The sequence below is a fragment of the Chrysemys picta genome, chromosome 19 (genome assembly GCF_011386835.1).
Source record: "Chrysemys picta bellii isolate R12L10 chromosome 19, ASM1138683v2, whole genome shotgun sequence".
Lineage (NCBI taxonomy): Eukaryota > Metazoa > Chordata > Testudines > Emydidae > Chrysemys > Chrysemys picta.
In genome coordinates, this window is record NC_088809.1 from 6,351,162 (window position 1) to 6,872,203 (window position 521,042).

The following is a 521,042-nucleotide window of genomic DNA, read 5'->3' on the forward strand; positions in this document are numbered from 1 at the left end:
AAGGGGGTTGCTTTATCAAGTGTGAGGTCAGTCTAATGAGATAAATCAATTAACAGCAGGATACCAAGGGAGGAAAAATAACTTTTTGAAGTGCCCATTACAGACAATGGACAAGAAGGTGTGAGTAACAGTAGGGAGAAATTAGTATTGGGGAAATTAAGTTTAGGTTTTGTAATGACCAACCAGTCCCACTCTTTATTCAGGCCTAATCTGATGGTATCCAGTTTGCAAATTAATTCCAGTTCTGCAGCTTCACATTGGAGTCTGTTTTTGAAGTTTTTTTGTTGAAGAATTGCCACTTTTAGGTCTGTAACCAGAGAGATTGAAATGTTCTCCTACAGGTTTTTGAATGTTATGATTCCTAATGTCAGATTTGTGTCCATTTATTCTTTTGCGTAGAGACTGTCCAGTTTGGCCAATGTACATGGCAGAGGGGCATTGCTGGCACATGATGGCATATATCACATTGGTAGATGTGCAGGTGAATGAGCCCTGGATGGTGTCGCTGATGTGGTTAGGTCCTATGATGGTGTCCCTTGAATAGATGTGTGGACAGAGTTGGCACCAGGGTTTGTAGCAGGGTTTGGTTCCTGAGTTGGTGTTTTTGTTGTGTGGTGTGTAGTTGCTGGGGAGTATTTGTTTCAGGTTGGGGGGCTGTCTGCAGGCGAGGACTGGCCTGTCTCCCAAGTTCTATGAGAGTGCGGGATTGTCCTTCAGGATAGGTTGTAGATCCTTGATGATGCGCTGGAGAGGTTTTAGTTGGGGGCTGTAGGTGACAGCTAGTGGTGTTCTGTTACTTTCTTTGTTGGGCCTGTCTTGTAGTAGGTGACTTCTCGGTACCCTTCTGTCTCTGTCAAGTTGTTTCTTCACTTCACCAGGTGGGTATTGCAGTTTTAAGAATGCTTGATAGAGATTCTATAGGTATTTGTCTCTGTCTGAGGGATCAGAACAAATGCGATTGTATCTTAGAGCTTGGCTGTAGACAATGGATCGTGTGATGTGGTCTGGATGAAAGCTGGAGGCATGTAGGTAAGTATAGCGGTCAGTAGGTTTCCAGTATAGGGTGGTGTTTATGTGACCATCACTTATTAGCACTGTAGTGTCCAGGAAGTGGACCTCTTGTATGGACTGGTCCAGGCTGAGGTTGATGGTAGGGTGGAAATCGTTGAAATCTTGGTGGAATTCTTCAAGGGCCTCCTTCACCTGGGTCCAGATGATGAAGATGTCATCAATGTAGCACAAGTAGAGTAGGGGCGTAAAGGGACAAGAGCTGAGGAAGTGTTGTTCTAAGTCAGCCATAAAAATAGTTGTGGGTAAGGACAAAGTCACAAAGTTTCAGATTTCAGGTTCAATTTATACCTTCAAGTCAGCGGGACTGCTATGGGTACCCGCATGGCTCCTCTGTATGCCAACATTTTTATGGCTGACTAGAACAACGCTTCCTCAGTTCTCATCCCCAAACACAAATACTCACCAGCAACAACACGCCACTCTCTTACCACTTCAAAAGTTATTTTTCCTCCCTTGGTATCCTGCTGTTAATTGATTTATCTTGTTAGACTGACCTCACACTTGGTAAAGCATCCCCCTTCCTTTCATGTATTTATACCTGTTCCTGTATTTTTCACTTCATGCATCTGATGAAGTGGACTCTATCCCACGAAAGCTTATGCCCAAATGAATTTGAGAGGCCTTGGCTACAGCGCAATAAAGCAGCCCCGGGAGCCCTAGCTCACTCCCCGTCCACACTGGCAAGGCATGTAGAGCAGCTACAGCGCTGCTGGTACTCCACCTCGGCCAGTGGAATAACGTTTGCTGCGCCCCCTGCTGCAGCGCCGCGGCGTCAGTGTGAATGAGGTGTTGCGTTACTGCGCTGTGATCAGCCTCCGGAAACGTCCCATAATCCCTTTAAGTCAAGTAGCACTCTTGTCATTGTTGTGACATCGGCTGCAGGAATGCAGAAATGCCCTTTCAAAGCTTTGTTTCGAAGAAGCCGGTTGCTTATCAACTCCGAGAAAAACAAACATTTACTGTTTGCTTTGAGTGAGTGAGAGAGAGGCAGGGGGGAAAAGGGGGGTCTGAACTTACAAGACAGCATGTTGACACACTCTCAGCGTCCCAAAAACCCACTCTCTCTCCCGCCACACACACACCACACCCCTGTCACACTCCACCCCACCCACCCCAATTTGAAAAGCATGTTGCAGTCACTTGCATGCTGGGATAGCTGCCCATAATGCACAGCTCCCAATGCCGCTGCAAGGGCTGCAAATGTGTCCACGCAAGTGCGCTTGAAGCTGTCAGTGTGGACAGACTGCAGTGCTTTCCCTACTGCACTCTACAAAGGCGGGTTTAACTCACAGCGCTCTACATCTGCAAGTGTAGCCATGCTCTTAGTCTCTAAGGTGCCACAAGGACTCCTCGTTGTTTTTGCTGATACAGACTAATACGGCTACCACTCTGAAACCTCTCATCTCTTCAGAGGCCTTTTAAGAGCTCAGCTCAGGGAGTAATTCAAACATCCCCACCCGTTATAGGCAGGCTGTCATTGGAGGAAAGCAAATTAGTTAACACTTGAGACACCAAACTTCTTGTTACTTGTGAAAGGTGCAATAGCAAGAAGGTATCTGTTTAAAGCACGCTGTTTATAAGCAAGAAGTCAGTCTTGACAAATAAGGTGGAACAAGAACACAAAATTTTTTGCCGACATGGCCACTTCTTTGACTAGCTCTATCTTGTTATTGTGTTCCGGTGCTACTGAATTATAATTTGGGAAGTTCAGTTTTGGTTTGACTTATACACACAGTGAATATCAGACAACCAATCAAACTGCTCACCATTCCTTACTTAGAGCTATGCCTTACTTCTCTACAAGTGCAAGGAAAATCAACAAGACAGAAGTTTGTTTTTAAATTAGTTCCTATCATTGTACTGCTCAATTTCTCCCTCAAAAACATCTAAGTGACAAATTTAGCACTGGAAGGTAAAATTAAGTACTTACACACCTTCATAAATTCTGTACGTTCAAAATCAAGCTTATGCCATTGTCCATTGTCTACAGCCAAGCTCTAAGATACAACCGCAATACGTTTTAACTAATCACTATATTTACAGAGATACACATTCTATAGATCCAACAGCATTTTCTTGTTACAGATTACAAGGCCACTTATAGCAGCACTCAAACACAGGATTTCGAAACCTGCTAGGTGCAAACAAATACACACAAGTACACTGTTAGTTAACACAATAGGCAAGGATCAGCTGGCTTTTATATGAGCTAAGCTTCCTCCCCCCCATTCTTCTCCATAGAACTACTATGTGGGAGGGTGGGGGAAGGAACATTGATTTGGGAGGGGAGGAGGGATTTAATGCATTCATTTAACAGATTTCTAATTTTGATTTGTCACCACTTAAAATTTATCTTTTAAGATGTTCTGAGGCCCATCAATACTTTCTTGTTGGTGTAACAGCTTTATTGTCCCTCCCATAACCAGAAACATAGTGAGCATGCCTATGCGAAATTCCACAAAGACAGAATTTACGCAGATGTTCTTTCCTTTTTGGTTTTCCTTTAATTTGCAAATCTTGTAATCTAAGACTGAAGTTGACTGAACCAACATCTAAACCAGCACCGCAGTATCAGCCAAAAAACACAATCTGTTTCCCATTTATGTGTCAAGACTGCATCCTTTTTGGTGGTTGAAAAAAACAGTTATTTTGAAATGATTATACAGTGAAACTGTGCAAGCCTTTAGTAATTTTATGAACTAAGTTCTAGATGGAAAATCTGACTTAAAAAAATAAAAATGGGTTTCTAGAAAACTAGTTCATAACTCAAGTTGTAGGAAAAGACTGAATTTAGAACATGTAGCTTCATCTCTACTTAAATAATTATTTAGGGAAGCCGTAGAGCTGGCACTGTGCAAAAGTTTTGTAATGAACTTATTTTCAACACTACAGTTGATGTCACCTAAAACTGTATGCCAGAAAGATATTTCAAAGCAGCCAAATTAGTCTCCACTACAGCTTAGTACAAAAGTAAATTAATCACTTCAGTTCAAAGAGACTCATTACAAAAAGATGTATTTTGTCTATTGGGCACTAGCCACCTTTTTTTTTTTAAATCATTCCTGAGGTTTTGCCCAACGCAATGTGAGCTTCCTTAGGGGATATAAACAAATTACCACTTTCCTATAAGAGCAGAGGGATCTATTCATCTAAAATCATCTGCCGGATTCTGTACTGTGAAAGGCCACAAATCTTGGCTGACCTATTTAAAAGAAATGTAACTGGACCAAGAAAAGCTTTTTCTTAAATATGGGGGGGGGGGGGACACATCCGTGCGGAGATTTATTTTAATAAGCTTCTCCGCCCTACGCTCTTGAATGGCTCTCTGGCTAGTTTATTAGTGTCAAAACCTAGCCCCTTGCAGTCTGAGGGGATTCTTTTTAAACCTGAAGTAATTCAGATGGAGGCTAGGTTTATGGTCTGCTATATGACAACTATTGCTAGTCCAGGTTTGCAAGACATCAGGTTTTTATATATAAATAAGTTTAAATTTATTTTATAGCTATAGATGATATAGATATGTAGATAAATAAATTTAAACTTATTCAGTTTCCTACAGATTGTTGTCATATTTTAAGCCTTTCCATTAAAAATTTGAATAAAGAATTCTGAGGCTGACCAGCTTCAAAGAAAGTATTGAATCAGAGTTAAAGACCCCACCATTTTATAGTAAATATCGAAGAATGTATAGTACATGTGCAGTGGAGTCCAATGATATAGAAAGAGATTCTTATATTAAACTGGATATGGGCACTGAAAAGAAGAAAAAAAAAAAAAAAAAACCATGGACGAGGTGGGAAGAGTTGCACTCTCTGACATTCAGAATTTCACAAAAACTTTTAGACTCGAACCCTAAAGACAAGAAATGGGTTTGACCAAAGTGCATCATTTCAGAGCCTCCATGTGAAACTCAGAAGTTAAACTTAACTCTCCCTCAAATGTGAATTCAGTAACTGTCCAAATCATTTGGAATAATCAAGAAAACAAACTGGTGTCTACTCCAAACAGGAACAGACCTCTATATTATTTTATTGGAGAGTTTCAGAAATCTTAAACTTTGAGATAAAATTAGTAAAGCAGGATTGTAACCACATGATTCTCATTAAAGCTGCATGATTAAAACACTAAGAAAATTTACCCCCTACATCTCTAAGTAGCTGTTTAGAATCTTAGTAGTTTAATAAAGCTTCCTAAATTAAAATCAATGAAGTTAAGAACTGCCTTGACTACTTGTTAGGTCACATTACAGTAAATGTTCATTCCGTTCTCCGTACTTTCCCCACTGTTAACAAAACATCTACTTTAGAGCTTAAGTTCTTGGGAAAAAGATTGAAATTTAATAAGACATTCTTGGATCAATGGACAATTTACAGTACAACTGAATATTAGGGGTTTCAGTGGAAAGTTGTGTGCATGTATTAACAGCTACCAGACAATAGGAAGGACAATGAAAAGATGCTAGGATTCAAAAATAAATCCACAGCTGAATTTGACACGGATTTTATACAGGATATCCATGTCTGTTTCATAATCAAGGAAACAAATCCTGAAGGTACACAGCATATGAGACATTTATTTTGTCAGGCAAAATCATGATAGGATGAATTTCTTAATGGTATGGTAAAGGGATGGTGAAAATTGTTAATGTTATTTTTTTAAATGCTAATGATAGCTTTAACGTGACTCAGTAGAACTTGAAAATTCTTCAGATTCCAAGAATAAAGAATGTCCTACATTAAAATACTATAAAAATACCATTCTATCACAGCTCCTTCACTGTATTATATTTACTTTATAGCAAAAGGAGTACAGATGAATTTCCTGAAACTAACCATTAATGCAGATTAGAGGTTAGAAATCAGGAAATTCCAGCTCCTAATATGAATGTGTCAATATCTCACTGATATAGAACTAACAGATAAAGTGATATAAAGTGCTATTATGAAATGACTGTGCAGGTGTCGATTTATGTATGATCTGCTTTCTATCAAAATTTTATTAGTTTAACAGTCTAGTGTCTCGGTAAAGTCTAAAACTTCTAAATGCAATTCTAATACATATTGGACTTTCAATTGATCAGACACATCTTTTGTGCATTCAGCAGCATCTGAACAAGTTCCTGGAATCATGAGAGAATGTTATACTGTATATTACCATGTTTGTAAATACGACCTCTCACACACCACATAGGAATGTGTGCACACAGTTCTGATCGTTTAAAAAAAAAAAATAGTTTTCCCATGCTCAAAAGTTTCCATGATAACATGTGTAATAGCTTACTCTTGTATTACAGTTTGGGGGGTTAGTGTAACATACTGAGGTTTTATTGTGAGTCAAGTGTAAAATGTACTGGCTCTTTGCCTTACACCCACAAAGTTAATAGCTGCAAGCTAGGTTTTACAAGAGCTATGAAAAATGAATGCTACATAAATTATCACTGAGAAAAAGAAATCTTAACTAAGATACTTATGTCTGGAGACAGCAGGGGTCCAAGATCAGTGTGTGATGTTACACACCATAGAGTACTCCCCCCCTCTGTGCTGAAAACCACTATACCAGACATTCACCTTTCCTAGACAAAGGGCACTTGCCTCATTTGTGGGGGTGTGGGGGAAAGCACAGTATTACAAAATCGACTGTTTTGGAGGAGTCAAAACAGTCAAGGGAATGGTAGAATATGCCAGGAAAGAAGGAAGGACAGAACAATGAAGATCTGGGGAGCATCAGAGATAGGCAGGAAAGAAGCCAGAAACTTTAAAGAACAGCAAGAAAAAGACAGGGCGGTCAAGGCTAAAGAAGCTACTTTTTTTTTTTTTTAAATGTTTACGCTATCGGTAACCATACTGCCTCAGACTGTGATCTAGTCAGATCTCACAAAGTAACCAGGGTCAATACTTGAATGGGAGACTTACAGGAAAAAGCCAGAGGGCTTCTGGAAGTGGCATTAGCAATTCGAAAGGTGACACGTTTTCCCTTTAAGTCAGTGATCACCCATGCCCTAGCATGGCATTGGAGGTACTAGGCTGATGGAGGTATTGTCTTTTGAGTGAGCCATTAAGCCACATTTTGCAAAGGTGGAAACATTAGCCCCATTTTCAAAACCATATCCAAACTCATTTGGCTTTGTCAGAGTGTAGCAGGCCCTCTGAAAAGGTCGAGGGAACAGGAGCCTCAAGTTCACCTGGGCTTAATTAACTCGCTTAGTAACTGGGAGGCAGTTAGATAGGCAGGGAAGCACCTGGGCATGATAAAAGATTAAGAACCTCCGTTTGAGGGAGAACTTCTGAGGAGAAAGGCAGCTATCAGAGAAACAGTCGGATTGTAGAGGGAGAATCCTTCCAACAGAACCAACCACTCAAAAAGAGAGGAGCAGGGCAAGAGGCTGGGGAAGGCTGAGGGAGGAGAGGTAGGAGGCAGCTCAGTGAGCAGCAAAGGACAGAAAAGGATTAGTTCTGGCTGTTCCAAACAAGGTTCCTGAGCTGGAAACCAGTTGGTGGGCAGGCCTGGATTCTCCTATTCCAACCAAGGACTTTAGAAAACAAAGCTCTAAACCTAGGAGGCCTAGAGCTGTCTAGCCCCCCACTAGAACCACAGAATTTCCAGCTCCCCATTATCCAGAAAGGGACAGAGACTATTAAGGACCCAGCCAGAGAGCTTGGTTATAACCAGGACTTGAACACAGAACATGGTGGCATAAGGGGGACAGAGTCAGGTGGTGGAGCTCCCCACCCCACCTCAAGGGTGGGCTAATCGATAACGGTTCCATATTACAGGCTTACATTAAAGAGAGACAGAGTACCTTGTAGTCCAAGGTATAGTTCAACCAACTGAATGTCAAGGAACCTCGGTTCTATTCCTGGCTCTATCTTTGTATCACTGTCATTAGGAAAGTAATTTAGGCTACGTCTACACTAGCGCTTTTGTTGGTCAGGGTTCGGGGGCGGGGGAACCACACACATAAGTTCCATCAACAAAAGCACCAGTGTGGACGGTGTTATGACGAAGGGAGATGCTCTCCTGTCAACGTAGCTACCGCCGCTCGTTGTGAGGGGGTGTAATTACACCGATGGGAGAGCTCTCTCCCATCAGCACAGAGCGGTTACACGGGAGACCATACAGCAGCACAGCCACAGCGGTACAGCTTTGCCTCTGTAAGGTCTGTAGTGTAGACATGGCCTTAATCTCTGTGATGCTAAAAACAGCAGGGTAGATGTGGTTTGGGCCATGAAGCCTGGAGAGAGGGGTGGGCTTCAGCACTTGAGCCACATCTACACTGCAGTTTTTAGTGCTGTAGTGCAAACCCAAGACTACAGATACAGGCTCTGAGATTTGTTTTAAAACACAGCATAGACATACCCTCAGCCCCTTGTAGTGGGGCCGGCGGCATGGAGCACTGGGTCTGGTGCAAGGCCTGATGTCTGAATCAAAGTCAGTAAGAACAACTATGAACCAAAGTCAGGCCCTGTCATAAAGTAGATGCTTACTTACAAGTTCACTGTCCAGTACATTAACTTGGCAAAAACACAGTTAGCATTGCTAAACACAGGCACTCCTAAGTACTAGGTATTGGATATTCATGTAAACACCCTCCCTGAAGATGGTACAGGGACACACTGATCCTTGATAGGATAAAGTCAGGATAATAAATGAAGATGTTTTGTTCGAACCAGCAGGTACAAGGTGTAGGGTGGTTGGTAACCACATCAGAAGGGTAATATGTAATCTGTTTGTATAAAAGAGAAAATCATAGGAGGGGCATCTCTGTCTGGCCTAGGAAACAACAGATAGTCCCGCTGTTGACTGAACTGGCCCATTGTAATGGGCATACATATGTTAGCGTGCCTGTAGTACGTACGGGGCACTAGGGCCATGCTTCGTTAACGATAAACCTGGTTGAGCACCTTCACCACTGAACCAAGGTTGTGGTCTTTCTGGATAAGATCGTTGAGGTCTGCTGGATCAGCTACCGGCGCAGAGCTAGAACAGCACATGAAGTGAGCACAGATGCACGCCAACAGACACCACTCAATTTTATCCTTCTGTTTTCTGTTAAATGGGGACACAGTTTAACCCTGGTTTGTAAAGTGCTTTGAGATGTACAGCTGAAAAATGTTGTGTCGGTGCTAACTATTATTGTTAATTCTCCTTCATGTTTCAATTAGGATACAGTAGTGGTCATACGCTAGGTCCTAAGTAGTTCAAGGGTGCTGCCGCTGGGTGCTATCAGACTGCTCCTGTCATGCTAGAACTAGCCTAATTTCAGTAGTAGCTGAGGAGGTAATAGCAAAGAGATACTATCAAGTGCTTTGGGATCCTTCAGGAAAAAAAGATGCTACATAAATGTAAGGTTTTTCTCCAGACACCTTCTCATTGAACTACATTTAAACCAGATGTACCATCTGTCCAGAGGCAGATATGTAGTAAAAGTTACTGTAGGTGATGCAAAGCACAAAACCACAAATTAACAACAGAATTGAAGTCTTAACACTGAAATTCCTTCCCACCCCTCGGCTTCCATCAGACTTAAAGGTTTGATATCTGAAACTGATTTTTTTTCTTTTTGGTTTTCAGTGGTGATTACATGGTTGTTTTAAATAGATGATCCACTTAATAAATTGAAAGAAAAAGACATGTAAGCCTTGGGTCACTTGCACAACAAACAATACTTTGCAAAATCACAATTTGTTTGGAACCATCAGAGTGAGATGTAAATGATCAGAAACTCTTAATCTGTGCACCAGTCCCCTTCTTTTAATCGGGTTCTTATGATGTGGCCAGAGCTACAGGCCTGGTTTAAAAGCTCAGGGTGTGTTTACAGAGATTTAAATAATAGCTAGGTAGGCGTATACCTGATTTTGCTCATTTTTTATGTAATAAAGCATTTTCTCTAGAAAAATTAACAAAATAATTGTTTGAAGTCTTGAGTTTTACTGGAGCCCATCGGTTATGAGAAAGTAGTGGCCTGCTTTACATGCCTATTTTGTTAACAACTCAGACATGTCTCACTCACTTATGCAAGAATACCATCAAGGCAAATAAGTTCTATGGAAGCATATTTTTCACACACACAAATCAATGACCTGGATTAAGAGGGGAAATACTGCCAGATAACAAACAACTGTTATGTACTGTTTATAACCAAACAGTACATGCAGTCCTAGGCAGGAGAAGTGGTTAATAAGATTATAAACATTTTGACAGCACATAACGCACAATAAACAGTTTAGCATAAAGGAAGAAGCTTAGCCATGTTTATTTCTGATCAGGTTCTTAAATTTGAAGATAACATTCATATCCTTTGTTAATAAACTAACAGTACATAGTGAGCAACACTCTTCGGAATTGTTTTGGGTTTACTTGTTAACCTTCACCCATACCCAAAGTCATTAAATTCTTAATTAAAAAAGGTGTGGCACAGAATTAGTCTAATTATTGTAAGAAGATTTGCTTCAGCAGTTTAGCCTTTCAATCTCTGTGCACAGGATTATCCTTGAGAAGTAGGTATTTTCCACTAGGTACGGGTATAAGCCGAAAGTGCTGTCTGAGTCAACACATCTAACCCAGCCATCATAACATAGCAGAACAATCTCTTTGTATTAGGAAGACCCTCCAACTGACACTTAGAAAGCAACAAAACACATTTCAGGGAAGGGAGGTTGGCAAATGCTCATTACCGAACAAGAGGAATATTCTATAGATTTTAAAGAACACTAAAGTCTTTTTGAATAGGTCCAAAGTACTATATAAACCACAATGGACCCGGAAACAGGAGAAACAGACATATTAAAACTCCCTGCTGTCATCTAGGATTCCCTTGTTTATTTCAGCCTTCACTTATTGGAATAGGTTCTTCTGTGTGCGGATGGGTATTAACCCATTTAGATGTAGGCCAGGGACTTTTTTAACATGGGCCTCTAAAACTGCTCACCAACTGAGACCAGCACAACTCTCCGAGTCCTTGCCAAGACAGAAGTGAGAAAAGAAATGCAAGTTTTGAGCTCAGATCCCTTGTATGCCATCCCCAGACTAAGACAAACCTGCCAACTCATTATTTTAATTGAACAAAAAAAAAGAAGCATTTGTTTTGACAATACATGGCCAATGTTTACATCAAAACACAATCAATAACACTGTCATACATAGACTATCACTCATCCCTCGCAAACATCCTTTAATTATTTGAGGCACAGAGGCCTGTTTTGACCACTCTTCTGTAATAACTTCATCCATTACCATCAGAAACAGTGAACATGAAAATGAGATTATGTTAAGAGAAAATAATCCCACACAATTTCAAAATACCTCCTCAATTATTTTACATTGGGTTTCATATCACAGGTCTTTCATCACAGGGGTTTGTTTTGTTTCTAAAGGCATGTGTCCTAAAAATCAGAGCTGGCAGGTTGAGAGTTTACAGGGAGAACATTTCGCAATTTCAAAATGTAAAAAAACCTCTTAATACAGAGCAGAACAAGTTACAGAAAAATATTTTTCTATTATTCTATCAAATAAATTGCTTTTTCAGTATATTAAAAGTTGAAAAGTTTTCTTACCCAGAAGATCCAGTGCTTTTACACACACCAAGAAGAGGTCTCTTCTCAGAAAAATTATCACATTTCTGAGGGCCTGATTAGAAGAAAAACAGAAAAATAAATCTCAATAAAAAGCATTCATTATATTTTCACCATGCTGTCTTTATTAAGTCACTGCAATAAACTGACAATTGATTAGACTTGAAAATATAATTACTATATCTTGTCACATTTCAGAACACTTTTTTTTTTTAAAACCACAAATCACTAACCTGAAAAAAATTCTTCTACAGAAAAAAAAAAACATTTTTAGAGCACCTTGCACAATCAAAGTATACCCAGAGGTTTTACAAAGCAAAGGGCAAGATGTTGGAAAGCCAGTGGCTATACAAAGAGCAGTTGCCACTAGACGCTCAGCAATAGGGATACATTTCACAACAGAACCATGAACTCTAGAACAATAGTTCCTGTAAATATGGTGATAGGTGTAAACGAACAATAAAATTTGGCCGGAACACGCGAATATTTACCTACTCTTTTCAGAGAGTGTTATTTCTTATTAAGATCCAGTGTCAAGTAACAGTAACTCCCATTTTTCTATTTTGTGAAGTTGTTCTAAAATATGAATGATGCTATTTTTGAAAGGCTTCACACATTTTTTTCAATTTATTCCATTAAGGTCACACACAGCAGAAGAGTAGTCCCTCTCTTTCTTTAGTGTGTGACAAGCTGGATGCTAATGTTTGCCTAAAACATAGCCATGCCCATCTTGCATCCCTAAATTGGGCAAATTTTTCACATGTGACATAGCAGCATTAGACCCATTTTCAAAAGCAATTTAGGAAAAGTAAGTCCCACTGACTTTCAGTGAGACTTAGGCTCCAAGTCACTTTTGAAAAATGGGGCATAGGCATTTTCAAAAATGTTACCTGGTGTCTAAGTAGGAATAAAGTCAAATAAAAACCATCTAATTTCTCTCCTTTGTGGAATTTTTTTTCCCCCGAGGGTACTACTACTTTGCTGAATGTCAGGATGTTTGCCATTGAAATTAAACATACACACACCAAGCTGAGATGCCTCAATGAGGTAAATTTCCAGATTACAAGAAAACTTTCTTCGTTATAAAAATCAAACTCTTTGATCTACACCAAGTATCGGTAACACATTCTGTTCAAACCTTAATTCAACATTAATTGTATGGCTGTAGTTCTATGTGAATTCACCAGAAAGGTATAACAATTAACAATATACTTTTTCACTTAGCAGTCTCTGTTAATTATTAATAGTATGGGTACATACAATTAATTTATAACATAAAACTGCTCAGCAATCTCGTCTGTACAAGACTAACTCTTCCCTCCTACATGTTTGGAGTATTTATATTAGTAAATGGTTCACATCAATAATTTCACCATCAACAATAGGTTTACGAGTTACTTAAAACTGCCAAATGTATTTTCATTTTATTCTGCTCTTTCCAAGGTTTTGTATGGGTCACACCTGTATTGTATGTACTGATCTGTAAACTGATAAATGAAAACATGTAAAGTCTTTTTAAAAACCTGGCAACCAATTTGTTTTTTTTTTTACAATATGTGGAACAGATGAACTCCATTTGTTTCTGTTTACCTAGCCAGGCTCAATAGAAATTACATTAAGGGAGAAACCCTGGCTCCATTGAAGCCAATGGGAGTTTTGCCACTGATTTCAATGGGGCCAGGATTTCAACTATACATACATATACACACAAACAAACACACACACAGACACTCTCGAGACATCAGTTCACAAGTTTCTATACAGTCCAACTCTAAGTTTGAGTATAAACTTTTTATTTTAATAAGGAGAATTACAAAGGAAAGAATTTCAGAACATACAAAAATGGATTACAGGGGAAAACATTTGCACAGAATCAGCAGGAATATCATCATCAATATCTGCAACATATTTGTAAAAATTGTACAGTGGGTGCTTCAACTTCTAATTTCAGATGTTTAAGACTCAAGCTCATGTTTCAAAACATTTCCATTATCTACTTCAAATTTATACTTTTAGGATGTAACTATTAATACTCTAGAAAAATCATTAGTATAAGGACCTTGCAGTGCATGAAATCAGGTTAACAGCAGTCGTGTTCATGAGATTGCAAGCAGCAACATGTGTTGTTCTCCATGATGCTTAATGCATCAGCACCCCCCTGTCATTCTGGGGGGGACGTTTAATCCTTCAAGTTATGGTGGATTAATTTTTTATATATAAAATTGTGTTTATTCACATGTGCAATATACTGATGCTATACACACCTGCTCCGCACAGTGTTTAACAGAATGTATCTGATGATTGAAATGAAAAACAGCTAGCCAAATCCATCAAATATAAAAAGTATTGCAATCCTGTTGCAAAGTCCTTTTCTTAAACTCCTTTTATTCTAAATCCTTTTAATTCTGTCATATAACACTACCGCATTTATAAAAAGCTGAAAATCCTGATAAATCACACAATTAAAGTAATGAAAACTGCCTTTCCTGCCAACAAGGCACCACCTTATCTGCAACTCCATTTAGCTAAACGATAAAAAAAAAATTCTGTCATCGGCATATCTGAAAATATGCAAAACAAATTCCCCTGACTAGATGAAAATTAATATAAAGCAACTTCCAGATCTCCATGAAGTCAAAAAGTTTTCCACGTACTAATATAGTTCACTGGTTCAGATGAGCTCATGTACTGTACTTCCAATGAGATGGAAGTCCTGCTGGCAGCTTAATAATGCTAATAATCACAACATACTCTTTTTCAAGAGATAAAGCAGCATAACCCACAGCCTGATTTTCAAAAGGAGCTCAGCACTATGGCTCCCATTAACTTTTGTGAGAGTTGTGTGTGCTCACCACCTCAGAAAATTAGTACACTAGCATCTCTGAATGTTTTCTCTCAATAAAAACAGGGCAATGTACTTTTCCTGGGTACTTCAGCAGTGATGGTGCTTGCCAAAAGTCACTTCATTACTTTCACCTACCTCATTGATTTGTAAAGCATTTTACTGTACCTTGAGTAAGAAATGCACTATATAATGCCAAGTACTATTCTATTTAGCAATGCAAGTATGCTTTGAAAATACACTATGTAGGTTCACTCTTATTTCTGCATTAGCTATCGGTTTGATGCCAGTTCTATAAAGGTCCTTATATTGCTGTCATCAGCATAGTATCCCAGAGCTTCCCTGAAATGCACTAAGCAACTTGACTAGCATTCGTTACACATGGTTCTCTAAGGAAAAATGAGATGCTCTGTTTTTGTTTTGTCTTTATTTTATGTCTGCTTTGTTATGCACATTTATTATTGAAGGCAAGGTTTTAAAAGTGAGCCTTACAGTTAGAAAGGAAAGCAGTGAGGTTTGCCATGGTTCTTAAAACCTGTGAGAGTTCACTCCCCAGCCTTAGACCAGTCCCTGAGAATACTGTCTCCTGCACAGACTAGCTTTACCCTCGTGGACAGCTCCATCTTGCCTGATGAGCATAGCTGTTGACCGCAGTCCCCGAGCTTCTGGTGATCTTTTAGGTATAGTGAGACCAGGTCATTGAGTATCTTAAACGTAATGGCAGAGATCTTGAATTTGACTTGATATTCTATGGGAAGCCAGTATAGAGTGGAGGACAGCCCTGATGTGTTCAGATTGCAAGCTCTTTGGGGCATGAATCACACCTTTTTGTTCTGTGGTATACAGTGCCTAGTACAGCAGGGCCCTGATCCATGATTGGGGCTCCTAGGTGTTATGGTAATACATAAATAATGTGCTCACACAGTAGCCCATGTTGCTGAGATATGGTCCTACAACCTACATAAGGTTTGATGGCTTCATCGCCAGAGTCAAAGACACAAATAGCATAGAAAAAAAGTTCAACCCAACACATTTTCCATACACAGAAACACTATTTCCTGGAAACTGGGTTTACTTAAATAGGGAATTTACATTTGGCTAATAAAGAAAACAAATATATGTTTGTATGTCTTGTACAGCATTGAGCACATGCATGTTAAACAATAATATTCACAAGTCAATATAGTTCCCATCTTTCAAAATTTCTCCACTCTTTCATGCTGAACTTTATTTTCTTTACTCATGAACTTTACTCAAGAGTTACCGTATGGAGAACATTCAATTTCAGCAAATATGAAGAACTGTAAAGGGCCAAAGAACGTACATCCAAGTGACCAAGGTCCACCTACTCTAGGCTCCCAGCTTCTCAACCATCGTCTTTCTTGGGGAGAGGCCCACATCTCTCCCCCTGCTGACCAAGGTTTTCCCTGGCTGCATGGTTCCCAGTCTACATTGTGGTATCTCTAGCAAGCCAGACTGCCTAAACAAGCCAGCATCCTGTATTTTGCTTTCTCTCCAAAGGCTACGAACAGCATAATTGTTCACAGCTATAAATTGCCACACAGCTCTTTGTAAGCAAGAACTTTTATTCTTAATGTGAAAGCATTCCAGAGAAAACGTATTAAAAACAATAAAAACATACATGTACACTAAAAAGCTTACCAGAGGTCACCAAAACTCCAACCTTGGGCTCTGGTAGATGTCAGTTCTTCCAACCCTTCCACAAGGATTGGGGGGGCCCCCACCTTAGGCAGAAGGTCGTGTCCATTTGCTGGATCAGAACAAAGGCACTGAGTCAGTTTAAACTCAGGCTCTTTATCCAAAAGTTTTCTCTGTCTGTTGGTCTCTGGAGAAACCAGGATACGCAAACCTCCCCTAGAGATGGTACTTCTGTAGGTGGGAGGGTTTAACAACATGGCTGATATACCTTAATCACCACTCACTGTCTTGAGTACCTGCTGTAGTAGCCCTCTCCCATGGTGTACAACAGTGGTTTTCAAACTGCTGGTTGCGACCCAGTATTGGGTCGCGGAATGGAAGGCACTGGGTGGGTCACAGCAGCTCTGGTCAGCACCGCCGACTGGACTGTTAAAAATCCCGTCAGCGGTGCTGCCTGGTTAAGGCAGGCTAGTTCCTATCTGTTCTGACACTGCACTCTGCCCTGGAAGCAGCCAGCAGCAGGTCCAGCTCCTAGGTGGGGTGGCTACGGAGCTCCGCATACTGCCTCCGCCCCGAGCACCAGCTCAGCACTCCCACTGACTGGGTCCCGGCCAATGGCATCTGGGGTGGGGCGGTGCCCGCAGGCGAGAGCCGCTTGCGCACCACCGCGTAGGAGCCGGACCTGCTGCTGGCCGCTTCCAGGGTGCAGTGTGGGCCGCGGTGCCAGGACAGGCAGGAAGTCTGCCTTAGCAGCCCCACTGCGCCGCTGACCGGGAGCCACCCGAGGAAAGCCTGTGCCCCAACCCCATGCCCTACCCCCCGGCCCCAGCCCTGAGCCCCCCCAAACCCAGAGCCCCTTCCTGCACCTCAAACCCTTCATCCCTGGCCCACCCCAGAGCCTGCACCCCAGCCCAGAGCCCTGACCCCCTACCATACCCCAAACCCCTGCCCCAGCCCAGAGCCCCCTCCCACACCCTGAACCCCTCATTCCTGGCCCAACCCTGCAGCCCTCACCCCAACCCTCTGCCCCAGTCCTGAGCCCCTTCCACACCCCAAACCCCTAATCCCCAACTCCATTGGGTCACAGGCATCAACACTTTTCTTCAATTAGGTTGCCAGAAAAAAAAATTGAAAACCACTGGTGTACAATACAATCACACATACACCATTCGTTTAAACAATGGGCTCCAAGGATACTTAAACTTAATTCAATAAGGTCTCCCAACGATATGCAGGAAATTGTCATATCTGTCATGCCTTATTTTTTATAATCTTTCTCAGTAGACAGCACCTAGTTCTCTTCCAGGGAATCAAACATTAGGCTTAGTTTTTAATCCAAATTTAAAATGGCTTTCTTGGCCTAAAACAGGAGTTTAAATAACGCTTTCTCTGAGCTATTCAGACATAGATCCCTGTCCAGCCACAACAGAATCATGAGGTAAAAAATATGTTAAATTCTGGAAAAAGGTACAAAACAAGTTTCACTTATTACTTCAGACTAATTACAGAGGAACAGAACTAGAACATATGGTAAAAATTTCCAAGCATTTTCTGCACTTTAAACTCCTTTATGTGTTATGGCATATTTAGCTAGCAAAATAAAGGTTTGGTGATGAACCAGAAACTTCATCTTCTGGAACCCACAATAGTAAGGCTTTTTTGTTAAATTACAAACAATTTCTGCCATTGCCTAAAAGATCTACTTTTTATTTTAACAACCCAGTCCACTTTCCTCTAAGCAGTAAGCTTTAATATTTATTACAGAAAAAAATATATTTAAGGTGTTGAAATTTGATTTTGTTGAATTTGTGTCGTATAAATGGAGGAAGTCAAGCATAAACTAGAAAATCTATGAATCACTTTCCAAAACCTCCCCCCACCCCAATGTAAAATGATTCAGACCATCAGGATCCCTTCTGATAGTCAACTCTCACTGGGAAATCTGTTCAATCAAGGAAATCTTATTTATACTAGGACACCAATTAGACAGCAGAGGTGTGGCACTAACGAACTTGCAGAAGGTGAGTTATGGTTCTAAAACAGTAATTTATAAGACAATACTTAAATAAAGGAGAAAATCAAATATCTATGCACTCCATTAATAAGGAACATAGAAATATGAAAGAAAAACACACATCCAAAACTGTAAGATAGGGGGAGTTGCAGCACCAAAATATTTAGCATACATAGTGGCCTTGCTAAAATTATTAAGACCAAGTCATTTAACGAATACAGACACCTGCAAATTATGTCTGTATGTACTACTTGTTTATATGTTTAATTAAATTTATCTTGTTCATCTTAATTTCTCTAATTCACTTAATTTCACCTTAGCAAGTAGGTTAGATTTATGGTAGGAGGTATCTTAAAACCTTGTTGCGCCAAAAGGACAAAAATTGCTATACATTTCATAACTTAATTGCAAAACGTAACATTTCACAGATTAGTTTGTAGTAAAACTACTTCTCTAAGCAATATTAAGTTGCATGTCTTGTTCTCTGACAAGTATCTGCATCTGATCTGTCGGAAGGATTGATTCAAAAATTATGCCCATAGATGTCCTGCATAGTAAAAATCTGATCTTAAATCTTTGCCTTCAAAGTGCTTATAACACAATTGCATGAGCATCAGCAATTCTGCAAGCATCTTTAAAAGCCTTTGTACAAATGGAATATACCCTGTGATTGACTCCTCTCGGTAGCAGGCATTGCCTTCTAATCTTGGAAATTGTGCACTCAAACCTTAAAAGGCCAGACAGATTTGTGTATTCTGCCTATTTTTTCCACTGAGGATAAGAGTTTTGCTGACAATATCCCAGTTTACAGAATAGTACAATTGGATGACATTCCTTTGACTCACTCAGTGAGGAAGACATTGTTCTAGCTCCTTTGATTTTCTTAAGAGCCTAGCTTAATACTGAAGTTAACTTGCTCTCCACAAACTGGATTCTTTTATCCACATCATATCAGTCTTCCAGGTCAGATATCATCTTCTTCACATCCTCAGGCATGACTGCATTAGTGGCAAGTGAAGATTACATAAAAATGATTGCAGACTGCACATTTCAGTATGTTTACTGTCCTTAGCTGTAATATCCACCAGACTTGCTGAAAAAATGAACCAGACAAATTATATAAAAGGAAAAAATCCTTTGTAGGAATTGGTAGGATCTATGCATACAGACGGATTTCTATGTATTTTTGCTGACGTAGTCTAAATTTGTTGGAAGATACTTTACATTCCTGAGAGCCAAGAGAGTATAAAAGACAGTTGCAAGAGAGAACACTGTAGATGGCTCAAGAATGTTTGGATGCTTTTAAAAAAAAAAAAATTCAGACACCTTCTTCCTTCCAAGATGCTCCTCAAAGAGTCAGTGAGCAAATGAAAAAGGGCAGCCAGGACCAAGGCAGTATCAGAAGGCTGAGGGCATCAGACAAGTTGGCCAAAAAGACCATCATAAGAAGCCAGCCACCAGTCAGAAGGATACAGAACAGCAGAGAAAACTCTTTTTAACCTGCTCTAGTTCTGAACTCAAAGTCAAAGAATTTTAATCAGAGACAAAAACCATGCACTTTTACAGATATTTGCACTTTCCTTCTGAGACACAACAGCTTTATTCTTAGTCAATACAGCAAATAGTTTCTACCAAAACACAAGAAAATAACTTTGAAATATTTGTCAATGATAACTAAATGTTACTATTAGAGGAAAGAGTAGTACATTATTTGAGAAAATGTTGCTTAGAAGGAAATAGTCTGCATTTTTAAGTTACATTCAACCAAAGCTAGAGTCACATGAGCCTGGTGCAGTTAAAGTTGGAGCCCTGTGGGCCTAATGAACCAATACGATGTTTCTAAAAGTGAAATGGCAGCAGAGCGGGGGGCCAGTCCACTTTTGAGTATTAATATTTTTACATTGGTGTAAACATAAAAAAGCACTCCAATGTTTTTTCTATACGGCTTATAAAAGGCTTACTTGCTACATCAGAAATCTATTCTATAATTTCTCTAACCAACCTACATCAGAATTCTATTCTATAATTTCTCTAACCCACCTACATCAGACTTCATTCTACCACAATCAACCCTACACCACTTACAAAACACCAAAGCTTAAAAACACACCTGCACAAGCCACTTAGCTCTAGCCAATTCTAGCTACAAACTGCTACTGTTTGGTCAGCTTGTAGGGTGGGTTTTTGTATTGTACACGCTTGGCAAATATTTTTGCCTTAAAAGACTTAAAACCACTAAGCCACCCAAGTGGCTGAATATATATAATATTAACATCTGCCTTCCTTTAGAGAGCAACCTAAATATGATAGTTTCTTTCAGTATTCTTGCAGATTAAGCTAAGTCAGCTTTTGAGTTTCACAGTAAAACATTTAAAAATATAAACAGAAGTCAGAGATGCAGGTAATACGTGTTAAAACGACAATAAAATTTGAACTTGTATAATGAAATGGTTTTCAAGTGCAAAACTAGTTTGTAACTCAATTAATTCTAACTTCTGAAATTAATTCTAGTTTTAAGAGTGTGTTTTACAATGTTCCTTGGTTCACATTTCTTTTAAAATGTAAGTAACTTGATACTTTCCATTATTCTTTGTTTACATTTTTTGTTCTCCTTGGTAAATTTGATGAACCACAAATAATCATTCTGCACTGTGTGTTTTTTTAAAAACAAAAAACCATGCAAGTAGCATAATACAGAAATTGGCAAAAAATTGGACTGAATTAAATTTGATGAATTTGTGTTCATAACAGTGAAGGCTGGGAATATATGAAACAGGCAATGGCTCAAGCCAAGTTCTACACACAACTCTGCCAACACATCAGTCCTAAACTACCACACTCTGTGCTATTCCAGTGTTAGGCTCTGGACTTTCCAGACTAAGAAATACTAATTGCTCAGCTGAGATTTACACCCTGTGCAAACCCATTGAATTCAAAGGGTTTAAGCAAATATTATGACTCAGTAAATACAGGATTTTCACTATAACAGACTGGGATAGGTAAGAAGGGGGGGGGGGGGATAAGATATTCTACCAAACTAATCCACTTCATAGAGCAAACATATTCTTATTCTGCTACAAAAGCTGTAAGAAGCCATGTATGTTATCTCAACTGTCAATATTTACAACTACAGCATGGTCCTCAAAGTGAGTAGAGAGGTAAAGAACAATCACACTTACGAAATCTGCTGTAGCAACTTCTTAATAACTTCATCATATCAACCAGAATTTATAAGTTGTATATAGGTTCCCCAAATTCTCACAGGAAACCAGTTAACCGAGAACTGCAACAGTTCCAAAAGGAAGTGATTAAGACATGAGTAAGAATTTTGGAAGAAGTGATGAAAACACTTAACCTATGTTACATAAAGAGTATGAGAATTGGACTAATGTAGTTAAATGGAACCACTATATATTGGGGGAGGAAAGCCTAATATAGAGCAATTTCAGTAAGGAGGAGAAGGCCACAAAAATCTTATCACGGCAAATAAGAAAAGTTAATATTCCCTGATTTTTGCTTTTTATTCCCAGGCTACCCAACCTATGACAGTGTCACCAACTATTTCCATTTCACCGGGTGAGTAAATTAATTTAACCGGCAGAGCCCCAGCCTCATCTTGCTTTACATCTACCGTGTAAGGTTTTCTCACTCCCACCCTAACAAACAGGAAGTCAGATCAATTAGTCTTCAAACAAATCTTTTCCCCGGCATGTCTGAACAGACAAGGAGAAATTCAGAGCCCTCAGAAAACTAGACACCTTTACACATATGGAATAAGTACTCAAATCATTCCCAGCACTATGATTAAAACAGTGAGGAACTGGGTAGGTTAAGAAGCTGTGCCAACCAGATGCAGCAGGCAGTCATGCAAAATGTCTAGGCTTAGGATTCTTATTCTGAAGACTGGTAGCATCAAGAAAGATGTCTTCATATTCTGATTATTAGCCATGCAACTCTACTTCCTCCGGTAAGCCTGAAAATTGGTCAGAGTAATATTTCGGGCTCCAAAAAGGCCATCTATATTCCGAGGTGCAGAAAATAATCAAAACCACAGATGCTGTTGGAGGCCAAAAGGATCTAAATGGGATGGGAAGAGATTAATTGGTTTCCTGATTATTTTATGATCCGATTAAAATCTGACTTTTTGAAGAAGGCGGAGCTTGGATGCCTTATAAATACAGATTCCTTTCTCCAAGGCTACAGAAAACATGGCTACATACTGATGTAATAATATCAATAGGAAAAAACACTGTATTGCCTATTTTGGCGTATAGTTTGAAGAATGCACAAACTAATCCTATTTGGACCAGTTTATATACATATTCAGACTTACCATCTTGATACAGCAATGCCACACTTGACACTAGCCCTAGTTTGAACAGGTGGATAGAAAAAGAGACAGGTTAGCATACTGTATACAACCTTTCCCTGCATCTGTCTTCTTTCTGGTTATCACAATGTTCAAGTGGATAACCAATATATCACTACCAAGAGACAATCCATCTTGTCTTTCATATTGAAGTACTATCCTTAGGTTCTGTACTAGCTGTGATTTCTATCATTAGTGTCCACAATGTGCTAGACACTCTCCACAAACAGAGACAAACATAATCCTGTCCAAGAATAGCCTATATTCTAAAAAAAAACGAGACTACCACTCTGAAACCTATATTCTAAGAAATCCATCAGGTCACTATTGTAGCTACAGCCAAGAGTATTCACTACTGGAAAAGAAAAGAAGGTTTGCCTGGGCAGTTCTAGCCTCTTATAAGATTGAGATGATGCTGATTGATGGAATAAGCATTTTGAGAAACAGGCGACATTTATAACTTCTCCTTTGTTTGTCTGTCTCTGCTGAGCTATTGTGAAGGTGGTTCATTATGTCAGGGTCAGGTAGTTAGTTACCACAGTCAGCACTGTTCCTGGATTCACAGACAGCAGCGGTGGCCAAGAACATTTTTCACTTTCAGCTGGCCAAGAGACAGATACATGCCTCTTCAGTTATCCATGTCTCTGTTATCTACAGTCATGAACTTCAACTGAGGTGAACCTTCAAGGCTACCCATAAGCTTCAACTACAGCAGAATGTGTCTGCATATTTGTAGGCAAGGTGGGCTTGGAAAGCACATTTTCATTATGTATGTATACCACATACTTCACTGACGTCCATTTCACTTCTAGCTCAAATTCAAAGTACTATGGCCTCTGACTTCTTCCAGTCTGTCCTGTTACAATTCCTATATTCAACCATTCACAGTTCATCTGTGTGTCTCAAGAGTAAGACTCAAGCAAGACAGAAGTTTGCAATAGTGGACGCTTGCCTTTGAAATCTGCTCTTGAAGGAAACACGTTTAAGCTTGAGCTTTGCCACATTTTGAGCGTAAGATAAGTCACCTTTGTCCAGGCTTTCCGCTAACTATAATCTGAAATCCCTGGTACTTATTACTAGCAGATTTTTCTCTATCTTTGTGCTTTAAAGTTAACAACTACATTGCTGCAAGTTCAGAGTATACAGTAAATGTCTATGTATTTGGCAAAGTGGAATCACATAAATCAGATACTAACTTTAACAATATGTACAAATAAAAAAATAATATAAATGAATATTGACAGACTACGGAAACTAGCCATCTTCTGTATTTTTTTATACATTTGAGCAATAAGGAAATGGAGAAAAGGCACAGTACAGTTTAACTCAGGGCCCATTTTTCTTAAAGATAATAATTTTCATGTGTGTTAGTCAATGAGAACAAAGATTAAAAAATTATAGTTTCTTAAAAAAAAAATATTTAAATGTTTAAACACTTCTCAAAGTTTAAAAGCACCATGAAAAAACTGATTTGACATTGAAGGCTTGTTCCTATCCTAAAATAATAGAAAATGCACAGGCATACATTGCCATGTAACTTAATAAAACAGATTTGATGAGGTCTTCTTTAATTCTTTGAAACAGTACTATATTATGGTGTGAAAAACATGATGCAACAGGGAATCAAACATCAAAGGATTACAGTACTTTTACAAAATAGTCCACAAACTATTAAGTTGTACTGCTGAAAAAGTGAGTTAAAACCATGAACTTTTCCTTTCACACCTGGGAATGAGTTTCTTATCACCAACTGAGATCTATTTCTAGGAACGTGCCAAATTCATCCACCACGAGCCTCACATTCAACAATTCCCTTTTTACATCTTTACAGTAAAACTGTGTTTGAGCATTGCTGATAATAATCAGCTTCTCCTTCACAAATGCATTTTATTTTGTTCAGAATCATTAAAGCTTATGTGTGTTAGTTATCTAAGGCCTCTTATTACAGTTTTACTTTTGTCTGATTCCAGATATTGGTCGATAATATATTTGTGTATTTTTAATCAGATTTACTTTATACCAAGCCATGTAAAAAGAGACCAAAACATGTTTTTAAAAGGTTTAACTTAATTTAATACGAACTAATTTGAATAGATTTCTGATGTAGCAACTATCATTGTTAAATGCTAAATATAAGCAGTTTAGAGAGAGAGAGAGAGAGAACAACTACCCAGTGGAATTCATAAGTAGTAGTTTAGTTTGCTTGCTAGACTGTACAATGCAAAGCATTTTTCTATCCTCAGTAAAAAACAGAACTTGTTGGAATGTTAACTATTGCTTCCTTCACTTGCAGTTACACTTCTTTCCCCCTTTTTTCCTTTTTTAAAGACATAGGGATCTAATATTTGATGACACAGAAAAGACCAAAATAGCTGTAGTTTGTTAGCTAATTACAAAATTGACAATGTTCCCATAAAGAAAAAGTCCTGCACAAATTTTAAATGTGTGTCTGTGTATTAAATTCTAACAGTAGGTTGCTACTACTTTAACACATTCCATTTTGTGTTTAATATTTTAACTGAATTTAAGATCTACTTAAACCTAACTCTAGTTTAGAGTTCTGTGCAAGAACAAGCTCTGCTTAACAGTTCTGGTAAATGGCTCTCAATACACTATTGCATAGATTCCTAACCTGTGTACCACTTCTCCACTTAATCCCAGACCTTAACAGAAAAGTAAATAAAAGCTCAAATTAGATCGACTGTAGTGGAATGTGGCAGACATTATACACAAGAAACACTACTTAGCAGCTGTATGCAGGAGGGAAGCAGGAGAGTAGCTTCTCCAGTTGAAGTTACAGGGTGAGTTTTGGTCAAACAGAATATTGCCCAAACTGAGGTTCAGCCAGGACACTAACAGGGTAACTCCTCATGCTCTTACAAGTGCAATGGGATTCTGGACGACAAAATTGTCAGGATCTTAATTCTAGACCAGACTTCTTAACCGATACTTAGCAAATCAACAGAAAATTTTAAGACAACAGAACAGCATCTGATGTTTTAGTGAAGTCATCTCATTCTTTAAGCTATATCAAGTTAAAATGTTAGTATGCCGGTTCTCTCTTCTGGGAGCATAGTAGTTCCACTTTCAAAATACTGGAGATGATTATAAGCAAATGTGAACTGGCCTGCTATCTGGGAATTGCTTGTATTTGGGCTGAACAGTCTCAGTTTTTAAGAGGATTTGCTTGTTTATGCATAGTTGCTCAAATTTTTTAACAAACTCTTCCAGGAGGTTACTCAGAATTTCTGAAACAATGTAGTTGAGCAAGCAAGACAGCTGGTCTCAGAACGTGATAAAACCACATTTAAGTAATCTTCAAGAGAGGAGGTGGCCATTTGTACATTAAGAGACATGTCAAAAACTCAAACACTGGAAAGGTCAATTTGTTTGAAAATGGTTTACTTAAAATAAGCAAAAAGAGGAACAAATTAAAAGCTAGCTCCACTCCAACTAGAAGGAACTATAAAGAATTCCCTTTCCAGTAATTTTTCTGATCGGAATGGGAAAGTAACTTTGTGTTCTAATACCAGAAAAAGCTTCAACAGCGGATATTTCAGGGGCACCTGGGTGGTCTGTTATAATATTATAAGTTTTAGAAAATACTTAGCATTTTTCCCATACGTGAAATAAAAAAAAAGAGCCTTCATGTTTTTGGCAAACCTACTTCGTTTTGAGAAAACAAAATGTCTTCCTGAATTTAAATGTATACTATATTATTGACACTATATCATTTTTATTAAAGTTATTTCTTCATGTACATTAGGTTGGATATCCAGCACTGCCTCTTGAACAGATGACAAAGAAAACTTAAAATCTTTTATTCATCCCAAGAGTTTGAAAGTTTGAGAAGGTAAGGACCACAAATCATGAATAAACTCTGCAGTGTATTTGAATATGAGTCTCTAACTATAAATAGCATTTCTAATTCTATTGCTAGCAACCATGACCTTGCTAAGGAAAAAAATGCTTGGGGTAAAGGACTACAAGGTATTAATCAAGAGTCAGTTCTATAATAATGATTGTAACAACGATTACAAAAATTATGTGGTTTAAAACTGTTTTCTCAATTTTCCTTTACTGAAACTGTGGAGTCCTTTTGGATGAGACTTTTAAAAACAAGTTCCTGTCTGCCATATGTAGAACTTAAAAATCCCATGACAATTTTCCTAAGAGTGGGAGTTTGCTTCAGTGTCCTTGACCAAAATTTTCCCTGCCTTCCACTGTTGCACAGCATTCTATATGCTCTTTGTCAGCCTGACTGGGAGGGGTTGCAAGTGCTTTGGAGGATAGGATTCAAATTTAAAATGATCTGGACAAACTAGACTAATGCTCTGAAGCGCTCCACTTAGGAAGGAACAATCAATTGCAAACATACAAGATGGGAAATGACTGCCTAGGAAGGAAGTCGAGTATCAGGGGGTAGCCATGTTAGTCTGTATCTACAAAAAACAACAAGGAGTCCGGTGGCACCTTAAAGACAAACAGATTTATTTGGGCATAAGCTTTTGTGGGTAAAAAACCCCCACTTTTTCTGATGCATGGAGTGAGAATTACAGATGCAGGCATTATTATACTGACACATGAAGAGAAGGGAGTTACCTCACAAGTGGAGAACCAGTGTTGACAGGGCCCTGTGAGGTAACTCCCTTCTCTTCATGTGTCAGTATAATAATGCCTGCATCTGTAATTCTCACTCCATGCATCTGAAGAAGTGAGGGTTTTTTTACCCACGAAAGCTTATGCCCAAATAAATCTGTTAGTCTTTAAGGTGCCACCGGACTCCTTGTTGCATAGGAAGGAGTATTGCAGAAAGGGATCTGGGGGTCATAGTGGATCATAAGCTAAGTATGACTGAACAGTGTAACACTGTTGCAAAAAAAAAAAAAAAAAAAAGCAAACATCATTCTGGGATGTATTAGCAGGAGTGTTGTAAGCAGACATGAGAAGTAATTTTTTCTGCTCTACTCCACGCTGATTAGGCCTCAACTGGAGTATTATGTCCAGTTCTGGGCACCACATTTCAAGAAAAATGTGGACAACTTGGAGAAAGCCCAGAAATAAAAACAATTAAAGATCTATGAGAGAAGATTGAAAAAAAGGGGGTTTGTTTAGTCTGGAAAAGAGAAGCTGAAGAGGGGATATGATAACAGTTTTTAAGTACATATAAAGTTGTTGCAAGGGGGAGGGAGAAAAATTGTTCTCTTTAACATCTGAGGATAGGACAAGAAGCAATGGGTTTAAATTGCAGCAAGTGCAGTTTAGGCTGGACATTAGGAAAAACTTTCTAACCATCAGGGTAGTTAAGCACTGGAATAAATAGCCTAAGGAGGCTGTGAAATCTCCATCACTGGAGACTTTTAAGAGCAGGTTAGACAAACACCTGCCAGGGATGGTCTAAATAAAACTTAGTTCTGCCATGAGTGCAGGGGCCTGGACTAGATGACCTCTGGAGGTCCCTGTCAGTCCTACGATTCTATAATTCTAGGATTCTAAGTGTAGTAAGTCTAAAGTTGCTCCTACAATGTGAGATGGGATTTAAAACAAACAATATCTGAAATCACTCCTCAGCAGTATTTTATATTAACACATTCATTGATAAATAAAATGGAGGTCAAGTCCATTAATGGCTATTAGCCTGGATGGGTAAGGAATGGTGTCCCTAGCCTCTGTTTGTCAGAGGGTGGAGATGGATGGCAGGAGAGAGATCACTTGATCATTACCTGTTAGGTTCACTCCCTCTGGAGCACCTGGCATTGGCCACTGTCGGTAGACAGGATACTGGTCTAGATGGACCTTTAGTCTAACCCAGTATGGCTGTTCTTATGTTCTTCTTATTATTATTATTTCAAAATAGAAGCATAAGAGTCTCTGGAGTATTCTATAAAATTTAAGATATCCAGGCCCAGCAGTTCTCTAGCTTATGAAAAAAGCAGCAGTTGGGGTTAAAAACAGGAGTTACAAATTTAAAGTAATTCAGAATTATGAAGCGGAAAAAAATCAAAAGCACTTAGAAAAGTCACACATTTTTGAGACCAAAATCAACTTCAGAAAAAAAAAAGGGTCCACAGAACAAAGAAGCACTCCTGTGCATCTCTACTACCCACCGTTTATTAGTTCTTAACAGTGAACAAAGTTATGCTCGTATATTTTTTTAAAAACAAGCAGTTATCTTGGCAATTTTATGTCACTGTCAGATAATCAAAGTAACAAAAAAAAATATCTGGGAAACAGACCAAGTCAAGACTGGAGCATGGAAGAATTAGATGTGAAAATCAAGGAACAGTGATATTAGTAAAAACCAAGCTACTCTGAAAGAGTCACTTATTTTAACTAAGTTTCTAATAAATGGAAAGCAGACATACCAGTGTATAACAAAGATTCAAGTAAAACTTTTAAAGAAAAAATACTGATTCATTCAGTAGGTAGAAGAGAATATACATTTAGCTGTGAACTGTCACAACAACATACTTACTGATTTGTGGAGCAGGCAAGATTCGTGCAGCTCGAACTGGGCCGTGTCGAACAGAAAAGAGTTCCTGGGCTTCACCACTGATCTGCATAATATACAAATTATAAACAATGTAAAGAATGTTACTTGTTTTAATAAACCATTAAAACTTCCCTCCTCCCATGCCTAATTCACTAAGCATCGCTTCCTAAACTTTGTCATGCCTTCCACATAGCACAAATGAATCCACTTTGCAAGAGTTTTGAGGGGTTCTTGTGTGTTTGGTGCTGTAACAGGGTCACAGGATGCCCTATTAATAGTTGTTGAAACCATGAGAGATCCGCAGGTAAATTTAAGCTACAAACACGTTTGCACCGGTACAACTGCATCTATGCTAGGGAGTTGCACTGATTTAAACTACTTAAAAAAAATAAAAAAAAACAGATTTAGTTAAATTAATGCAAAAACTACACCTCTACCCCAATATAACGCAATCCGGTATAACACGAATTCCAATATAATGCAGTAAAGTAGTGCTCCGTGGGGGCGGGGCTCTGTTGGATCAAAGCAAGTTCGATATAATGTGGTTCACCTATAACGCGGTAATATTTTTTTATTCCAAAAATTAAAGGCAAGAAGGAATTCAATAGAAATAAATTTCAGGGGAAGCATTTTTCCTCTCTTCCTTGGTAATTTCCATATGTGTTCAGCAAACTTTAAATATTTCATACACTAAGTGAAGTTCTGGTTTACCCAGGACCTGGAACAGCAAGCTGGGATAGAAATTACATATCCTTTCAATCCAAGCATCTTCAAACCCACCCCTGCCCAAAAAAATCAATTTTATATACCCTTCCCCTACAGACGATATTTTAGAGGTCTTTAAAAATAATTGACGAATTATAGTAACAGAGGTCCTTCACATCAAGAAATGCATGTTTCCATTAGGCTACATAAAATACCATAGTGCGATACAACTTTCATAAGTGTACTGCACACATTTCAGGACATACAAGTCCTCAACTTGGCCACTGATTAACACACAATTTGTTCTACACATTGTATGTTTTATTAGAAGAGGCAAACTAATCTCTGATTAAGAGAATCAAATGTTGGATATAAAGGATCAGAGACCCTGAAATATTAGTGCACCATATATTGTATAGGTGTTAAAATTGTTTTAAAAGTAGGAAGTCAAACTAATTGTTAGTCACTAATGGAAATCTTGAAAAGATTAAATCAGAAGTAGTTACGAAGAATTTCCAGACTTCCTGTAAATGGTCGGTCACAATGTATTTTCATAACTGCTTGGTAATGGATCCGATATGGAATGTCAAACTTCAGGAAAATGGCAAACATTATGAAACTCATTTCCAAATAACTAAGAACTTAAAACAGATGTAATGAAGCTAAAAATTTAACCAGCATGTTGGCATACTATTTTTGGAAGAGAGTTTGCCAAACAAGCATTTTACAATATCAGAAATGCATACAATTTGAAAGCAAGACCTCATAACTCGATAAGTATTAAACCATAAATCTAACACAACCTTTTTAAAATGTCTTTTTATATTTCTTCAATTACTTCCTGCAGTTTAGATGACAAGTTGGAAAAATAAAAATCCACTGCTATTTAAGCAACAAATCATGACCAGTAACTCCGACTCACATTTTGTTGCCACTTCTTAACTATAGCTTATTACCATTGCTATAGATAATGTACATCAAACTGCTGCTGCTTATCCCCTTGAACCATCTATTTGTTATGAAGACTATATGCAAATGCTATACTTACTACAGTAAACACTTGACCTTTTTATAATTAAGCATTGAACAGGGACAACCTTAATTCGGTTTTCCACTTACTCTCCTGATTCAATTTAAAATAACATTCAGGACAGTACAAAAATTCTGGGAAATATTTGTCTTTACATTCCTCCCCAGGGACTTGGGGCCTATTCCAGTCTCACACTGAATGAGTCAGGAGTAATACCAATTAAGTGATTACAATTATTCCTGATATAGATGGCTATAAAACTGATGTAAGAAAGATGAGACTCAGACCCTTAATCCATCCTGCTCTTATTTTATTAGGTAGATTATCAGCATCATAGATTCTGCTTTGCCATTTAGTAGCAGTTCTTGTACAGTACATACAATTTTAATTATTCTGTTTTTTTTTCCAGAATAATTTCAGATTTAACAAATTAGTAATTTGATGACAGTGTGCTGCTTCTCCTAGAGCAGGAGGCGTGGTCCCTCCCCCGAAGAGCTTGCAAACCAAGTTATGTACAAACCAAATGATAGTATGATGTTCAAAAGTCAAATTGGTGAAGCTACCTTCCCCGTCACTCCCTCCACAGATTTAATTCTTTAATGGGTCATGGGTTTTCTTGTTTGGGGGGAGGAAGGAGAAAGAAAACAAGGGTGCCTGTACCAAGCATAATGGGCAACATGGAAGAAGACACCAATGGGGAGTGTAGGAAGGAAGCTTAGAGAGAGTAAAAAGTGAGAGGGGGAGTAAGAGGAAATGAAAGCAGAGATGTAGGCAGGAGTAGGTTTTGTATCTGTGGGAACACACCAGTTCTATAAAAAGGAAAAAATGGGAAAGTATAAGACTTTGAAACTATTATTATTGGCAGTTAAGGGTTGTTGTTTTTTCCAAAACCATGAACGAGTGGTTCACATATGTGTATGCACACAAATGACTACAAAGGAAACAAAAAGGAAACAACATAACAGAAGTATGGAATAAGTGATTCACATATGATAACAACCCAATTCAGTCACCTCTTGCTACTTTTTGAGCATGCCAGCACATCAGCTCTAGCGCCAAACAAAGAGGCCCAACAGTAAAAAACAGTTAAGGAGGCCAAACCCACTTAACTGAGATTCTGCTCTCAAATATAGCAAATTTACAAAAGCATACATATTTCGCCAGGGATGCTGAAGAGGTGGTAAAACTTATGGCACGGATTTTCAAAGAAGCTTAAAGGAATTAGGTTCCCAAATCCCACTGAAACTCATTTGTAACAAGGTACATAACTCCATTAGGCTTCCTTGAAAATCCCAGCCCAAGTTCCTTATGGCTATGCTACTTTTCTTCTTCAATGTGTTGTATAAGCATTTACCTATTAGTCCTCCACACCTATGGAAGGTAGGCAGGTATTATTCCCATTTTACTGATAGGGGAAACTAAACCAAAAGGAAAGCTAAGCGAATTGCTCAAAGGCATGGTTTTGCATCCCTGCCCATCCTGGCTAATAGCCAATGCTGGACCTATCCTCCATGAATGATCTAGTTCTTTTTTTGAACCCTGTCATAGTCTCGGCCTTCACAACATCCTCCGGCAAAAAGTTCCACAGGTTGACCGTGTGTTGTGTGAAGAAATACTTCCTTTTGTTTATTTTAAACCTGCTGCCTATTAATTTCATTTGGTGACCTCTAGTTCTTGTATTATGAGAAGGAGTAAATAACACTTCCTTATTTACTTTCTTCACACTAGTCATGGTTATATAGACCTCTATCCTATCCCCCCTTAGTCCTCTCTTTTTCAATCTGAAAAGCCTCAGTCTTATTAATCTCTCCTCATATGGAAGCTATTCCATACCCCTAAATCCTTTTTGTTGTCCTTTTCTGAACCTTTTCTAATTCCGATATATCTTTTTTGAGATAGGGCAACCAGTATTCAAGATGTGGGCATACCATGGATTCAGACAGAGGCAGAACGATATTTTCTGTTTTATTATCTATCCCTTTTCCTAATGATTCCCAACATTCTGTTAGCTTTTTTGACTGTCACGGCACATCTCTGCCGATTCAGTCCTCATCTCTTTGCTGAGACTGCCAACAAAGAGGGCCAAGGTTTTCTGACTTGGACACCTCCTGCTAGGAACTGGACTAGGACAGACCACCACATAAGCCATACAGCCACAGAATGGCTAACAACTTTCTCTCCACCAACCTGGGCTAGCTGTGAACTGGCAACCAGAAGGTGAAAGGCTACACATCCCATTACCAATCCCCCGGGCAACCCAGTCTCCCAACACAGACAAAATATAAATAGACTTTAAATTCTTCAAAAAGCACCTGCAGAGGAACAGGCTTGTGGCTGCCATTTTGGATTTGCTAAGTCGTGAGTCCCTGCGGCAGCTTTCAAGCTCTGAAAGGTTTCCTTTCCCATTCCAAAAGCAAAGAACATTTCCAAACAGGTTTTAAGAATTGAAAATGAAGCTTTAAAAGCAGCCTCAGGTACTCTTTCTATAGAGAGGGTGAATCCAAAATGACGGCCGCAAGCTGGTGTGGTGGGACTTTGCAGCTTCCACAGTCCAAGGAGTCAAGGCACAGGACGGTTGTATTTTTAAAGCTTCAGATCTCTATGCAAGATTGCAAGCAAAGAATCCATCAAACTGGAGTTCAATTCCCTCTGGCTCCTTTTTCCTGATATGAGAACAGATTGAGGAAAGGGAGTGAAACCATCCCCTCTTCCCTTAGACATTTTGGGCCACTACTTTGTAAGTATGGCCAGGGATCAATCTGGACCACTGCTTAATTTTTGATGACAGACTTCTGTTTAGGGCATACCAGTTTGAACCCATAACAAACAAAAAGGTTTGTTTCCACTGTAAGGAAGATAATATTTTCCAACCATAGAAAATAGGTTTCATACGGTCAAAAAATGCAAACGTACACCAAACCAAAAAAAGGAAAAAATAAATTAGAAATTTGACACTTAAAATAAAAATGCAAATTGTTAGTATACAATAACAGCACTGTCACACAAATGCATAGTGAAGATGTTAGGTAAGATATCAGAAATCTACCTTTTGGTTTTGAATATCATTTTGAACGACAATAATATTGTATGAAAACCTAAATTATTATTGATATCCTTATGAACTACTGTTTGACATGATCCAGTTCGAGAGGAATACTACCAAACAAGATATCTGAGGGGGAGGGGGGAGAACAGCCAGAATGTTAGTGTTTAAATTCAAATGTATAGTTGTAATTTAAAAAAAAAAAAAATCTCTGTAGTGATAGCCATCCAATTACTTTTGCATTAGGCAAAAGCATGAAAACAGAAAGTGAAATTGCTAGAAACTGACTACTCAACTTTTCTTGTGTAAGTGCACAAATAAGAAAAAGCAAACAAGCAGTGTTAATGATGAAAAGTAAAATTAGATTTGTAAAATTCTTTGTTTTAATAACCCAAACCATTATTAGTAACATAGGGCATGTTTGCACTGCACACTCCTGGCAGTGGTGTACAGAGTACATGTAGCTGCACACCACCGCAAAAAGCAGACTGCGCTCACACTGTGGTGTGTAACTATACACAGCAGCGAAAGGCTCTGGCAGGGGAAGACAGTGGGGAGCTTCTTTCAGAGTAGCAGCCGTGTTAGTCTGTATCCGCAAAAAGAACAGGAGTACTTGTGGCACCTTAGAGACTAACAAATTTATTAGAGCATAAGCTTTCGTGGACTACAGCCCACTTCTTCGGATGCGAAGAAGTGGGCTGTAGTCCACGAAAGCTTATGCTCTAATAAATTTGTTAGTCTCTAAGGTGCCACAAGTACTCCTGTTCTTTTTTTGGGCAGTTTCTGGAATCCTTCTTTGCTGCTTCCCCCCACTAGAGCCTTTCCCCTCTGCCAGAGTCCTTCACTGCGGCAGGGAAAGGCTCCGGCAGCTCCCTGCAGAAGGGAAAGGTTCCAAATACTGGGGAGGCAGCAGGACGCTACACTACTAAAAACAGGAGCGTAGATAGAGAGACACTGCTTGGATGTGCAGAGAACCATGTAGGGTCCAGGCATGTCTCTATTCTACTTACCTAAGCAATGCCTCACCTTCTACACTGGCTATTTATAACCATGCTAGGGAGCATGCAGTGTGTGTATTGTATATGCCACTGTAAGGCGTATGCAGTGTAGACATATTCCACAGGCCATTTGTTTCTTAAAATGAGACTGCCTACCCATCCCCCCGCATCAGACATATCCCTTTGAACAAACAGACCCTTTTCCTAGGCACATTAACAGCTCAACATGAGAACCTGTAAGGATGTGTGATATAAATATAAATGCACTATATATAATAGCTGTTTGCAACAGCCAGTTGGAGTGAGGCTACTCTTTTCATCCTCCCATATTTGGTATAAACTTACTTTATTCCTAGATGTGTGTGCTCCTTTTCCTAGGGAACAGAACAGTGGAGATGTCTAAAAACAATATAAAACTCTTCCCTGTGGATTGAATGAAATGTTAAAATTGCAACCACCATGGAAAACAGAGGACATTAAATAAAATACAAAGAGTAGTTAAGCAGCTTGCTAATGCATTTGGTCACAGATGCATCAATACTGCCATTATAAATGTAACATGTTTTGAGGGGGTTTAACATGCTCAGGCTGCAGATTACATACATGTTTGTAATTTGGGACAGTGTTTCATCAGCCCTGCCCTCAACACCCACAAAAAAGAAAAGAAGTAGGTGCGTGGGGAACTGTCAGGATAGGGGCAGAATGATACTTTATAGCTCTCCTTTCTTGCTTTGCCCTCTAACCAAGGAGGATTCCATAGAATGCCCTTCAAAGACCTTGTTTCACTGCTCAAAAAGGTATGTTTTTTACCTTGGTGTAACTAACCTGTGCGAGCTATCCTGAGGTAAAAACACAGTGAAGATCAAGCACTTCAGTTTTACCGCAAGGTAAACTCACCGCAGTCAACCAGTGGAAGGCTTGCATTGCAGTAAAACCAAAGTGCCTTGGGATAGCTCATGTGTGTTAGTTACTCCAAGGTTAAAAAGGGCCATTTTTTAGCAGTGAAGACAAAGCCAAAGCCTACTGATGCTACCACCACATCTGCCAAAGGGTTTGCTGCAGAGAGGTGTGATGTTTTCCTTTCCTTCCTCTCCCCAGGTGCTGAGTACATTATAAATCACACAGCTTTTCAACACAATTTGCTGTGTAAGTTATGTGTGTTAAAACAAAACCAGTACTCTTTTAAACCCTTTCATAACTCAAAACAGTTGTAGTATGAAAAGAAAAAAAAAAACTAGAAGAATGATTAGCCCAGTCCCTGTCCCTATGCACACCTCCAAGTCTTCTGATGATTTTAAAGGTTACATATCTTGGTAAGTCTCGCATTTTTCTAAGTGCCTACTGCGAGCCTGCACCAGGGTCTCCATATTGGGGATAACTGTTCAGGTCCCAAGATCTTTTGGTCAGAAGAAACTGGGAAGAAAGCACTTCATTTGTCATTAGCTTCCTACCTCATAAATCACAGACACTTTTTTTTACCAGCATTAACTAAACTGGGGAAGGAAGGGAGAATGGATCTGGTTTTCCCAGCCACCACCATTCAGGCTTTTTGGAGAACTGAGGAAGGGAAAAGAATTCACACACACATCTACTGTAAATGCAGTAACTAGTTTTAACCTAATAAATATTAAGATTTTTAATAGCCAGTAAATATTGGTCCATCATTTTTACATTATGGCTGCAGACTACGACATTATGACAACGAAACAAAGGAGAAGTCAGAGGATAGCATAACCATCCTTAACTTGCCCAACTATGACAGTATTCCAAGGGTCTCTGATCAGTGCATGTAATCTACTATGTAAGCTGCCATACCAATACAAGTTTGAAGTAGCCGCATTGTACAACTTTTATAACATTATTTAAATAGATGTTATGTTTACTATTATGCAGTTCCCTTTGAACAGTCAATAAAATTCCTAATTTATTAAAATTAAAGCCTAATAACTCTGTTCTAACTGAATAGGAAAAACTAAATTAATGTCACTTTCTACTTCTGAAACCTCCTGTGTACAATGAAAAAAGTTATCACCCACAAAAGCGGCCAAAATGCATTTCTCTGAATAGGAATAACTATCTAAAACAGATTCTTGTAAACCACATTAAGCAGAAACCAATTCCAACTGCTTTCTGGTTCTGACACTGTATTTGAAATACAAGACTGGGGGCAAAGGGAAAACAAATTCCAAACACAACACAAAACCACATTGCACAATTACTGAATGGGAACTTGTAGTCATTACTTTTGTATAATCCCAGATTTCTTCCCACTTCGAAAGGCATATTTTAAAAACACTTTTAACCTTCCCACCCCCCATTTCAAAACAAAGATCAAAGAAAACCAGTTTGGATGGATACCTTCTGCATCTTATGCAATACAGATTTAGACATTACACCTCAGAACTCCAGCCGTTACTTCAGCACCCAGCAGTCCAAACATTATTTCAGTCCTTTGAAGCCGATCAAATGGTATCTTCCATTTGCAAGTAACACTTCTGTAGTCAAAGATCTTACTCCAAGGAAATGTTAATGTAAAACCACTCAGACTGCAGAGACATACATACACTCCTGGAGGCAGACTACAAAGGTGTTTAGAAGTCAATGTAACACCATTATGGAAAGCGTCAGCTTAGTAGCTGTCATAAACACTTCATAATCACTCAGACGCAAACTGGACTGCCTTTAGCACATTATTTTATTATGTGCTGAATAGGGGTCCAACTGAAGGAGGAAAGAAAGCACAATGCTACAGATGATAGCCTTAGTGTATAGCTTTTCACTTAAACTTTGGGACTGTTGCTTCTTAAAACGATTTGGGACTGTGACTCCTAAATAAAATCTTACCGATTCCTCTTTTCAGATTTCTTGAGCTAGAGTGCTAAAAACAGCAGCGTAGACATTGCAGCACAGACTAGCTGCCCAAGTACAAGCCAGCCTGATCCCGAGGGTCCTTACTAGGGTGGCTAGCCTGCGCCACTGCCCTCACTACAAAGTCTACACTGCTATTTTTAGCATGCTGCCTGAAGCCGAGCTAGCACGCCTCGGTCTACCCGCTCTGGGAGGCACACCCCCAACTACAGCGTAGCTAGACCCTAAGAGGACGTAGAAAAGATACGTATATAGACCATACGCTATTCCAAGTGAATGACATAATTTTGTATATAAAGTCACTTTGTCACACAACTGCCAGTTCTTTTTGTACCTGGACCCTAAATAGCAATAGGAAGAGGGTAGGCAAGCGTAGGTTATGCTATGTCCATTCTTCTTAGAAGTCTCATATAAATCCCCAATCCACGGAATATCAAAGTTTAGAAAAAATTATCTAACTGGGAACTCAAACTAGGGATAACATGAATGCCAAGGAAAACATTCCAACATTATATTGTTAAACACATATAAGGGGGCAATATTGTTCATATAATCTGCAGCTACACAATCCCTGGCTGTGGTCTTATCAGATCTCACAAGCTATAAGAATAACTTTGGTTGACCTAAAGGTCTCGAAGGAAAACCCTATATATTGCAGAAAGTAGGGATGGTCATTCAGTAGCTGGCATTCTTTCCCCCATCCACCACCATGTCAGTGAAGACTTAATTTCAATCAAGAATACATACCACTGACACCAGCCCAGTTATGGAAGTGACATAATTATATAATTAATCAAATTGCCGCTCAATCAAATCCCTTTGTATAAACAAGCATCCTTCTCATCCCACAGCATATAAATCTTATTGACCAAAGCAACAAAGGACTGATCCCAAAGAAACTATACTGGACTTCTCCTTTGTAATATATTTAATCAGTGTCCCAAAATTTATGATGAGCCATTCCAGCATCACAAAAAAACAGATTAATTAGTCAGGAAGGGCTTGCATCTGTGGTCTGACTTTGGAGATCTAAAAACTTCCAGGTGGCACCACTCTCCCTCATAAATGAAGCATACAAATAGCAAATAATAATTTTTCCACATTTGTTCCAAAAATATTTTCCTCTTTCCTAGTGGCCTCAAATGCTGCTGGAGAGCGGATACCATGAAGTACTGCAAACCACCTGATATTTATCCCAACTACAATGGCTCACATTGCCAAGACACGTATATCAAATAGCACCTACAGATAACCCATCTCGAACTCATCATGAATCTCCTCCAAAGAGTCACTTTCCTGAGGCTGCAAAGCAATGAATGTCACTTTATTTCAGAGACTAGATTCATACACGGTCACAACACAGTTTGCCATTTTAGAGCGTGTTACTTTGACATCTCATGCCCTGCTCCAAGCTGAGAATTCTCAAAGAGCGGCACCAAGTCTTCAGAACAGCCCCCGTTTTCCTTTTTAAACTTTCTTAGCTTGGGTATCAATTTGAACACATTCTCAAGCTCAGGAATTACTTTTTGCATAAGGAAGCCCTTCACCAGCTTTCAAAAATAAATCATACCAATAGGGGTTTGTTATTTCATAGTTTCATTTTTTCTTAGTATTTATTAGTCTAATAAAAAGGAATAACAAGAAATAGAAAATATTCCATTGTGAAATACACTGGAAAAACATGTAGGCTGGCTGGTGTGGAGACTGCTCTATTGACAGAAGAGACAAGGAATTAGTAGTTATATGCCACTGTTTGACCTAACTATGGTACCTCCAGGCAAAAAAAAAAAGATTCCCTCCCCCCAAAAGGAGGGAAATGGAGTTCTCCAAGACACTCCTATGCCACCCCTCTTGCCCTCCTCTTACACATAAGACCCCATTTCATAACAATCTTCCCCTTGGTTATAAGCATAGATGGCTTCCTTCAGAGACACTCATTTCTTCAGCTACAGAGAGTCACCTGAGAAGTATACAAGGCACTCTCCCACCTCAGGCCCAGGGAAAGAATATACTATATCAACAGAGAATTGATCCCTTGCCAGATGAAGACCCAAACTCTAATCTCTTCTACTGTAAACTAGCCCAGACAAGTCCAATGTCACACAATCAGGTGTGTGTGCCTCTATACACCTTTCAGTAAACACTTATCTGTTCAAATAAATTCATTAGAGAAAGTTCAAAGAAGTTATGTTATAGAAAAATCTTTAACTTAGATCAGTGTCATTATCTCTATGTATTCTAACTTATTTGTTCAGAATCCTGTTAGGATCGCTGGTACTACTGAAGCTGTACTATATTTTTTAGCTCAATATCTTAGTGACACCTAATGTTTGTTCCCTGTAATACACATGACGAATGAAGCACAGTGGTTTTTTAAAAGGGTTAAACACTCACTTTTTGTATAAGAATATTTTCAAGTTTAAAAAGTTTTAATTGTATACAAAAATTATACGTGCTAAATTCTTATAGTATATACTGTAACTTCCTTACTCAAGAAGTAAACAACCAATTTGGTTTTTCTACAAGCATATACTTCTTTTTTAAAAGTTTAAAGACAAAAATACAGCAGCATCCAAATGTTCCATTCTGCTCCATTCAAAATAAAGTATTGAATGTGAGAAACAACTGTAGTTCCTCAGGAAATATAAGAAAATATACAAATTCCCAAATTCCACATGAAGTACAGTAGGGTACATTAGGGCCTCTTATTTTACATCACCACCCACCAAACTGTGGGCTCTTAACTTTCTAAAAAAGGTTTTCTTCCTCCTCTTTAGCAGGAAAGACATAAATTGCAAGAAAAATTCCAATTCTGTCTCCCCCTGTAAAACCAAATTGTTAGTCCTTAACACAGCTCCCTAGCTGGTGTGCAAAAGTACTTTCAAAGAGAAAATGAAATTCCATTTCATTTCCTAAAATGTAGCCTGCTGTATAAAAACTACTCTCTTTCTCACCCAGGGAGGGATGAAAAGGAGAAATATTTTCCAGAAAGGCTCTGTATTCTACAAAGAAGAGAAATTTCATCCAGTATGCTCACTGGGTTTATTTTGAAGTATAAAGTGTTGGACACACTAGATTTTATGAGTTAAGAATTTTATCACATACCATACTAAACTTTATTCTAAGTTCAAGAAATTTGGGGAAAATTTCCCAAATTAAATCCATGTGCTCAAACCATTCTGAAACACAAATTGCATGCTATGTATGACAGAATAAAATTAAATCCATATGCACATATAGACTTTAATAAAATTAAAATTGCAAATCATGTACATGACAGACACACATTGTGATTGTAAAATGCTATTAATATTGTCATGCTTGCATTCCTGGGAAATGTAAATCCTTTTCATAATTTTTCATATAACAGTTGAATTTACCCTTCCTCCTTAGGGTGGACATCTTTCCCCTATATTTATATGATATTAACTTCTCTGTAACATTACACCCTGCTCCAAATCAAAAAATTACCTTTACAGCAAGTATCCGAATAAAAAAAACCCTCAGATTTAAAGTTAGGTAGTTTAATTTAAGAGTGTGAGTTACACCAAATATTAATCTTATGTTAAACCATTTTACATGTACGACATATGCTGTAACCTTCTACTTTTAGTTTAAAGTAATATAGTTTGTTATAAAAAAATTAGATATGGCATAAAATCAGCATCTCAAGGAGGCCTGTTTTCTGAAGACAGAGTTATTATGTACTTACAGGTATGCTCCAGATCTGTATTCCATCACTGTACCCAATCATTAGCAGCAAAGGTGGTTCATTGCCAGTGCTATGTATCTCATGAAACTCCATATTCCTTGATGTATCTAAATTGGATTTAAATAATAAAACAAACATTAAAAAGTTAGGACAAATTATGTTTAATGTCTGGTATACTGGATACAGTTTTCAAAATCCATATTCATATTAGAATTAAAGGCAAAGCAATGTGCTTTTTAATCCTTAACTCCTATAACTGAAAAAATAGTGAAAAAATGTTCCTTTAGACACAAGGAATAAGATCTGTAATTAGAGTTTTATTTGAGAGGGTACAAAATACCAGTTTAGAGGGAGTGATGACGGGAAACTTCCTACACAATATAAGAAAGGAGGCTATGACAAGATGACTCAGAGGTCTTTGTCATTCCTATCTTCTGTCATTATTAGCACATGATCAAGTTATTTTTCTATAAGCACCATGAAATTCTAGAAAAGCACCTCTTCACATTTCACAGTTACTAACTCTGAAGCCAAGTTTACAAAATATATACAGTCTACAGTGCTCTGCTGAGATTTAGCAAGAGAAATTATTAGTGCATTTAGAAGGAAAGATTGAGTACACAGAGAAAATAGAGGAATCAGTTATTTCTTCTTCAGTACTTTTTCAGAGGTACTTTGTCTATTTAGGAAAAGAGAAGTCTATTTCCTGAGCAAATATAATCATCTGTAAGCTACATTACTGCCAGTTCACATAATGCTATCATATGGACAAATCGGAGGAAAATCACAGAGGAGCAACAAATAATAATTATAACAAAGATGACACTTATGTAGCACTTTGATGATTAGATATATTATCTAATGCTCACAACACCCTTCTGAAAAAGGTAATTTACATAAAAATATGAAGGTGCTATAGGAAATATATCAAGACAGACTAAAAATAACCAAATGTTTTTATATCTTGGCTAAGGCCGCTCTACCCTAAAGTTAGCAAGAAGCATAATGTTCTAAAAGCAGGTAAACTTCAGGCAGGGAGAACAACTCTTCAGGATGGTACAAGATTATAACCAAGACTAACAAGATTAAACTGAACTAAGGTAAATTTAGGATGAATATGAAAAGTAAAGGTTTGATTGGATATGTTTGATTTTCTGTCATACTGTGGCAAGTGAAGGGAAGTGGCGAAAGCCCCAGTGGCTGGAACATTTACAAATGCACAGCAAGGAAAAAGAAACCTACTAGGAAATAATCACGCACTGGCCTTGCGCATGAGGCAGTGAGATATACAAGCTAATCTAACAGGTCTTTTCCGTCTCTAACATCTATAAATTTGTGAACTAGGAATCTTTGTGCCATTCCAACAGCTATAATTAGTATAATTTGCCCTACTTACCACTAGGACATGAAGATTCCCTATCATGTCATACTATCATGTCACATCTGGGATCAGAATGAGCCTTTACCACAGGAGTAAGGAGGAGGACACTGAGGTAACAATCAAGTTGTAGCAAACATCTGGAGGAGTTTCCAAAAGCATTTGGAGAGCTACAGCCTATGACTTGTAGGATAGGCTTAGAGCTCCATGGTTAGTAAAAGCATATTGATGTACATTGTTAACACCTCCATATGGGAGAGCAAGATGTATGGTTCATTCAAGCGGTCGTATGGCCCTCATTCACCTCACACTGAAGTCCCACCACCTACCACATAGGTTCTAACCTTCCTTGTTTGAGAAAGATTATTGGGAAGATGGAGGCAAAACAGCTCAAGTCTTATCTGAAGAGAGAACTTTCTTCACACCTTTCAATATGGCTATAGGCCTACGTAAGGCACAAAGACTGCAATGATCATTTCCTCTTAATGATGGTCAAAGTCTGTTGTCCATGCTGATTCAACAGCCTCCAATAGGAGCAAACAAGTCCTACTTAAGTATATATTCTGTTCTTGAGCTATTCTTTTTCCTCAACAATATCAAAGAGGATGGAGTTAGGTTACTGCTCATCCACTTTGACAGCTCTCTATCGCTAGGTAACACAAAAGTCTATTATGGCACTGCACCCATTCAATATGTGTGCATGAAGCCACTGGGAGAGATAATTAGGTGATTCAGGCTACAAACTTACGAATACACGGATTACACTCAGCCCTATGTTTTGTTTTCAACTGATCTGGATAGTGAGGGGCCAAGTGGCTTTTCTCTGGAATTTGCTTATTTCACTAATCCTACCACACCAGAGTTCACTCACCTTCAAAGCACATTTCAAGAAATTTGCTGAGCAAAGGCCTATCTATTCACTCAGGATTTTACACAATAACGATTCATTCCTGGTTAGTAAGGAGGAGTAAAGGAGTTCTGTTTGAGCCAATGCTTGTCTATACTGTAATTTTTTAATTTTGCTAGTTTAAAATTATTGTATATGGGCCCAAAAAGATACAGAAATAGAACTGAAAAAAGGAGATAAAACCATACCATTTAAGTCTGCGTTTTCAAATCTGACCCAGACTATTTTTTCTTTTTCTTCTGTTGGTGGAGTACCACTGTAGGCCTACACAAAAAAAGAGAAAGGTTGAAAGAAAATAAACAAAGTATAACATCTTTATTTTTTGCTCTCCGTATAGAGCACATCAGGTAATGCACGGAAAACAAGAATTGTTGCATATATCTTATACTCTCCGTATTTCTGGGAGGTTTTGAGAGGAGTGGTTCCCTGGTCAACACATTTCATCTTAAATATAATTCAACTAGTGTAGCAACACTTATTAAAGTAAAAGTGGCAAGACACAGACAACCACAGACCTTCCAGGTACAGGGAATAAAAGCCAACTGGCTTCTAAGAAACATAAACCTTGTATTAAATTGGACAGAACAAAAGATAGTTGTTTCTATAATCCTTGATTTTGTCAATTTAAACTATTTTTAAATAGAATCAAAAGAAGATCTTTAGAGAGAGGTATGTTTATTCTTTTAATTCCTTTTTGACCCACTTAAACACTTTATAAGCAAGGCTAAAAAAATTGAAACCTTTCTTTCCTATGAAGCTCATTCCTACTGAGACATTTTAATTATATACCTATGATTTTAATATTACCATAATATTTAAGTTTGAAAGAGAACGCACTGTTACTCAATCAAAGTAGATCCATACTTCAGTTAAATATATTCTACAGATGCCCCTAAAGAGATGAGGTACAAAGAGAAATTGGAATGAAGCTTCTTGGTGTTTCTAGACAACCTAAGTTTTACAGTTCTCAGGAGAAACAGCAGTAATCAGAATATGAGTTACAGAGGAAATACCATCGTTTCCAACTGAATTATTGCAAGATACTGTGCAGTATTTTGGATTAAATATGAAAAGAACTTGTATAATCACTGTGTGCATGCTGAACAAGCAATAATATGCACTCAAAATGTAAATAAAAAATTAGTGTTGGTATTATTTTTCAAAACAAAGCATGTTCCATGCCTACAAGGCAAATTGACTTGTAAAATATAACTAAGAGTGCATCTTTTTAACTATGGAGAAAAAATACCTGAGTATAAGAACAGGTTAAAATACAACAATTCTTTCAATAAAAGTTTGACTATCCTTACTTTTACACCATAACTTGAATCACAACATGAAAAAATGCATTTGGCAAATTACTAATAGTCAGAATCGTCAGTGGGAAACTTTTCCTAACAGGAGTCAGGGTGTGCCAATTTCTTTTTAAAAAAGAAATTTCTACCTTGTATAATTAACTATTAATTATTATTATTACTATTAATTATTATTATTATTATTATTAACTGATTCCAGCTATGAATCAATGCAATGTTGTCTTCCTGAGTGTACAGATAAACAGTTACAGTTCCTCTACTACTGTCCACAGTTTTCCCAAATACCAGGAGCATGAAATTAATCCCACTCTGATCAGTTTCAGCCTGCTACTTAGAACCCTGTGGGCAGCGGTGAAGTGACCACAGCCATATCAATTCATTCTGCAGTTACTTGTGAAAGCTAGAAACAACAGAGCACAAAAGGACCAAGGCTATTCTTAGGGGAGAATGAACCAAGATATGGAATCTGGGGGGAAAAGCAGAATGACAGATTCATGTGTTCCTCTCCCCTCACAACAGGCTGGAGAAGGGGTATATTAGCAAATCTCCTCCACCCAGCAGCAACCTGAAGGTTCTGAGGCAAGTGGAGAAAGGAAGAGAGGAAAAGAAAAGAAAAAAAAAAACCCTCTTCTCCTTTCCAGCAAACATTAAACTTGCAAAACAAGCAGGTGTGTATCTAACTTTTCTGACGCCTACTAGCCAGACATTGACACAAAAACACACGAGTTCCTAAGCATGGTCCAGAAATACCAGCTTGGTAGGAGTCCCAGCAATTAGGAGGGTTGGGCTTCCCACAAAAGTGTTGTCTATCTACCTCACAAGTAGGCCTCTGCCTTTCATTGCTACCATGGCCACGTCTTTAAGTAGGCAGAAAATTTAACCCTCGCTCACTAGTACATACATGATACATTTTTCAAGCCTTGTTTTTAAATACTTTGGCCAAGACTTTGAACTGACTAATGATTTTGGGTGTCCAACTGGAAACACCTCAAAGGTACCTGATTTTCAGACAGTACGCACTTTCTGAAAGTCAGGCCCTTTTAAGGTGTCTAAGATGGGGGACCAAAAAAAATTTGAAGCACTCAAAATTACCTGGCAGCCACTTTTAAAAATTTTGGTATTTGTTCTTTGTATAAATTGGACCAAAATATCACTATGTAGCTGCACCTTACTTATATGTATTACTAGCACTGTGAAGAGAGTGGGGTTTTTTTAGTCCCTTACCTGTGGCACAACATCTTGAAGAAACGTAACAACACTTTCCATATATGACTGTTCCCTGGAAAAGAAGAGTCCTTAATTACTGTAAGTCTAAATACAGACATAAATACATTAACTATTACATATCACTGGGGAAAATGAGGCAGGCTATGTCTCGGTTTAGATTATCTACAAAAGACTGATTGGCAATTCATTGGCTGATAACTGGTGGGGAAACCTCCAATTCCAGACTGTATGGTTTCTTTACAAATTTGTGGGGTTACATTTTGGTTTTTACACTGCACACCTACTCAACTGCATTTAAAATGTCCCCAATTATTCCACTTAGAAATATATGGTGTTATCCCTTGACGGTATGTAATTCAAGGTATAACAGAACCTCAGAATTACAAACACTTCGGGAGTGGAGGTTGTTCAAAGCTCTGAAATGTTCGTAACTTTGAACAAAAGATTATGGTTGTGCTTTCAAACATTTCCACTTCAATATTGACTTAATACAGCTTTGAAATTTTACTCTGCAGAAGAAAAATGCTGCTTTTACCCATCTTAATTTAAATGAAACAAGCACAGAAACAGATTTCCTTACCTTGTCAAATCTTTATTTTAAAACTTTCCCTTTATTTTAGTAGTTTTGTGTTTAACACAGTACTTTATTGTACAGTATTTGCCTTTTTTGGAAGGGGGTCTCTGATGCCTGATTGCGTACTTCCTGTTCCAAATGAGGCATTTGGTTAACCGGTCAGTTCGTAACTCTGGTGTTCGTTAGTCTGACGTTCTACTGTACTACACAATACGCATAAAGTCTGGAAAATTTAGCACCCAAATACTTGAAAAACTGACTATCCCACACTGGTCACAAAGTAAGGGCATTGAAGTCTGTAAAGGGTTAAGACGTCTCTGCCTGTCACATGTCAGGGAAAAGTGTAAAAAGAAGGGAAAGTTGGATCAAAGGAGAAGGCTGTGTCCTCTTCCCTCCTGGCTGGTTAAAGCAAGCAAAGCCTTTGGGAATTATTCTTCAGTGTTTTTCATTTTGTTTTGTGATTGATGTGTGGACAATAAAACAAGCCCTGAAGAAAGGGCATTAAAAGACTAATAGCTGAAACATTATTTCTCTTCCTGGGCTGGGGAAACTACCCGCCAGCTTACATATGCTAGGCACTACCATGAAGTTAGTAGAAACCTCTCTTATCTGTTCCCAAGATAAAGCAGGCTAAGATTAGTGGGAAGACATTTTCAGTGGAGCTCTTACGCTGTGGAACTCACTCCTCTTGGCAATTCATTATCAGCTGCAATTTAGAGTGCTGTGGGGTATAGTGCAAGGCACATATGTTCTGATAGACTTTAAGGTTTTTATTAAAGTATCTTACATAATAGAGAGGTGAGCGTCTCAGATATGCTGTGTAGCTGCTGAGCAACAAAATATGTAGACTGACCACATAAGGCTGACGATATCTTCATATAATGCTAGTCACCTAACTTGGCAATGGACAACATGTTCAGCTGCTCATATAATTTTTAAAAAGTTAGTGGTGATTCTAAATTTTATTCAGCTAACTCTCTGCATCCAACAACTTTGACATACTTCAGATTGATGATTATTTTGGTACATGTTCAATCTGTTTTAACACAACGACTTAAGTGTTAAGTCTAGAATTACCAATAGCAGCAAATACAAGTTGTTGCCACTACTGCCCTTGCTGCTGGAACAAAGAAATCCAGATTCCTGCTACCAAAAGGCTCAGCCACTTTCCTTCTCAATAGAACTGTGTAAATATCTTGTCCACATAAAATGTTGGTGACATTCAGTATTTGGAAGGCTTTGTTCTCTCCAGTCATGACAGCACTAGGGGAGGAGATGTAAGTTTCTGCATACACTTTTATAACAGGTCGGTTCTACAGCTCCAGGAGCATCAGTTCTAAATGTAACAAGTTGCCTGCCCTGTGAAATGAAGGCAAATCTGAAAAATTGTTCCTGAAGATTGAGAAACGGTTTATTCTGGACCAAAACTGACAAAAGTGGATAAAAAGATTACTGAGCTAAAGAGAGTTTATCCTAGTGGTTAGAGCAGAGCACTTTAAGACAAGACTCCTGATTTCTATTCCTGATTGACTCATTGTGTAATCTTGGCCAGGTCATGATCTCTGTCCCTCTATAAACTTGTCTATACTACAGGATAATTAAAACCTAATTAATGTTTATGTATACTACCTTTAACAAAAGGGTGGTAATGTCTTCATTTCATAAATGTGTGCTGATGCTTTCCAAAGTATATCTTTAATGAGTAAACCAAGCAGGCAGGCTTTGGAAATGTTTTGTTCAATGTATGTACACTAAACCTCTCTTGGAAAGAAATTAAGCAATGATTAGCAGACAGAATGCTGAAGGCTAAGAACTTCTGAGAGAATTTCTTCTTTGATGTACTTATTTAAAAAACAAACAAACTATGAAACCTTAGTTTTTGCGAGGGTAATTGATAAATCAATAGTTGAAGTAGGTCTCAAGCTAGCTTCTCTTTTGTATATGGTTCCCTTGTTTTTGTGGGTTGTTAAAATGTTCTGCCATTTGTTTGATAAGCTACTAATTCAAGATGAGGGCAGGAAGTTCAAGTTTGTTGCATGCGACCCAAAAAAAAAATCAATTCTGAGATAAAGGATGAGAGATGTACCCATACCTGAGATATGCAGGTTGGGAAAACATAACCTGGAAAATAATCACCACACAAAAAGCACATAATCAAATATTCTTATAGAGCTTTTCTCTTTTAATTACTGTTTTTCCAGAGAACAAGCTCCACAGAACAGGTTACTACAAACAGAATTGCATTTAGCAAATTGTAAGCTTTCTTTTACAGGCTTCTCCTCCCTTATATGAAAGCTTAGGTTGCAAAGACCTAGTTGTTTATGCAACTCACTGAGTTACAGGAACAGCTGCATTTTATTTGCTCCTGCTAAAAATTAAGTGAATCCTGAGATCTAAACAGACAGTCATCCCCATCATTATCATTGAACATGTTTTGTCAGCTCTTGTACATAAAGTACAAGGTGCCAAAACACACATGAAAGTGCAATGCAATAACATAACAAAACAAAACAAAAACTAGTCAGCAGCATAATGCCACCACTGAGAATATTTCACCCATTCTGCTACAAAAGAACTTATGACAGGCAAAGCCAGGACTACACAAGTTTTCTGGTTACTCTAATTGAGGATGTTCACCATTCAACCATTGACATGTGAAGGTAACTTAGAGGAGACCTGGAAAGGTAGGAAAGTCTGTTACGCACTGTGTTTTGGAGGGAGATAGGTAACTACATTTTTATTTTTTTTAACCTTCACTGTATTTGTCTTCTTTGTTCTCCTGAGTGAGCAGTACACTGAAATCCACAACAACCCCACTTACTGAGACAGTGCAGATATCAAGATCTTTATACCTTTTAATATAAGAATGGAACAGAGAGAGACAGCAGTGGGGGGAGGGGGAGGGAAATCTACAAATTCCCACTAAGGACAAGTTTGTTATGACTCAGTTGTATCTAGTGTCGAGTTTGTTTAGCAAGCAAAATATGTTTTGCAATCTTTTCTTGTTTATTTATAAAGTGTTCAATCATCTACCCTGTAACTTGTACGGCTGGTGAACATTTTGGCCTACCAATCTCAAATGTATCCCTTTCAAAGAGAAGGCCTGCTGTGTATAATCTTGTAAATCTGGAAAGAGGCATTTATTTATTTTCTTTAGCTGGAAAATACTGAGCACAACAAAACTGTACTGTTTAGGACAGGAAGTTGCTGCTGATTTTGAGAGGACCACATTAGTGCCATGTACTTGTTTTACAGGAATATTCTAGGGATTTCAAACAAAGATAACTGGACATCTTCTAAAACATGCTTACGTGACAGCCTGTGGGCGAACCACAACTCCCCCTGTACATCGGCTAGGGCGGCGAGGAGATTCTGTTGCCATCGTTGCTCTGCAGATACCTATGGGCAGTAGATTTCTTTTAAATCATCATTTATAGGGAAATGTTTATTTATGTTATCAATTTCTCTAGCTAGGATGACTGTAAGCTCTTCAAGAGGAGGGACCATTCCCTCAGATACATCTAAATCACTATACCCACCTCTGGCACTGTTTAAATATATCTCTGCTTGTTCAAATATCCCAATCTACACCACAGAAAAAAAGGGAAAACAAAATCTTGCACGATAAAATGAGTTTTATTTCAAGAAACCATGTATTATGTAAACTGCACATATGCACCAACATCTTAGGAAAATATATAACAACAAACTTTATAAATATAGCAACTGCAGTACACCAGGTCGAGAGCAGCATTTAATCATGAGATATTGACCAGGAAGAATACACACATAAATTATAGAAACATAAGACTTTTAATCACAATGAATATGCTCTTGGGAAACAAGTCATTCAGTAAGTAATCACAATGGATCGGGTTAAACCCAATGCATAAGATTTCATGAAACAAAAGCATTCTGCTTTTAGTTGTTCAGAACAATTCAGATCAGTTCTCTTATGTAGAAAAACAAAACAGTTTTACCCACAGGGCAAAAGGCATTGACCGGACAGCAGTAATTATGACAGGTCCTAACCAGGCCCCTCAACAGCTTCTATCATCCAATTAGCAATCAAGCAACAACAAAACAACAGTTGAATCCGGGTCACTGCAACCATATTACCCAAGGTAGTAGTCATTATTTAGTGTTGCATGTATGCATGGTACTTTGTACAGACAATAAAGACTGGAGATGAAATCCTGACCCCATTGACTTCAATGGGGTCGGGATTTGATCCATGATCCAAACATTTTACAGTCTAAGAGACATGGAGTGGAGGAGTTGTTTCGAACCCAGTGGTACATCTGTACCAGTCAGTGCCTGCTGTCATGCAGCCATGAGCACTGTTACCTGCAACAGAACTCCGGCTCTTGTGCCACCAGAGTCCCAGGGTGGAAAAGAGCCTGAAGTGCACGGCTATTGGGAATAAACCAGTTCAGTCTTGAGAAACCCCACTGGCAATTCTTGAGCTGGGAGATTGAGCCTGACCAGCCTCCCACACTTGTGATCCCCAAATTGCCACCCAGATACCACAGCTCACCAGACCAGTCCAATTTATTTTACTCCTCCTTACTCAGGCACCTTCAGTCTCTCACCTTAGCCCTCCCTTCCTCTACCTCTGCACATCCCTCTATCACATCCCTCCTCACCTGCCTCCCCTGCCCCAAAGCCCCCTTTCCCAGACGCTTCCCCTTGCTCCCCCAACCCCCAACACTCCCTGCCTCCCCTCCCTTCTTTTTCCTCCCCTATCCCCACCCCCTCTCCCATCCCCCTTCCCCCCACATCCTCCTTTCCCAGCCCTTCTCCTTCCTTCCCTGTCACCACCCTGGCTGCTCCCCTTCCTCCCATCTCCCCTCCCCAGACCCTTCCCCTTCCTCCCTGCCCCCACCCCCTTCGCCCACTTATTTCCCTTCCCGAGACCCTTCCTCCCTGCCCCACCCCACCCCCTCTCGCACTTCTACCCCTTCCTCCCCTCCCATCTCTTCCTCCCCTGCCCCTGCCCCATCCCCCTCCTCCACCAGTCTCCTCCCCTTCTATCTCCCCCCTCCCGTTTCCCATCTCCCCCTCCCCCCCTTACCTGCTGCGTTGCTCCTTCGCCCTGGCTCCTCACTGACAGTGTTTGGGACCCTCTCGGGGACTGACACCTAGCACACGTTTACGCCAACAGCCAATCACCACACGGGAGAGGCAGGCCCCTCTGTCCAGTCAGCCAATCCCACTCCCTCGTATGAAGCAGTGGGCGGGACACCGATGACATGACGGTCGCTTGCACCCGCTCACTGGCCAGACTAGGTTGAGAGAACAGAGCGCAGCCTGGGCCCGTTCAGCTTTGTTTACATCCTGATCTCGCGAGAGCCATGGTGAGACACCCCCCCCCCCGACGCACGTGCACGGAGGCAAAGCCCAGGATCCTGTCAGTCACGGACCAACGACCAATCAGAAGAAAAGACCTTCGACCCCGCCCACATCAAGGCGCTAGAATCCTATTTTACCGTCCGCTGCGTCATTCTGTAATCCCGGAAGTGGCCCGGCTGAGGCGAGGCAAACAAGGCCGCGGCAGTACCCGGGAAGCTCCGAGCGGGTAGACGCCGCCCCGTCGCACACAGCGGGGCAGAAGCAGTCCCGGAGGGGGGGGGGGTAATGGCCGTGGCTTCACGGGGGGATCGAGCGGGGCGGGACTGACGAGGCCAGGCTGAGAGGGCCCGGGAACGGGAGGAGGCCAGCGAAGGGCGGCGAGGCCTGGCCCCGGAAAGGGGGTGTCACAGGACAGCCCCGTACTGGGAGCCGCCCTGTCATAGCGGGACAGGCTGGCAGGGCCAGAGCCGCCCAGGACGCGTGTTTGGAGGGGACGGGGGGCGGGTAACCAGTGTCCCAAAGGCCCTGGCGCAGCGCGGTGAGCGGAGGCAGCCCAACAAAATTGACCCTGGAGGAAGGAAAACACATCCGTTAGCGAGAGCGGCTGTGGTGACATCAGGGCTAAGATGGCCACTCGCTGCAGCTGCCCGATTGATTAGACCAGGGGGTCGGCGACCTTTCAGAAGTGGGGTGCCGAGTCTCCATTTATTCACTCTCATTTAAGGTTTTGCATGCCAGTAATACATTTTAATGCTTTTAGAAGGTCTCTTTCTAGAAGTCTATAATATATAACTCAGCTAGTGTTGTCTGTAAAATAAAGAAGCACTGAAAATCAGCTCACGTGCTGCCTTTGGCACCCGTGCCATAGGTTGCCTACCCCTGGATTAGACAATAATTTCCTTCCCACTTCCATACATAAATTCTGGAATCGGCCTCTTGGGTGTAAAACAAAAACCAGACCAATGCTGCCTTGAGGGGGCATGCTACAACGGTCTTGTCATGAGAGAGCTGTGTGATCCAGCTCAGAAATAAAATGCCATGCACAGAACAAGCAGTTGCATCACCTTCCCTTACATTTACAAGATGACTGCAACTCTTGTAGAGCCATGTCTCACCAATGGGGAAACCGCAAATGACAACACCACAAGTTTCTATCATCCAGACAGATTCAGTTGTGTGATTACTGATCTACATCGTTAGTTACAAGAGTGAATGTGAGTTAGGCCTTCGACAGAAAAAGAGTGGAGGGTCCCTAACAGGAAAAGATGCAGTGTTTCTCGAATTTAGCCACATGTGGCCACTAGGGGCTTTTCTTGCAGCCACAGCCTCCTGGGTGATGGTGGGGAAGCAGCAGCCCCTCCCCTGGGGCTGCCAGCAGTGGTTGGGCCCTGGCCCCCTCTGGGTGAGACAGAAAAGCTGGAGGAGCAGACAGCTGGTGTGAGTTCCCTACCTTCCCAGGGATGGTGCAGTTGGGCTTCAGCCCTTGGGTGGTGGGTGGCAGGCTCCATTTATGGGACTTTGGGCTCCATTCCCTGGCTGTGTGGTGATGGGCTCTGGCCCCAAGCTCACCCTCCGCAAGCACCCTGGTACTGCCCCGCTGCTCCCCATCCAGGGCTTAATTTGTCCCCAGGCTTGCTGGGCCTGAGTATGTCTGCTGTGAAAAGTGATATTTGTATGTTTGTTAATATCACCTTTCACAGCAAACTTACCAGCGAGCAAGTCTTTTTTTTAAAAGCAACCGAAAGAAACAATAAGAAAAAGACAAGAATGTACAAAGGATCTTATTTATGTTTCTATTTTGTTTAGGTCCAGTAAAGAATAGAGACAACTCTACATTATTTTTATTACTGAGTCTGCAAACAAATTACAATGATTTGGACATGTATATGTGGATATTTATTTTTCCTAAAGTTAAGTATTTTAGGAAAAATTGTTAGAGAGGCCACCAGCAAGACTCGGTGGCCGCACTGTGACTCCACCAAAAAAATTATCGTGAGAACCCCTTATGCTGAGAGGTACTAGAGCAGTGGTTCTCAAACTTTTGTACTAGTGACCCCTTTCACATAGCAAGCCTCTGAGTGTGACTCCCCCTTTATAAATTAAAAACACTTTTAAATATATTTAACACCATTATAAATGCAGGAGGCAAAGCAGGTTTTAGGGTGAAGGCTCATGGCTTGCAACCCCCAGTTTGAGAACCCCTGTACTAGGGACTGCAGTCACAAAGCTCTGAGATTGGGTGTGAGCATGGCCTTCAATTAACAATTGTCAGGATGAGTTAAGCAGAAGCCCTCTACTTAAGACAAAAAGGGATTGTGAATTTGTCCAAGAGTTTGGGCTGATGTGATGGTGATCTTTTGCTGCGTGGTGTTTGTATAGGAGCATGTGGGAAGGCAGAAGAGGAAAAGCAAACAAGTCAGGTATTAACTGGTGAGTGCCATGTGGGATCCTAGAAAAAGCTAGGCAATGACTTTTTGGGTCTGTTCAGTTTGCTAAAGAGACTGGGGTCTGTAAGCTAATGAACTGTTCCTCTTGTGCCTGGTTCTTCCTAGACTCAGAGAAACAGGATGGTGTAGAGTCCTTGTAAATAAACAAGACTACATCCAAGAAAATACCATACTCCATCAATGTGTTACCAGCTAGAACATCCCCAAAGCCCCAAACTTTGACTAGACACTCAGGTCAGATGCTTCAACAAACCTATCCTGTAGAGCAATATTAGGTACGTTTGGAGTTAGAATATACAAGGACTCTTCCTTGCCAGCCTGAAGAAATGTTCAAATGTTAAGTTCCTATATCTGTTAGAGAGTTGCCCTTACAGGAAAAGAGCTGGACTTTTTGGTTGAATAGGTCAGATGGCTCAATGGTGACTTACATTACACACACACACCCTAAAACCACTAGTTGATACACAGATAACTTCCTCCTTGCACATACTATAATTTTGTTTCACAATGAAAAATGTTTGAAGGCTATGACTCAACAGGCCTAATTTGATTTAGTGCTGCCACTTAAGGAGGGCTGTCAGCTGTAAATTTTATTTTCTCCTTATCCTGATTGACTAATTAACTTATGTGGAGACAAATGACATCAAAATAAGCAAAGCTGAGAAAAGGGTAAGCTCTAGCCAGTTTACAGTAGCAAGCAAAATAAATTTTAAAAAATGGTAGGGAAATGATTGCTCTGGGGAATCTCCCTTTGCAATTGCAAGTTTTATTTGTACTATACTTCTTCCTTTCAAAGAATTCTCATTGTTTATTTTATTCAAAACTAAGAAAGCAGATATTAAACTGATGACATCTAGCGGGGGGGGGAAGAGAGTGTCAGGGAAAAGAGGTCACACTTACCTGAATGCATGTGCTTGATGATATATTCAAATTTTGCTTCAACATATATAGTCAGAAAAAAATGAACATGTGCCAGTGTATACAAAGTCTTTTTTCTTCAGTATATTTGCATGTAACTTGTGATAGAGATTCACATAATTCTTAATGTGTTACAGCTGGGTTTTTCTTGTGGGGGGAAAAAAGTAGTCTTTGTAAAAAGACTGAACATTTCACCAATCTTTCACTACAAGCTTTTACAGGTTTGTAGACTGGTGAAGAGTTGTTTGAATTCCATAGCAAATAGGCAGCTAAGTAGAGCTATTCAATGCTTTGAAATTTAGAGATGAAAAATGCAGTTATTCATTTAACTAAAAATGGTTTACTAAGCAAGAATCAAAATTAAAGCCAGCAGTTAATATTAATATTATAGATCAGTAAGTCAAATATAGCTACTCGATTGCTTGTTAAAAACTGCTTTTTTGTGTATGAATTTCTGTGTAACAGTAAAAATCATGATCGCTAGTAAAAACTGTTAATCATGGGTTACAAGCCCATAGTATGAGAAATTATTTCTTTTAAGGACCAACCTAGACCATACATTATTTATATCTGTAAGAGATGTTATTACATTCATTGGATGAAAGAGAATTATACATTTTCAGAAAGCCTATGATTCCATTTGGGGTTTCTGTAGCCATAGTAACATGTAGGTAGCAGAGCTAATTTTAGCCTGTGGTTTTATTGTTCCAGTATTAAAGAATTGGTTCCAAAAATATAATCCTGGCCATTGATGTAATTCTAGAATATTGGCCTTTTCCTTGCGCATTTAAAAGCAAGTCACGTGTAGGAGCTTTCTGACCATAACGTACCCACCTAACACAAAACACATTCAATATAAAATGCCATAGTGTATACTGGGTCCATAGCCAAACCAGTACCTGGAATGTTCTGCACCACAAAACATAAATTAGAATAAAGATAAAGCAAGCACAATGATTAAAGAAACTAGATGACAGAAATGACCAGCTCAGAAAAACATCCCTCCCCAAACACACAAAAAAAGTGAAAAAAAAAAAGGTCAAGTGATCCTAAAAATACTGACCAAACTGAAAGATTGCTCAAACACAGACAAATAGGCTTTGGTGGATACCTTCAGGGAAAACACTCTACAGACTGGGTTTCTAAACCAAGAAGTTCTTGCTCACAGCCCAACCAGACCTTGAGAGAAATAAAGGCCAACCCAATTAACTCCAAATGCATTAGAAAGACATAGCAGGACAGAATTTTAATACATTACCATAGAATTAATTTTTCATAGTAATTAAAGATGGAAGGGACTTAAGTCATCAAGTCAAGTGCCCACCACTAGTATATGCTGTTTAAGTAAAGCAGGTTGATTGAACACTGTATTTGCCTATGTCCCTTTAAAAATTCTATGTAGCATTACAGGAACAATACAGATCTTAACTTCCAACTGAAAAATGCAAATACAGTAAAATTCTGTCAACTGAGGAGTTATACATTACCAGAAATCCAGTCAGTCAATCTATGCACTACCAGTATTGTTAGTGACTCAATAAGTTTAGCCCAAAGTACCATGTTAATACTAACATGTGGAGCAGGGAGCTAGCAAAATACGTATACTAACAATGTTTTGAAAAAGGCTGCAGTAATTACCTCATTCAGTGTTGAGGATTAATTTGTAAAGCACTTTGAGTTGCTCTGTCAAAAGACATTGTAGAATGTCAACAGTCTTAAGCTGCGTAAATATTTAAGATTAAGCATTGACCAGTTACATTTAATTGAATTTAAATAATCCAAATAAAGAGGAGCTGTTTTGAAACTTTCCACAGGACACAGAAATAAGCCTAGTTCTGTGTTTTTAACTTGTTCAATTTGCTTTTGAGGCCTCTTTGTTTCTGAAAAACTGCACATAATTTGAATAAACTGGAAGACTGCATAAATCTTGTATTTTCATGTTGAGTTGCAGCCCACCGGGATAACATACAACACTTCATCTTGTTCTGAGTGGCTAAGGTCCTTATAGATCAAGACAGAGCAATGGACTCTGAAGTCATTTTTATTGGCCACAGCAGTATAATTAAAAATAAAGGCAAACTCATTTAGCCATGTTTCACTCGTGGACCAAACTTAATGAGTTTTTGCTTACCAAAAAAAAAAAAAAGTTGGACATCTTCCTTCTCCCATGTAATAAATTGATAGCGGCTCTGATGGAAGATAAGAGTTGCTTGTCAGATCCTCTGACAGGTGTACACGACGAAGAACCTACACTCTCTTCCTTCCTTCTCTCTGGCTCAACTTAGTTTCTATAGTGTTCAGTTGAAGCACATCAAACTTACACAAATAGTGGGTATTTGCAGAAGCAGCAGCTCTAACATCAAAACCCTGCAAAATGCCACTGATTCTCCCATAAAAACCAGACTCTGGTTAGTGAAGGAGAGATGCTGGAAGATAAAGCAAAACCCTCTGCTGAAAATGAGGATGGACATGCCTCTAGAATTTAAGAATGGAGAATCTTGATATCTCCAGTATTCCTGTTACAGAGATTGGGAGTAGGTGGTGGGGTGGGAAGGACAGTTATTTGGATACCAATGGCTTTTCAGGATATATTTATGTTTTACTATAAATCATCCTGCATAACAACAGTTATGGACACTTTATAAAGGTATGTATGTACTATAAATGGCATTAGATCAGTCTGTTTTCTAAACTCAACATGCACAGGATGAACAGATTGGTATGCAATCAAGAAAGTTTTCCCCAACACCATGCTGGCATAAACCTTTTAGGTTTCTTTATCTCCCTCTGAAGCACTGAATAGGGACTACAAAAATCAGGTGGGCATATCTTTCCTGATCAAAATTTCCTGCGGAGGCAGGCAGGGGGGAGACAAAGCATGCAGAGAAGCAGTAGACTTCTCTAATCCAAGTCTGTATTTCTCATTCCAAAAGTCCTCTCCATGGCACATCACAATATCTACCCCTCCCCCACTTTTTTAATAAAGCGTAGAATTGGGAACCATTTGATAAAAATGGTGTTTTTTTAAGACAGGGAAGGAACCATTTAATAGTTGCACAATTACACAAAATCACAGTGTTTAAAGAATTTGAGCGCAAGACATTGTACATACTTAAAGAACAAAGGCACCCCGAGCAAGTTTTCACTTGTTTTATTTAGGTGAATGTACATATGGGTCTACATACTCAATGAAAACTGTAAATCATAAAATAATTCGATGACTTACTTTGGAAAGGAATTAGCAGTACCATCAGTTAGTGGAATAATAAAAAAATGCCTTTATGGGGCATATATATTTAAAGGAATACCACTACCAAATGCCTGGATAAAATGCCAAATAAATTACTACAGGGAATGAGAATGGCTTTGTAGGATGGGTTGGGGTTTTCAGAAATTTAAAAAAAAAAAAAAAAAAAAAAAAACACACAATTTTTTTTGCTAAATACTTTGACGATTAAGGTTACAAAAAATACAACGGAATAAGATACTGCATAGTATTTTAATTAAGATAAAGAAATTGATATTGAGCTGTGTAAAGTAACACAACATCTCTGCTTCCATTTCATTTCTGAATAGAGAAATCTAAAATTTAAAAAACAAAAAATAGGCCTAGAGTAATTCTCTAAAAGACACACTTTGGGTTGAACGTATAGTACTACGAAAATACATATCTTCCATTCTATTTAATAATTTACTTCAGTTAAAAAGTTGTGAAATCCTCATCACAAGAAGCTTATACAAATTCATGACTTTAGTAAATTAACAAAAAAGATTAAACATTTTCTTTTAAACAAGGTTTAGCCCTGTTGTAACAATTATACAAGGGGGGGGGTAGACTACATTTGTATGAAGGAGTACAAATTTACACACATTTTACAGCGACTTATACCCTACACATCTACAAAATTCACAGTTATAATACAAGCAGTACAAGGCTGAGAATAAAGCTGTTCGATACCAAAAAGTTTTCTACTTTAAAAAAAAGATAAACAGGAAGAGTTTCAAATTTCTGCACCAACTTCAAAATTCTAAATCAGACCAAACTGTGCTCACACAAACACCCTTCAGCAAACGCATACTGCTTTCCTGGTCTGGTGGAACAGCGAATTGCCAAGCTTCTTCTGCCCCCTCAGGCTTCGCCGCATGCTGAGCTTGTTTGAGTTTTTGCGCTGTGGAGTTGTGGACAGGCTTTCTGGCTGGACACTAATGTTTCGACTCAAGCTACGTCTTGGCTTCTTCAAAGCTGGGCCGGAGTTAGATTCTTCTAATGTCCGTTTAAAGTTTCCTGTAGGTGTCCTCTCCGCTTCTTGGGATTTTGTTTGGCCATTAGGAGACATCTTTAAGCTTTTTTGGTCCACGCTTGAATTTGCTGAGTTGGAAGGGGAGAGGGTAACTGACAAGCCATTGCTGTAAGATTCATGAATCCTCAAAGCTAGTGTTTTGCTGCAGTTCTCCTCCTGTGGGCCTGGATCCCTAGAGGATGCTACCGCCAACGGTATACTGCTTTTAGCAATCTCACTGGACAGCTCGGAATATTTATCCAAGATCACATTGCTATGCATGAGAGAAGGAACAGGCTCAGAGGAGTTCAGACGTGGCCATAGATCCTCTTCTAGAAGCTGGGATTAAAAAAGAGGGAATTATTTATCCATAAATATCATTATTCCACTTGTGTTACCACAGACCATGGCTAAAGTATGTGGGTGAAAGATACTATACATGACAGCAGATACTAAAGCTTCTTGGAGACAGGTCTAACTCCAGATCCAGATGCAAAACACACCTGAACATTTTCACGGTGGCGTTTAGGCTCTGAATCTAAACTTGCCAGTTTCAGCCCTCCAACCTTATGCAAGTATGTTAATTTCCATCAGTAAGTCTATGAGGACAGGTCTGCCATTTCAGAGACCTGTCTCGCCTTAGTTGGCATACGTGTTTTCATTCTCACTGGCGTAAAGTTAATAAGTCACCGAACTATGGGACCTACTTGCATCTTTCATTACTTTGGAATACCAACACTGAAAAGGATGTCTGCAGTGAATGCCGTGCACTCCCATTCTTCATCAGTATCCTCTGCAAAATGAAGATGCTATTGCTCTCTTTCTAATGTTTTGTGAGATTGTTTGCAAAGTGCTTTGAAGATTAAAAATGTCCTTGAATGGCCAAGTATTATCAGGCTCTTTCTCCTGACCTGGATTACGTTTAGACTTTTTAGTTACTGCTGAACAAGATATCAGGTGCCTGAAGCAATGCTCTGTTGCTGGAGGAGTTCTAATGGTTTACAAGGAGATGGAATACGGGCCTCCCCTGGACAATACTATACTAACCTCTGAATTTGTTTGTTGCTTCCAATACTTCTAGCTAAGTAACACACTTATTCCTTACAACTGGAGGAAGACTGAATAAAAGTTAGGCCCTGGCCTTTTAAAATGATCTTTATTCAGCAAAGTAAATTTGGCGGTTTTCTGCACAGCAAAGTTATTCTGTAATTTGAAGAGAGATAGTGTGGTATAATGCACTGGAAGCCAGGAATTCCCCAATTCTACTCCTGGCTTCATTGCTCTCTGTGACCTTCGGTAAGTCATTTCTATCTCAATTTCATCCTCAGGAAAATAGGGAAGACTTCACTATCTCACAGGAGGGCTGTAAAATTGCTATTTATGCAGTGCCCTTTACATGTAAATGTTGACACAATTATTAAAAGATTCAAATTGTGGAGAAATTCCTGGTTATTCAATGAGAGACCTTCAAAGCATTTTTTCAAGGCCACATCATTTTATGTATTACCGATGTAAGGACAATAACCCAATGACTATCTTATTCCAGAAACTGTATTATACTGCAAACTAAATGCACCTGCGGTTACTGCACTTGAAACTGAACGCACTGAAATAATACAAGAGATCTCAAAATCTAAGTATTTTTTAAATCAGACCTTGAGCAACCATAGTCCAATTTGAAGTCAAAGGGGCCTGTAGTTGCTCAACACATCTGAAAAATTAGACTCTAAGCTTTAAAAAACAAAACAAAAACAAAACAAAAAAACCACACACTTCAAAAGACAGGCTGGAATATCAAAGGGATTTTTTTTTCCAGTGAGAAACCTGGACATTACTGAAAGATTATTTTGATCTTTGGTGACCCAATATAAACCAAATTTAGATAGTTATTGCACAAAAACCAAACAAACAAAAAGATAAATTCAAACTTGAGATGCTGTCAATAGAGTTGATGACAGATATTTATGGACAGTACTTTAGAAGTTATTCTTTCACTCAGTTCTAGTGACAACCCAAAATCCCATGTCGTTTACACATTCGGAGGTGCTTTGTGAACTGTTGCCTAACAGGCTCAATTATACTCTTGAGACTGGCTCTTTGTTAGACTTTTAATCTGGCATGTCTTGCTATGCAAGATCCTCACGCTATGGCTCTCATCACCAATAGCCTTGCTCGATATGGATAGCTGCAGCAACACAATGATTTGGGGCACTAAAATGGAAAAAGTTAGGAGAGGGAGTACAAGGAAATTTGGGGTGGAGTGGGGTAATGAGAAGGAAAAAAAAAAAAAAGAACGGAGGATGTGGACCAGTCAAAATTCATTCCTTGGCAATCAGCTGCTGACAGCAATAGGAAATCATTGATAGTTTTTTTTTTCTTTTTTAAACCTTAGGAATCTCTCAAGGATGAATCAGTAACAATTGGCACCAAAAAGATCTGACTCAGAAACAAGGGGATACTCTTATTTATTAATTAATTCAGGAATTTGGCTTTGGCCTCCATTTTATTTCAGAGAGAACAATTTCAGGTTTCCCAAGTATGGTTAAGACTCAAGGTTACAAATGCATCTTTAGTTCTTTGAAGATAACAGACAGCGTTTGTTCTTATCAATACTCTCCACTCTTACGCTTTGTCTGCACTATGCGCCTTTTTAGCGACATGGCTGTGCCGCTACAGCCAAGCCGCTAAAAGGCAAGCAGCATAGCAGGTGTTTGTTGGCGAGAGAAAGCTCTCCCACCAACAAAAAACTTCCACACCCAATGAGCGGCGGTAGCTTTGTCCTGCCAACAAAGCACTGTTCACACGTGCTTTTTGTTGCAAAACTTTTGTCTTTCGAGAGAGTGGTGGTGTTTTTTTAACACCTCTGAACGACAAAAGGTTTGTCGTTCGGTTGCCAGCGTAGACAAAGCCTTAAAGGCCAAGCCATTTCCCCCCAAGACATAATCCCCAAGAGTAAAATGTAAATAAAAGGAGTCATCATCAGTAACCTCTTGCCATTGGCTGACATCTAACACCCATGGCATGCACAGTTTTGATGATGGATCTCAGGCTGGGAAAAAGGCAACTGCAATCCATGAAAGCATTAACTATCTGGCTAATTCAGATCAGGTACTTCCCTCTGGTTTTAGGTATTGTGATACTGATCGACCTTCTGGTATGGTTATTAACAGGAGCAAAGACGGATGTTTTTCAGATGGGAGATAAATACTTGTAGTCTCTCTCCATACATGAAAATGCCAGATTCTTTACAAAAAGGAACTCTTACTTAGAAGGGACAGAAATAAGCTCTACAGGAGTAAACAGACCTGAATTCCTAGTGTGACGTCTCACTTCCTCATGTGGGATAAGTGAATTTCAAGACAATAATATGACCACCACTAGACACCTCTTTCACAAATGGATATTCACATCTAGGATCCTCCCCTCCCCAGGTTCACTCTTGTACCATGATTTCTTACAAATAAGCTGCATCCCAGGAAGAATTTGGCCTGCCCTACTTTTACATTACCATGTAGGAGCAAGGCTCCAATTTTTAAACCCCCTAAATTATGTAATCTGTGGCTGTCTCCCTAATATTTCCCCACATACATTTCTCAGAAGAAAAGTTATTTGGAAATAATTTTGTGGCTATTGTGAAAGTGCAACGTTTACTCTGATGGGAGGAATTAGTAAATACAGGCAAAAGTCAAACATTACTGGAGTTATGTATACTTCTGCAACACACTGGTTAAAAGCGACTGGACACAGATCTGAAAAAATACGTCTTAGAAAAAAGGGATTTGTCCACTTCTTGGCATGCCAAAATATTGGTTGTGAATCTATACAAATGACTTCCATTTAAGACTGAATATTTGAGATTTAAAATTTTGAAGGACATAGTAAAAACCAATCCGTTTCTCATGGTCTCATAATACAAGAACAACTCAGTCACTTTAAGTGAAGAGCAGGTAAATGTATATACCAAATAAAATACTTTGTATACTGGTAGAATTCACTGTCAGAGTCAAATAATGGATTTTTTAAAAGGCCAGAGTATGATCACCACAGGGAACAGGAAGCAATTCTCTTCCCTGCTCCTCATGTACAGCATTATACAACTGGTTGGATTATGTATGGTTTGGGCAGCAGGGGTTGCCTGCTTCTGGAAGATCAGGTATTAGTCATTGCAGACGGCACAAGTCCAACTTTTACGGTTTGAACCAGTAGGGAAAATTCTGTTCCTCATAAGCTATTTTAATCCTCCCTCCAAAACTGAATTGGTTTCTTTTTAAAAGGCTGCTGTTTATCACTGAAGCAAGGCACAATGCAGGCTTCATTTACCCACGCTCCGGTTCCCGTGCCAGTTAATTTTAGGTTTAAAGTAATTTGAATTTCATAGAAAGAAAATGAGTCAGAGGTGCCCCCTGTGCTTGAATTTTACCCAGAGATTTATTTAGAAGCAATTTGCTATTTAAATGGAAAACCTGGTTGGCCAACCATTACATTAACCCGAGTGTGGAAATCTGCTCTTCTCACCATTACTGTGCCTCACTGAAATGAAAAGCTCCTCCCCTGCCCATTGCAAAAAAGCTACTTATTAGTCAAACCAGAATAATGACCTGAACACACAGGGAAGCTCCTTTTTGGGCTTTCACAAAAATACAAACAAAGGGACACAGATGCAGAGTCATTCCATTTATTCTAGTCTGTCTAGAGATGTTTGTTTTTCCTTAAATGTTTCAATATTATTCTGATAGGACAGCTGCCCTGTTTTCTCTGTCTCTTTTTCCACTTCCTGCTTCCACTTTTTCCTTTCCTTCCACTTCTATACGGATTCTGTGAGAATAGATGGTATTTGTTACTAAAACAGCAACCTATACGAACGCTAAAAATTTTACTTGTGGTAGCTGTGTATTCATTTCAGTTTTAAAAGAAATCAAGTGGGATAGGAATGAATTATCCTACATAAAATAAATATTTTTAAAATTAGAAAATAAAATTGTAGAGCAGGACAAGAGGGGGAAAAAGTGTACTAAAAATGGAACCATCAGATTTAATGGTAACCATTCTACGCCTGTGGCCAACCATCAGGGCCCTGCTAAGAAAAAGAGGCCGTAAAGGCCTTGTAGAAATGGGGAAATTGACCAGAATGGCTACAGAATAATAAGCTATTCTGCTATAGCTCCTTGTGTGGACACACTGTTGTGGAATAAAAGTGAATTTTATTCCAGAATAGTTACTAATTATTAATTAAAGTCACTTTTATTCCAGAACAGTGTGTTCTGGCCACATGGGGAGCTATTCTGGAATAGCTATAGCAATATAGCTTATTCTGCTGTACCCATTCCAGTTATTTTCCCTATCGAGACAATCCCTAAAACACAATAAAAAGTTACCTTCATCTCAGTGCTAAACATCACTTTGAACTGTTAAAAGTAACAGTTTAGCACTTACCTTCCAGATGAAAGACTCATACATATCAAGGCAAATGTTCTAACATGTGCTGCATACTCCAAAACAGCAAGAGGACTTTTAGGAGGGGATTTGCAGTCCCTTAAAAACAGCCTAGCAGCTCCAGCAGAGAGCAGAAGGGCAGTTTGAAAATGACCATGAAAGGAATGACACTCCTCTTCTGAAGTTTTGACCTAGAGCTTCCATTGCTTTTTGGTATTGGTCTGACTATTGGAGCACAGATTTCTACACCACACAGAATGTACTGAATTTATTTACATTTATTTACGGAGGGCCGGGGGGATATTTTAGAGTACTTATTTTAAATGCTAGTTCTGGGACATTTTCAAATCAACATGACCCAAAGTTTACTTGACAAGGGCTGGAAATAATTCAAAAGCTGTACACAAAAAAACACTGACTGAAAAACAGGAATAATTACAGTTCAGATAATCTCTCGCCACAGAAGACTTTGGGATTGCTACTCTTTTTCAGTGGATTTTGGGTTCCTCCCATGCATTCTCCTGCTGCTACTGAATGGAAAAAACCCCACTTGCTGTTTTATTAGCTGTCTGTCTCTATATCAACCAAATGTTAAGTACTCTCATCCTAATCTTTGATTTTCAATTTTACTTTGCCTAAAGGATGGCTATTCAAAGACATTAGAGAACATCAAAGCACCACAGCTATTCAAGTTTGCGGAAACTGGCAATTATTGAAACAAACATCCACTCACAATTATACCCTAGTCTAACAACAAAATGGTAAAGATCTTCCAAAAACCTCCCTTCTATGTTAATGGACAAGGTTCTAATTCAAAGTAAGATCCCTGTAAAATAAGGCTCTCTCTTTTAATGAAGAAAATTTAAGTTGACAGATGCAGATAAGCTCTCCCAACCTGAAAATAAAAGTGCTTTTAAAACAACTAATCATTTCTCTGTTTATGTAGGATGGGGAAATTCAACTACTCATCAGGAAGAATGCTGTACACATAATTTAAATACTGACCTTTTTTAAACTAAATACACCAACCACCATTCTATCATTATAGACTGCAGTTGTTAGCATTCGACTGGTAATTAAAAAAGTGTCAAGATTTTAAGATTATGCAGAGACTTTGAATGTCCCCAAGTCCAGAGCTCGGACTTTACATTCTTGACTTATTTTCCCAGGACTAAACAACTGAAGAACGTATGGTAAAAGGAGAAGTGTATGATCTTTCTAAGTCACATAAGAAGGCTGCCTCTCTTAGCGAGAAGCAGGAGGTAGATGGAGGAATTAGCTATACATTTTGTGCGTTTCATTCTTAAAATTGGAATGGTTTGGAATTCTAAATAATTTACCTTGATAGGAGGGGTACAGCAGCGGGAGGGTGTCATCATGCACATATCAGGACTGCTGTAGCAGGGGCCCTCTGCCAAGTTGAGATACAATTCCTCTTCATTTTCCCAGTTGCTCCGATTGTCCAGCACCGGCGAGATGCAGATTACAATGGCACTAGTATTATCTGCACGAAGCATGCGCTGCCTCCACCGGGCTAGTGCTCTGTTCACCAGCATTTTGGCACAAGACTGTCTGTGTTCTCCCTTAATGTTTAAAGCAAAAACAGAGAACACCCATCACCATTTTCTGTGATCATAAAGTGAAGAAATTATATGGCACAGGTTGCAATTCTCTACCTCTACATCATGGTGCTAAAGCATCAGAATTCAGACAAACCTGCATCTAGCAAACAGACAAACAGAACGGAAGTCAAAAACTGTTTGAATAAATTACTGTGCAAACACCAGTTACAGTGAAACTTTGTTCATGATGACATCACATGGAGGAAACTCATTTTACTAATTTTTTTGAAAAGGTAACTGAAGTTGTATTTGGACCTACTTATTGTGACTTGTCCATGACTTTTACTAAAAATACCTGTGACTAAAACATATGCTATCCCAGTAAGTTTACCATCACTGTAATAGCTCCATGTATGTTGTAGCAGTATAATTAAGTAATAACACTCAATGATGCCACAATTGCATATGCTTTTAAGGAATATGTTACTGCAATAGAGTAACACAGCAAAAAAGTGAGTTAACAGCTACCATGTTACCTTAAAGTAGTTGACAACATTAACATGCCCTCACCATAAAATACTGTTTCTCCTCATGATCTTGGCACATAGAAATAGCATCTTGAGGTGGGATCATGTTCCACAGTCCATCGCTGCCTAGGATAATGTATTTGTGCTTCTGGGGATCAAGCGTATATACACTAGTGTCTGGTTCAGGAGACACAACAAATTCACCACTGTAGAAATCGTAGCTCCACAGATCACCTGGGGAGGAGGAAAACAAGGAAAATGTTTAAAAAAAAGTCAGTCAAGGGTCATCACTGTCCCCTTATTACAGCAGTCTTCAACACCAACCTTCAGTGAAATGCTTGTAAAGTCTATCAATGCAACTCCCTTAGTGAGACACTCTACTTACGAGTTTTTGTTGTTGGTTTTTTAATTGCTCGTTTCTGGTAGTCCACTCTTTCAATAATGTGTTTTGATTGATTGATTTTTTTACTTCATTTTAAAAACATGTTTATAAGAGGTTCTCTACTTCCTGTTGACGTTTGTTAGGGTCTTTTCAGGAAGGGAAAAACTGACTCAATACATAGGAAACAATGAAACTGACTATACTCTAATACGGCAAATATGCTAAGTAAAACTGTTGCAAGAGAGAAAAGTGGATTTTCCCCATTCATTTCTTTCAGTTATAGTGATTTTAGAGGTTACTTGTAAAACCAGTAAAATTTTCAGACAAAAATGTGGTTTTCCAAATTGATCCCTTTAAATCAAGGAGCGCCATTATACTGTTATGCCTACATCTTCTTGCCTTCGCCTTTCAGGCCTGACAGCACGGTTTCTACAAGGCTAACCCCTACATTTCTTCTCTTGGACATTACCTGCCCTATATGTAGCATCCTATAATTGTAGAAACAGAATGAAAAGTAATTTTCTCATAAAAAGTATCCTCCACTTGATTCTAGTAAATAACTCCTTAGAAAGGCAACTGAAGGTTTGAAATTAACAGAGAATCCAATATAATATTTACTACCATTTTCCAGACCCTGGCAGGTCTCTTCCTGTATGCAACACGTAGCTTTAAAGTAGAAATTCATTCAATATCAGAGGGAAAAAGCATTTAGAATCTAAAGAACTCCATTTTAAAAGCAGGTTTTTCAGCTTGAGACTTCAAAAAGTAACTGTTTGTGTCCTTTTAACAGTTCTTTCTGACTCCGACATCTTCTTTCCCCACTCCAACGTGCCCCTTTAAAATAATAAAAATAAGCTTTGTCTCCCTGCTTCCTGGAGTAGGAACTTTTCCTTTCGCTCAGCTCGGCACTATCAACCAGTACAAAAGGTTTTTCAGAAACAGAACAAGGGATACTTCAAATCAATTACTCCACTTCACTATGGCAAACACCGATGGGCCATCCTCCTTAAAGAGCCAATTCACCTTCACAGCAGCAGCAGCAAACATACACATGCTTCTACTAAATGCTAATTAAAAGCCTTGCCTACTTGAATAGAGGCACTCTCTCCATCAGCAGACTAGCAGAACAAAGCTCACTGGCCGGCAACAAGATGAAAATAAATACTGTCGCAGTCAAGCTGAGCTCCAGTGCACCAATTATTGTGCATGTATGTAATTGCCACTAAAAGTCTCCATAGAGCACGAGCTTTTGTTCAAATCTTGACTGCCATTGCCACAACAGATAAGATCTTAACTCCTCATTTATTTTATCATCTTTTTATAGCTATTTTAGAATCTGTTCCTGCCTCCTATTAAAGTCTTGCCATGGAAGTCAATGGCGGCATGAGACTGAAACATGGGAACAGTTGTTTTGCTTGATTGTTTCAACTGATCCTTGACAGATCACTATTGTTTTTGTCAGTATTGCTTCTTTACCTCTTCTAACCAAACAAGCATAGTTTGGAACAATTTTGTACAGTGATTACCCCCTACAGTGGCCTTGCATCCATGTATTTAAGTTTACACAAATAAACTTTGGACATATTATTTCACAGATTTAAACAAAAGCTATCCAATGTTCATATACTGTCTATAGAGAAGGTAGCACTTCCATAACATCTAGACCAACTTTGAATGACCATCTATATCGAAGAGGCAAGAGTACAACTGAAAATGGAAAGGAGTGGGGGGGATTATTATTTTTTAACATACACATTCCAGTCAAAAAGATCATCCTATCCATAGCTAGACAGCAATTTACATTTCTACATTAAAAAAGTTGTTGCAGAAATTCAGCTATCTGGTTCCCAACTCCGAGTCAGTTACTTTGGATTCCCAGCAATGAGATGATGCCCTCTGCCCTCTTTCCTTCCCTTTTACCCACCCTGGGTCAGGACAGTCATCTACCAGACAGAGGATGACTACCCACGCAGTGGTTAAAGATATATTGGATAATGCAATCCAATCAAGGTGTGTTTGGGTTTGGCCAAAGAATGCTCATCATACCCACTTACAATCACATTTCTAGTTGCACCTGTGAATTAATGGCAGTAAACTTGTTTTCAAAGTAAGAGACACAAAATACAAAGCCAGGTGTGTAGCAGATTTAACTCTACATACATAAACAAGGTGCATAATATTTACAGTGATTCAGACAGCTTAAATTTGTTACAGAGCTACTTTTCCTCCCTTTTACAATATATTAACTATATAGGCCAAAGGCAAAGAATGGAGAAGTAAGGTGGGCACACACAGCAAGCTTGCTGGAAGTGTAAAAAAAAAAAACTGCAAAGATTTCTAGGTGGTTTTGAAGAAGTATTCCTCCATCTCCATCTCTGGAGATATTTAAGAGTAGGTTAGATAAAGGTCTATCAGGGATGGTCTAGACAGTATTTGGTCCTGCCATGCGGGCAGGGGACTGGACTCGATGACCTCTCGAGGTCCCTTCCAGTCCTAGAATCTATGAATAGGACTTGTACCCTATAGGTGTTATAAATAAGGCTATGTTTTAGTCACGGGTATTTTTAGTGAAAGTCATGGACAGGTCACGGGCAGTAAACAAAAATTCAAATTTACTATATACCCCTAACTAAAACTTGGGCCGGGGAGCCACGGCTGCTGGGTGGAGGTGACCCGGGATTCCCGCCAGTGGCTGGGGGGGGGGGGGGGGGGGGGGAGCAGCAGCACACGGCCCGGGACCCCTGCTAGTGCTGGGGGGGGGGGGGGGGGGGGGCAGAGGGCTGGGGGGGCTAGCAGGCTCCCTACCCAGCTCCAACCGGCATGTCCCTGAAGTTCCTAGAGGGAGGAGCAGCCAGGGGGGCTCCACGTGCTGCTCCCACCACAAGCACTGGTTCCGCAGCTCCCACTGGCTGGGAGCTGCAGCCAATGGGAGCTGCAGGGGTGATGTTTGCGGGCACAGGCAGCACACGGAGCCCCCTGACCCGTCTGCCTAGGAGCTGCAAGGACATGCCGGTTGGAGCTGGGGAGCTCCCCACCCCCAGGCAAGCACCCCCCGCACCTCAACACCCTGCCCAGGCCCTGAGCCCTCTCCCACACCCAAACTGCTGCTGCTGGCCCAGGGGCAGCTCGTCTCAGGCAGCCCCTAAGCCAGCTGCACCGGCTGCTGAAGTCACGGAATCCGTGACCTCCGCAGCCTTAGCTATAAGCAACCGATCTTGCCACCGGTAAGGGATCTGAAGACCTGATAGCTGCTAAATACTGAACTCCCTCTGTGAATCAACAAGAGCACATGGTCTTCACAGGGTACAACTGCACAGTGCCGTTGTCCTGAAGCTCATTTTTATATGTGTGGCATGTAACACAGCAGCATGTTGGAGCCTTGCTTCTTAAACAGGAGTCTCCCTTTCTACATTCACAAGCAAGTTTCTGGACAGCATGTCATAAGAGCATGAGACGGAGGGAGGGGACAGTGCAAGCAGTGTGGTCTAAAAACTAGAGTAGTGGACTGGGTGTCAAGACTTGTGGGTTCCATTTTCCAATCTATCTGGGACTTATTCTGTGACCTTGGAAATGTCACTTACCCCAGCCTTACAGATGGGAAAACTGAGGGGATATTTCTCTACTTCCAAGATGTTATCATTAAATGTTTATAAAGCACATTGAGCTCACCATACAGAAGGGGACCTGCTTTTTTTTTTAAACTGTGTCAATAATACACCTTCACAATGTACATGTGCATTTCCTGCCAGTATTTCTGTAGGTGCTATTTTACTTACATTCAAGAAGAGGGGCATCTTTAGAAGTGATGCTGAAGAATTACCAGGAAGCAACAATCTAAGAATTTCTTTGCTCTGAGTGGTTTGTGTTTCAGCTTCGGTTATTTAATTATATAAGCGAGGTTCAGTGGTTGCATTGTGTACTTACCAATGGGTAATGTGGATTTTTTTTATTTCATTGTGCATGTGCAAAGAGCATATCACATTCATTACCTTCAGCACTGCGGGGGAATAATTTTAAGACAAACTTTCTTTTTCTTACAGCTGAGGGCAAAAGCAAAAAAGAAGGATTAATACTAATGGAGAGGAGAAGGAGCAGCAGCAGGAGGAGGGGCCCTCACTTTAATGACTTGGTTGGCCAATGAAAATGAGTGTGCATATCTGCCCATTCTAACGGATAGAGAAGCTTTTCAGTTTTCCATAGTTTAATATGCATGTTTCATTTTGATTATTAGAAACCTGTAAGTGGGGGAAAGGCTGGGACTTAAGGTGAAGAAAACATTAGTACAGGTTAACAGAACTCTAGAGCAGCGGTTCTCAAACTGTGGGTCAGGGCTGGCGTTAAGACTTGCTGGGGCCCGGGGCTGAAACAGAAGCCCGAGTCCCACCCCCTGGGGCTGAAGCCCAAAAGCTTCAGCCTTGGGTGATGGTGCTCAATTTACAGGCCCCCGATCTGGGGCTGAAGCCCTTGGTCTTTGGCTTTCCCCCACCCCTTGGGCAGTGGAGCTCGGACGGGCTCAGGCATCAGTCCCCCCCGTGTGGGGTCATGTAGTAATTTTTGTTGTCAGAAGGGGGTCATGGTGCAATGAAGTTTGAGAACCCCTGCGCTAGAGAATCTAAAGCAAAAAACTTGCTCAAGGTAGTCTTTTCTCACAAAAACTTCCTTTTAACAGCTGTAGCACTTATATGATTGCCAAAGCATAATCTATAGTTACATAAAATGCTTCAGTTCAATACAAGAGAATAACTGTATACATTAATTTGATTTTCTCTTCCCTTTTCAGGCACACAGATTTCTATGTTGGAGCTTTGTCTCTTATCAGTTCTCTTTTTCATAAACGCTAATTTCTTTATTCCTTGTTCCCTTTGAGGATCTAATTTCCCCATTATGTACAAACAGAATGGGCATTATGCTCACCATATATCATATAAGATACTCTTTGATATAGAGAAGATGTGGTATACTTAAAGTTAAAATGGACAGTCCTAAGTTACACACCCCGATACTACATCAATCATCTTAGTTTCAGTGCACATGAGTGCTTGCATGTCACACGCATATGCCCAACTCCACCTGCTGCCCTTTCTGAAAAACAGCAGAGTAATGATAAACAATAAATGATCCTGCTTTCAAAACAACGGATGTGGTCTCCTGAGCATCACACCACCACGGTGTCTTGGGTCAGGAGCTAAATGACTCCCAAGAATGGAATAAGCAGACAGCACAGAAGCACTACATCAAGACCCATAATCCAGAAGACAAGACAGTACACAGGGTTCATCCCTCCTAGACAACTCATTTTGGATCCAATCATGTGGTGGTGCCGAGCCCTCTCCACTTCTTTTGGCTTCAGTGGGAGCTAAAGGTGCTTGGCATCCTATAAGCCTCACTGTGAAGGGCTGAAAGTTTTTAATTCAGAGGGCTACGTTCAAGTTGAAATTGAAGCTGGAGGAGGGAATTTGGCACTGTCAGTTGGAATGAAGCAAGCCCCATTGCTGCAATTATTATGTGTATTACAGCAGCACCTAGAGGCCCAACTGACAGCAATCCATTGTGCTAAGCATTGTATAAACACAAAGTACGAAGAACTCACAATATAAAGTGACACGACAAAAGAAGTAAGACTACTGTCGTTCCCAATTAATAGACAGGGAACTGAGACGTAAAGAAATTAAGGGACTTGCCAAGGAGACACAGGAAGCCTGTGAGAGCACACCAGGAACTGAACTCAAATCACCTCAGTCCCAGTCCAGTTCCTTAATCATAATAAGCCCATCCTTCCTAGCTACTACAGAAAACTCGCCATACCATCAGTCTTTCCTATAGCAAGACTGGATACCTCTAGCTAAAACAGAAGTTGTGTGCAGAAATCATTTGGTGAAATTCTATGGGCCATGTTATGCAGGATGATTCTAGCGGTCCTCTTCTGGCCTTTAAATCTGTGCATCTGTCGCTAACCAAAAGCTATGAGGTACTATTCACTTGCTTGTCTAGATAAATCAAGAAAAGAAAAATGAATCTAGTAGTAGCAACAGCAGATGGAAAGTTGGTCTAGAAAATAGTATTTCCAAAACTCATTGAACTGGAGTGGATAGACTGCTCTCCAAGTCGTGTTTTGCTAAGCATGTATATTTTGCCAAAAGGAATTCTTTATCACAGATGGTCTGAAGCCATTTTCCCTAACATTACTCCTCTGAAGGTGGCCATTCAAATTCACCATGGGCGTACAGTTGAAATGCAATACTATTAAATGCAGCCTAGCTGTGAAGCCTTCAAGCTGAAAACCTTCATAGAATAAGCAAGAACTGCATACAAAATTACAAGCAAGCGGAGCAGCATTACCCTGCCACGAGTAACTCTCACTTAACGGATAGGCCAAATGGAGCTTTGGATAGGACTAGCTGAGAAAGGAGAAAAACCATCTGCATTTTGGTCCTCTGGCCTGGGGAAAACCCCATAAAAGTATATTCCTGCCCCAGCTACACTTTCCTTAGACTAGGGAGAAGCAAGCAGTCCTCACAAATGGTGTGGAAGGCAGTCAGCTGCATTCATATGAAGTCTAAGTTGGGTGGGGGAGAGGAACGAGTCCCAGGATAGAAAAATGGCTGTTTTGGCTTCTTTTGTATGGACTGACTACCTAATGAATATCATTTGGACCCGGACACCATACCGCACAGCAACAATTTTAAAAATATTCACATATTTATGCAGCACTTTTTTGCAATCCAGCCCCGTTTTAATCATGACAGCAAACAAAAATCAAGCTGAGCAGCACATCAATATTATTAATGGAGTATATTGGGGGAATCTATCATCCACCTCCTTCCCCACCCTCAAAAGAGTCCATCCACCAGCTTGTTCGCTAGTCAGGCAGGCAAACGAATCTTGTTCTCCTGACCCATCTTCAGCACAGCAGATAGAGCCATACAGTTCACCTCAGAACACCTTGCGCCCGGGGCCAGATAGAGACCAGGCATATCACTGGGGTGAGGCAGTACGTTTTGTTTTTTTAAATGGTGTAGCACAGGAGTGTTCAACCTACAGCCCGCGGACCGAACACGGCCCACCAGAATATTTCATTAGGCCCATGGCCTGCTTCAATACGATATACTAACAGCCGATTCATTCGAATTTTGTCGGCATGTTTACAGCATTTTAGTTTACACAAGTGTGTAAAGAAACAATAAGGGACATAGGTTGTTTCTATCTAAATACATACCAAAGAAGCGGAACTTAAAATATAAAAGTCAATACAGGTGACTTTAAATCTCATTAGAATATGCAGAATCTGTCTGGCCCACAGAAGATTGTGTTTAGGTTTATGGGGCCCTCCTGGGTAATAAGGTTGGGCACCACTGGTGTAGCGTATGACAGAGTGTAAACCAACGCTTTTTAGAGTTGCTGCACAGGCAGAACACGGATGTCAACTGTGTATTTTCCACTGGCCAGCTGGAGATTGCAGCATCTACCATGGTGGTGGTGGTGAAGTGGCATAAAACTAGGGAAAACAGCAAGCCTTATGTAGCGAAATCTATGCTTCAATATTAGAAAAAAGGACGGGCGATTAGATAAAATCATGCAGAGGTAAAATGCACAATTCTCCCTAATTAATGAGTGCTTTACAAACATTAATTCAGTAGCTCAGTAAAGCAGGCAGGTACCTCCTTTTATAGATCGGGAAATTGAGGAAGCAAGGCAATATGACTTGCCTACAGCCATGCTAACAGCAGAGCCAGTATCAGAAAATCAGGAGTTGCAGGCTCCCAGACTCCATTCACAAGACCACACTCCATCTTTGTTCTTAATTAAAATCATGTGATGCCACATGTTACACGATTTGTTAAAAATCCTGTCATTCTACAGTCTTATGACCAGGGATTTTTTGTATTTGGGGGAAAAGTGACCACTCCTTCTACATCTCCCAGCAGATCAAATCATCTGACACTGGAATAAACTTTCTAGAGTAAGTTTCCAGGGCAGAAGCGGTATGCATGTCTACACAACTATATATATATAGAGAGAGAGAGACCTATCTCATAGAACTAGAAGGGACCTTGAAAGGTCATTGAGTCCAGTCCCCTGCCTTCACTAGCAGGACCAAGTACTGTCCCTGACAGGTTTTTTTGTTGTTGTTTTTTTTGCCCCAGATCCCTAGGTGGCCCCCTCAAGGATTGAACCCACAACCCTGGGTTTAGCAGGCCAATGCTCAAACCACTGAGCTATCCCTCCCCCCAACAAGCATAGTGCTGGTGCTTAGACTACATGAACATGAAAAGATTTCAGACACACTTCACAAAAGACATTCATCTCTACTGAGTAAACGTTTAGCCCTAAAATACCAACTCTTTTTGTGCACTGTGTGCTGTCTGGGCCTAATTCAGTTCATTTTTTAAAGTATTAAGCAGTGTATTTCCCCCTTACCTGGTTATTGTTCTATTTTTGGATCACATTTTAGAATCTGCTTGCATCCCAACTGTAGTCAGGAAAGTAGTTTTTGAAAAAAAAAAAAAAAAACCTGGTAGTTTATAATGTACTCAGACTTCAATCCAGTCCAGTCCCCTATCTCTCTCAAAGCAAAAATTTGCTACAAAAGAATTGCTCAAATCAAACCTTTTCCTTACATTTCTGTAACATGTTTTTGTATTAAATAAACAACTTTTAATTTTGAGGGGGGGAGTCTACTTTAACAAGTCACAATGAAAAGAAAAAGACAACCTCAATTTCATTTATCCCACAGTAACTTTTTAATTAAACTTATATCTCATAGATTTTTGGCCTATCAACGCAAGCAAAGGAGCTCAGAATTTCTTCTTCCCACTCCGAATGAGGCAGCATTGCTAGGAATTAAATCTCTACAAGGGTTTGTACAGTAACCATATAGCTCATTCAGGCTCATTTGCAAATGGAAAAAGGACTTTTCACTAAAACTAGTGGCTTAATATTTCTTAACTATTTCTTCTATAGCCACAAGGGGGCATCTTTACTGCAGTCGCAAGGGGAAAAAATCATACAAGTGCGGCGTAATGTATTTTTACAAGATGGAAATAACCTGATCTATTAAACTTATTCCAGGAAAAAGGAAGGGCAAAGCTACCGGGAGTATGCAGGTAAGTTACATAGATGCCAATAAGGCATAAACCCTTTTATTACACCTGCAGAACAAACAAGACATAGGAGTGTACTTAGCTGGATGCAGGAAGCATCTAAGACTGAAAGGGATCTGAAACAAGGAGGGGAGGGGAGAGAGAGAGAGAATAGAGAACCCAAGAATTATTGGGTCAACCCAAAAAAAAAAAAATATGAAAGGAGGTTACAAACTATGATGTGGAAATGGGAGAGAGGAAAGAAAGAAGTGAATATGGAAGGCTGCCTTGTGACTTTTGGTCTGGAATCACATCCCTCAGTGAGCACTAAGAAGGCATTTCAGATCCCAAAGGGACAGCCACTTCTCTGTAGTATTTTGGCCAGCTGCGTGAATAGAGAAAAATAAGAACACAAGGGGGAACAAAGTGGCCAAAAAATGGAGATGATTCCATCTTTAAAAATAACAATTATTGTTTTTAGTACAACTTCAAGGAAGAGAAAGAGTCATGCACAGGGAACTCCAGAGACAGCTAGAAGGAAAAAAATTCTCTTTCAAGGTAAATGGATCCACATGTGCTCCAACATGAATCCTATAACTCAAACAAGACAGCACAGACTTGTCACCCGATAGGAGCTGAAATGTATATTCTGCACTTTATTCAGACCTCTATGCTATTTTCTTCAACAGAAAACTTTTGGGGAGGATTCCACAGACTGATGAAGGACATCTCTAGGGCAAATTCCTTTTGACAAAATTTTAGCTGAAAATAATATAAAAATATTTCAGATTTATTTTACGTTCACAGCAACGCTACCTTGTTGTTTTAAAATGTCCTGAGTTAAATGAAAGTCAGAGTCAACAGTGGAAGTAGCCCAAAAAGCTAGGGTTGTTTAGTGTTACCTTCAACATAGAAGGTTTTATTTTTTCTTCACTTTTTTCCTTCAACTTAAAGATGTGCAAGCTTAAAAGAGAAGACTGTTCTTGAGAGAGAAGAAGTGCTAATTTCTGCTAACAATACATCTTCAAATAATTTGGATGTCTTTACTCTGAATCCATAATTTAGGATGATTATAGAGAGTTAAACAGAGATGCAGTAGGAATCTTTATCTCCTGATGCATAAGCATGTACATTCAAATGGGTAATGTATTCAGGTTTCACCTCAGATGAGCAATCCTCACACTATTAATTAGGTATTAAGATTCTTTTTAAAAAAGTCTTATAAAGGGACAGTAGGCAGTACTCTCAGCTACCATCAAATAATTGTTTTCACCACTCAGTCTCTTATCAATAGAATCTGGACAATGCTTTGCAATCTCTAATGTTAGTATGTATCTACATCTTAAACTGTAATTTAATAGGACACAGCATAAAGAATAATCCTAAGTATGAACCGATACACGTGACCTAAAAAGCATACGTGTGAAAATTATGCCCACTCTGCACTGTAACTGATTTTTCTTTTTTAACAGTTCAATGAACATGAAAACTAAATCTTTATACAAGGACCTAATTAGATAATCTGAAGTCAACTAGACCTGCCACCCTAGCATTTCCCGGCATGCACATGAAAAAAAAATGTACAAGACAATTCTGGCATTCAATGGGCTGCTCTGACATGCCGCTCCTATGTAAGTAACTCTGTAAGAGCCAGCATTCTGGTAGATATTATGCGTTTAGTGTCCCAGTATATGGTGCATCTATTTTAGGTGTCAGCAGGAATCCTAATGTACTTATTAAAATTAGAATCAGGCCTATATTATGCAGCCACCCCAAAAAAAAAACCTGGCTTTCCTAGCGCACACATACAAAAATTATAAACATGCATACAGACACAAGAAATCACAAGGGTATACTTAAAGTGGCCATGTCAAGTAAAGAGTTTAACTATGGAGTGCCTAAGTATAGGTTTCACTGTTTATGAAGAATTAAGAGAACTATTCAACTATGATGAACCAAGGCCTCTCACACTATGTAATCTCACTGACAGTTGCTGATTTTGGCTCTGGACCAGTCCTCCTGGGGACAAAAAAAAAAAAAAAAAAAAAAAAAAACGAAAATCCTACAGAAAATAAGAACTGGGTTCAGATCTGAGCCACTGCCCCACCAAGAAACTGCCCACGTGATTTGCAAGGCTCTCTCAAGACCCACTCCTGCTACGATGCCCACAAGGTACTAGCCAACTAATCTTGGCCAGGTTGTGGAACAGCAGGAAATAACTTATAAATACCAGCTAAAGAAATATTCATAAGGATCCAGTTGTGTGCATAGCCGGCCTATACAACTCTGTGATTTTATGATTGCTTTAATCTCTTCTCCTACTGTTGTTATACTCAGCCATTGCTTCCTTTTTCAAATGACCATTTAAGCTATTCAGAGCCGAGACAACATCCTTGCTAGGTCTGTACACCACAACGTATTATAACAGGGCCCATATAGAGATTGGGGCCTTTGGATGCTACCAAAAAACAAAGATAAAAACAGACCAGACATTTACTTCAGAATTATTTCTTCAACATCGAAGCTAACTACTTCTTCCGATTGAACCAAGTACATGGGAGCAAGAGATGCACCCCCGTGCTACCTACCAGGTACCTGGCCACTCACCCATAGAGCATTGAAAGACAGCCATATTTGATCACAGAAGTCTCTGCAGAAGCTAACGGGTTAATGTAACTTTGATAAGGAATGTAATTGAAGTGCTACCCATCTGGCAATCTTTCTAAAAGTGAGGGAGAGGGAGAGGCAGGGAAATCTATTTTACCACATGCTTTCTGGAGAATGGCTGTTCTGGAAAGGCTAGTCTGCTCTTTGAGATTTCTCCCCAAAATGCTGTCTGTGAGCATGTTCAGTGGAGTCTTTGCAACACTATTCCCGAAATGGGAGTGGCTTGTAATAGGAGTGGCCTGTAAATCTACAGTGGGGAAGTGGTGAGTGTGGATCATTTGACACAAACATGTTCTGCAGAGCAAGTGCTTAGAAGACCCAACTCCCATCTGAGCCACATGGGTGGTGCCACATTTTGAGGCCTCCCTAAAAATCTGAGGTGTTAACAGCTTGAGGGGGTTATACAGTGTCCATAAATAGCCATAAATAGCCATTACAAACCAAACTGGGCACATTCTACAGTAAGGTGGGCTTTTTTCAGAAGAGTTAAGTACAAATATTTATGTTTAAATTACAATACAATCGTTTGCACCTCTATAGCATGTCATTAGAAGATCTAAGGGCACCTTATATACATTTACATAGCAACAGCAGCACACTAGGCACTTTACAGAAAAGTAACTAATTAAAAACTTACACATCCGATAGAGGGGTTGATAGGATATAAATAGATTACTTCATACATTACTTAATTACAGTCACCACTGAAGTGGAAAGCAGATGCTGTTTAAGAATATACAGCACCACTGTTTAGTTCAGGGCAGAAGGATAGTGTGCCCAAGTAGAAGAGCAACGGGAATTTGGGGAGAATTAATTTCACCAGGATGGCTCATATACTGTGCCAATCTCAAGTTTGCTGTCCAAATATTTGTTTTTCTATGGCATTGGCTATATTTAAAATGTTCACTGCATTCCTTACAGCGATGACCAGGTTTAGAGAAGGAAAATCAATAGATCATCAAAATTAAGATGTCCCCATTTCCATATCAGAATAAAAAGAGATTAAGGAACAGACCTGAGCTGCAGAAAGTTGGGAAATCACATTAATACACTGTGAAGTGTCAGAAGAGCAAAAGCTAGGAACACCACAAGATATAATTACCTTGTCTGTGTTCAGAAATTTGCAGTCTGTGAGCAGATGAACTTCTGTACCAGTGCCTGCTAGAGGCAGATGGGAATGCCTATTTAGCAGACTGACGTTCCCCTGGCAAAAAAATTTGGCCTAGACAATCATTTAGCTACCTGTACAGCTGGTATCTATATTTTATGTTACTGGCATCCTGCAAAAAATTAGTGTAATGCCCAAATCTGGGCACAGCGGAGCCATTCGTTGTACTGGTAACTAGTGAAATTGACTACAGTGCTGGTAACAGAAAAGTATGTCAGGGTTAACCTGGTTATTAGCGTCAGAGCAAACTGAATTACTTGGAGAGACTCCAGTGCATGAAGTGTTGGTGCCAACCAGAGCAGCAATGCTGGGAGCCAGCCAAGTGGTCGAACAGAGCTTAGTAGCATGAATACCAATGATTTTAGTTGTGGTCGGCCTTGTGTAAGCAGCTTTTGAGGCCAGCATGCCCCTCACAGAGTCAAATCCGGTTTCCAAACTGAGCATCTGTGCACCATCTGAGTCCTAGGGAAAGGAACACAGCTGCGTTCCTTTTCCCAAGAGGTTGGCCATACCTCATGCACGGAGAGGATGTGAAGAGTTTACACCAAAACATTGTCATTCAAGCCAGTGTAAACTTGGCATCTTAAGGTCATCTAGGAACATCTTTTTAAAGATCCAAGCATGCTTGACTTCAAATGCAAGAACTGCTGCCACAGGACAAATCTTCTCATTTTCTCCTCTCTTGAACCCAGACTCTCCAGCAACCCTTTCCATCCAGATGAGACTTGTAAAGGCCACAATAGGAGCCTAACAGATGGATCATGCGCTGAATACCCATCTGCACATAGAAACCAGCCAAAACTCTTTTGTCTGACTTGCTGAGAGGAATCAGACCCAAACACCACTGAATCTTCTGGAAAATTCACATAACTGGTTCAAAACCACAAAAAGGAAGAAGGAAAGGAGAGAATGAACCTTTAACCAAATTAAAAACTCTTCTACCTTTTACACAGTCTCCAGAGCAATACATGCTTACCTGTAGGAAAGAGGAGCAAGTGCATGTTTTGCCTAGTAACTGGAGTGCAAGACTGAAAGTTATGATTCCTGGGTTTGTTCCACAGCTCTATGTCTCCTAACCTTGAGCAAGTCACTTAACCTCTCTGGCTCTGTTTCACCACCTACGAAACAAGGATAATGTCTCCCACGGGGTTTTGAAACATAATGAACACTTGCAAGGTGTTACACAGAGACTACTAATATAATTTAAAGAAGAGTCGTGTTACTTTTTGCCATGTCAAGCCATGTTCTTTACCTGATCCCTCACCTTGCTTTCTCCACACCCCAAGTTTGCCACGATACCTACACTTGCTATGTGTCTGTTATTGTCACACAAAAGAGTAATATCACTTGCTCTTAGCATTCGACAGTTTCAGGTGAAGCACAAACAGCACTGGCTTGTAAGCCAGTGGCAATATTACTAAGCAATTACTAAGTGAGACAGCAAACTTAGTGCTGCCAGACTGCCTCACATGACAGCCTCTACTGGCTGGCTGAGGAACAATGATGCAGTCATAAGAGTGCTGACTAACTATCCCAAGATGAGTGAAGTCATGGTATTGTATTTATAAGTAAAATACAAGAATTAGAAATCACCTTTCCTAAAAGCTGTACCCAACAGGTCGTCTTCAGACGTGAACAGAGCATTCCCAACTAAGAGCACAGAGGGGAAAGGAAGAGACAGAGTTGTACAAAGCTAGATTCAGCATTTAAATCCAGGGGAAGGAAGTGACAAGAAAAGACTCTTCAGCATGTAGGGACATCAAATGGTTTTTGCCAACTGCTGCCAAACTACAGAGCATTTCCTCCAAGAGTTCTTACACAATACATGGCAGACCCAAAACACATGGCCAACCTGCCTTCTGAACAGGATTCTGCCCAACATGCTTCCCCTACTAACCCCTTTATGGGATCACCAAAGGCAAAAATATGTATGTAAAAATATATGGCTAAGTCTTGGCAGTAATTCTTCTGTTATTTCCTGGGAACTTTAGATGGAAAATAGTAGGCAACATCACAAAGGGAAGAATCAAGTCTTTCATATTTTACTGCAATAATGCTGGATATCACCTCATCAAGCATTCTGGAGTGGTTTCCATTTATTTCAACAGAGAAGACTCAGCATGCCCTCCAGCTCACAGATACATATCACCTCTAAGGGGGGGGGAGGAGGGGGAAACTTGTGTTGAAGTGAAGAAGCCAGCTTCGCAAGACTAACAGGGACACACGTCCTGTATATCACAGGGGAGAGCTTTCACTCACCCATTAAGCCAAATTTGGGAAATTCTCTATTCACACTGCTCTGATGCTCTATATGCAGGGACATCTTCCCTTCTATAAAAAGATACTGCTGCTTGTTTTGTGGCTTCAACATTTAGGGATCTTACTTCTCCGGTGCTAGGCCTGGACACCACTTACCAAGTGCTCGTGCCACGGCCAGGAATGGAATCTGGTCAATGACTGTACTCCTCCGCACTGGGCCATTGTGAGTCAGCCGAGGTCTCTTCCAGACAACCCGATTCACACCAGACTTATTGATCACACTAGAGGTATTAGAAACAAAGGGGTGGAGATTAAAAAAAACAATTAGTCACAACCCAGCTGACTTTGTATGGTTTAAGTTACAGAAACAGTTACCCCTACTGTGTATGGAATTAATGCTATGACCTCGGTTAAGGCCTGCAGTGTACACGCATCCTTCAGAACACAGTAAGATTGTGATAATTTGAGGTTTTTAGCCCAGCTTTGGCAGACGAGGCAAAGGGGACAGAAAAAGAGATGAAAAGCTATGGGGATTTTTGGCCTCCTGCTGATCACCTGAACGCCACTAAATGTCTCCCTCACATCAGAGGAGACGACAAACTGAAAGTTTGTTCCCCTGAGATGCTGGGCTGTATAACATCAATGTCAAATTCCAAAGGGGTACTGTTATTTAGGGTTCTCTCTTTCGTTTACTACTATCCGCCATGACTCTGATAGTCAGCAGCAGGAGTGAGTGGTTTAAAAAAAAAAATTTTTTTTTGAAAAGAGCCACCTTAAACAGTCTTAATGTAGAGGTTTTCTTGCTAGAGTAGCAACAGGAGGCAGAAATAACAGAACAGTCATCTGCTCTCAAGCCCGAATGAAAGAAACAGCTCTACATTTAAATTTTAACACCTGCTCTCAGATGTGGAGCAGTGAAATTAGTTCGCTCACATACAGTTATTGGGGACATGAAGGAGAAGCTATGCGGAATAAGAGGCTTATTGTGGTGGGAGGCGATGAGCCATATACCCAGAAGAGGTAGTGGAAAAAGGCACTGGTGCAGCTTGGTAATGAGCTCACTCTCCAAGAAGCTATGGACCAGGCACCAAAGCTAGCTTCACTTATGGACTAGCCATAGGCAATCAGACACTGAAAAGCTACGGAGCAGCCTCCAAACTCCTTGTACGACATTTATTCCAGGTGCAACTCCAAGGACTTTGAAGCCCTTACATCAGTGATGAATTGAGCCCCATTATTGCGTGGCATGGTGTGATATGCATAAGAGGAAGGATCACAAAGACTATATCCTCAGATTCACCATGCCCATTTGGAACCCTAGGGCCAAATCATGTTAATGTTATTTCTGCCTGGAAGAAGATCCCATCCCACACTGACATTTAAACAGATTTTTAGCGGGGAAGCTTTCTTAATTTGACTAGCAGATCCAATTCTCCTCTTCTCCCATCACCTTTTCCCCTCTCTCTCACGGGAAGTGAAGATGTCCTGCTAGCACAATCCCACTATACTCCTGCCCAGTGGCACGTCTCACAGTTCTGGGAGTAGCTGGGCAGTCTCTGCCAGTTTCGTCACCAACTCTGGGAAAAGCTGAAGGACCACCAACAAGACGACAATATCAATCCCCACCACTCCTGTAAAAAAGGAAATTCTGGGAAATGCCCACTTGCAACTAGGAACTTCAAAATATATTCCGTGTCCTTCAGCCAGTGACAGAAAAGCACATTTGGAAACCTGTAACAGCTACAGGCACTAACCTAGTGAAACAGCAAGTTATCATTTCAGAAACCTCTTATCCCAAATGCAGCTAGCTGATCTGCTTCCACCTGCTAAAGACACAAATATCTGAAGGTTAATGAGCTGACAGGGTTCTTGTGTGAACGATGTCAACAGGAAAACCTTCAGTGATCTCTGCGTTCTGAACTGCTAAAAGAAGGGAACGGTGCCCATCCATCTGGTGCAGTACTGTTGAACAAAAGACCATAGGGCTCCTGTGAAGCTGTGCCAGATTCGAGCCCTGAGGTTTGTTTCACAGCACTGGTGCCATCTGACAAGGCTTCCTGCTTGCTCCCCTACCTCTCAGTTATAGGGAACATGCATGAACTGCAATTCGACTCCTTCTGGGATGTTTTAACATCAGTCAGTTCATGGAAAAGAAACCTAAACTCAGCTTTGGCAAGTAGAGGAGGTAGCAATGTTCAAATACTATGACTTAATGTTCAGATTTACAGTGTTTAAATATACATCTATGTTCTGTTATTCATTTGTGATCTGAGTTTTCTTTAAAGAAAAGTCTTGCAAGGCCTGTTCTACAGCTGGCATTGTTACCCCTAGGGCAATGTAAAATGCATCAGAAATTTTACTTTTATAGAGCAGATAGATGGTATCTTCCATATCTAATTAGGATCTATTGCCAGTACAGGGTACTGTATTCCAATAGAGGCCTTACCAACTGCAAAATGACACCACGTTGCTACCAAAACCTTAATATTTTCTTCATTTGATAGAAAAAGCGCTCTACGGCTCCTAGTTAATATTTACATGGAAAAACAAATTTCTCTTTCAAATACTCTTAAGTCAAGGAGAACAAGGTCAGTCAGCAACCACCCTTCCCTTCCCCTCCCACTTTTTTCAGAATCCCAAATATACTTCTTACTTTGGAGATTTTCTTTGGGCTTCCATTCGGAAATCAAAAATCACCCCGTCCCATAAACCTCCAGCAAAATGGCATTAGTACCAAACAGTAAAATGAACACAACTACTTCCCCACAGCTAACCCGCTGGACAGTCAGAGCCCAAATGGCAGAAACACAGAAAAAAAGGTTCAAACCGGTTCACTGAGCTGCGAATGCTTAAGTAGACTTGAACCCATTCGATCAGCAGGAAAAGGCCGGTGACATGAACAACTGAAATGAGAAACAAAACACAGAGTTACCTGCCCCCAAGCCCTTCGATTCTCTCCTTTTCTTTCGGAAGTTCAGGCTTATGGTCCTGTGTCACCTCCACAGCCCTAACGAAGTCGTCTTTGGGGTCATCCTGGACTCCCAGCACCACTCCTGAATCTCCGACATGCGCCACATACATCTTTGACCCACGGATAATTACCACACTGGCGGTAGTTCCTGATGTGCTTGGGAGGCCAGTCATGGTCTTCGGCCACTCTGCTGCAATGAGAAATAAAAGCTACATTTTTATTTTCTGAAACTTGTCATTAACCCCCCCCTTAGGAGATTATTTAAAAAGCCCCAAGATATGACAACTACCTGAAGAAAAATATTTTGTAATGATGTCAAGAATGGATTAATAAGTAATATTCAGGCCAAATCATGCCAGTGTCAGTCAAACTAGAAACTGAGTGGCTGAATAGGTGTTTCTTCTTCATCTGTTTCAAGCCTAACCACAAGCCACAGTGAAAATGGCCTTCATAGTCTCCATCGGTCTACGTTAAATAAAACCCACAGATTTTAGCACAGTTGTTAATTTCTATTCATGAAGAAACAAAAACCAAGGAAGCAGAGGCACAGAAGATCAAGAGTAAGGGGTGTGTCAGAGAGGTCTGACTAAATTACAATGAGGTGCGTGTATGACCACATTATGACTGGTTCAAACCAATACCCTCAGGTTCTTCCTTTCTATGAGCATAAAATTAATTTAACTTCAGATTAAAAAATAAAAAATAATCCATACTGAGGTCAGAATACTGAGGTGGGATTTTGAAAGGCATCTCCCAGTGTTTAGTTGTCTGACTGCTACTGGAGGAAATAAGCACACAAAATAAGAGATATGGTGTTAGGTGAGAATATCTCCCAAGATTCAGTGAAGCCTAATGTTCACCTCCCTATTAAAAGTTGTAGGAGTGTCAGATAAATCAGGTCACTTAGTTGTTTGGACATTACAAACCCTTACAGGGAACAGAATGACTGCCTTTATATCTATGTGTACTTTGGTTTTAAATATATTCTGAACAGTAGTTCAAAATAAATTGTCTATTTGCATCACCCAGGGGAAATTATTCACATGTCCACAATGAGGACAGAACTGCACAGGCTTCTTATGTTTGCTGTCTCACAGCCCCATGTAAAACTTACTACTCAAGAGACACTCCTCCAATTCAGAATTAAATGCATATTAAATATCTACACTGGCTTTTCCTCCTCCCCTTCCACATTAAATTCAAACCTCTCCTCTTCACATTAAATTCCTGCTTTTTCTCAGTCACCACTCTGCCCCTGCCAACATTTATCTTCATCTCCTCCTACGCTCCCCTCCTGCTCCAAAAGTTGTGCCCAAATTTCTCTCCTAACTGCTCCCTTTGTCTACTTCATCTATACTCCCGACTTGACGATTTTTTCCTACAGCCCATTTAATGTTTAGGGCAGCCCCCCAGTTAAGATACACCTAGCCCCACAACCTCCCTCCCTCCTTCAAACATCAGACAGGTCACCATTCCATGAAGCCAACTGTCAACAGCAACCTCATCTTATGCCTGTTCTGCACTGCACCTGCTCATGTCTTTAGACCGTAAACTCTTCAGAAAGGGGATTCGGTTCTCTGGCATATTTTATCTATTGTACTTTACAATTTACACTTACAATGGTTACCATTAAAGAGTTTGCATTTCCCATAGTTCAGTATGTTCCACTGCAGTATATATTCCACCTATCAGAAATACCCTAGTATAGTAAATACCCTAGTACAGTATGTACTTTCCTATGGCATCCACTTTATAACAGAACAAAAACAACATGAGGAACCTGATACACTTATTTAATCCGACAAGCATCAGTAAAGTGAGGATGAGTTATCTTTAGGTTCCAGCAACTTCTCGAACCATTCAAGACAACTATGCTCCTGTTGCAGCCTCCATATATTCTGGGATGGAAATGAAAACATACAGCAAGATCAGCATATTAGGCCTTGAAACCAGGTGCTTTAACCTGGGAGAATTACATCATTAAAAGGGAAGAACCCTCATCCCCCCTCACCTGAGCCCTCCAACCCTTCTCCCCAACCCCCTATCACCATAATCCACTCTCTCCTCGCTGGAGTCCCAAACACCTCTTCACTTACTGCCCCCATTCCTCCGCTCCTTCACCTCCCAGCAAGCATTCACATGTCTAATTTATTTTATTTTCAAAAACAGTTTGATTGCATTTTCCCCATTTTTATTTTTAAAGACAGAGTTTAGCAACACGCCTTCAAACCTTATCACTTCAAGGGCAGAAAACTGAACATTGGCTGAGGGTAGATCAAGAGATTCTGCGTACACGCTTTAGCTGACCAGCTGCAACGGAAACTGGCAGGCTAGAAAGCCTTTTGGCTATTCTGTGTGCACAGTAATCCATCTGGTGCATAAGAATTAGGCACATGCTTAACTAGAGAGCTAAACTCTCTCCCGAATACTATTTGCAATTTTGCTCCCCCCAGGGATATTGGGTGCCATGCACTCTCTAGGGTTAACTCTCGAGCAATTAAGACCCTTGTGCCAGGATTGCAGCCCTGGTAGAATCCATGAATCTTAAGAAAAGCTGCTTTTTTTCCCCCCCCAAGGAGGGGGAGCTGTACCTCAAAAAATCTTTTCAAGTGACCCCAAATTTGGATCACTAATCCTACCCTTTCCCCCATAAGGCTCACCAAATTTCAAAGGAATCAAAGGGTATGTCTACACTTCCAGCCGGATCAGCGAGCAGCGATCGATCCAGCAGGGATGGATTTATCGCGTCTAGACTAGACGCAATAAATCGACCCCCGAGCCCTCTCCCATCAACTCCTGTACTCCAGTGCCGCGAGAGGCGCAGGCGGAGTCGACGGGGGAGCGGCAGCAGTCGACTCACCACGGTGAAGACACCACAGTAATTCAATCTAAGTACGTTGACTTCAGCTACATTATTCACGTAGCTGGAGTTGCGTAACTTAAATCGACACCCCCTCTCCCGCCCAGTGTAGACCATGGCTAAGTAACATTGGAGATTTTAAAGCACTTTAAGAAGTCCAGCATGAAATAGAACGCTATTCTAAACCTGAACTATAGCAGAGCTGGCACTCCACTATACCAACAACAACTGTGGAGAAAGGCCCCCACTAATGAAATCTTGAAGAGAAATATTACTTTGGCCAGTATACATAAAGCCGATAAAACATTTAGAAGGAATGTGTGCAGGCAGAGTCAGGAAAACAACGTGGGCAGCTGCATTCAAACACAATGCATCAATTATCATTTTTCTTAGCCACTGTTTAAAAAAGAAACGTTTTTTGGATTCTCTCTTTGGAATCAAAATCTTCAGTCAGAGGCATGGATAATCTTTAAAATTCTTGTCCAGAAATTCTGTTGTTTGAAGGTTATCACTTGTACAGGTTTAGGTGCCTTCCCACTGTTCACCTTCTGTTAACTGAACAAAAGGACTGGAGCCTTCAAGACAATAAGGATATGTTTACACTACAGCCACACAGCTACCGCACTGCAGCTGTCCCATTGTGGTGTAGAGGCTTCTTCCATCGACAGAAGGAGTTTTTCCATCAATGTAGATAGTTCCCATCTTTCAGAGAGGTGGACTATGTCAAAAGAAGAATCATTCCATTGACTTAAAGACATGTACACCAGGGGTTAGGTGGGCCAAAGTTATGGTGCTCAGAGCACATCATTTTTCATAGCCCTGGTCGATGTAGTCAGGTCAACCTAAGTTCTAGGTGCAGACCAGGCCAACATGTTGTGTACTTCTATAGCACTATTCAACAAGGGATCAAACATTACTTTACAAACATTATGTCCCAAGATCTCTGGGAGGTGGACAACTACTATCCCACCCACTTTGCAAATGAGGCTTGTCCAAGTCCACAGAGCAAGTCGATGACAAAATTATGTCTAGAAGAACCCCAGAGTCCTAACTTCCAGTGGTGTGTTTAGCCAGCAGAAACCACTTCCTCCCCATTTAAAAATTTAATTAGATATCAATTTCATCCCCAATTATTTATTGAACACAAACTCCATTTGACCTGACAGGTGGATCAAAAAGGGCTTTGTCTAGCAAGCAGGACAACTGTGGATATATTTAATACACTCATAAAATGGTGAGATTGAGGCAGAACTCTGAAATCCTCATTTCCATTTAACCTGTGCATTTATTACACAACAACATACACTGGTAGGAACTCATTAGCTGCAACAAACCCTTTTTAGCAATAAAGAAATGTATTAGACAATCAAATTAGTGTTTTCGTAAAATGAAAAGCATTGTAACCAAAATCCCACATTTGAAAACAAAACAGATACAGCAAGAGCTCATGATTTTAAGCTCTCACTCAGCCACACCTATGTCCATCAACATTAAGGGGCTTAAGCAAGTTAAGCCTTGATTTGTTTTAGTGGTGAATACTACATATAATCTAGAATAGGACTTTCTTCAGATATTCAGATCATGCGATCTCAAACTACGAGAGAGATGCGTTTTAACTAGTAAACCCAAATTATTAAAATCCTCTTTGTTCTGTGGGTAAGCAATACATTAATTATCATTGGCCACGCTAAAAAAGATTTTAAAAAAGCTGAAACAAATGTAATGATAGAGTTTATCCATGAGCGTTAGCCCAAAATGGATCTGACATGCGGCATTCAGTGACTTGTATATAATCGGAAACAAAGAACTAAGGATTCTGTTAATATAATACTACTTTCAAAGAACGCAGACCTGATCAGACATCAGTGGATGAGTCAAGACTCCAGATCTATTACTAAAAACTATGACTCTGGGGGAAGGCGCTTACATGCCTCAAGTTTCTTCTCACTTCAGAAAATGAGGATATCTGCCTACTTTAGAAAAGTGCTGTCATGCTGAACACTTGTAAAAGACTTCGGCTTTATTTTCACTGGGGTAATGGAGGTGTTGTTAACTCAAGTTAGCTAATGCAAGGTGGATTTTACCTGCCATTTCACTCTGAATCTCACTCATCGTTAGATTATCAAGTTTAAGATAGCTAACAGATCCCCTCCTCCCTTCATTGTTTTAAGACCCTCACAAAGCCCAGAGTTAAGAAGAGTAGCAGTTTTAACTCAATTTCCTTGCTTTAACCACTTTAAAAAAAATCAGGCTTTTCATAACCCTAATGCAGAATGGATGTTTTTAAAACACCAATACAGTGTTTTTTGTTTTTCTTACACTAAATAAAAGGTTCAGGAGTAGTCAGGTATGCACTTTTATTTCCAAAATAAGGACTTAGTACAAATTGTTTCAGTGTTAATTCCAAAGCGAGGGTCAAGCCAAGACGAAGATTACTAAAATATAAAGATGTACATTTCTTTTTCATCCTGACAAACGTAAACTAAAGACATAACAGGTTGTTACAGGTGTGTCTACAACCACAACACCAGATGGTCAGACAAACGATCCTAACTTTCTCTGTTTGTTTGTGGTTTGGTTTGTTTTTTTAAGTACGAAGCTGTATCCACCACTGACTACACAACTATTCTCATGTGGCCCATTCCCTAGCTAACTCTTGAGCTGCAGCTAGTTGCCTTAAAGGATACACTGCAATAAAACAGCTGTGTTAGATCAGTGGTGATTCGCACAGTAATTTCAGATTTTCTGTAGTGTATAGAAGCCAGGTGCTGACACAAACCTAACCACACCTGATCTAGTGATCTGGAACTGAGGCTTAAGTTCAGTATTTGTTTCAGTGGGATCACAGGTCCCAACAGGACTTCAAAAGCCTGCCACTGAGTATTATCTCAACCCAGCAACATGCATCTTTCAAGCTTTTTTTCCCCCTTTCATTAAGTGTACATGTGAAATGTAAGACCAAGTTTCCTTTTGACAAAACAAGTCCAGTGCACTGTGTTTATACCAGACTCCAATATTCCAGATCATCCAATATGGTGGACAAAAGCTATTTTTCCTAAATCAGATGCACTGAGAGCACATGCGACTTTATCAGTTAAAAGCCACAATGCATTGTTTGTTCTGGACAGTATTAGGTTTTCTCCCTGTCCAAAATGCTCCAACAGCTTCCCAAGCCCCTGGTTCCAACTGCTGCTATCCCTCATTCAAAATACTGCCAGGGCTCCCAAATGTTCCTTGCGTCTTCCCTCCTCTTCCCTACCTGGCCATTGAGAAAGAGCCTTCGCTCAATTACGCTATCTTAAGAAGTTTACATAATCTGTTTTAAAAACACACACAATGCATACCAGGGGTCTTAGTAATGTTCCTTTAAGATTGAGGGACTCTCAGTAGGATTTTTTATAAACAGGGATTTTTCTGACAGTTCGAGGACTATTGCAAGGCAAGATCAAGATGACCCAACTATAAAGGCAAAGTTGTACATCATTAAGTTGACGAATTATTGCCCACTTTATTGTGCACTAAGTTGAGAGTGATCAAAAGAGGAATATTGAGATGAGACAACACCACCACACAATTGCATTCACCACTCAGAATTATACCCGCACGGCCTGTAAACAACAATCTCTCCTACATGTTCGGCAACAGAGGAACAATGAGAAACTGCTGTTATGTCCAAGTAATGTAATTCAACAATAGTTTTCTCGCTTCATTGGATCTATACTCCAACATTTACATTTAAATCATACAATTATATTCTCAGTGTCAGCGTCCGACTACAACATAGCTGCAACTGTGCACTAACACCATCACCTGCCTAATAGTTATAGACTCAGATACCTCTTCCTGCACAGTATCAATTTGTTTTAAAAGGAGTTAGATTTTGGGATGTCCTTAACAACAGAAGACAAATGTGCTAACATGCACTAATACTTTTGGCACAGACAGGCCCCAAATTAGAAGTGTGTAAACTGGTTAACAGTGATAACAAATCTTCACCAGCCTTTTTATATACAAGGCTACATACAGTACTCTACAATAATGGTCCAGAGCAATTTAGGAACACTATTTTGAACCATTACGGTGAAGAATTTTAAATGGGCAAGTTGAAAACCTGTTTGGAGACATGTTAAGACAGGTGCCTACTCTTTCCACCTGTGAAAATCCTTCAGGGCTTGACAAGCTAGAAATTTACGCATTACTAGTAGTTGGTACTAAACCGGTGTCACAAATACAAATACCCCACCCTAACTGACAAAACAGACACCACCTTGGAGTTTGTATTACAAAGGAGTGCAGCCAGCCCAGTGTGCACAATAGTGGGGAAAAGAGAATTTTTGAACAAGAACAAGAGAACAAAGCCCTTCTCTTGAAGAAAGGACCTTGTGGTTATTTTGTTTTGTTTTCCATTCAGACTAAAACAGGATCTCATTGTTTAAGGTCTCCTCCAAAAGGCTCAGACAGCAGACTGCATGGAACTCAACCCACCTACCTTAGAAAGCGTGGAATCAGATCAGTCTGATCACTCTGTCAGGAATGGAACAGCTCATTCCAGGGAATGCAAGTGTTCTAAGCCTGCCATTAAACTACACGTAAGCTAGTTGTAGTCACTGTGTAGCAAGAGATTTAATAAAACAACAAGATGGTAAGTATTGTTTTAATTCTACACACACACACACACACACACACGCACACACCAAGCCCTTCTTCCTTCCACACAAAAATATCACTAAAACCCTACATAAATTGTGGAGCAGTTTTTGTTTGTTTTTTAAATGGGCAAAACAGTGTTAGAAAAACTAATAAGGTTACTACAGTTGTGCAATTACATGGTAGAGTATTAAAAAAAAAAAAAACTTTTGTTTCTGGTCTCCCCATGCTGGTTTTCTGACCCTCTTTCCTCATCGATCAACAAAGCTTTTGCTACACACCGAAGCAGTTTTATAATCCAATTTAATGCTCCTCTCTCTCAGCTTTACTCTGCCCACAAAACAAAGACAGATCCCTCTTGCAGGACATTGGTCATCAGCTTGGAAATATCGGAGTCAATGGCTTATTGGCGGTAACCATGGACAGTCACTCAGGGTATGCGTACGCTACAAACACTACAGCGGCAGCCACACTGCTACAGTGTAGTTGCTTCCTACGTTGCCAGGAAAGGTTTTTCCCACCACTGTAGTTAATCCACCTCTCCAAGAGGCTAGATTGCTGGTAGAAGTCTTCCATCAACCTAGCTTTGTCTACATTGGAGTTAATGAAAACTTCAAGTTTTCGTGCACCTGCAGCAAAAGCTAGCAAGTTTGTGCTCCAGAAATCAGGGAGGAAGGCTTACTGCAAAACTTACAGAGAAGTTACAGAACTACCAGCAAAAGACAGTGCCCTGCCTTAAGCTGTCCTCGAAAACTGTTTAGAACAGTCATATATCAGAAGCTCTGTTTGGTACTCACCAGTTGTTGCTCATAGCATTTCCTACATCACGTCAATAATTTTGTTTTTATGGGGGGGGGGGGTTGCACGTGCTACGAAAACCACCTTTGGTTACCACACTCAGCAGGGAGACAACTAGAAAACAAGCTCATTATCTTTTTCCTCCATGCTCTCTCCCCATTGTTTGGGTCCATATGACCACCCTACTTCCTGTCATGCAAGCCCATAATCTGGGGGTCAGCTGCCACTCCTCTCTTTTCCCTAATATCCAGGCTTTGATCAAGTTCTGCTGTTTCTTCCTCTACAATAGCTCTAAAATCCACTCCTTCCTTTCTGCCCCAACAGCCACTTTTCCCCACACATCCCACTCCAACTATGGCAACCTGTTCTTTCAGGATCTTTCCAATACTTATCTTACCCCTGAAAACCCTGCTCTGTCCAAAATGTTTTTGCAAAAAGTCTCAACTGTTACTTCAACCATGTCATTCCCTTTGAATCACTTCATTGGCTCCCTGCTGTGTTGTGCATGGAATCCTACTTTATCCTCGACTTCAAGGCCCAATATTCATAGTGCTCCTGCCTACAACTTTGACCTGTTCTCATTGTGTGTTCCCTCTCCCTGCCAGCCTTCATACTCCCTTTGTCTTCATGCTTTTCTTCCATGCTGTCCCATATGCATAAAGGGTCCCCAGACTAATCAATAAGCCACAACCCTCACCACATTTAAAATCCTTGTGAAATTTACTTCTGCAGTCTCACCTACTAGATGTGTAAGGAAACATCACATGCATGATAATATCATCACCTACATCTTTCCCTCTTCTCTTGCATAATTAGGACACTCACTTATGTCATGCTGTATTGTTAGGGCAGAGACTGTGCTCTTTGTTTTGGAATGTACTGAGAATATTCCCAGATACTCAAATAGTAAAACAAGTAACAAATAATAATCCCAGTTGCAGCAGCCATGCTTTGAATCCTCCCATCAGCAATCAATGGGCAGAACTGGAGACGGGGCAATTAAGGAAAAATGTCTGCCAGGTCCTTTTGAAGGGACCCATTTGGTACTAAAAAGAACAGGAGTACTTGTGGCACCTTAGAGACTAACAAATTTGTTAGTCTCTAAGGTGCCACAAGTACTCCTGTTCTTTTTGCGGATACAGACTAACACAGCTGCTACTCTGAAACCTGTCATTTGGTACTAAAAGAAGTTCCCCCTTCGTCTCAGGGCATTCCAGGTAAGGAAAGCCTGGAGGTGATCACATGCATAACTCCATAAAATACCAAGATCTACAGAACAGATTTAGCAGGGGTTCCAACTTGCATTGTTAGCAAGGCAACACACAGCTTCACAATCACCCTCTCCTCTTTTATCCAAAGTCTTTATCTAGTGCCTTTCTATCCATCACAATGTCTCCTCACAGCATGGGGTCCTTTCCCTTCCCCAAATAATCTTTACCAAACGTCTTGATCGAACCAGAAAACCATTTTTCCCCCGGAAACATATTTGCAGTCTCTCCACATGTAGACTGAAACGATTATAATGATGAAGTTGGCGTCCTGTTTCCAGCAGCAATGGAGGGAAACTTTGCAACCATATAACTCACCAGTATGTTAAAAAAAAAAAAAAAGGAGAGGAGTCGAAAGTGAAGAAAGAAAGAGATAGCTGAAACCGGGGTGTTTCCCCCATTCTCAATAATAGTGCATGGAGAAACTTGGTGGTGTCTTGTTCCCAGTGCAGGATGATACTGACCTGTTTCCAAAGGGGGAGAGGGGGAAGAGACAGGTGCTGCCCTTTTACCCCGGGTCGAGGGTGCAAATTGGAGGGAACAGGGGGAAAGTAGCAGGCAGAGAAGTAAAAAGGCGATTATCCTGCTCCTTAAAGGGGGGGTGGAGAGAGGAGAGGCGATCACTGCCCAACCAATTCCCAAATGGGAGGGGCAGGGGGAGAAGCGGGAAGGGGGGAGGCTGCCGCCCTGATAACAGTTCGGAGGGGCGACGAAGATTAGGAGCAGAAGCGAGGGAGAAGCTGAACCGATCTGGCAGCGCCTGTAACTTACGCAGCTTTTTCCACATGGCCCGGTGGCAGGCAATGAAGCCTTTGCGCAGGGCCGCGCACACCTCGGCCGGCTCGGCGGAGCAGAATCCCTTCTGCTTCTTGATGAAACCCCAGAGGTTCTCCCGAGCGAACTGGGCCGCCTCCCGGCCCCCGTGCCCGTCACACACGGCGAAGAAGGCCACGGAGCGGCGAAGGCACCGGCTGGAGCCGGGGGACGGCTCTTCCTCTTCCGCCGCCTTCGGGCTAGCGCCTCTCCCCCGGCAGCTTGCGGGCAGGGGGTCGTGCCTGGCCCTGGACTCGGCCGCCCGCTGGCTTCCAGGCCCCGATCCGCCCTTGTAAGCGGGGCCCTCCTCCCCTTCGGCCGGCAGCTCCGGCTCCACCACGATCTGGGTCACATCCTCCATGTATTTCCTGCCGCCCTGGTCGGAGAACACGCTCACCCCCAGCGAGTACAGACCCTCCATGGGGGCACCGGGGTAGAGGCTGGAGCCGCTTCTCCGACAGTAGCAGGCCCCCAAAGAACCAGCGCGGGGTCTCCAGCCGAGCGGCTCTGGCGCGCTCCCCCGCCAGCAACTCCAGCCGCGGCCGGTGACTATTGTTTATGTTCGAGGCGCTGTTTGGGCATGTCCGAGACACGGAACGCGGCGCTCATGTAACAATCCCCGATGGAACCCGCAGGACCTGAGCGTTCCGAGGCGCAGCGCCCCCTGCCGCACGCCAGGGCTCACTGTACCTCCAGCGTCACCGTTCGAAACAGCGCCCCCTGCGCCCGTCCGCGAGTCGGGCCTTGCAACAACCCTCTGCAGCGCACAGCGCGGTAACCAGCAGTGGCCCCCGCAGGCGCGGGCAGGGCGTTAAAAGCTTCTGCTGGTCCTAGGTCCACTTCAGAGGCTTCTCTATAGGGGGACCATCGACCAGTTAACAAGTGTAAAAAATGGGGGTGGGCATAGGCCCCTGTACAAGACAAAACCTCAACTATTGGGATTGTCCCTATAAAATTGGGACATCAGATCACCCTAGTTCTCTATTAAGACTTAACTTTTAATTTAACTGGAGATTGCTATAGTACCATAAATGTACAGGCACTTTACAAGGAGGGAGTACAGCTTTATTCAATAGGGTGCCAGCTACCAAGCCAAAGTCCTGAAACTTACCCCTTGCCATAGCTATCTTTAAAAACCTTTCACTCTAGTCCCTGATGGCTTTACCTCACCTCACCTCACCTTGAAGACTGACTCAGCCTTGCTATCGCAGCAGCAGCTCCTACAGGGCCCATGGAATAGGGTCCTGAAGGACAGACAGAACTGCTAGGGCTGGATCCTTGGTTATATAACAGAACAAGATCTGTAAAAAGCAACAGAGTGTTCTGTGGCACCTTATAGACTAACAGATATATTGGAGCATAAGCTTTCGTGGGTGAATACCCACTTCGTTGGATGCAGGTATTCCACTTCGTCGGAAGTGGGTATTCACCCACAAAAGCCTATGCTCCAATACGTCTGTTAGCCTATAAGGTGCCACAGGATTCTTTGTCACTTTTTACAGATCCAGACTAACACGGCTACCCCTCTGATACAGAACAAGATATGCTCATTGCCAGAAAGAGCTTTATTTAAAACAAATTTGTGCCAGGTACTTTAAAGTCTCACAACGCCGCTAAGAAATACAATAAGGAACTATGCCCATTTCACAGATGTGTAGGCACAGCAGTTGTTATTAAACATAGATTTTCATTAAGTCTAAACGATGCTTTCTACAACACTTAAAAGACCAGGTTCCTTGCCTTGGAGCACATCATGGGCATGCAGAGCCAGGAATAAGAACATAGGACTGGAAAGGACCTCCCAGGTCACTGAGTCCAGTCCCTGCTATCAAACAACCCATCATATAATCCCATTCATAAATTTATCTGTCTCCCTCTTAAAACTAGTTAAGTTGTTTTCCCCAAGTACTATTGAAAGGTTGTTCCAATATTTATTGGGACAAATCTTGCTCTGATTCTGCACAGTATAATCCTCCCTGAAGTCAAATGGATGAATTGTACAGGTTGTAGATTGTGGCAAATCCTAATTCCTGTTGCTAGATTTAAAACATGAATTAGAACCAAGCAGACTAACTCCCATTCCTGTGCTCTCTGTATATGCATATAGGTTATTCTGATATTTGTGAAGCTCACCAAAATAGGGAAAAGTCAAGGGGAATATCTAATTCATTATGATGATTAAAAGAACCAGTGGTTTACGAATTCCAAGATGTTTCTTTTCCCCCCTTTTCATCCTGATGAGATGTCATTTTGTACTTCCAAATGGAATCCAACATTTCATAATTCGTTGGGATTGTTGCATTCCGGCCAAATTGATTTATGTCTGATGACTGGAATTATTTATTAAATATTTTATAATCAAAGCATTTTACCTCATACAGATCATATAACGAAATGAGAGCAGAGTGGGGTTTTTTTTTGTTTGTTTGTTTGTTTTTGCTGTATAACAGCCACACCCCAAACTTGTAACCGGACACGCACAAAAATCCCAAAACAAATGCTTTAACATATCTTGGGTGTGGAGCTGCTGAGGATTATGCAGCATGCTAAAGTACATTCCTATAGTAACTCCTCACTTAACATTGTAGTTATGTTCCTGAAAAATGCAACTTTAAGCGAAACGATGTTAAGTGAATCCAATTTCCCCATAAGAATTAATGTAAATAGGGGGCGTTATGTTCCAGGGAATTTTTTTTCACCAGACAAAAGACTATATATATATATATATATATATATATACACACACACACACATATCTTATCACACACGGTATAAGTTTTAAACAAACAATTTCATACTGTACACAGCAATGATGATTGTGAAGCTTGGTTGAGGTGGTGAAGTCAGAGGGTGTGATATTTCCCTGGGAATGCCTTACTGCTAAACGATGAACTAGAACAGCTGAGCCCTCAAGGGTTAACACATTGTTGTTAATGTAGCCTCACATTCTACAAGGCAGCACAAATGGAGGGAGGGGAGACAGCATGGCAGGCAGACAGACAGAGACACACAAGTCAAATAAGAGGTGGTGTTCCTACAACAATGGAAAAACCACTTCCATCACTGTAGGTTGCATCTACACTACAGGGTTATGCTGACATAGTTATGGCGCCGTAGCTATGCAGCTACATGGCCACATTGTACATAGTCATAATGTAGGCAGGGCTAGTTTCTACAAAGGGGTTTGCACCAGTTAAAGTATATTGGTTTAAAAATAGATTTAAATTAAACCAGTGCAATGTCGGTGTTTAGACAAGGCCTAAGGTGTGCTTTGACATTTTGTGGTAAGGTAACCTGTAATACTATTGTTTTAGCAGCTCAAGCCTGGTTTACACTATAAAGTTTTCTGGTAAAACTTGCTTTCTGTCAGCATGCATTCACCTTCAGTTCTGATAAAACCCTATACTTCTGCCAGTAAATGTATACCCCAGCAGCATAAGTTCAACTCCAACAAACAGCCCTCCAGCAACAATCCCACAATGCCACTGTCCCCACAGCAGTAACCACCTCTGTCAAATTTTTGAACTCCTCTACCAAGGGGTCACAGCAACCAGAAGCTATATACGTACACTTTTAAATCCCCAGCGTGTTTTGGAAATGCCTTTCTTCCTGCTAGCCCATTGTTGCAAACACACAGGTATGGCTCCTTGTAAAGCTAAAGCTAAAACTGCAGCTAAATCTTTTGCTTCTGCCTGTTCCAGGAAAGAAATCCTGGATTTCCTCAGTTAATGGGGGAAAGGAGCAGTGTAAGCACAGCTGCAAAATTCCCACAAGAGTAAAATGTTTATTTGAACAGTGCCAAGGAGATGCAGAAGCTGGGGTACAGCAGGGAGGAGTTCCAATGCTGGGCAAAGGAGAAGGAACTGCAACAGTCCTACCAAAAGGAGGGCAACAAAAAGGTCAGGTGCTGCTCCCCAGAGCTATTGCTACTACACAGAGCTAAATGACATACTGAGCAGGAACCCCACCACCAATCTGTGAGTGGCGGTGGATCTTCTGTGATTTCTGGATGATGGCACTCCAGAACTGTACAGATGAAGAGGAGGGAGGACATAGACGATGCAGAGCCAACAGAGAGCCAGGCGCTCTTCTAGTCCCAGCCAAACCCAACCCAACCCAACCCAAATGAACCCAGAGAGTGAACCCACTGAAAAAAGGGACTCAGGAATGTGTAATTTAATGTTCCAAAGGTGTGAATGCTTGTATGTGTTGCCAGTCCCTTCCCCAATTCAGGGAGTAATTGACCTTGGTAAATAAATTCAGCCCTCTTTTCTTTGGTTAAATATTTTCCAAGCCCTCCACATTATATATGGTAAGTGGTATGCAATATATTCAACTCTAATTCAAATTATTACATCTCTAGTGATAGAGAGAGAGGATATAAACATTTTGAGTTTGCATTGTTACTAATTTAAAAATAATGAGTGACTAGATGCCTTAGGGGTTTTGCAATGGGAGATGGAGCCTTTCACCTTTAGAAAACTGGTGTTCAGGTTAGCTAATTAGCAACTGGTGCTTTGACAACATGAAATGCAAATGTTAAACCCAGCCAGGCTGATAGTGGCCAGAGGTTATTTACCCACTAATTGTTGCTAGGTGGCCTAAGTGAAGTGAGTTGGAAGTCTCAGTAGAATTGCTAGTGGGCAAGTATCTATGGGTACATCTACACTGCAAATTAAGGAGTAATTGTAGCATGGTAGGCACACCTACGATAGCTTTAATCTAGCTAACATGGATAACAATAGCCGTGAAGATGCAGCAACACAGACCCCATCATAAGTAGCAATTTGAGTACATACCCAGGGTCCCTGGCAGACTTGAAGTGGGGCAGCTAGCTCACACTGAAGCCTGTGCCACAGCATCTTCAGTGCCATTGTTATCCAAACTAGATTGATTAAACCTAGAACAGATATGCCTACTGGCTCCACAATTACACCTTAAACTGCAATATAGGCATACCTTTAATCACAATTACCTCCACTAGGGTGACCAGATGTCCCGATTTTATAGGGACAGGCCCGATATTTGGGGCTTTTTTTAATATGGGCTCCTATTATCTCCCAAGCCCATCCCGATTTTTCACATTTGCTATCTGGTCACCCTAACCTCCACAAATAGCATCCCTCCCTATTGTTAATCTTCCTCAGAGAAGCTAAGGATTGGAAAGGCATGGAAACTGATCTCCACCTTGAGACCCTTTCCTGTCAGGGTAGGGATGAAGTACACTGACCAATTAGTATGGGGAAGTTTGTACAACCTGTTCTTTGGATAAGATGCTTCCATCCCGATGCTGGCAGTTGGACACTGCACCAATCACCTGCAGTAATTCACTATTTTAAATAAACATAAGATACAGGGTCACATACAGCTTCCTTGTAGCTAATTGCTTATATACAGATAGAGAAAATTTCACAAGAAATTTGAGAGTAAAATGATTTAACTGTTTTCATCTCACTACTTATTCAGAAAGAGATACAAGATCTCCAGCTGGCCAGACTACAGAAAGACAGCAGCTTAGATTATCTTCTCAAGACCAATATAGATGAAACCTACGAAACATTAAATTTACTTGTCTGAATTGGAGCAAGCAAAGAATGTCAGCATAAAGAAGAAAAATTTTTCTGACAAGAGGAATGTTCACACAAACACTCTCCTTTTCTTTGTGTAGTTTTACAGGAGCCAATGCACCAGACTGCTAGTCTACAGCTTAATTATTTCCTGTTAGAAGCTTACAATTTTAAACTTCCAACAAATTCCCCATAATACTGTTTTAAAGGTTCCTGTAATGTCCACATCAAGAAGATAGAGCTCGTCCATATTTTAGGCATGTAAATAAACTTCCTTCCCACTTCAAAATAAGCAAATTATGTTACAAATGCAAGTAGAGTATTTTTACATTTGTCCTAGCAAGCTAATCCAATAATTTAAAATATCTATTTTAACACAACTGCTGAAGTGTGAACAAACATCTCAATCATACCAAAGCTTAAAGCCCTCATCTTGACTAAGAAGCTTCAGAGAAAACACAAATATGGGAGAATATTGTCTAAACCTTTCGAGAAATCTCATTTTTCACTGGTATTTTAATGAAATACTTCAATTACACATGGGTATACTCTCATCTATGTCAATATGTCAACTGGCTTCATGCAAGTATCTTACCTTTAGAAAATGAATGTAAGGAACAACATTGTTTTGTCAGGAGATGGACTAGGTGAGGACTTTTCCATCTGTAATATCCAGGATTCTTTTTTCCCCTGTAAAACAGACAAAGCACTTATAGAGCACCTTTCACCAAAGAATCTCAAAATGCCTTAAAAGTATTTATCTTTTTGACCCAAAGTAATCTAGGGACCATGATAGGTATTCTAATTACAGCATACTTCCCGAATGAGGGGAGTTAAAGAAGCCTCCCATTTCTCTCTGTGAAGTAGATATTAGATCTATTTTACAGGTGGAAGAAAATGAGGCAGAACAGTTAAGGGATTTAGCTAAGGTCACAAAAATAGTCAGTGACAGAACTAAGAAAAGAAACTAAGAGTCTTGACTCCTAACTTGCTGCTCTAACCATGAGACTCATGTCTAGCCTCATAATAGATCTTTAGTATCTATTTCATACATGCATACATACGTCCTCAAAAAAATCTCTATTCACAAACACACATATATATAAAGTGGCAACTAAAATTATATCAATATAATTTGTTATATCAATATAACTTGTGGTATTAGTTTTTCAGGAACCATCACTTTGAGTTCATTGCCATGGTAAAAAACTCAAGCAGGTCCTCCCCTCTTCTTTCTAGGCTTAAGTACTAAGTGGTAGAACATTAATTCAGTTGTTCACAACGATTAAACCTTCCTCCATATCACCAAAAGTGATTTTTTCCACAGGTACACCAGCTGAGGTAGAAAAGGAAACCTGAGCCTAACAGTTCCACCAGCTTGTCCAACCTTCAAGTATGTAAGGAATGAATTTAAATAGTCCAATGTTAGCCAGCAGTGATAACTTTGTAGTGATCTCAGCTTAGTTTTGGAAAACTTTAGGTCATAGGAACAACAGGTTCAAAGTACATCAGCATGAACTCATGCCTCTGTATTTCCTCCATAGAATCTCTCTGTCTGCATTTATTCCAAGGGGAACTTTTCAGATGATATTGTAGCAATCAAGGTCTCATTTGCACTCAGAATACGCTATAACCAGGAGATTGTGATCTGGTTTTCTTATATGACATTCCCATTCTCCTCACTGTTAGGCTGATCAGTTTCTTCGATGATTTTTCAAAGGCCAAACTGAAACATGGAAAAAGTAAATGAAGACATGAGATGTGACATGTACTTTGTATTATTTAAAAATTAACTTTTCATAATCCAAGGTATTAGGGAAAAAAGGAAGTTTGTTTACAAAACATTTAAAAGATGACAGTGTCCTTTGTCTTTGTTTATTTCCTATACATCTATACACACACTTAAAATACCAGGGACTATATAAGTATATAACTCTTTCTCCTCTCACATACCACAAACTCACGTAAGGCTCTTTCTGAAGACGGGTCTTTGCTTCACAGTCAAAGGCCTGATCAGTACTAGCCTTGAAGTGATGGCAGAAGAACTACTGACTTCAGTATGAAAAAATATACCCTTGACTGACACAGTCACGCCAACCTAACCCCCAGCGTAGACACAGCTATATCAATGGAAGAATGCTTCTGTCAATGTACCTACCATCGTTCAGTGAGGTGGTGTTCCTGTACCAATGGAAAAACCATCGGTTGGAGTAGGCTGTGTCTACACTATGGATTATGTCTATGTATCTACAGAGACTCCTATAACTTGTATTATATTAATAGATCATTGATGTTGATTTTCAATAAGTCTTAGAGCTCTGGGGAAGTTCCAGAAGACTGGAATAACACTAATGTTGTGCCAATTTTTAAAAAGGGTAATCAGGATGACTATTATAGGCCTTTCAGGCTGACATTGATCCTGGGCAAGATAATGGAGCAGCTGATACAGGACTCAATTAATAAAGAATTAAGTAAGGGTAATGTAATGGAAAATAGATCCTATCAGACTAACTCAATATCTTTTTTTGACAAGATTACAAGTTTGGGAGATAAAGGTAATAGTGTTGACATAACATACTTAGACTTTTCCAGGGCATTTGACTTGATACTGCACAACATTTTGATTAAAAAACTAGAACTATATAAAATTTAGCCTGGCACACATTAAATGAATTAAAAACTGTCTATTAGGTCTCAAAGTAATTGTAAATAGGGAATTGTCACAGAGCAAGTATGTTTCCAGTGGGATCCCGCAAGTCTCAAAGTAATTGTAAATAGGGAATTGTCACAGAGCAAGTATGTTTCCAGTGGGATCCCGCAAGGATGAGTTCATGACCCTATGGCAGTGTTTCCCAAACTTGGGACGCCGCTCGTGTAGGGAAAGCCCCTGGCAGGGTGGGCCGGTTTGTTTACCTGCCGCGTCCGCAGGTCCGGCCGATCGCGGCTCCCACTGGCCGCAGTTCGCTGCTCCAGGCCAATGGGAGCTGCTGGAAGCGGCGGTCAGTACGTCCCTCGGCCCACGCTGCTTCCAGCAGTTCCCATTGGCCTGGAGCAGTGAACCACGGCCAGTGGGAGCCGCGATCGACCGGACCTGCGGACGCGGCAGGTAAACAAACCGGCCCGGCCTGCCAGGGGCTTTCCCTACACGAGCAGCGTCCCAAGTTTGGGAAACACTGCCCTATGGTATTTAACATTTTTATCAGTGACTTGGAAGAAAACATAAAATCGTTGATAAAGTTTGCAGTTGACACAAAAAATGGGGGAGTGGTAAATAACAAAGAGGACAGGTCACTTAGGCTTGGTCTACACTACCCCCCCTAATTCGAACTAAGGTACGCAACTTCAGCTACGTGAATAACGTAGCTGAAGTTCGAAGTACCTTATTTCGAATTAGTTCAAACTTACCTTGGTCCACACTCGGCAGGCAGGCTCCCCCGTCGACTCCGCGGTACTCCTCTCGGCGAGCTGGAGTACCGCAGTCGACGGCGAGCACTTCCGGGTTCGACTTATCGCGTCCAGACTAGACGCGATAAGTCGAACCCAGAAGTTCGATTTCCAGCCGTCGAACTTGCCGGTAAGTGTAGCCAAGGCCTCATTCAGAGAGATGTAGGTGCAAGCTAATAATATGCATTTTAATAACACTAAATGTAAATGTATACATCTAGGAACAAAGAACATTGGCCATGCTTACAGGATGGGGGACTCTATTCTGGGAAGCAGTGACTCTGAAAAAGATTTGGCAATTGTCATGAATAGTCAAATATGAGATTCTAGTGTGATGCTGTGGCCAAAAGAGCAAATCGATCCTGGGATGCACAAACAGGGAATATCGAGTAGGGGTAGAGAGGTTATTTTACCTCTGTATTTGGCATTGATGTGACCACTACTGGAATACTGTCCTGTTCTAGAGCCCACAATTCAAGAAGAATGTTGATAAATTGGAGAGGGTTCAGAGAAGAGCCATCAGAATAATTAAAGGATTAGAAAACATGATTTATAGTGATACATTCCAAGATTAAAATCTATTTTTTTTTAACAAAGAGACGGTTAAGAGGAGACTTTAATACAGTCCAAGTACCTACATAAGTGACACGATATGCCGGAATAGTCTCTGTACTGTAGACATAACCAAAGATGTTTTCGGACTTTGGCAACTTAGGCATGCATAATTGTTATTAATATAAGCGCATCAAAGAGGTCATTGAATGGTACACATTCTGCTTATAAATTAATAATATGGCTTAAAGGAGTACATTATTTTTTAGCAACCAGAAGGTTATTACAAAATAAAAACAGATAAGCAGTGTATGTAAGCATTGCAGAACAGTTACAGTGAATAAAGTAGGTCAGCCAGTTTCTATAATTAAAGCCTGCTAAATGAAGAAAGCAGGCATATTTGTCAGACATAATAAGGCCAAGTGACAAATCTCAAGCAACAGAATTCATAGAGATGGAACATAATGCATGCTAATAAACTGAGACCAGGAAAACAAGCTCAAAGTCAGACTTGGATAACATTATTAGAAGTAACCACATGCCTGCCTATTCAACATTTCCCAGAGAGTTAAGAAATGTATATTGTACATTTCTCTCTCGCAATAGTGAGAAACACAGAAGTACAGAAAATCCACAGACAGCCTTTTTAACAACATTAATAACCATTAATGTAAAATTTAAAATAATAAAAACCAACTGACTCATTGTGCAATCTTTATTTTGGAGAAGTTCTATGGCCTGTGTTGTACAGGAGGACAGACTAGATGATGAGTGCTCCCCTCTGGCCTTGAAATCTATGAATCCTGGGCACGTCAGCTGCTTTCTCTTAATCTGTGAAATGGATAGGATAACCCGCACAGAGCTTTAGTGAGGGTTAATTAATGTTTAAGTATTTTGAGGTTATATAAAAGACTATTCATAAAGTAGATTAGGAATAAAGTAATAAGTATTATTAAATGTACTGTACTGGCCCTTTGTTTAATTCTATTATACCTTAATTCATTCATTTATTCTTAAGGGGTGAAGGGTATGCTACAAAATCCCAACAGGGGAAACTCATTCCTACCCAGTGAGGATGTATCCTGTTATCCACTCTGGAGAATCATCAGACAATAATAGAAGTATGCTAGCCAAGATTTTGAGAGACAACAAAAAGAAAAGAGAAGAGAGAAGAGAAATAATGGTTACTGATACACTGTCAAGGGAAAAAATCCTAAAAGGACAATATCCTCCTGCAACCTGTATTTGAAAAACAAACACCTTTGACAGTGACATCTACAAGCTTATTGGAAACAGATGAAAACCCAATCCCTTGGAACTTTTAGAAAGGATAAAGTAATACACCGCTACCTCGATATAACGCGACCCGATATAACACAAATACAGATATAACGCGGTAAAGCAGGGCTCCGGTGGGGCGGGGCTGCACAGTCCGGTGGATCAAAGAAAGTTCATATAACACGGTTTCACCTATAACACGGTAAGATTTTTTGGCTCCCGAGGACAGCGTTATATCGAGGTAGAGGTGTATGTTGTTGGCAGCAATCCTACATTGGCCATGGCAGGTTGGACTAATCCTGGATCGAGGCTGAAACACCATTTCCGAACAGTTATAGATCTGTGATTTTATCTATCCATGTTTGCAATAAAAACATTTACAATGCAGAAGTCCCTAACTCAAAGTCATGGTTTTTAACTCATGGCATTTAATTGCAGCCATTGATCCTGAGCCATAGTTATTCAGTGTAAGACCTACATTCTGCAGATTTCTAAGAATGTCTGCTGTGCATATTCTTACTTTCTGCCTGCATTCTGCTTGGGTAGGTGGCTGCAAATAGGCTTATTTTTCAGACTAGATGATCCTAATATTCCTTGTGTTCCTACAATCTATGAGTCTATGAACTGTGGCAGAGAACTAGCTATCACAATCCTTAATGGGATGGGTAGGACCTATAAGGAAGGCAAGTTAGAGAAAATAATTCTGAAACAACACGGTAAGGAGAAAAATGGGACAGTGGCTAATGACAGTAGAGAGACAAGGTGAGTGAGGTAACATCTTTTATTGGACCAACTTCTGTTGGTGAGAGAGACAAGCTTTTGAACCATACAGAGCTCTTCAGGATAGCGTCATTTCCATAATCAGTCAAAGTTGCATCTACAGTAGGGGGGGAAAAAAGCTATATTTTACCCTGTTTTAGCTAACACATGGTAATTTATACACTGTAATATTCCAGTAAGGACAAGGCAGTTGTTGTTTTAACACGTTAGCAAGTTGAGGTAAAACTAAGCTCCTGCTCCTCCTTGGTGTTTACGACCTTAACCTGCTAAAACTACAAATAATCTCGTCCACACTACGTATTAATTAATGCATGGTAAAAAACAACAACAACAACAAAAACACCCTTTCTCTTAGTGAAGACAAGGCTGAAGGGTACGGGGATCCACATTTTAGCTCATCACTGAAAAAAAAGAAAATTACATTCCCAGGTTAGGAAGTTACTGAAGATTTAGAGCCATGACCAATCTTTTTGCTTGTATGCTCTCCCCCCCCCTTGTTTTATTAGACTGTACCTCCTTCATAGCAGGGACAGCCCCCAGTGTTTTTTGGACACGAACACGACATGAATAAGGAAAATAATTTAGAAGGCAGTTTGGTGGGGACAGGACACAGGGCATTGCATGGCAGCAGTGACTAATTCACAGCTGCTTCTCTCCCCAAGAGCCGGGTTTTCCTCTCACGGGCACCAGTTTTAGGCCGCTGTAACTCCATGAGTTCCACTGACCTCCCCTCTTCCCAGCCTTTCTTTCCGACCATCTCCCTCTTCCACCCCACCCAAACGCACCCCTCTTCCCCCTCTCTGCCCGAAATGCGCCCCCTTTCCCCCCTCTGCTCCCCACTTTCCACTCCTCCCTCCCCATTGCCCCCCCTTACACCGTCTCCTCACCCCCCTCTGGTTTCACCACCTCCCTCTCTCCCCCTTCACCTCCCCCGGGCGCCCCTCTGCCGGCCCTTCCTCCCCCTCACACCTTCCCCCCGTTCTCTCCCGTCCCTCCCCCGACCTTCTCCCTGACGCCTCCCCCCGGCTCCGGCCCAGCGGGAGCAAATCATCCCCCGGCCTCATCTCCCCACCCCCTCGCCGTGCGCGCTCTCCGGCGCCGCCGCCGCGGCCGCTGGCTCCTCCTGGCCCTCCCCGGGCGGAGAGCGTCCGGGTGCTGCTGGGCGGTGGGAGCCCCCCGGGTGCGGGGCGTGGGGGGAGGTGGAGCGGGCCGGGCAGGCAGGCGGGGGGGAGGTGGTGGCGGCGGCTCCGCACACCCAAGATGGCGGCGGTGGAGCTGGAGTGGGTGCCCGAGACGCTCTATAACACGGCGATCTCGGCCGTGGTGGATAGTTACGGGCGGGCCCGGCGCCGCGACATCCGCTCTCTGCCCGAGAACATCCAGTTCGACGTGTACTACAAGGTGAGGGGGGCCGGGCCTGGGGCAGATCCGCTCCCCGACCGCCCGCTCGTGGGCCCCTCCGAGGGGAGGGCCTCGGGCCCTGTTTGCCCCCGGGGCTAGGCTCAGGTCGGGGGGAAAGTGCGGGGCGGTCGCAGCTAGGGCCGGGGGAGCTCCTGGGTCCGAGACTCAGTCAGGGCCCAGGGCTGCTGCTGCTTCTCCTTCCCCGGCAGGCGCAGGACGCCGGATAGGGACGGGGATAGCGAGGGGCTGGCTGGGTGGGGAACCCCTTTCGGGGGTGATGATTGAGGGGGTGAACCCAAATATTTTTGGCGGGAGGATACTGGATTGTGGGGGAAGAGTGAGCCCTATGTTGGGGGTGGGGGTGAGAGAAGGGAGGCCTTGCCTCGTTTTTAGAGAGGGAGACTTGGGAGGGTGAGCGTAGTTTTTTAGGGGGGGGGGTCTTTCCTTTTGTGTGTTGGGGCTGGGGGTGCGTGGGGGGGGGGAGAAGAGTAAGATGATGCTCAGGGTAGAGGGACCAGAATCGCCTCCACTTTATACTTTCTCCACTGACCTACTGGGGAAACAGCAACCAGGTGAAAAGGTTGGGACCTTGCTTGAAACCGCTTAATTCATTGACCGTAGTCTTGTCATTTGGGGGGATGGGGGAGACTCCCCTTCTTCCCCTAAATCTAGAGTCAGTATAAAAGGTGTATTCACTTCACCGGTGGCGTCCACTAGATTGGCATTTCATATCAAAGAAGTGTTCAAAATGAGCATCCTAGGAAGCAGGAGGATCTAGAGCCTGCTGAGGTGGGGCATTGCCTTTTCACTCTCAGGTCAGAAAGCTTTTAAAGAAATGTAGTGTGTTTTAAAGGGAAAATAAACATTTTTTCAGAAATATATTTGAGACGGATAACGGCCCTCTTATCAGCATAGTGTAGCAGTATTCAGAGCTAAGGATGATCACTTGCGACAGGCAAATCTTTCCTACCAGAGGGTAACAGGCAAGGAAATTTATATATGCTAGATATTATTCATCTGCATTATGTGTTAGGCTAAGTGATATGGAAAAGTCTCTCTTGTGCATACACTCATAGATAGTATGGCTGTAGAGAGTGATTTATGGTGAGCTATTAATTTAACACAGTTTTGTGACTAATCTGAAGGAGTGCTTTGATTTTTTTTTTTTTTTGTTGTTTTTGAAACTGCCAATAGCTGTAACCACTGATCATCAGAATTTGCTGGCGCTGTCTCTCTTGGTATTTTTTCAGAAGCAGTGGTTATATTTCAATAATCACTAAAGATACACAAAGAACAGGGGCTTTTAGGGGAAGTATTTCTTGAATTTTTTTTATTATATTCACAGCCTTTATTCCTGAATCCTTGAAACCTGATCTGTAAGGGAGGTTAATAGGTAACTGACTTCTTTTACTATGTGTTCAGCTTGAATCTGATTCGTTCTGATTGTTCTTTTTTCCATTATGGAACAATTCAATCCATCTGATTGATAAAGAGACATCTCTCTAGTCTCCCCTTTATGCTCGCTTACAGGAGTATGTTGCCCTGGTTTGGAGTGCCTAAGAAGTGAACATGCAAACCTTGTTCCAGTGTTACTTGACCTCAAGAATGATTTTTCTGTCACACTAATCAGGGACCTTTGGTACTAAAACACCAACTTGCATCCATTTAAAAATATATATTTTTGCTAAAGAATATACCAAAAATCAAAATTCAGAATCCCAGGAATCTGCAAAATGTGTATAACTTGCATTCCCACTAAATAAAATGTTGATTTATGTAATTTCCACGTGAAGAGTAAATAAAACTACATGACACTGTTTGTTGACTGTCTTGCATAATAGTTTGTATTGTCATCTGGGTTTTTCACTTTGTGTCTTTGTTCATGTCCTTAAGTATGGTTTAACCATGGATGTAACCTAATTTAGGCGCCGATGCTAGAAGAAACTTTGCACTTATGCAGAGCCCCATTCATTTCAGGGTGGGGTTGGGGCGGGGGGGGGGGGGGGGGTTGCATGAACCTCCTTGTAAAATCAGGCCCTAGACTGTAAACTCTTTGGAGCAATGACTGTCTTTTTACTGAATGTCTCTAGAGCACCCAGTACAATGGGTCCTTGATTGGTGCGCCTAGATACTATTGCAATACAGACTAATAATGTGGCTGAATCAGATTATGATACAGTTGTCCAGAAGTATGGCTGAAGCCAAACTGTATTATAACCATTTTGTTTTTTGGGGGAAGGGGGTGATTTCGGTTTGTTTTAAATTGCCAAGACTTTCAAAATGCTAATGATTTTCAGTCCCCAAGTTGAGATTGTTTAAGGAGGCCTGATTTTTCAGAGGGCAGATGCTCATGTCCTTTTAAGATGTGTTAAGTAGGAAAACCAAAATTCACTAGTACTCTAAGGGCTTGTCTACATTGTGCGTTAGTCCTCACCACTTGCCAGTAAATTCTAATGCGCACACAAGTATCTCGTGCGCTAACTGGCCTATGTGGACCCTGCTGATGTATGCTAGAGTTCCCTAGTGTATGTTAATAAAGTACGGTTTGAAACAAGACTATTTTAAAGCGCGCTAAAGAACTTCTAATGCCTCTGCTATCATGTAGGCAAGCCCTTAGAAAACCTTGGCTGGCTGTTCACTGTATTTACATAATTGTTGGTCCCATGGAGATAGGGCCTCAGTGAACCGCTAACACTTTTTACTCCTTAGTATCTATTCTCTGGAAATAATTGAGGAAAAGTAATTGTCTGATTGAGCATTAGCAATATTGAATATCAGCTAGTATGTAATGGAAAATAAATGCATAAATGGCATATACGTGCTTTCAGATTTTGGAGAGAGAACCTCTTTCTGGCTGCAGATGTTTAAAGGATGAAAACCTTTTTTATCTCACCTTTGTGATTGCAAATAAGAGTTAGATTAATATGCAGGGGTTCCCCAAAATCCCACTAAGTTTGTAACCATTTGTGTTTATGAAAAACTTCACTGCACATTCTGCAAAAATAAGTGTGGTAACTAACTGTGGTCACATTCCGCCTTCATCAAGATTATTAATATTAACTGTGACCCTTCAAAGCTGTAAATGTATTTTACATATAATGGCCAATATAACCACTTGCAAAACCATCACTAACTACACCATTTATAGCCTCAAAACTTCAAAATAGTTCTGCTATTCCTTAAAGCTCCAGGTCTCCCAGCCAGTTCACTTGAAATAAGAAATCATAGGTAGGTCAAATGTTGGCCATAATGGTCAAAATAGAGAAGTTATTTAAAGCCTCTCATGGGGCATTGAGAAGTATAACGTTCAATGGTTTGGGGCCTAGGATCGGAAAGACTGCCTCTTTCCCTGTAGTATAGCAACACTTGAAATTAGCAGAGACACTCAAACTGACAGCCCTCATATTTTAAAATGGAGGGAGGGAATTGCTGGCAGAACTTATATATTCTCTTAGGCTATTCAGGGAGTTGAATCTGGTTGTGGTGGACTTAAGTGTTTAGCGGGCAGCTTGTAATAAGAAGTGGACTATCCTGGGAAGTTACCTGGACAGCAAAGTCTTTTATATGAAGAATGTTTATCCTCCTACAGCACTGTTAATAAAATGTTGAGGTGTTTAAAAGCATGGCAAGGTCCTCTTATTAGATGTAAGCGAATTAGCAGTGCCATATCAAAATGACTTTAAGGGAAATAGCATTTGTCTAACCAGCTAAAGGCAATTTTGTGGATCCATTATTTGGATTTTCAAGAAGTTTTTGAAAGTCTCTCTCATAAGTGACAATCAGGGTCAGCCTTATGGGTGAGTGGGCGATGTAGGCAACTGCCCAGGGGTTTGCGGGGTGCCATCCAATACCTCAAGCTTCCAGGTCTGGGCTGCTGGAACAGGGGTGAGTGCAGGCGAGCCCAGGGCTGGAGACCCTGGCCAGGTGGGGCCAGCTTGACGGGGTGCAGGCAACGCCACTTAAAGCTGCCAGCTGTCAGAGCAGGCGAGTCAGCCCCTAGATCCGCCTTTCCCATGGGCATGAGTGGTGGCTGCACGTCTGGTCTCCTCCTGCTAAGTGGTCAGGGGGTATATGGCCATGGGAACCCCTGGGCTCAGAAACTCCTCCCTGTGCAGCCCACCTGGGCTCTGCAGCCCGGAACTGATCCTCATACCCTGCGCCCCACGCTGCTGGTCTCAAACTCAAAGAAATGGAGCCAAAATACAAGTTCACCCAGGGTGTCCGGCCCTGGTTACTATTAAGGAAAATTATGGTGGAGTTAGGTGCAGAGTTCTAATGTAGATTAAAAACTAATTAAAGGAACACTATCAATATTTTAAAAAAGATTACATTTCTGTTAGAAAAGCTTTAAAACTATATTTTATTACAAGAAGTAACTGAGATTAAAGGGAAAATATTTTTCTACTTCTTTCAGTTTCCTTTGTGCACTTGCCAGCACTTTGTGCATATCCCAATTTCATTGTTTCGCTTATATAATTAGTTATGTACATTTCCCTTGTTTGTGGGGTCTTGCATGGGGCAACATGGGAGAGAAAAACCGATTAAACTATGGTTGTGAAACAAAAATCATTGACAAAGATACACAGCAGCAAGTGAAATATTTGGAACAACTTTCAACTATTTTTTTTTTTAAGTTGTCTATATTTCAACCTGACCGTGTTAATTTTGAGCAGTAGGCATTGTAGTTGTGGTAAGTAATGACAAATGGAGCTGATATTGGTTTGTTCCAGGGCAGTATTCGGACCAGTGTTTGATATCCGTGACGTGGAAGAAGAAGTAGACAGCAAGCTGATGAAGTTTGCCAATGATACAATTCTTCAAATTAGTGAAAACTTTGGAAGACTGTCAGGAGCACTGATTCTTCACAAATCAATAACATAATGGGACTCAACAAAAGCAAATATGTATGGGGGGGGCAGGTTTGGTCAGAAGAATCTGGTATTCGCTCTGACAGATACAAGATACTGGACAAGCTGCACCAATAGTCTGATTCAGTTGGGCATTTTCTATGTAAGTGATGACATATATGATTTTTCTGGCCATGTATGCTTTTTTTCTGGACTTCCTTGCTCCTTTGGCACATTTGAAGATTTGAAAACTGTGTTAGTTGTAGTGTTTTCTTTTTTACACTCTTGGACTGCAGTTTTGTACCAATATAGACTAAGAGGCTGACCTGTGTGGTTTATATTGGTTAACGTGGAATGTTCTCAAATGCTTAGGCCTAGTCTACACCTAAAACTTAGGTCAACCTTGCTATGACACTCAGGGGTGTGAAAAATTCACATGCCCGAGCTATATAGTTAAGCCGACGTATATCCTGTTACAGACACCTCCAGGTCAATGAAAGAATTCTTCCATAGGCCTAGCATGGGGATGGGTTTACTGCATCAATGGAAGATCCCCTTCAGTCCCTGTAGAAAGTGTTCATATTGGCATAGTTGCAGCTGTGTGCTGCTGTAGTACTTGTAGTGTAGACATAGCCTTGGGTTCGCCTTTCAAAATTCCCTTTTAAAAATTTTAAGTTGGGCTAAATTGACTTATTAATATCAGTCTTTTGAGGACTTCTGACAAGATCATTAATCACAGGAACAACAGGGGAATGGTATTAATTTGCTTCAACACATTGGTACTTAAAACTATAACATTCAGTAATTGCACTACAATAAAATTAATTTGTACTATGAGAATAGCTATTTAGGGAAAAGCAATGTCACTGTAATCACTTCGTCTAATTGAAGTTATGAGGTAAAACTTCCAGAGTGTTTTTAAAAACGAATGATAGGTTCTGAGTTAGCTTAATCTAGAATTGCATGATCCATGTTTTGACTGTAGCTGAAGTACCATGTTTTCTTACTGCGTGTTCTGCTAATCCAGAAGAGGAACGCACACAGCTAATAAAAGCTGTTGTATTATGTCTAACTAATCAGTTCTCCTCTAGAGCAAAACAACATGAATAAATAGAAATTTGCTGAAACAGCACATGGCTTGCAATAGAATGTCAACTCTGCTTTGCAACCGTATTTAATGACTGAGCAGCGGTGATATTATCCTGTGGTTGAGTTTGCTTGAATCGTGTGTCTCTCTGAGATGACTTTCCTCGTTGATGAATTACAGTCTCATAGAAATGTTTGTAACAAAAAAAATTTGTTTTGTTCCATGGCTCATGACACCTGGGCAGTTAATTTAGTGAGGGAGGAAAGGGTAGATAAACTGTGAAAGCAACTGCAACTATTCTTTCAGATTGAGGGTTTCTGACCAGAGTAGTATAAACAAGGCCATAAATAAGCGCTGTCGTAAGTGAAGGGAAAAAGCCTTAAGTTGATGGGTTACTTTTATAGGATTTTTGCTGTGAATATTCCGTGTGATTTCATAAAGATTTTATCAAACCTTATGTTTGTGCGGTTTTAGCATGCTGTAATTTTTGGGCATAAATCAAGTGTGGAATGGAAAAGACTGTTTTTCTCCCCACCCCTTTCTCCTCCCCACTTATTCAAGAAAAGCACTTTTCAGGAGAGTAACCAATGCTAGCTAGCATGGAAGGATTCATAGATGATGGTAAGTCCAGACGGGACTATTGTGATCATCTAGGCAGACCTCCTGCATGATAGATGGGCCATGGGAGTGCCCTTAATTAATTCCTGTTTGATCTAGGGCACATCTTTTAGAAAAACATCCAGTTCCTGATTTTAAAATGTCCAGTGATGGAGTGTCTAATCTAAATTTGGCTAGCTTCAACTTTTAGCTGATGGATCTTGTTATACCTTTGTCTGCTAGAGTGAAGCACCTTTTTTTATAAGATATTTCTTTCCCCAAATCTTCTCTTTGATAAACTGAATAAATTGAGTTCCTTGAATCTCTTGCTATAAGGCATGTTTTCCAATCCTTTAGGCTTTCTTATGGCTCGTCTATGAACCCCATCCAATTTTTCAACATCCTTCTTGAACTATGGTAATCAGAACAGGGTGGAGTATTTCAGTAACGATCGTACCTGAGCCAAATACAAAGCAATATAATTTTTCTCCTCCTAAAGTAAAATGTATCTGTTTGTAGCTATCCTTGTCTCCAGATTACATTGACTTTACACTTCTCAATTTTGTCCTATTTATAAACAATATTTTAATAGTGTTGGAAATGAGTAGAGGAAAATTCTTTCGAAGGGACGCACTAAACTTGAAATCTAGCCATTTAAGGGAAAAAAATTAATTTTTAAGTAGTACACCTGGTCCAAACGTCACTAACAGTTTCTTAAAAGCACATTTTCATATTCCTGTGAAAATGTTTCTCTCCCTTTCTTTGTTAACAGTTGCACAAATAGAGGACACTGACTATTCATGGGAAAGAGTGAAACTGACTGCATACAAAGTGCTGTGAAATGTACAAAATAAACAAACTAGAAAAAAAAGTCTAATCTCTGTAATAATCCTAGCTGTCGCCTATAATAGGTTTAAAAATCATTTAATAGTGTGGGTTTTTTTATCATGACATCATAAAAAGTAAAGTACACAAAGGAGTTTCTTTAGGAAGGTGTTTTACATGTCAGATCTTCGAACATCCATCTTGGTGATCATGCTGTAATAAATCTACATTGTTACAACTTCTGTAGAAGAATATAATTTTATAATGTATGTCCTTTCATCCTGAAGGGTCTCAAAGCACTTTGCAGGCCTTTTATGAGAATTATCTAATCTTGCCAATTGTAAGGTAGAATTCAGCACATGTTTAACAGCATACATCACCATGTTAACACCAGTGGGGGGAGGGAGGGCTGGAAGAGGGATAGGAACTACAAGATCCAGCTGCAAGGTTAGGGGCGTGTTGAGTAAAAAAGAGTGTTGCTTTAGACTAGTAGCTAGTACACTTAGTCTAACAAGAAGCACCACAGAATATTTAATTAGAACTAATTGAAATTTTTTTTATTTGGGGTGGGAAGGAAGGAGAAACTCATCCTGTTTTTGTTTGTTTGTTTGTGTCTCACTGAACGACTGCAACGTCATAAGCAAATGCACAATAGTACTGTACCTTGGAATTTGTTCAATATTGACTTGGGCTCAGATCCTGCAAAAATGTATGCATGTGAGTAGACCCATTGACGTGAATGAAACTACTAAAGTGCTTAAAATTGACTATGTGAGTTTGCAAAATCATTGCCTTTAAGTGCCAGCTGTATTGCCAACATTGCAGGGTTTGTCTGTACAGAGAGTTGCCCTGGTTTAACCGCAGGTGTGAATTTAAACCAGTTTAGTTAAGTAGTGCAACCCCCTGAATGTCTTAAGCTAAACCAATAAAAGCCACTATTAAACTAAGATAAGTGCCCACATGAGGGTTTGCAGTAATTTAACTAAACCAATTTATTAAACCAGTGCAAGTTTGTTTGTAGAGAAGACCTTCCTTTAGCCTCCTGAGGTTTCATATCCAAATACTCGTGGTCTGTTTAACTTGAATTTTGGCAAAATCACAGCCTACCTTCTTAGTACTAAGAAATATTTTTAAGTGTGGTTAGCTAGAAAGGTGCTAAATTGGGCCTGGTCTACTTTTAAAATTAGATTGGCCTAGCTACCACGACTCACAAGGTGGATTAGCTACAGCAACAGAAAAACCCTTACCATCTCTGTAAAAAGCGTCTATATGGTGCTCTAACAGCATAGCTACAGTGCGACAGCTGTGCCACTGTAGTGCCCATAGTGTAGACAAGCCCTGCTGGATTTCCCTGGCCATTGTAAATGGGAATGAAGATTGGTGTGCATTCTAAAGTTAGGTGCAGTGTTTTGAAAATTTAGCAACTGTAGCTAAAATAATATAGATTTCTAAAGGAATTATTCTATGCTATAGTGTCAAGCAATTTTGTTTTGTTTTTTTCCTCTGAAGGCAGGTTAGAAACTGTGGTGTATATCATTTTAACAAGACAAATGCTTTGTTAATTTTTTAGCAGCTCTTTCCTTTATTTTAGTTATAGACAAGTCTGTTGTGCTCTTCACTGGAATATTGGCATATCTGACAATATTAAAGATATGTCAAATTATTTCTAGAAATATAGAGCATTCCATTTTTCAGGATGACTTCATATAATTTGATAGGGTGGTGATGGTTAACTTTCTTCTTAGTTTCCCTACTATTTTTTATAAACAATCCTTTGTCAAGGGATCCTCGTGTGTGTGTTGTGGGGGTTGGGGAATCCTCATGAGATTCAGCGGCACCCAGCTGGTATGATAGTGTCTTTTTAAAGAGATTTTCTCCATTTTAGGATTGAGTAGTGTCATTCTTAGAACTCTGGAAAAACATATGATAGTCTTCCATTTCTCTGCAATTTTTTGATTATTACATTTAAAAATACCAAGCCATGCATGAAGTGCCAAGACTTAATGTTGCTATAGCACAGTGGTGTGCAACCTATGGCCCGCGGGCCGCATGCGCATGCCCCCCATAGCTCCCAGTGGACCTGCGGTTCATCGTTCCCGGCCACTGGGAGCTGCGGGGGGCCATGCCTGCAGAAGGTCAACATCAGCAAAATGTCTCGCGGCCCGCAATCCGATTACCCTGATGGGCCACAGGTTGCCCACCACTGCTGTAGCACCTTTATTTTTTGATACAGTTGGAAGCCATTCTAGATGAGTCCTATGTAATTTTTCTGTAGATGGCTATTAAATGATCTATCGCAGTAATTGATATCTTTACATTTCTGCAATGACTTCTAACGCAGAAAACCTGAGTTAATTGTTGAACGTGAGTTTACATTTAAACACCAGATAGCTTAAGTTGTGTCAGGAAAAAGTATTTCTTTAAAGAAACAAATATTCTCAGAGGTTCAGACCTACAACAATGCTTGACAAGGGATATTTCCCTTGAACTTGGCATTTGTTTCAAATAAACTAGCTGGCCTTGTGACCATGAATTCTCAGTCTCTGTGTAGGTTTCCAACAGAGAACAATTTCTTCCTTTCTTGGGTCACATAGTGCAGGTTTGAGATACTTGGATAACAGTGAAAATCCTGTTTCCAAGGATTTCTGAATGTGTTTGTGCTTATTAGGAGTGAATCTTTTAGAAAAAACTGCCTGCTACTCATCATAATTTGAAGTCCCCCTTTCCTTTCTAAATCAAGTATCTGTTACCATGTGTTTGAAAATGCAGCATTCATACCACCATAGATTAAGTAGACTTAATCTAGATTACTTCCTTTAAATTTGTTGCCAGTATTTGCAGAAAATGGGTGGATAGTAAATATGCCAAGCAGTCAGAATTTCAGGTTACACTAGGGAAAATGAAAGTTTGTCATTTGATTGGCAGGCGGGCAAGTCTATGCCACTGAAACAGGAAGAGAGAGCTGCAGGAATCAGTCATGGAAAAGCAAATATCAGTAACTATTCCCAAGCCAAATTATATATGTATTCATAATTTTAAAATCACAGTCAAAAATCTATATAAACGTATTGACTAAAAACTGCACATCTCTTAATCAGCCTGTAAATCAAAACACAAGTAAAATAAAAGTGAAATTTTACAGTAAATACATTCTAAGATTGTGTACATGTATTTTAGAAATATTTTTAGAAAAAGGATTGTAATTACAATTCATGTTTGGGAGTGCAGGGCTAGAGGTGGCTGTTTTGAATTTATGATGCTAGCAGTGTGGGAGTCCCATGGAAGGGACTAATGCTTTTTAACCTGCTTTAATAATGGCTTGCCAAAAAAAGAAGAAAAAAACTTGGATTTTTTTTTTTTTTAATGGAGCAATGTAAATACTGAACACTAAAGTAGTATTTGTGATTGTTAAATCAATATTAATGCAGCTTGGAAACTTTTTTAGTTCTTTTCACAAATGACCTCATTCAGCAAGACATCTGCCTCCAGTGTTGTTCTTGAAATTCCAGTTCTGATTGAGCGATTCTTTAATTACAGAAAATAAACTTCAGATTCTTTGATGTAAAGTTGTTACTTCATTGACTTTTAGACAGCTAGGCTGAGGAAAATGGAAGTATTTACTTTTATGCATTTATTCTAATACAACGTCCTCCCTCTGACAAAAGAGGAACATTTAGTAGTGCAATGAGTTACTCCCCTGCTTTGATGACCTTAACCTTTTGAAGTACAGAAGAAATGCAGTATGTATCTAAAGGGTAACATTATATGAAACTTTACATCATTTAAAAAGGGTTGAGATATTTTTGCAACAAAATAGATGACTCAAAGGAAAATGTGTTTGTTGCAATTGACATTATTAGGTCAGAGAGTTTTCAGGTTTGTTGGAGGATTTATTAAAATATCCAAACCTGCTGTTTTCTAGAATCAACATTACGTGCTCCTATGTAGATACTTAAAAAAAAATTCTGTCCATTAAAGGTGTGCCGATCCTATTTACATATGGTGTAAAATGAGTTTCTCTCCTTGTATTACTAATAACTTAATTTTAAAAATTAAATTTAATCTTCACCATTTATGTAGCTTACTTTCTGCTCTGCATTCAGCTTATATCAGTCTTGTTTTGATTAGGTTTCTATTTCTCATGTATGAACACACTGATGATGTGTGTCTGGGTACAAACACTGTAGGAAAAAATATATCTGTTTCAGTGTTATGTAATTTATATAAAAAATAAAACTATTTTAGCTTACCTTAAATTTTGGACCAAAAGAACCTGACAGTATCTCTTAACTAACTTCCCCCCCCCCCCTCTCAGAACTAAGTGTGTTGATCACAGAAAAGTACATAATGTAGTAAACAAACCAACTTGGCCTGTGCTCCACAAGAATCAGAGGATTGGCAAGCAATGACTAATTTTTCCCAGCAGTACAAAACTGTTAAAAGAATAATGCTGATTTGAAGTTTCTCATATTTCTGAGCTACAAACAGTGTAGAGTAAATAATAAATCTAAATTTGTTTTTAAAATACTTCTTTCTACAGACTTTGAAAGGAAAACGGTCACATCACTTCAGGTCAAAAATGTAGTTGGCTGAGGGAGAATGGCTACTCACTTTCATTTGGTTTATAGTCAGTTTAGGCACTGGATAAAGTAGGGACATGCTCTGAATTGTCAATATCCCTTCATGTGCCACCATGCATTTTATAGAATGGTGTTAGAGTTAAGAATGAACACAGACCAATTCTGTTTAGCCTTTGAGATCTAATGAAATCCCAGTCTGTGCTGGTATGGTTGCAAGTGGACAATGTGAACATCTTTCCATCATGGAGCATCTTGGGAATCAAAGGAATTGGTAATCATTTTTTAAAAAGTTTGCTGATTTGTTGGCTGACTGCATTAATGTGTGATCTTTCATATGGCATTTGAAAAGCAATGTGCTGGGATTATAATTGAATTTTGAGATTTGAAAACCATTCTAATGCTTCAGGGTACCTAGGTGGATCCCCCTGTTCCACCTAGCTAGCTCTCACTGTAAGCGTGAATGGTGCAGTTGTGTGATCAACTGTGTTGCCCAGTGAACTGATATCTTATAATTGGTTCAATAAAGGAACGAGAGTAAGGACAATAGGGTATATTGGATAACTCCTTTTGTGACTTACTGTCCACCTTATCTCTTTCCTTGAAACTTTACATCTGTTTTTCTACAGAATACAGTGATAGCACATTATTGTTTGTTGGTAACTGAACTCTCCCTTGTGATTATTTACCCTTGTTCTAGTCAGTCTGCTGTAGTTCACAGGTGAAGTGGCAAGTAAAGATTTTAGAATAATATGTTACTATTAATGTAAAATTTCTGTTTTACTATTAATATAATTTTTAGTAGATTTCATCGTTTTCAATTTTTTTGCTTCCTCCAGCTTTACCAACAAGGTCGCTTATGCCAGCTGGGTAGTGAATTCTGTGAACTAGAAGTTTTTGCAAAGGTGTTACGAGCTTTAGATAAAAGGTAACTATCTTAGATTATTGCTCAATCACATTTAATTTTTAATGTCTTGCATTTTGAAACGATTGATATATCTTGGGAGAAAGGTTGAAATTCAGTTTTCTATTCTGAGACTCTCCCCTTTGCCCCCCAAAACAGATCCAGCTTTCTCTCTCTCCTCCCCCCCCCCGAAAAGAGAATATAAATGGGTGAGTGTGTCGCTAGATAGACGTACACACCCTATGTTGAGGTTGTGTTTAAATGCTTTAGGGGAAAAAAGGGAATGTTGTTGATATAACAATATATGGTCAGTGTAGAATATGTTAATTAACATTGTTAATTCTGCATTACAACGGGTATCTATACATGCCAGGGCAATGTAATTGTAATGTCTTATTGTAAATTACCCAAAATATCAGTAAATAAAATCTTCCTCCTCCCTTCCCCCCACCAAAAAATATGCTATTCCATTGTCACTGTGTTTATATCATTCAGGAGAGAGAGAACGTTTCTGATCACTGTTTTTAAGTACTGTGATGGCTAAAACAGAATATGATGCCTAGGGCAGATCACAGTTAGGGTTGTCACTTTTTTTTTGTTTTTTTAATAGTCCCTTTAAAATTATATTGCAATGCTTCACAAGGCAGCAGAGGGTTCAATGGAAGGTACATGTGCTAAATTACTCTAACAATCATTTAGAGGGGATAGGTAAAAATGTGGAAAAATAAGAGCAGTATGTGATGCCAAACAAAGAAATGCACGGCTACAGTGGGTGTGTAATACAGACAGAGACACACACCTTTAAAACTAATCTAATTTTATGGACCAGCTGGTCTTTAGCACTATTTAAAATTACTACAAGGAAACTGACTTATGCCATTCTTCAGAGCTTAAATATGTCTGCATTTTACCTGGGTGTTCAGCTCTTATCCTTCACTCCTGGTCTTAAATTTGAAGAATGTGCCCCTCCCCTCTGGTCTCATATTTTACTGATGAACATTAGAACTCTACTCCAACTTCACAGAAGGGCTTTTGAATTCCAGATCACTGTTTCTGTCACATCTCTTCATTTTTAGGTTAATGGGTAAAGCCATTAAAATCTTTGTAGCATTTGGTTCCCCATATGAATTTTCTGTTAGTTTTACTTAACTAAAATATGCTAGACATGAATCCTGTGGTGGCTTTGGCAACCCTCCAATGTTATGCCTTAAAAAGCTCTGTGGCTGCAATTCTTAGTTCTCTTTACCCCACAGAACATATGCTGTATTAAAAGGCTAAATGCAAGCTCAGCTTCACCCTTTCTGAAAGACTTAAATCAGACCAGTAAGAATATAGCAAATGTATGAAGGATCTGTCCCTATATGCCCATGTAATTCAAGATGTGGTTGTCTGCCAAAATGATAGGAAAAACTCCTCAAGCTGAGGAACTCAATCTCTCAGACAGTCCCATTGTGTTAGACTTGTAACTGGCCTCTTCAGGCTGTATTTTCCTCTGTACCCACAATAAGCACTGACTTTTTAAAAAGCTATCACCTTTGTCCTTATTGTATTGTCCTGGTCTTAGACTCTTAATAATCTCCTTTTACTATTGGTTTCTGCACCGTTTTAATTAAGAACTTTGAAAACAGACTTCCTAATATGTTTCACATCTGTGAAATTGGCTTTTGGTTGAAATTCAGAATGATGGGTCATTTCCTGTTTTTTAAATCTGTTCTAAAATTTTGTTTGCTGTTTTTAATGGCATGTGTAGGTGGCTTTTGTTTAAGGCACCCTGCGCTGTTTCGGGAACTGTATAAATCCACTTTGTAATGTAGAATGCAACAACTGTATACTACTGGTCTTGAGGTAGATGGGTCTGGGCACTATCTTCTGGGGATTTTAGATATTTTTTAGTATTTATGACTTACTATCACACTTGAGTCTGTAATATTAAAGAATCAATTGGCTGGAATACTTAAGGTTTTTTATTAAATAAATACTGTTTTCTTTCCTTTCAGACACTTGCTTCATCACTGTTTTCAGGCTCTGATGGATCATGGAGTAAAAGTTGCTTCTGTGCTGGCCTATTCATTCAGTAGATGGTGCTCCTACATAGCAGAATCAGACTCTGATGTAAAAGACAAAGCAATCCAGATAGGTTTTGTTTTAGGTAAGTGGTGATGAAGTACAAGGCTATTTAACTATGATGCTTTAGCTTAAATTAAACTTGAATTAAAGGCATAAAAGAATAAAGTATTTTAGAACATCTCTAGAAGATTACATTTGGACATGGGTTTGGAGTTTGAAACAGTTCTAAAATATATTGTGTGTATATATAAATATACATATATTTTTCCTGGTCAAGTTCTGATCCAGTGGAGTTGTTTTTAAACAACACCCTGTTAATTACAGAGAAGGGATTAGAAATTTGGCAGATATTATATTTATACAGTGTGAAGACTTGTTAATTTAATATATATTTTTGACAGAAAACTAAGGGAGAGAAATATACATAATACCAATAAGTTATATTTTGATTGAAGATGTAACCTTCCACATTTGCGTTTCATCCCCTTCAGACCAAGGACTGTTTCAAAATGGAGTCTTTGAACCCAACAGGATCTCCATAATATGAATGCAGTTTTATAGAACCTCACAATATTTCTTTGTAAAGTGATGTAGGAATATGTCACTGCAAGGTCATCCTGTCTCCAAATTATGGTAGCACTGACTTCCTATATCTTAATTTGGGCACAGATACCCACTTCTTCCTGTTCTTTTACTCTTAATCTGCAATGAAAGGGCAGATTAGTACAAATTTCACAAGCAGTTCCAATTAAGAAAAAATCATCTTTTACAATGATTCAGTGGTGTCCAAAGGGTTGTTTGCTCTTGAATTTCCAGGAGGGTTCCTTTCAGATGCTGGCTGGTACAGTGACGCTGAGAAAGTGTTCAGTTCCTGCCATCAGTTATGTTCCCTTCATGATGAGATGCCTCACTGGTGTCGTGCAGTAGAATGTTGCGTAAGGTAAGCTTGGACTTGAACTACTTTGAGTCCTATTGCATAAATTATTGTAAATTTTAGGTCTTGTTTATGTTGAAGAGTTCTGAAGGCGTCTTACTACAAGCTTTTTTTTTTTTTTTTTTTGGTCATTACATCCCTGCGTTCTTTGATAGCAACCAGCTGTCCCACTGCCCGTTGTGGCAATATCCACCATGGCTTTCAAAAGTGATGGATAAATATGTTGCCTGGATATTTCTGATTAAAAAATGGTCAGTTGTGGAAAAGTTAACATTGTAGACTTAGCAACAGAGGGTCCTGTGGCACCTTTAAGACTAACAGAAGTATTGGAGCATAAGCTTTCGTGGATGAATACCCACTTCATCAGTCTTGCGTCTGATGAAGTGGGCATTCACCCACGAAAGCTTATGCTCCAATACTTCTGTTAGTCTTAAAGGTGCCACAGGACCCTCTGTTGCTTTTTACAGATTCAGACTAACACGGCTACCCCTCTGATACTTGACATTGTAGACTTAGATTTCTGAGTTAACATTGTATCAGTTTATATTCAGAAAGGTCTTAAAGGGATGGATGTTTTTTAATGAAGATTATATTCTACGGAAAACAGAAAAAAATCTTTTGGAAATTCCATGAGGCTCTGTCCTTTGAATCAGGAGTTTCTATTCCTACTAGCTCTTTGGTCCCTGGTTCTCACCGTAAATAATAAACAGATAGGTACTAATTTTTTCTAGATAGCTAGAGGATTATCAAAGATATTATTTAATATGTCCTGTTTATTTGTATTACCATTAAGTGTATAATGTATCACAACACTGTGCACAGTACAGCCCACAGGAAATGATGTATGTTTCATCAGTAGGACTCCGCTTCAGTAGTTTTCAATTCAAGAAGTCCTGAAAGGCCAACACTAAACTAGCAAAAGAATATGCAATTAGTCTCTCTATGCTGCAAGAATTACTATGCACTAGCAAAGTTGTATGCCAGGACATGGTTTTTTTTTTTTTTTTTTTTATTGCTTGTGTTGACAGCAGCACAAATGCCTCTCCATATTAGGGAACTGTATCAGAACCCACACAATTATAGAATCATGTTTTCTTTTCATGTTAGCAACAAAAATCCAAACGTGTATTACAATATGGATGTCCTTAAACATGTTGGTTAATTATGGTCGCATGGGAACAACCATGGTTCTTGTAGTGCAGTCAGGCCCTTGGCTTTCAGTATGAAGTCCCTTGATCAGAAGCATAAGAGAGGAAACAGTTCTTTACGTTAAGCCATACCACAAACAATAAAACAACACAATAGTTCAGGCAGTTCAAATTACAGACATATCAAATAGCCAGGCCAAGAAGCCCTTTTTACAAATGCTATATACAATAAATAATTCTAAACCCCGCCCCCCCTTTTTTTTGGGTGTGTGTGTGGGGGGGGGGAGGGGAGGATAATTACACACAACTTCAAAGGCATGAGACATTTAAGTAAATTAGTTGGTGTTACCATGTGATTGCTTTGCACTGCAGAATTCCCTGCTCTTACCACTGTGCCTGTATATTAGAAAGAAGTTGGATTTTTTTATTTTCTTAAAAATGGAAATTTAATCAAAATCAAATCGTGCCTTCAGATCCCCCAGGTATATTGCAGGCAAATTTGACACCAGTCTCCTAAAAGTGGCTCCTGGTAGTCTGAAAATTTTAGAATATAATCTGTGCCAGTTTTTAATAACATGACACTAGTTACTTCACCTTTCCTGCACTTTAAATATAAGATTACTTGTACACCGCTTTTTGCAATTGACCCTCACAGTTCACTGCAAAATTACTATAGGCAGGGCGTTCTTGGTGAACCTGAGCAAATGAAATAATTCAAAGACTAATCCTAGGGGAGTAAAGCCTCACAAAAGAGTATGTAGCTTCGTTCTTTGCAAACTCTATGATCATAAGGCTGTTTTTTACCAAGTTTTAACTTGTTAAATCTAATTGCCGTATTCTGCCTACAAAAGGTTTTCAAGGAAGCCAAATATGTTTAAATATAGAACAAATTTTTGCTGTTTTTCCCAGCATCCGTATCTAATTCTCATTGGAGACAGTGGGCACTATCTTGTTCGGTCTCAAAAGGAAAGGTTTAGCAACAAATCTCTGTGAGAAGGTACACACAGACTCTGGAACCTTCTAAACTTAATTTGTTCTCAACATAAGAAGCAAAGAATTTCAAACTACAGAAACGTGGCTGCAAAATTCATAATCCTTGGTAGTCAGGGAGGACGTGTAAGGAAGACACAAACATGAATACTCTGTAAAAATACAATTGCATTAAAATAGAAAGATGCTCTGAACTACTCACTAGTATCTTGGGAAAAACTGTTACTTATTTATTTTTTGAGCACCTAGAAATGTCATAAGCAAGTTAATAAGTACAAATGTGGTCACCACCCTAAAGAGCAAACAATGCAAACATTACACAAGTTAGGGAGAGAGACATGTGGGTATGGGGAGGAAAGGGAAAGAGGCAATAAAATATATTTACTCACTGAGACAGGCATATTGATGGTCAGGTTCCTATTTCTAGTTTGTGAACACATCTTACAATGGTACTTCTTGTAATTCTGGTGTTGGATTTTTCATTTTTTATTTTTATTTTTTTGGGTGGGAAGATCTGACATGTACTGGGAGAGATTATTCTGTTACACTGAGGTTGAAGGCTCTGAGGTCCATATTTTTCCAGCTATTTGCCTCATTACTCAGCAAGAGAGTTAGCAGCTGAACGTGTTTTTGTGACAGAAAACAGAGACTATTGGCCTGTTATCTAGGACAGCCAGCGATACCTGCTTTGGGACAACAGCTCTAATGAAGTTGCTGGAAAAGATTAAAGCTGAAAAATGTAGATAAAACTGAGGAACTTAAGCCTACGCACCTAAGTAAGGAACAAAAAGGGAATCTAAATAAAGTATCTAGAGTCCAGTTGGAACTGGTTTTAAAGTTTGGGCTTTTTACACAGGATATTATAAATAGCATTATGTTTAAAAATATTCAAGGAATATGGTCTTGCATTACTTTGAAGTAGTGTGTGGCGTTTGCTTGCCACATATATTAGAACTAATGGCACTGGCTGTAGTAAATTACCATGAACAACGCACAGAAAACATTTTATTTATTTATTGCTACGACACACGCTTTCTTATTCTCTCACCTGCAAGGAAACAAACCAAAAGAAACATATATATTATATGCTAAACTACATAGCATAGCCAGTTGGTCTGGATCTCCCATTTCCTCTTCTTTGGTTCAATCTCCTGCTAAGTCTTCCAATTGCAATAACTATTTCACTTTTATCTGCTAGTACTTACTGGTGTCTACATTTCCAAAAAAGGGGTGTGTGCATGCACAGGTAATGTTGTTTTTCTTTAAAAAAAAAAATTATTTTGTCAAATAAAATCAGACTATTCTTAAGTGTCTAGTAAGCCAGACATTCAAAAGGTCACTAATATAAGCTTCAGAGATACTCTCAAATGTCCTAAGGCGTCTTATTCTAGTTCTGTACTTGATCTTCTAAAAATCCCAGGCTTTTGGTAGGGATTTACACACACTCGCACACAATTAGATCAAATTACAAAACCCAGCTGGTATATTAAAGGGATTTATTACCTTTGACTGAAGCCTCCAGATTATTGGTTATTGCCTGTTGCTAGACACTGGTTTAGATGCACTAACAGAAGTTGACTCACCGCAGCAGATCATGTGATTCCAGATTTAAAGTGTTTTCTTGTCCTGTAGTGGCTCTCAGAACCTGATGACATACCAGAACAGAAACTTTTAAGTTCTTGAAACATGGTGCCTTGCTGTATATTATGCGCACACGACCCCAGTAACTTTTCAAAATTAATTGACTTTGCTATTTGTGCATCATATTCCTTAATTATTCTGTTTACCTGAGCAAATACTCACATCTGATTAGGTTGCATGGTACATGTGGTAACAACATTGTAACGCTGGATCAACTGAAATTATTAGCCTGTAAGATTCCCATCTCATTTTGGATAACTTTTTTTTTTTTTTTTAAGGAAGGTTTTTATTTTGCCTTTAGCTGGCTTTGTGCCTTGCTGATGCATAAGGTGACATTGCCAGATTGAGGACTGTGTTACTGCAGTGTCCTTCCTGCAGCAGTCTGTTGTTGACTGTTAATCTAATGTGCTGATTCAGTGGTGCAAAGTTGCATTTTCTTCCTTGTTCTAATAATTGATTACAGTTCATTATTGCTTATAGTAGGAAGTGCATACATATATTTCTGTATATGCAATACAACATTCTGATGATATTTTGAATATCTGCCTAGTTTTCTTGCTAAATTCACCTGCCTTCAGGATGAGTTTTACTTTATTTTATCTGAACTTTGATTTTCCTAAACTAAATGTTAAATTCAATAAATGTTTTTCTATGCCTTCGTTACAGAGTAACTTAGTCTTAAAGGCCTGGTCCCCACTAAGCCCCCACTTCGGACTAAGGTACGCAAATTCAGCTACGTTAATAACGTAGCTGAATTCGAAGTACCTTAGTCCAAACTTACCGCGGGTCCAGACGCGGCAGGGAGGCTCCCCCGTCGATGCCGTGTACTCCTCTCGCCGAGCTGGAGTACCGGCGTCGAGGGCGAGCGCTTCCGGGATCGATTGCCTGCTGCCGGACCCTCCGGTAAGTGTAGACGTACCCAAAGAGACCAAGGTAGGGGAGGTAATACCTTTTATTGGATCAAGAGACAGGTTTTAGAGAGGGACTGCAAATAGTTTAATTTTAGCACTTACGGATACTGAAGTTCTGATGGGGAGAGCTGGGAGATGTAAAAAAATGAGTAGTTTCACAAATCTTATGCAAACACTCAAGAGCTCTTTGAAAGGTACTATATGAATATAGGAGGTTACTGTTTAAATTAAGCAGAGTTAATATGCATAATTTCTAGGAGTTCTACATCTTTCATTTTGAGTTTGGTTTACTGTAGCTAAATCGTCTCTAGTCACTTTCATTCTGAAATAAGTGTCTACTGGGAGACTAGCATCCAAAATAAATTTGTTTTTAATTCCCATCTTTTGTTATATTCTTGCAAGTGTGTATATAGATCAGCCCTTATACGTGGGCTTTCCTGTTACACTTGGTGATAAAAGTTGGGTAGTGTGCAGTGTGCTTACTTCAGATGCTTTGATTCATTATCTACTTGTTGCATAGCTTCCATTTTGCTGCTAGGTTTGTTGCCACCCTGTTCCATGTGAAGGTTTTTATACAGTCAGTGTTCCTTATTCTGTATCACATTTTCTATTCTTTAGCTTTGTTGTCATTTTGTAAATATCTAGCAGTTAGCTGGAAAGTTGGTATCTCTTTGTAAGGCTTGTTCTTTCTTTGTAGCCGTTCATATGGTTGGAATACACCTGCCTTGTGCTTGGGCTCTATTATGAAAATTTTAAATACATTTCTTTGTCTGGACTTAGTGTTAGAATTTACCATGCTGCATTTCAATAGGGTGAATCGTTTATAGGGAGAAGCTGTGCTGGCTGCCTGCATTTATAGGGTGCATTTGGCTGTATTACATTGCTGTTGCAGGAGGCGTTAAAGCAATAACTTTAAAATCCTCTATCTAATGATCACAGAATCTTGGATTTAGAGGAGGAGGCGGATCCAGACAAAAGCTTCATCCTTCCCCTTTTTTCCCCTGCATGGACTATGAGAAAATCCACCATAACCTCATAGGATGCGTCTACACTGCAGTTAAAAAGCTGCCGAGTCGGGCTTGCAGGGCTCAGGCTAAGGAGCTGTTTAATTGCCGTGCAGATGCTTGGGCTCAGGCTTGAGCCTGGGCTCTGGGAAAGCTCAAACATCTACACGGCAATTAAACAGTCCCTTGTCCCGCACCCCAGGAGCCTGAGGCAGCTGGCAGAGGCCAGCCGCGGGCGTCTCACTGCAGTGGAGCTGTACCCATCCAAAGCGTGTGCTATGTGGCTGCAGGGCAGTTGATTGACAGATCACATTATTTTTAAAAGACCAGACCCTGTTTTCAGTATGTTATATCTTTCTGCTCCACTTCACTTCATTGTTTGCTTGTATTTCCTACGGTAGGTCATCCTCCTGATTTGCTCTATTTTCTCAGTACCTGTCAAAATATATTGCCCCTTTCCTAATAACAGATTTTCAGGATGTGCAAAGGAGATACTCATCACATGTTCTAAAAGGCAGGCATCTGTAGCTGAAGAAGCACAGTTGTCTCTTTTCTTAGCCTGTGATTGGATAAGGAAACATTTCTGCCTTTAGGCTCGGAATATGACACAAAACACACATCTCAAATGTATAAAAAGGTGAATAAACATCAATTTAAACTTACAGAAACCTTTTGTTTGTATTTTAAATAGATGATTCGAGGAATTGTTGTTAGCTTACACAAAGAGAGAGCAGACGTCAACCCTGCTGCATTTGTTGTCTGCAGGTGGTAGCTCCATCTCCAGAAGCCATTGTTAATCCTGTAGATTGAAATGTACCAGGGCTAGAATGGCAGATAAGGAAAAACCTGTGTTTCAGTTCTGTTTTTTATGGGTCACCCAGGCCTTTTTTCTCCCCTGTTGCATCTGTCCCTAATGGGTGGGTGCTCCAGGGTTATCTGTGGGTGATTTAGGATGATGAATGCTATCATACAAAATGACTAAACATTGAAACCACTGGGTTTCTCTTCCCTCATTTAGAACTCTTGCAGGCACTTAGCTATTCACTCCCCATAGCCATTGAGAACAAACTGTAAACTTGAAGTTAGCTGCTTCGATAGCCATTTAGTAACAATTGCAGGCCAGGCAGGACAAACAATTACATAATTCTTCCACCTCCCAACTTACTTAGAGAGTAAGAGTTCAGAATTTATATTACTAGATAGATTTTTGCTGTAAATACATTTAAACTCTTTAGAGAATTTTTCTACCAAATAAATATAGGGTCCTATGTAACTCTGTACTTTTCAGTAGCTTCCACTGTTAACCTAACTTCTCCAAACTCATATACATGCTTACCTGGAAACACTTAGTAATATTTGGAATACAAAGCATTATCTACTTAGCTAATGTATTTCTAGAGCGACTATGATCATAGCAATTAAGGATAAATTATTCTTTTGTCTATCTGAGCTAGAAGAGACTTCTTCCAGTATAGTGAAGATTATCATCACTACTACAATATGCGCTCAACGGCAGCAGTGCGCTGTTGTGGGCATGTTTCACACAGAGCTTAGATCAAGACCAAACAACATTATCATCCCTGCCTTTACAAATAGGGAATTTATCTTTCAAATTAATATGGTTTCACATGCATCAGGGATGTGATGTAAGCCTCTTGTAGAATAACTTCCATGTGTATGTTTAAGAGTTACAGTGCTGTTTAAAATAAGGATTGGATACATTTGTAGAGAGAATGGAGAGGTTTTGGATGTGGAGAGGCAAAGCAAATTAACAAATAGTTTTTACTTCACCATAGAACTGTGATGTTGGAGATAGTTGTATCAGTGTAGGGCCGAATAGATTTTATTAAGGTTACCAAAAAAAAGCCCAATTGTTTGAATGTTTTAAAAATGTCTGAACCGTTTGTTGTTATATCTAAGACATACGAACAGTAAAAATTGTTTTGTAAGAGTCAGCAGAAAACATGGCATTACAGAGCACCACTATCTGATATTTCTTCGGCAGCCCTGGATTCAAAGCAAGCATAATTTTGTGAGGTGACAATAGCCCAACCCTGGTATAATTTAGGCTATCAGATTACAGATCTTTGCTACTGCTGTACATTGAAGTCAATTATGGAAAGCTATTTAGAAATAGTATAAACTGTTCCAAGACCATTTTAATGTATTTTCCTCAGATTGCTGCATGTTCGAAATGGCAACTGCAAATACCACTTGGGAGAAGAAACATTCAAACAAGCTCAGTCTTATATGGACAAACTTGCAAAACATGGTCAAAAGGCAAACAAAGCAGCACTTTATGGGGAGTTGTGTGCACTGCTCTTTGCAAAGAGCCACTATGATGAGGTGAGTGGTGGTGTTTTTTTCTTTAGGGGAGTTCTCATTAACCCTGTTATGATTCCCTGTCACTGACTCTGTGGGTAGTCTGGGATGGTTTTCTGAGAGAGACTTCTGAACAAACAAGTGTGTGTGTGTGTGTGTGTGTGTGTGTGTGTGTGTGTGTGTGTGTGTGTGTGTGTGTGTGTGTGTGTGTGTGTGTGTGTGTGTGTGTGTGAGAGAGAGAGAGATTAACAGAAAAATATTTTGTTTACTGAGTATTTTTTGTATTTCCTTTGCTATTTGTGATAGACTGTGTTAGAACAGTACTTGATATATTAGTAGGCACTGATACATATTAGATTCTCTGATAATATACTTTTTATCAATTAACACAAACCACAAGGGGACCAATGTTACTTTAGTTGGTAAAGTAAAACTCCCATTGTTTTATCAAAGCCTTGCCTGAACTACAGATGGGTTGCAGAACCCAGAAGTACTGGTAACTGTCATGCTGTTTTATACAATTTAAAAAATGGTTGCTCCAAATAATTAAAATCACTTGGCTTTAAGAAATACATAAACATAATGAAGAAACTCCCTAAATATATATTTTTATATTTGAGAGCATTTTACATTGGGTTTTTTTTTCTCTTATGTTCTTAAAAGCTATTCTAGTATTTCTGTATATCTGCACATTTCCCTGTAATTTCTTGTGGTACATATTTCACAATAATTAAACAGATAACTACAGTAGAACCTCAGAGTTATGAACTGACCAGTCAACCACACACCTCATTTGGAACCAGAAGTATGCAATCAGGCAGCAGCAAAGACAAAAAAGCAAATACAATACAGTACTGTGTTAAATGTAAACTACTTAAACAATAAAGGGAAAGCAGCATTTTTCTTCTGCATAGTAAAGTTTCGAAGCTGAATTAAGTCAGTGTTCAGTCGTGAACTTTTGAAAGAACAACCACAATGTTTTGTTTAGAGTTATGAACATTTTAGTTACAAACAACATCCAATCCCAAGGTGTTCATAACTCTGAGGTTCTACTGTATATTGCAAAAAAAAAAAAAAATGCTGTGAGCTTATGGATGAGAATAGCAGAACAAGCTGAGTATTTTGTTGCAGCCATTATGTTTGAATCTGATTTCAGTAAAACTGTATTAAACTGTGCCTGCTTTCAGTTCCCAAATATTTTAAACCTGACCAGAAAGTCCTAATATTATGTGCATTGTAAACATAAAGTAACAATAAAAAATTACCATTTTCCTCTTGCCTGAACAAGATAATGCATTGTAATGTTACTGCAGAATAACATTATCTAGAAAGTGAAAAATTAAATTAGACTTGCCTAAGATTTTTTCAAGTTGAAATGTTAGAAAACACTTTAAGAATTAATCGCTGAATAAATTTATCCAAGTATAATTAAGTAAACATTTGTAGTTGGGCTTTCTAAGTAGAACCAAACATGAATGTGTTTGCTCCTTTTCCTGCTAAAAAGAGAGTCTATTTAGAGAACGGTACAGGGCCATGATACAGTGTACAGGACTGTACAGCCTCCAAGGGTTCTGAGTCCTGTTCCTGACTCTTAACTGACTCTTTATATGAATTCGAGGAAGTCATTTAATCCCTCTGTCTTTTTTTTCCTGGCTGTAAAAGGAGAAATATTCCGGAATTCAGGCTTTAAAGCAATTTAATTCCTAAATCAAAAGGTGCTATAAAAAGTCAGTCTTTTTTATTATGAGGATCAAGTTATATTTCCTTAATGTTACAGCATAGTTGAGTTCAAAGTTTATTATGTTAATACCTTTTTATTCCGCAGGCTTACAAGTGGTGTATAGAAGCTATGAAGGAGATCAAAGTTGGCTTGCCAGTAAAAGTAGTGGTGGATGTCTTAAGACAAGCTTCAAAGGTGAATTTAACATTCAGAGTTGTAGCATAGTTACAAATGAGATCTGTCAAGGCAAGCTTCTATTAAATTAACATATTTTAAAGCACAGTTCAGTGGCATTGTATCTTGTTTGCCCAGTGACTTTGCCAACCTCTGTTTAGAGCCTAAAACCAACTACTTGAATATTAGATCAGCGAAGACTTGGCACATCATTTCAAATTATACACTTTAACCTTCCTGCTTTGAAAAACCTGAGTTATAGCTGTTTTAAGGAACAATATTATCTACAGGCAGGTCTGTGCATACACCTACTGTGTGGCATGTTGGTGTGTAATTTATATAGTCCTGAGGTGCACTAAAAGTGTACTGTCAGCAGTACACATTAGCAAGGTCCACATGCACACTTAGTGCACACCACACTCGAGCGCTGTAGATCTGCACCGCAGCATGCCACGCAGTGGAGTGGATGATGTAGAGAGTTAGCTTGCTCCCCTATCTTATCATAAGTAGGTGAAATGCAAGTTTCTTCTGTTTCGAGTGCTGATTCCTGAGGGTATTCACTTTGTGCGTCTGGGACCAGAAGTTCTTCAATAGCCGTGTCCGTTGTTCTGCACCTGCACGCGATGCCTCCTTGTGCTGCAAATTGCGGGCATATGTGGCGACACAGACTGCCTGCCCACTCCGTTGCTGTTCTGCCACTCAGAAGTTCCCTAGAATTGCAAATAGCGTCTGGGAAGATTTTCTTGAATTAACTTCAAAATTCTTTAGTAATCATGGTTGAGGCTGCAATTTAGTCATGGAAGTCATGGAATCCGTGACTGCAGCCTGAGTGGTCGGGAGCTGCAGGGTCCTCTCCCACCTGCTGGGGCAGGAAGCTGTGGGGTGTTCCCATCACCTCTGGCAGCCCCCGAAGCTCCCTGCCGCCGGCAGCAGCGGGGGAACCCTCCAGCTCCCAGCCGCCAGGGGTGGCGGGTAGCTCCGGGCTGCTGTGGAGGAACTCCCTGAGCTCCTAGCCTCGTGCGGGCAGCCCCATGTCCCTTCAGCTGCCCCGCTTGAAGTAGTGTGGGGATCTGCAGATCCCCCTTTTGTCAGGGATATTTTTAGTAAAAGTTAGGGACAGGTCACGGCTTCCGTGAATTTTTCTTTTTTTCCCATGACCTGTCCATGACTTTTACTAAAAATATCCGTGACAAAACCTTAACCTTAATCATGGTGAATATTTTGAAACTGAAGGTACTAGTAGGTGAATAAGTTAATATCTAGAACAGACATGCTTTGAAAATACAGTCTCATGTAAACTTTATTTCCTGTCGTCTTAGGCTTGTGTTGTAAAACGTGAATTTAAGAAAGCTGAACAGTTAATAAAACATGCAGTATATCTAGCACGGTAAGTAACACGACTGAAAATACCATCTCAAACTGTCCTCCATTACTGCCACTGGTTAACATTTTTGTCTTTCCAGGGAGCATTTTGGAGCCAAACACCCAAAATATTCAGACACTCTATTAGACTATGGATTTTACTTGCTCAACGTAGATAATATATGCCAGTCTGTTGCAATCTATCAGGTAAGTTGCGGAGTCCTATGTCTTTGTTCCCTTTTTAATGTTGATAGTCATTCAAGTATTTCCATTTGAGCTCATGTAACAGCTGTCTGGGGTAGCTGAGAATTTAGTTTTTTGGGGTGTTTTTTAAATACTTCAGAAATATTTGGTATACAGTATTGTAGTTCTTAGATTTTTTTTTTCAATTCTGAAGTGTTTGCTTTTTGCAGTAGGAATATGTATACAGATGCATCCACCCCTTTTTTTCTGGCTTGCTAAGATTTTGAACTAGAAGTCACTAGTCAAATAGGTATGATCATATTCAAATATAGCATTTTTTGGTATTGGTCACTTATTTGCTTCTCAAGTAAATCAATAGCTCGTGTCTATATTAAAAGGTAAAGTTGCGTGCATTTGCGCACATTTTGGTTTGAGTGATTTATTTCAGTTTAGCATAATCTGGTGAAAAACTAAATCCAATAATTTAAGACAAGCTAGCAAAGTGTTCTTGAAGCAGAGTATGTTGAAGTTTTTCTGTTGTAGAAATACTTGTTAATTTCTAGAAAGTCATTTATTTTTTTCCTTAAAAATAAACAAACAAACTAATCTTGCAGGTGCATTTACTATATTACCCTAACAAAAAGAGAGAGAGTAAACTTGTTAGGGTGTCTGTTTGCAAAGAGCTTTATGTAATTATCCTGTCTTGGAAGCTTGAATTATACTTTTAGATAAACATTTTGCATTTAGTCTTTCAGGTATTCTTACTTTTAGAGATACAAATTGAATTTCCATAAATTTCCAAACCACAGTAAGAATGGCATCTCAACATGCATTTTCTGTACAGAGCTAGTAGTTCTTTAGATTTAGAAACATGATAGAAATTCAAGAAATGTTCACAATATAAGGGGCTTTTCTTGTGACTATTTCAGACAGCTCTTGATATCCGACAGTCAGTGTTTGGAGGTAAAAACATCCATGTAGCTACAGCTCATGAAGACTTGGCTTATTCTTCTTATGTTCACCAGTATAGTTCTGGAAAATTTGACAATGCACTGTGAGTACTGTGGTTGTTTTAAGCAGTGAGAAAATGTTGGTCCCTAATTTAGTGCAGTAAATGGGAAGAAATGTACTTCATAAATAGTTTGCAAATGGGCTTCTTGAAACCAATTAAATATCTCTAATTTTTATAAAGTATAAATTGGGTCTACGCACTTTATAGATCCCTTTTTATTTGGTAATGATTTGACCAGTAAATTTTAGAGAATAAGAAAATTAATTCAAAAATGTATGTATTTGAACTTGTTTCAGATTCCATGCTGAACGTGCTATTGGCATTATCACTCACATTCTTCCTGAAGATCATCTTCTCTTGGCCTCTTCCAAGAGAGTTAAAGGTAGCCCATTTAGTTACAGTACTGGAGCATTGTTAATTTAATGCCTTATAGGTGGATGTCAGTTATTGAGTTGCATTTTAGTTCTGTTGTCCTATAGAGGTAGTATAACATTGAAATTCCTCCCCCCTTTGCCCCCACTACCAACTAACAGTTCTATTAATTGGTCTGGCAATAAAAACTGTATCTTAAAGAGCCTTTCCTAGAAAGTAAAGATGCAGGTAATTTTTCTTATATTTTCACCATTGTTTTTTACACTCATAGCTTCCCTAGAATTCTACATCAATTCAATGCCAAATTCTTTGTGGATTTAAAGGGTGGGTTAGCCAGGTTGTATAGAGGTTTGATATGTGTCTCTATCTGGCCTGACAGTGCTGTGGAGGCCTTGTCGTCCACCTCCTAGCAGCGTTTCATCTTACTTGTTTCGACAAAGAATTTAGTTTTAGGGCAGTGGTTCTCAACATGCGGTATGCATACCACTGGTGGTGTACTAAGTACTTCAATTGGTCTCTGGAGCAGATTTTTGTCACATGGTGACTGTCAGTCTTCAAGCAGTGATGGTTCTTACTAGGTGCAGCCCAGTTCAGAGCTCTCATTTGATGTCTAGAGGCTTCTTTTGACTAACTCAAGCAAAAAAGTAAGTATTTCTCTGCCTTTTGCACAGCTGCTTCATTACTTTCCCAGATGGTTTTTGTTGTAAATGTAACTGTGATCAAATTTGCAGATGGCAGCAAATACATGGGGAGACGGAACCAAACTGTGACGCGATCAGGAAAAATTTAGAGCAGTGGCAACTTCAAATGATGAGAAGATTCTGTACTAATAAATGTTATGTCTTACAGTCAGGGAGACAAAATAAACTTCATCAATAATATGGAAGATGTAACCTACTGTTGTGACAATAGCATTAACATTAATTTATTTTAATACTTCTCCTTAATATTGCCGTCTTATCAGTCAGTGTAACCAACCCCTGTAGTTGCTGAAGGGAAGGCATGTGAGGTTAGAATGGAGGTATCCACAGGAGTGATGCACAATCTGGGAGGTAGGGATGTAAGAGTGAAAATCGAGAAGATGAATGTCAGGAGTCCAAGAGGAGCTTAGAATATATGCACAATGTGAGATGCTGTTGGTGTTTTTCCTCGCAAATATATGAAATAGTCTCCTGGCTGCAGAAGTTTTGAGCCTGAAAATAATACGTCTTATTGGATGGGGTACTTCTCTCTCATATGTGCTTTCTTTTTAAACCAAAAAAAAAAACTGGCTTCAGTTCCTGGGTGGGGAGCACTGCAGATGAATCCCCATTCAACCACCCCTTCTCCCTGAATGCCCCCCGCCGCCCCATCCAACCCCTCCTCTCATTCCTGATGGCCCCCCGGGGACCCCTGCCCCATCCAACCACCCCTTCTCCCTGTCCCCTGACCGGCCCCAGAATCCCTGCCCCTGACTGCCCCCCACCACCCCATCCAAACCCCCCTCTCCTTCCTGACTGCCCCCATTCAACCCCCCGTTCTCCACCCTCTGACCGCCCCGATCCCTATCCACACCCCCGACTACCACCCCAAATTCCCTTGCCCTCTATCCAACCCCCTCTGCTCCCTGCCCCCTTACTGCACTGCCTGGAGCATCGGTGGCCAGCGGTGCTACAGCTGCACTGCCCAGAGCACCAGGACAGGCAGCCGCGCCGCCCGGCTGGAGCCAGCTGCGCCACCGTGCAGCTCATAGCACCGGGTTAGGCTGCGGCTCTTTAGCTGCGCTGCCCCAGGAGCTCGCAGCCCTGCCGCCCAGAGCATTGCGCCGGCAGCAGAGCGAGATGAAGCTACGGGGGAGGAGGAGGGGCCAGGGGCTAGCCTCCCAGAGCAGGTGCTCAGGGGCCGGGCAGGAGGGTCCTGCGGGCCGGATGTGGCCTGCGGGCCACAGGTTGCCCACCTCTGGCTTAGTAGAAAGCTATGCCTGAGGCTTGAGGAATAGGTTAGCCTGACCTACGGCCTTTGAAGGGATCAAGAACATTATCAGAAAGTTGCATTGCACAACTCTTAGGTAATAAAAGAAACCAACTAGTTCTATAGTGGTGTAAGTTCTAGTAGTGCTTTCCTGTAGCTATTGCCTTCCTCTCTCCATTCCAGTTCTTCTGTCCTTTCTAACACGTACAAATATTCATTACCATATGTGAACTGGCTTAATGGTATGGGCCCAAACTCTATGAAGTCTTAATTTGCTGGGGTTTCCATAACTGAAGAACTGCTGGAAACAAGAGTCTTTGTATACAGTATTCCTTATAACACCTAAACTACTTTTTTCTTCCCATGCAGTTTGCTTTGAAGTATTGGTTTTGACAGGGGAGGCTAAAACCTATTTCAAATGCAGTGTATAGCACAAAGATATATTTGTAAAGTATGAATAAGCCCTTGTAAAAATTACTGAAAATATAAATCCTCAGCTGAGTTTCACGTGGACTTGAAAAGCTAACGGATACAAAATCCAATGTAGGTCTTAATGGGAAACAATTAACAGGGAACACAAAGCCTGACTAAAAGTCTCTTCAATCGTATGTGGTGGTGGTTTGTGAATATAACCGTATGGGATTCTTCTTTCTATTGTTGACATCTCTGTGTATCTAGAACACATTAGCATGATTTGTTTCTCTTCTATATTCAGCACTTATCCTGGAGGAGATTGCTATTGACTGTCACAATAAGGAAACTGAGCAGCGGTTACTTCAAGAAGCTCACGATTTGCACCTATCTTCACTCCAGTTAGCTAAAAAAGCCTTTGGGGAATTCAATGTACAGACAGCAAAACACTATGGCAACCTGGGCAGACTTTATCAGTCAATGAGAAAATTTAAGGTAAGACCAGATGGCTATTACATTTCCCAATTAAAAAACAAAGTAGATATTACAGAAGTAGCTCTAAAGGCAGCACAAGTTATCAATTCCATCGTAATAGATGGGGATTACCATTTTTTAATGCTCTTCTGATTGTTTTAACCTGACTGTACCCATGGGTGCTACCTTCCGAGATGGAAAAATTTCCTAATACTTCACCTCTCCAAAGGATTGTACAGATACTAACAAAAACTACTTTCTTACACAGCAAGTAAGTGTCAGAGCCTGGAGATCATGAGTACCAGTCCTTTGCAGACTCGACTGCATTTCAAGTCTTTTGTAGAATGAGTGTTATGGAATCCTCTAGATTAGCTGTCAATTACACCACTTCTTTTTATGTGTGATGTATTGGAATCTTTGTCTTTTTGTGGGAGGGTGTAAAGTCTGTACTGGCTTATTTATGTGGTTTTGGATCTTTCAGGAAGCGGAAGAAATGCACATCAAAGCAATTCAGATTAAGGAGCAGCTTCTTGGTCAAGAAGATTATGAAGTCGCCCTATCAGTGGGACATCTAGCTTCTCTCTATAACTATGACATGAATCAATATGAAAATGCAGAAAAGCTTTATCTGAGATCAATAGCAATCGGTGTGTAATTTTTAGAACAAATTATTGTACTGAGCAGTGACGATAGAGAAAACAATGGTCTTCGTTAATAAAAGTATAAATGAATAAAGGAAGGTTGATGCAATACATTTGCATAACTTATATGTGGATTCAGTCCAACTATGATGCTTACCCTTGAACTGCAAAAAATATATGTTAGTGTTCCATGAGAACCCAGTCACCAGTAGCTACAAAACAGTAACTTTTAGTTTTAAACTAATTGATTCTTGAAACGTTTAGGAAAGTGCCTGTTTTAGAAAGTCCAATTAATTATCTTGGAGTTTAACTTTTTGGACTGTTACCTAGAGGTTCATTTTAATCATGGTTTGAAGCATGAATTGTAGCCAGAGCTTCAAAGAAATGGAAAACCAATATATCCAGCAGCCCTTTTATGATGAGGCTTGCATCCCCCTTCCTGGCTCATCTGCCACTTGCAGTGAATTTTGCCCAAGGAAACATTCAATTCATAATGTCAGATTTACCACAGTCTTCTAAAGTAGTTCAGTTAGTGCTCATAATTCATTGGGGTGAGGCAAAGTGAATAAATGGCATGAGACGCTCCTCTGTAGACCCCCTCTTTTCATGTTGGGTTACGATCACAGTTGAAATCTGGTTGAGATTGCCCCAGAAATTTAGTAGGGTACTAAAGTAAAAGGGCGGAAATGCATGGGGAAGTAGTCACAGGGAAACTTACGCATTGCACTCCTTTTATTAAGTACTAAATTTGACTCCTGCTAACAAAAAGATGATGACTATGCGGTTCATGTTATCAACGGCAAACTGGCCTGAGAGATGAGGAATTAAACGTGGTTAAATTATCGTGTTCTTCAATTTTTGTTTTCTTTTGGATTTCTTTAGGAAAGAAGCTTTTTGGCGAAGGTTACAGTGGACTAGAATATGATTACAGAGGTCTCATTAAACTGTACAATTCCATTGGCAATTATGAGAAAGTATTTGAATACCACAATATTTTGGCCAGTTGGAACCGATTGCGGGATCGGCAGTTCTCAGTTACAGATGCTCTGGAGGATGTAAGCACCAGCCCTCAATCCACTGAAGAAGTAGTCCAGTCTTTTCTGATGTCGCAGAACATTGATGGACAGAATAGCTAGAGAACTTGGTCAATTAACCAATTAAGTTTTTTTCCCCCAAGATTACAAGGGAAAGTCATACTGTGAAATCTAAACCATGTAGTTTTCTGGGGGCTGGAATTTGCATTGAAACACTGGTCCAGTCCATTGAAGAGTGCCCATACAGATGAATACGAGTTAAGTTCTTATCAGCATGTGTATGGCATGTTTAGTTTGGCTTATTGAATTTGAATACCAAACACCAGGATCCCCTCCCCCTTCTTCTGCAAAAGAAGCTACTTTGCAGGAAATCTGCAAATAAACTTAAATAAAACTGTTTAAGAGTTAAAAGAGTTGCATTCTTATTATGAAAGGAAGGTTTCAGCAAGAAAATTCTTCCAACAAGTAGAAGTAATAAATATTCTATTGTAAGAAATGAAAAAGGTGTTTATACTTTATGCATTATAGCAGAGCTAATGATAAATATTAACTAAAGAGGAAATGCCCTAGCTTTGTTTGCTGCCTTATGAAGAAAAGTGGCAAAGAACCACTCCAGAAAGAAATGTGTGTGTTGTAAACCACGCTAGTTTGTTATGGAAGTAACTGCCGTGTGTTTTTTAATCATCTGAATTGGACCAGCGTTCATCTGTAGTGATAGAAGCTCCAGTAGACCAGCAATCCAAATTTCCTTTGGTACAGTACAAGAGCTATAATAATTTTCCATAAAAGGACCAGGAGAATCAAAAGTGGACCAGCCTGTCTAGAAAAGAGTCTTTGGACCAGTGGCTTTAATTTAATATTTCTGCCCCTGCATTCACTTTTACAGTAGAAATATTTCATTTAGATGTACGATCAGTGATAATACAAAAATATATTCATGTGATAGATACAAAACTAGGAATTGAACGTCCTTTAGCAGTTGCGATGGCATGTTTTCAACTAGTAAGCTTATACCGATATTAAAATGTCAATGCCATAAGGAAAAACTAGAAATGCTTAACTATTTGCTGCAGCCATTCTTTTCCTTTTTAAATGGGCTTAGTCTAATAATTGAGGCAGTAACTTGTTTATACTGACTAATAGTTTTGTATTACAATCCAGTTCAAGTTTATGTTTCTGAAGATCACAACTTATTGTACAGTTTGCAGGGGTTAGTGGAAAATGCCAAAAAAGCACAACAGGTCTTTTTTGTGATGCTTCATTTCTACATTAAACAATAGTACAACCAGAAACTGATTCCTCTATATTAATTTAAAAAGCATCAGTTAGATGTAAAGATCCCTTAACGATGCCTATCTCACTAGCTTGTCTTAATTTTTGTTTTGCGTTTTTTGTTTTGTTTAATTGAACCAAGTCTGTTTTAATGTTGAGGTAATATTCAAAATTTGAAAAATCTACATAGCATAGCAAACTAGAAATAAGTCATTGCTTTTACCTCAATTCTTATTATAGTGGCACAAACAGTGCCTCTATAGTTAAGGGTCTGTCAGTTTTCCCCCCTATTTTCAGGGGTTTATAATTTGGCTGTGAAAATTCAGTCCAGGTTGAAGCATGGCAAACAAGGTTCCTACAGTACTTGGAGTGAATTTTTTTTATTTGTTACGAAGGTTTTCTTTTGTCTTCAGATTATAAGAGTGCGGAATACAAAAAAATAGAAGGTAGTGATTTCAGACACTTCTTTGAATTCCTATAATTTTAATAATGGCTTTGGTTCTAAACTGAAAAGTTGCAGGCCAATAGTTTGTAAACTAGTGCCTTCAAGTATCTTTTGAGGGGGAGTAACACCAAGTTAAAAAATTAGTTACTTAATTTGGAAATGTGGCTTTAGTGCTAGTGTAGTTGTGATTCTTCCCTTAAAAATAAGGGATGGCATATGCACACCAGTAGAATAACTAGTAGCATTAAGACTTCAACAGCTTTTAATGATGTATTGCAGTCTATCAAAAGCCAACTTTTCATAATTTTATATGTAATCTTAAACTGTATTAGATTCTCTATAGTAATTTTTGTTCAAGTGAAAATTAGACTCTTTAAAATGTCCCCAAACACATTTGTGAGATAAATTGCAACTAAATAAATATTTAAGTCCCCAAATATTTGTTTACACTTTAGGAATAATTATAGACGATCAGGTAAATAATATGCATTAAAATTGATACATTGTTATGAGAGCTTGTTCTCATATTTTTAAACTTTTTAAATAGTCACTTTAATCCTATTTAAAATAATACCCTTTCTTTTATTTTAAACCTCAGAAAATCAGGGAAAAAAGCTTTAAATTCTGTCCGAAACAAAACTAGTGATTTATGTATTGCAGAAGTACCTACAAGCCTCAAACTAGTAAGTAATCTTACATTCTCTGCAGATTCCATATGCTCTGGATTCCTAATCTTGGGTCTCTGCTTCTAGGTTGTAACTAAGAGGGAACTCCCAAGTTCTCAAGGTTTTGTTTTTTATCCTGAGATACTGGTAGATGTCCTGTGTACTCACCTTTGCCACTTTCTCAGGCTCCTTTATTGTTCCATCATCAGTTCCTTTCTAACTGGTCAACAACAGTTTCCAAAAAATGCGACAGTTCTAGTATCATTCCAGCTCCTTTCCTGATTAACTTAATTTTGCTTCAGGGACTCTTGTCTTCCCTTGTTAAATTAAGCCTAAAACTTAGATTATAGACTCTTAAGGAGCATGGATAGTGTCTTATTAGTGTTGTAAAGTACCCACCTTCTCTTTTTCTCTGAGCGGGTTGGCAACTGGGAAGTTGGGAGAGCACAACGCGGTTCTGTAAAGTAACGTCTTTTTTTTTTTCCCGATCACCTAACAAAACATTTCAATTCTTTTTTGACCAAGAACTTTTTTTTGCTTTCCAGCGCACATTGGCTATATTTCAGCCAGTGCAACAGGTGCATTATGTGATCACTCAGATGGAGATGCATGTGCTATTGAAGCAATTCCTATATTCTGTAGTGCTCGTGGGGTTTTATCTAGTGAACTTGAAACCTTAAAAGTTAGCCAGCTGGCAGAAGAAAAAAATTCTGGGTATGTGGCCTAGAGAAACATTACTTTAAGCCCATGGGAACTCCCAATTTAATAAAACTACTTGAATGTTTTAGTACATTGCTGAATTGGGCCCTAACAGACTATCTGGTTGCATCTCACAACTATGACTTAGCAGGTCTGAATGTCAAAGCATATTACGTGCAGAGTAGAACAGCTGCGGCTGGCAACTGCAGACTTCTTAGTACAGCAGGCTTACAAAACAACCACACGGCCTGCTCTAAGCTCTGTACCTTGGCATCTTGATTTAGATTCTGCAACAAGGGAGCGATTCCGCAGCTAGTGTTCCTCAAACTTTCCTGGCCCCTATAGTTTTCTGTTCCGGATCTCTCTTGAATTGTCCCTTCACGTTACTACAGAAGTCTTAACCTCTTGTGTAGTTTGTTGGACTATTGTGTTTTGACACACAAAACTTGGTGGTGTTAGATGCATTGCCTGACTTTCCTTTACCGCTGCTGCCTGTTGCAGCATGTTGTTGGCACTTCATTTTAAAAGTAAAGCGATTTTGGGGCCTCTGGGCTCCTATAAATGGGAATCTAGTGTGTGAGATATGGTCAAAGAAAATTACTTGCCCTATAATTCTTCATCTGATAAAGATACCACATCTGTAGATTGCCCTTCATTCACCTTTAAAATTAAGGAGGTCTATTCATGCTTTTCTCTCACCCTGTTTAGAACGTATGTAATTTCTTGTGACTGTAGGTACGGGGTTGCAATTTAGGAGTACTTTTGCCACTTGTACATCAAGCAGCCAACTATGAAGCCAACTAGGCAAGGCCGATGCATTGGCAATTGGTCTGTGCAAAGTGCACTGGCGAGTTCCTCAAAGGGTCAACAACCTTGAGGAGTTACTGCATAATTTTAGGCTTGAAGTGGAGACCCAAGAGTGGGAATCCAGTGAAATACTTTTTCCAAAGAACTAAATTTACAGGTAAGTAATTTTTTTTAAATCATCTGCAATACCTTGACACAAGAGTGTCCAGGACAGAATTTCAGTCTTTGCTCCGAATTTCTCAGCTTTGGTTCTAAATTTAAAGCTCTAACATTTGTTTGACTGTAGGCTTTGGTTTTGTGAATCAGTTTTATTTGTATCTTCTATTTTATGCAAACAGTGCAATTTCTAAAGAAAGGGAAGAAAGTGATGTCAGAGTTTCCTCAATGCTTTGTTCCACGGTTCTTAGAATCAGAAACCATCTCCATCAGCTGTAAGAATGGATGTTTTTTCCCAACCTCAAGAGGAGTATTTTTTTTTTTAATGGAATGGAAGGAACAAAGGCTACTTTAAGCTGGGCAAGGGGAAAAAGTCACAATAAAATGTTTAAACACGTATCCCTCCGTTACTTGAAGTAAAATAGCTAGTAACTATTGCGCTCCAAACAGTTGGTTGGTCACTTATTTTGTGATGTTACTTACAACCAACAAGTGTCTGCCTTTCTCTTTCATAGAAGTCTTTACATGCACTCACTACTTTGTTGTATAGATACCAATTGTTTAATCTCCTTTTTTTTTTTTTTTGCACACAAGTGTTTTGTTGATAAATAATTTTTTGTTGAATTCTAACTTATTAGGAAAATAACATTCTTTTCATAACTTTAAAAATTAAATTTAAAAAATGCTGTGGTCTAGAATTTGCTAACGGTGCCATTATGCTGCTGCTTATGGTACAAAAAAATGCACATTTTATTTAATTACCTTTTTATTGTCGCACATACTGGTAGAGTTACAAAAAAAAGGAAAACGCATCGTGCCTAAAACATGATTGAATATGTTGACAAAACCTTTACTTGATTTTAAAACTGACTGGATTTTACTTTACAGCATGGTAGCAAAGTTAGTTGGATGGATGTTGCTATTATCGGTCTCTAAACAAAGTTTCTAACCCTGTTGCCTGTGCAGAAACTTTATTGTACTTACAATTTTATTGTTAACTTTTTTTAAAAAAAAGTATTGCTGGCCAAGTGCTAATTGCAAATCTGAATATTCTGTTCGTTGTGGATATTTTCATGTTTGACGCAAATGGCCTGTTGCACATTTCATTTCTTGGCCTTTTGGGGATTCTTGCTGTGGGGAGGAGGAGGAGGAGGGATTTTATCCAGAGATCTGGACTATATATACGCATTTGACATCACTGGTAACGCTTTTGTCCCCAAATCTCAGGAGTGTTTTAGGCAGTGAAATAGGTTTCCCTTCACCGATACCAAGATGCGTGTTCTAGGGTCTTGTTAACAATATTTCATTGCAGTCCTAGGTATCTATAGCATGAGTGGCCTTAGTGAATTTGTTGAAGTGCACATTTTTTTTCTTTTGAAAAGTAAATTTTAAGATGAAAAATATATACTATATAAATATATAGAGAGATATCTAGAAACTTGGTTTGTGGTGCACAAGTTAAGTGTTGGATCACTAAATAATTGTCGCAGGTACCATACGTGTAACTCTTTTTTTTTTTCTTTTTATGTATATTCCTTTATGGGAAGCAATGTTGCTATGGTAACAAAAACTTTACCATTTATTTCTTACCTTATGATGTGAATGAACTCTACATTTTATTGACTATTACCAGGTTCAGTACTATTTTTATACTTTATTGTACTACAGGGGATTTTAATTTAATAGCATTCTAAAAAGATGTTGCTTGAACTATTTAAAGCAAAATACTAAAACAAAGACCACCTTTTAAACTGGAATCCCCACTTACAGTGCCACAGTAATTGATATGAACGTATCTTGATCATTACTAGACTTTGAACACCATTCTATTTGTTGTGTCAATAACTTTTCGTATCCTACTTCACATAAACTGCAGTGCCCAACATTATTTGTAACCATCAAACCATACTGAGTATGTTTGTAACCAGCATTGTGATATTCTGTAATTGTATTGCTAAAATGAATTATTGACCTAATAAATATAGTGTTCCTGCATTCATAGTATTTGCCTTGAATTTAGTTATAATTGTGCCCTCCAAAAAGTCTGTTCTTTTCCGCTCTTTCCCATAGACACCCGTAGAATTGAATAGTCAACTTGCAGATTGCATACCTTTTTAAGCAAGTTCCACTGATGGAACAAAATGCAGTATCCTTCTGTGATGCTGAAGAGTGCATTACAGCACAGTTTCAACCAACAAGTGAGTGTAATGCTTATCATTCTTTCTTGGGAGGAAAGGTGTGAATATTCTTTAGATTCCAATGTGTGCAACTCATACTTAAAGAAGAAAAGGATACCAAGGGCCTGATCTCCCTTTGAGAAGTGTAACATTAACTCTGTTCATCAGTTTAAACTCTAATTGTGGTTTTGGCAGGGGAGGTTTGTTGGGTTCTCTCTTAGACTTCGCACTTCTTAACCAAACCTAACTCACATTTCACTATTAAATAAAGTTTGAGGGTTTTTAAGTTTATTTTTTGTAAAGAAACATTATGTGGCAGCCTTATTTAAGCCTTAACTTCAGCCTTAATTACATTTTTTGCTAGAGCTACATAATATACTAAGATACATACAAACATACACCCTCTCTCTCGCCTCTCATTGTGTTTATCTGTGTATATGCACATCTTCGAAATGGAATAAGATTTAAAAGATACATAGACAGCAGAGGGACAGCAAGTTGTGTGGGGATCATGCCTTACCTTTTTCAGCTATACCTCAATGCAGTTTAACTTTGGCTTTGAAAGGAACAAACTCACCATTTAGGTAGAATCTACTTGTTTGTCTGTCAGTGCTTCTGGAAAAAGAATACTAAATGAAACCACCTCACTTGCCTCCAGTGAGCTGATTAGTTTTATAAAAGGAATAGGATATAAGGTCCTGCAAGTATTTTGGTCGTAGGTAGTAACTTAAATTGTATTGCCTTTTGGCATCCTGTGCCATGTATTGAGTACTAGAAGTGACTTCTTTTGACATTAGGCTGTTGTGACCAGGGCCGGCTCCAGGGTTTTGGCCACCCCAAGCAGCCAAAACCAAAAAAAAAAAAAAAAAAAGCCGCGGCCGCGATCACAATCTGCGGCGGCAATTCGGCGGGAGGTCCTTCACTCTCAGGCGGAGTGACGGACCCTCCGCCAAATTGCTGCCGAATACCTGGACCTGCCGCCCCAAGCACCTGCTTGAGAAGCTGGTGCCTGGAGCCGGCCTGGTTGTGACAAATCTCCAGTAGTTAGAAAAGTAAAAAATGTGGAAACTTTATCTTGGGAATTACTGTGTATGGAGTATGGGGATTTGATGGTTTGACTCCTGTTTCATCGGCATTCGCTGCTTTTAGACAAGTGATGCACTTTCAGGCCACCAAAAGGTTTTATTTCTATTTATTATTACTGTTTTAGTACAGTACATGGACTGTGCTAACTGCTGTCCACACCCAGAGAGAGTCTACCATTAACAGTTTACAATCTAAGAAAATTTCAACAGACTCCCTGTGGACCCAGGAAGTAGTCTTTTTAGTCTTTCTGACTAGTCCTAATACCAACTGGCTAATTGCTTTTCCTTTTCCCTTGCAGAGGGAGAGGGTACTATTGCTTTAAACAAAACACTGCAAAACCTTAGGACTGGATTTTGCAAGGTATTTAGGTGGCTAAAGATGCAGTTGACAACTGATAAAATTTTCAAAAGCACCTAGCTGCCTATTTCTTGTTGATTTCAATGACAGTCTGTCTAAGCAGACCTACTTGTTTTCTCTTCAGAGACGGATACCACTGTAATTGCCCACAGTTAAGCTACCACACAGTTCTTTCAATGTAAGCTCATTTAGTCTTCTGGTAAAAGCATTACCGATAAAAACAATAGAAGAACCTACGTGTGTGCTAAGAAGCTTACCAGACATCACCCCAATTCTAACTTGGGCTCTGGCAGGAGCAGTCCAGTCCTTCAGAACCCCACAAAGCGGTCTCTTCTGTGGTCACAAGTTCGTAACAGCCTCAGCTCTGAACTAGCACACTCATGAAAAGTTTAGTCCATCCTTTACATGCTTTGGGAGTCTTTGATGTGGAGTTTCCAGGAGCAGGTAATTAGTTAAAAAAAAAAAAGGGTTTCTCTCCTGAGGGTGTAGTGTCAAAAGGCTGGCTTCGCAGGGTATAATTTGCAATTTTGTCTTCCCAAGTACTTTCTAGAAAATCCACGTCATGCATATTGTCCCCAAAAGTCCTTTGAAGTTCCTAATGCTTTCCAGAGATAGCATTACTCAGTCTTCTAGAGAAGTTGCATACAATAACATGCACGATTGCATTTTTAATACAATGGATCCAAATTAATTCAGTAATGTTTACTCTAATTCCATAAGGTTTGTCCAGGATATTGTCAGTCTGCTGCATCTTCCTCCTAAAAGAGTGGGTGTAACTAGGGTGCTGACCAGCACCCTAGAGTAACTCCTTGACTTATCACCTGGACAGGTTTATTCCCTTTATGGTAGTTTTGTCCTCTACCTTTCATAATTTCACATGTTCAGATAACAAATGTTCCTCTAGCAAGCCAGCATATATCCTTTAGACCTATGGGGTTGAGCTTTCACAGACCCATTGTTACCCCCCAAATATTTGGGTGTAAACTTGAGACCTGGTCCTCCCACTCCTACCTCCCATCTGGGAAGTGTGTGTGATGTCTTTGTCCCTCAGGGATCAGTTCCAAGATGAGACCCACACCCTGGGAGGAGGGAAACCATCTCCAAGAAGCCCTGAGATAGGTGGAGAGAAGCAGTTTGCTATTTGTGCCCAAGAATGCCCATGACACTGAGGGCTTGTCTATACTTACCGCGCTGGTTCGGCAGCAGGCAATCGAACTTCTGGGTTCGATTTATCGCGTCTTGTCTGGACGCGATAAATCGAACTCAGAAGTGCTCCCCGTTGACTCCGGTAATCCTGCTCACCGCGAGGAGTACGCGGAGTCGACGGGGGAGCCTGCCTGCCGGGTGTGGACCGCGGTAAGTTCGAAGTAAGGTACGTCGACTTCAGCTACGTTATTCACGTACCTTACTTCGATTTGGGGGTTTAGTGTAGACCAAACCTGAGTCGCAGCACAGTACTGACAAAAGTATGGTGTGTATTTCTCTTTGTAGATAAAGAGGGCTCACAGGCTGTCATCCCTACACCTTTTGTTATAACTCAAATGTATTTTAAAAGAAAACAGAGACAAGAGAACCATTGAGAATTTCTGGGGGACAGGAAGTTCTCTATGTACAACAGATGTGAACATCTAACTAAGATGGAGACTGTTTTGTGCTCGTTTGTGTGTTGAGAATTTAAATCTTTGAATAAGTTGGCTGGCCACCAGATGTCACTGCGGCTTTACATGCGTTCAGTGTTCAGTTTCCTATCTTTGCTTGTTCTGATCAAAGCTATTGAAGCTTTTCTTCGCAACTAATCTCGCTAACTGTAAATGATTTCTCCTTTCGCTGTCTGCAGCTTTATTTTTTACTGTGATCCACGTTATGTATGGTCTGAAATTTTTTTAAATTTGTGAAAATCTTGCCTTAGTTCATAGTCAAAACCATAGCACAATGTTTCCATGAATCCCCGATTCATCTTTTTTTAACACTGAAAGGTAAAGAAGATCTGAGTTAAGAAACTTGTGCATCAAGCTTTTGGACCTCTTGCAGTTATGAGACCACTTTAAAACTGTTAACTTTTGCCAACGCCTAAACTTGTAGATTATAATAGGAAAAGTAACAAGCCCATGTTGATGCAGTAGTGACGTTAGGATACAGACTATCAGGTTGTGCACAGAAATGACTAGTATATATTGGACGTACTGGATTCAACTGAAATGAATACTAGCCTTGGACTTGATTTCTTTTCTTCCTCCCTTTCCCTGCACCATCTCACCAGGCATCTATGTGAGCTGCTTGACTTTGGTAGGCCTCAGAACCTTGCTGGTGGGCCCGCCTCTAATTAACAAGATTCCCCCACACACACCCCTCAAGTCCATTGGGTAACTCCAAGAATAATTTGTGAATGAGCAGACTTTAACCGCAATCAACATTATTTAAAGAAGTGTGACACTTTCAGGGCATACACTATTTTCTGATACGTGTGATGAGGCTATATCCAGTTGCAAACCTGCTATGTGGTGTATGAAATGGAAAAGCTCAAACCCTTCAACTAGAAATATAAGTATCAACTGAAAAATAAATATTCAACAGTCATCCTGGGAAATTTCATCTTCTATGGAAAGAACCACTTCAGCTGCCCACAAATTGTTTATAATTCCACTGGAACTCCTTGATGGAATTATACCCTTGTATTACATGATGGTTTTTCTGCTATTCTATATAGTGAAACATATCAAGGGACTGTTGCGTAGGGTTACCATTCGTCCGGATTTACCCGGACATGTCCTCCTTTTGTGTGCTAAAAATAGCGTCCGGGGGGAATTTGTAAAGCACTCACAATGTCCGGGATTTCCCCCTCCCCCAGCAGAGCAGAGCGAGCGGCTGGGAGGGCTGCAGGAAAGTCCCGGGCTGGACTCCGGAGCAGCTTCCTCCTCCCACTCCCCCCTCCCTGCATTCTGAGCCGGCCGGCAGCTCCTCCTCCTGCAGCCCGCTCCGGCAGCCCTGTGCAGGGCCAGGGACCGGGTTTTGTGTTGTGCAGGGGAGCTCAGCCATGTGTCCGGCTGGCACAGAGCCCAACACCCTGTTCTGAGCAGCAGGGTAAGGGGGGGCAGGAGAAGGGACAGGGAGGTTCTGGAGGGGGCAGTCAAGAAACGGGGGGGGGCTTTTGGAGGGGAGTGGAGAAAGTTTTGGGCAGTCAGGGTACAGGTAGGGGGTAGGGTCCTGGGGGGCAGTTGGGGGGGGTCTTAGGAGGGGGCAGTTAGGGGACAAGGAACAGGGAGTCTTAGGTAGGGGGTGGGGTTCTGGAGGGCAGTTAGGAGCAGGGGTCCCAGGAGGGGGCAGTCAGGGGACAAGGAGCGGGGGGTAGGGGGCTGGGAGTTCTGGGGGGGAGCTGTCAGGGGGCAGGAGTGGGGAGAGGGATCGGAGCAGTCAGGGGACAGGGAGCAGAGGGGTTTAGATGGGTTGGGAGTTCTGGGGGGGGCTGTCAGGGGGTGGGGAGTGGTTGGATGGGGCGTGGGAGTCCCAGGGGTCTGTCTGGGGGTGGGGGTGTGGATAAGGGTTGGGGCAGTCAGGGGACAAGAGGCAAGGAGGCTTAGATAGGGAGTGGAGTCCCGGGGGGCAGTTAGGGGCAGGGGTCCCAGGAGGGGGCAGTCAGGGGACAAGGAACGGGGGGAGGGTTGGGGGTTCTGGGGGGGCGGGAAGTGGGAGGGGCAGGGGCGGGGCTAGGGCGGGGCTCCTCCCGTCCTCTTTTTTGCTTGTTGAAATATGGTAACCCTACTGTTGCGCAGTAAAGGCAACTTTTAGCACCAGTTATGCTTGCTGCCTGCCCCTCCATCCCTGGCTACGTTTCTTCCACATATTTCTGTTTAAATTTCACAGGGGCTCCTGTGTGAATGCGCTTAATTTGCCTGACCTTGTTGTTGTTTGGACAATTAATCAGGTTTGAGCCCCTGCTCCAATCCCCAATGAGATCAATGGGAAGTCTCCTGTTGACTTCAATGGGCATTGGATCAAGCCATAAATGTGCATGTCAAGCCCTAGATGGCTCTTGCATGCTACAGTGAGACTTCTAAAAATAATACAGCTGTTCCCTCCATCACAAACTACCTACCCCACCCCTGCAGGCAAATGAAAAGAGGGGGAGCTAAATTGTCATGATTTAAGCTGCCTGCTGCAAACTGGGGGGATTTAAAAGTCCTGAAAATGGCCACAGGGGAACTTAGACAGGCATGTTCATAGAGAGAATTCAACAGGCAAAAATTACTTGCCCCAGGCATGCTTCAGATCAAATATAGAGATGAGTAAAAACAACTCCGCTGCTCTTGGGTGCCTTGGCAGAAAACATAGGGCAGAATTTTATTTTCACTTTTAAAAAGACTAAAAGGTGCCAATTCCAGGCCAGAGGCATGTTCAACACTTCTTTACAAACTCACCTCCTACTGTACAGCCAAATCCAGCCACCAACTCCCACCACAGACCAGAAAGAATCAGGCAATCCGTTATCACAAAATTATTATTCAAATACCAAGCCCTCTGCAAATATCAACTCTCAGATGAAAGCCCCAATAAAACGCTCCTGCAATGAGCCAATGGATGGCAGCACCGATGTTTGCTAAGATTGCCACTGATGTCATTGGCTGATAGCCAATATTTGCCCAGTATAGCTGGAAATAACGGGAACCAATGCTGTTCCTAGAATAAGGTTCCCTTCATCAGAAGAAAATGTATGGACTACTCACTGTATTCATTTATTTAAAAACCAGTTGCTTCCAAAATGTTACTAAGAATGATGCTATAAATACAAATAAGTTTAATATTTACCAATAAGTACACTAAAAACTTCTTTCATTGGGTAAGATGCAAGATATTTACAAAGGAGACCACATATTCTTAAATTTACAAAAACTGTCTTTAATCTTCCTTTCCAAGCTTTTGCTTTGGTATTTTCTGGTTTCCAGGTTACAGCAAATACTTAGCCGTTTTATAGAATTTTTTAATTCTTAAGAGCTGCTGGGTGTGGGAAAATTCCTGAACTATAGAGGCGCTGTATTTTTCATTCTATGCTTTTTGTCCATGAGGCTTGCTGATGGTGCAGGGTTTGTCAGGTGCTCTCTGTTTGTTAGTCTTTGAAGTGGTCTTATAGAGCCTAAAAGAGAACCAGGGGGAAAACTTCTGTAAGCTTGGGGGGGTTGTACATTCTAACCAACAAAGGAAACCAAAATGGACGCTGAGCCCTGAGCCATTCAGTTAACAAGTAGTATCCACATGCTTTAGACCCCTCCTCAGACAGTTCAGTTCCTTACTCTAACCAATTTCATGCATATATATTTTCCCATTCTACTGACATAGTTGAGGCATATTAGCTCTTGTTAGATTGACTGCCAGAAATTGGGACTGGACAACATGGGATGGATCACTCGCTAATTGCCCTGTTCTGTTCATTTCCTCTGAAGTATCTGGCATCGACTGCTGTTAGAAGAGAGGATACTGGGCTAGATAGACCATTGGTCTGGTCAGTATGGCTGTTCTTATGTTCAAATCGTGGTGTTACCAGTCATGAGTAATAATTAGTGATGGGGCCTTTCAAGTGAAGAGCAATTTAAAATTCTTGAAATAATTATTACATATGCATTGTAATTGTACTTGGCATTCCCAAGTGTCTCACATCTTCAATGCACGTAACAAATACCCATGAACTGAACTTCATGACCGTTCTCTTGGTTAGCTAAGTAGGATTCGTCCCAATTAGGGTGACCAGACAGCAAATGTGAAAAAGTTGCCTGGCTTGCTATTGGCTCTCAGCTATGCCTAGCGTCCTTCAGCAGCAGCAGTACCTCTTCTTCGTCATACTTGCTGCCTCTGAGTCACCTTGTAGGCTCATTTGTGATGGCTGTGACTGGATCTGACTCCGCTTCCCTTGCATATTATTTATGTCTCCACGGAGGCCCCAGGCATCATACAGCTTAGTCAACTTGGTGTTTTCGGGTATTGGAACTGAATCGGGGTTTTGTGAGCTACAGTACAATTTCTACAAATAAATACAAACATAAAAATTCACATAACACAAGAAGGTGGCATTAAACAAAATTGAAGTGTATGACCAGGTGCTCATGTAGTGATTCCTCATGCTGGGAAACGAACTCTTGGGTAAACTATCGTCCTATTTGGCTACACCAATGTTTCTAGATGAGCAACTACTAATCAATGCAGGTGGTTGTGTTTTCTAAGGTTGAGTCGAACTTCTTTCTTTCATGGAACTGCCTTCAGAGATCCCCACTGTGGGAGTTCTGCTCCCTGCTGGATAGAGCCAAGAATCTATGGAGGCACCAGGGGGTGGATTTAGGTTAATAAAAGAAAAAAGTTGGAGCCTACTAGTAAGCTATTTCCTGTACCACTGGAGGGACTCCACTTTCTTCTATTCCTGAGTCTTAATCTTCCACCGAAGCCTCCCAGCCCTGCCCAGCCCTGCAGCTAGCTGACTAGAAGCTAAGCTCTTTCTCTGACTCACTACTGTCTCTCTGAACCCCAGCCAACCACCAGGTGAAGATCCCATGGGTCCTGTTTTAAAACCAGAAATCTATTCTGAGAACTCCACTGATGGCAGAAAGAGACATACACACCCCAACTGCTGAGCGACTCACTGCATCTTCTGGGCCAAATTCATCCTAGGTTCAAAGAGATGCAACTATACATCGGTGCAGTTTCACCCAAACCTAGGCAGTGAAATCAGCATTTTAATTGTTTGACCATCATAGGGGTTCACTGAGAAATCGTGATGTCGTCTGTATGCAGAGAAGCTTTGCTGATTGGCTAGCCTGGAGTATCTAAACTCATATCCCTATCTTAGCCCTTATAGAAAAATCTTTTAGAAGTAAACCGAGATCAAACTGGTAGAATTCTACAGAAATGCAATAGAGCTCTGTAGAAATTACACAGGTTTATTTTTTGGGGGGGGGGTTAAGGAAAAAAAAACCTTAGCAAACGACAAGCCTTTGAGCCATCATGTAGAATTACATAGCAGCAGCATAACTACAACATTGCAAATGTTCATGCTCTTTGGCCTCTTTCTTAATGTCCCAGCTCCTGGAGCCAAGTGATGATATGAGAATTTTGGCTTGCTTTTTTTTAAGCAATGAAAGTTTTTAGCCCTCATGGTTGCTGCCTGCTCAGTTTCCGGTGTGAATATCCTTCCATGTTACATGAGAAAACAAAAACTAAAATGTACTTGCACCCGGATCCTGTAATGGGATTCAGGTGAACAGACCCTGTGTGCAGCCGGGACACCAACAGCACCCTCAGGGCCCAAGCAGCAAAGCAGCCTCTGCAACCAAGGTTTTGATACCAAAACAACCCAGAGTGGCTTGGTTAAAATGACAGTTTACATTTGGTTTATATCGTCTGAGGGGTTTTTCATTTAAAATTCTCCGTTAACTGTCCTGTCAGAAGCCGAGCAGATAGATTTTTAAGGAGGTCTGAAACTGCAGACGATGATGGCACCTACTACATTGCGGGAGGGGAATCTTGTTGATTTGACCTTAAGAAAACAGATGATTAAGGCTGGTTGGCAGCTCTGCTAGTCTCCCTGATGGAGTAAACTTCATAAAGATATCAAATTAATATGCTGGCAATCTCAAGCTCTTGCTAATTACAACGTTGGTTCCGTATATTTACACTTGCTCTTCTAAATAATGAGCGGTTTCCAAATAATCTATTTATGTTTTGTAGAGTGCATGATAACATTCTGCGCCACAGCCTGTTGTTTCTGATGTAGCAGGGCTTTGAAAACCCACTGTTCCCTCCACACAAAAGACAAAGAGGTTTGTTTTCTCTCCCTGGCTTGCAGAACAATAGGCATTTGTCAACAGTTATATAATGTCTGATCTGTCATTTCTTCTATCAGTCCTTATAGAGACAGTCTAGTCTTAATATTATACAATATGTGGCAGATTTTTATTCTTGCATAGATTCATATTTCATACTCCTCACCATTGTAACTAAGGGCCTTCCAACAGTGTATTAAGCAATGTGAGTAATATCTGTGCCATGCTGTTTGTTCTCTCATTGTCTCCCCAGGAGGAGTGTGGGCAGTGGAGTGTCGTGTTTTGGTGGGGTTTTTGCACAAAGGAAGAGTAACAAGAGGTGCCGAGCTGCAGCCCGGTGGATAGAATTCCTTACCCTTTCTTTATGGCTGGGGTAGAAATCTCACTCCTACACCTATCACAAACTCTGACCTTGGTGAGAAAGAGCTAGAGCCCTAGGAAAAGAAGAATTAACTTTCAAAGACACCCTCTCTCTGAAATCTGGCCATGAGATGTCTTTAATATGAATTAAGTTTGAAAAATGTAGGAGTTGTATACTGCTTATGCAGATTCACCTATTTTTCAAATCCCTCTGGGGTCTCTCACCAAAGCTAATAGGAACTATCTGTTGTCGTCAAAGGGCAGGATCTGGCCTTCTATCATTTTTGGCGGTAGAAATGAGTGTTAAGCAGCAGCTATTTCTTGTCTGAGAAGTAGCATGTGCTCTAGCCATCACATCTACAGCTCTCTATGATTTCCAGTCTTTATAACTCATGCTAATCCATATGACAATGTCACCAGGTAGTGAATTGTGCTGAAACGCCCTGGAAACCATTTTATACTCCCAGGCTGCTAGACTAGTGAGAAGCTTCTGCCCGGTATAGTAAGATATATTGGCCAGTAGCTGAATGACTGTCATTGAAAAACATAGCAGAACCCGGAAGAATCCAAAGGAACTGATAGCCCTTGAGGAGACGTAGGGAGAAATCCCGACTCTAATTAAATCAGTGGGAATTAAGTCAACTATATAAGATGCCTGCCTGGTGTGATTAAAGGATCCCCTTAAAGCGAGTAAGCAGGAACAACCTACTGTAGTAGCTTTTCAGTTTGCTATTGATTTACGGATCTTACCAGAAACTTCGCCATTTGGTTGCTCTTACTGTATTTGTACAGTTTGCGCAGGTGTTTGGCATCAAGTCCTGAGAAAAGAGAGACAAATCTCCACAGCATCCTAGAGGAAGGAATGATTGAGTGAAGGCGTCTGCTTGAATGCAGATTCTTCTCTACCTGTTTTTTTTTTTGCATCTGTTAGTGGTAATTCATTTCTGTCTCTCTCCTGTACCCAGGGACATACCCATTTGTATGGGCTTTTTTTTTTTTAAGCTTATAAACGGCACAGATGCACCCCTCCCCTTGGAATGTGAAGAGTCATTCTGGGGTTCAGGATTCCAGGCAGAAGGCTCATGTTTGTTATATAATCTTCAGCCATAGGGTCAGCATTTCTCATGAGACCCTTCCTGGTTTCGATAAAGGAAACTTCTGCATGTGGTTTACAACCCTTAGAAAAGAGAGGGTATTTTCACCATAAGCTCATTCAGTCACCATAAACTGGGTTGCTTCTGATAATACAAGATGCTATTTGGCCCTGGGTTAAATTCACCCATGGTGTAAATCCACTGAGTGAAGTTGAATACCATTGGAATTACACCCAGATGGCCTCCATGTGTCTTAGGCACCGGCTAACGGGAAAACATCCACAGTGCTATCATTGATGAAACCGGACATATTGATTGGGTAGAATTTATAATCCAAATAAACCTTTGATTAAATTGTGGGCACTATGGTAGACTTGTGACACCATTGGAAATACCATAATAATACCTAGTTGCTTCTATAGTGATTTGCAGGCACTTCACTAATTAACCCTCATACACTCAGGATATGGCTTCGCTGCAGCGTGAACTTGAGTATTTACACTTGAGTTACTCCTCCCGAGTTAGCCTAGTGTGAGTGAGAGCGGCCACACTGTGAAATAACACTATCTGCTTTAGCCAGGCTGGTGCTGCGCTCACTTGTGTGTGGCAATAAGATTTGTAAGGGCGCATCCCAGGGTTCTTTCCACTGCAATACGCTAAGCTGCTCTCGACATTCTTTCCCTGTGAATTGTGGGAGAACGTGTCTGTTCTTCGGGGCACACGAGGGGATTTGTGGGAAGGCATTGGAGGACTGTCAGCACCTGAATGGAGCTAGCCTGTATCTACACCACAGAGTAGACATGTTATAGCAGCTGATGAGTTGAACAAACATGACGCTTAACTTTTATCCCCTGACTGGCCAGCCAGCCCAAGTTAAAAGCGCCACTTCACTTGAGTGAAGGATTTTTGCACCTGGATGGGACTCAAATTAGGGGTAACACTTGAGTTAACTGGGCAGTGAAGACAAGCACACAGATACATCCATGAGGTAGGTTAGGGTCAATTTGTTTTCAAGTGTCCATTAATTTTGGATGCCCAACTTGGGATGTTAACGCCCTGATTTTCAGAGGTGCTGATTACCCACAGCTCCCAGTGGGATATAATTACGGGTGCTCAGAAAACCACACTCCGTGAGTCTCAAGTGGGCACCCAACATTACGTGTGACGTCTGGAAATGTGTTTCCAAGTGATTGCCCAAATGCACACAGCAAATCGACGGCAGAGCCAGGACCAGACCCAGTTCTTATTCTCAGTCCTCTGCTTAATCCACTAGCCCAAGCTTCCTTATAAATGAATGCTATTAGGACTGTATTGTCAGTGCTAGTGTGAAAGGATTATCTTACTTCTTCCAGTGTTTGAGTTCCCAGGATTTGCAGTATTGCTGAAGAAACATATTGATGTGATCCCCCAGGATGGTCAAGTTTTTCTTAGTGTACTTCAGTTTTTTGTCCCTGGGAAGCTCTTGGGGCAAATCCAGTTTCCGAAGAGATTTCTTAAAGGGTCTCAGAAACTCCTTGCACTGTAAAGACAAAGAGCTCAGTGACAGAATATTACTGACAGAAGACAGGGTTATTGCTCTAAAAGTACATAATAGGCATCAGCCAGTTACAGTCTCCTTCATAATATAAACATGTTATGCTGAAAAGATGTCTAATGTGCATTGTATTTAACAAGTGTAATTTATATGAACATAGATTAACTAAGCAAATGCATTTATAGCTAGTGTCTTCTTCAGAGACCATTGGAGTTGCACTGTTTGGTTGAGCCCTGAAGATTCAATTGGTGCATTCTCAGCATGGAACACAAAGGACAGTTGTCAAGTGTGCCTTCTAAGAGGTGTAAGGGGAGGGGTTTGAGGACTTGCTAAGGATGGGGGATGATTCTCTTTTGACATAAGGTACAAATGTAAATATCAATCTACAGAATTTACAAGATACCTCATTCTGCAATAAGGGGAGAAGGAAAAGCATTCATTCCCCATATACCTGGGCCCTCTGCTATGTTGTAAATTCTCTATAGTTTATGTGTTAGTTTGCAGAAGGTCTCATGACGTGTGTGTGTGTGTGTATCAGAGTGAGCTCGCAGGCATCATTCTCTGGAATATGCTCTCTTCTCTTCGCTCTTATCTGTAGACACCATTTGTTTCCACACCCCTATTTTTCCTCCTAAGAAGGGGGAAAAGCTGCATTGCTGTTACACTAGCCCTCAGCTACAAAACTGTATTGTTTTTCCCTCCTCCTCCCCAACGGGTAGGAAAACAACAATACAGAAAAATACAGCAATAAGCTCTCTAGGGAAAGAACCATTTTTGTTGTGTATGTACAGCACCTAGCACAATGGGGTCCTAGTCCAAAACTTGGACTCTTAAGTGCTACCACAGTGATAAATAATAACAGATGAAAGCACCGGTTACCCAATGACAAATAAAATAGTAGGGTAAAGCTGAGCAGTTCAGACACACTAAGGGTACATCTACACTACCCGCCAGATCTGCGGGCAGCGATTGATCCAGCGGGGATTGATTTATCGTGTCTAATCTAGACATGATAAATTGACCCCCAAACCCTCTCCCATCGACTCCTGTACTCCAGCGCCGCGAGAGGTGCAGGCAGAGTTGATGGGGGAACGGCAGCAGTCGACTCCCCGCGGTGAACACACCACGGTAAGTTGATCTAAGTACATCAACTTCGGCCATGTTATTCACATAGCTGAAGTTGCGTAACTTAGATCGACCTCCCCGCCAGTGTAGACCAGGGCTAAGGCCTGCTGAAGTTAGCCAAGTAATATCGCTTGCATATCCACTTACATTTCATACATCCATGTTTTATGTATCGATGTTTCCAACAGGTAAATCAGATTAATGCAAAGTGTATTTTTTTGAAGTTCTCTGAGCGAGAACTTCTTGCTAGAGAAAAATGCCTCCTGCGTTGTTCAAATAGAAGCTGTTTAGTTCTTCCAGTACAATGGTTGGTCATGATCCTCTGAGTTCTCATAAATGTCTGTCAAAATGGATTAGGAGTCAGTTTTGAAACTAAACACTCACATAAGTGGGCTAATTGAGACAGAAAATCATCAGAAGTATCCAATAACTCTGGGCGCCCATTTTTTTTTTTTTTTTAAGAATGTCCAACTTGAGACCCATTGGTCTGGCTTTCATTGGTATGGTGCACCCGGAGCTCTAGTTGAAATGAAATGCGAGTTTGAGGTGCTCAGCCCCTTTGGTGGGGGGGTGGTTAGGCCTAGATTTCTTAAGTTGAGTATCCAAAAAAGTGAGTCATGCAAAACTAGTGGCCGCTTTTGAAAATGAGTCTAAGGGACTGGCCCAAGACCACACAGTGAGTCATTATCCGAAGCGAAAGAAAAGGAAAAGTCTGTTATTTACTAAAAGATCATAAGTTATGCACGACTTGGAAAAAATCAACGAGACCAGAAAATCCTCAGCACAAAGAGAATGAGGTATTTCATCATGGTTTTTTATTCCCTTTCCCTCAATGTTTTGCAGCTTTTTTTCCAGGCTGTATGAGAAAAGAGATGGGTCATTCACACTTCTACGGCTAGCATCAATTTAATAGCTCACAATTTTGAAGGTGTCCTGATCAAGGCCGTCAGTGTGGCAGATGAGCAAACGTCCAGCTGGTATGGTACTCGAACAGTTCTTCAAGGGGATTGCCTCCTTCACCTTGCTGAGCAAATACTCATTCTCTGTTGTCTACAAATTGTGAAGTTAGTATATGTTAATTTTTTGATCTACACAAACTTGTGTCCCATTGTTTAATGTGGCACAGGACAAACATTATCCCCCGGCTGAATGTTTGAACAAGGGACACTATTAACACTGTCAAAAGCATTTAAGATGTGATTTTTCAAAGGTACCTAAAGGAGTTAGGTACCAGACTCCTACTGAAAGTCAATGGGAGTTGAGTCCCTAACTTCCTGAAGTGTCTTTGAAAATCCCAGCCTCAGTACATTACAAAGGAAATGTTGTAGATATCTCTTGCTTCTAATGACACTAATCCACTAGGAGTTGGAATTTATTATTGATAACTGGAACAATAAAAGTATTGTGCTAAGTTCAGCTCCAAGGTCAGACAAACCTTCCATTGACATCAATAAGATCTGTTGTATTTAACAGAAGCCAGTTGTATAAAAGCTCACCCAGTGAAATCAGATCTCCCTGGACTGGGTGTAAACTCCCTTTTCCATCACTGGGAAAACAGCTCTCTCTTTGCATTATCTGTGAAGGTGAATCATTTATTTGTGTCATCGCTTGTGAAGGGCATAACTACACAATGGAATACATGTTTACATTGTTTGAAAAAATCAAAATGGCTTGGAAAAAAATGTGTAGTGAGAGAAGTTCTCTTATCTACAGCACATTCTGTTCTTGGGTGGCACTTCAAAAAAACTGTATCCCAGATTACTCTACAGAGCTAAAAGGTGTGCATTGGCCACGCTGTTCATTTTCCGTCTCCTTTCCACAGCTGGCCTGTGCTTTATCCTCACCTTCCCTCCTCCATATGGCCAAATTGTCTCTACACCTCCCCTCCGCATACCTGGCTGGCTGTGCCGTACCCAGCTGGGCAATTCCAGTCTCCCATGCTTATCTTCTCTCTAGTCTGACCTGCTTCTGGGCCCACTTTCTCCACTTGGCACGGTCCATTTCCTCCACTCTCTGAGACCTCCATTCTGGCAAGGGAGGGAAGGGAAAGTCGCCCTGTGGCTAGCAACCCAGCTTGCCAGAATTTGAATCCAAACCTGCTTGTGTGACATCACCTCTGAGGCACGCTGGTTCTGAGTTCTACAGCTAAATGGAGCAGGGACGAGGACCTGAGAAAGAAGAAAGCTGCAGCCGCTAATCTCCCAGCACAGGGTCCTAATGGGCAAAGGCTTTAACCATCAGACTCTAGACCAGTACTCTCCAAACTTTTTTGATCACACACCCCTATCAGTAAAAAAATTTTGAGCACACACCCCCTGCCCGAACTGCTGAAGCAAAAAAAAAAAAAGCGCTCCTCCTGCCAAGCACCTCCAAGGATCCTCTTGCGCACCCCCTGGGGTGCACGCACCCCACTTTGGAGACCACTGTTCTAGCCCAGTAGCTTACCCCATGACATGAAGTCATGACCTCCATTTAACAAGGGAATTCAGCTCCAGCCAAGCAGGCAGCAAATGTTGGATTTACAGCTAGTGCTGCTTGTTAAGATGTTCAGCATTATGTCCTTTGGGGGCAGGTGGAACAACACTTTCTTCAGTACAATTGTAGATATGGGACCCTATTCCATCCTTCAGTACTCCTGAATTCTCAGAAAGAGGCACTGTCCCTTCATGCTTTTCCACCTAAGGCAGGCCAGCAGGCTGCAACCTCTCTCTCATGTAGCCCTCACCACAATTATCTATGTCATCCTGGATTATTTTACTGTGGGGGCTGTCCCTAAAGATGATCTAGGCCCTTCAGCTGAAGGAATGCAGAAATCATGCTTTTGTGGAATGGGGGAACTGCTCTGACCATAACACCCTTATTCTATACGCTGCACAGGCGGTCTGTGGCGCTGGACCCTGTTTATGACATTAGCTATAATGTTTAATGCCCTTAGTGCCAGCAAGTTCAGGGACTGCCTCTCCCATTACAACTGCTGAGGCGCTTTTGGGGGAATTTATTTGTATTATGGTATATTGCCTTGCTGCTCCAACCAAGACTGGATGTCCCATTGTTAAGCATTGTACAACTTGATAGTAAGGGCTGGCTCCTGGCTGAAGAACTTGCACTCCAGATAAACAAGACAGGCCAAGAGTGGGAGAAAGGAAATTTTATCTCCATTTTGCAGATGGGGATCAGAGAGAGGAAGTCATTTGACCACAATCACACAAGAAATCTGTGAAAGAGTAAGGGTGAGGAATTGAACAGGGAGGGCCTGAATTCCAGTCAAGTACCATCATCACAAAACCAACCTTTTTCTCACATGACTTCCAGGACCTGCCCCAGGGTATTCTCACGTCAGGTTTCCCCCCCCACTATTTGGTTCAGCAAGGCCCTAATGTGGCAAACTTCAAGGCATGTGACGCTGCCAAGGTTGTTTGTTAGTTTAATTAAAGATTGGATTGATGTATTTCTTTGTCACCAGCCGAGGCCAGGAGACTCTGTAGAAAATTATAGGGTCTTGATTCTTAATGAAGCCCTGTGGGATGACTGAACATCTTGACCGATTGAGGTGGGAAGAATTAGCGGAATTCAAGGCACTATGTTGCTAGGATGGTTCTAGGTGTGATATAAGTCTCTAAGACTAGGATCTTCAAAGGAGCCTAAGGGAGTTAGGAACCCAACTCCCACTGAAATTGGGTGTCTCTTACACTTCTTTGAAAATCCCAGCCTAAATAAAATCAAATTATTTTGTGTTGCTTTCTGTTTCAAATAGTAGAGACTTTCTCCTTTCAAAAGAATCATAGAATATCAGGATTTGGAAGGGACCTCAGGAGGTCATCTAGTCCAACCCCCTGCTCAAAGCAGGACCAGATTTTACCCCAGTTCCCTAAATGGCCCCCCTCAAGGATTGAACTCACAATTCTGGCTTTAGCAGGCCAATGCTCAACCCACAGAATAATATATTGCACTTGCCAGATGGTAACTGGAAAGGCTGGGGGAGAAAAGGTTTTTTTAGACGTGACTCTGGGAATAAACTACTTTAAATAAAATTTACGAGGGAAGAATTATCAACCCCCCACCACACTCTGACTAGGCAGATAAATATAATTGTTCTGTCCCTTTGTACATTTAGAGTAATTATGCCAGCTGTGATTCAATTATGCCTGTGTGCCGGGGAATCTTTAAGTGTAACCTCCAGTGCTCTCATCTCATTGCAAATCTCTCCTGAAAAATCCCTCTGATAAGTGAATTGATCATTTTCTGTGGCCAAAATGTTGAAATATGGATACCTACAATCAGGCATCTAACACCATATTTTAAGTAGATGTAAAATTTGGGAGGACAAATAGATTATATATCTAATTTTTCCCACAGCAGAGGGTAACGCTCCCTGTCCCCTTTAGTCAAACACACTGTAGTGTGATAGTATTCCCAAGGGAAATATCCTCCATTTTCTCTGGCAGCGCTTCATTTCTAATAATTCTTAGTAATGACCGAGTGCTCTACACTTTCAAAATGCTGTGCAAACATTAACTAATTCATCTTTCCACCAGGGCAGCTCTTTTAGTGCAAGATTAGGCAGATTTCCAATAAGCAAAGATTTGTGAAGCGGTTTCTTTTTAAAAATAAAAAAAGTAAATACAAAATATCAGGTTGTAGGGTTGCTATGACTTTATTTAGGTGTAAACATAGGTGCCATGTGTGAGTTAATGCATTATTGCATACATGAATAAGTGATGCAATGTTTACATACTGATCGGTCACCAGTAATTTGTGTTATACAGAGGTAGCTACAAGGGTATTTGACCTTACACTTGGGAGTCAGCTGAGACTGCAGGTGGTGTTTATTCAGTATATAAACTAGACTGGCATTGCTTAGATACAGTACAGTGTGCTTATAGCTCAAGGTCACTATTTCTTTGTCTCTTGCACTTAAGAAGTTTTATCATGTCGGAGGTTTTTTCTGCTTTTTTCTATATGCATTAGTTGACTAATGGCCAAATTCTACCCTCAGATATTCTGTGCAGCTTCCATTCTAGCCAACGGGGAGGTATGTGTACACACACACAGATGCGCACACACACAAATCTGAGGACAGACTATAATTATTTTTATTAATTGAGTTTAAGGAAGAAAGAAAGGAAGCAGAATGCGGACTATTTCCTCTGCAACCAGGAGCTACCAAGAACAAAGTGTGAATATCTTCATGCTGTAGATAACTACATTCACGCCCCTGTGTGCTTCCAGGAGCAGCTTTCTAGATTCCTCCCACCCCTGCCCACCTGCCTGCCTCCCGCATTGTCCTCTGAAAATTCTTATTCAGGGCCTTCCTTTTTATCTCTGAAATCTGACCAGAGAGACATGGGAAATTGTTCTAGGCATGGTCAATATCTTGCTACTGATACATGAAGAGACTTCCTTGGTACCTGAAGAGACTATGTGCTCCATGAGTGTAGAATGGCAGGGGAAAGACGGAGTCTTTAAAGTAATAGAGATTTTCTGTAAAGCAGTTCCCTCAGCTTTCCCACTGCTCTTCCAGATATCTCCCCTTCTTAAACCTTTATGTGCATGTAAAGCTTTGTCCCCCTCTAGTGACTAGGCCATATGGGGTTTATGAGTCTGTATAACCTTTTGAGGTAACAGAGTTGGGTCTTTAAGAGCAGGCAGTAGAAGTTTATGCTTTTTAGATCTACAAGTCCCAGGTTGCATCCTTACTATCAACAGCTAACCCAGAGGCATCACTACTGCACCTCTCATGCCTGATCCCTCCTTGTCAACAATAGCATCCCTCTTTGTGTTCTTTCCTCAGAGACTATGCTATTTTTATGCTTCCTATTTGGCACAAATGTGCCTCTGTTCCTTAGTGCTTCCAGCCAGGTGCCAGTTCCTTCATTAATGCTACTTGTAAATGCAAGACTGTACAACTATTTTTTTAAGCAGCCTGGAGTCCTGGGGAACTCGAAAATAGGTTATCAGCATCCTCTGAGCAGCTTGCGACTTCCAGATGACCAGAGACAGAACAGTTAAATGGCCTTTTTTATTGTCCTTCACTTACTTCTTACAAACTGAAATATGCATTGTTGGTGGCATGTTAACAAGTCTCATTCCTGTTGCTGTGGCTTATGAAAAAGTCTGAAGTAAATTAGGTATTTTTCAATAGCGTAACTTACTCTTCAGTTCATGTTAGATCACATGGTCATATAAATTGCGCTAAGTGATGCCTGCACTTGTTGAAAAATGAAACTGCTTCACTCCTAGCAAACCTGGCTTACTTGGCTTTGTACTGACTGAAATGCGGATTTTGCAGATTTATACTTTTCTTAACCTCAAGTATCTTTCCTCAGATAACGATTCCCTGGTGCAGTATTTAGATTTTTCTCTTTTCAAAATTAAAAGAACAAAGTCAAATTAAAAAAAACATGGACCAAATCCTGCTCGCTTTACTAACAAAAGTTACCCACTTTTGAAGTCCTTGGGATTACTTGCTTTTATAGTTTAAGGCAAATATGATGTGGCTTCATATTCTGAAAAAGCACATGTTCTTCTCTGTTATTAGCAGCCATTCATACTTTGAAAACTGAAAGAATGTCAAAGATCTAATTTACTTTTCACCATTTGTGCCGCTGGTTTACTTACTGTACTCCTATTACCTTGGGCAACTAAAAGAGACAAGTGACTTTCATTATGTGCTAGCCAACTTCATTTTCAGATTCTGATACCTTAACACAGGGTTGCAGTGTTTGAGTCACAAGCGTTTCAGAGAAATATATTAAAAACCTAACACATTACAAAATCATAAAAACGCTTCTGTTAAGATTAGGTTTTTTTAAAAGACTTTTATTGTTAGTTTAAATTTTGAAACTAACCTCTCTGATGGTGGCCCTTTAATATTAAACCCACACTCTTCATGTGGTTTGCTATGTGAAAATGAAACCATGGCAGTTGTGCTGTCTTTACATTTTGAAGGCTGGGAGACAGCCCTGATGGATGTAGGTTCAACTCCACTGACATCAGTGGAGTTGAACCAGGGATTAACTTGACTCATCAATTTAAAAACACATTAAACATACTAGGAAGGCTCTTGAAATTATCATGAGAATCAATGTAACACACATCAGAAAGGTCTGCATTGTCCCTTGTCATGAGAATGTAGCACAGGAAAGCTGGGGACTGGGAAGACGTGCAGAGAAACATAGTGAAGAATAAAAGCCAGACAGGAACTAGTAAAGCAGGGATAGGAGGCAAAAAGAGAGAGATGGGAGAGCAATGAGAGAGAGAACTAAAAGCTGGGTTGTAGGGAAGAAAGGACTAAAGGAGAGCAGAGAGGAGCCGTAGGGCAGAAGGGAGGCCGATGAACTTCTGGAATAAACAGCGAGAGAGTTTTTAGTAGTTTTGCAATAGAAGACAAAAGCCTGGGGGCAGAGAGAGAAAGACAGAGCCCAAAAGACACTTGCAGGTAGAGAAATGGGGCCATAGAGGAAGAGACACCTTTGGGGGTAGCCGGAGTTCTGAACTTTGTTTTTATTTAACTAAATGAAAAAAGTGTAACTCCTAGAAAGACACTTACAGGAACAAAGAACCCAAAGCCCCAGAACCAGGGAACATCGAAACTAGCGAGTGGTGAAATGAATGGGGGAGAGAACTGAGATGAGGATTGCCAATGCCTTGGATAATTCAATCTGAGAATATCAAGTTTATGGGACTGGGAGAGCTGTGTCGTTCTCCGCTTTGTTATGCTCTGTGTGCATTTGTTCTGTATGCAGTTTCTTTTGAATTCTAACCGGCTTCTCCTGATGATGTTCCCCGTGCCTCGAATCCTGTCCCTCTCCCAATGAACTAGGCATCACCCTCATTTAAATTCCAGTTTAAAATGTACTCCTCTGTAAAGTCCATAAACTTAACTCAGTAACAAAAGGAACTTCCCTCTGGAGTCCCGTCCAACCCCCCCCCCCCCCCCCCCCGTGTCCATTTGGTAGTGTCTGTCTATTTCAGATTGGAGAAACAAGGTGGGTGAGGTAATATATTTTACTGGACCAACTTCTGTTGGTGAAAGAGACAAGCTTTCAAGCTACACATAGTTGTTCTGGTTGGATTTCAGATTAAGGCAGGCACCTTGCTTTCTTCAGTGTCTTGTAGAGCTCTGAAAACCCTGTTGCCACTTAAAAATAATAGGCAAACCATATTTTTATTAGATCAATGTTATTCTAATCTTGTATTAATATTGCTGTGGGTGTAGTAGTATACTGTAGACTTTGTTGTGATAGGCAAAAAGAACCAGCACTTGTGCTATTTAATTTCAGCTATATTCTGATTCCCTCCTACCAGCCTGAAAATGCTAAATACGAGCCTTTGTTAGGCATATAGGGATTTGGAAAATTATTGCTAATTATTGCAGTTGTGATATGTAGCTTAATTGATGGTTTCCAAGAATTGAAAATTATATAGGCTTAAATAATATATTAAGTGCTTTTTTGATCTTTCACAATATTCTGGTAACAAAGAGGTGCATTTATACTGTTTATAGCATATGATAGGCATAGCTTATTCAACATTTGTCTACAGGAAAAAGATGTCTATTCAAAAGTGCTTTTTATAAAAAAAAATCACTTACTAGAATTACAGTTTAACAGTAAAAGCATTGCTAGAATCAGGCATAGCAGAGGTAGTCTCTTTGTGAGTTTCCCTGACGAGGCTCCAGTGTCCAGACCTGCAATATCTTTGCTGGTACAGGTCACCTGTGATGAAGCGTGTGTGGGGTTTGTCATAGGGATTAACTAACTAACCAGTAGGTTTTGTCCACTAGCCACGAGGTAAAAACTATCAAAATAATTTTTCATTTGTTATCTGATTAGATTTGGAAATGAACCCTGCCCTGGTGGAAGGGTAATTAATTAACTAATTCTGCCATTAAATCTTTTGAAACATTTGCTTTTTCAACACATGCTTTTGTGTTAATGAAGAATAAACATGATATGCCATCGGTTACCGCTTGGCTGAGCAGATAAGAAGGAAATAAATGTCTGCTCTCAACTACTGTAAATACTGTTTTTAATCTATTTATCACCAAACAAAAAGTAGCTACTGTGCATGTATTTGTAATAATTTTTATATCTGCTCTTTCCCCAGCTTTCTTTGTCAATAGTCATCTAGTATTCAGGTTGCAAAACATTTATAATCCAAATTAGTACTTAATTCTGAGGAACAACTTTATAACCCTGAATACATTTATTTATTTATTTATTTATTTCAGGATTTAATGAAAAGATATTTGTCTAGAACATTACAAATTCTCTTACAGTTGGGAAATCAATGCTCCATTATTATGGTTGGAGTTTAAATCTGTTTAATTGAAAAGTAAACTTCTGGGGTATTTTTTTTATCCCTTTAGTAATTATCGCTAATACAAATCCTGCATGTCGTGAAGGTCAGTTACACCACTGTCAGTCTGGACTAATTCCATCAAAGTCAATGGAGTTAATCCAGATCTACGCTAACGTACATCTTCCTTGACTTCAATGGAGTTACTCTGGATTTTCACTCATGTCACTGACCTGTATAATAAGATGTAATCTATTCAGGCAAAACTCACATCTGTTTCAATTAAAGATGCCTAAGGAGTTCAGGATCAGGTCTACAGATATTGGCAAAGGTCCTCATTTCATATCACTAATTCCTATCTAAAAAGGAAAACAAGAAGTGTAGGAAAGCAGTGCAGCTTTGATCCTTCATCATATAATGCCCTGGATCAATTATTTTCCCGTCATTTTTCTCCTTCGTTCCTCCTGTTTTTCCTGGCTTTTCTAATATTTCCACTGCCTGTCACCTGACTTAAGCTTTGGCTATTAATTGCTATTAATTTTATATTTAAACAAAATGTGACAATAGCAGGCAGTGAATATGTTTCTCTAGATCAAGTGTAATAAATAAGTGCGAAGAGGCGTTAGTCAGAGGCACACTGAATCTGCTGAGGCATTTATATGTAGGTCATGTAGCACTCAAGAAGATTCACATATATCAGAAAGGAATTTGGCTTTAATGAAAAAAGGCTAGAGATTGTTCTGACCTACAACATGGTACCTAATGACAGGAGTATCTTGACTAATTGCAGGTATTACTTATAATGGGCTATTAATCATAAATATTTCTGCTTTGTGAAGGAAGACCTCTCAGGTTAAGCAGGGTTGTGTAGGTCTCTGGCTTTCCTTCTTCCCAACTATCCATTTAATCCTTCTAGTGTCTAGCGACAGAAGATGTGAAACATTCATTCTTTGGCTTTCCAAACCACCAAACCGTCGTGTATAGTTTAGTAATTAGAAGGCTGGGGGTTGCAATTCATTGAAGACCTTCAGTTTGCTAATTGGACTATGAAATGTTTTTTCTGCTGGTTTTCCTGTACCTTTTAAAAAATCTTCCTGTAAGTAGTAAACAATATGAACTTCCCAGTCTGATTTCAGGGACTTTGGAAAACTGTATTTGACAATAAAAATGGAGAGGCTGGGTAAGGGAATTATTCTGTAGGTATTAGCAAGCTTATGTTTGTACAGTACTTTAAAGGTTATAAAGTACTGTATAAATGCCAAGTATTATGAGAAGTTGGCTGGAGGAGGACACACTGTTAGTTCAAAGCCACATTCTGATTGACCCCTTGGACCTTTTCAAGGTCACATGTGCATCAACTTCCAATGATGAACAGCTGGTACCTTACCACTAAAAGCCATCATCATCAACCATGATATGTGGGTAAAAAAATTAATGAGAAGATAAAGCAAATAGAAACTATCTGGGAGCGGAGGAAATATATATACATAATACACATTTGTGAGTATATAACCAGTAGTTCCAGACTCCTTTTCTGCCATCTATGATGTGAGATACTATGGGACTGTAAGGTCTGCCTGCTGGTAAGGTCATAATGATTGCTACATTCCTGTGTGTTGGGTGTGGTATGTTTTGCAGTTTCAATGTTTGTTCAGTGTTTATCAACTAAAACCTGATTTAGTAAATAAAAAACGTTGTCCTTTTATGTCAAGAACGTAACTGAACAATTGGAGGTGGGGAATTAACTAAAAGTTCATGTCAACATTGCATAAAGGTGTTGGCTACATTATATGTATATATGGTTAAATAACAGACCCCCGGTTGTTTTACTATTTTGAAAATAACTAAGGGAAATCTTTAAAAGAATGTTTCTGCTTTGACATAGGTAAAAGATATTAGCTGGGATTTTCAAAAGAGCCTAGTTAGATGCTCAAGTTCCATTGAATTGGAGTTGGAGAGTTAACTCGCTCAAGCACCTTTGAAAATCCAGCTATTGCTATCTATTGTTAGCCTACAGTTGCAGAAGTTCTTCTGATAGACAGACTTTATGTGACAACACCAGAAACCCAAGATAAATGTGTGCAGCCTTATGCTCCATTTAAAGTGAAAGGGTATAGAGCTAGGGAACTTCACTCGTCTAGTTCACTTGTTTAACTCTGGCCCAGGTTGACAGCGTCTGAATATGATTGTGACCAGATTAATGTTTAGGGGTTTAAGTGAGGAGAGCCGGTTGTCTTGGTCTAGACCGTGGACAAAGCTGCCACCACATTTCATCCTCTTTTTGACCATCTCAGCTGATCATGAATTGCACGGGCTATGAAGAAGTGAACTAAGCCAGTGGTGACCCTGGAGAACAATACTTAGGCTCATTAGTGAGGTAGTGTGAGTCAGACTGCACTGCGGCTGCTGATGCTGTACTAAATGGAGGCCTTCAGAGTTCACAGGGCTGTCACTTAGGCATCCTTCACGAGTGCTAAATTCACCTGAAATGAAGGGGGAAAAGCCATTCCTTGGGGCTGAGGTTACAGCAGCTCTGTGTAGGCTGCAGTTGTACTCACAGTTATGAGTCACGTTTATCATTTTTAAGGCAGATTTAAAAATTTTGTTTATGGGGCATTCGAACCTCACCCTCCCAGAGCTCAGCTGCAGAGGCAGATCACAGAAATGATCAGCTATCGTACCAAGCATGGACAAGGGGTGGCCTAACTCAGACAGCAAATGCACCTTCGAACCTGTTAGCGTAATGAGCATTAATCGCCCTTTTCAGATATATAAACGAGTTTGATTTAGCTAAGACAATTGATAAACAAAAATCTCAGTTTAATTAATTTTAGGGGGGAAAACTCTCCCCCCACCCCGCCCACCAAGAGAGGGCCCAATAGAAAAAGGTAGGTGGAAAGAATACAGTATCCGTTTGCCCCCAAAGCCCCAACAGACTGCCAACGAAGTGGAAAACCTGCGTTTGGTGAAATGTGCTCCATCAGCTCTTAGCAAAATGTTCATATTCAAAAGTGGTTCCACTGTGTAGCTTTGTTTAATCTTTTTTCTTTAAAAAACAAACAAACAAACAGAAGATTTTACAGATCTGGCACCCAGCGGGGGTGACTGTGAGGGAGATGCCATTTCTTGTGTTATGGAGAAAGTTGCCTTGTTGTGCCCAGTGGTGAGCTGGTGCCTGCTGGGCATTAGCATGATGTTACACCACGGGAGCAATGTCGAGTTGTAGCTCGACTCTTTTGAGATGGGGGGGGGGTCAACATTTCAGTCACTTTTGTATTAAATCTTTCCATTTGATCGTGTATTATTGATTACCAGCACTTTCTCTCTTCACACCACTTCCTCTTTTGTTGCTGTGGCTCTTACTATAGAGAAATCCGTCAGTGCTGTTCCTAGTGACTCAGTATTTTTGTATGCATGACAGAATACAGAATAGCTTTTATTAAACATGTTTCCTTTTACATCACAGAATTTCTTGACAAGAGATAATGCTATTCTCTTACACAGAGACAACACTGTGAGATGGGAGATCTATATTCCCATCAATTTCAATTATGTTGATAAATTACAGAGTGTTTCACTTTATGAATGACACATTTTTGGAATCAGGTCTGCATTTTCCCCTTTATCACAGAGAAGAGAATTTTTTTAACAGCAACAGCTTTGCCAAGTTCATCTGTTCCCACAGAGTTCACTCCAGCAGCTTGATTAATTTGATCACAGTGCTGAGCACTTCTGCATATACAGCATAATCACACAAGTTGCTACAAAATAAGCAAGTATGTGAAATCTACATAATTTGCTAACACATAAGTTACTCTTGCCTTGTGGCATCCACAAATTGCTGCACCTTTCTTCTTTTGGAACAGGGACAAATTTGCAAAGTCTGTAAGAAAAGAGTAATTATTGCTATTTTCCATGTTAGCAAATCTCATAGGCCTGATTGTGTAACCCTTACTCTCATGAGTGAAGACTAAATGTGTGAATAAGAGATTCAAGTTTGGGATGTAGCTTCTGTTATTTTCTTTAGGTGTGGCAGAGGCAGTGTTTCTTAAAGTGTCAGACCAACCACTAAAGTTAAAACAGCTACGAGTGCAGGTAGCCTAGTTTTCTTAATTCATATAGTTTCTCTTATTATTAATGGAAGCTGTGTTGATGCACCAAGTGGAGAAATATACAACACTTTGACTACGTCTAAGCCTGCCATGAACCCACAAAATGAAGGCTACAAACTAAGCCAGGGGAAAGATGAAGAGCACAAATGCAAATATGACTTCCCTTGTTAAAGTGAAGTACAGTTACATCTGAACCCTGAATAAGTCACAAATTAAAAACGTGGGATGACTTAAAAAAAGGAGGATTTGTACTAATGAGAATAATGAATCAGCGGAAAGGATGCACTAGCACAATTTATTGTTGATTGGAGACCATGCTCTTAATTTTTTTGTTATGAGCACTGGATTCATTAACACAATTTGTTTTTTAACATGGGGGAATGGTTAATAAGTACATAAAAGCTCTGAATATTTTAACAGAAAAACTTATTTCAAAACACAAGAGAGATTACTGTGAAATAACCTAATTTTTAAACCACATTTCCTTATCTGTTTACTAATAATTAGTTTATTAAAACTAAATTCTACTAATATAAATCTATTTTCCCACCACTAATTCAGTTTTCTTTACTGCATTTCCTACAGTATAGATAATTAAAACTTGTAAGTCTGTGGCCCATTTCTGCTTTGTTCCTGTACCAGGACAATGCTGCAATATTAAGGTTGCAAACAGTACCGAGGCAATGTTTATGTAATAAAGGTGTGACGCATAGTAATGCTGGTAAGAGGTTGTTCTTTTATTTCCTGGCCCTAGTCACATGTAGCACTGTGGTGAATTTCACCCTCTGATTTCTCTGCAATACCACTTATTTCCTGGAGAATACGGAATGTGCTGCAAGAGGCTACTATTTACATGTGGAGTTTTGTTTGTATTTTCTTGGAGGAAACTTTCTTATTCCCTCCTCCCCTACCCCATTGATTAGTCTAGAATTAAATTGGCAGGTAGTGACTTGACATTTACCTCATTCATTGTTATATCTGATAATTAAAAAATTAAACCATTTGACTACGCACATAGCTAGCCTATGTTAACACACGTCTTTGCTGTTCCCCCCCCATCCTCCCTCTGCTTCTTCCTAGTGTTCTATTCACTGTTGCATCCTGTCTTACATTAGATGGTGAGCTGCTGGGGGCAAGGATTGTTCTATATCTGTCCAGTGCATAGTACAACAGGATCCTAATCCTTATTGGGGCCTATATGTGCAACAGTAATACAAATGATAAGAATAATCATCCCCGCCTTCATTTCTTCCTCGAGTTTCTTTCCAGACTGGGGGATACAGATAGCTTTGTTTGCCGTGTTTTTGCCAAAGATTCTAGCGGTATGTCTACACTGCAAAGACAAACCCGTGGCCCCAAGTCTCAGAGCCCAAGTCCATTGACTCAGGCTCATGGGGCTGAAATAGCTGTTGGACGTTGCGGGTTGGGCTGGAACACAGGCTCTGAAACCTGGCAGGTAGGGAGGGTCTCAGAGCCCAGGCTCCAGCCTGAGCTGGACTGTCTACTTTACACTGTTATGTTCAGACCCACAGCCTGAGCCCCATAAGCAGAAGTCAATTGATCTGGGCTCTGAGATTCAGTGAGCAGGTCTTTTATTCAGAGCCAGCTCCAGGCATCAGCCTCTGGGGCGGCACATGCTAAGGGGCGGCATTCCGTCCATTCTTGGGGCGGCTCAGTCCGGGCGGCTTTTTTTTTTTTTTGCTTCGGCAGTTCGGGCAGCTTTTTTTTTTTTTTTGCTTGGGGCTGCAAAAATGGTAGAGCCGGCCCTGTTTTTATTACAATGTAGATACACCCTAAGTGACTTAAGAGCACAAGGCCTGCTGAAAGTTAATGGGACTTAAGCTCCTGAACTGCTTAAATCATTTTGAAAATCCCATTTTCAGTTATCTCCAGACACCGTCTGAGACTAGTATGTCAGACCTTCAGTATGGATCCAGTCGGAACAAAAATGCTTGTTCATTTCAAAAGATTTTTTAAAAGTCATAAAAAACATTTAATATCACATTTTGTAAGTCTTTCTTCAAAACTTAACTCTGTATCTAAACTACATCCTATTGGTTTTTTTAAATAACAGCCTCTTCCCTTCAGTAATCACCTTTACATCATCAAATTTTTAAAAGAGTGATCTCAAACATTATTTAGTTTTAAGTTTGTTGTGTGTGTATTTTGCAAAGTGTTTCTGTAGTGAAGGTACCTTATGAATTACCGTAACTAGTTGATTTCATAGTACTGGGAGGGGAACTCAACAGTTGATGGCTCCACAACATCAAGAACCTTTGAGAGAAATCTATACTAAGCTCTCTTGTATGTTAAATCCACAAATGCTAAGCATGGAATTCTGAGGCATCTGTTTCATTCGGGTTGTGTCATATTTTCAACATGAGCGAGTTTGAGAGCTCTTGGCAGCATTAATGACAAATGCTATCATTAACTAGTTCTCTTTTAAAAGTGGAGGCAGTGCAATGATCTAAAGTCCAAAGCACCTTGATGTGTCCATTGAATGGCTTTTACCTGGGGAGAAGGCAAAGGCTGCAAGGGAGGGTTTTAAAGTCCTGAGGTTGTTTATTGATTTTATTTACCTCTCTGAAATTGATTAAGGCAGAGACCGTGAAGAGGGGCTTATTTAGTGGAAAAGAAGGGAGGATAAGCTAAAAGCTTTTTATCCCTTGGACAGTTGAAACTTCCAACCTTACAGCACTATTGCTTCAGAATTCCCAAGCTCAAATTTGTGGCTACTATTCACAAAATATACTTGATAGTTGGCTGCACTCGTGTTGGAATGCGTGAGACAAAATTCCCTTGGCAAAATCATAATCTACAAAATTTTTTAAAAAGAATGATAATCTACCCATAAACCAGTATCTGCAGCAGTATTATTGTTTTATGTATGGTAATTGGCAGCAGTAATAATAGCCTTTTATCTGTACCAATAAAAAGACTCAAAGAGAAGTGATATTCAAAGGGGAATACCTAGGAATGCTTGGAAACAAGGGAGTCTTCAGTGCCATGCAGTGTTCTCCTGCTGAAGTTTAGAAATGAAATGCTCCTCTATCTACTGTTGTCTTGGATCCTTAGCATCAGTGGTGGTGTTGTTTTTGGTACTGCTATTCTTTAATCCCATGTTCCCTGGGTCCTGTCAGTATCTTGAAAATTCCTCATCTGGTCATTCTGTGAAAACACCACTTTGTCTCTTTTGTAGGCCTTTATCTGTTTAACCACCTTTTCCAATATGACATCCATATTTTGTTCACTTTACTGCTCTTCTGCATCTATCTATGTCGAAGGCTCTGGGGCGGGACTGATGTATTCTCTTTGGAAGCACCATATCTACTTATCTGGTGTTATATACAAGTCCTAAATGACACCCATGTGTTCTTCAATCGTCATCCATACCTGTAGGGCTGCACTAAATCAGAAGATAATGAAACTTTGCAAATGTACAGTGCTATGTAAATACTAAGTGCTTTACAAGCAACAATTAATGCTAAAAACATCCCAGGAGGAAGATGGGCACCGAGTTACAGTGACTTGTAACAGGGTTGGGCTTAGAACTCATATTTCTGAGTCCTGCGTTCATTCTATTAGACCACACTCCTTCTTAGTCTTCTTGTTCACCTGTATCACTTAAACAGACCCAGATTTACTTGATTCCACCCTTACTAAACTTACTGAAGTGTTCTTTTTGAGTCTTGCACCGGACGTTCTCATGCTGCTACATATCTTACTCTGGTGCAATCCGTTACTCCCTTGTTTCATCTGGGCCCCTACCTCATCAGCTTGTTTTGAATTCAAATCAATTTTGAAGATCAAGTGTCTTCAACAGATGTCCGAATATGAATTCCTTTCACTGTCTGCCTACTGCAACCCTATCACCATGACCCTGTTCATCAGACTATTGTGATGTTCTTCCATCAGCCTGGGGGGCTAAAAAGCAGCCTTCTCAAAGGGTGGCAGAAATGCTGCTGGGTGAATGAGGTGATTGAAGATAGCTATGTAAGAAACATGTAGCCCACCCTCTGTATCACATATGCAGCAGTTACCACGCACTACTCTTCACACTGGTATTTTATAATTATGCCAAGTCCTTTAAGAGAAAATGGGTGCTAAATAGTCAGCAAATAATGAAATAAAATGAGACAAAGCATTGTATGTAACAAAGCATAAATACAATAAATCAAATCAGTCAAAAGAATAGGGGTCTTTTACATGTCATCATTATGGATGGGTGGCATGTTCCTAGATGAACAGATACATTGAATTAATCTAATAAAGATCTAAACTTACTGTGTCTCAATTTAATTTTAATTTGATATAAAATGTTACTGGAAGAAATTATATAAGTTTGCTCTCCAAGACCAGGCTTCATTATAAATGTAATGGTGGATCAAATCCTACATTAGTGTTTAAAATCTTATCTCTATTAATCTGCTTTGGTAACTTTGAGAACACAGTTAATTTAATCTGGACAAAGACCTAGCCATCATAAAGTCTCAGTTTGTTTTCCCAATCTAGAACTTTTTTCATTGTTAAACCTGGGATTGCCCATTGTGCAAACTCTCTGATTTGTATTTTAAAAAGGAATAGATAAATAAAGTTACTTCTAAGCATTTTAAGGCAAAATTCTAGTGCTTCTGAAAGATCATTTAGTATTTTGTACCACAGAGAGGCTCCTCCTGAGATTTGGGTTCTACTGGACTAAGCACCAGACAAACACAAAGTAAGACAATCTGTGCTCAAAGAACCTCCAGTTTAAATGGATAAGTTACACAAAGAGTGGTGAAGGAACATGGGTTTTTTAAATGTATCATGTTTATTATGTTAGTGCCTAGTGGTTTATTGAGAACAGGGCACCATGGTGCTAGGCACTGTATAATCACAGAATAAGACACAGTCCCTGCCCCAAAGAGCTGACAATCTAAATAGATAAGACAAAGGGTAGGGGAAAGAGATAAAACATACAAGCAAACTAACATGGTGATGGCTGCAAGAGCCATGTTAGTTCTGTGATTCTCCCCCCCCCTCCTTTTTTTTTATTTAAATCCTTTCAGTTGGGTCATGTTAGAACGGGGATAGTTAGATGGAAAGACAAAGGAATGGAGGAGGTTGGAGACTGTGAAGGAGAAGGTGGGAAGGGTTGGAGCCGGGGCGATAATGATGAGTGTGAAAGATGTAGAAAGCAGTCTTATGCCATCATCAGTTTCCATTAGTCCCTCATTCAATTGCTTTCTACAGTTGCTCTCTTGCTAACATTGATTCCTGGACGGCCCCCCTCTGCAGTTTCTTCCAAACCCACATGACTGCAGGGCACTGCAAATGTTATCACCCCTGTTCTACACCTGTCAAACAGAAGCACAGAGAAATTAAGAGGACATGCACAAGATCACTCAAGAAGTTCCTGGTGGAGCTAGGAATTAAACCCAGATGGCCTGAGTTCCAGGTCAGTTCCTTTAACATGGCCATCTTTCTTCTCAAAAGATACTAGAATGAGAATAGTAGAGAGTGAGACAGAAGTCCTTTATCTATCCACAGAATAAGTTAGATATCATTAGCAGGTCAAGTCTTCCCAATATCCATCAACTCAGGATTGAAAGCTCTTCTATAAGAGGATGTTTTCTCATGTGTTCAATCCAGTCACATGACACTGTGATACTGCTGCAACTCCCACCTTCTTCCATGGGCTGTGTCCTATATGAACCATACTTGGGCTGTATTGGCCACAGAAACCAGTTTTCTACATTTTCTAGTTGGAAGTGACCCAGACTATGTATGTTTCTAGGACTAATACTTTCAAAGGTAATCATATTTTAGTTGTATAGATAAGAAAAAGTATCAGAATAGCAGCCGTGTTAGTCTGTATCCGTAAAAAGAACAGGAGTACTTGTGGCACCTTAGAGACTAACAAATTTATTAGAGCATAAACTTTCGTGGACTACAGCCCACTTCTTCAGATGCATCCGAAGAAGTGGGCTGTAGTCCACGAAAGCTTATGCTCTAATAAATGTGTTAGTCTCTAAGGTGCCACAAGTACTCCTGTTCTTTTTAAGAAAAAGTATATTCTTCTTCTTTTTTTTAATCTTACAAATGTTCATTCTATATCTTAAAGGTGTTTTAAATCATGAGCCCTGTAAGGAAGCCATTTATTCTGCCTCATGCAATTTAAATGCACCACTTTATATGGGAACAGAAATTTGCTCCTGCCATGTGACAGCTGCAGCATTCTTTGAACTGGATACATTTCTTAGATTGAAAAAGCACATAAAAGTGACATTCATTGTAAATGGATACAAGCCATAAAGTTCAGATCAATATCCAATTTTCCCTCTGAGTTTGGGGGTGTTTGAAGATGCTCGTCTACTCCAGCTTATAGTGTTTCCTTCCCATCCCTGGATTCCCCTTGAATTGAGCTATGGGCTCTCTATCTAGCAAAGAAGCTCTGATACTTGTCACAGGGTCGGGGAGCCTAGAATTTCAGGGGGGAAATTCACATTCCTTAGTTAATGGTGGCACATTCACTCCCACCAGGTATGTCTTGCAACCCCTTCCCACCCCCTCCGTGGTCCCCTTCCCTTCAGAGTGTCGCCTCCCCCCCAGTGAGGCCCCTCCCCATCCCCTCCCCTCAGTGAGGCCCCTCCCCATCCAGTGTCCCCTCCCCCCAGTGAGGCCCCTTGCCCCCCCATCCAGTGTAGCTCCTCCCTCCATTGACGCCCCATCCCCTCCCGTGTGGTCCCCCCTCACCCAATGTGACCCCCTTCCCCCATCCAGCGAGGCCCCATCCCCCACACCCAGCACGGCTCCCCCCCCCCCCCCAGCGAGGCCCCAAACGCCCCCTATCCAGTGCGCCTCCCGCGCCCACCCCCTCACGACTCCCTGCGGCGACCGAGCGCTGCAATTGGGGCGCTCTATGCACCACGTGACACAGGTCGTCCCAGCCCCGCCCCCGGGGAGTCCCCTGCGTGGCGTCAGCGCGCCGTGTCCGTTAGGGGCGGTGCCCGCTGCTGAACCACAACACTCCCCCGGCACGTGACCCGGGAGGGAGCGCCCCACGTGACGCGGCATGGAGGCGGTGGCGGAGACGACGAGCGGCCCCCTCCTCCTCCTGCTCGGGAGTCGCTAGCGGCGCATCCCGGGCTCCGAGCCGGCCGGGCTGCGGAGGCCATGGACTGAGCGCACCATGGGCGCCAAGGAGTCGCGCATCGGCTTCCTCAGCTACGACGAGGCCCTGCGGAGGGGTGCGTGAGGGGGCAGGTGGGGGGATACGGGCTGGGAGGGGTCTTGGAGGGATGGGGGGCAGGGCAGGCTAGGGGTGGAGAGGCGGCGTTGGGGGGGGGGGTGAAGGAGGAGAGGACGGATGTAGACGATACCCTGGGGGGCTGTCACAGGAAGGGAGGGGAGGGGTGGGGGTGTAAACACCCTGGGGGGCTGTCACGGGAGGGGAGGGGTGGGGGTGTAAACACCCTGGGGGGCTGTCAGGAGAGGGGTGGGGGTGTAAACACCCTGGGGGGCTGTCAGGAGAGGGGTGGGGGTGTAAACACCCTGGAGGGCTGTCAGGGGAGGGGAGGGGGTGTAAACACCCTGGGAGGCTGAAACGGGGAGGTTCATCACGGGGGGGGAGGGGGGGACAGATGTAAATATCTTTCTGGAGCTGTCAGTGTGGGTCGGGGTAAGTGGCCCAAAGTGCCTTGGCATTCCTGACACCAGCATTATAGACTTCAGATACAGCGGCTCTTGTACCATGGCTGCTGCTTATTCTTCCTTTTTACAAGAGCTGAGCGGCAGCTGTTGTAAGACCCTCCTGGTGCAGCCTGTGTCCTGCATCTTTCTGCACTTACTTGTCAGTTTTAGCAGAAACATACAGTGGCCTTTGCCTCCCCTTTACTCTTCTGTGCAGGTTTTGCTGGTTTGGATCATGCACAGATTAGCTGTGTTTTGAGGTGCAAAGGGTCTAGACGGCTGCTGATGCTGTAAGGCCACTGTTCTCTTACGGCAGTCAGCACCTCCTTTGCTTGTCACGTCTCAGTTCCCCCATCTACAGTATAAAATGTCATTAGGAAATTCTGCATTCTGATGTGATAGGAGCTGGCTTGCTTTTCCTTTCATGGCACTGCCTGTCACTTCATAGTTTTCACATATATATTAGCCCCATGCATATATTAGCCCCATTACTTGCTGCTGTCCAGAATGGGGAGTGTAGTTTTCACATACCTCTCTCCTCCCTCCCACATTTACTTGCTGTTGTCCAAGGTGGGAGTGCACACACACTTATTTAGATTGGTGGGTAGAAGTGGCTTCTATGCTTTTGATGTACATTGTTTTCATAATCTTTTTTTGGATCCCTTCTGGAGAGTATTAAGACAAATAGAGAAGTGAAAGCATACTTGTTAAATGATGAATACAGCTAGCAGGGTTCTAAAACAGTGAACTAACTACACTCGGTCATCTGCCTTTCTCGAGATTTTATTTCCAAGGACAAAGAGGGAGAATAATATTCTGTGCTAAATGCATTGCATTTATGGTCATTTTTATGTTACTTGTTATTGAGGAACTGTAGGCATCTCTTGGTGATGTATTATAAATAGGACATAGACGGTTCTAGGCAGTGCACCTGTTTGATATACACAAGACTGATGAAATTCACAGGCCTAGTCTAGTGTCAGAAACATATGGCTGCTTAGTTCTTTCCTTGCCATAACTCAGAGTAATATATAGTGATTGATCCTGGAGTGTCTGAAAGATTGTGGGTTGATTGAAGGGGTACCTTAGATGTATATGAAATATACATATTTTTATTGTGAAAAGCATTTTTAAAGCTTTGAGGATTGCATTTACTTAGGGAAGCTATCCCAGATGGGTAAAGAGACATAAAACTGAGCAATATACCCTAAATGCTATGAAATAGGAAAAAGGAGTGAATGTATCAGAACTGGCTTTCAGTTTAGATTTAAATTTTCAGGATTTTGAAATCTGTTTAACTTCTGGTAAGAATATATTAAGTCCTTTTATAACTTCTGGTATTTAAATGGTGTGTGTGTGTGTGTGTGGGGGGGGGGGGGGAGACAAATGTAACCTGCTTATATTCTGGAACAGACTGAATATTTAATGCAACAGGAAGTGTTTGATTTTAGCTGATTGGTGGAAGTCAAATTCACTTGGTCAAGTTGTGTGTGGAAACTTTACATATTTATAAAACATGTAATAATCATAATTTGAATTCTTAACCTTTGGTCAAGTTGTGTGTGGAAACTTTACATATTTATAAAACACGTAATAATCATAATTTGAATTCTTAACCTTTGAAGGTACTGCACAATTTAATTTTAAAGACAGTCAGTTTTAAAAGTAAGTTTGTGAATGCAAGATTTCCTATTGTAAATTAAATTTTCTATATTAACTTTTTAATGGTGAACTGAATCTAATCTTCCGCCACAGTGAGTTTTGAATGCAGTAATTCTTTTGGAGACTAGAAAGGTTGTTCTAGTATCTTTTGTTATAAATTGATGTTTTGCCAAACAACTATTTTGTTTATTTAACCAGAGTTTTTTGTATGTGCAAAACAGTCTAGTTATCAAAACGTTATTTGTTAAGGCTATCCTTCTCTAGATATTGTGTACCAATACAGTGCTATTTCTGTAGATACTGAACAGCAAGCAGCGATGATAAATTATAAGCACACAGACTTAAAAAAACTAGTTTACTGAAGTTTATTTTTGTGTGGTTATATGCAACCTTACAAAATTTGTATTCAGCTATTAAACAGTAATAAAGTATGTTTTCTTTTAAGTCACCTGCCATTTAGATTACACATCTCTTTCAACAGTCCGTTGCTCCACATAAAATTTACTGTGATTAAATAGTTTGCAAAAGCAGTAATTGCTCAGAATGCTGTTAAAGTACTTTATAGAAACAGTACTTGCAGTTAAATTGTTAAAATGTGCCCAGTATTATTTTCTTCAGAGGAAAACACAGTGCATGCATTTGGTTCTGTCAGACTGGCAAAATGAGGCTTATTTCAAAATAACAAAATTATCAATGGCAGGAGTTTCATTCCTTCTAGTACCTTGTTAAATATCGACCAGAAAAAGGGAAAAGTCTGTTTCTGAGGCTGGGTATTTGGTAATTAAAACTTACATTTTTTTTCTCCCCCCAAGAATACAATTAAGGGCAGTCTGTCTAATGGCTTCTCAGCCACATGGTTGTCAGAATGTGAGGCTGAGGTGTGTGTTTGCTCCTGGATTTAGAGTGCTACCTGTGAATTAATCTGTGGCTTAAAGAGTATAAATCAGTGGTGGGCAACCTGTGGCCCACAGGCCGCACATGGCCCGTCAGGGTAATCCGATGGCAGGCTGCGAGACAGTTTGTTTACGTTGACCATCTGCAGGCACAGCCACCCGCAGCTCCCAGTGGTCGCGGTTTGCCATTCCTGGCCAATGGGAGTGGCGGGAAGTGGTGCGGGCTGGCTGCCACTTCCCACAGCTCCCATTGGCCGGGAACAGCGAACTGCAGCCACTGGGAGCTGCGGGCGGCCGTGTCTGTGTATGGTCAATGTAAACAAATTGTCTCGCGGCCTGCCAGCGGATTACCCTGATGGGTTGCAGGTTGCCCACCACTGATATAAATCACTATCTTCAAGATTTTCTTTAAGACTGTCTCCTGTTTTTTGCTAATACACCTCTACCTCGATATAACGCTGTCCTTGGGAGCCAAAAAATCTTAACACGTTATAGGTGAAACCGTGTTATGTTGAACTTGCTTTGATCCACTGGAGTGCGCAGTCCCGCCCCCCTGGAGCACTGCTTTACCACGTTATATCCTAATTCGTGTTATATCATGTCGCGTTATATCGAGGTAGCGGTGTACTGTTAAACTGTAATAATTCTTATTTATAATCCAGTGGCGTCCAGAGGACCCACTGCAAGGTGCAAACCCATAAGCCTTTATCCTGCTTTGGTCTCTGTATTGGTGGACTCTTTTGCCAACATAGTGTTCCTTTGAAGTCAATAGGGTTCTTTAGAAGTACTGTTTGTGTGTAGTTCAGTGCAGCATCTAGGTCAATTGAGAGACAGTCCTGCTAATATAAGGAACGCTATATCCCAAACTGTGTATAAGGCTCTTTGTTATTCCATCAAGAAAGTGGTTTTGACAGCAGCATAAACCACGAGCAGAAAGTTTGAATTATCATTGATCATATCAAGGACTAGTGTTTTCCCCCAGAGCTCTCATAGGTGGTGGATCCATCATGCATTCATACTTGCTTTTTACATATTTCCTCCCTTGAATCTCCCAAACTTTAAATTGGTTGTGATAAAATCCAGATAAGAAATGGAAGTTTTGTCCTTTACTCGTCCAGAGATTTTCCACTTTTGAACAAATAGGCTGTGAGATTATTTTAAGATTTCTCTTATGTTGCTAAAATCTTGGGAGTTCCCGGGGGACCCCTGAGAACTGGACAAAATATGAAAATGTAAAAACCCATATCTGTGCTTGTCCCATATACTAAACACACACAAATAAAATAATTTCATTTTTCCTCCTGTATGCTGTATGTAGTACTAAAGCAGTCTGTGCAGTAAGGACTCTGCAGGAGAGAAATGGGTAGATGACATCCATTGTTATCCAATTGATTTTAATTCCTTCATAAATGTGTTTCTTTATAACTGCTAAGTGCATGCTGATTAACTTGTGGAAAATAGCAGGATGCGCTTAACTTAAATTTATTAATATGTTGGGAAGTCGTGACAATAGAAGGCAAAACTGTTATTGTAAATATTGATTTTTTTAAAATAAGAGAGAACCAGAGCATGCGAAGTCCATGACTATTTACAGTTTCTATGCACTTTGAATATTCAGTCAGGTAACTTCACTCTCTCAGTAGAAATTTCAGTGACTAGTCATGGATCTGCATAATGTTATTTAGGGAGGAAGGTCCAGTTTGTCTTGAATGTACTTGGGGAGGCATAGACAACTTTAAAACAAATAAATGTCTTGTATGTTTTTCTTAAGATGGGATCTGCAATGGCATCACAGTGTGGTCAATGAGCGCACTGTTTGGAGAGATGAGCAGCTGTTGATAGGTTGTTTGTTTCATTGTTTTGCATTGTTTGTGGACAAAGAATCTGTAGTCACAAAAAAACCAAAAAACGGCATAGCCTTCCAAACGCTTATGTACAATTACAAATAGCTGCTGATATAGTTAGAGACAAGTCCTGAGAAATTTGGACTATTTAAAAGCTCCGAAAAATGATCTTAATTAAAGTGTTTTTAGAAATAAGTAAGTAAAAGTTATCTATCCAGCTTGGGTATTTTCCAAGCTGCTGCTATCTTGGTGCCAAACCAAGGGTATGGTGTAGGATTTTTATTCTCATCGTCTGATACGGGATCTACCAGAATGTTCTGTTTTTCTTTCTCTCTCTTTTTTTTTTTTTACTATTGGAGAGCAAAGCAAAATGTCCCTTCCCCACCTATATGTAGAGTGAAATGCTGTTGTCTTCACAGGAATCCTGATCCAGGAATAAAGGGAATCAAGGGTAGTAAGGTTAATGAGATGATTGTGGTATTAAAAATGTAAAATTAACCTACAGTTTATGTACATTTCTAGAGCTGGAATATGAATACATTGATTTTAGGTTACCACATGTCACAGTAAGACATCTAGGCTGCATATAAACTGATATCTTTCTTCATATCTCCCACCATTCCAGCTTTACTGGTAGCAGCACTGATGGAATGGCTAGTGAAGATAGGGAATGGGTGTTTAATGCCCAGCTCCTTTAGTTGGTAGGAGTAGAGGGGAATCCCCTCTGTGGTTGTAATCAGTGATGCATCTTATCTGCTCTGGGGGATTCACTGTTGGAATCTTATGGTGTGCTGTGATGCATACATGGGAAGCCAAGTTCCTTGTAACTGTTCTGAAACTAAGAACCATCTAAAGTACTTTGCCATTGAGCAAGCCTTGCATGGTCCAAGTACTGGTGGACAACACAACAGCATTGGTTTATAACAGGCAAAGAGGTTCGCTAACTACTCTGTGGGACTGGAGCCTGGCTTATTGGGTGCATCACGTGGCTTCCATTTGGCCGGCAAAGGAAATGTGCCCACAATCTAAGTTGCAGATTGTAGGACCAGCAGAAATATTCTCTACAACAGACTGCAGTGGACCTATTGAAGAAATGACATGTTACATCAGTAGATGTCTCTGCACCAAGCCGCAAGGCAGAGTGCCTTTGATTTTGCTCCAGCTCAAGACAAATTACAACAGGTACCAGTTAGACTAGAGAAAAGGGCTTCAGACCTTCCCTCTCCCGCCCCCCCCCCCCCCCACTAATTTCACTAGCCACCAGTCAGACAAAACATAAACTTTCTCCTGGGGTTCTAAAAAAAGGCTTTCTATTTTCCAGTGGTTGCCCAGACCTCTTTATTTTGTTCTGTATCCTAATCTGTAATTATTACTCATTGCTGCTTGCATCATAGGGCTTTGACTGAATCTAACCTGCTTTGATAAATGTTGTATTGAGACATGTTAAACATCGTATAGGGTGACTTTCACTGAGGGTCCTAGGGCTTTCTCTCATATGGTTAAGGCCGTGTGTGTGTGTGTGATAATGCATGGTTTCATAATGTTTCCTGTTTATAAATCTATAGAGCTATAAACCTGGTGTTTATAAACTCAGATGGTACTACTCAACATTTGACAACTTAGTTTCTAGAGCTGATGCTTCTTTTGGGAGGGCCTTTTTTAAAAAAGCAGCAGTACAACACCCAAATAAGTGGCTTGAGGAGTCCTAATTAAGCTGCCACAAGTAGATCTGTACAAAAACTATTCTCAGAGAAGAGAGGTATCTAGCCTGTAACTGTAGTTTGAGTGTACTGCCTTTGTGTATACTCAATAACCACCTACCTCTTCCTCCTCCTTGGAGTTCTACTTCTCTACAACTCTAGGTTTTAGAGGAATGAATTGGATAGCAGGAACCAAATGTGCATTTGTGTAGTCTTTGCGCCAAATGCTTGGTGCTCTGAGGTGAATGGATGCTCAAACTACGGTAAGCGTTGAGTAACTTCTTTGCGTTAAGGGAGCATTTACCTTAGGACTCTTGGCGCAGTTGCCTAGCACCTACACAATTCTTCCAGTGTTACATACTACCAGTAGTGCTAGACAAATTATGTGGAAGGCTTTAGCATAGACAAGATCTAAGAAGGCAGGTGCTTCATAAATGAGAAATTATTCTGTCTTTAAAAAAAAAAAAGAGAGTAAATGCAAAAGCATTTGCTTGTAATTGATTTGGTGAATGCAAGAAGAGTCCTCACTATTCAGAAGCATAAAATCAGTCTGTAAGTGATAGCAACTTCATAATGTTAGATTTTTATGTTGTCAGCATGTTGTTACTTGAGATTAAAATGGAAGAGGGTAAGCTGTCTGCCAGAGGAACACATGGTTAAAGAAAGGAGTCACCAGTGATGTGCTGAACGTTAAAAATATAAACCGAAGAAATTGTATGTTGAGTGGCTGATCGTGTTAAATATTAGTGCAATCTAAAAGTACCCTGTCAGATAACAGGAAAAGATTTTGATTTTTTTTTAACACCTTAGATTATGACAACTGAACACTGAAAACATAATTTATTTTTCACAGTGTAGGCCATTTACTTGTTATAGGTTACAGTTTTTATGCCTTTTTAACTCACTTATAGCTTTCACCATGAAAATAGGTTAATCACTTCTATTTCAAGTCAGTTTCACTTTCTGGTTCTTCTGCACTAGCACAACAATTGAAATCTTTAATAATATTTGTATTCATCTTGGGTTCTTTACAAGCTTGTCTTGACCAAGTTGATCTTTTGGGGCCTGAATCTAGCTGACAGTGTTCTAGAAGAATAATTTAGAAATTGGAATTTAGAAGCTCTTGAGAATAGTATGCATCATCAGTAATAAAAGGCTGTTAGTTTAAAATAGAATTGCTGGAGAAGGGCAACTTAAGTCCTGCTGTACTTGACCCATTGGTTTTGTAAATCCTGTGGTAGGTAACTATTCTTGTTACCTAACTACCTTCTTCTTTAAACAAAGTATCTTTTTAAAATTAATAAGTGGAGTAAGGAATCCAAGATATGAAGATACAAAAAGGAAAGGGTCTAAGCGACAGATTTTGGAACTCCTGGACTCTTTGTGGTCACAGGTTAGACTTTCTGAAGGGTTGGCTGAGACTATTAACCTGCTGAGGTTGAATATGCAGTTTGTGTGTAGATCTTTCTGATGAGACCTTAGAAATGAAGTTCTGTCTGATCTATGAAAAAATAGTTTTCCCTAATGTCTTTGAGCAACAATTCCCTTCCTCACTGTTGTTCAACGTGCTGTTTCGTTTGTCCACTTGGATACTACCTCAGAGGTGGCTTCATTTGAGTATTTGGTGGTACTATTCCTGGATATACTTGGCAAAAACACTAATATCTTTTTTGGGGGGAAAAAGACACTTGCTATCTTAAACAGGCAACTACTTTAATACATCCTTACCTGATAGTTTAATTGTAGTGTGCATACTTCCTTCTGGAACTATTTTTGCCTTTTTAGCTTAAAAACACTGAGGGGTTCTGTGCCCAGTGGTGTGCATTCTGCAGCACAAAACAATCTGATAATTAAGCTAAATCATAAGCTTTGCTCAGGTGAGCTCTGAACTAAGCTGCCTCAGAGACTGAATTATGTTTGAGTTGCACGAAGAATCAGCCTTCTAGATGTAGAATAGATTGAGAAATTGGGAGGAAAGCCATGGAGCCCGCTTCCCTGGATTTGTAATAGAAGCTGTATACGTTTCCAGAGCTGCCTAGTAGAACCTTATCTTTTCTTTCCTCTGTAATAAAAAGAAAGGTTTCCTAGCTTAGGTTCAAGAGTAGAAAAGAAACCTTTGGAGTTTGAGTTCTAAATGACATTCTTAAATGCAAGTCTATATCTCTCTTTTTAAATAAGTTAATTGTTAATTCACTATACTGTTACTATAGTTCTTGAAGTACTTATTTTTTCTTAAAGTAAACATCATCTAAATGACTTTGAATATCCATGAAAGAAAAGGTGGGTGAGTTAATATCTTTCATTGGACCATCTTTTGTTGGTGAGAAAGACAAGCTTTCGAGCTTACACAGAGCTCTTCAGGTTTGGGTCTGAATAGCCATGTGATAGTTCCAGTACTGAAGAACTACAAAAAACATCCTTTACATTTAATTTTCATATGAAAAGGTAACTTACATAATGAAACAATGAAGCCATCTAGTAAAATGAGAGAAACCCATTAATGTAGGGTTCTGCCTCTGATTTTGAAAGGGTCTAATTCGCAAAACTTTTAATACTGTGTTATTTCTAGCAGTTAGTGGTAGTCTAAAAATATTCTACTCAAATAGTGGCAAAAGGCGCATTACCTTTTTGTGTTTCATTCAGCAACATCCTGCTTTGTTAGTTGGACGCTTTTTTTTTCTTAAGCTTTAGTCTTTTTTTAGTTTAGTTGAATAACACACAGTATTTAAACAACCCTGTTCTTTTCATCTTATGAATCTTAACATCTCCATGAGACAGAGAGGTTAGTTACGAGCCCCTCTTTACCCTTCCTATGGCCATTTTCCCTTATCTGTAAAGGCTTGTCTACCTGAAAAAGTAGCATCATCTTGCACATCTATTTTTAAAAGCTGATTTAAGTTAAACAAATGAAGTTTCTGCATGGAGAAAAGGCTTAAGTGGTTTGCCCAAAGCCACAGAGTTTGAATTAAAAACGTAGCTGTTCTTGTACTCAGACCATTAGATAACATCCTTCATAGTGTCTGGAAAAAATGTCTGTTCCCTACTGAGGGTGAAGACTATGCTAAAAACCAAGGTGCTGAAAATGTGGCGTGATTTCAAAGTCTTATATAAGGGATCAATATTTGTAGGATGTCTTTGGGGTTTTTAAAAAAAAAAAAAGCCTTGTAATGGCTACCAAGGCTTTTGTATGGAAGTTTTCTCTGGAACTGGAAGGTTTTTGCACACCTTGTAATAGGAAAAGAAGAAATATTGCCTCAAATATCTCAGACATGTTACAGGCAAGGCAGGTGTCTACTCTGTGCATGGACAAATAAGGACACGAGTGAAGATTTACTGTAGAAATTGTAGACCGCTATCTTCACAACACGGGTTTATGAGTTGGACAACTTTACCTGTTTTATAAATTTATCTCCAGGGATTTAAGCCCCATACCTCACAAACCTCACTCTCTGCCTTGCTTATCCTTTCGGGGCACACAGTAAGCCTCTGCACTGATGCAGAATGTGTGCAGAAGTGACTCATGCCAAGTGGTTGATGCAGGGGCAAAGAAGACAAACCTCTGTCTTGCAATAGTATTTGTAGGCTGTGCTGACTAGTGGGCTTCCCAGTGAAAAAGGCTGAATTGTGAATAAGTGATGGTTGAAAAGGAGACCAATGGGATAGTCACTTGCCCAACTGAAAGGCCTAACTGAGGTTTCCCCTGTCCTCAGATCTTGCCAACTATCTTAATCCTAATCTGGGTGCAGGATTTTCTAGGATTATTAGCAACAATTTCTCTTTAACCTCAAAACATGATTCAATTTTCCATCTGATCAATAATCTATTGTCAGTTTTACTTTATGTATTATGGTGAAAAGTAGTTGGTAATTTACCTTGATGATTAAGTCACACATCTGAGAAGAATTTGCTTCTAGCTATGAACTTGCTAGAAAAGAAATAACAAAATAATACTTTGCAACGTTCACCATGACATTTAGTTTGAAAATAATTGTTCACAGCTGGAAAACCATAGCTTCCCTCTTATGCCCAAATACTGTTTCACCCACCCTTTAGGTAATGTCAGGCGTCTGGTTTAAAAATGATGGAACATTTGGATGAAAGAAAAACCTTAGTTGACCTCCAAAGTGAATCCTTATGCTGTGCAAAATCCAAGCTTTTTTTTATTATTGACTTAAGTCTAGCTGACTTTGAGGTCATTATTGCTATTAAGCTGTGGAAAACAGAAAAAAAGTGGGAAAAACCAGTAGAAAGGAGAACTTTATTCTTGAAGTTCAAGTAGTGATAATGCTGTAATTTTGTATGGTGCTTTACAGAAATTGAAAAGACAGCCCACAACCTGAAGATTTACAGTCTAAATCATACCTTCATTTTCTAAGTTAGTAACAGATGAAGGGAAGGGTAGGGAAAGGAGCGATGAGGATTCAAACCAATAAAAATCTGTTCAGTACCGGAGAGAATTGCACTCTGGATAAAAATGTATTCTTGAGCTATTAAAAACTGAATACAGACTCAGAGCTTGAATTGTTCCTCACACCAAGAGTTTCACTATAACCTTATTGTGGGTGTTCTAGTAGTTAGTTGGTGGCCTTTAAAATATTTTTTATGCATTTTAGATGAACATCCAGTGTTTCCTGTTTTTCTTTTTCTGGATTATTTATCTACTAAGGTACATTGGCATCTGAATTTTAAATGAGTTTCACTAGCAGTCGTGACTGGATAGTTGAACTGGTAGATCTCTAAGCTCCGGTGGTGTTTAGACTTAGTTCAGATTAAAGGTTACTCTGACAATGCACCATGAACCTTTGGGCAATACCTAATTAGGTATTACAAAAGACCTACCTCTTTGGTGCTATAGAAATAATTTAACAGCCACTGAAAGGCTTGATATAGTTGAATCTATGGAAATTGCCAGGAATGAGCGTGGTTATCATGCTAATTTTGGAAATACCAAGGATTGTGAAGCACTGAAACACTGGCTAAGCTAACTTGGAAAAATAAACAAAAAATGTTATATTGGACTGATGAGTGAATTTGAGCTGTGGGGATGGAATGAAAATGTGGGGATAGATAATCATGTAAAACTTCGATTTCACAAATCAAGTTGATTCTATAAATAAGATTTTGTTATGGCAGTATCAGCATGACCATGCATCTGTGTTTTAAAATGTATCAGCACTTTCTCTGATAATTCCTACTTCTAGTAGTTTGTATGTCAAGGATGCATTTGAATAAAAACTTATTCCAGACTGAAAATTGACTAGGAGTTATCAGGAGAGCCTTTATCAAATGTTAAGAAAAAAATGTGGTATGACTACTTAATTTCCGAGAGTGACTTTTTTTAAAACTAAAATTTGTGGATTTGGGTGCATTTTTTCAGTTTGTATAAATGAAATAGGATTGTTTTAGGGGGAAAAAATAATTGTCAAGCTGTTGGTGCATTATATGAGTCGCTATACCCTACTTGATGAAGTTTGTTTCTAATAAAAGGAGTACTTGTGGCACCTTAGAGATTAACAAATTTATTTGAGTATAAGCTTTCGTGGGCTAAAACCCACTTCATTGGATGCATGCAGTGGAAAATACAGTAGGAAGATATATATATACACACACACACACACACACAGAGAACATGAAACAACAGGTGTTACCATACACACTATAACGAGAGTGATCAGTTAAGGTGAGCTATTACCAGCAGGAGAGAGAAAAAACTAAAAAAAGAAAGTACTCCTGTTCTTTTTGCGGATACAGACTAACACGGCTGCTACTCTGAAACCTTTGTTTCTAATGTGTTTTATGGTAATTTGTATGAAGAATGGTAGATGATGGGGGGAGGGGAAATTGCATAAGAGGGGCTAATTGCTTTTGGTATTTCATAGTAACTTCCTGCAGACCATCACAAGGGATCTTGATCTTTTTTTTTCTCTTCTTCTAGAGAGAATGGTAATTAATGGCTTGGCTACTTAATAACCCCTATCCTATATGTTGTTCTGGGTGAAGTGTTATTTCCCTGATTTTCTCATGTTTCTGGGTTGGTCATGTTAAGGCACTTAAACTATTGATAAAATTATTTATTATCGTACTGTTAAAAAGACAGTGATGGTAAAAATGGAAACCATGCCATTCAGAGGTAGGGGACACCTCTAAAGCTCCCCAAGTCACTATTTTTCTGTTTTAGTGTAATTTGTGTCAGCTTTACTGTAAAATCTTCCTCGCCTTTCCTGATACAGATGCTTAGTGACTCGAGTCACTTTTGTTATATTAATATCAGACACTTGGAAGAAAACAGATGTTCTTTCTGACTTGGTATTAAGGATTCAAGGCAAGGAATTCTTTACCTCATTCACGACATTAATAGATGACGTTTTCCTGAAAGATTTGAGGTTTTTCCCTCTAGATATGAGAAATTTATATTTGATAATAAAAAGGCACGTTTTGAGGTTAATCTTGGGTGATATTCACATTTTGCTGTATTCCACAATGATTGTTTAAAATGTTACGGCTTTCAAATGTGAACTCTCACAACAGGAAGTGCAGCAGCAGAAATAGATTTTAGGAATAGTTATTTGTTTGCTATCAGTTTTTATCCTGTCCAATTCAACTCTTGCTTTTTTTTATCAGAGGCCATTTGCAGAATTTCACTACCTGACCTCTCAATTAGTTTTACAATACTTGTAATTTAATTTCCTCTTCCTCACCCTGAAGCTGTCTAATAGAGTTACAAACCTTGCAGATTTGGTTCTGGGTATCATAACATTTAATGTAACAAGCTTGAGTTATGAAATCTATCTTCAGTGTAAAATGGATTTTCTTTCAGCATTTCCATTTGAGATTGAGATTGTCTTCAGGTTATATAGAGGGGTGTATGTGAAGCAAGGCTGAGGGCAGAAGGGAATCCTACATTTTCCATCAGTGGTAGGCGTGTTATAAAATGTTTGTGCACTGTCTACACTAGCACATCCATCTTACAAGGAAATACATGCATTTCTCCTCACTTATAAAATACAAAAAAATTAGTTAGCTCTAAATTGGACTCTATGCCTTCATTCTTCTTGTTGTTTTTTTTATCCCTCTAATGTTTCTAATCACCATAGTATCTAGGCAAATATTAAGTGTGTAGGTGTATATTTTAAGTTGCATTTCGCTGACAGTTGTCCCTCTGGTCTCACATTTGCATATGTTATTGATCAAAGGTGAACTAGCAGTCACCGCTTTTTCTTTCCTTATAGCTTTCTTTGCTGTTGCTTTAATATGCATTTATTTCAGTAACAGATGAATAGAACATTAAGACATATCAAGTATTTCCAGCCTCAGTGGACAAGGGCCCTTGCTAGATGTCTGGAATGTTGTTCGGCAGTAAAGCAGTTAACAGTTCCGTGATAGCAATTAGGCTTTAAAGTAACACTTAAGTAAAAGGAATAAAAGACGATTCACACTTTCTGGGTGCTATTGTTGTGATCTGGCTGCAGGCTCACCAAACCAACAGTGCATCTACTTATTCTCAGAATGTGCATCACAGCCATAGGGTGAGAGAGTCTTATTTTAAAACAAAATTGTGAATTCCAAGAAATACAGCAAAATACATGGGAAGATCTGACTCATCAACTACAATAGAAGTCAAGAACTGTTTGAAATATGGTTTGAATATTTTAGCCAAACAAGGATTGTACATAGTCGGTTTGGCCCTCATCTACATTGGCCAATGTATGTTAGAACTTTTCCCAGGTAGGAACCTAGGCTGAAGTTTATTTTCTTTCTGATGGCCATTCTTCAAGCATGATTTGGCCCTGTCCATAATAGCCAGACTATTCCGGTTAGATCCCTATTTGGCTGTAGCAAAATAAGCTCAGTCCTTTGCCGGAAGGCTACTGTAGACCGTTCCTAAAATAAATATCTTCAGAAGATGTAGATTAATTTTAACTCTGAAGTTTATTCTACACGAGACAGGAGGGAAGTGGTCAGAGTTGAAATTTTTAAGGCATGATACCATTTTTCAGTGTAGCTGGTTAAGAATCCTTCTGAATACAGGTAGGTTTTCCCCGACTCTAAAATGGAACCTATACTTAACGTGTGGGACAGCTTGTGTTGTAACTGGGTCCCCCCAATATGGTTACATTTAACGTATAGGCAGGACATTAAACTTACAGTGGGATAATGTCCAGAGTATTTCTAGTCTCTGAATTTCCTAGTAGTGAATTCTTTATCTGTGACCAGTATTTAATTCTGAGCTTAGCTTTTACTGGTTTGGATGTAGTTCTTATTTACATGTATATTCTCTTCCTTCAGGGTAATCCACATACTTCCTGGGTAAACACTGTTTAATGTAAAATTAATTTTAATAAATGCTAGCCATCTGACTATATTTCCTGGAGGTAATAAAATAGAAGCCATTTTCAGCTGCTCTTCTGAATCATGGCTGAACCTACTGTGTTGTTCGTTTCTGATAATACCTAATCGCAATAGATACACACTGCAAGCACTGTAGACAAAGTGGCAGATCAGAAGAGCAGGGATTTGTATTTAATCTAAGTTGGATGAAACATCCTCACGATAGAAAGAGTAGAAAGAAGTTTTCAAATTTTTCTTCCAGAGGATGTTAAAAGAATTACATAGAGTATGAAACGTATGCCATAGAGGCAAAAGGCAGTGTGGCTGGAAGGAAAAAGTATGGGAGAGCAGGATATAGAAACTGATGATAGGAAAAAATGAAAAGATGTGGTGGTTCATCTTGGATAAGCATCCTAAAATGTGGCTGTTGTCTTCATTCTTGTCTCGCATCTTGATTTGGAGTTCCTTTTCTTACAGTCCCGACCTTGTTGTGTGGAGGTTCTCTCTGTTTTCTGGTGGCACCAGTAGTTCGTGGAGGAGCTTTCTGTTCAGCTTACCAATAACAATGTCTGAAGGAGATGGTTCCTTGTCATAAGACAGGAAGCCAAAAAGTCTTTGGTCAAGAGAATTGGGAGTATATCTCATAACCTATAAGGGCTAGACATGGCTAAGGCAAGGCACTGGAAAGCAGTTAGCACTTTTCAGTCTTAGAAGATCCCAAGAGCTCACACTTTAAAATTGCAGCACTACGTATGGGAAAAGCAATTACAGATCTTTAGAGGTTTCTAAAATTTTAGTTTTTCCCGCTCCCTTTGAGGCTTGTAAAGTTGGTCTCCTAGGGGTATAAACTTAGGCTTTAATTCCTAAGGATATAAAATAGGGCCAATATATATATATTTTTTAAATTCTCAGACTGAGAGGATTATATGCACTATTGAGGCTATGATGTACTCATTCTAGTCCATACTAGTATTATGATGGAGACTTCTGCAGAGCACATAGTGATCAGCTTTGCTTGAAGCAGTGTAACCCAAATGGCAGTGTGATTGCTTGTACCCTGTTGGGGGTCCTTTTACAGGTGAACAAACAGCCTAATAATACTTAACATTCCTTTTGAGGATCCTAGCTGTGAGGAGTAAAGTGTGTTGAAGATTAAATGCCACATAAAGTACTCATGTTATAGAAAATCAGGAAATCCTATTGTAATAAACAAATCTTCTTCTCCTATCTCCACATGTGATACTAAACCCTTGATGTGCACTATGGTTGGGGCTAATGGAACCAAGAAAATGCTTTCACTGACAACTGGGGTGTGTCACTATTGTCAAGAAAAAGATTTATTAAAAGAAAATACTGTACCGATGTATACTAATAACAGTATCAAAACTATACTATTCTTTCCTAAATTCCTTTTAACTACTGTTTGTGGTAACTATGTGATAACAATATCTGAGTTAGTTCAAATTGAGATGCACCATGCAATTTGAATGATGTCATTGTTGGTAGACTGGTCATGAGAATTCTTAAATGTGGATGTAGCTCAGTTTTTTCACAATATATTACAGAGTTTATAATCCATTGATCCAGTTGTTTCAATTGCCTTTTGCAGATTGGGAATATTCCCCAAAATATTTTACAATAACTTGTATATTTTGCTTCTTTGAAACCTCTCAGAAATTGGTTTGGTTCCTGACAACTTCATAGCAGCCGTGGAGTCACAATGCAGAGTAATGAAAAAAGTAATAAAATTTCCATGTATAAATAGGACAAAAATTCCAGGGGGAAATACTGAGCAAGTGATTACAGGGAAGATTATTCTTTAGTTAGAGATTAATTGTATGTTCTATAAATTTGATATTGAACCTGTAAAACTATCACTTAAAAAAAATCAGAACGTTAAGAGAACTAGTAAAACCAGAGCTCAAACTGAGGGACATCTTGGAGCAGGAGAATTTTACTTTCTTTGTTAAAGGTGAGCATTTAGCTCAGCATAATAGGGACAGAGAAGCCCCTGGCGTTAAAATCCAGTATTTGCATGTTTTTATCAAACCACCAATGGCATGCAATGCACAGTCACATACTGTTGGTACTTGGTAGTCTTTATTTTTGGTACTTGGGGGTAAATTTTTCCAAGGCAATGCACAGGCAATTAGTGCTCTTTACCCAGTAATGTCGATGGGAACTGAACGGATCTGTCCTTGTATGGTGTCTTGTGAATTTGTGTGTGACCATAATTTAGGAAAAAGTACAGCCATGTTAAAAGTACTGTAAGGTGCTTTAATCTTATATTCTAGGAGTGTTTCTCCCCCGAACATATACTAAATTCTCATCTCCTCTGTTTTTTTCCCATTTGTTTCAGTACTGTACGTATGTTAGACTCTACTTTGAGTTTAGTGTTTTTAAATGATCTAATGTAAAAACAAGGATTGACTTCCTTTCATGTAGCCAGATAAAGTTGTGTTTGGAGTATCATCAGAGATCTTGGGTATGTAAAGATCTATCAGGCCTTTTGTGCTATTACTTCTGCCAATATTAATGAAGTATAGTTCTGTATTAATGAACGCTGGCTCTAATCCCACCTATGATCTGTAACTGATTATATGATGTAATGTGATTACAGCATTAAACTTTTTTTTTCCTGAGGATTTTTTTGAGGGGTTGTGGGAGAAAAAACATATTTTTGGTTGGCTTGTTTGCGTTGTTTTTGTTTACTAATAGGATTAGAATTAATATTTTTAGTCACTTCTATGGTGCTCACCACCATAGGGTCTGTGCATAGACATAGTATGCACTGGTGTTTCTATGTACTACAGTAAAAGAACCCATTAATCTTGACTATCCATTGATCTAACCTCTACACAAAATTTCTCTGAACCTGATCTTTCTCTGCTGTGATGCTTGTTGTCCAAGCATGACTTTTTTGCATTTTTAATAGCAGCACTTGGTCTTACTTAAATCTGATGCTCTTTGTCCATTGGAGATGCCTTATTTCTGCAAAATCTAACCTTCTTTGCAAGGGTGTTGGAGAGCAGCCAAATGCTGAAAAATGGGAAGTACAAGCTGTTGTATTGATATTTCTCACTTAGGTGTAAAATGATTATTGGCATCAACCAGAGAACCATGGTATATGAAAATTTTTGTTTGACCTCAGCATTCTCAGCAGACATCACTTCTCCTGACATTGCTTCATAGATTGTTTTTGTTTTTCTTGTTTGTTAGTATACGGATAATATTTTTATAGCAAATTAAGGTCTCTGTATGTCTGCTGCTATAGTTCAGTTTTTGGCAAAAACTGCTGAAATAGTACCGCTTGGGATATCTGCCAGGCTTTGATTGACTAGAGTTTGAATATTCGTGTGGGTTTGAAACGTTATGTATAATTTAGTGTCTCTCTCAGTGGATCAGCAACACATTCCTCTCTGCTTCCAGAGTCTATAAGCAGGATGATAGAAGGTGTAAGGTAGATTTCTAAGAGAAGAGCTGGAATCATCCAACTTATCTAGGAAACCAGTTGTCTTCTACCAACACCCTCCTTTTCCCAAGCCAAATAGTATATAGAAGCCAATTAACATTTATTTTTTCAAATCAGTGAAAGACTCTGGGATAAAATTACTAAGCATGTTATTGTTTCCCATTGAAGAGGAAAATGGAGCCTCTGTTCATTGATATTTTCCAATAATCAATATACAAATACCATACTTTGCCACAAATGCTCAAATTAAGTGACTTGGTGCCATCACACATAGTCTGGAACATATTAAATTCAGGATACCAAATTACTAGGATCAGTTTTTGGGAGAAAATTGAGAGTTTAATTTTTCACTGATGTTACTGCATTTAGGTTTCTTTAGTTGTTTGACATTCATGGTTAGCAGTAAGAAAGGTGGACCTTGATCCTTTAAAAAGGACACTGCTGTGCATCTGAGGTGCAAAATGTTGGGATTAATTTCAATTGTCATGACCTTTAAATTGATTTAGGGCTGGTCCATGCTACAAAATTACGTCTGCTTACTTCATTGTTCAGGGCCGTGCAGAATGTTAGGCCCTGTGCGATGTAGTTAAACTGAGCTAAGGGCTGGTGTAAAGACCACTCGGTTACTGGAAGAATTCTTCCATTGACCTGTTTACTGCCTCTCAGAGAGGTGGATTTACTGCACTATTGGAAGAACCCCTTCCATTGCTGTAGTAAGTGTCACACTACAGCGGTGCCGCTGTAGCACTTCTAGTATAGACATGCCTTTAGATTTAAGTAGTGTCCTATAGCGTTTCACTCAACTAGCAGGGTTGTGCTAGTGTGTGAGAACCTAGTAGTCAGCTGTATCAAGTCTCTTTCCTTTGAGGCACAGTGAAATGTAAAAAGCAAACAACAGAAGTGGTAAAATTAAGGTTTTAAAAATATTTGTTACAATCGATTTACACTCAATAATTGTCTTAAAAAAATCTAGTAGGGAATATATATTTTTTTTAAATACAGAGTAAATTTGCTGTCATAGGCATGTGCAACCCACTTAGGTGGGCTTGCATGGATGTACCTGAGCCAAAGTGGGTCCATGCTTTTTAATCTGACATTCATTAGAATTTCCACTAGTTAAAAAAGAAAGGTGCATCCTGAACTGCAGTCGGTTCATCTTAAAGTGTTTCAAAGTAAGGCAAGAAATGGGGAGGGGTAAAAATACAGGGTCCTGGAAGAAAAAGAGAAGAGTTTCTAAAATGTTAAGACAACTTTGTATACTTTTTCAAAACCTGCTTAGCTCTGTTTGGTAGTAAGAATGGCTGACTTCTGATTTAGTGAGACTTTTATTTTGATTTCTAAAGAAAATACTGTTCGCATCTAGAGATAATTTAAATAGTTTTGATACTGCACAGTGTGCAATTGAAGATTGTGGTATCTGTTGCTTGAAGATGAAATCCTATAAGTTGTTGTTTGTTTTCCATATGGTATTTATGCTCCAATCCTGCAAATGTTTGCACATGGTTAACTTGAAGCGTCGGACTAGTCCGATTGACTTTAAGTACATGAGTAGTTGCATTAAAATTACACACAGGTTCATGTTCACAGGAATGGGGCCTTAGGCTGTGAACTCCTCAGGGCAGGGATCTTGTCTTTATACATGTCTGTTAAATAAGCTTGAGTAGGATGAGAAGAAAAACAATAAAATTTTAAATTTCATTCTGCAACTTAATTTTTTTCCCTGTGACATTAGATATTATATCTAGCATCTTGTTACCTGACATTAGGCTCTTGACTAGAAGTAGCTTGATTTTATTCTTAAATTTTGGAGGTGTTTAGTACCTGTAACTCCCATTGCTAGAAGCGGGATTTGTGGATGACCATGCCCTCTAAAAATCACGCTACATCTAGCAACCTCCAGTTGAATTCTTGACCTACACCTACTAGTGATTGATGGCCTTTCCCTTTTAAAAAAGCAAACAAAACCTAGACTCCATAGTAAGAAATCTGGGGGATCACTTAGGATTTTCTCATTTATTTTACAATATAATTATTCTTGGAAATATTTAAAAATTATAGAGCTAGGTATTTACAAACTTAAAAACTTTTAGAATCATAAGTCTGTACGAGTTGCTTTAGATTTAAATTATGCTGTTGAACTAAATATACTCTCCAACGTTTGGATTGACTGAAGCTATGTTATAACTACTCTATTTTACAGTACAATTTTTAGCTGAGATTGTGCAGTTTCACTTAATTTTAATTTAACTCCAAAGGACTGGAGATAAGGCGTTCCCTGCAGAGAGCTGGAAAAGGGATGCAGTGCTAATCTTTCGTTAAACAGTCTTCTAAATTATAGCAAACCTGCCAGCAAGAAAACAGTTTTAGGATGGCTTTCCTTAGTAGAGTTGTGTGTGACTTAGTCTTTTATAGTAAGAACATTTTATTTCAGTGTAATTTAGGAGTAATCTTTCTTTTTTATAAGATATTACTTTGGATTCAGCTATGTGTGAGAGAGCTATAATTTTACATCAGGTACAATATCAGAATATAAATAATCCTGTACTTACTTAAATTACAACTCTAAAGAACTGGATTCGTAGCTCCAAATTAGCACTAATAGGAGTTCCATTGCAAAACACTGAAATTTCATCCCACTTCATTGGACAAGTGATAATATATTGCTATGTTGGCTAACATGAGTTTTGTCTTAGAAGGTGTATGACGCTAGATTTTTTTTTTGTGCTGTATGGTTTTTCTACTGTCAGATTATGAACACATTAACAATATTATTGAAAAAATATTATCTGTAAACAGCAGGCTGTGTGTATGTGTGTGTAAAATAGCTCATAGACTTGTTATCTACTGAGAGAAAATATTTTTGGTATTTTTTGAAAGCTAATTTGCTGTACTTAAGAATGTACGTTTCAGAAAGCAAACAGTTCAACTCAAGTTCATTATATAAACATTCATGAATCTCAGTCAGTATTAATCTGAAGCAGGTCACTCACTGCCTTTGTGTTTCTACCCTGAGGAGATGTGTGAGCAAGTTACTATGGTCTAGTAATATTGCATTACTTGACAGATGCCTGTATTATTGTATACATTTCTTTTATGGCTGTAAGTTTCATGAACTCCCCAGTAAAATGGATCTCTCTGAACAAGTGGCGACTCTCTGTAGCAGACAGTAAAGATACTGTCCCATTTATCATACGCTCATCACATTAATTTCTCTACAAATATGGGTACAATCCCGCTTAGTTAAAACCAAACTCATTTCTGCTTTTCATTCCACTTCCCTTTCTCATAACAAATAACTGGCACATCTCAGTACTATGGGGAAACTCTACATGGAGGCCTGAGACTTAAATAACAAGGGATTGTGTGTGTCAAAATTCATTAAAGGTGAAGACAAGTTTGTAATAACCTAAAATTAGAATAAATTATAATAACTTAAACAGGTTTTGAATCAATATTGAGGTCTATATCCTACCCCTTCTAAGGGTCTGACTTTAAGTCTGGGTTGCCATCATGTGTAGGTTGTACAGGCTATTGAGATGAATTGTTCTGCTCTCAGTTTCTGGCTTCCATCTGGCAGACAATGCAGTGCTGTCGAATAACACAGCATTACATAATGAATGTGTCCCTGCAAAAATATAGTTATAGTTACCACTGATGCCAACCTTGGAAAAGGCCATAACTTTTTCGAATGGAGCACTCTTAGAGTAAAACGCCTGAGGCGGTGAAGCTAAGGAAGGAGAGAAGCCTGAGGTATAGAATGTCCTCACTTTATGTAAGGATAACATGAACCCCTAGCTGACCAGTATACCAGCACCTCACATAAGGGCTTGCAGTCAGCTATTCCTTAGGAACAGGTTTTTAAATTTAAATCACAAGGTCATGGAATCTCAGACTGAGATCTGTGCTGAGAACTTTCGTATTGTATTAGTCATTTAAATGTTCAGTGCCTGGAATTGTGATACAACGTTATCTACTTGTTAAAGCAGCCGCCTTGTGAAGCTGCAGTTCAAATTCACATAATAAGGAGTAATTGGAAGTTTCACATTTAAATAAATCTGCTACGACTTACTCCAGTTTTGAGAAGTGCAAAAATATTAGTCTGAATATGCACAACAAAAGTATCCAAGGGTCAAAAGCTCTCTAATTTGTTAGTAAAATTTATATTAAATTGTTGTTTTGTCTAAGTCATGTTGCAGTTATTTATCACCACCGCATTTACATTTAATTCTACTATGTAGGAAAACCAGACACATGTTAAAGTGAGTATAAGGCAAGACGTAACTAATTTGTGTGCTATCAGAGATGATCATTTTATCACATGCTAAAATAGGTAATAGTTTAGTGAGAAGGAAAATGCTTATTGAGAGGTAGAGGCAGCAGAATTGTCTTAGTAAACAAGATCAGAATCTAGGGCAGGTGTTAGGGTTGCATTTGTTTGAAGTGGGTATTAAGCATATAGCTTTTTAAAGCATGGTTTATTAGTGAAACTGGTTTCACTTTATTGCTTTTGTACATAGCTTTTGTGCCTCATAGGACATCCAGTTTTGGAACTGGATGGTTCAGGCTTAATGGTATCTAGAGCCTTTCATCTTTAGGTCACTGATTGAAATCTGGCCCAAATAAATAGTGAATAAAGGTTTATCAACATTTGTTGATTGTTCAATGACTTCATGAAATGTATGTTGAAAAGAATAAAAAGTGTAAACGTATTTGAAATTAAGTACACTAAAAATTAAATAGACTCTGTAGACACTTACCCTACAGGACATAAAAAATAGAAGTTAGATGAAACTCTGGGGGCAGCAACCTTAAGTACCTCTCTTCAGTGATTAAAATATTGACACATGCACCCAGGGTTTAGGCATAACTGGTTGAGAAAAGGAGATGGTAGCATCATCCATCACTTTGTGTTTACTTGTTTGTGCTGGTTTAATTCAAACGTCTAACCGTGGTTTGGCGTAAGCTATTTTTTCCATGTTTAATGATAGAAACACTGTGTATTCCTGGAGTGAAAAAGGCACTTAAAATGCAGCAATACACAATGTTCCTGGAAGACCAAAATAAAATAGGTTTCAAGATGTATTGGGTACAGCAGAAATTATAATGATTTCAGGAGCTTAAATAACCAGTTGTGAAGAAATTAATTTTAACCGCTTGGGCTGAACTAGTATAGGCTTTCTAATGTTGTCAGAGCTCTTTCCTCCTAAAGTACTAGTACCTTAAGCAGCCAGAGAAGGTGGATGGGCTCGGAGTTTCTTTCCATTTCGGCGGTGGAAGGAGATGGGGGGCGGGGAGAGAGGTAGTGTAAGTAATACCCTTTTGTTCTTTAAAAAGCGAGACCGTGGTTTGGCCTGTCATTTTATGTGGGGCTCCAGGAAGCCACTAGTGGTGGCTTTACCTGTAAAATACATAAGCATTATTTTGCCTTCCCTAGTATAAAAAAGTGTTAAGGGGACCTTGGGAGTCTTCTTCCTGGAAACATTTTTTTAAACTAAACAGGTATGTATATATTTTAGACTGTAAGCAGGTGGAAAGCTCTTGGTCCTTTCCTCTTAAAGATTCAGTAAAGGCAGAAACAGTTATAAAATACTTCATATATAGACAGCTTTCTGTTGAGACACCAAAATAAATGTTTTGGGAAGAAGGAAGTTGTCCAATTATTTTCTTGGACTTCTTGTATTAAATGAGAAGCTATATAAATGGGTTCATAATTGTTGTGGTATGTGGCAGAGCAGTAGTACAAAACGCAGTATCTCATTTAGCATTCATATGACTTTTGAAAATGACAAGATCATGACTCTGGGTAACTTGAACCTTCCTGGTATTAAGCCCTTTCGACATGCGCTGAGATGTAGACAGATGATGGATGTAGTAAATGATTGCTTTCTGAACCGCATCAACAGTCTCCTGAGGAATATTACACATCTAGCACTGGCGGTAGCCAGTAAGTTGGGCAGAATAACCAAATTAAACACTTGATATATTAGCGTTGAGTGAGCACAATATATTTTATGTAGTAATGAAAGCAAAACCAGTTATTAGCGAAGAAAAATTCATTACTTCAGTTAGCCCAACTTGACAGAATAAGTAGATCAGATATAAATATAGGAGGGCACCGATACTTAAATGTGATTGAGTAGATTAGAACAAGAAGGGTTTATGCCCAAGACAGTATTTGTAAAGTAATAAAAATAAACATATAGCCCCAACATGATGATTCCTAGGTGCGTGGAGCTGAATTTTTCCTAATGTCTAATGAACATCTTTGGAACTGACAGAGCAAAAGGGATTGGAAAGTGCATCTTTAAGCAAGAGCCTAAGAGAAGAACTTGGATAGTCAGCTCTTCAGGGCAGTGGCTGTTTCTTTTGTGCTAGGCACTGTACAATGGGACCCTCCTCTCTAAGAACTATTGTAATACAAATAATATAATAAAAATCACCCTCCTCCTTACCAGGGGTTAAACACTAGTAGAAGAAAGCAAGGGGAAGCCATAGAGAAAATGTGAAGGGAGCAGATTAAGTGCACTGTTCTCAGACTTCTCAGGCCTGCCTCCAAAATATTAAGACTTTCAGTAGGTATGCAACCGTGCATGATGTTAAGTAGAATAGAGGAGGAATAGGCATGTTACAAGGAAACAGTTCTTAACTGTTGTCCAGATGCCCTTAAAGTAGAGGTGACCTTTTCCAAATCTGTTAAATTTGTTTGTTTTTTTCCCCTCTTTTCCCAATAGTAGAGAAATACACTGGTGCATGGCGGTGTATCTGCCAAGCAGCAAAGATGCTGAGGGGGAAAAAAAATCCGAACTTCCCATTAAAAATTAAAATTAAAAAAAAAAAAAAAGCCTGGTAGTGTTTTATGGACCCTTGTGACAAGGAGTTTCTATTTCCAGATGACCCAGCTACTTGATAGAGTGACTAGAGACTTCCACAAGCTCTCTCCCAGTGGCATAGAACGGCTACATGAGATCTTACAGCAGAGCAGCTGGAGCAGTACAGCTGTGCCGCTGTGAAGTCTGTAGTATAGACATAGCCTCAGTGTCCTTCATGGCATTAGGTGTAAGTGTGCTGCAGGTAGGACAGCCTTTTGGATGAGATCTAAAACAGAGGTCCTGAGCACTAGGGTGTGTCTGCACTGGAGTTGTGAGCAAGCTTCCCAGCTTAGGTAGACAGACCCGCTGCTAGCGCCTCTCAAGCTAGCGGGCAAAAAACAGCTGTGCGGATGCTGTGGCATGGGCGGTAACTCTTGCTGACCACCCAAGTTTGAACCCAAGGGGTGGTGGAAGGAGGGAGAAGGCCAAATCTTCCTCTGCAGCCCCTTAAAGGTGCTATAAGTTTGAACCCAAGGGGTCACTTGGGTGGCTAGCCTAAGCCCCTGCATGTGCCACAGCGTCCACGCTGCTGTTTCTAATGCGGTAGCTCAGAGGGAGCCAGCTGCGAGTCTGTCTTCCTGACCGGGGGGCACGTTCCCAGCTGCAGTATCCGCTGCTTACAAGTAGAGGCTTTTTCTTCTTGGTTTCCTAGTCCAATTCAAACTTGCACAATTGTATTCAGCTTCCTCAATTGCTCCACAGTTTATTTAGTTCACTGTTCTTCACTACACAAGTTTAGCACAGGAAATATTATGTGGTGTTAGATATTAGAGGTGATATTAAACACAGAGAAGGCTGCAGTTCAGTGGTGTGTGTAGTGATTGCTATATATACATTATTTCTAGAGTGCTCTGTGATGAAAGCTGTGAAAACTGAAGGTGTGATGGGGCAAACTCGAGTGGCACTGAAACCCCAGGCACCCGGTCACAGTGCCACTAATTCAGATTTGTAGAGGTTTGGTGTAAGGGAATAGGTGTCAGGCTAGTGGAGCGGGAGGATACCTAAGGTGGGAACAGGAGGATCAGGCGGTGGTGGAAGGAGGGAGAAGGCCAAATCTTCCTCTGCAGCCCCTTAAAGGTGCTATATAAATGATGGCTGTAGTTAAGGTTGCCAGGTTATGAATTGTTTTAATTATTAAAAAAGGTAAATCTTATAAAGGAGCAGTCAATAAATTTATGACTAGGAAAGTACTTGGATGAGTAAAAAGTAGCTTTATATTCTAGCATATTATATGCAGCCAATTCACATTTATCAGGTAAATGAAATTTTCTGTTACAACAGTAATTGAAGATTTAAATTGGGCGTGATATGCTGCATTTTTTCACTTAACTGAGCAGGAAAATCTTAAATATAATTCATTGGGATTGTGCTTGTGCTTCTGTTCTGTAGTGCTTTTACAGTAACTAGAAGCACCAGTATTAACATTTGGAAACTGACTGGAATTGCATGATCCTATTCTCTTCCTAAGTGGCTGGGGTTGTCATTACAGCTGGAGACATGTGCTTTGTAGGCATGCAACTGCAGTCCCATGTAGGAGTGTTTGTAGTTTCTGATGGCATATGTAGAGAAAAGGACACAGATTGGGAAGACAGAAAATGAGGGGATTCAGAAGCGAAAGGCTGAGATCCAGTTAAAAAAAAAAAATAGGAGTGAGAAGTTGCAAGATAAAGCTGTTAGCCTAAAGTTCTCATTTTGCACCTTTTGTACTAATATTGGGATTATGGGAAGGAGAAGGAAGAAAGGAAATTAAACCTTTGGAAATGTACCAGATTGCTTTTTATTGAATCAGAAGGCTATGTAATACTTCTCTGAATCAGTGCATGCTCCTGTCAGTGTTAATGGATTGGAATATGGCCCGAAGCTTCTAGTCTTTCAGGCTAGACTATAGACCACCACTGATAAGGTTCTAATGTTTGTATCTACCAGGCTGGTGGACTGGGAGTTCTTTTCGTTGCTGTGCTTCTGCTCAGTAGACAGAAAAAAAGGGTATACTCCCGTTGGTGTGGTTGAGAAGGACCCAATATAAGTAATCCATATTTACACCTCAGGAAGTTTTTATGAAGCTGATGTTTATTTAAATACAAATCATTGGCAATGTCTCTTCATACAATGCTAAGGTTTGTATTCTAATTCAGCGATGCAGTAATTTAATAAAAAAAATTGAAAAGCTTTTAGTAGAACTAAGAACTTAGGTATGTTTTGCTGTCAATTCATTCTCTTGACTCTCTGCATTTTACCTCTTTTAGGAAACTGAACCTGAAGTGGTGTTTAACTTAGTTTAGTGCATTAAATTAAAGCATTGGGAGTGACAGGGATTGTATTAAGTAACCATGCATCAAGTTGGTGTGTTTAATACCTTAATTGGGTCCTTGAAAGTCAGTGGGGTGTACATATTACATCTTCTTACCTATGTAAACCCTGAAGCATCTGGCAATGCAAGGCTTAGGTTATGTTGTTTAAACATCTTTCTTTGCCTTTCTCCATTTATAATCACAACAAAGATTGGATTAATTTTATACAGAGATTAAAAGAAATTGTCTTGGAACCAAACTGTGTGGAAAAATACCATGCTGGGAGAAAGTTTCGCTTTTTGTGTTGGAAGACACTTATCCCTCTTGAAAGGTCTCCTAATAATACTTTTATTTTACTGTAAAGTAGAACACTTTTGCATAAAAAACATACTGGGTCAGACCATGGTTCATCTTGCCCAGCATCCTGTCTTCTACAGTGGCCTATACCAGAGCTTTGGGGGAGTGTACAGAACAGGGCAGTTATGGTAATCCACCCCTTTCTTCCACTCTTGGTTTCTGGTAGTTGGAGACTTAGGGTCTCCCTGAGTATGGGGTTGTGTCCCTGTTCTATCTTGGCAGTAGTCACTGATGGACCTATCCTTCATGAATTTATTCAGTCCTTTTTTGAACCCAGCTATACTTTTGGCGATTACAATGTCCATGGCAATGAGTTCCATAAGTTAGTTGTGGATTGTGTGAAAAAAGTACATCTTGTTTGTACAAGATCTGTTTCTTGGATGATAAACAGTTAATTTAGAACCCTTCATTGTATATGAATTGTTGGAATTATTTTTTCCAATGTGCATTACTTTGCATTATCAATGTTAAAGTTCATTTGCAATTTTGTTGCCCAGTCATCCAGTGTGAGAAGTAGATAAATTTATGGAGGATAGGTCCACCAATGGCTATTAACTAGGATGGGCAGGGATGGTGTCCCTAAACTCTGTTTGCCAGAAGCTGGAAATGGGCGACAGGATGGATCACTTGGTGATTACCTGCTCTTTTCATTCCCTCTGGGGCACCTGGTATTGGTCACTGTCGGAAGACAGGATACTGGGCTAGATGGACCTTTGGTCTGACCCAGTATGGCCACTCTTATGTTCTAATGTTCTGTAACTCCTTGCAGTCTGCTTTGGTCTTAACTATCTTGAATAATTTTGTTTCATCTGCAAACTATGCCAATTTTCTGTTCACCCCCTTTTCCAGATCATTAATGAATATTGTGAAAACTTGCCGTTATCCCCCTCTTTCAGCTAGTAACTGATCTATGCAAGCACCTTCCCTCTATCCCATGACTACTTAGTTTGCTTAAGAGTCTTTGGTAGGGCACTTGTTAAATCCTTCTGAAAATTCAAGTATGCTATATTAACTGGATGACCCTTGTCCATATATGAACAGCCATACTGGGTCAGAACAATGGTCCATCTAGCCCAGTGTCCTGTCTTTTGACAGTGGCCAATGCCAGGTGCCCCAGAGGGAATGAACAGAACAGGTAATCATCAAGTGATCCATCCCCTGTCACCCATTCCCAGCTTCTGGCAAACAGAGGCTAGGGACACCATCCCTGCCCATCCTGGCTAATAGCCATTGATGAACCTATCCTCCATGAACTTACCTAGCTCTTTTTTGAACCCTGTTAGTCTTGGCCTTCACAACATCCTCCGGCACAGAGTTCCACAGGTTGACTGTGCATTGTGTGAAGAAATACTTCCCTTTGTTTGTTTTAAACCTTCTGTTTATTAATTTCTTTTGGTGACCCCTAGTTCTTGTGTCATGAGGAGGAGTAAATAACACTTCCTTATTTACTTTCTCCACACCAGTCATGTTTTTATAGACCTCTATCATATCCCCCCTTAGTCATTTCTTTTCCAAGCTGAAAAGTCCCAGTCTTATTAATTTCTCTTCATATGGAAGCTGTTCCATACCCCTAATCATTTTTATTTCCCTGTTCTGTACTTTTTCCAATTCCAATATATCTTTTTTGAGAAGGGCAACAAGATCTCCACACAGTATGCAAGGTGTGGGTGTACCATGGATTTATATCGAGGCAGTATATTTTCTGTCTTATTATCTATCCCTTTCCTAATGATTCCCAATATTCTGTTCGCTTTTTTGAATGCTGCTGCTCATTCAGTGGATGTTTTCAGAGAACTATCCACAGTGATTCCATGGTCTCTTTCTTGAGTGGTAACAGCTAATTTAGACCTCATCATTTTATATGTAGAGTTGGGATTATGTTTTCCAATGTGTATTACTTTTCATTTATCAGCATTGAATTTCATCTGCCATTTTGCCAGATCACCCCAGTTTTGCGATGCTTGTTGATTCCTTCAGAGAATTCTTATAGGTTGGTGAGGCATAATTTCCCTTTACAGAATCCATGTTCATCCCCAACAAATAGTGTTTATCCATGTCTCTGATCATGGTGGTATTTACTATAGTTTCTACATTTTGCCCAGTGCCGAAGTCAGGCTCACCGGCCTGTAATTGCCAGGATCTCCTGGCATTACATTAGCTACTTTCCAGTTTGCACTTAGTAGTTCTGCAATTTCAGATTTGAGTTCTTTTGGAACCCTTGGGTGAATACCATCTGGGGCATATTTCTGTTTAGTTTATCAGTTTGTTGTAAAACCTCTTCTGTTCACACATCAGTTTGACAGTGTGTAAGATTTGTCACCCAAAAAGAAAAGCTCTCATGGCCCCCACCTCCTCTGTGGTGAGGACTGACGCAAGAATTCATTTACCTTCTCTGCAATGGCCTTGTCTTCTTGGAGTGCTCCTTTAATACCTTCTTCATCTAGCGGCCCCACTGCTTGTTTGGCCGGCTTCCTGCCTTTGATATCCTTAAAAATTAAAAAAATTACTGTTAGTTTTTGCATCTTTAGCCAGTTGCTTCGCCAATTCTTTCTTGTCTTGTTTTATTAAACATTTACATTTTACTTGCCAGAGTTTGTGCTCCTTCCTATTTTCCTCATTACAATCTGACTTATGTAGACTTCTAGCATTTATATATAAGCCCTTGTACATATTGTCAGTATTTAGTTGCTTTCATGAGTTATGTTTAAATTGGACTTTTATGTTTGGCTGTTCCTCACCACTAGCTTCTACCTGTACTTTAACAACTACTTTCCGATTCTGTACATTAGGCTATAGAGTTCACCTTTTAATAAATTCATCCCTAAGGGATGTGGTCCTCCATGCTTGTCAGCTTTCCCCCAGTCCTTAGTTTAATAAATCCTCTACAGCCTTTTTAATTTTACATGCCAACAGTCTGGTTCCATTTTGGTTAAGGTGCAGCTTATGCTTCCTCTGTGGGCCTCTCCTTCCCCAGAAGGTTCCCCAGTTCTTAATAAGCCTAAATTTGTCCTCCCCTCACCAATGTCTCTTCTATGCATTTAGACCTGGTAGTTCTGCCTGTCTTTCTGGCACTGCATGTGGAACTGGAAGCATTTCAGAGAATGCTACCATGTAGGTCCTGAACTTAAATCTCTTAGGACATCCAGTGTTCTCATCACACTTAGATTTTGTCCAAGATTTAGGTATCTTGATTTACTCCTACAAAAATACTTAGTCAGACAAGCGTCGTATGGAGCCTTGCTACATGAATTCCTTACGTGTTTGAAGGCTATGGTGAGATACAGGATCAGGTGTGCAGAATCTCTAGCCTTGTATCCTGTCCCCCACTCTTCAGGAGAGGTTGGGGGCAACCTACAGCTGTGGAAGTTATTCCTTGGGCTCTGTTTCCTGTGCCCAGATAAATGGTGAGGAGAGAATTTTCACCGAGATGATTTTCTAATGAGACCATGGTGTTTTAGCAAAGCTTTATATAGAATCCTACTTTCTCTCAAGAAATAAAAATTGGGAATGACTATATAGACAGCAACTAATACGGGAGTATGAAATTTAAATGTTACTTTATGCTCCAGATAACAGTGCCGTTGCCAGTAGACCACCTAATTATATGTCAGTTCCTGTTTTATCAGTATGATATGCAGTGGCAATAGCTCAAGCAAAATCCTTACGCCAAAACTATCTCTGTATGGCAGCATTAATGCTGTCAAAATAGCTTCTTTTCTTTCTTTATCATCTCATTTCTCATAACCTTTAAAACCCTGTTTTTAGTTTAAAAAAACATATGAAAATTTCAATAACATTGTCTTTAACCAATAATATATATGAAAATAAAAGCAAAGTGGGGATTTCTTGTGAACATAGTTATTAATGAAAGGTAGATCCTTAATTTAAATGTGAACCAATTTCAAAATTGGTTTGAAAGATTTTTGACAAAACAGTGACAATGAATCTTCAATGAGTTAAGGGACAAGTTGTAATCTTCAAGGATGCTGGCTGGAATGAAATCTGTGGTGTGCTGTATGCTTCTAACACACACAAAAAAGTCCCAAACCCCAATAACCATTCAGGCCTGTTTGTTATTTTTTTAGCTTGCTGATTTGGAGACCTTTAAGAGGGGAGATTGTTTGAGTAATCTAATGAAGATGATGAAAGATGCCCTAGTGGTAATGTTAGTTTTGCATCCAGTGCTGCATGCTTTGTGTTCTGGCTTCAGTGTGAAAAATGGCTTTATGCTGCAGTACAATGTCACTGATGCGTGATCTGGGTCATAGTCTTCTAATGGCAGAATAGGGTCACAAACCTGTCTTAGTCTGACACAGCCTTGGGATGGGAATTCCAGTTAATGTTTCATTCCTTTCCTCTTAGGATATAAATGGAGAACACATACTTGGGTGAGGAGAGATTCAGGGGGTTTTGATAATAGCTTATAATGTGCTTTCGAAAATCTGCTAGAAACGATTCCTGCATTGGCAAGGGAATGATCTTAGATACTTTAATTATCAGGTTTAGGTATGGGACAGTTTTACTTGTTCCTTGACAGAAACAGAGCACTTCATTTTCTAAATTCCCTTTTTTTTTTCTTTTTTTTTTTTTTTACTTTAAGTCAGCAGGAAAAGTCTGTTAACACACCACTTAAATGGAGGATTGAGATGGGGGTTATGCTGCTCAGATTGTCTTAAGGGAGAGAGTGGTGTTGCAATAGGCAACAGGAATCAAAACTCCATGGCTCTGTTCCCAGTTCTGTCATTAACCCATTTTAGAGAGACTAGGTGAGTGAGATACCTTTTACTGGACCAACCTCTGTTGGTATTATTTCACCTGCCTTGTCTCTCCCATATCCTGGGACCGACAGGGCTATAGCTACACTGCATATTGACCCACTTTGGGATTTAATCAAGGCACATTTTCTGTGCCTAACAACATCTTTATAAAATGGATATAGCCTGGAATCTCACAGGGTGATGAGACTTCATTTTGTCAGAGCACTTGGACTTCCATTCAAACGAGGCACTCGAGCACAAGCTTAAGTGCCTTGCTGAATTAGGACCTTGAAGAACTTCATTAGAAAGATGCTGGAGGTGTAAAATGTTAAAATCAAAGACCAGTTCTTCAGGCAAGAGGAAGCCTTTGTGCATGTAAAAGGGGGATCCATCAATCCTTTTGTCATATGTCGTAGGTAGGTGTCAATACACTTCAGGAGAGAAATCAGCTTGTAGCTGTTACTGTGGAGGAAACACTTAAACGATTTTTCAACTCCTGTCAAAACTTTAACCATAATGTAGTTAGAACTGTTTTCTATTAATGCTTTTTTTGTTATGATATGAACCTGTAGGTGATAATTTGCAGAAACTTTTTTTATATAGCACATAAGCAGACCTATTTGGTAAATGAAAACTGCTTACATGAAACAACTTGGCTAGTTCAACTCTTACTACATGTTGGCAACAATCAGTTACAGATCATGTGTTTGGCTTATACTCAGTCCAGATTTGTATATAATGCCAGCTTATTTTTCTGTAGCATGATAATGTATAATTATCACAGTGTTTATCTTTGTAACAAGTATTACAATATACTATTGTATTCAGAGAATATTCAATTACAATATACTATTGTATTCAGAGAACATTCAATTGATGTTAAATTTTTTGTTCTAGATGACTTTTCACTCCTTTTCTGGAATATTTTTCCAGATGTCTAATGAGAGCAAATAAATTAAAGAAATCGTGCATTTAATTTATCTAGGTATTTTTATTGCAAGATAAGAGGATATGTTTTAGAAGCTTTTATTTTTCTGTAAAAGGACTTCTTGATATCAAAGTTAAGGCTGCTAAATCTTCCTGCTCATCTTTCTTGATTATAATTTCTTTTTCTTAATACAGTTACAGATGTAGAACTAAAACGTCTGAGAGATGCTTTCAAGAGAACTTGTGGACTCTCCTGTTACATGAGCCAGCAGTGCTTCATTAGGGAAGTGCTTGGTGATGGAGTGCCTCCAAAAGTTGCAGAGGTAATTATATCTATCTATATTTATATATTTATTGTTTTCCTTCAAGGATGTATGTATGTAATTGTGATGAGCATGCCATTTTTAATACAGCTTTACAGCTCACTTTTTCTGGCTGGGGACAATTAGCCAAAATTCTGGTCAGATACTATTAATGTTGTTGCTTAATCAAGACAGAGCAATAGCTGTCAAATGACAGTGAGGTACTTCTCCACCCACAGTTGGCAGCCTGAGATTGGCTTGGGGAAACGGAATGGAGAGGCATACCTTCTTCTTTTAGAGAGAGAGTCAAAATCCTAGGCTGATGTTGATTTGAGTGGGAGCTGGACTCTGTAGAGTTATCATGACAGGGTGGGGCTTTCTTTGTTTTTAAAGGTACCAATAGTTCTGTTATTGTAGAATTCTACTGACAATTTAAGTGTCTTAAAACATTGTAAATGAAATAGGATTGCTTAACTGTATTTGTAAAGACTCCTACATAATGCAGGAAAACAGCCAGAAACAAAATGTGCGCCATATATAAAAATATTTGTGTGTGTGTGTAATAAATAAAATAACCCTCAAAACACCACGCTGCCATCTTGTGCATTAATATGCATATTCAGAAAAATGTTTTATTTTTCAGTGTTGATGTGATTGGAGAGAGAAATTAATAAAATACTGAATGCTGGAGGGAAAAGAACAAAGAATAAGATTAGCCAGAACTTTAAACTGAGATCTTGCTCCTTGTCATTCCTAATCCTATATTTATATTCTCTTCAGTGTTGCTGACCTTGTACACAGTATATAAATCTAATTTTTTAAAAAGATAATCCTAGAAATGTGGGGGTGGAAGGGATCTCAAGTTCATCAAATTTGGCCCCTTGGGCTGAGGTAGGACCAGGTAAACCTACACCATCCCTGACAGGTATTTATCTAACCGGTTCTTAAAAAACGCCAATCATGAAGGCTTAGCTTAACTACCCTTATATTTAGAAAGTTTTTCCTAATAGCTAACCTAAATCTTTGTTGCTGCAGATTAAGCCCATTACTTCTTGTCCTACCTTAGGTGGACACAGAGAACAAGTGATCAAAGTCCACTTTATAACAGCCCTTAACATAATGGAAGACTGTTATCACCGATTTCTTTTCTCAAGACTAAGCATACCCAGTTTTTCTAACCTTTTCTCATAGGTCAGGATTTCTAAACCTTTTATCACTTTTGTTGTTCTCCTCTGGACTCTCCAATTAGTCCACATTTGTCTAATTTGTCCACAACGTGTGGTGCCCAGAATTGGACACAGTCAGTATTCCAGCTGAGTCCTCACAAGTGCTTACTAGACTGGAACAATTACCACCCATGACTTACATATGAGACACCTATTAATACACCCAGAATGTTAGCCTTTTTCTTTCAATGGCATCGCATTGTTGATTTGAAATGTGTTCAAATATAGCCCCCAGATCCTTTTCAGCAATACTATCTCCTAGCCAGTTACTCCTTATTTTATAGTTGTGGTTTTGGTTTTTCCTTCCTAAGAGGAGTACAGTAAAAGGTGTGTTATCCGGCCCTGTACCAATTGGAAAGCTCTATAAACCGGCATTTTTAATCTTCATAGAAAGTCCGGTTTATAATCCGGTTGGCGTGGGGCCGGCAGGTTCCCTACCTGGCTCTGCGTCGCTCCCCGCAAGTGGCGACCTGTCCTTGCTGATCCTAGGCAGAGGTGCGGCTAGGTGGCTCTGCATGCTGCCTCCGCCCGCAGGCGCCGCCTCCTCAGCTCCCATTGACCACGGTTTCTGGCTAATGGGAGCTGTGGAGCCAGTTCTCGGGGCTGGGCGGGGGCAACATGCAGAGCCTCCTGCTGCGCCTCTGCCTAGGAGCAGCCGGGACAGGTCGCCACTTGTGGGGAGCCGCCCGAGGTGAGTGCCTCCCAGATCCAGCACCCCGACCCCCTCTCCCACACCCCAACTCCCTGCTCTGAGCCCCCTTCCGCACTCAGACTCCCTCCCGCGCCCCAACCCCACACTCCTTCCTGCACCCAAATTCCCTCCCTCTTTGTTAACTGGCATTTTTCACTTATCAGCACCCCCAGATCCCCCAATATGCTGGATAAAACAGCTTTTACTGTACTTTGCACTTGTTTTTATTGAATCTTTGTTGATTTCAGCCCAGTTCTCTAATTTGTCAGTGTCATTAAGTTCTTATCCTGTCCTCCAAAGTGCTTGCAACCTCCCTCCCAGTTTGTTGTCCTCTGCAGATTTTATAAGCATACTCTTCACTCCATTACCAAGTCATTAATTAAACATTGAGTAGTCCCAGACTCAGGACTGACTGCTGTATGACCTGCACTCCCAGTTTGACCGCAAGCCATTGATAACTACTCTGAGTACAGTCTTTCAATCAGTTGTACACCCTTTATAGTAATTTCATCTAGATCGCATTTCCCTAGTTGGCTTATGAGAATGTCACATCGAACTGTCAAAAGTGTAAATCAAGTTATATCACATCTACTACTTCCTGCCTATCCACTAAGTCAGTAACTAAGTCAAAGAAGTAAATTAGGGTGATTTCTAGTATGTTTCCAAGTATCAAAATTACGTTGACTGGTCTAAAATTTCCCAGGTTCTCTGTTCCCCTTTTTAACAATGGGTGCTATTCTCTTGTCCTCCATGAGTTCTTGAAGATCATTGCTAACGGTTCTGAGATTGCTTCAGCCAGTTCCTAAAGTACCTTAAGAGGAGTTTTATCAGGCCCTGCCAATGTGAATTGATCTAATTTACCTAAATGTTCTTTAACCTGTTCTTTTCTTTATTTTGGCTTGTGTTCCTTCCCCCTTGTTGTTAATGCTCATCAGATAATCAACACAATATTAACATTTTCTGTGAAGCCTGAAGCAAAATGGTCATTAAACAACCGAGCCTTCTTGATGTCATCAATTACTAGCTCTCCTTACCCTCCAACTAGAGGACCTATGCGTTCGTCTGTCTGTGTTGTAATACATATATGGGAAATATTTAATGCAAAAGGTTTATTAACCTTGTAAAGTGTGACAGGTTTTTCTGAAACAGATGATGAAAGCATGGACTATTTTATTCAATTTTATGATATAGTTGGACATTTCGTATGCAAATTGTTACATGTTAAAGAGGAAATAGCTACGTACATGCTAGCGCACGTTAAATTTAAATAAAATGTTTTTGTATGACTTACTCTTCATTTGAAATATCTCTCTAATCTTAACTTCCAAATATATATGGTCAGGATGCTTGGGCTATTAATAGCCTATAAAGTGATTGGATAGGAACAAAAATGTATCTTGTCCTATGAGTTATTGGACTGGAATAATATTCCTAAAATTGCACTGTGAGACTGGGCCTCTCATCTCCCTTTACAGCGCAGTGTTAGGGATTGTGGTGCTCTGGTGATGAGACACGTGATCACAGATGGCAGTGGATTTTGTTTCCAAATAATGTCTGCTGGTTGTCTTCTGTTTTTTTAAATCTTTGCTCACTGGCAGAAACAGCGTCATGGTTATCTTATTTTAACTTGCCCCTCACCTGACAGCAAGTCTCAGATTTCAATCAATGAACCAAGATGAATGCAAGAGCCAGGATTATGTTGGCTAACTTGACATCACAAATGCTGAGACCGTGACATCTCAAAACTATGTAGCATTAAAATGTCCAAATATGCCTAATAATTGTCAGTCAGGCAATATACTTTAGGTAATACACTTCACATCTCTGTGAACTGAATACCTTGATTAGATTCTTCAAACAAAACCAGGGCCCGGTTAAACCCATATTTTAAAGAAGATATCCCTTGTCTTGGATGGCTTGGGAAGTGGGGAAGGCAAGCAAAACCATTAGTTACTCGAAGCTCTGTTCTGAGACCTCTAATCTTTAACCATTGTTATAAATGATGTTAAGGCTCAGATCGGTACTTTGGCTATCAATTACTCCACTAGCACAAATAACAGAAGTTGTATAATTGCTCTCTAAAGGTTCTAACCCATCTGATGAACCATGTGGATCGCCAGATAATCCCGTATGCCGGAATTTGTGTTTTCAGTTTGATATTTTAGAAACCTAGGGAATGACACCTGAAAACCTTCTTTAAAAACACTATTAAGGTTGCAAAGTCAAGCACTCAGTAGTTGGGAAATACCAGAATTAAGGTTGCCTGTGCAACTAAATAATGCTAAGATTAAAAACCAGAGCAAAGACAATCAAATTATTTAGCAGTTTACAACAGGAACAATAAATTATTCAAATGATTCCAAGTGTGTGACTTAAAAAAAAAAAATTGTTAGTGTTAGAAATGCAGCTTTTTCATAATTGAGACTAGAGCAGTTCAATGGCAATTGTTACACAATATATTTTAAAATATTTGAATAGAACAGAGAAGATACAGTGTATTAATTGAGTAGTTCTATGAAATTACATCTGGCTGGATTTCTTCTGGCCCAATAGCTTTGCTTTTTGGTACTGCATTATCCGTTAAATAAATACAGTCGTAAATACTAATAAACTAAAATTCACAGGTAGTCAGGTTGAATAGAACACTGTTTTTCTCAGTTAAACAGTTGACATAGTATGTTTAACAATGTTTGTCCATGATTAGTATTTATTTTTTTCCTTCTTTCTTGAAAGTGCTGTATGTAGCATGTCCATGATCAAATACGGTGTCAATTTTGCTGGATGTCATTCCACTATACACAGGCCATAGAATTAACAGGCCTGTTCATATGGCATCAGCCCACAGTGTGTCTCACTGACAGTCTTATACCAATGTACACACCTGAAACGTGAGCCTAATTTTTTATTGATTCCTATGAAACCTCATCACCTGTTCAGGGATGTCTTGTTAGCAACTACCATATGACATTTTAGATGTCAAATGACACCCTCGTTCATTAAAACCTTGCATAAGAAGCTTAAAACAATCCCATCCCACTGTAGTTTGTTTGACAAACTTAAGTTTGCACCCAATACAGGATCCTCTTCTTGGCTCTTATTGAACTTACATGGTACGCTCAATGTTTTAGTCTAGTTCTTAGTGTGTTAAACCTTTTGATTAAAAGTTGTCCAGGAGTTAAATTTTTCTAATGCACTACTTCTTTGCCAGCAATGAATACAACCAAACTACCAAAAATATTAAGTAATAAAAATATTACTGGGGAGATGTGATAGGAAAGGTGCCATTTCCATTAGGAGTGGATATTAGACCTCATATTCAGACTACACTCATTCTGAAAGTCATATGACTTCTGATATTGGTTAGGTGCATTCACTAGTGGTTTAAAAAAAACCCCAGCAATCTCATAAATAGCATGCTGTCAGGGCTATTCCATGATTTGTAAAATGTTTTTGCCTTTCTGAAACCATCCAGAGACTATAACCTACAATACGGTATACTGAAATTGGCCCTGAACCTGTAGCAATTTCACAGGATAATGCCACTAAACCAAAATATTATTATTATTATTGTTGTTGTTGTTGCTGAAGTTGCACCACTTCTTTTGTTTTTCTTAATTCAATCAGAAGGGTTCTTTGATGGCTAGAATGTTTCCTGAAACTTTGGAATTGATTGGCTGTGGTCTTTGAAAGTTATCGTGATAGAGATAGTTAAACAGAGACATACCATTGATTGGAATGTTAGGCCTCATTTTGCTCAGCCAACGATAAAATAAATGCTGTTGAAGTAAGCAGATTGATATCTAATCACAGGTTATTTACTAGGGAGCTTGGGTAAACACTGCTCTAGATGTCCGCTACACCAACTGGCATAGTGAACCATCTTTGGAGAAACAGACTACTCTGTAAAATAAAACGATAATTAACTCTAATGAAGTTAGTCTCCGTGCAAATATTTGAAATTCCTTTCAGTCTAACATATGTAACTATATTTTGTAGACTGACATAACTTAATCCCAGCATATTCTATTCCTGTTTTGTTTGTCTTGTTGAATTGTTGTTGGAAATATAACTACCCTAACCATGAACTACACGAATCTGCTTGTTGTCTGATTTTTAAACCCTTAAAAGTAGGCCGTTCTAAATTGTTTGAAAATCAGAAGCGATGCTTCGCCCCAGTGTAACTTGCTTCTTGGTTAAGAAAGTTTAACGAACATTGTAGCAAGCTAGTTACTACTCGCATGGTTTCAGATTAAAATAATTTGCCAACCACATAGGGCTAGATCATTGCCTTCTTTAAGAGATATCCTGTGATAATTTAATTTACTACTAGAAATCTGTGAGTTTGTGTCAATCACATCTCTGCTGTAGTGAGACAGGAGGAACCTCTTCACATAAACGTTGGGGATGTTGAGGTCCAGGGCTGTGACTGTGTGTGAGAAATTTTGTCCTTAATGCTGGGGATTCTGACCAGGCTTGCTAACCTCCAAGTGCCCTGCTCTGATGACATAGCTAGCTCATGTGGCATTTTGTCATTCTCTCCTTCTCTCATGCTCACTGTGACACTTTATTTGTGCTGCAGTAGTGCCTCAGAGCCCTAGGACCCAGTGGTGCTAGGCTCTGTCCAAACACAGAACAAAAACACGATTCTTGCCCCCAAAGGTCTTAGAATCTAAGTAAAGCCAAGAGACAACAGATGGACAGATGAGGAAGTACAAGGAAACAATGAGAATATTAGTCAGCATGATAGGCAGTGATCTCAGCATATCAGAGGCCTAATCAATGTCAAGTTTTTGGTAGGCATCATGCATGGCAAAGAAGAGTTTTAGGGAGGGATTAAAGGAGGTTAATGGGGTAGTTGGGAGGAGCTCCCTGAAAACAGCCACACAGGTATGGAGGACATCATGGGAGAAAGCACAACAATGTATGTTTGAAAATTTAAGTGGGTGATGGAGGTTGGCATCGTGTGCTGATTGGAGGCAGGAATCGACATTTCACTAACAAATGAAAGATGGTAGGTAGAGAGAGGGTAGGCTGTGAGGCGCCTTGAAAGTGAAGACAAGCAGCTTATGTTTGATGCTATAATAAAGAAAGGGAGCCAGTGGAGGGATAAAAAGAAAGGAGTAGGTGGTGAAGGTGACAGGCTAGGGAAATGATTTTTCCAGCAGTATTCTTAATGGATACAGATGAGGCAAGACTGTTTGTCAAGACCTGAGAAGGGATGTTGTGACTGCACTCCTACGGAGGTTAAAAGCTGCCTAGATTACAGAATGTTATTGAATGTGAACACAGTTATGAAACATTGACTTAGCTGACACGCCGATGACCATGGTTTACTCCTCAACATAGATCAGGACAAATTGTGTTTAGAATAACATCAGTGAACCGTGATTGACAGGTCTACGCTAACTGGTAAGCCATAGTCAACATTGTCAGCTGACTTGATTATTTGTAATCAAGTTAAAACATACAGTTGTATACTGTAGACAAGCCCCAAGAGATTGTGTGAGAGTAAAGTTTATGGATAGCTTTAACTACGGCAGCCTTTTTGCTTGAGACTTTGTTCCCCTTTCAGGGAAACTTGCTATGTTGGACTACTGCTTTCTGGTTCCTGCTGTGCTTGTCTTAGTGGAGCCTCTAATGCATTTTCATGCAAGCTTTGCACGGTCTTGGGAGAGAGGGAAACCACGCAAAGAGCTTCTGCTTTCTTTCACATAGTTGCTGTGTGTGCTCTTGTGTGCTCAAAGTAGCATGTCCAAGAAGCTGTTGCCGAGAAGCTGATATCAAATGATTAAAAACTATTTTGGCCTGTTGGCCATTTTTGATTTGTGAACTATTGATTTCTCTTGAGAAAGATATCTACAATATTATATTAGGTAAAACTGAGAGCTAGGAGCAGCCTATTTATCTGTAACAAAATAGGCCAACAAACTTTATTGCAGGAGAAGCAGTTACTGATGGATCTAACTCCACAATTAATGCCTTTTTTTTTTTTTTTAAACACGGCCATAGGGTTTTGAAGCAGAGTGTACAAAAAGTATGAAGGGTGTGTAAGAAATGTTAGTGAAGAGAAGTATAGTACAGTGAACTTTTTCTTTCTGGCACTGGATATATGTGTCTTCATAACAACTTAGGTAAGTGAAGTACAAAAAACCCAGACAGAATTCAGAGGAATAGCACATTATTATCTTATTAGCTGGATATTTTAAATTCTTGTTGCAGTAAAGGTTGTTAGATTCATGCAGATAATCACTTTTAGATGACATGACTATTTTTATGAGAATATGGTATAATAGAAGGTAAAGAATGCATTTGTAAATTAGGGCTATAGCTACGTGAACAAATTACCTAGAGAGATGACAACACTTTGTGTGAGCAAATACTGTTTTTGTGAATAAAGAATGATTTTTTAGTGTGTTAACTGAAAAAAAAGTTATTGAAAGTTTTTAGTTTATAAATTGAAACTTCATGACCCAAACACAGAATAGATGATGGTTCAGCTGTTATAGCTTTTATCTTCCAGTCACAAATTTTGATTACTTTCAGTGATACAGAGAAAGTAGTGACTCTATGGACAAAGGAGGCTGAGAGGTCATAATGGAGCTTGTGTACAAATAAAGATGCATGTTTAAAATTTTATATAACCTACATAAAAATTACTTCATTATGCCAATTACTATACCATTCATTAGAATCAAAATAAAGTAAAATGTTATCAATAATATGGAAATCAGTTTTATTTAGGATTTATAAGTACAATTTGATAGGTTTCCAAGACCTCAGTCTCATGCCTGAACTGCCTCACCACTTCTCCTAGCTTTAGGGCAAAGTAAAAGTTGTGGCACATGAATGGAGGAAGTTCTGTTAGAATATACAACAGTATGGGTTGAGTTTAGAACAGTTCAGATGCCTTAAAAATAGCTTGTTTAAATATCAAGGGTTTAAAAATATTCGGTAATGTTTTGAATGTAGCACCTATCAAACTAATTGTTTCTTAGACATAAAGTTCAATTATTTTTCAAACTACACGAATTATGCCTTTATATAAATATATTCACTTGAGAAAATGACTGGTGATAAAATCGTCATTCTTCTCATATGCATGATGTATTTTCTCACCCTTTTATTTATTGTTGCACATAGACCTCATTTATGGGATTTTCTGTCATTCCTGAAAAAACTTGGTAATAAGAAAAATAAGTTTAGGAAAAGATACTATAGCAGAAGAGTTGAGATTTTTTTTTTACTCACATAGAAGTGTTTCCTCCTCCCCACAATCCCAAAGAATGCAAAAGTTCTACAGTACATTATTCTTTCAAACCCTCCTCTAATGATAAATGAGTGCTGCCCTGGAGTAACATATTTAAACAGTTACATATTTAGCCTTTTAAATTTAATCTGCATGTTCAGATACTGTTTGGAGAAAGCACCTTTATGTTACATATTTATTTAGTTGTTGCTAAAGTTGATTTGATACATAGCTCAAAAGTGTAATTTTTTACCTAATTTAAAAAATATATGTAAATAATATTATAAAAATGCTTACTTGTTACCCCCAGTCCTGCATTGTACAACATGCAGGCATTGTAGTTTGCCCATGTGGTGGAGTTCCATTCAGGTCCCTGGGTCTATGGGAACAGCAGTCTAGTCATACATCGTGAATCGCAGGATTGGTGGGGACTAAATTTGTACTTTTATTAAACTCTGCATAGACTCGATCTATGTTGCTTATGATTTGAGGTACTCACACAGTATACGAAAAGGCTATCTGTCTTATTCTTATTTCTCCACATTGGGATTCAGACAGTATTTCTGTTAATCCATTCTTGCTGTTACAGCAATAGACTCAGCCCTACTGTCTGCTTCTTGCAATAATTTTTGCATTTACAAAATAGCTATATTTCTACATAAGATGTCAACATAATAATAGCCCAGCTTGTAGCAGCTGGTTGTGTAGATTCTGTTTCCAGAAAAAGCATCATCAAAGAATGACAATCCCTTCCTCTTGGCCTTCCTCCTTAATGATATATCCCCAAATACACTGGCCTGCTGCTGCAATATGTATTCTGTAATGGGTTTGGAAAAGGGTGTGGCACACCTGAATAAAAAACTATAAATTTGCTGTCCTTGCAAAATGCCTTTCCCAGGTCTCTTACACATCTAGTTGAATTACTCTTTGTAGTCAAGCAACAAAAGATCTAAGAGTAAAGTGAAAAAAGGAGTAAACCATAGGATTGAATAATAGCAGGAACCTCTAGAATAATTCACACTTATGAACCATAGTTCATGTGTAGTTTAAAGGGAAACTGTCAACTTGAATTTTTTAACTGACTAATCTTAAAAATAAAAATCCAGTGAGGTTTTTCTGGTCCCCTGCCAAAGGGCTTTTCTTAGCAAGTGAGTGTTGCGGTCCCCAGAACAACATCACCAGATGTGTTCAGGCTCCCTCTGAAAATCTCCTTCACAGCTTGCACACTTCCACCTGCCTACTGATCTCTTCAGCAGCAGTGTTGTGGTGATACTCATCCCTTGGGCTTCCAGAAACATGTCTAGCCCCTTCCTGTTCTTTGCCCCCATTTTGCAATGCTTGGATCTGGGAAGGAATTAAGGGTGCTGCGGGTGCTCTCCAGCCCTTTTTGATTTCAGTCACTCCTTGGTTCCCATTCCTGAATGTAGTTCCTCTATCATGGTTATCACTTGTTTCCGTTGAACTAAGGTAGAATTTTTCTTCCTTTTTCTTTTATTCTATCTAGTCCTCTGAAATCCAGATGAGAGAGAGAGAGAGGAGCTTTGTTACTTACTACAGTTAATGTGCAGTCCCAAACAGTGAGGCAAAAAAAAGCCAATTTAGTTTTGATCCAATCCCTCTCTCAACAGAGGGAGTTGCTGTCAGCAAAGAAATGAGACTCAGCCACGTGGATTAGCCCTGCCTTTTCTTTAGAAGTAAAAATGTTTTACGTTTATTGTGTCTTCGGTCTGAGGATCTCAGAACACTGTACATACATTCATGAATTACCTTTCAACACATTTATGAGGTAGGGAAGTATCCCTATTTTACGAATAAGAAAACAAAGATAAAGTGCTCCTCAAAGTCACCCAGCAGCTGTCTGGCCTCACTGGAAGTAGAGTTCAGGTTTCCTGGTTCCCTGTCCTGCATTTTAGTTACAAGATCATAGTCTCTTTTAGACATTTCAAAAGAACAAGGATGGAATATGTGACAGGATGGTGCGTATGGTATTTTTTACTATTGGGTAGGACTAGTATTGAGAAAACACATTTCTTGACGATTATGGTGGCAGGGGAATGATTTTTGTTAGCTGTAAGCTTGCTCATGCAGTTTGATATCCTTTCAGTCTTGTCAGGGTAGTCTGAAAATTTCCAGTGTTTATAAGTTATTATTTCATAGTCCACATCCTTTCTTCCTACAGTTTTAAATAGTCTCTTGTAGCCTTTCAAGGCTGAATGAGAAGTGGAGGCATTGAAGTTGGCTCATCCAGTTTTCCTTCGGCCTGCGGCAACTAATGTTCTGTAACAGTCAGGCTTCTGTATAGAATACCATTCTGGGAAATTCTGCTCGTTTCTGTCACCAGTACCTCACAGCTGCAGAATTTTTGTGTTCAGCTTAAAATAAAAAACATCCCATAATTCATGCTCATCTGTCATGAAGGTATTTCTCAGACCAAGCGCATGATTTCTATCCTTGGTACATAATTCCCTGCCAGCCCAGTGGGCAATAGAAAGCTTCTTTTCTGCCCGTTTTGCTTTCTCAGTTTTTGTTACACACTGACATTGTTCATTACTTTTTGCTCTTATCTTCTGTTCCTCACTTTGGTGCTGTTTCTCTCTTGCTCCTCAAATATTTTTCCCTTCTGTCCCTGTCTGTGTTCTTGAAGCTGGTCCTATTTTTGCTTCACAAAAGGGCAGGAATGAAAAGTGGCATGGCCAGTTTGTTGCCCATGGATCATGCTTGTTGTCATAATCCTACCGATCATTGCCAGCCTGGAAAGCAGGAGAATGGGTATATCACAAAATGTAATAGAGCATAACTTGAGAATCTTGGTCTTCTGCATAGCATAGCAATCTTTTGCGACTGTGGTGGAAGATAAGCTACGTGAAACTCATTACACAATATCAGACTTTTGGAGATTGTCAAAGAAGATTAATAAGGACCATTGCCTGTCTGTGTCAGGAATTCCCAAATTGTGATGTGTTTGCCACTGGAGGGATGTGAATTTACGTTGAATCCATTTACGTCACAACTTATTTTTTTTTAAGGTGGTGGTACATGAGCCAATAAAGTTTGGGAACTTGTGATCTGTGTAAAATAAGTGTTTTGGTCTCTACTTGGTACAAATTGGCAACCTTGCGATAATCTCATCAGAGAAGCCATAAATTGAATGATTGTAGATTAAATGATCACCCCTTATGGACAGTTACTCTGAGGGATGAGAGAGATTGCTGGGGTTCATGCTGCTGTCCGTGCTCTAACTGTCTTGTTAACTTTCAGTTTCCAGGCTGCTCATTAACGTCTTTCAAAAACACTAAACATGTATCCAGGATATAAAAAATAATACTGTAAAGTTCGAGTTGTAATCTTTAACTCAGTATTTCTTCTGAATAATACCTTTTGGTTAAACATCTCCTGTTTACTTCAAACCTCTACACATGAAATAAAAAATGCTTTTATTCAAGGACTACCTTTGTGGAAAAAGCATGCTTGGGCTGTCTCCCACAGTCTTCATCTTTCTCTTCAGTTGGGGACATGATCATCCTCTGAAGGTTTCCTAAGTCCTGATCATTATTCACCCCTGCAGGTGAGACCAGGGCGAAGCACACACTTTAGATTCTCCTATTTCTTGTCTCCACATGTCTGTCTGTTACTGTTTTAACACTATGTTTAGCTTTGAATTTAGTTGCAACGTGGCTGTTGTCAGCAGTATCTTGGGAGCCTGGGGCTAGTTAGGAAATAATTGTTGTAGAAATGTATATTTTTCCCAACCATTGACACTGATAAAATAAAATAAAAAAAAAAATCTAAAATGTAAAAATGGAAACACTAACAGTTTGATTTGTGTAAATACATAACCAGATTAACTCATCTGCTTTATTTCATGTTATTAGTTACTACAGAGCCCTTGCAGCATCACTAGACAGTGACAGGCTCCTGGGGTTTTCTAAGCATTGACTTCCCACATCTCTTCAGCTCTGGTCTGACTGGGATGAAAGACTCTAGATGAGTAATGTGGTCATGGGGCTGTACTCAGAATTAGTTCACCAAAGCACAGTTCTACTTTCAAGATATTTGGAAGTCTCACGTGCCTGAATTATTGCTGTTAATAGTACTCTCTGAGTTCTGGTCAAGTGTCCATAGTCTCTTGGTCTATCCAAGGCCGTGATCAAGTGTCTTGATGTTTTTGGTCTTTTGTCCTCGAGATGAAAACCTTGTCTTTGCTTCTGGGACCTTGAAGTGAAAAAATTCTCAGTTAAAGCAAGAGCTTATTGGGCCGACTTCAGGCCAGTCCAACAATGCGTTCTTATCCGTGAAGGGTCTCATGAAAGTTAAAAGGTTTGGGGATCTCTTATTGGCCCAAATACTTACATCAACTCAGGTTTGATTACTTGGTAGAGGGAAGGTCTACACTTAAAATGCTGCAGCAGCGCAACTGCAGTGCTTGGATGAAAATGCTGCTATGCCTATGGGAGAGCTCCCGTCGGTGCAGTTAATCCATCTTTGCGAGAGGCTGTATTTATGGTGATGGGAAAAGCCCTTCAGTCTACACTGGGGGGATTTTTCACCCCCCGAGTGACGTAGTCATACCAAAGTAAGTTTGTAGTGTAGACTTGACCTCGGTCTCCTTTCTCTTGGCCCGCAGGGGCCAGAGGTTCCACAAAGTAGCCCTCTGTAGCAAGCCCTGTGGCTAATCTAGGAGTGATGTTGATTAGTCCAAAGGGGTTCTCTGTCACAAATGTCTTAACTTCTAATTGTTTATATATTGAAGAAAAGATAGAGGTGCATTAGTGAGTCTAATTTGGCCTGAAGTGGAAAGGATATGCAGAATTCAATGAAAAAGGAAGGAAATACCCGACGGTGGCTTTTAATATGGAGAGACTTGGAAATAATTTAGAAATTAGACTTTATTGGAGAGGATTGAGCTAGGTCTTGTTTGCTAATCCTTTGTCTGCTGTTTCACATGTTTTCATTACAAAGTATAACTAATGGGACTGGAAAAGATGTTATATGCCACTCTATCTTTTTTTCATAGTCTACTTAAGCTAATGTCTGGGACTTATAAATATTTAGTGGTTAAGTGCAGGATGAGGAAACCAAGCCTCTCAAAATGGGATACACATACTGTATAGTTCATAAAAAGTGTGACCAGCATGTGATTTTTCTTACATTTCTGAGTAACACTCAAATCACTTTCTAGTAATTTATATAAAACAAATAGGAGCATAGGGGTGGTATCCACTTAACCAAAGATAAAAATGATCACCACCTGAGTGTACACGTCGTTAGGTGGATTTTCTTCTGTAAAGACATTTATTGTGGTCCCTGAGCTTTAATTTGCTTTGTTTTCAGAGATTTCATTGGGGTGTTGGCTGTGTAACTTCCGTTGATGGTAATAAATTGGAAAGCTAAATCCCCAGGCAAGCCTTGAAGATTTGGGGGACACCGACCACCTGTGGCATTCCAACCTCAGTATGAGTTAAATGATTTAAGGCCCTCTGAAATTAAACAAAATTCCTATATTGTGCTGATATCAGGTCTTCGTCACATCACTGTCCTGTAACTCAGTAACCATTGGTTTCATCTCTCTTACATTCAATCCCATCTTTTAAAATCATTGCAAATAAGGGCTGTTTAAGTTCTATACATAGGTATTAAGAGCCATTCATATCTTTTAATCTTTAAAAATAGATTACCGCCCAGAAATCCATTCTAAATCTAAATCAGAGCGTAGGTGTGTACAGTTCTAGTCTGAGGACCTGGGCATGGCTCCACTGTTTCCCCGCCGTTAACAATGTTTGTTTCTCCCGATGTGCAGTATTGTATTAACGTCTGTTTCATTGTGAAATTTGTCATTTTATTTAAGTTCTTCCGCTCCAGCTGGAAGACCTTGGTATTTTTGTCTGCTAGGCTTGGTTTTAGTTAAGCAAGTTGGAAACTGCGCACCTCCTCTCCTTAGAGTTGTGATAGTCTCTGCACATGAAGTTACCTTAAGTACACTGACTGTCTTATAAATCAGAGATTCTACAGTGAAGGCATCAATTTTGCCATTTCAGTATGTTGGCATTGTTTTTTCTCTCTCCTTTTTAAATGAGTAGTGATGTGCTTTATTTTTTTACAACACTTTTAAAACTGTGTTTTACACTGGAAAATAGATGGAGGGATGATAAAAGATCATGGCCCAGGTATGTGCCTCTTGCCTCCAGACATAGAATGTGATTTGCTCTTGCCCTGATTAATGTAAAGACTTGGTCTCACAGGAAATTCTGTTAGTGCCTTTTCCTTTCCAGCCATGTATTTCTTAAGTTCTCCACTTTCAACTGTGCTTTGTCAATTCCTCTGTCTCTGATCGGGTGCTCAGTGCATAATGGAATAAAATTGGAATGGAAAAACAAATTTCCTTATTGTGTAATGTGAAAACAATAGTGATGATATACAGGGAAAGAAGGAAAAGTTAAAACCAAAATGATGCCATAAGTTACAATTGGACTGAATTTGGCACAAACCCTCTGGCTTCAATGGAGTTGGACCTAATTACACCAGAGCTGAATTTTGCCCATTGTGTACAATAGTAAGTTTTATTCTTCATCACTTCTTATTATGGGGTGAGGGAAACAGTATTCCTAGAGGCAGAAAACTAAATGGGAGGGGGGCGGGGGGAAACAAGTGAATTGTTGCTAGACCAGATGTGAAGTCTAACTTTCATTTTGATGACTTTAGGCAAGAAAAATGGTTCTAAAAATCAAAACAAAAAATCCAAACTTCCGATAGAGGTCAGCACTTTAGATCTTCTTTATTAGAGGTGCCTTAAGTAATAGCCTCACCTTTTTGTCAGATCTAAAAACCATGAGTAGCACTGTAAGCAGTTCTTATTATGGAGTGATTACAGTCCCTTCATTGTAGTTAAATTTGTGGCTAGGTTTTTATTGATCTCTCACTTTCTCCAAGTACTCTCTTTGAAAATTTCATAGATTCATAGATTCTAGGACTAGAAGGGACCTCGAGAGGTCCCCTGCCCTCATGGCAGGTCCAAATACTGTCTAGACCATCCCTGATAGATATTTATCTAACCTATTCTTAAATATCTCCAGAGATGGAGATTCCACAACCTACCTAGGCAATTTATTCCAGTGTTTACCCACCCTGACAGTTAGGAACTTTTTCCTAATGTCCAACCTAAACCTCCCTTGCTGCAGTTTAAGCCCATTGCTTCTTGTTCTATCCTTGGGGGCTAAGATGAACAAGTTTTCTCCCTCCTCCTTATGACACCCCATCCTTTTAGATACCTGAAAACTGTTCATTTGTGTCTGAGTAGAGAAATTTGATAGAAATCTTTTCAGATGAAATATACAAGGCGTTAGAACTTGGAACTAACGGGTATCCATGTTTTGAAAATTCTAACTTCTTTAATTAAATATCTCCCAAAACAGCTTAGCCTAGAAACTTCATTTGTTGTATTCAATAATTATTTGTGAGATATAGTGCATAGATATAGTGTGAAAAGATTTTTATAGTTGGAATATGTCACTTATTTGCTAATGTTTGGGGGCTCTGTCAGAGTTTCTGAACCATTTGGAAACTCCTTCCTAGTTAACTTGCACACCTTTATTGTGAATTGTGTTCTTTATTTTAATGACACCAGAAGGAACATTTTTCATTACCCTTGTAATATTACGGAGAGTCCTCTGTGTCTGTGCCTTATGAACTCTATAGGTAAATTAAGAACTAAGGACACTGTCATTTTTGAAGAACAAGGTTTCTGGATTTTGACAGACTAGTTGTTTTTAGGGCTTATTGAATTTTTTCCATTTTGTAGCTATTCTTTACCTGCACATTTTAATCAGTTACAAAGAAAGCATCCCCTTTTAAAATTCCTCCATACTTTTTAATTCTGACTTTTTTAAAAGAAAAGCCTAATTTTGTCCTGTCTTTCTATTGAGGGAGAAAGTAGATGTAGCTATACAATGCATTAAATGAAATCTTCTATTAACTCATAAAACAGAAAGATAATAGAAATAATGGACATTTGTGTCTCAATTTACTATATATAACACTTTGCACAAATAGTTACTATACTAGTACTATATTACCAGACTAAGATTAAAAAATTCGATTCCAGTCTTCCACAAAATAGCATTTGTACAACAAAAGCCGTAAGAGGTTTTCAGAATTCAGTTGTACAACTGATAATATAAGCTAGTGGCCTTAAGGGTAAGACTGTAAAGTGCAGCATGCAAGTTACATAGTTGCTTACACAAACAATTGGCAAAGAGTTACTGGATTTTTCAATTTGTACATTCATGCGTACACTCTATGAATGAAGGCCGGATGTACAAAATCTGTAATGAAAGTTTGTTGGCACCAGCAAAATATTATTCTATTCTTGTCTTGTCATGATTATAGCCATCCCATTTCAAGGCTACCTTTTGTAATGTGTACCAGGCCATTTCTTGCTGGGTTTTCTGTGCTATATTTTGATGTTTCATTTGAACTTTCGTCATAAAAAGTCAATACACAAAGTGCATATTAAATCCTTCTTCCAATATTGAACTATTCTAGTGAAGTGTGTATTACCGAATTTCTAAATGACTTCAAATAAGCCTTTTTGTCGGGCTGACTTGGTCATGACAACATGGTGTTTTGAGGAGTCTTGTAGCAAAGGAAGAATATACTGTACATTACCACACATGCCTTATGTCATTGACATGCATAAAAATAAATAAGGAGAGAACAAAATTACTTTACAAAATAATAGACATTAGGACATTCTGTTATACTTGTTTACTGTGAAGGTCACACCAGAGGATTCCAGATACAGTACACAGATGTCATTTCAGTTTTTGTTTCAGTGCTTTAAAAAATATCTTAGAGTAGATCTTTACAATATTAAAATTTCAGTAATTAACTCAGTTAGCTTCTTTTCAGATGGTGTGCTGAGTTTTATCTTAGAAAGATGAAACTGTATGTTGTTCCCATTTTGTCCACTCACATTACCTTACTGTTAATCAGTGAATCAGCTTAAAAAAAAGTCTTAATGGAGTTGAGTGAAGAGAGCAGAAAAGGAACTGAAAGAGGTCTGTAAAATTAGGCCTTTGTCAGTATAGATTTATAATGATTATTATACATTAGGACAGCATTGCTTCCAGTCTTTCTACACTTTTACAATAGGATCATACGTTGGGTAGTGGTCTAGAACAACACAGTTGTCCATTGCCGCCTCCTGGGGTGTTTACCAAATCTTAGTACTTTTGGCTTCCAATAATAAGTATTGTAATCCCTACAACAGCCACATTAGCTACTTTAACTGTGCAGGTGCCTTTTCCAGCGAGTTCTGGAAAAGTCCGTAAGTCTGTGTTGTCAAAATTACATTCCTTTCCTGAGGTTTTGTCTTTAATCACAAAGAAATTAGCCATCTGCTGAGGCTGAGTTGCTCATAAGTTTTCCTTCCTCAGTCCACGCCTTGGATCTCTTTTAGAGAGTCGCTCCCACATCCCTTATTTCTGGGTGAGGCGACAAGCCACGTGTCTAAATGAGACAGCAGAACCACTTAATATGATGTTGTTTTAGGTGACTATGGTCAGCCCTGTTACACATAATTATTGTTTAGTATCTGTCTGAGTTGGTGCATATCAGCTGCCATTTATCTTCCTTGTGTAGGACACACAGGGGCGAAGGAAGACTTTTACCACACATACTGAAAGGGACCTTCTAAGAACCTTCCCTCTTACATTCTAGCCTGCATAATTCTGCCAGGAGTACCGCTTCTAATTCTCTTTGGAAGCAGGTCTGAAAAGTATAAGGTTGGAATTGCAAATTGTAAAGAGCATGCTTTGTCTAAGATGGACAACATTTACTTACAGGGTTTTAGGAATGAAAAGGCCTTATGATCTACATGCTTAAGAAGTGTTTGGACTTTCTTAAACTTGCCCGTGTGGATTTTCTTCAGTTTAGAAAAGTGTCTTAGCAAAATAAATTCAATGAGATTTAATTGAGAGAAGCATAAATATATATGTATCTAATTAGTTTAACTTGCAACTTTCCTCGTGTATTTGCTGGTTGGCTGTTACATCTAGGTTCCCATCCAAAAGTTACTTACCTTTTATTTAAAAAACAAACCAACAAAACCCCTTGCTATTAACTTGATACAGTGATGTTCCTGTAAAATTCAGTTGTGATTGTTGTTTTTGAGGGACAGAGTTTTTTATAGCTCCTGGTGCACCCAGAATTTGTGTGTGTGTGTTTTTTTTTTTTTTAAAGTAACCATATTAATACTTGAAAGCTAGGATAGCTCTCACCTGATCAGATGAGCTAACAGCATATTTTTAAACTCTCTGAATTATTTCCTTTCACTGTTAAAGGTAGTTGACCTACATATGAGGTATAGTCTTGACGACCTCTTATGGAATCAAAATGATTAAGAGTAGGAAACTCTGATGGGGTGAATGGAGCATCTACAATCAGTTTATCCAAATAAGCACAAATGTAGCTTTCGTAATGTACCCCCTGGGGAGCATTTGGAAATGGGTTAAACTGCATTAATAGAAGAAGAAGATCCAGCATCTTCTGGGAAGCTAATCTATTTTTGTAGCATTATGCAACAAGCAGTGGAATGAAATTGCAGGTTCTACATAATGGTTTCCTTAGAATGTGCTCCATCTGTACTATAATATCATTTGAATTCACATACCTATGGGCATCTTAAACTACTTCAGTGGAGAGCATTAAAAAGAATAAATTGATGATGGAGAGTGGCATAGAACTCATCTAACAGTGTGTAAGGCTATGTGTAGGTTTTGCTGGACAGCTATCTGGTGCAGATCTACTGTTGGTAGTAATTATGATGGTACCAACAGAGGCAAGATACTAGCACTTTTAGCACCGTATTCCCTAATTCGTTTGGAGTAAGTCTAGAAAACATGGTGATATAAACATAAGTGATCACTTGTCCCTTGTCTAGACTAGCACTGTGTTGCTGTCACTGGTGGAAGGGCAGCAGTGGGAGACTTCCCACAAATCTACTGTAGACAAGACTTGAAAGGGCTGTTAAAGCAGTTACTAATTATAGTGAAACTATTTCAGATAAAATGCAGTCAAATTATCTTTCCAAACATCTCACTTGGTGCTATAAACATTATAGAAATTTGTCAATGACTGTGTAAGTAGCTCATGACTAATCTAGCTGCCATTCCATGAGGTGGAACAGCAATTTCTTTTCCTTAATGACTTTATAATATCTCCCCACAAGAGTTAGAGGGCATAAATCCACATCAGTCACTGAGAGCAGGGGAATCCCCTGCCCCCCAAATTTTCTTCAGTTTTATTTATTGGGAACCTCCATCCTAGCATCAAACAAATGCTCTTCTTGCTCCTAAATCTGTTGTCATTGAACCTGGCTATGATACAGCTTTGAGCCAAAATTATTTTTATATGGTCACTTGTACCTCTTCTTGAGCTTCACATGCTTGAGGTGCATAACAGGCTGTCCATTTTGGGGAGGAAATGGATGAGTGTAACAATTCACACTGCTGTGTTAATGGTACTGTACAAAACACAGGATATTTCTACATACATTTTTTAGCCCCATTGATTTCTGATATATATGCTGATGCTATTATGCAAAATTCTGACTTAAGGAGTGCATTCATGGCTCCCACTGAAGTCAGCGATAGCTGTTTGTGCACATTTGAAGTAACATTTGCATTTAATTCAGTTTCTGAAGTTGTTTACTGAAAATACGTATTGCTGATGAGCTAAAAATGTGCTATTTAAGAGTAGTAAAATATTAATAGAAGGTAACACCTGCTAAACTGTAATGTTGATTGCTTTAGCACTGTCAAATATGGTTCTCTTTGAAATAACTGACTCTTGCAGAGTAAAGGAAAACGTAAGGCAGTTGCTGCTGAACCCGGTCTGCCAGACAAACCATGCTCAGCACAACATCATTTGTTCTGTTGTCAGTGACAGTAATATTTCCCCATCAGCCAGACTTCGGAGTCTATGCTTAGTCGCACAGTGCAGTATCTGTAAGAAAACCAAATGAGAAGAAATGTAGGTTTTAAAGTAATTTCTCTTTGAGAGTGTAACTTAAACTCTGACTGCTTTCATTTCTAAATTTCTAAGGGTAGGTCTACACTAACCCCCCAGTTCGAACTAAGGTACGCAACTTCAGCTACGTGAATAACGTAGCTGAAGTTTGAAGTACCTTAGTTCGAACCTACCTCGGTCCAGACGCGGCAGGCAGGCTCTCCCGTCGACTTCGCGGTACTCCTCTCGCCGAGCTGGAGTACCGCAGTTGACGGCGAGCTCTTCCGGGTTCGACTTATCTCGTCCAGACAAGACACGATAAGTCGAACCCAGAAGTTCGATTTGCTTGCCGCCAAACTACCGGGTAGTGTAGACCTACCCTAACATAGATTTCTGTTCCTATTAGTGGTAAGGTACTGATGCTTGTAGATAATGTAGTTAGAGAGCATTCTAAATCGGGAGGTGTTCTTAAAGAACCGTACAACTGGAAGTGTATTTTATAGAAAACACTTCATGCTTATCTCTTCTGGTTTTCCTTTTTTTTTTTTTTTGTAAAGTTAGAGTGAAGGTGAAGTAAGTGACATATTGGAATAAACCTGTTAGTGATTCTTGGTTACTAAAATTAGTTGTTGCTTGTCCTAAAGTGACTTCCTGCATAAATATCCCATCTATAAATATTCAACCAGTATTTAAATATGCTGGCTAGCTAAAGAGCAATGCATAAATTGGTCTACTGTATAAAAGGCAAATGCTTCAGCCCTGCTACTGACCACTTCATTGGTAAATAGTGGCTCCTTATGAAACTTAAATGTAAGCCACTTCTGTATCGAATTGGCATAGCTCCCTTCAAATGAAATCTTCAGTTCCAGTGACTTCCACAAACATTTCTCCAAAATCAATTACTGAATAGATTTTCATGTGACTGGTGTAGCTAAACTAAATGCCTGTATGTACTACATATGTTAGAAGGATATCCATGGAATAAACTCCCTTATTTTTGCAGCCATGTGATAAACTGTTGAACCTTGAAATAAACTGCATTTCGTTTGTACCATGAATCTTCTTGCCTGCGTTCTGTCCACTAATCTATTTCTGTTGGGATTGCTGCTACTATTCCAAATGTCTGAGCTTTCAAACAGCCATTTTTTGTGATCAGTAATTAATACAGCCACCCCAACCACTAAATAATAAAACCTGTCCTGTCCTTGACAGTGGGCTATCTTTTGTGTATTTCAGATTGTGTTGGTAGAGCAAACAGCCACTAGACTTGGACCTTTCCCTGACCCAGCCAAGTTACCCATTCAGACAGCTGTGTACTGCGGTCCGCCTGCTTCTTCTTTTCTATTGTGGTGGCCTTCAGCTCCTATGGAGCACATTGGTTATAGAGTGTGCCCTAACTGTGGGTGTGCCTCATTTCCTTTGGCAGGACAATCACGGTGCTTTCTCTCCCCATAGGTGATAGCATGGAGCAAGTTCCAACTCCTGTTTTACACACTCCTCTCCCAATCCAGGCAGCAGTTTCTTCCCACAGGCCTGAATTATTGACTGCATTGTTTCCTGTTTCGCCTTGTATATGAGGGAAATAGATAACTTACTCTCAGTTTAAAGAGAGAGGGAAAAAAAATGTTTGTATTCAGTAATCTTTCTGTTATTCCTATGACTTGCTCTCAATCTACTCTTGCGGATGTTATTTCCCTGATGAACTATTTAAGATATCTTGGAAAGACCCTTTTATAGGCATTGAGAATAGGAGATAGGAAACAACAGCAAACCTAATGTGACTAACAAGGATCAGAAAAGCTTCTAGAAGGTGACTAGCCTAAAACAAAAACCAGGACCCAAACACAGCTTGTTGCTTTTATTTTTTTCATCCTCACACTTTGTCTCCCTTCCATAATTTAAAGAATGAAACTAACTGTTTTTGTTTCGTTACTTCTAGGTCATTTACTGTTCATTTGGGGGAACATCCAAAGGGCTACATTTCAATAACCTGATTGTGGGATTAGTCCTACTTACAAGAGGCAGAGATGAAGAGAAAGCAAAATGTGAGTAACAAGGCGCATAGAATATAACATATGTAGAACATGCTTTTATAAAGCAGAGATTAAGTTGAGGTTTTTACTATGTAGATCTTGATTTTTATATGTAACTCAGAGCACAAGTTAATCAAGACTGAGAATTTTTTTTAACTATACAGATCTCAATATACATTCAGGATTTTTATGTTTACAGCACTTAACAAAAGAGAAATGATCTGACATTACATAGTGAACACCCAAGTGTGTCTGGATCTTGTTGAAAGGCTGTTGAGGATATTCTGTAAGGAAGAGTGAGAAAGAGTTAAGGTCTCAGTTCTTTCTGAAAAATTTTCATTAATCTAAAACATCTGCATAATTTTTGTTAATTTGTCTTCCTCTTAATTTGATTCTACAGTATTTGGTTTTCCTTTGGCTAGCAGGTAATCGTATACACGAAGGAAATATTTGTTAACCCCTTATTGAGCAATATCAGAGCTTGGTGGAATGAGCCTAATGACTCTTGTGCTTTGATTACCTTACAGTTATTGGCACTCTGACGCAGGTTTAAACGGAATTTTTGAAAGCTTAACTGCAAAATTAGCACAACTTTTGTATTCCATTTATTTTAATCTCTCTTCTTACTTAGACATTTTCAGTCTCTTTTCCAATGAATCTGGGAGTTATGTTGTCCGTGAAGAGATGGAGCGGATGCTTCATATTGTTGATGGAAAAATTCCAGATTCGCTCAAGAGATGTTTCTCTGAGGTATGTCATGCAATTTTTAATGCATTGAATTTACAAGAGATGAATGTATTACTGCTTTATTGGACAGTTTATTTTCTTTGCAATATACATGCATGTATGTACATTTTTCAAAAATAACTGTTTAAATACAGTATATATTCTAAGCTTTAAAAGTTGTAAATCCACATATGCAACTGCCATTGATAGGAACAGACAGGTGTATAAGGAGCAGACAGGGTCTGTGCAATGCCCCTGGTCATCCAGCACTTACACACATGCTTAACTTTATATGTGTGTTTGCAAGATTTGTGGTTTTACTTGTGGTTAAAACCATGCTGTCAACTATAGTTTAAACAAGGATTTTGTTAACAGGGGTTTCCTTGTCCAGTATGTACAGGGATTATTTTCTTTCTGAGGACAATGGTATAATCTTACTCACAAAAAAGTTGAGGGAATTTCTACTTAGAAGTGTTTTTTTCTGTTTAAAAATGGTGGTTTTAGTGTGGTTTCAGATAGTACCCTATTTCCTTCTCGGAGACTAAGAACAACCATGTTGGTTAATTGGAGAATTCAAGACTTAAGTATAAAGATTTGTCTGTTGCATCACTGACTCAGAAAGTGGTCCAGTTAGCACACTCATTGCCCTAAATAGAGTGATCGCATCTGAAAAGAATGCAAGGTATTGATCTTCATCTGGTGGCTGACCACTGGACTATTATGGGAAAAATAAGATTTTTATTTAAAATAATAGTGGAGAATATCATCACTAACATTTGGTTTTAGAGCAAAATTGGGTTTGCATCAAAAGAAAATTAAATTCCCAGCATTATTATATGATATCCTATTGAATTACTGGATTAGGTAACATCTCTCCAGTTTTTTCAAGAGGTGATGTGAAGTCATTAAAAAAAAAAAAGTTGTTTGAGTTTGTTTGGCTTATATGCAAGAGAAATTTCTAGTATTTGTAGATTCATACATGAAGGTGGAAATAAACAGCAGGTAATTCTGATGTAGGTTACTAACTGTATTACCTTATAAATCTCATATGTTTTACATTTAGATTACATATATTAACACTGAACTCACTGATATAGCCATTTAAAATTTGTAAACGTTTTTTTTAATGTAGTACACTAAAATGTGTTGCCTTTTACACTCCAGTTTGATACAAACATATAACCCTTATGTTCAAGAATACAGCAAATTAAACTTCTTTTCATTAAAATCAGTGGGAGAAAGTCAAGCAACACATTTTCTTTCATATGTAGGAATTAGGTTTTAATGTGTTTTGCCTTTTGTTTCTGATACAGTGTAAATCAAAACAGTTAATTCTGTTTGAAAGTTGATGGAAAGCTCTCTACTTTTCAAAGCACCACCGTCCATTAAAAGGTGCTTTTCCAAAAACAAATTGATTTCAGTTGTCTTTGCGAAGCTTTCTAAGTCCCATTGCTAGGTGTGCCTTCTTCCTTTACAAACCTTTCTATGCTAGCTGCAGAAATGAGCAAACAATTGAAAAAGCAACCTTGAAAAAATAAAATTTTAAAATTTAGTCAGATTTTTTTCCCAAACACGTTTTTGATTTTTTAATTCAAGAAATGGCATAGACAGTACAGCAGAAGATGTTTAGCTGACAAGTCATCCAGCAATCACCACAGCAGTTGTTATATTCTAAAAATCCTTTCTTCCTTTTTTTTAAACAGTTCAACAGTGCACTTTTGATTAGATTTCTGTTTTTCTTACCACACCCCTTTACTGAAAGTAGTACTGTGCTCTTATAGTACTTTTCATCCTTAATTCTTAGGAAGTCAGTTCAGGGTTAGGGTTAGAACTAGGAGTTGCCTAGGCTCTAAGATATGGGCTTATGGGTCAGACCTCTGCCTATTTCCCACTCCCTTACCCTGTTTCAGCTGATCCTGTTTTTTACAGAAGCTGTGGATTACTCTGATTATATTCCACCCATGTCTTGTGGCGATTCGTGCTCCCTTAAGAATCTTTTAAGCATTTCTCCTATTGGTCAAAAGGTGCCCTATTGAGTGCCTGGATTTTGCCCTCATCTCAAGAAGCTGAGATCCATCCATGCAGAGCTCCTGTTGGCTTTGTGAGGTAGAGAGTAGAGATCGTTTGCCAGGTAGAGCATGTGAAAAATAGGTTAAACTTTCCCACAGAGAGAAGATGGGAGTATCTGAACTTTAGCCCTAATGAGGGAGATTGAGCATTTGACAACAAAAAAGAAATTCTGTGAAATTATGCTGTTAGAAAGGTCAGTACAAATATAAGCACTATTAATTCAAAACCCAGCCAGAAAAAACTACTGAACAAAGATGCAATTCTGAGTCCTCAGAGTTTAGGTCCAGCAAAGAATTCTGTAACTCCGTCTACATAGTGAGATAGTTTGCTGATGAAGAATCCGGAGATAGAATCCTTTTTATTTTTCCAAAACTGCTTGGAGGGGAAATGCACTCTTCTCTTTGACTGGCTGATATGACATATACCTAGACAGATGAAAATCCTGCTTTCTTAGTACACCTCTACCCCAATATAATGCGACCCGATATAACACGAATTCGGATATAACGCGGTAAAGCAGTGCTCCGGGGAGCGGCGGGGCTGCGCACTCCGGCGGATCAAAGCAAATTTGATATAACGCGGTTTCACCTATAACGTCGTAAGATTTTTTTGGCTCCCGAGGACAGCGTTCTATCAGGGTAGAGGTGTATTTGCTTCTCCTTCATTGCTTGAAAAATTCATTCCTGCCCTCTATATCCAGACAAGGAAATGAAGTACCTACTGAGTCACACAAGGTCTTTTGCTTGCTGGTGGGAGCCCTGTGCACTTTTAACAAATATCAGGCAAGTCTTATGTTTGTGGCGTAGAAACTTTATAGAGCATAACATCTGGATTCTAACAGAAAGCCAGTGTCTTACTAGATCAAGATTAAGTTGCAATAACCTCCTTCCTTAAACATTCCTTAAAATAGGGAACCGAGAATTATCACTGCTGCGGTCATTCCCAGTTCAACCACTGACTTCTTGCATGACCTTAGTTAGACAAGTCCTTTAACCTTTCTATCCCTCTTTTTACCCAACATTAAAATGGGTACAACATATATCCACCATTCAAGTGGTTTGAAAGGCTTAATCTTTGCAAAGCAAACTGAGATTCTCACAAAATGGGCATCTGTAGAGCAAAATATTAATCTATATTTCTCTGTCTGGTAACCTTCGTCATCGGTTTTTTTGATTTAGTTGCATTGCTGTCATGTGTTCAGAATCAGAAGACTTCAGACTAGTGAAGCTTAGTCAACTTTTCACATTTCACTGAAAACCGATTTGTATTTTATCCGATGAGAGAAGACTGTCTTACGGCTGTCTGACTTTATTAAAGAGAATGCTTTTGGAGTCCTGGAAGGAAACTGTAGTTGTGGACTGAGTGTCCCTCAACTGATCTGGCAATGATATTATGTTTACTTTATATTTAATTCATAAGTTCTTCATTCTTGGCAGAAGCCACACATTATATGTACACTGCAAAGACCAATCTGGTATTCACTACTTATAAATTGTCCATCTATATCGTATGATGAAGTATATGCTAAAATTAATTTAATAGTGTCCAGAATACTTTATGAAAATATTTCAGAAGGAGAAGAATCTATCTGACTTGATACAGCTTTCCAGTCTTACAAAAACGACTTATATTGATCTTCTTTTGAAATAGAAAAAGTACATCATAACCTTCTCAACTGAATTTACTGGTCTGTTAATCAGACTAGGTCAGTTTGGTACCATACTTTGGATAGTAAGAAAGTTTTATGTTTCTGCTGTGGATCTTCCTTCCCATTGTAAGGCAAATGGATTTACTCTTTTGAGGATAAAAAATGAGGAGTCCTTGTGGCACCTTAGAGACTAATACATTTATTTGGGCATAAGCTTTCGTGGGCTAGAACCCACTTCATCAGATGTATACAGGAGCAGGTATCAATACATGAAAGGATGGGGGTTTCTTTACCAAGTGTTAGGTCAGTCTAACGAGAGAAATCAATTAACAGCAGGATACCAAAGGAGGAAAAATAACTTTTGAAGTAGTAAGAGAGAGGCCCATTACAGACAGTTGACAAGAAGGTGTGAGTAACAGTAGGGAGAAATTAGTATTGGGGAAATTAAGTTTAGGTTTTGTAATGACCCAACCACTCCCAGTCTTTATTCAGGCCTAATCTGATGGTATCTAGTTTGCAAATTAATTCCAGTTCTGCAGCTTCACGTTGGAGTCTGTTTTTGAGGTTTTTTGACTGACCTAACACTTGGTAAAGCACCAAGGAGAGACCATCTTCATTTCTTCTGTGGGAAAGAGTTATATAACGAAAGTTAATCTTATCTCTTTTCCTAATGCTGTTAGGAAAGCTAGTAGAGTTTTCCTGTATTAAGTGTTATCAAATCGTTCTATTGATATTATAGAAAAACTGACCGTCTTTGATTCGAGCCAAGTCATATTCATGTATTTTATTCTAAATACACACTTGAGCAGACCGTCATGTTTTGTTTTCTGCAAAGCTATGCTATATAACCAACTAGTATGTTCACTTTCCAAAGAGTATTGTGTTTGCATCTTAAACTGTGCTTTGTGTAATACGGATTTGCAGTGTGTGTCTGGTGGGAGTGGGGATGGGGAGAAGACTGGGAAAAATCTGCCTCTTTTTTTTTGGTCAAACAGGCATGATGTTTTATAGGTCTATTAAAAATTCAGGAAAAAACCTTACTACTATTTAAATAACTTTTGAAGAAAACATTGTATTAGCAGACTATCCATAAAGCTACATGTTTAACTATGATGTTCATACAAGTTGGCAGGTGAAGTTCAGACTTTTAGGAGTAAAATTTCAGCATAATGCCCAAGGATTTAATGACAAACCCATTTAAAATAAGCTGCATGGAGAAATCATCCATTGTGCTAAATCTATGTTCTCTGTTGTGACTGCCTTTCCTAGCAGAGGTGAGAAAAAACTGATCACTTGATGCCCAGAAGTGAAAGACTAATTTGTCCCTCTTGATGCCAATCAGTGAATTCTGTAGTTTGAATGTAATAAAACCTCTTGAAAAGCAAAGGACCTGTTATGCTAAAGATAGTTGTAGAGAGTGTCATAGACTAACTACTGCACATGATTTATAATAGATTGAAAAACATTGAAATGAGAGCTCAGAAAGGATGTATAGTTTCAGATGTACAAAATAGTATTTAAAAATGTCAATTCTACCAAAATTTTACTATTTGGATTTACAAACTTTTCTCCACTTATTCTGTTGTTTGAGAGGGGAAAATATAAAATAGAATTCTACTGACATCACTAAGATTGCACAGGGTGTAACTCTTACACAACTTGGTCCTTCATCTAGTGAGGTGTGTTAAAAACTAACTTGAGAGATATTAAGTCGACATATTTAATTCTAGAATATAGTCTTGTTTCATTTCCACTTCATTCTGTTTCAGTAGGCACAGTTGGGAATTACACATAAAGGGAAAATTGAGGTAGCCAGACTCTGTTTTACTAGTCTCCTAGAATATAGCTGAGGGAAATCTACAGGATACAGGAAAACTTGAATTTTTTGCACAGTTCTGTGTTGAAACAATAGTACAGTGTGTAGCAATTTCAAATAGCATTTGTTTTAAAAACATGCAGGTATTCTTAAAGGGATCTTTCACTTTTTTCTAAAATTTCTTTTCACTTCCTTTGTCACGTCAGTTCAATTTGTTTGACACAGCAAGCGTGTCTACATGGGGACACCCAGGAAAATTAATTCAAATTAACTAAAGGTGTGAATTTGAAGTGGATTAATTAAACTGCATTAAACCCCACGCTGAACATCCTTATTTAGCATTAAGTGGCCTTAATTGGTTTTAGCTTAATTGACTTTGTACTGCATGTGTAATACAGGAGGGGTGTAGAAAAGGATCCCAAAAATGATTTGAGGGCTCGAGAAAATGTATTACACTGAAAGACACAAAGAACTCTATCTGATTAATTCATCAGAAAAGATTGAGAAGTGTCCTGATTACATTGTATTACCTTTATGGGGAGAAAATACCAGGTACTAAAGGACTCTGTAATCTATCAGAAAAAGATATAACAAGAACCAGTGGCTGGAATTTTAAACCTGAGAAACGTAGATCAGAAATTAGGCATACATTTTTAACAATGAGGGTGATTTAACCATTGGGACAAACTATCGAAGGAAGTGGTGGATTCGCTGTCTCTTGATGTCTTCAGATCAAAACTGGATGCCTTTCTGGAAGATATGCTTCAGTTAAACACACGTTATTGGGTATAACTGAAATTTAATGTCCTGTGATGTGCAGGCGGTTGGAATAGAAGATGTATTTGTCTTTTAAATGCCAAGTCTAAAAAATCCTAAAACTCACCCGGTAACTTTGTGTTCCTTGGCAGATAAATATATATAAAAATAAAGTATACACCCATGAAGGGCCTGGATTGACAGATGAGATTTTGGTGGTAGATATCCTGAGTATATGAGTGGCAGTCTAATGAACAGATGTGCTTTAAACAGCAGCATGTTTAGAATTTATATGCTGCAAAGCTAACTAAGAGTCATAACAGACAGAAAAACGTACCTGCTTAAAAACATTATCGATAGCGTGCAGCCCACAGAAATTGTTTACAGCTAAATCTCCTTTCTCACTATTTCTTGTAATAAACTATTTTTAGTAATGAACTAGTTTAAAATAATTTACTTTATCATAATAGCAGAGAAACCATTTAGGTATTTTTTAGTCTTTAATATTTTTTAGCCTTTCAGATAAGGAACCCAAGACCTGGCCTGCTTGTGGTCATTAAGGATTCCAAGGAACTCTTGGTGGTGTCAACCTAGGGGTCCTAACCAGATTCCAGCTTGGATAGTGACATTCTGTCTACCTCAGTCTTCCTTGCAATTTCAATGACAGTATTTTTCTTCATTTTGTGCCCTAAACTATTTGTAGTGTTGATACTTTATATTACCCAGCTGCTGTGTTTCACTCTAACGTGGTTGCACTTCAGTGATGGATGAAATCTTCATTGGGTGTGACTTATATATTGATTTATACATATATTGCAAAATATTTTGGAATCAATGGGGTCAATAGGTGTTGCATAAATCTAATGTGCTGGTTATAGTGACACCCATAAACTTAAGTAGTCCTATTAGTATTTGTCAGTTTTCTACTAATAAAGGGCTTCAGACACTTTCACTGCATGGATGTAACAGGACATATTTTGTGCTCTATAGAATCTATTATCTGGGGCGCTTAGGGTTTTATCAGCTACCATAAAAATACATTAAAGTTGATTTAAAAAAAATCAACCTTGTGAGTGGTAGGAAAGTAGTATCCTTATTACACTGAGAGAAATGTGTTTTAAGTGACTTTACCAAGGCCGCACTGAGTCAGTAGCAGAGTTGGAATGGAACCCAGGGCTCTTACTTTCTCAGTCTAGTGGTAGATTTCAGGGCAACGTGGAAGAATTGACATGGTCCCATGGACATTGTTTCAGCACTTGTTTTAGCATTCATTCATACAGCTTGATATTTCATGTTTACTATTGTTCCAGGAGAAGAGGAGAGTGACTTACTCAGTTTTCCTTCCTTTTATTGTAGGGTGAAAAGGTAAACTATGAAAAGTTTAAGAATTGGTTATTGCAGAACAAAGATGCTTTCACGTTCTCTCGTTGGCTGCTATCTGGAGGAGTGTATGTTACACTCACTGATGATAGTGATACCCCTACCTTCTATCAAACTCTGGCCGGAGTCACGCACTGTAAGTAATTGGCTTTTTTTTGCTGTGTAAATGGGTATCTTTCTTATAGATCTGGCTTTTGCTAACCTGAGTTCATAACACTTAACTTTTGCCTCTTTTTGTGGTCATTCAACAAATCGCTACTGCTCTGTTAAGTTAAGCTACATACAGTTCCACTGTTGAGGAAGGTTATTTGTTGCCCAAGCTAAAAAAAATAAATTGTTTTTTAGGGGAAACAGTACTGAGGTTACAAGACTTGTTTTAATGGATGTCAACTAAGTATGTTTTTTTAAATGTTGTAATGTGCCAAATGGAAAATATATTTTCCGTGTAGCTTCCTTTTTCTAATGAACTTAAACAAAAAGTCTTATTAATTTGATTCCCTTTTATGTGCACCAAGAATCACAAATATCAGCGTAGATCTATAAATAATATTTTATAAATGTCACTGGTATCTCTTAATGTTTGCATTTCTTGGTGCAGTGAACAGTGTTTTAGCTTTAGTTTATATCTATCACTATAAATAGAGTGAAACCCGGTCTGTACTTGCATATAGGAAAGATCTCCAAAGAAATGTAGATGGAACTCTTTCTCTGAGTCCATCCTGAAGTAATACTAGGGCCATTTTGATTATGTGAGGTGCTGTTTTTTAGATCGGATGTCAAATCAAAGCCTAATTCGTTTACATTATGCTTACCCAAAATTTCTCTTCGTTTCAATTGAATTTATTCTTCTACTTTTAAAAACTACATGTATTACAGCTACCTCTGGAGCAACATTTAAGTGGTAGATAAATAATCCTCGTGTAAAGTTTTCAAAGGACTTAAGTATCATTTAGGACAGGAAGGATAATCTTTGGTCAGGCTGCTCCCAAATGTCTTAACCACATCTGGTTCATTTTGCTGTTCTGCCACAGACTTTGTGTGTGACCTTGAGCAAGTTATTTAATCTCTGTGCCTCAGTATCTAAACTGTAAAATTATGTGTAGTCTGTTTACTTAAATTTAAATAACTCCCATAAAAGCTCCTATTCTGAGCTCTAGGTGCCCTTGGCATCAGCACATAGCTTTGATTGTTGTTGATTATCCAATGGCATGTTTTCTCCTCAAATACATACAACTGCGAGGCACCAACGTGTAATACAAACATTTACATTGTGTTAATGACTAGAGATCTCAGCTGAGATTGGGGTTCCAGAAGCCGCCAAGAGTTTATAGTCTGAACAGGAAAGATACACAAAGGGTGGGAGAGGAAACAGAGGCACATAGTAGAAATGACTTAGCTAAGGTCACATGGCATGTCAGCAGTGGTAGAGCTGAATAGATCTCTTGAGTCCCAATCCGGTGCCCTATCCATTGAATCGTACTACCTCTCTCAACCAAATCAAAATCTACTGTCCCCCCAATATCCAAAGAAAACGTCTCAATATTTCCCCCCCCAAACACCTATTCTGACTTTGACATTGCCCAGATGGTTTCACTTTCAGGACATGCTGCAGACCAAGGTAGGGGAGGGGCTTTGAGGATCATACTTGTTCTATATCAAAGGGTGTTCATAGGATATGTTCGTGTTTGTGAGGTGTTCAGATACTATGGTCATGTGAGGGCATAAGTAATTTCATGGGTTCTTCAGGATCAGTGTTCCCTATTAAAAAATGAAATGGAATGAAGCTGCTCATACTGTTTTTTTGTGTATTTATCCTTGCATCTTGAAGAAGTCAAGTAGTTTGTTTATACTAGGTCTTGTGAAAATTATGAGCAACATGGAATGTGCTGGTGGAGATTGTAAACTGCATTAAGTAAAGATGTGTGGAAGGTAGCCACTTTTGGCTATTTGTGAGTGAGAAGTCAACCCAGTCACAGGCTCTTTAAAAATCCAAGTTATGTCCGCTTCCCTTAAACTAAATACCAGCCACCAGATTTGCGAACTCTGGCACTTGCACTTCTTCCAGTAGAATGTATGGCTGCATGAATGGTAACCAATGCCCTATGTAGTCTGAGGAAACTGGAACTACATCCTGCAGTAAGGGTCTGGGATTCTGTATCACCAGAGCAGCAAACTAGAGTCCTTTCTCGAGTAGATGCAGCTTTGTATTTATACTTAGCTGTGTGCATGCCCAGGACGCTGGAGATGGAGAACTCTGCTTATGAGTACCTGCCGGGCAGCGCTCGTGCCCTGTGGCCCTTGCCCCTTTCCTGCCACATAAGGGTGGTGCCAGTCCAAGCTCCTTGGTTCCCTCTCACTGCCCATGGCTAGAGTCCCAGCTTTCAGTCTCAGTTTCTGAGAAACATTTCCTTGTATGTAGTTGTTAGTAGCACCTTAGGTTACATTTTTTTATTTAGAATAATATTAGTTAGAGTAGTTGGCTGTCCTGTGTGATGCCCTCACCAGGGTTCAAGCTTGTCCGTCGTGTAGGGTGGCCAGCCCTAACAGTGATCCCCGCATGTGGTGCTTGCTGTATCTCAGCAAAGAACACATCAGAGAATGGTAGTCCATCTGCTGGTCGTTCACAGAGAGCACTCAGGTGACGAGGGACTTGCGGCTGAAGCAGCACCTGCTGGAGCAGGTCATGAGGCCCACTTCATCATCGAGGACCTCATCTGACTGGCAGTCACCTTTGGATCTGGCAAGTGATGTCACTCCATGCTCAGGCTCTGGCATTTCCCCCAGGAGGAAGAGGGGTCGTTCTCTCTTCTGGTACAGTGAGGGAAGAGCTCACATAAAATGAATCGGGACCATTCCAGGGCTCAGGGAGGCTCCTACTCATTTTCTAAGAGGAGTGCTGACCGGCACCATACTTTCTCTGGCACATGGAATGGAGGATGTCCATCTAACTGCTCCCCTGTGCCACTAAGTCTGGTTCCAGCCATAGGGCATCCGTTCAGGTTGGTGCCGAAGTCATCGGTACCAGCACTGGCTGTTTCAATGCTAGCAGCATATCAAGCAGCGTTAGACCTGTGTTGTATCTCAGTACTAGACTCTCTACTGGTTCCAGAGTTCCCTGGTGCCATAGCGTCTACTGCCTCACCCTCCGTTGTGCCCTTGGCACCTTCTGGCTGCATCACAGGGATTGTTAGCACCACAGCTCGCACTGTTTGGGCCTGAAATGGTGGAGTTAAGGTGAATTCTAGCCCCCTCTACATTGGTGCATCCTTTGGCACCGTCGTTGTCTTGGCAGCAGATCCCTTCATCGAGTTTGGTACTCCCCTTAGCCTCAGTACTGGTGCCTTTCCCAGTACTGGGTGGGAGAGTGTCTCATTTGGTACTGCCAGTGCCAAGCCCCCATTCCTCTTCAGCACCAGTGCCTTCCCTGTATTGGGCGTCAGATGAGTCTGTTTGCCCCATTGGGGTTGGCTCCCCCATTGTCACTAGAGAGCCTCTGGGATTCTTCAAGATCCATGTCAGGGTCATCTTCCCCTTCGTCATCAGATGGGCGCCAGAGATTGCCCTTGGATCCCACTGGTATTGAGTATAGGCATCTGTCCTACAGTCAGACCAAGGGCTCTTAGCCAGGTGTCTGTAGTCTCCCAATGCCTTATCCGTATGCCTAGTGGCCTCCAGGAACCAAGGAGCATCACAAGGATTCCAAGAAGTCCCATTCCTTGACCTGTTCCAGAGCAAGATTACTGGTCCTGATGGTGGCTCCCACTCCCTAACCATCTCAGCGGCAAGTGACCCTAAGCCCGTTCCCCCAGGAACCTCCAGGGCTTTTCCAACCACATCCTGTGGTGCAAGAACAGGACCTATTGCTGGCGCAACAAACGGCCTCCTCATCCTCCCTGGACAGCTCTACTGTGCTGAAATCTTCCTCTCCTTTGGTGCCTGAGGACTTTAATATGTATCAGGATCTCCTGAGGCGTATGGCTGCTACCTTCCCATTCACAGGAAGTCAGCGTTTTCAAATCCTGTGGCAGCGAGGTACATGAAAGGAATCACTTGTTTCCACCTCCTGGTTAAAGAGCCGATTCCTTTGTGGAACCTTAATATTGTCTTAGCAGCTCTTGTGGGGCTTCCCTTTGAGCCTCTGCCAGCTTCTTCTTTCTCCTCTTTATGTCAGAAAACTGCTTTTCCTTGTGGCACACACCTGCATCACATCTCAAAGAATAACAGTTACAGGTGGGTAATGCTTTTTTCTGCAGCTGCTTTAATTGCGCATAGAGATTTTTAGTTAAATATGAAAAAAAGTATAATAAACCAGTAGCGTACCCCTCTTATTTATTTTTTTTATATTAAATGCAGTTTATTTAATGATGTTCCCAGATTATCAGTTTTCGATATTTCACCCCCTCCAGCTTAGTTTTTGCCTTTGGTTTCCAACTGTTTCCCTTGTGTTTTGGACTGCAGCCTTGCACAAGAAACTTAATAGAGGAGGTTTCCTTAGTGCATGCCCTTTAAGCAGGGCCCCAAGTAGGACTGGCTCTATACCATTCCCCCAGATTCCTTGTTTTAGGCTCCCTTCATCTCCTTATCATTGAAGCTGAATAATTTTCACTTTTCTGATAACTATGTGAAATTCCTAAAAAAAAGTCTAATACACAAGTACTGTAATTAAAAAGGTGAACAGTAGAGAGAGAGAAAAAAGAGCAGACTAAGTCAAATTAATAGAATACGTAGCATAACTAGGCTGACTCTTTAAAAAATTTGTCTAGATAAGCTCATCTTGCATTTGGTTGTATAAAGTTCTTTTGGCTGTGTGTGTGTGTGTGTGTGTGTGTGTACTCACCATTGTCTATCAAAATCGCAACTTTTAACAATTACTTTGGCCTCTATCAAATCCCTATGTCACAAGTATCTCTATTTATAGGCTGTTGAACTCCTTTGATTGTGAAGGTTTATCATACTAGGGTGAGGTTACATTAACATTTCAACGCGGTAATGTCTGGTTTGGTTGGTTGTACTTCTGGAGGAAGTGAAATAGTCTCTGTTTTCCATTTAATGATTATTATCCCCCTCACGTTCGAGTTTACCTTTCAGATGTCTTAGGTGTTCAGCTACACAATCTCAATTCCGGCTTACCAGTTCCGCCTTTGCAGATATTCCCCCCCCCCCCCCCAAAAAAAAAAAAAACCCCAACAGCAACCCTCTTCTCAAAAATGTTGACCTTTTTTTGCTAGATTTAATTGATGGTGCTTTGGCACGGTAATTGTCTTGACTGAAAGTGTTAACCTTGAAACCAGCTTGTTCTCTGCCTATTAAAAACGGAAGCGTTAACACTGGTAAAATTTTAATCTGTTTGTTTCACTGCCAAAGATTTTTTTATATTAACAGATGAGCGTTGCAGAAAGTGTCCCGGGAGAAACTTGAGCCTTGACTTCAATTTTCTTTAGGAATTTTCAAGCTGTGTTGACTATACCATAGCAGCTTGTGCTGTTAACTGTAGCTACAAGTTCCACTGGGAAAGGTAGCAGAATTTTGAAGCATCATCAAATATTTATAGGTTTCAGAGTAGCAGCCGTGTTAGTCTGTATTCGCAAAAAGAACAGGAGTACTTGTGGCACCTTAGAGACTAACAAATTTATTAGAGCATAAGCTTTTGTGGACTACAGCCCACTTCTTCGGATGCATATAGAATGGAACATATATTGAGGAGATATATATACACACGTACAGAGAGCATAAACAGGTGGGAGTTGTCTTACCAACTCTGAGAGGCCAATTAAGTAAGAGAAAAAAAACTTTTGAAGTGATAATCAGGCTAGCCCAGTACAGACAGTTTGATAAGAAGTGTGAGAATACTTACAAGGGGAGATAGATTCAATGTTTGTAATGGCTCAGCCATTCCCAGTCCTTATTCAATCCTGAGTTGATTGTGTCTAGTTTGCATATCAATTCCAGCTCAGCAGTCTCTCGTTGGAGTCTGTTTTTGAAGTTTTTCTGTTGTAATATAGCCACCCGCAGGTCTGTAATTGAATGACCAGACAGGTTAAAGTGTTCTCCCACTGGTTTTTGAGTATTATGATTCCTGATGTCAGATTTGTGTCCATTAATTCTTTTGCGTAGAGACTGTCCGGTTTGGCCAATGTACATGGCAGAGGGGCATTGCTGGCACATGATGGCATATATCACATTGGTAGATGTGCAGGTGAACGAGCCCCTGATGGTATGGCTGATGTGATTAGGCCCTATGATGATGTCACTTGAATAGATATGTGGACAGAGTTGGCATCAGGGTGTACATTGGCCAAACCGGACAGTCTCTATTACAGACCTGCGGGTGGCTATATTACAACAGAAAAACTTCAAAAAGTTTCAGGATAAAATTGAAATACAAATTTTGTCAATTATTTACCTAGTAAGTATAGCAAATGAGGATGAGAAAAAGAAAAAGTGCCCGGGCTGTAAATATCACATCAAATATTGGAATGTGGAAAATTGACTAGAACATACTGATGACAACCAGAAAATGGTAAACTATTCTGCCGCTGACTATTGTGCACTATTTCTTTTCTATGATGCTGTTGATGATTTCCCTAGTGGTCCCAAAGGTCAAAAAGAAATGTCATTGTGTGATTTACACAATACAAATTCAGCAGGAATGAAAATATAAATGGGTTGACTAGTTTGGAGATGATTGTATCAGAGCATGAATATTTTTTATGTTCTGATATGCACAGAGTGTAACTCAACTTCATTATTCTTTAGCAGAGATTATTTTAACCATGTGTTCTTAATACAGTTGCCCTCATAAAATGAGTACTGCTGTGAGAGTTGTTTTTCCTGTGAGTGGAGACCGACTGGTGCTTTTTGCTTGGATATTTGCCTTTGGAGAGAACAAGTCACTGAAAGGATATTTAAAAAACAAAAGTAAATTCTGTTAGCCAAGTATAATGCAAAGTTGCTTATTTTCAATTCTGCTTTAATGTAATCAGTGAAACTTTCTAACCAAGGTTTGCTAGTCTATTTCCTGGATGCGAACATCCAGCTGTTATTTCATAGGATGCCCTTTGCAGGTACATTTTTTAAACAGGCTCCAAACGTTCTCCCCTCTTATTTTCCATTAAACTTCTTGAATAATGTGGCATGGACATGAAAAATTGCTGTGATAAAAATAGTGGAAGTTATTAACATTGATTTAGAAACACACAGCAAATGTTTATTGTAAAGCATCAGTGACTCCATTTAGATTTGTTTAATGAGCCACGATATCAAGGAAACATAAAAAGAATTACAATTTTTCACTTGTAAATAACATTTATGTTTGAATGCAGATGAGTTTAATTACATTTCTCAGCACAATTATAAATGAAATTTTGAAGTCACGGTAAGTTGCACACACTTGCCATTTTTAATCAAATTTTGTTCCATTTCACCTAAATCATAAATATTCTACAATGGTAATTATTTCAGTCGAAAGCTACCAGAGTAATTTTGTGATTTAATTTTATAGGGTTTAAAAGATGTTTTGGGATAAGAAGAAGAGAGAAACTTTTAGCCGTGTGTGTGAGAGAGAGAAATATTATTTGTTTTGCAGTGGTTTGAGGAATATAACACTCTCCTCCTAGTGAACAAACTTTAAATGTCTCTCAGTTGTGGAGTATAAGACTGTGTATTCCATACCTCTTGATTTTTAACATGATTTTATTGAATACTGAATGTAAGAGTAATAAGCATATAAGCAAGGCTATAATCCTGTCAAGGAGTTCTAGCGACATCATAAATCAGGAGTGGAGCTTAGCTGCAGTGTCAACAGGTCTCTTAATTGGCATTTCTTTGTTTAACATTATTGCATATCTCTCTTTAATAATGTATGGTTTTATATTTAAAACACTGTTTACATTCCATAGTCTACAAAGCAGTGTTAAGAATCAGGAAGTATATAATAACTTATTCTGCACTCCAAACAGAAGAAAATTCAGAGTTTGTAATGCTGGCCAAGTGCTCAGTGGGAAGAGAATGTAATACCCCTCAAATCACTGCAAATAATTAATCATTGCAAATGAAGTTTCTAACATTGTATGGCCACTCCCAAGAACCAAATACAGTATTTCATGTGGCATTCTTCGCCACATGAGACTTCACTAGGCGACACACCTAGGCAGTTCAGTACTTTACTCTGGCAGCAGGGTTAGAACAGAGATGCTCCTGCTCCAAAAGCATAGGCACCTACCACTTGGTCTAAAGGGAAACTTTCGTTAGCTGTTCTCAGTATAGGGCCTTATCACTGAAGTTCTAACGCCTTTATACTGGTCAACTCACTATTAATATAACAGTATGCCATTTAATACCGCTTTGCTTTTTACTCCAGTGTTTTAGCCTTCTGTGTTGGTACATGGATTATGAATGCCTAAAATTCTTCCTCTAGTTACAGTTAAATAAATTTTCTACTTTTCCTCCTCTACTTGTTCCTTTACTCTTTGGTAGGACCTACAAGTGCACTAGGTGCTTCTGATTTACTGTGGCTATGCAGAATGGCAATGGTTACTCTTTTTTTTTTTTTTTTAGAGGATGAGTTATCCCTGTAAATGCGCTTAGATCTTTTTAAGTCCGTTGGGGGGTTTTCAAGATGTCTCTATAAATGTAAGGTGTGGTTATTGTTTGTTTGGTATGGGTTTACAGTACCTGATTGATGAGACTTCAGTATGTTCGCAATATTTATCTATAAATATATTGACTCAGGAGTAGGAAAAAATTCTGAGGTAATCCAGTCAGCTAGTTATATAGTCCTTAGTTCAATAATGCATTATGCACATGCCGAAATTTAAACTCATGAATAATCCCATCTCTCTTCAGCAATGCACTTGAGCATGTGCTTAAGTTCAAGTGAAGTGCTGCACTCCACCGGATCATTGTCACTATGCATAAGCAAAACTGTTTGGATGACTGAAATTCAAATGTAGAATGTACAGCAACTATCCTGATTTAGAGAGTCATTGTTACATGTACTGCTGCATGTGATATCTGAACAAATAGGAGCAGGTGAGTCTGTGGAAGTTTTTTCCGACAAGTCTGATGTTGAAAGTCACTAGTTTCCAGTGAGTGATTACAGAGATCCTCTCTTGACCCTGTGAAATGTCTCAGCAATCCTGTCTGCCCAAAAATTTGGTTAATTTAGCTTGTCTACAAGAGAAGCCTTAGCTAAACCACAGAGCTAACCCTCTGACTGAAACACAAACGGGTGGTAAAAGAGAGCATATGTTTGAAACAATGTTTGGTGAAGGGCACTGTTTCTGGAAAGAGTGGGTTTAAAATCCTGTACACTTTTATGCAAAGATATATTAGAATATGGGCCTGTAACAGGAAAGGAAAATGAGATGCCTGAAATTCTTAGTCAGGACATGTTTGTCATCAAGTTAGAGCATTTCTATTCCTCTTAACATTGATATGCACTTGCATCTACAACATAGGTGCTTAGATATTAAGATGACTGGCACAGCGTAAGAACCTGAATAAAACAGGAAATATATTCCCTTGCTTCTACATCTTGTTTTGCTTGATAATGAAAAGGAAAGGATATTTTAGCAAGCTTTAGGCCAATCTGAAAAACCCCTAACGTGGTTTAATCTTCATCTCACCACCTTGTTATCCTCTTAGCTGCTGGGTCATTGTATGTCACTTTAAGCTGCTCTCTCTGCCGGAGGCCCTAGAATCTTCTGTTAATTTGAAAGTGACAAACAACTGCGTTTGTACAAAAATACTTTTGTTCAGTCATCCGCTGTTTGGGTAGCAGCCCAGCTATTTGGAGACGAAGAGCTGTTTATGTGGATGAGAGCTGGGTTTTACTTGAAGAATATTATGGTGAACAGTAACACAAGACGATCATTAGTTAAAATGTTGGGAATATGGTATGCTTCTGTTGTTGTGAACCAGAGAGAATTGTACCTTTAGGTGGGTAAAAATTAATTGATTTTTAGAGATGTGTTGAAATACTCCATAACATTAGTGTACTTGTATACAATATTTAAGAAGCAGATACAAAACTGTATGAATATGGTCTTAGTTTTTTTCTGTGCATTAATGTGAATAAGTTTCAAACTTCAAACTTTGAAAAATAGATAAAAGGTGGCAAGGGCCTTGACTTATTAAGCTCATATCAGCTGTGAGTAGTTTATACTCTATGAAGGCTGTAATTTGATATGCACTTGACATTTTTAACATGGCTCTGATTGTAGTTGTTGAACTGCTGTTAAAAATAACTTGCCTTTTAAAGTATTTTACAGATCTAAAAAGTGTTCATCTTTAAAATTAGCCAAAGAAATAAAAAACATTAAGACAAAAGAATTTAGAGCTATAAACTATCAATGTACTATAACTTTGTGCAAAAACAATGACTATCCTTTTTTATCCTTACCATGCTTTAAATGTATTCCCCACCTAAGAATTTAGATGACCGTAGTAGTTTAGGTTAGTATCTAACATAATGAACTGAGAACACACACTTTGGGACTCTGATACCAAAAGCTCTTTGGGGCAGGTACTACCACTTATTATATATTTGTACAGGCTCTAGTCTAGTGGGGTCTCCAGATATAAGTGTCTCATACTTGAAAAATATATATACATGCTATTTGACCTAGGCTACCAACCTATTGTATTAAATTTCAATGTGTAATAGATGTGTATCTTGGCGTATAAGGCTAGAATCACCAAACATTTATGAAGTGTATACTTACACAAAAAGGTTAAAAGTATACAGCGTGGTTGTATAGTTGCTGTGCCCAGAAATTTTGCATCTATATTTTCATTCAAGGCTGTTGCTATATTGTGTTTTCCTTGTATATAGAAAATAAATTCCTGTCTGTTTCATCATTAACAACATTGTTAATTTGGTAGCCCAACTCCTTTAAGACCTGATTCAACACCCATTAAAGTCAATGGAAAGATTCCTGTTGAACTGAATGATTAGTATTTTGTATTTGGAGAACCAAGATGTAAAATTCTTTATCCATCTGACTGTTGTTTAGGAGATACTGATATTTCAGATGTTGTACATGTTGTGCAAAATCTTTTACTGTGTTCATTATTTTCAATTACAAAAAACAATACAATGACGACGTACTGTTAATTGCACAAAATAAATAGCGGATATGAAACAGTGCTAAGGATTAAAGTCACAAAAAGTAGATAACTCAGAATTAATGACCGAGGACTACAAATATCTGGGCCTGCATCTTCAGAGGTTACTGGTGATTTTGGTGCCCAATTTTTGGGTGCTTAACTTGAGACTCCTTCAAGAGAGACCGTGTTTTCAGAGGATAAATGCTTAACCGTTGTAAAAAATGGTTTTTAAATTGGGCACCCAGTTAAAAAAAAAAAAAAATAGATCATGGGAGGCATTTAAGTTTAAAAAAAATAATAATAATAAAAAAAAAACATGAAATTACAACATAAAGTAAAAAATATAAGAAGGAATATATCCTGTGCATTGCAGTTGGATTTATAAGGTTATATGCACAGAAGTTTATTGAAGAATTTTGGACAGTCTAATCACTAACCCTCTCAGACTACATGTCCACATGTATTGTAATCAATAATCCTTCAATTTTATATAAGTGAAATTGATGGAGAATTCTACAAAGCATGGTTATTTTGTAAATGAAGAATGTTCTACTTTGTTTTATTTTTGGTTTCTAAAATATATAATGTGTGTAAGTCTCATCAATACCATGGACTTGTCTGGCTGGTGTTACCTGTGTAGCAGATTTCATATTCATTTTATTAGTAATCCTTTTAAAGATGACAGTTTGAAAACAATCTTTTCAGTGACCTTGCTGTTCAAAGCACTGCTTGACAAAAATGCAGATAAAACATTAGTTGGTAATCATTCTTTTCCAAGGTTAAATTGGCACAAGCAATTAAGATAACTTTGAAGAAACCAAGTATGCTAAACATGTTTATTTTTTTTTTTAAATGAAACACAAGCCATTTTAAGTTTCCTTTATTTTTGTATCTTGTCAGTCAATTTACCGAATAGTCCTTAATTAAACATAAATGTTGCCGATGCCTCAATAAGCATTTTTATGCTGCCACTACCTACTCTTCTTAGACGGTAGATGTTTAGACATTGTGTTAACTTCCTGATCCTTTCTTATGTAATTGTCAAGTGTTACCAGCCACCCATTAGATCATGCATCAAAACTGGCCGGCTTGTTATACTTATATAGTTACTTATTTCTAAATAAGGGTAGGTTAAAAGAAAAGGAACTAATCTATATGCTGTTTTTAGCTCCTTAAGTAAATAGTGTTTGCATGACTTATAGCAATCAAAGAAAACTAGGGACAACATACATGCAGAAAAATGTTCATAGAAAGCATAAACTTGTCTTTCTCATTATCTAAATAATCAGAGAAGTGAGGTTTTTTTTACCTACGAAAGCTTATGCCCAAATAAATCTGTTAATCTTTAAGTTGCCACCGGACTCAGTGTTGTTTTTGTGGATACAGACTAACACAGCTATCCCTGATACAGAGAAATTGATGTTACTCTTCAATTTTCTACACTTGCTCAAAACTTTTTTTTAAATTTTTATTTATTTATTTATTTATTTTTATTATTATAACTCTCTCACACAGGGTAGCCCATTTCTTCTAACCTGTTCTTCTCTCAAACATTTACTTTTGGTTTTTGAAGCTACAAGAAACGTAGAAAAATTTAATACTCTGCTCCTTCCGAGACCTCTTCTCAATACACCAGCACATTTAAACCTGTAAGAAAAATACACCTTCCCTCAGCTGTGTCTTCTCTCCTCCTGACAGATTCTCCCCTGTCTGTTTGATCTCTAATAATCTTAGACCTGTATCTTGGTGAGTTAGCTGCCTGACAATCCAATAATGTCATTCTTTAGAATGTCCCAGATCTTAATTCTTTGTTCCATCACAGTTGAGTATTCTAGGGAAACTCAAGAGACTACTTGCAGCTACAATAGTTTGAAAACATGTAGTTTACCTATTTTTTTGCCTCTTGATTCATAACTAGAATCACCTTCTTTTGTATGTTGTGTATATACTCAGGTGATACGGAGGATAAAGGCAAGGACGCGTGCCTGGAATTTTCACTGGCAAATTACAGGGAAAATAACTTGTACTTACAGGCACACCTAAATCTCTCATCCTGGAAGAGAGAAACCCACTCTACTATGAAACACCTCTGAGCTGGAAGGACATTTAGGTTGTTGCCATACAGCAGGCATGCAGAACATCCTGTTTTTCTTCTAGGCACTAGGTGCAACCATTTTGCATGCTCATACCCAGGATGCAAAATGCTTTCACAATGCGCTCTGGAAACAATCTGAGAGGTTTGGGTGTGATCTTGCTCTTTCCAGAGAGCTTAATTTTTGTGCAACACAAATTTTTTATTCATGTTTTTAAAGGGAAAGGATAAACCTACATTAAATGAAGGTATTTGCTTTTAAACTAATCTTCGGAGTGACTGCTTTAAGCAAATGAATCGTGGGTCTCTTCTGTCAAAACACTGTCATCTTTTGCAATTTTGTGGTTTAACACCCACAAGGATTTTTGTTTTTGTTTGAGACCAATCCTCTTATTCCAGGTTGTCCACTGTTTTTACTTCTCTGGATACATTTCATGGACTGCAGTGGAATATAAATATGCATTTCCCATTTTCTATATTGGAAGCTGACTCTCTTATGATTGTCTGAATTGAACAACATTAAATTTCAAACTTATGTTCATCTTTGGCTCCTCACCCTAATGAACCACATCTCTAGCTTATGAGGTGATAGCCTGTAGTTTTGGAATTAAAATTTTTTAACTCTTTGTCAAGTAACTCATTTATTCTACCTTATTGGAATTGTGTATTTTGAAGCCAAAGTTCTAAAGATGAAATTTGGTGCTTTTTTTTTTTTTTTTTTAGTTGAGGTAGGTTGTTACGGAATCACCTAAATATTGTATTTAATTTCTATAAACCCTAAGATTTTTACAATTAAAAAAAATTAACTTGGTAGAATGTCAGTTCTGACTGTATACAATAGGGAGGTACTTAGGAAGGGGACACAGACTCATAAGGGACATGAATTTTAGGGAAAGGAAATTGGAGGTAGCACAATGGTATATGTTGCTTGTGGAGGATAAGGTGGACAGTAGAAATTGGCCTGCCTTGCATGCGTGAACAGCTGAATTCTAAAAATGGAAGAGTTGCCTGTTGGGCTTTCCTGTTCTACGCATCTGTCTTTCTTTACTCTGCCAGCTGTGGCGTACCCTCAATTCCCATATCTTGAGGGATAGGGTCCTTAGTGCACTTTACTACCAGATTGATGGGAAAACAATCCCAGGTGCAGGACAGTATGGGCTGCTTTCCAGGCACTGGATCTGTTGATAAACGAGCGGAAGTCAACCCTGGTCCTGGTTCAGAGAATAGAGTTAATCAGGGAAGTGCTCAGTTCGACCCAGGCCAAAGCCTTCCTACTGGAAGCCCATTTCCAAGCTATGTCAGAGCTGATTTTCCAAGGTCACCAACTATCCAATAATGACCGCTCGGGTCTGCCTCAAACTATTGGATCACAAGGCAGCATCTACCTACGTGGTGCAGTATGCAAGGCCATGCCTCAGACCCATACAGATGTGACTGGTGTCAGTCTGCTCCCTGACGCTACGTGGACTCAATACTCATTACCCCGCCTCCAGTCCATGATTTGCTGACCTGGTGGAGAGACCCCGGATCCATAATGGAAGGGGTAACCTTTGGGCCCTTCAACCATTGGTAACCCTAGTCTCAGACATTGCTAAAGTGAGCTCCCCACCCCGATGTCATGGCATCTGGTCCCAGGAAGAACTCTCCCTGCGTATAAGCATCAGCGAACTTAGGGTGGTACACTTGACTTACCAGGTGTTCCTTCCCCAAATCTCAGGCAAAGTGGTGCAGTCCTCAGGTGTCTTGCATCAGTGTTTTATATCGACAAGTAGGGAGCGGCTTGATCTTCAGCTCTGTGCCAGGAGGCCCATCAGCTATGAAACTTGTGTGTGAAAAATGCCATTTACCTTGAGTAGCCTCCCATTTATCTCCCGGGAGCCTGAAACACACTGGGGGATTGCCTCAGCAGATCCTTTCTCTCACCACGAGTGGTCTCTTCATCCAGAGGTCGTCAGTGTCATTTTCCAGAGATGGGGGCTTCCCCAGGTGGACCTGTTTGACACCAGACAGAACAGGAAATGTCATGAGTTCTGTTCGCTGCGTAGGCACAGCCTGGGCTCCCTCTCTAATGCCTTCCTGCTCTGTGGGCAGACCACCTACTATATACCTTCCCACTGATCCCCTTGGTTCACAAGGCCCTCCTAAAAAATCAAACGGGACAAGGCGAAGGTTATCCTGATAGCACTTGCATGTCGATGCCAGCATGGGTTCGGCATGCTTCTGGACTTCACAGTGGCAGCTCCACTTGTGCTCCCACTCTGCCTGGACTTGATTTCACCCAAATCTCGCCTCTCTGCACCTGGCTGCATGGTTGCTGCGTGACTGAACCCTGAAGAGCAGGCCTGTTCGGATCAAGTTCAGCAGGTCTTGCTAGGTAGTAGAAAGCCTTCCACTAGGGCTACCTACCTGTCCAAGTGGAAGCGTTTCGCTTGTTTGGCCTCCAGATAGAATCTCTCTCATTCCTGATCTTCTCTGCAGGCTATCTGCTCCACATAAAGCATCAGGGTCTCTCATCTATTAAGGTTCACTTGGCAGCTATCTCAGCCTTCCCACTCTCCAGTGCAGGGCAGATCAGTGTTCTCCCACGAGATGATGGTCAGGTTTCTCAATGGGCTGGAAAGACTCTAGCCTCAGGTTCATGAACCAGTCCCCCCTATGGGACTTAAACCTGGCTCTGTCGAGGCTCAGGGGGCCTCCCTTCGAGCCGTTAGCATCGTGGTCTCTACTGCTTCTCTCTTGGAAGGTCGCCTTCCTGGTGGCGATCACATTGGCCAGAAGGGTCTCAGAGATCAAAGCCCTGACGTCAGAACCCCCTTATACAGTGTTCTTGTACGGTGACAAGGTCCAGCTACGCCCTCATCTGGCCTTCCTACCAAAGGTGCTGTTGGAATTCCACAACATTTTTCTGCCTGTCTTTCTAAAACCTCACGAGACCATTGAGAAACATCGGCTTCATACGTTGGATGTTGGACGGGCCCTCCCCTTGAGAGAACCAAGTCCTTCCACAAGGTCACGCAACTCTTTGTAGCAGTAGTGGAAAGAATGAGAGAATTCCCAAGAATCTCATTCTGGATAGCCACCTGTATCCAAGCTTGCTATGAGCAGGCGAAGGTTCTGCCTCCGGCCGTCATAACTGCTCTTTACACAAAAGATCAAGCTTCGTCAGCAGCATTCCTCACGCAGGTACCAATCCAGGACATCTGCAGAGCTGCAATCTGGTCATCGGTTCAGACCTTGGCTTCCCATTACGCTGTCACCCAACAGGCCCATGACGATGCCAGTTTTGGGAGAGCAGTGTTGCAGTCAGCATGTCCATGAGCTCCGAGCCCACTTTCAGGGGTCCTGCTTGTGAGTCCCCTAGTATAGAATGGACATGAGCAAGCACTAGAAGAAGAAAAAACAGTTACTAACTTTTCATAATTGTTGTTCTTTGAGGTGTGTTGCTCATGTCCATTCCATGCCCCACCCTCCCTATCCCTCTGTTGGAGTTACCAGCAAGAAGGAACTGAGAAGGTGTGGGGCAGGGTGCGCCCTCTGTACCGGCATGTAGGTGCACAACTCCAGAAGGCGCGAGAGCTGGCCCATCGGATACCATTCAGGGGAAAAATCTCCAGCAACTGCATACGGTGCACACACACCTAACGTGGAATGGACATGAGCAACATGTCTTAAAGAAAAACAATTATGAAAGGTTAGCAACTGGTTTTTCTTAGCATAATTGTTAGCACTCTCCATGTGTCCTTTTACCAAGTTTATTTTATGTGCACATTTTCAGTATATGGTGGCCAAATCTCTGTTGCTATAAATTACAGCAGTGAATGTCCTTTGCCTAGTTTATTCTATTTGTGAACTCAAAGGAATAACATGAATATTTTCAGTTTCTAAATGTAATTTGTCATTCTTAATAGTCAAAAATTCAAAAGCTGGTAAGTAACATCCAGTTCTAAAGATTTTTACTACATTTCTCAATGTATATAGAGCCGTTCCATGTTGTTCATAGATAACATTGCAATTGCATATTTTTGAACAATTTTTTTCTTTTAAGTATCAGAATTGTGAGCTTAACACCTATTTTTCTGCTTTTAAATTTTACCTTTTTAAAAACCTAGGCCTCAGCCTGGTGAGTATGCAATGATAGCCTTAAAAAAGCTGTAAAGATAAAAAGCATGGTCCTGATTCTGGAGTGGGGCCAGAACCCCGGGAAAATTTCTTCTCGCCCTGCAAGGAATTTCCTGAGACATAAAAATATGCAGCAGGTCACAGAGTGGCCTGGAGGCAGCTGTGGGAAGTTGCTGTAAAGTAGAGCAGTCCAGGATAAAGGCCCGTTTAAAAACAAATCCTTACGTTTGTTATTGCTACACTCTAGACTATGAAAACCGTGAAAGAATTTTAAAAATCATTTACAGGATTTATGCTGCTGTTTTGCTTTTTACATGTCACTCTCCTTGGACAGTGAATAACTAGACTGGTTGTTAGTGGATGCATCAATGCAGTATTTATTGTGGGTAATGACAATGCTAATATAATAGCTGTTTTCATCGCCGTTGTAATGGGTTCCTGCACTGATCATTCTAACTGCTCTGATTGGAATATTATGGTTGTATTGAACGTGCAGTGGAGACAACAAAATAGTTTCATTGTGCACATTTTTCTCGTTAATTTCTTTAAATATTTTGTTGAGGGATACCCAAAAAAGACAGGAGTCCAAACTCTGTGCTTCAAGTGTAATCTTTTTTTAATAATTTCTACAAATGTGCAGTGTTGAAGGTAGCTTTGAGTAGTTTGCTCTACATTACATGATATGCCTGCTGGGCTGTTTAAAATTAACGTGAACACATTTTATGTGATTGTTACTCTTGTGAGCTGAACTGGGCAGAGTAAATTTAATACAACTACATTTTTCTTGTGTCATTCACCGCTTTTCAGTGTAATGAAAAGCACCAATGAGTGGTGTTCAAGAAATACAAACTAGCAACTTCAATCTTAAGCGCTGATCCATAACTATTTTTAAAGTTTGCAAGTTTATTCCACTATTTTCCCAAAATCTATATGCTGCTTATGGTAAACCAAAAAGCAGCTGGTGATTGCATTCATAGGGCAGTGTAAGTTGCCTGTCAAAATCCAGTGTTGGCTTGGGGAAGTGCTCCCTTCTATTAACTTTTTGCCATTAAGGCCGACCAGATTCTTATGTCTGGAATACTTATTAGCCTATATTGATCCACTAAAACCAGGAGTTGAGGCAAAGGTGAAATGTTAAAACTGCCTCTTTTTGTTTTTCTTCCTTTTTCAGTCCTTGTGACATTGTTTTGTTTCTATAGTCTAACCAGGCCAAATAGCTGAAGTTAAATCCTATTAGAAAGCTGGCATGGTTTTAAGGGCTTAGAACCATCTGGGAATGAGATCACATGTGGTGTTTCTTAATATAGGCAGCTTTGTTATTAAATAGATATTTGAGAAATACTTAATTCACACCAACCTAAAGCACTGTTGACACGCATCCTTATACCACATGGGTAAAATGCTTTGGGGAAAATATTTCTTGAACATGTTATTTCTTCAAGCACAGAAATTTATCTAAGACTTCAGTTTTCTAGAGGCTGCTGTTTGCATGTGGAGTTTTACTCTTGCTTTCTTGTGGAAACCTTTTACTCTTCCCATTGGCTATTTTAAAATTTAATTGATTAGTAGGGACTTTGCATATTTATCTCAATCATCTGACAGTTATCTTAAAATTAAAAAAAAAAAAAGAGTAGAAACTATCTAGTTGTGCACGTCACTGGCCTATGTTAATGCACATTCTTGTGGCTGTTTTCTCCTTCACCTCTTTCCCATTCCTTGTTATTTTCATGACTACATCCTGTCTTCAAATTAGTATAATCCTTGCCCTGAAGAGTTCGAATTTGAATTTGGGCAGTGGGGCCCCACTACTCATTGTGTCTCCAGGTGCTTTTGTAATAACAACAATAAATAAGAAAAAGAAGTAAAGGCACACAATTTTATAGTTTTAAATAAATATTAAATGTAGAAAGATAGCAATGTCTAAATGTAAGTTTAAGTTATAGTTGTATTAACCGTTAGTTTTAATTTCACAGTATTCGGTGTAGGAATTTGTTCTAGCTTTAATGTACAATTTTCCAACACGAGTGCCTCAAAGTAGCCAAGTCCTGTACTTGGATGTTCATTATACTTTGTGTATAAATGCTCATTTTACATCCTGATTTCAATATTCAAATGTGCGATGTCCTGTTAAGGACCAGCGTGGAGAAAATAGGCTCTCTGTGCAATTAGACATCTGTGTGTGTGGGGGGGGGGGAGGTTATCAAATAGAACAAGAGACTTCAGCAGACTCAGCAGCTGGCAGAAGTTCACTTCTGTGGTGCCTTTGAGCGTGTGATATCAAGACAGATCACAATGTAATTGATTTTACTCTCTGGAGTAACTGTGGTGATGTGCAGTAATTCTGTAAGTGAGGAAACTCTAAATTTAGCTTGTTTCTCCATTGTTACTATGAACTTGTAGGTGCAGGAAACAGGCATAAAATTATTCATTGTTTCTCTTTTTAAAGAAATAATCTGTTTTCATTGTGCTGTTTTTTAACTACCTGTATGAGTTGCAAAAGTTTCTGTCCAAAATATTCCTACATTTGCAGACAAACAAAATAGATTTTTAAACAACTTTTCTATGTATTCATAAGTGAATGTTATAATTCTAGTATCAGAGGGGTAGCCGTGTTAGTCTGGATCTGTAAAAAGCAACAGAGAGTCCTGTGGCACCTTTAAGACTAGCAGATGGATTGGAGCATAAGCTTTCGTGGGTGAATGCCCACTTTGTCGGATGCAAGACGAAGTGGGCATTCACCCACGAAAGCTTATGCTCCAATATATCTGTTAGTCTTGAAGGTGCCACAGGACTCTCTGTTGCTTGTTATAATTCTAGTAGTTTCTTTATAAGTATCTAAACAATCTTCAGTATGCATTTTCTTTGTATTGATATAAATTAAGTATTTGTTTTAAAGACCTTGTTCTGCTTGTCAGAGATTTACTTTTTGTTTTGTTTTTTGGATATACAGTGGAAGAATCAGACATCATTGATCTTGAAAAACGATATTGGCTTTTGAAGGCTCAGTCAAGAACTGGACGTTTTGATTTAGAGACATTTGGCCCTTTAGTTTCCCCTCCCATTCATCCATCTCTGAGTGAAGGTATGGGACATTGATAAAAATATTCATTCTATGAAGTTGTATTGGTGTGAGGCTTACGGTACTCTACTCTAATTTCATCTCAAAAGTGCTTATTTGTAGAACTCCAAAAAGCCAAGCCCTCCTACAGATGCAATATTGCTTTCTTAGTGTTCAGAAGAACACATTTTTCATTCATTTTTTGAAGCTTATATTGAGAGAAGATTTATTTCTCTCAGTTCCAAATACTTTAAAAAAAAAAAAAAAAAAAAAGATAGAAAGCAGTTGTGAATGCCTGCTTGTTGACAAGAGAAAGTAGTTCCTCTGGGGCGCATAGTTTCCTGAACTATCAGGAAAGCTAGCAAACGTTCTGATCTGTGTTGTGTACGTTACTTTGATTCCTTGAAATTTCTTTATTGTCATTACTGAAATTCTCTAATGTGAGAAATTATTCCACTGTGTCTTTAGCCAAGAGTATGGAAATGATTTTTTAAAAATGCCAAGTAGTTTAATTTGTAAAATGGATGTTCAGTGTGCTCAGTTAAAATGTTGTCCTACAGTCAATTAAAGAGACCTTTCTTTATAACAGCTCAAGATAAAGAGGGTGAAAGCGACTAGTTGGCTCAGAAGCTTGGTAATGGGATACAGAGCCATTCATAACTAGGTTGGCCCTTCCAAGTCCTAGCCAGGTTGGTAGTGACTGAAGGTTGTAACCATCTAATAGCTGTTGGGTGCTCCATGTGAATAAGTCAGGTCTCATTCCACTTCTTTATGAACTGGTGTCCGTATCACAAAAACTACCACAATTGTCACTATTTGGCAACGTTGTTGGCAATGTCGTTAGGGGCTAAATATAGGGGCGGCGCATCGCAGCTGGATTATATTATTGTAAGTCCCCAACAAAGCAAAAAAACAATTGAAACCATGTTAGAATGTGCCCCCTAAATGGACCATGGCAACTCAACTTTCCCTTCTCTCCTAGAAGTGGTGTGTATACCAGGTAGGGCATGTTAGTTAGGACTGATGTGGAGAAGCCTGAGCTGCTATTGTACCTGCTGTATCTATTTTGTGAATGGTACACTTCAATCATTGAGGCTAAAGATTTTATTGAGAGAAGAATTTTTAAAAGTGTCTAAGGATTTAAGTGCCCAAGTCCCATTGATAATCCTAAATCACGCAGAGCCAGATTTGCAAAGGTGCATGAAGATGCAGATAGGTGCATAGTGGGATTTTCCAAAGCACCTGCGTGTACCTAATTCAAATAAACATAAGAACATAAGAAAGGCCGTACCGGGTCAGACCAAAGGTCCATCTAGCCCAGTATCCTGTCTACCGACAGTGGCCAATGCCAGGTGCCCCAGAGGGAGTGAATCTAACAGGCAATGATCAAGTGATCTCTCTCCTGCCATCCATCTCCATCCTCTGACAGACAGAGGCTAGGGACACCATTCCTTACCCGTCCTGGCTAATAGCCATTAATGGACTTAACCACCATGAATTTATCCAGTTCTCTTTTAAACTCTGTTATAGTCCTAGCCTTCACAACCTTCTCAGGTAAGGAGTTCCACAAGTTGACTGTGCGCTGCGTGAAGAAGAACTTCCTTTTATTTGTTTTAAACCTGCTGCCTATTAATTTCATTTGATGACCCCTAGTTCTTGTATTATGGGAATAAGTAAATAACTTTTCCTTATCCACTTTCTCCACATCACTCATGATTTTATATACCTCTATCGTATCCCCCCTTAGTCTCCTCTTTTCCAAGCTGAAGAGTCCTAGCCTCTTTAATCTCCCCTCATAGGGGACCCGTTCCAAACCCTTAATCATTTTAGTTGCCCTTTTCTAGTGCCAGTATGTCTTTTTTGAGGTGAGGAGACCACATCTGTACGCAGTATTCGAGATGAGGGCGAACCATCGATTTATATAAGGGCAATAATATATTCTCAGTCTTATTCTCTATCCCCTTTTTAATGATTCCTAACATCCTGTTTGCTTTTTTGACCGCCTCTGCACACTGCGCGGACATCTTCAGAGAACTATCCACGATGACTCCAAGATCTTTTCCCTGAGTTGTTATAGCTAAATTAGCCCCCATCATATTGTATGTATAATTGGGGTTATTTTTTCCAATGTGCATTACTTTACATTTATCCACATTAAATTTCATTTGCCATTTTGTTGCCCAATCACTTAGTTTTGTGAGATCTTTTTGAAGTTCTTCACAGTCTGCTTTGGACTTAACTATCTTTAGCAGTTTAGTATCCTCTGCAAACTTTGCCACCTCACTGTTTACCCCTTTCTCCAGATCATTTATGAATAAGTTGAATAGGATCGGTCTGAGGACTGACCCTTGGGGAACACCACTAGTTACCCCTCTCCATTCTGAGAATTTACCATTTATTCCTACCCTTTGTTCCCTGTCTTTTAACCAGTTCTCAATCCATGAAAGAACCTTCCCTTTTATCCCATGGCAGCTTAATTTACATAAGAGCCTTTGGTGAGGGACCTTGTCAGAGGCTTTCTGGAAATCTAAGTACACTATGTCCACTGGATCCCCCTTGTCCACATGTTTGTTGACCCCTTCAAAGAATTCTAATAGATTAGTAAGACACGATTTCCCTTTACAGAAACCATGTTGACTATTGCTCAACAGTTTGTTTTTCTATGTGTCGGACAATTTTATTCTTAACTATTGTTTCGACTAATTTGCCCGGTACAGACGTTAGACTTACTGGTCTCTAATTGCCGGGATCACCTCTAGAGCCCTTTTTAAATATTGGCGTTACATTAGCTAACTTCCAGTCCTTGGGTACAGAAGCCGATTTAAAGGACAGGTTACAAACCTTAGTTAACAGTTCCGCAACTTCACATTTGAGTTCTTTCAGAACTCTTGGGTGAATGCCATCTGGTCCCGGTGACTTGTTAATGTTAAGTTTATCAGTTAATTCCAAAACCTCCTCTCGTGACACTTCAATCTGTGACAGTTCCTCAGATTTGTCACCTACAAAAGCCAGCTCAGGTTTGGGAATCTCCCTAACATCCTCAGCCGTGAAGAATGAAGCAAAGAATCCATTTAGTTTCTCCGCAATGACTTCATCGTCTTTAAGCGCTCCTTTTGTATCTCGATCATCAAGGGGCCCCACTGGTTGTTGAGCAGGCTTCCTGCTTCTGATGTACTTAAAAAACATTTTGTTATTACCTTTGGAGTTTTTGGCTAGCCGTTCTTCAAACTCCTCTTTGGCTTTTCTTACTGCATTCTTGCACTTAATTTGGCAGCGTTATGCTCCTTTCTATTTGCCTCACTAGGATTTGACTTCCACTTTTTAAAGGAAGTCTTTTTATCTCTCACTGCTTCTTTTACATGGTTGTTAAGCCACGGTGGCTCTTTTTTAGTTCTTTTACTGTGTTTCTTAATTTGGGGTATACATTGAAGTTGGGCCTCTATTATGGTGTCTTTAAAAAACGCCCATGCAGCTTGCAGGGATTTCACTTTAGTCACTGTACCTTTTAATTTCTGTTTAACTAACCCCCTCATTTTTGCATAGTTCCCCCTTTTGAAATTAAATGCCACAGTGTTGGGCTGTTGAGATGGTCTTCACACCACAGGGATGTTGAATGCTATTGTATTATGGTCACTATTTCCAAGCAGTCCTGCTATAGTTACCTCTTGGACCAGCTCCTGCGCTCCACTCAGGACTAAATCTATAGTTGCCTCTCCCCTTGTGGGTTCCCGTACCAGCTGCTCCATGAAGCAGTCATTTAAAGTATCGAGAAATTTTATCTCTGCATTTCATCCTGAAGTGAAATGTTCCCAGTCAATATGGGGACAATTGAAATCCCCCACTATTATTGAGTTCTTAATTTTGATAGCCTCTCTAATTTCCCTTAGCATTTCATCATCACTATCACCGTCCTGATCAGGTGGTCGATAATAGATCCCTAATGTTATATTCTTATTAGAGAATGAAATTTCTATCCATAGAGATTCTATGGAACATGCGGATTTGCTTAAGATTTTTACTTTATTTGATTGTACATTTTCTTTCACATATAGTGCCACTCCCCGCTCCCCCTTCCCCCCCCCCCACGACCTGTTCTGTCCTTCCGATATATTTTGTACCCTGGAATGATTGTGTCCCATTGATTGCTCTCAGTCCACCAGGTTTCTGTGATGCCTATTATATCAATATCCTCCTTTATCACAAGGGACTCTAGTTCACCCATCTTATTATTTAGACTTCTAGCATTTGTGTACAAGCACTTTAAAAACTTGTCGCTGTTTATTTGTCTGCCCTTTTCTGATGTATCAGATTCTTTTTTATGTGAATGTTTATCATCTGATCTGGCCCCTACTTTATCCTCTTCTATCCTCTGCTCCTGACTATACCCTGGAGATTCTCTATCATTAGACTCTCCCCCAAGAGAAGTCTCTGTCCGAGCCACATGCTCCTCTGCAGCAGTCGGCTTTCCCCCATCTCCTAGTTTAAAAACTGCTCTACAACTTTTTTTAATGTTTAGTGCCAGCAGTCTGGTTCCACTTTGGTTTAGGTGGAGCCCATCCTTCCTGTATAGGCTCCCCCCATTCCAGAAGTTTCCCCAGTTCCTAATGAATGTAAACCCCTCCTCTCTACACCATCGTCTCATCCACGCATTGAGACTTTGAAGCTCTGCCTGCCTACCTGGCCCAGCGCGTGAAATGAAAATCAGTGGGACTTAGGCACCAAGGCATTTTTGAAAATCCCACTAGGAGCCTATCTGTATCTTGAAGTGCCTAAACCCCTTTAAAAATCTGGCCCTTCAGTACTTTTGAAAAAGTTACCCTGACAGCCTTGGCAACTAAAGTTATTCCCCAAACGCATGAAAGACTTGTGTAAATTATTAAACATTAGGAAGAGAGCATGGTCTAAGAATGAGACTGTTGGCTAGGAATTCCTGAGGTTTTTGTATTCTTGGCTCTGTTTAGCCATGGGTAAGTCACTTAACATGCTTTTTTTGGTTTTCCTATCCTATAAAATGGGCATAATAATGCTTAATTATCTGCCTCACAGGTGTTGAGGATTAATTACTGTAACTAATGTTTGTACCTTGCTTTGAAGATGTAAAGCATTATGTCAGTGCTAAATATTGTTTGAGTTTGTCTGATCAGATTCAGTGTGTGATGATGCTTCTGTGATTTGTAGGTTTGTTTAATGCCTTTGATGAAAATCGTGACAATCACATAGACTTTAAGGAAATCTCCTGTGGACTGTCAGCATGTTGCAGGGGACCCTTGGCAGAAAGGCAAAAATGTGAGTGTCCAAAATACTGCCCATTAAGCTTCTAATTTTTAAAAAATCTGATCAATTTTTGTCAATCAACTTTATTTAATTTACATATTTTTAAATCTGTACTTGAGAAGGAGATAGAGGGAGGGAAAAAACCTAGAAATTGTATCTTGAATTAAGTTTAAATACGAAGGCTTTCTTTTATTAAACATGGTTAACATTTATTAATTCAGTGTATTCTTGTGAGTTACTCTGACTTCGTTCCAGCTGTAAACCTCTTCAGAATTTTTTTTTTAAAGTTGGTATTCAGTAAGTTATTTTGGTAGTTTAATTTTGCTAACTATTCATATATACAAACCGTATTAGCACATACATGGTGCTAAAGTCTGCATTCCATTATATAGAGAAAAATGGAAGATGTAAACATTTGGACTTCCTATGAGATTTTCAGTGAATTGTGCTCATGCTAGTTTATTTTCTATTCTAATCATAGAACTGGAAGGGACCTCGAGAGGTCATCTAGTCCAGTCCCCTGCACTCAAGGCAGGACTAAGTATTATCTAGACCAGGGATCTCAAACTCAAATCACCAAGAGGGCCACATGAGGACTAGTACATTGGCCTGAGGGCCGCATCACTGACACATTTTCATACAAAGATACAAAAGCCCCACCTCTGCCCCTGGCCCCGCCCACACTCCACCCCTTCCATGAGGCCCCGCCTATGCCCACCCCTTCCCCACCTCCATTCCAACCCCTGCCCCAAATCCCCGCCCTGGCCCCTCCTCTTCTCCGTCTCCTCCCCTGAGTTCATCATGTCACCGTTCCTTCCCCTTCCTCCTGGAAAGTCCTAAGCGCTGCCAAACAGCTGTTTGGCAGCAGGAAGCGCTGGGAGGTTGGTGGAGGAGTCGGGAGGCAGCGTGCTTGGGTGGGCGGGGGGTGAGGGGAGCTATGGCGGGCCACAGGACGGCCTGCACGCCAAGTGTTTGAGACCCCGATCTAGACCATCCCTGACAGGTATTTGTCTAACCTGCTTTTAAAAATCCCCAATGATGGAGATTCCACAACCTCCCTTGGCAATTTTTTCCAGTGCTTAACCACTCTTAACCACGCCATTGGCATGAACCAGTTTCTCTTACTGTCAATCTCATTCAACTGGCTCCTTATGAGTTTCCGAATTTTGTGATGTACCTATGCAGGTGAAAAAATGACAGCATCTATGTAGCTTAAAAATTGCCATCAAGCTGGAAAACTACAGATTCTGAATATGTATTTGTTCCATGCCCTGTTACATCAGATATTAAGGAATTGGGAATATCTGAATTTCAGGTTGAGCAGAGAGCTCCTCTTCCCCACTACCACAACCAAGCAACCCCAGATTATATTGTGAAGTTTCAAAACTGTCAGTTAAGTCACATCCTTGTGACTTTGCAGGGTTTTGTCCTGCAATGAAGTGATCAAGTGTAGTAGCCCTAATTAGAACATAGTTGTCAGTTAGCTTTAACATGCAAAAATAATCCTTTTTCCATCCCCCTTCAGTTTGCTTTAAGGTTTTTGACGTTGACCGAGATGGAGTTTTGTCTCGCACTGAACTTAAAGAAATGGTAGTTGCACTTTTAGAGGTCTGGAAAGATAACCGTACCGATAAGATACCTGTAAGTCATGTTTTAAGTCACCTCCTATTGTTTTCTATAGTAGCCTTTGAAAAATAGGAATCAATTTTAGGTTTCAAAGTATGAATGTTATTTGGAGACAGATGTCACTAAAACATCCTCTTGAAATGTCTGAATTGAGGAAAGGGATTTATGCAATTGCCCTTGTGTAATTTACCCCATACTGATTCTAACAAAAGTAAAATTATTCTCTGTAATTTCTGCTGCTGCTTATGGTACAAAGAGCTATTTAGATATAAAAATATGGCTGACATGAAGACACCAAATTTTAAGCTACCCAGATACTTTATAAAAATCACTGAAAGTTGAATGTTTACTCTTTTTTCCTTCCCTCGACATGGATAGCTCTGGGATAAGGTACTAAACACTGTATTTTCTAATCCGTTTGTCAAGGAATTGGGCATGAATTTGTCTGAAATCGTAGAAAACATTTTGGATGCACATGATACCACAAAGGTGAGAACTTGATGAACTTTCCTTGATGTTTTAATAGATAACTTGAAGAGAGTCAGTCAGTTGTCAGATTTTCCAACTGTATTTTCACACACGTGGGAAGGTTTCTGGTTGAATCCTAAAGGGTAGGAACTGATTAGCTGTGATAAAAATGAAAATACTTGGCATACTCAAATACTCAAATATTTCAGCTTATTTAAAAGTAATACAAGGTAAAATAAACTTACCATGTTTGGCTTCAGTGCAGAGATCTGTCAGTAGTGGGTTCTCTACCAAGCAAATGTCAATTTTTCATAGCAACTTTTCAAGTACGTCTATTAGAAAAAGACTATATACTTACAAACTGACATATGAATCAGAATGTAAAATTTAACTTTAACAGAATTATCACCCTCTTATTAATTATTTTTCTATACTGGTAAAACAAAGTTTGCCTAAAGTATTGAAATGATTACTCTTCTTATAAGAGTAACAAGTAGAAAAATAGCTGTCCATCAAAGAAGGCAAACTATATTAGTAATTGGTTCATGCTTCAAGAAGGAAGGTGATTATGCTAAAATCAGATGTGCCTATATTTGACATGGCTCATTTTCTGCATCTACCTTTCTGCTTCAGAGCAAATTTTCCAAAGTGCTGCTCCAACAAATTTCAACTGAAGTAAGTGGGGGATCTCAGTGTGAAACTTAACACTTCTGAAAATCAGGTCCAAATTTATATAATCAGCTGAAATTAATCATCCTATGCCATTATTAGAATTTACGTGTGAGTAGTGCTGCTTTAATAAACCTAATTTGTGTGTGTGTGTGTGTGTGTGTGTGTGTGTGTGTGTGTGTGTGAGAGAGAGAGAGAGAGAGAGAGAAGAAATGGCTTATACACCTTATGTTGTTTTGTTGTTAAAAACCAACAAGTCATAGATAAAAAACAAAAGCATAATAAACTTCCTGTGTGTTCACTGTGTCAGCATGTATCATACTCTGCAGCAGATAGGAAGATGAATAGACTTATCCTTCAGGTGATCAGTAGTGCTGTATAATGTTATATATACCACCTTGAAATGCATAAGATTTTGCCTTCAATTGTTGAGATATGTTACATTCAGATCAAATTTCTTCTACAATATTTTCATATATAATGAAGTACATATACTGTAGTATTATCTCTATCACAGCCAAGGCAGGAATCCATGAAACGTACTCTAGAGGCAGTTGTGACTTTTCTTGATTATACAGAAGCTCTTCAGTCTTTTAATAATAAAAATAATACCTAGCACGTATATAACACTTTTTTGGCATTTTTATATTCATACTAGATAAAGAATGTATTTGAGAAATGCACTTTTTAATCTTATTGGTTCAGGATGATCCCACCTCCTCCAAGAACCAATGACTTTGGTTCCACATTTTAATTCATTGCCTCATAACCTTAAGTGGGGAAGTTCATGGGAACTACAAGTACTTCTGAAAAGTTATCAAGGATACCTAGAAATGCTTATTACCTTGAACAATTGTATACCATAGCTATCTGTGTTCCATTGAAGTTGCTGGCCCATCTTCTGGTAGAAAGATTCTTCCATTATAACAGTAGGAAAGGTAGCCCCTGAGATGCTCTTTCTCTCACCCAGTCGGGTTTTTATAGTTTGCTCCACAGTGAGGGTAGTCTGTAGCTAAGCATGTTGACGACCTATTTCCAAAGTGTTAAGTAAAAGGGAAAAGACCCTACCATCTTAACAAAGATGATGTGTAAAATGATGGACCCTCCCAATACATTATGAAAGTAGTGCTGGAAAAAGCAGTTGCTGCAGTAATTAGGTGAGTTATTGAACTCCTATGCACATTATCTCAATTTGCCTTTGAACTGTGAACAAAATCGGTGTAACCGAAGATTTAGTAACTACCAGTACTGACTAAGTATTTATGCAGTTGCATTCCAGTATGAAAATATCAAATTGAGCCTTTTATCAGGCAGTTAAAAAAAATTAGAAAGTTTAATAGAGCTGGGCAATGTCAAACTACACTACTTTATCATTTCTTGTTTATATTTATAATCTGGATTCTTGTTGATCTCTTGACTTGGGTGTATTTTATATTCACCTATGGCCAGCAATGCTTTGTGCTGTTGCCAAATAGTTAAAATATAGTTGGTGTAGCTGACATTTGCAAAGCTGTATTACATCTTGACCTTTGCTCGAAGCATTTTGACATAAAAAGGAAGCTTTATTAATGTTACTGACAGTAAAGGCTTAGGGGAGAAAAAAACAAAGCAGAACTGTGTAGCATTACAAAATGGCAGTGTACTTTTTGAATGTAGCACTTAGATTCTTTGATAGGGTAGTCTCCCATCAAAGGCAGTAACTCTTACTGGTCAGCCCACCCTACAACCTGGCGTGGCCCTTTGAGGGTTTGAAAGGTCCAGTGGGAGGATATAGAGAGACTTACGGGGGACAGGCATAGGGTGGAAGCAGCCCCAGGAATGAATAGTGCTTGGAGAGGGAATCTTGTTGCTGTACCTTTTAAGAGCATGGGACCAGGAGCCTTGCAGATTGGGCGGGACAAGGCTCCCCTCTCACCCAACCAGTTGGGAAGGAGGTGGGGTAAGGGGAACAGTATAAAGGCTGCCTGCTCCCTCACTGCAGGGCAGACACTGTTGAACCCTCCAGAGTGGAAAGCTAACTGGAAAGGATGTTCAGCTGAAGGGAATTGGTAAAAGCCTTGCAGCTAACTTAAGACACAAGCTTAACTCGAGAAAGAGGTCTGGAAGGGGAAAGTCCTGCTTGAAGGAGGATAAAACTAATTAACCCAAAGCCTGAGACATAACTTTAGTTTCAGAAAGAGGGCTAAGGGGGAATGTCCTGCTTGAAGGAGGGTAGGACTGACTAACCTGAGCCAAAAAGGCCTGGAGCATAACCCTAGTCACAGGAAGAGGGTGGAGGGGGAACTTCTGCTTGAATCAGGGACAAGACCGATTGCCCTAAGGAAGGAAGCCTGAGATACAACTCCATCTCCAGAGACAGAGCTGAGGGAGGACTCCTGTTTGGAGGAGGAGATCCATACAGTCACAAGCTAGAACATAACTCCCAGCCCTAGAGAGAGAGGATGAAGGGAGGGATAAGACAAGGTTTAAAGGAGGGATAAGACAGACTACCCTAAAGTGAGAACCAGTCCCGCATCAGGAAGATGGCTGAGGGGGGAGAGCCCCGGCTCGGAGGAAGAGGATAACTAGTCCCAGGCAAAAGATAGTCTGAGTTATTTGTCACAGCCCAACTAAGAGAACCCCTTCAACATTGCACCTGGATGCTAGGAAGCGCTCTGAAGATGAGACATGATTCCAGAGCCCCAGTCAGCCTGACACTCAAGAAGGAATTGCATTATTTTCTCCTTTAAATGTGTATGAAATAATCAGACATGAGGAAAATTCTGCTATTTTGCCATGTAAAGATCTATATTTTGATTTAAAGGTTTGTTATTAGGATCAATTTAATACAGAACTCAGTATGTCAAGTTGGACATACATGGATTTAAAACGAGCAGTGCTTTTTGTAAACTCCTAAGAGCTACTTTCATGTCATCATCTTTTTTTAGTGCAGATTGTAAATTAAGATAAGAACATTATTGAAAAAATCTGCTTTAGAATCTTAAAACAATTAGACGCTAAACCTGCAGTTGACCTCTGTGCAGTCATACTTTCGGTGTGACTTTGTATCCTGCAAAATGGGTGTCCTGACCATTCATCTGGATCCTTCAATGCAGTTTTGGTCACGGCTTGAGAAAGCGTGTTTACGATGGATACTGGGAACTAAATTGTTTTATGTTGCAGGAACAAAGATTGGTACCTTTGCATGGTTCGTTCTGTGTAGGTTCAATGCCGTGTAGTTCTTTTGGGACATTCATGTGCTTTGACTAAGATAAGCTAAAACTGGTATCTGGATTTAATTTCATTATCGTTGTCTCAGATGAAGTTTTATAGCAGTAATGATGTATGCTAATCCTTTCCCAGACACTTACTTTTCCTGTTCTGTCTGAGGGGTTTATGTACAGTTTACATAGAAATGAGGTAAACTTAGTAATGCTCATTATTTCCCTTCCCCTCTTTTTAACTTAGCTTGGACACCTCACTCTGGAAGACTATCAGATCTGGAGTGTGAAGAGTGCTCTTGCCAATGAATTTTTAAATCTACTTTTTCAGGTACATTTAGTGCAAATTTAAACCTTAACAATATGGTAATTCACTCATCAGCTTTTCTTTTTGCAGTCACAAAGTGCAGCATCAGCATTTGTGTCAACTCATGTACAGTTTTGTCTGTTTGAATAAAGTGTGTTTTTTGTACGAGTGCATTACCTTGACTGAATGATGCTGTACTTGCTTATTATTCACTTAAGTGTGAGATGCCTGAAGCACAAGCTGTTAAAAATGGCGTACACGGTACATAAAATGGAAAGAAATTTAAAGTGTAACAGTAGTTACATTCCCCATTAAAAGTGGTGGTGATCCAAATCTTCCCTAAAAAGCGATACAGGAAATGAGAGAGGCTGCCCCTGCAGCTTACAATCCCTTTCTTTTTTTTTTAACCATGCTCTGTAGACATTCACTAAATAGCCTTTTATTGATGAATAGATATTAAGAGTGCACAGAGAGATGATATCACATCCCTTTCACAGTGCAGGTAAACCTGGAATTCAGAAGCTTGGGATCGAATGTATATTGAATTTTTAAAATCCAATTCAGGCCCAATTTCAAAAGCTTAGCACAGCCACATTTCAAGGTTGGCTCATCTTGTGTAAAATGTAAACCCCAAAGATTGTTTTCATCTTTGTCGTTTATTCCCTGCCTGTTTTCCATTGAACTTTTTGTCCTGAGAGGTGGATAAAGAAGTTATCTTCCCTAATGGAGCTCTGAGGAATTGCCCTAATGTAGCTCCCTGTAAGTGTAGTTCCTTAATCAGCTGCACGGTCAGAGTTGAACAGAGGCATGTTCCTTCCCAAAGGGGCTGAGTGTGTGGAGGCAGTTATCATGGGTGCAGCAAAGAAAAAGAGAAGATTTCAGATTCCTCCCAAGCCCTAGGCTACTGAGCCAGCCCTTTCTTCAAGATCTCTTATGTATATATTCATTCCAAAGCAACTTTAAATTTTGTTGTGATGATACTTCTGCCAAAATTTGGGTGGGGGTGGAAGTGTTGCAATCTCCATTTTTGGAAGCCATCAAATGTATTCATTGGTAAAAAGAATTAAATCTAGGAAGATTGTTTTCTAAATAAATGTTGTAGAATTAGCTATAGTACATTTTAGCTCTTTCTTGCCTTGTAATCTCCTCAGGGTCAGATGTCTTTATTTTTATGGCCTGAACAGCACTAACATACTATCAATGCTTAACTAATAACTAATACATATATGTTTCAGAGTAGCAGCTGTGTTAAATTTAACAAATTTAAATTTGTTAGTCTCTAAGGTGCCACAAGTACTCCTGTTCTTTTTGCTAATACATATATGTGTATACCAGAGCTAAAATTAATAACTCTTGGCAAGCTAAGTGATCTCTAGTGATGGGTTAGTTGATGTATTTGTTCTTCAGTAAGTGTTTAGAACTCTCATTCTCGTAAGGATATTTTTAGTTTAGTTTTCATGCCTCCTCGTGCTCTCTTCATGAATCCACTAAAAGTAGGACCCCCCCAAGCTCTTACTATCTAAGCAGCAATCTTCAGCCCAGCATGCTCACTGCACAAGACATTAGAAGGGGACGAGGGCACTAATTCTGCCACTGAAGTATTTGTGCAGTCACTTAACTTCTCTGTGCCTCAGCTCCCCATCTGTAAAATGGTGATAATGCTTAGTGAAGACCTTGGGCTGTACATATGAAAAGTGCTATGAAAGTGTGAAGTATTTGTTATTTATTTAGTCTTCATTACTTTAAATCAAGCCTTTCAACAAATTGGTTTGATAACAGCAGGGGTGGCTTAATTTGAAGAAGTTGATGCTAGTACACAATAGCATTAGTTTAAAAAAAAAAAAAAAAACTAACATCAGAGCCAGCTGTGTTATAGTTGTTGGGAAATCTGTCACTTCCCAGCAGCTAATGACCTTTCTTTTGTTCAGATTATTAGAATACCAGCTCTCACACTGTAATATCAATTTAAATCAGTTGCTCCACCAATCATTAGACATCTCCAGCTGAGATTCAAATTGATAGCTTCAAAAGACACATGAAAAGAGGCTATAAAACATGTAATGAGGAGCAACCAGTCTGGAAACTGGCTCAAAGACTGAACAGTTTATTGGGAAGGACCCACCCTCTCTTCCCCCGCCCCCCCACTCTGGGGAAAGTAGGACTCAGGTGGGAGATAGCTCAGTGGTTTGAGCATTGGCCTGCTAAACCCAGGGTTGTGAGTTCAATCCTTGAGGGGGCCACTTAGGGATCTGGGGCAAAATCAGTACTTGGTTCTGCTAGTGAAGGCAGGGGGCTGTACTCGATGACCTTTCAGGGTCCCTTCCAGTTCTATGAGATAGGTATATCTCCATATATTATTTATTATTTTATTATTATGGTCTCTTTCCCCATGTGGTATTGGGGAGCAACTGCAGAGAGGTTCCAACCTATAGGAGCAGGTACAGAAGTAGCCAAATCAGGGACTGCTTCACTAGGAGGAAAGGGTAAAATAAGGTCCAGCTAGAGCCATCCCTCCCCCACCACACCCATGGATGCAGAGGGAACCCTCCACTCTGGGGAAACTAACACCAACATCCCTCTCCAGGTCAGGTGGCCTAAGGGAAGGCTGAACTGCAGAGGGGAACCTTTTCCCCTGCCCTGTCCCTGCACTCCACTTCCCTTCAATGTCCTCTCTCCTTTCACTTTTCTTTCCACTTCAGCTTATTCCTACCAAACAAATCCACCTAAAAAATAATAATAGTGGAACTAACGTGAAGTTTCAAGTTGTTCATTCTGCTGTAGGTTCTACCACTTTCCCCCATCCTGTCTCTTGTCTGTTTTAGACTGTAAGTTCTTTGGGGGCAGGGATTGTCTTTTACTCAGGGAGGTGGGATTGATTCATAAATGGAAGGGAGCTCTAGGAATATAGATGTTTCTACAGGGAAACCTTAAATGCGGGCAAGCTTAGATAGAAAGCTTAGGTTGAGGCTTACATTTTTGTTGTTTCCAACTAAAACATATACAAGTCGTGGGATAAAGTGCAAATAGTGTGAACTTTCTTTGGAGCAGGGTGGCCACCCCTTTCTAAAGCCCTCACCAGTCACTGGGTGGGGAATTGGAGGCATGGATTCTAATTCTGGCTCTGTCACTGAATGGCCTTGGGCAAGTCCTCAGTTTCCTCATGTGCAAAATAGAGATAATGATATTTGCCCTCCTTTCTAAAGCAATTTCAGATCACCAGAGGAAAAGACCTATAAAAGTGCTAAGCTAAATACTGTATTACCCAGCTGTCTTCTTTTCCTTTGTCAGGAGTTGGGTTGGATTCGTTTATTAAAATTGGTTATAGTTTAGGGGTAAATGTTACTGTAGTTGATGATTGGAACCTCAGTGTTTTTCCTTCTGTAGAGCAATGTCAGGAGAGAGCCGTTTTAAAAAAAATTGTAGTTAACCCTTCCTTTTAATTTCTGCCTTGGGCATCCAAGTTGGGGTTTACCTTCAACTAAATAGTACAAATAGGATCCTGTAAATTTGGGAGTTGAATATATGACTTGCTTGGCTAAAACCACATAAAAAATACCCTTGGCTCTGAATCTTGTGTTTCTGTAAGATGTCTCTGTGTGGAAGATGCCCTTATTACTTTTTACCTGCTGTCTCATTGACAGTCTTACATCTTCTTGGTAAGATTTGCCTTCTCTCTCTCTCTCTCTCTCTCTCTCTCTCTCTCTAGGTGTGCCATATAGTTCTGGGTTTAAGACCTGCTACCCCAGAAGAGGAAGGACAAATTATTAGGTATGCATTTTATTGAAAAAAATGTTTTTATATGTTTCCACATTAACCACCATTTTAGTACTTGGCTTTTTTTTTTTTTTTAACTGCCATGTTTCAAGTAATGTCTTTGATTGTATTGTTTTCTTAATTCTTGTATCTAGGGGTTGGTTAGAACGGGAAAGCAGATATGGTCTCCAGCCAGGGCACAACTGGTTTCTCATCGCAATGCAATGGTGGCAGCAATGGAAAGAATATGTCAAATATGTAAGTTTGGCAGTAGTTCATGTTAACAGTGAGATTTCAACATTTGATGTTCCGTTTGTGCATGTGTTGATAAAACAGGAAAGGAAGAGCAAATGATTGCTTAATCAATTAACCAATGAGTAAATAAAAAAGAATGCTAGAAATTAAATATCCCTCATCCATTAGAGGAAACAAATTGATTTAGAGAATCGCTGTTGCATACTAAACTTTTCACTCAGACCCCATCAGGCTGTCATACTTATTCTGCATTTTCTTTCCCATCGTTGCAGCTTTTTAAGGTAGTTGTCCAATAAGAATCCACTTGCCAATACGCAGCCTCCTTGTTCTGTCTGATTTATTTGGTGATCTCAGAACCCAGTTGGCTTTTAACATAACTAATTCTAATAATGGATGTGATTTGTGTGTGTGTGTGTGTGTGTGTGTGTGTGTGTGTGTGTGTGTGTGTGTGTGTCACAAATAATTCATTGTGCCTTTTCTAAATGAACTGAGGGGGAGTTTGATTTATATACGAATATCCTGATAAACAGCAATGATGGAAAAGGAGAAGTAGCCAGAGTACATGGTGTGGTGTTTTTGTTTTGTTTTGTTTGTTTTTTAAAGGGTACGTTACCAAAACCTAATGAAAGTGAATTGAAGTGAGGCTATGTTCCTTGAAGACTTTACCATAAAAGCATATAAATGAGACCATCTTGGCCAGCTTGATACACATAGGGGAGGGGGCGAATCTACTTAAGACTTGTTTGAGACCAGAATAAAAATTATTAGCAATTCACTCAACCACAAATGGAGAAAACTAAGTGAAATAAGTTGATCCTCAGAAGAGGAGGTATATTAATAGTTAGAAGAGGATGTCATATAAATAAAAATGACTTGCTTTATAAATGCAAAGATAGTCCAAAGATTTGAAAGTGTGCACTGTTAATGAGTGATTTAATTACAGTTGTTGTTCATACATGACGAGTTGGACAAATGTTGACTTAATGCACATTTTGGCTTGCTTGACACACGGAGTAATTTGATCCTTGCTATAGTGTGATTTATTCAAAGGCATATAGGATTTTATACCTAATACCTTGCTTAACTCCAGCACTTGTGAGATTCTCTATACAACATAGAGGCTTACATGCATCTGTACTTTGCTGCCATGTAAAGAAAATATTAAAGAACTACACAGGACTCTACAGATACATACAGGAGGATTATGTCATGGGCAGTGTTATTCAGTTGAACCTATTACTTTCTTATGCTCATTTGACTTTATTCAATGATGTTGCTATAAAACAAGCCAAGAATTTGCAAGTAAATCTTGTTCAGATGCAACTTTAAATAGGTCGCCTCCTTTTTCACTCTTGTTGCAGTAGTGTCCATTGCATAAATTTTCTTTTTGTTGCAGATGTAAGGACATTCCATGGCCCTCTTAAGCTCTGATTATTTCCCATTGTTTCTTCTGCTTTCTAACCTCTGGAGATTTCCTCTTGTGGCTATTATTGTTCTAAACTGGATGGGACTCTTTTCAAACCTTGTCAATACCTTTTTCTTAAGTGGGTAGACGTGTTGCTTTTGGATGACATGAGGTCTCCCCTTCACCTTGCCACAGTGGTGAGCCAGATTGCCTTTTCAGTGCTGTTTCTCCAAAGAGCGAGACAAGGAATCCAACCTTCATGTCATTCTTGCACTGAAAAGATGTATATCTGAGCCACCAGGCATGATCGTTCTGTTTAGCTAACACAAAGTCTTTTCCTAGTGCTTGGTGTTGAAACTTTTAGTGAAGCAGCATTTTGTAATGTCCATGGTTTTAGTTTTAGCCTAACTCTAATGCAGAGAAGTAAGGAATGAAGTTACATTTTCCTGAGAATTTTCTTTAGTTGTCTAGGTTGATAGGAGAGCATTTTGCAGCTGGGGCTGAGGCGTAGTGAACTTAATATTTTGAAACTGTTACCGAGAATTAAAATTAAGTCCATAGTTTTTTTCTTGTAAACGATTGCTTTTTACCACAGAGTAGGGAAGTTGTACTAAAGGAAAATTTAACATACATTTAAACAACTCCACTTGCAACCTTTCCAGAAATCTAATTGAATCGTAAAGTGATTTGTATTGAACAAGTATCAGTTAAAATCTACAGTTAAATTAGTGTAGGCTCAAAGTGCATCCATTATAGAGCCATAAAACTATGGGCTTGTCCTAGTTTTCCATGGCTGCTAATTGAAACACTATGCCATAGTAACCTACTTTTTTCCTATCCAAATTTCTCCATTATGGTCTCAAAATAGTTCTAATTTGTTCCTTCACTGGTTGCTTTTTCCCAGCCTCTTGTGATATTAAAGTATAATTGAAAATCTCAACTGAACCTTCAAAGTGGAAAACATCTAAAGACAGCAGTGGCTAGGAAGCTCACCTGAGATGGGGACGAGCTTGGATTCAAACAGAGTAGGAATTTGAACCTGCGTTTTCCACATCCCAGATGTCTCCTAATCCCTGAGCTATGGTCTATTCTTGGCTGGTCTCTCCTTTTTTTATGGAAAATTTTGAAATGTTTATGGTGCGTCCCAGTGTGGAACAGGAAAATGTATTCATCTTGAAAACGTTGACAGGAAAAGAAAACCGTTTCCTGCCCAGCTATAGGTGTGAGGAAAGTATGCATAACTCATGCCATGCCTGCTCAGCCCAATGGACTTAGCTGTTCACTTTCAGAAGCCCTACATTTATTCCAAGCTCCCCAACCCCTCCAATAGAGACGACTTCTACAACCAATTATCAATTAGATCTTAAAATGTTTATAGCAGATAACTGTAGCTACTTAAAACATGCCATTTCCAGATTCTTAGACTGAACAAAGCAATCTTATCTGTTTTATAGTTGTCTGTAACATGCATCAATATAGTATATAAATACTTATTCTGGTGATTTGGATGGTGAATAGCTGTTATCCTCATGCTGTAGATGGGAAAATATCTTTTTATAGAACATTTTGAGATCCTTAAAAGTAATGTTGGTACAATGTATGCCGGTGTATTAACTCTGTACATGAGTGATTTTAAATTTCCAGTTTTAGGTTGGCCAATAGTTCACCTTTCTCTTTCTCTAACAATTATAGGATGCTAACCCTGTTGTGATAGAACCTTCATCTGTCTTGAGTGGAGGTAAGAATTCACTCGTAGCTGCTGCAATCCATACATCAGAACAGATAGAAGACAAAACAGGAGGTCTAAATTACTTCTCTGTCACAGAAGAAAAGTTTTCAGATAATATTTCTACTGCATCAGAAGCCTCAGAGACTACTAACAGCAGTAAGCATAAAATCTTGTTCCCATAGAGGTTTAATCTAGGATGAGTCTCGAGTGATCTGAATATTATATGGATTCCTCCAGACTAAAAGGTAGCAAGATTGAAGTTAAAAAAATGAGCTAGGTTTGGACTGTTGGTGTAATCGTGCATTTGAGTCTATTTGGCAGGTAAAAGAGGACAGGATTACTTAAACAACACATTTCTCCCTATATGCTATTAATTATGCTCAACATTGTTTTCATCATCATCCCATCATGGTAATTTTCCAAAATAATTTTTTCCGTTTCCCATAAAGTTCTGTCAGTCATCACGCAATGATCTGCCCTCAGATCACTTTCCCTGTGAAGGGGAAAGGAGCAGAAAAAGACTCAGGGGCATTAAAAATGTAGGACAATGTATATCTTAATTTTAGGTTCTGTAGGAACTGAAATAATTGGTTACAAAAATTCCTGTAGCAATATCATAAAAATATGTCTCCCCGCTAAAGTAAAAATCTCCAGAGTTAGGATAAGCCTTTGTCTAGCTTGAACAAAATCTTTTCAGGCTAGTGCGACCTTGTGCCAGCTCCCAAGCCAAACTGACTCTTTAAAAGCCCGGGGAAGCTGTATACCTCAAGTCCTTCCCCACTACTTAACTCCAGCTAATCAAACAATCACTCAAAGTGATGCTCTACTCTTACTTTTTTAGGGACCATCTCAGAGTAACCTATTGTCCTCTTCTTTCTCCCCACTTCAATGTTACCAATCCAGCTGCAGAAAAAATTCTGCCATCTTGTTGGTAGCAAAATCTTGACAGAATTTGAAACTCAATCATAGAATATCAGGGTTGGAAGGGACCTCAGGAGATCATCTAGTCCAACCCCCCTGCTCAAAGCAGGACAAATCCCCAGACAGTTTTTATTTATTTATTTATTTTTAAACCCCAGTTCCCTAAATGGCCCCCTCAAGGATTGAACTCACGACCTTGGGTTTAGCAGGCCAATGCTCAAATCAGATTTTCTTTCTTGAAAGCTAACTGAATTTTATTTTGGTATTCAAGAATAGGATGGTTACATATACTGTATTCTCTGGACCAGAACAACCTACCTTTTTCCTCATGCTGGAGCCACCCACAGCTGTATTTTTCACAGTTAATAAAGCCAACTGCTTGCTTCTGATAGTGAGCCCAGAAGCCAGGCCTCATTTCTATATTGCATTATTCAGCCAGTAGGTGGTTCTGTATGAATACAGGCACTTGCCTTGTCCGGGACCATGAATGTAACAGCATTACAGTGCATGTCTCTATTACTCTTTATGCACAGGGATAAATTGTGATACACAGATATCAGTTACCATACACACAACTAGGTAACAGCATACCAACTGCCGGCTACTGTGCCCAGAAATTGGTATTTGTATGCTCAAATATTAATTTGGGAATACAGTTATCTTACACTCAAGTCCCTATTTTCAGATACAGATGCATGTTTTGTGCTCTGTTATCTGGATCCATTTATATATTTTTGGTGCAATTCAAGTACTATTTGAGGGAAACTTTTCCCACAATCTTACCACAGAAGTTTATCCTTATTTTCTAATTGTTATGCTCATGTTTATGGGATATAACTTAAACTAAAATTGAGACACATTACTCATTTCTTCTACAGGTTTTCTTTACTCTAGCACTCCAGCAGCCGATATGTGTTTTGCTAGGCAGCATAACACTTCGGACAATAATAATCAGTGTTTGCTTGGATCCAGTGGAAATATATTGCTACAACTTACTCCACAAAGACCAGGAGCTATTGATAACCAACCACTAGTAACACAAGAACCAGTGAAGGTGAGTGTGACTGACCTATGGAAATTCAGGAAAATGTTTTATAAATCTTTATCTCAATTTTCTAGCTGTAAAAACTTAATTTATTATTTAGATAATTAGGCAACAGGACAAAACTAGCACTCAATTATCGTTTAATTTCTAGTTTAATATTGCTTGGCACAATTTTGTTAGCCACAGAACAAAAAATTTAGTATTGTCTACCATTTGCGGTGTAGTAATCAGTGTTCTGACTTTTACTACAGAAATTATTTTGCTTTTTATTTAAAAGGGCTATTGTGAAATAGTTTCCAGGAGGGAAAAGGTGCAACTGTGTTTAAGTGGCTTTCCAAAGTATAGTAAAACAGGTGGAAATATTTTTATAAAAATAACCTTTTAAAAATTATATTGAAAACACTTTTGCATTTAAACATGTCCTTGCACCATTATCAACGCAAATGTAATGCTGTTGCACTTGTGCACATGAACCAGAAAGTAAAGTTGAGTATAAATTGAAAATTATACTGACCAGCCTAGTTTCACTGTTCAAGTTGAGTGAAATGCAAACAGTTAACAGTATAAATGTTGAAACATTAATAATAATAACCTGATGATAGTAGTAAAAAAATGGGGGGAAATAGGAATGTTATCTTGTCCCTTTTAGAGAAGTATTTAATAGTAAAAATGAAACATAATTGTTACATTAAATACTTTCTTCCAGTATGAAAAACAGGTGGTAATTGCCACTTGCTAGCATATTTAAATAATTAAAACATGTTCTAGTATTCATGAACTGAAATCTTTGCAGCTGTGCGCTATTTTCTCCATTTAAGACCTGCCACTACCCTTTTTTGTTTAAAGGCTGCAACATTAACACTGGAAGGCGGACGATTGAAACGATCTCCACATCTGATTGAAGGGAGGGATTATAAAATGGTACCAGAACCAGTATGGAGAGCCCTTTACCACTGGTATGGGGCAAACCTGGCATTACCTAGACCAGTAAGTAATGAATATAGTCACTGTTTATTTGGGACAGACTCTGAAGTCATGTATGCTAACAATCCTTTCTGTGCCTAAACATCCACTTATTGATCTACCCCTCTGGAGCAAGTCTCACAATGTTCATTGGTTAAAGAACGGTTTCAGAGTTAATCTGAAGTGTTATTCCCTCTAGATTTTCTCTGCATTTCAACTTTGCTTCCGTCAGCCAATCTATAGCTATAATTATCTTTCCATAAGTTATTTCAAGGGGAGGTGAAATGGGAGATGGGTGTAAGCTGTTCTCACTCCAGAGGCTCCACCTGCCTTCTCTACAGTGATCCATGTTGTCTACAGTTAGCTCTCCTGGGGATGTTTTATATTGCTGCAGCACCCAAAAAATCCTAATTGGAGTTATGAGGCCCCACTGTGGTACGCACTGTAAGATGCCTGGGAACACATGGCCCCTGCCTTGAAGAGTTTGTGATCCTTGTTAGCCAGCTGATGCAATCACGCGGTTCTTGTCAACAGTGACACAGCAAATATATGTCATACTCCTGATTTTCTTTTGTTCCTGTGAATGTTCACAGTATTATGCAACGTGAAAATCTGAATGTCAGGTTTTATATGAAATCTAATTAAAATTAAGAATAAACCACCTATTTTTTAGATAGCACCTGCCCAAATTGCTACTGTTTTGTGTGTGTCGTAGAGTCTGATTCTAAATCCTCACTGGAGCCATTAGGTGCTGGTGCAATATAAATAATGCTTCATATTTTGAACAGATCCTGTACCCAGTGTTCACTATCAGCTCTTCTATTTCTTTTGTGCCATTTTAGCTGCTAACATTGTAGAAGTTGCTTTGTTCCATTAATGTTTATTCTTACTGAACAACAATTGCCTATTTATTTTAAATTAACAACCATTACAAATTTTACTTGTCTTAATTCTCCCTCTTCCTAATGTACAACCCCAGTCATTCTTCCATCAAGCCTGATAGCACAGCCGTTTCTCAGCAAAGACTTGATAGAGGAGGGCTGTAGTGAGCTTTCACATTACTTAGGCAGTTTACCTTTACAAACATACTATAGTATGATTATTAAGAAGCATTATAAATGATTAAACCTAAGGTACTCTTTCTCCAGATGAAAACAACAAGATGTCTTTTATGAATTGGTGTCACGATGAATCAGTGCTCATGGAATTCTTATGGCATATGTTCACTTACTAACTTGCAGTAGAAAGCTTGTTACTTAGTAATGGGTCTCTTAATCAGCAAGATGCTCCTGTATCTGTTTTTTAAATGTTTTCCAAATGTAATCTTAAACGGAGGAGAAAGTGAAGATGTGTTTGCAAATATCAGTGGCATTTACTATATTCAAACATGGCAGTTTCTAAACAATTAAATTCTGCCTTGTATCTTAAGGTCACTTTTACTTTCAAATGTAGATAGGGACATAGGACTGGAAGGGACCTCCTGGGTCCTCAAATCCAGCCCCATGCTATCAAAAACTGCCTACCGTAGATAGAATGGAGTATAAGTGGATTATGTTGACATCTCTTGTTATCCTACTGAGTGATTTCTTAGCAATAGCTACACAGCCAGAGTATTCAGAGCTATTCTGAAACAGAAGTGAATAATGAGGATATTTACTGTTAAAATATACAATTGTCTCCTTTAGCTACTGCACAGTAAATATATATATGGCATTACAAATGACTTTTAACAGCTCATACTGTTAGAGCTGTATTATGCAGCCTAACTATGGCATACATGAATTATTAATCTGCATGTATCAAAAACTGATTAAAGCAAGATCAAGAGAAATTAAGCAAGATTTATTAATGTGAAGGAATTTGAAACTTTCTTTCAATTCTGTTGACATTGCAGGTTCCTTACAGCGATCTTTAAGTCACTTCTAGTCAGACATGTGGACTATACTAGATCAATTTAAGAGGAAGGGTTTCAAAGCCAAGTGCTCAACTGTCAGTGAAACTGAAGCTAAAAGCATTGGAAAGGGCATTCTGTTGCTGTAGTTCCTCTTTTTGTAGAAGACATAAAATTGACCTCAGGACCCTGGAGTTAGAAGTTCCTTAGTGCTTTTGTGCAAGAGCAGAGATGTGAACCTGTCTCCCGCCCAAATTCCATGATTCTGTGAAGTCCACATCTAAAAATCTGCCCTCCCACTTCAGTTGGATACACGGTTTGTCACTACCGGTTCTGAACTCTTGTGCAACATTGCTGTGCATTGCTTAACCAGTACTAGTTTTCGCCACAAGAGGTGACTGTATTTCGTGGGTGACATGAATCCTGTGCAGCCCTGGAGCCTTAAAATGACACCTGTCCTTCAAGTTTTCTTTTATAGGAATTCAGTATTGCTCACCCTGCTGGTCAGATAGAATCTTATAATTCAAGGACTGTTTGTGTATAGTGTACACTTGATTTAGTAAACTTCATAGCGTTTGGGGGGCCATTTAGATGAAAGCAACTATGTACAATAATCCTCAGTATTTTAAATGTTTTGTTTCTGACCAGATTGTTAAACTGTTTTCTTTAGGATGTTTTTTTAAATACTCAGTCAGTATTACGGCTGGTGAGAAGGGTTGGTTGTAGGAGTTTATACAATTGTCTGATGATCTATGATGGTAGCAGTTATTTTACAGTACAACCATATTGACTTCTGTTGTCCTCCTCACACACAATCTCCATGGAAACAAACACCTCTTGTAGTTTAGAAAAGGCCTCAGCATTTTACACACAACGCAAACTAACATACTTGAGCATTTCACTGCAATGTTTGAAGAGCCGTCTGTCACGGTTTCAGGGTAACTGCCCCTGTACTCCCCTTCCGTGGTCACTTAAGGGCACCCACTTAAAGGTTTCCAGCTCCCAGCCATCACCTCTCTTGTGCAAAGACCCTCATCTCACTTCCTCCTGTCCAGGTGTTCTTTAAGGCTGCACAGTTCCCTGCCTACGCTGTGATATGCCCAGCAAGCCAGACTTTCTAAAAGGCCAGCATATGTGGTTTGCTCTCTCTAGAAGCTGTGATCAGTGCAGTTACAAGTTAACACATTGCTTCTAACCAAGCATGTTTATTCTTAAGTTGAAAACATATTAAAACAATAAAAGAACGTACACACATGATAAAAAGCTTTAGCAGAGGTCATCCCCAACTCTAACCTCGGGCTCTGGTTGGTGACGGTTCTTCAAAACCCACAACTGGATTTTTCAAGTTCATAACTTGTCTCAGATTCAGAACCAGAACGTAGGGTGGTCAGTTCAGCTGTTTCTTTGTATCGCTTGGGACTTTGATCTCATCTCTAGGAAACAGGTAATCAGCAGACAATGACCCACTTCTCAGGGAGTAGCTTCCAAAGGCTGAGTTTTTGCATTAACCTCCCCAGGAAATTCACTGAAGACATATTGTCCCAAAAGTCCATTCTTGTCTGACACATTTTCAGTATGGTCCTTTGCTCTCCCAGGCCTCAGATCGCATCTGCCCCCTACAGAGGTTCATTTTAGACTTCCTGAAGACTCAGAAGGGAAGTCTCTGAAATTTTCTTTAAATGTCTTCACTAGGTGATCAAAAACAGCAAAACTGGCGTCGCTGAGCTAGAGTTATTTCCTCGCTATCTGCTCTTTCTGAGACAGCAACCTGCCACTCGAACGCAACAATCGAACATCTGGGTGAATATGGGTATGATGAGCCTGAGAATGTTTCCTCATCATTTACCTAGAGGTAACTTAAGAATGCAGCAAGAACACAACTGTGCAGTTTCTAAAAAGCGAGACCCAGGTCAATAGACGCTTGCTGCCACTGTGCTTATACATCTCCTAATCGATCGTAAAGCAGAATAAAGTTTTACCAATCACTCAAAGAGCTTTTAGCAAGATCTTGCGCAAAGGAGAGAGACTAAGGGCATTTTCAGTTTTTAAGTGAGTTCACTTGCGTAGTTATTAAACACATTTCAGATTGGTGATGTGAGAGTGGAAAATGAGCACTGCTTAAAACAAACAGCTGGGGAAGGCCATCTTATTTTCCTCATCTGCAGTCTGTGTAGTTAGAGAATATTTATATCTGAATTTATTTTAGATAGGCCCCTAACATACAATACTACACTGTAATAAATCAGCGGTATTCATCCAGCTGCTGGTTCACACTTCATAGTGAACTATGACTGGTTCTGAGTTAACCAGGTAGTTAGTCTCTAACACACACATTTAACACTTGATAAGAAGTGATTGGGCAAGTGAAATGTGAAGTCTTCTACTTGATACAATTTGCAAACATAGGCTACATTTGTGCAAGAGGATGGAAATACATACAGATGAGATTAGGGGAAAATCTAGATTTCTGCTAACACCCCATAATTACCATCTCTATTCTCATTTTAAGATTACACTGGTCCTCGACCCCAAGCGTGTAGCCTTTAGTTTCATAATATTTTACAGACAGTTTCAGAAGGCATTATCGAGGTCTGATTTTCAGTTATCAGGTTTGTATACGCAATTGTATACCTAGCTACTACAGTTTGTGTCCGAGCAAATCTTCTGTGTTGGAATGCCATGTGGCAGGAGATGCACAAATTTGAGATTTGCATGCACATGTGTATTAGTGTATGTACAGATGCAAGCAGGACTGAGTGCTGGAAATCAGAACCTGGAAGGACATTGACCTTTTAGTCAGTGTCTATTTAAAACTCATGCAGATGCTCGATTTTTTTTTTCCACTGCTTTGATAAATTCGGTAAAATATGGTAATATTACAATCCCAAAATTATTGTATAATTAGTGGCTGCCTGCTTGATCAAGTTGCGCTATAGAAACCGCCTAGTACCCAAAAACATTTTTTACTACTTAACTTTATATAATGAAAACTGCTCTGTTTGGTACCTAAACATTTCTAATTCAAATACATCGATTCTTCTGATATGCCAAATTTAATCTTGATTTGGAATTATTTTGCTCTGCACTAATTATTTGTTCAATCAAATATTAATCTTTGAGTTTTTTTTAAATATGCTTTCTTGCTGTAATCTTACAACTAATCCTCTCATCTTTAATTGCAGAAAATGCTTGTTTGTGTTTTTTAAGAAATTATAGTCCTTTGCTTGGTATTTTAAGGTAAAACAGATGCTTTGCTGATTTATAAAATGATTGTGGTTTAGTTTTGCTCCTCAGTGCCATAGCATGTAGTGTCATTCCATATCATAATGCTGTTCATTGGGTTCTTTTAATCTTTTGACAACTGAACTGTAACTATAGTGCTCCTTCAGTTTACTTAAAGTAATACAGCTGTTGAGTCAGGGTGTGCACTGAAGGAAAAACATTTTAATTTTAAACTGAAAAAGCCCCAGAAAAATAAAAAATGTCACATTGGACTCATTTTTTCAAACCCGATATTTCCAAGTACGTTATCCGAAGATGAGCTAGATATATTGAATACTGCAAATAACAACATTTTTGACTTGACAAAGTCAATTAGTTTTGCAGACATATCTGAGTGAATGTTGAGAAACTGTGTTGAATTTCTAGGCATCTTTCCAAAATGTGTTATGCAGCCCTTGTATGTGAGAGCGTAATCCAGTTCTGAAGCTTCCAGATTGATTTAATCTTCACAGATCAACATTCATCTCCATAGAAGAGTTGCAGTGAAGTGCTGCTTCCCAGAAGAGAACAGTGAAACTGATTTTTTTTTCTTCACATTTTTCGTTTACAAATAATATGCTTTCTAAGAGTAGGTTTCATGAAGGAATTTTTTTTTTAAGTTTAATTAAAAAACAAAACCTCTATCTCTTGCCTTTCGTATCTTGTCTTCTAAAGAAACAGATCAGATCACACTTTGCTACTTCACAGTACGGTAGTAATTGTTGTAGTATAGGTTGTAAAAGTAATGAAGTCTTGCCAATGACAGCCCCTCTAGAATGCTCTGCTATTAGCAAGCAGGGAGGGAGAGATTGCCGCTTATGGTAACTTTGGATGGAAGTTAGCAAAGCTCTACTGTGTGTTTTTTGTGGGAAGTTTCCCAAGGGTTAATATTTATTAAGATTGCAGTATGGCTGATATTAACACCATAACAAGAGTAGCTCTGTGTACTCCTTTTTCACCAAATGCATTTATTTGAATGTGTATATTGTAGAATAACCTTATTAAACTCATTTGCCTATTACTGTATGTACAGATATGTCTGTTATGAACATCTTGGCCTTTTTCTTGTGATTGTGACACAGGGAATGTACCTTCTCCCAGTGCTCCTTTAAAACGAGTGTTGGCTTATACAGGCTGCTTTAGTCGGATGCAAACTATTAAAGAGATACATGAATATCTATCCCAGAGGCTACGTATAAAAGAGGAGGATATGCGGCTGTGGTTATACAATAGTGAGGTAACTTAACCTTTAAGGACTTTAAATGTTGTGTATATCTTCACTCTTCAGAAAACCGCTAAACACACAAATTCAGAGATGCATGTGCTGTAGCTACTGTTTACACACTTCGGTCTGAAAATTTGGGCCAGAATGTTTGTGACACTAAAGACTTTGACCCACCACCTGCATGTTAGTTTTCATATGTGCTCCCAGCTGTGAAATTGGAATCTTGCGATTTGCTTGGTGAAGAATGTGGCAAATTTTTCTTTGTAAGACTGATGTTAATTTACATATATCCTAGTTTTCTTTCTGATGTAATTACAACTCAGCCCTCTTCTATTAAATTTTTAGAGCTAATTTGTAGCATCATAGCACCCACTATAAAGGTAAAGTAAAAACGTTGTTTCCTTCAGATGTGGCCTGTTATGTGTAGGTTGTCTGTTTTGCATATGTTAGCCAGGAACCATTCTTTCTTCATGTGTTTGCATTTTAAATTATTTTAATATACAAATCCTAATATACACAGGTGTCAATAGTAAAGTGAAATTAGTGCGTTGCAAAACGTTACTGTTAGAATATGTCAGTGAAGAATTAAAATAGTTGCTGCAATGAGGAACATAGTTTGCCCTGATCTACAATGTCTGCAAATTTATTGTAACGATCATGTCAGTGAACTCAATTCTTCACAGCTGTGTCCAAACATACTGAAATTTTTATAATGCAGAAAAGTCCACACTGGCCATTTGCACTAGAACTGCCTCCCCAAATGGACCTACCATTACACACACAATTGCTTTCATAGTAGATGATGTTAGATATGGAGATCCTCATGTAGCTATATGCTTATGAGGAATAGAAGAAACCATGACAGTCACCATAAGAAATGTTGTCCCAGGAAATTAACAACTATGCCTAACGGTGTATACAACATTTCTGCACTGATATTTATTATTCTGATTGGAGAGAACTACCTTCATTAGCTTTTGTGTAGTATTTATCCATTAACTTAAAACTGTGGAATAGGCAGAAGAATAGAATTGAGTCTTTGGCTAAAAGCGGCTGTTTGTCACTTGGTATCTCAAGTGAGTGTCTGAAAAAGGAATTATTTGGGGGCTTATTGCCTGTTGCCACATTTCACATAGAAATCAAGCCAACCCAAAATTTGGAGACTACTGTTGAAAAAGATGACTGCCTTTTTACTGAATAACATCCGAAATGTTTAATCTGTGTATGTGGCTTTTCTTCAGATTTTACTGGAAAAAATAAAAGCAGACCCAAACCAAATGTGCTTCATGCTGATCCTATTTCGTAAATCACAGATAACTAGGGAAGATAAAAATGGAGGGGGAGTCAGAATTTAATAGACATTTAATAAACAGCATAATATAATGGCTCATATTCAAAAGAAAAAAGATTTTCTTGAATAAGAGACTGTATAAGTCAATGCTGCCATAGTGTATCCTTAGAATTTACCTATTTACTTGCACACCTATTTACTTGGGGAAAGCCGACAGGTGCTTGAGGGAAAGCCGACAAGTGCGGAGGAGCACGTGGTTTGGACATCCCTTAGGGGACGATTTATAAATGGATATTCCCTATGTCCTAATAAGGAGGAGAGGATGGAAGATGATAAAACTTCTGAGACCACATGTTGAAGTCAAATCAGCTCCAGGACACCAGGAAATTAGTGAATAGTTAATCTAGGGGAAGATTTTGAAAAGTGCTGAAAGGATTTAGGAGCACTAGTCCCATTCATGGTCGATGATGTTCTCTTAAATCCCTTAGGCATTTATGAAAAACTCACCTTTGATTGCAACTTGGAATTTGAAATAATTTACCTTAGCTAGATGTCTTCTTTTCCTGCTTTGCTGTTTCATAGACAATATTGTTCTTGCCCATGTCTCTTAAAACCTTCTCTTGATTATGAATTAGCTAGGGTTTCATCCAATATGCCACTATCCTCATTATAAGGAAAAAACATGCATAGCAAAAAAAGCCAGTGGATACTTTTGTAGATGCAAGTAAGTAGCTCTGTTTAATTAATGTATACAAGTAGGGAGCTGGTAATCAATTTATATCCTGAAATAACTAATACTCTGAGTCCTGTTACTTTAAGATTAAAATTTTAAATAGCCTCCGAATTTTTTTAAAACGAGAAATAAACAGTAATTTTTTCTTTGCAGAACTATCTTACTCTTCTGGATGATGAGGATCATATGTTAGAATACCTGAAAATCCAAGATGAGCAGCACTTAGTAATAGAAGGTATAAAAATGGATAATGGAGATTTATTCATTTCTGCATTAAGATCAACAGATATATTTTAGACAAATATCTAATTTTTCTATGTCAAACATATGCAGTGCTTTGGGAGCAAAACATATACATCCTTTATATAATAATTGGCTTACAAGGAAAATCTCAGGAACAGTCCACAATGCTTACAGTGCTAGTTAAGGGCAAAGCAGCCTGTCCAACACCACCACTTGAAAAAACACACAAAAGCTTTTATTTACAAAGGTTTGCACTCTGTGACACTTCAACATATTTAGAAAGCAGCAGATCATGAAATAGCACTGCATGTTTCAGTCCCTAATGGGTTAGGTTTTAAACTTTTTGGTGCAGGCATCGTGTAGTCTTCTGTCTTTCAAAAGCACCTGGCACATTTTGGGTGTCAAGCTGTCTGGAGTGGCTCACAAACGTGTGCGCCAGTCTCAGGGCTGACTGTTACAAACCAAGGCACGAACTCCAAATTTTAGATTTCACCAACCAAGTATCAAGTGTGAGCTCCACAAGCACTATAACAGCCTTAATATGGAGTCACAGACCGTCTCCTTGGGCACTCTGGTCTAACTTGCCACCCAGATGCCTGCCATTGTGATAGATAGTCCCTTACACCAAAAATCACAACAATATTCCAGTTACACCCAGTCTCAACGGACCAGTCACTTACCCCAGGTCAGTTGTACCTTAAATCTCTCACAAAAGATTGTAACCAACTAAACTAACTAAAGATTTATGAACTAGAGAAAAGAAATGAGTTATTTACAAGATTAAAGCAGGTAAACATATACCCACACAAATGAGTTACTGTCTTAAGTTTCAAAAGGTAATAGAAGCTACTGTAATGTGCAAGCTCTATATGTCCTTTAGGACTAACACAAGCTAAGCAGCTTGGGGAATCCCTTGCTTATGCTTAAAAATACTGCCTTCTCCAAATTCCAACCAGCGTGTGATGACCATTGCTTTTTGACAGGGATTTTCATTCCCTTCCCCCAGATTTCAAGCTGTGATGCGATGAGTGTTTGTGCATGTCCCCGCTTCATGGGTGTGGGGAGAACAGTCAACAAAGTCTTTTGTCCATTGATGTTCCACAATGGTTTGTCTGGTGTCCCTGATAGACCTTCTTTTGTTGGGCAGGAGATGACACCTCTTGTTATTAATTAGTATTTCACACTTAGTAATGCTTCTGTCCTGTCGGAGTTTCCAGTTTCTTAGCAAACACTTTTATAGTTACAGAGCAAACACTTAAATATTACCTTATAACATGGGATACAAATACTATAAGTGAGATTAATGCATCCAGTGACTCTCAAGCATTTCATAAAGTCCAAACACTAAACACATCACTAAATCTAATTCCTGTTTTAACAATACTAACACACAGGTGAGCCAGGCTGGTTTCCAGCTATGCGTTTTCAATCTTTAATGAGGCCTAGGGGCATTGGCATGAGCTGGCACCTGGTCTGCCAGCATCACACTCACCACTACTGGAAACAACCGTTAAAAATGAGTGGGCCTTTGTCAATGGCAGAAATGCATAAAGATTTGTGACCTTTCAGCTAATTTAATGCCAGACTTTTGAGCTTCCCCCTTAAATTTGGGAACAAATTAAGTACAAACTTAATCCACCCTCCCATTGGCCTCAAACCTTGCATTAGTACTGATTATAAAAATCTTTTTAAAAATCAACTTTTGAACAAAAATGATGATGGGGCTGTTGCACTCACAAAATCACATGTCTAGTGTTACACTCTGTGGATCTGTCTACAGTGCAGATAAAAACTCCAAGCTGGCCCGGCTCGTGGGGCTCAGGCAATGGGACTGTTTCATTCCAGTGTAGACTTCTGAGCTCGGGGACCCTCCCACCTCGCAGGGTCCTAGAGCTTGGCCTCCAGCCCAAGCCCGGAAGTCTACACCGCAATTAAACAGCCCCTGAGCCCAAGTCAGCTGACACAGGCCAGCTGCGGGTGTCTAATTGCAGTGTAGACATATCCTGTGTGCACATGTTTAACTTACTTTTGGGTAAGAATGTGAAGTTTTGTGGCTTAAAATTTGATGAATACTTGATGACTAAGTGGCCAAATTAAATCTTGTTCTCACTTTGAGGCATGGTTTTATGTCATCATTTCCCCCTAATGCTGATATCTAAATACATTTGAATCTATTGTCCCTTTGTAATTAAAAGTTATCTTTCTGGTAAAGAGAAAGCTATTGCATCTGGACCCATAATCAATCTGTCTCTAGTTATCTGATGCCATGTACAATATTAAGTTAATAAATCCTGAAAATTGGCTTTTACAATAGGAAAGAAATCTCAAGATTACCAATGGTGTCTTTATGTATGGTTAGTAAAGTAAAAACAAAATGAAATAATAAACCAGTTTCTGCATTTTAATAAACAGTTGGAAATGAATGAAATCACTTTAACTACATGATCAGCTCTCTGGAGTAGGTAAAAATAAAACTTGTTTTACTGTGTTTCTTTCTAGTTCGAAACAAAGACATGAGCTGGCCAGAGGAGATGTCATTTATAGCAAACAGTAGTAAAATAGACAGACATAAAGGTAAGTGTTCAAGTGCAGTAACGCAGTTATGATGGGGGGGGGGGAGGGGGAAACTATAATATCTTCTGTTTTGTGGAAGCATTTTGTTTTTAACATAAAGATTGAAAATAGTGCTACAGACATGTTACAACTGTTCTACTTGTTTTGTTCTGTGATGTAGCTTTAGCTCCTAAAAGTGTTGGGGTGTTGAATTCCGAGGTAATCAAGTCCTGCAACATTCAGCAAACTCTGAATACAGCTAATCTTGAAATTGGATTAACAGTTTTTGGAAAATCAGTTGCTTCCTTTTCACCTTGTTTATAATATAAGACTTGCATATTTCTGTGTTTTACGTTTTTTTTTAAGTTGAAGAAGACTTCGGTATTATTGAACAAGAATAACACAACAAAAAATTGCAATGATATGGTAATGCTACTGCAGAATAGGAAAATCATTTATTTACTGATGCAGAAACAACATGGATTACACTGATTACCAGTATCTTTTCCGTGGTTTATAATAGGGCCAATTCTAGCAAGTTGCCAGACACCCTCAATTTCTGTTGACTTCAATGAAAATTTATGGCACTCAGTATCTGAGAAGTCTGTTGTCTTTACATTGACTGATATCTTGTAATATGGGGCGGGGTGAAGGAGGTTGTAATCTTCTAGTGAAATCTCACTGTAGATTAATTTTTCTTCTATTGTATTTCTTATGTGTTTAAAATATATCATGTTAAATAACTGTACCTCTTTTCCCTCAGTTCCGACTGAAAAGGGTGCCACTGGATTAAGTAATCTGGGTAATACGTGTTTCATGAATTCTAGTATCCAGTGTGTCAGTAACACACAACCTCTAACACAGTATTTCATCTCAGGAAAACATCTTTATGAACTCAACAGGTAACACTTATGTGAGACCTTTGGCATTTAAATGTTTTAACCTTTTAAAATTCTTTTTGCCTTCAAAAGTAGGCAGCATGACTGTCCTTTCAATCACAATATTATAAGCACTCAACTTCCCAACAGGCCAGGGGTGCCATTTAGGGAGGGCAGGGGGTGGGTGAACCTGCCCCTCCTTGAGTTTTGTACAATATTCGGGTGAAGTTCCCAGCGGGAGGGAAAATGCTCCCCCTCCTTGCCCTGCTCTGCTTCTGTCTCCAGCCGCTGTGCTGCCCCTGCCGTGGAGCCCCCGCTGGCTGCGCTGCTGAGGACCGGGAGCCTGCCTCCTGATCTGCCGCACAGAGCCGGGCGGGGGCTGATATCAATGTGTCCCCTTCCCCCTGCCATCATGTACCTGGGTGGGCAGAGCACACTCCTTGCCCCAGCCCCTAACCTGCAGAGCTGCCCCCACTGTGCCAACTAGGGACTGAGTGCATGGCTGGCCCTGCAACAGCAAACTCTCCGCAGCAGTACACCCACACACAGCCCCTGCCTGCACTTTGAACTACCCCCCGGCCTGCACTCAGCCCCTAGCTACCCCCCTGCCTGCACTCAGCCCCTAGCTACTCCTCTCCCAGCACCCTGAGCCACAACCCTCCCGGACCAGCCCCTAGCTACCCCCCTGCCTGCACTCTGAGCTACCCCCTGCCTGCACTCAGCCCCTAGCTACTCCTCTCCCTGCACCCTGAGCCACACCCCTCCCAGCACAGCCCCTAGCTATCCCCCTGCCTGCACCCTGAGCAGTTTTCAAATTTTTGAGCTGAGCCACCCCCCTCCCCTCCCCCAAGTTATAATTTTTGGTTGCGCCCTTTCCCCCCATTATCTGGGGGGGAAAACCTAGAGTTTTCAGGTGCCTAAGTAACCCCTGGAATCACAATTAAAGTTGTGCCCCCGCCTCCCAAATCTGAAATGGCACCCCGGTAACGGGCACTAGATTAGACATACCTAAAAAGGGAGACTTCTGTTGCTGAATGAGATAAACCAATACTAGCTAGCCTGAAACACTCTCCTCCACCATACTTTGTAAGCGCTCATTTTATTTAAAACATCAATGAATATACTTTATGAATTCTAGGACAAATCCAATAGGAATGAAAGGACATATGGCCAAGTGTTATGGAGATTTGGTTCAGGAACTATGGAGTGGGACTCAAAAGAACATAGCTCCATTAAAGCTACGGGTAAGGATTTAATGTGCCTTATTTATACGTAGCAAAGTGATGTGGAATTACAAAAAATTTACTGTCCAAAAAAATTACAGATGTATTTTCCTTTTCTGCTTTTTGATGTCTGTTTTATAATATTCTTTAAAAGTTTCCTTAATGATACTTCAGCATGTTTAATGGTCATATTTGCTCTGAACTTAACCATTAAGACATTTCTTTACCACTTACTTCTGGCTGTGGTAAATATGGCCTTCAAAATTTTAGTACATTCAATAAATATACTGCCATCAGTGTTTCTGTATTGACAGTTTGAGAGAAGATTCATATTCACCCCTCTAAATTTTTCTTAGGTGTGCAGCTTAAGTGTCTGTGTTGTAGGCAGTGATACCAGTAGTGAATTTTACTTGCAGTCTTTGGAGAAATAGAATCGTATAAATGTAGGACTGGAAGAGAGTTTGAATATTTATTGTACCGTTTGGTACCCACCTAAAAGAATTTTAATTTAGAAATCTCTTAGGAAATTAAATTACAATTTAGGATGTGTCACACAAGCACGTACAGGTATGTCACGAATATGACACATGACGATGGTCATTGTAATACCCTTTTTGTGGGGTATGTCATAATCCAGTGCAGAAGCTGTAGATTCAGAACAGTCACTAATGTTAATGGGAGTTCTGGCTTATGTGCACACCAGGCTGACAATACGGCCCTTTATTTCCCTTGATAAGAGATTAAAGACCATTCACAACTCACAATTGGCCTCGCTCCTACCCTGGAAACTTATGTGGTCATCTTTAACACTTAAAAATGTAGTTTATTACACTGGTCACCATCATACATCTTCACTAGGTTAATTTCTTATCATAAGTAAAGGTTTCTGTGATTCATTATCAAATAACGTTTTGGTTTTTACTTTTTTTTTTTATACAGTGGACGATAGCAAAATATGCTCCAAGATTTAATGGTTTCCAGCAGCAGGACTCACAGGAGCTTCTGGCTTTTCTTCTGGATGGTCTTCATGAGGATCTGAACAGAGTTCATGATAAGCCATATGTAGAACTGAAAGACAGTGATGGTCGACCCGATTGGGAGGTAGCAGCAGAGGTGTGTCTGAACTGGAAGTTATTGACAGTAGACCAGTAGAAGCTGCACTGACACACAATTTTCTGACAGCACTCTAGAACCAGTGAAATAAAGATTTTTTTTTTTAAAGCAATATTTAATCCAACTGAAATACCATATAGGATTCCTCACTGTACTTTTAGCAAGTGATGATGATTTTATCTGTTCATTTCAACAAGATCCATGAAAATTTATGACCTCACTGAAGCATGTTGCATAGGAATGTTTGTCTGTAGACTCAGTAGAATAGCAGGACAGTTAGACAATTTCTGAAATATTTTGCCCCATGGCATAAACACTTTTACCTGCCCACCTCTGAGTGAGGTTAAAAGGAAATTTGTCTTGGATGCTTGAGTCTGCTATAAAAGGTTAAAATAAATATTATATTGCAACATAACATTATCCAACTTTCCAAAAGTATATTTTTGTAAACAGGAATTCATTCCTAACCATGACCTTTGCATTGGTCATATTTATTGGCTTTCACTTTCTGGAGTCTGCGATATGCCCTCAAATTGCAGATTTCATGCAAGCTGAAACATATATATGAAGCCAAGCACTCTAAAATGAAAGCCAGATTATACTTGCGGATTTTATGGTATTTCTGGGAGCGATATGTGGTTTCTTAGTAATTTGGTAAATTCACATTTTTTTGTGATTTTTTTTTTTTTTTTTTTTTTAATATTGGCTTTCTATCTTGTCAGTAAGGTTAAAGGTTAAATTTTCCATTATAATACTATTATTGCGTTTTCTTTTGTTACATACTGGATCTGTACAGTGTTTACCTCTGAACTGAACATAAAATCATATTTGGATCATTAGAAACTGTAAATGCTGTGAATAAATATTTTTGTAGGATAGATCCTTAAATTCTAGCTATTGATTGCTCAGTCACATGGATGCTGAGTAAAAATTAATGAGACTCTCTTCCCTTTTTTCTTAACGTGCCAAACTTTCTTGATGTTGTGTAGATACATGATGTGTTATGTGTATCTGTAGAAACATAGATAAGTTTAAAAAGGATGTTTTGGACTGGATTGAAGCAAGCTTTCTGTTAATATACTATTATTATATTTCAGTAAGCTATTTCAGTAAGCATAACATCTCTTAAATTGCAGTAATAGGAAAGTGACTTTGTACAAATGTCACCTTTCTGTTCAGCCAGTCTACTCCCTTTGTGTTGAACCCTCTCTCTTTGTCTTCCACAGATAGATTTTTACTCTTGCAGATCTGTGGAAGAGCAAGCTCAATTCTGTTCTGCCTCATACCTTAAAAAAAGTGGTCACTAAATTGAAATTGTAGAATATTTATTATCAGTGACAGATAATAGTGGCAGAATAAACACAGCTTGAATTTTTCATATATTACATTGTATTTGAAGGCAGCTAGAAAAATCACTGTTACTGGTAAGCTGAGTACATTTGACCTAAAACTTGTGAGGAGAACATAAGTGTGGAACCTCACAATGTCCTCTTAAGGAAGTCACTTTTTCAGAAGCAATGTATAGCAAAACTTGAAAAGATACCGAGTGATTGTGCCCAGAGCTACTTAAAGAAGCTGTAACCCAGGCTGATTGTCCTAAATCACAAACGTTTTTCTAATGTTGAAACTAAATTGTTTCCTGCTTGTTTACAACACTGGTCAAATAACTTCTAGTACAGCATATATAGTACAGCACCATATGTTTATAAATATCTTGGAATCTCGTAACACACTTCCCCCTGCCAAGTCCAAGCAATTGTGCTACATTTCTAATTTTTTTTGCACTTTGTTTCAGGCCTGGGAAAATCATCTGAGAAGAAACAGATCAATCGTAGTGGATTTGTTTCATGGACAGCTAAGGTCCCAAGTAAAATGCAAAACATGTGGGCACATAAGTGTTCGATTTGACCCTTTTAATTTTTTATCCTTGCCTCTTCCAATGGATAGCTACATGCACTTAGAAATTACAGGTGGGTAGTCGAATTTAAATCACTCTGGTCTTGCCTGTCCTAAAACATACTCACTTTCCAGCAGTGATGCAGAACAGGTTTTCAGGGCACAGTGGTAAGAGTCCCATCTATACTGGCACTTAGCACTAATGCAGCTGGACCATTCTTGGAATTGAGGTAAAATATTCTAGCATAAATGTGCCCCTTTACATACTAAAATCTACCTCATTTCAGTGGGTTTAATTTACACTAGAACAAAAAAATGATTTCGCTATCAAATATTTACGTAGTAGTGAGCATAGTTCAGGTGCTGCCACCTGTTTTGTCTCAACTAAAAGATTTGATGACTAAAATGTATAATATTCAGAATTTGAGGCCTTCTAGACCGTTTTCAGGTCAGTAGCAATTTGATTATACAGATAGTCTTTGAGAGAGTGTGCCTAGTGCAGAACTGTACCATGATCTTCAAACCTTTTACTGAAGAAAAATCATTTTTCATGCTTGGATCTTGAGACATGAAAATAAAGACATAGTGTTTAAAAAAAAAAATCCTCTTAACTGCTGCTCTCACACTTACGCAGGTAATGAAGGTTCTCTTGTCTAGTATTAAGACATTATTTTGTCTTTGAAACACTAGAAAAGTGTCTGGTAGTCGATGAAAAGATCAAGTCTTAAAATGGAAGCAACAATAGCTTTTTAATAAATGAGAAATGTATTATTCTCACAAAAACACTGCCATTTTGCCGACTAAAGTGTGTTTCTTTCCCTTAAAGTAATTAAATTAGATGGTACCACCCCTGTTCGATATGGGCTCAGACTGAACATGGATGAGAAGTATACAGGTTTAAAAAAGCAGCTAAGTGAACTTTGTGGGCTAAAACCAGAACAGATTCTTCTGGCAGAAGTACATAGCTCTAATATAAAGGTAACATGCTTTCATTGATACCAGCATCCTTTCAGTACTTAAAGTAGTTACTGAAGCCTGTACATCAACATACTAAAATTCCTTCATATCTCTTCAACAGAAGATCTTGTCTACATGAACACTGCACCAGTTTAACTAAAGATGTGATTTTTAAATCAGTTTAGTTTCACATGGACTCACACCATTTAATGCTTTTATTTTGGTTAAACCAGGTTAATTTAGAATTGTTCTAAGCTGAACCCAAATAAACCACTCTTAAACCAGACCAAACCAAAGTTATTTACACCAGTTAAACTAAAGTTATTTAAAAATCACATTTTTTAGGTAAAATGATACAACTTTCTCATTTTGACCGGGCGTAACTCAAAGACCAGCAGTGACATCATGTGTTTAAACACTACCGAATATTTTAGGGCTGAAGCCTGATGAGAAATAACCTATGAATTCTAAATAAAATTTATATACTTTAAAGCCAAGTCTGCCATCACAAAATATTTTTCAAAACTATTTTATATTTACAGAGAGCAGGGGCTCTGGCTGGTCAATGGACCGTCAATAGTCCACGAAGCACTTGCTGGAGACCTGGCAATTCCCATGGTGCTGGTTCTCCTTTTCTGCAGCAAGGGATGGAAGAGGAGACTAAATGAAAAGCTGAAGCAGACAATTTTTATTAACATTTTCAACAAATAAACATATGTAGGATCACAGTGGAAAATACTAAATACTATTATATTATACTATTATTCCTTGTATTCTGTTTTTCTCTACAGAACTTTCCTCAAGACAACCAGAAAGTTCGGTTATCAGTGAATGGGTTTTTATGTGCGTTTGAGATACCGGTCCCAGGATCTCCTACGTCAGCTTCTAGTCCTGTGCAAACAGGTAAAACAAAATTACTCATTTTCCTGTTTGTTTAAATTGACCCAAGAGTATTGATCAGATATAGATGGCGAGGTACAGGAAAAATCCAACTTTATAATGGGGAAAGAGACAAGCCTAAAGAAAAAGCATGGTTTGGAGGAGGGGAAGAATATTTCATACACTCAATTGGATGGAACAGGAAATGTTTAAAAAAACACTGTTACCAGTTCTGGTTGCTGTTGCTAATTGTGTATTTATAATTAGATTTGGCATCAGTACTGGGAACAATAATATCTGTACTGTGTGTTTTATCCAAGGACTTTAGTACACTTTATAAACATTTATTATTCACAACATATAATCTTAAATTTACCCATTTTAAAAAGAGCATAACAGGCACAGAGAAATGATTTGCTGAAGGTCACCTAGTGAATCTTTGGCAGAGCTGGGAACAGAATCTGATTCATTCTCCTGTTTTGAGCAGTAGACACACTGCTAACAGTGGGATGTATATTGAGAGTAGGACTGGCTACATCTGCTTCTCGAAGACTTAATTGTTTTTGAAGTGGTATTAAGGGATAGATGTGAATGTTTGTCCGTGGTCTGTGTGTACTATGGGGTGTAGATTCCTGGCATTAAGTAAATGATATGGGTCGCTGCTGTACAAGATAGCATTAACAAGCAAGTTTGAGCAGATTGCTTTGTAGCCAAAGCAGCTGAATCATAGTTCATAAATATTAATAGTGCAAATATCATAATTCAGTAACCATGTGTTTGTACTTAAATTCAGATTTCTCCACTGGGCCATCAGCTAATGGAATGCTCAACATAATGATGAATGGGGATTTCCCCAGACCAACACTAATTCCAAATGGAATGCCAAATACTGTAGTGCCATGTGGAACAGAGAATAACTTTGCCAATGGGATGATGAATGGTCATATGTCCTTGCTTTCTGATAGTCCATTTATAGGCTACATCATTGCAATCCACAGAAAAATGGTTAGTATATTCTGCACTAGTTACAAATGTGTGGTGTAGGCTACTTGTAAAAGACACTGATTTTTTTTTTTTTTTTTTTTTTGGATGGAGCTGTGATGAATGAATGTATATTTGCAGTCCTAGGAAGGGAACACAAGTGCCCATTTATATGCACAATCACCTGTTGTGTAGACATACGTGTAAAGTTGTATGAGCACGTTATGCTTTCCTTTGAAAGTTTAGCCACAATGTCTAATGTAGGTGTTTTACTTTCCTCAGTGACTCTTAGCATATCTCCTTAGTGCTAAGACGCATTTTTGACCGTTCATTGTAGTCCAGTCTATCTTGCTTTCAGGCGTTCACTCTGATCAGAAGAAATCTGGTTTGAGTAGCTACTTGAAACTCTTTTCTTTCCCTTTACCTGGACCTGCATCATCTCCTTTACAGAAGCAGTATACAGTTAAGGCATATGGTACATTTGCAGGTCATTCTATTGGTGTCAACTGCTCTTTGTAAAATGCATCTGTAGCCAAGTTAAACTATAAATGTCACGGCTGGTTGACTGAGTGCCTCAGATAACTCTGCACTCTGTATACGTTCTCAGCCTTCAGGCATTAGAAGCGGTTGACATTTACAGCCAGTGGTTTGTGGGCTAGAAGGCTGCATAACTTCTCTTTTCACAGTATATTTGTGTGGGGCTTTTATTAACCATTGTCCAATAACACCACCATAGGCCTCATTTAAGGGTTGATAGGAGATCTTTTAGGGAATTGGTGTAATGTTCTTTAGCAGATCCAAACTAGTTATGCAGCCCATAAGGCTGCAGAAACTCCACCAAAAGTTCATGCTTAGAGCTTTCTATTAGTGGCAGGGGTCAGCTGGCTAATACTAGCTTGTTTGTTTTATCCAGAGATCTCAATATATTTTACAAACACAAATGTTATTAAGCCTCAACATCTGTTACATAGGATGTATTGTTCCCATTCTTATAGATGGGGAGAATAAAGCACAAAGGTTAAGTGACTTGTCCAAGATCACACAAAGTCCACAGAGCCCAAATCTGGCTTCCTGTTGTGATTTCTAGTCACAATACCATCTTTTTTTCAAGGGATAAAGACTGGGCAGGGTTTGTGCTATGGGACTGATGACTTGTATGTAGAGGTGCCTGTTTACGTTTTTAAATGTTACCAGTTGGTGGGCAAGGGAAAGACCTAAGTAATAGAAAATAGAAGTTTAATGTAATATAGGTTTATGATGGAAATGCTTATACAGCCTAGTAATTGCGGTCTATATGACACTTGCTATAGTAAATAAAAAGTCAATGACAGAACTTTCAGACCGTAACTCAACTTTAAAACAAACAACCAAAAAAACCAGTTTTTAATGCTGACTTACTAGCATGATTCAGAGCTGCTCAGTGATTTTATTGTAGCATTATTAGTCTCTTTCAAGATCAAACAGAGCACAGGAAAATACTGAAGTGAATGACAAGTGGAAAGAGTCAGCTTTCTAATCGTTATAATATCAGTTAATGCGCACACAAAAATACATTACGTTTATTCCTTTCATTTGTAAATACAGATGCGGTCGGAACTATATTTCCTTTCATCTCAGAAGAATCGTCCCAGTCTCTTTGGAATGCCATTAATTGTTCCATGTACTGTTCATACTCGGAAAAAAGACTTGTATGATGCGGTATGGATTCAGGTTTCCCGGCTTGCCAGCCCTCTCCCTCCCCAGGAAGCCAGTAACCATGCACAAGACTGGTGAGTTGGATGTGCTAACCTATGGCTTGGGATTACCCTTCACTATGGTACAGACGTCCTTATAAGGATTCAAAAGTATTAGTGCTTAGCCTTGCTTTGTCAATTTAATTGCTGACATGAGACACTCCATAAGATGAAGATATGGTCTTAATGCCCAATTAAACTCTAAATGTCAACTATTTTAGAAACTATTGCATATATTTTTAGCTCAAATGCATTGTTGCCTGCGGATTCCATCTGGTGGGTTATTTTTGTAGACATGTCATCTTCATGTATTACAAATTAAATAATGATGCTATGGGTCCTTTAATATAGTTATCTATCTTATGCTTTTAGGTTTAAATTTAAGTTATTCTTACATACTGGATATTTTTGAATCATTGATAATTCATTATGCAGCCTGGTGCAGGAAAATAATTCACTTTTTTTTTGCTCTGAGCACAGTTGATGTATTTTAAGAATTAGATACTGATAAGTCCTTTCACTGTGTGGCAGTGATTTTAGATGGTCTGGAATGTAATTAATTGCATAAGTAGCTTGTGCAATGGATTAATTTATAGCTGAGTTAATTTAAACAAGTGAGTCTGTTTCCATGTTAGCTAGGGGAGTAAATGGATACTCAGTCAATGGCAATCCTACTCCTGGTGAAGTTGGTGGGAATTTAGCTTTTGACTTGAATGGGATGAAGGTTTGGCTTTGTGGCAAATTATTAAATGTATTCAAAGAGGAATGAGACTTGAAAGAGAAAAGAGCCAGGTATACAGGACTAACAGACATAAGCCTGGTTTAAATGGACTTAAATATGTCCACACAGGGTTTTGTGTGGATTTAATTAAATAGGTGTGTTTTCACACACATGCGCGCGCGCGCACACACACACACACTCTCTCTCTCTTTAGTTGTATCTGTGCAACTGTGTGTGTAGATCTGGCCTCTAGTAAATTTTCTGCTATGTCCCTTTGTTCCCATCAGGGTGCTTTCTTTCTGCATTATGACTGCTAAACAAGTCTCTTATCTTTAACATAGTGAATTAAATGTTTTAATATATTTCAGATTAGATGAGTGACCATTTTCCAATTTAAGGTATTCCTGTGAACCTTTGATAATCTGGACTATTACTTAATTGGCTCAATGTATCCGCTAGCCTATGCGGAGAGAATTCTACTGCTATAGAGTCTTATGTGAGATCTGTTACCTCAGCAGGATCTTGAAAAGTATTTATGAATTTCCATCTCTGCAGTTTATTACTGTCCTTGTCAGGAAATGGTCCAATAGCTTTATTTTACCATGTGATAAAATGAGGCTTGTAGTATGATTGTGTGATTGGTTGATTTTATATTGTAATTATGCCTGCTGCTCTTTGGACTCCTCCCTCAAAAATATGTTGCAGCTTAATGTGACTGTCCTGCTGAGCAGACTTACAAAGCAAACATTAGTGTGTGTATCTGGAATTTAGATGACACAGGGAGGCGTCTTGTTTTGTTAAGCAGCTCTTAATGGGTTGGAATTGGCTCCCTTAAGCAGTGATCTCATGTACCATCATGCTTGCTTACTGTATTAAACATTCCTTCCAAGCAAAAAATCAAACGCAGGGTGAATAGTGTGTGGTGTATGGTAAGGAATTTGATCAATACTTATGTTTCTTGTTGTATTCTGTTCTGTTTCAGCGACGACAGCATGGGGTACCAGTATCCATTTACCCTTAGGGTGGTTCAGAAGGATGGAAATTCTTGTGCTTGGTGTCCATGGTACAGGTGAATTGCTCTTTCTAGAATTGAGCCAGGGGATAACTTAAGCAGAAATCTAATTTATGATAATGGATTTTTGATAGATTTCAGGACTTCAAGAGATAATATCAAACAATGAGAATTTGGAATTTAATTTAACCAAAACCCCCAAGTGGCAGGCTTTCACTGCAGAATTGCTTTTATGACTTACAGAGCTGAAAACTATTCTGACACACAAGCTTCAACATAGGAGACCAGCACCAAGTTTTAAAATATATTTTAACCCATTACATTCCTCAGGACAAGTCAATACCCAACCCCAAAAAAGAACAAGTCTATGACCACCCAAAAAGCCCTTACTATTTGTCCCCAGGTTGCGTCCTCTCTGCATGAAGAAAATGTCTTTCTATTTCAAGTCTACCCTTCCAATATAAATCATTGCCTCCTAGCCTGAGTAGGAATTGACAGTGACCGTAGGTGGTTCATTTTGGGGAAAGGCATGTATGAGCTGCTATAGACAAGAGCCGTAACCCATTTCTCAGTAGCCAGAAACCTTTCCTCTTAGTCTAGAACACCCTCGAAAGTCCCCAGAAGCCATCAGACATTGACTTGTCTCTATGATGTGAAACACTTGAAAATTACCAAGTGTTTTTTAAGGTTTAACACTCAACTATACCTTAGGGCCTATTCATATTACCAGTATAATTATTCACCTAAGGCTGGACTATATAGCTGTATAACCATCTTACACCCTGAAATAATGTTGTCCTCACAAGCAAATCAAATATATTAGAGCAGGTACATCTCTTACTGTAGGAGACAACCAAGCTACTGTGTGATTATATCTGTAATGCAGATGGACCCTTAGTGAACCTGAAACTAATCATGTTGACACTATACTGGACAGTCCTTGGCTTACCTTGAGATCCTACCTCTTGATGTCTAGTCCTCACAAGGGCCTGTAGACTTCATACCCAGGAAAAAATATGACTGAAAAGAAAAGAATAAGCCTATTCATGTTACAAACTGTCATAGAAGAGGAAGACCTTGCCTTAGCTTATAATCCACCCTGCATCTCACACCCATTTAAAAGTCTACACAAAATTTGGAGAGGGGAAGAGAGCCACACATGACAGATGCTAGTCATGTTGCATAATGCACCATTGGAAAGCATTCAGGTTTGTCTTGATTACAAAAAAGTGTGTCCATTAGCTATCCCGCTGTAACATCCTAGTGGATGTGGTTTTTAACTGCTGGGTAGCTAGGCAAGTTCAACTATGGGTGAGGATATAGTGTTGACTTTGCCTAGCTACCTGGTGCCCTGTCTTCACTAGGATGTTACAGAATGATCACTAACGTGCCTGGATTACCCTACTGTAAAAACACACCTTTCTGGCACAGAAGACAAAGTCTCAAACACCACAGTGATGGCCATGGTCTAAGAAAAAGAAGGAGAACAAAGTATCCTTCTGATTAACAGGAATCTAAGTTATTGGATAATTCATCTGTCACCATTGAGGCTAAGGGTTTTTTTTTTTTTTTTTTTTATTTAGATTTTGCCGTGGGTGTAAAATCGAGTGTGCAGAAGACAGGGCTTATATTGGAAATGCTTACATCGCCGTAGATTGGGATCCTACAGCCCTTCATCTCCGCTACCAGACATCACAGGAACGGGTAAAATCATTTACAAAATAAACCCAGCAGCACATCATTAGCTTGCGATATTTACTTGTATTTTATTAGCTCTGAAATGTATCCTATTTTAACATCACTTCCGTGGTTGCGTGCTCATCATTAGTCCATCTCAGCAGGAGCGAGATTAGAAACATATTCTCAGTATTTAGGCACTTGCCTTATTGCTTTTGTGTTTCGTCCTCTACTGAAATAATGAATACAAAATCAATAATGGGAAGAGCTAACTCGAAGGTTGTCTGTAAAGGGCAATTTGTGTGACGTTGGTATATCCATAGGCCTTTTACTTCATGATGAAGCTTTTGACAACCACAAAAGGTGCATATTCCCAGTGCATCCTGATACAATGACATTTGATTTAATCTCCATAAATGCACTAAACATAGGACAACATCCACAAAAAAGAGAGGCTCCAATCTTGAAAGCACTTGGGCACAAGCTAAACTTAATGCACATGAGTAGCCTCATTAGTTTATTGGGACTACTTATGTAACTAAAGATAGCATGTGTAAGTGATTTTGGGATTGTGACTTGTGTGTAAATTGTGCCTATAAAAAACTTGTGTCCTCATGGGTAACTTCTTAAGCAAAAAAAACCCCAAACCCAAGATGTCATACTCAGTTTTTACATTAAAATACTACGTTACCTGTCTGTGCATAGTTTAAATAAACATTTTACAAACAGAACTTGGCTGACAATTCTTGAAATTTTAATTGTAAATAAATTAAAAAGGTAACTTTTTGGTTGTAAACTTTTGAAAACAGACCCATCTTTGAGTGACCGCTATACATTCCTACTCATGGGATGCACCCATGGTGCCGCTTTGAGTGGAACATGTCACAGCAGTGCCCGTAGGAATTGTCTCCCACCCCTGTCTGCCCCTCTCTTTATTCCTGAAAATCAAGGGCAAGGCTATAAAAGGAAGGGATGTGCTCTGGCCACCTCCATTCCTTTCAGCTGGGGCAGCGGACAGACCAGGAACCTCTCCAGGGAGATGCAATTTGGACCTAACCTCCTTTGAAGAGTTAGTGTTAAGAAAATAAAGAAGTTAAAATTTCTAAGTATTTATTTTATTATTTCCCACACGTTGGTGTGAAAGCTTACAGATCCTGTGGTAGCTGCAAAGGGGAAGAGGCCATGATTTAAGAGGTGTGCCTCTTGTCTTGTTGTATTCCCTGCTTTGGATTCCAATAAGGTATCTGGCTTGAGTGGCGAAAGGACAGTCTCCTTCAGCATTTGTGGTCTGCAACACCTTAATCCCAAGAGCTCACAGGGAGTGTAAAACTGGATCCATGTCCTACTACTTCAGGAGGAGCTAGGGTGCCCCTTTCATGAGAACCTACTAAGAAAAGTGGTTTGCACATTCATGGAAGTAGGGGCTATAGAAGAAGTTCCAAAGGAATTCTGGGGAAAGGGTTCGTATTCCAGATAGCCGTCTTTCTTCAGAATCAGTAACTGTCTCTGACCCATCTTAGACTTGAGAAAGCTCAACTCCTTAGTCAGAATATTCAGTTTCTGTATGTTGACCCTAGAATCCATTCTCCCAATAGCCCCAAGATTTATTTGGGGCTCTCAGTTTATGGGACGCATATTTCCACATCCCTATCAGGCCTTTACACTGCAAATATCTTGGCATGCTTTAGGCATATACCCATTGTAGAAATTTGCAGAGCTGCTACACACACTTACAAACCATTATGCACTAGACCTAGCATTCTAGTTGGATGCTGTATTTGAAGAGCACTGTTTAATTAGGACTTCACATTCCACCTTCCACAGATGACAGTACTGCATGAGCTGTGTACATTCACGCTCCATGCCTACCTTCCCCTCTTCCCTGGAGTCCTAATTACTCAGATCTGTGGACACAGTCAGAGGAACTGAGGTAGCCAGAGCCCCACAGCATCTTTTATAGCCTCGCCCTCAGAATATTCAGGAACAGTTAGGGGAAGGGCAGCAGGGGACAGGAGAGTGTTCCAACAGGCATAGTAAGTACAAGTACCTTTGGATGCCCACTGAAAATTTGGCATTTGATGCCAAATATTGTCGCATTTGATGAAAGACACAAGTTTTGTTGGCTCTCTGCCTCCTGACTTTAAAAAGTGCATTGTAGGCCCTGAACACATTATGTGTAAACTCAACCAAACATCTCACCTATCAGTTTGAGGGCTACCTAACGTGAGAGGAAGTTTGATGTGCTGTGTGGAAAAGGAACTATACGAACTTGAAATTGTTTGATCTGAGATGTTATAGAATAAACTTTAGTGAAATTGTGTGACAGGATATGTGTGTGAAGAACGTATGCCAGTGGGTGCACAGAGACACAGAGGGTTGGCGTCCTGGATGGAAGTTGCATCCAGGCTGTCAGTTCAGAACTTCAGGGGGGGTTGACTGGAATTTGAAGGATCATCAATTAGCTCCTGAGGGGAGAGAAAGCAAGATCACTGGTGTGGGTCCGTGGGATTAACTGTGATCAAGAAGGGAAGCACTGCTGAGCTCTTATAAAATTAGACTTTAATCCCTAATAGAATAAGAAGTAGAAAGGTTACTGTAAGGTATTACGATGTTTGTTTAATATAGTTAAAATCAAAGTTTAGTAGTTTCTGGAACCCGGAAGTTGAAGGCATAGTCATTCAGTGGGGCTTTGAAGAGCTCTGTAGGGCCCTCGAAATAGTTAGGAAGGACAGCCAGGATCACCCAATATTCTCAGGCAAGTGTGCTCAGGGGAATCTTAGAGCAGTAAAGGGGTTGTATTAACAACTCAGAGACACCACTGTGCCTGTGTTTGCCCGTGAAGGGGCAGCTTGTGACATCCTGCCATGTGGAGAATGGAGCATTCCCTTAATTTGTGTTTCACTGTTATGAAATGTGGAAGAGGCTAGCTGAGGAAAGAAGGGGTCACTAGCTGTGATTGTGTGTTGGGAGCAAACTGATTTGAGTTTAGATGATGTGCATTCTGGAGATTTGCTGGCACTTACATTGGCAGGGTTTGGAGGGTTGATGGGAAAAGGACTGCAGTATGCTAAAGAAGTTGAAAACCTTTAAATAGGTCATGAGAGAGGGAGATTTACAGAACATGGAGAGGTAACAATCCAAAAGGTACAAGAAACATCTGGCATAATAATGGCATCATTTAATTTGGACCAAATTAGTCTCTAGTGTTAATTGAATTGAAACCAGTGGCGTTGTATATAAGGGGTGGATTGGTCCATTTGACTGTAAAGGAGAATATTTCAGAGTGTCAGATGGAATTTGGGGTTTGTCGAGAGGAACTGCTAGTGCACAGCATACTGTGGTGTAAATTTTAAGGCTGTCAAGCGATTAAAAAAATGAATGGCGATTAATCGCACACGTAATCATGCAATTAATTGCACTGTTAAACAATAATAGAATACCATTTATTTAAATATTTTTGATGTTTTCTACATTTTCAAATATTGGTTTCAATTACAACACAGAATACAAAGTGTATGGTGCTCACTTTATTTTTTATTACAAATATTTTTGCTGTAAAAAAACAAAAGAAATAGTATTTTTCAATTCGCCTCATACAAGTACTGTAGTACAGTCTCTTTATCATGAAAGTTGAACTTACACATGTAGAATGATGTACAAAAAATAATTGCATTCAAAAATAAAACAATGTAAAACTTTAGAGCCTACAAATCGACTCAGTCCTACTTCTTGTTCAGCCAGTCACTCAGACAAACAAGTTTGTTCACATTTGTGGGAGATAATGCTGCCCGCTTCTTGTTTACAATGTCACCTGAAAGTAGGAGAACAGACATTCGTATGGCACAGTTATAGCTAGCGTTGCAAGATATTTACATGCCAGATGCTCTAAAGATTCATATATCCCTTCATGCTTCAACTACCATTCCAGGGGACATGCGTCCATGCTGATGATGGGATCTGCTCAATAACAATCCAAAGCAGTGCAGACAGATGCATGTTCACTTTCATCATCTGAGTCAGATGCCACCAGCGGAACATTGATTTTCTTTTTTGATAGTTCGGGTTCTGTAGTTTCTGCATCGGAAATTTTTTTAAGACTTCTGAAAGCATGCTCCACACCTCGTCCCTCTCAGATTTTGGAAGGCACTTCAGATTCTTAAACCTTGGGTTGAGTGCTGTAGCTATCTTTAGAAATCTCACACTGGTATCTTCTTTGCATTTAGTCAGATCTGCAGTGAAAGTGTTCTTAAAACGAACAACATGTGCTGGTCATCATCTGAGACTGCTATAATACGAAATACGTGGCAGAATGTGGGTAAAATAGAGCAGGAGACATACTATTCTCCCCCAAAGACCCAAGGAGTTCAGTCAAAATTTAATTAACGCATTTTTTTGTAACGAGCATCATCAGCATGAAAGCATGTCCTCTGGAATGGTGGCCGAAACATGAAGGGGCATACGAATGTTTAGCATATCTGGCACGTAAATACCTTTACAATGCCGGCTACAAAAGTGCCATGGGAATGCCTGTTGTCACTTTCAGGTGACATTGTAAATAAGAAGCCGGCAGCATTATGTCCTGTAAATGTGAACAAACTGAGTGGACTTGTAGGCTCTAAAGTTTTACATTGTCTTGTTTGTGAGTGCAGTTATAAGTTAATATAAAGTGAGCACAGTACACTTTGTATTCTGTTTTGTAATTGAAATCAATATATTTGAAAATGTAGAAAAACCTCCAAAAATAGTTAATAAATTTCAATTGGTATTCTATTGTTTAACAGTGCGATTTAAAACTGTGATTAATCACGATTCATTTTTTTTAGTGAATCGTGAGAGTTAACCACGATTAATCAACAGCCCTAATGCATTTACAGCAAATTAGCGTGCTGAACACCATCTGTGTACACTCTGCTACAGGGCACTGAAAGTTGCCAGTGTACATTGACCTACTCCTGTTTCGCAGCGGAGCAGATCAAAGCACTCGAGGGAACTTTTAGTGCACAGTAGCAGGGTCCACATGACCAGTCAGTGCACTGTGGATTTACACTCAAGCTTGCTGCGCATCAACTGTTTGTCTAAACAAGCCCTCGGTGGAAAAGTAGTTAGTAAAAGACCATTAGAATATTGGAACTTGGGGGTCCATGTAGGGACACTGTTGAAACACAATATCTCTACATTTCATTCTGTAATGTGCTAGTTGTAATGACGGCAAATTAAGCAGTTGACTTTGCTGCCTTGAATTGGATTTCAAGCACCTGCAAAAGTGTGGGTATTTTAAAAAAAAGTGATGCAAAAAAGGTCATGTCTTTAATATCTAAATGTAAAATACATGACTTTCCTTATCTGCATCCTGAAGTAAATGGTAGAACACATGGCGAGCTTCAGCCAAAGTCCAGATGCCTATATCAGGGAAAACTTGCTTGAGCCATTATGGCTTCAGAGAGCAAAAGCAAAACACTGGACTCCAGCTCTCTTTCTCTCCCAGTTCATTCCTCCACCCCTCAGGGAATCGGATCCATATTACCAATGGCACCCCTTAAAATTCATGCCTAGAATACTGGCTGATCCCAATTATCATTGTCAGCTGAGTACAGGGCGGCTGACTGATTGAGAAGTGCTTTTAGAACCGGACCCTGTATGGTGCCAAGGTTAGGAGAGAAGGTTATGCTAAGAAACAAGGGGTGGCAATAATTTTTTTAAAAAAACATAGCTTTACAGGTGGATGACCAGGTCAAAAATAAGGAAGGCAGAAATCTGGTACTTAGAGGCTCCAAGCTGTGTAAAGAAGTTACGATTGGCAGAATCTACACCAAAAACCAAGGTCAGGCCAAAACTTTTTGCAGATTCTTTCCAGGTTTAGGACGAGTGAGACTAAATTGGGAGGAGATTTTAACTGCATAACAATACTCCTGTATTGATGAACAAAAATGGTAACTTAGGGAAAGATTGAAGTTCAGCTATGCACCTCAAGACGTATAAGGTATCTGCCAGACATATGGAGAGTTAAACTCTGCTGGCGAAGACTGACTTCCTTACCCTTGATCCCTACACACATGCGTAGACTGGCTGTTTTACTGTCAGCCACTATTACAAGGAGCAGTTGATGCCTCTGTAGGCATCATGTAATGGTCCAACGATGTCAGTCTGAGTCTCCAATAACATGTGGAGTTCAACAGGAGACCAGGCCCACTTTAAAGGACACAGTATGAGTGAACATAGCATAGGAAACAATAATATAGTACTTTAAATTAAATGGTAGAGATAAATTGTCTCTAGAGAGAATCTCTGGGAAGTAACCCAAGTGGTGGTTAGACGGTAGCTAATAAACTTAGCTTCAAGTATGAGTAAATTCTAGAGGATAGACTAAAAGAATTTCAGAGTAGCAGCCGTGTTAGTCTGTATCCGCAAAAAGAAGAACAGGAGTACTTGTGGCACCTTAGAGACTAACAAATTTATTAGAGCATAAGCTTTCGTGGACTACAGCCCACTGTAGTCCACGAAAGCTTATGCTCTAATAAATTTGTTAGTCTCTAAGGTGCCACAAGTACTCCTGTTCTTCTTTTTACTAAAAGAATTGCATCTAAATAATGGATCCTTGGAGCTATTTGCACATCTCATTACTTTGAGAGGGAAAATGAATATCCTATTAACAGAAAAGATGGGAAAAGCCATTAAGTACATACTACAATAAAATAACTGTATTTCCTAAGGTTATCCTGTTTTTATGTTGGCTACCATCAAATTGCCATGGACCTCAATGTGCCTCAATTTGCTTATATGTAGACTGAACGTGTAATACTTGTTGTATCTCATGTGAGTGTCTGAGGCTTAATTAACATTTGTAAAGGATTTTTTCAGATCCTCTGTTGAAAGGCACTAAATGCGCCTTATATTTATTTCCTTCCCGCACAATAGAAATGGAGAAATCAGACAAAAATAGGAAGGTCTTTAAAAAATTCTATAATAACATCTCTCTACCTAATAATCCTAAAGAGGAGACATAGAACTAGCTAAAATAAATAACTCGTCTAAATTTCACAATGGTTACCAAAGCGTGGGCTTTTTTTTAAAAAAAGGTCACTGCTTGAAGAAATTCTAGGTAAAATAAAGCATTTGGAAACAGTATAGCCCCAGGCCCTGCTTATTTCGTTTTTATAAAAAAACTTTTGACTTTTTTAGCCACTTCCTCTGACACCTTTAATGATCTGAAGTGGAGAAACTTGCTATCCTCTGTATTGCAGTCATACCTAAGCCCCTGAAAGATTTATGTTCCTGAGCTTCACATTAAGATGACAGACATGTGACTTTATCACATAAAATTGTTTTTGAAGTTCCTTTCAAACAAGTTAAATAAGTTACTCCCCAATAAGTTTGCAAGGTACTTCTAAGAACCCTGGACATGAATCTGAAGTACTTGGTATGTTTTTGAGGTACAGTAAAACCTCAAAGTTACGAACATCTTGGGAATGGAGGCTGTTCGTAACTCTGAAATGTTCGTAACTGAACAACACCTTACGGTTGTTCTTTCTAAAATTTACAACTGAATGTTAACTTAATACAGCTTTGAAACTTTACTATGCAGAAGGAAAATGCTGCTTTCCCTTTATTTTTTTTAGTAGTTTAACACAGTACTGTACTGTATTTGCTTTTTTTTTTTTGCATCTCTGCTGCTTGCACCTGATTGTGTACTTCGGGTTCGAAATGAGGTGTGTGGTTGACTGGGCAGTTTGTAACTCTGGTGTTCATAACTCTGAGGGTCTACTGTATTAGGAAAGTTGCCAAGATACAAAGTTCATCTTATCTGGTAACCTCTTTAGATTGTAGAAGAGCACGAAAGTGTTGAACAAAGCCGACGGGCTCAGGCGGAGCCCATCAATCTGGATAGCTGTCTAAGAGCTTTTACCAGTGAGGAAGAACTGGGAGAAGATGAGATGTATTACTGTTCCAAGTGCAAGACTCATTGCCTGGCCACTAAAAAACTGGACCTTTGGAGGCTTCCCCCTATTTTGGTACAACTTTCAATAATTTTCTTTTTCTTTTGGGCAACAGTAAAAATGTACACTCATCACAAGAGTTCGGATTGCTGGGTACATCTTCCTACTTTCACAGAATAAGGAAGGTTTAGATCTGCCTATGTTCCCTTTTGTCTCCACTGAATCATGGCTATCATAGGTGACCCAATGTGAACTTGCTACACATGTATTATCAGTTTTACGTAATGTAAATGGAAAATGCTGTAACTCTGCTTAAATGCGTTGCTCTGCTGCAGCAAAAGATTGAAATGTTCATTGCAATTATTGCAGTGCCGTTGGTTCTGTTACCTTTACGGAACACAGCCTTGTTCTCGTCTTTAAAATTATGCAACATCTACTTTTGCTACCTTTAAATTTATTAGTTTTCTAAAGAACACAAAGTATGCTTTACTATTTTATTTATTTATTTATTTATTAAAGCTTTATCTCCTACATACTGTTGGTTGGTAGATGTTGCCTCTGTGGACCCAGATACCCCACACATTGTACAATTCAAATTGATTTGTGTTCTAATCTTATAGTATGTATATCTCTGGAACGATAAAACAAACATTTAAATTACTTGATTAGGTCATTGGGATATAACCATCACCTTGTTTTCTTTAATGTGTTTCACCCTAGATAATTCACCTGAAACGATTTCAGTTTGTAAATGGCCGCTGGATAAAATCTCAGAAAATTGTTAAATTTCCTCGTGAAAATTTTGACCCAAGTGCCTTTCTGGTACAAAGGGATCCAAGTCATTGTCAACGAAAGCAACTAACTCCCCAGGTTGATGACCTTTCTGAGCCACGGATTCTGCAAGGGGAGCCTAGGAAAACAGATCTCCAAAATACTTATACATCAGGCGAAGGGGATGTGCTGAACAGGAGTCCATCCTCATTTAACACTAGTAGCATCTTGAATAACATCAAAGGTAGGGAATAAATAGAGGAAATCTGTCTCTCTATAAATTGCAGTGTAGAAATTAGTGATTATTGACCTATAGCAAGAAGTATGGTAGTTCTTCTTCAAAATCTTCTTTACTCTGGAACTGATAAAATACAAGCCAATTGAAATGTGTACTCATTGTAAAAGAGAGGTTATTTGTGTTTTATTGATTCAGAATTTGTTTATTCTGAAACATTGATTTCTGCCTCCGTTTTCCATTGTAAGCCTATTACAGCAGTCATTAATAAGAAGTTGAGTTATTCATGGTTGGTATATATTGGCATTTCAAATTTTCTGTGGCTTGAAGTTTTCAGCTGCTATATGTGCCATTGTAGATTTGGAAGGCGAGGGAGTAAGTAAGCAAGATCTGCCAGCTAATCCACATAAAATTAATAGTCTCACTCTGAGTTCTAACTATAAAGTATGAATTGGTCGCTAAAAAGAAAAAGTTATCCATCCCAAAAGTTTAGTTCGTTAGTGTCTCTAGTTATTGGAAGAAATCTTGTATTGGAAAATCTAGGCTTGCAGCTGGCTTACTTAGAAGGTTTTAACTTCTTTCTTTTACAGCATCTCCATCACCGGGGAGGAAAAGTGGAACCAGCTGTCCTGCAAGTAAAAACAGTAGCCCAAATAGCAGCCCTAGGACTTTAGGAAGAGGTAAAGGGCGACTGCGGCTACCACAGATAGGTAAAAACAAACTATCAAATAGCAAAGAAAATTTGGATGCAAGTAAAGAGAATGGTACTGACCAGGAACAGAAACTTACTGCTGACCAAGGAGATGCCATTAGTAAAGGACCCGTTTTGGGTGGTAGCCAGAGTGAATTATTCATTTTTCAGGACGAGATGACTTTAGCCAATGGATACATTTGTGAGCAGAATTCATATAGTAATGGCAGTATCAATGGTGTGATTGATAACCACAGTGAGGAGGATATTACAGATGACCAAAGAGAAGTCTGTTTTAACCCTATTTACAATCTATATGCAATTTCGGTAAGTTGACATTTCATATAAGTAAAATATGCTTAAACTGCAATTTTGTTAAGTTTAGAATTTCATGTGCAATAGGCATGAAGGAAACACTTGTCATTGAGAAGAATAACAAAAAGAAGAATTAAATGCAGTTATCCTCAGTAAATTCAGTTTACCATAAAGCTGAATATAACTGAACAGTTAATCTCTGCACAGTGCTTTTCTGCTTAAATATCTCAGTCAGTCGTAGAGTTTAAAGCCAGAGGGGGATCACCAGAGAGGGACCACCAGATGATCAGGTCTGACCGGTGTATTACAGGGCCACCTACATCTTCACAGTACACCCAACAATTGAAATTGTGTGCCACAGGCAGAGAATAGGTGCCTGTGTCAAATAAAATCTTTCTTTGCTCTGATTCTACTGGGAACTTTTCTAATGGTTTTGAAGATTTTTAATAATGGGGACTCAGCTGCTTCCTTAAGTATATTCTATTTCATAATTGTTCATATTGTTAAATGTATCCTTATATCTAACCTGACTCTTTTGGCCAGATTTAGATTCTCACCTGTTACTAGAGTTAATGATTAAAGTATTATTTGCATAAAGCTTTACTTTCTCAAAATGCTTCACAGATACTGGCCTGCCAGATGAATGTTTGAGGAGTATGCATGTAGACAGATATAGACGTATTGAATATTAATTTGTCTGACAGTCTGGAAAATACCAAAACTTATTAATTTCTTACCATTATTAATACTTATGAATACAGCATCTAAAGTTTGATAGGCCCTTTCCTAATGAAGGGGGCAAACAGTGACTAGATGAACTGCTTATTGATGACCATTGTGCGCATTTGATGACACTGCTGTTTGATTTTATTTAAATTTCTCCCTTCTAACACTATATTCTCTCTTATTGAGTTTGAGTGGAGAGGACATTTAATTAACTCATGAGTATTCGTAGGCCTTTCAGAAGAAGTGAATCTTTGGGAGAGGTTTGACTGTCAGGTCTAGACACACTTGCCCTGCTGGACACTTGCCGAAGTGTTGTGAAGGGATCCCGTGTGTTTTAAGCCTCCAGAGTCCAAATGAAGTCCAGGCAGTCACTGAGTTCATCATTGTACCGGGTCTCGGGAGGGTTGGGGGCACATGCTTAACACCTTGTCTGTGTGTGTGAGAGAGAGAGAGAGAGAGAGAGGCATTCCATGACACAGCAATTTCATAATAACTTTACAATATCAACCAGAATTCATAAGTTATACAGCCAGATTCCCCCAAATGTCACCGAGAGAGAGGGAGCTTGACATTCTTTCTCATGGGGGGAGCGATAGCTCAGTGGTTTGAGCATTGGCCTGCTAAACCCAGGGTTGTGAGTTCAATTCTTGAGGGGGCCATTTAGAGATCTGGGACAAAAATCTGTCTGGGGATTGGTCCTGCTCTGAGCAGTGGGTTGGAGTAGATGACCTCCTGAGGTCCCTTCCAACCCTGACATTCTTTGATTCTATGATTCTGCATTTGAGAGGTTGTCCTAAGCATATGGTGCAACACTGATGAAGATAAATGTGGTGAGGGAGCAGTGAGAGAAACACTAGGGGGACACTGAGGTTGACGGCGTTACTGGAGATGCATAAGTGATGAGAAATTCAAACATGATATGGTAGGTGAGGAGTAGCCAATAGAGGGGTTCAAAGAGGGAAGTGATGCGGTGAGAGCAACAGGCAAGGAAAATAATCTTTGCAGCAGTGTTTTAAACATGCTAAAGCAGAGAGATGTAGGCACCAGGGAGGCCAAAGAAGAGTGGTTGCAATATAGCAAGGGACAGGATGACCCGGATGTGAAAAGTGCGGGGGGTTTGTTTAGCTGTGGTGACAAATTAAGAATCCAACTTACTTGATATTGTAGAAGATAACGAATTGGTAATACATGGATATGGGAAGGAATTAGATGATTTCAAGGATAAAAGTGATGGGGGAAATGGTGGTGGAATCTAAGGTTTTATAATGGAGAAAGATGAATGCAGGAAAAGGGTGTGAGGGAGAAATTGAATTGGGTTTGGCCAGGTTGAGCTGGGAACTGCCATACATACCTTTGACATACCTTTCAGCCCTTTGAATAACGCAGTTGGTATGTCCTACTTAGATTGTAGCTAGAAACAGCTCTAGATTGCATTGACACCTGGGGAAAGAGCTTTGACCAGATAGGGCCTATAACATTGAAGCATTCAGTAGATGAGCATTTTAGGATCTGTTGATTTCAAGGGATGTCTTGAACCATTGCCACTCAGTGACAGAAGGCAGATTGGTTTCAATCTCAATGAATGATATATTTTTAATACAACAAAAATCTTTTTTTTAGTGCCATTCAGGAATTATGGGAGGAGGTCATTATGTCACTTATGCCAAAAACCCAAATAACAAGTGGTACTGTTACAATGACAGCAGCTGTAAGGTAAATATTTCATTTTCATGAAAGATTAGTTTTGTGGGGCTAAAACCCAATTTTAGGTGAACTGTTTGTTTAGAAATATGAATAGCTTGAAAATTAGTAACATATGAACATTAAAATGATGCCCTGAAATTGTACTTGGAAAACTTTTAATATTAAAATTTGAATATATGCTGCTAACAGAGTAAGGAAACATATTTGATGATTTTGAGCCAAAAATAGAAAAGTTGCCCAATAACAATCTAGACAAAATAAATTTTGTCATTTGTGCTAGACATTTTGAATTGAAGCTACTGGATAATTGTGGTTTAAATATTTTCTAAGTAATTGCATTTATTATTATAAAAGTGAACTCATTTTCAAGTAAATAATTTAGCCTGACTAATAAAATAAGGCAGATTTGAGAAAATGTGACTGTCCTCGTTCTTAATGTCCATTTCAAATGATTGTTTCTACAGTAAGTGCATGTATTTAAATTCAGTGATGTTAGCACAATGGTACAAGTTCAAGTTTTAGTAAATGTTTGTTCTGCTTTACAGGAATTACATCCTGATGAAATTGACACCGACTCTGCCTACATTCTTTTCTACGAGCAGCAGGGGGTAGACTATGCACAGTTTCTGCCAAAGATAGATGGCAAAAAGATGGCAGACACAAGCAGCATGGATGAAGATTTTGAGTCTGATTATAAAAAGTACTGTGTTTTACAGTAAACAAGTGATCTTCCATGGACCGTTTGAGAGCATGCAGGATGAAACTTACATTTGGCTACAGTGTTATTGAAGTGAACGAGCTAAATGTCAGTTGTCTTATCCTGTGGTCAGAAAGCACAAAAAGAAACATCTATTTAGCTAGCAGTTAACATAAACATTGTTTTTGTTCTAATATCTCACTACATGCTCTAAACAATTCTGATGTTAGACATCAGATTAAAACTGCCATTGGCCTTTAAATAAAATGGTTTGAAAGCCAACGAGGACCAAATAAGAGCTAAATGAAATAGTCCAAATAAGAGCTAAACAGAGTAGTGTAGAGTTTACCAGTTATTCTAACAAAATCCTACGGTTCTCCTTAGATTCAAGATGATGGGAAAAAATTGTAGTGTTGTCTATTGACAACATGATATTGCTACCTCCTTTTTCCTGAAGTTTCATCCCATTTTATTGGCAAGACAGGGAAAGCAAGAAAATGAAAAGTGCACAAAGCTTACAGAATGGTTATGGAATTTTTCCATATTTGCCACTATTTATGTGTATCGTTGCTTTCAGTATGTTGGGAGCACGACCAAATCATAATTTGAGAGCAGATTGATTTCTGCACTTGAATGGTTTATTATAATTTGTTTTCTCCACATGTTGGTTGTGCAAATCAGCAAGTTTCAGGAATGGCTATCTGGCCTGAGGAATCCTATCTTTTAGACATTGAAAAGTCTCCAAAAAAAAAAAGACTGTTCAGGCTGGAGGGAATATCTGTGGTTATATGCATTGTGTCTGAATGTGCACTTTGCACAAAGTGCTCCCAACTCATGGAAGGAAAGATGTTATGTTTCATTACTAGTGTTGCTTTTAAATTTTGCACTTTTAAAAAAATTCATACAATTACAATTCAGAAGCATTGTTTATTTTTGTTGCTGTAAGGGCTCTGGAGTGAATGGATGTCACTGTTATCTACTGTGTCTTTTAAAACAAATGTCAAATGATGGTTGTCAGGTAGTTATGTTATGTTAAAAAGGATTTTTGTTCATTTCATAATTTAAACTGGATTTGTTTTTTTAATTGGTTTGCATTTTCAAATTTTCTTACTGTAACAGGCTAGGCATTAATTTGCAGGATTTTTGGAAAAAAAAACACTTTTTAACAGCATTAGTCAACAAATTTGCTACTACTTGGCATTCATTTTATTACTCACTAGCTAGATTCTGCTTTCCTTGCCCATCCAAAACTCCCTTTTAAGTCAGTGGGGCTTTGGCTTGAGCAAGAAATACAGCATTGGGGCTTGTTCAAGACTGGAAAAAAGGTTATTTATGAGTAGGCATTTCTTTTAGTATTTTAGCAGTGTTAAATTGTTAGCATATCTGAATCGAGGTAAATGTTTCACTCTTTTCAGCCTTTTCTTCAACTGAGCCTCAGCAAATTTTATCATTCATTTCCTTAAGCATCCCTCTTTAGACTTGACATAATTACTGATTAAATTTACATTTACATTCTAGATCTGTAAAATTAGTTAATATTCAGCCTCCTTTCAGTATGTTCTACAACAATGCCAAATCAACTGGTAAGTATCTACTTTTCAGAAAGGGGCTGTTTTTATCAATTTAAGAAACTATATAAAGTTGATCGTGCTGTCTTTACTCAGGCAAAACCCCCACAATCTTAAATGGAAGTTGTACTTCTGTAAGGATTGATCAGTTTCAAAATAAGTATTGTCTTTGACCTAAGGTGTCGATCCCTATTCTGTGTGGTATTTTATCTTTAGAGTGGTCTAAACAGTGAGGTTGAAGAAAAGCAAATGTTATGAATTGTGGAATTTTCTCATTTTGGGATCACATTTGTCTATATCTCCCTAGCCAAACTCCATGAAAATTGAAAGATTTTCAAATTATTTACTTTAAAAGATTTTATTTAAGCAGGTAGCACAATCTACTAATGTTGTTTGATCTTTTGTGTTTGTTACATTGGTTGTAATTAATTTTTTTTAATTAAATTAATTCATGAATTAGCAGGAAATGTATTAAGTTAACTACATTCACTTTGTAAATTATTGTATAAAACTTATTGACAATGCACTGACTTTAGAAAGATGTTAATGTACATAAATACCATGTAAATAAAAGTGTTGATGTATTGGAATATGAGCTGTATAAAAAAAGTATCGGTAATTGTATATGGAGTGAACCTGTTTATCTGTAACTATATTATTCAGACAAATTAAATACTGTGGATGCAGCTCAAGTGTCATAATTTCTGTGTGTCAAAGTTAATTTTTATTGCAAGTTTATTTTTTCTATTCTGAAGTTTCAATACTTTTTTTAATAGAGTTTCTTTACGTTTTTGGACCCAAAGGGTTGAATGGAATGAGTAGGTATGTTATAAATTCTTTGCAGTATTGTTAATGCACCTGTTAAAATGAGCTAAAAAAATTTCTCTCTCCATTTATTTTTAATTATTGCTTTTAATCACTTTGGATTATTTTAATCTGACAATGTTCCTTTTATTTTCTGAATGTGTCAGGTTAACCGTATTTTTAAAAAGAAAATTTCCATACCTATCTTACAAATAATACCTTAGCTTATTAAAGTGAAAATATTAAAAATCTAATTTTCTGTCATCTTTTTGCACTTCTTGCAACTTTAATAAAAATAGATATAATAGTTTCGAGTCACTTAACTTTTATGTTCTCATGAAGCTAGCACAATATTGTGATGTTTAGGTTTCCCCCAAAGTTGGGAAATGTTCATGCTGAAAATCTTTGTTTTAGAATGAATGGAATTTTAACAAAATTGTGCAAAGTTTTCTATCAGTTCAAGTTTTCTTAAAATCTTTCACAAAACTTAATAATTTGACCTGTCCTTGTTCTTTTAAATGGGAAGTGTAACAGTGCAATGGAGCTCAAAACCACAGGGTGGCAGTGTTGACTACTACTGTTTTTCCCTGGGTGCAAATAAAGGCAGTTTATTCCAGAAACCAAAATTCCAAATACTATATTGTCAGGATTTTCAGCGTGGCCTTTTTCACCAAGAATTTTAAATAAGAATAAGAAAAGGAAATAATCTTTCTGTTTACAGAAATTTCACTCGAGACAGTAATAAGTTTACTTTACCTGTTACAAAAAATCTTCTGCCTTCTATTTCTTTATTAAAGCTGGTTACCACACCAAAAAGAAAAACAGAACTGCTGAAGTTTTTCATGTTAATGGTGCAGTTTGAAATAAATGATGTATATCAATTTGCTTTCAGGTTCAAGTGTTGATCTGATTACTTCTTTCATATGATTAATAAAAGAATGCACTTCAGAGAGTGTGAAGTACCCATTTCCTTCATGCGGAAGGGGCCATCTTGGTATGACATGCAAAAACAAGAAGAGAATCAGGTGAAAAAATTGTCATGACATCTCATATTAATGTGCCAAGAAACACGTTTCTTAAGTGTTCACACATTGCTTCTGTATGGCTCTTTGTCCCTCTCTAGAGTCTGGTTTGCATAAGCAGGTGAGTCTGCTACATCCGTCAGCTAGGGAACTTAGTCCTTTAAGTCCAGTAAAACAGACTAATGATACCGTGCAAGGGGTCCTACTTTCAATCCGGGGTGCCCCCCAGAAATCTTTCACATGGTCTACATTTGTACCACGTGGGCCGGAGAGATCCCAAGCATCACCACCAATCCCTGTGGAACCGTCCTCACTGCAGCCGCTGGACCCAGCGCCTCACCCACCGAGTCTGCACCGCACTCCACCCCCCTGGTTGGAGAGTGAGCCCACCTCTCACGCATACCCTACAGCAGTGGCTGCTGTCCCACAGGGCCAAGCCCGACTCCCCACCCTGGGCTTTGTGATCTGGTGCACAGGGTCGCAGTGATGCTCAGGTTTGGCCTGTCTGTCGCTCCACAGATGAGGATGGCGGACGGGGCATTGTGAACTACTGCACAGGGGTTGTCACTCCGTGCATCAGGTCACAATGCTACTTGGTTTGTGGGCTCTCTCAAATGGAAGGCCCTGGGAAAATTGCCCCTTGCCCCTGCCCTCCCTCTGTCCCTGGTGGCCCTGCTTGCCAGTAGTATGCATCATGCATATGGCTGCAGGCACCACAGGCCTCAATCACCTCAGACTCCCCAGTTTAACCTATAAAGTCTAAGGAAATATTAAAACTGAAAATTGTTGCAGATATTGTAACTGGCTATTGAAATCAAGGGCACCTTCACTAATAGATACATTAATTAAATGATATTCAAAGGGCAGTGTTTAAAATTAAGTTCCTTATTTTTCTTGAAAACACCAGCATCTCTCTCTCCTACTTGCTTGATGATCACATTTTCACAAGATTGCTTTGGTTTGCATGTTTTATTTTCTTACTTTCCTATGATATAAAGCTGATAAAGCTGAGACAACTAGCATTCCAAGAGAATTATCAATTCAGAAAGTTGTGATGCTTGTCTGTGTTCTTGGCATGCAAAGAAAGTAACTGCTGAGGTTCCATCTTAAAATTGCCTTAAATTAAAGAATTTTTTAGTTATTTAGTCTGATAGAAATTCTTGAAATATCTCCCCTCCCCCATGAGTTTTTAGTAGTGAAATGCCATAGCGGTAAAGTCAATCCTCCACCATTCCAAAGGATTAAGTACTTGATTTATTATCTACTAATCTTCTAATTAGCAGGATACTTAAAGTAGTAATTTGGTATCTTTAAATATAGATACTATCTCATTTTATATGATGTCCACAAGTGCGTTAACATTTATAATAACAAATTATTCCCTACTCTGAGTTTTCCAGTACAGCCTGTCTTCTGTGTATTTTTTAGGCCCAAATCCCGCATCAGATCTCATCTGTGGAGTCCCCTTGAATAACGTGATCCACACTAGCAAATTCCAAAGTAGGACCCTGGCTTTAGACTACAAGAGAAAAGAGTCTCATATGCTGTGTCTTGTACAATTCCAAGCACGTTGCAGGCACGTGAATAATAATCATTAAGTTTCCTGGAGACAGAAGTGCTTTGTGGGCTGCTAAAAAGTTTGGAACTCTTTTGCGGAGAGAATTGTAGTTGATGTGGCTGATTCAGGTGTGATTGATGGGTACTCCCTACCAGACAATCAGAAAATATACATTAAGAAAAACCTTATATCATTCGTACTACTTAAGCAGTGTTTTATAACTTCAGTGTGATTAACTAATTCTCACGGTACCCCGGTGAAGAATGCCGGTATTATCACTTACACCTGGAAGTTAAAGTGAATAGATTTATAAACTGTCTATAATTCTGAATAAACCGTCACTTGTTGCTAAATTTACCCATACAAAGAAAGTATCTACGTACTGGGAATCAATCTGAGGATAGTGTAGGTATGTTTACATACTATTGCCTGTACATTTTTATTAATGAGAGAATCATTTTGTAGCAAAAGCAAATCTAACAATTTGAGTGTGAATATAACTTGCATTGATAAAATGGGCATTTAAAAACATTAGAATCACAAAAGTAAAAGTCTATTAAAATATCAAAAAATCTAAACTTCCTCCAACTTAATTTTCTAGGGAAATTAATTAAATTAAAGCCCAGTATAGTAACTAGTATCTACTTATTCACACCCCCAGTAAACGGCACTTTCCAGTTTAATTAGACGATATTCACTACAATCATTTTGTTACTCTAATGTATACTCTGGCACATCTAGTCCGCTTACATGGCATGTCTGCTGTTATCTGCAGGACTGTTAATTCAAGTTTGCAGACATGCATTGGTGTTGAGCAGTATACATTTCCCTCTGTTCAGTATTAGTTCCTTTCAAGCTGCTTCCCTGCTCTATTATGGTGACTGAACGAGTCTTTTCTTAAGGATAATATTTAACATGTTTTAAAGTATTTTGCCTCTGCTCATTTCTAAATCTGTTCATTAGTGAATCTCCTACCACATATGGTGGTGATGTTTGATCCTCCCACTGAAGAGTTTCTGAACAATGGTGTGAGGGAGGACTTAAGTGTCCATCTGTAAAAAAAAATTTAACAAGCTCCTCATTTGTGATTAATGTATTTTTCAGAGGAGTCATGGGGAGATAGAGCCATATCCTTTGTTATGCCAGTGTAAATCCAGTCTTTACTTCACTGAAGGTAGCAGTTGTCTTATTTATAGTAGAATAAATTACAATATAATTTAGACCCAAACACACACTGTTTTTTGGACTCTGACAATCTGTCTTTTTTCTTTTTGGCTTTGTGCACAGATTCCCAGTCCTGAGTGTTACACCTTTTATAAATTTTTACATAGCCCATACCAAATGTTTTCTGATCCCCCAATTAAGGAATTTGGCCTGTAGTTTAAAAATAGGTCTATCACAAGTCTCACCCCACATGTTCAAAAACTGTATGAGGCTCTGTGTAATTTTGGCTATTCTAGTGTTACATTATTAAAAAAAAAACCATCCAACTGAGTTAGTCATCTATTATTTATTAAATGAAAATCAAAGTCAGCACTCTATCTAGTAAGGTTAATTAATACTGCTTTACTTTTCATGGCAGAGTGTGCTTTCAATGCATAATATATAGACAGGTTTTTTTTAACACTTAAGCATAATGATGCTATATAACAGTAATTGCAAATGGATAGTGTGCTACATAAAAAGATAGAAACAATGGGAGAGACCATGGTGACCCTTTGGCTTTGTACTGACAAGTCCATCCTCCCATAAATATTAGTGTTTTTAATCATATACACTTCAGTAACTATTTTCTAGGTCCCTAGTGGCTCATCTAGTCCAACCTACATCCTGACAGGACTGATTTCATTACCTCAAATTGTTTTTAAGTCCATAAATGATATATAAAAAGAGAGAAGGTGATTTCACATACTCTCTTGGCAAGTTGTTCCATTTCCCACCAGGTCTATAGTTAACGTTTTCCTCTAAAATTATATTTAAACTGCAATTTCTTTGCTGTGGCATAAACCCATTATTTCTTGTTCTGCTTTCATTTACGAATAAGAATAATTCATCATGAGGAAGGATGGTCTAGTGCAGTGGTTCTCAACCAGGGGAAGACGTACCCCAGGGGGTACGCAGCGGTCTTCCAGGGCGTTCATCACCTCATCTAGATATTTGCCTGGTTTTACAACAGGCTACATAAAAAGCACTCTCAAGGTCAGTACAAACTAATCTTTCATACAATTACTTGTTTATACTGCTCTAGATATTATACACTGAAATGTAAGCATAATATTTGTATTCCACTTGATTTATTTTATAATTACATGGTAAATATGAGAAAGTCAGCAATTTTTCAGTAATAGCTGTGATGCTTTTTTATTTTCATGTCTGATTTTGTAAGCAAGTAGATTTTAAGTGAGGTGAAACTTGGGAGTACGCAAAACAAATCAGACTCCTGAAAGGGGTACAATAGTCCAGAAAGGTTGAGAACTACTGGTCTAGTGGCCAGAACACTGGTCTGGGAATAGTGGTATTTGATTCTTTCCCTGGCTATACTACAGACTTTCTGTGTGACCTTGAGCAAAATATGCTACCTCTGTGAGCCTGTTTTCTTACCTAGAAAGGTGGGCTTAACCAGCCAAATCCAAGACATATGGAGAGAATTAACTCCTTCATTTTTGAAGTCCTCTGATGGAAGTTCTGTAGTATTTAAACCTTTGCATATTTTACAAAAGTTGTCTCCATCCTTCTTGCTCTACGCTAAGCTCTCAAATTCCCTTAATCAGCCTTCCGATTATTTTCCCAAATCTTTTTTCCTTTTTCTTTTTCTTTCCTCTGAATTCTCCTACTTCTGTGTTTAGAACTTCTGGGAAACACATTTTAACAAGGATGGCAAAGTACACATAGTCCCATAGTCACCTTAAACATCACCACTTGCATTTTTCTGAGTAATAAAATATGCTCTGAACATCTTAGTTATATGATGTTGGATAAATGTTTACAACAGAGGCCCTGACAGCCCATTGGTGAATAACAATATTTATACAGACACTTGGTGAAATGTTCAATATCCCTGAACACGGCTTTGCAGATAAAACACTCCAAAGTAAAGAGAAGATAAATCTTTTAAACATTCATATCTTACAATACAGCTTTTTAAGACTTATTGAGTGGGAGAAGTACATATTGTATGCACTGTAGCAATAAAACATTTTGTGCATTCTTGTTCCTTTTTTTGTATTGTTCAGACAAGCTGGCTAACTAGCTATAGTTGTAAAAGTGCATATGCTATTAACTCAAACATAAACAGACAATTCCCAGTTGTCCTCACCCCCACTGCTTTCAGCCTACAACCATATTATTACCTTCATCATGTTATTTCACCCAGTTCTACAGTGCACATGTCTCCACCTCTATAGAAAATGGTGTTGCAGAAGTTTATGGTCCATCTTATGAGCAGGCAAGATCTCCTCTCTTAGGGTTCCTTTTTAAATACCATACCGAATACTTCAGCTTGACAGCTTGGCCACTGAACAATGAGTCCTAAGAGAGGAGGAGATACTCCTGGCCTTCCACAAATCTTCCCACATACTTGACCTATGCAAGAGTATGGACAAAAAATTTCCCAAAGCTTCAAAAAGTGAAAGAGAGGTCACCTGGCACATACAACATATCAGAAAAGCACTTAAAATAAATGGAAGTAGAACTGATTAATTCAGGAAAACCTTTGCATTGATTTCCTTCCACCCTAAATCCCTTGTCTTGCAGGCAGACAAGTTCTCGATAGGTAGGAGGCTCAAAACCTGTATTACTAAAGGATAGTCGGCTGTAGATATAGTGCTCCAAGAATGGCTTTAATCAATAGAGCCCACTCAGTTCATTCCAAAGCAGTAGCCTGGGAAGAAAGGAAGTTAGCCACCACAGAAGAAATCTGTAAAGCTGCCACCTGATCATGCATCAGTGTGTTCATAAAGCACTACAGGCTTTCACTGCAGATGTCTTCTTTGGGAGGAAGGTGTTCCAAATGGTAGTCCCAAAATATAGTAACGTTGTTGATAGAGTACTGTTGCAGATGGCTTGAATGTGCGGCCTGCAGCCACCTTTCCACCACCACCTTAGGAAATAAGATGGAATCTCAATGGGTTCCATTCTGTCAGAGCAGAGAAGAAATAAACTGAACTGAGAAAAAAAGTATATGTTCTTCACCACAGTCGGAATATTTGTGTTGATGGTAAGGTGGTTGCAAATTACACAAGCGTCAAGTTTATATATGTCAAAATTTATTTAGCAATGTAAATTCCACGAAGGTGTTGGTTCATTGTTGTATTAAAGCTTCTTCAGCAAGCATGCTGCATGTGTTTCAGATCTAGAATACAGATAGGATTTAATTATTTTTTAAAAATCTCTATTTGAAAAATTATAATGGTGGTATGTCTACTTGTGCAGAACTGTGCATAAGGTTGCCTCAGATTTTTCACTTCTCTGATATTGTTTTGCTAGCTGTATTTCAATTATATGTTCCGTACTACTTTGTGCATGCTACAGTCTATTAGCAATTGCTTACGAGGCAAATGCTATATTAATATGTAATTTTCACTAAGACCATGGAGAGCTGTGGATTTTACCAAAGCATGAGGTGAACATAGGGGCAGAAATGAGAGTTCAAACTCAGTATCACTATTATCTTACATTAATTTCAATTTTGGTATAGACAGTGGCTGTTGTGAATGTGAAGACAGATTGATTATGCAGTAAAAAAAACCACGTTAGGACAGTAGTTTAATCCAAGGTTCCAACTGTTAGTGGGTGTTTAAAATCTCATGGAATTTCTCAAAAGAGTAGAAGCCTTAACTCCAGTGGTCCTGGTCATAATCCAGCTTTGGTAGCAACTGTGCAATCTATTTATCTCAAATTACCCCATTAGTTTTAAATTGCGTGGATTTATAATTTTCTCGTGGAACCCACTGTATAGTGCTGTTGGCAGTGGTAATGTGTGTGGTATTTAATCTCAGGGGTTACAGCATTTCAAAGGTAGATAAATTGAATTTTACCAAGATGAAAACGTTGCACTCATAGTGTCTTCCATCTGAGGATTTCAAGATACTTTATGTGCAATCTTTATTATCTGATGTCTTGAGATACTGGGCATGTCATTTTGCTGCTGCTGCTTCTGGAACTATGCACACATGAGCACATATTTTCTCTTTACCTGTGTACAGTGTTGAGAGGTTTCCTCAGAGTTGGTTGAGAATGGGTTTGAGAGCCACACTGGAGCTACAAGCAGTTCTGCCAGAAACGAAGAAGTCTGGTTGTGCTGGCAACTGGACCAACATCCACAATACAGCAGGTCTGACGAGGCACAAATGACATGTTTGTTTTAAATGTTGTCTAAAAGAGAGAAGCTGTGTTTAGCTTGAAATTAGTCTGTTCAGTGTTTATGGTTCTTGCATGGATCATTGTGCATCAGCATCACCAAGGAGCTTCTAAAGATGGTGCCAGAGAAATTGGTGCATCATGGGACCCTCTTGCTCTTTTTATCACTAGTAGAAAGCATGCATGGAAACATAGCTACAATTCATGTCAGTATAATCCACACCCCTGAGCGACGGAGTTACACCAACCTAATCCCCGGTATAGACAGCACTTGTTGATGAGTGGGCTTCTCCCGCTGACATAGTTATCACCTCTCAGGAACAGGGAGTGTCAGGGTTCCCTCCTCACTCTGAACTCTAGGATACAGATGTGGGGACCCGCATGAAAGACCCCCTAAGCTTATTTCTACCAGCTTTGGTTAAAAACTTCCCCAAGGCACAAATCCTTTCCTTGTCCTTGGACGGTATTACTGCCACCACCAAGTGATTTAGACCAAGATTCAGGAAAAGGACCACTTGGAGTTCCTATTTCCCAAAATATCCCCCCAAGTCCCTTCACCCCATTTCCTAGGGAGGCTTGAGAATAATATGCCAACCAATAGGTTAACCAAGTGAGTACAGACCAGACCCTTGAGTTTTTAGGACACTAAAATCAATCAGGTTCTTAAAAGAAGAACTTTATAATAAAAGTAAAAGAAGCACCTTTGTAAAATCAGGATGGAAGGTAATTTTACAGGGTAATAAAAATAAATTAATGGAGATATCCCATCTCCTAGAACTGGAAGGGACCTTGAAAGGTCATCGAGTCCAGCCCCCTGCCTTCACTAGCAGGACCAAGTACTGATTTTTGCCCCAGATCCCTAAGTGGCCCCCTCAAGGACTGAACTCACAACCCTGGGTTTAGCAGGCCAATGCTCAAACCACTGAGCTATCCCTCCCCCCAAAAAGATTTAAAACACAGAGGATTTCCCCTCTAGGCTCAACTTCAAAGTTACAAAAAGAGGAATAACCTCCCTCTTAGCATAGGGAAAAATTCGCAAGCTAAAACAAAAGATAATTTAACGCATTTCCTTACTATAACTTACAATTTTTGTAATCTTAGATGTTTATTTCAGTAGGGTTTTAGGAGATGATTTTTCCTGCCCTGGTTCCTCTCTGTCCGGGAGAGAACAACAAAGAGAGCACAAACAAAACCTCCCCCCACCAATTTGAAAGTATCTTCTTCCCTTATTGGTCCTTTTGGTCAGGTGCCAACCAGGTTATTTGAGCTTCCTAACCCCTTACAGGGAAAGGAGGGATTTTATGCTACCCTTAGCTATTTGTTTATGACAGGGAGTATCTACGTCAACGGGAGAACCTCTCTGGTCGGCGTAGGTAGCATTTTCACTCAGCACTATGGCAGGGCAGCTATGTCACTGCTCCACTGTAAATGTAGAAGAACCCAAGTCTTTCTGCTTTGAAAAACATGTTTCCTACTAATGTCTACCCTTCAGCCTGACAAACCTGGGTGGATGGAAAATAATGGGGGGGGGGAAATATATTAAGGGTCCAAAATATTTAAATAGCAATATTTCAGCAACAGAGCAACAGGAAATTATTTACTTCCAAATTGTAATGCTAGATAATGTTGTTTCTTGGCATTCCAACTTGTTTGCAGACTGAAGACCAGAAAGTGTTCTTGGACCCATTTCCTCTATGAAACTTTAAGTGAGAATTTAGGGGGAAGCAAACCTTAAAGCTGGAAATTACCATCCTTGTGAGCACATACATTCCATTAATACTACTTGGCATTCTATATCGCCTTCCATCCCAGAATTACAAAATAAGGTAGGTAAGTATTATTCTCCCAGTTTCCCAGTATTGGCTCAATTCAAATGTTTAATTTCTAAACAATGTTTCTCAGTTTTGATTTTTAGAAGGATGGGACTTCCACTCAAAACCTGCATAGGAAACTTGGCCCCTGAAATTCTGCAAAATCATTTTTAGCAGCCAAATTAATCACATCTTAAAACTTTTCTTGTGCTATGTGAAGACAGAGCCTTTATATCGAGTCCCCAAGATTACTTAGGAAAAAGTTAGTGGTTTGTTGCTAATCCACTAAAATAAACTGATGATCTACAAGAAATTGCCTTATGATTTCATAATGTGGACTAAAGTATTACAGAATACTTAGCTTTTGGTATCTTGATGGAAAAACTCCTATAGTAATATATGAAAGTAAATCCTTTTGATGAGCAGGTGCCTTCACAAGGTGTTTGATTCAGATAACAGATCAATATTTGGCAATTTGCGCTTTCATGTTTTATTAAGATATTTGCACAGTGCATTCCTCCCTACCCTCTAGCAATACATTTGCAGAACATTCAGTACAATCTTCAGATGTGGGATAATTCCATAGTGATATTCAAGATAAACATTAATGTGTTGATCGTGAATAATGAAAAATGTGATTGTACTATTGTTTAAACCAAAGAATGCAAACCACAGTCAATTCCACTTGGAATTTGCCCAGATAAAGCTTTTTTTTTGTATTGAAATTAAAATATTGATTACCATTTTAAAAAGTTAATCCCCCTGAATTTGTAAGGCTCAAGGATTTGTGTGTGAATTTATGTAGTGCTTTTAATAATAATAATAATAAATAATAATATTATTACCTTAAATTTTATTCCAATGAATTCCAAGGGGGCCTCTACAAATATTCAGGAATTATTTCACTACCCATGAAATGCAGCTACCTCTGGTAATTAATAGCATTAGTTTCCCCAGCAACTAGGACAGGACATGAAGACTAAGATCATGACCAACTGAAAATGTAAGGAGAATTATGCTAGGCATCATGTAATTAGCTATTCTGGAATTTTTCCAGGATACTTATGTATAGTTTTTGTTGTTGTTGACTAACTCTGGGTTTATACGAACATTCCCAACTTAATTAACAAAAACATCTCCTGCTCTTCTTAGTGAACTGGTGGCCAGTATAAAAGCTAGTTAGTGATGCTTCTGTTGGTATAACTTACGTTGCTCGGGGGATGTTTTTTCCACACACCCCAGAACGTCTGAATATAAAACCCAAAAAATTGGTTAACTATCATTAATGTTTTCTTTTGGGGATATTTCACAACCCCAAACTCTACTCTTCTCGTGGCTTTCATACTATGTTAGACTTTCAAAAGTCAGATGCTTTTTTAAATTATGTTCATTTCATAGTTTACTGTGCATCTATAACTGTCATCCTACTTATTTTCTTTCTGATTTACAACATACACACCTTTCATGTACATGTTATTGCTTTCCTCCCCTTCAGCCTCTGGGGCAGTCATGATCAAATTAATGTGATCATATAAAGTAGAGGGTTTTTTTGCCCTATTGGTTACTGATGTCTATGGAGTGTAGTTGCATACTAGCAGCTTTTGGAACCAATTTCAGATTCTGGGTTTTCTTTTAAATCACATGGTGAAGGCTGCATATGTTTTCTACTGTCAGTATTGAAACTGTGAAAACAGAGCTACCATAGTCGGAGCTTCCGTGTCACACAGTCTGATTTATTGACCCTTGCATGCTAGATTTTAACACCTAATTTAAAAATATAGTTACAGAACAAACAAATCTCCTTTGAGAAAGCAAAACAAGCCCATGATGATTTATTAAAATTCAGGTTTTCTCCCATGGGAAAAATACACCAATGCGCAGTGAATTTTCATAATCTCTATTTTTAAAGGCCATCCCAACATTTTAAACCACAACCTCTTGCCCTGAACACCTAAGCAATATTACCTTTTTCATAAGTGTCATTAAAGTAACTTTTTCAATGTGAGGTTTCAGAGTAGCAGCCGTGTTAGTCTGTATCCGCAAAAAGAAGAACAGGAGGACTTGTGGCACCTTAGAGACTAACAAATTTATTAGAGCATAAGCTTTCGTGGACTACAGCCCACGCATCCGAAGAAGTGGGCTGTAGTCCACGAAAGCTTATGCTCTAATAAATTTGTTAGTCTCTAAGGTGCCACAAGTCCTCCTGTTCTTCTTTTTTCAATGTGCTGTATTTTTACGGGGTGCAGAGTCTAAGTGAGATAGAGAGCATGTGTAACAACTAGGCAATGAAGTTTTATAAAAGTAGCATTGGCTTCAGCCCCAGTAATACACAGTATAAACTGTAGTCATCCATTACAGCTGGTCAGGACTCACCACTGTTTTTTAGTATTTTCTGTTGGTTATTTTCTAGTTACATCTAACCTATCTGGAAATTAAGTGGGTTCAAGTTATATGCTTCCTTGGATTCAGTGAGGTCTGCATTCCCTTTGGGGAGCAGAAAGGGGCTTCCAGGAGGCAGACCCCAACTTTCTCTGGTGAAAGAAGCAAGAACACCTTTTTGTTAACAGGTCTCTCTCTACCCCTGCCAATCCTGATCTCTCTTTTTTGAGTAATATACTATCATAGAGCCTCTCTGTAGTTAACTAAATGAAACATAGACATTGTAAAAGTGAAATAGTAACTAATTTATTTTTTCTTTTTTTAACATGCTCTAATAATTGCAGGTTTAGTTGATATAAAAGTTGGATCCCTCACTGACTATCTTCTCTTGCAATAACTGACCATTTATGGGCATGATGATACTGGAATATTGTACACTCTGTCTGTCTACCATAGGACCTCTCTCTGCACTCTCTAAAAATACTCTGTTTGGCATGTCAGCTTTCCTTGCTGAAGCCCATACAATTTAGAAGAGATATCAGGAATGGCAATATACAAAAACACTGTAGGAGAACACTTAAACCTCCCTGGCCACACAATAGCAGATGTAAAGGTAGCCATCATACAGCAAAAAAACTTCAGGACCAGACTCCAAAGAGAAACTGCTGAGTTCCAGTTCATTTGCAAATTTGACACCATCAGATCAGGATTAAACAAGGACTGTGAATGGCTAGCCAACTACAGAAGCAGTTTCTCCTCCCTTGGTGTTCACACCTCAACTGCTACCGTAGCAGAGCACCTCACCCTCCCTGATTGAACTAACCTCGTTATCTCCATACTGATTTATACCTGCCTCTGGAAATTTCCATTACTTGCATCTGAAGAAGTGAGGTTCTTACCTACGAAAGCTTATGTTCCCAATACTTCTGTTAGTCTTAAAGGTGCCACAGGACCCTCTGTTGCTTTTTACAGATTCAGACTAACACGGCTACCCCTCTGATAGAAGAGACTTTGTTTTTCCAGCTCAATTCCTTTAAAATCTCAACTACACTGCATATCTGAAAGCATGTCTTTTCTCCCTTAATTAGTATGTACATAGCTCTTGTATCTTCAAGATAACTTGCAAATTAAATTATCCTTCTGGATCCAAGAGATTAAATGACTTGCCCAGTCCGATTTCAGCTCTTTGTTTTAACTTTAAAGTCAGAGTGCTCCTTCCATTGGTGTTAATAGCTGCTACACAAAAACTCCATGCATCAGTGGCATTGCACCATTTGTAATCAGTCTTCTTAGTGATATCAGATATAATGCTTATACTTTTCCCCCTAAACTCGGGGGAATCTGGAGTAGTCTCTCTGGCCTACGGCCCTAGTGAATTGGTAGAGAACAAATTGAACTGAATAGAAAAGAATGTAAGTGACCTGGTGGTGGATTCAGTGCTGGTTGCTGTCTGAAGTTAAAAGAATAGCAGAGGCAAAGGACATCATGCAGATCTTAAGTTTATATGTAAAAAGAAATGGAGAGAGTTGGCTGTACCAGTTACACAGAAATTCTCAGGCCTTCCTTGTGTAAGAGGAGCTCAGACGTGCTACAGAAATGACCCGTTGACTCTTTTAACACCCCCAGCTGGCTGGTCTGTGATGGCTTGCCTACAAGAGTTATCCCTTCTTTCCTATTAGAGGTGAATGTAGGGATGTGGTGGAGAAACGATGAATAAAGGGATGAGAGGCTACAGGAAAACCTGAAGAACCTTCTGCCTCAGCTCGTAAGGTGTGGGGAAGAAGAGGGAGGGAAGCCTCTACTCTGATGCCGGGGACAGGATCCAGCACCTCCACTGCCAAATGAAGTAGACATTAAAATAAACCAGGGAGCGTGCTTGTGAAAAAAGAACCGTGAGACAAGGTGAAGAACAAGGAGATCTGATGCTATTTTTACTTCTAAGGAAGTAACAGCTACAGTAACATCAGCAGCTGCTGCCTTGTATCACATTTCAATAATAATGCTATATAAAAAGCTACTGTAGATTCAATAGCTCCTCCATATGACCTCCAGCTAGCAATTCCTCGTGGGGCTTCTAATGCAACGCTAACCACTGCTGAGTGGGCAGTTAACATGAGAAGGCAGAAGATTCTTTGTCTTGCACACACAAACGTAACACACACTTTGTTTTTCTGTCTAGGTAGTGTGACAGACCCAGACCAGTGGGGTACAGGAGTCTGGTAGAGGGCAAATATACTGATCACTGGATGAGTAGTTTTCTGTTCCCTGAGTGACCAGAGCAGGGGCTGCACTAGAGTAATCAGGAACCTGCTAGAACCAGTTAAGGCAGGCAGGCTAATTAGGACACCTGGAGCCAATTAAGAAGAAGCTGCTAGAATCAATTAAGGCAGGCTAATCAGGGCACCTGGGTTTTAAAAAGGAGCTCACTTCAGTTTGTGGTGAGAGTGTGAGGAGCTGGGAGCAAGAGGCGCAAGGAGCTGAGAGGGTGTGCGGCTGGAGGACTGAGGAGTACAAGAGTTATCAGACACGAGGAGGAAGGTCCTGTGGTGAGAATAAAGAAGGTGTTTGGAGGAGGCCATGGGGAAGTAGCCCAGGGAGTCATGCAGCTGTTACAGGAGGCCCTATAGAGAGCTGCAGTCCACAGGGCCCTGGGCTGGAACCCAGAGTAGAGGGCGGGCCTGGGTTCCCCCCAAACCTCCCAATTGACCTGGACTGTGGGTTTTTCCAGAGGGGAAGGTCTCTGGGCTTTTTCCCAACCCACATGGTGAATCTCTGAGGCAAGAAAATCCGCCAATAAGCACAGGACCCATCAAGATAGAGGAGGAACTTTGTCACAGTGGGTATAACTTCTTTGTCTCTCCCTCCAGCAGTTATAGCTGCAGCTGCTCAGATTTTTCTGAGCCGTGTTAGTCTGTATCCACAAAAAGCACAGGAGTCCTGGGAATGGCTGAGCACATTGAATCTGTTTCCCCCCCTGTTACAAATCCTCACAGCTTCTTGTCAAACGGTCTGAAATGGGCTCGCTTGATTATCACTACAAAAGTTTTTTTTCTCCTGCTGACAACAGTTCATCTTAATTAATTAGCCTCTTAGAGTTGGTTGGGCAACTCCCACCTTTTCATGTTCTCTGTGTGTGTGTGTGTGTATGTATATATATATATAAAATCTCCTCACTGTATGTTCCATTCTATGCATCCAATAAAGTGGGCTGTAGCCCACGAAAGCTTATGCTCAACTAAATTTGTTACTCTCTAAGGTGCCACAAGTACTCCTGTTCTTTTTTCAGATTTTTCTGTTTTCATATATTGAATTAAACATCTTTCACGTTGAGTTAAGCAGTTCCTGGTTAAAATTTCACCAGCAAACTGAACAGAAAGTTGAATGAAAGGGTCTATTACTGCTAAATCACCCTTGCCAGAGATCACTTATCCCCTGGTCCATATACAAATATTTTATTGCACCATATCCGCATTTTTAAAAAAGATATGGGGAAAGTGTGTGCGCATGCACACACACACGTGATCCAAACTGATCATTGTGTTCCATTCTCAATCTAGTCAGTATATTTTTTACTTAAAGCATTTCCAGCAAGTACAATTAATAGACATTTGTTTGCCAAGTGGTCTTTCCTTGTTCCTCGGTTGTAACTATAACAACGTGTTCCTGTTTAAAGGACAAAAACAGAATAAATCCCTCAGCCTCCCACCAGTACTTACTGCAAACACTTACATCCCCAGAATGTAATTTATCACAAGGAGAATTTTTGTAAGATCCCCTTGATAAAACATTGGCAGCATGTCACTACACAGATCCAACTATTCTTGGTCGGTGGCCCAAGATGGGATTGAGGGTATCACACGGAGTATTATATTCCTTACCCATCTTTCTACTTTTATTTATTTTTAATTTAAATTACTACTAGTGAAATATGAACCATGGGAAAAAGTAGCCTTTGGAGCACATAATGTTTTCAGATAGAGTTCACCAATTAGAGAAATAATGAAGGATTGCTTTCATAATCTTCCAGGGATTTGATTACTCAAGATACAGGAGGCAAAGAAATCTGGCAGTGGCGTGGGGGCATGTAATGAGGATTATCAATAACCAGAAGAATATGGGGTGAGGTCTTGGGACCAAATCTGAAGGAATATGAAACAATGGAGTTATTGTTTTAAAAAAAAACCTTATGCCTCTAAATATGTTTTCTTCCCCAAAACAAGATCCAGAAGTATTTATTATGGACTTAAATCATTCTCAATAGCTACAGCAATTCTATCTCAAACAACTTAATGCTTGGTATATGTGAGTTTTACACAAGAAAACTCGAGATAGAGATCAATATAATACTTCAATAAACAGTTTTGTTTCAACAGGCAAGGCGTCTGCGTCAGGAGCAGAGCTAGTCTATGTAAGTCCTAGTTGCTCTTGCAGCTCTGGAAGGTGTATGGCAGATAGAAAGATACATATGCAGTTCTCAGACGAGCTTGGATTAGCTGTTTTCCTGAGGATTTTACACACTCTGAAGTGTGGTGTTTTTTGTTTTTATTTTGGTTGTTTTGTTTTTAATACTCTGCGCGAACGTTGTTCTTGCAATGACTATTATGCATTAGCAAAGAGGCAAAACGAAGTATTGCAGGTTAACAGAGATGACAGTAAAGACTTAATTAGTGATTTTATTTGTAGATGAAAGCTAAGAAAACATCCTCTCTGGTTCTAAACAGTCAAATTCTCAGCCAAGGAAACAATCTGCATTCGCTGTATATGTTTGTAAATAATGTACATACTTATGACAAGCTGTTCACTACCATTTGCAGCTTTGAGATTTTTGCGTGGTTCCAGATATTGCATATGCAAATTACCAGAGAGAATTCTTTAGCATTTTGCTATTTTAAACTGTCTCTAAAAACATCTGACATTCAAGTAGGATCTACAAAAAGGAGTCCAAAACACATAATGCAACTTTTGTGACTGGACTAGGGAACATATGAAAGGGGCTGAGTAAGGGTTTGGGAGAAGATCGAACAGGCAGCTAAGATCTTTTGAAAATCCCAAATACATAACGAGCATTTTAAGTGTCTCCAAGTGGCCATTTTTTTTCTCAATTTATTCCGCTTGGTGCTGTTACCACTGGCTGAAAGGGGAATTTACCGTTATATCATCTTTTTAGGTGAGTTTCTTTTGTCTCCCAGTATCGAAAGTCTGCACGTAGAGTAGTCAAATGGCTTGCATAGGTTAAGTTTAAACAATGATATGGGATAAAAATACAAGTTAGACTTGAAAACTTGACTTCTGCTTTCACTTGAACAACAAGCCTGGGTAGGACAAAAAGTAATCTGCTTAATCAAGGGAGATTTATGTTAGATCCGGGGTAGGCAACCTATGGCACGCGTGCCAAAGGCAGCATGCGAGCTGATTTTCAGTCGCACTCACATTGCCTGGGTCCTGGCCACCTATCCGGGGGGCTCTGCCTTTTAATTTAATTGTAAATGAAGCTTCTTAAACATTTTAAAAACCTTATTTACTTTACATACAACAATAGTTTAGTTATATATTATAGACTTCTAGAAAGAGACCTTCTAAAAACGTTAAAATGTATTACTGGCACGCGAAACCTTAAATCAGAGTGAATAAATGAAGACTCAGCACACCACTTCTGAAAGGTTGCCGACCCCTGTGTTAGATATTAGGAAAAACTTCCTGACGGTAAGGATGGTTAAGTAGTGGAATACATTAGCAAGGGAGGTTGTGAAATCCCTGTCACTGGAGGTTTTCAAGATCAGGTGAAACAAAACCTGTCAGGGGTTGTCTAATATACTTCCCTCTGCCTCGGGGGGGGGCAGGAGAAGAGGATGGATTAAAAGCCTTCTAGCAGTCCCTTCCAGCCCAACATTTCTATGATTTTATTAATTTCACACAACAAATGGCATAGGTTGATTAAGGAGAGGGGAGAATGAAGTGTAAATACCCCAGGAATCTAGAGTTAAAATAAATGCAGGCAAAAGGGCTTCCCTGAGTTGGAGTTCATCTTATGAAATAAAAGGGAGGCTCACAGACACAAGCATTTGTGTCTGAATAATTCACGTTAGCTGAGTTTGGCCTCATGTCCACTTTTGGCTAGGCTTCTGGCTCAACAGTGAGGCCAGACACTGGTGGTATATTCTCTGTTCAAGGGGAAAGTGTTAATTCTTTCCCTGGCCACCGTTGGAAGGCGGACCTAAACCCTGTAGTGCTATTTTTCACCTTCTGTATAATTCTTAATGTCCTTTTCAAAACAACCATAGAGCACCAGAAGGAAACAAAGTTATCAGTGAAAAAACTGACATGCACACAGCGTAAGCTCTGAATGATGCCAGTAAGATAACCAAAGAGCAAAGAAAAGGAAGTTTATTTTCAAAAAAATAAACAACCTGAATGTATTCTTAGCTGGATTCTCTGTCTCATGGTTTAAATCTAAACTACTTGCTGGAAAAATGCCACAGGATGGGGCATACAGTCAAACTTAAATGAAGGAAGAACCTTCTTTATACAGATACTCACCTGCAAACTGTATTCTTATCAGTAACCTTCTTAATCCTTGAAGACTTACATGTCCCAAAGAAAATACGTTTATCTGACGTTCCCTTGACTGGATTAAAGATAAAAGCAGGCTTTCCCACTGTTCCAATCTCACACAGTAAAAGTTGCCTTTGATATGTTTGTAAAAGATGTTTTAGATTCATATGTATGTTAGTGCTAGTGCTTTATCTTCCTTCCATTAATTAGATATTTGCAATATCTTCAAGTTAAAGTTTTCATAGATAGGCATTTGAGAGAGCCTCCCTAGAAAAGGGAACATTTCATTTTCAGAGCCAGATTTTTTTGGTATGGCTTTTCTTGTCTGTCACTTTGAGAACAAAGTTGGATAATCGATACACATACCTTGCAGTTGTTTTCAGTTTCAAAAATCAGACAAAACTGGTTAAAATAAAACCATATCCATGCTAGCTCTGATGAATAATATTAAGAATCATTGTAGGCTTTCCCCATATCTACATTAAACATTTATAAACTGTTTTAGTTGCGCTATCCTCTGAGTTCCTATCCCATAATCCCTGGAACAGCTCCCAGAAGGAATAGATTTTGGAATGTTTGTTTAAAAAAAAAAAAAAACACACCACACTGGTGGGAAGTCTAGTTGAACTGTTTTCAGTCTGTCCATGTCCACACTAGCACTAAAATGGGTCAGAACAAGCAGATTCAGACTGAACCACTTCTGAAATGTGTTTAAAACTCCGTTTACTCCAGTTGGTTCTTAGAATGCTCAGTGTTGTCAACTTTCATGATTTTGTTGTGAGTCTCCTATTTGGTGTTTTTGTTTCAAAGCCGCAACTCTACAATTCATGTAATTTAATGAGGATTTCAGCTTTTGAATAAAAAGCACCTACAATTATTATTTTTAAAATTAGATTTTTAACCAATGTAATGATTTGGGGGGCCTGACCCTATTTTTTTAATGCTCAGGATTAGCAATACTGCATGCTTGTGTAAAACAAACAAACAAAAACTATATAAACACCATTATGTGGAGGCATAGAGGGGTAAACATTTTAGGGAGCTAAACTAGTTAATAGGATGGTAAAATGTATTTAATACATAGTCACCTTATAAGGAGTGTTCCGGGCTTGTACCCTCTCACTTTTCTAAGTATTGACTAGTAATGTTGCTTGGCAGACTTAAGGCCCAGAATACTCTGTTTGATCTGAATTTGGCAGCAAGATCTCCTGGTTTCTGCAACACTCTGGGCCAAAAAGTAGAGATTTTTCCACCAGCTTCAGGTAATTAAAAAGTTGTGTGGATCTCAATGCACTTGATAAGCAAATTAACAATGCTATATACATATATGCAGTATTTCTTGTGATGTAATTTATTATATTGAAATCCGTTCCTTTTAGGCCGTCCCTACATTTTAAATACCCTGGAGTTTCTTAGATGACAAAGTATTGTAGAAGTTTTCAGGGAGTGAGGCTAGAGATTTTGGCAACTGAAGACATAGTGACAGTTGTTGACACATGAGAGGTATTGAGAAGTGGTCTATAAGTATCTAAATAGGAAACCAATATTTGATGATGGATTCTTCAGTCTAGCAGACAAAGGCATAACAAGATCAAATAGCTAGGAAGTTTAATCTAGACAAATTCAGACAGTAACAGTAAGGGTAATTAACATTTGGAATAATTTAGCAAGGGTCAATGTCATGGTGACTTCTCCATTACTGGTAACTTTTTAATAAAGATTGTATTTTTTTTTTTAATTATGGTCTTGTTCAAAATAAATTACTTTGGGAAGGTTCTATGACCTGGGCCTGTTTTATGCAGGTCAGACTAGATCAGTGATTCTAAACCAGGGGTACACGTACCCCTGGGGGTATATACAGGTCTTCCGGAGGGTACAGCAACTCATTTAGATATTTGCCTAGTTTTACAACAGACTACATAACAAGCACTGGTTAAGTTAGTAAAAACTAAAATTTCACACAGACAATGATTGTTTATACTGCTCTATCTACTATGCACTGAAATGTAAGTACAATATTTATATTCCAATTTTTATTTTATAATTGTATGGTAAAAATGAGAAAGTCAGCAATTTTTCAGTAATTGTGTGCTGTGACACTTTTGTATCTTTGTCTGATTTTGTAAGCAAGGAGTTTTTAAGTGAGCTGAAACTTGGGGGTACGCAAGACAAATCAGGCTCCAGGAAGGGGTATAGTAGTCTGGAAAGGTTGAGAACCACTGAACTAGATGATCACAATGATGATCCTTCTGGCCTTGGCATCTACTCATTGGAATTTGGTATTCCCAACTCAAAAATGTTATTTCTACTCATGAAATCTTTTAACTATAATTTAACTCCCCATCTCCAAGACCTAAGCTTTCCTTCCTGTATAAAATATAGCCAGGTATTACAGTATTTTATGCTGGATTTATGGCTTATTATAACAATCTGTAACCCACTAACTCCACTTTTTTGACTGCAGAGGTGTTAACGGACCACTTCACCTTGATTGATCTCTTAGAATATGTGTTAACTACTTATGCTAAACAACCTTTTCCACCTTGTATTTAGCTGTGACACTGAGGTTTTGTCTACACTGGAATTTTGTTGGCAAAACTGTTGTCATTCAGAGGTGTGAAAAAAACACACACACACACCCCCAACGACAAAAGTTTTGGTGACGAAAAGCGCCAGTGTGAAAAGCGCTTTGTCAGCAGAAGGGCTCTCTCCTGCCGACAAACAGCAGTTACACTGTGCCCCTCTTAGCAGCACAGCTGTAGTGGCACAGCCATATTGCTAAATGCTGTGTAGTGTAGGCAAAGCCTGAATACCTTTCCCAGACCTGAAGAAGATATCCTTGTAGCTTGAAAGCTTGTTTCACCAACAGAAGTTGGTCCTATGAAAGATATTACCTCACCCACTTTGTCTCTCTAATCTCCCGGGACCGTTACAGCTATAACTACACTGCAAACAGCATCTAACTGATCAGTGTTATCCCACCATGTTTTAGAAATGTCTATTTTATCTAAGTCCTCTTCAGTTGCTAGACATTCTAGTTCATCTATTTTTGCTGTTTAAGTTTCTTACATTGGTATATTCAGGTATGTATAGATCTGGACTCAAACGTTTTCTACTGCCTATTTAATCGTAGTTCCTATAAAACTCCCTTTGTTGTGGCAGGACAGATGCAATTTTAAGGCTCAAGGATTATATTATGTAGCTTTTCATTCTTGTATGTGTGTATAAATGTATATAACCCGTAACGGGCTGGCAACGCTGCATTTTGTTGTGTATCTTTTGTACTGGTGAGAGTCTTAAAAATGAAGGGGAACATGAGGTAAAATTACTTCCCTATCAGTTAAAACTGGAAACAGTTGTATTGGTGTTTAAAATACCCTTTTACGCATGTTCAATAGAAGAACTGCACCACCCCTCAGAAGATGCCATCGCTTAGCTAGACGACTCTGCACACGCTAAATAAATAGTCATTAATAAACATCTGACTTTGGTAACAATCCACTGCAGTTCTTTAGTTGTAGGGAACTTTTTTATGTTGAAAATTTCCTCAGCATAAATTTTGGACCACTGTACTCTGGTACAAAAATACAGGGCATTTAATTGGGCTGGGCACAAAATAGTGGCACCCTGCAGTGGTAAACTGATCAAAGCACCAGGAGCAGTGGTGCTAACTCTCTGGGAACAGAACAATGATAACTTGTGTGGTAAATTTGCAGTGGTGCCTCCTCTGGAGTGCTAAGTTTGTTAGAGGTCTTAATACAGCAAATGAGGCATGAAATCTGCCAGGAGTGTGAAGTGTTAAATCTGCTCCAGAGCAGGCCAGGGTGCTATTAAATTAACTGGGTTTTGAGGGAGGGAGGATGCTGCAAAAGGAGGAAGGGGCAGCAAAGAAAACCAAAGCTATTTAGTGTTGGAAGAGCTGAGCTGGAAAATTCTGAGGCGTTTCCTGCACTAAGGTGGTGGCTTGGACTGGGGGGGAGGGAGTGGAGAATCTTGAGGTGGCTGAGGGAGAGGGTTTGGGTGGGAAAATGTTGAGGAAGGTTGCACGGGCAGCTGCTGAGGGACGCCATGGGTGGGCAATTCCTGAGGCGGCTAGTGGGAGTGTGTGGTTTGCGCTTGGCGTTGGGTGGCTCCGATTGGAGGGAAGATAGAGGTGGGCTCCCCTAGGGGGAGGAACCCGGGGTGGAGTTGTTGAGCTGTGCGCCTCTATTATCATGAGCGGCTGCTCAGCTGCAGCAGGTGGTTGAGGGATAGGGTGACCAGATGTCCTGATTTTATAGGGACAGTCCCAATATTTGGGGCTTTGTCTTATATAGATGACTATTACCCCCCCACCCGCTGTCCTAGTTTTTCACCCTTACGATCTGGTCACCCTATTGAGGGATGGGGGAGCATCGCGTTAGAAGGAAAGCTACGTAGCCTTGGCTTTGCGGATGATGGGCTCTCAGGTTGCCCTACCTGATGTCCATCTCCAAAAGAGCTGCTACAAGATACCTGCCCATTATAATGGGCAGCATCTGCCTGCAATATCTGAAGGGAGAAAATACAATGAAATCTTTGGTGTTGGGTGGGTAACACCTGTGCGTTTTGCGGAGAGGTGCTAGGGGGAAAGCACCTGTTATAAGTAATTAGGAGAACAAATCTGCCTCCACCCCCAATTTCCATCTTGAAAATTTTGGGGTACTTGGAATTGCAGATAAGAACGCAGAGACCACCACAGAGGGTCGCATTTTGTAAATCTAGATAAATGCAGCCACTGGTGGGATGAATAGCAACCAGTAGATGTTGCAGGTCTGAGGTTTCAGCCAAGCATGCCAGAGAAGCCACTGACAGTATGTCTACACTGCCAGGTGAAGTTGTGATTGTTGCATGCCTGTGTTAGCTTTAATCTAGCTAGCCTGGATCACAGTAGCAGTGTATATGTGGAAGCATGGATTAGCAACCTAAGTACAAGCTCTCAGTGTCCCTGCAGCACAAACATGATCTCTATTTAAAGGTGAATCTGACTGTGATTCTCCAGCAATAGAACCTGCTCATAGCAGATCAGGGTTTGAAAAGGTATTCTTAATCCCTTGCTTTGCAGTAAGACATGTTTCCAATACATGTATCGCTACACATATAAAGGTTCCCATCAATTAAAATTTGAGAAGTCAATCACAAACACAGTCTGACATACAAGGAATACAACTGCTAGACCATGCTACCCACATTACCTGGATAGCCCCTGTCTACCATTTCCTCAGCTTCCCCCATCCTCTCCCTGAGGGGGAACCGCCAGCTTCCACCTGTTTGACAGGTGCAATCGAAGTTGGCATCAACCTGTTCTGCTTGAGGAATTTCCAGCTTCTGCTTTTCTCCCAAGAACAGATCATTAGTTCGAGAAGTTTGAGGAGGAGATGCTCAAAACATGTTAAAACTGTTTGTGGCTTTGCATTCCAGTCTCCTTTAGATCATATTTATTTTTACTACAACACCTGCCTACTTAGAACCACAGCGCAGGGTTGGAACACCAGTAATACGCCCCCCCCTACTGCTCCCCAAGGTTTGTGGGTGGGGGGAAACCTTTGAGGCAGACGGGGAAGGGACAATTCCTCCAGCATTTGCTAATTTGGTCTTTTCTACCCTGCCCCATGCCTGTGGGCTAAGCTGCCTGCAGTACCGCCTGTGGTCGCTAGAGGTCGTTGTACGGCTTGTTCAGCCGTGAGCAGCTGTTTGAGATCTACGGTTCCAGGTGTGAGCCCCGCAGACTAGAGCCTAGGAGAGCCTGTAAGGCGAATTCTCAGGCAGCCAAGGCCTCATCTCCTCGGCAATGGTGCACAAAGCAGGTAAGAAGGACCTTCCTGGGTAGGGAACCTCAGCTTTTTCCTAGAGCCTGCAGCCTGCTGGGAAGAGACTAGGGCGGGACATGGGGCTTGCACGAGGAGAGGGGAAGCAGACGTGGGAGCTGGTTTAGGGGAGTTGGTGGCTGCAGTGTGTGTGTGGGAAGGGGAGCTAGACTGGGCAGAAGCTGCGTGATGAGTGGGAGCTGCAGAGGGGGCCTGGTTGGGAGCCATGTCATGCCCAAGGTGCGTGAAGGGATGCCCTGTTTGTCCCTGTCAGGCTGACGTTTCACATCTCATTGGTTTTAGCCGGTGTTATGATTATTGTGGGTCTTTCTCATGTTTTTGTCCACTCCTGTGGGTGCCAGAACTGAAGAGAATTCCGTTCTCACCTCAAAGTGCCGTACGCCAATGGGGCCAAGGTCCCTGAGGTGTGTCTGGAGGCAAACCCTGGCGGTTATTCCATTTGTCCCAAGTATGTGTGTTGAGCAGCCAAGCGTTTGGCTTCTAGGGTCTCTTTCCCTCCTGGACCCCCCATGCACTCATTTGTACCAAACCTGGTCTCTTCTTTGTGCAGGTCACTAGACCGCGTTACCCTTGCTGGTGTTCTAGGGAAACAGTTGGTAGGGAAGAGGGCATACCTGAGGCTTAGCCCACTAAGCCAGCCCCTTGTACAGGGTTAAGGGATGGTCTTGTACCCAAAGCTTTGTATTTCTAGCTACTGCCGCAATGGGCCATTACAAATGTGATGACTCAAACAGAGAAATTGCCGATGGAAAGAAAGAGAGATCTGAGTGATACAGAGAGAAACTAGACATTACATTAGGTGAAGTGTGGCCTCGCAAATACAGTGTTGGCCTGGGATTTGGAGACCTGCATTTTACTGCAAGCTATGCCCTGTTAGGTGACCTTGAGAAGGCCACTTCACTTCTCTGTGTCCCTTTTTTCCCATCTGTAAAAGAGGAGCAATGAAACTTACCTGCTTTGTAAAACACTTGGTGATTTATGGATGAAAAGGGATATGTAAGAACTAGGTACTTTTATTATTATTAGATTGGGTTTCTGGATTCTGCTCCCACATTTGCCACTGACGTGCTGTCGGTCCCTGGTCAAATCACACCCTTTTTCTGTGTCTCATCTTATCTTTGAAGATAATGCACTAGTTAAAGAATATAATCTCTCACAGGGGTGTTTTGAGTCTTTGTGTGTGTGTGTGTGTGAGATGTGTGTAAAGCAGTTTGAGAGACTCATGTAGAAAGCACTCCAGAGGGGCAGAAATATTACTTTTTTGTACTTATCATTGTACATTATTCATTCATTAGTAAGCTCAAAGGCGAATACAAACTCAAGTTGTCTATGAAAATGACTTTTGTTTCCAGATTCCTCATTTTCCATTGTCTGGATGGCACTGTTGTGTTTCTTGTTTTTCTGTTTTTCTTTTTTAATCCTCTGTAAAGTGAAGTGTTTTATGTTTTAGTCATGACTTCAATAAAAGATGACACCACTGAGATCTATTTCTAGCTGCATTAAAAAGGAATTTACCTTTGTTCATTAACATTTAGCTTTTTCTCTCCAAAGTGTAACAGTTTGGCTTGGCCCTGTCAACACTGGTTCTCCACTTGTGAAGTAACTCCCTGCTCTCCATGTGTCAGTATATAATGCCTGTGTCTGTAACTTTCACTCTATGCATCCGAAGAAGTGAGGTTTTTACCCACGAAAGCTTATGCCCAAATAAATCTGTTAGTCTTTAAGGTGCCACCAGACTCCTTGTTGTTTTTGTAGATACAGACTAACACGGCTACCCCCTGATAGTTTGGCTTGGAATGTATCCCCCCCCCCCCCCCCTTTGCATGCATAGCAGATGAAAATATTGACATAGTCTTATCTTTGTACTCTTCTATATAAAATCTGGTAGTGATTTAAAAATAATAATTTATTAAGCCTCATGAACAGCATGTGAGATATGGAAGTACTTTTGATATCCCTTTATGTAATGGGAAAAATTGAGGCACAGTTCACATTGGGACAAGTGAAGAGTGTGTTATACGCATGTGCTTAGCAGAAAGCCTGGTAGCTGTGTTGTCATTTCCACCTGCCCCTTCTACCCTTAAAGGCTAGATCTGGAAAGAAAAAAAAAAAGGGCAACTTCAAATTTTCCTAATGCTCGCATGAAAAATGCATTTTGTATATTTGAACTCCTGCTTCAAAAGTCCAATATCTATAAGGACGTGACCAGCACAGCAGCACTGACATGTTCCTTTCCAATGTCTTGCAGATAATCCTTGATGGGTAATATAAATATGTGCCTTATGAGTATTGTCTGGCATTTCTTGTCTCAGCTTCCTGAACAGCTGTGACCTGATGGAAAGCTTAACTGCATTTAGAGTTGTTTACAGTGGCTCTTTCAATGAAGAACTGACTTCATTTAGCTAGTCAGTTATTAAGTGTGATTGCATTAGAAATTAAAACTAAAAGAGGACCCAAGTTACTATCTCAAATCTGCCTCCCACGCTCAAATTTTTGAGAAATATGGTGGTTTCAAATGCATGCGCCCAAATCCAAGTCTGATCCAAAATTGGAAGGGGTCTGATTTCTGGATCCATAATTGATATAATATGTATATAGTGTGCATATGCCCCAAGTGGAGATTCCTTTAAACAAGGAAAATAGAAGACTCCATGAAGTCCAGCAGGGAATTCAATACTCTAAACAGTCCTAAAAAGTACATGTGCAGTGCTTGAATGCTACAGTGATAACCACTAATAGAAACCCCTAAGAAGAATGATTCAGATGTCATCCCAAAATGGCAGAAATATCATTAAGAACATCTACATCTAATCTGGTGAGATTTTGCCATTCTGGGCCATAATTGCAGTAGGGAGCCTTAGAAGATTTTTGCACTTTCAAACCTGAACATTTACCCTGTTTCTGTCCTGAACCCAAACACTGACCAACCACTGAACTGATCTGGATTCAAACACCACCTCCCTGACCCTTTTTTAGTTAAGATCTTGTTCTCTCGATCAATAGCCTCTAACTCTAAAGTTGCCCCAAATGCCCATTTTTTCAGGTAACTTCTGTGTATAAATCCCCTTTAACTGCCATTAATCCCTTAAAGGAGAATGGATTAAAAAACACTGATGCTAACTTGAAGGGGCAAACATGGGGCTGTAATTTCATAGTTTGGCTATTAGAACTGTGGGAGCTTCTCTAAATTGGTATCATCCTTGCAGTTCAAGCAGATGCGCTAGCTAATTCATTAGAGAAATAGAAATATAAGATGATAAATGGTTATGTATGTACAACCCCGGTGCCTGCAACCGAAATGAACCTGGGAATAACAAATTATTTTTCCTTAACTGTCTTTTAAAGAAAAACCAAAGATCTTGCTTTAATCTTTTGTTGTTTTTTTTTTTAAATCAAATAGTCCTTGCTGTATCTTTCCTTGGGTTTATCCAGTAACTGACCTGTAGCCCTGTGATTAGCGCACTCGGATGTGCTAGTACAGAATGTGGCTGGCTGCTTGCACTACGGTGATTCTGGCAATAACAGTGTATTGGGCCAGATCTACACCAGGTGTAAATCATTGGTCCATTAATATCTTTCTGCTTTGCAGATGGCACCAATTTCCAGTTTGGTTTCAGGTGCAATTCAAAAGATTGTCTTTAACCTAAATAGCTTTTTGTGGTATAGCTACCGGTTGTCTAACAGACCTTGTCTCTCCTCCTGTTCTACCCGGGTAGCTGAGATGAGCTGGCACACATCCATCTTTGAGAATGCCTCGATTTTTCGATGCGCAGGGGCTGGTGTTGGTGGATTCTCTGTTAATGGTCTTGGACACTTGATTTTTCACCCCTCCTCCTAGTCTCTCAGAACATGCATTAATAACGTTCTGTATAAGTTGCAAGGCATTATATGTAATAAAAATACTTAGCAAGACTTTTTTTCCTGAGGGGCAGATAGAATGGTGAAGGGGTCTTGTGTTACGTTTTGTTAGGGAGTTGGGTTTTTTAATGACATGTCAAATTAATTTAATTGTTGGAATATAGGTGTTTTCAGTTCTGAGCTTTGTGGAACTAGGCTTCTGTAATGGGTGCACTGTATAAATGGGAGCAGAGCGCTTGAGCCTGAATTTTTTTATGAAACAAGAATAACATGCGCTCCAGCCGCATGCCAAGTACTGGTGACAAGACATCACACTCGTTGGTTGGAAGGGAACAGAACATTCCTGAGCTTGCACTGACCAAAGATATGCTGATGCAGTGCGTTCCCCAACAGCTGACGCTGCATGCTGATGAAAAATTATTCTTTAAATAAGTTGAACTGAAGACACTTAGGGAGAAATACACCCTTGTGCCTAAAGAATGCACAAGTCTCTTAGCACCACTTAAGCCCCACTTTAAGGGCTTGAAGTTCAGCTTTACTCTGTACCGTGATTGCAAATGTTGCACCTACTCATCCAATAGGTCTTTGTGTATGTGCAGAGTCATATCTGCTTACGCTGCTTACAGCACATTTTCATTATTTTTGTTTAATCCTCTTACCATTTCAGAGCCAACACAACCCTGCAAGAGGGATCTGGATTCTATTTTGTCTTAAGAATCTTGAACAAAATTATTAATTAAATTCCCATTAGAAAACCATTACTGTTGATGGGTGAGCCAGAAAGAAGCCAGTATGAATTTCAGCATATGATGGGCTGACCGTTAAATAAACAACTCTCGTTTAAAATGTAAATGGAGTGCAGATGATCTGGCCTTATTAGGAGGAACCCCCATAATGTTCTATCCCCCCTCTGTCCTGCAATGAACTCCTGAACCTACACAAAGTTCCTTGCAATACTGGGGCATTACTTATAATCTAAACTGCAGTTATACTCTGAGAAGGGGATTGATGCAGGCCCTCTACACTGGGGTAAATCTCACCCTTCTAGAATAAGAAGATATCCCTAGAGTAATGCTTGAAGTCTTCCACCTTGAGGCATATATAGAATATGAAAGACTATTTTGTATAGAGCTGAAGCTATTGACTTTGCCAGCAGCATTTTTTTCTTCCCCCTGTCCAAATATTTGGCGTGAATGAGTGTTGTCTCCTTCACGTAAATCATGTTTTCCAACTGCTTGCTGCTATAGCGCAATTAACGTAGTTAATTAATAGCACTTTGTCCATTTATATGAGAAACTCAGTGCCTTGCATACAACTAATTGTCACAGAACCTTTGAAGTGCTGAAGGAGTAAATCCATTTTCCAGTTGGGTAAACTGAGGAACAGCCAGGTGCCCAAGGAGCTGAAAATAGACCCCCAGGAGTCCTGAAGCCCGGTGCTGTGGTCTAGCCACTCTTCATGCAGTTTGAGAGCCCACCCTTCTGTGGATGTGGAAATGTGTGATTTCAATGAGCATGATGGTTTCAATGAAGAAGGCTGCGACTACACCTTAAGCATCCTCTCATAAAGATGCAGACGTCTTGTTCCATGAACAGAGCATTGTTCTCGGCGGGACCATGCTGAGGAGTGATAACCTTGCCAAGGTCTTAAAAAATGAAGACGCATGACTTTTATACAAGATTGCATTGTTTCTGTTGTTGCCTGGAAACCTGGATGGGGATGGGGCAGCAGAACATGAGGCTGTCAAATAACTTTAGTTTACTACATGTTGTAAAACAGCCACAAAGCGAAGTCTCTTTGCTCCACAGCTTCTCCATAGTCTTCCTGGTTTTGGGAAATGGATGGAAGTAGTGGAAGCAGGTAGTACAAAAAAGTTTAAGGGATGGATGGATGCCTAGCTAGCTAGCATCCCACTAAATAGCAATGTGTCCATGCTGACATGAAGATGTATTGGGTGACCCTATGGTTCCATTTTATCCATAGTAATCCGAGCACTCCCCATTTCAACAGGAGTGGAAGGGCACAAAGCACCATGCAAAATCAGGCCCTATAGTCTGCATAATTCCAGTGTGTGCAATTAGTATCTCAGAGGCCAATGTAAAGGAAGGATCCTCCCAAAGACCTCAAGGACCATTGACATAATAATGCACAAATGGAACGGGGAACACCTCCAAAGATGCAACCTAAATTGTCTAGAAGAGATGGGGAAAATATCTTCCTCTTCTTAGCACTTGCTGTGAGGGCAGAGAGAGAGAAACGCCAGGCCACTGAAAGATTCAGACATCACAATTCAGCCACCAGCTTTTATTTATATTCAGTTCTCGAAATCTCTTAAATAATATAAAAATACAATTACAGTCTTGGATATTCTCCTAAAGGTATAAATATCCATCTGCTTTTCCATTGTGGTTTTCAAGTCTTCATAATTGACTGTTAAATAGATACAGTAGAGAAGAAAATAATTTCCCACCCTGCCATTCGCCCTTAGTAAAATGTGTCCAGGCACCCTTGTACATCTCTCATATGAGTGACAATATGGATGTGGTATTATAGTGTCATGTACACAAACATAGCCCTAAAGAAAAAGGCATAACTCTGCACTCGCAGTATAAAATCCCTTTTTGAGATAGCCAAGATTTAAAATTCACCAAGAGGCTGCAACACGTTACATTACATTGGCTCAAAGGATTAAATCACTGCATCTCTCTGCATGTTGAGGTGATCAGAATTTAACAGGAGAAACGCATCTTCAGAGCGTATTGGGCTTTCCAGTGTGTGATTGGATAAGCTCTGAAGATATCAACACAAATCCCAGAACAACCCCCTTTATAAAGTGTGGGAGTATTTTATAGAATTAGTCAAAATGTTTTCATTGGAACATTTTTTTTCCCCCAACAAAATGGAAATGTTCACAAAATATAAATTCTAAACAAAAAACTGGAGGGTTTTGATGAAAAAAACCCAAAAAATTCAAAGAAAAATTCCACACGGGGAAACAACATTACCTGAACAGTTCTAGTATTTTATTATTCAATAGGAGACTATAAAGGATCATCAAACCTCACTCTTCAGATTTAAGCCTCCAATGGGATTCAGGAAGGAATTTTCCATGTATGCTAAACTAGATGTATTGGGTGGAGCTTTCCTTTTCCTCTGTAGCATCCAATACTGGCTACTACCAGAGGCAGGATGCTGGACTAGATTGGACTAACAATCTGACCGGTATAGTAACTCCTATGTTCCTAAAACCCAAGAGCGGTAGATTTAAAAAATAATCAAACCCTTCTTTAAAAATTAACCTTAAGGAGAGAGAAGCAAGAAAATGTTCCCTTCTGGGTGAAGCATGCCATGTATCCTGCAATACGTAGGATGAGCCCTGTATTGCTTATTGATTGATTTTTTTTTTTAAACAGGTTGTGTTGTGCCTTAGTGTTGGAGGACATAGCGGATGCTATGTGTGACCAAAGCAGTTTCATGTCCCTGATTTGAGGTGCAGCATATAACTGTATTGCATTCAGAACCTCACTTTGGCACTCCGAGTCCAGATTCCTATAAATCCTTTGGATGGATCATTAAGCACGCTTGCAGTGTTGCTTTAAAATTATCAGGTTGCAATTAATACGTTTTATTGCTTTCAAAAGCAAAGTCTTATGTTTTTAAAAAGGGCTTCTCTCTATCTTTGTATTATACGTATCATGAGCATTGATGATGATGATCCCTGAAATTAATTTTTATATATTATATATTAGGGCTGTCAAGCGATTAAAAAAAATCTCGATTTAATCGTGCTGTTAAACAATAATAGAATTTAATTTATTTAAATATTTTTGGATGTTTTCTACATTTTCAAATATATTGATTTCAATTAGAGTGCAGAATACAAAGTGTACAGTGCTCACTTTATATTTATTTTTATTACAAATATTTTCACTGTAAAAAACAATAGAAATAGTATTTCTTAAATTCACCTACTACAAGTACTGTAGTGCAATCGCTTTCTCATGAAAGTTGAATTTTCAAATGTAGAATTATGTACAAAAAATAACTGCATTCAAAAATAAAACAATGTACAACTTTACAGCCTACAAGTCCACTCAGTCCTACTTCTTGTTCAGCCAATCGCTCAGACAAACAAGTTTGTTCACATTTGTGGGAGATTATGCTGCCCGCTTCTTGTTTACAATGTCAACTGAAAGTGAGAACAATGGCGCAGTTGTAGCCAGCATCGCAAGATATTTGCGTGCCAGATGCGCTAAAGATTCATATGTCCCTTCATGCTTCAACCACCATTCCAGAGGACGTGCTTCCATGCTAATGACGGGTTCTGCTTGATAACGATCCAAAGCAGTATGGACCGATGCATGTTCATTTTCATCATCTGAGTCAGATGCCACCAGCAGAACATTGATTTTCTTTTTTGGTGATTCAAGTTCTGTAGTTTCCACATCTGAGTATTGCTCTTTTAAGACTTCTGAAAGCATGCTCCACACCTCATCCCTCTCAGATTTTGGAAGGCACTTCAGATTCTTAAACCTTGGGTCGAGTGCTGTAGCTATCTTTTGAAATCTCACATTGGTACTTTCTTTGCGTTTTGTCATATCTGCAGTGAAAGCGTTCTTAAAATGAACGTGTGCTGGGTCACCATCCGAGACTGCTATATCATGAAATATATAGCAGAATGTGCGTAAAACACAGAGCAGCAGACATACAATACTCCCCCAAGGAGTTCAGTCATAAATTAATACTTTTTTTTTTAATGAGCGTCAGCAGCATGGAAGCATGTCCTCTGGAATGGTGACCGAAGCATGAAGGGGCATACGAATGTTTAGCATATCTGACACGTAAATACCTTGCGATGCCAGCTACAAAAGTGTCATGCGAATGTCTGTTCTCACTTTCAGGTGACACTGTAAATAAGAATCGGGCAGCATTATCCTCCATGTATGTAAACAAACTGGTTTGTCTTAGCGATTGGCTGCACAAGAAGTAGGACTGAGTGGACTTGTAGGCTCTAAAGTTTTACATTGTTTTGTTTTTGAGTGAAGTTCTGTAACAAAAAAAAATCAAAATTTGTAATTTGCCCTTTCATGATAAAGAGATTGCACTACAGTACTTGTATTAGGTGAATTGAAAAATATCTTTTGTTTATAATTTTTACAGTGCAAATATCTGTAATAAAAATAATAATGTAAAGTGAACGCTGTACACTTTATATTCTGTCATAATTGAAATCAATATAGTTGAAAATGTAGAAAAACATCCAAAAATATTTATAATAAATTTCAATTGGTATTTTATTATTGTTTAACAGTGTGATTAAAACTGCGATTAATTGTGATTAATTTTTTAAAATAGCAAATAATTTTTTTAGTTAATCGCGTGGATTAACTGTGATTAATCGACAGCCATATATAAGATTCCTATTGATAAGTGTTAGGAAAAACATCAAGGCTATGTTGTAAAATCAGCTGTAGTCTAGGGCTTCTCAACTGGAGAAAAGTGTTTGAAACAAAAAATTAACCTCCACAGAGCCTGGTATTGGATGGCGAGTGTTCATTGGAAAAGAAGACTCATGACGTAGATAAGTGTTGGGACCACCAATAAAGCCTTTGCAGGAGGCTGGACGACACTGACATCAGAGCGGTACACGATTCTGTCATTGAGAGGTTGAACAGGTCGGAAATTGTCGGTCATGAGTAATGTTTTATTCTTAGTGAAGTAAAGCGTCTCCAAGAAGTTCTCCACCTGCACACCACCATCCAAAAATAGTTATTTTTTTTTTGAGGGAAAGAAAAGGGAATTGTCCTATCTTGATTCTATAGTTCCTCACACGGTAGTATTGCTCTGAACCACAAGAGTAGATAATGTTTTCACCCCTCTTAGCCCAGTGCCACCAAAACTTGTTCCCCAGATCACTGACAGATGCTTGCTTCTAGCCCAGGCAGACTCCTTAAACTTCCTCCCAGCTAAACATCCTAGTCCTGTCTAGCGCAAGCCACCCTGGAAAGACAGGTCTTTTCTCTATGTTCAGCTCCTGCCCCATCCCTCAGGGCAAGGGATAGCTCAGTGGTTTGAGCATTGGCCTGCTAAACCCAGGGTTGTGAGTTCAATCCTTGAGGGGGCCACTTAGGGATCCGAGGCAAAATCAGTACTTGGTCCTGCTAGTGGAGGCAGGGGGCTGGACTCGATGACCTTTCAAGGTCCCTTCCAGTTCTAGGAGATAGGATATCTCCATTAACAAACAAAACAAAGGCCCCTGTGACACAACTCGCAGGGATCAAGATTACATGCCCCACCTCCTCTGGCTCTTCTCTAGAACCTAACTCCTGGCTACTTGCAGCAGGAATTTAGCCAGCAACTGCCAGCTGTGAGGCATACTCCCAATTTCTCATTTCCCCCATTGCACTGTTTCACATCTGGCTGGGTGTTGGGTTCTCAGCAAACACTGAGCAACTTTCATTAAGCTTACGGACTCAGTCTGATGGGGTATCACACTGTGGACATAATGGTCATTGTTTGCGGATAAGGAACTGACCCAGAAGGGTTGTGACTTGTCCAAGCCTACTCAATGAGTTCATGGTAGAGCTGAGATGGGAGCGCCAACAGATCATGATCACTGGACCACCCTGCCTCTATAAGGTATTATAGTGGTAAGTACCCCCATGACTCCTTGCTTTATAGAAAGCAGAAATAAATTATTTCAGGTTGAAGTTGAAGCAGGACAGAATGGTGTTTATGACTTGATGGATGCAAAGATATAATTTTAAAAATATTCTGTTCTATTAAAATAAAATTCTAAACGGGGCTAGAGGAAAAAGGCCAGTCACCCATTATTTAGTTCTCAGAAACAATTCAGCGACACATTCCAAAACATCTGAAGTTAGAGGATGATTCAGACCCTCATTTAGAGGCACTATGGGGCATTGGATAGAGCACTGAACTAGCATTCATCTGAATTTGGTTCCCACTTCTGCCACTGATTCACTGTGTGGCCTTTGGCAAGTCACTTAATTACAATGTGCTTTAGTTTCCCCACTTTTAAAATGGCAATGATACTGACATTCCTTTGAGAATTGCTCTGAGATCCTTTTTTCAGAGTAGCAGCCGTGTCAGTCTGTATCCACAAAAAGAACAGGAGTACTTGTGGCACCTTAGAGACTAACAAATTTATTAGAGCATAAGCTTTCGTGGACTACAGCCCACTTATGCATCCGAAGAAGGTATGCCACAAGTACTCCTGTTCTTCTTTTTCTGAGATCCTTGTATGCAAAATGCCATATAAGATATAGTATATGCCCATCCCCTTTTTTTGGAGTGGGGAAGGATTCTGAGTTTTGTTTTTTCACCAAAATGAGTGGTGGGACAGATGGCAAACATACTGGGCAGTGTATGATCTGTTGTGGTGACATTGATTTGGAGTCTCTTAAGATTGGACGGCAGAAGGTAATGGAGAAGGGGACAATCCTACATTGGACTTTGTATGTGAGAGAGCATATGTGGGAGGGAAGAAAAGAAGGTGGGGAGTGGGAGTGAGACAGACCAAATGACCTCACTGCTTAGGGTGACCAGATAGCAAATGTGAAAAATCGGGATGGGGGGGGGGTAATAGGAGCCTATATTAAAAAAAAGACCCAAAAATCGGGACTGTCCCAATAAAATCGGGACATCTGGTCACCCTATCACTGCTCCTTTCAGTCTATAACTCGAGGAATTACCTGACTTTCCTTCAGTATGATTGGCTCCTGAAATATTGTCCAGACGACAGCCTGGTTGCAGTTGGGCGTGGTCAGTGAGCCATTGTACCGATAATAACGTGTGAGATTCACTTTAGCTGGAATGAGCGATTCCAGGGGCAAAGATGTCATATTTTTTTGAGACCCTAGGAAAACAATGGAAAAACATCAGTTGGAATGGGCATGGTTACAGGCTCACTTTTACAGCTCCCTTCAACTCTGGCTTCTACTACCTCATAGTCCCCCATCGCTGGTTGTGGGGGAGGCGGGGGCTACTGCGCCTGCCCGTCTCAAGAGCCCCTGCAGAGCACAGCTATACAGCACGGACACCTTGTGTGCAGGGGCAACTCCAGGCACCAGCGCAGCAAGCGCGTGCTTTGGGCGGCAAGCCGTAGGGGGCCGCCTGCCGGTCGCTGTGAGGGCGGCAGTCAGGCGGCCTTTGGCGACATGCCTGCGGGAGGTCCACCGGTCCCGCAGTTTCGGCGCCAATTCAGCGGCGGGTACGCCGAAGCTACAGGACTGGCAGATCACCCGCGGACCGCCCGCAGCCGAAGCCCGCCTGACTGCCGTGCTCGGGGCAGCAAAAAACATAGAGCTGCCCCTGCTTGTGTCTAAGCTCTCCATACCCTGCTTCCTCGCTTAAAATCACTTCAAAGTTTCTTCTGAATTGAGGGCAAGTCTACGCTTAAAACGCTGCTGCACCTGTAGAGTGCTTTAATCAAGATGCTCTAAGCCGACAGAGAGAGCTCTCCCATCAGCTTAGTTAATCCACCTCCCAAGAGTCAGTAGCAATGTTGGCAGGAGAAGCTCTCCTGCCGATGCAGCGCTGTTGACATGGGGGGGTAGGTCGTGGATTTTTCATATCCCTGAGTGATGTAGTTATACCGATATAGGTCTGTTGTGTAGAGCGGACCTTAGGCTTGATGCTCCTATCTGTGAATTCAAACGCGGATCTCACTTGAGTACCAGGAGAAGGACTGGCCGCTTTATATATCCTACGTATAATGATTATCTTGATAAATAAATTCAAATTGCCCGATGATAAATCCAAGCTCCTTACCTTTGAGAGCAACTTCATTTAACATCTCTATTAGAGGTTCATAGTTTTCATTTTTTGCACCGGTCTGAAACAATATTTTGAGTCAGAAAATGTACCCATTTCCTCAGACATTTGCCCCTCATGTAACTTTTAATTTAATTATTAATGAAACAGAAAAGAAGTGGGAAAGAAAGCAGAACAAAAATCAATTAGCTGAACATAGCAAAGTCACTGCGGCTATGTCTACTCTACAGTCAGAAGTGTGACTGCTGCATGTGTAGACATTCCCAAACTAGCTTTGATCTAACCAGCTCGAATAACAATAGCAGTGAAGTTGCAATAGGATGGGCTTGGTGCGTGAGTCCATACCCAGGGACGGGTGGGCTTCTGTAGCCTGTGCTCCTTGTGGTATCACTGGTATTGTTATTCAAGCTAGCAAAATCAAAGCTAGCTCAGATGCTGTGTTGCAGTCACGTCTCTCTGATCGCAGTGCAGACATTTACTAAGCACTAGAGGTGAGGCCAGACTTAAATGGTTGATCTGGACCCCTGAAAACATTGGGGAACTTTGGCTTCTGGCCAGTTCTATAGCCAAACCTTGCAACTTGGGCCAAGCTTTGGTAGGTGCCACTCTTAGGTGGCTAATTTAAAAAAAACCCTGGCAACTTACCTTTATAAAGAACCCCAGCACGGCCAGACCTTCTTTATCAGTCACTGCCTGCTCTGTAGTGGAGAAACCCTCTTTCCTGTGGACTATATGAAGCTGTAATACAGGCATTAACGGTCCATTATTACTCCCTTTTCTTTATAGCCATTTATTGTTGGCCAGTCCTGGCCCCTTCCCTGTGCCCTGGGTGTGGAGAAGCCACTGCTGTTCTACTGTGGAGGTGGGGCAGGGCCACTCCCTGCCCGCAGCTGGCGAGAGGCACTGTGGACAATATGGGGCTGGTGAATTTGCAAAGACATGTACCCAAAGGCAGTTCCGCCCTCCCCTCCCTCCGCCCCTGTAAAAGAGGAGCTTATGGGCTACTGCCGCCCTGGATCTGCAGTGGTTCCACTGTTACTCCATGACCTGAGGTGGAGGGTGATTTCCTCCCACCAACTCGCTTGGGACCCTCCTGCATCAAGCCCACCTGGTTTGTCTACAGAGGTTGGATTTGCCCTCTCTGCTATTGGAGGAATTGATACCTGTCGCTGCACGGTCACAACAGAAGTGTCTGAATAAGCAAGTGTGAAACTGGGAGATACAGGCTTCATAGCCTGAACTGCTACTGCCTCCTCTGAAGGCTAAATAATCCTGGGTTTTACTGCCTGTCCTCATTGGCCTTTGCCATGCAAAACTTCCAGCTCCTGATTGTTTTTCATCTGTGTTCTGCACAGGGCTCAACAAACAAATTCTCAGTTCTTTAATTCCCCTCCTGGAGTCTTGCAAAAGAATCTGTTGGTTTATTTCATTCAACATTAGGTTAAGAAGCCAGAGTTCTTGGACCTGGCTGCGTTAACAGAGAGAGAATCTCACCTACCTCCATAGCGTATCTCTCTCCATCTATGCTGTGTTCCGATCCAGGGCTGAATCCTTTGCTTGTGCCCCAGTGGAAGTGAAACTCGATCGCATTGTATTTATTTCGAAGACCTCCACCTCCAATCTTTGCTGACCCGCTAAGAGATACTTTAACTGGTAGAAACAAGTAGTTAAGAGCCAAATAATTGTTTTCTTTTTATTTTAAGAATAATTGAAACTAGCAAGGGGCATTGGTTGCGAAAGCTCTGGAACCAGGGTTTCCCAGAAATTCACTGGGTTTTGGATTCAATGCTTTGGCTCAGCCCTTTATATTGAGTGACCTAGAACTTCAGATCCAGATCTGACTCTGAACACTCCCGAGTACTGGTTCAAATGTGATTAAAACGGGGAACAGTCCAATCCCTATATCCAGGGCACAGGAGTAGTTCAGATACTTGAGAGTTTGATTTCCTAATGACCTTGTGCTAGTTGCTTAGGGCCTAATTTGCCAAAGTACTGAGCACCTGTGGCTCCAGTTGAAGTCTATGGCAACTCTAGGTGCATCACACTTCTACAGCTCAGGCTATTAACCTCTCCGTACCTCAGTTCTCTCATCTGTAAAATGGTGATAATGATACTTACCTCTCTTTGTAAAGGGGAGACCTATGGATGAAAAATACTACGTAACGGAAGAGAATTGTGTACTGCAATCTATGGAAGTTGTATTTATTTTGGTGAAAGCCAATTAAATGAGCTTTGGTGGTAGCATCTTCATCGGCCTTTCTTTTAATCAATTGTTCTCATCAATTTAATGTTTAAATAAATCAATACTAGCTTTTCAATGCAGTGTAAGGTTAACAGACAATCTCTTCCTTGCTGGGAGCGTCTAAGTGACTGGTTTGTTGCCAGGAGGGAAGCAAGAGCCTATGCTTCTCTCACTTTTAAGACAAACACACTAGGTTTCTTCCTCTGTTATCTAGAAAGGAGATGTTGGAACAGGGATTTTTCCTTTTAAATGTACAGAGTTGCATTCTAGAAGGTGAACTTGGTCCCAAGAGGTTTATTTGTTGGTTTCTATTTTTGTCTCCTATTGTGTGTACTGCAGTATTTATTTGCTTTGAGAGTCTTGCAGAGTTTATAGTTAAAGACACTGTTACATGTCTCAACTGTAGGACTCACTTTCACTTTACACCAGTCTAACTATAGAGCTGTGGTTTTCAACCTGTGGTTTGTGAGCTCCTGGGGGTCTGCAGACTATGTCTAAGATTTCCAAAAGGGTCTGCACCTCCACTCGAAATTTTTTAAGGGGTCTGCAAATGAAAAAAGGTTAAAACCAATGCTATAGAGTAAAACTAGGTAAGCGAAGCCTGTGTAAGAGCAGAGTTTGGGTCCGTTATTAAAAGGAGAATAAAACCTATCTCCGGGAAGAATAAAAATATTTTCTAGTGATAATTTCCCTTAACCTTTCTCTGATTGACAGATTTGTGATGCATTTGAAAATGGCAGTCTTTGTGCTCTCTGGGAGATGGAATTAGGACCTCTGAGAAGAAGGCTGGTCTAGTAGATAAGGCCCTGGATTGGGACTTGGGAGATATGAGTTCAATACCCAGCTCCCAAAGATTGGCTGCATGTCCTTAGATGAGTCATTTCCTAGCTGTGTTCCTCACTTCCCTGTCTGTAAAATGGATTAGTAACATTTCTTTGGTCTGTTTAGGCCAGGCCTGCACAACATGCGGCCCGTGTGGGCTCTTTGTGCGGCCCGCAGGGGGTGAGTAGGTGGGCTCACTGTGTGGCCCGCAGGGGAAGGAGGATTTGTTTCTGTGGGGCAGGCGGCACTGGGGGGAGTGTTTCAGTGGCGCTGGGGGGGTTGTTTCTGTGGGGCGGGGTTGTTGTGTTTCAGGGGGGCTGGGCGGTGCTGGGGGGTGGGGTTCAGCGGGGCCGGGGGGTTTCGGCCCTCAGCTGTTTTCTTTGGAGTAATATGGCCCTCTCCGCTTTACGAGTTGTGCAGACCTGGTTTAGACTGTCAGGTCTTGTGGGCCGTGACTCTTACTATGTGTATGAAAGACACCTAGCACAATGAGGCTCCAATCTCGGAGCATTTAGGTGCTATTGAAATCTAAAAATAATAATTGCATCCAATCTTCTTCTCATTGCACCAGCGGGAGTTTTGCTCCCCCCGCTGCAAACCCCCCTTTTGCATGTCGGGGAATTAAAGTTCTAAGCGGTTTCTATGAGCATTTATTTTTTATACAAAGACACTTCTATGAGCATCAGCCAGGCTTTGAAGATTCCACAATTGTATATTGTACCAAAAAGGCTATTAACTTTGTTTTTTCTTACAAACTTCTTCTGATTTTCCACTAATGTGGACAGTCGGCCTAAATATTGAATTTCAAAACCAAAATCTCATTACCCAATCCATCTGCTTTTTTTAATTTCAGCTGTCTCCAGGGGAGCACTTTTCTATGGGGCCATTTAGATTTAGGGGCCTGGCTGTCAAGCAGCCGGTTCTCTTGACAACAGTCCAGTTTTTTCAACTCTCCTTATGCTTTGGGGTCTCTGACAAAAATGGATGCACAGAAATATAAATACAAATTTTTATGCCAGGCCTGTACCTCTTCATACATTATTGTCAAAGTAGGAGGAGGTCAATCTTTCTGCATTGGTTTTATCATCCTACCTGTTGTGGTTTTTGTGCAGCAAAAAAGTCACTGAGAGGGTCATTGGGGTCAATTAGACATCTCAGTGTTAGTGGGGAAAATGAAAGTATTGCACTTCCAAGGTCTTGGGGGGAGGGGTCTAAACACATACAAAAATTTGAATAAAACATGATAGGCAAGCCATAGCTTCTTTTTTCTCTAAGTATTCTCAAGCTATGATGAGGACAACCTGTTAGCATTGGTTTTGTCTACATATCTGTTGTGGTTTTAGCATAGCGAAAACAGTCACTTAAAAGGTATTAGGGCCCCAAATTAATTATGCAGGTATTCCAGCATCAGATGATTTTTACTTTGAGGCAGCAGTTATTATATGAATCCTAAGTCATTGTTTTTATCATCACAGTTTGTGTTTTTTGTTTTTCAAAAAAAAAAAATGCACCAAATTGGTCTGTTGGTCTGTGAGCCCCCAGATAACATTTGCCTCATGTATCATCACATAACATTTGTAGAGCAAATTGAGTTTCTTTGAAGATAGTACCATCAAACTGATTTTCTGGGAAGCCTGCACTTGCTAGGAAAAGTTTCTGGGGAAGCCACAATTGTCAGATACATTTTCTGGCAAGCCCACACTCGACAGATGCTGTTACTGGGGCAAAGACTCAAAGTTGCATTGCACACACATGTTGCATTTCGGAATGCATATATGGTTTTGATTTTGTTGAATTGCACATGGCACAATAAACCTCTGAGTCAGAGATGGATGTTTCCCAGGGACCTGGGTACAGGAATGGTGAAACCACTGGTGCAAAGATAGGAGCGATGCAGCCTGGCTTTAGGCTTCTAGAGTAGCAGCATCTGTGTGTGCTGGGTACTGATCCAGAGCCAAATGGGGAAGATGTTACAAGATGTTACATCTGGTCCAGAGAACGAGACAGAAAAATACGTCAGAAATGTGTGAAGTGTAAAAACGTTGTATGTTCAGAACCTGTCACCTATTTTTGCTCTATTTGTTCCAAGTATTTGACCATTTAGTTGCTACTTTGCTGTATCTGTGCCTTTTATATGATTGTTGTTGCTATCTAGTTTCATTGTTCAAACATGGGGTCAGTTAGACCCTGACACTATTGTGTAGCTTTCTTTAAAATGTGTTTGATCATAGGGTCCGTTAGACCACAAGTACTGTATCTGAATCTAGGAAAGTTTTAATTTGTATATACATAGTTGTATAGTTCACTGGTTACAATAAAACCAGCTTTAAATGTATCCTCCAATTTCCAATTTTCCCCACCCCCAATTTTGACATACCAGGTGTCTCCAAGATCCCAATAGAGAAATAGTTGGGTGATTTTGGGTCCAATATGAGGGTTAAATCACCACTAAGTGTTTAAAAAAAAAATACAAACAGTTTTTGTAGACTTAATAACCTGACGCAACACAGTACTGCCACAGAGTATCCCCAGTAATATTTCTTCCCGATAGACAGCCTGGAAGAACATTAAAGCTGAATCAGTAAATAGCTAATTAATCAGCTCTGGCCAATTAACTTCAGTGTGTGAAGAAAATAATCTCAACACTGAAAATGTTTCTGATAGCAATTAAGGAGCTAATAAAACACAGCAAAATAGGTAAACCCCATTCATTGCCATAACTTACCCGTATGCCCATTATTTTCTATGCGCCAAGGGGAGGACTGATTGGTATTATAGCCTTCAAAAGTAAATGGTTTCAGGTCCTCTTTGTACTTCACTTTGTTGGTGACAATATTGATAGGTGACTGTTCCTTTTTTCCACACTCCTCATTCACTGTATCCCAGACACCGGGCTCTGTTTAAAAGGAAGGAAAAATGGCTTTAATTGAAGGACAATGTGACTTCATCCCAGTAAGGCCAAACTACCCCTTGGTAGATCTACATTCGCTTCAGAGGTTGGGAAAATTTGCTTCAGAGGTTGGCAGAGTTTTATAGGGAGGTTCCTTGATATGTTACAAAATATTTAAAAATGCAAAACAGTGAAATGTGCCCAACAACGACTGATTGGTGCAACTGGAAAATGTAATCAGATGAAGTGTGTAACAATGCCCTATTAAATGGGAAGCATGCCTGTGTCGGACTTAGCTAATTGATCATAAACAGTAAAAATTTGTAACGTGTATCTTGGAATGTATTTAAAAAGGAGGGATGCAGATCCATGTTCTAGTGTTTGCTGAAGACAGCACGAGGAGCCAGGAACGCCTGAGTTTTATTCCCAGTATGTTACATCTCAGCCTAGGTGAGACTAGACGCTCTGACTAGCGTAGGAGCAAAGGAGCGAATGTGGTACAGCTGGCTGTTACATCGCTGTGCTGAAGGAAAACAAAGGGTACAATTCCAGTCCAAATACAAAGACTTTTCTTAATGTAGGCCTCAAGTATTTTTAAGGACTTGCATGCCTGGTGCCTGTAACCTGCTGGGATGGTTATCTTTGGGTATGTTGTAAGTTCCTTTTATATTGGCAGGAAAACAACGAGGAGTCCAGTGGCACCTTAAAGACTAACAGATTTATTTGGGCATAAGCTTTCGTGGGTAAAAAACCCACTTCTTCAGGTGCACTTCAGATCCACTTCTTCTTATATTGGCTGCGTTTTCTTCAGCCAAAACAAAATTGGTAGCCAGAACAAACATTGGTCATTAACATATCTTTGTCCCCTTCTCTTAAATATCCTAATAATCATTTAACTTAATTGGACTGGGTTTTCCTCTTTCTGGTGACATACAATCAATCAGATTTACTATATTGACATCAATGTTCTTGCACCTGTTTACCGTAGTAATGAATTTGGCCCTAGAATGGAGGCATGTGATATCTGAAACTGTTGTGGGAAGATTTGTATCACTGCTACAAGTAGGCCTTTGTAAAACAGCACAGCACTAAAATGATTTCAGAAAGAAACTGCTTAGAATTACCTGCACATTCAGACTGAGTCCATTTTTGTGATAGGTAGCACCATTCTTTGTCACCTGCAACAGAGAAATTAACATTTCAGACAAACTTTACAAAATTGCATTAAAATGAGAAGCTGTATGATTCGTTGATTAACTTCAGAATACCAGATACAGACATTGGCTCTGGCATGGTGATCTGGGGAGAGAGCTAGCTGACCACTCAGCTTTGACTTCCGCTCCTTATTTCCAGCTGCTAAATTGCTTTAAAAGAAAGCTAAAAGGGCACAGGTACTTTCCCACTGTAAGAAACTACTATAGTTGACAAAAGTATGTTAAGTGATCATGCATGGGAGGAGAGGTGGTCCCTGGTGGGGAGGAGGTGTCCACAAGACAATCTCTCTATTAAAATGTGTCCCGCTCTCCAGAATATGTGAGAACCCCTGGCTGATGACACACACAAATGTTCTGATTGTACAAAGAATGAATATTCCCCAGCCATAGTGTATTCCCCAGCCATTAGTGAATATTTCCCAGTCATAATGCAAATCAGGCTGAAAGCTCTGGCAAGCCTAGTTTTTACTAAAAGATGCAAAACCAGAATATAGGAATTGTTTTAGTGGATCAGACATGTGTCCCGTACTGACAGTGGCCAATACTAGATGCTTCAGAGGAAGATGGAAGAACCCTGCTGCAGGGAGAGGTTGGATAATTTCCCCCCTTCATTAGGTCTGATCCTGGTCTCTGATACAGATGGCTTCAACCCTGAAACGTGTGGTTTAATATCCCTTTCAAACCCTGTGTTAGGATTAACTATTATAAATCTGGATATTCTTGTGTAAATGTCCAATCCCTTTTTGAATCTTGCTAAATTCTTGGCTTCAGTGACTTCATGTGGCAAGGCGTTCCACAGTCTGACTATGTATTGTGAGGAAAATGTATTTCTTTTTATCAGTTTTGAATTTGCCACCCATTAATTTCATGTAATGTCCTTTGTTCTTGTGTACAAGAAACCTCATATCATCTCAACCTAACAGGGATGGAATCTTTAAAAAAAAAAAAAAAAAAAAAGTCTTGAAAGAGGATATGGTGGAATAAGGAATTTTCTTAAGAGATAAAGCACACTCCTCATTCCAGCTCAGCTGAATTTGATCTCACTCAGTATGCCCAAGAGTTTCCCTCTGGAGCATCTTATTATTGCTCTCTCAGGCTCTGTGCCGCAAAGTTAGGTCAACACAAGCTGCTGTGTGTTGACCTGGTTGTTGTCTACACTTAAATTTGTCTCCACACCTGTGGACCGCCTGAGCCAGATAAGGAGGAGAAAGAAGAGGTCTTGGGATGACATTCAGTGAGATCCTGCAAGCTAGTGCTGCATGACACCGCGTGCAAAGGGCCTGGAGGGTGAACATCGCAGACAGCCTGGAGAAGGAAAGAACGGACAGGAGAAAGGCCCAGGAATGCCAGCAGGAAAAGCAGAGAAAGATGCGCAAGGACATAATGGAGCTTCTCCATCAGCAAATGAGGATGTTGCAAACTCTTGTGAACCTCGGGCTTGTTCCCCTTTGCAGTCCCTGCAGAACTCAGTATAGCACCTCCTTCACCATTCCCCCTGCCCCAACATTGAGGGCAGACATTAAGGACAACCACAGCTTCAAATACACTGTCCTCCAAGAAATCCCATGTTCCCTGCTGATTTGGTTTTTCTTATGACAGGGTTCCCAGGAAAATCTAGTTTAGGACAGATCGCTGGTAAATACATTTTTAAACCGGGAAAAAGGGAAAAATAATTGCATCAGTGTCCAACAAGCATAGGATGAAGTTGGTCTTCTGCTATGCAATGCAGCATGGCCAAACAGACCTGGACTGGTAGCTGAAACTCTGTTTGTTTGCTTCTGCTTGCTTAATGCTTCAAGCGTACAACTCTGCATTATTGTCTTTCACATCATCAAATGTTTTTGACTTTTGTTTATATAATATTGAAAACTGAAATATGAATCATGCCATATAACTTCCTTTAGAAAATACCAAACCAAAATATATACATTCTGATGTTCAATATTATCATTACATACATTAGTAGTACCCTCACTGCAGTTTTATTTTTTATTTGTACAACCCTAAATTAATCTATGAATCTAATCTGTGTCTTATGTAACCACAATTTTAATATGTAACTAAATCTAAGTATAATGTGGCATGCATTAATGGAACAGTTTTTAAAATAGAAAATTCCTTAAACTGGGACTCACTAGTTTTTCCCAAGGTGGTAAAAACCATGATTTTACCTGGTAAATGCCATGCCATCTCTATATTATGGCTGTGCACATACTGGAGCATTGTGCATCCTGTGCTTGCAACACATGACAATCGTGCAGAGCTGGTCAGACTTCTTGCTTCTGTCAGAGATGGCAGACAGCAAGGAGGGCCATGCCGGTTTGTGGGATTTTTAAAAAGGTGTGAAAACTAAGGGATATAGATGACAGGGGATGAATGCAGTGTTGCTGCAGCCATGTCGGTCCCAGGATATTAGACAGACAAGGGTGGGGAAGGTAATATCTTTTATTGGGCCAACTTCTGTTGGTGAGAGAGACAAACTTCCAAGCTTACGCAGAGCTCTCCTTCAGGTCTGGGAAATTTATTCAGAATGTCACAGCTAAACTAATTAAGTAAAAAAAAAAAAAAAATACCGGTATTCATGTTATAAGAAGAATAAATTTTACATTTTAATTAGAGTTTTTATAATAATATTTTGCATTGACATTTTTCATGAAAAAATTGGGGTTTTAACTAAATCTTAATTTTTTGGCAGGAAGACTTTCTGCATGCAAAATTTTTGACCAGTTCTACCAAACATTTAAAAACGTATAGAGCCCCAACATGTTTAGCTCTGGCTTTCTCCAAACGGATTGTACCTCGGGTTTTGATTCAGGCCCATCTCTGTTGAAAGAATTGCCACACCTCCACATTTGATAACCTTCTATATTATGAGACGGTAAAATGTGATGCGATAAGTATGGGATGGGACGGCTGGCTAGCTTAATCAGAAGAAACTTAATAAATGTCTAGCAGACGCTGGGCAAGTCAACCTGCATGGCGTTTGACAATCCTGTTTTGTAATATTCATTACCGTTGCAGAGATGAATGGCAGCCAAAATATTTTTGGCATCTCCAGCTAGCACAGTAGCTCAGCATGTGCTTTAACAATTACTGCACCGGAGTTGCATAGTGCAGGGAACTCAAGCACGCTGCAGTGGCCGTAGGAACTGCTGGAAAAGAACTACTGCACCTTGAGAGCAACCTTGGTTCCGACATTAAGTGATTATTTTCCCTCTGTCTGCCCAGAAATGATCTGATTAAGGCCAGTATACGTGTTAGTCAGAGCTGGGAAGGTAACTTGTCAAACAAAAGTGGGACTCTCTAACGCATACCGGTTCACAGGAGCGCCGCCAGCTTTTCTGCTGCCCTAGGCGGCGGAAGGTCCCGCCCCAAAATGCCGCCCCCCACAGAGGCAGTGGAAGGTCCTGCCGCCGAAATACCACCGCGGTTGCCGCCCCCCAAATTGTAGCGCCCGAGGCGACCATCTCATGAGTTGCGCCGGCCCTGCCGGTTAATATATTGTGAGCTCGTGCGGGCATGGGACTGGCTTTTTGTTCTGTGTTTATATACACCTAGTACAGTAGGTTCATGACTGGGGCTCCTAGATGTTGCTGCAGTCTAAATAATAATATACAAAGTGATTTAGAGCTGAGGGATGCATGTATCAAATGCATATTTCATTGGCTAGAAATGCAGAGGCTGCTACATGGAGCTTTGAGAGTAGGGGGACAAAAGCCATGAAAACAGGGTCATAGAAGGACACTGGGAATCCCCTTGGGAGCAAAAAGGCATCACCAGGACGGTGTTGATAATCACAATCCACTATCTTCACATCCCTATGCCAGGGGAGCAAATGCCTCTGGAAATGGGTAGTGGGATATGGATGGATCCTTTCGTCACCTGTTTGAATCCAGCCCAGTTCACCAATGTGATCAAATGTCCTCTGACACCCTGTTTGGTGGCCTGTGTCAAAAGAATTTGTGGGTCTCCGTCCAGTTCCCAGTGGGCAGGTGAATGCATCAGAAAAACCTTGGATCTTTAACCAAGGAACCTGCACATCCAGATGCTGAAAAATAACTAGAGAAGATGAGAGAAACTTCAGGCAGGCCCATGCTTTATATTTACTACACGTAGAATGCACTGAGGCATACAATTTAGCTTTGTATAATTTGTATACGAATTGCATAATTTGTTTGTACAATTTGGATCTGCATCTGACCCTAGGGTGCTTTCTATGAACCTTTTAGAAGTTCAGAACTTACTAATAAGGATGTAGCCTTCTCCTAACTGCGTATCACAGCTGCAGTTTAGAATGACAGATCATATTATGGGCTAAATACTCAGGAATTCTTCAGGAAAAAAGAGTCAATAAATCTGAATGTGGGTTTCACAATGAACGAGGGACAAGGATTTCTTAGTAAACAGTAATTTTAGTACTTAGTGTTGAATTAATATTGGTTGTGAATAAGCCCTTTCTTCTTTATTTTCTTAAGAAAAACAGCTGAGAACCAGGATGTTTAGTGTATTTATGACTTACTCAGAAACCCGCCTAGATTAGTGAAGAATTTGCATTATGAAGCAGTATTTGATAAAGGCGTGATTTCTCCCTGTGTATGTGAACTTTGAGTTGTAAAAGTTCCTTTCACCCACTGGATTCAGTTTCTGAGCCTTTCATTGAATAAGATGGAAATGAGGATGGAGGTCACATCCAGCCTGTTACTCATGGACTACGGTGCAATTATCCCCTAGAGTGTATTGTCTAGTTCAGTTTTAAATAGCTAAAGCAGGGGGCTCCTCCCACTTCACTGTCAGGAAACATTTCCTGGTGTACAGTTTACATTTTCCCTTTGCTTATCTGTATCCCTCATTCCTAGTAACACTCTAAACAATTCCTTTCCTTCCCTGGTGTATACAGCCTTCAAATACCGTCTCCCTGGTTTCCAATTCCTAATCCTGTTTAAGCTATCTCATTCTGGTTTCTCTTGTGATCCCAATTCCCCAGTCTATCCTGCCCCTCCCTGCCTCGTAGCCATGTCCATATCCTTTTCTGGAACTTTCCCCTCTCTTGAGTCCTTTGCTTCTCACAGATCCTTCTAATTCTCTTCTCTTCCTCCTCACTTCCTTGGACCCCCTTTTTCTCCTGTGCTCACTTTGTCCATCTGACTCTTTCCTCTAGTCCCTCCCTCATTCTCTTTCCCCTTCCTCTGACCTCATAACTCCTTTCCTACTGCCATCTCTTACCTTTTTTTCTTGTTACCCTTCTGTTGTTGATCACATTAGCAATTAGTGGACAGATCCAGGAGATTCTTGGCCACCATCTGTTGCCTCCCCACTGCTTCTGCTTCCTGCTGGATGCAATCTGAATGCTTAGCACAGGGGCAGACAGGCTCGGCAACAACAGAAGGGAACCCCTGCTCCCAGTACAGAATTGTGGTTTGGTTGGCTACTTTGAAGAGTCACAACATTGGTGATGGAACAATTACTCTGCAGCTGGTAGTACTGTACTATAAATGGAGAATTGCTCTCCCTGGAGCTGTTGATTAGATATCTTTCACTAACACTAGAATCCATTTAATTTCTTTTCAAGTCACAATGAGCCTGAATGAGTTTCTAATTCCCATTAAGTTATGCACCATTTCAGAGGGAATGGAACCTGCTTCCTAAAATATCCAAGGCCTAAAAGCCAGAAGGTGATGGAGCAGAGCATGTAGATAAAGGTTTTCCTAGTCTTATTTACAATAAGATGTTTTTTCCATCAGCCTCCACTTTTCCAAGGTTGCTGTATTCTTTACTGCCTCTGCCCAGGACAATGCAAGGAAATGCTTCTTTGTAACTGAAATGCTGATATTCCCTCCCACATGTGTCTGCTTCGAGGATGCCTGCTGAATCACTCTCACTGATGCTGTAACAACCCAACAGCCTGGTTAAACTCTCTGCTGGAGGGATTTATAGCCTAGTTCCCAAAACTTTTCCAGTTTTATTGGCACAAATGGGCTAAGCCATGAGCATCCACACATAGCCTGAGTCTGGCCAGGATCTCACAAGCCATGTGCCCAACTGGCCCAGAATGGAGCAGCTTGCAATCATTCTCTTTGGTGCTGCCCTTCGAGTAGGGTGACCAGGTGTCTGGTTTTGGACCGGAACACCCAGTCCAAAAGGGATCCTGGCAGCTCCGTTCAGCGCTGCTGACCAGGCCGTTGAATGTCCGGTTCACACGGCGCCACAGCGGGGCTGGCAGGCTCCCTGCTAGCTGCCACGCCACAGACCGCGCAGCTCCCGGGTCGGGAAGCAGCCGGCTCCTAGCCTTAGGGGCTGCCGGGGGCAGGAGGGGTCTGCGTGCTGCCATTGGTGGGTCAGGGCCAGGGAGGAACTAGCGCCACTTGAATGCTCCTCAGGCGGCCATTGAGGGGTCGCCTGGTGCCCAGCCTCTTCTCCTCGCATGGCTGGGTTCGAGCTGCACCTGTGCGAACCGCAGTCTGTTGCCCCATCGCTGGCACCCAGGAGTTGGAGGTATGTGTATCCCCGTCTCTGAGTGCTGGGAATGGGGCTGCACTGCACCCCCATTCCCCTCACCGCATCCCTCCCTGTCCTACCCCCGCACCTCCATCCCCTCTCACTGCATCCCTCCCCCATCCCATCCCATCCCGCCCTTCACACCTACCCATCTGAGCCCTGTACCCCATTCACCTCCATACACTGCTGCACTCCCATTATGTCCCTATACACCCCTGTGCCCCCCACATCCTCATGCACCTGTAGCCTTCTGCCTCCCCCTGCATTCCCATCAACCTCACATACCCCACACATCCCCTCCTCTCTCCTTCACTGCCCCCTCTCACTCCCACCCTGCTCTTGTCCTTGGCCTCTTTCCCTCCCCATCCCCTCTCCTCCACCCCCACTCCCATCTTTTCCCCTCCCTTCCTGGCTGGGTGATTTAGGCAGGCCCTGGAAAAGTGTATGAAAAAGTCTCTCTCTGTAGGCAAGTGTGTACATGCATGCATTGTATGTGTGTAAGAGACTGCGTGTCTTTGTGTAGGGAGGTGCGTGTATTGCTGCATGTGTGTATACCTGTGTGAATAAAATTTGCAGCCGAACTCTTTGACTTTTTATTCCTTTTGCTGTCTTGTGCACACAAAAATTGATGACATAAAATATGTGTGTATTCATTTCATACCAAGTTTTTAAAAGAGACGGTTACTCTAAAAGCAATATATTATTTCTTAAAAAGTGAATGTTGTTGACTAGTAATTGCAGAAGAGCCGACGGATCAGACATTTCTCCCCACCTTTGTCTAGCTACATTATAAACTCTGTGTTGCAGACTCTCTCCTTTTATGTGTGGGTCCAGCACCTACCGCCCCGGAGCCCTGATCTTAGTTGGGGTCTCTAGGCACTAAACAACAGTTGTAGTAATAAATAATGTGGAAGTATATGTGTTAGTGCATGCTAGATGTATACACATGAATACACGTGCGTATGTGCATGTAGGTTTGGAAGTCAGTTTCTACAGATTTATTTATATAGGTATCTGGACAGGTGCATTTCTGTGGTTGTGCTCTATGGATTTGTATTTGGGCTTCAGGGCCTTTAATAGACGCAATGCAGCTGTGATAATGTGTGGTCCTAATTCCACACATAAAATTACAGTAGCTTTAGTGAACAAAAAACATGGAGTTGCTTACAAAAAATGGGAAGAGGGGAGGGAAAGAATCATGAAAACCTTTGTGAAATTTCATTTTTTTTTAAATTGCGCTTTTTGACTATTTTGCTGCCAGCTCTAACGTCCTGTAACAAATAAAACCTGAATGTAGCATAATACATCTGTCAAAACAATAAATATGCCTGTTTGGGCCTTGCAGTGAAAATGAGCACATGAGCGAGGGTAGGGGAGAGCAAGCGACAGAGGGAGGGGGATGGAGTGAGTGGGGGCGGGGCCTCTGGAAGGGGCAGGGTGGGGCCTCAGGGAAGGGGCAGGGCAGGGGCGGGGCAAGGGCCCTTGGTTTTCTGGAATTAGAAAGTTGGCAACCCTACCTTCGAGACGCCAAGGTCCAGCCCGCAATGCTCCATTTTGAGCTGGGTGGCTGTTATGAGACCTGTAGTCTGCATAGAAGGACTTGCATCTTGTAACAGATGAAGGCAGTTGAGGCTCAGAATAGCCAAGTGAAACCATATTAGGCCCTCATGTTGCATTTTTGCTATCCCTGGGTCAAGCTGTGATGCAACACATATAGGGTGTAACTCCATTCGTTTCCTTGGTGTTTTACACCAGAGGGTATTGTGCCTCAGGGCCTCTTATTTCTACACAAAGTTCAAGGTAGCAGCCATCCGTTAAATTCAGGGAGTCTTGTTTGTGCAGTTGGCAAATAAGTGCTCACTTATCTCTGTTTCTACTCTGTCCAGTTTGTCACTAGTTTCCTGACTAAAAGTTTTTCTTGGCTCCAATGCAGCCATGAAACAATACAGTTGTTTATTGTTGTTTTTTTTATTGTGAACATTATCATTACCAAGGAAGGCACAGGGAAAGGGGCAGCTCCGTTTAGTCAGAACTCCACCCTCTGCTGTTTAAGCAGTTTAGTGGATAGCATACTTGACTGGGAATCAGAATACCTAGATTATATTTCCAGTCCTACTACTATGTGACCTTGGGCAAGTCCCTTGACCTCTTTGTCATTAATGTGCCCACCTATAAAAGAGAGCTATTAAATGAGCTGTTACCCATCTTTGTAAGGTTTCTGGAGATCTGTGGATGAAAAATGCTGTGTGTTGTTATCTATTCATCATTATTAAACACCTGGATTAAATGTCTCTGAGATTTGAAAAGCCTTTATGGCCCTAGGTGCCCCAAAGATTGAGGTGCCTTTGTGATAGATAGTCCCTTACATCAAAAATCAACAATAGTATTCAGGTTACTCCCTGTCCCGAAGGACCAGTCACTTACCCCAGGACAGTTGCACGTTAGATCTCACAACAAAGACAATGCTTGTAGCCAATCCTATAATAATCTATCTAAAGATTTATTAACTAGGAAAAGGAAATAAGAGAATTGTATGCAAAGTTAAGTTTCAAAAGGCAATAGAAGATTCTATAATAAGCAAGCTTTATATGTCCCTTATTGCTACTCCAGGCTGAACACTGGGGAATCTGTTGTTTATGCCTCAAAAATCTTGCCCTTAGGAATCCAAGCAGCACGGCGATACAGTTTCTTCTTGTGAGGGATTTTTATTTCCTTTCCCCTTTCTCTGAGATGCCAGCTCAGCTGATGGGAGGAAATCACTTGCACGTCTCCTCTTCATGGGCAGGCTGGGGTGGCCGTGGGGTGGGGAGAACAATCAGCAAAGTCTTTTGTCCTCTGATGCTCCACAATAGTTTGTCTGGTGTCAATTGGCCTTCTCTATTGTGCAGGGCCTAACACTTTCTGTTGGAAGCCAGCATTTCACACTAATTCAGATCACTGTCCTGTCTGGTGATTTACACAGAGAGAATTGCAATACAAACACTCAAATATTGCCTTACAATATGGGATACAGGTATTGTAAGTGAGATTAAAGCATGCAGCAACTTACAAACATTCAATAAAGTCTAACTGCCAACTACCTTTTTATCACGCTCTATATTTTATAACTCTCTATTTTTTTAACAATACTAACACCCAGGTGAGCCAGTCTAATTCCAGCTATGTATTTGTCAGTATCCAAGTGAGACATTAAGACCTAAGCATAAGCTGATACCTGGGTTGCCAGCATCACAATCCTTCTTTTGATAGCTCTTAGTTTCCTAACATTACGTTAAAAAAAATACTCAAACTGACCTATATGTTGTACTTCTAGTTACTGCTGTATTGTAACATTGGGGGGAAATTCATCCGTGGTGTACTTGCCTGCAGCTAACAGTGGTACACCAGGAAGGAATTTGGCCCTTTAACTCTATTAGCAATGTTTTTGCAGGCAATGGCTTAGGGGTCAAAGTCACCATCAGCATTAGTTGTGTTGGGCTAGCTTGGTTTAGGAGACGGGGGAAGGAAACCCCTATCAATTAAAGTGCTGCTTATTCCAGGGAAGTTTTCATTGTCCGCCTTGATGGGTAGACTTAGGCTCCAATATTTAACTCTAGAGTGGTGTAGCTTTACCAACTGGGGACAGAGATCTGTTCAACCAAGTCTCTCCGGTTCCCAATATTTCTTCCCTTTGCGTGAGAACTTTATTCTTCACAGTCAGTGTAAGATGCTGGCTTGTCCCCAGCTCACAAGGGACCCACTGCCACACCCGCTCCTGCTTCAGGGCCAAATGCAAGAATCTTCCTTGTTCTTTTAACTGACCATTGCCTCCCAGGGCTCTATCCCAGGAGGTACATTTCCCCTAGGCGGTTCCCTCTGCCATGCCTCCTGGACTTTGGCAGCCCACCTAGGGAATTCCCTGCAGCTCCACTTCTTCCTTCCTTATTGACAGCCTGGTTCTTCATTGCCGCAACTGCTGCACTGCCCTCTTAAGTGGCCAAACTGGGAGCACCTGTTTGAGCACAAGGAGCTGGGGGCCTGTTCTTTTAAAAGGCATCAATCACCAGTGACAGAGAGCTATAATACACCCCTTCCAGATCATTAAGAAGCGGGTGCCTGAAGAAAAATGTTATCATAATGGTGGAGCTTTACATATATTTATCTAATCGGTATATCTAGCTAATCATCCACATACACACCCATATTCTTATCTCATATGGCCTATAAGAACTGTAAGCCCTTAACTCACTGTCAAAAGAAAGAACCAAATCATCTTATCACTTTAGCATGAAGGGAAGTTTCTAAAGTATAACTCTAAATATTTCTAAATTTTTGCCTGTGTGTGAGAGGTGAGGGAAAATCTGTTTTCCAGCCATGACCTATGATCTTGTCCCATCAATAAAATTTCTTTGTAATGATAAGCTATTGTGGTGAGGTTGATGGCCTTATCAAAGAAGGAAGCTGGCGTTAAATAGATATGCAGGGCTAAGGTGAATTGCTTCTCTACAGTATCTTGCTTCTCTTCCTTTATTTAGGGTTAGTACTAGGTAAAGTTTGGGAGCCCTATTCAATACTATTACTACTAACAAAAAAAAGAAGGAATAGAATTCTTTTGTAACATTCGGCTAGTCTTGCAGTTATTTTATGTACATGTTGGTAACTTGCATAGACATGTGAGTGAAAAATCTAATAAGGGGCCTCTGGGCATATTGTATCCTTTAAAAACGAAACATCCAGTAGAGCGCACATATGGAGAAGGGCTATCATTACTGACCAATCTCCCACTCCAACCAAACAAAAAACAAAATCCCAAATACGAATCCCAAAGACTTGGATGTGTTTACTGGGAAGATGAACCTTGCGATATATGCTGAAGGCCTGAACATTTGGGCTTCGTGAACAGTCAAAGGGAGTGAGTGTCACATGCGCTTCTGCCTCCAGAATTTAAATCCAGGGACTGTGAGCAGAAGTGCCTCCGATGGCTATAGCTATCATGACGGTGCACAGCACACGCTCTCGCTGTTTTGGAATTATGCTTCCTATGAATGGTGTATCTGTCTATCCAGGTTCTTGGCATTGGCACCCTTAGCTGTAGCAGAAGGTGCTTTGGGGGGGAACAATCTTTGAAGTGAAAATGATGGGAAATGTCATTTTCCCCCCTGAATGGCTAATCTGATGTTCCCTTTCCTGCTGTAGGATGAGTGTACTGGATTGCAGAGCACTGGGGAGACACCCCATTGTGGATGCTGGAGAAGCACGTACTGGGCTGCAGCTACCCTGCTACTTGAGAGGGAGCTAAAGAGGGTGAGTTAATACAAAATGCTGACAGTGCAATGTACTGACAACACGAAGGCTGAGCCTTAAAAATTAGTATTATTAATGATGTTGACTCCGCTTTGTACGAGAAGAAATCCTGACCAGTCATTAAATATTACCAAAGACAAACTGCAAAGCAGTGAAAAATAACCTGCGAACTTTAAACTGTGATGCCCTTGGTTGCATTGGCACAGCAAAGAATGCATTCTCTTGCGATCCTTAACCCCTTTATTGGCTTAGGAGGTAAAGCATATATCCAGCAAGGGAGGATTTGTATTGGTCCATTGACTGTGAGGGTCAGGCATCCATTGTTGCGCTATCAGCAATATTTGTTGAGTGGTTAAAAAGACATGAATGTTCCGGAGCTGCTGGTGTGGCAGAACTTGTTTCATACTGTGAGGGAGGCTAAGGAACTGATCCTGTGTAATCTTTTAAGTGCTTGTTTACAGTTGAAAATTAATTCAGATTAAGGTGCAGTGTGAATTTAAAGCACCATAGCTATTCCAGAATAACTTCATGTGTGACCGTTCTTTCTGGAATCAGAGTGCCTTATTCCTGTTTAGCTTAATTAATTAATGAATTGATTAATAAGATAAACAGGAACAAGGCACTCTGATTCCAGAATAAGAGCATCTGCACATGGAGTTGTTCACGAATAACTCCATGTGTAGATAACCCCTTAAACAATGGGGCTTGCAGGAGGCTTTGCAGAACCAGGCTCTGAATTCACTTCTGAAGTTTGATGGGGACTGAGGTATCTGGAAGATTGTGCTTTGAAATCCTTTTACAAGAAGACTGCCAAAGAGGGATATACAGTGGACTTATCAGAAGCTACATTTTCTTCTTTCTCTGCCATATGTAAGGAAGCCATGTCTGTCTGGCTAGAGGGGTGTGGCTTGTAAAGGATTAAAACAGTTCAAGGTTTGTTTCATACATGGCTATAATACCCTTTCAGACACCTCTGAAGCCATGCTGCCAGTAAGAACACACAAAACACTCCTTAATTAAAGAGCAATTGGGGCTTCTAACCATGCAATTTAGCCGTAGCCTGTTAAATTTTAATTCAATTTAATACCCTGAAAGTATATTCACTTAAAGGGCCATAGTGTGCCTGAAAATGTGGTACATCTGGTAATGGCTGCAAGTGGGAACAACTTCAGATACAACAGTGTTGTCTGCTTGGCTGCCACAGTTAGGTTATCTCATAAAAATGGAAGCGACTAAGTAAGAACAAAGGGTCTAGGTCTCTGTCTCCACAGTATGAAACAGTATAAGGCCTGGGCTGCTTTGCTTTATCTTTCGTTGGACTTTTAGTATATTAAGGAGTGAATTAGACTGAAGTTGCTGCACTTCCATAGCCTCCAACCTTACCATAATCCTAAGGAGATGAACAAATACGTCCTAAATTCCCCTATATTCCTCCCCTCCTATCCCTCTTCTGTCTTTTTGCCATGCAGTCCATCCACGCCTTTCTCTTGCTCACAGAAGCCCACAGTTGTGGGCCAAATCCTCCACCCCAAGTGGGGTACGCTGCTGCCTATTCTGCAGGCCTGTCCAAAGCTCAGTTATTACTCCCTTAATAACCGCACCTATTAGTTAATGATTAGTTGCAGGATTGATGTTTAATGAGAGGTTTGATGTGTTAATATTTTTACAGCACTTTGATGCTGTGAAGCACTATATAAATGTTAAATATTCTCATGGTCACGGCATAGATTGTGGAGCTATTGCTTCCCATGATGACTGAAGCCTGGGCTTCAGGCTTACTGGGCCATGAGAAGAATAGTGAGGACAGTAAAATATTGGGCTGAGTGTCTCCGGTTTTTGACACATGCTCAGTAACCTGCAGAACGTGGGCTTTCCTTCCTTCATGCTTACAATGGGTCTCTTGAGTAAGCGTTAGTCAAGCTGTAGGTATGTATGAACGGTCACAGACCAACTCAGATAAGGCTTTGCAAGTGTGCTAGCAGCCACTTGCTGCATGCTTACAAGGAAGAAAGAAAAGGAAACACCAAAGAACGTATCCTGCTTAAGGATATAAACTTAAGATCAAAAGTTTGCCTGTGTTGTAATGGCCAAGGTAACTACTGGGAGAAGATCGTGTTTTTGATAACTTGTTAGTGATATTTAATCGTGTGTTGGATGGGAGGATAGGCAGGGAGGGCTATCCGTGATTTCTTTCCTCCCTGGCTCTCCATCGCTACCCTATCTGTGTGTTCTTTTCATGTACCTCTCACTCTTCTTAGTTTTAGATTAAAACTTAAGGTGACAGCATCATGGTTCTGCCATCTCTGGGTCTGAAATATTAATATGTGTCTGTAAAGAGTTCTTGCCATGGTACGTGGAAAGGAAAAAGTTAAAGAATTCTTCTGCCTTCATTTGTTCTGTTCTGTTTTATTTTTTTTTGTCCTTGCAGCTCTGCATTGCATTGCTATAAACAGCGCATACTTTGCCTTTGCATGACCCCAGAGACATAAGGCTAGAAGTTCATGCAGACCCCATCAGAGCCAGTGTAGGTTACAAAGTTTTACCTCCATGAGAATCAAAAACACATAAGATATAAGTATAAAAAATGAGAGAAACAAGGTCTGCCATATGTATATCCTTTGAAATTCCAGAAACTAATAGTGTGGGGTGGTAAATCTGTAAATGGTTGATTCCTGTTCAGTGCTCAAGGGGAATGTGAAGATACTCCAAGGACCCTGCTAATATGCCGTGGGCAGAAATTATTTCCCTATCCCCACTTTGGCAGTTGTTGTATCCCTGTTACATAACATCTGGACCATAATGGTGATGGTACTACAGATGGTTTTAAACAATCCTCTCTCAAAAGGTTTTGAATGTCTCTGTTGGAGCTGCCCAGATCTCACACAGATCTGTGCTGATCCCCAGGAGGCACTGAGATGGGATGCTTTGGGGGCACATTATGCTGCTGTTGATGATGGAATAATGATAGATATGTAGGAGCCGAAAAACATCATTAAATTATTTCTGAATGTTTCATGAGATGCTACCATATTGAGAGACAACATGGGCCGGGGTAGGATGTTTGCTGTAGAGTTAGGACTGCTGGGTTTTATTCTTAGATCTGCTCCTGGCTTCTGGTTGACCTAGGGAAAGTTGCTTCAGCTCCGTGCCTCAGTTTCCCCATTGATAAAATGGGGATAATACTTAATGTACCTACTTTGTAAAGCACTTTAAGATATATACATGAAAAGAGCTTGGTGTTTGGTGTTATTATTATTATTATTCTATTACCAAAGGTCAAGGCTTCCTACAACTTGGGGTCCCCAAGCTGTGGCCCCATCAAACCTGCTATTAGTCCAGCTCTGATCACTCATGTTTAGGGAGACCCCCTAAAAGTATCAACAGAAGTGCTGATTAGTAACTTAAGCTCTGTCTTGTGAATGCAGCAAACTATTATAGATTGTCTCTCTTATTTAAAAGCACAAACCTCTTCTATAAAAACAGTCCACCAAGAGCGCAGTCAGAGAGATGTGTGTTAGTAGCTGTGGACTTTGAACCAAGTGGGAGATCTATTAGTTGCTGAATACTTTGAAAAGCAGAGGTTTGTTGTGTGTGTGCATCTGTACTAGATGTGGATGGGGAGGTTGATAGGAAGGAGGTTATTGGAAGCCTTAAGTGACAGAAGATCCACATCGGTCAGATTAAGCAGCTGCAACTGTACTGCAATGTCATTCTCAAAGGATGGATGTGGAAAAGGTAAATTACTGGACTGTTGATTTGGAGAATTAAAAAAACCCCTCATTGGGGTTAAAACCCCTCCATTTCAGTCACGTTCTATTCAGGTTTTAACACTGTCTTCGTCACATTCAACATTTGCTGCTTTCAACTACTCTGGCCAGTGGCTCTCGGGCTGGGTTATCTTGTTGAAATCTGTATCCCTTTAACAAACTCTGTCACAGTGCAGCAGTATGTTAGATGCATCCGATAATATTGAATCTTTTTTCTTAATGATGCAGCCTACTCCTTTTTAGGATAAAAACGCTGAGCCTTCCTCACTACCTAAGGACTGTTGTGTTTATTTTTAACTTTGATATTTACATGGGAAAGGATATTATTGAGTAGTACTGCATTCCTCATCCAATATAAGCATACAAAAGCCATCTGAATTTTTTGAAGTGCTGATTATAGATCATTATCTGGTATTAACACAGTCATCATCAGTGGAAAGTAAAATTTAATTAAATACATAAAAAAAGAACTATAAATGTCGGTTAATTCTTAAACAAATATATTGCTCTATCAGGCTAAAATAGCATAAGACAAAGAGATCCTGAATTCTTTCATTTCTTACATTATAAAGAGACCATAGCATTATTAGAAGAAAAATAGAATAATTAGGTTACTTATAGTTGTATACCATTTAAATCAGCATAGTAGACAGGCAAAGAAAATACATTTTTACTGAATCTTTATTTCTAATTACATATAGAGGTAAAGTAAAACCTCTTGGATTTTCTTGGGGTGAAAAAATACTATAACCATAAAGGTAAAATAAAACAAAACAGTCAGAATAAATCCACTTGTGATACCAAGCCATAAATGACCTGAGAGAGAAACAAACAAATACATACCTCGGATTTATCATATAGAAGCATTAAAGAGTTAGAACAGAATACAGTGCTATTCAAAATTCAAATAATCAAATATGAGTAACCGTGATACCCCGGGGTGGGCAGAACAGCATGGTCTTCTTACCTTCTGTTGCTGTCTTGGCAATGTGCAGAGAGAGCAGAACAAGGAAAAGCAATTCCATTATCTATCTCCTATTTTAGATAAGATCAGTGAGGAGGCTAGAATCAATTAGTATGTGATCATATTTCTGCTCTGGGAGTTTTTATACAGGAGTAAGGAGTCATGGTCAGTCCTGATAGCCGTAGTCAGGAAGGTGAACTCCACCCCTTTTTAATTTCTCCAGGTATACACGACTCCTGATTTGCTTTAATTTATTTAATTTCTCCCAAACTGGAATTGTAGAAGGGCTGAGATTTTCCAGCACTAAATAAGTGTCTGGGGCTAAATGACAGATATTTTACTGATTGGGCAGATATCTTGTAGCCTATTAGTTTAGTGTTTCATTTCTATCCACTGAAAAATAGCAGCTTCTCTGATAGTGCACATGATCTTCAGATTAAGTGAAAGTATGTCCATTATGGTCAATGCTTTGTAAAAATAAGAAGCTACTCAGACTTGGAGCAGGGTTAAGAGACTGAAAAAACAGGCTCTTTTTGTGCAATTACAGTCAATGTTTTATGCAGTGCCACGTGGCTTTCATGCATTTTGCCGGGCACTTTATGTGTGTCTAGCTTTCACTTGGTACAGTTAAATGAGAGCGAAACTTTTTCAGTCAATGTTCCTTTTTTTAACTATCAGAAAGTGACGCAATGCTTCTGATTGCTGTGCTGTGCCACGCTATGCAGGCTCTTATACTGCCGTATCACCGTAGTGTTGGAGTGCCCTGATTCAAGGTGCCTGATTCACAGACAGGCTTTATGCTCAGCCAGTAGAGGTGTGATGAACAAGTCTACTAGCAAATGGCATTTCCCTTCGTATATTGTATTGTATGCATCTGAGTTAGGGCCAGATTATGACCCAGCCATGCATGAAAATAAAGGGTAAAGGAGAGCTGGTTTAGAGGGAAAAGTAAGGGTTACCGAGTAAAGATCTGCAATACATTTCTCCCCATGCACCTCCCGGTGCAATTACTTGCCCGAGCATCACCCTGTATGAATGGAGCCTTTACACTGGAAACCCCTGGTGCGGGAGCAGTACATAGTAAACAATAATAACGGGCCAGATCCTGCAGTCTCTTCTTAGTCTGTACTTGGGCAGATCTCCCTTTGCTTTCAGTTGGTGTCTTTCCTGAATAAGGTTTGGGGCCAATAATAACAATTTAATATCTCCCAGCTGATCTGTGATGCACGGGCCTTTGTTTCCCTCCCCCACCCCCCGAGAGATGACGACTATAAATAAAGTTGTAACAATGAAGGGTTGCTGAGTGCTATTTTTCCATCCCGGATTAGGTAGATTTTAGAAACATGAACGGACAATAATGAACCCAGCACCTGGTGCTGAGCTGAATTGTTACTGCAGTGACCATAACAAAAAGGGGTGTGTGTGTGTGTGGGGGGGGGGGGGGTTGTTGGAGTTTAGAACTTCCTAATTTGGCAGCCTATGTGGAGTTTTCCGAGTGCGCAGTCTGCTAAGCACGTAGTCAGAGATGGGGGCGTCGGAGGGAGGGAATGGGTCGGTGTCAAGCGGAGGTCTCGAAGGATGTGTACAAAAGTTTGTTCAAGCTCTTTTCAGTTGTGCTAGGTGCAGGAATAAGATCTTTGGTGGGGAGAGAGTGGTGGCTCTTCCAGAACAATTTTCTCACAATGTTCTGGCTGCACTCCCTGAAAGTGAAGAGCTAACTTCCACACTTCACATGCCCCCCTGGTCGTCCTTATTTAGGACCAAAGAATCAGAAATTGAGAAACTTGGGCCTTTAAATCGGACTCTTATCTTTTTTTCTCCTGTGTACCCATGTTCATCCTCTCATTATTTAATTTACATCACAGTAGTGCTTAGGGTATGTCTACTCTAGGCAGGGAGCGAGCTTCCCAACACAGGTAGTCGGACTCACACTAGATTAGCTCGAGCTAGCGTTGCTAACAATAGCAGTGTGGACATCATGGCTCCGGCGGGGAGACAAGCTAGCCACCAGGTTCAGACCCAGGAGGTCGGGTGGGCTTTTAGCGTGCTAGCTCCAGCTGAGCTAGCATGAGTCTGTCTACCTGAGCTGGGACACTTGCTCCTAGTTTCAGTGTAGACGTACCCTTAGAGGCCCCATTTTGTGCTAGGTGCTGTACATACATATAGTCCCTGCCCCATAGAGCTTACAGTCTAAATAGAGAAGATAGGCAGAGGGCAGGAGAATTGAAACATTGTGATGGGGGAATTTAGGCATAGAGAGAGTCAGTGTCTTACCCAGTGTCACACAAGAAGTCTGTGGTTGAACTGGAAAATGAATCCAGGTCTCCTGATCTTTAACCCCAAGGCCATTCATCCCCTTCCATAGCTGTTCCTCTGCAGAATCTTTTGCAGTGGTTTCCATGGCCATGGGTGGGCTAAGAACTGCGGGATCCACCCACACTCTGTGGTTTCTCTGCAGAGATTCTCCTTACCCCAAACCCTGGCCTCAGAAGACATTTTAAGTTCTCCCAGTCCAGACTAGCCCTTCCACACTCTTGTGAACCCCCTACAGGACAGGATAAACCCTGTAGTGCCCGGTAACCTGAGCAGCAAGCATCCTAAAATGTGTGCCATCATGCTTGGGGCTCAGCAGCAAAGCCTTCTGGGGAATCTCCTGCTGGGGCCTGGATCCTGGTCTGCCAGAGATCTGACCTTCGCCAGCCACTCCCCACAACGCTTCAAAGGATGTGCTGCAAGAACTGGTGGGATGCTTTTTGTAACGTTGGCATATGACTAAGCCAGTCTGTTTCGGCAGAAGCTTGGAGACAGGAAGTAAGAGCAGTTTACATCCTCTGCAGATGAATGGCTGGAGGCCCCTTGGATATCTGAGGAAAGCAGCCAAGGGAGATTAAAGCAGGATCCTTTGTATCGGAGTCCCACGGCTGGGGGGGACCAGATGGAATAGAGGCCGAGTAGCAGGCAGCAGGTACTGTGCTAAGCGTATTGCCTCCAGTCGGCTACCTGCTTTGGTCAGCACCTGTCTCACTTCGGCTGGAGATCAGAGAGCAGGAGAGTGACATGAGTTCATGGGGGGGGGGGAGTATTTAGAGGGACTAAGAATGTTGGAGGATTAACCCTAGATCAACCAATGACTCTGCAGTTGGGAAACCCGCCCTTAAGAGAGAGAGAACTAGGGTGACCAGACGTCCCGATTTTATCGGGACAGTCCCGATATTTCCTTCTTTGTCCCGCGTCCCGACCGATGTTCGGTCGGGACGCGGGACAAAGAAGGAAATTTACCCTCTGCTCCGGCGCTCACGCCCCCCCAACCCCGACTCCGCCCCCTCCTTCCCCCATTGGATCTCTCAATGGAGGGAGGAGGTTAGGAGGAGGGTCGGGCAACTACCAGGAGCCTGGGAGGGGAAGGGAAAGTTGCCGCGGCCCCGCCGGGAAGGAGCCGCTGGAGCGCAGCCGAGTGGGAGAGGCGCGGGGCTCCCATGCCGGCGGCGGGACGCGCCGCATGTGCCCACGGCGGGCTGGGGAGCGGGAGGCTCTGCAGGGCTGGGAAAAGCCCTGGCTCCTGCCCGTTGCCCAGCCTGGAGCCCCGGGGAGCCCCTCAGGAGACCGGCCGCTGCTGTGGAGGCAGCAGCCGGGGCTGGCTCTGGCCCGGGTGGGCAGCGTGGGCCGCCGGAGACACGCGGCGAAGAGAGGCTGCGGGGGCGAGACTTGTCCCAGGCAGGGAGGCCGGCGGACAGGGGTGAGGGGCCAGCCGGGGTCCCCATAAACTTCCCCGCCGCTGCCAGGGAGCCCCGCGCCTCTCTTGCTTGGCTGCGCTCCAGCGGCTCGCCCCGCCTGGAAGGAGCCGCTGGAGCGCAGCCGAGCGGGAGAGGCGTGGGGCTCCCTGCCGGCGGCGGGACGCGCTGCATGTGCCCATGGCAGGCTGGGGGGCAGGAGGCTCTGCAGGGCTGGGAAAAGCCCTGGCTCCTGCCCGTTGCCCAGCCTGGAGCCCCACAGGTGACCGGCCGCTGCTGTGGCTCGGCTGTGCCAGCCCTGGCCCCTTGCACGCCCGCGCCGTGGCCAGCCCCGGACTTTGTTTCTTGTCCCCCCCCCGCCCTCTTTATCCCTAGCCCCTTCTGCATCGGGGCCAGCTTTTGCCCTGGGGTGGGCAGCACGTGCGCCCGGCGCGGCTGGGGCCTGCTAATGCCCCCCCCGCCCCTGCGAAACTGCTTTTTTTTTTTTTTTTTTTGGCTCCGCCGCCATTTTTTTTTTGCTCCGCCCCCTCCCCCCCCCCCCCGCGTCCCGATATTTCATCCCTGTGGTCTGGTCACCCTAGAGAGAACATGTTGCTTTGCTCCTGATTACACTGTGTTAAGGCTTTCTGCCTACTGGCTGGGAAAGCTGGAATATCCCTCCCAATAGGTGCAGGAAAACCTGGAGAGATCCAAGCTCCCAAGGTATCTTGTCTCTCCATTGAGTTAGCTCTTATCCTTCCCAGCAAGTCTGCTCTGCCGTGCTGCTACAACCCCAGTACTTGTTCTGGAGTGAGGAAGGCTGGCAAACAGTTCCATCCAGACAGTGCCAAACACATTAATGCTGGTAGAGTGTCCCCTTGCTGGTTTGGAACAGGTCCTTTCCAAATTTGTTCATGAACTTGGGGTGCGGGGGTTGTTTGTTTGTCTGATCATTTATTTTTTAAGGGAAGTGAATTTTTAGTGCTGGTGGAATGTGCCAAATTGACTTCCCTAGAGACTGAAGTCCTCTGTCTACAGAAACTGGTATAGCATAGGTGGTGGCAGTAAGAGACCACACAGCCCCATGGCTGCACCTTAACCCTGTCCTCGCAATCTTAGATGGCCAACAGATGTGCCAGTTTTGGAGCTGGCTTTTGCAGTATGGACATACCTTCTCCAAGAACAGAACTAAGACCCATTAACCAGAGAACCAGTTAGATTCACTACTAGCCTCTGCCAGATTTGAACGGGTGATGAACATTAGCAGCCCTTTTCACTGTGGGGTGGGGAAGCTTATTCCAGTAACAGATCATTTTAAGTGGGGCAACCAGAGAGATTTGCGGGGGTTGGCTTCTTAAGCCTTTTGGCTTAGTTCTTATGTGTTACCTGCTTAATATTTGTTCTGTGTTATACCTGAGAACTATATGTTGCATTATGTGCTCCAATAGGTCTTTACCATCAACTACTCCAATTCTATACCAACCTCCTTGCAGTCTTTCTGGTCTAGGACAGGAATGTGTGTGTATGAGTGAGTGATGTTTCCTTCTCAGAGATAATAAGGCAGCTGTAACAGAAAACTTCTTCTTTAGCTCAAGTGCTAGTGGCCTGTGTTTTTGAAACTAAAGGACAAGGCTTCTACTTCTAGCTCCTCAGGTATGTGCAGGTGGTTTATCTAGGCATTGTGTTGGCCTTTTACAGTACATAGATTTGTTACACTGCTTCTATTTTAAGACCAGTCCCTTGTGCCAAACATACCTCTAGTCTGAACGTGGGTATTTTGGTTCAGACATAAGTCACAAAAAAGCAGTGATGTTGAGACAGATGGGTTTATGACTGCAAATACAGGAAGCATTCAGTCTTCTTTAGAGTTAAATTATAGGTAGGGGACTTTGTTGCATGACACCAAGTTCCCTTTTTCAGTGCTGTATATATCAATGTCTTTCTCTTTTTAGACAACCTCATAAATTCTACGCAGGTTAAAAATTACAGCCCTGCATCTGAGTGAATTGTACAGGCTGTACCATACCTAAATACCTGTAAAAATGTGAGCTTTAGTCTCTCTCAGACTCAGTTCCCTATCTCAAAAATGGGAATAATAGTACTTCCTTCCCTTACAGGGGTGCTGTGAGGATATGTGAAAGATACATGCAAGGTTTTGAGATGCTCTGATATAGCAGTAATGGGAGTCATATACGTACCTAAATTAGATAGATATATTGTAAATTTTCCTTCTTTTGATCTCTAAATCGATTTTTAGAAAATTCTTGATGAATTATAAGTGTGATTCTTGTCAGTTATAATAATTACTACCATTTATTGAGAGCTGATGAGTGACAGCGTGCTGTACAGAACATGGTGCAGGTAGTATAATCATTGCAAACTGTAATATTCCAGAAATTTTTTTTTTTTCCCTTTTAAGGCTGTCCATGTCCACGAGATCGAAAGGTAAAAGGATTCACAGGACCTGCCAAGGCCATTTTAGTGGATGTGTAGAGCTGGGAGAAGATTTTCAGTAAGAGTCTTTGGTCTTAATCCACTTGGTTAATTAGGTATAGTTAATCAGGAATAATTCCATGTATAGACAAGCCCTTAGGTTCATGTGTGCCTACATCACTTTTAAAAATGGAACTTGCACTTCTAACAGGGCCGGCTCTGGCTTTTTTGCCACCCCAGGCAAAAAAGCCTCCCGCCACCCCCCGCTCCCCGGTGGGGAGCGTGGCAGGGGAGGGCGGCGAGCCCGGCCGCGGCCCCGCTCTCCCCGGCCGGAGCACCGCAGGGAGGGCGGCGAGCCCGGCCGGGGCCCTGCTCTCCCCGACCGGCCGGAGCGCCATGAGGAGGGCGGAGAGCCCGGTTGCGGGCCCGCTGTCCCCGACCGGCCGGAGCATCGGGGGGAGGGTGGTGAGCCTGCTGTGGCTCCGCTCTCCCCGGCCGGCCGGAGCGCTGGGGGAGGGCGGTGAGCCCGGCCGCGGCCCCGCTCTCCCCGGGTGAGCGCTGCCCCCCTCCAGGTGCCGCCCCAAACATATGCTTGGAGGGCTGGTGCCTGGAGCCGGCCCTGACTCCTAACTAACTTAGGCACATTTAGAGAAAGTTAAATCTGATAACTAGATTAGTATAGCCTTGGGTCATGTGCTTCTTTGACTGCACAAGGTTTTTACTTCCTTCTTTTGCTTCTCCGTCTGTGGCTTGTAGCTAATATAGTTCTCTTATCTGGCTGCTGAACAATATCCTGAGATGTTAAAGCCTGATAAGCATCTTGGATTCAAATTCCTGCTGAGGGACACACATTTATGGCTAGAACATTTTCAGTTAACTGAAAAACTAGGAAGTAGAAATTCTTCAGCGGGAAGGGGTGGGGGAGGAGCAAAACCTGTTTTGAAAGAGTCCCAGCAAAAATGTTGGAAAGAGATTATACACCCGACTTTTGTCTTCCTATCCAAAGAGGAAGGCTTTAATCCACATTAATTAAAACAAAAATTGGGTAAATAGGCTCCTTATTTTTACTACCCCCTTTGCCGAACGTTCCTTCTTTGCAGGCCTGCTGGATCTAGATTGAAATGCTGAATAGATGTGTATTCTTATGTCAAAACCGTGCTGGAGGTCATGGCAAGCAGGAATGGTATGTTCTTCCTTTATAAGACCAAGCCTGCTCTTTGTCTTTCATAATTTGGGACAGGATATTTGCTGTCCACAGTTTAAAACATATTTTTAATAGAATGAGGGGATGGTTGGGAAAAATAGTTATTGTATGTTGGGGCTGTGGAATTTCATAGCAAGAAAGGTCTTGGGACTCAAGCATAGAATGGTGAGTCAGACCTGGGTTCTGTTCCTATTTCTGCCACTGTCTTCCTGTGTTTTCTTGGGCAAATCACTTAACCTCTCAGTGCTTCACTTTCCCTATCTGTAAAATAAGCATAAACAACTGGAGGGATAACACTGGGTGATGTGAGGTGCAATAGAGGCACAAAGTATTATCAAAACAGGAGTACTTGTGGCACCTTAGAGACTAACAAATTTATTAGAGCATAAGCTTTCGTGGGCTACTGCCCACTTCTTCGGATGCATATAGAGTGGAACATATATTGAGGAGATATATATACACACATACAGAGAGCATGAACAGGTGGGAGTTGTCTTACCAACTCTGAGAGGCCAATTAAGTAAGAGGAAAAAATGTTTTTTTGAAGTGATAATCAAGCTAGCCCAGTACAGACAGTTTGATAAGAAGTGTGAGAATACTTACAAGGGGAGATAGATTCAATGTTTGTAATGTGCGTAGAGACTGTCCGGTTTGGCCAATGTACATGGCAGAGGGGCATTGCTGGTATTAGTGAAGTAGTAGAGAGAGCTTACAGACAACCCCCCAGCCTAAAGCAAATACTCACCAGCAACCACACATCACTGAACAAAAACACTGACCCAGGAACCTATCCTTGTAACAAAGCCCGATGCCAACTCTGTCCACATATCTATTCAAGTGACATCATCATAGGACCTAATCACATCAGCCATACCATCAGGGGCTCGTTCACCTGCACATCTACCAATGTGATATATGCCATCATGTGCCAGCAATGCCCCTCTGCCATGTACATTGGCCAAACCGGACAGTCTCTACGCAAAAGAATTAATGGACACAAATCTGACATCAAGAATCATAATACTCAAAAACCAGTGGGAGAACACTTTAACCTGTCTGGCCATTCAATGACAGACCTGCGGGTGGCTATCTTACAACAGAAAAACTTCAAAAACAGACTCCAACGAGAGGCTGCTGAGCTGGAATTGATATGCAAACTAGATACAATCAACTCAGGATTGACCAGGAATGGCTGAGCCATTACAAACATTGAATCTATCTCCCCTTGTAAGTATTCTCACACTTCTTATCAAACTGTCTGTACTGGGCTAGCTTGATTATCACTTCAAAAAAACATTTTTTCTCTTACTTAATTGGCCTTTCAGAGTTGGTAAGACAACTCCCATCTGTTCATGCTCTCTGTATGTGTGTATATGTATCTCCTCAATATATGTTCCATTCTATATGCATCCGAAGAAGTGGGTTGTAGCCCACGAAAGCTTATGCTCTAATAAATTTGTTAGTCTCTAAGGTGCCACAAGTACTCCTTTCTTTTTGCGGGTACAGACTAACACGGCTGCTACTCTGAAACAAAGTATTATCTTACTCATGACATTGCAGTGCAGCATCTTCTCCCATAACTTCAGAAACCGTTTTTGCACATTTCTTTAAAATCACAGAGTGAAATTCTGCAGTCTTCAGACAGGCAAGTCTCCCGTTGGTGTCAGTGGAAGTTTTGCCTGAGTAAGGACTTGCAGAATTTGTCTTAGATATTTTACAAACTGCTTTTTGGTTTCAACACAAAAGCCAGGATGCACGATATTCCCCCATAGGACAAATTCTGAGATGCCTTGTGCTAATGTATATGGACAAAACTGTGCATGACTTCCCCATAAAGTGGACCCCTCTCAGGAAGCCCGCCTAAGTGCGATTCTGTCCAGATCCCAGCAGATAGTATTACTGTCACTTATTATTTGCATTACAGCAGCACATAAAGGCCACAGCTGAGCCTGAGTAACATTATGCTTGACACTGTACAGATACAGAGTAGGAGATGATCTCTGCCCCGAGGCACTTCCGTATGAGGTGTGAGAAGCTAGTTGTGCAGGTGTCTGCACAGAGAGAAAAGGAGGTGTCTTCAGGGGGAAAGTGAGTATGCTTAGCTCCATTGCACACTTCCCACAAGCTTGACCCCAGTGACATGTGTACATGCTGTTCAAAACTCTCTAGTCCAAGCTCTTTCTTGGTGCCATTGGGAGTTTTGAGAGTATTGGGCCGTCCATGGTTGGGTGTCACAGTTTCAAAGTGAATGTTTCAATGTAAGACCAAGACTAAAGGGCTCCTTTTGAATTATTCAGCACTGGGTGGTTCAGTATTCGAACACCTAAGTGTATACTAGAATGTAGCACTTAAAAGTCATGTGACGTTATGGAGCTAAAGGGTTCGTTGTTGGAAAGTGACCTCTCGCACCCATAAATGTGCCACTTTACATTATCATTTGTCTACCTAAAAAAATTATCATTTATTGGGACTGTTTTTTGTCTGCAAACTTCCTGCAAGCATTCCTGAGCTCTATTCTGTCAGTAATAAAAAGGCAGTAATTTCCCATCTCTTTATATCTGTTTACTGACAGTAAGAATGGTTAAAGTCACAAGATAATCTTTCTGGTGTCATATATCTCCTTTCACACAGCAAGCCTCTGAGTGCGACCCCCTTGTACATTAAAAACACTTCTTTTTATATTTAAAACTATTATAAATGCTGGAGGTGAAGTGGGGTTTGGGGTGGAGGCTGACAGCTTGCGACCCCCTCCCCTCCCCATGTAATAACCTCTCGACCCCCTGAGGGGTCACAACCCCCAGTTTAAGGACCCCGGGTATAGTATATTCCTGCAACACAAAATATGGCATTTAAAACAAAGCAAAAAGCAGCTTGACTGATGGCTGGGCAAATGGCCTGTTAGAAATCGATTCAATCTCATATCCATGTGCATATTTTAAAAAAGATTGAAAGCTGCAAATTATGCACATAGCTCGTCCAAGTAACCCTGTGTTCCTAGAACCACTAACCCTGGTCTTTCACCTCCTGCCAATGACTTCTATTATAGGTTATACCCACCTGTTATCTCGTGTTTCAAATTAGACTGCAAATTCTTTGGGGTGGGGACTCACTTTTTTTTTTTTTTTTGGCAGGGGGGGTGCGGGTTTTTTTGTGCACCCAGCACAATGATGGTTCTGTCTGACTGGGGCCTCTGAGTGCTGCTGTAATATAAATAAATTCTTAGATTTAGAAGAGAGCTAAAGAGAGAGAGGCCTGGTCCAAAAGCCTGACTTGTATTCTTTCTTGTCTTGCCACAGCGAAGTTGGGAAAATAAATATATAAGCAAACTCTTTCCCATTTTAAAAATTCAATTAATATTTTTAAGTTAGGTTTTCAAGTGGATCATTAGCCTAACGGACCTCAAGAGAATTTTCCCCTTTATATAACGCTAATAAAAGACTGTGTTGTGTAATGGTTATCATGTGGGGGCTGAGTGTCATGCCTTCTGGGTTCTACTCCCTGTTTGAAAATTGACTGGGTGTGAGACAACTAGGGCCTGATTTTTCAGAGGTGCAGACAACCCACAACTCCAGTTGAACACCAAGGGATCTGCAGGTGCTCAGCACGTCTGAAATCAGACCCTAGTTGTTTCAGGCTGGCACTCAAGAACTGGGGCACCCAACATTAGTGGACATTTTTAAAAATGTGCACCTCCATTTTTCTGTCTCTCACTTTATCTGTAAAATGAGTACACTAATACTTCCCTGCCCCACAGAGGTAACGGGAAGCTTAATTAATGTTTATAAAGCACTATGATATCATGGGGGGAAAGGTGATACAGAAAAGCAAAATATTGTTATTACTTGGCATTTGTTTTCACACTATAATATAATATCACCTAGCTCTTGTATAGTGCTCTTCATCAGTTGGTGTCAAACAGGTAGATATAAATCAGTTATTTCCTGGTAACACCAGGTACACATCTGAACCCATTGAACTTTTGGCCAAGGGAAGATGAAAGGAAGGATGCTCTAATGGTTAGGACACTAGCCTGGGACTTCAGTGACCTAGGTTCACTTCCCTGCTGTGCTACAGACTTCCTGTATGACCTTAAGTAAGTCACTTAGTCTTTCTGTGCCTTAGTTACTCATCTGTAAAATGAGGACAGTAGCACTTCCCTACTTCTCAGTGGTGTTGTGAGGCTAAATAAAGATCACCAGGTGCTCTGGTAATCATAGAACTGGAAGGGACCTCGAGGTCATCTAGTCCAGTCTCCTGCACTCATGGCAGGACTAAGTATTATCTAGACCATCCCTGACAGGTGTTTGTCTAACCTGCTCTTAAAAATCCCCAATGATGGAGATTCCACAACCTCCCTTGGCAATTTATTCCAGTGCTTAACCACCCTGACAGTTAGAAAGTTTTCCTAATGTCCAACCTAAACCACCCTTGCTGCAATTTAAGCCCATTGCTTCTAGTCCTATCCTCAGTGGTTAAGAAGAACAATTTTTCTCCCTCCTTATAACAACCTTTTATGTACTTGAAAACTGTTACCATGTACCCTCTCAGTCTTCTCTTTTCCAGACTAAACAAACCCAATTTTTTCAATCTTCCTTCATAGGTCATGTTTTCTAGAACTTTAATCATTTTTGTTGCTCTTCTCTGGACTTTCTCCAATTTGTCCACATCTTTCCTGAAATATGGCACCCAGAACTGGACACAATACTCCAGTTAAGGCCTAATCAGCGCTGAGCAGAGCGGAAGAATTACTTCTTGCGTCTTGCTTATAAAACTCCTGGTAATACATCCCAGAATGATGTTTGCTTTTTTGGCAACAGTGTTATACTGTTGACTCATGGGAGGGGGGGGGTGAGGGGGAGTCCGGGACATGATAGATGTTCAGCTCTGGCAGAGTATTTCAAAGTACTTCTGGCAGAGTAGGTGGTCTCCAGTCTAGCATAGCTTTCATCCTCAGCTTTAAACTGTTCCTTATATATATTTTTGAAAGTTCAAAACTCCCTTGCAAAAAGCTGAAAAGATAAAAGTCTGGCTTCCTCTACATAAATGCATAATTAATCAGCACTCTCTACTACTTCACTAATGCCTTCTTTAATCTAGTAATATTGGATGGATTTTTTAAATTTTATTTTATTTGGTAAATCCATTAGAGAATTAAGAAGATCCCTGAGCTTTTCACAAACAAGCTATTTATGCTCTGTTTGATATTACTCTTTAATTAGGCTACCACTTCACATGCTATTTCACCCCAGAACACTAGATTCCCAAGAGACTTAAGGTAACATTTTCAAAAGTGTCTGCTTCACTTTGGAGCCTCAGTTCCATTGAACTTAGGTGCTTTTGAAAAATTTACCCTTAATAACTTTACTGCTGCTGATCCCACTATTCTCCCGTTTTGTCTGACCTGTATGTCAGTGGATCTAGCTAGATGCTGACAGGAACTGCTGCCCCCAGCGGTACTGCCAGGGAGGTAGTGGTAGTAGCAGAGATAGTAAAAGAGTACTCAGCAAAACAACAGGCCAACTGCATGGATGATGAAGTAGTAAGAGGACAAACAAAGAGGGTATAGAAAAGCATTAACACACAACTTTTTGTTGATCACACTTTGCATTGAGTATGTTTATAAAGGGTTAATATATCAGGAATATATTTTTAATAAAGGGTTGATCAACTGTTGTAGAGTCAAACAGGTCGATAGTTTGCCTATAACCATTCATAACACCTTGGCTGATGTTCTTATAACCCTCTATAATACACACTATTTACATTTGTAACATGCTTACAACACCTGTTAAGCCTTTATCAACTTTATAAAGGCATCCTTAATATAAAGTGGGATTATTTTGGTTTCCTTTTCATGTCCATCCAGCATTTTCATATGGATTTCTTACTTTGGGTTTCCGGTTAGCTGAATGTTGTAAAATGCTGGCAGAACTATTATGTGATTCACAGATTCATAGATTTTTAAGGACAGAGGAGACAATTTTGATAATCTAGTCCCTGACGTCCCATATAACACAGTCCGTAGAAATTCACCCATGCTAATAATTCCTGCATCAAGTCCAAAACTGCTGTTTGAGTTACAGTGTACCGATATTACATTTAACTGTAATAAGATGCTTATTTTTAATAAAAATGAATCCTATGATTATAGAATAATGATGCAAACTCATGACTTGGTGCATCATCAGCTGATTTAAAATTATTCTGTAATTATTCTGTTCTAGAACGTTTGGTCAATTTGCTCACAGGAAACTTGCACCACTGGGTCCTCATTTTGGACAGCCAAATAACAGCATAAATATTTCAGCAGGTCTCTGTCCAGAAGATTTTCTTGTGATAAAAAGAAAGGCTGTATATAAAAAAGAAACAGTTTTATGGACCAAAAGCAGCTGTTTGGGTGTAGAAAAGGTACTTGTATGCCAGTGCAAATTTACATATTGACTTACTGATGGCAATGGCTGATATGATGTTAAAAAAAAAGAAAAGAAATCCATCAGACTCAGCAAAAACTTTCTAAGGGGGGATTATGTGAATATTTGCCCTTTTGTGGTACTCCCAGAGAACTCTGAAACTGTCCCAATTTCTTCGTTTTCCCCACTCACCATGTATATAGCTGTAGAACATTCTTTGTGACAACAGCGACCTCTACTGTTTAACATGCCTTTTTATAATGTACGTTCCAACACCAGCCTTTTTCCAACTAGGCTGAAGCACTTTAAACCTGGTTCTTGAAACTCATATAGCTTTTTAAAAAAAATAGATCACAAAGTCTCCATTAATTATACTGGTACCACATGGAATATCCCACAATGAATATATACAAATACAGATGCTTGTCATTTGCCTCCTACAAACTTGTATCAGGACTAGATAAATACAGACGATGGGATTTCAAAAGCACCTACCGTAAGTAGCTTACGTGCTTAACTGCCATTGATTTCATTAAGAGTTAGGTGCCTAACCTGCTTGGGTGCTTTTGAAAATCGTACGAATAGACCCTCTTATTCGATTTAACGTCAAAAAGAAAACAGTAGGAGCTGCTCATGATTTACGCCATTGTAAGAGAGAGAAGACTCAGGCCCTTATAGTTAGCGATTGGTCATGAAGCATTTTTGAATGTCCTCCCTGCAAATGATATTTCTGCAAATATAGGTTTCAGTTCTGTAATCAGCTCTGTGTGGGCAGACCCTTCCACCTGCATGGAGCCCCTCTGGGACATTGCAAAGGGATTTGATTGCAGGCTTGGGGATCTATTGTCTTACCATGTCTGTACTGTGCTTAGAAAAATTGAACTGCTACTGTTCAGACCAGTTGCAACTGTGAGAACAACAGGCATTCAGCTACTAGATTGTTGGTTCTGTCTATCAAATTGCTGTTAGAGATTCTGATGTATTCCCTATGTAATGTGTTAGGCACACATGAACTATATATATTTTTGTGCATAAAACAATTTTTAATTTTGCCTCAGGGGACGTTGTGTTGTATGGAAGCTTTAATGGTTAGTAGCATTTCTGGTAAGTGTAACCCCGTGAGAATCCTTCTGAGATGAAATTACAGCTCACAACTCTGTGTGAGAGGCTGGATTAAGAAATTATCAGCCCTGACTCTCATCAGGTCTAGAGAAAACTGAAATCAGCCATTTTCTGCCTAAGAACAGAATACTAAAGGTCTGTAAACAGCCGGGATATGAGAGGCTTTAAGATTCGCTCTGAAATGAAAGCTGAGCAATAAATTGGCATCTTTTTCTACAAAGAAATTGAATTAAAGACCAGGGCCCTGAGCCAGCAAAAGCATGTAAGCACATGCTTAACTTTAAACACATGAGAATTCCACTGGAATCAATGGGACTACTCACAAGTTAACTTCAAGCATGTTTTTAAGTGCTCTGCTTGATTGGGGCTTAAGACAGTGAAGCTAAAATGTTGTTTTCCACATTTAATTTCTACCCAATGACATGCTCCGCTAAATATTACCATATCTATCTCTGTCTAATCTATCTATGAATTAGGGCCTGAATTCACATTAGGTTGTGTGTTTTTTTTGGATACCGTCAGAGATTATAATTACTAATCTGTTCATATCATGCCACTGTAAGCAGTGAATATTTACTGCTTGATAAAGGTTGCTGTAGGCAGAGGAAGGTTGCCATAGGCAGATGAATGATACTTTATTGAATATGTTTGCCACCTTTGATTATCCTAGCAACCTGAGAGGGTTTAGTCATGCCCCTGAATTGATAACCAAAGTGCTTAAATGCACTAAGGGTTGAAGTTTAATCCATTATTAGGATGATATCGTGGCAACAGAAACTCCAACAAAAAGATAATTTTTTTGAACTGCAGAGCAAGGGGGCAGTAATACATCTTGTACTGTTCGCTCTCACGGGATATAGGATATGCAAAGCAGTGTTTTTTAGCCGTTTAAAATTGGATTTTCCACCATGAACAGATACCTGAACTGTTCTGTCAACAGCACTGAAATCTGGAGCTCACATCTAGTCCTTGCACTGGGTATCCCTCAACTGATCATTAATGTAATATCTGTGATCTTCAACTGTGCGGTCATCATTACTATATTGTCTACAAAGGATCTGCATAAACCCATCTTTATTCTTTTCTGCAATTTGGCTTTTTCTGATCTTCTCACCAGCTCTTCAGGCTTTTGGATTTCAATGCTGTTCATCACTAACCCAGAAAGCACAATCTTTGGATCCAAGGATCTCCTCATAGCTTATGCCTTTTATACTATGTCTATTCTGTCCACCATCTATAACTTAGTCAGCATTGGAATTGAGCGCTACTTGGCTGTGGCAGAAAGCCTCAGGATGAGATGCAGGGTTTCCCGAAACCAGTCGCTGGCTGCATCTCTAATTAACTGGGCACTTGCCTTCTTTTTGAGTTGCATACCTCTAGTGGGGTGGAACTGCTTGAATAACAAAGAAAACATGTCTGCTCTCTACAGCCCCTTTTGTGTTGACTACCTCATCTTAATCACCATCCCCAACTGTGTGGTGGCCTTTATCTTGCCTCTGTTCACGTACCTTAGCATCATTGCCATATTGAGGAAACAGAAGTTCACAATGGGAGCGTGTGGACAAGCCAATGGCATCTACAAATCAGCTGAAGTCCAGGTTTCCAGAACTAGTGTCTTTATCTGGCTTCTGGCACTGGTTTCCTATGCACCTTTTGTTGTAGGAGTCGTGTTAGATGCAGCCAACCGTCTGTGCCCCACTGACCTGTATCCAAATGTCTATGTGTTTCGAAACTGTACTGCTATGATGATCACCATGAACTCTTTGGGGAACCCCATCATCTACACACTCCAAGTTAAAACATTGGGAAGTAAACTCAAGTTTTTGAAGTGCCCTGCCAGCAACCGGGTGCAAGTCATTGGGAATATCTGACCTACTCTGGAATTGCATATGACTAACATAAAACTGTCTGTCTGTCTATCTAATCGTTTTCGGCATTCATTAAGTTCTTCAGCTGGACTGTGGTTCTCTCTTGAAAAGCCACACTCAGGTTCAAGCATGCCAAAGATTGGCCTACAACCATGGGTCAATTTCAGAACTAGGGCAAGTGGACAGCTCCCTGTTCCTACTTTGGCAGAGGCAGTGCTGGAACTGCTTTTAACTCTTCCATAGGCACCAACATCACTGATTTGAGATCTTCAGGTCCTTGCTTTGTAATGCACTTGTGGAGAAATTCAGACTGAGTGCATGGGGGGAGCAAAAAAACCAAACAAGGAGAGCTTTTTTTAATGAGCAAAAACTGATTGTGAAATGCAATCATCCAAATGGTCTGTTAGGTGCTTCTCTGGATGCACCCGTTTGTCTTGCTCTGATAAAATAGCAATGCGGCTGTTTTGAAAGGAAAGTTTTGGGAGTTAAATCAATTTTCTTTACATTATTTTAATTTTACCTGATTATTCAGTTAATCCTTGACCCTGAGCACAGGAATTGTGAGTAGCAGTTATTTATCTGCTGACAGTTCTGTGTCTGTCTGCCTGATTTGTCTGTCCCTTTATTGGAAACATACGATTTATTTTGCATTAAGAGATAAAAATAAATCCATGGATACTATTTACTTTGCCTTTGGAAATGTGCTTCTGCTGTGCTTGCATTACTCGCAGCCTTTCTTATTTTTTGTATTGTTTCATGTTTTTAAAGGAGACGTTGTGTTCATTTGCATGAAAATTTTCAGAAATAGAAAAAATGAAAGTTTCAGCTATTTATTTATAATCGGTCTTTTCTGTGTGCAAAAATGTATTTCTTTTTCTATTAACATAGCACTCACCATAGTTTACTGTAACCCTTTTAATTGCAAAATATAGATGAATTGTCTCTCTTTGGTGAAACATTTGTGATTCTATACTTTCTACCTTTTTATTTCTTCATATTTCTGCTTTTCACACTGCACCCACTTTAAAACTTGAACTATAATCTCAGTTAAAAACACACTTCAGTTTTACAATATCAAGACTGCAATGGAGTTAATCATGTACCAAGAAAATTGTTGGAGTTTTTAAATAAAAAGAGCAAACATTTTATAACGGGTATTAAAGTTTGTTCATCTGCATCTAATTAAAAAGAGGGAGGGTCCCCTCCCCAAAATTGGATATTTGAATAGTTTATTTTTTCATATTTCCTTACGTAGACTAGACTAATTTTTCAACTTTGCCCTTTATTGTTCAAAATAAACTTTTGGGATACATTTTTTGGGGGGGAATTTTGGGATAGAAGTTTTGAGTAATCTGAGGTAGTCCTAAAGCACTACATGAATGGTTGTATATACAGAAATTTGCACTTAGAAATCCTTATTACACAAGCTCACCTTTTTGATTGAAAAGACTACTTAAATGGAGATTGTCTGGTGTGTGAAAATACAGTAAAATGGATTCATAGTCACAAAACAAACACACACATCACATAAGCCAAACAAAATCATCATTTGAAAATCAGCCCTTGAATTGCTGATTTGGAGTTTTGAAAACAAAGCTATTTGTTTTTATGCATTTCAAGGTGGTTTTTGTTTGTGGTTTGTTTGTTTGTTTGCTTTTAATTATTACTCTGAAACCTCTAAAAACTTAGGTGAAATTTTCCTTAAACATCATCAGCCTTTTATTCAGAGGGTCTGAAACAGCATGTTTAGTTTAATATGATGGTAACATGCATCAGTTAAATTAACACATAGGTAAATTCAATATTTACATACTGGCAATTTAGTGTTTTATGGATATTGGTAACAAAAGCCGTCTTGACTGTGACGCTAAATATGGAAAATCTGGGAGGTGTTTTTATATTTTTTAAGCAAGCATTTAAAAGCCATCCATTATTTTTAAGGAAATGACAGTACCAGGTAAACAATAATGAATAATGCATTAAAATAAATGATGTCCTATAGGTCAAGTAGGACAAATTTTCTTCTACTTCTTTTAAATATTACTGTATTCTTAATTGTATTTCAGAAATTATCTGCAAACATCTAAACATCTGTTTCTCACTAATTATATTTCAACCTGAGTTGTAAATCAGGAGATTAAAAACAAAACCTACTAAAGGGCAGATTATAAAGATAAAACTGGGGGGTGATATTTATTTTGCTTAGCTGCATTAACAGCCATGTTGACCTTGGCAAGCTGACATGTAGCAACCAGAATATTTCATTTACCATTTATCTATGCTGGTGATTGTAAAAGATGTTGAAGTTCTTTTAAAAGCAATATAACAAACAGTTGGACCCTAGCCAGAGAAAGAAAAGTTAATCTCAAACCTATCAATTCACAAATAAAACTTTGTACTGCTACAGACCCTTTTGTTCAGGCACAGTGCAGTTCCTACTAAAGTCAATAGCAAAACTCACATTGATTTAACTTGAAGGAAATGTGGTCCAGTGGTTGGAACATTGGGCTGGGATCTAGAAGACTGGGGTTCTCTTTCCGGCATTGCCACTGATATGTGACTTTGAACAAGTCACTTCACTTATCAGTGCCTCTACTTCCCCTCTCATGCTTTGTTGATTTAGACTGTAAACACTTCACGTCAGGAACTGTCTCCTGCTCTGTGTGTGTTCAGTGCCTCCCACAGTGGGGCATTGATTTGGTTTTGGGTGTGTAAATATTACATCAGTAATAACAGTAGGAAGCAGGAGAAGGTACTGTAATTAGGAATCCAGATTTGTTTATTTTTTCAAGTTTAAAAAGCCTGTCTGAGATACAGTCAATAAAATATACACCCAGAAATATATTAGATCATTGACCTTAAATAAGATCTTACAACTCATCCATATAAACTCCTCCTCCTCCCCAGCCCTCCTCATTGCTGCCCCTGTAAAAGCCTGGTTAAACAGAAGAACCTTACGGCATAGCCCAGGTTCAGTGTATCCAGGCTTTGTTGGCTTTTATAGGGCAGAGTTAATATCTTATGATCCATCTAGAAAGCTAGAGAGAGCACAGGTGTGAAATGTGTGTTCTGCATGGAATACCACAAGAGGGCAGCTGCATTCCGCACTGCACTGTAAACTTATGAGTAATGGAAGCAGGATTTGCAAATGGTCCTCTAACTTCACAGGAACTGTAGATCCAGTGCTGAAAATATGAAGTAAAATACTCTGTGTATTTATAATGTGCTCATCACTGTGGTACCTGAGTGTGTATTGCATTTTCCTCATCAGGCTCATCATTGATAAGCCTACAATGCTGCCTGTCACTTCTGTTGATTATTTATGCTGCAAGACAAATGCAAATCATAAATCCAAGGGCACCGAAGCTCAAACTGCCCTTTACCAGGCTGCTGTTCGTGAGTGATCACGTGAGTATTGTGCTTGTGCTTTGTACCACCCAGACTGTAAGATGAATTCTGGTAACTAACATTCATTCAGTTTCACCATTAACTCTGCAAAGCAGTAAATGTTTGCTTTAGATTATCGTGTGGCCATTTAGGGGGTCCCTTCTCCCTCTACTTGTTTTCCGGTCAAAACCCATGGACACTAGCTTTCAAGTCCAGCACTTCCGATCACCTTGCATGGAACTGAGACTTGTTGATCAACCAGCAGGAACCTGCAGGATGCTATTATGACTTGGAGAATGTATAATGTGCTCTACAGCTTCCACCCCTTTGACTTGGCTTATAAGGGGATTCCTTCCAGAAATATGTCACTCCATGTACCAGATTATTACCATAGTTACAGTACAGAGCCAGCGGTTCTCTCTTGTGGCCTCTCCATTACTAGACTTCTTTTTCTTTTCAGAATCCCTATTTTTTGATAGAGAATTCATATTTTTTCCTACTCTGTCCCTCTTGTCTGGAAGAGTGCCTCTCCCTTTATCCATCTAAATACCAGACCATTTCAGAATCTCATCTCAAGATCCATCTCTTCTTGGCTAATGACGCTTCTACCCCTCTTCCAGGCCCATCCCTAGACCAACAAAAATAGAGAGTGGGGGAGAAGGAGAAATTATGAGTATTTTATAAGAGGTTCCCTCTATTTCTCACTACAAGCCTCTCCGGAGCAGGACTGTGTGGAAAACAGCACTGTGAGCACTCCCTCTTTAAAAGTGAAATCAAAGCAACATGTATAGTAGTTTATCCAAGAAGGAGACAAATGCTTTTGTTTGTGGATTGCTTTGAAAAAGAGAACAACTTTTAACCTGTCTCCTTGTTATAAACCACCATACAGCCTTAAATCCAATATACATATGAGAAGGAGACATATGTTAAAACTATAACTTCTTCTTTTAAGAGATGTGACGGTTTTTTTAAATTTCTTTGAACATATGTGCCGTCCTTGTATGTATGTTGGAGTTAAGGCTGCACTGGACTTTACAGAGCCAGGGGCGTTAACAATACGTTGTAGGAGGAGGATAGTAATGCGTGAGAGTTAACACATTTTTATATGGGTATAGACAGAGAAACATGTCTATATTGGGGGGAGGGATAGCTCAATGGTTTGAGCATTGGCCTGCTAAACCCAGGGTTGTGAGTTCAATACTTGAGGGGGCCACTTAGGGATCTGGGGCAAAATCAGTATTTGGTCCTGACAGTGAAGTGACCCAGAGTCCCTTCCAGTTCTGTGAGATAGGTATATCTCCATATATAAATAGAAGTGTCATTCTTAACTATGTGTCTGCTAGTTTTTCAGCACTTGAGGAAGTTGTTATTGAAGTAACAGTGTAACCTTAACTAACATTAAACAAACTAATGTTTTCTCTGTGTGAATACAATAGATATTTAATGTTCCATAATCTGAGGTTCATCAAATTCACATTGATTTGTTTGTCTGTCTGATCTTCAGGCTCCTAGTGAACAAAGCAGATCATGCTGATTTAGATTGGAAGATTTTCGCTGCTTGTAGGTGATGTTTCTAGGAAGAATAGAATAGAATGAGCCCATAGTCTCCCAGGTATAGAAAAAGTGCCAAATATCTATTGAAGTTGCATGAATTTACAGGGAGATTTTCAAAGGCACAAAAGGCAGTTTGAGCCTAACTCTCAATGAAAAGCCAATTAGAACTGGTCACCTGACTCCTGTTCATGCCTTTGAATATCTCCCCCTTAGTTGACTTTGTAGAGCATTGAAAGGTTTGTTCCAGCAGGTGACGCTGTAGTCAACTAAAATTTCCAGTCTGGATGCATCAAACTAAATTCAACCATCTAAAAGGTATGGGGAGGGGAGAGGAAGAGACTGACTCAAAAAGGAGGAGAAAAAAATTCTTCTGGGGTAGCAGACCTGACCTTCTCTTTTATCATAAAATCTAGCTTTCATTGCTTAGGTGGGCCTATAGTGTAACAAAGCGTACGTCTACACAGCCTGATTGACACACTTAGGCTTCCCCTACAGTACTAAAAACAGCTGTGTAGACATTGCAGCTCAGGCTAGATCTCGGGCTCTGAAGCCTGGGGTGTGTGATCCTGGCAAAAACTAGAGAGAGTGCTTTTGAGTCTGTAAAGATGCTGGCAGCTGTAAGCTAAGAAACTGCTCCGGTTGTTTTTGGTTCCTCCTGTGTTTGGGAGGAGTGGGACTTTGTACATTCCTTGTATATAAACAAGATTGCACCAAAGAAAATACCAGATTCCATCACTTTCTCCTTCCAGCTGGAATATTCCCCAGGGTCCTGAAATTGGGTTGAAAAGGGACACCAATGCTACAGCTAAAAGCCCACCCTTTCTGTGCAAATGGAAGCCACACAAAGGTCTCAAATGTAAGTAGAGTTGTTATAAATGTAGCTAATGATAATGGACACTCCAGCCAGGAGAAGAGAAAAAACACTTTTGTTAACTGGAAAGCAGCTCAATATTTAGAAGCAAAGTAAAATGAGTTAACGGGTTCTTGGATTCTTACACCATGTCCATCACCACTGTATCTGAACTCATTGCAGGATTGAAAACTAAAGTGGTGAGGTGTCATTCTTTGGTCCTGCGGAAGTGAAGTTATGGGCCCATCCTTGTGATAGTGCTGTCTCAAGGCATGTGGGTCACCCTGGACTCTCTAGACAATGTCATGGTTCTGGGGAGTGGCAGAGGCAGGGATCTGGCAGGTGCAGGAGGGTTTTTAATATACTCTGGAACCAGACCATTCTGAGCTTCGAAAATAAAGAGCAAGAACTAGGATTTTAAAGGTACTAAGGCACCCAACCATGCAGCTAGATGCCCTAGCGTTATTTTTAAAACGCCGGTCTTAAAACGGGCAGCAAATAGTTTTATGACTATTGGTGATAAAGGAGAGTTTGTATTTTAATTCCTGGGCAGTGCTCAGCCACGTGGCTGTTGAAGGCACTAGAACTATTTGAAGGGATGGTGGATAGAGGAGGGAGCCCGTCAAGGAAGTTGAGCGAAGGGGTGATATGCTTCAGTAGCCAGATGCTGTTCTCCCCACAGCTGTAGCACTGCAACACTCCACTCAGGTGCTAAGTAAGGAGGGTGGGGGCTGGTTTTGATCTCAGTTAAGGGCCTGGACCGCAGGAACCAGGAACATAAGCGGGGCTACCGGAGGTCAGACCAAAGGACAGGGGCCAATCCCAGGAGACCCCGAGGGGCTGAACAGAACCTCCCTGGGGGGCAGGAGCCTCCATATCCCTAGGGCACTTAGACACAACCCAGCTCTCACACCAGGGGCAGCTTCAGAAACCTCTGAGTGACTATTAATGGGGGGGGCCAGCAACCTAAGCTGGCACTGGGAGTCTCCTCCCTATCCTCCCCTCCAAATCTCGTCTCCTGCTGTTCCTTGGGCGCTAGGCTGTCTCCCCATTGGCCAAGGCCCCCAGTCCAGCGCGGAGGGCCCAGCCCCATCACACACACACACACACCCCCACTGGGGGCGGCGCGCATCGGCGATGGATTAGTAGAGCCGGGTGGAGGCGATAGGCGCGCGGCTGGGCGGGGCTTGGGGCGGAGCCTGACCCCGGGCGCGCACACGTGGGCCGCGGTGGCCGGAGCATGGAGGAGAGGAGCGGCTGCTGCGTGTGCGCGGGGCGCGGCGCCCCCCGATACCGCTGCCCGGGCTGCAGGGCCAGATAGTGAGTGTGGGGGGGCAGGCGGGCTGCTGCCGGTCCCCCCCTCCCGGCAGGGGCACCCCTTCCCCCGTACAATAATGGCCCGTGGCCCTTCAGCTGCGAAGGGCCCCTCCCCCCCTGGTGCCGGCTGCATGGCCGCTTGGCCTGGCGTACGGGGGGGGAAATAATCGTCCTCCCCCCCCCCCCCATGGGTTATTGCTGGGAACAGGAGTCCCTGGAGCCCAGCTCTGGCTGTGTCTCCGCCCAATGACTGTTCTTCTTGTCTTCTCTCGGGGGGGGGCAAAGGAGGGAACAGAGGTGGGGCTCCCCCTTTGTCCTACAAGTAACTGAGGCTCTGTTTCTGCATTCACACGTGCTGCTGGGCCCAGACCCACTGATGGGAGCGGAAATAACTTCTCTCGCTGCCCCCGGGAGAGCCCTCTGCTTATCCCCGAGTTGCTTTCTTTTCAAGGAGAGTCGCTGCGGTTAGTCTCTGGTAGAGCACCGGCAACATTTAACTGATGTTTTTTAAAAAAATGGCACTTTTCTTTGTTGTAGTTGTTCTGTTCCCTGCTACAAGAAACATAAAGGTAAGACTGTGACTTCGTCTCAGAGTTGTACATTATTCTAAACCAATTTTTAAGATACTGCTCACTTGTAACTGTGACCTTCCTACTGTTGAGTATTAATGTAACTTTGAATTTTTCATAGAACAGTGTATAGCAAAACCGGATCAGGTTGTAAAGAGGCCGATTACAGACACATCCTCACTTTTCAGAAGAGTTAAACCAGGGCAAGGAGAAGGTATGTTTGCTTCATTTATAAATATATGAAAAGCATAAATTCTGGATAGCTATTACCAAATGAGCTTTTGGGGGCTTCTTAGCAGAAATGGTCACACAAAAAGAACAAAAGATTTAATCTTTCATCTGCTAGGTACTGCTAGCATTTCATTGGAGAAAGAAAAGTAGCCCAAAACCTAGGGACTAGGAAAAATTAACACACCAGCTACATACCCAGAAAAATAGAGGACAAATAGGTATTTGGTTACCATTTATTCAGTATTCAGGCAAAAAACATTTGTCTGCTAAAGGGAAAAAAAAAAAGTACACCTGTCAACTTTTTTTTATATTAAGTTGATAAACATGCCTGATTTAATAAATATATAATCAAAAGTTTCACTCTGTCCAATAAAAGTGCCAGAAACACCACATCCTGGGTATGGTAAAGAGGCTTCCTCTGTAATATAGTTAGAGAGATCTAATGATTAGATTACTATATAATGTTTTTCTAAACAAAAGCTTATTGTTGTAATATTATAATTTTGTCTGTTTAAATGCAGTGATTTGTAAACCTGTTAAAACTGCCTAAGTACATTTTAAAAACCCCATAAATATTGACAGGTTTTTTAATACATAAACTTAAAGCACATTGTTTCAAATTACAGCAATTATAATAATCTTTTAACAGTTCCTACTTTTTGCCTGTTTTACCAAATGCCTGCTATTGTTTATGTAAGGGAGGGAAAGTTTTTCTGTAACTGTAAATGTAGCATGTTTGGTTGGAATAATACTGCTTCAAAATAGAATTGTTAGAATATGCTTAAAACCCAGAATCCTCCTACTAAATATCTATCATTTGTAAAGTACCTTGTGACAACCTAATGTGCTCTACAGTTAACGCATGTGAGTTTAATCTTAACACTTTCTTTTTTTTGAAAATTAAATATGTAGGTAAGAGTAAACTTGGATGTGTAGTTGCCCAGATTTTCAAATAAGTCCTCTAAATTTATGCCAAAGGCAGAAGGGCCAAGTCCTTTCTCTTTGGAAAGTGCCATGTGAGTGAATACCTATTCAGTGTTTCAGGTATTGCAACTGTGTTAGGTCTTTTCTAGAAGATCTCTACATTGAATGGTACTCTGAAGGTTACAGGAAAGCGGGATGAAGGGGTATTGTTCTAAGGAGTCTAGGTATTTCACATCTGAGGTTTTACCCTATTGCCAGGGGGTGATGCAAAGCATCTGAGTTCTAAATGGGGGGTTGTAGATAGAAACAGTTGTCTTGTTGCTGTGACTTTTTTGGCCCTAACCTATTTTATCAGTTAAATCACATTTCTGTTTGCCTTAGGAAGCCATTGGTCTGTAGATGATATCCTGACAGAAGATGATGAGGTGGACAGAGTCCCGCTGCAGAAACTCAAACTCTTAGGTAACCTTTAAGATTAATCTGTGATGTCTGCTGTCAGAGCTGTCAGCAGTTCTGCTTCAGTCCCAACACCTAAGAATTCTCTTAAAAGCGAAGGTCAGTGCTCAGTATTTAGTTCTTCAGGGGCATCTTTATTATGCCTTTGGGAGGATTGGTAAGGTGTATATTAAGTTGTTACTCTTTGTACAAAGAGTAACTTCCAGATAAACTAATGGGGAGTACCATAGCACAAGCACATACAAAAGAACAAAGACAAATAAGCAACACATTCTTTGACTCTAGACTTAGTGGGAGAGCCAAGCTTTGATCTGGCCTTATTCTCCAGTTGCAGGAAACCAGGTATTTACAAAAGTAGTGTCTGCTGAGGCTTGGGGGGTGTGTGTGTATGTATGTTTAAGTCCTCTTAGACAACAGATAAGGGGAAAGGTTGGGCTTGGGTTTTTTTTTTTGTTAAATATGTGTAAGTTTCCCTCCTACATATTAAGTTTTTCTGCTTTCCTCAAGCAGATGCAGCATTGGGTTGGTTTAAAAAACAAAACCACACACTTTCAAACTCATGATTAATCCCCACCTGTTAATTTCAAATGTGGCTCTCTTCCTCCTTTAATATTTATTTATTTTTAATAGGGGAGTCTAAAGAACTGAGAAACTTACTACTCAACCCCCATCTGCAGCAACTGCTGCTAACTGTAGATCAAGCCAAAGAAAAAGATTCCCTCATGAAAACATATATGCAAGAGCCATTATTTGTGGAGTTTGCAGACAGCTGCTTGAGAGTTGTTGAACCTCCAGAGAAAGAGAATTGTCTTCTGGACTGAGAGACGCTTTAGGAACAGAACTAATCATGAATTTTTCTAAAACTGGAACAAACATTTTATTACCATGTGCTTTGCTGAAACAGCTTCAGGGGTGTTTTCCTTCAGTAAAACATATTTAACTCCTGGATGTCAGCACTCTAATTCTTGCCTCCAGCGTTGTCATAGGGTAAGCTTTGTCACAGGTGGTTGAAGAGGAATATGTATGTATGCATGTACTAGGTGTAATTGAAGGTTAGTGTTTTAGTGCTGTGACTTACTTTCTCTTAATACAGGTTCCATTGCCAACTATGGCTGTGCTAGGCATGGCTGCTGTCAAGTGTGTAAGGAAGGAGAAAGATTAGATTAAGTCCACTAGTGTTTAACTTTTATCCTTTGAGCATTTGACAAACCTTGCTGAGTCCAGAGAGCTGCACAAGATATTTAAGTTTATTAAAATGCTATGTACATAAGATTAAGAAAAACAAACATACATACATTTCCCTGCCTCAGGTCAAGTAAGAGAAAAATGGTTCCCTTTCTTCTATCACTCTAAGGGTTCTCATGGTAAGAACCACTTCTGCTCCTACACAATGTGTGAACCTAATGCCGGAGATGGATGTAACAGTGAGGGGTGCTGGAGCTTAGCAGCACCAAGAAGGTGGAACTTGTTATATGTTACATCTGAGTTTGGACCAATACAATTTAAAAGCAGCATCTTAACTTTCTTCAGCTGGTCAGAAACATTGAGCCCAGGCTTACAATCCCACTTTTCCTGAGACAGGTGTGTCCAGCACTACCCTCCACCAATTCTTGCATTTTATTCATAAGCATTAGCAACCTGCTGAATTTTAGTGCTAGTTGAGGTAAGTGACTGTATGCTTGCCACCAGAGGGGAAAAAATAATGAGTAGTGTTCAGATTTCTTGAAAAACCTCACTCCTGCCTTCTTACTTCTCCCTGTATGGGGGAAGTGCTGAAAGGATATTTTACATTAGATCGCAGAGCTAGTTGTTCAATTATTTCCCAAATATTTTAGTTCTATTAAAGGTTGTTTGATTTTGTTTGTAGTCCTACTGTAGTGTTTTCTTGGTATTAACACTTCCTCCATCACCTATAGGCGAAAGTAAGAAATCTGTGCTAATGCCCAATATACCTGTAACCTTATACTTACATATGCAACTATGGGGGAAGGGAAATCAAGGCTCCAGGGTAGCAGCAGATATTTTTAAATTGATCTGTCTCATGCAGGAATATAGTATAGATAGATTAAAACATTTAGAAGCAGCAGCTTGAAAGAAGTCCTTCTTTAAAGGAAAAAGTGCAATAAATATTTAAAGATGGCCAAAAGTCCACATTATGTAGTGAGCAGTTTTTTCCTATCTAGTAAGATTTGGTTGAATCCAGTGATCATACAGGCTTGGTTATGTGGACTGATGTTTGCATGAGGCAGTGGAGACTTCTTACAGTGAAACTTGACAGAGCCCTAGGAAGAAAAATTAATTAGTTTTTAGTTGTGCTGGGGGGAGGAGGGGAGGAAGAAATCAGCCACCCACTGAGCTCAATTTGCTACCCACAGTCACCAAACAGTACCTTGTTCAGTCAGTAGCCCACTGAAGTTAGACGACCTGCGGAGTGAGTAAATACAACTCACTGTAAGTAAGGGTGGTGAAATCTGTCTCTGACTTCAGGGAAATTACAGCAGAGAAGAATTTGTACAATCTGTCATTAAAACCAGCAAGGGTTACAATACTACATTTTTAAACAGATTTTGGTTTTGAACACCAATGTGCAACCAGTGGCTGGAATTTAGGGCCCCTGTGTGCTGAGCACATTTATCACCTTACACAAGAGTTCCTTCATGGTTAGTGTCCTATGATGGTGTCTGAGTTTATTTCATGCTGAGAAACAGGACCCCCCCCCCCCCCCCCCCCCCAAAAAAAAAGGTAGGCCTTTAAGTAAAGAGCAGTTTTTGGAGAAGCAAGTGTGGGGTTGACTGTTTGGGGGTAATTTTACCTAATGGACTCTTTCCAAAATTTGATCTCTTCTGGAAACAAAGAAGTGGGAGAGGAGAGTGTTCAGTGTTGCCCTCCTCTGAATTCTCAAAAGCCCTGGTGTCGCAGATTCTTTAGCATCTGCTATATGCACATACTTAGCATTTCTGCAAGCATTTTTCATCTCAGTCTCAAAATTCCTTTGACACTATATTAACCTTCAGTGTCCTGATGGAGTGAACAAGTTATGTAAACAGCACAGATAATAAGTTAAATGACATGCCTAGGGTCATCGGAAGTCTGGCTGAGCCTTGGGCATCTGTGGGGTGAGGCTGTCTCTCACAAGCACAAGAGGCCCAAGTTTGGACAGTAAATCTCACTAGCTCTGCTATTATGCAATAACCAGAGCTCACTACATGTCAGGTCATACTGCTGAGTTTGAAGTGTTCGGTACATTACCTGTGGGAGTGCTCTAATGGAGGTGATACCACAACCAAACAGATTGCTCTCCACTTTGTAACCATTGTTCCGATGAAGTATTTTCAAGCAGGCCAGAAGGGATGAGTCTCTTCGAAATCCAACCACTGTAACAGGTGCAGTAGATAGAACTAGTCCAAGAGGCCAGAACTGGATTATTGCACTTAGAGGCCAAGTCTTTTCTAGTGGACTAGGTGACTGGTCTAAGAAAATGGTAGCACCAGGAACAGAGGAATGGAGTTTTTCTTCAGTGTAATCCAGCTCCTTTGCTGCTAGCGCATCCATCCTTGCCTTAGGGAAGGGAGACAATACAACATTCCTGAGAGACTGAAAGGTGCAGATGTAGCTAGTTCAGAAGTAGCCTCCTATGCCCCTAAATTATTAGACTCTTCCAAAAATAACATGGGTAATTCAACCAACAGGACAACATTCTGCAGAATTCAACAAGCCTAGGTGGCTGGTTAAAACACCTAACTCCCCATTAAGTGAAGCTGAAGAGCAATTGAAGCGTTGATCCCACTGCCCTCAAATGGAACTAACTGCAGGACTGAACTCTGAATTCTTGCCTTTCCCCAATCCTTCAGCTTGAGGAAACTAACTCCGGTCCCAGGAGAGGAGGAGACTACAGAGAGCGGTTTTCTTCTTTCCCATTAAGAGAAACAGAGGAGGCATATTTATAGTAATGGGAAGGAATAAAACACCAAGTCACAGCACTGTATTTTAAAGTTTTCTTTATGGCTACTTGGAGGAGAAGAATATTTTTAAACGCATAAAAAGAAGCGGGCAATCAGACACTGACTCAGTGCAGTTAGTATGGTACTTACTTTCCATTTCCTCCAAACATGCTTTATAACAGTAGCAGCTCTGCGCATTCTTTGGAAATGTTTCTTTGCTAACCAGGAGCGAACAGCTGAAGATTTAACCAAAAAAGAGTCAACAATAAAGGAACTGGCATATAGAGGATCTCAAAGCATTTACCTATAACAAATCCAGTGGTATACATTTCCTAATTGTAAATGTTGTGCCAATGTTCAATTATAGTACCCCGACCCACTAAATATTTAACCCATCTGGAAAAGTTACTTTTGACATCAAAATCACACCAGTATCAGCTTTCACCTACCAGCTTGGATGATGGTAGCAGACCATCTCTGCTTGGATAGCTTCCTCTGCTTAAATCTTCTCCAGCAACACTGAATGCAAAATGCTTTCTCAGAGAGTACTGCTGCTCTTCTAGCTTCAAGTTGTTCTAGCTGCGTCAAGGAAAAATCTTGCCGTTAGTAGACTGCATATTCAATCAGTTAGGAAAAAGCTGTGATTGGCCTCTCATTTTTCATTAATTTAGAACATGGATCCTTTGGTATTTTGCATGAACATATTTTAGAAAAACTATTAAACAGTGGTGGGTTAACGTATCCATGGAGACATGAAGCTACTTCAGTTTCTAGAACTGTAGATCATATTTTTAAAAGCCTAAGAAAAGACAGGCTTATTAGATAGAGCCTGCTACTCCTAAAGTGAGGGGGAAGAGACCTAGGGGTGGGAAAGCGCCTAGAAGTTAGATACTTTCTATCAAGGCCAATACAAGAAGCTGTTTTAAAGTGGTCTGCTTCGTTAGCTTAGGCCCAATTCAGCAAAGCATGTAGTTAAGTCCAGCTGCATGTTAAGCACATTGTGAACAGGTGATTTCACACTTAGGCCTGGTCTACACAGGGGGTGGGGTGGGGTGGGGTGAATCAATCTAAGTTACACAACTTCAGCTACATGAATAACATCGCTGAAGTTGACATAGTTAGATCTACTGACCATGGGGTCTTCACTGTGGTAAGTCAACGGCTGACGCTCCCCCATAGACTCCGCCTGCACCTCTCGCTCCGGTGGAGTACTGGAGTCGACAGGAGAGCGCTTGGTGATCGATTTAGTGAGTCTAGACTAGATGTGATAAATCAACCCCTGCTGGATTGATCGCTGCCTGTCAATCCAGCGGGTAATGTAGACAAGCCCATAGGAAAGAAATAAATTTATCACCCTGAAACTGAATATAATCCTTAGTGCACCTGTGACAAGCAACAGTAAATGAGTGAGCAGAGAAACAGGTACAGTGGGGGTGAATGCCTCATGTCCTTTACCCAATGGAGTTTTTAAAAAGACTAAATTCCTACTCCCATTGGATTGTTTTCACCACGTACTAAAGTGTAAAAGGTTTTGGGGTTTTTCTGGAAATAATGTGAACAGGGTGCAAAATCCTGCTTCCACTGAAGTCAGCAGTTTTGTCGTTGTCTATAATGGAACTGGGCTGTGACCTGTATTGCAGAAGCACACTCTTGTTCTTCCAGGAGATGGATGTAACATGCTTACCATGGAATTAGTCATAAAGATTTTGGTTTTTCCGCAATACATGGAAGAGGAGGTTGATTTGGCCTCTGTTTGCTTAAGGGAAACAGCACTTTGTCCCACCGTCATTTTCTGAAGAAGATCATGGATGACAAAGTGTAACCCTTCATCATTATTTGCTGTTTGAGTCAAACCTGCAAAATACAAGATGTTGAAGGGAGGGAAAGTCAAGCATCTAATTAAAGACTGGAAAATATAGTCTCACTATAAGTAAAAGGGGCACAATTATTGCCATGGTTAAAACCACCTATGTAGAAACAATCAGACTTGATTTGAACAGATAACAGATCCTATACAATCTAGAAAACAAAACCGAGAACAGGAGCAAGCGGCAAGGGATTTAGACCCTCAATGACAATGTTCTGCAAAAAAGCAAGAGCATTGAGCAGGACTTCACCGCAGTGCTTTAGACTGTAGTTTTAAAAGGGAAATATTTTGGAGATGCCTAAATAGGAGATGATTCTATCAATGAATGAGGGATTATTCTGGCCACTTTTGAGATAGAATGGACACAGTTCTAGTCACATTATTAGGAAATAGACAAAAAAATAAAGGACAGCAGAGTAAGCAGGAGAATGAGGGAAATTGGTTGCGAAAGGTTTCACAAGTTAATTTCTCTTTTGGAAGAAGTAAGACGAGGTTAGGCAATTCAGACTAGAACGACTACATCTCTCTTTCAGAGAGTATAAAATAGTGCTGCATGGCAATTCCGAATGTCAAATATAGGAACCTGGAAATCCCTGGATCTTTCTACCCCTAGCAATGCACGTGTTTCTATTTTTTCATTGAAATACTTATTTCTCTTTAGGAGATGGAAAAAGCAATACATTTAGGCTGAATATTGAAGTTTTGCTTTTCTTGCCAACAGGAGAACACCTGGGGATGAGCAGTGTTTCCATTGGCCATCACTGGGAACCAATAGCCGTATTGCTTATTCCCACCAACAGGAAATAGTTTCCTCTTCTGTTACCTACCACAATAAAGCAGGGATAGCAGCTAGTCAGGAGAAGGCATTTCCCATGCCAGTGTCCAATAAATTTGTAATTGAGAGCCATAGTCAAAATATTTATCTGCCTCTACTGTACTGCATATAACTAACCAAAGCTAAGCAGTCAGCATTTTCCCAGATACAAGTAGACTGAGCCAGTTTGGTCATTGGTGCACGAGGTTCTATGTTTCCTAGCTTACTGGGCTTCCTTTTCCAGGTTAAAGTTAGATGTACGAACAAACTTATTAGATTAAGGTTAAAAAATGAATTAATATGGTGCATGTTGCAGTTGCTTTCCATACCAAATTTAACAATGAATGAGCTGGTACCCTCTCCTAATAGCCCCTCTTTCAGGGATACATAGAATGTGCATTACCTTGTGAACAGGATTACTTTTTAAAATGCATCCTCAATTGTTGCTTTGAAATACAGACACGCACAGAGAAGTTTGCAAAAGAAGAAGGAGTATAATAGCAGCAGCAGAATCCAGTAAAGCTAGAGGCCAACTGTGTATTTGGCAACAGATACAAGAAAGAGAAAGGAACGTAAGCAAACAAAAATAAACTGAAAATTTTCCAGTTTACTTATCTAATGCAGCATATAAAAAAAATATTCACAAAAGAAAAAACAGGATCATTTGAAAATCATATTCTACTCCCAATAAGAATACAGAATACAGCCATCTGCACAAAGATGGAGGATTTAGCATGGAAGTCATTTTATTTCAACAGTTTTAAAAGCCTGCCTTAAATGCCAGATTGTATGGAAATTAACATTAATGACTATAATGTAAAAATACTATGAAAGCTCAAAAACGAGGAACTTCCCCAAAACTGAATGTGTGATAATACAGTAGTGGTATTTGTTTGATGCAATATCAAGAAATTCTGTGCACTGCAGTGAGCTGAGTGAAACAAATAAAACCTACCTCTTTTCTTCTTAGCAGGAGAGAAACCATTTTCATCTGGCACTGTATTCAATGTACGTGATTTTCTCAGCACTTTATAACGCTCAATAAAACTTTGGAAGGAGACCCTGACAGCCAAAATGAAAATCAATCCTACATGAGTACCATTTACTGTATGGCTCAAATGCTTAAAAATTACCTTTTAATGGAAAAAAAAAAAAACACAACACAACAATTTCCACTAATTTTAGTTAAATCCCTGGTTGGTTCTCCAAATCTCAGAATACAAAATTCCTTACAAAGAACAGAATAATTAAGTGAATCTTTTCTGTGCCATTGACAGATTTCAAAATTGTCAAGCACAAGGTCTGACCTGATCCACTGGCAGCATAATGAACTGCTATACTGATGTGGGGGTGGAGAAATGGACATTTCAGCATTTAGGTGACATTTCTTGGGCCAACAGGTCACAGGGCTGTTGCCTTTCAGCATGGAGATTTTAAAAGGAAGGTGGGGAATTTGCATCTAAATTCCCAACACTGTTTTGAAATTCTTCACGAAGGTGTATTTGTCTAAATAAGCCATACAGCAGAATATGTAGGTTTCCTGCCAATTTACATTTGGCTACTCAGATAAGAGCTTATCTACCCATTCAATCTCTGTAGTAACAAGTAGTCAACAATTAAATATATAGAGAGGGATGCAATGGTCCCTGGTCGAACTCTGTGGAAGCCAATGGAACTACGCTAGACAAATCTGGCTTATGAAGTTTAAGGAGCTGTATTCTGAATATAAAGTAAACATGAGAAACTTAAAATTCAATAGGACTTACCTAATAGGAAATCCAGCTGCACTGATGCTGATAGTTTCTACTATGCCACATGCTTCAAGCTGACTGAGAACCTATAGCAGGAATTAAAACACTAATTCTGTTTGTACTGCTATTAAGCTTTACCAGGGTTTCTATCAATGCAAACTGCTTTTGATAACCTACGAGTTTTTCAAAGACTTGAGCCTTTCTATTTAAAGAGTTTCCAAAAGCAATTAACATTCACCTGTTCAATCTCTCAAATCTGTTGATTCTTTGAAAGATGGCAAAGTTATGGCGCTCATCTCCTACTTACTACAGTGGCAGTTTAGCCTAAGTACTATAGGGTGAGTGTGTGTTAAAACAAATGATACATTACATCGGACTCTGTTGAGCAGAGTTAGACAGGACTGTCCTGTCCCAGACAGTTTGCCGGAGGTCTTGAGGCTCAATTTCGCTAGGTGTCTGATTTCCACCCCCTCACACATTCAGCTCATTCACTAGTGGCAGAAGTTTCTTTACTTTGTGAAGTAGGTGGTTTTGCTCCAACCCCAAGCAATTTTACCTGCAATTTGTACTGAGGATTTGCCAGTTACGTGCCTCATCACACTTAAAGTGGCAGGAAATTTATCCTGAATTTTCAAACTGGATTCTTGTTCTTTTATTGACATTTAGAAACATCAAGATAGATCCTTTGTAGATATAAGGATCAACACCGCTCCATTCAACAGAGCTTTTGATTTTACACCAGCTGAGAATCTCCAAGTTTAGCTACAATTGCTCTGCTCCCAAGGAACCTCCCACCCAGCATGCATGTCAGCTGTTCTCATCAGAGCTGGCAAACCTCCCTGTATAGAAACTAGCAGAGATTTAATAAAAGGTGTGCATTATAAAATAGACTGTGCCATTAAGATGGGTCTTGACTCGGAGCTAGGTTTAGTGAGCTCCAAGCCCCCCACACCACTAAATCCAAACTTGTACTGAACAGCATCTTTTAAGAGAAACTGATGTTTCACATACACGGTATTTATCAATGAATTTATCTGCAGTGAAAAGAGCCTCACTGAAGATTCACCCTAGTTTGGAGAGGTTTAAGCATCATCTACCCTACCTCTGGTAAGTTCCCTCTTCTCAAATGAAACTTTCAAGATATTGGCTAAGAAAAGTGCTTTACAACCCATATCATACAGAGCCTGATGCAAAGCTCAGTATGAAACCAATTAAAAGACATGGACTCCATGAGGAAAATTCTTTGTAGAGTTACCTCTTCTTTTTTAAAAGTCATGGCCTTGCAATCCGCATTAGGCTTGATGCATCTGATGTAATGAGGTGTAGTGCTATGCAAGATCTGCATCAGACGTTCAAGTGAACCCTATAGAAACAAACACAGCAATTATTAATGACCATGCCGTATTGAGGCCCTTTTGTTTTTCCAGAGTAGTTTGGCTAATCAATACTTACGTTTTTAAAAAATCCTGATGTTTATTCGGGGTAGCGTTTACAGGCCCACAAGAGCAGAATTGCTTAATTTCAGCATAATAGGACAGCTAGAACAAATTATCAGTGTTCCATTTAAAGATAGCTTCGGACACTTTTATTCTGTGAGTAACTCAATGTTCATAAGTGTGCTGGATTGATTGCTCTATGTCTGGGGTTGTAGCAAGTCTGGAGAGGGAGGTATTGGTTTGACATGCAGCCACAAGTTATGGGTTAAAAAGCACAAAGGAAGTACAACAGACTCCAACTACTACTTGTTTAAATACAGAGGCTCCCAGTGGAGTTTTTCAGTTTTATACCCGTGTATCAAACATTTGGTACAGAGTCAGGAAATAAATGGATGGATTTTACCATCAAGTTACTTGAAGACAGCAGCAGAAATCAGGCAGAAGGATACAGCATCAGACACTCAAACAGGACAAACCTTGAACTTGGAGACCACTGTAACAACTGCTGCTCTGTTCTGGGTTTTGGTATCATTTTGGCTCTTTTCTGTCATGGGAAAGAACTTCTGAAGCAAGCAGTCTTGGGAATTCTTCAGAAGCTGGAGTAACTCCAGTGGAACTGGGTCCTATATAGGCAAATACATGTCACTAGGATTTGGTGGAGTTACTTGGAGGCACCCTTAAAGATGTAACTAAATATTCGTCACATTTGGAGTCAGTGAGGTTAGTAAATAAGTTGTATCAGAATTTTATTACCCAATAAAAGCAATAGTTTAGAGACCATTTCAGATCTGACCACATGTATTTAATATGAATTCACAAATATAGGAAAATGCTTGAGAGTTAGATCTACCACCATATTTAGTAAAAATTGTGTCTGTTACTAGCATTTTCTTATGGAGGGATGGCACAATGAGAAGATTAAGGCACTCATGCAGTTTAGTTTTAGTTAAGCCGCCCTCGGGCTAGTTAACTAATGGTAGGGCAGTCCTCATAATGGACATTAGAGCTTTCCTATGCTTAATAAGAGATGATATTCACTGCATCACATGATACCATTTCTTAAAGTTCCTTGCAAAAAAGTGACTTGCTGTATCAGAATGTCATAATATAAAATAGATTCCAATGTTCACAGATCACTTCATTAACTTCCTGGTAGGTATAGTGCAGAAAGACGCTAAGTTTTAAGTTTCTATGTGATATTGGTAAACGGCCAAAGGTAAGTCCATGCTGCTGTTTCCCTGATCACAATGAAGTTTAAAGTCTGAATTTAATATTCATAATTAAATGCCACAAAGACAGTTCTGGAGGCTGAAGTCCTCTATTCACACAATATGCAATAGCAGTGCACACGTCTCTACGCTGCCCCAGCAATATGACCAAACCCTGGAGAGAACATCTTCAGGGGCGAGAGGTTGTGGAGTTTGCCTGGCTCCCTTAATCCTTGGGCCTCTGAGCCTGCTACCAAAGATGCTACCTGTGCTGGTGATTGTTCACAAGGCACTGAATTGAGATGATCAACCCCTTTGACATGTCATCTACTAGTAGTGGACACATGCACTGTGTTAACAGCAATTAAAGACTAGTTTAAGGAGGCTTTTGATTTTTAGGCTAGCTTCTTTCATAAGCCATGTGCTTATTTTATAGTTTATTTTTTAAAATACATACATACCCTATTTTTCTCCACCATGCCTTCCACTTGGTAACAGACTTTGCCAGCATAATGGGAAACAACAAAGTTAGGCTTCTTACTAAACTTGTCCCGGCTTATACACCGGTTATTAGACAAAGAGTTCTCAATTCGGGTTTGGAATTGGCTGACGTTAGAGGATCTGTTCAGACGACACTCCTGTGTAATGAAAACAAAGTAAAATTGTAGCATGTCCTATTTGAAATAGGACAACTTTACCTGCACAGCAATTAAAATCTTTCAGACATTAGTATACTTAGACCTGAAGGCATTTTATTTATCTATGTTTCATTTGGTATTCCAAGTCCTTTAATGTTCAAGTACTTTAAAAGAGTGACGCAGTCATGGGGGTTCCATGTTTGACATCAATGGAGTGCATTTACACGGGATACCCTGCAAGACTGGGGGAGGGATGTGGGGAAAGAACCACCCCATAAGCATTATGGAAACAGTTGGCTCTTTTGCCTTTAAGTAAATCTACTCTCTTTGGTCATTTTGGGAGACAGCTGAGGAAAGGAAGAAAAGCAGGCTAGACAGTATTCTCGGTTCAGCTCTTAAACTTACCTCATTCAGCAAAGAAAAGATGCTGACAGGGCTTCCTTCTATCAGATCTAGACAACTCTGGTTATCCTGGTAGTTTATGAAAGACCATTCTAGACCTTCTGCTGCATATTCTTCCTAATACAAGAGAAATGTGGAGAATGTCCTTGCTCCTCAGGGCACCAGTATTTCACAGTATACTTAGTGAAGTATTTCACTTAGGGCTTTTGTCACTGGACATACAGTCGTTACATGTTGGCTTTTTAAACAAGTCAGTTCATATCCTTAAACACCACCACTTGTAGCAGATCGGTCATAGTTTTCAGAACTACAAATCTTCTGAAGTTCCTTCTCACATAAGAGGTCTAAAACCTTTGGCTAAGTAGCATCAGATCCCCACAGGGCCATCTGCAGGCTGTATGTGGAATTGTGCAGTTCATAAAACTGCAGAGACGCTTTACAGAGTGATCACACAAGGTGAAAGCCAAGTTGTGACTCAGATACCCCTTCGGATTTCCCTTAAAGGGAAAGAGCATCCCTTTAGGGCAGAATTTAGCCCTAAGCAAGAGCTCAACATGCATCCGCTAACAGTATTGTGTTGAAAACTAAATTGGATCCAAAAGGAAAGGGAAAATGACTGCATTGCAGTTACAAATCAATGTAATTAAAGTACCGTAGTTGTGCTGGACAGAGTTCAGCATTCTTGCAGAACAAACGGCCAAGTGAGAAAGCAGAACAAGTTCTCATTTTTGTTAACTTTAAAAATTTGTGGCAAGTCAAACTTGCTTAGGCAGACTCACTAATGGAATACAAACTGTTTGGCATGCAGCCATGTCAAGAAGGGGAAGTCAAGCAGCGACTTGCAGCTGGCATAAAATGGCTATTATGATTTTGTTTCAGTTGGAAGAGGAAAAGTCATTTGCGCAAAACCTAGTCTCCATCTGTACTGATTGTTAACCCCGTGTGTGCTGGCATGTTGTACACAGTTACTCTCGGAGAGCAGTTTAAGAAAAAGTCAGTGGAACACACAAGCGCACAAGATTGTGAATTTCTGGATAACGTACACTCGGGGCCCGTTTTGCACTACTATGCTGTCTGCAATGTATAATTTTCTTATCTCCTCACTGCCACAAATACTAGATAGCCTTGTACCCTTCAGCTCAGTTGAAAGGGCAAAAAGTATAATGGGGATATAGGAATAATAATGGGTTAGAATGCAACTCAACAAGTATATTACAGTAGCAGCACAAGCCCCAGTGAGGGTTGGGCCCCACGGTGCTAGATACTGTACAAACTTCGCAAATTTAAACAGTTACATTCTGAAGGTTTATAGGTCTGAAATTTAGATTCCAATGCATCAAGATCTAATTAGCAATGAGTTTGTTTCTTACTTGTGACCTAGCCAGTGGTTGCAACAGCTTAGCAAAGTATTTTCCTAAATGTTTGTATGGTTCTAAATTAACTCAAGCCCTTCTTTTCTAGTGGTTGAAATGCAGAGTGGGAAATACTTCTTGTCCTTTGCCAGGGCTATTTCCCACTAAGAAGAACCCAGGGCAGACAAGAAGTGTTCTATTTCGATTGAAGGGACAAGGGAATGGCAACTTGGTTTATGAGGTAGTACTACCAGGGCAGAGGGCCCACCCAAAGCATCATTTAAGCCCTTATTACAGGGCCCTGCATGAGCTCTCTGCAGGGGATGAATTTTGGCCCTAAGGAACTGCCCACAAGACCATTCCAGAGTCTTGTGTAAGACAGAGCCATGCATTAAACGCCTTTGTTCCCGACAGGAAAGGTGTGCTGTGGTTGCAATTTCTGAGGACTGTTCAGACTCCGCACACCTTAAGAGATGCCCAACAAATTCAGTGGCACCAATATGCCCCTTTGATGAGCTCTGGACATTTCAGCAATTCACAATGTCACTGGAACCCTGGTGACAGCTTTTAAAGTGTGTCTCCATGAACATATTATTTCCTCTACAGATGTTCCCCCTCTCTGCAAGGGCCCAATACTACAATCCTTGGTCAAGTAAGTAATCCCCAATTATTTCTGTGACAGAGTAAAAGTTGCATAATCAGGCCATAAAACAGAGTTTTAGGTTTAAAAAAAAAAGTCTTTGTAATTAGGAATTGAACAGTGTAATAACATAGGAATAAATACAATGGCTTTGTGTTAGACATCTCGTAAAGGGACAGTACCTGTTGTGCCTTCAGATAGTGTGCTACAAAGTGCTGCTGTAGTTTCTCATTGGCATAGTTAATACAAAGCTGTTCCAAGTTGTTTTCAGGAAAAGATTCAAAACCATAAACGTCCAACAAACCTAGAGAAATATGGGGAAATATTTATTTTCTATCAGATCTAGTGTGTTTGGGTTTATAGAAGATTTACCGTACTTTCTACTCTTAAATTAAAAGGGACTAGAAACTATACCTATAAAGTTGGTCCACACAAGAGAATCTGCATAGATGCTTCCGTTTATCACTGAAACCAGCCAGTCAAATAATCTGTAAATAACAGAACCCTGATTAGCTGGAAAGATTTACACTTATCTTGTAAATATTCAGTTGATTTATGTTTTCCAGTGATTTTTTCTGACTCCTACTGTTACTGCCAATACCACAATATTTTATAGTTTCACATTTCACCTTGGCAGCTAAAGTAATTTTTATTAAGTCAGAGGTATGCCATGAGTGTTTGAATAAAAGTTAAGAGACCTCCTGAAACAAATGAAGAGCCGTACACCCCTGCCACTAATTCACTTCATTGTATCTCATGAGTTTTGAAGAGCAGAGGACTAGACTGTAACATGTGAGCACAAGGTCAAGACCCTATTCTACAGGGTTTGTTCCCTTTACTCCCACCAAACTTCATGAGACTAGAGGGAATTTAGCGGATTCGTACACGTATTTAGGCATTGCTCTGCTCAACATTGTAATGATTAATTGACTTAGGAGTCTAAGGCCCTTTTGAAAATGGCATCTAAAAAAACCCATGGACCTAAACCCTTAATTCAGTTAAGGACACAGGGCCTTATTCTGCCTTACTTTACATCACATTTGTCTCACTCAAATCAAAAGGGAAGTCAGAGTGTGAAGGCAGAATTTGATCTTGAGTTTCTTCAAGAAACTTTTCTTTAAACATGGTATAGGTGATTTTAAAATATCTTCGACTGCAGTAGCACCAGCAATGCAGCCCCATTGTGCTAGGAGCTGCACAAATACAAGACCACTTCCCCCCAAAAAGCTTACAATCAAGGCCCTAGTCATACAATGAGGTATGCGTTAAGCCCCTTATCTATGCAGAACTTATTGTAGGATCCGGGTCTCAAGAAGGGGGGAGGAGAAGGAGGGAAGAGAGAATACACACATTTGTTTCTATAAGTTTATAAGAAGGCAGAAGCACATAGGGCTGTCATGGAAGTGGATGAGAAGAAAAAAAATTTTCACAGCACTGACCCATGTATTCAAACTATTTTACCTTGGATATATAATTCTGCATTTAAACAAGGACATTGTTTAATTATTGCACATGAGTCAATTTCATTCCTGCTTTCAAAACATCATGAGTCAAATAACTACAGTGAGGAGCAGTGGCTCAGGGATTCCTAAGCTTTTTCAGAATAGAAGCCATGTTTTAAATGCATTTAAATCCCATTAGTGATTGCACGGACCACTTCTCCTCCCCATTTGTAATTGCATAACATCCATGTAAGCAATTGCTGTATTTGCAAGAGAGGGGAAGAGCAGTTGTCTTAATGCAATTTCACAGATGAAACGGAGGAAGCCAGTGCAATGAAACAAGAGTTTGTAAAGTGCTGGCATATTGTTTTAATTTCTCTTTTAATATATAAATAAAAATATAAATATATATAAAGCTATCAGCAAGCTAAAAAAAAAAAAAATCCTCCAATGTTCAAACATGTAGAAGATAAAACGTAACTGATTAGAAATGTTCTTAAACAGACATCACATGGCAAGCTTTCCAAGGACAAGTACATGTAGATAGGCTGCAGATGAATAAGGAATAAGTAGAAACGACTGACTAGGATAAAACTCTGTTGGTCACGTTGACACTTTAGCTAAACCTTGTATATAGACACAGTCACAGCAGCATTGCTGATGGAACTTACTTAGCATAGATAACTTTAGCCAGGCAGTCCCTTCTAGTTTCACATTCTGATCTGGAGCATGGCTTCTTGAAGACTTGTTGCTGTTTTCCAGCAGTTATCGTTCGAATTCTTAGTGTTTCCAGCAGCTCCTCTACAGATACTTTTAGCAAGTTTGCAGTGGTTTTCACAAAACCTTGTTCAAACAGCCAAGAAAGTATATGAATATAACCTGTTTCTTAAAAATCTAAGCACCTCCCAGAAGTTTAATCTAGATTAAAAAGTGGCCTTTGGATAGCCCACACTGAAGCTTCTAACTTCATGGAATATGCTCTTACTTTTAAGACAGAATTTTGTAAGACTGGCCTCTAATTTTGAATACCCACTAATTTTACCCACGTTGCAGGTGCTCAACAATGCCTGTTTAAAAACCCACACACCTCTCGGGCTATGTCTACACCGCAATGAAAGCCCAGGGTTAGAAGAACTCAAGTTAGCAGACCCTGAGTTTCTTAACTTAGGGCTTGAATATCTACACTCATTTTTAACCCCAGGTTAGGAATTGTTGAACCCTGAGTCCCAACTTGGAGCTCCAGCATCTATCACTGCATGATGTGGGCCCACAGTCCAATCACTCATATTCTAGACTTCCTAATGCCCACCCAAAATGTGGCTGCTCTAGCCTTTTGTTCACGGTGCAGTGCGGGAAAGCTTGACTGTCCACCAAAACTTGACTGTCCAGAGGACAAAGGAAGTTGGCCCATGGGATTGTGGGACACTTGGTGGACTCCCAGAGCATGAGTCCAGTAGTGCTGCATCTACACTGCAAAGCAACAGGGCTTGAACCCCAAGGGGTCTCAGGACCCTGGGTTAGCACAATCTGTGTGTAGCCAGAATGGGGGCTAGGCCTGAACCTGAGTTTCAAACCTGGGCTTAAAATGCAGTGTCTAAAACTGGCCACCCAAAATTAGACAGTCTCTCAAGATATACCCTTGTCTGTTTGTCATCTCACATAAGCCCCAGCATGCACTGCCCAAAGAGGTCTCTAAAATCCATGAAGGGTAGTACACAAACAATTATTGCTAGTAAAATGGGAGATGTATCTGGCATAGTTAGAGAACTTAACCCTGTCATAGTAGGAGTCAAGATTTCCTTGTGCAATGTATGCAGAAAATTTAAACTACTTAAGACTGTGCTAACTCAAAACAGCAGCTGAAGTGTACTAGAAATTATTGCACCCAAATTAAAGCCATTGGAATTTGTCAGAATTTGTGAAACAGAAATATGAAGCCTTCCTGATTAGGCCACTGTCAGTTCCATGGAAAACTCGGGCTATTTAAATTTAGGTCATAGAGATCTTCTACAGAAAAGGAAAGAAGCTCAATATATGTTCTCCCTTATAAAGTATCTAAAGGTTTATAAAAGGCTGCAATTTGACAGACTGGCTCAGATTGGAATCTCAAAATGGAATTACAACCTGAATATTTAAGCACATAAATATATATGAAGCCTCCAGTCTAGGTCTCTCTGTCTCTGGGGGCCATGTGGTGTAAGTATATGACTAGGAACAAGGATGATGATTCTGCCAACAACTCACTCTGTGCAAATCACTCAGTTCCCCTGATCTCTTACAGAGGTGGGATGATTACATTAGTGTTTGTGCAGCATTCTGATGTTTTATAAAAACAGATGAAAGGAATAATGGAGAGGATACAATTAAGTGACAGTTCTAGTCATTCCTCTCCCCACTTTGGCCTCCTAATGAAAGGAAGAGTACAGATTATGTACTTCTGACATCAGGTCTTTCTGGTGCCTAATAGGAAAGCAAACACTAAAGCTATGTATGTTTGGGGCCTCACCTTTGGCATTATCTTCTGGTTCACAAGGCTGGGATTCATCCACTGAATCAGAGAACTGAATGTTACCAAGGTGTAGAAGTCCTGCTAATATCTGCAACATAAACAGGCATTTGAACTCTGGAGTTCAGATTCACCTATCATTGTTAAAGGCATCTGGGTTCCAAATACCCCAGATGAACAGGACAGCAGCTGAAACATTTGTGCAAATATACAAACCAGAAATCATTTGAAAGAAGCTGCTTATATTTTTAAAGCCACTAAATTTAGTTCCTGATCCTGCACTATTCAAGTAAATGAAAATTCTACCATTTACTTTGCTGAGAGCAGAACTGAGCCCTTAGAAGTTAAAACGTTTACACGTTAGATAGTATAACCTAACCACAGGTGCTATACTAAAGAACTACTGTTAGTTTAACATCGGTCTACAAAATTACATTGAACACTGAACAAATGCAGTCAACTGCTGAAATGAAGAATTAGAAGCACATCCTCCCCATCATCCTGCCACCCTGCTCTGCTGCTAGCAAGGGCACTAAATTTAGCTGAACAGATGCCAAGAGTGGGCAGGATCCTCCAAAAGATCTTGGGGAATGCCAGAGAGAGCCATTTTCCCCACCTGCAGACAAACGCAGAAGTTGTGTGGACTTCTGCAACAATAGCCAAACAGGTTCCACAGTCTTGGGGAGGCAGGGTAGGATTCTCACTCAGGCTTAGGATTTGCTGCTAACAAGTCAAACTCTGCAGTCCTTATTCAGGGGATCTTTGCCTGAGAAATCAGTAGGAGATTTGCCCGGTAAGGCAAGGACTGCAGGATTTGGTACTAAGACTGATCACACACACCAAACAACCAAATGCAAACCAGATCCTTAGTGTCAAAGATGAGTTTACAGTGTTTTTATCTGACCTTAAAAATATTGTTCTGTGTGGAGCGGTCAATGCCCAGGTGAAACATTGCCTCTCTGGTCACCTCAAAGCAGTCCTCTGGAAAGCCAAAACAGGTGTTAAAATAAATAAATAAATAAATAAATAAATAAATAAAAATAAATAAAACACACAAACAAGCCACCCAACACCACTCTCATCCCTTCAAAAGGGCAGTGTACACAGGACAGCTGAAATTTTCAAAGGAACCTAAGGTGGTTGGGCACCCCTTTGAAAGTACCAGCTGCAAGCACAAGAACATCTGCTTTGCCAAACCAAAGGAGCAGAAGTCATACTATTAATTATACTACCGTCACTGAGTGACTTAATATGGAGTACAATATTGAGCCTTTGTGGGCCCTAGAGATTAGGTAGCAAGTTGTTGAAGCAGCCAGAGATCACACAAGGTTTGTAAACTTAGTCTCAGAGAGATGCAGAGGCCCTGATCAGACTTGCTATTCTAGGCCAAGTACAAATTCTGAACAGTGCAAAGTGAAATCTGAACAGAGTCAAAGTCAGGCAGGTGGCTTTGTGAAAATGGAACATAAATCCAATGTACCAAAGCCATAAGTCTCTCTCCAGTGATTTTTCTTCCTTAAGACCTACTCCCACGGGCCATTAATATTTTACATACAACAGTTTAACCTTTCATAACAGTCTCAGTTGTCAACTTTAAATCTTACCTTCCAGCGTTCTTTCTGAATTTGGCAACCAGAAGAAACTGGCACCCTCAGGCAGGTTCCACTCCATTCTTTCATCCTTCGTGGCACCTTTTGTGATCTTGCAACAAAAAACAGAAGAGACTACTGAATCCTAATGTTGTATGAAACATAAATGGCAGAGTGATGATTAGCAAACTGGGAACATACTTAATGCGATGATAACACAAGATCCAGAAAACTGGATTAAACCATGAGTAAAAAACTGAACTGTTCTAAACACTAGGAAGTTGCAGTAGATCTTCTGCCAGATCTCATGGTTCTATCACTAATGTACGTTAGAAATACCGAGAAATTAATCTAGCACAAACCTGATAAAAAATATGGAAGTTCCTTTCACGTGGGGCCTGATAAGCAACTCTGGTTTTCTCCAATAGAAATGTTTGGATGGAAGCACTAGTCAGATGTTGTGATCTGGAGAAAGAATAAACATGTTAGTACATGCCCTTCAAAACAGAAGTCCTAGGCACAGCCGGTTGTCACGGTATGCAAGGTACCCCTAAACTTTTAATACTGTTTTAAGCTTCTGGTGTCTTTACTTTATGAAAGACACTATGATAGAGTTCTTAAATTGATTAGTCATCCAAGTGCAGAGTAGTCCATTGGTACGGTCTTCTGGACTGAAAAGCTATCTTGCAAGATAGATGTCCTTTAAGTGTTGACAAGGTACTAGGTAAATCCAGGAAACATTAATTCATCCCAATATACCAAGGTACATTACAAAAAAACACTCCATTCCATGTTCTGTGGAAGACTCAAGACACATGTTTGCAAGAAGAGAAAGTTGTGAAGGTCAAACAGAACAAAAAACAAAAACAAAAAACCACCACCACACAGTTTGAGCATTTTACATAACAATTAATACCTGTTTAACTGAAGCTGGATATATTTTCCAAAACGGCTACTGTTGTTATTCCGAAGAGTACATGCATTTCCTGTGAAGTTACCAGGAGTGGGGACACACAAAGCATAATTATTCTCCAATAAAGGGGAAAACAAAACAAAAACACAGAGCTCGTTTTTTCTTCTTCTTTTTAGGGACACACAAATATATAGGATGATTTGCATGCTGCTTGAGTATTTCAGAGGTGATTTTTTAAAGAGGAATAATGGGGGATAGTGTAGGTTTGTACAAACAAACAACCCCCCCCCCCCCCCACACACACACACTTACAATGTAGTCATGGTTTTGTTTCCCCGTAAGTTTGACATTAAAAAAAGGTCTTTACCAAAAGCTTCCATAACAGGGTTGGAGTCCAGCACTCTCTTCTCTATCCTCTCCACTGTTTCATTGCCTTTAGGAGAGGTAGATGATGCCGCAACAGTAGCATAAAATTTCATAAGACATCGGGAAGTCCAAGTCTAAAAAGAGAATCTTGACAATAGGCCTTTGTCTGCTCTCACATTACTAATTAGATGCAAGTCTGACAAGAGCTTTGGCTATTGGAAAAATAACATTGTGCAGCTAGTGATTGTGTTGAGGAAAGTGATTTTTTTCACATTTATGGCACAAGCTTGAGGGCCGGGCTGGACTAGGTTCTTGTAAGAAAAATGAAGGTACAGCTATTCTGAAGCATAGCCAGAATTGACAGCTATTCTGTTAAGCAAAGCTGTATGTGAACTATAGCTGTCTTAAGTGCTTTGCTGAGCAGGGATGGACTGTTGATCAGGGTCACAGTTAGAACTCCTCAAATCTTGTGGGTGTTTTGACATGTGGGGCTTACGCTAAATCATATCTAGTCCTAGCAAAGGGCCACACTCCACTATCCTTACCTTGATTTCAACAGGAATTTTACTCTATCAAGAATTACAAATATGGTCCAGAATGCAGTTTGACTGAGCATGGCCTGTTTGAATCGAACCAGAGTGCATTCCCCTCCCCACCTCCTTCCCCTCACTATAACGGCTTACGGTTGCCTGCTGTATTCTGTACCAATTGCATTTATGTTTCTCTCTTCCTTCTTCAAATTAGAGAGCCAGCTGAAATGCTTTGTATCACATTAATGTCTCAGAAGATGATTAAAAAGGGGAAGCAAAAAAAAAAAAAAAAAAAAAAAAACCCCACCACACAACACACCCGTCTTAGGCTTACCTTTCCAGCACCACTTTCACCACTAACAATTATAGACTGGTTTATTGGTTCAATCTGGCTTTCAACATTTCTGTAGGTCTGTTCAGCCACAGCAAAGATATGAGGTTTCAACTCCTAACAATAAAAAGAGTATATATATTGTTTGAAAAGGAAAACAGTTCTGTTTAAAACAAAGCAGATTCTATTACTTAATCCTCACCAGCCCAGGGAGGTAGGGAAATAGAACTGAACAGAAGAATTTGGGCCCAGGAAACAGAAGCAGAAGGATAAGCTGTGTAACCCAAGGCCATACAACGAGAATTAGAACTCAGGAGTTTCTCACTAAGCCTCACGCTCAGGTCACTAGAATATTCTGTCTCTTCCTCTAGTCGATTTAAGAATTTGAGCACAGAAATATCAACCATATATTTTCTTCTACATACGGCTCTATCTTAAACTAAAATTTGAGATGCGCACTTAACTATACACCATAGGAACAAACCTGGCCAATAGAAGGGGGGAGAAGGCAAAAATGCACAGGTTTGTAAAAGAGCCCTGGCTGAATAAAGCATATATAGTTTTGCTAGAAGTGGTTCTAACATAGCTGGTTTATTGGTTCAGATTTGGATGACTTCATCTCTTTTGCTTTGTAAGAACAGTCACCACCATTACCTGAGGACGAAGTGCAGTGTGGTACTCTTTCATAAGCTCCAGCGAATAGAGGCAACAGATAGGTTGAAATGGATTTACAGCCACAAGACTGCAGCCAGCATATGTATAAAAGACATCTACTGTGTACCTTGCTTGCAGACATTTCAGTACTGAAAAAACATATGTTCTATTAGCAATTATTCGGAAAAAAAAAATGTATTTTTGTTTTCCCCAGTACTATTTGGATAAGAAATCTTTAGGCAAATGCTATCTTTTTTGCTATTCACAGATTGATTTAAATCAGATTTTTACAGAGTCTGAGAATGGTCAAATAAGATAATTTCTAGCATGTCTACCAGGAATAAATATTCCTCTTATAGGTTCATTTTCTTAAAAACAAGAATTTAAAGAACACCAAATTTGACTAATTAATTTCTTATGCATTCTCATTATAGGTTCCACATACACAGCCCTGAAGATTGAATCATCTATTCAGTCACAGAAAAAGGAGAAAGCAATGGAGAATTCTCCACATTGTATCAATATGCCTCATCTCAGTCTACAAAGGACCATTTTTAAAGTTAAGTGAAGACTGTAGTTTCCAAGCCTGATTTCAATCCGTGGCTTCTCTGCCAAGACCATTACAGTAAGAGGGCTCGACTGTTTGTGATGGTGTCTTAAGATAAGGAAATCTGTTAACAGAAACTGTACTGAAAGCACAAAATCCTTTTGGATAGCCATGTAAGAGCCATCCAGTAGCAATAACTGCCAACCAATACCAATTCAAGGTGCATTTGAACCAGTGACATAGATGAAGGGTTTTTTGTTTAAATCTTAGTTCCATGTTGCCGAGAGACCGGTGTGGGTTCAAAGCAATGCTAAAGAACATGGATCAAGCCAAGTTTAAAGACTGATCTCAGGTCAACAGGAATCTTTCCATTAACTTCAACAGACTCTGGATCATGTCCACAGGTACTATTTTCATGCTAGTGTTACCGAGATCAGAATAGCCGACCACAATATATCTTGTATGCAGTATTGTTAGAGATGTGTTGGTCCCAGGATATTAGAGAGGCAAGGTGAATAGGGAATATCTTTTAAATATATTGAAGTTGATCGAATAAAAGATATTACCTCATCCACCTTGTCACAGTATATGTTGACCGTTATTTGTTATGTGAAGTGAAGTAACCTTTCAGGAGATGCCTCTGATGGCCACAAATACGGACCTGTTGTTGTGGTTACAGGATTCACTTTGGTAAGGTCATCTAAGAGATGCAATTTATCTTCATCACTCAGAAAAGCTTTAACCTCTTCTTTGACTGAGTCATTGAGCTCATTCTGGATGGGAGGACCTCTCTTTGGGCCATTCACCTGGAAAGCACAGATAAAAGAACACCAGTAATAGATTGAACACCAAAGTGGACTTTCACCTCTTCAACAGCAGTTTTAAGTCCCTTTCCAGTTTCCAAATAAAGCAGATTTGATTTAAGCGCAGTCTTAGCAAGAAACAAATAATTCAGCACATTTTTACTACTGGTCTGACCTCTCTGCCCAGGAAGTATTAAACATATATATCAGTACCTTGGAAGTTGTGTTTCACTCTTTATACATGCTTTAGAAGGTGTTTATTTGATGCATGAGAGATCGTGAACTAATGACAATTTTTAGGGGCTGAACTCATCCCTGGTGTAATTCTGACTCAAGAGGAATGACACCATGGATAAATGTGTCCCTAAATGTATACTTCTTGATGTTGGCAACTTTGTGATTCTTTAAGAACAGATACACTTACACAGTGGTTCGTGACCAGGGGATTTTGACTCCTCTGAACAGCATATACTCAACACAAGATCTGACTCAAGGAGATGGTCTATTAGCCTTAATGGCTGGTGCCTAGATCATATTAGTTGTCAGAAGTACTAAGGCTAATGGAGGTTCCCCAGGCTTGCATTTTTTTGGAGCCAAACATGGTGCTCCACAAGTATGGTTTTGCAATATATATGTGTCCATCTGGAGAGGCGAATGGAGGGGTTATACGACTTTGTCTGCATCAAATCAGAATTTGGCCCTCCACATATAACTTATTTAAATACTTTAATCTGAGCCTCTGGGCTCCAGTGTCCTTGAAAACACTGTTTGGAAGGTTACTTGTTTGTTAAGCATACATAATGGAAAGCGTAGCCAGTACACACAGGTTTCAGGTGCTGGGTTTGGGTGGGTTTTTTGGCAAATGCAGATTTTTGCATTCCTTCCCACAAACGTTCTTTCTTCTCGCCCCCAAATTATGTAATTATCATTAGCATTACAAGTTCACCACGTTTTAACACACTGGTTTTTGTTTATACCAACAAGCTTCTGAATTAGCAAATACAATTTGTTAACTGACCTCAGCAGCATTCAAATGGACAAATAACATCATCTAAACACCACTTGCACATATGCCTCTGCAAGAATATACAAACTACAATAATAATTCCTCACAATTAATATATCCACTTGGGGATCTCCAATCTCTTTCCAGACTGGATATAACTGGATTTAAAGTCATGCACAATTCTATAGCATACCAATAAAAATTTGCTTATCAGTAAAGTTGAATGAGAAGAGAGTAGGCCAAATGTTGACATGAATAATGGTTTTCATTATCATACCATGTATGAGCATTAAGGGACCCAATGAGTTCACAGCTAGACATGCTGAACTACACAAAGCCAAATCCTGCTCTTCAGAGAATACTATAGTTTTGTTGTTGTTGATTCCCCCAGCTGTGGGAAAATATGCCTTGTTCTCCCCCTGCCCTCTCATTTGTTTACTGTTTATGGTATTTAAATTCTTGCAAACTCCATTGCAGAGCTGGCTGTAGTAATCCTGGAAAGGGAGACTCCTTTTTGCTAGCTTGTATTAGTTAGCCCCACTTCCCTGCATTCACTTTCATCTCTCGATATGTATGGCTAAAGGCAAAAATATTCAAGAATAGGATCAACTCTTAAAATGTGCACTTTTTTCTTTCTGCCTGGGTTTTTAACAATGTTATTGAAAAAATAATTTGAACCATGATTAAAAATAATAGTCTATTGTAATTTACAATTTCCAGTTGTAGTTGGCTGCATCTCTGAATGCAGGCGTACCTAAATTAATAAATTGCCAGTACTCACCAGTCTTACTTATTTTATCAGCCATATATTAAAACAATCTTAAGTAACAGATCAAAACCTTAAACTGATCAGATCTAGTAGCTCGATATTACCCAGAGGTTATTGACAATTTTGTGGAGCAGCTGCAGGGCAACAAGGGAGGGGGAAGAGGGAGAGAATACTTTAACAGTCTCCTATTGTGGATTATAATCAATTGAACCTCAGCCCAGCACTATTTCATGACAAAAAGTTTAAATTAGTGAAGACAGACAATATTGGGGCTTGATTTTACCTGTTTTGGCATATTATTCAGTTGTCTGATGCTGTGTATGGATGAATTTGTAAAGCTCTATAAACAGGAATCCTGGGTAGCAGAGTTGATACAGTGAAGGTCTTCAGACTGGGGGACCTTGTTCAAGTCAAAGTGGAGGTCCTAAAAGAAATCAACTTTGTTATTTCAGAAAGAGTAATGCAAACCACAGAATTCTGTACGGCTTTCCTGGAGCAGAGACAAGCCTGTACGGATTTAAATTTTCTTCTCTAGAGAAGCCAGCCCCACCAGAATAAGGAGTTAGTTAACAATGGGGGCTAGCTAGCTTATACATGTTGTTACACGAACAATAAAAATACTTGGTTTGCAACCAAGTTTAAGTAGCTTGATCTGTAAAGAGATAAAAACTAATACTCCCAACATATGAGCTCCACCAAGTCATACTACCAAAGAGGGGGCATAAAATATTTTCAGCCATGGGGTTGAAAGAAGCAAACTGAATGCGTTTTAAGTTTCCTAACTAGGAAACATGCAGCCCAAAGAGCTAATTGGTTTTATATGCACTCCTCACTTTTCTTTCAAAACAATTAGCCTGTTAAATAGATTTTTATTTGACTACTTAAACTTATAGAGCCTTACTTATAGAGCTATTTCTTTTGGGCTCATTTAGATTCCAAGCAGCCCATTAATCCTGCCTTCCCCTTTGTTGCTTTAATTAGGCCAAATTCATCGCTAGTGTAATTTCACAGGTTCATTGACATATGCTAATGATCAGTTTGGCCCATCATCATTAAGTCATTCATCACCAATAGATGAGTGTCAAATCTAGTCTCGACTATTTCCAGCAAAGGAGATTCCACTACCTGTCCTGGCATCTTGTTCCATTGTCCCAAACTATTCTTACAATTCAGTTTGCATTAACATTTTAACATGTGTTCTCTACAGAAGCGTAGACCTATAGCTAGTGTTAGATCACTTCTAATCCATTTCATCCATCCAGAAGACCAGACAAGAGCTTCCCTCAAAGACACCTCTGTCCTGAACTAAGTTGCAGGTGGTATCCTGTCCTTCACCCAAACTTCCCAGTGAACATCAACTTGTTAAGCTCTTAGGATTCCCAGACAGGTTCAGAATCAAGGTCTTTAAAGTTGCAGAATGCTGTGATACCAGACCTAAGTGTCCTATTTTTAACAAATTTTGTATTTCAGTGCAACTTTCATTATGCGTGTAACCCTCAGAAATCCAGGTGAATAACTTGATTGTATTATGCAGAATCCAATTCAAAAACATAAGTCATTTTGGCCCAGATCCTCAAACGTATCTAGCAGGGCCGGCTCCAGGCACCAGCTTAACAAGCAGGTGCTTGGGGCAGCCAAGGGAGAGGGGCAGCACCTGCGGCAATTCGGGGGTGGCAGGTCCCTCACTCCCTCTAGGAGCAAAGGACCTGCCGCTGCCGATCGCGGCTTTTTTTTTTTTTTTTTTTTTGGCTTGGGGCGGCAGAAATGCTGGAGCCGGCCCTGGTATCTAGACATCTAGCTTCCATTGATTCAAATAGGAGTTAGGCCCCTCAATCCCTTTGTGGAGCTGGCCTAGAAATTCATGGTTAAATTCAATTCTACTCCCACTGAAAATAATAGGCTCTTTGCTGTTTACTTGAGTTGGAAGTAGGTTCATGACCTAGCTGAGAACATTTATTTAGGTGCATCTCCTCTAATTCTCTTTGTACTCACTGAAGAAAAAAAAATGAAATAAAGCTTCTTTAGGAAAAAGTTGTGTGAACATTTATTGCAAAATCAGTTACTTGGTTTCTCTTGGATTAAGAGGAGTAAAGCATACTGTAAATTCCTCATAATGAAAATAAATTTTGTTTATCTTCATTCCTGCGGCTACATCTGATAGAAAAAGTTAGTGATAGCATCAGTGATGTCAGAGCATTTCTGGATAGGGTGCGACTCTTGAAAATTACATCCTACAGTAAAAACAAGACATACTTGCTCATTACTGGCTTTATTCTGCTTCCGCTGAAATCAAAGGGAGTGTTCAGATTTGCTTCAATTGAAGTGAGCAAAAAATAGGGCTTAACCTTTCTTGTTCTTATTCTAGCAATGAAAAAGGATTGATTCTCTAGGCATCAATAACTGTATCTGTCCTACCACACATCCTCGATGGGTGAACTGCTGTGGTTTTAGTTTCATGTAAGTGGTGTTTAAAGATAAGGCTTGTTTAACACAACACTGATCCTTAATTTGAAAGAGCTAGAGAGCAACATGTTATTAACAGTTATGCATGCAACTGTTATACCGTGCTCTGCACTTCACTTACATATTTTATTTTGGAAGGAGGTAGAGTTTTACAAACTACTGATTTAAATCTTACAAGCTGTTGAAATAGGGCAGGAGAGAACAGCTCCAGTTTACAGATATCAAACAAACTGCCCAAGGTCACACAGCAAATCTGTGACAGAACCAAAAATATAATCCAGATCTGACTCCCAATCTGGTATTTTACCTATTAGACTATACTTCCATCCAAGCACACCACAAAAACAATAGCTTTTCCTGACTACACTGGAGACATCTATTAGCAAGTGATTTTGAAAAAAGGGGAGGGAGTTTGCATCATCTTCTGTATTGTGTTCAAAGTTACTTGTTTTCTGCCTTCCATTAATCTCTGGAATAGGTTTTATTTAAAGTTTTCCCTGATTATGTTTATATTCAAAACACACACATGATTTAACCTTGACTGAAATTATCTCTTTGCAGTCCAGGCATTATAGAGTAGGCTTTGCTAGCATCTAGTTGTGTTGTCCTTTTGCTTATGGGAAGGTTATGTAAAATAAGCAGACAATCCCCTCTAATCCAGCTGTGCCACCAAAAGGCATTTATGAAGGAAACTCCATTTCTATAGTGCCTATATAAAGTTAAAGATATATTTCTTTAGTGCATAAAACAAACTATTTGCAACACTTATCTAATCTACAAATGTATCCTGGATGCTTTATAGTAAAACAGTTAGCCTTATTTTTAATGTAAGGCATTATTGCTGATTTTAAATATGATTTTTAGGCTTTCAAGGGCACCCCAAAGACCTTCTGAAGTTGAAAGCTGTTTTTAAATGCAATCAGTGAGTGGTTAATTCTGTGGATTGGGCTGAAATTAGAAAGAGTTTACACTCTACACATCTGGAAAGGTCTATAGCAGAAAAGTTTAAAGTAGAGGGCTATACCACCCATCCCTCAAGCTTCACCAATCTCTTCCTAATCTCAGAATGCGTGAAGTGGAGGGAAAAGGCGAGTTTGTGCAGCTGGGGGACAGAATTTGACCCAAACGCTTCGATCATTGGAGATAAGGGACGAGGGGGAAAGAGCACATCAGATGTTAAACAGGGGAGAGGGTGGGACGTGGGAGAGCGCCGCAGACGTTAAATGGGGGGAGAAGAGCTGGAATAACATAAATACCCCTAATTTAGGACTCACCCGTTCCATAGGGCGCGGACATGAGACTGCAATCACGCAGGCAGACGGGAAGGAGAAAGCTGCTGCCGGAGCCGAGCTCGCCAAGGAAGGAGGAGTTGAAGGAGCAGGGGCGGAGGCTGCAGTTTGAATCCGGAGAAAAGCACGATCCCACGCTCTGGCTGGGCGCCACCCCGCCCGCAGACAGCTCCCAGCGCGACTCTGGAAAGAAGAGCGTGAAAGCCTTGGCCTTGCCTGCCCAGCCCAGCGCTTCTCCCAGCCTGACTGATTCAAGCGGCTAGAAACACGTGGCGCCCAGAACACACGTGTCTCTGGTTACAGCGCTCTCCCTCCTTCCCTGCTGCGGGTTTAAAAGCAGGAGGAAGGGGGTGGGAACGTTGCTGGCATCGATCTCTGGAGTAGAGGTTGATGGGGCTTCATAGCAAATCCAGGGGTGTTGTCCTGAATCTTTAAAAGTAGCCCTTAATGCAGAGATGCTAGCAACGTTTTCTCCCACTTCCTCCTCTCAAACTTGTATGTGCCTGGCTGCACCTATCATGTCCATAAGCTAAGGGAGAGGGCATGTGGGTGTTTTGTTTACAACAGGGAAGTGGCAGTGGGGCTTTCTGTTTTGCAGGGGCACTTCACTTTGCCTCAGTTTCTCCAGCTGTAAAATGGCGATCCCTAGCCCAGAGAAAGATCAGGGATATCTCAGTGGTTTGAGCATTGGCCTACTAAACCCAGGGTTGTGAGTTCAATCCTTGAGGGGGCCATTTAGGCATTGGGGGCAAAAATTTGTCTGGGGATTGTTCCTGCTTTGAGCAGGGGATTGAACTAGATGATCTTCTGAGGTCCCTTCTAACCCTGATATTCTATGATTAATATTTCCAAAGTGCCTTGATGGTCAACAGTGCCCCCTAGAACTGCTAAATAATTTTTATAACCTTTTCCATAGCCTCACTTTCGAGAAATACCACATATAAAATGTCATTTCCCACTCCTGCAAAGACTTAAAGTATATGCTTGCCTCTAGGCATGTGAGCGGTCCCATTTTCTTCAATAGGACTGTCACGTGCATGAAGTTGCATGTGGCTTTGCAGAATCAGGGCCCTAACTATTGACAATAAATTATCATTCAGAACTAAAACCACAAGTGTTTTTATTAAGTGCTTATCTTTAACTCTCATAATTTCAAAATAATTTAAAACACACAATATTTCACATAAAATCTAATGCCTAGACCACATGAAACCTCATATGTCAATAATAAAGCTCAAACAACTAATTGATAACTTCAGCATCAAACCCTCAACCCTCTTATTCCATAAACACACAGGGAGGGGGAAAGTTGTTTTAAATGTTCTGCTTATATAAGACAACACCTACTCTGGGTGGCTTTGGGGGATCACGGATGAGGGATAGATGGACCCGAGGACCGAAATGTTCATGGGCAGCCAACAGCAAGACTTGGAACTTCAGGTGTATCAAACAGCGGGAGATTACGGGCCTTATAGGGGATCAGAACTTGGAAGAAAAGTTTCCACCCATTTTAAACTGCACAGCAATCCTGGGTTTTTTTTAGCATCAGGCCTGTATCCCATTCTTCTGTTTTGCAGGATATTAAAGAAAGTGTTCAAAAGCTCAGTGCAGAACAAAAATTGGGAATGGGGACATACTAGAGTAGTTTTCTACCTAGATGTCTCCTCCAAAATGAAATGTTCCAATATTTTGTGAAAACATTGTTTTAGAAGTCATTGTAATAATGGTATATCAATTTACCAAAACAGTAACCGCCAAATTCCACCTATGGATACTCATCTGCAATTCCCATTGACATTAAGGAAAGCTGACTTCAATGGAAATTGAAGGTACATATTTGAGGGTGACATTTGGCCCTAAAAAGGGAGGTGAATTGCATCTCTTTGTATTTACAAGTGTAGGGAGATTTAGACAACTCTCATATTCTCTACCTTCTTTCCCAACATTTGGAAAGTATAAAAGGGACATTTAAAGAAAAAAATTAGGAATGGATCTTTTAATAACAATGTTTTGCTTTTCTACTGAATATCTTGCATCCCAGGATCTTAAAATATTTTACAATCTTTAAATAACTAAGCAGCAGAAAATCCTCATGATATAGATCAATAAACCCCTAGAATGGATTGGAAGAGATTTCTGGAAAAGAGTGGAAAAGCAGTAAATATTTGGGTTGCACATAAAGAGGGATGGTAGAGAGATATTCCACACCTGCACACTCTCTAATCAAAAACATTTTATCTAGTGGCAAATAATCAGGTATTGTCTTTTATATGAGTAGAAAGTAAGGTGTGGCTCCTCCCTGCATTTGTTTTTCGTGGTGGCAGCTCTATACTAAGTAGAGAAGAGGTTTATTAGCCCACTGTGTGTTGAATCAGGCAATGAAGGAAACCAGACTGGTTCCCTTAATGGTGAAAATGTCTGGAGGAAACAGAGTCCTCATTTACCTCTCTAGATTTGGGTTTTGGCAGGCTATCACCGGAAGTAAAAGCAAACAGCAGAGAGAGTGAAACTAATGGTAGGTTGCAGAGACAGGGAGGAAGAACTTCATTTAACAAGCAAATTCTCTTCTGCATAGAGAACGCTCATGGTGAGAATCTCCTGTATAATAAATGTCAAAGTCAGAGATGTTATAGAAATTATTAAAATAAACCGTTATTATTTTTCATATGCTGGCTAATGCCTCAGAGCTCTTCCAAAATTACTTGGTATCTATCTATACTTTTGTCACATCCTACAAGAGATAAGAAATGAAACTACTAGATGGAACCATTGCTTAAAACAGTCTTTGGACTCATTTTATTTAATTGACAATGTGTAATGCAATATTTTGGATAATTTATTGCTATTATTTATATAGTGCTATTTATGTGAATGGTACTTTACAGAGAGACAAGAGAGCAGGTCCCTGGCCTTAATGCCTTAAAATCTAAATAGACAAAATACAGACAAACTAGGAGGGCAAGGAGTCCAATACGAAAATTGAAGCGATTGATCAGTTGAATTTAGCTGTATCTTGGTATGCTATATATTTGCAATGTTCTTTGTTATGATTTCTGTGAGTTTAAATTAAAGAATTATGAGATCAAGTAAGGCCTCAATCCTGCAAACACTTGTGCACTTTCTTAACATTACTGCCCTGTGTAGTTAATTTCAAAGGAAATATTCACAAAATTAAAGAGACAAGGTGGGTGAGTTAATCTTTTATTGCAGTGGTTCTTAACCAGGGGTACGCAGAGGTCTGGGTGGCACATCAGTTCATCTATATATTTCCCTAGTTTTACAACCGGCTACATAAAAAACACTAAGGAAGCCAGTACAAACTAAAATTTCATACAGAAAATGACTTATTATATAGAGCAGTATACACTGAAATGTAAGTACAATATTTATATTCCAATTGATTTATTTTATAATTATATGGTAAAAATGAGAACATAAGCAATTTTTCAGTAATAGTGTGCTGAGACACTTTTGTACGTTTGTCTGATTTTGTAAGGAAGTAGTTTTTAAGTGAGGTGTAACTTGTGGGTACACAAGAGAAATCGGACTCCTCTGGAAAGGTTGAGAGCTACTGTTTTATTGGACCAACTTCTGTTGGTGAAAGTGACAATTATGAGCTTACACAGAGCTCTTCTTCAGGTCTGGGGAAGGTTCTGTGGCCTGAAAAAGAGCTCTGAGTATGGCTCAAAAGCTTATGTCTTTCACCAACAGAAGTCCGTCCAATAAAAGATATTATCTTATATCTAATATCCTGGGACCAACACGGCAACACCACCACCGCAAACACAGTAATAAAGTTAAACGTGTATAAGGCAAACACAGTAATAAAGTTAAACATGTGTATAAGGCCTAAGAGAGCAGGGGTGGTGAATTATTACAATATGCTGTGGATGGAGATAGATCTAGTTTCAAAAGTATTTACAGTGGTAGGGAGACAAGGTGAAGTTGGTTATTTAATACTTCGTCCTGCCATGAGTGCAGGGGACTGGACTAGATGACCTCGCCAGGTCCCTTCCAGTTCTAGGATTCTAGGATTTATTCCTAGTTCCTAATCCCAAGGAGTCATCTTCTAAGGAGCATTTGACAACAAGGTTTCTGCTGGAGAAATGTTCTAGGTAAAGAAAAGAGAAAACCGAGGAGAAAGAGTATGGTTGCTAAAGGTGAAGGCTAAAAGAATTTTAGCATGACAGCTGTCAATGTACATCAGTGCCCCTTAGAATGTGTGTTTGATTACGCTGCTTGAATCTTTTTTTTTTTAAATTGTATTAATGGAAATTTAAACTAATATGTATGATCTGCCTTTTTAAAATCCATTTTCAAAAACTTTTGCTGGGTTTGATCTACTAATGCATGTTGAAATCATTCTGCTTGCCTGGCTTCATCAACTGGTAAACTTTTGAATTTATTATTTAACATTATATGCAAAATTATTGTTAGTGCTTGTGAAAAATGAGGGATTAGCTTAACTGAAATGTTCTGTATATATCCATAAAACAAGTGAAGCATGGACAGGAGCAATGCTAATTTCCCCACCAATATGCCTCCAGTATAACAATAAATGCTATGAGACTAATTACATATATGTTTTAACATTTATAACTTTCAGAAAAAATCCTTTGGTGTAACAAAACTATGTTTAAAAATATTGCTTCTAAATGTCTCACTATAACAAAGTCTCACTATAAAATTTATAATGCTAAACGTTGGGCATAAATCCTGCAAACACTTACACATGTGCTTAACTTTACTACTGTAAGTAGTCTCAAGTTAAGCACATACATAAATGTTTGCAGGAGGGGGCCTGTTATTGTGTGGGGTTGGGGGTGGGTGGGTTATTTTTTATTTTTATTAATAGATATTTTAAGAATAATTAAAAACCAACAAGATGGCCAAAACACTTCTTATGACATTGCAGCATTTCTTATGGGAAGCGTATGTTTTGGGAAGCAAAAAGAATTCACCTGTAACTAAAATTAAGTTGGTACTTATGAAAAATCATTTTTATTGAATGTCTTGTTTCCATATGTAAAAGGAAGCAGAGCCTAAATTAAACACAAACTTGAAAAACATTCTTGCATTACAAAAATTAATTCTAGTTTACATTTTTATTTGCCTAGGAAGAAGAATGTCACAAAAGCTGCTGAAAGAAGCCTTTATCAGTAACTTAAATGGAACGAGTTTGCTGGAAATTTCGATCGGTTTAACTCTAGCTCCACTGTGTCTAGCTTGCAGAGGTTTGCTGTTAATTTTGTATAATCTGCGCAATGGAAGACCTTTACAGTCAAGGAAATATCATCTACTACTAGACTTTACAGTGCTAGTAGCTCCTTTTGTGCTTGGCTGTACAATTTTGTCCCCTGTCCTCCCTCTTTTGCCAATAACTATTGGGGCCTTCTGTGCAGGCTTATTCTATAAAATATACAACAGACGAAATCATTATATCAGGACTCCTTTTAAGAAAATCATACATGATTTCCTGAAGACTAGCTTAGAACCAGACTACATTCCATCAATAACTGTGTTTCGTGTTTACGTCAACGTGTTAACTGCAATCAACATTCTAGCAGTGGATTTTCCACAGTACCCCAGACGGTATGCTAAAACTGAGACCTATGGAACAGGAGCTATGGATTTTGGAGTGGGAGCTTTTATTTTTGGTAATGCTCTTGTTTGTCCTGAAGTTAGACAAAAAACAGGTGTGGTGCAATCCAAATTCTCCTGTCTAGCAAGACAGTCGTTATCTGTTTGGCCTTTAGTTTTTCTTGGCTTGGGACGACTGATCAGTGTTAAAGCTGTAGAGTATCATGAACATTTTTCAGAGTATGGAGTGCACTGGAATTTTTTTTTCACTTTGGCAATTGTGAGAATGACAGCATCACTACTTTTAACTCTCTTTCCAACCAACAAATCATGGATTGTTGCTATGATTCTTGCTGTATTTTATCAGCTTGTTCTTGACACTACCCATCTGAAGATGTTTGTTTTATATGGGAGTGATGGCAAAGATACAAGGGTTGGATTTTTAAATGCTAACAGAGAAGGAGTGTTCTCTCTTTATGGATATCTGGCTATCTATATGGCTAGTGTGCAAGTGGGGTTATATTTGTTAAAGAAGAGAACTTTAGTCAAGGACTGGATTGAAGTAATATGTTTCTTTCTGCTAACAGTTTTTATACTCTTTATATTTCTTCATATGTCTCAAGTTTATGTAGAGCCTGTGTCCCGCAGAATGGCTAATCTGTCTTTTTGCATCTGGATAGTTGCTCAGTGCCTGACATTTTTAATCTGTTTTTTAGTAACTGATCTTATTCTGGTGTTTACAAAACTTCTGGTAAATGGGTCTAGAGTGCCTTGCTGTTGGAATTTTACACAACCACCTAATACAAATACAAAGCACGATTCAGAGCCCACATCTATTAAAAGAGAGAGAAAGTCGCTAAGTATTTGCATAATTAATGCTATTGATAAAAATCAGTTAGTTTTTTTCTTGCTAGCAAATGTTATGACTGGCATAGTGAATATGACGATAGATACAATCCACAGCAATACCTCATTTACCTTATTTGTGCTACACTTGTATATGTTTACTAACTGTTTAATTATGTATATATTGCACACACAAAATATATTATTAAAATACTGGTGACTATTGAAACTACTTGTGTTCTAGTACTTTGTATCTTAAGTGTACAAGTAAAATTTCTATTTTGCTAAACATTATTGTTAGCCATGCTCAAGTGATTGTTTTAATGGAAAATACAAATTTTGTCTTAGATTTATTTCTGTCCAAACACGTTGATTTGTAGTATACTGTGTATTTATGATTTATATCTAGGCTTGGCAGGATTCAGTGTTGAATATTTTTTTTAAGCATTTTTCCTGTGTTTACCAATTTTTAAATTTCCAGGTGTGCAAAATTATGGGTTTTAAGCATTTTTTTTTTGTATTTTTATCTATTTAAATTTTCACAGTTGTGGGAAATTATGGAGGTCAGACAATCATTTAACGATAATAGACGTTGAGATTCAAGAAGTTAAAGCTTTATAGCCATTAATGCACAAATTATCAACATAACATCAGAATATACTAAGTAAATATCCTTAAATCAAACTCTAAGTTTTCAAGCAGCATTTTTCTTACTATGCCTTTCTGGAAATTTCAAATATTATTGATGGAAATATTTTTTGTTGTTGTTTTGTGTGACAGTGAAATTGACATTTATCGGGGGGGGAAAAAAATCCTTCCTAGCCTATTTTTACCAAATGATATCATCACCCAGTGAAATTTATGGGAAATATAACACTTTTTTTTAAAATAAACACCTTACTTACATTTCTGAATCTCTTTATTTTTAAAAATACATTTTAAAGTATTATCAACAAACTATTTATTGACCTTTGTCTTGATCTTGCAAACACCTGTGCACAAGAGTAACTTTACACATTGAATTCAAAAGGACTAATCACATGTGCAAGTGTTAGTAGGATTGGTGCCACTGTATGTACATTAACAGTTATTCCTGGATAAGAGGTGAGAAAATAAATATTCTAAATGTAGACATATCTACAATTTATTAATTTAAGGTTAATAAGGTATTAGAAACAATTTTTATATAAGAAGGTAAATTATATTGAATAAATTAATATTTTAAAAACGGTGGTTGCAATCCTGCAAAGATTTATGCATCTGCTTAGCTTTACAGACATTTATAGACCTTTGACTTCAGAGGGAGTAATTACATGTGTAAAGTTAAGCACATGCATAATTTTCTGCAGGACTGGGGCCTAAATTTGCAATCAGTTACACAGTGATGAATGTAATATAAAAAGTTGGATAAAACAAATGCAAACACAGATTGGTCCATAAAACAAATACTTACAGATTAATAAAACTCTTCACTGGAAATTGGTGTATAGAACTCTGCTTTTTGTTGGGTGGGGTGGGGTGAAGAGGTTTAAATGCTTCCTCATGTGGTGTGACAGCTTATCATAAAAATAGTGATGGGAAAGCTCAGTCTCTTTTTATCTTTATTTTAAAAGCAAGGGTGATCAGCCCCACTCACTGTTCCCTGAAGTCATTATTTTAATCATAGCTTACTTAGGACTGTACTTTTGGCAGCTGAAATCCTTTCAATTATTAACAGTTTATGTTAATACTCCTTAGCATATAAATCAATTGCAAATTGTGGGGAAAGAGAATTCAGTGGTTTAGGATTCTAGCCTGGCACTCAGAAAGCCCAGGTTCAATTCCCTTCTTTGCCACAGTCTTTTTGTGTGACCTTGGGCAAGTCATTAAAATAAATAAATAAAATAAAAAAAAAATTAATGGAGATATCCTATCTCCTAGAACTGGAAGGGACCTTGAAAGGTCATTGAGTCTAGCCCCCTGCCTTCACTAGCAGGACCAAGTAGTAATTTTGCCCCAGATGGCCCCCTTAAGGATTGAACTCACAACCCTGGGTTTAGCAGGCCAATACTCAAACCACTGAGCTATCCTTCCTCCCCCCCCCCCCCGCTCATTTCCCTATCTAAATTGCAGATAGTCATAGTTTCCTATCTCATAGAGATTTCAGGATAAATACATTAGACTGTGAGGCATTCAGTAATACCTTAGATAGAAATGCAATACAGATGGTAAAAATTTATTTAACAAATCTTTGTTCAGTTTCTTATGAACTAAAGGGTTCATTTCATCCTTACTGCACTGACTCAACAGACTTGTAGTGAAGAGTGTGGCCCAATAATTGAAATTTGCCACGCTAACATAGCAAGTCTCAAAAACCATTACAAATTAAGATCCCATTCTTTCAATCAGTAGACAGACTTGTCTAGACAGGTCAGCTAACTCGGACCCTCCTGCTTTGCAGGGTTGCAGAGCTCAGGCTCCAGCCCAAGCCTGAACATCTACACAGCAATATTACAGCCCTGCAGACTGAGTCAAATGACCTAGGCCAACCATGGTTTTTAATTGCTGAGTAAATGTACCCTAGAGGAGGCCTGCTGTATCTATGCAGCGCCCCATTGACTCTACATGGGTTCAAGTCCAGGAGCATGCTGTTGATTGCAGGACTGAAGGCTTGGTTTGTAATGAAAAAAGACTAACAAGTGAGCCCTGTAAACCAATAGGATTGTAGTATGCAAATAAATTATGAAATAGGGGATGGGGTTGGCTCTTTTATCTCTGATGTCACAGTCCCAACAATGAACTATTCATAGTAGGTGGAAGATGGCAGAACTCCACATCATGGGTCAGTCACCCATTTTTAAAGCTATATAAAGTAAGTCATTCACCACTGAATTAGTGAGAATGCCAATTAATTCATGTTACTTATTGTCAATAACAAGCATAACTTCTGACCTGAGGCAATTGGCATAGTTTTTAGGACAATGTTTAGTCTATGAATAGTTACAGATAGATAGCGATATTTCGGGGGCGGGTGAGGTTGTTGTGTTTAAAAAAAAAACCAATAAATGCAAAGCAGAGTTCTTTGATCAAAAAAGCTGTTCACGTTAACTCCTGCGTGATAATTTGAGAAGATGCAAGAGAAGCTGGCACAATGTGAACAAGGCATTGGGTCATTTTTTGCTCATAGCACTCTGAGAAATTAAATGAGTTTCCAGTCTGCCTCACCAGCGTACTGCAGAATCCAAAGACCCTGCTGGAGAATTTAGGCCAGAGTACACAGGGTCTGGATAATCATGGTAGGAGAATCGGAGATTGCATTTGATGTTTGTATACGTTTTAGCCATGATTTCAGAAACGGTTCTGAAGTTTTCTCCTGCCTACATGTGCAATCTAATCATGTTCAGCAGCAACTACTGTAATATCCGTTAGCAGCAACAGCTATTTTTCATGGTGTACACAAGGCTAGAGAAGTTAACTGACTCGTCCCAGGTGACGCAGCAAATAGGCATCAGGTGGGAATTAAACCTAGTTTTTATTTTAACCCCTAAACCACACACTCCCATTTTCACCTCTACCTTTATCAGCAGTCACATAAAATGCAGGGATTTTCTTTTTAGCCCCCAACTCTCTCTCCTTCCCTTACTAGCTTTCTAATTTCTGTTTCACCTTACCCTCTTCATTTCCCCTAGGAGGGGAGGGTCTCACCCAGTGCTTAATTTATAATGGAAGAGGTGCCAGGGCTCAAGCAATTTTTTTACTTTCATAACTGATACTGCAAGCCCAGAGGTGCAGAGCTATCTTCTTGGGGTGGAGCTCACTACCCTGGCCTTACCTGTCTTCTTTCAAGGGTTGGGGATATGCGTGTGTATTTCTGAGAGGCAGCCCTTCCTTTCCCCTTAGGTCCTGTTTTGAGCAAGGGTGTTTTTCAATTGTGTTAGCTTAACCTGACTGAAAAACCCTGTTAATACTTGTATAATGTAGGCAAACACATAAGAAGCCCTGTTGGCAGGTGGTGGTGTAGCACAGTACCTCATCTAGAGCTGGGTTTTAAAGGTGTGACCTTGGCACATGCTAGAAAAATCTAATATAGACAAGGCAAATGTCATGTCTGTAACCCATGATAAACTGCTCAAGGGACAGCTTAGGCTGTAGCACAACTTCAGACATGTTAGTTTGTGTCCTCACTGGTATTAAGAGAGTTTTTCAACTATGACAGGTTTCAGAGTAGCAGCCGTGTTAGTTTGTATCCGCAAAAAGAACAGGAGTATTTGTGGCACCTTAGAGACTAACAAATTTATTTGAGCATAATCTTTCGTGGGCTCAAATAAAATTTGTTACTCTCTAAGGTGCCACAAGTACTCCTGTTCTTTTTTCAACTATGTTAAGCCAACTTGACTCAGCTAACGCGATGGAAAACCTTCCCAGCCTTTTACCCCCTCAAGACAGGGCCTTCGACCCAGTCTACACGTGGAAGTTTTACTGGCATAGCTATTTGGTCAGAGAGGGTGTGATTTTTTTTTTTAAACCAACATAACTATGCCAATAAAAGCCCTACTGTAGACAGGGTTATACCAGCAAAAGTGCTATAGCCAGAGGAACTCCATAAACACCACCCGTATAAGCATTTTAATACCAATCTAACTGTGTCCACACTAGAGCAATTTGCTGGTGTTTTATTGCCATAACCAGAGCCTCCAAGTCAGGGATGTCTCTGGGAGGTGCCTTGTACTATGTCCCCCCAGAGGCTGGATAAGTAGCTGACTCTCCAGGAGGTCCCCCTCACTGGGGTGTGTACCCCTCTTCAGGTGAGCCCCTCCCTCTCGCAGGGGGGTGCCCCCCACCTTCTCTATTCCCAGAGGGTCTCCCCCCACGAGGGAGGTGCCCCCCTTACCCGGACAGAGGTCTCCTCAGCCAGCGCCTCAGGGGAGACGGGGGGCGGACTGATCCCTCCTCGCCGGCGTTGCCCCCGCGCCTCTCCTTGACCCGGGGCTGCCCCGAGTCCCCTCACCCTGAGGCGGCTCATCGGGCACTAACCCCGGTACCCCCCCCCCCCCGAGAGCGGAGCACTGACTCCCCGCCCCCCCGCCGGACTATTTCCCGAGGCGGCGGAGGGAGCCGGGCGCTGGGCTCCGCGGGTATTTGTGACACCTGCGAGGCTCCCCATTCCCCGGGCTAACGCCGAACCCAGCTCGGAGGCCCAGGCGAAGGCGGTGGCGGAAGGTAAAGGGCGGCAGGGCTAGGGGCGCGGCCGGGGCGGGTCGCTCGCTCGCTCCACCGCCCTGGGGCAGGAAGAGCCTGGGCCCGTAGCGGGTAGCAGGGCGGGGTCTCCCGTCAGACAGGGGCGGAGGCCTAGGCCCGGGCGAGGGTCTCCTCAGGCTGGGGAGGTTCGGGTGGGGCGGTGAGGCGCGGTTGGGCCGCGGTCTCTCGCGAGAGGTAGGCGGGGCCGGAGCGGGGCCGCCGCCTGCGGGGAGGGGGCGGCTCTGAGGAGACGCTGTAGCCGGGGCCTGGGCCGTCCGCTGGCTTGTCACAGCGCCTCAGGCTGCGGACTCGCGAAGGAGCCGGTAAAGGCCCCCGGGGGACGAGCGGGGCGGGCCTGCCCGGGCCCGCGGAGGGGGACGGGGGGCGGCTTATCTGCCAGGACCCGCGAGTGCAAGGGGGCCGGGGAGGGTGAAGGGGAAGGCCTGACGGATCCCTGCCCGCCGGCTGGCTCCGGTCTGCGCTGCCCAGGCCGGGGAGTTGCCTGAGCGGGTGGGTGGGACGCGTGGGCCGCAGGCAACCTCTCGTCCCCGGCGTGCAGAGGAAGCGACTGGGCCCCGGGGCGGCGACGCGGCTGTGGGCTGGGGTCTCTGCTGGGGGCAGTTAAGGGGGCGGGGGCTGCGCTCGCGGTGCCCCCCAAGGGGGGTGGCGGCGCGCTCGGAAGAAGAGGCCCGATGGAGGGGACGGGTCCGTGCTTAGCAGACAGGAACCTCCCCCCCGCTCTGCTCCTTACATAACCGCCGTGCCCAGAGCGGGCGGGTTCTGCACGGTGCTGACCGCCTCCGAGCAGGGGCTGAACCCCACCAAGGGATGGGCGGATCCTCCCGCTCCCCCCCCCCCCCCGAGTGGGCTGAGAGTTAAGGCCCGTTGACAGCCCGGGCGGATTCTTCTCCCCCCTCGTAGTGATCCCACGGGAAGGGGGTGATAGGCCTGGACAGACTTTCCATGTTCAGCCACAGTGCCTCCCCCTGGCTTGGTCATACCCCGATAGAGGGTCAAGGTTGGACTCCTCCCTAGTCCTACTGTCCCCTCCCACCTGCTGTGTCGCATTTCCCAGACTTTACACCTTCAGTCCCATCTCTTCTCCATCTCCGTTTCTTCCAGACCCAGAAACAGTGACCGGACTACGGAAAATGGGTGTGGGCTGGGCGGAGGGTGTCTTTTGTATTGGTGCCTGGAAAGCTGAGATTTTTAATGTACACTCTAGTGTGTTGAATCAGGCGACCCGATAAAGCAGGCTCGTTTCCCTGCTGGTGAAAGTGTTTTGTAGAAGCAGAGCTCTTATTTACCTCTCTGGGGCTTGGCTGTTTGCAGGCTGAAGCTAGGAGGAAGCAGCAACAGCAGAGATGGCGCGGCTGGCTGCAGTTTGCAGAGACGGGGAGGAGGAATTTCCCTTCGAAAAGAGGCAGATCCCTCTCTACATAGATGACACCCTTACAGTGAGTGTCTGTTGTACAAGTAACACCTAATCTTCATGTATCTAACAGAGCATTTAGCAGTTACAACATAGGCAGACGATATGTTGCAATTCCTAGGCGAGGCCTTTCTCTTTAGACATGCCTCTTAGGCTCCTCCTTTGAATTCTCCCAATGCGATAATCTTTGGGAATTGATAATGCCTTGAGTCACTTATGCTTAACGCAGCAATGCATTTTTCACCAGACTTCTTTAGAAAAATCTTGATGACCAAATCAGAAAATACTTTTTGCTTATTTGGGGCCCATGTATGTACAATTTCCAAGAGATGGTAGGCATGTGGCTCAGCCTACCCAAAAGTAAGGCAAAGCAATCTTTAAATAATGTAGGATTAATATAATTAGTGAATCATGAAACTAAGGTACCAAACGAGGTTGGCCAAATATAAATCACATTTTAAAATAAGTGAGAAGAGGATTAAGTGGATTGGTGGTACATTTGCATTTAAAATAAAACAATTTAGGGACGTTGATGTTGTTTAGGTCCTGCATCAGAACATTGTCCTTTGTACAGTTCTGCTTGTAATTGCTTGATGGTTTGGTTGTCCTGTCTCTCAATGCTCTATTCTAATGTTCAAAATCTACAGTCATGTGGTTTATTTTTCCTTTTCCCCTATCTGGTGAATGCAGTAAAATTAACTGAATGTATCTGGGGGGCTCTGGTTTGGGAGCCTCTCTCTGACTTAGTTGGGTGCTTCAGTGGAAGGTGCAAGAAAATTAACTGAATGTAAACTGTGGCACAACGTGCCTATAGAGGAAGTGTCTTCATAACACTAGCTTTTTAGTATTTGCCTTAGCCATGAAGCATGAAACTTTATCCCTAATTTTATTTTTATCCAATCTAATGGAACTGTGGATAGTTGGATCCAAATTAGTGTCCCCTTTTTTTAATCCTGTTCAGTTGTTGGCCTTGACATATCTGGTGACAGTGGATGATATATGCTAATTATGCATTGTGTAAAAAGTTTCCTTTTATCTGTGTTAAATTCCTGTTTTTCTATTTCGGTGTTTATCCTGGCTTGTATTATGAGACAATGAACAGGAGTGCCTGATGTGCTGTATTTTAGCTATTAAGTATTTTGTATACTCCTTTCTCCTCTCTGAACTAAATAGTTCAGTCTCTTCGTATGGAAGGCTCTTTCTGTTTCTAAGCATTTGTTACCTCTCTAGACCTCTTCTATTTCTCCTGTGTCTTTTGAAGTATAATGACCAAAACGAAATACAGACTTGCCAGGGAAGTCTTGCTGTCCTCGCTAAGTCACAATTTGGGTAATTTAAATTTTGCTTACCTAAAATTCCTTCTTATTTTACAAAAAGAACAGGAGTACTTGTGGCACCTTAGAGAGTACTCCTGTTCTTTTTGTGGATACAGGCTAACACGGCTGCTACTCTGAAACCTTCTTATTTTAGTGGGCTGAAATATTTTTCTCTTCCTGTCCTAAATGGTTAGTGTTGTTCAGTGCCATCAGACTGTCGTGCTTTTAACGAGGGTAGGCTACAGTTGTGATTGAAGAGGTTCCTGTATATAGCTGTAAATTGTTTTTTGATCCCTTTAGATGAAAGGTATTTGTATAAGTACCGTCATTCTCATTATATAAAGACATTACTATTGGTCCAATTCTCATTCCATTACCACTATTGAGTCACACAAAAAATTCATGTTTCTACATATGCTGGAAGCTTCTCTTTAACAGTAATGGGAATAGTAGTTGGGTGGTCTCCTTGAGTGTTTTTTTTTGCTTTTGTTTTTGTTTTGTTTCTTTTCCCCCTAGGTCTTAAGTATCTATAATACTTTTTCAAATACTTAAGAAAAAGTAGTGCATGTTCTGCAGTTGTCTGCAAAGCTTAGCTCTAGTGCTTTAACTTTTTAAAAAAAGTATCAAATAAGTGTTAATTTGATATAAACAGGCTTGTAGTAACCCATCAAAAACTTTCTTAAAAACATAGATGATCGAGAAGGTCTGCATCTGTGTAAGTCATTATGGTGTCCTGTCCTCTCATAAAGAGAAATTGCTGAAAGTTTAAAATAATTTACCTGCTCAGTTTATGAAAATAACGTACTCTATATGATTTCTAGAGGGGATGGGTGTGATTTGGTACTGTGGGGACCTGCTCTTCCATTTCAGTACCTCAGGAACTGTGGTTGCTGTTGCTCCTGTCCATAGAGCTTCATCCAAAAGCTGCTTGAACTGACTTGATCTTTGACAGTTTCACTGTACTATTCATGTAGTGAGAAGATCTATATACATACAGAGAACATGAAAAGGTGGGAGTTGCCCAACCAACTCTAAGAGGCTAATTAATTAAGATGAACTATTGTCAGCAGGAGAAAAAAAACTTTTGTAGTGATAATCAAGCTAGCCCATTTAAGACAGTTTGACAAGAAGCTGTGAGGATACTTATATGGGGGAAATAGATTCAATATGTGTAATGGCTCAGCCATTCCTAGTCTCTATTTAAGCCTAAATTGATAGTATCTAGTTTGCATATCAATTCTGGTTCAGCAGTTTCTCGTTGGAGTCTGTTTTTGACGCTTTTCTGTTGCAAAATTGCCACCTTTAAATCTGTTACTGAATGGCCAGAGAGATTGAAGTGTTCTCCTCCTGGTTTTTGAATGTTATGATTCCTGATGTCAGATTTGTGTTCATTTATTCTTTTGTGTAGAGACTGTCCGGTTTGGCCAATATGGGCACCCTCTGATGTTTGGGTGGAAGACAGAAATTACTTGCTGGCCTTTCTTCACTAATAGCAGCAGAACATGCTGGTACTCTGATACATAGCACATTCTCAGTTGGAGTATGATATCAACACTGACAAAGATGGTTAGTTTCAGGCGGATGGTGTAAATTGCTTTGTGCGGCATGATTGCATACCATATGTGGCATTAACTGGCAGAGGATATATGGGTGCAGGGAACAATTATTTATATTCCAGTAGCGCCTACAGGCCTCAACCAGGTTGGCCATTGTGTCAGGCACTGTACAAACATAGTAAATATAGGAAACCCACAATCCTACACCAAAAATTGACATGCTCACAAAGTGTTATGGACCACAGGGGCATGTTGTTTTGTAGACAAAACTACACAGGATCGTTTCGGGGGCAAGACAAAAATGCCACGTTTATTATGATGACACAATTTGATTTATGACCAATAACTAATATCTAATACCTATGTATATACAGACACACATTCACACACATCAAATGTTCTGCAGCTGCTAGATAGTTACCAGTCCTGAATGTAGCTTGGGTTTGTGGCTTGGGTTCGTAGCTTGGGTTCGTAGCTTGTGGCAGCTAATTGGCCAGGGAAGCCGGGCACAAGGAAGGGCTGGGTCTCTGTTGGGCATGCACTGATGCCCTTCCATGTTGGCAGCAGAATGTTACCCTCCAAAGTCTTCCATCTCACCCATCCTTTTTTGTAGGCTTTAGTTTGAATCCAGAGTCTATAGGTCTTGCTGTGTCATGCTGCCTCTGGGTTTGGTGATTGATCACCCGTCAATTGCAGGCATGACTTTTAGCCTCGGACCTGGCTTTGATCTTCCTTCTATTGTACCTTTGTTCTTTTCTTTTTAGGGTGGACTCTTCTTACTTTGTTAGGGCTCTTGTCTGCATCTTCAGCCCTTGGAGTTTGAACTTTATTTCATCAGGACAGGCTGGTGCTGGAGGTTGAGTCCATCATCCATACATACCTCATTCATACATCTAAACTAAACTAATAAGATTACAGCAGGGTTTTGCAAAAATGAAGGTTGCAGCAAGCTTACAAAATGGAGTAAGCGTTTTAAAATGGGGTTTGAATTACAATATGGCAAACAGTGAACAGAAGTTCCAATATAGACAAGTGTAGTGGATGGCAAACAGTGAACAGAAGTTACAATACTGAAACAGTGCAAGTCTCAGTGATTTAAGCAGGAATTGGATTGACAGTGAAACTTACAAGGCCAACTGGCTGAACAGCTATGTCTCTTAACAAGCATCTTAATTGTCAATTAGCCAGTTATTGGGGTAACCGGTTTTATGAATAAAAGGTTGTTTCGTTCATAAAACTTTACTTATGAAGTTACATTAATAAAGTGAACAATTAAAAACAATTTCATTCATCAGTTCTACAATGTAAAGTGGGACCAAAGGAGGGGCAAAAAAAAATGGCACAGGGTAGTAAAACAGAATCCCGTAAAGAATAGAACGAAGCATTAGTGTTCTAATGTTAGCATGTATTAGAATGGGACAAAGGTGCTTTCAAGGCTGGGAGAACAGATATTATCATTCAAGTAAACCTCTTTCTAGCTGAAAGAGCAGTATTGGCTGGCTCTAAAGGGAGATACATCAGTGCTCTGGAGTTGGTTTCAGTATTTGTGGGGAAAGCAGAAGTAGAATGAGGATTTCAGAAGATTGCTGCCCTCTTCTCTAGCCAATTAAAGAGGCAAAAGAGTCGGTGAAAAGGAAAATGGACGCAAACTACTTCATTTTTAGAGTTGACATGTTAGTTCAGCCACTAGTCCAATTTAAAGGAACGGTAACAACAGATTTCTGTTAAATTACAGTTTTTTTTCCCACATGTTAGCTTACTGAAACTGAATTTTAAAAATAAATTTGACTTCTCTGCATTTCTCTGTTGGAAAATGAAAATTGGTTAAGCAAACTTCACTTTTTTTTTTTCTAGTCAGTCTTCTCTCCATGGTGCAGTTTGAAATGCAAACACTGAAGCAGGTTTCTTGTTTAAAAAATTGTTTCCATTGGATAGAAACGTCCTTGTTTTAAATAAAAATCTAAGTTTGGGACTGAATTTGAACTAGTGCGGGCCCTGATTCCATAAAGAGCTCTGTGCGGGCTGATCCTTACTTACTTTAGTGGGGCTCTGTGAAGAATCAATGATCCATGCACCTAGAGCCAGTTGCAGCATCAGGACGTCAGTCCTTTCAGTAATTATAGTTAGCTGGATTGGTATGTTCTCTGCAAGGTTGTTAAATGAAATTAAAGCCCATAGGTAATAGAGAAATCTAGTTGTTATTTGGTAAGCTGCTAAAGTAAGAGTGCAATTGTAATATGTTACATTTGTTAAATAGTGTTTAAATTAAAGGAATGCAAAACTTGGATTGTCTGCAAAAGATTAACAGATTAGTTTTCTGCATCTCCTCTAGCTGTGATACATATTGGAGGAAATTTGAAGAGACATATCTTAACTGGACTCCTTCATAGGTACAATTCTCTCTCTCTCTTGTGGAATGGGATGAAGGCAGGGAATAGCAATTTGAATACTAAAGGAAGAGACTTGTGTTCTCTTAACTGCAGCTGGTAAAAACATTTTTTTTTATTGTTCCAGACAAAATATTTGTGCACCCTTGTTAAAATGGTAGAACAAAATTGCCTGTTGAAATTCCCAATCCATGATGTGATATCGAAATTTAAAATAATACTAATTGGGTTGAGGGAACTTGCACTTTGTAAACAAGAAAATATTTTGCTGGATTTTTGGGTGCAAAATAGATTTTAGTGCTTTTCATTATTTAAACAACAGTAATGTTGTTTGGCTCTCTGTTAGCAAATGGCACCATAAGTGAATACCACATCACCTTACTCTTCTAGCTTTTGGCTTCCATGCTGCATGGTAAGTAATTAGGCAAGCAATAGTATGGAATATTGTACCAATTATCACATAGCTCTGTGGGTTTAACATCTTGCTTTGAACCACTTGAGAATTGCAGCTACAGTGATCCAAAGCAATGTAAATGCCTGTGGAATACCTTGTTAAATTAATATGTTCTTAAAATTGATGCTTTGCAAGAATAGACTGTGAAGTGATTAAACTGTCATACATGTGCTTCCATCATATTTTTTTTTTCTGTAGTTGATCAATTGCAGGGGTCGGCAACCTTTCAGAACTGGTATGCCGAGTCTTCATTTATTCACTCTAATTTAAGGTTTTGCGTGCTAGTAATATATTTTAACGTTTTTAGAAGTCTCTTACTAGAAGTCTATAATATATAACAAAACTATTGTTGTATGTAAAGCAAATAAGGTTTTTAAAATGTTTAAGAAGCTTTATTTAAAATTAAATTAAAATGCAGAGCGCCCCCCCCCACCCCTGGACTGGTGGCCAGGACCCAGGCAGTGTGAGTGCCTCAGCTCGCGTGCCACCTTCGGCACGTGTGCCATAGGTTGCCTACCCCTGATCTATTGGATCACTTGGTATAATGCCTTGCAACAATTTTTTTGTTTGTTTTTGTATTTGAAGCACTGCTTCAAGTATTGTAGATTGGGGTTCTCAACCTTTCTCTTTCTAAGCCCCCCTCCCCCCGCTATAAAAACTCCATGGTCCACCTGTGCCACAACTGGTTTTCTGCATATAAAAGCCAGAGCTGGCATGAGCAGGTAGCAAGCAGGGCAATTTCCTGGGGCCCCATGCCACAGGGGCCCCCGCGAAGCTAAGTTTGGCTTTAGCCTCTGATGGCAGGGCTCAGGGCCTTGGACTTCCGCCCCAGCTTCAGCTTTCTGCCCTGGGCCCCAGCGAGTCTAACACTGGCCCTGCTTGGCGGACCCCCTGAAAGCTGCTCGCGGCTCCCCAGGAGGACCTAGACTCCTGGTTGAGAACCACTGGTATAGGTCATATTAGTAACGTATCAGAGGGGTAGCCGTATTAGTTTGATCTGTAAAAAAGCAACAGAGTCCTGTGGCACCTTAAAGACTAACAGATGTATTGGAGCATAAGCTTTCGTGGGTGAATGCCCACTTCATCAGACGCATGTAATGGGAATTTTCAGAGGCGGGTATAAATATGCAGGCAAGAATCAGTCTGGAGATGACAAGGTTAGTTCAATCAGGGAGGGTGAGGCCCTCTTCTAGCAGTTGAGGTGTGAACACCAAGGTAGGAGAAACTGCTTCTGTAGTTGGCTAGCCATTCACCGTCTTTGTTTAATCCTGATCTGATGGTGTCAAATTTGCAAATGAACTGGAGCTCAGCAGTTTCTCTTTGGAGTCTGGTCCTTAAGTTTTTTTGCTGTAAGATGGCTACCTTTACATCTGCTATTGTGTGGCCAGGGAGGTTGAAGTGTTTTACAGGTTTTTGTATATTGCCATTCCTAATATCTGACTTGTGTCCATTTATCCTTTTAGGTAGGGACTGTCCAGTAATGTAAATATTGCTGTCTAACCTAATGATTGTTGCCACTTCCTAAAGAAATGTTTTAGAAAAGCACATGTTCTAAAGTGTCTTCTAGAGCAGCAAGACAAAGTTGAATGCTTTGCTGACCATTCTGATACCTCTGTATGGAGTACTCTTATGTTTAAAGCTTCCAGTATTGTAATGTGAGAAGAATGAGGATTCAACAGGCAACCGTACATGCATTTTTAAAAAGGAAGTAGAATAAAGTCAGGTCTGGATTATGTTTGAATTTTTGTGTTCTGAGAGTTTTTTTTTTTTTTTTTCTTGTTTAGATGGTGATGGAATTTCCTGATAATGTGCTAAACCTTGATGGACATCAAAATAATGGTGCACAATTAAAGCAGTTCATTCAGGTAAGACACAGTCCTTAACTTCCTGTCAGTTTAAACAATCCATTTGCCGGATTTTACTTTCTCTGGTTACTTGTTTTATGGTACTTATTTCTTCAAAGGTGTATCTGTCACCACGTTGATAAAGTTGCTAGCTTGATGTGCAGTGAAATGCCTCTCAGGCACTAGCACCAAAAGACACTGTGTACGTTACACTTTTGTCCCATTGCAATTGTTGCTCCTTTATGTACACTCTGTTCTTTCCAAAGATGAAGTACCATGTTATTTAAAACAGAACTTTTAGCAAGGTGACATCTGGTTGTCAGTGTGTATTTGTATATTATATTTTTACAGAAACTGTGATTCTAATTCTATTTTAATCAGGGCCAGCTCCAGGCACCAGAGGAGCAAGCACGTGCCTGGGGTGGCACATGCTAAGGGGCGGCAGAGTCCAGGCGGCTTTTTTGCGCTTTGGCAGTTCGGGCGACAGTCCGAGCAGTTTTTCTTTTTCTGCTGCGGCAGTTCGGGCGACAGCAGTCGAGCCGTTGTTTTTTGTTGTTGTTGTTTGTTTTTCGCTTGGGGCAGCAAAAATGGTAGAGCTGGCCCTGATTTTTAATCCATTATTTGGTTTCCGGATGCTGCTAATCTGTTTATTCAATTCTAAATAAATTTGTCACTTCTGAACATCAGGTTCCTACAGCTAGGTCCAAGACAGGGGGGATGCACTAATTCATAGTATGGTTGCTAGTGGGATTCTAAAAAGCAAATTAGTGGTTCTGACAATTTTTGGTGTGGAAAACTATGTTAACGAAGTTGGCTTTTTGTGCGGGGAGGGATATCCTGTCTCCCTTTTTATTCTTTCTTCTTTAGGCTGGGGTTGTCAGCGGTAGACAAAGTAGCTTCTTGCAATATTGTACTTTAGTTTTAACTGCAGTATTTCTGACACAAATACTGCATGTAAAGCATTTCTGTGCAGGATAATTGCACTGTTTCTGCTGCTGTTAGTCAAGTATTGGGAAGAGAAGAGTTGCGGCGTAGCATCATCACTGCTAGACTGTTGCTCTGACATTTTGGTGATATTTTTATGTTGGTATACCTTTAAAGACTTCTATCTGCATTTTTTACTTTTGTTTCAAGTAACAATATAAGATTAGTAATATACTTTATTAAAAATGCTTCCCCTCATTCACCACCTCTCCCCCAACTTGTACTTTGATATCTGTTTGTATGGTCAGTTTCACTGCATTTAAGTTATTGGCTTTTTAATATGAAATTGCACGTAGTTTTCAAGAAAAAAATCGTTAGGTGTGTCCTGAATTCTTAGTCGGAGGACTTCAAATCTCAACACTTTTCACCATAAGTGAAAATCACTTGCCATAGTTTGAGACCAGAGAATACCTGTGTGGTTCGAAATTAATGTACATTCTTTCAGTGTAAATACTAGGAGGTCAAGTAGTAAATTATAACTTGTTGGTTTAAAGTTGTCTTGCAGGTCTCAGGCTGATCTAATAGTCCCACAATGAGACAGAGCTTTTGCCAATCCAGATTTCTTCCTCTTCCCCCATCCCTCAATATTTTTTATAGAGGAATGGGTCTTTCCCTTTGGAAATAAGGCTGGGTGAAGATGTGAGTTCTCCTCTGTAGCAACATCTCTTGGCAAAAAGATGTGGGGAGGGAGACTAGTGGGGAATTGCCTCCTTATCTTTTCCAAGGCTGGGCCATAAGGCTTAAAGCAGTGCTGTTGGTGACAGAAGTTGCATCTATGACAATAAAAGGCATGCTTCTGGTCACATGTTGCTCCAGGCTTTTCTCTCTGCTTCCTCCCTCCCCCCCTTTTTTTTGTGGGGGGCGGGGGGATATTTAACTTGCCAATGGTGAGCTGGTGACCTGAAATTTTGGGGCTGCAGACAGAATCCACTAAGGTATTTTGAAAGAAGAAAACTGTGAAAGTCTAGAATTCTATATTAACTTAAGGTTTCTAAAGGGTTGATTTTTAATTCATTGCATCTCTCTCTCTCTCTCTCAGCGACATAGTATGCTTAAACAGCAGGATCTAAATATTGCCATGATGGTGACATCGCGTGAAGTCTTGAGTGCACTTTCTCAGCTTGTCCCATGTGTTGGCTGTCGTCGTAGTGTGGAACGTCTGTTTTCCCAGCTTGTTGAGTCTGGAAATCCAGCACTTGAGCCCCTTACGGTAGGGCCTAAGGGAGTCCTTTCTGTAACTCGAAGCTGTATGACTGATGCAAAGAAGCTTTATACGCTATTTTATGTGCATGGGTAAGTTAAACTTCTTAGTGTGATATATCAAAATACAGTCACTGAGTTTATTCTTTCCATGTCCCTTTCTGAAAGAAATAAGCTAACTTCTGCATGCATGTTTTGCCAAGTTTTCTTGGTACAGACACGAACGTATTATTGGCACTGTGATCAGCTACTAATTAACTGGAAAGCAAGCTGAACTAGAAATTGTGTGATCTGTTACGCTATTAAAGTTTAAACTTGCTCATCTTTCAGATGACCAGTTGAATTTGTTGCTCTTTCCAATTGCGAAAAGGATTCAAGATTAGAATTAAGATTCTTAGCCAATGGCTTCCAAATGGCCATGTGTGACTTTTGTTGGCATGTCTAGAAGAAGAGTGCTTGCAGTAGAACAGGATTTTCCTTTTTCTCTAGATTGTAAACATTACAACAAATGATATTTTCTTGCAATTTTATACTACAGTAAGTTTGCAGGTGGGGTGAGAGGAAGGAATCCTTTAGTGTAGGAAAAGTTGGACTTAGTAGACACAGAAGAGGATTTGTTTTCTATCAATAAAGGCATAACTGTATCTGGATGGCATATTGGACTGTGTTTCGTATTGCTTGCTAGAATGGTTGGTTGGGAAAATGCCTATATAATGTTTCAGGTAAAGGAAGGGAGGGCAGTAGGCAAAGGTGGTAATGAAAGCAGGAAGAAGAAAAGCTTACGGTTAATAAGAGTGGAACAGTATTTGTATCTCGGTAACAGACTGTCTTCATTTAATTTTTGTTGGATAATCTTGTAAGGATTTGTTTGCAATATTGTAACTTTAATTTTAAAAGTAGTTTCTGAAATGTCTACATAGGTCCAAATTAAACAATATGATAGATGCAATTCCAAAAAGTAAGAAGAACAAGAGATGTCAGTTGCACTCCCTAGACACGCACAAGCCAAAACCTTTGGGGTAAGTTAAAAGAACTTGGATACTATGTCAGTGTGTACATTAAAATCTAAAAATGTTCAAAGAACAGAATTATAGATGAGTATTTTTTCCACAATTTGTTGTCATGAAGAGATACCAAAAATTCTGTAGGTTTATCTGAATTTTGTGGGCAGAGAAGTGGGGGACCAGCAATATGTAGTATGGAACTGCATGCGTAGGTCTAAAACCCTTTTAGCAGCCTAGCAAAAGCAAGATTTTATAGCTATAAAACTCTTTTGAAGGTCGTATTCCACTGCAGTAACTTCATGTCTGTGAACTTTGAGAGTAGAAATCTTCACCAGAAAAATCTGAAGACTTGTTTTATAACAAATTTTGGACCTATCTATATTTGCTTTCAAACCATATTTTTAAAAACGTGTGTGTGTGTGTATTTTTAAAACATGTATAGCATTGTGGATGGAGCTAAATTAAAGTGTGCAACTGTTCTTAAACATGGTTGGAAAGCCAGCACAGGTGAACACTTGCAGAGAATAGAGCAAAGTCTGTCTTTCACTTAAACAGTGAAACTTATAGTTCTCTTACACTATTACTGTTACCTTTGCAAGCCAATTTACTGGGCGGGGGGGGTGTTTCAGTCTGCTGTTAAACTGAAACAATTGTACAGTGATGTGAACCCCATTATGTTAGCTCAATGTTAATTTGAAACCCAGATATGTTCACTTAGCCACTCCAATCAATGCATGTACATCTTAAACCTAGTGATATGAAATATTGTTTCAAACTAACAATATAAACATAATGGTCAACATTTTTTAATTTGATAAATAATTTTTTGCTGATTTTTGGAATGGGGTGTAGGGGGGTCACTTTTTTGTTATCTTCACAAAAAATTGCATAATTATGAAAATTGTGAGGAAAATCCCCTCTTTTACCAGGTCTTTCCTAGGAATAGCGCCATAAACTCTTTGAAGCCAGGACTGTCCTTTCTTATTCGTAAAGGGTTTACATAATGGGGTCCCAGACTTACTGGAATCTATGCACTACTATAATTTAAATGTTAAATAAGTCTTTATATATGCAAATAGCTAACTGTTGTACAGAATATTCTCATAATTGTTTTCTGCTGTTGTGCAAATCTGAGCTAAAAGTGATTGTTTATATAGCTGTCAGCTAGTATGTTGGACTCCCATGATTGTTTTTTTATGGATTATAATACTTGTTTAAAGCAACAGTCAGTTTTTGGTTCAGTAAGCTCAGTATTTTTGGTCAAGTCTACTTGCCACAAAATATCAAAGTTGAAAATCTGGGAGTAGCAACATGTAGGATCGCAATGGTATCCCACTTCCTCATGTTAAATCCTGTGGGTATTTCAGGTGGGGTGTGGAGTTATTGCAGATTTCTATTGTCTCCACTCTTAACAAATATGATGTCAGTATCAAATGAATGAAGACAAACTGTTCTGAGTGTCTCAGTCTATTGTCACAGTCCCTCTGCCCAGGTAGCTATTCTCACATTGGCTTGAAATATTTTCTCTCCAACGTGACCACTGAATCTTTTTCTTAATAAACAATTAGGCCTAACTTAGTCCCCAAGCCCCTGGTCAGAGCTCTGATGTGTATGTAATGCATATTAGTAGCCGTGATTCTTTTAATATAGTCTACTGTATTGCTGATCCTTTTTTATCACAGCTGTTTGCTAGATATTGCATCTTTGTGTGGCTGGATTTTTTGACCCCATGGAAAGAATTGAGGGGGGTGGGGAAACACAACCCCAATTCCTTGGGGGCGGGGAAATCATGATATGAACATTACAGTTGCAAACCACCATTCAGTCAGCTCTGCTTCTGTGTTGTATCTCTTTCTCATACCCTTTGTCTGGTCTGTTTAGATAATATCTTCAGTACAGCAACTGTCTTTCTCGTGTGTGTTGTGTTGTGTTTTGGGTTTTTTTTGGTACAGTACCTAGCACTGCAGGGTCTCGCTCTTGGTTGGCCCCTAGGCACTGCTACTGATATAAAAGATAATGTGGAATAAAGATTAAATTAGATCAGTTTTCATGTGTTGTATAATTGTGCTTGTAGAACCTTTCTGTAAGTCTTTCATACATCTGTGTGAAAGTGTGCAAGATTAATTGAATGCAGATACGCACCATTTTATGAATAAACATGTATAGAATTGAATACATAGTATGTTCGTATAAATAGACTCAAGTCTAGTTAACCATATCATGTATTCAAAATGTGATGGCATAATATTTGGCTCATTTGAACTGTGCAGAGCTTGAAGTATTCGAAATCCCTAAAATTCATGAGTTCTGTCTACCATCATAGGTGTGTACCCACTTCAAAATTATAGGTGGGTTTTTTAGCTGTAAAATTTACTAGTTGGTAGCTGCTATGACATCTTGCCATTCATGTTGTCTTGTTTGTTTCCGTATTAGGTGGTGGTCTTTTGATTTTAAAAACAATTCAAGTGAATAAATAAGATATACTGAATCTCTAGTTAGGTGGGATTTACTTTAAGTTGAATGGTGTAATAACAGAGACTGCAAAGTATGTAAATGTAACTAAGCCTGGGTCTACACTACACACTTACCTTGATATAATTATACGTTAATCCATACCCTTGAGCAAGGCAGTTATACCAACTGAACTCCCTGTGTATACAGCACTTTTTTCAAGACTAAACTTGTTAAGTTCATGGAGGGGATGATATGATGCTGTTGCCTACAATGGCATGTGGCTCATGTGCAATTGCTATTTGTAAATAACTGGTGGCTAGAGAGAGGCTAGTAAATGGGGAGAACTTTTGAGTTCCTAGAGAATTCTTTCCCAGGTGTGTGTCTGATGGGTCTTCCCCACATGCTCAAGATCTAACTGATCGCCCTATTTGAGGTCAGGAAGGAATTTTCCCTAGGTCAGACTGGCAGAGACCCTGTTTTTTTTTTTTGTTTTTTGTTTTTTGTTTTTTTGTCTTCCTCTACAGTTTGGAAGCTTGCTTGTTTGAACTAGAGTAAATGGTAGACTCTTCGTAACTTGAAGTCTAGATCGTGATTTGAGGATTTCACCAACTCACCCAGACACTATGGGCCTATGACAGGAGTGGGTGGGGTGAGGTTCTGGGGCCCGTAATGTGCAGGAGGTCAGACTACATGATCGTGATGGTCCCTTCTGGCCTTATAAAGACTATGAGAATGTTATCCCTCATTGGAATATATTGGAACCTTGTCAGTATCAGTTGTGTTCTGTCTTTAGCAGAGTAAACAACAACATGTCAGAGCTTGATCAGAAGTTTCAGATTGTAGGACAAACTTTTGTATTATTATTATTATTATTATTATAAACACAAACTTGTCTTTCATTTATTATGTCCATTCTCTGAGAGGCTGGGTGGGAGGAGGGAAATAAAATTGATACTGTAAAAAGCAACAGAGTTCCGTGGCACCTTATAGACTAACAGATGTATTGGAGCATAAGCTTTCGTGGGTGAATACCCACTTCGTCAGTTGCATGACGCACCCACGAAAGCTTATGCTCCAATACATCTGTAAGTCTATAAAGTGCCAGAGGACTCTTAGTCTGGATCTGTAAAAAGCAACAAACATGGCTACCCCTCTGATACTTAAAATTGATACTGTTTTTTCCTTTATTTGTTTGTTTTGTTTTGAACTTGAGATAATAGTAGCTAGTCATTAGCTCCATCTCTGACCAGATTAAATATTTCAATAAAGAGAAATCTGTACTACCAATTATACTGTTTTGTTGCATAAGCAGAGGTCTAGAAGCTAGAGTAATATAGCAAATCCAAGGGAATATGAAAACAACTTTAGTCTTTTGCACATTGACTTCTGTATGATGAATCCTCAAAAGCAGCTTTTTTAATAAATGAATATATATCTTATTCTCAGGTTGAGTCAGACCAAAGAGGATTATGAAACAGAATGGTTCATATATGAATGTAATTAAAATTTTGCCTTAGCGCTCTCCACTCACATTTATTTATTTATTTATTTATTTATTTATATATAACTATATCTATCTATCCATAGTATGCAAATTGAGGCTTCCAACTCTGTCAGATAATGCTTTATGTAGACAACCTGTGTAGGCTGTTTAAATTACATAGCTTGCAGTTCGCTTAAAATATACTGCTCAATATAGTACTGCGTATACTATTTTATAGTGCAGAAATCATCAGGTACTAGCAGTATTGCTATCAACCCAACTAAATCTGCAGTTTTGAATGAAGGCAAATGTATTAATAGCCTAAATGAGGAGGTGGGATAGAATTTACGTGTAGTTGTGAATGATCTTTAAAGTAACTTCTGACTGATTTTATTTTTTCTTTGCAAGAAGCCTTGCCTTTAAATAAGATAATCACAGCTTTGCATGATGCATATTATATATAAGATTTAACTTGGAGTTTTAATTAGTTTTCAATAACATACTAAATTTGTAGTTGTAATTACAAGTAGTCAACTACTGTGGTTATTGGCTGGCAAGTAGTTAGGAGCCTATAGTCATACCATCTATTGAATTGTAAAAGGCTTATCATTATTGTGTTCTCTTTGGGGCTCGGAAGATAACTTGGACTCCTCTTCCAATCTTAAGGATTATTTACACTTGGAATTTTATCAAAAGAACTGTTCTAAAATAGTTTATTTTTGACAGAAGCCCCAGTGTGGACACTTGTAGGCCTGGTCTACACCTAAAACTTAGGTAGACCTAGCTGTATCTCTTAGAGCTATGGAAAAAAATCACTCCTTCTGCGACATAGTTGGGTTGTCCCACCTTGGAAGAATTTTTCTGTTGACATAGTTACCGCCTCTCAACAGGGTGGCTTTACTACAGCGACCGAAAATCCTTTCCATTGTCGTAGTGAGTGTCTGCCTTAGAGCGGCATAGCTGCAGCTGTGCTGCTGTAATGCTTGTGTAGTGTTGACATACCCTTATTCTGGAATAAGCACATCCTTTTCTGATTTAGATTAATCCTTTTGGTCCATAGTAGTATTAATGCTGGAATTTATACAGAAATAAAATTTCCAGAATAATTGTTCCCAAATAGCTATTTTGGTAAACTTCCAAGAGTCAGCAAGCCCTTAAGTAAAAGTGAATTGTTGTTTGTTTGTTCTTTGCCATACAACTGCTGACTATTTCAGCAAATGTATGCTGTTAAAGATAACTGAAATATGGTGTTTTAGCTTTGAACTTGAAGTAGTTAACAATGGTGTTGAAGCATGTCTTAATTTCAGATTGCAAACTAAGTATCCATTTGCTGTGGAAATAAAGATTTATAGATACTTTACATCAAAAGTGGTACTTGATTGGGGGAGGGGGGAATGTTACCTACAACTTGTCATTGAGATCATGATTCCTGCAGAAAACAAATTCCATTTGATAGTTCTTGTCACTAATTTTATGGAAGAATAATAATTTTTCTGGGAGGTGCAATGCTTTCCTGTATCTTGTAATATATAGGATGCAAACTAAATTAGCTAACTGTAGGATTTTGATAGCATGTTTCAGGAAGACATTTTAGTTTACTCTAGACATTATATAGCTGTAATTTTTTTTTAATACTATGCTACAGTGAAGGGAGCAATAGCACACTCAGTACAGAGAAATTAGGTGCAGATAAGAAAAATAGTGAAGACAACAGGAAGGAGAGCAAATGTAGGATCACTTTCCACTATGGACCTTTCCAGGGAGCTGCCAGGTAAAATAATTAAAGAAAAATAACACTACTGTTTTCCTTTCTCCCTCTCTCAAAAGAAACTAATGTGCAGTTTTTGTTTTTAATTGGTATGTTATGTTTCTTTCTGCAGGGGTTGTTGGATGGATGTGTGGGAACTCATGTCCCAAGAATGCAGGGATGAAGTAGTTTTAATTGATTCTAGTTGTCTTTTAGAAACATTAGAAACATATCTGCGAAAACACAGGTAAGTTAAGGGAATTAAAATGTTCTTTACACTTTATTCTCTCATGAAACAAAGTATATAAAGAATACAGTTTGAAGTTAAAGGTAAATAACAAAGATCTTTTCAAAGCTCTGACAATTTTGCAGAGTTCTGCAATAGTTGATGAGACACCAAAAACAAGATGTACTCCTTTGGTTGCTTGATAGTAATAATCCGTCATAGCAGGAGAAATGTAGAACCCTAAGATCAGGCCCTAGCTTACTTTTCATTTATGATTTTTAGCTAGTACAACACTGTAACTTGTATCGTAATTCTAGCTACATAATCACTTGAGAGATGAAATGGTATTCTCTTTTTCCCAGTTCATAAAGATTGTGGCGGTCTTATTTGCAACGATTAAACTATCATCTGGCAGCTATTAGAAAAATATCAGAGGCAGTTGACTTATCTGAGGCATCAGCATTTGATTTGATGTAAACTATTCTCAGAAGATAATTTAAGAATCAAACTCCACGTGTTTACACCCTGTGCCCCTTTTTATTGAGTTTATTATATGGAGATATACCTATCTCCTAGAGTCGTCAAGTCCAGTTCCCTGACAGATTTTTGCCCCAGATTCCTAAATGGGCCCCCTTAAGGATTGAGCTCACAACCGTGGGTTTAGCAGACCAATGCTCAAACCACTGAGCTATCCCTCCCCCCAGTTTGATTGGAGAGTATGAGCAGTACTTCCAAAACTATTTCTTGATCTGAGAGAATATTGGATTCCTTACAGTGGCTATATTTAATGTGCTATAGTTGACCTTTTTTTAACTAGTTCTTGTAACTTAGTCTCACAATTTAATCAAAATGTAGTAACAAGGCAATCCCTGGATAGAACTTCAGACCATTGTTTTAACTTTCTAGATTGAGTTCATTTAAAACAAAACAATGGTAAAAGTTTCTCAATACTGTTTCCTGTTTTACTTTTAAAATTTAAAAATTTTCAGAATTTAAAACTAAATTAGGAGCACGTTGAGTTTAGACCATAGAATTTTTTCAATAGTAGTGTCAGTCATTTGAATAATTAAAACCTTGAATATCAAATATTATTGCTCTTAAAATAGTTTTCTTAAGCTTGGTTGCATTTTTTTAGATTTAGCACTTTTCTAGAAGTGAATAATGCATTTCACAGCGGTTGAAAGCCCTTAGTGCACTGTTTTATGACACACTTAAGGTGAATTAGATACCTTGTATAACGACACATCTTGTGCGGCTACTTGCACACATTTTATTTGTTTAATATGTACACTTACCTGTAGTAAAATCTAAGGCACTAAAGTAGTTTATAATGGAAATGCTGATCTTACACCGCAGATACCAGATAAAAATGTACTTTGATGTCTCCCATTATTCACTGTGTTACTTAAAATATTCTGAAGTCCCCTTACAAAGTCACTTACATTGTGCCACAGGTGGAAAAAGAATTTTAAAGGTACAGGACTTGTGCTGGCTTAGACCAGTGATTCACCTCGTCCAATATTTTGCAGGAATCTCAGTAATAGACAATATGGAATAATCTGTCCATAGAGGAAGTTTCTTCCTAATGCTACCAGTTAGTGGTTGGTTTATGTCCTGAAGTATGAAAGGTCATATTAGCAACTTCATTATATTATAAGCTATAATATATACTTTGCATGTTATCCCTGTAAGTCTTTTTGACTTTTTTGTTTGAAATATCTTAACTTATAGTGGTCTAGTTGCATATTTTATTTATTAACTGTTTTATTCCTAAATGACTCTTGTAATTGTATTTAACTCTGTTTTAAATTGCTACTTCAATAAGAATACTCTTTTTTTTTTTTTAAATTTTAATATAGGTTTTGCACCGACTGCAAAAATAAAGTGCTCCGGGCATACAATATTCTTATTGGTGAACTAGACTGCAGCAAAGAAAAGGGCTATTGTGCTGCACTTTATGAGGGTTTGCGTTGTTGTCCACATGAACGTCATATACATGTATGCTGTGAAACAGACTTCATTGCACATCTCTTGGGTCGAGCTGAACCAGAGTTCGCAGGAGGGTATGAGTATGTAATTTGCTAGAATGGGCTATCTAGCGCTTTGCTTCTTTATTTTATTTCTGAACATATGTTGCAAGAGTGATGATTAATATTTTCTGCCTCTGCTGCGTAATGGATTTTTAGATGCAACCATTTGTATTTGATGTATACCTTCATGATCATGTTTCAAAGCAGTGAACATTTCATTAATCTCTTGGCTCAATGAAATCTACAAGCAAAATTATAAGCAATTGTTAAATACCTTGAAATTAATTTGTTCACTTGTTAGGGCTGCCTTGCTTTCCCATTGAGGTGTTCAAGATATGTGAAATAGAAAGGGAATCCTGAATGAAAGTTTTACTGAGTAATTTATATATAAAATCCATAATTTAAAGATTAGTTTAGCCACTGTACATTTTTCAGTTACTGCCCTAAAATCTTCCACTGATGATATAGTTCTGAAATTGAATAACTTAGACTTTTCTTCACTGTTGTGTGCGTTGTGAGAAAAGCGGAAGAATCCTGTTACAAATACTTGTTCTTAATAACGGTTTATAAACTGGTACTGAGATACAGTTGCTTTATTGCAAGGTAGGTAATTTGTAAACTCGCATTCACCTTTTTTGAAAGATATAAACATTTTGTTTCCTACTTTCTCTCTCAAAGGTGCAACTAACATTCTCACTAGACTATAAACTAGATAAATGATAAATCCTGGAAAATCAAATGCTTAACTGTGCCCTACTGATATTCAGAATGATAAAGCTCTTGCAATATCCCTCCACCAGTAGAAATCATGTACTGGTGGGATAACTCCCCTCAAAAGCCACAGAATGGAAGATGCAATGTAGCCTTAAGGTGCTGTGCACAGATGAACATGTCATGAGAGCAATTGATGCAGCTTCAGATTTTTGTTCTGGTCCCTTCTATTTTGCATTTGCATGCAGCACAGTAGAACTCTATACAATCATTACTGTGATTATGCAAATGTCTCTTCAGATTGTTCTATCTTCTATAGAAATGTTCACATTCAACTGCCTTAAATGTACAGTAAATAGATTTCTGTTGACTTTCTTAATGAAAGGAATAGTTTAATACTGTGTGTATCTCTACATCAATACATTGTTCATAATATTCCAAACCAACTCATATAATCTTGTTCCAGACGAAGGGAAAGGCATGCTAAGACAATAGACATAGCCCAAGAAGAGGTTTTGACCTGCCTGGGTATTCATCTTTATGAAAGACTACACCGAATCTGGCAAAAGCTACGGGCTGAAGAGCAAACATGGCAGATGCTTTTTTACCTTGGTGTTGACGCTTTACGCAAGAGTTTTGAGGTAAAAATGGGTGGCTATTTAAAGTCTTATGACCGAGCAGTTAAACTAAAGGTTTTTTTACATTAACTATTAACCTACAAAAATTATCTAATTCTTCACCATTTGATATTGTTTTCATTCTGACCTGAAATGCAGCTTGAACAATGGGAGAGAAACATGCCATTTTATTTTCCGGTCCAGTGCTGCTGTACACTGGACTCTCCACAGTGAACTGGGTCACAGGGACATGGTAAAATCTTCTCTACGCTACAGGTTTTAGCTATGCTCTAATAAGGTTACCTTATTTAGTTTTAACCACGGTGAAGAATTGGCAAGATGGGGAAGCCTTTGAATTACAAATGCTATAGCAAAATGCCTAAATTCAAACTAAACTGCATTCACTGGAAACTTCCAAGGACTTGGAGGGAGGGGGGAAAACCTACAAAAACCTAAATTTGTGGCAGAACCTTGTGTGTGTCCTTCTAACATTCACTCACTCATGATCTTTGACACTAGAATTCCAATAGAACTATTCCAATAAAAATATCTTCCCCATCTTATCTATGATGTGGTTTTTCTTTTATGCTGGTCCCTTTTCATAGTGACTGTTCTGTGTCCAAAATTTTTATAAATGTCCAGTTAAAGAAAAAAAGATAAAATCCCCATTGGGTGAAGTTATAACCAGATTAAGGCTCAACTTGTTCCCACCTTATAGTCTTACAAAGCATTTTGTAAGAATTTTTTATTGTTGCTATTGATGTGGCTCTAAATTACTAGTACCTTGCGTTTCCAATTCCCTATTGAGGGAGGTGCTTTAAAAACCACAGCTATAGTGCAGCCTGATTTTTTTTTAGTCATAACGTGACTGGTTTTTCAAAATTTTTAAAAAAATAAAACCTTTTTTCCCCCAATATGTTAAATACACTGTTGAAAATTAAATCTTCCTGTGATGATTTTTTTTTTTTTTTTTTTATCCTGTCTACATGGGCAAGTTATACCAGTACAAGATACTATGTAAATATAAACCACTATAGTGAGACTGGTATAACGTCCCAAAGCTTGTCTTCCATTGGAAATGGTTTAAGCTTAACCAGGAAAAGCCACTCTTAACGCTAAATACATTATGGAAGATTCTGATGTTTTTTAAAGGTTTAGATTTCTCATCTTGCTGATGCTCCAGGCAGCTGTAGCCATGAGAATACTACTACATTTTTATCTGTGTTGCAATAGTACTGTAATTATTTAAACAGAACATTTTCTGAATCCATTTTCTTGCTTTACTCTTCCACTTTTCACTTTGGACAAGGAAAATTCACAAATCTGTTTCACTAATGTTTGTTTTCAGGTTTTCAATGCTGCAAAGCTAAGCTTATGAAGTCTTTCCACTTACATTTCTTCAAATAATTAAATCATTTAATAAAATTTATATTGATGCATTTTTATTCATAAGTCTTATAGGAGCATCCTTCCCAAAAATCTAAATTTGGGGCCACATTTGAATTGACAATTTTCCTTAAGCATTGGGAGTGATAGTGCTTTGATTCACTCTTTGAACAAACTCCTTACCCTTTTTCCTGCCCTTTCTGTTTTATAAATGGAGAAGCTAGAGTTTAGCTTTAACTCCTTTAAGCAGGCTTTGAATTTTATTACCAGATGGCTGTGGAAAAAGTGCAGGGTATTAGTCGATTGGAACAACTCTGTGAAGAGTTTTCAGAAGAGGAAAGAGTACGAGAACTTAAACAAGAGAAGAAGCGCCAAAAACGGAAGAATAGGCGGAAAAATAAGTGTGTGTGTGAGATTCCTGCTCCCTCACAGGCAACAGAAGAGAAAGAAATAAGTCCGGAGAAGGTAAATATTGCTGATCAATTGATTTAACAGTTTGTTGCTATTGAATAACTAATTTTGAGTTCATAACGCTCTGCGTTCTCTTGTTCATCACGTTGGACTCTACAGTGTGGTGGTTTTTTTTTTTTGGTTTTTTTAAGTATTTTATTTTTATTGATGGGGACTAACTTTTTTTTTTTTTTAAGCATCTCTCTAAGGAAACTTGATACCTCTTTAGAATAGTTTTGCCTTGTAAAGGAATAGTTTTCAAACAAGATCTATGATTTGTGAAATTACTTAATCTAATGCGGGTTATTTGAATAAGTAATGATAACCTAATTTAAAAAAAAAAATCACTTAACTAAAGAGAACATTGTATTTGCATGCTACTCAAAGACAAGTAGCACCAGTGATGGTCTTTTATAAGGAGACTCAGGGTATGTCTACACTTCAATTAAACACTCGCAGCTGGCTCACGTCGGCTGACTTGAGCTTGCAGGGCTTGGGCTGAAGGACTGTAAAATTGCGGGGTAGATGTTTGGGCTTGTGCCCAAGCCCAAGCACTGGGACCCCAGCCCAGGCACCACAGTTTTACAGCCCTGCAGCCCGAGCCCTGCAATCCCAAATCAGCTGACCTAGGCCAGCCACGGGTGTTTAATTGCAGTGTAGCCATACCATAAAGTACTCTTCCTTACAATGGCTTCAAGACCTGTGCTGCTGAATCTAACTATCAGTAAATGTACCTGTTATTGAAGTAAGTTCTTTGAATTGATGGAACACGGTTCTCTACGGCCACATTCTGGGAAAGAAAGGATGCCTCTTATTTAAGGTTGATATTTTGCTTTTTGAAGTGATACAACAACATGATATTTAACAGCCTTATTTGACAACAGTAGTTTCTCTTGTGGTAGGACTATCCTTTCTAGAGATTTAAAGAAAACATTAGTCTATTTCTGCTATCAGCTGGCTGTTATTTTAACACTTGCATACCTCTCTTGGTTTTATTTTAAGGAAAACTCAGACTTCATGGACAATAGTTGCAAAGCCTGTGGTAGTACAGAAGATACTAGCAGTTGTGTAGAAGTAATTGTTACCAATGAAAGCACTTCATGTACCTGTCCTAGCAGTGGCACTCTTTTGGGTTCACCTAAAATAAAGAAAGGTATGTTACCCTTGTTTTTCATAATGGTTTATTCTGAAAACATTTAATATAGGGTGAGGGAAGATATTTTCAGATACTTTTTTTAAAAAAAATAGTTGAAAGAAGTAAGAGAATATGAATTAAAAATTTAAGAGCTTCTTGTTTGTAGAGCCCTAACTAAAGAACCTATAACTTCTGCTGTAGATTACAGTAACTTCTCATTTCATCTCAGGTTTATCTCCACATTGTAATGGTAGTGATTGCGGCTATTCATCTAGCATGGAGGGCAGTGAAACGGGATCTCGGGAGGGTTCAGATGTAGCCTGCACTGAAGGCATTTGTAACCATGACGAAAATGGTAGGTTCAGCAAGAACTTAATGTTCACATTATCTTTAGTGTATAGAAAGCATAGAAAACATGTCTGAGAGAGGAAATCAACTGTCTTTCACAGGTGATGAGTCGTGTGTCCACCGCTGTGAGGATAAAGAGGAGGATGGAGATAGCTGTGTGGAATGTTGGGCTAATTCTGAAGAGGATAACACAAAAGGCAAAAACAAAAAGAAGAAAAAGAAAAGCAAAACTTTGAATGAGCATGTAAGGACAACTGCTTACTTTAGAATTCTAACTTAGTTATGTGTGTATTGTAAAATATTTATTGCAGATTACCCCATTTGGATTGTGGCTAATGCTACAGGTATAAGCAAGATGGTGTGGGTTTTTCATCTCCTCTCTCCCCTCCTTCTCTTTCAAAAAAATCTTTGTCTGAAGCATGTATCAGATTAAGTTCTGAAAAAAGCTTTTCTTTATTTATCAGCTACCTATACACTTTTTAGTAGTGTATTTTGCCCTTATACCTTCTCCTCTTCCTGTATACCTCAGCCCTGTTCAGGTGGGAGACAAGTGATAGGCTAGTTATCTCCACGGTCCGGTAATCAAATGTACTTTGGTGAAGGCAGTAAACTAGCATACCAAATGCCCATTTCCAGTCATTTTGAAGTATTCAGCATTTGAACTGGTCTTCTCTACCCCCTTTCTAAATATTGCTTTGTGGAATTATTTTGTGAGGAAATATTGTCTGGTGTCTTTACCAAATCTTAGTATCCCAATCGTGAAATGAACTCAATATTACAGGTTAAAAAAAAAATACTTCCAGTAATTCATTGTAAATTATCTTAACTCTTAGATTCAGAAACTTGGAAGTTGTATTGCAGATCCGAGTAACCGTGAGACCTCAGGAAATATTGTGTGCACAGAGTTTCACCTTGACAAGACCAAAGACACCCATGCTGAAAGCTGCTGTAACTCAGAAAAAAATGGGCAGCAGCTGCCTTGGTTTGACCACAGGAAAAATGTGTCACAGTTTGCAGAATCTACAGAAACCTCACTTGTTCCTGATTCTGGAAAAGGTGCCAAGAGCTTAGTGGAACTCCTTGTAAGTAACAGTTTATTTGAAGGCATAGGTTTGTAGCCTGCTGCTTTGAATCTTTAGTGTTAGGGATAGGTTCTGAGGAATTCAGAATCTGTATGTGGTATGTTAAGACTTGGTACAGTGAAGAGGTAGTTGAAGATACTCCTCATACCTTGCTCCTCGTGTTTTGTGTTTTCTGGTTGATTTATGGTGAAATGTTGGTGAGACAGCCTTATAGGAGATTTGTCATTCTAATTTTTGAGTAAGAGTTGTCAGTGGAATTGGAATAATAGTGATAGAATGGCAATCTTGTAATGAAGATGTGTGCACCATCTGTGCTCTTGTGTAGCATGCGAGTGCCAGCACAGATTTTCTCAGACATTTTTTCCCCCCATTGATAAGCATCTCTCCATATTTTGAAAGTTCCATATTACTGCCATGATCTTTCACTTTAGAGTGTTGTTCTGTTTTCAGGTGAAACTGCTGCTGCTTAATTTTGCCAGACTACTTCTGACACAGCGTGTAGCAAATCATTGTGAATCAAACCCAGATCACTGGGCTAGCTAGTTAGGACTTGTGTGTTGTCACCGTGTGACAATTTATTCTTTGTTCAGAGCGACTGCAGACTTTGAACAACACAATACATAGGTATGAAACTTGAACTGGAGACACTAATTTGTAAAATGACAGGGAATGTGCAATGTTGGAAGAGCAACATTCATGTTTTTAACTACCTTTTTTCCCTTTGTAGGATGAATCTGAATGCACTTCTGATGAGGAAATCTTTATCTCACAAGACGAAATACAGTCATTTATGGCAAACAACAAGTCTTTTTACAGCAATAGAGAACAGTACCGACAGCATCTGAAGGAGAAATTTAATAAATACTGCCGCTTAAATGATCACAAGAGGCCCATTTGTAGTGGTTGGTTGACAACGGCTGGAGCGAACTAAATACAATAAAATAGCTCTGTCTTTCATTGAAATCCTCAAGATGACTACTGCGCCTTCTCTTTCAAAAACTTAATTTAGTGACCTTATGGCAAAATTTTTATCTTAAAATCAATGTGATTCTTTCTTTTTTTCTTTTCTTTTCTTTTTCTTTTTTTTTCCGGTGGGGAGATTGGTGGAAGTGATTTCATTAATTTTGATCTTTCTTCAGGCTTGTTTCTTTAGTTGAGTAGCTGTGCAAGCCTCTCTTATAATTTATGCCATCTCTTTTCATTACATGTTTCTCTTACTGTGAGACTTACAAAAAGCAACCTAGTGGCAAAGTAATGTTGTACCTATAATTCTGTACAGAATGACAATGAGCTGAATATAAGATTTTACAAATAGACATCCATTTGCAAAATGTTTTGGATGTAATATGTTAAAGCGCAATGTGCAAAATTTAAATAAAGAATATTTATTAATATGCATAGTAAAAGTTGGTTTAGATGTTTCTACTTTTCATAACATTGTGGATATAAGTATTACCAAGTCTTTTCAGTGCAGCTAAACTACTGTACCATCAGTCCCTGTTTGTAGGTTTTGATAGCAGAACTGAGCTGAGTTGACCTACAACCCTTTTTCCATACAAACTGATTCAGTGCTATGTCTGAAAGCCAACTCATTAGCTTCCCCAAGACAAATGCTGGTACTGATGAGTAGTATCCCAGCGTCTCTTCCTTATTTCCCTCCTTCCCTCACAAAACAGACTGGAAGCTTCATTTGAACAAATGAAAAGCAGACAGTATTTCAACACACCTGGAAGGTTGCTTACTGGAGTGGTGGGTGTCTTGGCTGGTGGAAGCCTGGAAGATGGTTTTGAGTAGGTGAATATGGGTGCTTTTGTACAAATGTACATTCAGCCTTGGTTAGTTTAAAAATACAGTAACATATAATGTTTCAGCCTATTAATCTCACGGGATTATTTGTTCAGTACTGAGGGTAGGAGGGGTGGGAGATGTATACCAGCATGAAAAATAATTAGCCTTCTGATTCTAGGTAGACGTGGATTACACAGGTTGTGTGCAGTAGGCTAAATTCAGCTGGAGTAAATTGGTACAACTGGCGTTAAAGTCGGAAACGATCCTCTTACTTTATGGCTGATTGTAGCCAGTTGTATCCTGCTTTTACCTTGTACTTCACTCAGAACTTGGTGTTAATGGCAGTGCATTTTCCAAAGACTGTATGCAGGCCATGGAATCATCCGTGTACTTCATGGGATGGGGCTATGGGAAGTAGCTTTTTTTTAAAAAAAAAAAAAACCAAAGTGCAGAAATTAATCAACATGCAAAACTCACATAAAATTAAAATACTTAGAGCAGAAGCTTCCACGTTTATATTTTATACAATGAAATTGGCTTGCACTCCACTGATTCAGTCTCACTTCATTTTTGTAGACCTATTTAAAAAACACTGATTTGATAAAATGTGGTGATCTTGAACATGTTCTTGCTTAATGTGGAAATAGTTCTTTTGCTGGTTAACTATATTTAGTAAGACTAAATCTCTGATGAAAAATACAGGTAGATCTCTGATCATGCTGCTGGCCTACTAAGTAAGCAGGAAGGAACAATCTAATCAAAAAATATCCAAAACTTTCTGTAGCCAATAATCAAATTGCTTGTGACGCAACTACCTTTGCTAGGGAAGAGATGCAAGTGATTACAGTGTCTTTACACATCTTTGAATTGAAGTCCTCTACCATAAAAGTTGATGGGTTTTGGATTGGCATAAAGTTTTTCTCTCTCGGCTTCCACCTCTTATTTCTGTTGATTAGAGACTTCAGAAATAGAGATGCCGTAGTCATCAGTAAGAGCAGCAGAGGGTCCTGTGGCACCTTTGAGACTAACAGAAGTACCACAGACCACAGTAAGAGCAGGTTGCCTCTCTTTGCCTTTACAAAGCAGGTTCATATGTCTGAAGTCTAGAGCAAAGCTGCATTTTTTTTGGCTGGAATGGGAACAGGCTGGGAGGGAATCTTTTCTTGCCTTAGTTCCTTTCACTCATTAAAAGTAAAATACTAATGTATAACTTAAATATAGTAAAAATATCACTTTCAAGCATAGCCAAACCACATAGCTGAATGCAACTGTTTTATGCAAGTACAAAGAAATAGCTAATTAAGACTGACTTCTCTGTGACTACTGAAACCATTTTTGTGGATCATCTGTTTGACTTGTAACATGGGAGTGTTAAATCAGTTATTTCACAACAGCAACATGGTACATGTGAGGTGGGTTAAAAACTGGCCACGGATGAGTCTTAATGGAATGGTAAATAGGGAATCTTCATTGTCAGTTATTTCTATTAGGGTCCCATTTTCTACTAGTAATTTGTTCTAGGCCCTATGCTATTTAACACTTATTAATAACCTGAAAGAAAACAATCATTGATAAAGCTTGCAGATGACACAATTGGAGAAATGGTAAATAATGATGGATCACTGATACAGAACAACCTGGATCAGTTGGTAAATGGGGCACAAATGAACAACCATAGAATCATAACGTAGGACTGAAAGGGACCTCAAGAAGTCAACTAATTCATCTGCCCACATGGAGACACAGAATTAAGTATACCTAGACAATGAATTTTAACAACCCACTCTTCTTCCCTGCTACTGTGGAATCCTATAGTCTTGATTCTGTATTGGTGAAAGAAAAGGGTGGTTGACCATTCATTGCTTTTATATCCTCAGGTAGGGTGTGGGCATGCACGGCATATGTGCAGTCCCAAAAACAGTGCTCAATAAAAGAATCTGATCTCCTGCATGGAGAGGATGCTCACTTACAGCAGGATTCATACGGACAACACATCTTGAAGGATCACAGTTGTTATAAGTTTGTAAGTAACCATTCTTTTATCAGGGCAACTGTGATTCATGTGCCTAAAGTTTGCAGTGTTGTTTATAGACATGTTGGTACCAGATATCAGAGAGACAAGGTGGGTAAAGTAATCTTTTATTGGACCAACTTCTGTTGGTGAAAGAGACAAGCTTTTGAGCAACACAGCTCTTCATCAGCATACAATGTAACAATTATCTAGAACTCCAACTATCTGAAACCTGGTCATGTTCCTTTGACATCTATTTGATGGAGTTTACAATATAATTAATTGCATGAAAAATTCCATTATTAACCAAAACTTGTAGTTAGGCAGACTCCGTCTCCCTTACCCCAGAATTTGAATAATCAAGTTTGTAATGTAGAATTATTTGGATAGAGCATTCTACACATCAAGGACTTGCAGAGGTGGGCTGTAAGAAAATAGATGCTTGCCTTTTTTATGGAGGGCTATATAAAGGGAAAGGGACAATACGTCTGGAGAACAAAATGGACAGGATGTGTAGAGCTGAACAAATTTATTTTTTTTTGGTGTGGCCATTTTTGGTTCAGCTTCACCCAAAATAGACTTGGGGGGAGGGGGGGAGGGGCGTTACTTGATGAAATAAAAAACAGAGAAATTCATTTCAGGTTGAATTAAACATTTTGTTCAACCCAAACTAACTCTATTGTTCTGGGTTGAACAAAACCTCTCATTCAGCCCCAAAGGATATATTTTTTGTTTTTGTATGTGCTGTGCTTTTTTGTTTTTAATCTAGATAAATGTCAAAACAAAACATTTCGAAAAGTCAAAACATTTCATTTAAAAAATGTTGAAACATGACTTAGAAAACAATCATTTAAAAAAACCTTGAAACTATTCACGGAATTAGATGCAAATTTGTGAGTAATCTCATTCCTCTGGAAACTGCTTTTATTTTTATTTTTATTTTATTTTATTGGTGAATAAACTATTTGTCCAAAAAAGTTCACACTGCTCTAATAACATGCCCTTGTAAAAAGTGCCACCTTCTCTTTTTAGAGCACCTCCTTTGAAATAGTAAGAAATTAAATCTCTTAAGTTTTTTTTGTTTGTTGTTTTTTTTAAACCACTGTTTCAAGACTTCTGTTTTTTTTTTGGTATGTCAAATCCATTTTTTTTTTCCAGCTCCTTATTATGCGAAAAAAAGACAAACCAAAGGACTATGTGCACTTAGCACTAATGTCCACTTGATGGCGCTTTTCTGGTTGCATGTTGCATTTGTTGAAAAACACTAAGGCTACTTCAGCTTTTCAGGGAAGAGAGCTCTTTTAGTCCTCTCAAATGAGCTAAAGAAGTGCTACTTTATATATAAATCTATATAACCCCCCCCCCCCCCCAATTTTTTTTTAAACTAGGTATCTTCATACTTCAGTGAAATGCTGCACAGCACTTATGACTCTTGGATGTTGCTATAGGATTTGTTTTCTACAGACTTCTATAATTTCATTCTTGTATGTTGAAAATGGAAATAAATTTTAAACCAATTAAAAAAAATTGAAGCCAAACAGGACTTTAGGATAGATAGTGAAGGTGGAAGGAAAGCATCTATTTCAAATCTGGTTGGTGTTTTTGTTTTGTTTTCAGTGGTCCCATAGCAGGTGGCTGCTCCTGATGATTTTGAACAGAAAGCTAAAGATTGTAGTTGGTAGATAAATCTTGAAGGGGAGTATTTGGGCATTTTATTTTCCTGCTTTGGAAAGGAGTAACACCAGATGGACTTGCTGAGTATTTCGTGTATTTGCTGGCAGGAAAATTTATCTATCTGCAAGAGAAGTTACATCCAGCAGGGGTGTGCAGGGTAGAAGAATTCTGTGGCGTTGTTAACTTCCCTCCACCGTTGCATGAATTCTGATCCGGGAGCATGGTCCATATATTTTCTTAATAAACATAGACCTGAAACCCTGAAAAATGATTACCCTCAGCCTAGAGGAAAGACAGACTTGCAGCTAAAATTTGACTCCGGTTCTAGTTTTTAGATCCTGTGCCCTGTATTGGGCCATCTATATCTAGCTGGACTATAAGTGCATGATTGATGTTGCTTTTGCAGAAATAACGTGTACCCATAGTGACTGAGAAATTACAGATTTTGACCTATAGACTTCTGCATACAATGACCCTGATACTAGTGTAGGGTCCTTGCCACATACTGAGTCATCAGTGTACTCCTAAAATATTTCTGCACTGCTGCTGAAGACGTTATCGTGATCATGGTTTTTAGTTTTATTTTATTGGAAGATCAGATTAGGAGTTGCAAGTGCTCAGCACCTTTCAAATTCAGGCCCTTCATCTGTGTATTTATTGTCTTTAGGTTAAAATTACTTGCCCATTTATTTGCATCTAGTTTTCTAATTTAAGACTTGTCCATTTGTCTGGGACAAGAGTGTCCAGAGGATCTCTGCCTTCATGATTTCTAAAATGTGGTTGAGATCATAACACTCCTATTTTTCCAAACGTTGTGTAACATGGTATGTGGTCTGACAGACCACCTTTCTTCTTCTTTCATAAAATCAAATATCCTGTCTTTTGTATCAGCTGTTTTTATTCAGCAGTTTCTTCCTAAGAATTTCTACAAATTATTAAAACATGATCTTCATTTCTTATAAAGGAAGCTGACAGTTCTTGATTAAGCTTTGCTTATCCTGTGAACATTTTTCCCATTTGATCTTATGAAATATTTTCCCCCCAGATTTTCTCACAACTGAAATTAATGAAAGTTTTCTGTAATACCCTACTGTCTCTGTCCCTGCATTTTACCTTTAAAATTATATGACCTAGGCCAGATGTTCCACTGTTGAGTAGGACTATGCACTTGTTCTCTGCAAGAACCTGAATACACACAAATATATTTTTCAAGGCGATGATGGGGGAGAGAAGAAAGTTGCCTCTGGATGGCAGGAATTTATAGGGCTGACATAGGGCTTGTGGTGATTTGGCTCCATCAGTGGCTCCCGTAGGCCTATCAAAAAAGATCACACACAAACAACCACCCCCACATGCACTAATATTAGACTGCCTTTTCCTAGTCTTCTGGGATGCTTCCTAAATTGAGTGAATTTGTAAAAATGTCTGAAAACTGCTTTTTCAACACCTGCAATGTATTGGAGTGCATACAGTTTAGTTTGGTGCCCGATCAATTTTAAAGGCTTCCAAATTTCAAAGAGGCAGCACTTTTCCTTTTTAAATTAAGATGCCTCTTAGGATCCACTTTAGGGTTAGGTTTTGGAGAATGTTGGTACTCTTCTGAGTTGGCTAAATTTTCTTGGTTTCACTCTGTCACCATCATATTTTACTTAAAAGCTGGTCTATGTGGATGAATTTCCAGTTTTTAAATTATATTGTGTGCCATCAATATCAGTAAATTAGTTTGAGTGTCATACCTAACCCTATTAGAATTATTTGAGATAATAAAATGGAGTATGATTAGGAGAAGTGGGGTGATGTTAAAGGAAAGCTTAGGCTGAATATCAGGAAAAGTTCTGCCCATGGTAGACTGATCTGATGATTCCACAAGGAGGTGTTGTAAGCCCCTTTGCTTGAAACATGTAAACCAGACTGGACAACTTGCTAGTAAATGTGCACTAAGGAACCATCCTGCATTGGCAGGGACATGGACTGGATGACATAAGGGAGCTTTTTCATCTATTATTTCTACAATTCTATGATGTGGGGAAGGCGAAGAAGGGAGATATTTTCACAAGCTAGCCAGCTCTGCATTCATGGACAACAAAGTAAACAGCACAGGAAAGTCAGCAAGGTAAAAGTCTCCTCGAAGTCTTCTTTATTTCCAGTCATCAAAGTCCAAACAAAAGGGACTTGCATGGAAACCTCCCAGTTTTCCTGGTCACCAGGTGCTTTTGGTTCATTAATTGTCTATTCACAACAGTCTTCTGCATGTGCTTAACTTCACACTCTATAGTGGGGCTACTCAGTGGGTAAAGTTCAGCACACTGATAAATCTTTCCAGGATTGGGGGCCCTCATTTGTTCTACACATTAAGGTAATAGGCTTGACCTGCATCCAAATATGTTACCTACACCTGCATCCACAAGAAGTATGGGCAGACACCTGCAGCAGCTCTATTGTTGGGGAACCTGTATCTAGTTACTCACAATGTGTAAGGATGGAAACAAGCCATCTCCGCTACTCAAGCATATTAGGCGTGTCTCTGGATAAATAGGATTACAGCAAAATTCAGCTGCAAATATCCCTGTTATTTATCTGCAAGGCTCAGGGACCCCTTCGGATGCTTCCTTGTCTCAGTTAAATATGTAATTAGGCAGGGTTCCCCCCCACCTAATTGATTAATGTGTAATTACAAAATTAGTCCATGTAACTTATCTTCTTTCTGAGCGCTTTCCTTTTCAGGCTCAGCACACTTACTATATGGTTAGTTACCTCTTTCCAACACAGTTTAACACTCATCAGTTGGTTCAACCTTCTGATAAGCTCTATCATGTGCGTCCGTGTGGTTTCATCCAGAATAACTCCAACAGGTTCAAGAGGTTCGGTAGTAGATTTTTGTAACACTCCATCAGCATCTTGGCTTTGGAACCTTTCAATTTAGTCTTTTGTACACAGGAGTCCATGTAATTATGTGGTTTAAAAAAAAAAAGTTGTGAAAAACGTTTACTTCTCTGCTGTAGTGAAGTGTTTTTTGTTTGTTTGTTTTGTTTTTTGTAACTTCAAAAGCACTGAAATCCCCATAATTTTTTTTTAATCCCATCATCCATGCCCCAGTGCCCCAAAAAAGAATGGAAAGGTCATCTTGAAAACTTTGATTATATTGGGCTATATTCATTCCTTTTGTAACTCATCTGCTTTCATTAGAATTAAACTTCAAATTTAGTCTGGTGGTTGTTTGTCTGTTTGCTGCAAAAACAGTCACATGATTTCTCTTTAATTGTGTACATTTTTTTTTTCCAAGCAGCGTTTGTATGTGAAGTTCCAGTCCAGTGTGACTGTTTAAATCCCATGAAGCTGAACTTAAAATGGAAACACAGGCACAGTTCTAATTATAGCACACAAGACACTGCTGCTATAATTATCCAGTGACCCCAGGTGCACCATCAATTTGTATTTATCATACTTAGGTCATTTCCTGGTACTAAGTACAATGTAGCTTCTGATTTTGCTGTGGACCAAATTAAGGTCCAGATCTTGATCCCAGTTAAGTGAATGGTGAAATGTCCATTGATTTCAATGGAAGCATGATTGACAAGTAAGACAGTTCCACCATCGTTATTCCTGTAACTATCAGCATGTGAGTGAAATCCTACTCAGTTTACTGTATTTTACGCAACTCCCTTATCTTCACGGCAAAAGCTTTCTGACTTTTTGGGGGAAGTTGCCCTTGAAGTCGATGATGGTTCCTGTACTGTACGTTCGTTTTGTATAGAACTATATTCTCTGAATTCAAAAGCACCTGCCATAGTGATTAGCTTGTAAATGAACTTCCTTAAACCACTGTCACTTCCACCATGCGACAAATTCATTCCTGGTGCCAAATCAACAGAGTTACGGGCAGGGATGAATTTGGCCCAGTCGAGGACCCACTGACAAACTTCTATTGACAGCAGGAGGATCAGGCCCATTATTGTCAATCTCCTGGGTATTGTTGGTTGCCTTGTGTCCTACCGGGCTTTTTCTTTCTGTTAAGGTTTACACAGCCTGAAAATGTTATATTTTAGTCAGTGTCTGAAACTAAGTAAGGCTTAGCTAGTCCTAGTGACAACATGTGCTGCTTCTGTTTTGCATGAGTGTCACTGCAAGTGTCACTGCCTCAAGGCCCCTTTTCCAGCCTTGTGAATTGTAAGCAGTTTTCTTTAAAGATTTCATATCCCTTGCAGATGTTCCCTTCATACAGCTTGCATTGCTGAGGTTATTTATTTAGGCTTCATCCTGGGAAGCGCTGGGCAACTCCTGCGAGCTGTTGAGTGCCCTCAACCCTCACTGAGCTCAAAGAGTACTAAGGATTGACCTACATCTTTTGGGATTGAGTCCTTCACTTTAAAGATCCTGGGGGTATGACTTTGTTCTCTTATGTGTTCAAAGGGGCGTAAGTGCTGTAGAAATAGTAACAAGTATTCATTGGAGGCTTGATTGCTCAGCTCAGAAGTTGAATTAACCATATCACTGCAAAATGACATCATTTGTGACATCAGTTGTCTGGTACAAATACATTCCTTCTAAAGGAGAGTGTCTCTCTCTCTCAGAAATACTTAATGGAAGAAAATTTAAATGCCAACCTCACCCAGTTTTTCCTCAGATTTTTCTATACATTTCAAGCCTTATAGATACTGTACATTCAAAATCATAGGGATAATCCAAACATGATTTAGTGGCTAGGGCACTGGACCTGGAACGAAGGCTACCTAGGTTTTATTCCTGACTCACTGACTGGCTGTGTGACCTTGGGCTAGTCATTCTAGCTTTCTGTACCTTTGTTTTCCCTCCCACCTTTTATCTGTCTTGTCTGTTTAGACTGTAATCTTTTTGGGGCAGGGGCTGTCTCTTCTTATGTCTCTGTATATACACTGACTAGCAGAATGGGACCTTGATCTCCCTGGGCCCTCTCTGTTACGGCAGTACAAATAATAAGCATGGTAGGCAAAAAAGAGAAACCTACAGCTTCCAAGGGGTGGGTTAGTGGGAAGGGCAGATGGCCTCCAGGGCATTTTTTGCCTGACTTTCGGAAGTGCTGAGTACTCCCATCTCCTGTTATCATCATTCAGCACCTCTGAAAATTCAGCCCTAACGCTATGAGGCTCAAGTTCTCAGGACTAACTTAAGAACCTCTCTACCGCCTCACCTTGGAAGGCTGCCAAGGCTCACTCAAAAGCCATAATTACAGTTTCCCTTTGACTCTCCAGATTTTCCTTATTCATAATGTGATTTTTGAGCACTTTGCGGGAATAAATCGAACGTGTTCCATTTAATGGGCATTTGATTTGTTTCAGACTTTAGGACCTGCACTCCTGAGACTTATCACTTGAGGCGGAGAAGCTGACTGTTGCCTACCTAAGCCAGAAAAAAAAGGTGTTTGCTGACTCAAGTTAAAGCAAGAAGTCAAAGTGAAGGAAGGACGGCTTTGCGGTTAAGGCGCTGGACTGGATCTGGATTCAGTTGGCACTTCTGGCAAGTCACTGTCTCTCTGTATCTCAGTTCCCTTTCTGTAAACTGGTGGTGATGATCCCTTTCTATTCCCTCCAATCCTGTGTCTGTTTAGCCATTAAGCTCCTCAGACAGGACTTACTATGTGCGTGTACAAAGACTACCACAATGGTGTTCTGATCTTGGCTGGGTCCTCAAGGCATTACTATAATGCAAATAAATAATGCTAGAAGACAAGGTAGCCATGTCTTCATCTGTTTGCCCATCAAAGCTGTTGGGTGAATTTTCAGTTCAATTTGACTGGACTGAGTGATCGTTTTGCCAAACAAATAGAAGGTTTGACTTTAAAAGTTCCATGTAAGGCTGAAGTGGCAAACTCTGTAGAAGATAAACTAAAATGTTATGTAGCCTAACCTATCTCTCCAACCCATGCTCATCACTGGTAGCAACAGACTTGGTCTTTGAGGGAGATTGGGGCAATGGGCCTCCTTAAGGCATTGATCGACAAACAGTCCTCGGGCTAGTGGCTGCAGCACTGGGAGTCAAAACAGGGAAGAACTGGGTTGAAGAAGGAGTGAAACAAATATAAAATTATTATTTTTTTTTTTAAATGCTTGACAGTCACCTTTAACTGTCCCCAGATACATGGTACAGACTGTCATTTTGGATGAAATACTCTGTCCTACACACAGACTTGATTCTCTTCTCCCCCCCCCCCCTCCCATTTATTGTTGCTATCATTGGCCTTTACCAAACCCTCCAGTTGAATGTAGGTTTTTTTTTTCTAATCTGTAAATGTACTGGCGTTTGCTGGTTCCTCTCAATGTCCTACAGTTGTGTTAAAAAGAACGGTATTCCCATTGGGTTTTTTTTTCTATCTGGAGTTAGTCGGGTAGATTATCTATATAAATATCTCACATTTTATAGCCCCTTTTGAGCTCAAAGATCACAAAGCACTTTGCAAATTATATACTTATAGCACCATGGAAATGCAGTCATCAGTGGGGTTGAGGGTGGCAACCAACTAATTCAACAATGGTGTAGAGGGGAAAATGTTGGTTAAGAACACTGACGTGAATCTCTGCACTTACAAGAGATGCCAGGGGATCTTTGCTATCCATGCAGAGAAGAGCAAATCTTCCCTCTACGCTGCCTGGTACCCGGTTAATCTACCTTCTAAGCGATGGGCTGAGTCCACGCTGCTGGAATTTAAACTTTCAGTCCCAGAGAGACTAGGTATTTCAATCCTGATGTTTAGCCACAAGGGGCTAAGTTCCTATCTCCCCATTGCTGCCAGACCCAATTCACTTCTCCAAGTCTTCATGAAACTCCCCCATGCCATCATGAGGGTCTCATTGCCCCCACTTCTCATGAAGGCATCTCATTCTATTGCAAGAGAATGTTGCTACACGTGTTGCCTTCCTCTGCCTCCTGTGTTCCTTCACTTTGTGCTTTTTCCTCTCCTGAGCAGTGTCAGCCTGATGGAGAAGAGGGAATTATGGACAGAATAGACCCATGTCTATTGACTGCATGTTCCTGATGACCCTTGGACTGGCTTTGACTAAGCCATCCTCACCTCCTTCCATTCATTCAACAAAGGCAAGGTTCATCTATTTGCTCAAGCATTAGCTTAAAAGTTGGTTTAAAAGTAGCAAAGGGCTGTTTTCCAAAGGACAAGAGCTTGGTAGCAAGTTGACTGGTTATTATTCCCGCCTAGTTGACCTATTGTTTTTATTCCGTGTAAAGGGACACAGAGTCTGAAGACTCGTATTTATTTGTTACATAATATATTGTTAAATATGAACCTCTCCTAATCTTTAGCTGCATGTACAAAGCACTGCAAGTGACAACACAGACCTCTCAGAAATTCCCTTCAGCTCACAAATAAAACTCGAACCCTCAGTAGCCTCCTGGGAAACCCTCAGTGCATAGGTAAACCTACAGGGCCTGCTGCCGGAATAACACAGTCAGGCTTCGTCAGACTCTTGGAGGAAGTAGGCTACAGAACCCTGGGTGCAAAGCTCATCTATGTATCCAGGTCTTTGGGTGAAATGCTGAGGTGCTGAAGAATCAGGCTCTTTCTTTGAACTAGGTAATCTCAGAGCCCAGTGTAGCTTCCATGGATACAAAAGCTCCTTGGGTGTAGAATCAGGCTCTCAGTTCTGTAGGTCGCAGTTTTTGAGCAGTGAGAGTTTGACACTAATATATTCTGTGTTTTAAATTATTGATTTCCCCCCCCCCCCCCCCATCGACGTAGATTTTTTTTTTTTGTAATAGGAGCATTGTATAAATCAAAATAAATAGCAGCATATATACTGGTGTCTATCCCTTTTTATTTAGAGGCATTTCTACAATGCCTGTAACGTTGAGCTCTTCACAAATATTAGTGAATTTATCCTGACAACCCCCCTTTCCCCTGTGAGGCAGGGAAGTGTTATCCCTATTTGACAGGTGTGGATTCTGAGGCACAGAGAGAGACAACCCAGCTGTCCTGTCTCTGTCTTGTGCCTTAACCATAAAACCATCCTTATTCTATTAGGGTAGCCCTGGAAGCCCCCTCCAAGATTGGGGACTTATGTATGTACAGCAACAATTACAATATCAGAGAGTCCCTGCTCTGAAGAGGTTACAGTCTAAATAGACAAGACAGACAAGGTGAGAGAAAAGAAGTGTTTTATTATCCCAGGTTTACAGATGGGGAGCCGAGGCACAAAGAAATAGACAGCTGGCTCATATGATATCTCAGCCTTCAACTCCTTGAAGTGACGTGCCCAGGCTCATACAGCCAGTCTTTAGCGAAGCTAGGACCAGAACCATGAATTCTGGACTCTCAGTGGGATGCCTAAACCACCCCTCCCTCTCTTCTGTTTAACGTAGCTACAGTAGAACCTCCGCGTTATGAACACCTTGGGAATGGAGTTTGTTTGTCGCTCTGAACAAAACGTTATGGTTCTTTCAAAAGTTTACAACTGAACATTGGCTTAATACAGCTTTGAAACTTTACTATGTAGAAGAAAAATGCTGCTTTCCCTTTATTTTTGTTAGTAGTTTGTTTAACACAATATTGTACTGTATTTGTGCTTGCTTTTTTGGGGGGGGGGCTCTGTTTCTGCCTGATTGTGTCCTTCCAGCTCTAAATGAGGCGTGTGGTTGACTGCTCAGTTCATAACTCTGAGGTTCTACTGTATTGTATTAGGGTGACCAGATGTCCTGATTTTATAGGGACAGTCCTGAAGTTTGGGTCTTTTTCTTTACATAGGCTCCTATTACCCCTCACCCCCTGCCCCGATTTTTCACATTTGCTGTCTGGTCACCCTACTTATTACTGATTATACTCGATTATCTGCATTGTGGTAGCACAGAGGCAGGCCACTCATGCACCAGGACCCCACTGTGTTGTGTTAGGCATTGTACAAATGCAACAACAAAAAAAGCCAGGCTCAGCCCCCAAAGAATTTAATGGATTTGTCTCATCTGCTTTGCCTTCCCTCATTGTTTATCTTAGAGTGCTGACGGGGGGCTCTGATGCAGGAGTGCCTTACACATTCATAGATAAACACAATCAGAAAGAAAAGCAAAGGAGACATTTAGTTTATCCTCCCTTTGCGGTAGAGACCTTCAATTTCTTCTACGTGTGTCCAACATCGGGTGACCAGATATCAAGTGTGAAAAATCAGGACTGGGGTGTGGGGGAATAGGAGCCATTGTTTAAAAAATCCCCAACTCTCTGGGCTGTCCCTATAAAATCGGGACATCTGGTCACCCTAACACGCGGGCTCTCGGTTTATGACTGAGGCTCTTCAGAGCTCCTGCTATATAAATAATATATTCCATGGGGATTTCATTTGAACTCTCCCTCCCTGCATGGTGTGCACTGAGTCCGGAGGGGCTCAGCCTGCTCTGTGTGGCCTCCTCTCTCCCCTCCTCGGGCAGCAGCGGGGCTGCTAGGGTGACCAGATGTCCCCATTTTATAGGGACAGTCCCGATTTTTGGGTCTTTTTCTTATATAGGCTCCTATTACCCCCCACCCCCTGTCCCGATTTTTCACACTTGCTGTCTGGTCACCCTAGCTGAGGGCGAAGAAACTCAGTGCATGGCAGGCGGGGGGGGGGGGGGATGCTGCTGACTATGGAAGAGGCGGGGGAGAGGCTGGGCTTGGAGAAGGGGAGGGAGGAGAGACGGGCGAGGGAGGGGCGGGGAAGGATTCATCCTCCTCGGGCAGGAGGTTGGCTGGGCTCCTGTCCCCGTGCCGGCGGGGGGAAGGCGGCTCGGCCGGGCGCAGGGCGGCGGTGCCGCGGGGGAGCGAGCCCGGGGCCATGGAGCGCTGGAAGGGCCGAGTGGCGCTGGTGACCGGCGCCTCGGTGGGCATCGGGGCGGCCGTGGCCCGGGCGCTGGTGCAGCACGGCATGAAGGTGGTGGGCTGCGCCCGGAGCGTGGACAAGATAGAGGTATGGGGAGGGGGGAGGAGAAATGGGAAGGGGAAATGGGAAGGGGTCTCTGTGCCCCCCCACGGGTTTTGGGGGGGGACCCACATCCCCGTCTCCACTGGGGCGCAGCCTCTCCGCCCGCCCCTTTATTGTTAGCGCTCCCGGTGCGGGCTGCGCACAATGCCGGGTCCCCCCCCTTCACGTGGGGGAGCCGAGGTGCCTGGTTCCCCTTCCAAAGGGCGGCCCGGAGACCCTCCCCCCGAGGGGGGGAAAGGGGATGAAAGATCTGGGGACTCCGTGCAAACATCCCCTGTCCCCATTATTCTTCCAGTGCATTGGGGGGCGGGGGCACGGAAGGGGTTGGGAAGTGGGGGCGGCCCTCAGTTAAACTCTTATTCCCACATCTGAAATTTGCTAGAGCTCTTCCCTTCCCACCTCTCAGGTCACTGGTTAAAGTTGCAGATCCCCTGTGTTGGTTGATAGTTTCCCCCAAGCCTTACGCTCTCTATTGAGCTGTCAGATTAAAATTCAAAGCCAAGGTTTTTTCCAACGTGACTGGTAAGTCTGGTTGGCTCCATTTTGGGGGGGCTCATTTGAGGTGCTTTTAAAGGGACCTGATTTTCAGAAGGTGGGTTCTTAGCACTTTTTGAGCTTCAGGTCCTTTGAAGGTATCTCTCAGCCTGGGCACCCAAAACCACTAGCCATTTTTGAAAATCATGGCCCATATTTTTTTGGAAAGTATCTCCTGTGTGTATTAGAAATAATGTTTTTAGCTTACATTTTAAAACTGGACTGAGTTCTCGTAATTTTTGCTGTTTGTTTACTTTCCACACTTTTGACTTTGGAAAATAGTCCTGTCAATTTCACTTATGTTTCTGAGCCCAGTTTGTAGTCCGTTTTACTCTCCTGTTCTAGCACAATGCTGCAGTGTATGGGTTGCAGACATTTCAGGGAAATGGGTATTAAAACAATTACAAAAACTGTTGCCATTGGAATTACATTGTAAAAATTCCTGGAAATATTTCTGTTGCTGCTAGGGTTTCTAAAGATGGGTTTTTACAAAACCTAAATTTAGGACCAAGTTTGACCGGAGTGTCCCTCTAGTTAAATAATACTAATAAAACACTTTGACCTCAGTAGATGAAAATATGTATAGAAGTGCCAAGTATTACATTATGCAGCTGACTGTATATTAAAATGGAGCAGCAAGGAGGGTTGGATAGTAAAGGGTGTGTTGGTTGAGGAGGACCATGGGGAAAAAAAGGTCAGATCGTGTTTTGAGGGAGATTGTGGAGGGTAGTTGGGTAAGGGGGCATTTTGCTTTACAAGGACTTACCTCCATTGCAGAATTGTATAGTGTTTGAAAATGATTGTGAACAAATGAGTTAGCTGACACGAGTCTGACCACATCTAAGTGGACAAATTGTGTTCAGAATCATCATCTGGTCAGCTAAATGTGATTCATGATCAGTCAGCTGATATGAAGCTAAAAACCATTTGTCCTGGTCTAGACAGACCACTCAGATGTGGTCAGAAGCATCATGTCAACTAATTCAACTGTTAAAAATTATGTTCCAACACAATACCATTTTGCAATGTAGAAAATCCATAAGGGATAATAGAGGGATGGTGGTGAGATTAGAGAGGGAGTTTGGTGAATAACAGTGAACATATCTTGTAACAAGATGTCCTTAACAACTAAGTGACCTCATACTATATTTCTGTAAAAACCTCATGTGCTTATCCTCCTCTTTCCCTCATCTATGATGGCTTTCACTTGTTGCATCATGGCTACCAATATAATCTAAGCTCTTTGGGGCAGGAATTGCACCTTGCTCTGTTAGAAAGGTTTCTGGTACATTTTGGGCATTACCCACGTTAAAATAATAAATACCATAGTATAAATACTTATGAGTGTGTAAAATTCATAAAATGTAGCTGAAGAATGGTTTAATATTCTGCATAACTGTTCACACCAATTTGAAACCTAGTGTTTATGAATGTGTATTATTTCCGGAAAGGGCTGTGAATGAAGTTCACTAAAGATATGCAGGTCACCTGTGATTGTAAGGGTGAAATACATTCACGTATACACTATTTTTTTTTATAAGACTACACGTTGTCTCATATCTTGTGGCTGCTGTTATAATGTTATAATATAATTGACTCACCTAGCAATAAATGTAAAATATAGTCTCTCCTTTGCCGGCTTGATTACACTTTGTACAGTAATTCAGTTTTAGTATAGATCTTTTAGGCCCCAACTCATCAAAACCGTTAAACACATGTTTAACTTTAAGTTCATTTTTGAATTCACTGTGTCTTACGTATATGCTTAAATGCTTGCATGAACTGGGGCTTCAGTGCGTAAGTTGGGAAGACAGTTGTGGAGTAGAGTTATACCACTAGCCAACTATAATTATACAGTATTATTCTCAGAAATCACTGGCTAGAAGTTACTTATCATTATATTTTTATTAGGTTACGTCTTAAAAACACACACGTGTTTGTGTGTGTGTATTCATTCTATTTTGATAGTTAAATTTGTTGCCTAGCGGTTTAGGTTTTAATCCTCTGAGGGGAAAGTAGCTTGTTAATTTAGTTGGGGGGTAAAATTTATGTTTTGCTAGAGAGTAAAGCATGTTTTTTTTTCTTTTTATTATGTAAAGATTCCCAAAAGCTTGATTTATCCTTTGTCCAGACAGATCTTTCTGTACAACATTGGCTCTACAGAGCTAGTTAAAAGCTAAGCAGTAACATGGTTTATGTAAATATTGACAGCTTCTAATGATCTCCAGCAATGTATTTGGAAATTTGAGGTACTAAAAATGCTGGCTTTATTGTTATGCCGCTACAGAGAGAGGGGAAAAATACGTCCCAACAAGCCTGAATTGGGAGACTAGAGCCTGGGGAATAGGGTGGCAAGATTCTGAAGACAGAAATACCCGTATATAAAATATGGTGAAGCTTTGAGAGAGTGGCTGTGGTAATAGAGAAGAATATCCAAGACGTCTAGGGAACGTTTCTTGGCTTTATTACCAATAGGGCTGCTGCAGATACATGTTTAATAGTCTCTGTTTGCCTTGCATAGTCTAGCCATGGAAATGAATTTCAACTTTTTCTTTCATCAGCTCTTCCCCTGAGATTCCTGCCCTGTTTCTAATCAGATTTTTCACAAAGCTCTTTGTTCAAAGAGAAGAATTGGAGGCTGTACCGTTAAGTTTTAAACATAACTCAACCAAAACCCGCCTTTATTTACCACGTACTGCCTGTATTTAAGATATAATTTTGTTGTTTTTTAGCTTCTGTGTTGTAGGAAAGTATTATTTTTAAATTGTCTGAAAAACAGAATTGGTTTATGTTCTGAGATGACTGGAGGTACACAGCATTTTAAGGCACTTATTGTTTGTGTGGTTTAATAAATCTTATCTAGGCCTTGTAAATCCATCTGAACAATGGAGAAATGCTTGTCTTGCCATACTTGAGGTTAAAATAGCTTTTCATTTTAAAGTTTTGTCCCTACAGCAAACTTTCCCAGAACTAAACCAAATTAACTGAAATGTTATAGATTTTTTTTTTTTATGCCAGTGTAGGAAATTTTTTGGGCAAGCCTAAGGTATATGAAACAAGTTATTTGGGACCATGTTCATATATATTTTGGGGACACCAAAAGTCCAAAATGGTTTGGCCTAAAAACTCCAAAATTTGTTTTAATATGTTGGTGTTGGCAGGGACTGTAACCGTGGAGTAGTTGTGGATGGAATTGTACAGTAATTACATTGCTGAATTGTACAGTTATTTGAAGCAGTTTTTGCATAGCTTAACAACTCTGTGGAGTTTATAAACTCTTGCTGGAGGGGGGAGGAATAGCTCAGTGGTTTGAGCATTGGCCTGCTAAACCCAGGGTTGTGAGTTCAATCCTTGAAGGGGCCACTTGGGGATCTGGGGCAAAATCAGTACTTGGTCCTGCTAATGAAGGCAGGGGGCTGGACTCAATGACCTTTCAAGGTCCCTTCCAGTTCTAGGAGATGGGATATCTCCATTATTATTATTATATCATTGATGGCCATCATGTGGGGAGAGGCAGTGGGAAACCACATAGGGGAGAGAAGAGTGGGCTGGCATTCAGGGGAACAGAACAGAGAGAGCCTCATGGGTTGAGATAGAAGAGTTGCACCTAACCAGTCAGGAAGCAAAAATAATGTCATGTGACCCATCTATCCAATCAAAATTAACTAATATACAGCATTTTGAGCTTAAAATATTACATAACCACAATAATCTTCTTCTAAGCAAGCTATGATAGTAGTATTTGCCAAATAATATGAGGTAAGAAGCTTATGCCCAAATAAATTTGTTAGTCTCTAAGGTGCCACAAGGACTCCTCGGTTTTTTTGCTGATACAGACTTACACGGCTACCACTGAAATCTGAATAATGAATGAATCTGAAAAATATATAAGCTGGTTGTGGATGAGTTGCAAATAGAGAATAGTCATCAGGGTAGATCCTCAGCTGTAAAGATCAACATCAGTCCAGTGAAAGCAATAGAGTGAAGCTGATTTACCAACTAGAATCAGGACTTCAATTCATTAAATAAATTGTTCCCTGTGAGTTATTCATTTTGCTTTAGTTTAGTTTAAAACCGAAGCCAAGTACACCAGTCTTGACTCCACAGGTAAACCCCACAAAGGAGGTGAATTTGATTTGTCTGTAGTCACAGGCTACAAACTTCTTCAAATCGTCATCAGGTCCTACTTCATTTAAAAGTCATCCATCTAATATCTCCATCTTATATGCAAAGGGTAAAATCCTGACGCCATTTAAGTGAATGGAAGTTTTGCCACTGACTTCCATGGGCCAAGATCTTGTCCAGAGTCTGAGCCAAAACCTATTGAAGTCAGTGGAAAGATTCTTATTGACTTCAGAAAGCATGGGACCAGTCCCTGTGAGCACAGGGCCGAAGGGGCAGAATTAAGGTAATTGGAGTGGCCTCAAATCAGTATTGCCAGCCCCAAGCATTCAAAACTCACAAGTCTGGCTCTAAAATCCAAAACATTTTTTGGGGGCTGCTCTTTATTTGCCTTCTGGTTTTTCAGCCATTAGTGTGTTTGTGGGTAACATTTTCAAACTTTTCTCCACAACCATGAGAACCAGTAGCTTACTTAAAAAAAACCAAAAATGGTGAGTCTCATGTAATCACGTGACTCCAGGGGCTGAGGCTTTAAGAAGAACACCTCATATCCCAAGAGTCTCAATAAAAGTGTGAGAGTAGCAACACTGCGTTTCCATACATATTTTGAGGGTCAGGAGCTGTTGTGTTTTATTTTTAAAGATATAAGCTTAAAGGTCACCTCTATAGGACAAAACAAACAACACATCTTTATGAGATGTAACAAAGGTCTGAAAGGTGTTTTTTGTTCTGTTTGTGTGTACGTTAGAAATTCAGGTTTTGTCTAACCAGGTACTTCATGAAAATGACTGGGATGATGAGATCACGGTAGACAGAGAGCTGAGCAATTTGTAATGGGGAAACTGGTTTATTGTCAGATTAGTTAAAACTCTATTGTCTTTTGGCTATTTAACGTTTCCTTTTTCTATGAAATATCTTGTAAATGATGCCATTGTATGAGTTTTCCTTTAAAAAAGAAGCCATTTCCAGTATCGCCTTGGTCACAAACCCTCCTAAAATAGCTATATAATAGCTTTCATATGGGATGATTGGTTAACATCAGATCCTCCTAAAATTTGCCGTTTGCTATAGAGGCATAGCAGAACTTGTCAATAAGATTGTGATCTATGGAGGGTCAGGTTAGTCGGTTATGATAATGAAGCACTCCAATCTGAAGTTGGATAACATTATACATATTCAAGAGTAATGTTTTGTCATAATCTGTCGTCAGTTGTTTACCCCAAATAGTTTACCCCACATTTTTTATAAGGTCAGAACTCCTGGGTTCTGTTCCCATCTCTGTCTCATTTTCTGTGCCTCAATTTATTGATCTGTAAAAGGGAGATGCTCTTGCTTACTTAACTCACCAAGTGTGTTAAGAGGCTTAATTATTTAGGGATTGATCCAAAAGCCCATTGAAATCAGTGGGAGTTTTACCATTTATTTCAAAAGGCTTTGGATCAGGCCCTTAATGTTTTGTAATGCAGTTTGTGGTTCTTAGGTGAAAGGAGTTATACAGGGGGAAATTATTATTGGCATTCCATGGGAGGCTTTTGTAAAGTGGCCCTTTATCTTGCTATTTCCTTTTCATTTCATCTTCATTATCATATCTTTAGAATGGCATTCTATCTGCACGGTTCCTAATACGCCTTTGCACTTTTAGGTGTCCATAAGCACTGGCATATGGTAACACTTACATTTGAACCTTTTTGAAAAGTTGCAGATAACATCCTGCAAATGGGTTGTGCTAGAGTTTTATATAGTTAATTAATCTAGTTGGGCTGGTCTTTGTGCAACTGTTCTCCTCACTCCACCCAGCTACATTATCCATCCATTCACAAAGGGAAGTTCTGCCCTGCATGTGTGAAACACAACATTAATGAATGTTCACTCTAAAACCTGAGTCACAGATGATCACCTTTCACAATATTTACTATCCAGGGGAGCAACAACATAAACACCATTGCAACATGTATACAGACTTGCATTTAAATTGGTGTTTTGCTTTGAATTACTGAATATTGGACTTCTGCTGGGCGTCTCTGGTAGTACTGGTTAGTTTACTGAGTTGTGTAACTGATGTTGGTGATTGCACAAAACTTTTAAAGGAGAGACTTTCCAAAGCATCTAAAAGATTTAGGGCAGGAAAGTCAATGAGCCTTGTGCTCTCTAAATCTCATAAGTGCTTTTGAAAATCTCAGTTTAATAGTCTTTGTTACTCAAACTTTTCTGGCAAAAGTACATTATGTATAATGTGGACCTCAGAAACACTATCTTTTAAAATCTTTGTTTTTTATTAAAACCAGCACAAAATGCACATTTTTATATTGGTAATTTATTTGTACATAGATTGTGTTGCAGAGTATCCAAGTGTCCCAGATAAGACCAGCTTCCATATTCTAATTCTGTTTAAATTCTTATATCACTGTAGTATCTGAGCATCTTCCAGTTGTGCATGAAGTAATGCACTAACATCTGTCTTGTGTGGGCCATTCTTTCTCTCATCCTGTCCACAGGGGAGAATTGGGTGTGCAGTGGAGTGATTTGTTTTGCTAGGGTTTTGATTGGTTGGTGGTCCTAGTTAAATGTCCACATTGCTCTGTGTTTGTGTTAGAGGAGACAAGGTTAAAGAAGTGCAGCTTGCACTTGAAACAGAAGGGTGTGAGGTTTCTGGTGGTCCTTAGCTCCCAGGGAAGGTCATTCCACAGTCTCAGACTGGCCCCCAAGAAAGCTCTTCTCCTGCACTAACAAACTTTCATAGAATCATAGAATATCAGGGTTGGAAGGGACCTCAGGAGGTATCTAGTCCAACCCCCTGCTCAAAGCAGGGCCAATCCCCAGACAGATTTTTACCCCAGTTCCCTAAATGGCCCCCTCAAGGATTGAGCTCACAACCCTAGGTTTAGCAGGCCAATGCTCAAACCACTGAGCTATCCCTCCCCCCCCATGTTGTAGAAAGTTCCATTTTGGAATGGAGTTGTCAACCATGGTTCTCATTTTGGAGATGTAGGTGATCTTTTAGATATCCTGGGTTCAGGCCCTTCGGCGCCTTGAACTTGACTATGGGAAACCAGTGTAAAGAGTGGCGGTCAAGTTTGTGTGCTAGGCATTGTACAAACACATAGGAAGACAAGAACCGTGCCCCAAAGAACTTAGAATCTAATTTGAAACTTGCAAAAAGGCACAACACAATTCCCATTGAAGTCAATGGAAAGTCTCCTGTCAACTTCAATGGGACCTGGATTGGGCCCCAAGTGAGTGAAACCAGGGGTAGTGGAACATTTTTTATAGTGGGAGTGCTGAGAACCATTGAACTAAACTGTAAACCCTGTATATGATGGAAACCACTTCAAGCCAGTGGGTGTAGTAGCAGCCCCAGCACGCATAGTTCCAGCACCTATGAGTGTAACAAATATTAGCTGGGAAGTGGGGAGAAAGGACAAAGGCAAGATTAAAAAGAATAGGTGGTTACATAGGTTAACTTAGAACTTGATGATTTCAAATAAGTCAGTCTGCTATCCCTGAATGTTGCTCCTCTGAGGCTGGTTTCTTGTAGGTATCACAGGGACAGTGGGTCTTGAGTAGGGATATGAAAGATGAGTGGACCTATGGATTAGTTCAGGGAGAGCATTTCATGTGTCAAGGGCAGTGTGGAAGAATGCCTGGGGATGTTTGGGAGAGAAGCAGGCAAATAAGAGAAGCTGGGATGATTTAGTTGGGGTTGGTCCTGCTTTGAGCAGGGGATTGGACTAGATGACCTCCTGAGGTCTCTTTCTACCCTAATCTTCTATGATTCTAAATGGAGCACTCACGGCTGGCATCAGTGAGAGCGATGGGAGTGATGCAATGAGAGACAGGAGCAGATAAGCAAGGAAGGGAATTAAAGGGGAAGAGAAGAATCCTGCATTTGATGCAGTGGGAAATGGGAAGGCAGTGGAGGGGTCGAAATGAGCCAGGGGTGACATGGACTATTTGAATGGATTGGAGAGAGGCAGTGTGAGTGCTGAAGAAGCAAGAATGAGGGAGGAGGCAAGAACAGGCAAGACGTGTTGTTACAGTACATATCTCATTGATGTATTAAAATCTAATACATTAATGTATAAACCATTGTAACTCATGTGTATAGAAAATAAATCCAAGCCATCTTTAACCGGGGGAGCATAAATGGTGCTGTTTAAAAACAAAACAGAATAATCATATTCATAATCTCTAATTCTTCTAAGGTAAACTGGCTGGAACCACTGTGTATAGATGTTTTATAACCTACTGCAAATTGGTGACTAAGAAAATATGTAGTCTTGTGGGGAAATTTATCTAGGGCAATAAATACTATGTCAAGATTTCTTAATCTCTCGGAAAATCAGATAAGAGCTAAAGGCAAGATTACCAAGGAGTTGCAGAATTGTAGTTTGGAGTTTTAAGCGGTGGTGGGAGGGGTACGATCTTCATTTGACTTTGAAGTAAAACGTTAGAGCTGGTCAAAAATGTGAAAAATGAAAATTTTTGGGTCGGTTCTATGAATTATTATTTAGTAAGAGCATCATTTGGTTTCAGTGAGTCTAGTACTTACTGTGTGGTTTGATTTGGATCGATAGTTATTTTATCTGTGTGGCACAATAAAGAGCTGGCTAAGTCATTTGGATTTATCCTATATAATAATGTCTAGTAGTGACGGTCTAAAATAAAATACTGTACAGGCCCAATCCAGCAACTGTGACTCATATAACAGTTCATTTCTCTGTTAAGTCAGTTTCTCACCAGTGAAAGTCTTTAAATCTTACTCAATGCACTATGCCTGCGAGTAAGGGTTACTTGTGTCAGTGGTACAATTGTGGTCTTCTATAATTCAAGTTTGGAGGAATAAGATAACCCTGCAGGAATCAGATCACCCTGCTTTTTCTGTGCACATCTGCTAAATTAATTTGGCTAAAGACTTGTTTTTAAGTGGAATCCTTGAGGCATTTAGGCAGTAATACAGTTCCTGGTGTGTACGGTAACCCAGTATTTCCAAGGTTTAAGTACAGGTGTACTCAATGTTCTTGAAGGGTACCGGCACTGCTAGTCAACCTTGATTCCGCAATAATAAAGTTTTTGGGCAGTGAATGTATTAAAGTCAAGCATGTACTTAAGTGTTTTGCTGAATTGGCCCAGAGCATTTAGCACTTTGCATTAAGCAAATCACTTGTGTGGTTTCTCTCATCCTCTCTGTGGGAGAAGAATTGTGTGCACAAGCAGTGTTTTGTTCTGGTTGTTGGACTCTGACCTGCAAGGCATTTCCCATTTTGAATTTCTGACTTCAGTTTCATAAAACCATTTTGTAGTCTGAAACTTGTATTTTTGTAGCATTTTTCTTTGAGTGTTGAGAAAGGCATCATGACAAATTTGAGAGTGGTGTAACCGAGAAGACTTAGTAACAAAGCTGAATATTAAAAACTCATATGTTTCTTAACTAGCAGGAAAATTCAAGCAATATTTGAAATCTGTTCATGTAATTCATCTCCTGGCTGTACTGGCTGATACAACATTCTCTGCTCCTCTTACTTAAAAATGTAATGCATCAGTTACATTTTGCAACACTCTACACCTGAGATAAAATGTATGAGTATTTATCGGTAAGCGTAGGGTCTATATGGCTTGGAGGCATAATAAAGATAGCTGAACATCCTGTCACTTGTAACACATGTGGGGTTTTTTTTTTGTTTTTTATTTTTTTATTAGAATGCAGGAACATATTAAATCTTTTTCTCTGTAAGAAGAGGCCTAGAGTAGAGATCAAGAGAACAAAGCTGCTCCTGTGGGATATGAAAATGAATTCCATGTGTAAGAATGAAACCAGATAGCAAGTCACTCTGCTACGCTTTCTCTCTATCAGCCAGCAGAACATTCGTCTGTGTAATTTTAAGGGTACATATTAGTGCTAATTTAACCTGTACAATTATAAGAAGACTTTCAACGTTAAATCATGTATTATTAACACAGTGCGGTAGGTGGTAGAATACTGCACAATAAGACAAATGGGCTAAGCATAGAGTCCCTCTGCCCGGAGAATTTACGGTCAAAATACAGCATCCTGTTCTCTTTCAGGTCTATTCCGACTGTACTGTATCCCCTTAGCTGGTGATTTTCTCTTTTCTCTACTGACCTTAGTCATCAATGTATGGGCAGTATATTTATATGATAAAAGTGCTCAGTTGGGCTAGGAGAAATCCTTTTCCACAGCCTGGGGGTTGAGGAGACTATACCTAAAACGGCTATTTAACACTCTGGGGCTGGATTTAACCCCCCTCTGTGGTCCTTATGCACATCCCAACCAATCCAAATAGACAAGACAAACAAAGGGTAGGAGAGAATACAGGCACAGAGAGGCGAGGTTACTTGTCCATGAACAGGGTCAGGAATAGAATCCAGGCCTCTTGTGCCCTATCCACTGGACCACGCTGCCTCTTGCCCAGCTCAGTAGTTTTCTATTTAAGCAGATAGGTTTGGAGTAAAGAGGTAGATTTTTCATTTCTTTTTGTCTAAATGTAATCAACTTCAGAAGTGTATTCACCTCACCCATGTTAATTCTATCCATGTTTTATTTCTGTGGATTCTTCCTTTTAACGGTGAGATGCTAGTCGCTAACGAGGACATTGTGGTTCATGTCGCAGCTTTAAGCTTGGGACACAACATTACAAGAATGAGATAGGGTTAAAGCGTTTCCTTGGCTCCCTGCCACTCCACCACAAGAGGGGAACGTAAGAGAAGTGTGTTGTCTCGTAGTCTGCGTGCTGCGTGCACAACACAATCCAGACACAGCTGGGGGAGGCAGACGCAGAAGCACGTTACACTGACGCCCTGGGGACACAGCTGCAGCAAAAAAAAAAAAATAATAATAGACGGAGCACAGCTCTGACTGTAGCAAAAAGATGAGTTCAGTGGGATCCTTGCTTAGACTTGATGCAGCTGTGCTAACCACTGCTCAGGGGGCTACCTAGTATTCATGACATTTAGCGGCTGCTTGCGGGGATTGAAAACTGTTTCTAAACTAGCACAGGGCTAAACTGCGTTCACGTCTGCTTTGCCAGGGTCAGGATGAGTTGTGAAATGCTTTTTAAACACCTTTCTTTCTAGTTTATATAGGGATCATCCTCACATCCTAGCTGGATTCATTTGGGGCCAGATCCTCAGCTGGTGTAAACTGGCCTAGCCCATGGAACTGCGTCAGTTTAGACAGGCTGAGGGTCTGTTCCCATTTCAGAAAAGTTGATAGTTCATTAGGCTGCTGGTTGCCCTACAGGAGGAAAAATTTCAAGAGTGGTGAGATTTTTGGTGGTTTCATCCTTCTCATTGCTCCTTACTTCCTCTGCCATTCTATGGCGATTTCCTTTTCTCTAAGATTTGCAAATACTTGTTCTATATTTGCCAGCACTGATCATGGTTGCAATGTACCTTGGAGATAGGTGGCAAGGAGTAAACCTTAACTATGTTTTGATACCAGTAGGCACTATGGAATTGTGCTCATGGCTGCCAAGGCATCTAACTGTAGATAAGATGACCGGTATCCAACGGTACTTTCGCTCTTTTCGTCTGTAGATCTCAAAATGCTGTAGAAAAATGGGTATCATTATCCCCATTTTATAGATTCATAGATTCTAGGTCTGGAAGGGACCTCAAGAGGTCATCGAGTCCAGTCCCCTGCTCTCATGGCAGGACCAAATACTGTCTAGACCATCCCTGATAGACATTTTTCTAACCTACTCTTAAATATCTCCAGAGATGGAGATTCCACAACCTCCCTAGGCAATTTATTTCAGTGTTTAACCACCCTGACAGTTAGGAACTTTTTCCTAATGTCCAACCTAAACCTCCCTTGCTGCAGTTTAAGCCCATTGCTTCTTGTTCTATCCTTAGAGGCTAAGGTGAACAAGTTTTCTCCCTCCTCCTTATGAAGGGATGAGAAAACCAAGGCACAGATTGATCAAGTAACTGGCTTAAAGTCACACATCAGGTCAATGGTGGGGTGGGAGTAGCACCAAGGTCTCCTATCTCCCAATCCATGACTCTTTCCACTGGACCATGCTGCTGCTTTCTATGATTTGTGTTTCTCTTGGGAAATCCTTTTTTCCATCTTAAATTCCCCTTTGAGTCCTGCATTGAGGCAACTTTCTAGCTGAGGAGGCCTAGATGTGGCTTCCTCTGGAAACAGGTAGTGTCACCCCTGTGGGAGAGTTTACTTCTTCCTGTTGGTTTTAACACATCCTTCAACAGTCAGAGATCTCTATACCTCTTCCCTTTGACAATTTGCATTACAGTACCCTGTGGTGGCTGTCACTTATTTCATTAACCTATAGGCTTTTTTAAAACGTTGTGAATTCATTGCTTGTGAAGGTTCCTGGATTGACAGCCTGGAAACTGAGGTCTTCTATGTACAAAACATGCACGGCTTCTCAATACAGCCCCACCTGTGTTCCTTACCCTGACTCGGGTCGCTCAGCCTAAGGAGGTCAGCTGTCTCTTTCCATCTTAGCCTCTCTGCTAAAAAATAACAAAATGGGAACTTTTTTCCTTTTCTCTCTCCACGCATGTGACCATTAGGAATTGGACTACTTACACTGGAAGCGCTTTGAGGCAGGGACCCTCTTTTTGTTCTGTGGTTGTACAGCGCCTAGCACCATGGGGTCCCGGTCCACGACTGGGGCTCCTAGGTGCTACAACAATAAAAAATAGATGAGTGAGTTGGTATCTTCTTATTATTTATTATCACACAGGCCACCCAATGTCCACCAAATGCAATAACTTTCAACCACTACTGATCTAGGTTGGATTAGGATCAGGGACTGAAAGATAAAAGGTTCAGGATCCCATTACCTAGTTCCCTTAGCCAGCCAATCCCCCCGTGTTCTTAATAAATAAGACCAAACAGGAGGACCAAAGAGACCCCAAACTAGCAAAGGGGATTGTTGGGAGATCAGACACCATCAGGATATCACTGGTTTCACAGACTGTGTTTTGATTTTTCCTTAAATTGCTTTTATAATGGCTATTGTGTCCTACAAAACATTTTTTTTTGGTAGGCTGTACACAGCATGATACAATGTGGCTCCAATTACAAGCTTTAACAGGTTAATTTTAATGCATTTGTGACAGTTATTGATCAAAGGTAACATTTATAACCAGGGCCTACTTTGTCAAGGTTAGATCTTGCTCAAGAAACAGCCTTTGATAAGATGAGCTATTGACTGTAAATTCTAGATGCCCAGCCTCTTAACAGATTAGTGCTTTCCTTTTCAAGCAAGCTGTACGTAGGAGGAGGGGGGAAGAGAAATGCTGGGCTTCAGTCTCCCTGCTATATGCACTTATATAAACATTCAATCTTTAACTCCCCCCCCCCCCGATATATCCCACTTATATATTTATTATTTTAAATTATTGGTGCACAGTAAGGCCAAGAGAGAGCCCAACGCAGATCAGGGCCCCAGTGTGCCTGCAGGGAAGTCCCTCCTGAAGAGTTTACATTCTAAACAGACAGACAAAAGGAGAAACACAGGCCCAGAGAGGAAATGATTTGTCCAAGATTATTGGCAGAGCCAAGACTTCAGATTAGGTCTCTTGAGTCCCAGTCAAATGCCCTATTCCTATACGGCTCATAGAGTAAATGCAAGCAACCTGCATAAGAGCTGTAGCCATATCAGGTGCTACAGTATTCCTCTTGTGCAGGGAAAGCACCATTGGGTTGGGCTAGTACTTGGATAAGAAACCTCCAAGGAAAAGCGAGGCTGTTTGCGATTCAGTAGCTAGCACTCTTCCCTCCTAGTCAGTACTGAACCAAGGTACTAGGATGTGTTGCACTGTTTTTGACATGTGACGTTCAGTCGGGATCTTGTGGACATTAACAATCCAATGGCATTTTCCACAAGAACAGGAATGCTGGCCAAATTCCAGCTCATTACATTCTGTCTCCTTAATAAATTCGTCCTCCAGCTTCAGGTAAACATGGCATGTTCAGGTAAATATGTCCTCAACAGTTGTGTAGATGTTAGGGTTGCCAGGCATCTGGTTTTTGTCCCGAACACCTGGTCGAAAAGGGACCCTGGCGACTCTGGCGCTGCTGACCGGGCTATTAAAAGTCTGGTCGGCAGTGCAGGGGGGCCCAGGGCTAAGGCAGGCTCCCTGCCTGCCCTAGTTACATGGTGATGCCAGGTCCCTACGGCCACTAAAGTGCTGGGGCGGCCAGGGACTGGGAAGCTCCACGTGCTGCCCATGCCCCCAGCACCGCCTCTGCAGCTCCCATTGGCTAGGAATTGTGACCAATGGGAGCTACGGGGGGCGGTGCTTACAGGCGCGAAGGCAGCACACACTGCGCAGTGTCACCTGGCTGCCCATGCGCCCTAGAGGCTGCTGGGACCTGACGGCTGCTTCCTCAGTGCTGCAGTAAGCACCGTTGGGACCCCGTATCCTCCACACACCCCAACTCCCTGCCCCAGCCTGTCCCCTCCCATACCCCAAACCCCTCATCCCCCACCCTACCCCAGAGCCCACACCCCCAGCTGGAGCCCTGACCTCCCTCTTCACCCCAAACCCCTCATCCCCAGCCAGAGCCCTCACCATCCCCGACTGCAATTCCCTGCCCCTGCCCGGAGTGCCCTCCCACACCTCAAACCCCCATCCCCGAGCCCATACCCCCAGCCAGAGCCCTCACACCCCTGCACCCTAACTCCCTACCCCAGCCCAGAGCCTCCTCCTGCACGCCAAACCCCTCATCCCTGGCACCACCCCAGAGCTTGCAGCCCCAGCTGGAGCCCTGACCTTCCCCTTCACCCCAAACCCTTCATCCGCTGCCCCACCCCAGAGCCCACACCCCCAGCCAGAGCCCTGATTTCCCCCTTCAGCCCAAACCCCTCATCCCTGGCCCCAGCCCAGAGCCCATACCCCCTCCCATATCCCCACTCCCAGCCTCAGCTTGGTGAAAGTGAGAGAGGGTGGGGAAGAGTGAGCGAGGGGATGGAGTGAGTGGGGGTGGGGCCTTGGAGAAGGGGCGGGGCAATGGTGTTTGGTTTTGTGCGATTAGAAAGTTGGCAGCCCTTGTAGATTTGCGTGGTGCTTTTAAACAGATGAATGTATTTCAACCCCGAAATTACTGCATGGCAGTGGTGGATAAAGTGATTCCTGCATCTAGCAGGGCATGGGTTAGCAGTGTGAGCATAGGACAGGGAGCTTGGAGTTTTAATCTAGATTCCCCCCCCATGACTTGGTGTAAGAACTTGGAGAAAGTTACTTGCTTCAGTTCCTCCATCTGTAAAAACGGGGCTAATAATCTAATTTACCGAGGTTAAGTTTTTCAGTGATATTTCTCATTGTGGTATCTAAGCACTGCGTGCTGGGAAAATTAGTTTGTCTGCAAAATGGTTTGAAGATGAAAAGTGCTATGGGAGTGCTGTTCTTGCGTGATCATTTTCAAAGAGCTGTGGGGGCCTTCTGGATGAGACGCACCCTCTGAATGTTAGACCAGACGTGTGGTGTGTTGGTGCCCAGGGTCACAATTCCAGAATGAGGAAGAGAATGTCTTGCATGTGATTAGACCAGACCTATAAATAACTGCTTTTCCCTTTGATCCTCCCTTTTTCACCCGTGAATGCGTCTCAGAGAAAGATTTAGAGGGGATGCGTTTTCTGCCGTGTAAATGCAAACCACGTGATCACAGCCTGACTTAAATTGTGAGTCCAGGCTAAGAGATGCTCAAATGTCTCAGGTGCGAGGAGGGTGACTTGGTTACTTTTTAAAGGCTTGCACTTACGTGTGTATTGCACAGCGTGGAAACCGGGAGATCCTGATCTTTCCATGGTATTACCTGTATCACTTCCATAAGGGGCAACAACAAAGAAGTGAATTGAAAAGTCAGCTTCCAGCACTTGAATCATAACCACAAGTACAGTACATTTATCCTTTGGAACAAGCAGCATAAATACAGGACATAAACTCATGCCTGGGTGGGATTTATTTTATAGCCGTGTAAACAGCTTCAGCAATTGTGGGTCTTTAAGCTTAATTGGTTCATATTTATCAAAATATCCTTTCAGTGCTTTTGGGTCCAACCCGAACTGCAAGTCTGCTTCCCAGCATTTGGTACCTCTGGTTCAATTTGGGATGTGGGTTGTGTTCAAAATCTTTCCCAATCCTGAGCTTGAAGTTCCCAGAACTTTAGACCATTAAGACTTGAGTAGCCTTAATTTTCTGAATACTGTAGTGTACCACTAAATGCCAGTCACTGTAATTGGTGCCAGAATTATAAAATATAAAGCAAGAGGAAAGCTTTAGGCCCTATATGTACTGTGTACAGTGCAGTATTTTGGTCATTTAATTAAACACTAAATTCTCTCTGTGTATGAACATGGGAGTAAATTAAGTTCCATGTAAATTGCAAAGATGACTCTTAAAGCTACCTTTCTACTCCAAACTTATTTCTTTCTGTCCAATCTAAAATCCTGGCCTGTCTCTCTGATATCTTCTCTTGGATATCTAGCTATCAGTTGAAGTTCAGCATGGCTAAAACAGAGCTCTTAGTCATTCTCCCCAATCCCTCCTCGCTACTTCCTGTAATCTGGGCGTCATCTTTGACTCTGAACTCTTTCTAGGTCCTCACAACCAGGCTGTGTCTAAGGGCTTGTCTATGCAAACGTTTAGATCATGGTAAGCTGGGATGTGATTCTACTCCACACTAGGCTGCTGTGGTCTAAGTGTCCTTGTCCACTCTACTGCCGCACATTCACAGTTTGTGAGAATGCTTTGATCTAGTCCTTCAAACGGGACAAGATCAAAGTGCTCTAAAGAACTGTTAACTTACGTCAGCAGCGTGCACCCAGGTAGTGAGGCAGGTTAGATTTACACCCCAGCTTACTGAAGTCTACTTCATATAGATAAGCCCTAAATCTTGCTGATTATTTCTGCATAACATCTCTAACATATGACCTTTCCTTTCCAGCCACACAGCTAAAACTCTTGTCTAGGCTTTCATCACCTCGCCTCTCAATAACTGCAGCATCCTTTTCTCTGGCCATGTGAAGTGCAATCTTGTCTTGCTCATATCCATTCAGAATGCTGCTGCAAAGGTCATTTTCCAAACCCATCGCTTTTATCATGCTACCTTGCTCTCTGACTCACTTCACCGATTGTCCCTTCTCTATTTCAACAAACATAAGCTGCTTCTATCAGAGGGGTAGCCGTGTTAGTCTGTAGCCACAAAAACAACGAGGAGTCTGGTGGCACCTTAAAGACTAACAGATTTATTTGGGCATAAGCTTTCGTGGGTAAAAATCCCCACTTCTTCTGATGCATGGAGACTTGTTTTCACCTTCAAGGTTTTACACGGCTTATTCCCACCACATCTGCCATCTACAGTTCACTACTGAAATATCAACTCCTGCCTCCAACTGGCCCATGATGTTAGCCCCAATGACCTGCTTGTTAAATTTTCAAACAAGCTCCATCGTACTTTCTCCCACGCTGCCTCTCGCACTTGGGAGGAGCTCCCCTTATACATCTGCAAAGCTATCTCATTCTCTTCTTCAGTCCCTCTTTAAAACTCTCCTTTACTACGATTCCTAACAAAAAATTGTCAGCGACTAGGCTGATGTACCAAGATCACGGTTTGTCATGCTAACCAATATTGTCTTATTGGTTTTTTGTACATCCCCGTCAGTCTGTCTGTCTGTAGATCTCTTCTCTTATACTTGGATTGTAAACCAATGGTTCTCAAACTTCTGTACTGCTGACCCCTTTCACATAGCAAGCCTCTGAGTGTGACTCCCCCCTTATAAATTAATAACACTTTTTATATATTTAACAACATTATAAATGCTGGAGGCAAAGCGGGGTTTGGGGTGGAGACTGACAGCTCACGACTCCCCATATAATAACTTCACGACACCCTGAGGGGTCCCGACCCCCAGTTTGAGAACCCCTGTTGTGAACTCTTTGAGGCAGGGAGACACTGTCTTTTTGTTCTGTATTTGTACAGCACCTAGAAACATGGGGTCCTTGTCTATGAATGGGACTCCTAGGTGCAGTGGTAAAAAATAAAATTTCTTTCTTGTTGAGGGTAAATGGTATGTTTTTGCTACTGATATTTTAGCCTGCCCCTAGGTTAATTAGCCTTGGGACAGAACTGTACAGAACAGCACGCAGCTTGAGAACAGTTAATGAGAAATGTTCTGGATTCCAAAATGATTAGCCCACTGCATCAACCTCAGAAATCGCCTTGGAATTTTTTAGGTTAAATAATAATTAGGCATTTTGTTAAGGATATCCAAATAGCTTCTTTGTAATATTTCAGTTTACTATATATCTCTAAAATAACTCAGTTTTACAGGTGACAAGATGGATGAAGTAATATTTTTTATTGGATCAACTGCTGTTGTCTCTGCGTGTCTCAAAAGCTTCTCTCTCTCACCAACTGAAGTTTGGTCCAATAAAAGATATTACCTCACCCATCTTGTCTCTCTAATATTCTGGGACTACCACAGCTACATCTACACTGCAAACATCAGTTTTAAAGGAGACAGTCCCGGAAAATAATATGAGAACTTTATCCACTGTGATTTTTAATCCTGTATCCTTAAGAAATAAAGCTAAACCAGGACTGTTTCTCTTATAGGTAGAACACACAACACAAGTAGGTAGTTGCTTGCCCCTTCATCAACAGCCCTTTTGGTTTATTTGACCTCAACCAGACTACTCATGTGTGTTAAGTTACTCATGTGTTTGCAGGATCAGGCTTATGTGTAGTAACTTGAAAGGATAAGGCCAGGTCAGCATGCAGGGCTATCTCCATTGTTATCCTCTGCATAGTAATGGTGGTGTGGTAGGGAGCTGTTGTGGTTTGAGGATAAAGTCACTGCCGCTAGGCAGTTTAACGGGGTGTTGATTCAGGAAGTGGCAGAATGTCGATAGGGAGCACAGGTAGGTGTGTGCGCGCTCCCAGTTGGCTGAGGAGACTATAAATGCTGAGTGGTCTAATAAAGACAAGGTGAACCTTGCTGGCCAGTGTGGCAGTCTTTGTTATTACCTGTCACATGCTCAGAAAACTGTAACAACCCCTCAAACAGCTGTCTCCTGAGTGAACATGGGGGAGGCCTCCCTGATTGTCAGAGGTGCTGAGCCTCCGCTGCTTCTATTGACTTCAGTGGGAGGAATCCGGCTCTGAGTACTTCCTTGTTGTGTTGCCATTCTGGTTTTGGAAAATGCTGCTTCCTGCCTTCCCAGGGGGTTTGGAACCTGCCCACTGCTTCCCCCAAATGCTGGCCACTGTTATCGAGGAGTAAAAATTGGTCTCAGAAGAGGCAGGGATTTTTGTTTGGGCTGGATTTTCCCTTTATTTACAGGAAAAGATTTCAGGGGCTGTTAGATGAAGCACTCAGCTCGGAAAGCTTCTGTGCCACAGGGGAGCCCCATTAATTTTGACACTAAATTGGGCCCCAGACACAGCTTGCCAGAGGCTTTTTTACTACCTTTAAAAATTTTAATGACCTTCAAAATTTCCTGGCCCCCTTCAAAGGCTTGTTTTTTTATTTAGTGGAAGCAAGGGCTGAGAGACACTGACTACTAACGGCCTCTAAAAAACCACCCTTTATTGCCCCTTGACCCTGACCAGATTCCTTTCCTAATAAATATGAAAGAGATCATGTAACTGTGTTTTGTGAGCAGCTGGAACAAATACTTCACGGCACTAAACAGTTTCTCAACCCTTGAATCGAGTGAATTGAATAGATTTAAAAAAACAAATTAAAAAAAAAAAACCCTTGGGTATATATTTTTTTCAAACATGCTTTGAAAATCTCCCATCCCTTCCCCAGTTCTTTTTTATGATTATTATTTCTTAATGGGGTTAAAAAAGGACAGCCTCCGATTCAGTACAATCAAGATATTTTGCCATCCAAGCACGTTATTGTGCCTCAATGGCTGAAATAGAATAGGCATTTATGGAGGAAGAATTAGATAAATGAGACCATCTGCCTAATCACACATCTTCCTAATTCATCTTCTGACCACAGTGATCTGGATCAGTAGCACGGGAGAGGTGGACACTTTTGAGGGTTGGCTATGACTTATCTATAGTGCTTTCTGCTTTCTCACCAAAAATAATCTCGCTTTTTATAGCAGTTCGAGGTGCATAGAAATGTAGCCAGCAGTAAGAAGGATGATCAGATTGAGTGGAAGGGTGGGACAGTGGTTAGAGGATGTACCCAGAGGCGAATTAAGAAATATTGGGGCCCCGGGCACGAAACATTTGGGATCCCTACATCACCCCCTGCCATGGGGCCCCACCCCCTGCTCCACCCCTTCCCCCAAGGCCCTGGCCTGGCCCAAAGCTGGGTTATGGTAAGACCTGCCCAGGGAGACTGGGCCACTGTGAGGAGCTTTGGACCCTTCACCTACCCTGGGGGACAGGGACACGGGTTGGGGGCTGCTCTTGGGCCCCCTGGCCCCCACCCAAGGCAGGTGCAGGGTCCTGGGCTCCCCACAGCTGCCTGGGCTCACTGGACAGCTCTTACCACAGCCTGGTCGGTGGTCCCCAAACTGTGGGAGAGGAATGTTTGGGGGGTGCGGTGGGGCCCTGCCCCCAGCCCCAGCTGTAGCTCTGCTCCTGGCTGCACCCCCACTCACAGCCCCCAACCGTGGGGCCCCAGCCCGGCTCCTGGCCCTGGCTCCCGGGAGAGGCGCAGACTGAATAAGATGGGGGTGCGTGACTGAAAAAGTGTGGGTACTCCTGGCTTAGGGCGACCATACTTCCCATTTTGGCCCCAGATGTCCTGACTTTTTTTGAGAGGGGGGGCAAAACTTAGCATTTGTCCCATTTGCTCTTGCCAACTGATCATCATGGTGATTACCTGGCAAGAGCAAATGGGACAAATGCCCACTTTTGCCAAAAAGGAGCTGGGGGCGGGTGTGAGCGGGGGAGGAGGGGAACTTCGGCGCACTCGGGCCAACTCTGCACAGGGGAGGGAAGAGGGCCAGCTTGGGAGCGAGCGAGAGAGGGGGGGAGAGAGAGGGACTTGGGCGAGCTCCACGACACTTGGGGGAAGGGGGAATATTACTCACCTGGCGCTTCCACAGGCTTCCGGCTTGGCTGGGGGCCGGCCTCAGGGGGAAGAGGAGGAGCAGGGGGCGTGGCCAGAGTTCCGGCTGCTCCTATGCGGGCCCCCAAATTTGCAGGGGCCCCTAGGCATGGGCCCCATTGGCCCATGCGCTAATCCGATACTAGATGTACCTAGGACTCGGGAGATCGAGTTTGAGGGTGATCACAGACTTCCACATGTGACCTAGGGTAAGTAATTTAACCTTTCTGTGCCTCAATCCCTGTTTACAAAATGGGGAGCGGTATAGTGGTAACACAGGGCCATATAAGTACACAGACATCTAGTAAAACTTTCTTTTAAAAAAACAAAAAACAAAGGTGGGGTGGACTCTTGCTGGCATTACTTACCATTTCAAGAGCATTACATCAGTAACAAAGTACTGAATCAAGATCAAAGACTCAGATAATAAAATCATTTATTTATTTATTTATTCGTTTGTTTGTTTGCTATTATTTATTTCATTTATAT

At 40.0% G+C, this 521,042-nt stretch overlaps 11 protein-coding genes and 1 long non-coding RNA gene across 75 annotated transcripts in view; 6 read left to right on the forward strand and 6 right to left on the reverse strand.

Moving 5' to 3' along the window:
• The window catches only part of BCAS3 (BCAS3 microtubule associated cell migration factor), a 488,284-nt gene extending 431,647 nt beyond the window's left edge, over positions 1-56,637 (reverse strand). For 5 of the 19 annotated variants that reach the window (XR_010593801.1, XR_010593802.1, XM_065573036.1 and 2 more), the window contains exons 1-8: positions 51,852-56,637; positions 50,089-50,176; positions 46,201-46,255; positions 43,849-43,924; positions 41,376-41,482; positions 29,002-29,083; positions 22,491-22,526; positions 11,625-11,697 (exon numbers count right to left, since the gene is read on the reverse strand). Coding sequence is in view for 17 of the 19 variants with exons in the window: in XM_065573036.1 (XP_065429108.1) it covers positions 11,625-11,697; positions 22,491-22,526; positions 29,002-29,083; positions 41,376-41,482; positions 43,849-43,924; positions 46,201-46,255; positions 50,089-50,159 (500 nt within the window). In the remaining 2 variants the exon portion in view is untranslated. The remainder of the gene's footprint in view (positions 1-11,624; positions 11,698-22,490; positions 22,527-29,001; positions 29,084-41,375; positions 41,483-43,848; positions 43,925-46,200; positions 46,256-50,088; positions 50,177-51,851) is intronic. The other 14 variants (XM_008178810.4, XM_065573038.1, XM_065573039.1 and 11 more) reach the window with 9 other exon arrangements.
• Positions 56,638-58,630: 1,993 nt separating this feature from the next.
• On the reverse strand, positions 58,631-97,750 carry PPM1D (protein phosphatase, Mg2+/Mn2+ dependent 1D). Of its 2 annotated transcripts, none has more exons than XM_005298805.5 (6): positions 96,168-97,750; positions 85,785-86,013; positions 83,009-83,133; positions 67,340-67,530; positions 66,548-66,790; positions 58,631-60,113 (listed from the first exon to the last, which is right to left on the reverse strand). In XM_005298805.5, exons 1-6 carry the CDS (start codon positions 96,628-96,630, stop codon positions 59,559-59,561), a joined length of 1,806 nt encoding a protein of 601 aa, XP_005298862.2. In that variant the 5' UTR covers positions 96,631-97,750; the 3' UTR covers positions 58,631-59,558. The 2 variants fall into 2 exon arrangements, with proteins under 2 accessions (XP_005298862.2, XP_065429116.1); XM_065573044.1 differs by lacking the exon at positions 58,631-60,113 and adding an exon at positions 61,564-64,589.
• An 11,093-nt stretch (positions 97,751-108,843) lies between these two features.
• APPBP2 (amyloid beta precursor protein binding protein 2) lies at positions 108,844-148,457 on the forward strand. Its single transcript, XM_005298806.4, has 13 exons — positions 108,844-109,231; positions 122,004-122,092; positions 124,066-124,217; positions 124,952-125,075; positions 132,941-133,109; positions 134,911-135,000; positions 136,299-136,366; positions 136,443-136,548; positions 137,454-137,578; positions 137,833-137,918; positions 140,574-140,764; positions 141,225-141,390; positions 142,267-148,457. The coding sequence occupies exons 1-13, from the start codon at positions 109,091-109,093 to the stop codon at positions 142,518-142,520; spliced, it is 1,761 nt and encodes a 586-aa protein (XP_005298863.1). The 5' UTR covers positions 108,844-109,090; the 3' UTR covers positions 142,521-148,457.
• Positions 148,458-154,816: 6,359 nt separating this feature from the next.
• Positions 154,817-164,023, reverse strand: CHCT1 (CHD1 helical C-terminal domain containing 1). The gene is made up of 6 exons (XM_065573499.1): positions 163,892-164,023; positions 162,916-163,047; positions 160,682-160,857; positions 158,995-159,094; positions 155,899-156,092; positions 154,817-154,856 (listed from the first exon to the last, which is right to left on the reverse strand). The coding sequence occupies exons 1-6, from the start codon at positions 164,021-164,023 to the stop codon at positions 154,817-154,819; spliced, it is 774 nt and encodes a 257-aa protein (XP_065429571.1).
• Positions 164,024-182,413: 18,390 nt separating this feature from the next.
• USP32 (ubiquitin specific peptidase 32) lies at positions 182,414-329,664 on the forward strand. Of its 15 annotated transcripts, none has more exons than XM_042857885.2 (35): positions 182,414-182,638; positions 216,376-216,503; positions 239,588-239,693; positions 240,313-240,431; positions 248,054-248,213; positions 268,348-268,479; positions 273,634-273,741; positions 275,255-275,370; positions 275,782-275,844; positions 279,940-280,023; positions 283,706-283,767; positions 283,908-284,010; positions 287,105-287,297; positions 288,941-289,116; positions 289,954-290,094; positions 293,654-293,813; positions 296,305-296,459; positions 298,625-298,706; positions 301,214-301,288; positions 302,031-302,169; positions 303,284-303,389; positions 304,308-304,481; positions 306,277-306,451; positions 307,204-307,355; positions 308,126-308,237; positions 309,007-309,218; positions 310,779-310,963; positions 312,631-312,717; positions 314,244-314,364; positions 320,048-320,158; positions 322,155-322,346; positions 322,992-323,286; positions 323,868-324,295; positions 326,630-326,722; positions 327,259-329,664. In XM_042857885.2, the coding sequence occupies exons 1-35, from the start codon at positions 182,581-182,583 to the stop codon at positions 327,430-327,432; spliced, it is 4,977 nt and encodes a 1,658-aa protein (XP_042713819.2). In that variant the 5' UTR covers positions 182,414-182,580; the 3' UTR covers positions 327,433-329,664. The 15 variants fall into 15 exon arrangements, with proteins under 15 accessions (XP_042713819.2, XP_042713821.2, XP_042713823.2 ...); XM_042857887.2 differs by having other exon boundaries at positions 293,654-293,771; XM_042857889.2 differs by having other exon boundaries at positions 287,105-287,150.
• Positions 329,665-354,177: 24,513 nt separating this feature from the next.
• Positions 354,178-418,534, forward strand: ZNHIT3 (zinc finger HIT-type containing 3). 10 transcript variants are annotated; one of them, XM_065572821.1, is made up of 9 exons: positions 354,249-354,287; positions 385,801-385,908; positions 396,769-396,861; positions 410,658-410,794; positions 413,077-413,183; positions 415,032-415,063; positions 415,185-415,277; positions 416,600-416,680; positions 417,305-418,534. In XM_065572821.1, exons 5-9 carry the CDS (start codon positions 413,158-413,160, stop codon positions 417,493-417,495), a joined length of 423 nt encoding a protein of 140 aa, XP_065428893.1. In that variant the 5' UTR covers positions 354,249-354,287; positions 385,801-385,908; positions 396,769-396,861; positions 410,658-410,794; positions 413,077-413,157; the 3' UTR covers positions 417,496-418,534. The 10 variants fall into 10 exon arrangements, with proteins under 10 accessions (XP_065428894.1, XP_065428896.1, XP_065428893.1 ...); XM_065572822.1 differs by lacking the exon at positions 396,769-396,861 and having other exon boundaries at positions 354,178-354,287; XM_065572823.1 differs by lacking the exons at positions 354,249-354,287; positions 396,769-396,861 and adding an exon at positions 380,008-380,622.
• Positions 360,456-390,788, reverse strand: CA4 (carbonic anhydrase 4). Its single transcript, XM_008178820.4, has 8 exons — positions 390,643-390,788; positions 374,041-374,094; positions 372,752-372,922; positions 368,461-368,612; positions 367,608-367,700; positions 366,960-367,023; positions 365,882-366,045; positions 360,456-363,911 (listed from the first exon to the last, which is right to left on the reverse strand). The coding sequence occupies exons 1-8, from the start codon at positions 390,698-390,700 to the stop codon at positions 363,720-363,722; spliced, it is 948 nt and encodes a 315-aa protein (XP_008177042.2). The 5' UTR covers positions 390,701-390,788; the 3' UTR covers positions 360,456-363,719.
• MYO19 (myosin XIX) lies at positions 417,902-446,179 on the reverse strand. 2 transcript variants are annotated; one of them, XM_024099721.3, is made up of 25 exons: positions 445,917-446,179; positions 442,463-442,603; positions 440,263-440,407; positions 439,055-439,203; positions 438,404-438,517; positions 437,541-437,673; positions 437,177-437,246; positions 436,623-436,725; positions 436,276-436,372; positions 435,576-435,652; positions 434,672-434,762; positions 432,837-433,008; positions 431,138-431,211; positions 430,906-431,027; positions 428,735-428,848; positions 428,153-428,329; positions 426,960-427,106; positions 426,303-426,410; positions 425,063-425,133; positions 424,252-424,358; positions 422,300-422,469; positions 421,065-421,194; positions 420,766-420,851; positions 419,924-420,232; positions 417,902-418,956 (listed from the first exon to the last, which is right to left on the reverse strand). In XM_024099721.3, exons 2-25 carry the CDS (start codon positions 442,472-442,474, stop codon positions 418,828-418,830), a joined length of 2,907 nt encoding a protein of 968 aa, XP_023955489.2. In that variant the 5' UTR covers positions 442,475-442,603; positions 445,917-446,179; the 3' UTR covers positions 417,902-418,827. The 2 variants fall into 2 exon arrangements, with proteins under 2 accessions (XP_023955489.2, XP_008177040.2); XM_008178818.4 differs by lacking the exons at positions 417,902-418,956; positions 419,924-420,232; positions 420,766-420,851; positions 421,065-421,194; positions 422,300-422,469 and adding an exon at positions 423,702-423,829 and having other exon boundaries at positions 445,917-446,175.
• Positions 446,180-447,679: 1,500 nt separating this feature from the next.
• On the forward strand, positions 447,680-453,263 carry PIGW (phosphatidylinositol glycan anchor biosynthesis class W). Of its 4 annotated transcripts, none has more exons than XM_065572816.1 (2): positions 447,680-447,760; positions 451,049-453,263. In XM_065572816.1, the coding sequence occupies exons 1-2, from the start codon at positions 447,748-447,750 to the stop codon at positions 452,575-452,577; spliced, it is 1,542 nt and encodes a 513-aa protein (XP_065428888.1). In that variant the 5' UTR covers positions 447,680-447,747; the 3' UTR covers positions 452,578-453,263. The 4 variants fall into 4 exon arrangements, with proteins under 4 accessions (XP_065428888.1, XP_042713816.2, XP_005298867.2 ...); XM_042857882.2 differs by lacking the exon at positions 447,680-447,760 and adding an exon at positions 448,321-448,446; XM_005298810.4 differs by lacking the exon at positions 447,680-447,760 and adding an exon at positions 448,386-448,518.
• Positions 453,264-457,225: 3,962 nt separating this feature from the next.
• On the forward strand, positions 457,226-484,826 carry GGNBP2 (gametogenetin binding protein 2). 18 transcript variants are annotated; one of them, XM_042857878.2, is made up of 15 exons: positions 457,418-457,556; positions 458,907-459,031; positions 466,504-466,584; positions 468,587-468,840; positions 469,668-469,766; positions 475,334-475,459; positions 475,569-475,682; positions 477,521-477,730; positions 478,869-479,043; positions 480,676-480,870; positions 481,858-482,008; positions 482,220-482,345; positions 482,440-482,582; positions 483,172-483,420; positions 484,148-484,826. In XM_042857878.2, the coding sequence occupies exons 2-15, from the start codon at positions 458,939-458,941 to the stop codon at positions 484,349-484,351; spliced, it is 2,220 nt and encodes a 739-aa protein (XP_042713812.1). In that variant the 5' UTR covers positions 457,418-457,556; positions 458,907-458,938; the 3' UTR covers positions 484,352-484,826. The 18 variants fall into 18 exon arrangements, with proteins under 18 accessions (XP_065428877.1, XP_042713812.1, XP_065428885.1 ...); XM_042857879.2 differs by lacking the exon at positions 457,418-457,556 and adding an exon at positions 457,562-457,769; XM_042857877.2 differs by lacking the exon at positions 457,418-457,556 and adding an exon at positions 457,748-457,897.
• Positions 484,827-498,556: 13,730 nt separating this feature from the next.
• Positions 498,557-521,042, forward strand: part of DHRS11 (dehydrogenase/reductase 11) — a 52,261-nt gene continuing 29,775 nt past the window's right edge. Inside the window, exon 1 of the mRNA XM_005298820.5 lies at positions 498,557-498,810. Within this exon, the coding sequence (XP_005298877.1) occupies positions 498,679-498,810 (132 nt within the window). The 5' untranslated portion in view covers positions 498,557-498,678. The remainder of the gene's footprint in view (positions 498,811-521,042) is intronic.
• Positions 509,149-515,354, reverse strand: LOC135976548 (uncharacterized). The gene is made up of 3 exons (XR_010593765.1): positions 515,237-515,354; positions 512,054-512,150; positions 509,149-510,309 (listed from the first exon to the last, which is right to left on the reverse strand). It is a non-coding gene; the product is annotated as an uncharacterized LOC135976548 (long non-coding RNA).

Bases quoted from the DNA above. Each gene is read 5' to 3' on its own strand.
- MYO19 (XM_024099721.3), bottom strand. The intron at 439,204-440,262 runs GTCCGTATTTGT...ATGTTTTTTCAG, and splicing joins TCCTGTAACCACAACAACAG to TACTGAAATGTCTGCAAGCA. The intron at 433,009-434,671 runs GTGAGGCCCCAA...TGTTTGAACAAG, and splicing joins ACCAGAAGATAATGCCAAAG to GTTTTGTGAAAACCACTGCA.
- APPBP2 (XM_005298806.4), top strand. From the start codon at position 109,091: ATGGCGGCGGTGGAGCTGGAGTGGGTGCCCGAGACGCTCTATAACACG. The intron at 133,110-134,910 runs GTGAGTGGTGGT...TTTATTCCGCAG, and splicing joins CAAAGAGCCACTATGATGAG to GCTTACAAGTGGTGTATAGA. The intron at 136,367-136,442 runs GTAAGTAACACG...TTGTCTTTCCAG, and splicing joins CATGCAGTATATCTAGCACG to GGAGCATTTTGGAGCCAAAC.
- GGNBP2 (XM_042857878.2), top strand. From the start codon at position 458,939: ATGGCGCGGCTGGCTGCAGTTTGCAGAGACGGGGAGGAGGAATTTCCC. The intron at 475,683-477,520 runs GTAAGTTAAGGG...ATTTTAATATAG, and splicing joins ACATATCTGCGAAAACACAG to GTTTTGCACCGACTGCAAAA. The intron at 482,346-482,439 runs GTAGGTTCAGCA...TGTCTTTCACAG, and splicing joins TTGTAACCATGACGAAAATG to GTGATGAGTCGTGTGTCCAC.
- PPM1D (XM_005298805.5), bottom strand. From the start codon at position 96,630: ATGGAGGGTCTGTACTCGCTGGGGGTGAGCGTGTTCTCCGACCAGGGC. The intron at 67,531-83,008 runs GTAAGTGGTGTC...CCTCCTCCCCAG, and splicing joins GGCCGTGGCACGAGCACTTG to GTGATCTGTGGAGCTACGAT. The intron at 66,791-67,339 runs GTGAGGGCATGT...TTAAACATTAAG, and splicing joins AGGAGAAACAGTATTTTATG to GGAGAACACAGACAGTCTTG.
- CA4 (XM_008178820.4), bottom strand. From the start codon at position 390,700: ATGGAATTGCTTTTCCTTGTTCTGCTCTCTCTGCACATTGCCAAGACA. The intron at 372,923-374,040 runs GTAATTCTAAGC...CCTTTTAAACAG, and splicing joins GACTCAGTCTGAATGTGCAG to AGCCCGGTGTCTGGGATACA. The intron at 363,912-365,881 runs GTAATTCCTCGA...GGTGGTGTGCAG, and splicing joins TCATACTGAAGGAAAGTCAG to GTGGAGAACTTCTTGGAGAC.
- USP32 (XM_042857885.2), top strand. From the start codon at position 182,581: ATGGGCGCCAAGGAGTCGCGCATCGGCTTCCTCAGCTACGACGAGGCC. The intron at 303,390-304,307 runs GTAAGGATTTAA...TTTTTTATACAG, and splicing joins TAGCTCCATTAAAGCTACGG to TGGACGATAGCAAAATATGC. The intron at 322,347-322,991 runs GTACAACTTTCA...GTTTCACCCTAG, and splicing joins GGAGGCTTCCCCCTATTTTG to ATAATTCACCTGAAACGATT.
- CHCT1 (XM_065573499.1), bottom strand. From the start codon at position 164,023: ATGGAGGTCTCAGAGAGTGGAGGAAATGGACCGTGCCAAGTGGAGAAA. The intron at 163,048-163,891 runs GTATGCGGAGGG...CACAATTTGTAG, and splicing joins GGTACGGCACAGCCAGCCAG to ACAACAGAGAATGAGTATTT. The intron at 160,858-162,915 runs GTGAGCTATTAA...TTGTCTTTACAG, and splicing joins ATCAGGACACCTTCAAAATT to TGCAAGGAGTTTCTGAGACC.
- ZNHIT3 (XM_024099724.3), top strand. From the start codon at position 396,776: ATGTCCACGAGATCGAAAGGTAAAAGGATTCACAGGACCTGCCAAGGC. The intron at 415,278-416,599 runs GTATGTTTGCTT...TGTTTGCCTTAG, and splicing joins TAAACCAGGGCAAGGAGAAG to GAAGCCATTGGTCTGTAGAT. The intron at 416,681-417,304 runs GTAACCTTTAAG...TATTTTTAATAG, and splicing joins GCAGAAACTCAAACTCTTAG to GGGAGTCTAAAGAACTGAGA.